This window comes from Myotis yumanensis, unplaced genomic scaffold (assembly GCF_028538775.1).
Source record: "Myotis yumanensis isolate MYYU_CA2020_CCGP unplaced genomic scaffold, mMyoYum1.0.hap1 SCAF_9, whole genome shotgun sequence".
NCBI classification, from domain to species: Eukaryota; Metazoa; Chordata; class Mammalia; order Chiroptera; family Vespertilionidae; genus Myotis; species Myotis yumanensis.
Genome location: NW_027223760.1, coordinates 10668734 through 11217925, shown reverse-complemented (window position 1 = coordinate 11217925; position 549192 = coordinate 10668734). Strand labels below are relative to the sequence as shown.

General features: G+C 42.0%; 3 protein-coding genes and 6 pseudogenes across 7 annotated transcripts; 6 read left to right on the top strand and 3 right to left on the bottom strand.

Moving 5' to 3' along the window:
* Nucleotides 1-1743: 1743 nt before the first annotated feature.
* LOC139016762 (60 kDa heat shock protein, mitochondrial pseudogene) lies at nt 1744-3040 on the top strand (annotated as a pseudogene).
* A 16125-nt stretch (nt 3041-19165) lies between these two features.
* WNT2 (Wnt family member 2) lies at nt 19166-77823 on the top strand. The gene is made up of 5 exons (XM_070423773.1): nt 19166-19248; nt 21371-21597; nt 27994-28271; nt 56842-57106; nt 73525-77823. The coding sequence occupies exons 1-5, from the start codon at nt 19166-19168 to the stop codon at nt 73752-73754; spliced, it is 1083 nt and encodes a 360-aa protein (XP_070279874.1). The 3' UTR covers nt 73755-77823.
* Nucleotides 77824-103070: 25247 nt separating this feature from the next.
* LOC139016759 (eukaryotic initiation factor 4A-I-like) lies at nt 103071-104562 on the bottom strand (annotated as a pseudogene).
* Nucleotides 104563-108749: 4187 nt separating this feature from the next.
* On the bottom strand, nt 108750-405727 carry ST7 (suppression of tumorigenicity 7). 5 transcript variants are annotated; one of them, XM_070423768.1, is made up of 16 exons: nt 405506-405724; nt 275450-275532; nt 256628-256787; nt 243432-243486; nt 242650-242765; nt 236981-237056; nt 234847-234915; nt 232173-232327; nt 229901-229998; nt 199374-199488; nt 165688-165760; nt 164157-164259; nt 131455-131605; nt 119633-119725; nt 116908-117047; nt 108750-109086 (listed from the first exon to the last, which is right to left on the bottom strand). In XM_070423768.1, the coding sequence occupies exons 1-16, from the start codon at nt 405654-405656 to the stop codon at nt 108991-108993; spliced, it is 1734 nt and encodes a 577-aa protein (XP_070279869.1). In that variant the 5' UTR covers nt 405657-405724; the 3' UTR covers nt 108750-108990. The 5 variants fall into 5 exon arrangements, with proteins under 5 accessions (XP_070279869.1, XP_070279871.1, XP_070279868.1 ...); XM_070423767.1 differs by lacking the exon at nt 108750-109086 and adding an exon at nt 115050-116064 and having other exon boundaries at nt 405506-405727; XM_070423772.1 differs by lacking the exons at nt 108750-109086; nt 405506-405724 and adding exons at nt 115050-116064; nt 353644-354029.
* Nucleotides 296034-308126, top strand: LOC139016626 (U1 small nuclear ribonucleoprotein A pseudogene; annotated as a pseudogene).
* Nucleotides 405728-433252: 27525 nt separating the features above from the next.
* On the top strand, nt 433253-433353 carry LOC139017083 (U6 spliceosomal RNA; annotated as a pseudogene).
* Nucleotides 433354-455927: 22574 nt separating this feature from the next.
* On the bottom strand, nt 455928-523666 carry CAPZA2 (capping actin protein of muscle Z-line subunit alpha 2). The gene is made up of 10 exons (XM_070423766.1): nt 523519-523666; nt 499549-499612; nt 492899-492950; nt 483063-483126; nt 470549-470755; nt 468239-468318; nt 462638-462716; nt 461379-461450; nt 457989-458051; nt 455928-457329 (listed from the first exon to the last, which is right to left on the bottom strand). Exons 1-10 carry the CDS (start codon nt 523555-523557, stop codon nt 457189-457191), a joined length of 861 nt encoding a protein of 286 aa, XP_070279867.1. The 5' UTR covers nt 523558-523666; the 3' UTR covers nt 455928-457188.
* Nucleotides 502265-506227, top strand: LOC139016625 (RAB11-binding protein RELCH-like; annotated as a pseudogene).
* Nucleotides 523667-538007: 14341 nt separating the features above from the next.
* LOC139016740 (large ribosomal subunit protein mL50 pseudogene) lies at nt 538008-538488 on the top strand (annotated as a pseudogene).
* Nucleotides 538489-549192: the final 10704 nt, after the last annotated feature.

Genomic DNA, 549192 nt, shown 5'->3' with positions numbered 1-549192 from the left:
TCCCAACCCTAACCTGCCCTTCACCTCTCTGCTGGCAGACAGAGCAGAATGTACTAGGTTCCAGCCTTGTTCTCAATAACTTGTAAATTCTCTGAGTCTTGGTCTCCTCATGTGCAAAACAGATGATCTCTAAGACTAAATGGATCAGAATAATACCATCTTCAGAAAAAGATCCGATTCAGAACTGTGAAATTGGAGCAAAACCTTGAGTCTTTATGTAAAAGCATCAATGCCTACTAGACAAGTTTAACCCCTCACTAAGTAGTTTTGCTTTAAAATATATATATATATATATATACACACATATATATATAAAATTGATTTCAGAGAGGAAGGGAGAGGGAGAGGGAGATAGAAACATCAATGCTAAGAGAGAACCATTGATTGGCTGCCTCCTACACACTCCACACTGGGGATGGAGCCCACAATCCAGGCATGTGCTCTGATCAGGAATTGAACCGTGACCTCCTGGTTCAACCACTGAGCCACACAGGCCAGAATGGTTTTGCTTTGGATCTCACATTCAGAGATCTGATAAGAGAATTGCTCCTAATGTTCAGTTATTGCCAATATTTGATGATATTTTGGGAAACTTACTAGTAATGACATTTCAAGTCATTAATTACTAAGTGCTTGCTTAGTACACAGGGGTGGACAAAAGTAGGTTTACATTTGTAATACAAATAAGTAATGCAATACTTAATAAATAATACAAGAATAAACTCTGCATCTTGCAACTGTAAGACACAGTTGCTTACAACTGTAAACTTACTTTTGCCTAACCTTGTATTTAAGAGGCTATCCCCAGACATTATATATTTTATCTGAGATTAGAAAACCTAAATGTTTTGGCTACTATTAAGAGAGAAATTGGGATTCCTGTTGTTTTAAGAATGTAAGCTTTAAAAAAAAAGACAACACTTTGTAAGATTTGCATAGGCTAAGGTGTGGTTCAACATTTTAAACTTTTTTCTACAGTTGAGAGTGTGGAGATATATTCACTTATCTTTCCTTGTGGGCATAGGGCTCAACTTCAACCAATGCCTCCTACAAAAAGACAGCTACAAAAAGGGAAAATCAACTAAGTTCCTAATGTATAAAATATTTTAGAAGAGATTGAGACCAGATTTAAAGTAAACTACTCATCATGGATTCAAGGTTTATTAGTGTTAAACCAATTTTTGGACTTGCATATGTACAATTTCTCCTGCCCCCAATGTAAGGTATTAAAATAAGACACCTAGAATCTTTAGTAATATTACTATAACTATCCACTTAGTGGTAATATTACAATTAACCCGCATGTTAATGGTAATATCACAATAGCACTCCTGGTTAGCTGTGGCTTACCAAGATTGGATTTAAAATGTGGAAATGAATGATTAGTTATTATGCAAAGTCCTTAAATCAGTTTCTAGATAAAATATAAAATAAGAATAGCATCACAGAATGAAAGAAAAATTGTGAATTTTCTTCTTAGTAAGGTTTTGCATCCGGAAGTGGATGCTGTGATGGAATAAAGGACTTATTCCCCCAGCTGCTGGAAATGAGACTAGCAGGCAGTGCTCTTTGTGCATTTCCCTACTAAGGAAAACTGCCTTCCAAAAAGGATGTCCTACTCCCAGTAACGGCTAATTAATATAGGAACTTAAAGGTTCCGATTTCAGGGGTCCTCCTTGCAACTCCAGATAACCCTGAAGGGATCCTGCTTCAGGACTCCTGGTGGGGTGGGCTGAGGCCTTCATGGAGGGTATCACCACCCTTCTTCTCCCTCCGCCCATCCTGCGTCCTTCCGTCCTTCCCTGCCCTTGCACAGGTGTTGCTCTACAGAGCACTCACTAGTAAAAGTCCAGCAGGCTAATCTTAGACTCTGTATTTGCTTCTGTCACTTACCAGCAGTACTTTGCAAGAGTCATGAGCTAGGCCTCCCTGACCGCAGATGGCGGGCCTCAGTGCTTGCAGGAAAAACACTGAATAATGAATTAGAAATTATTGAAGGCATGAAGTTTGATTGAGGTTATATTTACTATACTTTATTAATACAGCAAAAGGTCAGAAATGGGAATTCTAAGGCGCCTATGTTCTATTGAGTGGGAAGAAAATTTCTAGTGTTCAGTCCATTGAATCTGCTCTTGAAGTTGCCAATGCCCACTGTAAGCCCTTGGTCATAATCGCTGAAGAAGCTTTGAGTGCACTTGTTTTGAATAGGCTAAAAGTTGGTCCTCAGGTTTCAGCAGTCAAAGCTCCAGGTTTTGGTGACAATAGAAAGAGCCAGCTTAAGACATGGTTATTACTACTGGTGGTACAGTGATTGGATTGACTCTAACTAACTCTTGAAGATGTTCAACCTCATGACTTAGGAAAGGTTGGAGAGGTCATTGTGACCAAAGATGATGCTATGCTCTTGAAAGGGGACGGTGACAAGGGTCTAATTGAAAAATGTATTCAAGAAATCATTGAGCAGTTAGATGTCACAACTAGTGAATATGAAAAGGAAAAACTAAATTAATGTCTGGCAGAGCTCTCAGATGGAGTAGCTATGCTGAAGGTTGGTGAGAAAAGTGATGAAGTGAATGAAAAGACAGAGTAACAGATGCCCTCAGTGCTACATGAGCTGCTGTTGAGGAAGGCATTGTTCTGGGAGGGGGTTGTGCCCTGCTTCGGTGGTGCATTCCAGCCTTGGGCTCATTAATTCCAGTCAATGAATATAAAAAATATTGGTATAGAAATTATTTTAAAAGCACACAAAATTCCTACAATGACCATTGCTAAGAATACAGGTATTAAAGGATCGGTGATAATTGAGAAAATTATGCAAACTTCCTCAGAAGTTAGTTATGATGCTATGTTTGGAGATTTTGTGAATATGGTGGGTAAAGGAATCATTGATCTGACTAAGGTTGTGAGAACTGCTTTATTGGATGTTGCTGGAGTGGCCAACAGCAGAAGCTGTAGTCACAGAAATTTCTAGAGAAGAGAAAGCTCTGAGGATGGGCAGGATGGGTGGAATGGAGGTGGTATGGGAGGTGGCATGTTCTAATCCTAGAGTAATGTGAAATAGGAATGTTAGGGGAATATAGGCAGGTTTGGGGAATTTTTAGAATTTGGGGGTTCATGGAAAAAATACAGGGCTAGAGACTGGGAGAAGTTACATTTCCATAAGACAAAAGAGCTGTGAGAAGGTACATTTCCATAACACAAGGGAGCAGCAACAATTACATCTACATAAGACAAGGGAACTGGGAGTAGCCAAAAGGTCTATATTTATAAAATAAAGGAGGAGGAAGGAAGCCCAGAAGTTATAGGAGAACAATGAGGGAGGAGAGCCTCAGGAGTTACTATAGTAACCAATTCAAAAGGAAATATTGACCAATCAGAAGGGATTTCAGGACACAGAGACTTGCAGCCTTTATAAACCCTGGAAACAGGAAGTCAGAAGGACTCTTTCTCTCTCCCCACATGAGAGTCTGTACTTGTTCTTCAATAAGTCTCCACCTTTGCTATACCATCTTCAGTCCATGGATTCATTCTTTAACTCCGACGGACAAAGAATCCAGAGAACACTGCGTGTTCCAGTACAAAAATCACGTATCAAGTGCCTTACCATCATTACTGAGAACTGTGAGAGGAAGCTCAAGGCAGTGCTCCTCACCCATGACTTCAGAGAAGTCAACTAAAGGAAATGACTTAAGAAAAAGGCTGGCCAACATTTAAGAAAATTGCTATAACCATCAGTTACTGGTTTCAATTGACAACATACAGTGGTTTACTGCTGTTATTGTCCATGCCTACAGATATTTTATTTTGTAGTTTTGAATAAAAATTCACTTTTACATCCCTGATAAGTGCAAGAGCTATGTACCCATGTACTGTTTTCAACTTAAATCACTGAGGATTTTAGTGTTTGCCATCACCCGATGAAAAGTTAAAAGCAGCCTTTCTGTAGAGAGTAAGAATAATTGTGTAAAAAAACAGAGAAATGTCCAATTACATAACCTTTGTATAATAAAAATTTGTTTAAAGTAAAAACCAAACACATACACAAAAGAAGAGTCATGAAATATATGATTATAATTTATAATTATTTTATCTGAAATTTAGTATTCTTATCTGAAAGATAAAAATCATCCTGAGATTGGGTTATGGTTAGAATGTTAAAAGAAATGACATAGGAATGGTTTATAGAGTTGTATAATCAATGCAGACTTGTGGCCAGACAGATCTGAGTTCCAATTTTAGCTCTGCCACATACTAGCTGTGCAGCTTTTATACTTAAGCACTGTCTACCACTTCATCTATAATATGAGAATAACAATCATACTACAAATAATTATCTTTAATTGGGCATTTTCTATATGCCAGTCTTTTAGCTCATTCAACAAAACCCATGTTCTAAGCCTATAAGGTTGTTATAATGGTTAAGTGAACTAGGGCATATCCAGTTTTCTACAATGTCTTGTATGTGGCATACACTGAGCAAATGGTGGCCAGTATAAAATTTCTATCCTTGTTATTCATCATAAAGCATGCATTGCTATGCCCTGCACCAAAAATGATACTCTACAAGAGAAAAAAAAGTCAGATGTTTCTAATTGCCAGGACCATATTTGAAGGGAAATGTTTTCTATCATGTAATGACACAAAAACACTTAAATTCTCTAAACCGAAACAGATGTATTCACAATTCACAAGGTCAGAAGAGTTACTAGGTCAAGCAGACAAATATTTGATAAGACTCCCTCTATTTTCTCTTTCCCTTTTTAACAGATTGTATGTAGCACACTCAATGCAGAGATGTGCAATCAGCTATAAGTTAGAAGCAGAAACCACTTCTCTAAAGTCAGACTTATTAAACCTGCATATGATAGTGGAGAAAGCCAGATTTTGCATTCTTATTGTCCCATAGGAGAGGATTGGTGGTGGTGTGAGGAGGTGTGTGACTCAATCTTGTTCAGAATGGCTGACGATACGTACCCTAATACACTCTCACCTCCTCACGTCACAAAGAGGACTTCATCTCACTGAAACATTTTACACACCATGTGGGGTCCCAGAGTTTATCTATCTGGTAGGTACACATTTTCTAAGCTTTTTATTCATTAAATTAACCTGGTTTGAAAAATATTTATCTAGATTCCAAAATTGTGGCAGAGTAAGTATAAGCTATACCAGCCGTGGGCAAACTACGGCCTGCGGGCCAGATCCGGCCCGTTTGAAATGAATAAAACTAAAAAAAAAAAAAAAAGACCGTACCCTTTTATGTAATGATGTTTACTTTGAATTTATATTAGTTCACACAAACACTCCATCCATGCTTTTGTTCCCGCCCTCCGGTCCAGTTTAAGAACCCATTGTGGCCCTCGAGTCAAAAGGTTTGCCCACCCCTGAGCTATACTGACACGCTCCCAGGTCCAAAATGGAATTACAACTGAAATACAGAAAATCCACCCTGAATAATCAACTAAGACTAGCTAGAGAGACCCTGATAACCAGGGATGGAAAGAAGAGATTGCATAGAGACTGGTAGGAAGGGCAGAGGACTGAAAGGGCTGGCCAGGCTCCAGACAGCAACTGAAGTTCCGGAGGGATATCTCAGCTGGGGGAGTTCCCACTGAGAATGCTGGGATCTAAACCCCAAGCTGGGCTCCCAGCCCAGAGCACCAGAACTGAGAAAGGTGCCACATGACATCTAGTTGTGACATCTGGTTGCTGCCTACCAAGGAGAGATGGCTGGAAATGCAGGCACCTTCTTAACGGGCCAATATACAAAATTTCGTGTGCAACCACTCACCTTGGGCTCTGACAGAGGGAAGGCAGAGTGGATTGGAGCTGTGTGAGCAGAAGCCAGGGTTGGGGCTCTGGGTTAGAGCTCAGAAGGCAGAAACCCCACCCTGGTTTCCTGCGCTGAGTCATTCCATCACATTGCAGAGGACGTCTTTCTCTGGCAGACCTTTACCATCCAGGCAGCTTTTGCCTGGGAGTTGGGGGTTTTGTGGGGAGGAGAGGCGGGGGAGGGGGGAAGGAGGATAGCAATTGCCCCACCCTGTGGAGTTTCTGAGGTCCATTAAGAGACTGAGAATAACAATCAGCCTGCAGAAAGAAGCAAATTAATATTTGACAAAGAAGGCAAAAGCATAAAATTGGGAAAATTAAACAGATACTTGAAAAAAATTGGGAAAATTGGACAGACACTAGACCACTAACTTACACCATACACATGAATAAACTCAAAATGGATAAAAGACTTAAACGTAAGTCACGAAACCATAAAAATCCCAGAAGAAACCATAGGCAGCAAAATCTCAGATATCTCTCATAGCAAAATATTTGTGGAATCATCTCCTAGGGCAAAGAAAACTAAGGAGAAAATAAACAAATGGGAATACAGCAAAACAAAAAACTTCTGAACAGCAAATGAAATCATTAACAAAATGAAAGGGAGCCCACTGTATGGGAGAACATATTTGGCAATGATACATCTGATAAAGGGTTACTATCTTATATAATAAGAGCATAATATGCAAATTGTCCCCTCAGGCAGTCATTTGGGAGTTCAACTGCTCGCTATGACTTGCGCTGACTACCAGGGGGCGTAAAGGACCATGGCAGGTGTCCCGGATGCAGTGCTGGCAGTGGGTGGCAGTGGAGGCACTGTCGGCCCCAATGGGCCCTGACGAGAGCAGGACTGTGGCGGAATGGTGGAGTAGGTGAGCGGGTGGCGCCAGGCCAAAGTGGGTGCAAGCAGGGGCCCAATCGCCCCAATCGATTGCCCCGCAGACAGTGACCAGCATCAGCAGTGATGGGTGGGGGCTGCCACCTGGCTCCCAGGTGCTGAGGGAGTCAGGCAGGGGGCCCGGCCCTGATTGATCGCCCTGTAGGTGGGATGGTGGAGCAGGTGAAGAGGAGGCTCCAGGCCAAGGCGGGGTGCCAGATGGGGCTGCAGGGCTGAGAGGCCGGGGTGCGAGCTGGGGCTGCGAGGCTGGGGGAGTGAGCTGGGGGCCCAATCTCTGTAGGCCACCCTGAGGGACCCCGCAACCCATGCACGAATTCATGCACCAGGCCTCTAGTCCAAAATATACTAGTATAAGGAACTCATACAACTTAACAAAATGAAGACAAACAATCCAATTAAAAAATGGGTAAAGCACCTAAATAGACACTTCTCCAAAGTGGACATACAGATGGCCAAGAGACATATGAAAATATGCTTGAAGTCATTCATCATCAGAGAGATGCAAATTAAAAGGACAATGAGGTATCACCTCACACCTGTCAGAATGGCTATCATCAACAAATCAACAACTGACAAGTGCTGGCAAGGATGTGGAGAAAAGGGTACCCTAGTGCACTGCTGGTGGGAATGCAGACTGGTGCAGCCACTATGGAAAACAGTATGGAGTTTCCTCAAAAAATTAAATATGGAACTCTAATTTTACCCAGTGATCCTACTTCTAGGAATATATCCTAAGAAACCTGAAACACCAATCAGAAAGAATGTATGCACCCCTATGTTTATAGCAGTACAATTTACCATAGCTAAGATCTGGAAACATCTCAAGTGCCCATCAATAGATAAGAGAATAAAAAAGCTGTGGTGCATTTACTACGCACCTGTAAGAAAGTAGGATCTCTCACCCTTTGAGACAGCATGGAGGGACCTAGAGAGTATTATCCTAAGTGAAATAACCCAGTCAGAGAAAGACAAGTATCACACAATCTCACTCATATGCAGAATCTAATGAACAAAATAAACTGATGAGAAAAATAGATGCAGAGACATAGAAGCATGGAACAGACTGTGGAATCTCAGAGGGAAGGCAGGGGTGGGTGGGTGGGTAAGTGGGGAGAGATTAACCAAACAACTTGTATGCATAATCCATGGACACAGACAATAGGATAGTGAAGGGAGGGGGAGGGGGCAGTTTAAGAGGGGTCAATGCGGGAATGAGGAAGGAGACATATGTAATACTTTCAACAATAAATATTTTTAAAACACACAAAAAAATTCATCTACTTCATGTATACTAGAACAATACTACAGACATGGATGGAAGTCAGGGTTAACGGAATTGCTAAATACCCTGAAGTAGTTCAATTTTAAGCACAGAAAGGGGTCTGCTACCAAATACCTGGAAGCCATAAGATGGAGCAGCCATGCATGAAGAAGTGAAAGGGCCCTGCATGTACACATCTGGGGCAGCTAACTTGACCATGTGAGAAAAATAAACCCCATTTCACTTAAACCACTATGGGTGGGTTTTCTGTTTATGATGACAAAGGCATTCCCAGCTAATACAGAGTTATACTTACATTGCTTCATTTTGCAATTTGCTCTTTCATCAACACTATTTTCAGATGCATTCATGTTAAAAAGTAAAGATGTAATTAATTTTTTTAAGTAGTCTGTAATAGTCCATCACATGTCCATCCCATAATTTTACCTATCTGTTCTTACACTGATAAAATTTTGAGTTATTTTTGACTTTTTCTTCCAAATAATATTGCACTATACATACTTGTAAATTTGTCCTCACATACATGTGACAAAGTCTCTTGAGTATATGTAGCAGTGGAATAGCTAGTTATAGAGCACAAGCATTTTATATTTCATTCACTGTTGATGTTGTGAGATATTTCTGTTTGTCTCCCCCAAGATCCTCTCTCCACCCAACCACTCCCTGGGAAGGTGAAACTATGATCTACATCAATGGATCCTTCAGCTCCTGTTAGGATGTATCCAATAGGGAACCCCAGCAGAATATCCGAGGGAGAATGAGGTCCAGGTATTCACCTAGCTCCACTCTCCGAAAGATTAGTATCTGTGCCTCAAGTGAAGGACACATCTCCTCTTAAGACAACCCCTACAAGATTCGTACCTTTTGGATCCCAGCCTTTACTTCCTCCCCATGTCCCTTCCAGTTGGTTGGGGGTTGGGTAATAGCTCCTTTTCCCACACCTACAAAAATAGTCTCCTTGTAAAGCAAACCTCGAATTATCCTGCCATCTTTTTCTGGGTGACAGCCTGACTGCCTCACTGCTATCCTGCTCTTCAATGGATTTACAGACCTATTGGCAACGCACGAGTGTTCATTACCCCGAAGCCATACCAATGCTTAATAGGAACTGACATACATTCTCTTATCTGATGGGCTCAATAGAATTGTTTTATTTTATTTTGTACTCCTCTGATAACTAGTGAAATTGAGCACCTGTTTATGGCCCATTTTTTTTTTCAAGTGAACATGAAACATTCACTAAGACAGATAATATGCCGGGCAATTAAATAAACCTCAATAGATTAAAAGAAATGAAATACAAAGTATGTCCCCAATCTGACCTTACACCTCAAGGAATTAGAAAAATAGCAAAGATCAAAGTGGAAATAAGTGATAAATGAAGCACTAGAGAAGATCAATGAAACTAAGAGCTGGTTCTTTGAAATGATAAACAAAATTGACAAACCTTTGCTTAGACTCACCAAGAAAAACAAGAGGACTCAAAATCAGAAATGAAAGAGAAGTTATAACTTATATCACAGAAATACAAAGGATTATAAGAGATGACAATAACAATTATATGCCAACAAATTTGGGCAATGTATAAGGATGGGATAATTTGTAGAAGCATACTGCCTACTTAAGACTGAATCATAAAGAAATAGAAAGTCTTAACCAACCTACTACTAGGAAGGAGATTAAATCAGCAATCAAAACAAAAGTCAGGACCAGCTGGCTTCACTGGTGAATTTAAAGGAGAGTTTCAAAAACTCTTCCAAAAAAACAGAAGAGTAGGGAACACTTCTAAACTCATTTTATAAGGCCAGCATTACTCTGATACCAAAACTAGAAAAGGACAATACAAGAAAAGAAATGATAGGGCAATATCGCTGATGAACACAGATGCAAACACCCTCAACAAAAGATTAATAGAATTCAACAGTACATTAAAAGAACCTTACACCATGATCTAGTGGAATTTATTCCAAGGATGAAAGAATGATTCAACATGCTCAAATCACACAATGTGATACACCACATAATAAAATGAAGGATAAAAATTAAACAATCATTTAAATAGAACAGAAAAAGCATTTAATAAAATTCAATATCTACTCCTGATAACAACTCTCAGCAAAATGGGTATAGAGGGAATTTACCTCAACATAATAAAGGCCATACATGACAAGCTCACAGCTAACATCATACTTAGCATTGAAAAGCTGGAAGTTTTTCCTCTAAATCAGGAATAGGATGAATGGAGAAAGAAAATATCACAGACAGGAATATTATTCAGACAGAAAAAAGGAAATCCTGTCTTTGCGACAACACGGATGGACCTTGAGGGTATTGTGCTAAGTAAAATAAGTCATGCAGAGAAAGACAAATTCTGTATGATCATTATATGTGGAATCTTAAAAAAAGCAACAACAATTCATAGATAGAACAGATTGGTGGTTGCCAGTGGTGGGGCTGTGGAGTGAAGGAAATGGATGGAAGGTGGTCAAAAGGAACAAACTTCCAGTTATAAAACAATTAAGTCCTGGGGATAGAATGTATAACTTGATGACTACAGGTAAGCATACGACATTGTATATTTTAAAGTTGCTAATACAGTAAATCTTAAAAGTTTTTTAAAAATTGTAACTATGTGTGGTGATGGATGTTAACTATATTGTGGTAATCCATTTCGCAATGTATACATATATCAGATCATTACAGCATACTTTGCTTTATTATGATTAATTTTATTGCACTTCACAGATATTCTTTTTGTGTGTGTTTTTTAAATATTTTTATTTTTTTAAAAATATATTTTGATTTTTTTTTTTACAGAGAGGAAGGGAGAGAGATAGAGTTAGAAACATCGATGAGAGAGAAACATCGGTCAGCTGCCTCCTGCACACCTCCTACGGGGGATGTGCCCACAACCAAGGTACATGCCCTTGACCGGAATCGAACCTGGGACCCTTCAGTCCGCAGGCCGATGCTCTATCCACTGAGCCAAACCGGTTACGGCTAAATTTTTTTTTTAAATTTATTTCAGAGAGGAAGAGAGAGGGAGAGAGAGAAGCATCAATGATGAAAGAGAATCAGGGACTGGCTGCCTCTCATACGCCTTGTAGTGGGGATGAGCCCGCATTGCATGTGCCCTGACCAGGAATCGAACCATTGACCTTCTGGTCTATAGGTTGACACTCAACCACTGAGCCATGCTGCCTGGACCACAGGTATTGCATTTTTACAAAGTTAACCTTTTTGGTAATCTTGCACTGAGAAAACTGAAAACCTTCTGGAAAGGAGTCACGATTCTAGATGCCATTAAGAACATTTGTGATTCATGGGAAGAGGTCAAATATCAACATTAGCAGGAGTTCCGAAGAAGTTAATCCCAGCCTTCATGGATAACTTCAAGGGATTTAAGATTTCTGTGGAGGAAGGAACTGCAGGTTTGGTGAAAATATCAGGAGAACAAGAATTATAAGGGGAGCCTGCAGATGTGACTCAATAGCTACAATTTCAGAATAAAACTTGAACAGGTTAGTTGCTCTCACAGATGAGCAAAGAAAGTGGTGTGTTGAGATAGAATCTACTGTTAAAGATGCTCTGAAGATTGTAGAAATAACAATAAAATAGAATATTACATTAACTTAGTCAATAAAGCAGTGGCAGAGTTTGAGAGCATTGACTTCAATCTTGAAAGAAGTTCTTTGGGTAAACTGCTATCAAACAGCATTGTGTGATACAGGGAAATCGTTCATAAAAGGAAGAGTCAGTCAAAGAGGCAAACTTCATTGTTGTCTCATTTTAAAAAATTGCCACAGTCATCCTAACTTTCAGCAATCACCACTCTGGTCAGTCAGCAGCCATCAACATAGAGGCGAAACCCTCCACCAGCAAAAATATTATATCACTGAAGGCTCAGATCAGGGGTCCTCAAACTTTTTAAACAGGGGGCCAATTCACTGTCCCTCAGACCGTTGGAGGGCCGAACTATAGTTTAAAAAAAAACTATGAACGAATTCCTGTGCACACTGCACATATCTTATTTTGAAGTAAAAAAAAACAAACAAAAAAAGGGAACAAATACAATATTTGTATTTGCATGTGGCCTGTGGGCCGTAGTTTGAGGACCTCTGGCTCAGATGATGGTTAGCATTTTTAGCAATAAACTGTTTTTAATTAAGGTATGCCCATTTTTTTTTAGATATAATGCAATGGCACACTTAATTGACTGCAGTAGAATGTAACATAACTTTTGTGTGCACTGGGACACTAAAAAAACTCACTGGATTTGCTTTATTGCCATATTTGCTTTATTGCAGTGCAGTGGCCTGGAACCAAACTCACAATATCTCCAAGGTATACCTGTATTTGCACACCTAAAAAAAACACAGTGTCACATGTTGGTTATTTCTCAATTATAGAAGCTGTTATTTTGGGGGTGATTTATTATACAGCAATAGATCATTGGAAAACTTACTTGTTATATTATTTCTCTAGTCATTAACCTAAAGATTACAAAGATTAGAATCAACATTTTATAACTTCAAGTGGAATGTAGAAAGCTATCACCATATTTTAGCCATTATTTCTGCAAGTATTTTTTGTTGCAATGGACTGTTTATCTTTCTAGGATTTCACAAGACAATGTTATGCCTTATATAATTGTTCCAGAAATTTCTAAAGCTTTGCTCATTTCCTTTTAATCTTTTTTTCCCCCTTCTCTTGTTAGGACAGGATAATTTCTATTGATCTATCTTCAAGTTCACTCACACTTTCCTCTGTCATCTCCACTTTGATGTTGGTCTTATCCAGTGAGATAGATATTCACCATCTCACAGTGAAAGGTGAGTACTTTTTTCAGTTCTAAGACTTCTATGTGGTTCCTTATCTACTTTATGTTTACTTGCTGATATTTTTTATTGTCCATTTATTTCAAAATATTTACCCTTATTTCTTGGAGCATTTGAAAAACAGCTGCTTTAAAAGTCTTTGATCATTTCAACATCTGTGTCATCTAAGAATTTGTGTCTGTATATTGTATTTCTCTTTGAGTTGGAATTTCTTGCTTCTCTGCATGTCAGGTAATTTTGTTCTATCCTGGACATTTTGAATAGAATGTTAAGAGACTCTGGGTTTTGTTTCAATCCTAGGGAGAATGTTGCTATTCTTATTTTAGCATATAATTAACCCTGTCAGGCCAAAAATTCTGACCAGCTTTCTGTGGGTCCTTGTTCTGATGTTTTTTTCCATTTTCATAGCCTTTGCAATGGTCTTCATGCCTGCCTCACACGTGTCTGGGACCTGGGAGGTGGTTTATCCTATAGTTCTGTCTTCAAAGTCCTTAGTATGATCGACATGTACACAGGGGTTTGAACAGCAGTTCACATGTAACTTTATGAAATTACTTTCCCCAGCTCTGGATTTTTCACTGCTTCCCAAAGACTTTCTGGTTCTCAAGGACTCCCCTTTTTTGGTCCTCTGGCCGGACCCTGTGGCTTTAGTCATCTCACTCTGCCATACACTTTCTGTGACTGCACCCATGTCTGGAGCACATAGAAGCAGAGAAAAAGAGATAAAGTAAGTAATTTTGTTCCACCTTCTTGGGACCTCAGTTCCTCTGTTTAGAGAGGAATTTTCCCATCTTTTGAAGTTTTAGGCACAGGTGGGCTCTCACTGCTGCCACGGTTACTACTGCCAACATCTACACAGGAATTCCCAGGGGCCTGAAGTCTGAGATAAATGGAGGGGGCAGAAGGAAGGGGATTTCTTCCACCCTGAGGATGTGAGGGGTGCCTTTTGTGCTCCTTGAATAAAAACTCGTTGGCTTCTCTGGAGACTTCTCCTGCTGGTCTGCCGGTATATTAAGGTTCCCACTTTGAGAATTTGGCTGCCTTGGGCCTAGGTTTCAGAATATCAGAGGAGATACACAAATAAGAAACTCATCATCATTTAGTAGTACTTAATTTCTTGGTCTTCCTCAAACTGCCTGCTACCATTTACTTTTCAGAGTCCTCACATAGCTTCTCCGTGCATTCCTTCCAAGTTGCATGGGCACATTCAGAGGGAGAGACAGGGTATAGTGTACTTCATCCATCCCATCTGGAGGCAGAGTCCCCTCCTGTTTTTGTACTAGTGATGCCATATGTTTTCCTCCTATAGGATTTAAACCTCACAAGCTATAACAACCATTGTTTTAACAGTCAATATTATTTTACATTTTCCTTCAAATTTACCCTCCCCGGTGCTCACTCCTTCCGGTGATTCCATAAGACCATTTGGTATAATTTTCTTTCAGCCTAAAGAACTGACTTAATATTTATTTTCTTAGCTTTTGTTTGAAGGCATCTTTATTTTTTCTTCATTTTTGAAGGAGCTTTACAACAATTATAGAATTCCAGTTCCGCAGCATCCCCATTTGAAAGATGTTATTCTACTGTCGTCTGATTTCAGTAGTTTCTGCTTGTGTCTTTTTGTGCAGCTTTAATATTTTCTCCTTGTCTTTGTTTCTTATGGCTTCTATTTCCCTATTGAGACTCTCCATGTATTTGTTCACTGTGACTATATTTTCCTTGAAGTACCTGAACATAGTTATATGTTCAGTATATAAGAGCTACTTTAAAATTGCTTCCCTGACAGTTCCTACATCTGGGTCATCTCAGAGTCAGTTTCTTTTGACTGCTTGCTCTTGAGTATGGGTCACATTTTTCAGGTTTTTCATCTGCCTATTAATTTTTTATTGTGTGCTTGAGATTATAAATGATACAAGGCCATCTTAACTTAATGGACGTTGGTTTTTATTCTTGGCCTGTCTGTTTTTATGCAAAGTCATGACCCTTACTTTAGAGGGATGGCCTTTCTAGCATCTCAGTTGAATGTCTGAAGTGCACAATGGGGCCTCTCGACCCTGCTAAGCTGGAACTCCAACATCTCTCAACACTGCCTGCCATGCAGCAGGCAATCTGTGCTAGACCTTGTGGAGTCTTGTTATAGCTATACTAGAGGCCTGATGCACAAAATTCATGCAAGGAGCTCGGCCCTCGCAGCCCCGGCTGGCCCTCACAGCCCCTCGCAGCCCGAGCTTCATCCGGAAGGTCGTTCTGCTGTTTGGTCTAATTAGCATATTAGCTCTTTATTATATAGGATTCAGTCCAGCTTTTGTCCGTGGCAAATCTCCAGGTAGACTTGTGGAACTTCCCTTTTCACAGCTACCTATTTTCAGGTATGCTACCCTGCTAACTTCAGCCACTTCAACAGTGCAAAACTCTAATCTCGTCCTCCTTAACTAAGTCTGTTGCTGTGCTTGGATTCCGCTTCTTGCAGCCCAGGAAAAGTACGCTTCCGCAGAAAAGCCAGGACAATTATGAGAAAGTTGTGGAACACACTTCATGTGGTTCCCTTCTCTCGAGGATCACAGCTGTGTTTCCTACCGATCCCTGAAAAAATCTGCCTCCTCTAGTTTTGTCCAGTCTTAGAGGTTATTTTACTAGGGGAATAAATCATGCTAGAAGTAACTTTTTGGTGCACATTAATTTAAATGCACATTGAGATTTAAATCACTGATAATAGGACTTTTCCTAAAAGCAATTTCTGACAAAGAATAGGTGAGAGTGCTTAATTAAATTTCAGTAGTGACTGAAGGGGAAAGGGAGCAATGTTTTTGTTTTTTTGTTAATCCTCACCCACGGATATTTTTCCATTGATTTTGAGAGACAGGGTGGAAGGGAGGGGTAGAGATAGAGAGAGAAACATCCATGTGAGAGACACACATTGATTGGTTGCCTCCTGCACATGCCTGACCAGAGCCCGGGATTCAGCCTGCAACCGAGGTATGAGGTACTTGGCCTTGATCAGAACCATACCCGGGACCCTTCAGTCCGAAGACCGACGCTCTATTCACTGAGCCAAACCAGGGGGAATAATGTTTTAAGAGCATTGCAGACAAACTTCAAATTTCAAACTTAACCTATATTATTATGTATCTGATACTCTTAGATGAAAGTACAAAAGGTACATATTTCTTTCTTTCCCATCTTTGACCTGTCCTGTTAATACACAAAGTTCACTGAAGCTAGGTTGGAGGTACTTGAACTTTGAATCATTGGTTGGGGAGTACCTAAATTAGGAGACACTGCCTTAAGTTCAGACTGAAAGGCTATTTGGTTTTAGAAGTGACTCTCCATTTTTAAAGGGTGGAGATGGTTTGGTAGTAAATTAGTTCTCTCTCTCCGCCCTGGGAGATTAGACAAACAATGGATCTAACTAAGAAAATAGACTGACTCATTTGGCTACAATGCTATACTGAAGTTACAAGCAAACTAACATTATTCGTCAGAAAAAGAATTGGGTTCTGTATACTGTAATGGAGTTTCACAGTCAATTCTGATATTTCTCAGTGAAGAAACAAAAAAAAAAATCAGACATTCAATTCATAGATCTAAAGGCACTCTTAACCCTGTCTTTCCTTACCTCATCATCTGCTATAGCAAGGCTGAAGTCATGTGCAATTTACTTCATTATTTATTAGCTCTTCTTTGGGATGGCAGTTCTTATTGCAAGAGAACTGAAGTTTGCAATCACCCTCTTTCCTCCTAATTTTCGTGAGCATTTCCAAACTTCTTCTAATAGTAAACACCCTATCTTTCAAGTGAACGGTCCATCAAGAGAACAGGTACAGATGAGAGTGTAAAGTCAGGCCTGTTGGGCAGGCAAGGAAGTTGTATGGAGCTAATAATGGGTTGTAGGTGAAAAGGGGTGGAGAATGGGAGGGAAATGGAATCACAGGTCTGGTGGGGACTGCCTCTGGACAGGTCAGGAAGGGGTGTTTGTGTGGGCCGTTTCTCACATCTGGATTTAGCTTCTCATTAACTGAAATGTTAAGCCTTTTGCCTTTCACCAAGCCTTACTTCCTCCCTTCAAGCCCTGTGTTACTTCTCCTCCTGCCCCAGGATGAAGGCCTTTGGGCTGGATTTCATTGGTTTGGGGGAATGGGCCATTCTTCTTTCAGGAGGTCTGGTTCAGGTTTAGGTCATTCCATTGGCCTCACTAGCAACTGAAGGGCAGATCTCCTGGCCAATGGACAACTTCCCTGGGCGGAGAGACAGGGCCTCCCAGCTGATGGTCACACTCCACGTGTCCAACTCCCCTTAGCTGCGAGGACACCATATGCTGAGGCGGGTTGAGGAGCTTTTTAGGTGGCTTCAGGTCTCCTTGTCCATGAGCGAAACACACCTGCCTACATTTTCCAACATCCACACCCGCACCCCTGCACTGTTCACTGAGAAGCGGTATGTTGGCGTCTCATGGTTCCTCTGGGGCCACCCACCTCTTCTACATGTGTCCCAAGTGCCTGGATTTCCCTGTGAGAGACTGCGGGCAAAGGTGGGTGGAATGAAATTGTAGCTTATTCTTCTGCTGCATCCAGGAGAGATCCTTGTGAACATGGGCATGGAGGTAAATGCCGATATTGGTTGCTGTTGGGTGCCTTGCACACCGCGTCCCCTCCGTCCCCTCCCACGCGCTGGGAGAAGAAGCGCACGGCCCCTCCCTCGCGACCTGCGCAGCCCGACCCGAACTTCCCAGGGTCATGGCCCGCGATACCGCGGCGCGGCCTGGCTCCGAGCCCTGCTCTTCCCGAGTCGTGGGTGGCGCGGGGCTGGTTTCCCTCCCCTCCCTTTCCGGACCCAAACCGGGATGTATCTGGGTCAGCCTGGGAGGGGCCGGACCTGCCAGGGCCCGGCGGGGGGAACGGGGTGGCGATGACAGCATCTTTCAGGTTTTTGGCGTTTCCGAGCTGCGCTCCTTCCAGCCGCTCACCGCTCTCCCTCCCGGAGGAACTGCCGCTCTGGCCGAGGGCTGGGCGGTGCGGGGAAGAGCCGGCTCTTTCCAGCCGGAGGGTCACCCCTCCACGCCTGGCGAACCATGTGGCGCTCCCCCCAAGCTCCCCCCTCCCCAAACTCCGGGTTCCCCAGGGCACACGCCCCGCGGGCGGCGGGCTCCCGCCCCAGGAAAAGAGCTTTGGAACAGTTCACCGACGCCCGAGTTCCTGGTCTTCCTTTCCGGTGATAAACGGCGGGGCTGCGAGCCAATTGCTGCTCAAGATGCTCCACCCGCAGCCCGTGCCTCTCTCTGGGCTCGGCGGGGACGCACATCCAGGACAGAGCAGGTCCCCTCCCCGCTGCAAACTCCAGGGCTGAGCGCCAGGGCGGAGGGCGGCACGACCCGGGGGGTCTTCGCTGCCCGGTCCCTCCCCCTGGATCTGTGTGCTCCCGCGGCGCCTGGAAGAGCTGGGTGTGCGTCAAAACCGCATCTTCCCCGGACATGTTGGCCGACGACGCCTCGGTGAGGTCGGGAGGGTCACGGACCTTCGCGGCCCCCCTCCCTGCGAGCTCCGCATATAAGCCCAGCGCCAGCAATCAAGGCCACACGCCTCCATCTCCCCGAGGCCCGGCCCCTCCCTCCCCATCCCTGCCCTGCAAAGACCCCACATTTCAAAGTGGAGGGAAAGCAAGGAGTTGAAAACCGTCTCCGGTTCCTGCGCTCTGCACACAGTTATCTCCGCGTCCCCTCCCTCGACTCCCCACGTCGCACGCTCCGGAACTCGGATCTGCAGGAGGGGGCCTCGCCTGCCCTGGACGCGCGTGCGGCGGGAGCCCACGGATGCGCTTTGGCTGGGAGCTTCCCGAGAGCTACCTGCCTCCGCGGCGCTCGAGGCCACACGGAGGTGCTCCTCCTGCCCCGCCTCATCTCGCCCACAGACATCTCTTGCCATCATTTCATCGTCTGTTGGATAAACCCCGCGCCCCTCCCCGCCGGCGCCAGCGCAGCGCAGCGCCCCCTCCCTCGGCTTCGGCTTCGCCGGGGCGGGCGGGGAGCGAGCGCACTGGGCGCGGGAGGCGCGCAGAGCTCTCTGCCGCTGCGCTCGCGGCGCCTGGGGAATTGGGCTGTGGGCGAGGCGGCCAGGTTGGCCTTCATCGCTCGCCCGGCTCGTCCTCGGAAACTTTATCAGCGAGTCTCGCCACTCGCTGCAGACCGAGCGGGGGGCGGGGGCGCGGCGCGGCGCTGGCGGCGGTGACCGGGCGCTCCCGGGGCTGAGCGCCTCTGCTCGGGGCACGCATGGCGCCCGCACACGGAGTCTGACCTGATGCGGACGCAAGGGGGTTAATATGAACGGCCCTCTCGGTGGAATCTGGCTCTGGCTCCCTCTGCTCTTGACCTGGCTCAGGCCTGAGGTCAGCTCTTCATGGTGGTAAGTCCACGCAGCCCGGCCCGGGAGGGAGGCGGGTTTTCCGTGTGGGAACGGGGACTGCACTGGCCACGGGAACCCTTGCCCGCAGCGGTTCTCCGCGGGTTCCAGGCGCAGCCCTGGCTGCTGCCCTCTCCCAGTGCCCTTATCCCGAGTCCCTTCGCTTTTCCTCTGAAGACCATCCCAACTTTGACAACTAAAAAAATTAAATTAAATTAAATTTTAAAAAAAGAAGAAAGAAAAAAAACCCACCCACATTCCCCCTCAAATGGGAGCTCTGATTCTGATATTTGGGTTATTTGGATCCAGCTGATAAACAGCAAAATCAGCCAGTTTCTTATCCCATTAGACGTGTGTGTGTGTGTGTGTGTGTGTGTGTGTGTGTATGTGTGTGTGTGTATATATATATGTATGTGTGTGTGTGTATGTGTGTGTGTGTATATATATATGTATGTGTGTGTGTGTGTTGACTCTGAAAACTACAATTGTCCCCCTGCCACACTCCCCCCCCCCCCAAAAAAAAAAACTCTAGACAAACCTAGGGGCCATTCAGGCAGGCAGTCAGGAGCTGTGGAGCCCAGAGCATGTGATTTCGAACCATTTCCCGTCCTTCCACATTCCTAGTGCTTCTCCCCGTGGGTGGGAAGCAGGCTGTGCTGCTGCCTCCAGGTAGAGACTGCCGCCTCCCCGGGAGCGCGGGGCTGCGGGTGGGAGGTGGGGGGCTCCCGGAGGAACCCTGCTGCTGTCCTTTGCACGCGGATCGGCGACTTATGTATTTATTTTGCACCATGACCCTGACAGGTCTTAGCCACCTCACAAAGGGAGCTTTTCTGCCCACCCAGAAACTCTTGTACATCGTCCTACCTAATGATCTGGAAAGGAGGGAATTGGGAGCTCTTTGGCGTCCTTGCACCTAGGACTTCCCAACAGACACTAAAATACTGATTCAGAAAGACCTGCTACCTGGTCTTTATCTAACGTAAGGAATCTCGGCTGAAGGCCAAAAAGACGAGGGCAGGGAACTCCGGAGACGCTGGAGCCCTCCGAGGAGCATGGCAGAGCCTGATGGGGAGGGGGTCCAAGTCCCCCTTCAGCCACTTTGGATGGGAAGGCGGTTAGCCTTGACATTGCTGACACGGGATCAAAGATCGATTTATCAGAATGACCATTTTTTTCAATAAAATGATATTTCTGTTTCCGTGGTTAAACATTTATTGCCCAGTCTTTTTGTCACTTTGTCTCTCAGCTGTCACTTAAATATGCTTTTCTGGAAATCACAGCTCTAACGATTTTAGGATCATATAAAGTAGTGAAAATGCAAGAAAAGACATTCTCCTTGTTTGATGGCTTCAAAAGACACCTATGGCAGCTTTGGTTATATAAAAGGTACCTTTTCTAAACATTTCACAACTAATAGAGAACATCTGGGCAGAGATGATGATGTAATTTTTTTTGTTAAAGTTTCTTTTCAAAAGTACTTTATGGAGCTATAATACTGTTTGATTCTTCCAAACATTTAGTGTCCTTAATAACAATAGAAAGAACTATTTCCAAAGGCTCTCTGTAAAGGCCAAGAAGAGCTGGAAAATGGAAATATTTAAAGGATTCGAAAGAACGGCATGTCTGTGAGGAGAGTGCAACATCAGATACCAGCAGGTGTCGATTAGACAGATACAGACAGTTTCTTAACATACTTAAACATTCGGGTCAAATAAATGTGAGCGAGAAGCTTTAAAGGTCGGCTTCCCCCAACGCCAAGTCCAGACACATTTCATCATTGAGATCAGAGCCTTCTTGGGAACAGTCTTTGAAAGCTCTTCCCAAAAGATGTTGCCCCTCCCTGCTCACTCTGTTCCCTGACCGCCCAGAGCGTCATCTGCTGGCCCTGGATTCATGTCCAAGACCAGCCATCGCTCCACTTTGGGATGGCTTCTACCAGGTTTCTTCTCATGCCTGCTGTGCTGCTTCTCCATGGAACTAAAATTAAATAACCTTTGCTTTGCAATATCCCTAAAAGGATAAGGAATTCATCTTTGGAACAGCCCTTTGAACTCAGTCTCCCAGGAAACATTGTGGCTTTGGGCCTCAATGTCAATGTTCTCACCTCTGTGTTGGCCCTTCCCAGGTACATGAGAGCTACAGGCGGCGCCTCCAGGGTGATGTGTGACAATGTGCCAGGCCTGGTGAGCCGCCAGCGGCAGCTGTGCCACCGACACCCGGACGTGATGCGTGCCATTGGCCTGGGCGTGGCAGAGTGGACAACGGAGTGCCAGCACCAATTCCGCCAGCACCGCTGGAACTGCAACACCCTGGACAGGGACCACAGCCTCTTCGGCAGGGTCCTGCTCCGAAGTAAGTCTCCTGCCTCCAGGCCCCTCCTCGGGCGCTCCCCTCACACACGCCCACCTTTATTTGGTCTTTGAAGTCCCTGCTCATCTTTTCCGTGCATTTTATTCAGTTGGAAGCTTGTTCTGTTGGGGGCATTGGCCCTGTTTTACAGATGAGGACTTAAGAAATCAAGGACCTTGCCTAAAGTTGTGTGGGAGGCTAGTCCTAGATTAGAATGTAGACCCCAGGCTGACGTCTTATACCTCTTTGCTCTATCTGTTGCTGGAGGAATTAGTGGACCAGATTTCTCAGACACGAGTGAGCGTGAGGTTCTTGGGGTGCCACTGAAATAAGAATTTTCAGAAGCCTGCCTGGGAGAATGAGATGTAGAAAAAGACTGTTTGCATGGAGTTACATCCCTCGGGTTTCAATGTCCCATGTCCCTTAACCCAGCCCTGAAAGAGGGGCAGCTGGGGGTCCAGAGCTCCGTTCCATGTTGCGGCTGGGCCCAGCTCAGCATTCAGGCTAATGCAAGTCCATCAGTCCATTGTGTGGGTCCCACATGGCCATGGGCCACGTGGGCACAGCGGAGCCCCTGCAGCAGGAGAGCCAGGAGCCCCGTCCGTAAGAGCCAAGAGAGTAAAAACCAAGAGAGCTTCCTCCTTTGTTCAGACGTTTAAATATTCAGGTTTCCAGCCCTTGCAGTGGCCACACCTATTCTGGCTGCTAATTTGTTCCCAGGTGTGACTGGCACACAGGTAGGCACTTTCCACGACACTGGGACCATACTGGGCATGCGTCTGTTGTCCAGTCAGTGGGGAGCAGACTTGGAAAGTGTTAAATTAGCAAAGCTGTACAAATGGCATGCCTATATCATCTAGTCTTCCCTTTACTCCTTTCCTGTTAATAATAACCAGATTATTGCCACAGTATCATATCCATGTCATGTCACATCCCTTCCTGTTCCTCCAGGTTCAGATTTTGTCTCTAGGAGAAAGGAGGCAGCAGCCACAGGGCTTTCTTTCTTTTCTTTCTTTTTTAAAAAAAATATATTTTATTGATTTTTTTGCAGAGAGGAAGGGAGAGGGATAGAGAGTTAGAAACATTGATGATAAACATCAATCAGCTGCCTCCTGCACACCCACTTCTGGGGATGTGCCCGCAACCAAGGTATATGCCCTTGACCGGAATCGAACCTGGAACCCTTCAGTCCGCAGGCGGACGCTCTATCCACTGAGCCAAACCAGTTAGGGCCCGCAGGGCTTTCTTGACTTCTTTACTTGCACCTTCCAGAGGATTTGAGCAGAAGATGAGGATGGAGTGCTCAAATCTTTTATTGGCCATAAATGGCTATTATTACAATAATGTATAAATGTAATTAAAAAGCAGAGACAAATCTCTGCTCACCACCTTTGACCTCCCATTCAGCTATTCAGTGTTGGGTCACCCTATATCTAAATTAAACTTTTATTTTCCCAGTAGACTGTAAATTCTATAAGGTCAGACTAGCCTGTCTTCTCTGCATCTCACTTGATGCTTTGTGTGTTGCAGACATCATTCATTCATTGAATAGTTGAGTGAAGAATGGATGAGCTTGTAGTGAATGCCTATTATTTCCCAGGTACACTTGAGGCAGAAGGGTATTTATGGAGGGTAGGAGTGTGAACCATGATTACATAGTTGGGTTGTTTTTGTTTTGTGTGTGCGTGTTTTTTCAGTCAGGAGCATTAAACTTCATATACTTGCCTGGCGGGCGTGGTTCAGTGGTTGAGTATCGACCTATGAACCAGAAGATCAAGGTTTGATTCCTGGCTAGGGCACATGCCCGGGTTGCGGGCTCGATCCCCCAGTGTTAGGTGTGCATGAGGCCATTGATCAATTCTTCTCTCTCATCAATGATATTTCTCTCACTCCCTCTCCCTGCCTCTTTGAAATAAATAAAAAAATTTTTTTAAACCCACAACATTATATAATTGCATAAAAAACTTTTTAACATCCTGAATGTGGAAAGTAGTTCACGAGCTGGTATAAAGAGAAAATTAACTGAAAATCACATTTTATTTTTTTAAAAAAATTGTTCCTTAACCTGGTGTTATAAGCATTTTCCAAGAAATAGCACAGTCCATTTGCTACTGGGAAATCTGACTGAAAACACAAAAGTTTTGTGTGAACCCCAGAAACAGGAAACTTTACACTTGTTTTTGCCCACCCCACCCCCCATTCCTAAGGAAATCATCCAGGCTGTACACTTGGTAATGCTTAACAGAGGGTGTTTCTATCTTGTAATCATCACAGCCCCGGGGTTTTATGAGGCCAAATGCATAACTGAATGTCTCTGAAATCCCCCCAGGGCGTAGTGCACTCACTCTCAGTGTATCCCTCAAGGAAATTTATGGCCATATTCTGCAATTTTATTCTCTAGCTTAAGAACTATATTCTTCTGCATTCCTCTTGGAGTTTTGATATGACATCGCACATTTTTGAAAGGCTAATAGTAAATTTCAGCAACATGGAATTTTCAGACTTCACCTAGATTAGCTCACTAGTGAATCAATTAAAGTGCCGGAACTTGTCAAAGAAAGTTTGCAAATATTTATTAGCACAAGATACCTTTGGACAAGTTATGCAAGGCTCTCGGTGTTTAAGATACATCAGGGTTTTTCCTTTTCAAAGTGCTCACAACCATTTCCCAATGATTTCAAATTAAATGTCCTTCTCATTTATAAAAATGATTGCCTCTAAATCCTGTCTATGAAAATCTGTTAAGATGTCTCTATATTGAAGAAAATCTTTAGATCACAAATCAAAGGACCTAATTTTGACCACTAATCCTCAAGGCCTGCCAAAGCTGGGAGTTCATTCATAAAATACTTTAACTTAATCTTAACAGTGTTTGTTTCTTCAGAGCGGTGGAGTGCTGAGAAGGAAGAGGTTGGAACTAGTTTGACTTAGTCTAAGGCCTCAAGTAAATGAGATTCTAACTTGTATTTCCTTCAGAGTTCTTTCAGATGAAGCTTGAATGCTTTGCCAAAGTACTCAAAACTTAAAACACCCAGGCTACACAATTTCTTTCCATTCTTCATAGAAGGCCAGATTTCTTCCTGGACATTTATGTAAACTCCTGTGACTGTCAGTGATGATTTTGCATTGATTCTGGGAGGGCTGAATTTGGCCTAAGGTAGTTTATCCTGGAAATCATCATGAAATTCCAGTAAAGCCTTCCAAAAATTTTTATAATTAATTGCTTGGAGGGAAATTCACATCTTAGAATTGTGAAGAACTTCCTTTGGAAACCTAAATGTGTCCTTATAGATGACTAGGAAGGCAAAGGGCGATGCCATTTATAGAAAGAACATAAAAGTTACTAACACATCCCAGGGTCATAGAGAGATGGAGAACATTTGCCTCTTTTGCTTCAGCCAGCTTAGAGTAAGACACCCATTTTTTTGTAACCTTTGCATTTCACTCACTCAACAAACTATCGCTAGTCACAGGCTGAGAAACTTAAACCCATATATCCCTGCAAAAATATACCTCTAGAGTTCTTGAATGAACCTCGAAAAGGTCATTAGGTCTCATCCTTGTAAATGTAAAAATTAAAATTAAAAAATTTTAAAAAGCAAGCATTTCCAAAGAGTTGAACCCATAACTTTCCAACAAGCCTAGCTTCTAGTGTTCTGCTCTACCAGGTAACAATCCCTAACTGCAAACAAAAACTATGCTTGTGCACTTAGGATAGGCATCGTCTGACTTATCTCAACCCCAAAATTAGAGAAACGAATAGTAACACATCAGGAAGTCTAACTATCACTATTTAGATTTGGATTTTATTTCATATTATGATGGCTTTAAAAAGAATCCGTTTTTCTAAGAAGAGCCCCAAGGTCAAAATTTGTTTCGTTAGAAAGCCAACTCTTGAAATGTGCTACTATTTCACACATAGCATTTTAGTGATTCATCTAAGACACTTAACTGGAAACATCTTAAGGCTACATCTAACATGATGCCAAAACATCTGGAGGTAAAATGCAAAACCAGTCCCCATGCTACATTTTTAGTTAAATAAATAAACATCTCCCTATTTAGTAATGTGCTTGAATAATAAGTGACAAATATTGTGAAAGGTATTTTTGCTTTAGAAATTATTTCTGAAAGGCAGCAGATTTTAAGTGATTTTTTTCTTTCAGCCAACAGGTCGATGCAATTGTACCTTAAGCCAGGATGACCGCTTTGCCTAGACAATTTATTTCTCTACAGCTTTCAAATTACTGTCTGGCCACTGGCATTCTATCACTGAGACCGTCCATATTTTCCCCCTAAAAGACCACCTCATAAAATTTCTCTTCGTTCTCAGTAAAAACAAAATAAGAGTAGTGCTAAGTACCTTAAGCACTTGGGAATTTCCCCTCTATGTGATATCTCTAACTGTGGACACTGAACTCCAATCCAAAACCAGGCTTTAGCAGCTCAGTGGGGTAACTAATGACAAGTCGTTTTCCTAAACTGTAAAATGGGTATAATAAAAATCTCATTTATCTGAGAGCCACAACCTGAGAGTAAACCACATTAGCTTCAGTTAGTCACCATCTTTTATAAAACAACTCAATTCCACTTAGAAAATCTGTAATCCTTATAACCTGGGACTCTGAAACAGCCCTCGTGACCATCACATTTTCCTCTTGAGACCACCACCTGCTACCTATAGCAAATATTCATATAATTGATTTTACCTAACTACAGAGCATGACTGATTTCTTTTTATGATGGCTAGAGGTTTGGGGGCAGATATTTTTGGAGGGCTGAGGTAAGTGCCATTTAATATGGTGTAGATACGTTTTCCTGGTTTTTAATAATGAGACTAGCAGAGTAAAGATTGCAAAGGGCATTATATAATGTACACAATAAATTTTAGCGCCGAATGACAGACAGAACCAAGCAGGGCTCTGATGCGGAAAGGTGGTTTGTTCTCCCAGCTGTGTGGTTCAAAAAGTCACACTCGTCTTGACATACTGGATCGCCAAATGGCTCTGTTTTCTGCCTTGCATTGGCAGGAGGCGGTTCAGCCTGTATTTTGATTGTTAATATATTTGCTGCAGCAACCATTAATAAAAAGGCGTGCTAATAACAATGAAATACAGCTCCGCTTGAAAAATGAGGTGTACACAGACCCTAAAGAGCCTTATATCTGTCACTGTACCACAACACTGTGTCATGAGTTACTACAGATTATTAAAATAATTTAATGTAGTTATTGCACTGAAATATGTACCTTTCAGCCTGCAAGTGAAAGTAGCCTGTGTGCTAATAAAGAACAATTCTAAGAAATCACCCCAAAGGGTCCTTGCCCCAGTGTAATTATAGGCGGTAAATTTGTTTCCTTCCAGAAAAACCAAAGGAAAGCTTTCCACTGTCTTTTACCCAATACCAGTGACTAGTGCAGGTGTTCCAGAAGAAAGTAAATTCACCGTCATAGTTAGACGTAGTCTGTAACTAGGATATTGCATATTGCCTTCAACAACCTCCCAATTACTAGTGAAAATCGATGCCACACCAGCGCTCTCCAGTGTTAGCGCTGGGGGCTGGTCACTGCCTAGAATTCTCTTCCCACCTCGGCCCCTAGATTTTTTTTTTTAATTCGGAATTTCAGTCTGAAATATTAAATGTATACAAGTGCCCTCAGAAATGCCTAGAGGCTTGGCAGGTGTGTTGTTTTTATTTCAAGGTTTTATTCATGGAGTATCATGGAATAGCCAAGATCTATTATGTAATGAAAGAACTGTAGAATTCGTACTGTATGTACAGATGAAAAAACAAAAATGTTCCTCTCCTTTCATCTCGAACATGGAGGGTTCTGGGTTAAGCAAGCACGTGTATGAGACTGATGTGACGTGAATTCGGGAGCTGGGCAAGGCAGGCTTTCACTGTACTTTCTTTTCTGCTCTGTTTACCTTAAGGACAGTTGTCATGTAGGCATCTAAATTAATAACAGCTGCCCTAGCTGGTTTGGCTCAGTGGATAGAGCGTCGGCCTGCGGACTCAAGGGTCCCGGGTTCGATTCCGGCCAAGGGCATGTACCTTGGTTGTGCGCACATCCCCAGTAGGGAGTGTGCAGGAGGCAGCTGATCGATGTTTCTCTCTCATTGATGTTTCTAACTCTCTATCCTTTTCCCTTCCTCTCTGTAAAAAATCAATAAAATATATTTTAAAAAAATAAATTAATAACAGCTTATATTCGATGGTGATGATTCCTTTTAAGGAGCGAGGCTTGGCTCTAGAAAAGAATCCTTCAAGATGATCAGTCCCCTTTTGCCTAGTGTTGCAGTCTGTCCGAGGTAGAGCAAAGACTAACCAGCCCTCATCTGAACATCATTCAAAACTAGCAACTCCAGGCCGCTTTTAAGAAACGCATTTTTGTTTCAGGTAGTCGGGAATCTGCCTTTGTTTACGCCATCTCCTCAGCTGGAGTTGTATTTGCCATCACCAGGGCCTGTAGCCAAGGAGAATTAAAATCCTGTTCCTGTGATCCAAAGAAGAAGGGCAGTTCCAAGGACACCAGGGGCACCTTCGACTGGGGCGGCTGCAGTGATAACATTGACTATGGGATCAAGTTTGCCCGTGCGTTTGTGGATGCCAAGGAGCGGAAAGGCAAGGACGCCAGAGCCCTGATGAACCTGCACAACAACAGGGCCGGCAGGAAGGTAGGGCTGCGCGCTGCTCACGGTGTGGGCTGCATGGCCTGACAAGTCTCTTAAGCTGAGCTGATCTTACACTTTCCTAGAGATGATAAAATGCCACAGTCACGCATTCCCACTGTCCCCCAGCCCCAAGCTGTTTATTCTAAAGAATACCACAGCCCTAACCGGTTTGGCTTAGTGGATAGAGCATCGACCTGGGGACTGAAAGGTCCCAAGTTCGATTCCCGTCAAGGGCATGTACCTTGGTTGCGGGCACATCCCCAATAGGAGGTGTGCAGGAGGCAGCTGATCGATGTTTCTAACTCTCTATCCCTCTCACTTCCTCTCTGTAAAAAATCAATAAAATATATTTTTTAAAAAAGAATACCACAGACTGGCCCTGGCCAGTGTGCCCAGTGGTTAGAGCACCAGCCTGTGCACCGAGGGGTCTCAGGTTCAATTCCCAGTCAAGGGCAATACCTGGGTTATAGGTTTAATCCCCAGACAACCAATCTATGTCTCTCTCTCTCCACTCTCCCTCCCTCCCTTTTTCACTGGCTTTAAAAGCAATGGAAAAAATATTCTCGGGTGAAGATTAACAAAAACAAAAACAAAAGAATACCACAGACTGGGTTGAAATACCTCACCCATGCTCCACCTTTCTTCCCACAGCTGAGCTGAAGGAGTCCACCCATTGCTTTTGGCATTGTGTAGAGTCAAGTGTTTTATAGTCCCTCTGGATACTGTGTCATTGACAGAAGGTATAATCTGTGGGTAAGGCTAGCTAGTGCTTCATCCCACATACCAATGGGACCTTGAGTGCTTGTAGTTAAAGGATATCAAGACCCAGAACATCTTCTCTCAAACATATCATGAAAGCAACTCACCATGAAAGCAACTTGACTGGCTTCTTTGGAAGTCAGAGATGCTATTTTTAGAACCAGACTTCCCTTGGGATTTCTGCTACCGGAGGAGTAAGTAGACTGAGGGAGGACATGGCCCAAAGCGGTACTCTATCCCTTATCTTCTACCCTTACGAACCTCCTGAGCTGTGACTTCACTGGCCAGTATTGACTCTCTACCTTCCTTTTATTAGATGAGGACATAGGCCCTCAGGTGCTCAAGGTCACATGGAGAATCGGTAGAAAACTCAAGACTAGAACTCAGCTTGCAACTGCTAGATAAGGGGTTTTCTGGCCTAGGATGAAGCCATTAAAACAGCGGTTCTCAACCTGTGGGTCGCGACCCCTTTGGGGGTTGAACGACCCTTTCACAGGAGTCGCCTAAGACCATCGGAAAACACATATATAATTACATATTGTTTTTGTGATTAATCACTATGCTTTCATTATGTTCAATTTGTAACAATGAAATTGGGGGTCACCACAACATGAGGAACTGTATTAAAGGGTCGCAGCATTAGGAAGGTTGAGAACCAGTGCATTAAAAGGACAGTGTTTGAATCCATTGCTATGCCATGTCTTTCGGCATGGTGGCATGACCAGCATAACATTGTGCCATTGGTAAAAAGCATCCACTGGCTGGGGTAATGAAATATTTAGTCAGATTAATCAAGGCCTAAAATATGTAAAGTGTGGGAAGCACACTAATCTTGTATATAGCTCAGAAATTTATTTTCATATATTTATAATACTTATTTTCACATAGATACAACCGCACTTGTGTGATTAGATAAGATGTACATTTCCAGCATTCTAGAAAGTCCCTTGCAGCCTCGTCCCAGGAATCAACCACAAGTGACTTCCATTGTCCTGTTTCCATTTTTTGCCATTGTGAATAAAGCTAGTATCATTCTAATTGCATGAAAAACAAATAGTTAGGGCCATCCGAGAATAATCGGATTGCCAGTGAGAAGAGATGAACATAATTTGTCATTTGTCAACATAAAATTAAAATGTGCTTGATATTAATATATAAAGAAAGATCCGCATACAATTGAAAGGTCTGGGGGAGGGGGGTGGTCTTTAACATAAAAAAGAATTAAAAAATGCGGATCTGTTTGGATGAAAACTGTCTTATTAAAGGTCTGGGGGAGGGGGGTGGTCTTTAACATAAAAAAGAATTAAAAAATGCGGATCTGTTTGGATGAAAACTGTCTTATTACGCTCACAGAGAGACCAAATGTCATTTAACAGGAGTTGAAAGGAAAGAACTCTTGCTTAGTACAAGGAATAAGATGAGTGTGACCTGAACTGTTTACAAATAGTACCTTTCTTGAACTTTAAAAGTCAACATTCCTTATGTTCATGAATTTATTAATTTATAGTGACTACTGCCAAAAAATATAGGCTATGGTTGTGCAATCCTACGACTGTTGGTAATGACTGTTTGTGCAATAGTTTGGAGAGAGGGCGATGTACAGTGACTTTGTTTTGACGTTGATACCGCCTGCATAAGTGATAAAGGGTGGTGTCTTTGATAGGAGTGTGCTGCTTAATTACTCAAGCAGGAAATATCGTCAGATCTCTCAGATTACAGATAAAGGCCTATGTTCACACACTGTATCCAAAAGCATGTTGACTCGTCAAAATAAATATTCATTGTGCTAAAGAGTTCATTAGATATCGAATGCCTCAGGTCTTTAGGACAGCAGCTCTGAGCTATTATCTTGGAGGCCCTGAAGAAACATGACTTGTAATGTAAATCACATGATGCCTCACTGTGCAGAGGTGAACAGCTGTCAGGCCTCAGATAGTCTCCTGCCTACTCTGCAAAACTGAGGAGGCTACTTTTGATTGGAATAAAAGTGCACACGCTGACTTTTTAAAATGTGGCTTTAATTAATGGTGGGTGGGCAGACTTTTTCAAGGAGATGCATGATGTCAGTGAGTATGAACTTCAATGAGAGTGAATGCATTGAGATAAACATGCGTCTCTAATTCTCTCCTTGCCGTCGTTAGACCCCCCACTCCCGACTCCCCCTTCGTACAAGCAGAAGGTCTGTGGAATCAAAATGAGAACAGGCTGGGCTTGTGTGGAAGACAGGCCTCCTGAGTTAAACCTCCAACAGGCCTGGTTCTAGAAAACCCCACCACCCAGGGCTGACCACACATTAGTTCCGTTTTATTTCTTCTTTGTGCTTTTCTGTATTTCCCCAATTGTCTAATATGAATATCTTATACTTTTTAAAATTGTGGTGGGGGGGGAGGGCGGTAGGGAGGACCAATACACTTTATTTAAAAGAAAACACATCTATTCCAATATGATTCAGTTTAGCCAATGCTATAAGTCGTGATTCAACACTGCCATTCACAAAGACCTTAATTTTCCCCTAATATTTGAGCAGTTTAATTCACTTATTATAACAGCTGGTTAGAGCACCCTCATGTGTCTTTGTATGGTAATATCATTTTAGATCTGCGGTGCGACTGTATCATTTTACTCACCGCTTCAGCAGAATTTGTGATGGTGTTTCTTTCCTTTATGTTTACTTGAAACTCATCCTTGATGGAGCCTTGTTTTCTACTTCCAAAGAGTCCTAGAAGATAAATTTACCTTGTTCAACACAAACTTTCTATCCAGAAAGACACCCCACAGCTCCTCTCAGTGGCTCTTTTTAGGGGTAGAGAAGCCGTGTGATGAAAACCTTTGAGTTACATTTTAGGATAAGGGGATGTGAATTACAAGCACAAGTGACTTGATCAATAGTCACCATTTGTTCCCTTTCGGGGGTTGAAAATGGCTTTTAAATTAGTCCACTCTTTCCCTAATATGAAATAATCACAACTTCTTTTACCTTTCAAGAGAGAATATATATCAAAATCATGTATCCAGCAAAATTCTGTCTTTTAATCACTGGACATTTCTATAATAAGATTAAGAGGAATTCCATAAAAAAATACTTTCCCTAAAAGGTATCTCTTACTATGGTAAAGATAGTACATGGGATTTGAAATGAGACCCACATTAGCCTGCATAAGTGATAAAGGGTGGTGTCTTTGATAGGAGTGTGCTGCTTAATTACTCAAGCAGGAAATATCGTCAGATATTCGCTCACTGAATTTCAGGTTCTGTCACGTGTAAAAGTGTATTATATGGTGCTCCAGGAAGACTGGCATAAGGCAAAGAGCAGAGAACCTGGTACGTAGTAAGTGCTCCATAAAAGTTCGTTCCTTTCCCTTTCGTGAAGTTATCTGTAACTTAGGTAATAGAGATAGGCACAGATTCAATTTGAACTATTACTTAGTTCAGATTGAACTATTCAGTCTGATCACTACAGGTATCCATAGACTCATCTTTGGTTTAGTTTAACATCCTAATAAAAAAAAAAAAAAACAGGCACAGAGGTCCTGGCTGGGTAGTTCAGTTGGTTAGAGCATTGTCCCGATATATCAAGGTTGGGGGTTAGATCCCAGTCTGGGCACATATAAGAACCAACCAGTGAATGCATAAATAAGTGGAACAGCAAATCTATGTTTCTCTCCCCCTTCTTTCCTTGCTCTCTAAAATCAATCAATAAATAAGCAAATAAATAAATGCATAATCCAGGCATATATTATTTGCTACTGTGCAAAATACTGTCAAATGTTTTATAATTTTATCTTTTCAAAAACCCCTATGGGAATTTAAAAAACAGTATTAGTATTCCTATTTTTCAAATGAGAAACTGGGTCTTAGAGAGATGAAGGGACTGACCAGGGTCACACAATCACACAATCATGAAGTGCTGGGCTTGGGGGGGTTTCAAATCCAGTTGTGTTCACCCATATGCCCTCATCTACCTTTCCATGTTGTCTCTGTTGATAATTTCTGAGACACACACACACACACACACACACCACGCTATATCTGTATTTTAAACAAAGGAGCAGCAGCAGCAGCCACCGCCCTTGGAGTTATTTTTTCCCCTTTGTGTGTGTCTTTATTTTACAAGTTTTCTAAAATGAATATGTATCTTTTTTTTAAAACAACAGGGAAAATGTTTTAAATGTAGAAACGTAACTGCTAATGACCGTGAACAGCTCATCGCCACTTAGCCTTTTTTAGTGGATTCACAGAATTTAACTAATGACACCGCACGTTTCAGAACACCGCTCCTCGGTGCTGCTGGGCTGAACTTGTTCCAACAGATAATTTGTTATTGAATTACTTTGGGAAACGCTATTTGGGGCGCTAAGTTATATGTGGGAAAGAACAAGACAAAGAAGCCCCTGGCCATAAGAAACTAAACTTTAGTCAAGGAGACACGTGAAATACAATTGGGAGGCAAGCAACACGCTAGGTGTGGAATGGGAAATCAGCCGAAGGGCCAGTGAGCTGAGGAGAGAAAGGCTGTAGCACTAAACTGGGTGTTTGAGCTGGAGATAAAGACTTCCCATGGGGGAGACAGGGAGAGTGCTTTCCAGGATGGAGGGGCCACAAGACCAAGAAACACACTGGGACGGAAAGAACATCGGAGTGCAGGAATGACGAGGCTTTAGGGTGGAGCTCATGACTGAGAATTACTAGGAGCGGAGGCTGCAGACCTGAGTCTCAGCCAGATCTGGAGAGCCTTGAACGATGTCGCTGTGAAGCACTCAGCGGGCGTTGAGCAATGCAGGAGAAATTAAATGCTTAGGTTTCATGCTTATGCGTTGCTAACTTTTCTAGAGTCCACTTTAGAACAGTGACAGGTTCCAGAGTTCAAATCTTCTGTGATATGTTTGAATTGATGACTTAAAATAGACTTACTAGAAAAACCGTGAGATATGTCTACCTCCCTGAATTTTATTTTCAGCCATAAAATAAACATAGAAGGACTGATGTGGATAGTAAGCTTCCCAATGTTTATTAATAAAATATTGGCGGGGACTCCTTCCCCCTCCCCACGTGGGAGTCTGTACTTGTTCTTCAATGAATGTCCACCTTTGCAAAAAAATAAATAAATGAAATAAAATATTGGCTGGTTTGGCTCAATAGATAGAGCATCAGCCTGTGGCCTGAAGGGTCCCGGGTTCGATTCTGGTCAAGGGCACATACCTCGACTGCAGGATGGATCCTGGCCCTGGTCAGGGCACATGTGGAAGGTAACCAACTGATGTGTCCCTCTCACATCAATGTTTCTCTCTCCCTGTCTCTCCCCCTCCCTTCAATTGACTCTAAAAAATCAATGGAAAAATATCCTCTGGTGAGGTTTAACAATAACAACAAAATTAACATATGGCAACTGTGTTGATATTTATATTTTTAATATAATGTTTACATTACTATTGGCTACTTGTTAGGGGTTCTTAGCTATTTACATCATCTTGACTGAGGTGCTATGGAGGCTGGGGTTCTGGAATGAGAACACTAGTTCTAATAATTGAGCATGACCTTGGACAGGCTACCTAACAAAAATTGCTATCCAAAATAAAATATGTACACACATGCACCAAGTTTTGAGCAAGCCTAAGAGGTAGGTAGCATTATTATCCGCATTTTGCATATGAAGAGACTAAGGTCTATAATAGGGTGGCCAGAATCAGCAAACAAACTGAATGTATTTGCTATCTGAAATTCAAGCCTACCCTGACATCCTGTATTTTATATGGGAGAAGTTCAGAGGGTAAAGGGATCCAGAGTTTCTATCTCGTGCCCCACCCAGCCCTGCACCACTCAAGATTAGCGCTGTGGAGCACTGGGGCGCCCAGACAAAGCAGGCACTCCTAAGTTCTCTCTGCAGGAAATGCCTCCAAAGTAAACAGGAATGGACATCATCCAAGATGTAAACATGACCTTATAGGCAAGTAAACTTAGGGCCTAATAAAGACTTCCAAGAATAGGTCCTGTGATGCCATTTAATATACATAATAAATAATGCATCTGAACCAAGAGAACTGGGCAGGATTCAAAAGAAATCACTCTTAAAAAAGAATTACCAATAGAGAAGAAAATGATAACATTGAACTGAACTATAGAGCCAGATTGCTTTAACCTCCTATTCATCCTAACCCTCCCTTCAACAGCATTCAACATCTTTATGAGGCACAACCTTCACTTAGTAGAAATGTGTTTTCTGATTGGTCTCCTTAGTTCATAAAATTGAATGCCTTTTGAAAAATGAGATCAGCTCTACCAGCCTCACTTCTTTCTTGTTGGACTCAAAAGCAGTATGTGCTTGATACTGTAGATCTTTATACAGCACATGAATTAAAAACCACCAAGGCTTAAAGTCCCAAAGCAGAGAATAACTTAACAAAGTGCTTACAGTTCCGTGTAAAGTTCTATTACTCATAGAAAAATGTTTTTTAGACTGGCCTCATTAGTCAATGAGAATTATTGTGCCCCCCCCCCCCCCCCGCAATGTATACGCACATTAACAGCTGGTAGCTCAGTTTTGAAAATGAAATGTATTTTTTAAATAAACCTGCCTTTTTAATTATTCAAAGTGTATATATACATTTTGGGGAGGACAGTCTATATATGGTTAGACAAGAATAATGTTCTTGAATTCCACAAATAAAAATTCCACACCTTATATTTCCTAGCTAAGCCCACCCACAGTCACTGTTTTCAAAGAATGATGGTGCTCAAGAAATCACAATGTCTTATTTAAGTTAATAAGTTATTGCATAAGCAAATTAACTGCACAGGCCAGTAATAAATATTCCTTGTTTTCCTAGTTTCAAAGCATATATATTTGAAAGATATAAGTTGGTCTGATTTTCAGTAACTCAGAGGCATTGACCTGTCAAAAGGATTTAACTGTTTATAAATGTACTAGAGGCCTGGTGCACGGATTCCTGCACCGGTGGGGTCCCTTGGCCTGGCCTGCGGGGATTGTGCTGAAACCAGCTCTCCAACATCCACCAAGGGGTCCCGGATTGTGAGAGGGTGCAGGCCAGGCCGAGGGACCCCACGGGTGCACGATCGGGGTTGGGGATGAACCGCAGGAGGGCTCCAGGGCGAGTCTGGCCCATCTCGCCCAGTCCCAATCCGCCAGACCCCAGCAGCAAGCTAACTTACTGGTCAGAGCGTCTGCCCCCTGGTGGTCAGTGCGCATCATAGTGACTGGTCAAACAGTCGAACAAATGGTCTGACACTTAGCATATTAGGCTTTTATTATATAGGATTTGGCTTTAGGCCAGCATCTGAAAATTAAATAATGTTTTAATGTTTGTTTCCCTCAGGAAAATTGATATAGGTGCTGAAGCATTTCTTTATGGCATATCCCCAACTAAAAAGTGAAGTACTAACACTCCTTTGAATGCTCGAGTTAACTAAATAAGTTAGTTAAAACATAGCATCTAAGAACCTAAAAGAAATTCTAAGTAGGATTTCTAAGGCAAGGTCAATTGTGAAGTTGGCATACCTTTCAAACAGGTGGATTGCCCTTTTTCTGACAGGAAGAGAATCACAGGACACAATACAGGGGTTTTTCAACTTAGACAAATGCAGAAACTTACAACAAAAATATCTTCATGTAAGAAGTCTTACAAAGACACCCTAGCATTGCTGGGGTTAGTCTTCAGAAAAGCTGAATTAAGAAACCCAAATTTTATTCTCCTTTGGAGAAGCTTGTTTTTATAACTGGCAAAACAATTCTCTGTAGACTAATTAGATATGCAAACACTAAGTGTAAATACTTTTGTAGACTCCACTGAACCTAGAGACCATAAACTCCAGGCGGTTGGCCAACGCCCATTTTAGAAACACAGGTAGAGTGATTTAAGGCGGCAGCCTGGTGTCAGGCAGGCATGGGTTACATTCTGCCTTAGCCACACTGGCTGGGAGACCCGAGAGCAAGGTCCTCAGCTTGTAGGTGTCTGAATGACCTCATCTGTGAAATGGGATGGAAATAATATAAACCTTCCGTGCTAGAGATTGAGCAAATAGTGAAAATGAAGTACCCAGCATGGTTTGACATGGTAAGAGCCTAATGATGTTATGACTCCTTATTATGCTCTGGCAGTAAACTGAGGCAGATCAATATAAAATAGGATGTTCTAGCCTGAACAGTGCATGCATTTCCTTCTTCCATCGCTTCTGTTTTTAAATTCAGACGTCTCTGTGGTGTGTAATATTTATAAGTTTCTTAAATTCTACGAGTAGAGAATAGCCTCTGTAAACCTGAAGGCTTAAAATGCTAAAACCCAAAGATTTAAGGACCATCAAAACTTTGCCAAGATTTTAGCATTGAAGCAATTATGAACTTATTGAAAATGTTTATTGAGCAAAGTTAGATGGTAAACTAAGAATAATTCCTATGAGACTAAACACCAAGAGTCCTTAGCAGTCAAATTTATTTGTCTTAAAAAGTAGTCACGCCCTAACCAGTTTGGCTCAGTGGATAATGCGTCAGCCTGCAGACTGAAGGGTCTCAGGTTCAATTCTGGTCAAGGGCATGTACCTTGGTTGTGGGCACATCCCCAGTAGGGGGTGTGCAGGAGGCAGCTGATCTATGTTTCTCTCTTATTGATGTTTCTAACTCTATCCCTCTCTCTTTCTCTCTGTAAAAAATCAATAAAATATATATTTTTAAAAAGTAGTCATGTCAAATGAGCAAGGATGTATTGACAGGATGCCACAGAGTAAACATGAGATGGGGTTAAGCAAATGGTGTGGGGAGAAGGGTTGATGAAGAATTGAGCTGGCCATGATGGTGATATAAAAAGCCTGAGGGGCCCTGACCGGTTTGGCTCAGTGGATAGAGTGTCAGCCTGGCGGCTGAAGGGTCCCAGGTTCTATTCTGGTCAAGGGCATGTACCTTGGTTGTGGGCACATCCCCAGTGGGGGGTGTGCAGGAGGCAACTGATCGATGTTTCTCTCTCACCAATGTTTCTAGCTCTCTATCCCTCTCCCTTCCTCTCTGTAAAAATTCAATAAAATATATTTTAAAAAAATAAAAATAAAAAGCCTGAGGGCTGTGAGGATGTGAAGAGAAGAACAAAAGAGAAGGCTGGAAATGGCATCTTGACTGCAGCTTGCTTTAAGAATTAAAGAAAAAGGAAGTAGAACAAGAGACCCTTTAGAAAAGATCCAAGACAAAATAGAAAATAGAACCCGTGTCGTGCATGGGCTGTGGCCTAAGTTTCCGGAAAATGTTCTCAGCATCACTCATTGGAGAAAAACAGCAAGTCACTGTACTGGATTCTTTCCTGTGTTCTTTCTTTTGTGAAAACAATACTTGCATGAACAAAAGTAACAAATGGAGCCGTGCAAAAGTGTATCATAAAATGGACCATTTCATCTCCTCAGAATCCTGGTTTCCTTCCAGAACATTTCACAGTGTAAGTGGTCTCAAGGCTGTGGACAGGACATATACTGTTACACCTCTTCTTCCCCAAAACCTCATTAAAGACATAGTCATGGAATAAAAAACGGCTGAAGTGAACAGTAAAGAGAATGGCCAAAGCAATGAGGGAGCTCAACAAGTTTCAGGAGAGTGGAAAGCAAATGAAGAAATTGTAACTGATAAAGAGGGATGGGGAAGCCACAGCAGATGGGGGAAAAGAAAAAGCAGGTGGAGCAATAGCCAACGTGGGAACAAAGATGCTCTGAGGAAATTTTATATACAAATGAGCACTGGAGAGAAGCACAGGCCTGAACATTGGGATTAACTGAAAAACCCATAGATGGAATCCTGAATCCCATCCCCTCCTCTCCACCCTGGAGCAGAATCCTGGAAGTCTGGCCTAACCTCACAAGCTTTTAGGAGTTAGCTTCAAGCATAAAAACCAGTATCCCACCTACTCACCAAAAAGTAAACCTCTCGGTCCCACAAGCTTCACCAGAGTTTCTGATTATGACTTCATTCTTTGATATGAAGAGACTGTCCAAGGATTACCATACATTTGAGCAAATTTAGCAGTATGAAAGGAAAAGGCCAAAAAGGGGAGGAAAAATGCCCCCCAGGAGAAAAAAATCGATAAATCAAGGATGAGAAGAGAACATTAAAAAAGCCTACTTAGTCTACTTCCAGAGATTCAAGAAGATAGTAGTAACATCCATAAACAATAAGGATGGATGCTTGGAAAAACTGACAAGAAGAGAACAAGAAAGAACTTGGAAGAGAAAGCCAAAGAGATCTCCCAGAAAGTAAAACAGTAGCCTGAAAGACACATGGAGTTTAAGGAGAGTCACAAAAACATCCATCTTCACCACTTGAATTTGAAACCAACTGAAAGATGGACAAGGGAGGCGGATGGATGGAGCAACCGCATCTGTCGCGCTACTGAGAAGAAAGCTGCCCTGAAGGATGTAGCTTCAGAGCTTCAACATGCTTCCCACACTCCACCCCTGAACTGTGCAGACTTATCACCCAGTCACTGGCTGGGCACTGGGCTCTCTGCAGGGAGCCACTTGCTGGAGGGTAGGAGCTGATTATAACGCATCCCCACAAGCCAGCAGATGCCCAAAGAGAAGGACCCTCAGGCACACAAGTCCTGTTCTTTCCTTTAAACTCACCAGTTGGACAAGTCACTTCTTTTCCCCTGGGGGGAGAAATGTGTGAGGGGGAGGAGAGAACCAGGAGCATTACTCTAATGGAATTTCTTCCTCAAGAAGCCGAGAAGAAACTATGAAAATAGTTTAATTATGTGATAATTACGGGTTTCAGATATATTCTCTTTTTCAGTTAAACTATGAAAATAGTAAAGAGAAAATATAAGAGACATGGAGGATGGATTCAGAAGATGCGGCAATTGACTAATTAGAATGCCACGAAGAGAAACTAAACAAGTAGGGAAACAAAGTGCAGAGAAAAGGTCTCGGTGCCAGAGGACACGAGTTTCCGGATTGGAAGGGCCCGCCGAAGGCTGAGTAGGATTGTTTTTAATCCTAAATATTTCATTAGGATATTTAAAACACTGAAGATAATGGAACGTTTCTAGAAGCTTTTATGAAGAAAAAAATCAGTTTAGAAAGATGTAATAAGACATCAGACTCCCCATCCACAATACTGCAAGCCAAGGCCTATGGAGTAATACCTCCACAGTTTTCAAGGAAAATTCTTTTCATTTCAGAATTCTATACTCAGCCAAACTATCAATCAAGTGTGAAGGCTAAATAGGCATCTTAGATATGCGAGAATTCAGGAAATGTACTGCCTGAGCACCCTCAAGCAGGGGCTGCAGCGAAGGAAAAAAGGAGGGAAACAGGAGAAAACATGGCACCTCGCAGAGCATGTCCAACGTGGGAGAGCAGGATATTAGGTCTCAGCTGTGTAGTCAGGCCAGGCTGGAATAAGGGGAAGGAAGACTATGGAGCCCCCAGGAAACAAGGAGAAGTGATGGAGTAGGGAGAAGGACTGAGGGGCTGGAAAGGATTAAGTTACAGTAAATGCAATTGGTTGCAAGTAAAATTAGAAAACACCAAACTTCAGTCCAGGTACAGTCTTCTTTGGCACAGAGATGGTGATATTGGACCATAGATTATGAAACTCAGTCCTGGCACTGTCTGTGGTTGTGCAGTTAGCAGTATCACATAGATATTTGTTGTTTTGAGTTTTTAGAATCAAAGTCTAGACATATTTAGTGGGTGACTTAACTATAGTTACAGAACAAAACATTTTTAAAAATTCTCACCAGAGGATATGTTTTTACTGACTTCTTTTTAGAGAGAGGGGGAGATAGAGATAGAGATAGAGATAGAGATAGAGATAGAGATAGAGATGGGGATAGAGATAGAGATAGATAGGTAGATACATACATACATACATACATACATACATAATTACATCAGTGTGAGAGAGAAACATGGATTGGTTGCCTCCCAGATGTGCCATGACCAGGATTAAACCCGCAGCCTTTTGGTGTACAGGACGATGCTTCAACCAACTGAGCTGCCTGGCCAGGGCCAGAACAGGACTTTGATGCATATCATCTTTGTTGCTATAAAAGGACAGGCACCGTTGACTGAGACTGGGGTAGAAGGGGAGGAGGGACTGCAATATCCTCCTAATAGATAGCACCTGTGACTTCTGGAACAGGGTATGTGTAAGTGTGCTCCTGGAAGTTGCAGAGATCAACAGAATCCTGATACAACATGTTGGGAGTTGCGGGGGGGGGGGGGGGGGGGGGGAGGCAAGTGAGGACTAAGTGAAGTTCGAACTCTCCATAATAAGAAATACGGAACCTTGGTTACAGGTACATAAACAGTGATATGCAGAGCTGCCACATTCAGTTGTGCCAGGGTTACACCACACACCTCCAGAGGGCTCCATTCACCTCTTAACATAGGGGTGCATATATCCTTTCTGATTGGTGTTTCAGGATTCTTAGGATATATTTCTAGATGGGGGATCACTGGGTGAAATGGGAGTTCCATTTTTAATTTTTTGAGGAAACTTCATACTGTTTTCCACAGAGGTTGCAATAGTCTGCATTCCCACCAGCAGTGTACTAGGGTTCCCTTTTCTCCACATCCTCACCAGTACTTGTCATTTGTTGATTTGTTGATCGTTGCCATTCTGACAGGTGTGAGGTGATACCTCATTGTTATTTTAATTTGCATCTCTGATGATCAGTGACTTTGAGCATTTTGTATATGACTCTTGGCCAGCTGTATGTCCTCTTTGGGGAAGTTTCTGTTTAGGTCCTTTGCCTAATTCTTTAATTAGTTACTTATCTTCCTTTTGTTAAGTTGTATGAGTTCTTTATATATTTTGAAAATTACCCCCTTATCAGATGTAGCATTGGCAAATACGTTCTCCCATACAATGGGATCTCTTTTCATTTTGTTGATGGTTTCTTTAGCTGTGCAGAAGCTTTTTGTTTTGATGCAGTCCCATTTGTTTGTTTTTTCCTTTGTTTCCTTTGCTCTAGGACAGCAGTTCTCAACCTGTGGGTCGCGACCCCTTTGGCGAGCGAACGACCCTTTCACAGGGGTCGCCTAAGACCATCCTGCATATCAGATATTTACATTATGATTCATAACAGTAGCAACATTACAGTTATGAAGTAGCAACGAAAATAATTTTATGGTTGGGTCACAACATGAGGAACTGTATTTAAAGGGCCAGAAGGTTGAGAACCACTGCCTAGGACAGGGGTCCTCAAACTTTTTAAACAGGGGGCCAGTTCACTGTCCCTCAGACCGTTGGAGGGCCGGACTATAGTTTAAAAAAAAACTATGAACAAATTCCTATGCACACTGCACATATCTTATTTTGAAGTAAAAAAACAAAACGGGAACAAATACAATATCTGTATTTGCATGTGGCCCGCAGGCCGTAGTTTGAGGACCCCTGGCCTAGGAGATGTATCTATAAACATACTAGTATTGCTATGAGAGATGTCTGAGACTTTGCTGCCTATGATTTCTTCTAGGATTTTTGTGGCTTCATGATGTACATTTAAGTCTTTTGTCCATTTTGAGCTTATTCTTGTGCATGGTGTAAGTTGGTGGTCTAGTTTCATTTTTTTGCATGTACCTGTCCAATTTCCCCAACACCATTTATTACAGAGATTGTCTTGACTCCATTGTATGCTCTTGCCTCCTTTGTCAAATATTAATTGAGTGTAATGGCTTGGGTCAATTTCTGGGTTCTTTGCTCTGTTCCATTGATCTAAATGCCTGTTCTTGTGTCAGTACCAGGCTGTTTTTATTATAATGGCTTTGTAGTATAATTTTTATATCCAGTATTATAATTCCTCATACTTTGTTCTTCTTTCTCAAGATTGCTGAGGTATTTGAGGTCTTTTTGGATTCCATATAAATTTTTGGAGTATTTGTTCTAGATCTGTGAAATATGCCATTGGCATTTTAATAGGGATTGTGTTGAATCTATAGATTGCTTTGGGTAGTAAGGACATTTTAATATTGTTAATTCTTCCAATCCATGAACACAGTATATTCTCCCATTTATTTTTATCTTCCTCTATTTTTTCAATGTCCTATAGTTTTCTGAGTACAGGTCGTTTACCTCCTTGGTTAAGTTTATTCCAAGGTATCTTTTTTGTTGTTGCTATTGCAAGAGTGAACTGGATTGTATTTTTAGTTTCTCTTTCTGAGAGTTCATTATTAGTGTATAAATATGCCATCTATATCTGGTTGTTAATTTTGTACCCTGCCACTTTGCCAAATTCATTTATTAAATCTAGTGAGGTTTTTTGTGGAGTCTTTATTTTTTCTATATACAATATCATGTTATCTATGAATGATGACAGTTTCACTTCCTTCTTTGCAATGTGGATGCCTTTTATTTTTTCTTCTTGACTGATCGCTGTGGCCAGGACTTCCAGTACTATGTTGAATAAGAGTGGTGAAAGCGGACATCCCCTTTCTTGTTCCTGAGCTTAAGGGGAATGGTTTTAGTTTTTGCCCATTGAGTTATATTGGCTGTAGGTTTTTCATATATGGCCTTTACTATGTTGACATATGATCCCTCTATTTCCACTATGCTGAGATATTTATCAAAAATGGGTGCTGTATTTTTTCTAAATGATTTTTCTGCATCTATTGATATGGTCACATGATTTTTATCTTTCATTTTGTTTATGTGATGTATCACATTAATTGACTTGTAAATATAGTACCATCTAAGCATACCTGGGATGAATAACACTTGGTCATGGTGAGTAATCCTTTAAATATATTTTAGACCCAATTTGCTAATATTTTGTTGAGGATTTTGGCATCTATGTTCATCAGGGATACTGGCCTATAATTTTCTTTCTTTAAGTGTCTTTATCTGGCTTTGGAATTAGGATAATACTGGCCTCATACAAAAAGCTTGAAAGTGTTCCTTCCTCTTGAGTTTTTTTTTAATAGGTTGAGGATAGGTGTTAGTTCTTTTAATGTTTGCTAAAACTCCTCTGTGAAGCCATTCAGACCAAGACTTTTATTTACTGGGAGTTTTTGATTACTACTTCAATTTCATTAGTTGTTATTAGTCTGTTCCGATGTTCTGATTCTTCCTGATTCGGTTTTGGAAGATTGTGTGTTTCTAGGAATTTTTTCATTTTGCCCAGCTTGTTCAATTTGTTGCCATATAGTTGTTTGTAATATTTGTTTATAATCCTTTGTATTTCTGTGGGGTCAGTTGTTACTTCGCTTCTTGTTTCTGATTTTATTCACTTGGGACTTTGCTCTTTATTTCTTGATGCACCTGGCTAGCAATTCATCAATCTTATTTATCTTTTCAATGAGCCAGCTCTTGGTTTAATTGATTTTTTGCATTGTTTTTAAAATTTCTATGTCATATTTTTCCCCACTCTGATCTTTATTATTTCCTTCCTTCTACTTACTCTGGGATTTTCTTGTTCACTTTCTAATTCTTTGAGTTGTAGGGTTAGATGTCTTATTAGAGATATCTAATTTGTTTCTTCAGGTAGGCCTGTATTGCTATGAACTTCCCTCTCAGGATTGCTTTTTCCCATAGATTTTGGGTTGTTTTGTGTTCATTTTTTCCTAGGAAGTTTTTAATTTCTTCCTTGATCTCATTGGTAACACATTTATCGATATATATAAAAGGCTAATTTGAAAAGTGTCCCCTTGGGAGTTTGACCAGGAGACTGGGAGTTCGATTGCTTGCTATGCCATGTGCTGACCACCAGGGGGCTGGGCGGAACGAAGGAAGGCCCCAGCAAGCAGCTGGAAGGAAGGCCCTGATCAACCCTGATCATCAGCCAGGCCTAGGGACCCTACCCGTGCACAAATTTCATGCACTGGGCCTCTAGTTGTTTAATAATTTTCTATTTAGCTTCCATGTGTTTGAATGTTTTAAGTGTTTTCATTGTAGTTGATTTCTAGTTTCATGCCATTGTGATCTGATATGACATTTGATATGATTTCAATCTTCTTGAACTTGTAGACACTTCTTTGTGTGTTGTATCTATAGGTTGCTTTGGGTAGTATGGATATTTTAATGATGTTAATTCTTCAGCTTGTGGCCCCCTCTATTCAGCTGGGTGTGTGTAGAAAGGTCCAAGCTGTGCACCAAGGTCTGTTTTTCCTAGGCCTGGGCCCCGAAGGAGGTCAGATAAAACTCAAAGCACCCTGATTCCAACATGGCAGCCAAGGAGGGAGAGAGTGTAAGTGAATATAAAGGAGTGAGAGAAAAGTGTATGATGCGTGTGTGTGTGTGTGTGTGTGTGAGTGAGGGAGTTAGATCTCACAGGAGTCTTGGGGATTGGCAGATCGGGCTCTCCTAGATGGGGTGTCCCTATTACTGCCACAGGCACTCCCAGGCTGGGCGCGGCTTTGGCGTGGAGCCCACGCCATCTTGTCAAGGGGAGCAGTGGAGGCCAGGAGTGTAGCCACACCGACACCCAGACTGGCCTCGGACACCATCCCGGACACGTGCAAGGAGCCATTTGCCGTCATAACCCGGATGGGACCACCACTGTGCTCTGGCTGTGAGTGGCACAGTACCTTGCTGTGAGCTCCCAGACAGCTGCAGTGAATGCACACCAAAGAGACCTCCCATGCCACGCTGCACCTTCTCACCCATGTGCCCAGACTCAGCTGTGAGTGCCAGGGAGGCCTCATGCCCCAGCCCTACCTTGGACTCAGGATAACGCTGCCATTGCAACTTAGAGCCACCTGGTGCCTCCAGCTCTGGGTCACAAGTCCATACTGCTGTTGCAACCCAGAGCCACCCAGAGCGTGCCCTGCCTCAGGCCCCAGGACTGTGCTGCTGGTACAACCTGGTGCACCCAGGCATGGGTCACAGGACCAAGCTACAAGTGTGCTGCCAGAGGGATCCAGGGTGCCACTGTGCTGCGGGTTTCAGGTAGCGCAGCAAATTGTGTGCCAAAGGGCTCTGGGCCCTCACAGGGAGTCACACAACAGAGGAACTGTGCACGCATCCCCACTGACGCCAAGCATCTGAAGTGAACAACTGAGGGACCAAATCCATGGGAGAATGTGGTACAACTCAGAACAGAGACAATAAAGGCATGAGAGTCAAGGCAGACCCAGCCTCTGCGCTAATGAGACCCGGATCATTGGACCACTAGGGTCTTCAACCTCTCAGACCCCAAGCAGGGTGTCCAGGTCCAGAAGGAGACAGCAAAAATGGGGAGACAAAGAAACAAGCCCCAAAGGAAAGAAAAGGAGCAATTGACAGAAAAGGAACTAAATGAAATGGAGGCAGTATATCAGAGAAAGAATTCAGAGTAATGGTTATAAAGATGCTCAACCATTTGGATAAGAAATTCACTAACATGAGTAAGAATCAAGAGGAAATGAAGAATGACTTAGCTGCAATAAAGAACACAATGGAAGATTTTAACAGTAGTCTATAAGAAGCTGAAAACAGAATCAGTGAGTTAGAAGACAGGGTGGAAAAAAAACCCAATTTGAACAGCAATTAGGAAAAATATAAAAAGCAGGAGGAGAGTTAAGGGAGCTTTGGAACATGAATGAAGCAATATCTGCAAAGTAGGGGTGCCAGAAGGACTAGAAGAGGAGCAAGGAATAGAAAACCTAGTTGAAGAAATAATGACAGAAAATTTCCCTGACGTGGGAAAGAAAAATGTCACACAAGCACTGAGTCCCAAACAAGACAAACCCAAAAGGATTCACACCAAAACACATCATAATTACAATGGCAAACATTAACAACAAAGACAGACTCTTAAGGGCTTCAAGAGAGAAACAGAAAGTTACCTACAAGGGAACTCCCATTAGACTATCAAATGATTTCTCAACAGAAACACATCAGGCCAGACGGAATGGAATGAAGTGTACAAAGTGATGCAAAGCATGGGACTGTATCCAAGAATACTCTATCTAGCAAAGCTGTCATTCAAAATTGAAGGTGAAAGCAGGAGCTTTGCAGACAAAAAATGACTAAGGGAGTTTATTACCACCAAGCAAGTAATGCAAAAAATGCTAAAGTGACTGTTGTAAAAAGAAGAAATAGGAAGGGAAGAAGGAAAACAGGCACAGAGAATAAAAATGGCAACAAACAAGTACCTATCAATAATAACCTTAAACGTAGATGGATTAAATGCTCCAATCAAAAGATATAGGGTGGCTGAATGGATAAGAAAACATGACCCATATATATGCTATCTATAAAAGACCCACCTCAGAACAAAGGACTCACACAGACTTAAAGGGATGGAAAATTATTTTTCAGGCAAATGGAAGTGAGAAAAAAAGCTGGGGTAGCAATATTTATATCTGACAAAATAGACCTAAAAGTGAAGTCCATAACAAGAGATAAGGACACTTCATAATATTAAAAGGATTGATACAACAACAGAATATAACTCTGGTAAACATATATGCAACCAATATATGTTAATACACCATTGACATCACTGGATAAACCTTCTAGACAAAAAAATCAACAAAGAAACAGCAATCCTAAACGTCTTACTAGATCAGATGGAACTAATTGACATCTTCAGAACATTTCACCCCAAAGCTACAGGTTATACATTCTTCTCAAGTGGGCATGGGACATTTTCAAAAATAGACCACAGATTAGGAAATAGGTTAAGTTTCTTCAAATTCAAGAAGATTTAAATCCTATCAAGCACTGTTTCAGATCACAATGGCATAAAATTGGAAATCAATCAAAACAACAAAAAACAATCAAACACTTGGATGCTAAACAGCATGCTTTAAACAATGACTGGGTTACCAAAGAGATCAAAGATAAAATAAAATAAAAAAAAATTCACATTCTGGAAACAAATGACAATGAAAACACAAGCCAAAATCTATGGGACACAGTGAAAGCAGTCCTGAGAGGAAAGTTCATAGTACTACAGTCCTACATCAAAAAAACGAGAAAACTAGTAATAAATTATCTAACTCTACAACTTAAAGAATTAGAAAGAGAGCAACAAGAAAGCCCAGGGTAAGTAGAAGGAAAGAAATAATACAGATCAGAGTGGAAATAAATGACATAGAGACAAAAAACCACAAAAACCCACAAAAAAAATGCACAACACGCCATAGCCAGTTTTGCTCAGTGGATAGAGCATCAGCCTTCGGACTGAGGGGTCCCAGGTTCGATTCTGGTCAGGGGCATGTACCTTGGTTGCGGGCACATCCCTGGTGGGGGGTGCGCAGGAGGCGGCTGATCGATGTTTCTCTCTCATTGATGTTTCTAGCTCTCTATCCCTCTCCCTTCCTCTCTGTAAAAAATCAATAAAAAATATATTTAAAAAATTTGAAAAAATGCACAACAATACAAAAGATCAATAGAACCAAGAGTTGGTTCTTTGAAAGGATAAACAATATTGATGAACCTCTAGCCATGTTAACCAAGAAGCAAAGAGAGAGGACCCAAATAAACAAAATCAGAAAGGAAAGAGGTGAAGTAACAACCAACCACACAGAAATACAAAGGAATGTGAAAAAATACTATGAACAACTCTATTCCAACAAATTTGACAACCTAGACTAAATGGACACATTCCTAGTAAAATGCAATCTTCCAAAACTCAATCAGGAAGAATCAGAAAATCTGGATAGGCCAATAACTACTAAGTAGTAACCAAAAACCTTCCATCAAACAAAAGCCCTGGTCCTGAAGGCTTCACAGGGGAGTTTTACCAAACATTCAAAGAAGAACTAAAAGCTACCCTCCTCAGACTATTCCAAAAAATTCAAGAGGAAGGAACACTTCCAAGCTAGCAAAGTGGGAACAGAGGACTCATATCTCAACATAATAAAAGCCTTATATGACAAACCTACTGCCAAAGTCACACTCAATGGGCAAAAACTAAAACCTTTTTCACTAAGAAAAGGGATGCCCACTTTCACCTCTCCTGTTTGACATAGTGATCACACAAGAAGAAATAAAAGGCATCCGAATTGGAAAAGAGGAAGTAAAATGTCATTATTCACTGATGACATGATATTGTACATAGAAAACCCCAAAGACTCCACTAAAAAAATACTAGTTGATTTAATAAATGAATTTGGCAATGTAGCAGGATACAAAATTAACATCTTGTATTGAAATCTATGGCATTTTTATACACCAATAATGAACTCACAGAAAGAGAAACTAAAAAATCAATCCCATTTACCATTGTGACAAAAAAATTAAGATACCTAGGAATAAACTTAACCAAGGAGGTAAAAGACTTGTACTCGGAAAACTATAGGATGTTGAAAAGAGATAGAGGAAGATATAAACAAGTGGAAGGATATACCATGTTCAATGATTGGTAGAATCAACATCAGTAAAATGTCCATACTACCCAAAGCAATCTATAGATTCAACTCAATCCCCATTAAAATACCAAACGCATATTTCACAGACTTGGAACAAACTCTCCAAAAATTTATATGGAATAAAAAAAGACCCTGAAGAGCCGCAGCATACCTGAGGGGAAAAAAGAAACAGTTGGAGGGATCACAATACCAGACATCAAGTTATTACAAAACAGCCTGGTACTGGTGCAAGAACAGACATATAGATCAATGGAACAGAACAGAGAACCCAGAAATCAACCCAAACCTTTATGCTCAATATTTGACAAAGGAGGCAAGGGCATACAATGAAGTTAAGACAGTCTCTTCAATAAATGGTGTTTGGAAAATTGGACAGATACATCCAAAAAAAAAAATTAAACTCGACCACCAACTTACACTATATACAAAAATAAACTCAAAATAGATAAAAGATTTAAATGTAAGACAGGAAACCATAAAAATCTTAGAAGAATCCATAGGCAGCAAAATTTCAGAGATATCTCGCAGCAATATGTTTACCAACACATCTCCTAGGACAGTGATGACGAACCTTTTGAGCTTGGCGTGTCAGCATTTTGAAAAACCCGAACTTATCTCTGGTGCCATGTCACATATAGAAATTTTTTGATATTTGCAACCATAGTAAAACAAAGATTTATATTTTTGATATTTATTTTATATATTTAAATGCCATTTAACAAAGAAAAATCAACCAAAAAAATGAGTTCGCGTGTCACCTCTGACACATGTGTCATAGGTTCGCCATCACTGTCCTAGGACAATGAGAACTAAGGAGAAAATATACAAACGGGACTACATCAAAATAAAAAGCTTCTGCACAGGAAAATAAACCACAACAAAATAACAAGAAAGCCCACAGCATGGGAGAACATATTTGTCAATGTTTCATCTTATAAGGGTTTAATCTCCAAAATGTTTAGGGAACTCAAACAACTTAACAAAAGGAAATAAACAATTCAATCAAAAAATGAGTAAAGGACCTAGACACTTTTCGAAAGCAGATATACAAAAGGCCAAGAGACATATGGAAACATGCTCAATGTCACTAATCATCCGAGAGATGCAAAGCAAAACGACAGTGAGGTACCATCTCACACCTGTCAGAATGGCTATCATCAACAAATGACAAGTGCTGGCGAGGATGTGGAGAAAAGAGAACTCTCGTGCACTGCTGGTGGGAATGCAGATTGTTGCAGCCTCTGCGGAAAACAGTATGGAGTTTTCTCAAAAAATTAAAAATGAACTCCCGTTTGACCCAGTAATCCCAATTCTAGGAATATATCCCAAGAATTCAGAAACACCAATCAGAAAGAACATATGCATCCCTATGTTCATAGCAGCACAATTTACAATAGCTAAGATTTGGAAACAGCGTAAGTGCCCATCAGCAGATGAGTGGATTAGAAAACTGTGGTACATCTACACAATGGAATACTATGCTGCTATAAAAAAGAAGGAACTTTTATCATTTGCAACAGCATGGATGGACCTGGAGAGCATTATGCTAAGCAAAATAAGCCCATCAGAGAAAGATATCACATGATCTCATTCATATGTGGGATATAATGAACATAAACTGATGAACAAAAATAGATCCAGAGTCAAAGTAACACTGAACAGACCATCCAACCTCAGGGAGAAGGCGGGGTGGGGGCGGGCAGTTTAGAGATCAACCAAAGGACCTGTATGCATGCATATTAGCATAACCAATGGACACAGACACTGGGGTGGTGGGGGCGTGTCCTGGGGGGTGGGAATGGCCAGGGCAGGATCAATGGGGGGGGGGGGGGGGGGGAGGAGACATTTGTAATACTTTAAACAATAAAAATAAAAAATAAATAAAAACGGTGGTACATCTACACAATGGAATACTCTGCTGCTGTAAAAAAAAAGAAAAAAAAGAAAAAGAACTCTTATCATTTGTAACAGCATGGATGGACCTGGAGAGCATCATGCTAAGCGAAATAAGCCAGTCAGAGAAAGAAAAGTATCACATGATCTCACTCATTTGTGGAATATAATGAACAGCATAAACTGATGAACAAAAATAGATCCAGAGACATAGAATCATCGACCATCAAACCTCAGAGGGAATGCAGAGGAGGGCGGGTGGTGGAAGGAGGGGGCGGGGTAAGAGATCAACCAAAGAACTTGTATGCATATAAGCATAACCAATGGACAGAGACAATGGGGAGGTGCAAGCTGGGGCTAGGGGGCAGGGGTAAGCTGGGAGAGGACAATGGGGGGAAAAGGGGACATATGAATACTTTCAACAATAAAGCACCCAGAGTCCAGGTCTGGCAAGGATTCAGTGCACCCAGAGAGCCACCTCTGCCTGCAGGCTGATTGTTGGTCTTAGTCACTTAATGAGCTTCAGGCTGTAGACCTCAGCAGGGCATACACTCCACAGGGTGTGGCAGGAGGGTTTTCAATGGGTGGGGCAATTGTTTCCCTACCCCCTCACCCTAACTCCCCTGGAAAAAGCTGTTGATGGGAAAGCTTTGCCTGAGAAAGTTGTTTCTGCAGCATGAAGGAATGACTCAGCACAGTGATCCCCACAGCTGTCCTCTCAGCTCTCTCCCCAGAGCCACCAACCCCAGACTCTCCTCACGCAGCTCTAGTCCACTCTTCCCTCCCTCCGCTGGAGCCTACAGTGAACGGCTGCAAATGGAATTTAGAGAGTTGGCCCTTCAAGGGGGGCCTGTGTTTCTAGCCCTCTCTCCCTGCGGGACAGAACCCCTGCTGCTTTTCACGGCCAGATTTACCTGGGCACCTTTCCCGTTTCTGTTACTCTGGGCTTAGGCACCCAGCTTGGGGTTTAGACCCCAGACCTCTAAGGGGAACCCCCCTCCCCCAGCTAAGATATCCCTCCAGAACTTCAGCTGCTGCCCGTGGGAGCCTAGCCAGCCCTCTCACGCCTCCACACTTCCCACCCATCTCCATGTGGCCTCTGCTTTTACATCCCTGGTGATACGGCTTCTCTCCAGCTAGTCTTCAGTTGGTTATTTAGGATGATTTTTCTATATTTTAGTTGCAATTGGTCCTGGGAGAGTGTCAGCGTAGCTTCCACTTAATCCTCCACCATCTTGGAATCCCTAGACTACTTGAGTTTTTTAAAATCATGTGCACATATTTCCTTAATTTAAGAATTTGAAAGTAACAACTAAAACAAACCCAAGAATTCCTAGACTGGCAGCCCCTGGGATGTCCCCAGGTTCTTCTTTGCTCAGCACTTTCTTTGCAGAGCAAATAAAATGTGTGCGGCTGCTCCACCAAGGCCTGTGTGGAGGCCCACCAGCCCCTCACCCCGTGCCTCGGAGACCCCTGGGGTGAGGGTGGTGCACCCTTTCAGACCGGAACCTCCTCTGCCAGTTGCTCCTCTAAAAGCGCTGGCTTTTCCTCCGCTGGACGGCCCCCATCTTTCATTTCCTCAAAGCGCACTAGGGCACGTTGTTGCGTGTCGCTATTTTTTCTCCAGGAGACCTAGGGTCGGACAGAACTTCTAATCCAATAGTCAGATGTCCCCGTGCCCAGAACCGTCATGCCGCCGGTCCACGGGCGTGGCTCACCTGCTGCGGCCCTCGGTGGGGGCCCTCCGTGGGCTGGAACCGGGGCGCGGGCCTGCTCCCCTCCGCAGCAGCGTGCCTGGGTGTGGAGGAGCCAGTCCTGGCTGCATATGAGAAGCACCTGAGGAGGCTGGGAGGGGGAGGGCGGGAGCGGGGTTGGTGCGGGGAGCTAAGGAGGGATGGGGGTGGGGGCGGTGTCATTGGAGGGAAAAACAGCGACTCTGTAATACTTTCAACAATACAACTAAGAAGAAAAAATGCACCTGAGAGCCGAAGTACCCGCAAGGCCGCCCCGCCCCCAAGTCCAGTTCCTAATGTATTCCGTCCAGGGAGAGGCAGCTGTGTGCGCTAGGAACATCCCAGCTGATTCCAATGTGCAGCCGAAGGAGAACGCGGGCTCTGCGCTCTGCAGGTGCCAGGAAGCAAGCCCCACATTCCTGTATATATTTTACTGTGCAGATAGTTGGACTTTTTGTTTTTCCCTCTTTTTCCAGACCATGCAGCCCCTCAGACTGCAGCCCGACTGTAAAAGAACACTCTCTCCCTTTCTTCTTTGTGCACGTACACATAGGCAGGCCTGCAAGACGCGGACCAGGCCACATGTATTGTTCTGCATTGTGCTTCTATCACTTGACTTCCCTTTATGGCTGCAATAAGGACCTCTCCCAGGACCACATAATATTGCATTGCTACGCAGACACCATAGAGTGCTCAACCGTATTTTCCTATTGATGTCATTTGGGTTTTTTTCCTAATATTTTGCTATTGCTAATTATGCTGCAGTGAACATTTCACGTGGGTGTAAATTCCTCAGAAGTTGTGCAAATATTTCCAAAGTGCAGTCACCAAGGTTAAAGGATATGTAGATCAAAAATTTTTACAGTGTTGCAAAAATGCTCTCCATTTAAATGGCACAGCAGTTCACTCTCCCACCAAGAGTTTGTTGAAGTATCTCCTTTCCCATACTCGTACCAACATTCTTATAGTCAATCTTTTTACTCTACGCTAATCTGCTAATCTTGCATTGTTTCAGTTTGCATTTCTCTAATTACTAGCGAAGTTAAGCATCTTTTTGTTAGTACTCTGTGTTTCTTCTGTGAATGGCTGGTTAATAGATATTTGATGACTGGAAGATGCAGTGTACTCCCCCATATTCCTCTCCCTCTTTTTCCCTATTATAATAGGTCTGTAATATTATCCCATCAATTCCTGACTTATTCAAAAGAATGGAGGGAAGCAGAGTATGCATAATTCAAAACTTGAGAAAAGCACGGTGCCATTTATATTAAGATTTTAAATGTTTGCTAGAGTGAAGAAACCTTTCTTACAAGTCCCTGGCAGACTACTCCTGACATTACATTGGCCCCAATGGAATCGTCCCATGCCCTCTGCTGGGAGAGAGTCAGTGGCAGGACCATGAAATTCCCCTTATTGATTTGATCTGCTCTGGGGTCAGAGAGAGACCTGGCTACCTCTGAAGCATGCCCAACACCTAACAAAACTGAGGAAGGAGGTGGGCAGCGGCTATTTCCACTCAACAGTGAGTGATGATCAACAGTGTGTGCCACCGCCACATGTATTTTTAAGGATTCATAAAGTGTATCTTTAAGATCCAATCTTAAATTAATATGTAAACCATCCAATGAAACATATAAAAATAGCAACTTTGAAGTTTGCAACCTGGGAACTTAGTATTACAAAGGAAGGGCAGTGCTATGTCTTGTTTTTAAAAATGTTTTTTATTCATTTTAGAGAGAGAGGAAAGGAAAGGGAGAGAGAGAGAGAGAGAGAGAGAGAGAGAGGAAAACATTGATGGGTTGCCTCCCACGTGGACCCTGACTGGAGATCGGACCCACAACCTGGGCATGTGTGTCCTGAGCAGGAAGGAACTGGTGACCTTTTAGTGTACAGGATGACACCCAACCAACTGAGCTACACCGGCCAGGGCTATCCGATCATTTTAAAGTTAGGAGTATTAACTTATGAGTAAATAACTCAGCTTTAAAAGAAAAAAGCTACGAAGAATGAGCATTCATAATCAATTCCCAAGCTCGAGAGAGATCACAACTGACAATTAGGGCCTGTCCCCATCAGATACTCAAAGCAATATGACAAGAAGAAGGGCTATGAGGTGATCAGCCTTGGAGATCTCACAGAACCGTGGCTTTCGTCCTTGACTCAATCGTAGAGCAGAGGGGGAGAAAGCAGCCTGCTCACAGTCCCCCTCCTCAATTTGGATCCCCAAGACGGAGGGTATCTGGTGTGGGAGTATAGACAGAGGGGCAGGGAACCCTTGATGACATTTACCAAGCTGGTACTCTGAACAAGATTCTTAGTGTAACACGTTGAGAACACTATTTCTAAGAACTTGGAGGTGTAGCTGTACGCCTGCTTTGCCTACTTCCTGAGATTCTGGCATAATATCGTTATACCAGTGTGGGTGTGAGAATGAGTGGGAGGCTCCCTGAAGCACTCATGCTCAACCTTCCTTTATCCCCTTCCCCCCTCGCCCCCCAAACACACACAGATACCAATATCCCAGGTTACCTCCCAGGGCCTCACCCCAGGTGACTTACTCCTGGTGCTCCAACCTGGTTTGTCTGTTCCACAGACTTAGTTGCTGACCAAGGCTCTAGTTAAAACCAAGTGTGCAGGAATGTTCTTCATTCCAGGAAGTCAGTCCCAATTTATTCACATGCTTGGAAATGTGTCAAAATCATTCTGGAGCTGAAGGAGCCAAGAATGAATGGCTGTTAAACCACTCGCACCCTCCCAGTTTGGGCTCGTCACCGAGGTGTTTCCCTCCTTAGCTCGTCATAGCAGACAGATGGAGCCCTGTGACATCTGGAATCTGTCCTTGTTGTCACAAGGCAGCGTTGGAGGCCAGGACAGAGACTTTGAAAAGGAGGAATGGCTTTAGTTTGGTACGCCAGGTCACAAAGACCTGGGCGTTTTTTAAGGATGTCAGAATGAACTTTTCTGGAACTCCAACTCCCCCATATGCCCTCACCCTCATATCTTTATATCTGGGTGTTTGGTATGAGGCTCACTGGGTGCCCTGGATGGGCAGGTCTTGGCCACAGACATAACCCTAGGAGGGCCATCTTGGCTCCCCAACTCTGCCCCCTCTGCTCCCACCTGTCCAGGAGCTTCCCCTCCTAAGGTGTGAAAAATAAGGACAGTAGGTAGCGTAGGATTGTTGTGAAGATCAAGGTCACTGAGATAGAGTGTAGAAGGCCTTAGCGCAGTGGTTCCCAACCTTCTGGCCCTTTAAATACAGTTCCTCATGTTGTGACCCAACCATAAAATTATTTTTATTGCTATTTCATAACTGTAATGTCGCTACTGTTATGAATCGTCATGTAAATATCTGATATGCAGGATGGTCTTAGGCGACCCCTGTGAAAGGGTCGTTCGACCGCCAAAGGGGTCGCGGCCCACAGGTTGAGAACCGCTGCCTTAGCTCAGTGCCTGGAACACGCAGAGCACCCATAAACAGTAGCAATCGCTAGTATCGGTTTAGTAAATGATGCGGACTTAGCAATTAGTTTGTCCACCAAATTTGTATAATAGCATACATTTTTAAATAGAATACAGCTATATTTATTTACAGAATCCTCTAATTCATTGCCTTACTCTTCAAACTGGCCCCGTTCCCTATTAAATTCAAATGCATGCAGTTTTTGATATACAGGTAGCCTAATGGGGCTCAGAGCCAGGCCATGCTTCCCCCTCCCCACCTCCCTGCATGCTATGCGGTCAGTGCAGTGTGGCTGATGTGACCAGCAAGTGACCACAGACATCTCCCCGTCCTAACCCCGGGATCCTGTGTCTGCAGTCACTTCTTGTTGTTTGGGAAGTTGTAGCACATGTCACGCACGTGAGTCCACTTCCATTGGACAGCCTGTCTTTCCCCACAGGCTGTGAAGCGGTTCTTGAAGCAAGAGTGCAAGTGCCACGGCGTGAGCGGTTCCTGCACGCTGAGGACGTGCTGGCTGGCCATGGCCGACTTCAGGAGGACGGGCGACTACCTGTGGAAGAAGTACAACGGGGCCATCCAGGTGGTCATGAACCAGGACGGCACTGGCTTCACTGTGGCTAACAAGAGGTTTAAGAAGCCAACGAAAAATGACCTCGTGTATTTTGAGAATTCTCCAGACTACTGTATCAGGGACCGAGATGCAGGTAAGTTGAGAACACTTTACTCACTGCACATAATTCTCCAGCGGTCAGCACTGCCCAGGTAAAGGCAGTTCTGTGTTTTCAGCTCCCCAGTCCTGTGAGTGCAGCTGCTGCCTTCAGGCGAAAAGCTCATGTTCTTATCATTCACATTTAAAGTGCACAAAGAGCTCTCCTAAGATGCTACAGAAATGGGAACCCAACAAGAATGTTTGTGGCAAAAAGTCAAAATACGGCCCCAGCTGGTTTGGCTCAGTGGATAGAGCATCGGCCTGCAGACTGAAGGGTCCCAGGTTCGATTCTGGTCAAGGGCCCATGCCCAGATTTCAGGCTTGATCCCCAGTGGGGGGTATGCAGAAGGCCGCCAATCAATGATTCTCTCTCATCATTGATGATTCCCTCTCTCCCTCTCCCTCTCCCTCTTCTTTCCTCTCTGAAATCAATAAAATACACCTTTAAAAAAAGTTAAAATATGCAGATTAGGAAAATTCTCCCGCCTGGACAAAACTGGAGTTGGCGGATTAACCCGCACTATGTATAGCATCCCAGCGCCTTTCCTGGGAGGAGGATAGCTTTGCAGTGGGTATTCCCCTTTGCAAATCCGACCTCTGGGTCCCAGGGCTTTCAAGTTTGCCCGTTTTTGAAATCTGCTGTACTTCACACTCCTTTGCGCTTTCCACTATGCTCAGAAGTTGCCAAATACTAGAGAAGGAATTCAGCCCACTGGCTTGGCTGCCGGTGGGCGATGGATGAGGGCTGTGTAAGAGGCACTTCGGCTACTGAGGCCACACCTCCCCTTGCACACAGCACCTTTTCTCTTTGAACCCACTCAGGAGCAGCTCCGTCAGCCCCAGCACAGCTGCCCCCTGGTGTGTTTTGCAAGTGCGCTGTGCCCACTTCTCACCCCTCCTGGTCCACACTGAACTCCAGGCTTAGCACAGTCTTTGCAAAGAATCTGGTACAAAATAAGAACGAGTACAAGTGGACAGGATGTGATAGGGAGCCCACAGCCAACTTTGGCTCAAGCCAACTTCTGAGACTTAGTAGGGAACCCATGATCAGAAAAACATCCTTGAATGTCAATTCCCAGTTTGTTTTTCATTCCAAAGTAATTGCAAAGGAGCCAGTAAAACAGTGCAGACGGCCGCCAGCACCTTAGACTGACCAAGAAGCACGATGACCAGGGAATGTCACCAGAAGTCCAGGCCTCTTCTTTGACCTGAGAGGTTGCATTTCCTTCCTGGTTGATGAGCTAGCTCTTTGCAGCACTTGAGCAGGTTCATACATGCAGTCTCTGAATTAATGGCTACCAAGCGGAGGGCCCGCTGCTGTGCCCTGCAGCATTCCTGACACGCTTGAGGACCTCTAGCAAGTCTTCCTTCCTGCTGTGCCACAGTTTGAGCAGAATACCCATGAAACCTGTGCTTCGATACAGATTGTCCCAGAGGTTTGGGTCCTTCTCTGTTGTTAAGTAGCTGCTTAATCTCAGGGTCCTGGGGCAGACCCTGGGGATAATGATATCAGGATCATTTTAGGAACTACCCATTGACTCCTGTGTGCCAGGTTCTGGACTAAGATCATTGCACATGTAGTTTTATTTCATCCTTTGAGCCACCCTATGACATCAGCGCATTGGAACTGGTTTCCTGGGGGGGGGATGGGGGGGGGGGGAGAAGGAAGAAGGAAGAAGAGGGTGGCTTCTGGTTGATCAACCAAGAGCCAAATTCTCAGCTTATGTTTTAGTCAGATAAGCAGCCCTAGATGTCATCGTTCCCATTGTACACGTGAGAAAAGTGAAGGACCAGCTCAGGACCTCATTGGTCTTGGAGGGGAGAGATGTCTGGCTGGCTGACTCCATGGCCTGTGCTCTTGACCCTGACACTATAACTTGTCCCTACCTGTCTCCGAGGGCGTGCACATGAACAGGCCTTGTGAAGCAAAAACCTCATTTCAAAAGTAAGAGAGCCTGCTTCCCTGGGACTTCGTTTCTATTTTGTTTTGTTTTGTTTTGATTGAAGCAGTTTGCACAGTAAAGTAAACAGTTATGCTTGATGATCGCTTAACTGCCTCCTGGATATTCAGTGACAAAGACCTTACTTTCTCTTCCTCACAAGAAGATTGGGCAACTTCAGGACACTGTTATTCTTGCACACGTTGCTTTTTCTACTCCCTATATTAGAACACAGTTCTGTTTCTTGATCCTAAAATAGCAAACACATCCGCAGCACCTGCCATGTGTTAGGGCTTGGTCTACATTCTCTCCTTGACTCTCATGGGAAGTCTGTAAGGTGGGCATGTTATTATCCCATTTTATGGGAGAGGAGACTGAGGCTCTGACAGACAGGTTATGGATTTTGCCCAAGGACCCTCAGTTGGTAAGAGGCAGGCAGAGCAGGGATCTGCACCTGAATTCATTCATTCTTGTAATCATGTTACTCTGCCTCCAGATGTGCCAGCCACAGAGCATACTGCCGCAGTGTGACTTTCTGAGGGAAGCGATATAACTTATTCATTCTCTTCATTTACTTCTCCCTAAACTCATTTTAGCTTAGCTGACTTGCAAATATGTGAACGGTTGGTGTTGATTAATCAGGAGCCACCCTGTTACAGTTGTGTGTTTTTTAAGTAGTTAGTTCCAATGTACTAGATCAGAATTCCAGTAACATTCCTAGATTATTCATAAGTTACCTGAACTGTACTCAATGCCTTTTGAGCTGAACCTAAGAAAATGCCAAAGTCATCCATGCAAACCTTGCAATATTTATTTGTAATTTTCTTTTTTCCTTTTTTTAAAAATATATTTTTTATTTATTTCAGAGAGGAAGGGAGAGGGTGAGAGAGATGGAAACATCAATGATGAGAGAGAATCATTGATTGGCTGCCTCCTGCACACCCCCTACTGGGAATTGAGCCTGCAACCCAGGCATGTGTCCTTGACCAGAATCCAACCCAGGACCCTTCAGTCCGCAGGCCAGTGCTCTATTCATTGAACCAAGCAGGCTAGGGCTGTAATTCTCTTGATTGTAATTCCCAATGATTGCTTTGGTGATTCGGGGTGTTTGACATCATGCAAGCAAAAGTACAGATCAAATACTTTTCATATTTGGAGTCATGTACAAATAGCCACATGTATAAGATGCAGATTTCCCGTTAGAAAGCTTGATTCAACCCACACAGCTGCTAAGGGACTTGCACCTGTCTGTGTGATCTGTGGCTTTCCAAAGACGAGGCTTTATCCTCGCCATAGTGTGCATCCGAGCAAGTCAGTCAAAACAGTCATGGAAGTGTGTGGTTCAGGATCATCCTGGCGTGGCTCCTAACTTCTCTTTGTAGAGGCAGGGAGGTGTGACAGAATCTGAGACCTGGGAGAAGGGGGATTCCGTCATCTAACTCACATTGGCATTCCCCCTCTGAGCTCTGTTCTCTCATCATGAAAGAAGGTTTGGGGTCAAGGCTAAGATCCTTGCAGCATGCACGTGTCACAGAGTGAGCACACCCCCAAGGGACCCTTCCCTTCACTAGACTCTTACTACGTTAGGGACAGCCTGTTTTCTGGTAAAGGGAACTTCCAAATTAGTCAGAAGTTTGCTGTAAACTTTAAATCAATCAAAGTATACATAGACTTTAAAAAAATTTTCTCTATTAAAACTAACATACCCTTCCCCTAGAGTACACCGCATACCACCCAATCTGTTTGCTTGTGGTCATATTGTTTTATTTTGCTCTTTGTAATATCATTACAAATACATTTAATATTTGTAATATTAAATGTATTTATAATAAATGTTACATTTAATAAATGTAACAATTAAATATTACATTTAATATTCAACTTATCGGGCACCTTCTACTCGCCAGCACAGGGAACGCAATGGTGGTGAGCAGGTTGAAGATGGTCAAGTAATAGATACTTGGAACTGAATGCCTTTCCTCTTGTTGGTTAGCACCCGTTTCCTGTTCAGATTAACTCATGAGTTGCCTGAAGTGAGTCGGCTTGTTTTGTCATTGTGGCTTGTGGAGTGGATCAAGTCCACAGTCTAGTCCACCATTTTCCAAAGTGAGGTCCTTTCCAGAGATAATATTGAACTAACATCTCAGGACATTGTTCCTGACATTCCATAAGCATTTCGAATTTAAACACAGCAAGTAGTTTAGGTAATCCATGACTCCTGATTTTTCCATAATTATTAGGTAAGAAGAAATCCAGGGAGACATGATTGGGGGCCGGGGAAGGGAATTCTCTTATTTGCAAGACAAAGAAGGAAAAGGTTTTTTATTTGAGGATCTCTAGATAAATGTCACCCCCCCAAAAAATAGCCCCCACCCTGGCTTGCCCAGTGTCAGAGCGTGTTCTTTCACCTCCAGACTCTGCATTTTCAGAAACCCTCTTTACTGTGAGTAAGCACGTTAAAATGGTTTCAGCCTTCACAGCTTTCCCTGGAATCAGTTTGACAGAGGTTATCAAGTCAGCCTTGCAGTGAAGTCCTGACATAATGATACCAGGACAAATTTCGACGAGAATTACAGAAGGGTGAGTCAAGACCCTGAGGTATTCCTGGGTGCAGACAGATGCAGACCCCAGGTGGGGAAGGGAGGGGGATGCTGGGTGGATTCCTACTCAGAGTCAGACCCTGAGCTACATACCTTGTGAGCATTTTCTCTGAATCTTCATGGCAGTTCTCTCTATTTATAGAAAAGGAAACGGAGGCTCTGAAAAGCCACGTAACTTGCCCAAGAGTTTGTGACCTATAATGGTAAACAAAACGAATTAATAAAAATCAAAACAGAAATCCATACTCCCCTTACTCCACCATTTTACTTCCTGAATTTTGGGGTGGGGGTGGGGGGGAGATCTGTCTAATAAAGAGGCAGCATGAGGACCTGGGGACATCATGGAATGAGGTGCCTACAAAGGCGGGGGTGGGGGGGCGGGGAAAGTGGTTGGGCTCAACTCCACCCACACTTGGCCCAGGTTGCCTTGACTGCCCTGTCAATTACAAGCCCTTCAACTTTTGAAGAATGGTAATATTGTTAGTAATTCCTAAGAAATGATCAGCTCAAAAATCGATTAAGGAAGATATTCTTATGGCAACAACAGTAAGAGACCTTTTCCCTGAGTCTTCAACTGAAAACAAGTGCTCTGATGTTCGACTATAAATACTCCCCTTGATATGAAGAGCATGGACAGCCGTGTGAGGCTGCGCATGTGACATTCTGCAGGCCATACGGGAGGCTAGGTCTGCACGCTGGGCTTCTGAGATGGGTATGCTGGCAGTTCTGTGTTATCTGCTCCAGTTATTGCCCCAGGCGTCCATAAATCAAAGAAGCTCTTAAGTCAGAGATAGGTTCATCTCTCACGAAGGAATGCTGCTATCCTTGCAGAGTAGCGTCTGCACCTAATCACTGGCCACTTTCACTGGTTATGATATACAAGCCCTGACCTGGGCGGGAGGTCACCGGGAGGTCTCCTCATCAGCCAGAGGAAGGAAGCAGCCCTCCACCCTTCTCCAGTCAAGTTCAAAAAACAAACGGAGCCTGCGGTTGTGTAACTGGTTAGCCCACTAAAAGCCCGGTACCTGGCTGACAGCTGTAGGCTGTGAATGGGAGAAGTGTTCAGGTATCGAGGGTTTTCCTCACATAAATCATATTTGGCCAACAGCTTAGAACCCACGGAAACACAATGCCAATGGTGGTTTACAGAGATTGGTGTTCTAGACGTGCCCTTTGGTGTGGCCAGGTCTGCAGAACCTCTAAACGCTGTGACTGTGACCCGATTAAAAACAAGGGAACAAACAACATGAGAGCAAATAGCAATGGGTGGGCCTTGTTTTGATATTAAATGCACAGTTAATATATTAAGTTTGATCAACTTAAGTACATCTTAAGTGCCACCAGTATATCTTAAGTTCCTCAGTTTTCATAGAACACATATTTATTGAGCCCCTTCTATATGCTAAAACACCCCATTCCCCCGATTTTCCTCCTGCCCTAACAATTAGCTTTCCTCAAGTTCAATTGCTAGTTTCTCCTCTTCTACTTCTAAATTCTGAAGATCTGGGATGGTGAACACGCAATACAATATACAGATGATGTATTATAGAATTGTGTACCTGAAACCTATATAATTTTGTTAACCAATGTCATCCCCATACATTCAATCAATCAGTCAATAAAGTCTGAGCATCTGCAGGACTCAGACCCACCCTCTTCTCTCTGCTTTTTCTTCCCGGGTGGTCTCCTCCATTTCGCTGCTATTTCAGTCTTCCTCTCTGTCCTCTCTCCTCTTCTTGTATCCAATTCCATTCTTAACAGTTCCCCTCAGCTTGATCACATTTCTATCAACCTGCTTCTGGTCACAACTGAATTCTTGGTTTTTCCCACTCCCAGAACTTGTTTTCCTCAGGTTCCTCTTCACAGAAAATGGCACAACTATCCGCTCCTTGGTCAAGCAAGTCCGTTGTTAACCACTTTCTCATTTCCCTCTCCTCCTAGACTGTTTCCAGGATCTGTCTGCTTCTCTACTTGTTCTTTCATTCATAGCACGTGCCACACGTTTTAATTCATTTGTTTAAATGTTTTTTTGTTAACCTGCCTGTCCCACTGGACTCTGATTTCATGACGACAAGAACTATATTTATCTGCTCACCACTGGACCCCCAGCACCTACCATTAAACATGTGTTGAATTGAGTTGAATGGCAAGATAGAAATGACATAAAGTACATTGATCAAAATGGCAACTGAATTCTTAGTTCTGTTGATACAGTGGCATAGCTTAAAGCTAACTTGATTTTTTCTACAGGCACAACTTGATTGCTTTGAGTAAGCACATCTTCACTCATCACTGATTGCTTTGTAATATACAGCTTTATGAAAATTCCTATTTAAGCTTAAGTTAAGCGTTAAATGGAGTTTTTCCTCATATTCAAGTGCATGAGTGGAGCATTTACAGAGCTGAAGCTGTTGTTGGCTGCCCATTTCCCTGGATAAAGTAGAAAGTCCCAAATGCAGCGGCAGTCTATATCTATTGCTTTTAGCTGCCAATAAATATTCAATTCTTTTTCTCTTTGGGGGAGAGGAGCTTTTTTCATTTATTATTATCAGTGCGATTACTGGGTAGTTCATTTGATTGTATTGTTAGCATAAGCAAAAATATTTCCATCCAATTCTGTTTTGTTATACGCATGACCAGTAAATCTGCGATACTTTTCAGAATACAGGCTCGCTAGAATTTCTGTATTTTGGGGATATGTTAAAAAGTGCCCTAATTTGAATTAATTGACAGATTCAATTTGTGAAAATTTAAAAACAAAAAACTTATTTCTTTCAAAACAAACGAAAATTTTAGAAAAAGATAAATGAAAATTTCATTTTCTTCCTTTGACATATACTTTCAGCTACTCACAACAAAGAATTTACCAAATATACATTCTTTCTTTTAGAAACAGAAAAATTCATTTCTAGTGACCTCATTAATGTGTTGCAGACAAAAGAATGATGTTAAAGTACTTTAAAATAATGTATTTGCTTAATTCGTCTAAACTTTCCCCTTAAAACCCATCTTGTGCTTGTGTGGTAAATCTCTTCTTTTAAAATGCATATTTTTTTAAATATACATATTTTATTGATTTTTTACAGAGAGGAAGGGAGAGAGATAGAGAGTCAGAAACATGGATGAGAGAGAAACATCGATCAGCCGCCTCCTGCACATCTCCTACTGGTGATGTGCCCGCAACCCAGGCACATGCCCCTGACCGGGGCATTTTACTGTTTGCAATAACAGAACCTTGATGCCGCAGACTCTAAGTTGTCATTTTAAAACCTATCATTTACAAATGTGCCACACTTTTTGTGTATGTTCTCTATCTATCAAGTGAGACCATTTGAATAGAAATAACCCGTTAGCTAGTCCACTCTCACCATTGTGCCTGAGGACTGGGTTGCTGCTCCCTGGAGAAGTGTGCCCTGATTTGGCAAGGGAAAGCTGATTTTAATTTTTTAAATTGTTTTAAATTTAATGCTTAAAAAATCAGGAAATATATGTCGGCCACCTGACCACTATGCAATATATAGAAGAAATATAAGACCTAACCCCTGACCTTGGGGAAACAAGATGAATGAGAAATGATAAAACATTTCGAAACAGCATATGAGCTCCTTTGCGTGGCATGCGTTAGAGGACTCAGGAGGTCAGCTGAGTGTGGAGCCGTCAGGGAGAGCTCTATGAAGGGCCTGAATCTCAAAGGAGGGGAAGATTTTCATTCTAAAGGAAGCAGAGGAGAGTCTGGAGCAGCAGATGAGAGTAACTCTTACAAACAGTCGGCAGGTCTGTGGTGTCAGAGAGTCGCTCTGGTGAACGGTGAGAAGATGGCCTGGTGAGAGGACACAGGTGGGGCAGTGGGAAGTAACGCGGGTGGGCTAGTGAGTGCTGCTGTGGAGAGCCTGGCAGGGTCTGGCCTCAACAACTTCAATCTCACAGTGGCATTTGCTAATTTAATGGGACGTGCTTTCCTGTGCGGTCAAACTTTTCCTAGTTATTATGCAAACATTAAGTGAAATCATCTGAGATAAGCGGAGACATAGCCTTTGCTAGCTGTACTTGGCAGTTTTTAATGCCGGGAAGGGTAAGCCTTGTGAGTAGATGAATGTGCGGTCTCCAACATTTGCTCTTTAACATTCTTTTCTTCCCTCAATAAATCTGTGTCATTAATGACAACGTGTAAGTCAACCAGAGGAGAAACAGCCTATTGGATGACGGGCTTAAGTGAATGTTGCTTTACACCCTAATGGTCAACATATGGGCTCCTGTCAGCCTGGAGGGGCAGGAATGTCCACAGACACAGGCCCATCCACAGAGAGCGCACCCTTCCTGCAGGTCCCGGAGGTGTGGGTCTGGGAACTATTAGCAAAGGCCCTCCATCCTCCTCGGCTGTCAGGAAGATGCATGTTGGTGGAGACAGAAATGTTTTTGTACGGGGAGCCCTGGCTCCATTATTAATTTTATAGCTCTGGGGATGGGATGCTTGATTCTGTAACGTTCCCTCAGCATCGCCCCACCAGAAGGACATGATGTGGTCACACACTGACGTGGCTTAGAAACTCCGATTCTTCCTCCTCCCTTTCCCCCTGCCTACGTAAGCTCTCGTGCAAGTCATGGCGAGGACAGCACCTACGGAGAGGGGAAGGGCAGATCTGCTTGGAACCCACGCCTCCCCACGGCACAGATGTTGCAGACTACCTGGGTCTTGTCGACACTGAGTCTATGTGATCTCAGGACAGTGTGGTGTGCAGAGGACAGAAGGCGGTTGGGCTCGCTGAGCCCGAGTCTGCAGCCCTCTATCCGGGGACTAAGGCCTGCACGTAGGCAGTCCACACATCTGGGCACACGTCACAAACACAAAGCAAAGGGAAGTCAGGGAAAGGAGCTTCCAATGGGTCCCTTTCTCTCTCTGTCTCTCTCTCTCTCTTTTTTAAAATATATTTTATTGATTTTTTTACAGAGAGGATGGGAAAGGGATAGAGAGTTAGAAACATCGATGGGAGAGAAACATTGATCAGCTGCCTCCTGTACATCTCCCACTGGAGATGTGCCCGCAACCAAGATACATGCCCTTGACCGGAATTGAACCTAGGACCCTTCAGTCCACAGGCCGACGCTCTATCCACTGAGCCAAACCAGTTAGGGTGGGTCCCTTTCTCTTAAGTGAACTGGGTAGATTAAAGAGCGATAAGAGGTAACGTTTTAAAGCAATACGAATGATTTTTTAAATAGACATTAAATGTGAAGTATCTAAATATGTGTTTATGCTGTTAGCATATAAATGTGGGAGACTAATGATAGGGCCGTTACTCAAAACTATTTTTGAAATTTCTCCTTTGAAACATTTTTAGAGCCAGCCTGACGTGCTTTTGTAGATACAGTATGATACAAATATCTGACCTATAAATATAAAAATCAATTTGCTTTCTGGAAACGGCTCCCAGAACATTCCAATGAAGTCAGAGGAGAGATAGGAACGGGACCAGGCTGCCATCCCATGTCTGGTGACCTCCGTGCTGCTGTGGGCTTTCCCGAGACAGAGTTCTGCTTGGAAAGGGCTCTCCCCAAGCCTTCCGCAAGAGAAATGCAGTGTAAGCTGCCAACACCATGTTAACTTGTCTTGTTCACCGTTTCATGTAACTTTAGGTGTCTTCATTGTCTGGAGCATAACATGAGCTGGAGAAAAAGGTTCCTCCAAACCAGTTACATATCAGAAGCTTTGAAAGGTCTTCATTTGATAAAACAATGAGGGAAAGAGCGGGAGATACGCTAGAGCACTGCCCGTGGCCCCGACACGCCAGCCTGCTGTCTGGGGCAGGAGTGGGGGGGTGCGGGGGGGGGGCATTGGACCGAGCCTGGCTGACAGGCTGCCTGTCACACGGTCAAGAGCTCCAGCTCTGGAGTCTGACAAACCTCCCCCGCATCCCGACCCGGCCACCTGCTGGCTGTGGGATGGCTCCCCGAGCCTCCGTGTCTTCATTTCCAAGATGGTGATAACAATAACACCTACGTTAGCCCTAGCCGGTTTGGCTCAGTAGATGCAGCATCCGCCTGCAGACCAAAGGGTCCAGGTTCAATTCCAGTCAAGGGCACGTACATTGGTTGCAGGCTCCTCCCTGGCTCAGGCCCTGGTCAGGACACATGCAGAAGGCAACCAATCAATGTGCTTCTCTCACATCGATGTTTCTCTCTGTCTTTCCCTCTCTCTAAGATCAATGGGAAAATATCCTCAAGTGAGGATTAACCAAAAAAATTTTTTTAAAATAATACCTACTTTATAAGTGTATGAGAACTACATGTGATGATGCGGGCAAATGCTTCTCCCGGGGCCCAGCCCACGGCAGTGCTCCATAAATACTGACCTCAATTATGAATGAAAAGAAGAGAAAGAGGATGAAAAAGAAGGTAGAGGAGAAGGCAGAAAGAAGAAGAATGAGGGAGGAAAGATGAAAAAAGGGATGGATGAACCTCATGGCTATTTGGTTTTGAAAATGTGAGAAGTGTGCCCTCTGGGCGCAAGGCTGACAGAGCTTGCTCTGTCTCCCCAAGTGTTCTTGTCGAGGCCCAGGCAGGGGTGAGTGACTCATTAATAAGTGGGTATGTTGTTTAGAAAAGATATCTGAGAATACATGTCCCAAATATTCAGAACTAAATAGCAGGCGGGCCATACAACTCAGTGGCTCCCTCTCACAGAGAGAATGTACACATATGCACACAGATAGACTTGGTTCTTATCTATAATAATGAAAGCATAATATGCTAATTAGACTGGATGACCTTCCTGACAAAGCCGGGCCTGCAAGGGAAGCCCGGGTTCCTGATGCCAGAGGGAAGCCGGTGCCGGCAGCCGGGGGAAGGAAAGCCTACCCTTGCATGAATTTTGTGCATCGGGCCTCTAGTTCTGTAAGAATAATGGTGATGCTTTCAGTTTTGGAAAGACTAGTGAGAAGCTGTGGAGACGGTAAAGCCTTATTGCTATCAATTATAATGAGTCCTTATTATAATTCCAATAAAGGAAAGCCGTACCAATAAATTTCACATTGCTCTGCACTCCGGAAATGTGCTCTTCAGCCATTTTGAGGAAATGGCTGTATATTTGCTCAGATGATGGCAAGTGTCAGAACTGCCCTTATGCCCTTAAGCCTGTCATTAGAGCTAATGAGATCCAAACCCCAAAGCAGGGCCCATGTGCAGCCCATCGCTATGCAGCCTCATCTCTCCCAGGACTTCAGAGCCTGCCCTTCCCCTCTGCCGTGGCCCATTCCTGGGTGCTGCTGCCACCTCACAGGGCCCATTGCCACTGCTGCCTATTCCCACCGCTGTTCTCACATCAGTGGCTCTCAGCTTCAAAGCCCCCTCTCATCTCCCACCTGCTTTTCCTACTTGACACCCCAGCCACCCACTCCCTAATTCAGTGAGTGGGAGGTTCTTTCTTGTCTGGAATGCCTTTCACCGCATTTCCCCCTGCTAATCTACACATTATTTATATCATACTAGAGGCCCAGCACATGAAATTCGTGTGTGGGTACAGTTCCAAGGCCTGGCCTGCGATCAGGGCCATCTTCCCTGGCTGCCCACAGCTGGCCCTGCCCACTGCCACCACCCACCCTGGTTCCCCATTCACCATCAGGCAATCAGAGACTGACAGCTGGGGAAAGGGACCAAGAGTTGGTCAGTGCACCTCATAGTGACTGGTTGAGCGGTCATTCTGGTCATTCTGCCTTTAGGGTCAATTTGCATATTACCCTTTTATTATATAGGATAGGGGCTTGGTGCACTGGTGGAGGCTGGCCAGCCTGCCCTGATGGGGGCCCCAGATCAGGGTGGGGGTCCCCGCTGGGGGTGGGGACAACTGGGGCAAGGGGTGGCGTGGGGGGTTTACAAGCTGGCCATGCTCCCGATCGGGGTGGGGGTCCCCACTGGGGGGCAGAGCCGGCCAGGGTGAGGGGCTGCAGTCATTCTGGTCTCTAGTCGTTCTGGTCATTCCGCCATTTCAGTCACTGGACTTTTATTATATAGGATTTCTAATGCCACCTCTTCTACAAAACTGCTATTAACAGCTTCTCTTCTGATCCTGATTGCTACTATTAATATTAATACCAATAAATCTATAATAATAAAAGCGTAATATGCTAATTAGACCAAATGACCTTCCAGAGGAAGCCAGGGATGTGAGGGAAGCCCAGGTCCTGGGGGCCTGCTGGCAGCCAGAGGGAAGCCCAGGTCCCGGGTGTCAGAGGGAAGCCGGTGCCAGCAGCCGGGGGAAGGAAGGCCTACTCTTGCACGAATTTTGTGCATCATGCCTCTAGTATTATTATAATACTAGGGGCCCAGTGCATGAATCCATGCATCTTGAAAGGAACTGTGGGCCACATGGCTGTAGCAGGCACAAGGGCTGGTCTCGGCCCATCCTCCATGCTTGTGTCCGGCCCCTCCTGCCGCGACCCCCGGTCTCCTGTCTGCCAGTAGCCCCACTCCCGCCGCCGCCACTCCCATGAGCTGACAGTGCCGGCCCTGCTCGTACCTGCTGACTGCACGGAGCAATTGGGGCTGGCGCCAGCAGCGGTTGCAAGTGGGGCCAGCACCATCTGTGATGTGAGCAGCGGCTGCTGCCCTGATTGCCCCTCAGGAGCAGGGAGAGGTGGAGAAGCCCTCAGGGGTGATCAGGGCCAGCAGCCGCCACTTGCACCTGCTGATGGCACCGAGTGATTGGGATCAGTGCTGGGCACCAGGAGCGGGTGCGAGCGGCGGCTTCAGCATTGGCTGTGAGTGGGGCCGACACTGGCAGTGGGTATGAGTGGTGGCTCCGGCACTGGCAGCGGGTGCGAGTGGGGCCGGCACTGGCAGCAGGTGCGAGCACTGGGCAGGACTGCAGCGCAGGAGCAAAGAATTTTCAGTAACCACCAAAGGCTCGCCCCGATGACAGTGACCAGTGCCCAGCCTGGTCTGGCGCCCCTGCTCACCTGCCCCACCATCCCACTGCAGCCAATGCCCACCATGTTCCACACACGCCCCATGGTGGTCAGCACATGTCTTGGCGACCGGTTGTTTAGTTGTTCCGGTTGTTCCGCTGTTTGGTCTATTTGCATATTAGCCTTTTATTATATAGGAGGATGCTTGGCTCACTTCCCCTAGAACCGTGGTCGGCAAACTGTGGCTCGTGAGCCACATGCGGCTCTTTGGCCCCTCGAGTGTGGCTCTTCCTAAGCCTTAGGAGTACCCTAATTAAGTTAATAACAATGTACCTACCTATATAGTTAAAGTCTAAAAAATTTGGCTCTCAAAAGAAATTTCAATCATTGTACTGTTGATATTTAGCTCTGTTGACTAATGAGTTTGCCGACCACTGCCCTAGAATGTAAGCTCCTCAGGGCAAGATCTTTGTTTTGTTTGCTGATAAATTTTAAGCTCCCAGAACTGTGCCTAGCACATAGTAGGCACTCAGTAAACCCTTGTTAATTGAATGAATGGTTCCTATTTATTGAGCACTTATTATGCAGGGCAGTTTTGTGAATTATCTCATTCCATCCTCATCCCGATGAGGAAGGAACTGTATTTATTCCAATTTTTCCTGAGAGGAAACTGAGGCTTAATTGCCCAAGGTCACACAGTTGATACATAATAAAGCTAGGATTTGAGCCCTGATATGTTCAAGCACTAAATACCCTCATTTACCACCTTTGAGCTTTGTCTACAGTGGTGCTTTGTGTAAAACTTTTCTGTAGGCTATAGTAGGTTTTCAGCAAATTCTCCAAGCAGGTAGCACAGTGTCTCAGACATGTTTGTGTTCACCAAATGTTTATTGAATTACAAAATGGGTGTGCTGCTCTGGCCAATGTGGCTCAGTTGGTTGGAGCATCGGCCCTACACTGAAAGGTCACCGGTTCAATTCCCCATTGGAGCACATGCCCTAGGTGGCAGGTTGGATCCCTAGTCCAGGCAACTGATCAATGTTCCTCTCCCACCTCTCTCTCTCTCTTTCTTTCTCTCTCTCTCTCCCCCTCTCGTCTCCCTCTCCCATCCTCTCTCTCTAAAATCAATAAAAACACATCCTCAAGTGAGGATTTTTTTAAAAAAAGAACTTTCTAAAAAAAAAAAATGGGTGTGCTGTTTAGGAGGCAGCATTTGGCAGTGAGTCCTTCTTGCACAATCAGTAATTCTGAGCACTGCCCTGATTGTTGCTGCAAATCTCGGCCCAGATGCTGCCTCTTCTAACCTTTGTTTCTTCGGCACCATGTAAGATCAGGGATGTCCCTGGCTGACCCACCCGCCACCCTGACCCCAGCCCCTGCCATCCTTCCTCTCTCTGCCTGTCTTCCTGCTGTGGGCGCCTGATCACGCAGAGCAAGTTATGCCCCTCCCCGCTCTTCTCTTCTTGACCCCACACTCTGCTTGAACCTGGCTGCTTCCCTGGTCATTCGTGACTGTCAGGGCAACATGACATTTATATAGATAATTGGAACGCAGTGCAGATTGTGATAAACACAGAGAGAGTCAGGAGGCACTGGAGGAACTATGAAGAGGAAGAAATGGCGAGTGACATGATGAAGGAAGGGGAAATGAATTAAGTTACTGTCTTTTTGATTCCAGTAAAAGCTATGAGCCCAAAGGTTGGAATGCAGCCCGACCTCAGGTAGAGATAGAAGTAGACGGAAAAACAGTCCAGGATCTGAGCAGCATTTTCTTTCCATGTCTTATCCTTGCTGTCTGTACATCTGTCTCATTCTGGTCTCTCTGGACCTCCTCTAGTCCACAGACCTCATTGTGGTGTGTGGCTACCAATGGCTACTGCGTTTACACTTGGCAAGACTATCTCTATCAAAATCACAGAGTATGACTAACTGCTATGCTATACACCTGAAACGAACACAAAATAATGTTGAATGCAAACTGTCGTTGAAAAATACAATTTAAAAAAAAAATCACAATTCCCCAGGGAAACATACCTGATTGGCTCACTGCAAGTCAGGTGCCCTCCCTGGTCTGATGACCTGCCACCAACAGAACAGGGTAATGTTTGGCGATTATGGCTGCCAGACCCCCATCTCTGTCCAGGAGGAAGAAGCAGAAAGGACCATTGTAAGTTGAGCGGATGCTCCGAAAATGTCCACTATACTTGGTTGTCTTGTGAAAGAATTCTAGGTGTTTCCCACAAAACAAAGCAAATTAAGAGGCTTCCTATCATGGAGACTGTTTTTCAAGAGCAAATTCATACATATGAGTCACCCTAAATAACTCAGATGATGTTCCAATGGTCTTTCTACACTAATTGTGTTCATCGAAGGTCTAGGTTCCTGGCTTCAACCAGGTGCCTCACACACACCTCAATGGCCTGTGAGACCACAGCATGAAAGACAGCCAGGCTGGGCATGGTTCCCTCCTCCAGGTCTTAAACAAATGATACCCACCCCTCCCATCATCAGCCAGGGTTCTCTCCTCATTCTAATGAGCCCGGGGAACCAGGCCGGGGGAGAGAGGACCCCTCCCTTTGAGGACTGCACACCCCGACAAATTCTGAGAGAGCTAGCTTCGGCCACTGCTCCCTTCATGTGCTTTGAGGTCAGGAGAGGGGACTAGGATAGATCCCTCTTTCATTCTGATCTGGCCTTGCCCACTCGGTGCTCCATCAGTCCAAGGCTAGGTAGGGATCATTTATCTCAGGCCAAAGTGGGGACGCTGGAGTCAGGGTGCCCGGGCAAATCCGAAGCTGCGCTCTGCTCCAACCTTCCTGGACTTGGCCCTCGGCAGCGCGATGTCCCCTGGGGTTGGCCCCGGAATGGGGGGTCAGGGTGCTGTTCCGGAGGACGGATGACTCTGTAACTCTCCTCCTGGAGGCGGCTCCATGGCACCTCCACATCCCCAGTGACGCCTCTCTGTCCTTCCAGGCTCCCTGGGCACGGCCGGCCGCGTGTGCAACCTGACCTCCCGGGGCATGGACAGCTGCGAAGTCATGTGCTGCGGCAGAGGCTACGACACGTCCCGCGTCACGCGGATGACCAAGTGCGAGTGCAAGTTCCACTGGTGCTGTGCCGTGCGCTGCCAGGACTGCCTGGAGGCCCTGGATGTGCACACGTGCAAGGCCCCGAAGAGCGCCGACTGGGCGGCGCCTACATGACCCCAGTGGCGGTCGCCGTCCACCTTCCCTCCAAGGACTTCCCGGATCCGCAGGGACACTGGGCCTTTGGATTCTCTCAGGAGGCGCATGGCCTTTGTCTCCGCAGAAGCCTGTCCCGCCTGCCTGGGGTCCGGGACTGGGGCCACAGGCTGCAGGAGAGCGCACCCCGCCCTCTCTGCCGCCAGCTTTCTAGGCACCTCTCTGCCCTTTCATGACAGGCTGTTCCAGGGGGAGGGGTGTGGGCCCAGGTCACTGTCTCCACCCTCCAGACGGTTCCTCTTCCCAGAGCCCTTGGCTCCTGGGAGAACCAGTGTCTCAAAGGAGCTTTCCCTGTGTTTCCCACAAATGCTCATGGGAAATCCATGCTTCTCTCTGGAGGGCAACGTCAGGAGAGCAGGACCAACTGCCACCGAATTAGCTTCAATTTGTAAGACCAAGCAAGGCTTGTGCCCAACCCGGTGATGGTCACAGCCTCCAGGGGAAATCGGCGATGACCTGGAGAAGGGCAGCTTTCAATAAATGTCAGGGGTAAAATGCATTGGGAGCAGCGATAGCAGACGCCTCAGAAAAGGATGGCCTTGCATGGCTGTCCTCTCAGCATAAAGAACTTGTGGGGAATGAGACTTCTTTCTCACGTAGGATTGGGAGAGTTGAGAAAACTGACACTCTGCCAGCATTCTGCAACTGTTGGGTGAAGATGGAGGAAAAGAACGTAGTGAATAGAGTATCTGAAAATGTGTTTGTACAGATACGGGAAAGGGGAGGGGATCAGATTCCTACCCGGGATGATGCCTGTGACCTATGGGAGTTTGTAACTAAATGGCTTGGAGAAGGAGAACTTTGGGGATGATAAGAGCAGGGAACCAAAATGCTGACGGAGAGGTTTCCAGAGCTAAGTCCTGCCCAGACAGCCTCTACCATAAGCAGATGGTTGGCCACGTGTGCAGAGGAGTACCAGCTAGGACTCACCACCCTTCACATGTATTTTAAAGACCTGACATATGTAATTGTGTTCATTTGATGCTGACGAGATGACAAAATACCGTAGCCTAAAGCAAATGACACGTAGCCTTGCTGATAAAGTTGGTAACCCTGGTATGTTCTACTGCAAACAAATCATAACTTGGAGACTGTATTTAAGAGGCCCAGCTATCATTATGGGAACATCAGTGTACAGGCTGTGGTTGGCTTCTGCCATGAGCTGAAAGATGACTATCTGGAGGAAACGGAGAGGCTGCCCGTCCCGTTTTGAGTATTACATTAAAAAAATGTGAAATGTATGAAGGTCCTTCTCATCCCCTCCTACAATTTGGTTCTTGTTCAAAATGTGATCGCTTCACAGAGCTATGTTGAGTCACAGGATGCTTCCTTATATGCATCTGACGCCAAATTATTAATACTTGCTCATTCTTTAATTCTTTGGCCTCTGGTTTCTCTATCCTCACTTCACAGCAGGACATGTAGATGGAGGCCTGTGGGGAACAGCCTGCTGGAGGACTTTGTCGGAGGGGATAGTCGCCTCCCAGCCCTCTTAACAATGACTGCATCTCTGTCTTTTCCCTCCCCCCAAACCCCACAATTAGTTGTCTACTTTTTCCAAAGAGGCTCTTGCTCTTTTTATCCTATGGATTCAGAAGGGCAAGAGTGGAGTGTGACAGTAGCTACTCTGAGTTTGGTGGGGTCTATGGGGGAGTGGGAAGGCCAGGCAAGCGGGCTCAGTCCTAGCTACACGGAAGCTTGCTATGAATGCCTCACTGGGAGGGCAAAGGGACTTTCATGGAATCCCAAAGCCATTAGCCCTTCTTCCTGCTGGATGAACTGTGAAGTAAAAGATCCAGGGATGTATTTAGACATGGAAAGGGGCCTAGAGACATCTTCGCTGCCCTCAGTTTATATCTGGAAAACTGAGACCAGGGATCTGTGCCAGTATCAGCCCTTACTCCAGTGCTCCATCGCAAACAGGACCACATTCTGAGTATTCCAGAAAGTTAAGCACTTTATCTATTACATAAAACTAGCTTGTCTCAGGATCAATGCGGTAGATTCTAAATAATTTTAGCATCCAAAGGCAATGTTCCTGGGATGTTTAAATCTGACTTTCTTTTTATGCAGAAGTGCATCCTCCCTGACAAGGAGCAAGGGGATAAGGCATATCCATGTTCACATCTGCATAAATTGTCCTAATTTGTAAAGGAGACTCTGCCAACCATCTAAAGCAGCAGCGGATGTGGCCATTGTGGAGGGCATAAGAGAGTGAAGTATTCTTATCTGCTCTTTCTGAAAGAGGAAATCTCCATTATTTGAAAAAAAATGAGAGGGTGGTGGTGAAGATAATTTCAAATTCAGTTTTGTTAGGGCTTAGTGAGAATTGATATTCCTTGATTGAATACATAGCATAAACTACCCAAAACAAAATAAGAGATTCTATTCAGGTCAAATCCTCTTACAAATTACCTCCCAGTAAAATGTCTTATTTATAAATTGATGTTTTTTAGGCCCAAGACGATATCCATTAATTAAATTCCACACAATAGGAGGTCCTAATTCACTGAAGTGTCTTCAATAAAGACAAGAGTCTGCACGTGACTCTGAGACTTAGCAAACGGGTTGTTCTCTTCAGTAGTTTGCCTCCCTGAATGAGCCTGTGGTGCAGACCGATCTGTCTTCTGTGAACACACTTGTCAAGTACATTGCAGTTACAGCCCCCTGGACAGCCTCACGCTCTGAAAGCCTCGATGCCCTGCCTTCAGAGACCAGCCTACCTGCTCAGATGCCTTAAGCTCAAGCACAAAAGCCCCCAGTGCAATTACCACACTCAGCTCTGGCTCTGAGCCCCTTGGGAGGGGGAGCCTAGCATGTTATTAGACCACAGAAGATTCAGGATGTGTGTGGGAGGGGCATAGGGCACCCCAGAGCACTGACTCTCTTATACAAGTGTCGCCAGAGTGAAATGAGCATCCCGGAAGCATCTATCAAATGGCAATGTACTCCGCAAGGAGCCAGATGATGGGAAGGGGAGTGAGAGGGAAAGGGCGGGTAGCTGTTGGCAAGTGATTGGCTGAGCACTTGTTGGTAACCTTCACCCTTCCTTCTGCTGTAGCCCCTGCCCTCCTTCCCTCCCAGCACCTTCTTTGAGGCTCAGAGCCTCAGGCCCTTGCCCAGATCCTCTGTACCTATTGCGTGGCTCTGCTAGAGTCTATGACATTCATTTTAAGAGATGTTTTCAATTGTCCCAACCGTATTTCTTTTCATTGGAGTTACTATGTAGCTCGAAAATGTCACATTTCTTTTTCAAAGAAGATAGCTTTAAAGTCAGAAAATCTACCTTCACATTGAGATTTCTCAATCGTATTAACTTACTAAGAATCTTACCTCAATTCCATGAGACCTACAGTATGGACTTTCTCTCTCCGAGGCAGCCAACATGATTGTGCATGCGCTTGCGCTTGATGGCATTTTCAGGCCAGGATTTTGTTATTACTTCTCATTTATTAAAGGCTGGCCCAGGGCTGGTGTTTTCTCACTCAGCTGAAGAGCATTCATCTCCCCTCTTGCTCACTCTCAACATAAAGGCTCAGAGAGGTATCCAATGGACCAGAACCATTCTTTTGTATTTGTTTACTGTACTTCAACCTGGCTTTTCTTATCTTAAGAGGAAGAGTTGTGCTCTTAACCAATAGATCTCACTGGTTCCAGAACCGGTGAATTGCTTCTGTCAGGTCTGTGCTGACCTTCTGAAGAGCGATGCACGGTGGGAGCTGACAGCTGAGGCGTGCTGATCCTGACCTCCTTCCCTCGGCAGAGAAATTTTCAGTCAGCCATGAGACTGTTCTTTACATTTTTCTGGGGATAAGCGAGTTGACAGGTGGTTTGCAAAGCCCAACATGATCCTTGTTTTTCTAAATCATTGTTGTTCCAGCTCTAGGGTTTTTCCCCCCTGATATTCACGTGGACTCCTGTTTAACCAAACCTCCCACTTCCACAAGCTAATAAAAGTGTCACGCAGATTGTTACAAAGAACTATTGTTATTTACAAGTCTACATGTTCTGTGAAATCAAAACATAATAAAGCGACTTTTCAGTGTTGACTTTGTTGTTTTAGTCTTGTGATGTCTTGCCAAAGCCTCTGGTGAAAAGAAATCCCTGCAGGTTCTGGGAATCATCCCCTTGTCTTTCTCAGGATCACACTCAACACAACTTGATCAAGGGGTGTCTTTCAAGTTTGTAAAGATTTTCAGGGAAGGCCAATGACCTATCTTACTGATAACTAGTCTAGTGCGTGAGTGGGTAAGACATTTAGTGGATTGAAAAATTATTCCAGGTTTCCACCCTGTGTCCCCCTATGGTTATCATGCAAGGGCCCGTGCCCCCTTGGTGCCAGTATGCTTTGGCAGTGCTTGTAAGTCTCCACAGCAGCCAGACACCCCCCCACCCCAGGACTTCTTTGAATCATTGCTTCCCATGTATGTGCTTGCTCTGGTCTGAAATGATAGTTTCAGCTTGATTAAAAGCATACAAAACCCCTCTCTCTTTTTTTTGAGATCTGTGAATTCTGATTGTGTATGCTGCTTATATGCATGCAGTGAAAGCTCGGAATATGGAAATAAAACCTCCCCAGCAAAGGAAATCCATCCCCATTTTCTCCTCCCTGATGAACTGTTTTGGGGTCAACCTAACTAAGCAATGTGCTTACTCTGCACTGTAAGCACCCCAAGGTGGCTCCACGGTCAGACTGCTCACTCTCTCTAGGATTCCATTGTTCCTTCCATGCTCCGATGGTCTGAAGAAGAGGTGGTGTCCCCTGTGTCTGTGTGTTTTGCAAAGGGCATTTCCCCCAAACATTTCTGCCTGAACATTGTCAATGACATTTCCCTGTACCTAGCCCTTTGTGTAAGAGGGCTGTGCTGCTCCTTGTAGGATCTGTAGAAGCTACCCTGGCCCCTGCCCATTAGATGCCAGAAGCAATTCCCCTGTTCCCCAGTTGTGACAACCAAACGTGTCCCCAGGCATTGCCAAATGTCCCTGGTGAGGGAAAGAGGTAGCAAAGGTTGAGAGTGAAACTGCCATTTTCAGTTAGAAATGCCTCACTGGGAATATTAGTTTAATGGGGTGAGTTCTCAGTATGAGTGTATCAGACCAGTTGGGAAGGAATCTTTTGGAAAAGATATAGTATTAGAACCCCTCACATCATGGGCGAATGAGACAGGCTGAGACTTAAATCTTACTTAGGCTGCGCTGTGTGTCCCCGGAAGGAGGAAAGTTTAGCAAAGGGAAACAATAATGTGGTTTTAGGAGCTGGCAGCAGAATTCTTCTTAGGAACTCCCCAGTTTCACAACACTCAGAAGGAAAAACAAGCCCAAGATATGGCCTGGAAGGCGGAGGAGTGAGAATGCTCTAGCTCTGCCTAATATAGTTGAGTAATTTTTAGTTTCTCAGGACAGAAAGGAGGGTGATAACAAAGATAGAACACTGCAAGATGGAGGAAGTCTGAGTTTAAAGCAAAGAGACAGTGAGAATTTCCAGTTTAAGGTGGGGTAGGGGATCATCTGGAGGGCTGTTCATTGAAAGAACCCCCAACACACACACGCAACACGGCCAGATGTCCCTATCCCAGGTAACACTCGCCTTGTATGGGCGATATTTTAGTGGCAGGAAGGAATTAGGGTGCTGTCCAACATGTGCCAACGAAGGTGGGAAGGGGCAGCACAGGCTGGATGCAAGACGGGGCAGAGTGCAGAAAGAAAGGAGCCTGGGTGATTGGCCAAATAAAGAGTAACCCCAAGGGCTGAAGAATTTGGGGCGGATAACTGGCTGAAAGGACGAAGAAAGCCTGTCTTCTTTTACTTGATGAATTTTCATGGGCCAAACCAATCACTTTCATTGCCCATAGAAGTGAAGAGCAGATGAGAACCACTTGGATGAATAACTAACTGTCTGTTCCCTCATGCTACTATGTACTTCTAGATAGTAGAGCAGGACTGAAATCCAACCAACATGATCAACTGACCAGACTGTTTTTGGACCCTTGATTTTTTAATTTCCAAGTAGTGACTGGCTCCATGAAAGCCTCTGTGCTTGAGTCACAGGCTCTGGGTTTCCCCAGGCCGTCCACCCAATCCTATGGTAATAGGATTGCAGTCTTTCCTACATTCCACAAATGAGAGGACTCACATTACTGCCCATAAACCCAATTCAAATCATAAATGATGAAGATGCATCCAGGATCTGCTTAGTTGGGTTACTCACACTGGTTACTTCAGCAGAGGCTGGGAAGCTTGGCAAACCCATCTGTAACTGTGTAGGCGCTTCCTGGAGGTCATACACCAGCTGAACAGCAGGAAACACAGAAAATGAAATCTGAATTGGAGCCTCTAAAAGCCTATCTACCCATGCAAACTTTGTTATCTGCCTCTTGAGCATTATTTTCCAATAGTAATGATGGCTTAATGAAGGACCTTGAACTCTTAATCGTCACCATGAAGTCATGCTTAATTGAGACAAATATTCTCAGCATAATAATACAACTAGAAGGAGCAAGGATTAATTTCCCTGTATGTTGCTGTAACTATAAACAATACCTCATCCTCTCAGCAACTCTCATATAGCATGATTGAAATCCAGTTGGATGAATAAATAACTCTATCTCTTCCCTCATCTTATATAATAAAAGACTAATATGCAAATTGTCCCCTCAACTGGGAGTTCAACCAGAGGGCGGGGCTGGCTGGCCAAATGCCCATGCCCCCCTGACCCCCCCTGCTGGCCCGGCCTGATCAGCCGATTTGGGGTGGGCCAGCCGGACCCCACCTGTGCACGAATTCGTGCACTGGGCCTCTAGTGAAATAATAAGCACTAGTGTTTAAGTGTTGCCACCAGCCCTTGCAGATTTTATTAGAATCATGATTCAAAGATGAGAAAGTTCCCTATTCTACAATATTTGGTAACTGGAGTAAGAATTACTCAGTTGACTGTCTATACAGACAAATGCATTTGACTTCTTCTGGTTATTAACCATTCACTCACTGGGATTTTTTCTTTTTTTCTGAACTGACTGAATAATTGGGTCAAGATGATCCCTCTGGTTTGCCTTTATAGACATATTATTAAACAGTTTCTGAAACTTATGTTGTTCTGTCATATGGATGTGGAACTTCAGCAGAGCAGTGAGGCTCCGTGACACTTCCAGGATCCCGAGAGCGAGGATTCATGGAATCAGAATGTCACATCTGGAAGGAACAATGCACATTAAGTTATTCCAACCTCCTCACATTTGATTCATGGGAAAACAAAAAGAAATTTTATAGTTTGGACTCTGATGTAAGCCAGGCACTGAATCATCTTCAGGGAAGAACAATCATTATTCACCCAATCAGTCTGTATTGAACATCTCCTGTGAGTCAGCTGCTGTGCTACATCCTGGAAATGTAGCAGTGAGTAAGACATGTGCCCTTGCTCAGAGCCTCTGGGAGGGCAGGCAGGGAGCATGCACACTCTTACTTTACAAGTCCTTTCACATGCATGATGGGATTTAATCCTTAGAACCACCCTTAGATATAAATGTAATCATCCTCTTTTTTGAAATGAGGCAAGTTTCAGAAAGATTTAGTAATTTGCCCAAGGTCATAAAAAGACTCATAAGAGGCAGAACCTGGGCTCAAATATCTATCTCCTAACTGTCATTCCAGTGTCCTTTCCAGTATCTGGAGATCCCTCTGATTAAAACTCAGTGAGAAGTGTTCTTCCCAATGGGCTGTTGAAAATTACTTCGTTGGTTTCATGACCATATTCCCCAAATGTAAATGAGGACCGGGTGCACTGCAAGGAAATTTCTGGGATTTCTGGTTTCATTTATGTGCATCCCAGACAGCAAGTTATATGTAGGTACACATTTAACAAAGTCCTACCAGAGGGCAAGAGACTTGTAGTTATGCAGGTAACAATGTACTTTTATTTAAAATACATTAGTTTTGAGATTCTCCTAGAAAATCTGACATACCTCATCATAAATCTACTTTATCATGTGTTGATCCAATTCACAATTGAAGATGGTTCAAAAATATTATGTATCAACTCAAAGATGGCATGAACCATGATTTATTTATTAAGAGTTTTCCCCAAACTCTTACCTAATGTTTGATTACCCGATTGAATTAACATGTCAATAATTTTAAAAAATATTTTTCATATGTCTTGCCCTCATACCCGTGTTAACGATGGGGGACCGGGGCGCATGAAAGATACCTACTAAGAAAGGCTCCTGGTGGCTAACTGGGCTCACATTTAAAAAGCAGAGCCTAGCAGGCATTTCTGCATAGGAGTCTCTCAGGCAAACTGCACTTCCTGGAGAGACCTCTGTGCTAAACTGCAGGCCTGCACTGTGTTCCTGCCCTCTGAGCCAGCCCTTATAAAGGTTTCCTGGAACTATTTCAACCAATAGGATTAAGGCTTTACGCATCCAATCAGAACGCACAGCTCCCCCTCCAGCCCCGCCCCCCCCCAATTGAGACCAATCAGGATAGTGCCCTTTGTACCAATCAAACTTCCTGGATTCAGAGCCCTCATTTGCATGAGGATGGAGGGGTCTCCTGTCCACATAAGCCAGTTCCCCTGGCTAGGGAAGCATGCTTTCCCTGACCAGGAAGCAGACCAGCATAGAGGTACTTAGCTAGAGAGGGACCCTGAAGAGGGGCCTGGCACACCTGCAAGGAGCTGTGTAGCTGGAGAAGAGCCACATCACAACTGAGCTAGTCTCCACAGCGGTACTGTCCTCACAGCCATGCTGTATCACTGTTGAGCTCTGTACTGAATAAAGTTTCCTTCTTCACTACACCCACATTGAGACTTCCTGTTGGCATTGGATTGGCACCAACGACCATTGGTTAACACCGGGAAGAAGAGCGACAGTAAAAATTTTCTTAGCAATGATGCCAAAGAATTATTTTTTTCAGAATTGTATTCAAATGTAACCATATATTTAAAAATATTTTTGAAGGTATAAAATATATGTAAATATGATATGAGCATCTATTAGCAATAATATTTTCACCTTGTTTAACATGAAGTATGCTGGGTCTTTCTCTCCATAAAGCAAACTGGGAAGATTTGTATAATCCTAGTTTATTAGATGTTATTTGTAGGAGTGACAGGTGACCTCTCCTCTATATTCTGATCTAGAAACAGCCCAGTGGGATTGGAACAATTCATGTTGCTGTCACTGACCTTCATTTGATCTCTAATGGACTGCTCACTTAGTCCAGCCTTGTGGTTATGATTGTTTGTGATGGCGGCCAAATCAGCAAAACAAACGTCTCTTCAGAATGTAAGGAACCAAAGACAAGTCCTTACATGAATAGCTGATGTGTGTAAGAGAGTGAGAGAGAAACTTCGTCTAAAGGGAATCTTAAGTGACAAGTCAGGGGAGATGGTGGAGAATTTTTATTACAATTACTCTAGAAGTATGTGGAATAGATTTACACTCATGTTTATTCACGAGGAAAAAACTGTCCCCAGATACGCATTTTAATTTGTGAGAAAGCTGCTAGGAAATGTAAGATCATGGAGAAGATGGTCCTTAAAATAAATAAATATAATCGAGGGGGAATGTAATCCTGCCTAAAATGTAATTCATTCTTTTGGAGCAATAGAGTGAGATTATGTCCAAAAGCAATTTTCCTACTTCATGGACATGTAAACATTTTTCCTTATAACTACTGCATCGGAATCAGATCTCTGGGTAGATTATATTACCAACTATGGCTGGGTGGGGGAACAATTCACCCACAAATGTCATTTTCTTTTTATGGTCCTTAAATGGGGACCCTCATCAATGCTACCTGGAGATTAAGAACCTATTTTAGAAAATTTTCTTTTAAAGTGAGTGAATATTATTCAGTTTTATTCCTTAATCCAACAATTATTTTATTCAACAAACACCTGGCACAATTTTTCATCTATCAAATATTTTTCCCTGTGTTGGAGAAATAGCATTGAATAAGGTAAATGAAACAAATGAGACTTCTATTTCTGGTAATATGGCAGGCTAAATATCCACAAAAGAAGCTTCTTACTGCAAAATCCCTACAAGTTTGACATAGGGTAAAATACGCATTCTTTGATATGGATAAGTGAACTCTTTCTACCTCTACCCTCAAATACAGAAAGCTCTAAAGGCCAAAAATGAAGAGGAAGCTGAAAACTCGAGCGTTGGTAATCTTCCTTTCTAGAAGGTTGGGTTCTCAAGGCCCTGTCAGTGCAGAAAACAAGGTCTTGGGCTTTGTTACAGTGAAGGATTGGAATAAGGAAGCACCACTCCATGCCTTCCCACAGAAAGTCGGAACCTACATTTAATAAAGGAAAAATCTGAGCACCAGCACATGGAGTAAACTGGGAACGAGTTTGTTATGAAATGGGATTAGGGTAGGGGAACGTTAATGAATGAATTAGTTAATTAATTAGAATACATTTACAGCTCTGACCATTTACAGCTACCAGCCTCTCCTCACCTTAGCTTGATGTTAGAATTACATAATTTGTATGCTTCAGAAATTGTGTACCCAGGAAAATAACGTTAAAAAAAAAGTAGCCTATACAAAACAAAACATGACAGTTCTAGATTGAGGTGCCAGGCAGATGCAAGAACAAAACCACTTTGAGGGTCACATTTTTAACCAGGCTGCAAGGATTTTCACAGACAAAGCTTCACCAAACCCGAGTTCATAATCTACAATTACAAAACACACCAAAAAGTAAGCCATCAAGACTGAGCATTACAGGAAAAACAAACCATAAATTTAGACTCCCAAGAATAGCAGATGATACAATTATTATTCGTAGACAATAAAACAGATCTGCGAGGCATGAAAAAAGAAAATTTTAAATGGAATAATAAACATGAATAAGATGCTTAATATTTAAAGGGAAAAATTAAGCTAAAAGATATTTGAAAAAATAAAAAGTACATTTATACATGAAAAATATAACCACTGATGTCACAAACTTAGTGAGTTTCTGCCTGTGGCCACAGCAGAGGAAACAATGTTAAAGTCTTTTCTCCTGCTGCCATTGTGTCTAATTCAAAGTTGCCCAAAAAGCTGCAGGAACTCTTCATGAAAGGTTTGAACTTTAAGATAACCAGCCAGAGACCAGGGAGCCATTTTCAGCCAGGGGAACACTCACAGACCTTGTGGTAATGAAAGATCCAAACACCACGCGTTCCAGGAGTTCTGAGTCCGTCATGTATGACACTGCGGTGCAAGCAGACATCGCCATGGATGCAAGGCCACATGGGGCAAATGGCAGCATTTGGAACCAAAGATGGCCGTCTGAAGAGAAGGTGTCAAAGGCCCAGCTACCTATATAATAGTGGCATTAAATGAGACACTGAGGAACATCATGGAAGGGACTTTGAGCAGTATAGGAAGACTGCGGTGATTGAAATTATTAATGACTCAGGCAATGACTAGAGGAGAGGCTTTGCTTTTATCACCCTTGGTCACCATGACAACCCCAGGGTAAGACTGTTATTCAGAGATACCATGCCACGAACAGCCGTCACTGTGAAATAAGGAGAACCCTGGATAAGCAAGAGCGGGCGAGAGTCTCATCCAAAAGTGGTTCTGAAAACTGGCAGTGGTTTGTGGAGGCAGTTTTAGAGGGAGTGACAACTTGAGTTATGAAGGAAACTTCAGTGACCGTGATGGCTTTGGTGGCAGCCATGGTGTTGATGGGTATAGTGAATTGGGTAATGACGGAAGCAGTTTTGGAGGTAGTGGAAGCTACAACTTTGGAAATTACAATATTCAATCTTCAAATGCTGGACCCAGGAAGGGAGAAAATTTTGGAAGCAGAAGCTCTGTTTTTTATGGTGGTTTAGGTCAGTACTTTGCCAAACCCCCAAATCAAGGTGGTTATGGGTGTTTCAACAACACCAGTAAATATGGCAGTGGCAGAAGATTTTAATTATGTCCAAGAAAGAAAGAAAGAAAAAAAAAAAACCCTACCAGAAGAGGAGAGACAGAGAAGTGACAGGAAAACTACAAGTTACAACAGGTTTCCAAACAGTGGCAAAACCTAACTGCTACAGGAGATATATGTTAGAAAATACTCCTATGGCTCCCACAAAAATAAGGAGTATTTATTACTAATTATAAAACAGGTATTTTATTTTCTGTTATGTGGAAAGTGCAAAGAATGCCAACAAAAAAATTAATATAGAGGGGTTTTTTTGTTTACTTGTTGCTGATTGCTAACTGTCATAATGTGATCATGAAGCTGATTAAATGTGTTTTAAAAAACTCAGTGGTACACAGAAAAGTAGACGCAACTAAAGAGGTTAGTGAAGTGAGATATAGATTTTAAAAAATTATTCAGAATGCTGCCCAAGATATAAGGAAATGGAAAATATGAAAGGAGGTAAAAGAGATGGAAGGTAGAATGAAAGAAGAGAAAAAATGAGAAAGATGAGCATTTCCCAGACTGGATGAAAAATAGAAACTTTCAGATTTAAGAGGCAGAAGTTCCAATTGGGATAAAGAAAATAAATACACACCCAAACATATTGCATACAAAGTACAGACTAAAGGAAAAAAAGAAGTTATCAAAGGTAGACTTTTCCAAAGCAATGATAGAAAGAAGAAGGTAATGGAATAATATTTTTTAAAACCCTGAAAGAAAATATCAATCTATAACTGTATTCATCTGAACAAGGTAAAATAAAGACATTTTAGGGGGATTTCAAGATGGTGGTGGAGAGATATCAAGTTATACTACAAAGCCACCATAATCAAAACAGCCTGGTACTGGCACAAGAACAGGCATATAGATCAATGGAACAGAACAGAGACCCCAGAAATTGACCCAAGCCATTATGCTCAATTAATATTTGACAAAGGAGGCAAGAGCATACAATGAAGTCAAGACAGTCTCTTCAATAAATGGTATTGGGAAAATTGGACAGAAACATGCAGAAAAAATGAAACTAGACCACCAACTTACACCGTACACGAGAATAAACTCAAAATGGATAAAAGTCCTAAATGTAAGTTGGGAAACCATAAAAATCCTAGAAGAAACCATAGGCAGCAAAATCTCAGACGTCTCGAGTAGCAATATGTTTATGGATACATCTCCTAGGCAAAGGAAACTAAGGATAAAATAAACAAATGGAACTACATAAAAATAAAAAGCTTCTGAACAACAAAAGAAACTATCAACAAAATGATAAAGGAGCCCACTGTATGGGAGAACATATTTGGCAATGATACATCTGATAAAGCGTTAATATCCAAAATATATAAGAACTCATACAACTTAACAAAAGGAAGACAATCCAATTTAAAAATGGACAAAGGACCTAAATAGACACTTCTCAAAGTGGACATACAGATGGCCAAGAAACATACGAAACAATGCTCAAAATCACTGATCACCAGAGAGATGCAAATTAAAATGACAATGAGATATCACCTCACACCTGTCAGAATGACTACGATCAACAAATCAACAAATGACAAGTGCTGGTGAGGATGTGGAGAAAAAGGAACCCTAGTACACTGCTGGTGGGAATGCAGACTGGTGCAGCCATTATGGAAAACAGTATGAAGGTTACTCAAAAAATTAAATATGGAACTGCCAGTTGATCCAAGAGAAACAAACAAACAAAAATAAACAAATGGGACTACATCAAACTGAAAAGCTTTTGCACAGCAAAGGAAATTATGAACAAAACAAAAAGATAACCCATTGACTGGGAGGACATATTTGCCAATGATATATCTGATAAGGGGTTAATATCCAAATTTATAAGGAACTTATAAAACTCAACACCAAAAACAGACAAACAATCCAGTTAAAAAATGAACAAAGGGCCTAACTTTACACTTCCCCAAAGGTGGCCAATGACATATGAAAATATGCTCAACGTCACTAATGAAAGATGCAAATTAAAACCATCATAAGATATCACCTCACACCTTTCAGATGGCGATCATCAATAAATCAACAAATAGCAAGCGTTGGTGAGGATGTGGGGAAAAGGAACCCTTGCTCAGTGTTGGTGGGAATGCAGACTGGTGCAGCCACTGTGGAAAACAGTATAGAGTTTCCTCAAAAAACTAAAAATGGAACTGCCGTTTGACCCAGTGGTACCACTTTTGGGAATTTAACCAAAGAAAGCTGAAACACTAATTCAAAAGAATATGAACATCCTTATGTTCATTGCAGCATTATTTACAATAGGCAAGATTTGGAGGCAGCCCAAGTGTCCATCAGTATATGAGACGATAAAAAAGCTGTGATACATTTACACAGTGGAACACTACTCAGCCATAATAAAGAAGGAAATCTTGCCTGGCCAGTGTAGCTCAGTGGTTCAGCATCAACCTATGAACAAGGAGGTCACACTTCAGTTCTTGGGTTGTAACCTTGATCCTCAGTAGGGGATGTGTAGGAGGCAGCCAATTAATGATTCTCTCTCATCATTGAGGTTTCTCTCTCTCTCTCTCTCCCTCTCTGAAATAAAAAAAAATTAAAAAAAGAAGAAATTCTTACCTTTTGTCACAGCATGGATGGACCTGGAGAGCACTGTAGTAAGTGAAATAAGCCAGTCAGAGAATTACAAGTATCATATGATTTCACTCACATGCGACATCTAATGATGAAAATGAACTACCAAGCAAAATAGAGACAGACTTGTAGAGAGCAGGCTGACAGCTGTCAGTGGGTGCGGTTTAGGTGTGTGTGGCGGGAGAGGGGGGTGGAGGGATTGAACAAAGAAGAAAAAAAGAGACAAAACGCGTGGTCTCAGAGAACAGTGTGGTGATTTCCAGCGGGAGGTGGGATGGGGAAGGAGGATGAGAGTATAGTCCAGATAAATGGTGGTGGAAGGAGACTTGCTTGGGGTAGTGAACACACAATACAGTGTACAAATGATGTGTTGCACCTGAAACTTGTATAATTTTGTTAACCAGTGTCATCCCAATAAATTTAATAAGGAAAATAAAAACAAATGAAAAATATTTAACCATTCATTTAGGGCAGCGGTTCTCAAGCTGTGGGTCGTCAACCTGTGGGTCGTGACCCCTTTGGGGGTCAAAGGACCCTTTCACAGGGGTCGCCTAAGACCATCGGAAAACACATACATAATTACATATTGTTTTTGTGATTAATCACTATGCTTTAATTATGTTCAATTTGTAACAATGAAAATACATCCTGCGTATCAGATATTTACATTACGATTCATAACAGTAGCAAAATTATAGTTATGAAGTAGCAACGAAAATAATTTTATGGTTGGGGGCCACCACAACATGAGGAACTGTATTAAAGGGTCTCGGCATTAGGAAGGTTGAGAACTACTGATTTAAGGCAATGAAAAAGGTGACTTGAGTCCCAGCTGGTTTTGCTCAGTGGTTGGAGTGTTGCCCCTTGTACTGAAGGGTCCTGGGTTCAATTCTGGTCAAGGGCATGCACCTCGGTTGCAGGCTTAATCCCAGCCCCAATCTGGGCACATGCAGGAGGCAACCAATTGATGTGTCTCTCTCACATTGATGTTTCTCTCTCTCTCTGTCTCTCCCCTTCCCTTCCACTCTCTCTAAAAATCAATAGAAAAATATCCTTGGGTGAGGATTAACCAAAAAACAGGGGATGGAGGTGGGGAGACCTGAAAGGGAAACAGTAGAGAAAGAGATGAAAAACAAATGTAAAAACCTGGAGGAGATTGCAGTGAGGAGAGTTAGAGTACAGGTAGAAGGAGAAAGGTTTGGGAGAAGAAAATGAAGATTAGGAGCTAATGGAAACTTAATTAAATATTTTAAACTAGAGGCCCAATGCACGAAAATTCCTGCAAGAGTAGGCTTTCCTTCCCCCAGCTGCCGGCACTGGCTTCCCTCCTCCGGCCACCAGCAGGCACCCGGGACCCAGGCTGGCTTCCCTCCAGCCCCAGCTTCGTCAGGAAGGACGTCCGGAATGACGTCTGGAAGACATCAGTCTAATTAGCATATTACCCTTTTATTATTATAGATGGCATTGAGGGCCCAGCTGAGAAGACAGAGAGAGAATGACATGCTTGAATGAGTAGAGGCTGAGCAGCAAGAGCAGGTGTTTGCAATAAGCAAAACTTGAAGATTGACAAAGTGAGTGCAGTGTAGATGAAGGGGCGAGAGACTGCGTGCTGGCCATGCAGCATTTCAAGGGCCAACCCTGGGATTCTGGCTGACGTGGTAAGGAAACCCGAAGAGAACTGGGATCCTATGAGATTAGAAAAGATTAAAGACAAAGGGTTTCGATGAATCCTAAGAGAATGAGAAACTAAAGGGCAAGAATAGGAGCCTAAGAAATTGTCCTCAATGCAAGGAAAATTACGACATTAGGTTTTGGAAATAAGGCTGTATAAAGAGATGAGTTCATGGTTTGGCTTTGGGAGTAGAGTTCAAAAATCAAAACAAAATGAGATTATGGCCAGGAAAGTATTTCCTAAGCTGTAAAATACTAATCCTTTTTTATATATTGTTTTCATTATTTTTGGAATAGATGTGTTGAGGAACTCTAGGGCTTACCTGGTGCATGAATTATCCCTGTGGACACTGAGGTTGCCCAAGATGATAGCAAGGGAAGGAAGGGCTAGGGAACTTTCTATGTTTATCAGGGAACAAGATACCAGTGGATGACAGGGAAGAGAATAGTCCATCCTCATGTTGGACATGGACCTAAATAGAAGGTTGGTTTGTTTTAAAAAGGCATTGTCCTAGCTGGTTTGGCTCAGTGGATAGAACATCGGCCTGTGGACTAAAGAGTCCGGGGTTTGATTCCAGTCAAGGGCACATATCTGGGTTGGTGGACTTGATCCCCAGCCAGGGGTGTGCAGGATGCAGCCAATCAATGATTCTCCCTCATTATTGATGTTTCTCTCTCTCTCTCTCTCTCTCTCTCTCTCTCTCTTCCTCTCTGAAATCAATAACAATATATATTTTTTAAAAAGGTGTTGCAGAATCATCTGGGAAACAGCACTGTGGGATGAGAGAAATACTCCCTGGGCATGGGGGAAAAACCTCCACTTGATAGATGTTGAAGGCAATATAATCATCAAGAATGTTCAAGAAAGACTCTTTTGATGGCAACAAACAGAAATCCACTCAAAATAGCAACACACACATACACACACACACACACACACACAAACAGCAGGTCACTTTAAGAATACAGAGCTCTGACAGAATTTCTGGGCGGGGAGCAAAGTTCAGCTGGACTTCAAATGAACTGGCATTTGTTTCTAGAAAGACGTTGGAGACTAAGGCAGCTACTCTTCACTCTTCACTCATGCTGATGGCCCCTCTGCTTTTCCCTGTAGTTCAGCTTTCTCCTCCTCTTTCTTAGCCTCTTCTTTCACATGCTTAAATTTCAAGTGGCCCAACATGATTGCTGACTCCAACTCTTCCTCATAACCTCACACTCTCACACCCTGTTCCTCTCTCTTCCCAGGTTCAGCAAGAGAAAGAAATGAATTCCTTCTCACCAGGCATGTCAAGGGACTCTTGCCCCCTCTGGATTGGTTGCGTAGAGGTCAGGTGTCTCTTTTCCTGGGAAGCATCCTAGGGTTCAGGTCCACTCGGCAGAGGCAGAATGGAAATGTTGGGCGTGTGTAGCTGAAGAGGAAAGTCAAGACTTTATTAATCCAGAGGTGGAGGGGGTATGGGAAGTCACTTAAGAAATCCATAGTGAAAAAGACCCAAGAGAAGTTTGGCAGAGGACAGAGAGCCCAAGGAAGAGGATGAAGTGTTTGGGTGGCAGGGGCTACACCTTGGGTGGCCATGGCAGATCAAGGAGGCAGGAGTTGGGCTACAGACAAGAAGGACAGGGCGAGGCTGCATGAACACTGTGTGGGATACTAGACCACGTTAGCCCCGAGGCTGCATTCCCAGCCTTGAGGGAACCAACTGGCTCGCCCCAGGGCAAGAGTCCTCCAGCTGAGCAAGAAGCTATGGTAGGATGGCTGGAGTAGTCTGGCCTTCCAAAATGTTCCTCTTACACGTAGAGGAGAAAGGATGCTGGGTAGAGCAGCATCCCTCTGTCAGAGCACTTACTCCTCCATCCTGCTCCACTATGCCAATTGTTGGAGCACAGGTACTCAGACGCTGGGGATTAGATGAAGTCATGAGAAGTTTCAGGCATGTACTTTATTGTAGACCATGTAGCCATTGCTACTACAGGAGCCATCAGGCAGAGTGTTCCTCAAAGTAGCCCCACAAAAGCAGCCGCACAAAGTGGCCGCACAAACCAGCCTCGCACCGGCTGGTAAGTAGTAACATATACAGACTCAAATAGAAGAGGCCTCGTGCCAATTAGTGACACTCATGCTATCCTATATAATAAAAGGGTAATATGCAAATCAAAAGGAGGAATGACCAGTCACTAATACGCACACTCAACACAGGAGCTGTCCCCTGGTGGTCAGTGTGCTCCCGCAGGGGGAGCACTGCTCAGCCACAAGCTGGGCTGACAGCTGGCGAGCACAGCAGCCCGCTCGGCAGCGGGGCTAAAGATGTCCCACTGTGGCTTAGGCCCGCTCCCCATGGGGATGGGCCTAAGTCATCAGTTGGACTTCCTCTGAGGGCTCCCAGACTGTGAAAGGGCTGGGCTGAGGGACCCCTCCCTGGCCCCCCGTGCAAGGCCTCTAGTACTAACATAAACAGGTTCCAAAAGAGTGCACTTGTGCAGTACATATATTGCTACTACTGAATCATTGCCCTCACACCTGCGTAGGACAAAGGGGCCTTGCACCTAATAATACTGCTGTGTCCTCGCTGGCACGCATGCGTATGGCTAATTGGCCTGGATCATCCAGTGTACTCTGATTAGGGTTCCCACACCCTCAAAATTCAGAGTTTGGAAATCTCTTCGAAAAGCTGAACTAAGGCAAAACAAGAAGTCAGTTGTCTTCACAGTGTGAAGTGGAAAGTCAGCTGTTGGTTCTGATCCTTGTTGGTTCTTGGTGATGATGCTCACGTGTTCAGAGGTTTAAGCTCATTGAAGTTGCGCACTCAGAAGTCCCCAGGCCAGGTTCCTCCAGCCACGGCCAGCTGGCTGTTCAGCACCCCTGCTGCTAACAGGCCTGCCTTTCTCAGGGCCTGAGGCTACTTATGGTGTGGCTGCTGTTCCACAGCGTTATTGCTTCCAAATATCAACATAGAAACAGAATGGGCTACGTGGGGGCAGAGGTAAGAGAGGGAGGGAGGGGTGCACTGGTGATAAAATGTGGCATGTGGAAGGAGCGAGGAGAGAAGCACCCGAAGGAAACTGCCACCGCAGTCTGGAAAACGAGCAAGAACCAGCACACGGTCACCAAAACACTGTCCATTTCCCACTGCAAGGAACCCAGAGCTCCTTCTAGGAGCAAAGAAGGGATGAGATAAGCTCTGAATGTTTTGTTGTGCCAGAAAGCAAGGAAGTGATCAAAGAATGATGGGGACATGTCCAAAAGACACAGAGTCAGGCTGAGTGGGCTCCTGCTAGCCATACGTTGTACAATTTGAACATCAAAATAATGATCATAACAGATCATAACCTCTTGAATAAAATAGGAACTCATGAGCCCGTTCAGATATAAATAAACCCCGTCATAAATTGAGAGTTGGTGAAGAATAGGATATTTACACAGTGTCAAGATTCTCCCTACAAAATACGTATTAATTACAAGGGGAAGAAGAGTTGCCTGATAGATACACCTTAATCAGGTGATTGAAGTCTTCGTTGCCAGTGATTCCACAAATAGAGAGCATATGGTACCTGATGCAATGAGAACACAGCAATACTTTGGGACTAGTCCTGAGAAAGATGCATAACCTGAATCTGATCATAAGGAAATACCAGGCAAGTACAAACTGAAGAATATTCTACCAAGTAACAAATTCTCAGTCTTCAAAGTGTTAGCATGTTAAGCGCCCAGTCAGTCACCGGTGACTGACACTATACTTTCTGTCCGGAAGACAAAACAGGCTGGGCGCTTAACGTGTTAAGGAGTTAAATCTCAAGGAAAGACCGCGAATCCGTCTCAGAGTGGAGAAAGCTGAAGGGCCATGACTGCACACTCTGTGTGATTCTGAAGTAAACACTTTGACTACAGAAACAGTCATAGGACCATTGGAGGAACTCGAATGGGATTCCTGAGCTGAAGGGGGAAGATGCTCTGCGTCCAAGGAATGTCCTTGTTTGCAGGGAACGTACACTGAAAGGTGAGGGGGTTATGGGGCAGCACGTCAGCAACTAAATCTCAAAAAAGAAAAAAAAATGGGGTTTTGGACTACACTTCTAATGTTTCTGTAAATTTTTGTTGTTTTCAAATGTTTAAAAAAACATAAAATATAAAAATATTAGCCTCTGTGTTTTAAAAAATGGAGCTTTCTTTTAATGTATGTAATGGGTTGAAAGTATCTCCACATCCTGGCACCTGTAATGTGACCTTATTTAGAAAAAGGGTCTTTGCGGATGTGATTAAGAATCTCAAGATGAGAGCATCCTGGATCATGTGAGTGGGCCCTAAGTCCACTGACAAGTGTCCTTATAAGAGACACACAGAGGAAAGACACACAGAGGGGAAGGCCATGGAGGGAGGGAGGAGCCACCAGAAACAGGAACAGGCAAGGAAGGCTTCTCCCCTAGAATCTTCGGGAGCGAGCACAGCCCTGCCGACACCTTGATTTTGAACTTCCTGCCGCCAGAACTGTGAGAGAATAAGTTTCTGTTGTTCTAAGCCATGTACTTCATGGTAATTTGTTACTGCAGCCCTAGGAAACTTACACAGAGCACTATTCTCCTTTCATTTTGTTTTAACTAGGTAAAGATTGAAACCAACTTGTACTTTGGATGTCCTCACCAATTTAGGCTGCGTTAGCCCAAAGTGGGGATGGACATTCATCCTCTGAATGGACTATGCTGCACCCCTGAGAAAATGGCCGCCAAATATTGCATTTGACCTTCACCATTGACTCCTTGGGTGCCAATGTGCTAGGCTTGTTGGGATTCTTCCTAAGGCAGTGGTTCTCAGCCAGGACATTTGACAATTTCTGGACACATTTTTGGTTGTCATAACTGTGGGGTGGAAGTTGCTCCTCAGATCCAACAGGTAGAGGCTGGGGATGCTGCTAAGTATTCTATAATGCCCAGGACAATTCCTCACCGCAAAGAACTGTCTGGCCTAAACCGTCACAGTGATGAGGATGAGAAACCCTGTTCCAAGGGAACAATTTTCTTTTTCATTCTGCAAAGAAATGGGATTGTTGGATCCTATGGTAGGACTATTTTAAATTTTTTTCACCTTTTCCCATAGTGGCTCTACTATTTTACATGCCCACCCACAGTATACAAAGGTTCTAATTTTTCCACGTGCTTGATAACATCAGTTATCTTTTTTTTAAATTATGGTGATCCTAACAGGTGTGAAATGATATATTGCTGTGGGTTTTATTTGTTGTCCATTGTTTTGGGGTTTTTTTCATTGGTTTTGAATCATATTTCCTTGATGATTAGTGATGTTAAGCATCTTTTCATATACCTATTTGCTATTTGCTTATCTTCTTTAGAGAAATGTCTATTCAAGTCTTTTGCCCATTTTTAAATCAAGCTACATGTGTGTGTGTTTTGTTTTTGGGGTTTTTTTGCTACTAGGTTGTTATGTTACCCTTTACTGGTTATATGGTTTGTAAACATTTTCTATCATCCCATAGGTTACTGTTCTACTGTACTGAGTGCTTACATTTCAGAATGAAAGCTTTCAGTTTGATGTAGTCACACTTGTCTATTTCTGCTTTTGTTGCTTATGCACTTGGTGTCATACCCAAGAAATTGTTGCCAAGAGCAATGTCATGAAGCTTTTTCCTATGTTTTCTTGTAGGAGTTTTAGGTCTTTAATCCATCTTGAGTTGATTATTATGTCTGGGGTAAGATAGGGTCCAATTTCATTTTTTCATGTGTATATCCAGTTTTTCCAACACCATTTTGAAGAAACTACTCTTTCCTCAGTGTGTATTGTTGGTACCCTTATAGAAGATCAACTGACTGAATATGCACAGGTTGATTTCTGTGAGAGAACTGTGAGAGAATAAGTTTCTGTTGTTCAAGTCAATTGATTTATTTCCCTGTTTTTATAGACCATACTGTTTTTATAATATATTTTGATATAAGAAAGTGTGATGACTCCAACTTTGTTCTTCTTTCTCAAGATTGTTTTGACTACATGGGAGTCCTTTGTGATTCCATGAGTTTGAGAATTTTAAAAAATGTTTGTAAAAATTGTCATTGAAATTTTGACAGGAATTGCATGAAATCTGTAGATCACGTTGGGTAGTATGGACATTTTAACACGATTGTCTTCCAGTCTATGAACATGGGATGTCTTTCCAGTTTATTTGTCTTCTTTAATTTTTTTCATCATTATTTTGTCATTTTCAGTGCATGAGTCTTCATCTCTTGGTTAAGTTTATTCCTAAGTATTTTATTGCTTTTCATTTTTGTTTGCCTTCCATACTATTTACTAGTTTATGTCTCCCAGTGCCAGAGCCTGTGGTTTACAGTAGGCTATGGGCTATGTGTAAGATGTGGGAAATGAGCAAAGGATCTGGCCTTTTTGAAAAGTCCCAGCCTCACACCTTTCTTTAGGCCGGTTTTGCTCTTTACCACTCACATGTGGAAAAAAACTTCAGGTGACTGCTGTAAATTGGCTCTGAATACATCTAATAAAATATTTCCATCTCGACGACCAAACAACATTGCACAAAGGGTGCCAGAACCCAAGCCACAAACCCCAGGAGCTTAAGCTCCCACATGAGACACTATGGGAGGAAAACACTTCTCTGACCCAACCACCCTTCTACCCTCCCTGCTTCCTTCTGCTCAGCATTTACTGACCACCACCAATGCAAACATTGTGCTAAACACTGGGAATACAAAGATAAATAAGTTCAAAATCTGATCAGAGGATAGAGACATTAACATGTGACGTTTGAGTGCTGTTATAATGGTATCAACAGAGAGAAAATTTTTTAAAAGTGTTTTTATTGATTTTTTTTATAGAGAGAGAAAGGGAGGGAGGGAGCGAGGGGGAGGGGAACATCGATTGGTTGCTTTCGCATGCACCCCGACCACGGTATGTGTCCTGACTGGGAATTGAATCAGGGACTTCGTGGTGCACAGGATGATGCTCAACCAACAGAGCCACGCCAGCCAGCCACGCCAGACAGAGAAGTTTTGAAAAAGCTTCCTTCACCTGACAGGGCAAATAAATCAGTATCCAGGCATTTCATAGGCGAGATGGAGAAAGCATCCTTCAGAGATAAAACTGAAAAAATATCTCAGTTCTTCCTGCGGCAAACACGGGCTGCGAGGTGTGTGGAGTGCCTAATTTTTATGATCCAGTGTGCTCTTTAACTACCAGGTGAGCCCTTTCTGAACTAAAAGACACTGAGAGGGCTGTTTTTGAAGGTAAATATTCTTGTGAGTGCTGAAAAACTGCATTTATGAAAACATTTCTTACTGATATTCAAACAGAACTGGTTAGTCTTGCTGGGAACGCTGTAGGCCCCTTGGGTTTGAGGCTGTCAGTGGATGTCATCGCAGTGGAGCGAGGCAGAGAAGTGAGCGCCTGGGGCATCTGTCATGACTCCCCTTCTCTGATCTCATTTGAACGGCACAGGCAAAGCAGGCAGATTACCTGAGTGACCCTCTGAAGTCATGTCTTTGGCTCTGGTGACCTGTGATTGTTGGGCAATCTCTTTTGATACTTTGATTGAAGCAGGTGATTAAAACACCTACTTGCCTATAGCTTGGCTATTTTTAGACTATTTCCTGGCGTCCAAGACCCTGTGCAAATATGGGCGAAGATGCTTAAAGAAGTGAGGAAAGAGAAAGGGGCCCTGTGCAGCCCTTGCATATGAAATCACAGCAGGGCCATTTGAATCGGCCATATCCCTCCTGGTGACAGCTGCAGACACGCGAAAGCCGAGCCAGGGACTGCTCAGCAATTGAAGTGCCGTGTAGGTTCCCGTTGCCTTCAAGAACCTTTCTGATAAATAGCTCTTGGCCAGCTCCTTATATGGCTACAGACGGCCCCGAGAGGTTGCGATGTATTTGGACACAATCTGATCCTTACTTCTCACGGGTCTCAGGCCTTCCCTTCTGCAGCTGAGGGCGACAGCAGTGGGCTCCAGAGGCTCTCGTACCCTGGCCCCGTGCAGTCACTTTTCCACTGAAGACTCTCCCTTATCTTGAAGAAGAGAGGTGCCTGGCGCTTGTCACACTGTGTAGGGCAGCGGCTAAGATAGTTTGAAAGGAGCTGTGCGAGGAGATCAGAACTGGCAAAGCTGCACAGGGGAGAAGTGGCTCTTCACTTGTTCACCTTGGAGTCTTTGGGACCCACTGAGGATAATTTCATCAGCCCCCATGGGTGTGCCAGGCCGGCTCTCCAATGTTGTTTGTTCATTCCTCAGAAGAGCCACACCAGAGGGGGGGTCACTGGTGTCACCTGGCATCCGCTGCTACAACCCAGACACTTCCCCTCAAAGGCTGTGGCCCTTGCATGTTAGATTTTTTTCTTGGGTATTGATGGAACTCAATGCATAATATATGTTGAGTGAATCAATGCCTTGAGCAAAGACAGAAGCTGGTGGCTCATTAGAGTTTTGTGCTAGGATCTTGAAGCAGACAGGATGAAAAATATGTTGTCATTATGGATTTTAGTGAAGTGACAAAAAAGATTAGATCATGTGACATTCCTAAAACTGTCTATTAATAATGCTACAACACCGGTGCTTATGAGCATGTCAGAAGACAAAAACCCTGTCACAAAAGAGGACAAAACTCATTCTGATGTTCGTGTTGCTGTATAACTATGTGGCTCTTGGTCAGTGGTCTTGATGGATGCTGGCACGCCCATCCCCTGCCTCTGGAATCAGTGTGGCCACTCACGCTCCAGTTGCTGGCCTCCATGGATGCACCAAGCCCGCTGCCCCAAACAGCTGCCCCTTTCTAACCTCACCTACAGAAAACCTAAGAGAAAAATACTTTCCGTCTTCTCCAGGTAGACTGTTCTTACTAGAGGCCACATCTTCCCTGAGGAGTATAAAGGAGAGGGGGAAGAAAACTCCCGGGAAAACCAGGAGCCAGAAATGAACAGACAACCTTCTTGGCAGCCCGTATTTAACGTGGAACTGGAACTGTGGAGTGAGCGCTGTTCAGAAATGTATACCCAGGAGTGTAACGACCTGTAATATATGAACTGACTTTGGAGTAACCTGTAATATGCTGAACTAACATTGCAACCAGGGGAGCCATTTTTTAAGAATAAAACAATGAGGAAGAATAAATATCACTAATACAGCATGAGTGATATGGGAGTTCCAGCGAACGGGCAATTTTCTCACTCTGACATTAGACTCCAGTCACAGAGGGACCATCTCAGTTGTCACTAACCAGCTTTTGAAAAATAATGTAAAATATAATTTGTTATCTATAAGACCCGGAGGCTTGGGTTGGTGAAAAACCCCACTTGGTGGGGCCCCCGGAGTGTGATAGTAATTAACTGGTCACCGTGGCCAAAAAAATCAGCTCTTAACAGGCTCTCTCAGACACCATCACTGGGATGTCCTTGAATGACTCGAGAAAGAACAGGACACTTGCACGGCTGCACCAGTCCTTAATTTCTCTATTTTGTTCAGCCGTATTGGTATCCATGGACAATTATAAGGTCCCAGGACTCTCTTGGGAGTCCATGACCAGTCCCAAGGGAACTGGTAGGCAGGCCAGGAGTGGGAGCAGAGCACATGATGCCCAGCTGGGGAGCATGACATCATCTCACAGCTGGATGCAGCCTGGATTCCTCCTGAAATTGTCTGGCAGGGCCCACCTGGTCAGGACGGACAAGATGCTCAGAGACCACACATCTTGTTCGTGGGTCTTTTCATTCCGCATTGGCCTTGTCCAACGTCTTCCAAAATAAATGTGTGAGATGTTCATAAGTGACCTTTATAAAAGAGAAGGGGGCCGACGGTCTGTCAGAACTGCCAGTTGCACAGACTTCTTTATTCTCAGGGCTTCCTGACACTGTGACTTCCAAGAGAATGGTAAGAGGTGCAATGTTTGCCAAAAGAGCCTTTCACTGGGCTAACGTTTCTCACACCCATTGTGGGAAACATGGTCTGTGTTGGTTACAGGAGTCCTCTTCCTGTTTCAAATCCACACAGCATTCCACTTGTTTCTGTGCTACTATTGTGTTTTCTAGAAACATCAGCTCCCTATCTCCTGTCATAACACACGTGGTGAAGAACAATGCGGAGTCACCTTGCCTGTTGAGATCTGCTCGGGCTCACACCTTTCCCAGGCCCTTGAGAAGCAGCGTCCCTGCGGTGCTTTCCGTGGCGTCACAGATCGGCTGGCGAGTCATCAGCTCACAGCCGTGAAACCAGCCGGGCAGGGAGGCAGAGGCTGCGTCCTGGCCAGTGTCCAGCTGTTCAGGCTCCAACCAACTCCTGACTTCCGAAGCTGTGCAGTGGGGGTGGCATTAGCACTGACCCCACAGAGGGGTCTGGAGCACTGAAGGCAATCGTGCCCATGAGGACCTGATGCTCATAAACAAGAACAATGATGATTTGGGGAACACGGGGTAAGAAGAAATAACATGATTTGGCAAAGTTTTTTTACAAAAGCTCCTCATTACAAGCGGCTGTTCCCAAATAGAATAAGTGTTATTTCATTGTAATATTCCCCCGAGACTTCCGTAAAACAATGCTCACTTCTGTTTTCACATCATCCTCTCCTCTACCCCACCTGTCCTTCCTTCCTGCAAACATGTGTTGAGCTTTACTATTCTAGAATAGAGAATAGCTCGTTCTAGATCACGAGGGTGTGAAGATGAATACCATCATGTGGAACTCAGATTCCTTGTGGTCCGGTGGGGGAGGCAGGAACGCACAAGTAAAACACGGTGCCGTCGAGAGAACGTGACGGCACCCCTGGCACAAAGTGGGTCCTAGTCCACTTGAACTGAGTAAAGGAAAGAGTGAACAAATGAATGAATTCATGCTGATGAGCAGGAGGTTATCACTGATTTGAGGGGCAAAATATCTTTGTGATGTTCATTCATATTTTATCCCTGAATTCTTCCTTTTATCATTTCCAGTTAAATGTACAGATTTTGCAGTTCTTTGCCCCAGATAACTATCAAGAAAGGACCTGCTCCCACTGTAGAGACGGTCCTGGGTGTACAAGAGGGAGAGCAGGGAAGCTGAGAGGCATGGAGCGTGGTGTGTGAGTCTGTGAGCAGCACCTAGATCTCAGAAAGGGAGGCTCAGGTACACACGGGGGCACCTGGCGCAAGGGGGTCCCCTGGTCCCAGGCGAGAGCCAGCAGACTTTAGAGGAGTGCCGGCTCGGAAAACAGCACTGTCACGGCCAGCAGGACACGGTGTTGTTTAAAATTCTACTCCTTGTACACTCTCTAAAATTGTAACTTACTGCCTCTTCCGTAGACAAACACACACACTGAGTTTTTGTTGCCTTTTGATGATGGTCAGTTGAGGTTTTCAATTCCAGAGTTTTCTGCCTAAGGCTGGTCGCACACAAACTTCAAGGCTGAGGCCCCAGGAGACTGCAATCGGCTACAGCTGGACGTAAGAGACAAGCTGGGGAGAGAGGGGGAGAGAGATGGCGTCCTTTCTGCCCTTCCGCTCCTGCTAGAGAATGACAGCTACCACTCAAAAGACAGACACACCTGAAGGTCGCCTGGACATTCCTCTTTACAGACATTTCCTGTCTGTTCGACCTCAGCCATTCTTGACTCTCAAAAGGCAGAAATGCAAGACCAGTTCCTTCAAACCCATGTCTAGGCCCTGCCCGCATGCCCCACCCCGGTCAGTTCCTAGCACAGCCCCTGCTGTCACTACCGCAGAGCAGAAGCCTAAATATGTGATGGGAAGTCTTCGAGGCACCTCTTCTCCCGCATTTTCAGCACCTACTCCAGGTGCCGCTTAATGTGTCTGCTCAGCAGGCAGGTTTGATTCACTGGGGTGGAGTGAGCATGGCCACGGGGCAAGGAGAACACAACACGGACTGTGCATGGAACACAAATATGTTTTAAACATTTTAACAATGTCCCTGAAGTTGCACATGAAAAAAAGATGTATTTTTTTAGAGTGATTGAAAGAGGGACCCAAAGTTTCCTTAGACGTAATCCCTGGGTGTGAGCTATCAAGGTTTACTATATTTGGGGAGAGGCAGTTGAACACATTTAATGTTTTCATTAGACATTGCAAAGTAATATTAAAAATAAATTCCTTGAAGGCAGTAATGGATGCCAGTTATTAGGAAAGGATCACTCCTAGATGAGAAGAAACCAAAACAGAAGTTTCTAGAAAAGAAAGCGAAGAATACTTCATAGCAAAATTTATCGGACAAGAAAGCTACACACATAGAAAAATGTATAGCCTTAAATATTTTCTTTCTTAAAAATAAAAGTGAATCAAGTGCTCATCTAAGGAAATTAGAAAATTTATAATTCTTACAAATAAGAGAAGCCAGGAAGAGCAAATAAAGATAAAGGCTGAAAGTAACAAAAGATAAAGCAAAAAATATGGTTGAATGCATCCGAAAGTCCAAAACTTGTTTTTTTGAAAGAATAACTTTGTTAGGTTGTTTAAAGAAGGGAAAAAGACAGGGACAGCAAAAATATACAAAACTAGTTATGAGAAAAGAGAAATTATCACAAATACTGAAGAGATTAAATATGTATATAAATGATATACCCAAGTAACTCTGTGGTAACAAACTTTTTTTTCAGTTTCCAAGTAATTTTATTCAGAATTTTGTGTTTGTTTCCTAAATCAATAAATACTGTACAAAACAATGTAAAAATGGCTACAGTTTCCCCCCCCCCCCCCCACACACACACACACTTGGGGACAATCCCCTGGGCCATCTAACTGAGGGCTTCTCCCTCCAGGTTTGTGACACTCTAGCCCCCTCGAATCAACTTCAGAGGAATGTGGCTGAAGCGGGGAGGACCTCCTAGGGTTTGGAGGTTGACTAGGTTAAGGACATGGATTCGTGTGTTTTTTGGAGATGAGACAGCGCTTGGGGCAAGAGCTTATCCCAAAGAAAAGGGTATCTAAAATGTTCATTTTTATACCCTTTAGAAAGTGACATTTATTCAGAAGAAAACAACAAAAGAAATGACAAGAGGTCCATCCCTTGGCTCCCTTCCCTCTTCCCTCCTGCTCCTCCTCAGCTCCCTGAGGACTGAGGCCTGGCTGAGGTGAGGGGGCAGACCCGCCCCTCTCAGATGAGGTCAGCAACACTGAAGGTCTCAAAGCCTCGAAGAGTCCTCTTTTCTTCTGTCACCCTGTTAATAGCCACACCCTACGGCCAACATGCCCAGCCTGACAGCCTCTGTGGGTACAGTTCTTCCCGCTAGTGGAAGGTCACAGTTAATGGCTAAAGAAATCTGTGGCACATCCCTGCCTCTGGCCAGCAGTCAGTGTGCGTCAATACTCTGCTAGAGCCCAAATGGAACTCCCTCCTGATCACATCTCACTCCTCTGGTTCGCATCTCCCTGCAGGGCAGAGACGGCGAAGTCTCGGGTGTGCACCTGCTCAGTGAGTAGCCTTTCTGCGAGTGTCCAGGAGATGACTACCTGGGTGATGGGGAGGGTTTCATCCAAGGCACAAGGCGCATCCAGCCTCCACTCCCCTCCTTCCGCGTTGATGTAGAATTGGTGGATACCCTCCAGAATCAACTCTTCCTTCCCGCCAAGAACTCGAATGGGGTCCCTCAGGAATGTCTGGGTCACCTCAAGCACTTGGGGCGTCATGGCACCGTAGCTGGCAGCAAATCACCCGGGAGTTGCTGGTGAGCTTTTGGAATATGTCATAGATGTGGTCCCTAAATCATGGCTTCACATTTCGTCAGCGTCATCCATACAAACCTCTTGATGTGTTTGGGAGACAGGTATTGTAGGGCGCGGCTATAGGATTAAGCCTCGGACTGACCTGTTGGCAAAGCCACAAACAAGTCCCAGCTTAGAGGGCACAGTCCTCTTAGCATAATTAGGCTTGACCTTATGAGGCTCCCTAGATCTTATCTGGGAAGCTAATGGGCTGTGGGAGGTGCAGCAAGTGCTGCCAAAACAAGTGAAACTCACAAGAACAGTGTAACTATGGTAACCACAACCTTGTTTACCTCTGGCTATAAAATAAAGGCTCAGCTTGCCTCTGGATCTCTCTCTGTGGCCTCAGCCAGGCACAGGAAGATCCACCTAGACCCAGCTTATTCTCTCTGTCATTTCTTCATCCTTCACCGCCCTCACTCAGGCTTGTGGAACCCTTGGCTGAGGTGAGCATGTCAAACACATGGCCTGAGGCACCCACGATGACATGGGGAGCACCATCTGCAGCTTCTGCACCTCAGCGTGCACACTGGTACCCCCAAGGCAGGAGGCGCTCATGCAATGTCCTAGAGCCATGGCTACCTTCTGTATCTGCAGTGCCAATTCCCCAGTGGGTGCCAGGACCAAGACCTGGGTGGCCTGTTGAACCAATGCAACCTGTTGCAGAACCAATATGGCAAACGTGGCCGTTTTTCCTGTCCCAGATTGGGCTTGAGTGATCACATCATAACCCTTGATACAGGAGGATGGCTCGCTGCTGGATGGCAGGGGGCTTCTCAAAACCACAGGCGTAGATGCCACACAGGAGGGACCCATAGGCTCATGTCTTCAAAGCTGTCAACAATCTCATTCCAGTTACTCTCAGTGCCGCCTTCAGGCTCCATTTCCCAGGGGCATTGTCTCTGGATGTGGTTTAAAGTCTGAGTCTGCTGACTGAGGCCCAATGGCTGGCTCTTCCTACCAGCAGCTGGCCAAGCACGATGCCATCACCATTCCCTGACCCACCCCCCCCTCATAGCCCCCAGTTCCGGGGACCCTGACTCACAGACATGATCCTTAGACACTCCTGTGGTAGCACTTTGAATGGCTAGAGAAAAAAGCTATTTCCTAGAAAAATTATACAAGCTAAACATAAGAAACAAAATATTTGCAGAGACCATAGTAGATAGTAAAAACATGATCAAAGGTCTATCATTAACAATCCAAAAATTAGATATTTCATATCTAAATTTTTTCTAATCCTTGAAGAGAAGGTCATTTCAGTGTTTATTCTGGGCCATATAAAAATATGGAAAACTCCGCAGTTCCTTTTACAAAGGCAGAATGACCTTCCTACTAAGTATTGATAAGGAAGTTAAAAACAAACAAACTGATTATTCCCTGTATAAGATTCAACGTGTCAATTGTTAATTTAGAATGCCTGCATTTGTATCCCAATATATAGGAGTTGAGACTAAGGGACACTACTGCCCTGTAGGAGGGTCTTCATAGAGAAAAGTCCGTCTGAATGGCTTTCGATGTCCCCTCATCTAGAAATAAACCCAGAAGCCAGGAATGCAGCTTGGATTCCAGCTGCCATTTCAGTAAGAAGTCAGATGTGGACCTTGGGTGAGCAGTGTGAGCACCATGTGGACATGGTTTTAAAAACTCTGTTCCTTACTGGTGGCTGCGCTCTGGCTCTGCCTCCCCATGGATATGTAAAAGCCTCAGAACAATAGGACCCGGATGCTTGTCCCCAGGTGCAGCGAATCAGGCAGGAGCTGGGAAGAGAGCAACCGCCCTGGCATCCAGTCCTGGGGAGGCCGAGAGGGCAGGAGGGAGTCAGGACTCCGCTCAAGAGCTGAGCAGAGGAGAAGAAAGTGGCAGCTGCAGAGGCAGACCTGTCAGGCACCTGTCCCAGGGCCAGACTAGAAAGACAACAAAAATGAAAATATCTACCTGGAATTACCAACTGAGGCCCAGCTGAGGAGACTTGTATCACGGGAGGACAGAAAACACATGGAGACAGGTAGGGAGGGCGAGGTCCCGGGAAGAGCTGCCCCAGCTCCCAGGGGCCGTGGGCCGAGAGGGAGGAGGAACTCTCTGCCATGGGAGGGTCTGTTCCCTCAGAAGACAGAGGCCTGGAGCCCAGAGACCCGCCGCCCAGATAGCAGCCAGCCGTGAAGGCGGCGGGGCTGCTGGCTCCGTAGACCAGAGCTGGTAGGAGAGAGAGTGGCGGTTTCATTTATGTTTTTCTCTAAACAGAGATCCCAGGAGTTTTCATTTGCAACTACTCACCGAGGCTTTGGTGCAGTGAGGGAGACGTGGACTCAGGTGCCTGGGGGGAGGCTGGGCTGGGAGGCATTGTGGGGGACTTGGTGGGACAGCAGCCAGGAGCATTTGGTCCTAGGCCCCCAAACTGAAGCGACCATTTTTCCAGAGAGGAGCTGGCCACTCCCAGCAGCCAGAGGGCAGGTAATGGAAAAAACCTGCCCCAGGTGATACAGCTCATCCCACCCCCAGGGCCCAGCCTGCCACTCCCTGCATTTGAGCTTTTCAGAGGAAACAAATGCAGAGGCCAGGTTTACGGGTTTCTACAGTCTCAGGAGCCCTCAGTGACTGGATTGGGGAAGGGGACATCCGCCACACTATCCTGGGAAACAGACTGGTACATTCCCCGAACTGGAGAACTGATTAAAAACTCCAGGTTTCCAGCCAACCCCGTTGGTCCCCATACAAGGATCTCTGTCCAGCCGAGTGCAGAGTAATACTTTGGGCCAGTGCGGAGGAATAGCTCTGGGACAGGGAAACACACTCACCACTTTCCCTGAAAGTTCAACAGCACCTCCCCTGCCTAAAGCCCTGTTAGAAACAGACTATTGGTGATTAAGATTGATAGCTGGTTGGCAGGCAAAGGCCGGCAGAAGTGGAGTCTGGGGGAATAGGGACAGTGTGCTGACCCAGCCCTGGGCCCCTGCCGCTAACCACGCAAAAGCATACAGGACACTGAAAAGAGATACAGAGGAAGATATAAAGAAGTGAAAGAATATACCGTGTTCATGGTATCAACTTCATTAACCCATGGACACAGACAATAAGGTGGTGAAGGCCTGGGGCTAGAAGAGATCAATGGGGAAAAAAGAGGGGCATATGTAATACTTTCAACAATAAAGATTAAAATAATAATCCTATATAATAAAAGCCTAATATGCAAATTGTCCCCTCAACCGGGAGTTCGACCAGGGGGTGGGGCTGGCCGGCCAACTGTCGGCTGCTGGCAGCCACTAGGAACCCTACCCCTGCACGAATTTCGTGCACTGGGCCTCTAGTAATAATAATAAAAGAGCTGAACAGAGTAGTGGAAGAGGCAGAGGGAAGGGAGCATTGGGGTCACAGCCTTGGCCTGAAGAGCAACTCTGGGTTTTAAGGTGAAAGGGCTGTTAAGATCGCACAAGTTTAGAAATGTCTCCCTCTTCCTCACGTGATTAGCTCCTCTGGGATCACAGGCCCATTTTCTTCAACAGTCTCCATACCAGGCTGGTGTCGTCATTCTGCCACCACCTTTCTCCACCTCCTCCTCCCCCATTCATCCCTTTACGCCTCACAGTCTGACTTCTGCCTCCCCTACTCATGAAACTGCTCTAAAGTCCTATGACATTGACGTGCGCTTTTCCATCCTGTGTTACATTCCTTTGCTGGGCTTCCTGGAACGAGGGCTCCTGACATGTACTCACGTTGGGCCGTTTCCACTTGCCTTTGCCTCCAGGCTCTTGAGCATTTCTGTGAAGTCTTGTCACAGTCGAGTCCCCAACCCAGGCAGGTGAACATCACTGTGGACTTGCATTTGTATTCCAACACATATGAGTTGAGGCAAAGGGACACTTAATAGGTGGTTTCCCCATCTATTGAATCAAGTAATGGTCCTTCTCTGGGAACCAATCTCTCTCCTCTGAACATGAACTCAAGTTTACTTGTTCCTGTCATGTATTACATCAATTCCATGAATCATCTGAGCACCTATTCCAGGTCAAGGGTTGTGCTGGGGGAATAAGTGGTAAAGAGGCAAATAAAGGCAGACATGGCCCCGCCCTCAGGAGCAGCCCTGCTGGTGTGCATTTAGTTCAACCTCTTCCAAGAAAATTTCCTAAGGGCAGGAGGCAAGTGCATGTCCCCATCAGGGCTTTGCACAGAGGGGGTACAAAGACAAGCTTGCCGAAAGCATGAACAACCCGTGGGCATGTACTTGGCTTTGCTCTGGGATGGAGACCGGGAGCCTGCAGGGTCCAGCTGTGAGGATGTGTTGTGGCCCTTTCCCCACACGCTGCTATTTGAAGGCTCCTGGGGAAAGGTTCGGGATTCTAAATAAAAGGAAACAAAGTACGTAAAGGACAACCCCCGCCTCCCTTTTTTAAAGCACTGGATTGAGATTTTAAATAGAAGTGTGTTCCACTTCAGATAGAGGATTCGAGGTTGATTATTTTTCTTCTTTTGCTAAAGCCAGATGCTCGGCAGGTGTAATCATGTAGGAAGCTTTTAAAAGTGGTGAGAACAAATGATCACTAAAAGACTCATTGAACGCTCATATTCCAAGCAATGCACACATGACATAAAAAAGTACTCTTCTGAGGAAACATTTTCAAATGGCAATGTAGGTGAAGCGGTCAGGTTCTACAACAAACTGTTGAGTCTATAGCCCCTCATCAAAAGTTTTCTTCTCACAAGTTGGCAGAAAGCAAAACAAAATGATTCTGAGAACTGACGTGTTGAGTTCCAGTCAATGAGTAGAGTCTGAACTGGAACCACCTGTTATAGCGCATCCATGTCATCTCACTCGCACTTCCTGGCATTCATTTTGGAAGCTTGTTTTGTGCATTTGGTCCGTGAGGACACTCAGTTTGGGGCTGCAAAAGATGGTACTCTTGAGCCAAAGAGATTCCATTTTCCAAGCTACTGACCGCAGAAGTTCTAAGGGCCTGCTGAGTTTCATGAGCAAAGTAAACCACTGGGTCCCTAGTAAATTAACGTGAACCTGTAGGTTTATTGGGGACACAAAAACGTTTAGGATTGGAAGACATTGGAAGGTCACAACTGGTTACTGCAATACACAAAAGTTTATTTTTGACTTTTTTCTTTTTTGAAGGAAATAATAAACATTAATAAATTTTGTACAACAAAAACAGCTTTTAATATGGAACAGACAGCCCATGAATGTTCTAAATCTCCAAATGGCTTCCCTTTTTCAAAGTCATGCTTTCTTGTGCTCTGGGAGGAATCGGCATGGAAACGTTGGTGCAGTCCACCGGGCGCAGTGAGTGGGAGGACGAAGGGCTTCCCTAGATTCGAGTCAGCTGGTGCCACAGGCTGGATGGGAGGATGCTTTCCACTTTCTCCATGACAAAGTTTAAGGGGGCAAACAAAGTGCTGAGGAACTGCAGAGAGAGCAGAAAGGCGCAGCTGTCAGGAGAGAACTCATTCAAGATTATAAAATAAACCCTCCAACCCAGGTTTCCATCTCAAGTTCTGCGATATAAAAGTCTCAAAAGCCTGCAACTTCCTATTTATTCTATAGGAAACACTGGTTGATGTTCAAACCTACATTCCAGTCCCCACCCCTGAGCTCCGAGAGGTAAAAGGAGAAGTCTCCTGGCAGCCCCCTTTGAGAGCCGCCCCACAATTCTGAGTCCTCCCATTAGCTTTTAGGATCTCCTAGCTGCCCATGCAGATGACCATCAAAAGGGACTGATAGGTAGCAAGTGGGCAAAGGAGTTAACATGATGACAAAAGAGTTAAAAATGGTGACCACCTGCTTACCTAGCTGGGTATGGAACTCACTAAGTGAAAAAGGGAATTTTTGAAGTCAAGTTTGTTGTATGGCTGTGAACTGCTTTGGATCCTATAGTCTCCCAAACACCTGTGCAGCCCATGCTCATTTCTGAACCACCTGCATCATGGGAGCCTGGGGAGGGCAGCCAACCGGCCAGCCCGCCAATGGCATGTCCTTGTTGAAGAGGTGCTGCTCGGAGACCTTGGGGATATTTCATTTTACTAAACTTCCTGCTTTACATGCAGAGAATAATTTAGCACATTAACTGTGCCTTTTAAGAAACCCAGAGACTCATTTGACGTAACCTCAAAACTGTCCTTGCCCTGACTGGTTTGGCTCAGTGGATAGAGCATCAGCCTGTGGACCAAAGGGTCCCAGGTTCGATTCCGGTCAAGGGCATGTACCTTGGTTGTGGGCACATCCCCAGTAGGGGGTGTGCAGGAGGCAGCTGATCGATGTTTCTCTCTCATCGATGTTTCTAACTCTCTATTCCTCTCCCTTCTTGTCTGTAAAAAATTAATAAAATATATTTTTTAAAAAAAACTGTCCTGATGGTGTCCTTGTGAAGAACCGCCTTCACTTCATGAACCATCCAATATTTGGCAGAAAAGGGGCTCAACCCAGCCGGCATGAGGGGTATTTGGAGGTTCCTTTGCCCTCTGTCTCTTCAGAACCCAGGTATCACCTCACTAGGGTCTGATACCTGGTCTGAGTACTGGGGAATCCCTTGTCCTAATCCCTTGCCCATAGCACATCATTGTCTATATTACCAAGAATTTCCCATAGAAGTGATGTGAGTATATATGCAGAGGGGGAACATGGTTCTTAGGTCAAAAAATGAATGGACAGTACACTTCATGAAGTCAGAACAGGCCTCTCTACGGGTCGTGTGTTCTATAAACTGTGGGTCTTCAAGGAAGGGTATGGTAGGCAAGTTTCCCAGATTCATTTGACCTCAGAATCTTTCCTCCTCCTTTTTAAAAAGAACCAGTAGAGGACAAAGTGGGAAGCCTGTGACACATTACAGCTGGATCATCAAGTGTGAGGATGTAAAGAAAAGCCAAGATAGTGTAAGACTTGGAGCCTTTCTCTGTGCTGTCTTCTACATCCATTAAATATATTTGCTCAGTGAGGCTCTTAAGCGCTGGGTGAGATATAAAGGAGTGTAGGACAAAGCTGCTACTGTCAGAAACCTCAAAGCCTGGGACTGGGAGGGAGCGGCACTAGGCCTGTACCCAGCAGAGTAATAATGCCAGGTAGACCAGGATCGAACAGGAGCACCAAGAGGACTCAGAAAGGGAGAGAGTGCTTCCTGTTGAAAAGATCGGGAACATCTTAAAGTGAGGCAACTGAAATAGACCCCAATGGATGGTTGGATATCAAAAGGAGAGATGGGGTAAGGATGATAAGGAAAGAAACAGGAGTAAGTGGACCCTCCAGGCCCAATAGACAACTGGAAGAGAATGGGAAAACGACTGGTATGACCAGAAGATAGTACATAGTCGAGCTTAGCTGGACGAATTACAGGCAGAGCTTAAAAGTAGAAGGATCCTAGGGAGGGCCTAAAAGCCAGCTGGATTTGTAGTTAAGAAACAGGAAGCAACGTTAGTACCTGAGCAAAGATGGATGGCTCTTTCCTTCCTCAAGTGCACGCAGGATACAGTATAAGGCAATCTCCAGTCATCCTCTGAAACTAGCCTTTGAGTGCACAGAACCACTTTAGATGCTTGCCCTACAGAATGACTCCCTATGCCTACCCTTTTCAGTTTAGAGTTGAACGAAGTTGTAAGGCATTAGGAGAGATATCGGCCCAGAAATGAGTAATTACTTCCTCTGAAAGAGTTTGTAAAATCCTGGTTATGAAAGGATAATATGGAACAAGTCTACTGATTGCATTAACCTAACATGATAACATTATACAATTAGAAATATATACACATTTTAAACTTATTTTTATGTGTTTAGAGACTACCATGCTTCATAAATCACAGCATTTGCCTATAATGCTCATTTCCATAAAGAGGAGCTGGGTGCTAAAGGGGTCTGAATAAACCAGAGATTCCGACAGGGGTTGGAAGATGGGCTAGTGAACAGGCGATGTTGTTGGTGAGATTATCAGATCCTAAAGAGTTGACCAGAAACGATTTAGAACTGCTGACGTTGTGCCTGAGGGGGAGGAACTACCGAAGTACTAGCATGTGCCACGCGTCAGAGGAAAGGCGCGCTCAGCGTCTGCACTTGGGCTGTTCCCCGCACTGTAACATGGAGACTTCAGGGAGCCTCAGCTTGGGCAGCAGAATGAATGCGGATGTTGTTACAAAGTTGGTTCGAAATAAAGCTGTTTGTTTGTTTGCTTTGTTTTGTGCGCTGACCTGACTTGGATAACAAGTGCAAAAGGCAAGGCCTCTGGAAATCCAGAGGTGAGCCTCTCTCCGTTTGATGTTTGTAATTACTCCTCTTCCCCAAGGTGCAGTAAGACCATGGGGCCTGCCTCCCGGACCCCACCTGCCTTCTCACCAAGGTTCCACAGAGATTTAAGTCCCCCTTCCTCCGAGGTATCTGATAATTTAATGCTCTCGCTTGCATCTAGAATATTCCATCCTGAGGAAATTGAGAAAAGAGACCCCAGTTTTCTTACAGCTCCCAGCTGTGAGGCGCTCACTTTATTACTAAGCTGCTTTCCTCCTTAGCGCCCTGCCCCCCAGCCTCCTTCCCACACCCCACCTCCTCAGGGAGAAGCTGCTGACCCTCTCATTTAGAAACAAAATGAAGGTCAGCAGCTTTCATTGGAGGCACTAGAAAAAAGTTTGGTAGAACCCATCTTGCTTGGGATGGTCATTTATATTTCTTTGCATGTTTGAAGATCAGTCCTTTTTTATTTTTATTTGTTTTTATTTTTTGGCCAGAGACACAACCAATGCACACAGAGGAACAGCAGCTTCACTCGCAGACTTGGGAAGTTTACTGCGCAGAGAGGTAAGTCTGAGTGCACAGCACCAGGCAACCTGGAACAGCTCATCTCTCTCGATGTCCAAAACCTCTGTCCAGAGGGCAGAGATATACGGACAGATGCGCCGTGAGTCAATCAGTGTCTGGTGGTGAGAAAAAGCAACTGAACAAATGAAAAAGGGAGAGTGACACTGCAATCGCCTGACCCTCCGTTTCCTGAAGCACCATCACTCAGAAGGAGGTGGTGGCGCCCAACATGCTCAGTGACCATTAGAAACGCCTCTGCTTATCTGAATAAGTTCCAGGTGCCCCCTGCAATCAGACAATTGACATTTCACTGTAATCAATATCAGACTTCAAAGAGGGCAGGGCCTGTAAGCAAAGACGAGAGTCAGAAGCCAGCGGGCTCATCTCGGGAAGGAAGGAGAAAGACTGCGGGGTAAAGACAGGGCCCTTCAAAGCAGAGGGGTCAGAAGGCTGACCTTCCCACGTCCTCTCAGGGGCTGGGCTGGAACGTAACTTATTTATATGGGCACCTTATCTTGGGAGCCAAACATTCTAGGAGGAGTCAGTCCTAAGTCATTGAGGTAGATTAGATAGGGGAGCCAGCTGAAGCCTCTCGTTCACTACTTCCAGGGGCTCCCATAGGCTGGGCTCCTTATTGGCTGCACATCAACATGTAAACACACGACAGAGCCCCCACACTGCATGTGGCCTGGGGTGGCAGGGCCATCTCTGCATCTACTAAAAGTCATTATCCCAGGGACGTATCGCAGGCGAGGGCTGGGAAAGTCCGTTTCACAAGCAGCAGATGGTTGCGGGCAGCCTGTAGGGCAGCCGTGATAACCTGCAGGAGACTTCATGAGGGGCCCTGTGAAGGGACAAGGGTGAAAATGTGATGTGGGGAAGACTACGGGCGGCGTGGGGAGGAGGAGGGCGACGCGGCTCATCTCTTTCAGGCCATCCATCTTCCTTCCTCACAAAGTCTCCAGACGTTTTGGAAACTGTTAAACCTTAATGAAGGGCAAGATGAATGTGATCCTCCAGACAGAGGTTTAAAAGCAAAAGCAAATTGATCTAAGTCATACTGGAATATTACAAGTAGCTGACCAAACGCCCACACCTTGGTAGGGTATAAAATATGATGAGCCCCGCAAAGCAAACTTACATTTTGTTCAATCATTTGATCTTAGACTCAAAACCAAAACTTGAAAACATTAAATAAGGAGAGTGCCCCTTGTCTGGCACCACAATGAATGCATCTCGGACACCCCAGGGGCTGCACAGCTTTCCCGGAGAACACCAGTCCTCTATTTACTGTCCCCATCCTCCCAATCCCATCCTACTTAACGCAGTGTCCGGAGATGAGTCATTTCATTCAATGCCTTGGCTCTCACAGCCCTGGCTCCATACCTGAGTCACCTCGGGAGTGTCTGAGAACTCAGATGCCCAAGCTGCATCCCAAACCAATCAAGCCAGATTCCCTTGGGGATTGGTGAGGGCAGGCATAGTAACTGTCAATCTCCCTAGATCCGCAGTTGGCAAATCGGGGCTCTTGAGCCACATGTGGCTCTTTGGCCCCTTCAGTGTGGCTCTTCCACAAAATACCACGTGCGGGCGTGCACGTACAGTGCAATTGAAACTTCGTGGCCCATGCGCAGAAGTCAGTATTTTGTGGAAGAGCCGTATTTTGTGGAAGAGCCACACTGAAGGGGCCAAAGAGCCGCATGTGGCTCGCGAGCCGTGGTTTGCCAACCACGGCCCTAGATGGTTCCCAGGTGCAGCCTGGGGGAACCACTGATTCCTAGAGAGTGTTCACCTCAATCGCTCTGACAGCACCCCACACACCCATAACGTTCTTGAAAGGAAATGTGGTCCTCAACCCGTCATCAGAATCTGGGGTCCTCATTAAAAAGATTCCTGGTGCTAAGCCTCACAATTCTGAATTTCTGGTTGTAGGACCAGGTGAATTATGCACTCTAGAGGTTGAAAATCTCTATTCTAATCCAAAACTCCCACCAAGTGCTATTTTTTAGTTTAATGGAGAATACGGGGCCAATAACATACTTTTACAAATATGCCTTACAAATGTTTAAGGGAGTATGAACATAGGAGGAACAGTAATTATCTAATGTTGTAAATATATTCTCATTGGGTACAGAAATCATGCCATGTACAGAAGACATAAGGAAATTTAAGATACTCTGCTTGGAGAAAAGAGGAGATAGTCAGAAGTTCCAGGTGGCCATCAATGCATTAGTTACCTTAAGAATTTGCAAGAGGAAATAGGCTTGTTTCTATAGTTTTGGAGGCCGGAGTAGGAACAATATTGGGAATTAAGGGGAGGCCAATTTTATCAGGATAAAGAAAAGTTCTGAGTGACCCAACAATGAAATGGGCTTTGATGTTAAATAGGTGAGCTCCCCATTGCTGAAAGGATTCAAGATGAGTCTACATGATCTCCATCATGTTTCTGTTGAAGGCATTTTGTTTAAGGTCCCTTTCAACCCTAAGAACCTACAATTATAAGTATAAAAGAAGAGAAGAAATGCTAGGCTGCATCTGATTTTTACACTGATTCTTTCTGCAGAAACCACTACCATTTATTTATTTAATAACCATTTATTGGAAACCTACTATGTGCAAGGCACAATGCATAGCTTTGGGGATACAGAGATGAGGAAGACACAGTCCTGCTCTCAAGGAGCTCCCATTCTAAAAGGGGGACAGACAAGTTTTCAACAATTATATAATACAATAAACGTGATCATATAGGTATGCATGGAATACTGTGGGATCATAGAGGAGAGATCTAACTCAGCTTAAGAGAAATTTAGAAAGCTGAGTATAAAGGAATAAAGAGGCACTAGTAGGGTGGACAAGTGGGGGTGGTGATGGGAAAGACCATGCCACGCAGAGAAAATAGCATGTGCAAAGGTACTGAGGTAACAAGACCCTGGTGCATCTGGGAAGGCTGAGCAATTCACTCTGGCCCTGAGCAGTGTCTGTGAAAGAGCTGGGAGAGATGAGGCTGAAGAGGCAAACAAGGGCCAGATCACAAGGGACCTTGCATGCCATGCTAAAGAGCTGGGTTTTATCTTAAAGGTGGTGGGAAACCACTGGAGAAATTCAAGCAAGGAAGTAACATGCTCTGACTTGCAATTTAGGAAGCACATTTTTGTGTCAGTATGAAAGGAAGACTGGCGAAGAATAAGACAGGAAGCAAGGAGACCGGTTAAGACTTGTAGGATTCCAGGCAAGAAATAATGAAGACCTAAACTAAGAGAGAGGCCATGGCAGGAGGAGAAGATGTGAATTACACTCACTGATGTCTAGTGGCTTAGGAGGTTACACCCAACAGGTTTTGGAGACTGGACAGATGGGATGTGGGGAGTGAGAGAGGGAAGAGTAAGGAGGACTGCTGCGTCCCTGGCTTGAGTGACAGGATGCTACTGTGGAGGTCAGGGGTACAGGAGGGGAGCGATTTTGGAGGTGAGGAAGAAGGGTGATGAGTTCAGTTTTGGAAATGTTGAGATTGAGGTGCCGGTGGGAAATCCAGTTCATCTTCAAAGCGCATGAAAGTACTCTTGCAATTCCAGTCCCTGACCTCTGCCGAGCAGAAAATGTCAATCATCTGGAAAGGGATGAAATCAACCCAGCCACGTTAAAAATCATCCTTTCTGACTCCATTCGCCTTGAAATCAGAAGGGAGTTCCAGGCAAACAATGGATATGCTTTTCCTTATTTCTTCTGTTTGAAACTCATCTGTGGCAAAGTCAGTTAACTTATCCTGTGTGTGCACAGGCCAAAATGGTCAGTTTCAACACGAAAACAGTGGTTCTTGATGGTCAATTGCAGGTGGCTTTTCTGATTAAAGCTCCTCTCCACAATCCTTAAAGATTCTTACTGGACTTCCATATTTCTAAATGTCATATCTGTGTACTTCTTACTACTACAAGCTCTTCACACCCTCTCAGTTCATTTCCCAAATAAGCAAAGCAGCGGTCGCCAACCTTTTGGACCTCACGGACCACCGGTGGTCCGCTGACCACCGGCTGGCGACCGCTGAGCCAAACGTTTGTAATCATTTAAAAAATTTTAATTTAAACCATCTTTGAAAATGTAAATCAAATAATGTCATTCAATTATACAAAACTAAATAATCTCCCAAACATTTTTCATTTTGCTAAGAGTCCCTTCGTTATTTATTTAATCCTTTTAGACCTTATGCATTTGGGGGGAATTGCTGAGAACACTTTGTGTAGGAAACAAAGTAAGGCACGCATTAACGAACAATCTACACTTTCTCGTTTGAACCTGAGCCCTTAGATTTCACTGATGATAAGGAAATTAAATAGTGAGCAAATGATCAATACAGGCATATCCTTTTCTATGCAACCGCACCCCATTTCTCTTATCTTGCTTCTCTTGCTTTTCCCGCCCCTTCCCTGAGGCCTCCCTCTTGGCAAATACTCACAGCTTTTGCGAAGACCCCCATAAGTTCCGGAAACTGATGTGTCAAGAGGGCCAGCATGGCTGTGAAGGAACACAATCCGGCAGTAAAGAGAATAAAGAAGGGAAGCTCCTTCTTTGGGTAAACTGAGACCTCATGGAAAGCTGTGGAGAAGATCAGAGGGAATATCAAGGCTGGAATACCAAGCATTCTCAGGGAATTTCTATATGTGGGACGGACTCTTCAGAGCTGTGGCTGAAGCCTGTTGCAAATGAAAAAGGCGGGGCACTTGTACACACCATGGTCAACATTGGAGCCAGCCTTTGGCTGCCTAACTGCTTCTCCCAAGTCAATGTTCAGCCGTCAGTGCTCTATAGGAGCATGACAGAGCTCATGTGGGGATGTCACACATTCACGGGCAGGGACAGCAACACCATCTATGCCTAATGTATAATATTCCTTTCTCGAAAGCGAACATAACGGCAACAAAACTTTATTCAAATTATAAAACACATGTTCATTGTATACAACCTGGAAAATGCAAAGTCAGTACACTGAAAAAAGAGCCTGTCTCTAGCTTTTCGCCTGCCTATAATTTTTCACCATCATACGGCGGCGATATCAGTTCATCTGGTACTTTTTCCTGGTGTGCGCTAGGTATGTTGGTGGAGGGGCCGCCCAGACAGAGAGACGTTCAGCAGGACCTTTTTCACTGGCCAGGGCTTTGGAGATGAGGGTCATCTGGCACAATTGCAGGAGACTTGTGATGATGAATATACCGCCAAAATACATAGATAAATAAATAACCGGTGCTCTTTAGAGCACCTTCCATAACTTTTAAATTTCAAATGCTGGGTTTGGGGAAACCAAACAGCTGTACCACTGAGAAAATGGACTCCCTGCTTCCTGTGGCTCTGTGGCTGCCTGTGACCTGGTTGGAGGGGGTGCTGACCAGGGGAGGTGGGGGCTGGCCTCCCTGAGAGGCCCTGGTAAAGGGAAACCATGTAACTGCATGTGAACAATATTGCCACTTGAACCAAAAGGATCCAAACGCTCCACTTCCCTCAGGAAATCCAAGATGTAAAGGCCTTTCCTTGACTGCTCAGCTCTCATTACTTAGATCCCTAAGAGTCATCCACTCTGCTGAAACTAAGGGTGGAGAGGGGCAAAGCTAACCAACCACACACCTGAACCAGGGAAGTCAACCTGCTAGGGTTCAGACGTGGGTGGAAGTGTACTCGGGGCCACTGTGGCAACAGCGACTTTCTCCATATCCTCACTCTCAAAACCCAGCCCCCCCAAACTTTTGAGGGGAGACCAGACTTGGACCACTGCATTCAATTAAATAAATGTGAGCCATAATTTCCTACTTCAGGCTTATAAAGATTATTCCTGTAAAGTTTCTTTTAAGAACTAATCTTGTCGTAACAGTGAATCTACCCCCATGGAAGCTTAGTTGGACTCACCTAAAACATTTAAAATAGTGTACTTTTCAGAAAACTGTCTCTCATACCAGAAAACTGAAACTTTAACAAGGATCTCCCTGAAGGGGGACTCAAAAGGTAAAGTATGGCCCATAAGAGGGGTTTCTGAAATCAAATCTAATGTAGTGTGAGACACCAGACCCTTGTCACAATCGGACTCGGCCCGCGAGGAACAACATGTCACTGAGGCCTCCCGGCTCCCTCAGTAACCAAGTGCACACTGGGGCTAGCTAGCAAGGAGACAAGTGAGCCACCTCCTGCCACTGCAATTTAAGACAGAGATTCGTTTTGCACCCAACCCCACCATGTTGGAGATTTATGACTGGCTCAATAATGCTGGTGTTGGACAATTTACTATGCACTCAGGGCTCCAACGTTACACAATTCCTCTGGGCAAAGTATTTAAATATGTTACAGTTATGAGGTATGATATAAGTGGGGCTGGTAAAAGGGAGGGGTGGCAGGAGAGAGATGGGAAAGAAGGACTAGCCAAAATTTGGAGCTCATTATCTGAGGGAGAAAAATAGGTCCTAAGTCAGGGCCACATGAAGAGCCTGGACCTGATCCTCGTGCACAGTATGATTTGATAGTAACTAGTTACCCAGAATTGTCAAAACGGTGTCGTGTTACCGTCAACCAAATCATGTTTTCCACACATGGTATGGGCAGACCCCGGCTGGTACGGCACTTGAGGGCAGAGGCCCGCTCATACCGCGCTAAGGCTGCACGTGGGCTCTGCACGTGGTATACAATTCACTACGTGCAGCTCTAGGTGCTCACGGGAATCCCTCTGGCCAAGAGTACTGCAGCACCACAGAGAACACACCTCCCCGCCCCACAACTCCACCTCTGGCAAAGGTGCCAGGGTCCTGTGCTGCTCTCCCATCAGTGACTCATCAGCTCCCCTGAAGTCTGTGGGAACTGCCTGTGGCCAGAGGAGAGGCCAGGCAGCACTCTGCACACTAGACCAGCCCAATCAACATCAGCCCCAAAGTAGGGGTCTCTACGCTCAGGCCAACACGATGCCTCTTCATGTAAATTTCAGTCCTGGGGGGAAGGGTCTTTCTCTTTGACAAATCTGAAGAGACTTGGAGGAGCAGGAAGCCAAACCCACTCACGTAGCTCCCTTTAATGCATATGCTATCAAATAAGGACAGGGTTTGGGAGAAGAGTAATAAAAGACAAGGAACATTATAGACATTTATCATTCCCACCCCCCTCAGGTACCCTGCTCACGGGCTGAAGACAAGAGAGGAGAGACTTACATGGGAGCAGTTCTCGGTCTGCTGTTTCTGTGCAGATCGGGTAAGGATAAAAGAGATGCCCCTTTTCTAGGGGATAAGGGATCATCCGAAAAGCTGAAAGGAGAGACAGTATGTTAGAGGTTCAATATTTGTCTCAGAACTTCTCAACTTTTGAGCATTTTCATAATGGGGAACACTTCTACAAATAACTCCTAGAAAGGATGCAAAATTTCCCCAAACTCTGAGTCATTGCCAGATAAGCTGTCAGAGGTGCATTATGATGTATGACTCACACATTAATCTCACTATATATTCTGGGCAAACCTCACAAAACTGGGTGGGGATGGGGTGCAGAGGAGTAGGGAAGCCATCAATTCCAATGCCCAGAATTTCCTCATCTACAAAATATTATTAAAATGCCATAAGCACTAATCCAATATAGTTCAACTGATGGGAACAGCACAAACCTGCATTGAAATGCTTCCCCAAGAAAAAAATGTGGATTGACTTGTTGGAGCCTGTTGCAGATGCACAAATATGAAAGGCATTTTAAAATCTATCTAGGTGGATTAGAATTCCAACCAAGATGGATAAAAACAAAAATCTAAAAATGCATGACTTGGGAGGTATTTCTAAACATTATGAAACATTTAAACCTTCAACATCATGGGAAAGAATGGATCCAGAGAGATTGTGTTTTGATGCTGGGCCACCTCAATTCTGCGTTTGTGGCATCATATGACATTAGGTCTCACACTGAATCCTGGCTTTCCAATCAATCCGCCCCTTCCTATATCACCTGTGTTCCTCTCCCTGTGACCATGTCATCAGCATGTTAGTCTCACATTTCCTATGAACAGTGCTCATGGAGGTGATTTTTCTTCAGCAGATGTCCTTTAACTACAGAGTGCTGTAGATATAAAATATAAAAACTGAGCCCCACACTGGGAAATGTTGGATATCAATCCTTGCCTTCATGCCTGTCAGAGGGGTGGTGGCAACATGGGATTCTTTTTAGTTTTAATGCGACATTTCAAGGAATTGTAGCTACACCCTTAGCTGTGTGATTACCGAAACCTTCTCAAAATGCGGTCAATGTATGTATTTATTTTTTGCATACTTATTTCAAACAGGAATCAGAAACAAAGAATGTTCTCCCTCACAAGAAATGACAAGGTTCCATTGTAACCAGCATCGGTGCACATATGGTATTTATTCTGGTGTCTGAATATTATTTAAAAGTAAAAACATTATGTATGTGAGTCCAGCATTTGGAATGCAGTCAATCTACACCACAGTGGTATCACTCTGAGGTTACAGCACATTGCCACGGAGAATATAAATCACTAGAAACGCAGGATTAGAGCAGAGCCAGTTTGCTGGCAGTTTGCTGAGCTAAAAATGTTATCAATTTTCCTCTCGTAACAGAAACCTCTTAAGCAGAGATTAAAACATTAAGAACACCCCAGTCTCTAACTGTTCTTAAATGAAAGGCTCACCCTGGCTCAGTCAGACCTTAACTTTCATGCAAACAAAGATGACTTTTGCCCGCGACCAGCCAAGAGAGCTCTCCATACTGGTTGTGAACACACAGAGATCACTCTAAGAAACCGCATCTCTCTTAACAGAACTAAGCTTGCAAGAGGAGGAAAAAACTACAAAACCGAACAAATCATCTGAGTCCTTTGTAGGATACACCAAAATCTTTTCTGGGAAGTAGCACCTTTAAATTTAAACTGCAATATGGCAGGATTTTAATACTATTTCCCATAAGTGATAGCTCCTTTAAAAATATCCCAAATATGTAGAAGAATGTATGTGAGAGTTTTTCTTTCTTCTTTTTCTTCTTCTTTGTTTTTAAAATCCAGATTCTCCATGTACAACTGGGCTGCTGTAGTTAAGAATCTGTTCAGGTTTAATGATATAAATAAACCCTCAGTTTTCAAAGTGACTATAAACTTATATGCTAGATTTTATTCAAAATTTGAAGTCAGTTTGTACTTCAGGGAGTAATTCTTAAAATGAAATATAGGAGCACAAGATCTTGAGAGTTGTCAACCATGGAAATCAAATGGTTAGTTGGTATCTTTTCAATCAGATGCCAAATGTATTTTTACATGCATTAAGGTAGCTATTTTCTTCTAATCAGTTCTGGTCTTTTTGGAGAGGGTGGAGACATTGATTATATACAGCTTAAAAAGGCCCGCGCGCACACACACACACACACACACACACCTTGCGCTGCCCCCCTAGCCCCCCGAGCCCCCACCGCCATGATTGTAAAGATGTGTATTAAGGTGCTCTTTAAAATCATGCTCTTTCTCATGTCAGTTGTTATTTACATAGAGTTCATAAAAATAATAGTAAGACTATTGGCTTCACTGAACAAAAGCAAATGCAGTTTCTGTTTGTATAATTCTATCCTCCAGCCACCCTGCTGTGCAGGGTCAGGAAAGTGCAGCTGTGAGATAAGCAGAGTGAGCCTGGAGCGGGAAGAGGCGCTGCTCATGCCTCCCCAGCTTCGCCTCCACCTCCTGGGCCTTTCCCTGCAAAAACGTGCCTGCAACTGCTCCGCGAGAACCTCGTGGCTTTCATGTCCAGGAATTTTGCAAGAGCAAATATTAGCACACTGATACGGCAGTGCAAATATGAAGGAAAATAAGGTCATTTAATCTATTTTATGAATTTGATTTATTTTATGTGCTATCCCAAACCTCCTAAAAATCTTTTCTGAGAAAACACTCATTTCCAAGAAATTAAAGATATATATGTATTTGCTTAAAAACAAAACAAAAAAGCGAGGCTACTCCATATACTACATGGCACACAAATGGCATCTGTCTGTTCCTTTGTGTGCATCGCCCCCTACCTTGATCTGTGCTGTGGCCCTGTTGGGGGTGACAGGAACCGGGAACCAGTTAATGAACACACCAGGCCCCCCACAGTGAGTCTGAGGGGTTGCACTGCTGCCTTCTACACCTGACCAGACACATTTTCTCGGCTCCTAGCCTGTAAGTGAGGTGCACAGCAAACACTTTCCACCAATACTGGAGGAAAATATCAACAGAACCAAAGAGTGGACAGAAGGATGGATACGGAAACAGGTTCATGCCTGATTTCCCCAGTGAGACAGATAAGCATGGAAGGTAATGCTTTGTCTATGCTGTCTTTCCAAAGAAGATCCAGAGACCCCATACAGACAGATTACTTGTAACAGTGAGAACTGAATGAGTCCCAGCTCTACCTCCTGAACATGTGAATGTCTTCCTCACGCAGCAAGGATCTTAGAGAAGTGAGCAGGCTCACATGGTCCCTGCACTGACAGAGCTCACTGCCCAGGGCAGAAAGTGGATGCGCCAATAATCATGAAAATATGTGTGAACGTTCCCACTGTGACAGCTCCTGATCGGAGAGATCCGTGGGGCTGTGTTTATCTGGAGGAGGAGGGGAGGGGGTGACAGCTAAAGGAGCTGAACTTGACCAGGCTAACAACTGCATGTCTTTGGGTGGGTCATTAATCTGTGTCGAGTCTCTTGGTCTGTAAATGAGAATATCACAGACCTGGCGAGGCTGTCAAAGGGACTACGTGTGACAGCAGAGGTCAAGGTGTCTATACACAGTGCCTGGCTGCTCAATACAAGTTAGTTTCCTCTTTCCCCTCCCTTTCTACTAACCCTCAGGTTCATGGTCTCTCTATTAGGCCATACTCTAGCTTACAAATAAAAATGCTGCTTGTTTGTAAACAATTAGAAGTACATATGATAGAATAGAAAATTCTCATCAAAATACAAATTTTATATTCTCACCTTTTACTGCATTGTAGGAAACTGCCCATGAGGGCTATGGCTTTTGTAAGACATTTGGGTATGACAACAGAGAAAGTACAAAAGTCAAAAGCTCGGGTTCTGGTCCACATTCTTTCAGTATCTAGTTAGTGGCCTTGAGAAATCAGTTTTCTTTGGTTAGATTAAATGATGTTCTACTCTAATTCTGAAGAGAAATTCTAGAGATTTACAGCGGATTCATAACTTGTTAGTAACTCTGGCACTCTGCTCCTACTTCCATGACAGTACTGCTCAGACACACACACACACACACACACACACACATGTGTGTGTATGTGCATGTGAGTATATCTGTACATATGTATACACATACACATGTTTCTCCCAAAGCATTTCAGAGTCTTACTCATCTTGGTATCCCCAACACAGTGCCCGACACAGGAGGGACTCAATAAATTTTTGTAGAGTAAAGGAATGAACAAATTAATGCACAATCAGAAAGAGCGGAATTTCCTTTTTAAAAACTAAGTGGATCCAAATTGTGGTCAGTCAGCACGACTGAATAACATGAAGGAGCAAGCTGGGCTCAGTGGGCAGAAGGTGGGAACGCATTGCCCTGGATCTGGACACTGGCTATTCGTAAATGGTAACTATCACAGGGACTTCAGTGGGCCACTGCTTCTCCCAAGAAACAAAACCTTAGCTGTCAGGGATGGTGCCGGGGGGTGGGGATCTCTCCTCCGCAGCCCCAAAGGTGCCAGCCTTTTGGAGGAAAGGTTTAGCTAGAGGAAATGCCCCAAGGCCCACATCTTACAGCAAGTAGCATTTACCATTAGGTTCAAAGAGAATAAATTAGAATCAGAATTTCATCCTATGCTTTAACAATGGGCTACTTTCTCCTCTCAAAGGAAATACTCTGCCTTAGTCCTCCTAAAAACCACCACCTTCAAATCTTATACATTATTTAGTGAATTCTTGGGGGATGGGGGGGATCTCCAGAAAGAAAATAAAGAGTCTTACTTGGTAAAGTGGAATAAATGGAAACAAAGAAAGGCTAAGTGATGTACCCCATGGCATACCAGTCTTCTGGTATATAGAATTAGAAAGTTAAATCTTAAAGTTCACAGTTGAAGTTAGCAGACTACCTTGCTTTATAAAATAAATGCAACCAAAACAGCCTTGAAAAGATCTAGGTAGGAAGGAGATAAGGCCGCATCAGTATTTAATACAGGTAAGACAGAAGTTGTGCCATTCAAAATAGGGCCCCAAAAGGCACAATACCATTGTAAATAGGACCCAGTGCAAGCGAAATCCTGCATTCATAAGTGCTTTTTATATTCAACTCATACTTGCAGTGGTGTGTGTGTGTGTGTGTGTGTGTGTGTGTGTGTGAGAGAGAGAGAGAGAGAGAGAGAGAGAGAGAGAGAATAACCAGAACCTACAGTGTTTAAAATAAGTATAATTCAGATAAGATGGCAGCTGTGTAATGAACTAAGAAACATATTTTTAAATCTTGTAAATTAAAACTTTCCCCCTTTCTTAATTATCCTGACTTTAAGGAATATATTGTGTAATTTCAAGGGGCTGGGACAGTGATGAATCAAACATTTTAGAAACCTTTGAAATGCTGATGTATTTGTGGTTTGAGGACTCTTTTTTTTTTTTTTTAACCACCATATGTTTCAAACCCAAACAATCTCTGCCATGTATCAGCTGAATTTGGGGGTTTTATAAAAAAAATGTGAGTTATTTCAGCCTAATTGTTGAGAAACTCACTTAATCCCACAAGATGACTAATGCTCCAGCATTTAAAAAACACACACAACATTAAAGAGGAAAGCAAAATAAACCTCCATCCCCGACCCTAAACAACACTTCTGACAGAATTTTTTTTTAATCTCCAAATTAAAATTTGACCAAAAAAATACTCATTTTTAACATGGAAACTAGTGAAATTAGGTGCTGCTACCTTCCTCCCTGAATTCCCTATTAATGAAAAGGGGACACTGAAAGGAAGTTGGGGGATGCCCTAAACTTTCAGAAGGAAGACAAACCTGATTTAAAGAAGAAAACCTACATTGGGAGGCTGGAGATGTCAAAAGGCACCACCATGTGGTGCACTGGAGGAAGTGCAGCGGCCTGCGCTCAGGCACGGCCCAGGGGAAGCCCACCACCTACTCCAGGAGGGAGAGGGAGCAGCTCAGGTGCTACAATCATCCTCTGCTCAACTGTGTGGAAGCCCACCAATGGGGCTGGGGGCTTTCAATATCAGGAGTGCTTCACAGTGCTCAAAAATTGGGTAAATTAAGTAAATACCACTGTAAGCAGGCAAGTCAGAATTCTGATCCAAGTCCTCTGATTTAAAATCCAGAGCTCATCCTAAACACAGAGAACAGTTTGGTGGTTACCATAGGAGGTTGGGAGTGAAACGGGTGAAGGAGGTCAAAAGGTAAAAACATCCTGTTATAAAATAAATAAGTGACAGGGATGCAATGTACAATGGTGACTATAGTCAATAACACTGTATTGCATATTTGAAAGCTGCTAAGAGAGTAGATCTTAAATATATACAAACTAGAGGCCTGGTGCACCAAATTCATGCACAGGAGGGGGGGGGGGTCCCAAAGCATTGATTGGAGGCCTGCACCCTCTCCAATCCCAGGCAGTCAGGGATCAGGCCTAAACTGGCAGACGGACATCCCTCTCGCAATCTGGGACCGCTGGATCCTAACCGCTCATCTGCCTGCCTGCCTGATCACCCCTACCCCCTCTGCCTGCCTGCCTGATCACCCCTAACCACTCTGCCTGCCTGCCTGATCACCCCTAACTGCCTCTGCCTTGGCCCCCAGCCTAAGCCGCAGTCTGGCCTCCCTCTGACGGAGGCAACCTGGCTGATCAGGTGAAGGCACCGCCCCCATCACCCCACTGCTGCTGCCACTGGCGGCCACCATGGCTGCCTGAGCCTTGGGTCTCGCAGCCAGACGTGGCTTGCCTGAGCCTCGGGCTGGCCCTGGGCAGCAGTAGCCGCCATCCACGGCTTGCCTGAGCCTCGGGCAGCTGCTGAGGCTTTGTCCAGAAGGATGTACGAAAGACGTCTGCCCTAATTAGCATATTACCCTTTTATTAGTATAGATTATCAAATCATCGCATTGTATACCTGAAACTAATACCTTATATGTCAATTGCACCTCACTAAAAAATAAATTAAAATAAAACAAAACCCAGAGCTCTGATGCTTCCATTTAACTTTGGACACTGATCTAGAAGTAATGGCAAAGGATTGCACACAGTTGTGTGGAGTTGGAATGGTATTCTTTCATCTAAATTGCATGACTGATTTATAGCTTTGTTTGTAAAAAAGACCAAAGTGCTTGTAATGAAAGATTATTTTTTAAAATTGACATATATATGTACATACACACACATATCCTAATATATAAAAACCCTGGGTCATAACGGCCAGTAATGACTGAGGCTCCACCAACTGGAAGTCAGTCCTTCAGTCAGCGCTGGGTTGCCACGGGTTTCTACTAGCATAAATATGTATATACTAGTGGCCTGGTGCATTAAATCCGTGCATGAAGGGGGGCGTCCCTCAGCCCAGCCTACCCTCTCTAATGGGGGACCCTTTGGGTGATGTCCAACTGCCGGTTTAGGCCCGAACACTGTGGGATCAGGCCTAAACTGGCAGTCGGACATGCCTCTCACAATCTGGGACCGCTGGCTCCTAACCGCTCACCTTCCTGCCTGCCTACTTGCGCTGCAAGCATGGTGCCCCAGTACTGACTGCTGAGGGGACTGTGAATCAGGGCCAGAGAGAGACCTGAAGAGAGAAGCAGGGACTGATCCATTGCCCTGTGGCAGCTTTTGATCAGCACTTGCCTCTCTCTTTCTCTCCCAGTCTGACCAGCAGCCGTGCCTCCATTTCTTTCCAGGCCTCCACTGGGCTGCTGATCAGCCCCACCCTTCTGATCATGCCCTGTTGATAGGCCCAGAGACGCTGACTGGCATAGAAACTGACCAACAGAACCAAATCTGGGCCAACTGTGAGGAGCCAATGGCTGCCTAGGAGGCGGAGCTTTTGATGCTGACTGGCATAGAAAATGACCAAACAGAACCAAATCTGAGTGAAGTGTTTGTTTGTTTGTTTTTGGGGCTGAGATCAGGCTGGCACGGGAGAGCAGTTGGGGGCAAGATCAGGCTGGCAGGGGAGGGCAGTTAGGGGTGATCAGGCAGGCAGGCAGAGGGGTTAGAGGCAATCAGGCAGGCAGGCAAAGACAATTAGGGGCAATCAGGCAGGCAGGAAGGTGAGCGGTTAGGAGCCAGCGGTCCCAGATTGTGAGAGGCATGTCCGACTGCCAGTTTAGGCCTGATCCCACAGTGTTCGGGCCTAAACCGGCAGTTGGACATCACCCAAAGGGTCCCCCATTAGAGAGGGTAGGCTGGGCTGAGGGACGCCCCCCTTCATGCACGGATTTAATGCACCAGGCCACTAGTATATACATATTTATGCTAGTAGAAAATATATATCCTTGCATAAAATTTGAAAAATACAAATATGAAGGGAAAAACACTTAAAATTTATTTAAAGATGTATTAATTTCCAGTCTCTTTCCTTTGTTTACAATTGGATTTCTTTATTTTTTTTAATAAAAATGGGCTCATTCTACATTTAAAATATTTAAGTCAGTATTCAACAACAAAAAATTTGGTTTTATATAAAATGATTAACTTTATAAACACTAGAAAGGGAGTAAGTATACAGCCTTTAAGTAGTGATGTAGAAGTTGAGGGCTTAAGCAAATGTTTCAAAGATAACTGGTCCTCTTATCCTTTTTCTATGTAGGAAAGGCCTAACTAGCTGATATCATAGAAAAGAGGAGTGAAGGTAAAGTGAACTTAGGTTTATATCATGGCTCCACCAACAATGGCTGCATGACATTCAACAAGTCATTCTACTTAATTTATCTGTTCCTCTCTCTCTTTTTTTTTTTTTAAAAAATATTGATTTTTCACAGAGAGGAAGGGAGAGGGATAGAGAGTTAGAAACATCGATGAGAAAGAAACATCGATCAGCTGCCTCCTGCACACCCCCTACTGGGTATGTGCCCGCAACCAAGGTACATGCCCTTGGCCGGAATCGAACCTGGGACCCTTGAGTCCACAGGTCGACGCTCTATCCACTGAGCCAAACTGGTTAGGGCTCTGTTCCTCTCTCTTATTTATTTTTTGTTTTTGTTAATCCTCACCAAGGAATATTTTCCACTGATTTTTTTTATAAAGAGTGGAAAGGAGAGGAGAGAGAGAAACTTTTGACATGAGAGAGACACGGCAATTGGTTGCCTCCCGCATGCGTCCCAAGCAGGGCTGGGGATTGAGCCTGCAACCAAGGTACATGCCCTTGACTGGAATTGAACCTGGGACCCTTCATTCCACAGGCCAATGCTATCCACTGAGCCAAACTGGCTAGGGTTGTTCCTCTCTTGAGCAACCAAGATGGACAACTCTGTCCTGCCTGACTCAGAACTTTACCAGAAAGAATGCATGACATGATGGAATTGCAAACCCTCTGTAGAATTACCCAGTTCTACAAACACTCTTCAAGGTCTTGGTGCTCCACAGGTATTTGGTAGCTAGTAGCATTCTCACGGGTCTCTTTTGGAAAACTGAAATGCATTGTAACTTCCCTGGAGTGGTTCCTATTGGTCGGTAAGAACCAGGAGCAGAATTTCCCTTTCCTATAGGTCTCTCATTGCCTTGCCATACTGTTTTACATATAAAAATTCATCTTTTTTTAACGCTAATAATTACATTCCCTTGTTTGATTTTGGAATTCACTATGTCACATCACATTTCTTGAAATCTCATTGTCCTTCCTGCTGATTTAAAGCATCTGTCCATTGTTAAATGATAATATGGGTAACTAATTTCCAAACAGAATTTCCAGTTAGTTCTCATAGAATTTCTTTGAGTTATGCCATTCCTAACAGCATCTCTCTCACTTCTTGCCCCTGTGCACCCTTTTGATCTTTTCTATAGAACTGACAACTTTTTTTCAATTGGATCCAATTGATAAGCTTCCATTACTATGTTTCCAAAATGCCAATGTAGGAATATGTTCTTGTTTGGTAAGTCAATCTGTGCATTTAATATATCCACAACTATGTTGAGGCTTCTCATGTTTAATCTTGCTGGGATTTTTCTGTTTGTTTGTTTTTTGGTGTGTGTGTGTGTGTGTGTGTGTGTGTGTGTGTATGTGTAAATAGAAATTCCTTTTGTCTTATTTGGGTAGAACATCTTAAATGCAACAATGACCAAAGCCAAGGGGGACTGTACATGTGCCCACACATGCCTGAGTAGAGTGTGCTGTCCTAACACATCCAAATACCAGCACCAGGACACCTGGAATATGTTAATGCACTTACAGAGTGTGTGGGGGTAGAAGCATCAATCAAATCAGCATCCCTCATGTTATAAATGGTAAATTATCTACGTAGACCAACTATTAATTCTCTAAAGAAATATTTTCAAAACAACTAAACAAAAAACTTTCAATCAACTTGAGTCCCATTCATTTCTATACACTCACTTTTACTCCATCCCATTTGGCTGCTCCCACTGCTGCCCTCTTCCTACTCTAATTTAGATTCCTACTAGGTTAGGGAAGGACAGGAAGAGGGAAGAGCAGATTATAAAAATAAAAATGGAAGCAGCTAAGACAAACAGAGTTAAAGGGATTAAAGGGATTAAAGAGACATTAAAGTTTAATAAAGCTGATAAGAGTAGGGAGGAACTACGAAAAAATTAACAGAAGACTCTAATATTTGTTTTGTTTCCCCAGGAAAGGAGGAAAAAACCTCATTCTACATGTCAAACTTGTTTTGCTTAAATTAGTGATAACAGAGTGTCAAAACATATATGTCCAATAATCCACAGTATTGGGTTTTTCCCTTTAATTTACATTCTCCCAGTGTCCTTGCTGGCCCAATTCTTCAAGGCTCGGTTCAATCTCACATGATCCGTAAGGTTACACATAACCACTCCACCCCAAAGACTTCTCCCTTCTGAAGAACCACTGGGCAGCTGCTACTTGTTACTAAACCGAATTAGACAAGAACTTCTCCAGGGCAGGGGCACATCTCACCCACATCAGAGCCTCTTCTTACACAGAATGATGGGATCTAATCACAGCCATCCTATATAATAAAAGCCTAATATGCTAAGTGTCTGACTGTTCAACTTGTTCAACTGTTCAACCAGTTGCTATGATGCACACTGACCACCAGGGGGCAGATGCTACAACTGGTAGGTTAGCTTGCTGCTGGGATCTGGCCCATCAGGACTGGGCGAGATGGGCCGGACACACCCTGGAGCCCTCCTGCAGTCCCTCCCCAGCTTGGATCATGCACTGGTGGGGTCCTTCGGCCCTCTTGCAATCCGGGATCCCTTGGGGGATGTTGAAGAGCCGATTTCCGACTGATCCCCACAGGAAAGGCCAAGGGACTCCACTGGTGCACGAATCCGTGCACCGGGCCTCTAGTCTAACATAATCTGCCACCGAACACCAGGGTCCAATGGCCATTGCTCTTGTTCTGAAGCAGAACTGCTGCTCATTTGTGTTTGGCCACCTGACTCTAGTAAAGGAGAACTGTGCTCATTAGCTAACCCATCCAGAAAGTCCATTGAGAAGTGGTAATAAGAGCCCAGCACAAGACCTAACACCAGGCCAAAGATTCCCACAATGGCATGGGGTTGTCCAAGTCTCCAAAGAGGGTTTTCCGCTGGTAGGATGCTCCTATGTTGGAGCATCCAGACTCATCGCATATGCTGTAGAAACTTGACTTTTTGAGCTGCTGAGATGGCACCACCATAGTAACACCCACCACCACCAAGGAAATGGAGAGCCTGAGTAATTAACCATCTCACAGTGATGAATATCACAAAGAGGTACAGCTATTGATGTGCAGATAATTATTCATCATGGACAATCAGGGTAAAAACAGTTTTAGCATCTTTTCATGCTCTTAAAAAATGTTTCAAAAAAAGAAAATTACTTACTGCCTTCCCACGTACAATGCAAAAGATTCAAAGCCCCTTCCACCCTCTTCCAGTGTGCCAGGTGAAAGAACGCATATGCTATTGCTTCACTGTCCCCTCTCTTCAGGATATGTTCTGGGGGTAGAATTAAGCTTTTCATTTCTAGTAGGTACTGAAATAAAAAAGCAGGAGACAGATGCATTAATACACAGTCATTTGGAATTCAATACTGAAAACAGAAAGCTTGATTTTCCTAAAGCCACCACTCATAAGCATTTCATCAAACCTGCAACCCCATTACTACATTTGAAGGCAACAACTAAAACATCCAGCAATCCAAAGTTTGCTGATAGGTAATTAGCCTTGTACTAGTTTACCACAGTGAAGATCAGAGGCTTTAAGGCTCTGATACTGTAAACAAACAAATAAATAAAGACAAACAACAAAAAGGAAAATTTAGAAGATGCAATAATTTGGTATACTAGTATAATTTTTTACCTAAAAATGATGATGGAAGGATGTGCACCAGAATGAAAATATATAAAATGGACACATGAAGGTTAAGAAACTATATAACTAAACCAGCTGAGCTAGAGAGATTTAAGATCGAATAGCACTGCCCATTACTTTTTCTATACTGATTTATCAAGGAGAAGGACCCAGTCCTGTGAAAAGCGCCATCCATCACTGCTCAGATGCTGGAGGGAAGAGGGGTAGCAGCCAGAGCATAGGAAGACCCAAGGCAGGGGAGCAGTATACTAGTAGACCCCAAAGTACAATGTTCTTTTAGGTCCTTTCCCAAAGACTGGAGGGTTCTCAGCTTACACTTCTTCACTCCTATCTTCTACAAAGGAGGTGGGTACAGGCAAGAATGAATATTCTTCCTGGAGGCTCAAAAACCACTAACTGCCCATTTGTAGTTTTTTGTGTTTAGGACAGAAAGGGAAACAAATTTAGGATGCTATTTTACATTTGAAAACAGTAACTTCTTCCTGCTGCCTGGCCTTCCATTTATTACTCATTAGCTCCCTTCCCCATTTGTTCCCAACACACATACACACACACAACCACCACCAACCACCATCACATGAACCTATCATTGCCTTTAAAGTGGAGATTAACAAAAATTACAACTAAACCACAGAACAACCATCATTCAGAACCACCTAAAATCTAGCTGAATGGAAGCCCTTCAACACGGGATTTAAAGAAGAAACCACACTGAGACTGGTAGGAGGGGGGGAGATATGGAATGAGCTGGTGCTACACCCATTGTGTGGCAGATAAAAATTAGGAGGGATATCTTGGCTGTGGAGGGCCCCTTGAGGAGCGAGGGGTCCCAGGCCTATACCAGGCCTCCCAGCCCAGGGTTCAAGTGCCAGGAAGAGAAGGCCCCATAACTTCTGGCTGTAAAAACCAGCGGGGATCGAGGCTGAGGGAGATAAAGGGCTGCTGGAGTCCCAGGCAGTCCCTCTTAAAGGGCCTGTGCACAAATTACTCGAACTCACTCCCTCAAAGCTCCATCACCAGGGCAGCACCTTGAAAGGAACCAGGGACATATGGGGAGAAACTAGATTGTCTGGCAACAGGGCAAGAGCTGGGTGGAGGCAGTGCAGCTTTCTGCCAGAGAAAAGTGCAGGCAGAAGCCATTGTTCCTTTGCTAAGTTTCTCCCCACTACCCCCCCAGAGCAAAGAGCTAACAGGCAGGTGCCATATCTGAGTCACCATCAATCTGGCTCACAATATTCATCCCACCATGGTGAGTCCCTCAGACTGAGCCCCAAGCAACTGTGGGCCCATCCAAGCTGTTTTCAGAGGTGCTTCCATACAACTGGCTTTTATTGCCTCATGCTTCAGACTTCCCTAAAATCACACAAATAAGCAGCATCTGGCTTTTGTGTACACCATACCTCTTGCTAAGTGGTCCCAGACATGACTCTAGCAGCATCTGGCCTTGGTTTACAGCTTAGCCTCTCTTGGGCAGCTGTAAGCCCAGCACAAGTAGCCCCACCCTGTGACCCATAATCTGAGGCTAATCAAACCTGAATACAATCAGATTGCAGGCAGAGTGGGTCTCTGGAGGCTTTGAGTTTGCCTTATTTCCTTCTGGGGCCACGTCTAGGAAAAGTAGACCCCAGTGCACATCTTGGTCCTTCCCAAAGACATCCAGCCTCAGCACAGAGAGCTATAAGCTGTGGATTGCTGATAGCTCTAATCAGGGTACTCAGGGCCAGTCACAAACAGCATCTAACATTGTCCAGCACTAGAGATTGGAAGTATTAGCAGATCTACCTAACACAAAGACACAAACTCAAAGAGGCAGCCAAAATGGGGTGACAAAAAAGAAAGAAAAGAAAGCCCCAAATGAAAGAACAAGAGAATTATCCAGAAGAAGAGCTAAATGAAATGGAGATAAGAAATTTGTCAGACATAGAGTTCAGAATAATAATGGCAAAGATGCTCAATAGCATTTGAAAAGATATAGTAACTATGAAGAATGACACAGCACTAATATAGAACGCAGTTGAAGGAATACAGGCAGATAAGGAAAAGCTGAGGATCGGATCAGTGAATTAGGCAGACAGGTTATAAGAAATCAGTCAATCAAAGAACCAAAAAGAAAAAACAATTAAAAAACAGGAGGGCAGCTTAAGGGAGCTGTGGGACTGCATAAAATATAACATTCACATCATAGGAATGCTTGAGGAAAAGAAAGTGAGCAAGGGAGAGAGAATGTCTTTGAAGAAATAATAGCAGAAAAGTTCCCTAATCTGGTGAAGGAAAAAGTCAGATAAGGTCAAGAGGCACAAAGAGTATCACGAAAAAAGAATCTGAACAGGCCCATGCTCAGACACATCATAATTAAAATGCCAAAAATTAAAGAAAAGAGAGAATCTTAAAGGCAGCAAGAGAAAAACAATTTGTTACCTACAAAGGAGTACCCATAAGGCTGTAAGCTGATTTCTCATCAGAAATTTTACAAGCCAGAAGGGAATTGCATGAAGTGGTCAAGGTAATGGAAAGCAAGGATCTGAAACCAAGATTACTATATCCAGCAAGGCTATCATTTAAAATAGATGGTGAAATAAAGAGCTTCCCAGACAAAATAAGACTAAACAAGTTTATCACCAAAGACTAAAGGAGTTTATCACGACCAAACCAGTATTGCAAGAAATGCTAAAAGAACTGCTACAATGAGAAGAAGAAATAGAGAGACAAACATAAAGAATTTAAATGGTAATAAATAAATATCAATAATTACCTTAAAAGTAAATGGATTAAATGCTCCAATCAAAAGATATAGGATGACTGAATGGATACAAAAACATGACCCAACTATATGCTGTCTACAAAAGACACACCTCAGAACAAAAGACTAAAACAGGATGAGAGGAAAGGGTTGGAAAAATTTTTCCATGCAAATGGAAACAAAAAGATAAGCTAGAGTAGCAATAGTCATATCTGACAAAATAGACTTCAAAATGAAAGCCATCACAAGAGACAATAAAGGTCACTACATAATACTAAAGGGATCGATCCAACAAGAGACTATAACCCTGTAAAACATATATGCACCCAGTTTAGGAATATATATATAAACTTCTAGCCCTAACTGGTTTGGCTCAGTGGATAGAGCATCGGCCTGCAGACTGAAAGGTCCCAGGTTCGATTCCAGTCAAGGGCATGTACCTTAATTGCAGGCACATCCCCAGTGGGAGGTGTGCAAGAGGCAGCTGATCAATGTTTCTCTCTCACTGATGTTTCTAACTCTCTATCTCTCTCCCTTCCTCTCTATAAAAAAATCAATAAAATATATTTTTTAAAAAAATTCTAAAGGATTTTAACGGAGAGATCCACAGCAATACAGTCATAGTAGGGGACTTTAACACCCCGCTGACTTTGCTGGATAGATCTTTCAGACAAAAAGTTAATAAGGAAACAGACACTCTAAATGACACACTGGATCAGATGGATTTAATTGACATTTATAGAACATTTTACACCAAAGCTGCAGAATATACATTCTTCTCAAGTTCACATAGGTCATTCTCAAAGATAGACCACATGTTAGCACACAAAACAAATTTCTACAGGTTCAAGAAGACTGAAATCATATCAAGCATCTTCTCAGATCACAATGGAATGAAATTAGAAACTAATTACAGTAAAGATATTTAAAAACATTCAAACACATGGAGGTTAAATAGCATGTTATTAAACAATGAATGGGTTACCGAGATTAGGAAATAAATAAAAAACACTTCCTGGAAACAAATGAAAATGAACACACAACAACCCTAAATCTCAGGGACACAGGAAAAGCAGTCTTGAGAGGGAAGTTAGTAGCTTTACAGGCCTACCTCAAAAAACAAGAAAAATTAATAATAAACTATTTCATCCTGCAACTTAAAGAATTAGAGAGAGAAGAATAACAAAAGCCTAGAGTAAGTAGAAGGAAAAAAATAATAAAGATTACAGCAGAAATAAATGACACAGAGGCTAAAATAATACAAAAAAATCAATGAAACTAAGAGCTGATTCTTTGAAAAGTAAACAAGATTGATGAACCTTTAGCAAGACTCATCAAAAACCAAAGAGAGAGGACCCAAAATAAATAAAATCAGAAATGAAAGTGGTGAAGTAACAACTGACACCACAGAAATACAAAGGATTCTAAGAAAATACTATGAACAATTATATGCCAACAAGCTGGACAATGTGGATGAAATGGACAAATTCCTAAGAAAATACAATCTTCCAAAACTGAATCAGGAAGAATCAGAAAACCTGAATAAGCCAATAACAACTGGTAACATAGAAGGATTAATAAAAAAAACTTCCCGCAAAAAAAAGCTCTGGTCCAGATGGCTTCACAGAGTTGGTTTCTTGAACCTTCAAAGAAGAACTAACACCTATCCTCCTCAAACTATTCCAAAAAAACCCAAAGAAGGAACACTTCCAAGCTCTTTTATGAAGCCAGCATTATCCTAATTCCAAAACCAGATAAGGACACTACAAAGAAAATTATAGGCCAATATCCCTGATGGACATAGTCGATAGAATCCTCAACAAAATATTAGCAAATCAGATTCTGCAATATAGTAAAAAGATCACACACCATGACCAAGCTGGATTTATTCCAGGTTTGTAAGGCAGGCACAATATTTGCAAATCAATACCTGTGATACATCACATAAACAAAGTGAAAGACAAAAATCACATGATTCTATCAATTAGACAACGCAGAAAAGGCACTCAAAAAAATCTAACCCCATTTTTTATAAACACTCTCAGCAAAGTGGGAATAGAGGAATCATACCTCAAGATAATAAAGGCCATATATGACAAAGCTACAGCCAACATCATACTCAATGGGCAAAAACTAAAACCATTTCCCCTAAGAACAGAAACAAGACAGAAATGTCCACTTTCACCACTTTTATTTAACTCTAGAGGTCCGGTGCACGAAATTCATGCACTAGGGGGTGGGGGTTCCCTCAGCCCAGCCTGCCCCTCTCACAGTCCGGGAGCCCTCAGTGGATGTCCTACAGACGTCCACAGTCTGGCAGCAGAGGCTCGGAGCAGGTGTCCCGTGTGTGTGTGTGTGTGTGTGTGTGTGTGTGTGTGTGTGTGTATGTGTCTGCTGGGGCCTGACCCCAGCCGCACCACATAGGCTTGGAGCAGTTGCCGTGTGTGTGTGTGTGTGTGTGTGTGTGTGTGTGTGTGTGTGTCTGCTGGGGGCCTGCCCCCAGCCACACCGTGGAGGCTTGGAGCAGGCGCCCCTCTGTGTTGATCTCTCAGGCTCCTAGCCTCCACTGCGCGTTGTACTCTCCCTTGAGCTGTGGCCAGGGTGGGGTGCTGCCTGCAGGCCGCACTTTCCTGCTCATGGATCGCCCGATCGCCGTGGAGACCCGGGGGCAGGCCCTCCTGGGTGCTGCCTGCAGGCTGCACTTTCCTGCTCTGGGATCGCTATGGTGACCTAGGAGCAGGCCCACCTGGGTGCTGCCTAGAGGCCGCACTTTCCTGCTCACTGCTGGATCGCCACGGCGACCCAGGGGCAGGCCCTGCTGGGTGCTGCCTATGGGTGGCACTTTCCTGCTCTCGGATCGCCATGGGGTCCCGACTGGCAGCAAGGCTTAGGAGGCACACGGGGGTCCCGGCTGAGGGCGGGGCTTAGGTGGCAGACAGGGGTCCTGGCTGGGGGCGGGGCTTAGGCGGCACACAGGAGTCCCAGCTGGGGGCAGGGCTTAGGCAGCCCAGGGCTGCACACGGGCCCGGATGGTGGCTCGTGCTGTCCCGCCCTGCCTGCAGTATGCAAATTAGCCGCTATCTTTGTTGGCAGCTAATTTGCATATCACGCTGATTAGCCGATGGGAGGCGTAGTGAAGGTACGGTCAATTACCATCTTTGTCTATTATTAGATAGGATAATACTGGAAGTCATAGCCACAGCATTCAGACAAGAAGAAGAAGTAAAAGGCATCTAAATTGGAAAGGAGGAAGTAAAACTCTTATTATTCCATTAGGATTTTCCATTGTACATGGAAAATCCTAAAGAATCCATAAAAAACTACTAGATTTAATAAATGAATTCGGCAATGTAGCAAGATACAAAATTAACATCCAGAAATGGGTGGCATTTTTATATACTAATAATGAACTCTAAAAAAGAGAAACTATAAAAACAATCTCATTTACCATTGCAACAAAAAAATTAAGATACTCAAGAATAAACTTAACCAAGGAGGTAAAACATCTGTACTCGGAAAACTACAGGATGTTTAAAAAAGAGATAGAGGAAGATATAAACAAGTGGAAGAATATACTGGGTTCATGGATTGGTACAATCAACATCATTAAAAAGAAATCTATAGGTTCAATGCAATCTCTATTAAAATACCAACATCATATTCCAAAGTTCTAAAACAAATACTGCAAAAATTTATATGGAACCAAAAAGGGCCCTCAATAGCTCCAGCAATCTTGAGAAAGAAGAATAAAAGTGGAGTGATCACAAAATGAGATATCAAGTTATACTACAAAGCCACTGAAATCAAAACAACCTGACACTGGTACAAGAACAGGCATATAGATCAATGGAACAGAACAGAGACCCAGAAATGGACTCAAGCCATTTATCTCAATTAATATTTGACAAAGGAGGCAAGAACATAAAATGGGGTCAAGACAGTCTCTTCAATAAATGGTGTTGGGAAAACTGGACAGGTATATACAAAACAATGAAACTAGACCACCAACTGACACCATACACGATAATAAACTCAAAATGGATAAAACACTTAAATGTAAGTCATGAAACCATAAAAATTCTAGAGGAAACATTAGGCACCAAAATCTCAGACATATCTTATAGCAACATTTACAGATACATCTCCTAGGACAAAGGAAACTAAAAAGAAAATAAACAAATGGGACTACATGAAAATAAAAAGTTTCTGAACAGCAAAAGAAACCATCAATAAAATGAAAAGGAAGATCACTGTATGGGAGAACATATTTGGCAAGGATACATCCAATAAAGGTTAATATCCAAAATATGTAAGGAACTCATACAACTTAATAAAAGAAAAATAAACAATCCAATTTAAAAATGGGCAAAGAACCTAAATAGACACTTCTCCAAAGTGGACACATTGATGGCCCAGAGACATATGCAAAAATGCTCAAAGTCACTGATCATCAGAGAAATGCAAATTAAAATGACAATGAGGTCTCACCTCACACCTGTCAAAATGGCTATCATCAACAAATCAACAAACAACAAGTATTGGCAAGGATGTAGAGAAAAGGGAACCCTAGTACACTGCTGGTGGGAATGCAGCTTGGTGCAGCCACTGTGGAAAACAGTATGAAATTTCCTCAAAAAATTAAATATGGAACTGCCATTTGACCCAGTGATCCTACTTCTAGGAATATATCCTAAGAAATCAGAAACACCAATCAGAAGGAATGTACGCACCCCTATGTTCATAGAAGCACAATTTATAATAGCTAAGGTCTGGAAACAGCCCAAGTGCCCATCAGCAGATGAGTGGATAAAAAAGCTGTGGTCCAAGTACACCATGGAATACTATGCAGCAATAAAAAAGAAGGATCTCTTACCCTTTGAGACAGCATGGAGGGACTTGGAGAGTATTATGCTAAGTGAAGTAAGCCAGTCAGAAAAAGACAAGTATCACATGATCTCATTCATATGTGGAAACTAATGAACAAAATAAACTGATGAGGAAAACAGATCCAGTCCATAGAACAGACTATGGAATCTCAGAGGGAAGGCGGGGGTAGGTGGGTGGGTTGGAAGAGATCAACCAAAGAACTTGTATGCATAAACCCTGGACACAGACAACAGGCTGGTGAAGGCCAGGTGGGCAGAGCAGGGCTGGGATAGAAGGGGTCAATGGGGGGAAAAAGGGGACATATGTTATACTTTAAACAATAGAAATTTAATTAAAAACAACTACTATGTATGATGTCAGATGGATAGGAGATTTATCACTGTGATCATTTAGTAAGTTATATAATGTCTAATCACTGGGGTGTGCATCTGAAACTAATATAATAGTACTAGAGGCCCATTGCAGGAAGATTCCTGCAAGAATAGGGCTTCCTATGGCTGGAGCAAAGCAGAGAAGGGAGTGAAACCCGCGGAGGCGGGCTTCGCTCCCGTCTCCGCCGCCCGGCTTGTTTTTGGCCGCCTGGCTTGCTTCGCTCCCAGCCGGTATATGCAAATTAACCGCCATCTTTGTTGGTGGTTAATTTGCATATCTTGCTGATTAGCCAATGGGAGGTGTAGCGAAGGTACGGTCAATTACCATGTTTGGGTATTATTAGATAGGATATGTCCACTATAATTGAAAAATAAAAAGTGACTAAAAAACAAAAATAAAATAAAATGGAGATTAACAGAAGATGGAGGAATATAGAATTAAAATGAGACAAACACGGCAAGGAAGTGCTATAAGAAGAGATGTTCAACAATTTTAACACCACAAACAATTGTCTGTGGATTTAACTGTTGGTGGGGATTTATGAAAGAGGGTGAAGAATGGAAGAGCCCGGATATACAGAATGGAGATTATGATACCCCTATCAATGTTTCATTATCACCTCACTGTGGACTTAGGCACTTTGGGCCTGCTGGGTGCAGTGGCCTTGAGCTTCCTCTCCTGTTGGCACAGGTGGTGTCAGGGTGTACTGCTCAGCAGGAGTTGGGAGGACACATTCTGGCCTCTCGCTTCAGCAAATAAAACTTTCCTCATTTGGGGTCTGCTATGTGAAGAAGCCTCAAAGCAGGAGGAGTAAGCAAGTGAGAGAGCCTACCCACCGTGCAGCAGAAAGCAGGGACACACAGCCATCACAGTTGGGGGATAGGAAGGAAAGAAGGCCAGTTCATGAAAGGTGTTTACTATTTTGATGGGATTTCCTCAAGTATGAGTTCCAAAAGGAATTTTTTTGTTTATATACCTTTTTAAATCCTACAAGTTACTGCTTTCCTTCTCCATCTTGTTTTAAAACAGCACAGGCAAAAATCTTTCGGAAAAAAATAACAATTTTGAATTACCTAGCAATCCAACTAGCACCATATTTATCATGAATACAAGCCATAATATAAATATAAAGGTGAGTTTTATGTTTAGAGATATTTGACTATCCTCTCGTGATTTTGTCACCGTAATAGAAGTCATTAGACTATATGTTGCTACTACCCAGGATGATCATAAAAGACCCCAAAGGCTATGAGTCATGAGAAAGATATATAATTTGTAAAATGCTACAAACTGTACTAATTGTTTCAGAGTAAATTAGAGAAGACCAATTGGTTACTATTAATAATCATCCAGAGAACAAAGGAAAAGGAAAATTTCTTACCTAATAACAGCCCTAGAGTAAGATTTTGACTTCTGAATTCTCTAATAATTTACAGCCACCTTGTCTACTAAATAGTCAATTTTTTAAAAAGGATCATGCTAAGTGAAATTTGAAACAAACTAAATATGAAAACCACTAGCTCATGTGTCCCACATATACAGAAATATCTTGAAGTCCCTGATAACCAAAAAATGGCTGAAAGAAAAGTGAAAGCTATTATTCCTTTTATTTCCATTATGAGGGAAAGCTCTCAAAGTAATTTCATTAAGCATTTCTGAGAAAACTCTTCTCTTGGCCCAAGCAACCTTCAGGTATAGGGACACCTGAGAAGAATTGAGCCTGGTAGCCACCCATTTTTGTAGGCAGATGTTGAAACAAACTAGAAGCGGGTGGGGCTACAATAGATATCATAAAACAAGAATTCATTTAAAAGCATTGCTGGATTTACAATTTGGAAAATAGCAGTGCACGTGTGTGAGACGCATGGCTTACCCAGCCTGCAGGCTGAATGTGGTGCATATGGCTTCAAGGACATCATTCACAGCCCCGAATGCGGGCTGTGAGGTAATGTTCTGTTTATCCCCTAAGCTCCCTCTGATCTTAGCATATGTATAATTTTTACATACTGCCTTGTATTATTTACCCACGTGTCTTTCCCCTCAGCTTAATCATAAGATCTCAAGAGCATGAATCTCACTTCCTAAGAAGTCTCTCAATGAGCATCCTTGGCCTAATCAGCCTCATGAGGCTGATGAGAGCAACTTACCAAGGAAACGTAGCTGCCTTCTCATCACATCTACTTTGTGGCAGAAATAGGTTATGCCAGGGGTCCCAAACTACGGCCCGCGGGCCACATGCAAATACAAATCTTGTATTTGTTCCCGTTTTGTTTTTTTACTTCAAAATAAGATATGTGCAGTGTGCATAGGAATTTGTTCATAGTTTTTTTTTAAACTATAGTCCGGCCCTCCAACGGTCTGAGGGACAGTGAACTGGCTCCCTGTTTAAAAAGTTTGAGGACCCCTGGGTTATGCTATAAAGGAGGTTTATATTCCTATACAGTTCCATACAACATGTTGGCTCTAACCAGATGATGAAGGCTAATAACAACAATGTGTTATGTTTTTGGTCAGGCTTAAAGTGGCTGGCAAGGTCAGTTCTCAACATGTGTAACATTTAAATTAGAAAGGCATGGAACATTTCATATCTTACTTGTCAAGTGAAAAATAAATGGAAAAGGGCAGATCCCTATCCACAAGTATGCAGAAATCAATTAGAATAACTGTATCTTGTAAATCAGAGAACTCTCTCGGCCTGTCTATAATAAGTAGAGGCCCGATGCACGAAATTCGTGCAAGAGTAGGCCTTCCTTCCCCCGGCTGCTGGCACCGGCTTCCCTCTGGCACCCGGGACCCAGGCTTCCCTCTGGCCGCCAGCAGGCACCTAGGATTTAGGCTTCCTTCTGGCCGCTGGCAGGCACCTGGGACCCAGGCTTCCCTTGCAGCTCTGGCTTCATCCGGAAGGACGTTTGGTCTAATTAGCATATTACACTTTTATTATTACAGATTACTTGGCTTCTATTAGCTAAGCCTGCATTCCGTGCTATCTTGCCTGCCAACCTGTCTCTAACTTCCTTCCCAGGTTCTCAAATCGGGCTATTAAACGTTTCAGAAGCAACTTTTCAAAACCTATTTGTCAGAATCTAGCTTCTTATGCCCAATATAGGAACACAGAAGAAGAGCTGAGTCGTGCCTAGTTATGGAGGTATTTGAGCAGAGGGTGGTTTACCTGTCAGAAAAGCCCCAGGAGAAATTTGGTCCATCAGAGTCCAGCCCAGATGAATGATCAGATCTTTTCTGTTAAGGTCTTAAAATTCTGTAATAATTTGAGTGAAAATGATCCCAAAGTTATCCTTCATATTCAGGGGTGGGGAATGTCTGGCCCGTGGGCCGTATAAGGCCTGCGAATTCATTTGGTCTGGCCCTCCCAAGGCATTAAGGGGTGAGTTAACTAAATGTTTGACCAAATATAGCAGGCTAATTTTTTTAAGAGTCATTTATAATTTTATTGAGGTAGCCAAATAACTAAGCAACTCTTAATAGCAGGCTAATGTTTAAGTTGATAATTTTGTATGGCCCTCAAATAAGGTTATAAATATCCAAATGGCCCTTGGCAGAAAAAAGGTTCCCACCCCTGATATAGATATTAATGCCAAGGAATTAATTTATAGCCAATTATTGAATTTTCATACCAACAAGAGCAGAAGCCATATTAAAGTCATTAGCAAAAAATATGGGAATAAACAAAATGGGAAAGAACAGGTTAATTAAATTACATCATAATTAGATGATGGCTATCAAGTTGGTCCCAAAAAGTAGTTAATATTTTTGTGTGTGCATGTGTGTGTGTTTATGAGGTGTGGTTTTTTAAACTTATTTTTTAAAAATTAAAAAAATATTACATAGGTCCTCCTTTTCCCCTCATTAACCTCTTCCAGCCTGCTCCTGTCTCCCCCTTCCCCTCCCCTCCCTGGCCCTCACCACCCAATTGTCTGTGTCCATGGGTTATGCCTAAATGCATACAAGTTCATTGGTTGATCTCTTCCCACCCACCCTCCCCTGCCTTCCCTCTGGGGGTCAATAGTCTGTTCATGCTTCTATGTCTCTGGGTCTATTAGATCATCAGTTTATTTGGTTCGTTAGATTCTACATATGAGTGAGATCAAATGATACTTATCTTTCTCTGACTGGCTTATTTTGATCAGCATAATATTCTCCAGGTCGATCCATACTGCTACAAATGGTAAGGGTTCTTTTTTTTTTTTATTGTGGTGTAGTATTCCATTGTGTAAATGTACCATAATTTTTTTTATCCACTCATCTGCTGATGGGCACTTAGGCTGTTTCCAAATCTTAGATATTGTAAATTGCACTGCTATGAACATAGGGGTGCATACATTCTTTCTGATTGGTGTTTCAGATTTCTTAGGATATATTCCTAGAATGGGATCACTGGGTAGAATGGCAGTTCTATTTTTAATTTTTTGAGGAAACTCCATACTGTTTTCCACAGGGGCTGCACCAGGCTGCATTCCCACCAGCAGTGCACTAGGGTTCCCTTTTCTCCACATCCTCACCGACACTTGTTGTCAAGTGTGAGGTGATATCTCATTGTCCTTGTGATTTGCATCTCTCAGATGATTAGTGACTGAGCATTTTCTCTTGGCTTTCTGTATGTCTACTTTGGAGAAGTTTCTATTTAGGTCCTTTGCCCATTTTTAAATTGGATTGTTTGTCTTCCTTTTATTAAGTTGTATGAGTTCCTTATATATTTTGGAGATTAAGCCCTTATCAGATTTGTCATTGGCAAATATGTTTTCCCATGCAGTGGGCTCTATTGTTATTTTGTTGATTGTTTCATTTGCAGTGCAAAAGTTTTTTATTTAATGTAGTCCAATTAGTTTATTTTCTCCTTAGTTTCCATTATCCTAGGAAATGTATTGGTAAACATTACTACAAGAGATGTCTAAGATTTTGGTGCCTATGTTTTCTTCTAGGACTTTTATGGTTTCATGTTATACATTTAAGGCTTTTATCCATTTTGAGTTTATTCTTGTGTACGGTGTAAGCTGGTGGTCTAGCTTCATTTTTTTGCATGTTCCTGTCCAATTTTCCCAACACCATTTATTGAAGACTGTCTTGACCCCATTTTATGTTCTTGCCTCCTTTGTCAAATATTAATTGAGCATAGTGGCTTGGATCGATTTCTGGGTCTCTGCTCTGTTCCATTGATCTATATGCCTGTTCTTGTGCCAGTACCAGGATGTGTTGATTACAGTGGCTTTGTAGTATAACTTGATATCTGGTATTATGATTCCTCCAACTTTGTTCTTCTTTCTCAAGATTGCTGAGGCTATTTGGGGTCTTTTTGGTTCCATATAAATTTTTGGAGTGTTTGTTCTAGATCTGTGAAATATGCCCTTGGTATTTTAATAGGGATTGCAGTGAATCTGTAGATTGCTTTGGGTAATATGGACATTTTAATGAGGTTGATTCTACCAATCCATGTACACAGTATAGTCTTCCACTTGTTTATATCTTCCTCTATCTCTTTTTTCAACATCCTGTAGTTTTCAGAGTACAGGTCTTTTACCTCCTTGGTTAAGTTTATTCCTAAGTATCTTAATTTTTTTTTTGTTGCAATGGTAAATGGGACTTTTTTTTATTATTTTTTTATTTTTTTAGTTTCTCTTTCTTAGAGTTCACTGTTGGTATATAAAAATGCTATAGATTTTGGGGTGTTAATTTTGTACCCTGCTTTGTTTCCAAATTCATTTATTAAAAAAAATGAAGGAATTCTTAACATTTGCAACAGCATGGGTGGAACTGGTAGTTTTTTGATGGATTCTTTAGGGTTTTCTATGTACAGTATCATGTCATCTGCAAATAATGAAAGTTTTACTTCTTCCTTTCCAATTGGGATGCCTTTCATTTCTACTTCTTGGTAGAAGAATATTTTTGGCATAATGTTTTCCTGATATATTACTAAATAAATAAAGTGTACATACAGATTATGATGTTTGTAATAAAAATGTATTTGTAGGCACTAAAAACATTGCAAGGTAATAGACTGAATACTAACAGTGGCTAAATATCTGATTTTATGGGAGATTAATTTCTTTTGCACTTTTCCTATGCTTCCCAAGTTTTCATAATAAGCATTTCTTTCTCTCTCTTTTCCCTCTTCCCTTACTCCCTCCCTCCCTCTCTCTCTTTATATATATACTAGTGGCCTGGTGCACGAAATTCATGCAGGGGTGGGGGGCGGTATCCCTCAGCCCAGCCTGCACCCTCTCCAATCTGGGACCCCTCGAAGATGTCCTACTGCCAGTTTACAGGGATCGGGCTAAACCGGCAGTTGGACATCCCTCTCGCAATCTGGGACTGCTGGCTCCTAACCGCTCACCTGCCTGCCTGCCTGATTGCCCCTAACAACTCTGCCTGCTGGCTTGCTCACCCCCAACTGCCCACCGCCGCCAGCCTGGTTGCCCCCAAATGCCCCCCTGGCAGCCTGATCACCCCCAACTGCCCCCCGTGCCAGTGTGCTTGCCCCTAACTGCCCCCCTGCTGGCCTGCTTGCCCCCTCTTTCCCTCCCCACTGGCCTGCTCACCCCCAACTGCCTCCCTGCTGACCTGCTCACTCCAAACTGTCCCCCCACAGTCCTGATCACCCCAACTGACCCCCACTGATAGCCTGCTTGCCCCCAACTGGCCCCCCTGCTGGTCTGCTCACCCCCAACTGCCCCTCCCCACCAGCCTGATCACCCACAACTGCCGTCCCATCCTGGCCTGATCACCCACAACTGCCCTCCCCTCTTGGCCTCTAACCGCCTCTACCTCGGCCCTGCCACTATGGCTTTGTCCAGAAGAACGTCCAGAAGGTCTCCCAGTCTAATTAGCATATTTCCCTTTTATTAGTAGACAAAGGCCTGGTGCACAGGTGGGGGCTGGCTGGTTTGCCCTGCAGGGTGTCCCGGATCAGGGTGGGGGATCCCTTGGGGTGTGGAGCAGCCTGGGTGAGGGGCCTGTGGTGGTTTGCAGGCCGGCCACGCCCCCATGGGGTGAGGGTCCCCGCTGGGGGGGCATGGCCAGCCTGAGTGAGGGGCTGAGGGCTGTTTTCAGGCTGGCCAGAGCCCCTTCAGGGTGGGGGGTCCCTTGGGGTGCCTGGCCAGTCTTGGTGAGGGGCTGAGGGCAGTTTGCAGGCTGGCCACGCCCCCCGGCAACCCAGGCTCCCAGCCACTCCTTCAGTGGCAGCCAGGGCGGGTGGGAAGCTTGGCTTCCTCTGTTTCTGGGGGCAACCCAAGCCTCCAGTGCCGTGGCTGCTGCCATCTTTGTTGGGTTAATTTGCATACTCACCCTGATTGGCTGGTGGGTGTAGTGGAGGGATGGTCCAATTTGCATGTTTCTCTTTTATTAGAGAGTGTGTGTGTGTGTGTGTGTGTGTGTATGTATATATGTAATACAAACCTATTCCATAGACTTGCATCAAACACCAAGGAAGTAAAAGACCTGTACTCAGAAAACTATAGGACACTGAAGAAAGAAACTGAGAAAGATACAAATAAGTGGAAGCATATACTTTGTTCATGGGTTAGAAGAATTAACATAATTAAAATGTCCATACTACCCAAAGCAATCTATAGATTTAATGTAATTCTTATTAAAATACCAACTGCATATTTACCAGATCTAGAAATATTCCAAAAATTTATATGAAACCAAAAAAGACTATGAATAGCCTCAGCAATCTTAAAAAAGAAGAACAAAGTTGGAGATATCACTAAACCAGATATCAAACTATACTACAGCCATTTTAATAAAAGCAGTCTGATACTGGCATAAGAGCAGGCATATAGATCAATGGAAGAGAACAAAGAGCCCAGAAATCAACCTATGCTATATGGCCAATTAATATTTAACAAAGGAGGTAATAGGATAAAGATGGTCTCTTCAATAAATGGTGTTGGGAAAATTGGACAGGTATATGCATAAAAATGAAACTAGACCACCAACTTACACTATATACAAGAATAAACTCAAAATGGATAAAAGAATTACATTTAAGTGACAAAACCATAAAAATCCTAGAAGAAAACGTAGGCAGTAAATCTCAGCCCTCGTAGCAATATTTTTGCTGATATATCTCCTGGGATAAGGGAAATAAAGGAAAAATAAATGTAACTATATCAAACTAAAAAGCTTTGTACAGCAAAAGATACCAGTATAAAATGAAAAGGAAACCCAGTGTATGGGAGATCATATTTGCCAATGTTACATCTGATAAGGGGTTAATTTCCAAAATATATAAAGAACTTATGTAACTCAACACCAGGAAGACAAACTGTAGGGAGCGGCTATAGGGTTAAGCCTGGGACTGACCTGTTGGCAAAGCCACAAACAAGTCCCCGCTTAGAGGGCACAGTCTTCTTAGCATAATTAAGCTTGACCTTATGATGCTCCCTAGATCCTATCTGGGTAGCTAGTGGGCTGTGGGAGGTGCAACAAGTGCTGCTAAAACAAGTGAAACTCACAAGAACATTGTAACTATGGTGACCACTACCTTGTTTACCTCTGGCTATAAAATAAAGGCTCAGCTTACCTCTGGATCTCTCTCTGTGGCCTCAGCCAGACACAGGAGATCTACCTATACCCAGCTTATTCTCTTTGTCTGTCTTTTCTTTAATCCTCCGCCATGCCCCCTCAGGCTCACCGAACCCTTGGCTGTGCTGGCTCGGCACAACAAACAATCCAATAAAAAAATGGGCAAAGGACCTGAATAGACACTTCTCAAAAGAGGACATACAGATTGCCAATAGACATATGAAAAAATGCTCAATGTCACTGATCAACAGAGAGATGCAAATTTAAATTACAATGGGATATCTCTTCACACCTGCCAGAATGTCTACCTCCAATAAATTAATAAGTGCTGGCCAGGATATGGAGAAAGGGATCTGTATTGCACTGTTGGTGAGAATGCAGACTGGTACAACCACTATGGAAAACAGTGTGGAGTTTCCGCAAAAAAATTAAAAATGGAACTCCTGTTTGATTCAGCAGTCCCACTTCCGGGAATATATCCTAAGAATCCCACAACACCAATTTGAAAAAATATACACACCCCTATGTTCATAGCAGCGTTATTTATAATAGACAAGTAAGTAAGTGCCCATCAGTAGAAGAGTGAATAAAAAAGCTGTGGTACATTTACACAATGGAAGAAAATGATACCTTTTGTGACAGTATGGATGGACCTGGAGATTATTATGCTAAGTGAAATAAGCCAGTCAGAGAAAGACAAATACTGTGTGATCTCACTTATATGTGGAATCTAATGGACAAAATAAACCAATTAATAGAAACAGAGGCATAGATACATAGAACAGACTGACAGCTGTCAGAGGGGAAGTGGGAAAGGGGAACTGGATGAAACAAGGTGAAGGGATAAGCCAAACAACATATATACGCAAACCATACACATAGACAACTGTGTGGTGATGATTAGAGGGAAGCGGGGGCGGGGTGGAAGTCGGAAAAGTAAGGGAAAATGTGGACATCTATAATAGTGTCGACAATAAATAAAAGTAAAGGAAAAATAAGAAATATTCATTTATAATTTTTCTGTTGAAAAAGTAACACAATTATTATTAAAAGCTTAGAAAACATAGGCAAGCTGAAGAAAGAAAAAGAATTTACATGCAAAAAAACACACAGGGAAAGGTGAAAGGCATGAAGTACAAATTGCTTGTTATAAAAATAGTCATGGGGATGTAAAGTACAGCATAAGGAAAATATAGTCAATAATATTGTAATAACTACATTTATTGGGGTAATCACTTTGTAAGGTATATAAATGTCTATTTGCTATGCTGTATACCTGAAAGTAATATAATACTGTATGATAACTGAAAAAAAAGTGAACCACACTAACAGCCAAACCAAAAAAAAAAAAAAAAAAAAAGCCAAAGATGGAAATTTTTTGTATATCTATAGTGCTTTGGTTCTGAAAAGTATGTAAGCCCAGGAAGGGTGTTTTGAGCCCATCTGTAAAGAGAATAAACCTAGTGCTGTTTGGAAGACATGATACATATTCTAGATTTCAATGTTGCCTGCTCCGTGGACTCAGTACGACACACTGGAGGAGGGCAAAATCACACAGTCACCATGGCTCGCTCAGGTCAGTCTGTGATAGGGGATGAGCTACTCAAAATCGCGGCCCATTTCCTTCCCCTCACCTGTCCTCTGTCACTTTGAAGCACTGCTTGTATCTTGGCTCTACTATGCCACTATGAGAACTTGGACAAGTTATTTACTTTATTTCAACCTCAGCTTGCTTATCTGTTAAAATAAAATAAAAATACACATCTGGTCAGTTGTAACATTTGAAGATTATATTGGATAATACATGTAAAGCATTCACACATCACCTGGCACATAAATGTTCACAAACAAATAAAATCAGAAATAAAAGAGGCAACTGACACCACAGAAATACAAAGAGTTGTAAGAAAATACTATAATTAGCTTTATGCCAACAAAATGGACAACCTAGGCAAAATGGACAAATTCCTAGAAATATACAATCTTCTAAAACTCAATTAGGAGGAATCAGAAAATCTGAACAGTCAAATAACAACTAATGAAAAATTCCCAGGAAACAAGTCTTGGGCCAGACAAATGTACAGGTGAGTTTTGTCAAACGTTCAAAGAAGAACTAACACCTATCCTCCTCAAATTATTCCAAAAAATCAAAAGAAGGGAAGACTTCCAAGCTCTTTTTACAAGGCTAGCATTATCCTAGTTCCAAACTGAGATAAAGACACTACAAAGAAAGAAAATTATAGGCCGATATCTGTGATGAACACAAATGCTAAAATCCTCAACAAAATATTGGCAAATTGGATCCAGCAATACACTAAAAAGATTATACATCAAGGCCAAGTGGGATTTAATCCAGGGATGCAAGGATGGTACAATATTCGCAAATCAATATGTGCGATGCATCACATAAACAAAATGAAGGATAAAAATCACATAATTGTATCAATAGATGCAGAAAAAACATTCAACAAAATCCAGCACCCGTTTTGGATAAATACTCTCAGAAAAGTGGGGACATACCTCAATAAAGGCCATATATGACAAACCTATAGCCAACATTGTACTCAATGGGCAAAGAACAGGAATGAGACAGGGTTCTCTGTTTTCACCATTCTTATTCAGCATCGTACTGAAGTACTAGCCACAGCGATCAGAAGACAAGAAAAAATAAAAGGCATAGAAATTGGAAAGGAGGAAGTAAAAGTGTGATTATTCACAGATGACATGATATTGTACATAGAAAACCCTTAAGGCTCCACCAGAACTCTACCATAAAACCTCGAAATAACAGAATAATTCAGGCAAGGGGGGGTGTCTGTTAAAGCTGAAAGTGTGTTATATAATAAGGTAGGTTATCCATTTGTGTATATTAAAAAAATTGACAAATTAGTTTAATGTTTTCACTTATGTAGACATGTTTGTGTAATTAAAATTAAGTACGCATGAAAAGTTTAATTTCACATAAAATCTTTCCATATGCATTACTATAATTTTAAATTTATACTGAATAGGTCTAGTAAATGCTTGCATTCACCAGTCACTGCGAGTAAACAAATGCACATGGCTGGGGCCTGGTTTAGTGTGCATTAGATTACTGGCCGACAGGAATTAAAGCAGAAAGTCATGCCACGTGACAACAGAACTAATTACCATATGTAATATGGTGTGACCATGTGCTAAACATTCACTGAATGCTGTTTACCAGAGGTGACTCTTGGATTTAAATATGTAGACTACAGTAGTATATGTAATATTTATTTATGTTGGTGAAATTACTACAGTGTTTTTTTCAACATATTGCCTATTCACTATAATTTGTTAAAAATAACAATCTACACTAATAAAAGAGAAACATGGTAATTAGCGTACGACCACTACCCTTTTCATTGGCTAATCAGTGAGTATATGCAAATTAACTGTCAGCCAAGATGGCGGTCAGCAGCCAGGCAGCTGGAAGCGAACATGAGGCTTGCTTGCTGCAGTAAAGGAGGACTCCAACGTTCCCCGCCCCACTTGCCGGCCTCTGAGCTACAACTCTAAGCAACTATGTACTATGTTGCAAATAAGAAGATAAACAAAACCCCAGAAACCGGCTTTCATTCAGCCGGGCTTTAGCAACATTGTATCGATGTTTTCAGCAGCGAGGCCTCAGAGCTAAAGCTGGCCCAGAATAAAAAAAAAAAGAAAACAAGGAGCGGTTGGGAGCTTCAGTCACCCGCTTCCGGAAAACAGCCCTCAGCCCCTCACCCAGACTGGCCAGGCACCCCAGTGGGAACCCCCACCCTGATCCAGGACACCCTTCAGGGCAAACCAGCCAGCCCCCACCCGTACACCAGGCCTCTATCCTATATAGTAAAAGGGTAATATGCCTCCCGGCACCGGGATCAGCGGAGCAGCGAGGCTCCCGGCACCGGGATCAGCGTGACAGGGGGCAGCGCCCAAACCCCCTGATCGCCCTGTGGCTCTGTGTGTTACAGGGGGCGGGGCCACAACCTCCCTATCCACCCTGCTCTGTTCATGACAGGGGAAGGCGCCCCAACCCCCTGATCAGCCCTGCTCTGTGCCTGATAGGGGGGAGCTCCCCAATCCCCTGATTGCCCTGAGGCTCTGTGTTTGACAGGGTGCAGCGCACCAACCCCCTGATTGGCCCTGCTCTGTGTGTGACAGGGTGCGGCGCCCCAACCCCCCAATCGGCCCTGCCCTGAGCGTGACTGAGGGTGGCATCGCAACCTCCCAATCCGCCCTGCTCTGTGCATGACGGGGCGGTGCCCCAACTCCCCAATTGGCCCTGCTCTGAGCCCGACCAGGGGCTGCACCTAGGGATTAGGCCTGCCCTCTGCCACCCGGGAGCAGGCCTAAGCCAGCAGGTCATTATCTCCCGAGGGGTCCCAGACTGCGAGAGGGCACAGGCCAGGCTGCCCCCCCCCCCCCCCCGCCCCGAGTGCACAAATTTTTGTGCACCGGGCCTCTAGTAAATTAATAACAAAAAATAACGTTAATTTAATTATAAGTAAATCTTGGTTAAAAGCATTTTAAATTTAACATGGTATTAATTTTCTCATATAGTATATGGACCAGAATTTTAAAATCTGAATGTTAAATCAAGGTCCACAAAATTGAGGTTCACTGTACTAGATTTAATAAATAATTGGCAAAGTAGCAAGATACAAAATTAACATCCAGAAATCGATAGCATTTTTTATACACCAAAGAGAAATTTTTTAAAAAATCCCATTTACCACTGCAGTGAAAAAAATAAGATACCTAGGAATAAACTTAACTAAGAAGATAAAAGACCAGTACTCAGACAACTACAGGACATTGAAAAAAGAAATAGAGGAAGATATAAACAAGTGGAAGAATATAATGTATTCATGAATTGGTAGAATTAACATAATTAAAATGTCCATATTACCCAAAGCAATCTATAGATTCAATGCAATTCCTATTAAAATACCAATGGCATATTTCAAAGATCTAGAACATATACTCCAAAAATTTATATGGGACCAAAAAGACCTCAAGTAGCCACAGCAATCTTGAAGAAGGAAAAATAAAAGAACAAAGTTGGAAGAATTGCAATGCTGGATATCAAACTATACAATAAAGTCAACCTAATCAAAACAGCCTGGTACTGGCACAAGTAGCAAGATACAAAATTAACCCTTAAGGCTCCACCAGAACACTACAGTAGTTCAATGGAACAAACAGAGACCCCAGAAATAGACCCACATATTATGGTGAATTAATATTTGACAAAGGAAGCATGTATATGCAATGGAGTAAAGACAGTCTCTTCAATAAATGGTGTTTGGAAAATTAGACGGGTACATGCAAAAATAAAGAAAAAGAAAGAAAGAAAGAAAAAAGAAAAAGAAAAAGAAAAAAGAAAAGAAACAAAACCACCAACATACACCATACACAAGAATAAATTCTAAATGGATAAAAGTCTTAAATGTAAGTTGAAAAACCAATAAAATCCTAGAAGAATTTTAAAAAGTTGTAGAATTTTCACCAATACATCTCCTAGGGTGAAACAAGAATACAGGGTGGGTTAAAAGTAGGTTTGCAGTAGTGAGTACAATAAACAGTTTATTCTTGTATTATTTATTGTATTATTTTCCATATGAACAACTGTAAACCTTCTTTTGCCCCACCCTGTACAAGACAGAGTTCAGAAATGGATAACTTTAATCTGCCACAAGAAAGGCCTTACCAAAAAGTTACAAACTGGGAATTCATGAAGATAATAGGTGCAACCAGGACATGTTGGAGCCTCTCCTGTTACACTGTCTGATTGTCCTTCTTCAGACTATGGTGGCCCAAGAAATACCAGTTAATGCATATTTCTAGTTAGCCTCTATTTTACCTAGCCTGAAAGTACAGAAATAGAGCTGAAGTTATAAGGGAAGAGATGATGAAAGGGCCAACAGAAATTGAGCACCTACTATGTACTGGATGAATTACACAATGTAATTCCACTTACTTTTCATCAACCTTTTGTTTTTCGTTAATCCTCACCTGAGGACAATTTTACATTGATTTTTAGAGAGAGTGGAAAGGAGGGGGAAGAGACAGAGAAACATTGACATGAGAGAGACACAGCAATTGGTTGCCTCCCGCACACACCTCGACTGGGTCAGGGATTGAGCCTGCAACCGAGGTACGTGCCCTTGACCAGAATCAAAACCTGCAACCCTTCAATCCATGGGCCGATGCTCTATCCACTGAGCCAAACCAGCTAGGGCAACCTTAATTTTATCCCCATTTTATTAAGAAGGAAATGGACAAGGAGATAATTAATTCCCCCTTCCCATAGTTCCCCTGATGCACAGACAGGAAGTAGTGGGAGTCCTTGTTTCACGTACTTTGGAATGCTTTCAATAATACTTCACAGGTCTGCCTACCTTTATGTTGCTACCCCTTGCTCCATTGTTATATTTTCCCACTAGAGGCCCGGTGCATGAAATTCATGTGGGGGGCGGGGTGTATCCCTCAGCCTGACCTCACCCTCTCCAATCTGGGAGCCCTCAGGGGATGTCCTACTAACAGCTTAGGCCTGCTCCCCATGGTTCTCTGCAGGGCCTGCCTGCTTCACACCGCAGTGACTGCCAAGCAGGTTGTTCTGGGTGCTGCCTGCAGGCGTGCTTGCCTGCTCCTGAGTCACCATGGCGATGGCCAAGCAGGCCATGCTGAAAGCTGCCTGCAGGCTGTGCTTGCCTGCTCCCGAGTTGCCAAGGTGACGGCCAAGCAGGCCGTGCTGGGAGATGCTGCTGGGAGCTGCCTGCAGGCTGTGCTTGCCTGCTCCCAGGTCACCGAGGCGACGGTCAAGCAGGCTGTGCTGAGAGCTGCCTGTGAGCCGAGTCTGCCTGCTCCCAGGTCACCGAGGCAACGGTCAAGCAGGCTGTGCTGGGAGCTGCCTGCTGGCCACGCTTGCCTGCTCCTGGGTAGCTGTGGCGACGGCCAAGCAGGCCGTGCTGGGAGCTGCCTGACAGCTGGGCTTGCCTGCTCCCCAGTTGCCATGGCGATGGCCAAGCAAGCCTTGCTGGGAGCTGCCTCCTCCCTGCTGTCAGTCTCCACAGAGGCGATGAGGTTAATTTGCATATGCACTCCTGATTGGCTGGTGGGCATTGCGAAGGTGTGGTCAATTTGCATCTTTCTCTTTTATTAGTGTAGATAATAGTCTACATAATTTGCTTACTAGTAGTAGCAAAAAAAAGCAAACTAAAAGAATAGAATTCCATTTGTACCTATTAAAAGCATAAATATTTTTTGTTTTCCTTCTTTCTGTTTTAAACAAACTGCTCAATGTTGGTGAAGGTGTGATGAAATGGTAAAGGAGTAGCTTGCTGATGGGAGTGCAAACTGCTACCATCTTTTTTGATAAGCAATTTGGCAATAAATATCAAGAGCCCTAAAGTACTCCCATATATTACTCAGTAATTCCCATTCTCTTTATCTATCCTAAATATAAAAAAATCTTTAGCCCCAAATAGTACTCTATTGAGGTGGACAAAAACCTGATGTCTACAATAGAAGACACAAGAATTAAATCATTCTCTTCAACAAATGGTTCTGGAAAAATTGGATGTCCATATGCAAAACACATTGAACCTTAATATTACACCATACACAAAAATCAACTCAAAATGTATTAAGGACTTAAATGTAAGACCTAAAACTATAAGCTTCTAGAAGAATACATAGGATAAAAATTTCATAACATTTGTCTTAACAATAATTTCTTGAACACTGCATAAGCAACAAAAGCAAAAACTGGACAAGTGGGACTACATCAAAATAAAAAGCTTCTGTGCAGCAAAAACAATCACCAGAATGAAACAATCAACAGAGTGAAAAGGCAACTTATGCAATGGGAGAAAAATTTGTGAACTACATATGTATATATATTTATAATGTATTATATTTAAAAATGGGAAAAGACTTGAATAAAAAGTGGGCAAAAGACTTGAACAGCCATTTCTCCAAAGACATACAGATGGCCAACAGGTACATGAAAAGATGCTCATCATCACTAACAATGAGGGAAATGCAAATCAAAACCACAATGAGATATTACCTCACACTTGTTAGGATGGTTACTATTTTTTTAAAAATATATTTTATTGATTTTTTACAGAGAGGAAGGGAGAAGGATAGAGAGTTAGAAACATTGATGAGAGAGAAACATCGATCAGCTGCCTCCTGCACACCACCTACTGGGGATGTGCCCGCAACCAAGGTACATGCCCTTGACCCGAATCGAACCTGGGACCCTTCAGTCCACAGGCCGATGCTCTATCCACTGAGCCAAACCGGTTAGGGCAGCTACTATTTTTTTTTTAAAAGAATATAAAAATTGCTAGCAAGGAAGTGGAGAAATTGGAACCCCTGTGCACTGTAAAACGATGCAGCCACTATGGAAAGCAGTATGGAATTTCTTCAAAAACTTAACAATAGTACTACCATATGATCCAGCAATCCCACTTCTGGGTATTCATCCAAAAGAACTGAAAAACGGACCTTGAAGAGATTTTTGCACTCCCATGTTCATTGCAGCATTATTCAAAACTAGAGGCCCAGTGCACAAAATTAGTGCACAGGTAAGGTCCTTAGGCCTGGCGGTGATTAGGGCTGACCAGGGTTTTCCTTCTGGAAAACCGGGGCCTTCCTTCCCTGGCTGCCAGCTGCTGGCCGGGGCCTTCCTTCATTCCGTGCTGCCCCCTGGTGGTCAGTGCATGTCATAGCAAGAGATCGAACTCCTGGTCTCCCAGTTGAACTCCCGAGAGGATACTTTGCATATTAGCATTATATATAGATATAGATATAGATATAGATATAGATATAGATATATAGATAGATAGCCAAGAAGTAGGAACAACTTATATCTCCATGAATAAATGAATGAACACACATACACACACAATGGAATGTCAATTAGGCTTTAAAAAGGAAGAAAATCCTGTCCTATGCTGTGATGTGGATGAACTTGGAGTATGTACAAGCTACCAGTAGAGCTTCAGAAATCCTCGTATTCAGAATCCAAAAAAAGCCAGTCACAGAAGGACCAATACGGCATGACTCCACATATAGGAGGTGTCTAAAGCAGCCACCTTTACAGACACAGAAAGTGGATGGTGGTTACCATGATTGGGGGAGGGATGAATGGAAAGTTGCTGTGCAATGATACAGAGTTCAGTGATGAAAGAGGAGAAGGTTCTAGAGATCTGCTGCATATGATGCGAATATAATTAACACTGTACTGTATACTTAAAAATTTGTTAAGGTAGATTTCATGATTTGTATTTCTTATGACATAAACATATTACAGTAAATCATCCAGAAAATAGTTACTGAGAATATAGCATTTTAAAGTGTTTAAAGGCACATGACTAAAAGACTTGGACTTTAATGTTAGAGGATAGCCTTTTTAAAGTCAAAGAACCAGAAAATTTGATGATCCTCCCCAAGAAAAGAATAGATATATTCCCAATACCCAACAATAAAGTCCAATTTAAGTGGCCCATGTTTTTTAAAAATACAAATATGCTGTGTGACTATGATTCCTTAGTATTAAAAATGTGCAGAATGAAATAGTCCTAAGTATGACTATATGATGGTAATATAAATATTTATATACTTTTCTCTGATATAAAAAATTAAGATCCTAACACCCCTAGTCATCCTCAGAAAAAGAGCAGCAGTAACTACATAATCAATGCACTATAGTGAGAGATCACACAGGGAGTGATTGATTCTGGGATGAGGAAGGTACAGTTTCCTGGTGGTGGCTTTTAATGGTGGGGTGAAGGATGAGTAGGATTTCCGCAGAAGCAGCAAAGAGGGAAGGGGAAGAGAATGTTTCTGGGACAATGAACAGTCTGCTAGAAGGAGCTGGGAAAATGAAAAACAAGTGGGGGCAGATGATGAAGGGACCTGTAGGGCTAGAGACACCGCTGCAGTTCCTCAGGAGGGGAACTGATTTTAATGATGAGTCTAAGGGCTGCTTCCTCCTTGTAATGGCTGCAAGCCAGAGCTTCAGAAATCCTCATATTTAGAATCCAGCTGATTCTTAAGAGGCTCCTTCAGAATAGAGACCCACAGCTTTTTACTGCTTTTATTTATTTCCCATTCCTGTGATGTGGTTAAGAGAGATATTCCTACTTCTCATGTTTGCAGGTTACTCTTCATTCCTAAGAGTAAACCTCCTGGAGTAAATAATATTTTTCACTGAATGCTAAAATATTAACTGTGTACCTTTGCTTAATGGAATACCTAATGGAACTAAGCTAAAAATGCATGAAAGGCAGTTCTCAGCCACTATATTTGGTATTTTTTTCTCCTGAGAAGACTGTAATTGGGTAAAACAGTGTGAAGGTACTGGGAATTCCTGTGGTAGGCCATTGACAACTTCCTGAGAGAGAGGAAAAGAGCCAGGGAAGTGTTTAAGACATACTAATATATTGAAGAAGTAGGAACTGTCCACAAGGAATTGAGGGCCCTACGAAGGGATGTGCTTGTCATCATTTGAAATGTTCAAGCCTAGGCTGTCTGCCACCAGTGGAGAGTGACGTTTAAGAGCTAGTGAACCCAGATCAGTTCAGGCTCTGTCATTTGTTTACTGTGTGACCATGAACAGGTTACTTAACCTCTCAACCCGGCAGTGCCCTCCTCTGTGAAGCAGAGACAATAACATGATATACTTCACAATGTTGTTATCTACACTAATAAAAGAGAAACATGGTAATTGGCGTACGACCGCTACCCTTCCCATTGGCTAATCACGGGCAATATGCAAATTAGCTGTCAGCAAAGATGGCGGTTAACTGCCAACCAAGATGGCGGCTAATCTGCATATTGCCGGCAGGATGGGGCAGCGCCATCGTGCCTGCCCCTCCCCCATCCAGGCCTGCTATCTGTGACCTGGATGGCGGGTGACCCAACCCAGGGCTGGCAGGGCGTGACTGCAGCTGTCCTCAACTGGCCAAGACCCCAACCGGCTGTCCCACCAGCAGACCGGGGCTGGCCTGGCGGCTTCGGCTTCCGCCCGCAGTCACACCCCCCAGACCCGCTGCTGCCAGCAGACCAAGGCTGGGGAGGCAGAGGCCCCCAACCCGCTCCCCCGGCAGACTAGGGCTGGGGAGGCGGCTGCTACAATCGCCCGCACTCACGCCCCAACCCGCCTGATCGCCCCCGACCCACTCCCACTGGCAGACCAGGACTGGCGGGTAACCCTGGACCCGCATTCCCCCGGGCAGACCCCGGCTGGCGGGGCGGCTGCGGCGGCCACCCGCAGTCACGCCCCCAACCCGAGAGAGCGGGGAGAGGGTGGGGGGAGGGGGCGATCACCCTCACTCACACCCCCAACCCGCTGGCAGACCGGGGCTGGCGAGTTGCCCGGACCCACATTCCCCCGTGTGCACCTACCCGTGGGATCGCAGCCGCGATCACGGAGCAGGAAAGGGCGGCCTGCAGCCAGCCCCTGTGTGCACCTGCCCGTGGGATGCAGCAGCGATCACGGAGCAGGATAGGGCGGCCTGCAGCCAGCCCCTGTGTGCACCTGCCCGTGGGATGCAGCAGCGATCACGGAGCAGGAAAGGGCGGTCTGCAGCCAGCCCCTGTGTGCACCTGCCCTTGGGATCACAGCCGCGATCATGAGCAGGAAAGGGCGGCCTGCAGGCAGCCCCTGTGTGCACCTGCCCGTGGGATCGAAGCCGCGATCACGGAGCAGGATAGGGCGGTCTGCAGCCAGCCCCTGTGTGCACCTGCCCTTCGGATCACAGCCGCGATCACGGAGCAGGATAGGGCGGTCTGCAGGCAGCCCCTGTGTGCGCCTGCCCGTGGGATCGCAGCCGCGATCATGAGCAGGGAAAGGCGGTCTGCAGGCAGCCCCTGTGTGCACCTACCCGTGGGATCGCAGCCGTGATCACGGAGCAGGAAAGGGCGGCCTGCAGCCAGTCCCTGTGTGCGCCTGCCCGTGGGATCGCAGCCGCGATCACGGAGCAGGATAGGGCGGCCTGCAGCCAGCCCCTGTGTGCACCTGCCCGTGGGATCACAGCTGCGATCACGGAGCAGGATAGGGCGGCCTGCAGCCAGCCCCTGTGTGCACCTGCCCGTGGGATGCAGCAGCGATCACGGAGCAGGAAAGGATGGCCTGCAGCCAGCCCCCCTGTGTGCCTTTCCCTAGGTAGCCCTGGGGATCCCACAATAGGGAAGGGCGCCCCACCCTGGCCACAGCTCAGGGGAGAGTACAACATGCAGTGGAGGCCAGGAGCCTGAGTGATCAACAGAGAAGGGCGCCTGCTTGAAGCCTTCAGGGTGGCTGGTCGTAGGCCTCCAGCAGATGCGCACACAGACACACAGCACCTACTCTGAGCTTCCAATGTGGTTGGAAGCAGACCACCAGTGGACACACACACCCGGCAACTGCTCGGAGCCTATGTGGTGGGGCTGGGGGTAGGCCCCCAGCAGACAGACACACACACACACACACACGGGGACGGCTGCACCGAGCCTCTGCTGCCAGACTGTGGCCATCAGTAGGACATCCACTGAGGGCTCCCAGACTGAGGGGCAGGCTTGGCTGAGGGAATCCCATCCCCCAGTGCACGAATTTCGTGCACCGGGCCTCTAGTGAAAAATAAATGCGATAACATATGTAGTTCAGTTAGCATTGTGCTTGGCACATAGTAAGCATCCAATAGAAGCCAATAATAAAATAACTATCATAATATCACTATAAGGAGAGAGTCAAGCTTAGGATGGAAAAGTGTCCTAGGTACCCATCAAGGCCCCTTCTTATACCAAGAGTCTAAGAGTTTATACAGGGCGAAGCAAAAGTAGGTTTACAGTTGTTTGTATAAACAATAATGCAATCCTATCTAATAAAGAGGGAATATGCTAATGGACCCTCATGCCTTCGCAAAAGATGGCGGCACCTACAGCCAATAAGGAGGGAATATGCTAATTGACTGCCACGCCCTCAAAGATGGTGGCGCCCACAGCCACAAGATGGCCGGCAGGGGAGGGCAGTTGTGGGGGACCAGGCTTGCAGGGAAGGGCAGTTAGGGGCAACCAGCTGGCAGGGGAGGGTTGTTAAGGGTGACCGGGCCAGCAGGGGAGGGCAGTTGGGGGGGGACCAGGCTTGTAGGGGAGGGCAGTTAGGGGCAACCAGCTGGCAGGGGAGGGTTGTTAAGGGTGACTGGGCCAGCAGGGGAGGGCAATTGGGGGGGGGGGGGGGACCAGGCAGGCAGGGGAGGGCAGTTGGTTTTGACTGGGCCAGCAGGGGAACAGTTAGGCGTTGATCAGGCTGGCAGGGGCGTGGTTAGGGGGTGATCAGGCTGTCAGGCAGAAGTGGTTAGGGGCAATCAGGCAGGCAGGCAGGTGAGTGGCTGGGAGCCAGCAGTCCCGGATTGTGAGAGGGATGTCCCAGATTGGAGAGGGTGCAGGCTGGGCTGAGGGACACCTCCCCCCCCCCCCCCCCCCCCCCCCCGCACGAATTTCGTGGACCGGGCCTCTAGTAATTAATAGTTAGTAATACAAGAATATACTTTGTGCTTCTCATGCTCACAGCTGTAAACCTACTTTTGCCCCACCCAATATTCTTCATTGATATCATTGATATCTCATTAGAATTAAGACTATTCTCTGCCTTAAAAGGCACCGATGTGTGTGTATGTGTGCATGTGCATGGGTGTGTTTACTGAAGTATTAGCAAGCAGTGCAATAAACTGCAGAACATGTATAAAAGATGTTTACAGCAGCCTGCATATAATATACATGTACCAGAGATTTGCACTTAAAACCGGACATATGAGGCCAGTATTCATAGGACCTTTTCTTCATGGAAACGTTGAAAGAAGAAGATCTGGAAACAAGTTTCCCTTTGGCACAGTCGCCAACAAATAAAAGTGGTAGACAATCATTTTACCTGAATAGCCTATCTTTTCTCCATGTAATGATTAGAAAATAGAGTGAAATCAAATATTTAAAATGTTTCCACTTTTACAAGAATTCTGTTTGGCAGGGAGAGTTCTAGTTGACTGAGTCATATTCTTCCATGGTAGCTAGACTGTTTCTTAGGGCTTTTAATACTCTTTCTAGAGACTGAACTAATCATTTAAGATCATTACCCAGAATTAAACACAGTTTCAATTAAAATATCTTACCAACCAGTATTACATCAGTTTTCTAGCTTGAGCCCCAGGATTATAAGGCTCTGGTTGGCATAACTAGAAAAGTTAAGACATGATTCTGAGACTTAATGAGCCACCACCAACAAATAAAACATTAACAACTTTAACAATTTACAAACGCTCAAGTATTTTTAAAAACTTTGACTGTATTCTCTCACCTTATCTTTATCTTTATATTTTTATCTTCATTTGAAATTCTGAGTTCAGAGATGCTAAGCCCAAGTAACAGAGCAGAACTTGAATGCAAGTTCTTGTCTCAGTGTCTAGGACTCTACTGTCCAATACTATTTCTAAAAGAGCCTTATTTATTTTCATAGGATAGCTCTATAGTTAGTGAATGGCATTTAAAAAATATTAGTTAATGACTTCAGTGTGAAGTTTTCCTAACTAGTTTTACATTTTAATAAAATTTGAGTGAACATTTTTAACTTAGCTGAAAAAGATTAAATAAAGAGAAGTATTTTACCCCACTCTACACACAATATCTAAGCCTACAGATGCTAGGCTGGTCATCATGCTCTGGGCCTCGGGTGGATGAATACGCCCTTCCGTAACTCCGGCAACTGTGGCACTTGCACCACAGACTTCTTTTGTCACTTTTCACAATAAAGTCTTCATAAGACATTTTTCCAAGAAAATTCTGCCCTGCAGTACCTGATATGCACTGCAGGAATAGTTTCCTAGAGGTCAAAATGTGCTGCATAATATAAAAAACTGAAAATGTTAAGTGATGTGCCTATCACATAGTAGGTACTCAAATATAGGTAAATCATAAATAAACATCCATCCCCTGAACAAATTATAGAAATATCTGTATATTTCTACCATGACTGACTCCCTTAAAATAAAATTCAGAAAAAAATACATTAGAAATATTAAATTTGTATTTATAATGGGTAGTTATAGTTATAAATTGGTTAATCATGTGGTTAAATATTTCCTACTACACAGACTTACTGAAATGGCACTCACAAGTCAAAAGAATAATACTTCTTCATACTTGGAGGTTTTCCCTATTAATTTCTTGCCACTGCTAATTAATTATCATTTACCTAGAAAGACATAGAAGGTCATATTGGTAAGTCTTTTTGACCACTTTTGTTCACAACAAGGTTCGTTTCCCGAGTTGGGTCTAAGTAAGACTAAAAACTTGTGTGAAATTCCTGTCAAATACATCAACGCCCTTGAGATCTCCACAGTTTGCCAATTTCAGACTTTCTTGACCTGGACTGCCTAAGCCAGGTCTATCAATTTACCCTGATTACTAGTATACAGAGGCTGAAAACTAGCCCCAAAGCCTCTTGAATGCAGCTTTTGCTTAAAAATGAAGTTAATAATCATAGGTTATACAGGACCTCTACGTTTGTTGGATGCAATTCATTTTTTTATTACTGTTTGCATTCAAGACATGATACTGTGGTCGTGGAACATTTTCTCTGCTATCATAACGAGTTCCTGTGGGGATTCCACATACTCACTTTTGGCACGTGAGGATTGAACTCAACAGCTCTATGAATGGCCTCGACTGCATTCATCTCTGCTGTGCTCAGCCCCCGTCGAGATGCAGCCTCGGGAGAGAATCTGAAAAGCAGAAAGACAAACACCATGCAGTTGGGACCACTGCTTGGGCATCAACCCAGAGTGGCATCTACATATGAAGGGCCCATAAAACCACAGCAAGCCAATGGCATGACCTTTCCAAACCTCCACTACATGGAACCTCTGAGTGACACCTCAGACCAAGGCCAACAAAAACCCCCACAGAAGCAGAAAGCGTGTTTGCATCTAATCGTGGCAGAAATTAAATTCAGCTGTCAAGTCTCTCTGTCTAAATAGCTATCTAAATTTTCTCTGGGGCACCTGCTTAGGTCAGGGGAGGGGATAGGACTGATGAGGGCCGACAGTGTAGGAAAAGAGAAAACTAGGTTACAGGAGAGCACACTTGGTTAAAAACAAAACTGGGGAGAATTTTCAAGGAGCTCCCAACCCAGCATCAGTGCTGCCCTGGAGGGTAAGTCGTGCAGCCTCAGCGGCAGCAGGAGAACCTGCCTGCGGCCGGGCTGGCAGGGGGGTGTGCATGCCCCAACTGCGGGCCAGACACCTGTCCAAGTGGATGAAAAAAAACCAGACCATGCAATCTCTTTCTCACCTCACACCCAGGGCTAACTCCAGAGCTGTGCTTGGCAGGCAGACACCACAGGGGAAGCTGTGACAACCCTGGCCCTGCCCTCCCAAGCTGGAGTCGCTGTGTAGGGAGAAAAGATGTTGCAGTAGGTACTGGCGATCTACAGGACAAAAAAGAATGAAAGACAATTACTTCGGTCTTGAAGTGCACACACACTTAACAGCAAACCTGTCTGACACAGCAGAGGCTCTTTTCTTTCCCTGTGATCTGATTTTCAATGGGACCAAGGGAGTGCATGGGAAGTGTGTTTCTGACTGAAAAACAGTTAAGCCATCTATTCTTTCTCACCTGCCAGTCGTCTTGGATGTTTATGGAAATTCTCTATGCCACAGTCACTTGCCTGAGTAAAATGGGCAAATATCCCATTGAGATGGCCACTCAAAGTAAACAGACCCTGGGCGGGGGGGTTGGTTGGGAGTAGATGAGACAAAAAATGAAGATGACCACCCCCTCTGCCATATTACTACCCACTCTTGGACTGCTGAAGAAACAGGAATATGCAAAAAATGAATAAAAGAAAGGCATTTTGTGTTAAGTACTAAGCAGGACTTTTGGTATGAATTATCTGGCAAGAAAAGAAAAAAAGTCACTTCAGAGGCATGAAATTGTATATAAATCTCTCTTTAGGGATTCTTACACCCCTGCAATACTGCAGGGTGTACTTCCCCTCCTGCTGGCAGTGAAAGAAAAGATCAGCAGATTCTGGAAAATGCATGCTCATAAGCAGGGGCTCATAGAATAGGAGACTTCCAGGGAAACGCTCAGAAGCAACATCTCCTGGAGTTGTAGGGCACTTAGAAGCACACACGTTGTTACTCACTTACTTGTCAGAGACAGCTCTTGCTTTGAGCAAGGCAGCTGTGTAGCATATTGTTGCCGACTTTGGTAAGCTTATATCTGTTAAAAAAAGAAAAGAAAAGAAAGAAAGTAGGAACTCTTGTAAGTTTGCAAAAACAAGGAGCAATGGTTTTTAATATGCTAGTATTTTAAACATGTAAGTCTAATAAAGCATAAATTAAGAATATTATAATGTCCATAGTACACAGCTATTTCTTATGTATCAGGGTGGTATGTGCAACTAAGAGTAATTTATATTTTTGTAAATAATTCATGTTTAAAATCTATCAGACTGACTTTAGCAATCATCTTCTACTTTAAAATGTGTATTTTCATCTGCTGAGTTTACTCAAGCAGAGAATAGCTAAAAATATATCAATTTAATGTTATGTGAATACCCTTGATATCATGAAAGGCAAATATGATCTCTTTGTTACTTATAAAAATTTATCAACAGGTATATGAAATACCAATGTGAAGGAAAATTTATTACCTTTATTTAAAAAACAAACAAAAAAACACCACAGCTTAAACTATATATCTTTTGAATTACATGTTAAGAAGTTCATGTTTAGTTTTTTTGTTAAAATGTAACATATATATTGTATATATAAAAACTATATGATAAATCTTTACATATAAGGATATACATATGAAATTGTTAGAAAACTATACAGTTTTTGTTCATTCAATCCCTTTTCATATGAACCCTAATTTGTTTCCCAGAACAACTTCCTCTCAGTTTGTGTAGAAAATCTCAGATGAAGGGTAGAGTGAGTAATAGGTTCAGATAATGAGTTTGCAGGGAAGTAAAAGTACAGGGTACAACTAAGAGTAGATAAACTCAAAGAGAGTAGTCCTTTGGGGGAAAACATCTGTTTTTAAATTATGATTCTATTTCTTTATTTTTTTAAATGTTTTTATTGATTTCAGCAAGAGGAAGGGAGAGAGATAGAAACATCAATGATGAGAGAGAATCATTGATCAACTGCTTCCTGCACACTCCCTACTGGGGATCCAAGGGCGTGTGCCCTGACCAGGAATTGAACTGTGACCTCCTGGTTCATAGGTCAACACTCAACCATCGAGCCACACTGACCAGGATGAATCTATTTCTTACTAGAATAGTATTTCTTTAATACTCAACCAAATGTATACTATGACATAGAAATGCGTTCTAATTCAGACCAGGTAAAAATATGTCATTCCCGTTGCTGCCAAATTCATTCTGGGCTAGAGGAATACAACACCTGGAATCCTTGTTTCTTTACAGATCTGTTTTCAACTTAGAATTGTATTACAGTAGAAATGGAAAGGGAAGTCCCACAACTAGCCAATAGACAGAAGTAGAAGAAAATATTTTCATAAAAGAAAATCAATCCCTCATCCAATAACAAGTATTTACCATCAATTCCAGCATGAGGAATTTCTCTTTGAGAGAAATTTTGATGACATTGAGAAAATACAAATAATTATAGAAAATACCAACACAGAATTGAAAGGGAGAGAGTCTTTGCAACCCTGATCTCAGATATATACAAACAAAATTTCACCACCATATGTATAGTATAAAATGGTATGTTTATGATTAAGAAGAAGAAAATGTCAGACACTCACAGATTTTTCATTGCTTTTCCAATATCTAAACATTTAACCACTTCCCAGTATGGGAAATCAATCTAGGAATCAAATATCTTGTTTGCTAGAGTCCACTCATTGATTGTCACTGGAAGATAATTTTTTAAAACTGCAGATAATACACGTTTTACTTACTTAATGTTCAGATCTTTTATTTTAAAATTATCCAAGCCTTGTTTCCACCCTTCCTGGTGGAAACCCATAGTATACGATGGTCAGCAAACCGTGGCTCACGAGCCACATGTGGCTCTTTGGCCCCTTCAGTGTGGCTCTTCCACAAAATACCACGTGCGGGTGCGCACGTACAGTACGACTGAAACTTTGTGGCCCATGCGCAGAAGTCAGTATTTTGTGGAAGAGCCACACTCAAGGGGCCAAAGGCCGCATGTGGCTTGCGAGCTGCGGTTTGCCAAGCCGCAGTTTGCCGACCACTGTATGGGAGAACATATTTGCCAATGATACATCTGTTAAAGGGTTAATATCCAAAATATAGAAGGAACTCATACAACTTAACAGAAGGAAGATAAACAACCCAATTTAAAAATGGGCAAAGAACCTAAATAAACACTTCTCCAAAGTGGACATACAGATGGCAAACTCACATATGAAAAAATGCTCAAAGTCACTGATCATCAGAGAGATGCAAATTAAAACCACAATGAGGTATCACCTCACACCTGTCAGAATGGCTACCATCAACAAAAAAACAAATGACAAGTGCTGGAGAAAATGTGGAGAAAAGGGAACCCTTCTACACTGCTGGTGGGAATGCAGACTGATGCACTCATTATGAAAAACAGTATGGAATTTCCTTAGAAAATTAAATATGGAACTTCCATTTGACCCAGTGATCCTACTTCTAGGAATATATCCTAAGAAACCTGAAACACCAATCAGAAAAAATTTATGTACCCCTATGTTCAGAGCAGCACAATTTACAATAGTTAAGATCTAGAAACCACCCAAGTGCCCATTAGTAGATGAGTGAATAAAAAAGCTGTGGTACATTTATACCAGGGAATACTAAGCAGCAGTGAAAAAAAGGAATCTCTTACACTTTGAGACAACATGGAGGGACCTGGAAAGTAACATGCTAAGTGAAATAAGGCAGTCAGAGAAAGACAGGTATCACGTGATCTCAGTAATAAAATAAACTGATGAATGAAGTGGGTCCAGAGACATGGAAGCATTGAACAGAGTACAGAATCGCAGAGGGAAAGTGGGGAAGGGTGGGTGGGTGGGAGGTAATAAATCAAAAACCATGTATGCATATATGCATGGCCCATGGACACAGACAATGGGTCAATGAGGGCCTGGGGGTGGGGGTGAGCTGTAGGGGGCCTATGGGAGCTAGGGCAATGGGACATATGTAATACTTTCAACAATAAAGAATTTTAAAGAAAGAACTACTCAGATTGAAGAATAACTGAAATGAAAAATACATTAGATGAAATCATTAGTAGATTAGATGAAGCAGAAGATCAAACCAGTGATTTGGTAGAAGAAAACACCCAAGCAGAAGAGCAAAAAGAAAAGAAACTCAAAAAAAATTGAGGATAGTATAAGGAGCCTCTGGGACAACTTCAAGCATAAACAACCAACATTTGCATCATGGAGATGCCAGAAGGAGAAGAGAGAGAGCAAGGAATTGAAAACCTTTTAAAGAAATAGTGATGGAAAACTTCCCTAACCTGGTGAAGGAAACAGACGTGCAAAGAGTCCTAAACAAGGATGGCACCAAGAAACATCATAATTAAAATGTCAAAGGTTATATAAAGAAAGAATCTTAAAAGCAGCAAGGGAAACGCAGTTAGCTATCCACAAGAGAGATCCCATAAGACTTTCAGGTGATTTCTCAACAGAAACTTTGCAGACCAAAAACAATTGACATGAACTATTCAAAGTGATAAAAAGCTATGACCTATATAACCAAGTTTATTCTACTCAGCAAAGCTATCATTTAGAATCAAAAGACAGGTAAAGGGCTTCTCAGACAATAAAAAGCTAAAGGAGTTCATCACCACCAAGCTATTATTACAAGAAATGTTCAAGAATTTTCTTTAAGAAGAAGAAAAAAATAAGACCCTTACATATGCTGTCTACAAGAGACTTATGTCAGATCAAAAGACCCACACAGACTGAAAGTAAAGGGATGGAAAAAGATGTTTCATGAAAATGTAAACAAATAAACAAAAGCTTTGGTAGCAATACTTATATCAGATAAAATAAACTTTAAAACAAAGGCTACATAACAAGAAACAAAGAATACTACTTCTGGGTATTTATCTGAAGAAACCCAAAACACTAAATCAAAAAGATTATATATATATTCATTCACTACAGCATTATTTACAATAGCCAAGATATGGAAGCAACCTAAGTGTCCATTAATAGATAAATAGATAAAGAAGTGGTGCATATATACAATGGAATATGACTCAGCCACACACAAAAAGAATGAAACTTGCCATCTGCAACAACATGGATGGATCTATAGGGTATTGTTGAGTGAAATAAGTCAGACAGAGGAAGACAAATGCCATATTATCTCACTTATATGTGGAATCTAAAAAACAAAATAAACGAGTAAGCAGAACAGGAGCAGACTCATAGATACAGAGAACATTTTGATGTTTGCCAGATAGGAGGGGCTTTGGGGGATGGGTGAAAAATGTGAAGGGCTTGAGAAGTACAAATTGGTAGTTATGGAATAGTCATGCCTACAGAATAGGGAATATAGTCAATAATATTGTAATAACGATATATGGTGTCAGATGGGTACTAGATTTATTTGGGTGATCAATTATTAAGTTATAATCTAATCACTGGATTGTACACCTGAAACTAATATTGTATGTCAATTGTAATAAAAAAAATAAAAAATGTTTTAAAGTAAAAACAGTTTTTTGAGCAGGAAATAACAAATCAGGTGCTTTCCAGTATTGCCTGTAATTTATTCATAAATTTTATTCAGGGGAAGGGATTCTCAAAATCATCCTTAGTCCAATTTTGTGTGAAAAGACTCTATGCAGTGCCTTTCTGTCTTTTGTAAGTGACATGTAGCTGCCATTATTACCAAAAAGTTCTCTTAACAATTAGAATCCAAGGAGGAAAGAAAAAAAGAGTCATCACATAATTCCATTACTGTCTGCAGAAACAAGGAATGCTAAATAAACATTTCTCACTTAAGCCAGGCTGGCGCTTGTTTAATTTTCCTTCTGCTTCTTTGACATCTTGTGTTTCATACAGGTCTTTTTCTGAAAAGGGAGGAACCTTCTCCAGTGTCTTAGGCATGCAAAATCAAATGGTCATGAGAGTCTTTTATTAAAATCTAAAATCCTGAACTACTTCAATCTGAGTAGTTCTTTCTTTAAAATTCTTTATTGTTGAAAGTATTACATATGCAAAGAGTCCTAAACAAGGATGGCACCAAGAAACATCATAATTAAAATGTCAAAGGTTATATAAAGAAAGAATCTTAAAAGCAGCAAGGGAAACGCAGTTAGCTATCCACAAGGGAGATCCCATAAGACTTTCAGGTGATTGGAATCGGAGAGCACGTACTGTGTTGTGTCTGGCTTCTTTCACTCGACATGATGTTTCCGAGTCCCTTCCATGTTGTTGCATGTGTCAGTACTTCATTATTTATTGCTGAATACTATTTTATTGTATGGATATACTACAATATGCTTATTCTCCTGCTAGTGGCTATCTGGACTGTTTTCTACTTTGGGACTGTTATAAATAAAGAGATTGTGACTATTCTTGTGTAAGATTTTTTTCTGAAAAAACAAAAAAAACAAAAAACACAAACACAAACAAAAAACCTCATTTCTATTGGATATGTAATTAGAAATGAAATTGCTGAGTCAGAAGTTAGATGTTAAGTTTAATCTGGTAAGTAGTGCTTCAAAGTAGTTATATAAAGTTTATAAAACTAATATATGGTTGATAGATGTCAGAAAAATAGTTACTTTTGGGTTGAGGGCAGTTTGGGGCCAGAAAGGGGTCTGAGGCAACCTTCTAAGATGGTGGAAAGTTTTATAATCCTGAGTGGTCATCACACGGGGTAAACATAAGTGAAAAGTCATCCAGGTCTACATGTAAGATTTGTGCAAGTTACTACATGTAACTTATCTCTCAATAAAAGATTAAAAACAAAACTACAATCCTGTGCCACATGAAGCTGTCTTCTCTCCAATCTATAACATTTTACTTGCCTTTTGTCATTCTGGCCCCCTCCATTCTTGCTACAAATCATTATCTAAAAATTACTTACTAGTTTTGCCTTCCATTAAAAAACAGAATCTGGTTATTTCTCAAGTCAGCCTTTCAAATATTAAGATGGTTAAAACATCTCTTCTAAACCAATTATTTCCTGAATAAATACTTCTAGTTCCCCAACTGATATATTCTTCAGAATTTCTCACTTATTTTTTGTTACAGAGCCACAGGTGGTTTCAAAATATGAGAATTACAAGTGGCAATAACTCTCCAAGTCCCTGAAACCTGACCAGGACAAAGCCCAGTGAGACGTGCAGTCTGAGGCGCAGGGCCACCACACTCTGAGGACCAGCTAGGACAGCCTGGTGTAGAGCGGTGGAACTCCTTGTTTGCCCCAATGACTGGATAGGCAACAACACCTAGATTCTATTCAGATTCACTGCAGCCAAACCCAGGTCCTTTCTCTTTTACTTCAGCCATGAAAATTTTGGAACCTAGAAGTAGGATTTTCCATTTGACTCCATTAAATTTTAAATCTTAAAATGAAATAGAAACTATTAAATATTAATCATATCATTCCAGCCTACCAGTCATTGTTCTGACTCAGGCTACCACCCAAATGTGCTCCATACACTTCATAAGCATGTGACCTTCCTCCTCATATGATCATTATCATTATCAAAATTACTGATAACATTTTTCAAGGACTTATTAAGTGCCAGGCACTGGGGTTAATCACTTACTCACATTATCTATTTATTCTTCACAGCAACCCTATGAGACAGGACCTACAGTTAGCCCTGTTTCATAGGTGGGGAAGGTGAGGCAGAGAATGGTCAAGATATAAAGTAATATCAGGTATTTAGAACAAATATCAGCTGTCCCCAGAGCACATGATTTTTAACTATGCTATGTTGTCTATAAGGTCTGATTTTAAAAATACTGACCATGGCAATACCAAGAGAGAATTCAGAAATCATATTCCAGAGATCACCCTAAATTTGCAATGGTCTCAATGATATATGTGCAACCCTTTATTATATCTATTGGTATAATAGGTATTAATTATATAATTATTACTAGTAGCCCGGTGCACAAAATTCGTGCACATTAAAAGGGAATTAATTGCCCTAACCGGCTTGGCTCAGTGGATAGAGCATCGGCCTGCAGACTCAAGGGTCCCAGGTTCGATTCTGGTCAAGGGCATGTACCTTGGTTGCAGGCACATCCCCAGTGGGGAGTGTGCAGGAGGCAGCTCATCGATGTTTCTAACTCTCTATCCCTCTCCGTTCCTCTCTGTAAAAAATCAATAAAATATATTTTTTTATAAAAAGGGAATTAATTAGCAGAGATATTTTAATATTGCTATCTGCCCTTTCTCTAGAAATAGAAGTGTGAGAGATGAAAGGACATTAATAAAATGTATATGAAAATCATATATAAATTTATTAATAAATAAACAGAAACAAAAGGATGTAACATCAACAGAGGCATGATATATAAAAACGACAAAAACATAATATGAAAACAACAAAAACATGATATAAAAACAACAGTGATGCAAACAATGACTGATAAAGTGATTAAACTTATTCTAATATCTCCCTGTACACCACATTAAGAGTGAAAACACTTTCAGAGTGCTTGACTAATTTCCCATGTGATGAAGTACTTAGAACTTTAACTGTTACATCACATGCTCTTCAAACTCAAGAGAAAGCAACATATAACTGACCATGTGCAAAAACGGGTTCAGGTAGGAACATGCCTACTCTGTCTAGAGTTTGTCCTTGTGATTTATTAATAGTCATCACGAATGCTGGCATCATGGGAAACCGTCGTTGAATCAATTTAAATGGAAGGCCAGTGTCAGATGGGGACAAATTAATTCTTGGAATCAGAACAGCCTCTCCCTCTGCAGATCCTGTTAATACTTCAGCTTCGATAATGTTAGGTTGTAATCTTTTGATAGTAAATCTGGTACCATTACAAAGACCCCATTTACTATTGAGATTTCTCAATAGCATGATGATTGCACCCACTTTCAATTTTAATTTATGACACGGCATTCCCCAAGGAGTAATACTATTCAGAAATTCGATGGGGAAATTTTCCTTTGTTTCTTTGTTATGGGGTGGGGCCACAACATTAGTAACAAAGAATCAGAATTAAAACTTTATTGTGGGGAGCCGCTACAGTGTTTTGGACAGGTTCAAGCCTTGGACTGATGAGAGGGCACAGTCCTCTCATTGCCATGTGCAAGTCCCAGCTTGGAGGGCAGGGCCTTCCCAGCACAATTATAGCCAACAGCTGTAGTTGTAAGCTTGAACCTATGGTATGAACATGTGGCCCCATGTGCCTGAGTGATGTGGGCTTGATAGAGTTCAGGTGCACGTAGTTGAGTAGGATTGAAACCCAGGAGAATGTTTGTAAACATTCTGGTCACGCCCTTACTTTGCCTCCTAGCATCTGCTATAAAATAAAGGCATGGCTGTGGGCGTGGTTGCTGTCTCTCAGAGAAGCAGCGTCCCACCGAGCCCCGGCTTTCATTCTCTTGTCTGTCTTTTCTAAGCCTCTCAGCCGCCCCACTCAGGTTCACCCCGTGCTGGCCTGGCGCGGCACACTTTAGAAAGATCAGCCTCCATGCTCCCAGGGTGGGTTCCTGCCTCAAACTCCGCCCTTACAGGAAACAGCTCTGGGAAACAGCTTGGGGGAGGGTGCAGCCGTTGCCAAGACAACCCCTGTAGGACTGACTTCCTTCCGCTTGGTCGCGGCTATTCGTCTGTATGTGATGAACACCACCCATGGTTTTTATATAAGTAGGTAGTACTAGTGACCCAGTGCACAGATTCATGCACATTGAAAGAAAATTAATTAGAAGGTGGCCGATGGGGTGGGACTGGGTGAGAAGGGCCGGACATGCCCTGGAGCCAACCTCCCATGGTCCCTCCCTGGCCTGCAGCACCTGGGGCAACACTGCAGCTCGAAGGGCATCTGTAGAGTGAGCGGGTCCCTCTGGCAGGTGGGGTCTCTCAGCTTGGCCTGTGGGGATCGGGCCGAAACCGGCTCTCCAACATCCCCCAATGGATCCCAGAGTGCGAAAGGGCACTCTGCAAAGTTGCTGTCATACAGGGTGTGGAATGCAAGTGTGTGGTAAACCAGATTAGGGGTCAACTGTGCCCCAGCAACAACATAACCCACGGCCGAAGATGGAATCATGTGGCCCCGCGAGGACTTGGGCTCCCTCCTCTCTGGTTCCAGGGTGCATCACCTGAGAACCGCCGCTACCAAGTCACCGCAGCTCAGCACTAAACCATATTCGGGGCCAACAGTGCCCCAGCGACAACATAACCCACAGCTGAAGGTGGAATCACGCAGCCCCGTGAGGACTTGGGCTCCCTCCTCTCTGGTTCCGGGGTGCGTCACCTGAGAACCACCACTGCCAAGTCACCACAGCTTGGCAGCACTTGCGTTGAACTTCTGCCTCCTGGTGGTCAGTGCACACCATACCTACCAGCCGGTTGGCCAGTCAAATGGTCACTTAGCCATTTATATATATAGATACTAGAGGCCCAGTACATGAAATTCATGCACTTGGGAGGGGGGTCCCCTCAGCCCAGCCTGTACCCTCTTGCAGTCTGGAACCCCTCGGGGGATGTCCGCCTGTCAGCTTAGGCCCAATCCCCCTGGGATCTCGCAATCTGGGATCCTGCACTCCCTACTGCTCGCCTGCTCGCTCTTTACCGCTTGGCTCGCTGCTCCTTAGTGCTGCTGTGGAGGCAGGAGAGGCCCTTGCCACCGCCACTGCGCATGCCAGCCGTGAGCCCAGCTTCTGGCTAAGCGGCCACTTCCCCTGTGGGAGCACACTGATCAATAGGGGGAAGCTCCTGCACAGAGCATCTGGCCCCTGGTAGTCAGTGTGCATCATAGCGACTGGTCATTCTGGTCGTTCCATCGTAACAGTAGCTTAAGCTTTTATTATATAGATTGATTATTTATATTAATGGTATAATAGGTTTTATGACCCATCATTCCACATTATCTAAAAAGATAGCATTAAAAACATTATCAAATGTTTTATTTAAATAAAGATATAAATACAGTTGACCCTTGAACAATGGGAGGGTTAGGGATGCCTACCCCCAGGCAGATGCCCCTCAGTATGCAGGGAGGATTGGTTCCAGGATCTCCTCTGCAGTTACCAAAATCTGCAGATGCTCAAGTCCCATACATAAAATGGCATAAAACAGTGCATACAGTCAGCTGTCAGCATCTGAGGGATCCACAGCTGGTTAAAAATGAAGATGTAAAACTCTGGGACATGGAGGGCCAACAACATATTTACTGGGGGGAAAATATGCATATATTTATTGAAAAAATCTGCATATAAATGGACCAATGCAGTTCAAACCTGAGTTGTTCAGGGTCAACTGTACTTCTACAGCATTCCTCTAATTCAGATATATGGCTATTTACATTAATAAGAAACATTGAAATACTATTGTATAGAGTCCAAAGCTTTCATATCCACTACCTCATCTGTTTTTATTTGGAAAAACTTCCTTAGTAAATCCATGTTGGATCTTTAATCACCTCTTTCTTTCCTAAGTGTTCATAAACAACATAATCATCACTTCTAGAATTTTGCTGGGATTGACTTATTTGCTTAAATTCTTTTAAAAAAAGAATAAAAATCATTGAGGGGAAATATAAACTAGAAATAAATAGTTTTATGTTCTTATCATCTTATTAGCACATTGCTTTCTTCTCCAAATAGTATTACTAGTAGATAGATCAAAGCGTTGGATAAGAGCACACAACTGTGAAGATCATCCTCAAAAATCTTTTCTTTAAACATGAAGAAATACAGGTCCAAAGAAGCTAAATGATACACTTAAGAGCTGCTTACCTAATTAGTGACAGAATTGATCTTGCAATACCATGTCCTCGTCACCATCCCATACTGCAAGCGTGGTACTTGCTTTTATCATTATTCTCTTATGCTTTCTTTATCATTTTGCTTGGAAAATATGTGTACAATTAAAATCTTGAGACTTTTGCTTCCTCTGGACTTTAGCCACCCTGAACAACTACTTATAGGTTTCTACCTCACTTATTTAGCTATTTGTCATTCTGATCTTTTCGTATACTTTAATCACTTGTGTTTCTTTTACATTTATCCCATTGGAAACAACTATAATTTCATCTTTTAGAATCTCCCATCCTTTTTAAAAAATATATCTTTATTGAATTCAGAGGGGAAGGGAGAGGGAAAGAGAGACAGAAACATCAATGATGAGAGAGAATCATTGATTGGCTGCCTCCTGCACGCCCCCTACTGGGGATCGAGCCTGCAATCCAGGCATGTGCCCTTGACTGGAATGGAACCTGGGACCCTTCAGTCCGCAGGCTGATGCTCTATCCACTGAGCCAAACCAGCTAGGGCTCTCCCATCCTTCTTGAATCAATTCCCAGCACACACACACACAAACACACACACACACACACACAACTGTATCTCCTATGCCAAATACTGTCGTCCCAAAGTTAAGTCATTTATTGACTCTCCATTTCTGGATTTATAATTGCCTTTCCTATGAATTAAAAAAAGAGTCAAAGTTTGTTTTCTTTTTTCTTTTTTTAAAAAATGTATTTTATTGATTTTTTACAGAGAGGAAGAGAGAGGGATAGAGAGTTAGAAACATCAATAAGAGAGAAACATCTATCAGCTGCCTCCTGCACACCCCCTACTGGGGATGTGCCCACAACCAAGGTACATGCCCTTGACCAGAATCGAACCTGGGACCCTTCAGTCTGCAGGCTGACGCTCTATCCACTGAGCCAAACCGGTTAGGGCCAAAGTTTGTTTTCTTATTGTTGCTATCTGTTTGTTGGCTTTTAGATTTGGGGAATATGTTTATAACTAATGTTCCATTCTTTTACTATTATGAGCTATAAGATAACATGGTCTCCTTTTCTTAAGATTCTTCCTTTTTGGTAAGAATTAAATTCAGGGAATCAATTACTCTCAGGCTTTGTTTAGTAGTAACTGAAGTGTTACTAAGGCAAGAATTTATCAGATACTTTGCTTTTAGGAATGAAACTTCTTGTAAATCTACAAACACAGCCATTCACACCATGTCTACAAATTCACAACCTACGAATACTAGGTGGACACTGCACCTGTTCCCACATTCCACTTTTGTTTTCCTCATGTCATTGTTATGACTCAACAGAAGTAGATAGGTGTCACTGGGTTATATGAGTTCTAGCAGGCTCTTAATTACTTCTTGTTACATTCCCCCAAAAGACAGAGTATCTAAGGGTTATGCTGGGTCTACAGAGGCCTCAATTTCCTGTAGTTAAGAGATCACCAGAGAGCAAAAGAAATTAACTGGTTATGGTGTAAAACAGGAAGTTTTTTGTTATTGTTTTACATATTTATTTATTGATTTCAGAGAGGAAGGGAGAGGTAGAAAGAGATAGAAACATCACTGATGAGACAGAATCATTGATCAGCTGCCTCCTGCACGCCCCGCACTGGGGATTGAGCCCGCAACCCAGGCATGTGCCCTGACTGGGAATCAAACCCGTGACCTCCTGTTTCACAGGTTAATGCTCAATCACTGAGACATCACAGCTGGGCTAAAACAGAAAGTTTTGATCATGACCCAGAAATAAAGTTTCTGCACTGGAATTGTTTAAAGAAGGAAAATCAAACTGCAATAACTCCTTTATATTTATTGGTTGGAAAACTAGCAATGTCTCCCTAACGGATAGAATTCTGCTTCTTCCCAGTGTCTGAAATAATTTCACTGGTCCTCTTCAGTGGCATTCCACTCCTTCACGTCTTAGCGATTTTGCACTGTGTTCATTTCTCAACCACTTCAAGTCAAAAAAAAGGCCGAGCGTGAATACATCGTGCCGCTCTCCTCAGTTCATGATCACATAGAAGTCCTTCCTCTGCTGAAATGGCCTCCGGGTCCATCCATGGGCTTCAGAATAAAATCCAAGTTAGAGCCAAAGCCCTACCTAATTCACCCTAAACATCTTTGGCTCTTTGCTGCAGCCCTCCTCCATCCGTCTGTTCTGTGAGCTACACAGAGTTCTCCACACAGTGATGCCAATCTTGCCTGGAACCATTCAATATGCTCTCTTTGCCTCCAGCACCTTCACTCTCTGGCTCTGCTCAGATTCCATCTCCACAGGGAAGGCTTCTCTCACTGCCCCTGGGTGAGGTGTTTCTTCCATCTTGGGTTGAACTATCACAATCTTTACACTTTACAGCATTGTCTGTTCTCTTATTTCCCTCTCCTATTTACATGGTGTGCTTTAGGGATAAAAGCTGTTTCTTCAACACTTTGTACCCACAACACAAAACAAAGTCTGAAACGTAATTGGTGGTCAATGTTTGCTAAGTGAAACCATAAATTAATATACTAACATCTCAAATTACTTTATATTATTTTCTTCATATATGCAAACATCTACATATAATTTAGCTTCTGGGAGCCAAAGTGATGGTGTTGATGTTTGCTTTAAGAGGGAGTAACTTGTTATTTCTCAACATGTGTATTGCATTTATCTTTCCTTAAGGCATTCAGAAGAATGCAGGAAAGTGTATTAGATGTCTATTTGAAACAGCAGTGGAATGAAAAAGTGGGGCAGGAAGAAAGCAAGAATAAACACTGAAACATGGTTGAAGAAAAGTACGAGAATTTGGGGCCAGAAACAAGGAAAGCAAACAACACCACTTCTGGCTCCCAAAGACCCTTTATGGGAATGATGCCGCTAAAAGAATAGGTCATCTCAGGGAGAATGACTCTTAACTTCTCAAAAGTCATAAATGGCTCATAATAACAAATTTGAAATTTAATGTAATAATCTTGGGGAAAATTTTATGTAGTTATGAGTTAAGCTGTCAATTTGATGTGTCTTGGAAAACCCATGAGGCAAAACTTTAGATAGGAGAGACCAATTTTTTCAGTGATAATCTTTTTTACCTAATTTCCTTTGTTCATCTACAATAATAACAATCAAGATGTCATTTTAAAAGGATTATTACTGTTTCCACTCATGAGATAGGTCAACTGAGGGCCAATTTCATATCTATAATTCTAAAAGTGTGTTAGGGGTAGAAGCTAGAAGATAAATAAGTCCCAAAGTACCTCCCAAGTGAGGACACTATGTTGAATGCATCTTCATCTAACAAGGCATTCATTCACTAGAGATGTTCTGAATGTCCACACTAGTACCTGAGTGTCAGAGAAGAAAACAGCACAGGGCTTGCTCTCAACAGGTTTCTTTCTCTGCACTCCCTGCAGCACATCTCCAACAGAGTCATGGAGCATTGATTCAATCTGCCTCAACTTACTGTGGGGGTTTTGTTTGTTTTTTTAAAAACATCTTTCTTCACTAAACTGAAAGCTTCTTAGAAATACATATTCATCTCTGAATCTAGAAGGACCTAAAAGTTAGTATCTTCAAAACAAGGGTTTGAAAAAAAAAAAAAAAAGCAAAACAAGGGTTTGATAGATCCTTGCTGAATTAATTTCAAAAATTAACCTAATTACTCTGTAATTATTTAAGAGTATGGAGTATCATGTATCTCTTTTCTTGGTCAGGCAAAAAAACTCATATATTTGAAATTTGTATTAAGCACATGCTTTAGGAGCCACTAATTGATCAACCAAACAAACAAAAATGCAGCCATTTCTTCTTCCTAATCTGTTATGGATATATGATGAATTATTACTGTTCCATTAGGTGATGGTTGTCTTCCATGTGGCTATCTTCAATAAAATTTGTTTGCTCCTGTTTATGATATGATACAAAGAAAACAAAAGAAATGTAGATATTTTTTGGTTCCAGAAGTATGAGGTCATTTTGTTCCACCTTCAAAAAGCCAATCCAAACCCCTTTTTAACCAAGGCATAAAACTTCACTAAAGAAATAAAGAGGATTAATATAGCAGAACCTCAAAAGGATGTGCCACCTGGCAGTTCAATGATTTAATAGGGAAATATTACAAGACTTTAGTAATGTGGGGGAGGGAGAGAAGCAGGAAACATGGATTGAACTACACCTAGAAAAATTCATCTTATGCTACAAAGTCAAATACCAGATATTATTTGCAACTTTGGATTGGATTACTCCAGAACGTCTATGTCAGAGTGTCCTTCTGTGGCTGGTGCCCTAAAGCCAAACACTGCAATTTATGTTATGGTAATGGTTGGCTGGGAAGGGATGTTACCTTGGTAAATTATGATAACTAGGCAATAAGGATTACTAAAGACAACATAAATTTGGAGGGTTTGTCCATGTGCCAACTATCTATATTACAGATGTATGGATTCATAAAATGTCTTCCATCAGGGAGACAGGAGAAGTTTCTCATGTATAGTCTTTACTGAAATAACATCTATTACCAGAACTCCTACTCATGCATGGATAGTAGGTCAGTCAATCATTTTGCAGCCTCAGAGCCCCAATCCTCTTGACAGATCTATCTTAGTTACTTTCAGGACACCCAGTGCACAGCTATGCATTCGGGCCATAGTGTCTCAGTGATGTGTGCTTACCGGCCTGAAGCCATAGTGATGATAATTATTTTCCTTTTATTTGTTAAATTAATTTTTATTTTGAATATTTTATTTCTCAATTACACTTTACTTTCAATATTATTTTGTATTAGTTTCAGGTGTACAAGTTAGTGGTTAGATCAGGGGTCCTCAAACTTTTTAAACAGGGGGCCAGTTCACTGTCCCTCAGACCGTTGGAGGGCCGGACTATAGTTTAAAAAAAAACTATGAACAAATTCCTATGCACACTGCACATATCTTATTTTGAAGTAAAAAAACAAAACGGGAACAAATACAAGATTTGTATTTGCATGTGGCCCGCGGGCCGTAGTTTGGGACCCCTGGCATAACCTATTTCTGCCACAAAGTAGATGTGATGAGAAGGCAGCTACGTTTCCTTGGTAAGTTGCTCTCATCAGCCTCATGAGGCTGATTAGGCCAAGGATGCTCATTGAGAGACTTCTTAGGAAGTGAGATTCATGCTCTTGAGATCTTATGATTAAGCTGAGGGGAAAGACACGTGGGTAAATAATACAAGGCAGTATGTAAAAATTATACATATGCTAAGATCAGAGGGAGCTTAGGGGATAAACAGAACATTACCTCACAGCCCGCATTCGGGGCTGTGAATGATGTCCTTGAAGCCATATGCACCACATTCAGCCTGCAGGCTGGGTAAGCCATGCGTCTCACACACGTGCACTGCTATTTTCCAAATTGTAAATCCAGCAATGCTTTTAAATGAATTCTTGTTTTATGATATCTATTGTAGCCCCACCCGCTTCTAGTTTGTTTCAACATCTGCCTACAAAAATGGGTGGCTACCAGGCTCAATTCTTCTCAGGTGTCCCTATACCTGAAGGTTGCTTGGGCCAAGAGAAGAGTTTTCTCAGAAATGCTTAATGAAATTACTTTGAGAGCTTTCCCTCATAATGGAAATAAAAGGAATAATAGCTTTCACTTTTCTTTCAGCCATTTTTTGGTTATCAGGGACTTCAAGATATTTCTGTATATGTGGGACACATGAGCTAGTGGTTTTCATATTTAGTTTGTTTCAAATTTCACTTAGCATGATCCTTTTTTAAAAATTGACTATTCAGTAGACAAGGTGGCTGTAAATTATTAGAGAATTCAGAAATCAAAATCTTACTCTAGGGCTGTTATTAGGTAAGAAATTTTCCTTTTCCTTTGTTCTCTGGATGATTATTAATAGTAAACAATTGGTCTTCTCTAATTTACTCTGAAACAATTAGTACAGTTTGTAGCATTTTACAAATTATATATCTTTCTCATGACTCATAGCCTTTGGGGTCTTTTATGATCATCCTGGGTAGTAGCAACATATAGTCTAATGACTTCTATTACGGTGACAAAATCACGAGAGGATAGTCAAATATCTCTAAACATAAAACTCACCTTTATATTTATATTATGGCTTGTATTCATGATAAATATGGTGCTAGTTGGATTGCTAGGTAATTCAAAATTGTTATTATTTTCCAAAAGATTTTTGCCTGTGCTGTTTTAAAACAAGATGGAGAAGGATGACATGATATTGCACATAGAAAACCCCAAAGACTCCATCAAAAAACTACTAGACTTAATAAGTGAATTTGGCAATATGTAGGATACAAAATTAACACCCAGAAATCTATGGCTTTTTATACACCAATAATGAACTCATAGAAAGAGAAACTAAAAAAAAAACACGATCCCATTTACCACTAGAGGCCTGGTGCACACGAAATTCACGCACGGGGGGAGGGGGAGGGCCCTCGCCTGGCCTGCAGCCTCTCCAATCTGAGACCCCTTGGGGGATGTCTGACTGCTGGATGTCCCGGGGATGAGGCCTAAATCGGCAGTCGGACATCCCTCTCACAATCCTGGACCGCTGGCTCCTAATCACTCACCTGCCTGCCTGCCTGGTCGCCCCCAACTGCCCCTTCCCTGCTGGCACGGTGACTCCTAACTGCACCCCCACCGGCTTGGTCACCCCTTACTGCCCCCCACGCCAGCCTGGTCATCCCCAACTGCCCCTCCTGCCGGTCTGGTTGCCCTACGCAGCCTGCTTGTTCAGTCATTTGGTTGTCCCTCACTAACCCCCCTGCCGGCCTGGTTGCTCCAAGCAGCCTGCTTGTTCAGTTGTTTGGTCATTCCTCACTAACCCCCTGCCAGCCTCGTCGCCCTACACAGCCTGCTTGTCCAGTCGTTTTTGGTCGTCCTTCACTAAACCCCCTGCCGGCCTGGCCATAGGCAGCCATCTTGTGAGGGCGTGAGGGTTAATTTGCATATTACCTCTTTATGATATAGGTTTGCAACAAAAAAAATTAAGATACTTAGGAATAAACTTAACTAAGGAGGTAAAAGACCAGTACTCAGAAAACTATAGGATGTTGCAAAAAGATATAGAGGAAGACATAAACAAATTGAAGAATATATCGTGTTCATGGATTGGTAGAATCAACGTCATTAAAAATGTCCATACTACCCAAAGCATTATAGATTCAATGCAATCCCCGTTAAAATACCAAGAGCATATTTCACAGACTTAGAACAAACTCTCCAAAAATTCATATGGAATTAAAAAGACCTCGAATGGCCTCAACAATCCTGAGAAGGAAAATTAAATTTGAAGGGATCACAATACCAGATATCAAGCTATATTGCAAAGCCACTGTTCTCAAAACTGCCTGGTACTGGCACAAGAACAGGCATACAGACCAAAGGAACAGAACAGAGGACCCAGAAATTAATCCAAGCCATTATGCTCAATTAGTATTTGACAAAGGAGGCAAGAGCATACAATGGAGTCAAGACAGTCTCTTCAATAAATGGTGTTGGGAAAATTTGACAGATACATGCAAAAAAAATGATACTAGATCACCAACTGACACCATACACAAAAATAAACTCAAAATAGATAAAGGACTTAAACGTAAGTTGGGAAACCATAAAAATCTTAGAAGAATCCATAGACAGCAAAATATCAGACATATGTCATAGCAATATCTTTACAGACACAGCTTTTAGGGCAATGGGACCTAAGGAGAAAATAAACAAATGGGACTACATAAAAATAAAAAGCTTCTGCAAAAGCAAAAGAAACTATCAATAAAACAACAAGAAAGCATGGGAGAACATATTTGCCAATGTTATCTCCGATAAGGGTTTAATCTCTAAAATTTATAGGGAACTCATACAACTTAACAAAAGGAAGATTAACAATCCAAACAAAAAATGGGCAATGGACCTAAATAGACACTTTATGAAAGAGAACATACAGAAGGCCAAGAGACATATGAAAACATGCTCAAAGTCACTAATGATCCGAGAGATGCAAATCAAAATGACAATGAGATACCATTTCACACCTGTCAGAATGGCTAGCATCAACAAATCTATAAAGGACAAATATTGGTGAGGATGTGGAGGAAAAGGAACCCTTGTGCACTGCTGCTGGGAACACAGACTGGTGCAGCCACTGTGGAAAGAGTATGGAGTTTCCTCAAAAAATTAGAAATGGAACTTCCATTTGACCCAGCAATCCCACTTCTAGGAATATATCCCAAGAAATCAGAAACACCAATCAGAAAGGATATATGCACCCCTATGTTCATAGCAGCACAATTTACAATAGCTAACATCTGGAAACAGCCTAAGTGCCCATCAGCAGATGAGTGGATTAAAAAATGGTGGTACATCTACACAACAGCATACTATCCTATCTAATAAAAAACAAAAAGGGTAATTGACCATACCTTCGTTACACTTCCCATTGGCTAATCAGGGCGATATGCTAATTAACTGCCAAGAAAGATGGTGGATAATTTGCATATTGCAGGCAGGGCGAGACAGCGCCAACTGCCAGCGTGTCGCCATCCAGGACAGGCCGGCCGCCGGGGCATGCCTTGCCACTGGGGGGCCCCGAGATCGAGTCGCTGAGTCCCTGGCCATAACTTGGTGTATTTCCTCACGTGTCTTCCTAACAACTTTCTATCCTTCCCCTGAAGGTGCAGTCTGACAATCCGGTTGAGTGAGACACACTGTGTGCAGTTTTCCTTTTTAATGAAGCGCGCACATCCCTCTCACCCACTTGCGAGCTCTCCTTGTCCAGCTCTGGCCCCCGCGTGTCCGCCTCTGCTTCTGCTGTGACCTCCCTTCTCATTATAAACCACCGTGTAGCCACGGCGCCGAGTTGGTGGCTCAGGTGACTGTGCTGCAGACATGGCGGCTTGGGCGTTTGGAATTTCTGCGGGAACGTCCCCAAGTCCGCCCTCGGGGGACCTGTGCCATATGAGCTGCTGATGAGTCTGCTCAGCAGGCTCCCTCGGGGCCAGAGGGCACCGGCTCCTGCTAGGGAGGCTTTCGGGGTCTCATGACCAGATCCAATGCGTCTCTTTCCCAACGTGAAAGGGGCATCAGGGGTGTTTCTGGGAAGAGCGGTCACACCCCTTTCCTGAAGTGACCCCGGGCCTGGCCTTGCGGGGTCAGACAGTGGGCGGCGTTCAGGTCCGGCTGAGATTTCCTCTCTAATGGGAGAGACACACAGTGCAGCTCCAATGGCAGCTGTGGATTGGTTTTCCCGAGCTCAGTGTTTCTAACTCTGACAAAAAAAAGGCCATCTTTCCCCCAGGAGCTGGTGGGCCTGGTTTTCCTGAAAGCTCTGACTGGGGAGCCTTCATCTCCCCCACCCCGTCCCCCCAACCCAGTCATGGGCAGAGGGCCGGGAGCTTCTATGCCTCTGGCCCCCTTTCAACTTCCAAAGTTCCCCAAACCCCGGGAAAGGACAGTGTGTGATTAGTACTCTGTAGTCTGTTTCTTCATTTATAATAAAAGCGCGCACTCCCCTTCCCCCTTGTGCGTCGTTGAGTTGAAAGCCGTGGGCTTGGAGTCAGATGCCCCGACTCCAGTCCCTCTCCACCTCCGAGCATGTAACCTCCTCATCCCAAGGCGGGTACCACCGAGGCGGCGACATCCGCTCACAGAGCCTGCGGAGGGGCTGACCTGAGAGAACGCACCCAGAGCGCGCAGCATGAGGCCAGGCACACGCCCTCCCATTAGTGAAAAGTGTGTCGTTTTGTGCTTTGTCCGTGTCGTGCTGCCTCTGAGGCCACGGAGGAGAGGACACGGGACAAGGGTTGAAAGTTCTCTCCCGATTCTGGGTCACGCCCACCTCAGAGACGTGCCAGCCTCGTGTCCTGGGACACGCCCTTTGCTCTTGAACATGGCTTCTTCCCCACAAGGTAGGGGCTGAACCGCAGCATCGAGATGGCAACTTGGGCTCTGAGACTCCAGACTTCTTTCTTTCCCCACCAAGCACCCCCTTCACTGACCGTGGAGCCTCAGACGAAGATCCGAACCAAAGGTCAGAGGCAGAGACGCCTCTGTGTAGGTAGGGCGACACCTCAGGGAGAGCCCGGACCAGCGGCCGGGACCCGCCCGAAGGGAAGCAGTCCCATCTGGAAGCTGGAGTTGGGTTGTCACGGATCGGATCGCTTCTCTCGGTGAAATTTAAAAAGCAGCCAGGAGTGCCCTGCTGCCGCGGGACCCGAGGGTGAATCAAAAACAAAACCCACTTTAAATACAAAGACACATATAGATTAAAAGTAAATGAATTAAGCTGCAGCCTGTTTTGCTCAGTGGATAGAGCATTAGCCAGTGGACTGAAGGGTCCCAGGTTCGATTCCAGTCAAGGACATGTACCTCAGTTGCTGGCTTGATCCCCAGTCCCTATCAAAGCATGTGCAGGAGGCAACCAATCAATGTGTCTCTCCCTTTCCCTTCACTCTCTCTAAAATTCAATGGAAAAATACCCTTGGGTGAAGATTAACAAAAACTAAGTAAATGGATTAAGTAACATTAAAGACATTATAAGAAAAATATATTCCAAATTTTGTTAGTTGTATAATGATTATGTTTAAATTATTAACACCTAAGAAATTGGGTGAAGGGTACATATAATATGCTGTAGTATTTTATAGTGTTTTTTTTTACATGTATGAGATTATTTCAAATTAAAATATTAAAAAATTAAAAATTAATAAAATATTAATTGAAATGTATCTGCATTACATGAAAAATCTCCTAATTGCTTCTAGCATAATTTATTAAATTGTGCTAAAATTTACAAGGGTTCAATTTAAAAATATCTTAATTCTAAATGATATAATAGAAAATATATAATAGTGCAGTTATAAGCACTTATCTGAAAATAAAAATTTAAAGTGAATTTAAAGAAGGGATTAGTCAAAGAAAATATATGCACAACCCATGGACACAGGCAACAGTATGGTGATGGCCAGAGAGAAGTGGGGGGCAAGAGCTGGGTAGAGGGGGCAAAAGGGGGGAAATAGGGACATCCTATATAATAATAATAAAAGGCTAATATGCACATTGACTGAATGGCAGAATGACCGGTTGCTATGATGCGCACTGGCCACCAGGGGGCAGACACTCAATGCAGGAGCTGCCCCCTGGTGGTCTGCACTTCATATGGGGAGTGCCACTCAGCCAGAAGCTGGCTCATGGCTGGCCAGCGCAGTGGTGGTGGCAGGAGCCTCTCCCACCTCCGTGGCAGCACTAAGAATGTCCAACTAACGGTTTAGACCCGATCCCTTGGGGGCTTAAGCCTTTAGTTGGACATCCCCCAAGGGGTCCCTGGCTGCCAGAAGGATGTCTGACTGCAAGCTTAGGCCTGATCCCCTGGGGAGTGGGCCTAAGTCGACAGGTGGACATCCCCCAAGGGGTCCTGGACTGTGAATGGGCGCAGGCTGGGCTGAGGGACCCCCCCACCGAGTGCACAAATTTTTGTACACCGGGCCTCTAGTGCTGCTATAAAAAAGAAAGAACTCTTACCATTTGCAACAGTATGGATGGACCTGGAGAGCATTATGCTAAGCAAAATAAGCCAGTTGGAGAAAGATAAATATCACATGATCTCACTCATTTGTGTAATATAATGAACAACATAATCTGTTGAACAAAAATAGAGCCAAAGTCATAGAAGCATTGAACAGACCATCCAACCTGAGAGTGAAGGCAGGAGGAAGGAGGTAAGAGATCAACCAAAGGACTTGTATGCATGCATATGAGCATAAGCAATGGACACAGACAGTAGGGGGGTGAGGGCATGTGCTGGGGGGAGGGGGGGGGGGTGGCTGGGGAGAGGTCAATGTTGAAAAAGTAGACTTACATAACACTTTAAACAATAATGAATTTAAATAAAAATTAAAATAAATGAATAAACAATCCAGTTTAAAAAATGGGCAGAGGCCCTAAGTAGACACTCTCCAAAGTGCACATACAGGCCAATAGATATGCAAAAAGATACTCAAGGTCAGAACCACCAGAGAAATGTAAATTAAAACCACAATGAGCTATCACCTCACACCTGGCAGAACGGCTATGATTAATAAATCAACAAATTTTTACTTATAACTACATGCTGATTCTACAAGTACTGGTGAGGATGTGGAGAAGAGGGAACCCTCATACATGATGGTGGGAATGCAGATTGCTGCAGCCACTGTGGAAAGCAGTACGGAGGTTCCTCAACAAATTAAAAATGGAACTGCCTCATGACCTAGTGATCCACTTCTGGGGATTTATCCAAAGAAACTCAAAACACTAATTTGGTAGCATATATTCACCCTTATGTTCACTGCAGTGTTATTTACAATTATTTTTCTTTTTTGAAGCAGCAACGTGATTCATTTGCCCATTTTTTTAATATAAGAATTTGCTTCATTGTCTGCCTGGCATCCTTGATCTTTTCCATAAGAGCCAGCCCAGGGAAGGGCACTGGACTAGGCTGAGAGTCTATTACTAGAGACTGGCAGCATTTCAATCCTTCTTCTCAAATGCAGCCTAATTTTGTAGTGGATATGTCTCAAGCTGCTTGTGCCTATGGCACCAAACATCTGAAAAGCACTGTTTTGTTGGTCTGAACAGCCTGAATACAGATTTTACTCACTGGTAGTCCTGGCATCTCAAATCCCTCTTATTCTGCCTATTCCTCACAAAAAAAAGAAAGAAAAAAAGAAAAGAAAACAGCCTAACCAAAACACAGGGTATCCAGTGACCATATCAAAGGAACTGTGATGATAGTTGAATAAGTTGTGCCATTTATAAGGCCTTAGGCAATGAGCAAGGTTTACAGAATTTTTACTTTTAACTACATGCTGATCCTATAAAACAATATCAGCAAAAAGCTTATTCTCCAAATAGTCTCCTTATAGAGTGACTAGAGGCCCGGTGCATGAAATTTGTGCACAGGAGGAGGAGGAGGTCCCTCACCCCAGCCTGCACCCTCTCCTATTCCGGGACCCCTCAGGGGACATCCCTCTCGCAATCGGGACTGCTGGCTCCTAACCACTCACCTGCCTGCAGGCCTGATTGCCCCTAACTGCTCTCCCCTGCCAGCCTGATCACCCCTAACTGCTCTCCCCTGCTGGCCTGATTGCCCCTAACTGCTCTCCCCTGCCGGCCTGATCGCCCCTAACCGCCTCTGCCTCGGCCCCTGCCACTGTGGCTTTGTCCAGAAGGACATCTGGAAGATGTCCGATCTATCTGGTCTAATTAGCATATTACCCTTTTATTAGTACAGATTCCCTAATGTGTTCTTTAGAACTTTGGTTTTCAATCTACGGAGATGAAAGTATTTCCCCCAATATTAGCAATATGTCCTGTTCTTAAAAGTATACCCTTTGCACATTACCAGATGGCAAATGAGAATGCTAATTTAGGATGGGCTTGATGGCATTAGTAAAAATGGTCTTGATATAATTATTGCATTCATATAACAGTTGTGACTACAAAGAGTCCAGCTATCCCTCACAAAAAAGTTTCTGCCCCCACATTTAAGACAATTACTAAATGGCCTAGTGAAGTAAATATAATAAAAGAGCTTGGATTTGTAGTTCCACTGGTATAAATTGTCCCAAGGCTGAAACAATTTTTCCTTTGATCAGCAGTTAAAATCCTGGAATTTTTCTGTCACCTTTCCAAAAGTTTGGGAATTATTTGTAGATAAAACTAAGTATTTCTGTTATATCAATTATCTATTTACTAGAGGCCCAATGCATGAAATTTGTGCAAAAGTAGGCCTTCACAGCTGCGGCTGCCTCGATCCCTCCCTCCCAGCTGTGGTGGCTGCAGCCCCGGCTTTGTCCCGGAAAGACGTCCAGAACGATGTCCGGTCTAATTAGCATATTAAACTTTTATTATTATAGACTAGAGGCCCGGTGCACAAAAATTTGTGCACTCGGCGGGGGGGGGGGGGGGGGGGGGGGGAGCTTCAGCCCGGCCTGTGCCCTCTCGCAGTCTGGGACCCCTCGGGAGATAACGACCTGCTGGCTTAGGCCTGCTCCCAGGTGGCAGAGGGCAGGCCCAATCCCTAGGTGCAGCCCCTGGTCGGCCTCAGAGCAGGGCCAATTGGGGAGTTGGGGCGCCGCCCCCTGTCATGCACAGAGCAGGGCGGATTGGGAGGTTGCGATGCCACCCTCAGTCACGCTCAGGGTAGGGCCGATTGGGGGGTTGGGGCACCGCCCCCGTCACACTCAAGGCAGGGTCGATGGGGAGGTTGCAGCGCCACCCCCTGTCACGCACAGAGCAGGGCCAATCAGGGGGTTTGGGCACTGCCCCCTGTCACACTGATCCAGGGGCCGGGAGGCCTCGCTGCTCCACTGATCCCGGCGCTGGGAGGCATATTACCCTTTTACTACATAGGATAGAGGCCTGGTGCATGGGTGGGGGCCGGCTGGTTTGCCCTGAAGGGTGTCCTGGATCAGGGTGGGGGTCCCCACTAGGATGTCTGGCCAGCCTGGATGAGAGGATGATGGCTGTTTGCAGCTGGTCACACACCCTTCAGGGTGGGGGTCCCCACTGGGGTGCCTGGCCAGTCTGGGTGAGGGGCTGAGGGCTGTTTTCAGGCTGGCGGGTGACTGAAGCTCCCAACTGCTCCTTTTTTTCTTTTTCTTTTTATTCTGGGCCAGCTTTAGCTCTGAGGCTTGGCTCCAGCTCTTAGGCCTTGGCTGCTGAAAGCAGGTATCTGGTTTTTTTGGGTTCTATAATTGAAACAATTTTGCGGTCCTGCTGGCTGAAGCCTGGCTAGCTGAAAGCAGGTTGCTGGGGTTTTGTTTAGCTTCTATATTTGTAACAATGTTTCAAACTGCAAGCTCAGAGGCCGGCAAGGCAGGCGGGGAACGTTGGCTTCCTCCGTCACTGAAGCAAGCAAGCCTCATGTTCGCTTCAAGCTGCCTGGCTGCCGGCCGCCATCTTGGCTGGCAGTTAATTTGCATATCGCCCTGATTAGCCAATGGGAAGGGTAGCAGAGGTACAGCTAATTACCATGTTTCTCTTTTATTAGATAGGATGTCCTTTTAGATCCAAAATTAATTTGAATAGCAGGCCATGGCACTGCCTTTTGGGGGGCATAAGACTGGACTCTTACTCTCTTATTTTAACTATCATTTTATTTATGGTTTTCCATTTGAACAAAATTGATTTGAGAACAATGATAAAGTTAAGAAGTGGTAATCTTGGCTCTTTTTAATAGCCAATAGTTGCTGAACTCTTACTCTGTGCCCCACACTGTTCTAAACACTTAACATGGATTAACTATTTTAATCCTCACAACAAATTCCCAGCTGCGTGATCTTGGGCAAGTTACTTAGCCTTTCTAAGCCTCCATTCATTTCCAGAAGAAGAAACCGAGGCCTGGAAGGTTAAGTAATTTGCTAAATTCACTCAGCTAGTGGGGTGGAGCTGAGTTTAATCTCACCATCACCAGTGACTGCCTTTGTATCCCAGGGAGACAGACAAAAACAGATGCTCCCAAAGGTAGCTTGTAGCATTCACATTCACATTCTTACTTGTTCTCTGAGATTCTTCAAAAATCGAAATGTGCAAATAATAACAAATAAGAAATGCATGAATTCTTTTCCACATTACCACCCTAATCTTTGAGGTTTAAGCTTTCAACCGAGGTGGCCTATAAAGGGAATCCAAAGATTGTAACAATGTTCATAATGGCTTCCAAAAGAAGGTTGATGACAATAATCTTAAAAACATTTATGTCCTTATAACAAGTGTATGACTGGGGGGAAAAAAAGATGATAAGTCTTAAATGAAATGAACACCATACATCAAATCCCCTTTGTGACTAAAGAAATCAAACACAAGTTGATTGAAGATAGAAAGCCATATTGTGAAGATAGTTTCAGAAAGACAAGCAAACGTAGACGTACCTCTTTCCTAAGGAATGGTTAAAAAGGTATCTTAAAAGACAATTTGGCACCAATCATATTTTGCACCATGGCTGCAGCCTGCCTACTCCATGCCTTCCTAAGAGGAGTGAGAGAGGCAGAGCAAGTCACCTCAGTAAGGCTCATGTTTATGAAAGCACATGGGCTCTTAAAGCCAGAGAGACTTTGATTTGAATCCCAGTTCTGCAGTTTTCAAGAAATGTGGTCTTGAAAATTACTTAAACTCACAAGCCTCAGTTTCTGCCTCTGCTAAAATGGAATAACCACCTCCTTGCAAGGTTATTGTGAGGGTTAAAGGTAATGTGTATAACATGTTTGGCACATGATAGTTTCTCAATAAATTGTAGCTAATTAATAACAACAAGAACCATGTTAATAAAAATAATTTTAAAAAATATTGCCAACAGCAGAGACGGTAGAAGTGTGATGGCTGAGACCATGGGCCTGGAGTCAGACCACCTCAGTTTTTACTCTGGCTTTCCTTTCCTTGTAGAATTCACCTCTTACTGAAAAAAGAATGTTCTCAGTTTATCTCTTTTCTCTCATAACATATCTTCATGGCTTTACTTTCACATATGAGGCCCTTAATTTGAGCAAGTTACTTAACTTCTCTTGGCTCCAGTTACCACAGTTGTAAAGGGGAGCTAATAGTAACATCTACTTCATATGCTTGTGATGAGAATAAATGAGTTCAACCATGTAGGGTTTAGAATCATGTCTGACCCTGACACATTATAAGAATGAATAAATGCTAGCTATTGCTGCTGCTGTTAGTTTACTCATTGTGTAAAGGACACTCCAAATCCAGGACCAACCACCCTGATAAAAATGATCCACCCAAATTGAAAATGAAAGAGAATGAAAACTCCTGAGGATGGCAAGACAGCATTTCAGACTAACGGCTGGAATAGCATAACATAACATGAGAAGTTACCTCAAGGGCAAAATCAAAATTAGACTGCAGATTACAAAGATGTGTGACCAAATAACTGGTAATCCTACTAGGGATGCATAGCTTCCAAAGTACTTCACTACAAAAGGAGTTTGTGAATGTCACTTTTAAAACTCAAAGCCAAACACACACACTCACATACACAACCCCCAGAAAACAGTGAAGAGGCAAAGGGAATACATGTTGCCTTCCTCCTTTCCTCAGAACATGATGTTTCCACACACACCCACCCTGTGTCTTGCCATATTTCTGAATCCTTTTTGTAAAGGTCAGAAAAGAATCACTAATCTCATTGTGTCACTTCCCAACGTACCACTTAAAAACATTCAGCCACCTAGCAAAAGTAATAAAGAAGGATTGCTGTACCCATAAACCATGCAAGAAACAGTTATCCAATGCGAACATTCCAATTTGCAAACATAACATATAATCCTGTTGCTTTAGATGTGGCTCTACGGAGAGAGATGGAGAGTCTGGGATTCAAAGTGCTGTGTCCAGCATGGCATGGATTAGAATGATGGCATCTGAACCAGAGTCAGGGCACCCCTACTTGTTGTCTATACTCCAAGCCCTCCAAAGCACCAACACAGGGCCAGAAAATGGGACAACTCAGTAGAGTTCCTTTGGGTCTCCAGGGAAAGCAGCGGGGATACACTTGAAAAAGCCCACTTTATGGTATGGTGTGAGAAACAAGAGGCAGGTTTTTAATAATCGTGTGTGGTTGCAGCTCACTCCTCAAGAACAGTAACTTCAGCAGCCACTTCATTATATTTCTACTGTAAGTGACACAGGTCTGAGCCAAGTCCGCACCAAAACAGAATTCAGCCGGGATTAGGTCATCTGCAGTCTATTGACAACTGTTGAACTAACAACCCCAAATGAGGCATCTCAGCAACAGTGTGTGTCTGCCACTAATGAGGCTCTTTTTCCATGAATAATGAATAAGAACATCATCTCTGTTGCCAGGTACACAACATAAACAAAGCTCAACACAAGGGCCTTGGTACGGTAAGTTTGACCATTTGCAACAAAGGAATTTTGCAATGTGCGAGCCAAATTCTAGTAGAGGGTGGGACAGCTGTTGTAACAAATAATGTGAACATATGTTATCAGAATCTAATAAATCAGCTTTCCGCTGTTGTGGAACAGAGGCGAGGCAATGGGATAGATAGAGATGACAGAAAGCTCCAAATGAGTTCATTTCTTTATTTTACAATCTGTCTTATAACACAAAGCTGATGACTTATCTAATGAACTGAGATCTTCATGAAAAGAACCTTAAGAGATTTGAGATCGCAAAGGCTCTATTGGTTAAATCTTTTTTTCTTAAGCCTTGATGTATCAGGTTGAGCACAGGTTGGCATGGGATGAGAACACTGGAAACTTGCTATGTCACTGGTGGCTAAAGGGTGGCATTTGGAAAAATTCATGGTCACCTGAACCAAATTCATGGGGTTGGGTTTCTTTGGTATCAAAAGACCCTCACTGTATAAGCATTATGCCTATAAAGTAGTCTCATGACTTAGACTTCCAAAGTCAGCCAAACAGTGAGATTCCAGCATATAAACAGAACAAAAGAGCTGATGTGAAGGCCAAAGAGTCTTTAGTTTGCTTACTATAAAGTGTACCACAAACACTTTTCTCCTTTTCTAAAACTGCTTCCATGCTTCGTAGCGTGTACCTTGTCCCCCAGGGTGCTCGTGTTTGCACAGGCCAGGAGACGCCATCACTGGCGGAGGGCTTATAGTTTCCATCAGTGTGAGCAAGAATTAACAATAAAAGAAAACAAATGCAGTCTTACGATGCCTCTGTTTCCCTAACTGTAGGATCTAACTACAAGCTATTTCAGAGATTCCTTATAAAGAATTGTGTGTCAAAAATAAGACTCAAATGCCTGGCTGGCATGAACCAGGAGGTCACGTTTCGATTCCCAGTCAGGGCACATGCCGGGTTGCGGGCTTGATCCCCAGTGTGGGGCATGCAGGAGGCAGCCAATCAATGATTCTATCTCATCAGTGATGTTTCCATCTCTCTCTCCCACTCCCTTCCTCTTATCAATAAAAATATATTAAAAATAAAAATATAAGCCTCAAAAATATAGTTTGCTCTACATGGTTGATGATATGCTGGAAAGTTTTACCTGAATAATTCATTAAGTGCACTAAAAATACTTACTAAAGAAAGAATATCTTATAAAGTACAAAATATAATCATATAAGTAATCACTCCCTAATATCCACTTTATAAGCAAACATGTTTATTCTGGACAAAGGGTTAATGAAATGAAGCAGAACAGTATGAAATTATGCAGAGATTTCAGTAAACCAGGTCATGGCGGGTAATATGTGGATAATGTTTGTAAAATTATTCAAAAAGTGATTCACAGACAATGGCAATATAAATATAATATAATATAATATAATATAATATAATATAATATAATATAATTAATATGGCTATTGTGGCTGCAAAGCACCCCCTACCCTGTGAGGAGTAAGGAGTTCCCCCATACCAGACCCCCAACTCAGGGTTCCAGAGCTGGGAAGAGAAGTCCCCATAATTTTGGGCTGTAAAAACCAGTAGAGATTGTGGTCGAGTGACATAGAGGCTGCTAGAGACCCAAGAGTTCCTTTTAAAGGGCCAAAATACAAACTTACTCAGACTCGATCCTGCTGAGCTCCAGCCCTTGGTGGATTTGGGGGACTCTGGGACATATGGGGAGGAACTGGATTGTCTAGCATTGGAGCAGGAACTCGAGGATGGCTTTCTTCCAGACAGGGGTGCTTCCTGGGGTCATTATTCATGTGCTGAAACCTCCCCCAGCACAGGGCTGACTGACAACCATATCTGAGTCTCCATCAGCCTGGCTCACACGTTTTGCTCCACCCTGGTGATTCCCAGACCCTACCTCTTCCCATTTACAGCCCCACCTAAGCTGCTTGCAGCAGCTTTTCCACATGAATAGCTTGTCCTGGCTCAGGCTTCAGACTTTGCTAAAATCTCTCAAACAGCTGGTGTCAGCACATTCCAAATCTATTAATAAGAGGCCCAAGACCCAGCACTAGCACCAGCCTGCCTTGCTTCACAGCCGGGCCTTGCTTGGGCACTTCCAAACCCAATACACGTAGCAGCCATCCATAGACCTCTCTGTAGCTCCTGCCAGGTTGGCCCCAGGCAGTGGCTAACTTCGCACCTGCCTGGAGGCCCCAGAGCCAGTGCACCAGTGGACAGTTTCCGACTATGCCAGATTACAACTCTACACATCCACAAGCGACACACTCAAGGGGTAGACGCAGTGAGCACCAAAGCCCCATTGAAGCAAGTCCTGCTCCATAGAGTGTCTCCTGCACAGCAGCTCTTCCATTGTAGTCACAGCAGGTCCTCACAGCCAACTGGCCTACAGGTCAAATCCTCCCAATGATACCAACAGCAAAAAAAGGCTCAACTACAAGACTGTACACACAGCCCATACAGGGGCATACCTAGAGTGCTCAGCTCAGGTGACTGGGGAGGCTGAGCCACTGGGCCCTACAGGACACCTACTACACAAGGCCACTCTACCAATTCCAGGAGACAAAGCAGCTCTACCTAATACAAAGAAACAAACACAGGCAAGAGCCAAAATGCAGAGACAAAGAAACATGTCACAAATGAAAGAGATGGAAGCAAGCAAACTACTGGATACAAAGTTCAAAACCATGGTTATAATGCTACTCAAGGATCTTAATGAGAGCTTCAAGGGACTTAGTGATACTTTCAAAGATCTTAGTGAGAATTTCAAAGACATAAAAAAAGGACCAATCAGAAATTAAGCATACACTAACTGAAATAAAGAATAATTTACAAGGATTCAACAGTAGAGTAGAGGATTCCAGGAATCAAATCAACGATTTGGAAGATGAGGAAGCAAAAAACACCCAATCAGAAGAGCAAAAAGAAAAAGGAATCCAAAAATATGAAGATAGTGTAAGGAGCCTCTGGGATAACTTCAAGCATACCAACGTTCACATTATAGGGGTGCCAGAAGGAGGAGAGAGAGCACGATATTGAAAACCTATTTGAAGAAATAATGACAGAAAACTTCCCCTATCTGGTGGAAAAAAAAAATAGACTTATAAATCCAGGAAGCACAGAGAGTCCCAAACAAGAGAAACCCAAAGAGGCCCACACAAAGACAGCCAAAAGGCGGAGACAAAGAGAGAATCTTAAAAGCAGCAAGATAAAAAAGTTACAAGGGAGCGCCCATATGACTGTCAGTTGATTTCTCAACAGAAACTTTGCAGGCCAGAAAGGAGTGTAAGAAATATTCAAAGTGATGAATAGCAAGGACCTACAACCAAGATTACTATACCCAGCAAAGTTATCATTTATAATGGAAGGTCAGATAAAGAGCTTCACAGACAAGAAAAAGCTAAAGGAGTTCATCACCACCAAACCAGTACTACATGAAATGTTGAAGGGTATTCATTAAGAAGAGAAAGAAGAAGGAAAAAATAAATAAAAAATATGAACAATAAACTGTCAAATACATATCTATTAACAATTTAATATAAAAATCAAAATAAACGAACAAGAAATCTAATGAAAAACTAAACTGGTGAATAAAAAGAATCAGAGGTATGGAAATATGGAACAGATGACTACTCTCAGAAGGAAGGGAAGATTAACCAAAGACCTTATATGCATACTAGAGGCCCAGTGCGAGAGGGCGCAGGCCAAGCCGAGGGACCCCACCGGTGCACGGGGCCAGGGAGGGACGGGAGGCTGGCCAGCCGGGGAGGGACCACAGGAGGGCTCCAGGGTGTGTCTGGCCCGTCTTGCTCAGTCCCGATCGGCTGGACCCTAGCAGCAAACTAACCTTATCAGTCAGAGTGTCTGCCCCCTGGTGGTCAGTGCACGTCATAGCAAGCAGTTGAGTGGCCTTAGCATATCATTAGCATATTACACTTTTTTTTAGCATATTACACTTTGATTGGTTGAATGGACGACCAGACACTTAGCATATTTGGCTTTTATTATATAGAATATGCATTACTTATGGACACAGACAATAGGGTGGTGAAGGCCTGGGGCAGGGTGGAAACCGGGTTGGGGGGGCAATGGGGGAAAAATGGGGACATCTGTAATATTCTCAACAATAAAGATTTTTTAAATAATAAAAATTAAAAGAACAGGCAAACTGGAATAAGCTCATGGATGAGTACCCAGAAAGGCTAAGAGACTTCAAAGTCTCTCATGTTAAGAAATGGGGTTTTCTGCTAATGAGAAGAAGACCTGGTATGAAGGGGACATAATTTTATCTTCAAATATTTACTGAGTTGTCACAAGGGCTGTAGCAAGGGCTCAACATGACCAAGAGGTAGTGGTCATAGTCAACTAATGTGGGAGCATAACAGGAGCTTCAGCAATCAGCGCTGTCCCAGTAGGGTATGTGCTGCCTACAGAGGTGCTGAGTGTTTTCTGGACATGGAGATAATAAAGCAGAACATGGACAGGAAGAGTGTGAGGGGAATCTGCTGGGAGGAAAGGAGAGGATGTGGCACAGGGCACTCAACATTTCTGGCCCCTACTAACCATTAAATTGTAAGATTCTGTAAAAGCCATCATAAAACTGTTAACAAAAATTCTCTAAGAGGATAGTTAACAAAATGCTGTGCTATTTAAAATGATCCTTCCAACCTAATCTTTTTTTAATCCTCACCTGAGGACATGCTTAAAGAGAGGGAGAGGGAGAGGGAGAGAGAGAGAGAGAGAGAGAGAGAAAGGGAGAGAGAAAGAGAAAGAAACACCAATGTGAGAGAGAAACATCAATCGGTTGCCTTCCGTATGTCCCCTGACCAGGGATTGAACCTCAACCCAGGTATGTGCCCTGACCAGGAAAGTGAAACAGCAACCTTTTGGTGCACAGGACAATGCTCAACCAATTGAGTCACTCCAGCCAGGCCAATCTAATCACTTAAATACATCACAAAGAGGAATACTCAAGTAGATTTAAAAAACACACAAGGACTTACCATCATACTTTGCTAAGACTGCCTGAACATCAGCATATGCTTGTAGCTCCAGAAGGGCTTCTAAAAGGTTTTCGTGGATGTTGAACATACTTAACAAAGGGAACTCCTTCATTAACTAGGAAAGAAAAAACAAGGAATAATTAATATATCCATCTCATTGTTAAAAGTATAACTAACATTGAATTGTAATATATTTATGTAATATAAATGTGTAATATAATTTTAGAAGTATAGTTAATACTGAATTATATGCATTCACACTCATTATTATTTTATAAAGCATTAAATGCTTAATTTTTTTCCTGTTATTTTGGGAAAATGGCAACTTTGAATTTGTGAGACTCTAAGATGGGAGAATATTCAAAAGAGTGGGGGTTTCATAAAAACTGAGAAAGATGCTTAGAGGTAGTGCTCAATAATGCTGAAATACCAGAGCGACCCAATAAAGTGAAGGTTGAAAACTCTCTCTCAGGTGTTAACATTTAAACCTCATCAAAAACAGTTTGTATGGAAGCCAGAGAACAGAAGGGGAAGCAAGCAGGCACTACTCTTTCAAGTGGAGCGGCCTGGTGACAAAGGAGAAAAAGTAGGAAAATAATGAAGGTGCTATGGACTGAGAAAATACGTAAGTAGTGACAGGGAGTGGTAGTAAAGGGGGTGGATGTTCAGCAGTCCTACCTCAATGAAACAAGAGTCATGATCATTTTCTGAGACTGAGGGAACAGGTGGCAGGGAGAAAGTTGAAAGATGGGGGGACAATAGTCACAAAGGGGAGAATTGCTTAAGGAAATACTCAAGCATTCCTAAGGCTATCTTGAGGGCCTAAAAAATTGGAGATGATGAATTTATAGAGGGTACAATGGGCATAATTGTCAAGTTTTAGCTGACAGCTACCCAGGATCAGTAGCAAAGATGACAGATGAGTTAGGCCAGTGGTCAGCAAACTGCGGCTCGCGAGCCACATGCGGCTCTTTGGCCCCTTGAGTGTGGCTCTTCTAAAAAATACCGGCTCTTCCACAAAATACCGACTTCTGCACATGGGCCACGAAGTTTCAATCGCACTGTATGTGCACGCCCGCATGTGGTATTTTGTGGAAGAGCCACACTGAAGGGGCCAAAGAGCCGCATGTGGCTCGCGAGCCGTGGTTTGCCAACCACGGAGTTAGGCTGAAGCTAGGCACACTGATTTAGATTTAATGAAAAGTCAAGGGTAAGAGTTGACAAGAATGTTTTGGTTTCTTTTCTAATAAAGATGCAACCATTGGAAAAAAAAAGAATTGACAAGAATGATGAAAGAATAATTAAAACAGTGGTTCTCAACCTTCTGGCCCTTTAAATACAGTTCCTCATGTTGTGACCCAACCATAAAATTATTTTCGTTGCTACTTCATAACTGTAATGTTGCTACTGTTATGAATCGTAATGTAAATATCTGATATGCAGGATGGTCTTAGGCAACCTCTGTGAAAGGGTCGTTCGACCGCCAAAGGGGTCACGACCCACAGGTTGAGAACCGCTGGTCTAAAGGTTCTAGGCAGAATGGCTGGAAGGAAGGCCCAATGAGAGTTAAAAATAATATATTGAACTTCACTGGAAAACAAAGAGAAATGAGAAAGGACAAAGATTTCAGCATAAAATCCTTATCTTAAAGAAAGGTAAATCTCATCTTAAGGGAAAAATAACCAGGTTCTTTATAAAGAAAAAAATATATAAATGTATATGTATATATGCTCTATTTTATCTCCTACATGAATAACTATTTTATTATAACGCAATGACCTGTAAAAAAGTGGTAACTTTTTGACATCAACATCGTTAAAGCAATTGTACTGAGATAAATTATACTAAAAAATAGTATAATAATTCACCCTTATGCAAGAAATCCGTGGATCCAGTGCATTGTCTATGCACTTCTTACATTAGAAACATTTGCCATATTGTTTTGTTTTTTTAAAGCCGAGAATAATTTAGCATCTCTCAAAAAATAATTTTCTGCAACCCCAAAGAGCATTACATTAGCAACGAAAAACACCTACAAACTGATTATGCATTCAATAGGACTGTCTGAAGCCCCCAGAGACAGCATGTTATGTTTTTATTGCTAGTAAGGAAATGAATAAGACTATCACACATTGGTGATGTTCTGTAACCAATAAAAGTATTTCTTGTTCTGGTTCACTTTGATTCTGGTTGGCATCAGCCTTTGATTTTTTTTCTCTTTCTAATTAGAGCTTGTTAGGGTTAAAGCTCTCTGTTATTCAGCATTTGGCAATACAATAAAAACATTCTCTAAACTGTAAATTTAAACATTTACAATTTTTTACCAATACCTCAGGTCAAACTTCAAGGACACAAGTCATATTCTGCAATTTTAAAACTGCAATTCCAAATATGAGTATGCTGAAGCTTAAAAACTGAGAGGAGTCTTATTAAAATCCAATGAGACTGTATGAACCAACATGGGGGCCACGGCTTGCGGAAACAGAACCTTAAGTAAGGTCCTAGGAGCTTGGGCAGTAGTGCTTTCATTGGAAGTTCGGACAGATTATATCATGTCAAAAAAATCATCAATAAAAGGACTTTCATCATGGCAAACAGCAAATGTTGGAGAGGTAACTGAAGTCATATGACAATTTGGAAATCTAGCTTTGCTTGTTTAATATGAACAAGAAGAAAAAGTGATCTTTCCGCTGCCTCCCCTCACTCCAGCTATCACCTTGTCCTCTCTCACCCTTCACAAGCTATCTTACTTAGTAAAAGCCATGAGCACTACTCCCCCAGTTCCCTTTACTCCTCACCACATAGCTACAATCTGGCTTCCAGCCACAGTTCCTCTGAATCTGTTCATCCCACGTGGAGAGGTGACTTAAATTGCTCCCGTGGACACTCTCCTGTCCTCTTCCTGCTTGACCTCTGCAACATTTGACAGCCTGATGACTTTTTCCTTGAAACTCTTGTCTCCCTTGGCTTCCTCGGCACCATTCTCTTCTGGCTTTCTTCTGACTTATCTCCCAGCTCCCTCTCTATTTCCCACTTGTCTGCTACTTAGGACTAAGTAGTCTCCCTGTTGTGTCCCAAGTACTCTTCTCATGAACACCCTGATCGCAGGAGTACTCTCGTGTCCAGAGTCTCAACACCACCATCTTTGTGGGCATGGCTCCCCCATCCTCACATTCTCTCTGACCTCTCTCCTAAGTGATTATATTAGGTCAGTTTATAAACGATCTCCTGACAGTTTTACCTGATAAACTTAATACCAGGTTCATAAATTCCTCCTCCCCAAGCCAACCCTTCAAACCTGCTCTTCCCCTTGGTATTTCCTGCCGTGAAGAGAACCATTAGCTCCCGTCACCCGCTTCACCCTACCCACTACAGTCACCTTAGAGGTCCCGAAACCCCCGAATTAATATGTAAAAACTGCCAATAGGTTCACAGAAAGCTGTTATGCAAACAAACAATAACAAGCAAACATGATGGTCAGAATAATTAGCATCTCCTCTTTTCTTGGGCCTTGCTGCTAATACCTTAGGTTATGCCCTCATACTTGGCCTAAACTGCTCTGCTTGCCTCTGGATCACCTCTTTCCAATCCACCCTGCATATTGCTGTCATAACGCTTTTCAAATATACACAGTGGAGTCCAGCATGCCCCTGCTTAAAAGGCAACCACGGGCACGACTGGACCTATCCCAAGGAAATAGGCACATGTGAATACAAGTAACAAGCAAGGCTGCTTATCACAACATTATTTATAACTAGAGGCCTGATGCACAAAATTCGTGCAAGAGTAGGCCTTCCTTCCCCTGGCTGCCGGCACCAGCTTCCCTCTGGCACCCGGGACCTGGGCTTCCCTCACAGCCCCGGCTTCTTCTGGAAGGACGTCCGGTCTAATTAGCATATTATTATTATTATTATAGATAGTGAACAATGCAAGCAACTTAAATTTTATTCCATTATGAGGCATCTAAGTATAATACATAGTCATCTTTTGGGCTATTATATGTAGTCCTTGGTAATTAAATTCTCAAATAAGTTTTAATGGCATGGCCTGGGAAATGCTGACATACAGTTACAATAGAAAAAGCAGGCTACAGACTATATTTTGCAATAAGACTATGCTTTCCTTCTATATCTATGCATAGAAACACACTTGGTAAGAAATGAGCCAAATGTTTTAACAGTTAGTGAGATTAAGATGAGTTTTATTTCTTCCTTCATATTTTCCATATGTTCTAATATTTTTAAAGGAGTATATGTACATTCTATAAATTGGGGAGGAAAGACTACATATCAGAATATTGGCTTCTCATCAAATTCTGGATATAAAATGCTTAGCCTGGCAAACACAGCCCCTTATGACAAGACCTTGCCCACTGCGCCAGCCTCATGTGGAGCCACTTTACTGCCTACACACCACGCTCCCACCACAGAGCAGCTTTCAGTTCCTTAAATAGGCCACATTCACTGGTGTTTCTATCCACACTCCCTCTCCTCTGGGTGCTCTCCCTTCCCTCCTTGATCCACCTGGCCAGGTCCTCAACATCCAGAACGCTTACCTGCCCTCTGACTCCTGACCTCTTGCCTCCATCTGCCAGGTTAAGTACTCCTGCCCCAAACTCCCAGAGTCCTGGTCATCATGGTCTATTGCTCCATCCTCCCATGAGCCTGGGACAAGTGAGAGAGCAGGACCTCTTTCTTAGCAATAGACTCTTGGTTACTAACTGACCCATTATAGATGCTCAACACATATTTCATGAATAAAATGCTTTTTAAAGTTTCTTCCTTTGGGGTACATATTATATGTGTGCTGCCACAGGGCTACTTCAGGCCTTTGCGTTATATATCCCTGAACTTGTTCCTCTACCCTTTAAAATCTTCCAATGACCTTCTACTATCTACACCTTGGAAAAGGTCCAGCTGGAACCCATAAGCTTTGACTTCATGGAAGGAAAATTTTTTTCACACTGAGAGCTGTCTGAACATGGACGAGATGGTCTAGAGAAGGCTCCACCACTGTGACTATTCCTACAGAGAGAAGCCAGTCACTGAACAGGATGCTCACAAAAGACCCAGCACGTTCCCTGTTCAGTAATTCCAGGCGACATTTCCCCAGCTCCTGAGCTTACCTCTCAGGCCCCCCTAGTTCAGCACCGCACTCCTCCTGCCTCTCCTGGCTTCTACAGGATTAAACCTGTAGCCTTGGCAGACTAGACTATTACCCACCATCCCGGAATTCTTTCTCCAGTTACTGGCCGCTATGGTTTGCTCAATCTGTTCTCACCACCTGGAATACCTTTTCCCTTCATTTTCAAGGCAGCCTGTCAAAATCACCCCACCCTCCAAAGCCCAGATCAAATGCCACCTCCTAAAATCACAGAAAGTGAGAGCCAGCAGAGCCCATGGAGGTCATCCAAACACCCTCCTCAGTTTACAGACTCGGCCCCTCCCACCTCCACCCCACCAAAAACAATGAAGTCTGAAAATTTAAGTGATTCAGCCAAAATTAGTTACAGGACTATGATTCAAATCCAGTCATCAGTACTGATGCCAAATTTCAGCACATCAGAACCCAGTCTCTGGCCTGCAAGTCCTGGAGAACTAAACCATTTTGCTTATGCTTCTCTGCTACACTTACATATCTGCTTTGTATAGTGTTTACAAGACTATATGAAGACAGCTGAGGAAAGAGCCATATAGTTGGAGTTATTCCTGCCACTTACCACTTGTGACCCTTTGTACGACTTATTTAACTTCTCTGAACCTTGCTTTCTTCATTTCCTGGGTCTCAGCTCATATGGCATCCTTTCAGACTCTCTCTACCACCCACCCTACCTAACAGCATCACCCCACTCACCATTTTCCATTGTTTCTATCACTTTCTGAAATCATCTTGTTTCTTTATGTTGCTTAATATTAGGTAATATAATAAACAAAATAAAAAAGAATTAAAAAGAGTGATAGTAGGTAACACTATTATTACAGGGGTCAGCAAATTTTGTTTCTTTAAAAAGCCAGAGAGTAAATATTTTGGGCTTTGCAAGCCAGATGGTCTGTTTTGCAGCTACTCAGATCTGACATTGTAGCGTGAACACAGCCATGAACAATATATAACTGAGAGAGTGAGACTATGTTCCAATAAAACTTAACTTCAAAAACAGGCAGGAACCCAGATTTGGCTTGCAAGCCTTAGTCTGCCAACTTCTGGTTAACAGGATAATTTTTTAAAGGGAGTTTTATAAAAAGTTTCATAGTGATATTATATTTGAAAAACATCGTACCTCTTATGCGCATTTGGTTTGGCACTCCATGGTAAAACTGAGAAAGATGGACCCTCTAACCCAACACTTCTCCAGCTCTCTTCCTAGAGACACTCCCACGGGCTTCTGAAGGGACATATGGGGCAGCCACCCGAGATGGGGAGCACTGCCACAGACAGTGGGATGGAGAGATCAATGAGGTACACTCGTATGACAAAAGCGACTTAGCAGGCAAAAGGACTAAGCTAAGCTTTGTATATCTTAATGTGGACAAATATCAAGCAGTTTTGAGTGGGAAAAAACCACTATAGAGAAATACATTGTAGAATGTGATCCAATTTAATTAAATTTTAAAATGCACACAAAACAATTTTACATATCATTTATGAGTATTTATTGTAGAAACGTATGAAAACAAACTAAACACACCAACCTACTGGTACCTCAAGGGAAGTGAATAGTGAATGGTGGTCACATGGGGGCTATTGCTTTATATTGTTTTCTTTTCAGTAAAGAAGGTGAACATGACAAAATTTTTTAAGTTATTTTTATTTATTAATTCTGGGTAGTGAGGCTGTTTTTAATATATTATTCTTTATTTTTATGTATATTTTTAAAGTTACTTCCTGAAACATAGGGAGTTCATTAAATGTACTTTTCATTTGTAATTCCTCAAGTCATGAAAAGTTCGAGTTCTCATCACTTTAATTTTTATTTGTTTTCCTATTTTCTAAATGCCTTGAAACAAAATTCTTTTTTTTTCCATTCGGGCTTTGACTCTGTAGCTTCTTAAAGTATTGCTGGAGTCTAAAAAAGATCCAAGTCTGACTAAACAACATTTAGAGAATTTCCTCAAAAAATAATTTGATCTAATAGATTTTAATACACTGCACTTGAATTCTGTAATGATATCAAGATAATAATTGCTAATTTCAGATGCACTATCGCTTAGCACTCCTTAGTACTTCTCTGAGTTCCAGAGAGCAGGTCCACTGACACATGTGGTGCGAGGAATTATAAGAACTGTTATTTCACCTTGAAGGAACCTTTAGAGTTAAATAAACTATAAGGTAAGTTCCTTCCCTCTCTATCCCTTCGCATTGGGGTTAGGGTTAGGGTTAGGCTTAGACGACTTAATAAGAAACCTCTTCTGTCATAAAATTCCTTCCTGATTCTTTCCAGAACCACTTCAAAGATTCCCAATGGCACATCTTTTTCAAAATAAAAGAGAAGGCATTGGAGCAGCTGGAGAGGTGGCACATATAGGAGTCAAGAGCACTTACCGCCTTTGGGATCAGATATATGTGAGTTCACATCCAGGGACAGTGGAGTTTCTTAGCACCAGGTGAACTGATTTTTCTTATCTGCAAACAAGGATAACTCCCAGCTCACAGTGCACCCAGAAATAATGTGGGGGCTTCATAAAGGGGGGGCCAATATTCTTACACAACATTCATATAGGTATTCTACATTTTCAAAATGCTATTTGTTTTTCTCTGTGCAACCAGTTCCCTTTTTAGTTTTGGTTGTACAGTATAGCATATTTCAATTTATTTACTTATGCTAAAATAACATATAAAATGCCTTGGTGACATAATTGGCCTTTCTATTAAGAAACTTGAATGAAGGCATATGATAAATATAAAGGTCTGTTTTCTATAAGCCAAGTCATTCTAAATGTATGTTTAAACTCGTTCACTATCTAGCATAGTTCTGTTTATTTATTGCCAGTTATCTTCTCCACACTGGTAATTGCTTTCTCCTGGCAGTAAGAAATTTATATGCCCCATTTGTCTAAATATGACAGTTCACACACAACGAAACACTATGATTCCTTTAATACCTATGGGGAAGAACATGGGATGGGCCAAGGATAGAATTTCAGTTTCAATTTTACATCATCTGGCTATTGTCAGTTCAAGTTTATTTCAATGGAAGAATTTGAGGCACTTCTGAGGTTAACATTTATGAGCTCAATTTTTTTTAAAGGAGAATTAATTCACTGGTTTTGAAATACTCTACGGACATAATTTAGAACTACAGTATGCATGCTTTTTCTCAGCTGACTTACAGGATGAAAACAACTGTTTAAACCTTTCACATTTGATCTATATCTATTTAAACATTTTATTAGTTTAGCTGTCCATGCATTGTTCCTTGAGTGAGGAAAGCAATGTGAAAATTTTTACATATTTTAAGGAAGGGGTAATTAAAAGAGATCCTCAACCAGATTCCTACTGAGGTCAGTGCAAGCTTGGCCTAATTAAGTGCATAGAATTTGGCCTGTGTTTTATTCAAACAGCAGATACTATTTTGTTACAGTTGTAAGCTTGACATTATTTAATTATAGTTCAAATAAAATTATAAACACAATAGAAAAGACACTCTGTATTGCATGGTATTATTTTGGCAGTGATTTTTACTGACACTAAGGGCCATGAAAGGAAAAAAGGAATTGTTTATCCGAGTCCTCAAAGCCCATGAGAGTTTCATTTACACAGACCACTATAAAATGCAGTCCTGAGAGGTTTAGGTACACATTAATAAGAAAATGTCATTTTTCAGAGCTAACCTAAACAAAAATAATAAGCTACATCTATTGAAAAGTAATATGATCTCTATGGACAGTTAGTTAAATCACAAGTTAACTAGTTCTTCACTGGACTGAGCACATGACGTAAATACATCCATCACTGAGAACTAACAGTTGTAGGCACCACAATGAATCAAACAATGACAGCATCACTCGAAGAATCAGAGGGCTGGAAGCTTACCTAAATAATCACCTACTTTTCCTGTCAAAATTATGCTCATTTCATTCCAGAAAGGGAAATTTTCCTGAAAAATTCTAGTGAACGAGACACGTTTTGCATTTATACAGATTCTGTGTAAATATATTTTCAGTATAAAATGAGGTTCCTCTTCTGTTTGGTACCCAAACAATTCCTTAATCAGTTTATCTGTCCTAATCAGATAAAACAAGCACAACCCCCCGTCAGAACTTAGAAATATTCAAAGATTCTCTTCTTCAACCTCTACCGTCCTCAGGGACAATTCTTTACCTCATTTCAAGACATCAAAAATTTTCCTCTGCTAAAGCAAAGGTCTCATAGCACCACTGTTTTTTCTGTTATTATATGTGGGTACAATTTCCCCAACTCTCAACTGCAGCTTCCAGAACCTCAAGGGTGAAGGCGGAGAAGAGGTCAGGGAAGAAATCAGCCTCATTCTGTCTTGGGGAACAGAATGATTTATACCCTCCTCAAAACTGACAGGTAATACTTTGAGTATAATATTTGCTTTATCACCTTAAAAAGCTTCAACTGGGGCTGTGCCCTAGCTCTGAGATCGAGAACAAATTGACAATTTGATGCATTTCAAATGGCCTGGAGCCAGGATGGTAATGGAACACACAACAATAAGCACCCTTCCCTCTGGTGACACTGCGTTGCTCTCCTGTTCTCGAAGTCGCCTCAATCAGCACAGACTGAACATACCAGCCAACAATTACTGTCAGAAGGAGTTTTTATGCCCAAACTACAGTAACTGTGTTTGGCATACACCCTTCCACATTCACATGAGTTATGGTAAATAATTCTATTCAAAAGATTAACTCATTTGGTTATCTGGGGCACAGTCAATAAATGCTCGCCCTGGCAGGCATTTCACAATAGGGTCATGCTGAAAGTTAGGTATTATGAAAGATGCTTTAAGAGCAACAGGCAGAAGTTCAGTACTTTGTTCTACCTGTGACATTCATCACGACACTGCTCTGTAATCCTTTGCCTTCCAGTATTCTCTTTCCTCCCCCAGTCTTTCCGCTGAACCTCCTAGAACCCGACTCCATGATACGCAATTCACTGACACACCCATAAGCTATTTACAGAACATGAGTGTGAGTTCACTGGTTGTGCTGTCACTCTTGAATTCACCCACAAAACTTGTGTCTGCCAGGCAAGATGCAGGGCTGGCTTCTCCCAGTTCTCCAAGCAAGTCCAAACCCTTACTGCTCAGCACTTGGGAAGCAGTCCCTTCTCTCTGAGGCTCATGCCATAATGTTCCAACACCTGCCACCATCTTTTGACCATGTTTTCTACCAAGTAACAGACCTACATAACACTGACAGCTTTGCACAGTCTTACTCTTTAACCTCAAGTGCTACCCTCACTGTAGATGATCACAGTCCATGTAAAGATCCCATCTGATATCCTAGACTCTTGATTGTCTTACTGTCTCAAAGCAAAACACTGTCCCTCAGCTACAACCAAGTAACCCAAGGACCAAGACAAATCCTGGACCTTGACATCCAGACATGTTCCATCTAAAATACACAACTCTCTGACCATAATGTGCCAACTTCCAGCTATCTTACATCACTACTCACACTAAACTCACTCTGTAGCTACACTAAGACCACCAGTGTCTTATCCTTTCCACTTATTTTTGTCTTTATATCTCTCAGGCCCCTTCCACTACTCTCAATTTTGTTGTTGTTGTTGTTCATTCAGCTTCCATGATATCACATTCTCTTAGGTTCCTCCTACCTTTCCTAGTGCTCATTCTCAAAGCTACTGGATGTTTCTCATCTACCCAGCCTGTCAGTGCTGGAGACCACTGGGGATCACTTCCTAACCTTCTTTCTTCTGTATCTACATCTCTATATACATGATCTCACTCAACACCATGACATTAAACCCTACACATATACTGATAACTCCCAAACTCCTCACCCCTGAGTTCTAAACACATATCAAGTGTCTTTATGAAATCTCCACCTCAAGGTAAAATAGGCATCTCAAACATGATGGCCAAAACAGAATCCCTGCTTTACAATGAAAATCTGCTCCCTCCTTGTTCTCCTTTTAGAAAACGGTATGACCATCGCCAAGAAGCTTAGGCTAGAAACCAGTGGACTCTTAGGTTTCCTTGATTATATAATTTTTATTTTGTTTTTTTAATATTACATTTTTTAAAATTTATCTTTATTGTTGAAAGTATTGCAGATGATCCCTTTATTTGTTTGGGTTTTTTTCTGCCAGGGACTCCCCCCAGCCCCACACCCAACCCTCCCAGGCCTTAATCACTCTATTGTCTGTGTCCATGGGCTATGCACATATACATATGTTTCCCAGTTAATCACTCCATGCCCACCCACCAACCCCCACCTTCCCTCTGAAATTCATCAGCCTGTTAAATGTTTCTACCTCTCTAGATCTATTTTGTTCATTAGATTCCACATGAATGTGATCATGTGATACTTATCTTTCTCCGACTGGCTTATTTCATTTAACATAATACGCACCATGTCCATCCATGCCGTTGCAAATGGTAAGAGTACTTTCATTTTTACAGTTACATAATATTTCATTGTGTAAATGTACCACTCTTTTATTTTTATCCAATCATCTATTGATGGGCACTTAGGCTGTTTCCAGATCTTAGCTATGGTAAATTGTGCTGCTATGAACATAGGGATGCATATATCCTTTCTGATTGGTGTTTCTTAGGATATATTCCTAGAAGTAGGATTACTGGGTCCAATGGGAGTTCCATTTTTAATTTTTTGAGGAAACACCATATTGTTTTCTATAGTGGCTGCTCCAGTCTGCATTCCCACCAGCCATGTACTAGGTTTCCCTTTTTTCTACATCCTCACCAACACTTTTCATTTGATGATTTGTTGATGATAGCCATTCTAACAGGTGAGGATGTTTTAAACCTCACTGTTGTTTTAATATGCACCTCTCGGATGATTAGTGACTTTGAGCATTTTTCATATGTCTCTTGGACTTCTGTATGTCCCACTGTGGAGTAGTGTCTATTTAGGGCCTTTGCCCAGTTTTTAATTAGATTGTCTTCCTTTCGTTAAGTGCTATGTGTTCTCCCATACAGTGGGCTCTCTTTTCATTTTGTTGATGGTTTGTTTTGCTGTGCAGAAGCTTTTTATTTTTATGTAGTCCAGTCTGTTTATTTTCTCCTTAGTTTCCTTTTGCCCTAGGAGATGTATTGGCAAACATATTGCTACGAGAGATGTCTGAGATTTTGCTGCCTATGGTTTCTTCTAAGATTTTTATGGTTTCACAACTTAAACAATTAAGTCTTTCATACATTTTTAGTTTATTCTTGTGTGCGGTATGAGTTGGTGGTCTAGTTTAAATTTTTGCATGTACCTATCCAATCTTCCCAACACCATTTATTGAAGAGACTGTCATTACTCCATTGTATGCCCTTGTCTCCATGTCCAATATTAATTGAACATAATGGCTTGGGTTGATTTCAGGGTTCTCTGTTCTGTTCCATTGATCTACTAGTATATGCCTATTCCTTTCCCAGTACCAGGCTGTTTTGAGTACAGTGGCTTTGGTGTAACTTAGTATCTGGTATTATGATTCCTCCAACTTTGTTCTTCTTTCTCAAGATTGCTGCAGCTATATGGGGTCTTTTTTGGTTCCATATAAATTTTTGGAGTGCTTGTTCTAGGTCTGTGAAATATGCTGTTGGTATTTTAATAGGGATTGCACTGAATCTTGTAGATTGCTTTGGGTAGTATGGACATTTTAATGACGTTGATTCTACCAATCCATGTACACAGTATAGTCTTCCAATTGTTTATATCTTCATCTATTTTTTCAATGTTCTGTAGTGCTCTGAATACAAGTCTTTTGCCTCCTTGGTTAAGTTTATTCCTAAGTATCTTAATTTTTTTTGTTGAAATGGTAAATGGGATTTTTTTTTTTTAGTTTCGCTTTCTGTGAGTTCATTATTGGTATATAAAATGGCCACCCATTTCTGGGTGTTAATTTTGTATCTGGCCACCTTGCCAAACTCATTTATTAAATATAGTAGTTTTTATGAAATCTTTAGGATTTTTCTATGTACAATATCATGCAATCTGCACAAAATGAGTTTTATTTACACCTTGTCCACTCACTATGGCTAGGACTTCCAGTACTATGTCAAATAAGAGTGGTGAAAGTAGACATCCCTGTCTTATTCCGGTTCTTAGGGAAAATGGTTTTAGTTTTTGCCCATTGAGTATTGTGTTGGCTGTAGGCTTGTCATATACGGCCTTTATTATGGTGAGGTATTATCCCTTTATTCCCACTTTACTGAGAGTTTTTATCGTAAAAGGGTGTTGGATTTTGTCAAATGCTTTTTCTGCATCAATTAATATAATCATGAATTTTTGTTTTGCAATCTGTTTATGTGATGTATCATATTTATTGATTTGCAAATATCGTATCAGCCTTTCCTCTCCAGAATAAATCCCACTTGGTCATGGTGTATGAACTTTTTAAGATATTGATGGATCTGATTTGTTAATATTTTGTTCAGGATTTTAGAATCTATGTTCATCAGGAATATTGGCCTATAATTCTCTTTCTTTGTAGTGCCTTTATATGGTTTTGGAATTAGGATAATGCTGGTCTCATAAAAAAAAAATTGGAAGTATTCCTCCCTCTTGAATTTTCTGGAGTAGTTTGAGGAGAGTAGGTGTTAGTTCTTTGAATGTTTGGTAAAACTCCCCCGTGAAGCTGTCTGGACCAGGGTTTTTGTTTGCAGGTAGTTTGTTTTATTACCGATTCAATTGTATCAGTAGTTATTGTCCTATTCTTGTTTTCTGATTCTTCCTGACCTTTGGAAGACTATATTTTTCTAGGAATATGAACATTTTGTCCAGTTTGTTGGAATATAGTTGTTCATAGTCTTTTTTACAAACCTTTGTATTTCTATGGGGTGAGTTATTACTTCACCTCTTTCATTTGTGATTTATTGGGTCCTCTCTCTGTTTCTTGATGAGTCTGGCTAATGGTTCATCAATCTTGTTTATCTTTTCAAAGAACCAGCTCTTGGTTTTATTGATCTTTTATATTGGTGGTGGTTTTTTTTTAGCCTCTATGTCATTTATTTCCACTGTGATCTTTGTTATTTTCTTTCTTCTTCATACTCTGGGCTTTTCTTATTGTTCTCGTTCTAATTCTTTAAGTTTAGTGAAGATAGCTCATTAAAATTTTTACTTGTTTTTTTTGAGGTAGGCTTCCCTCTCAGGACTGCTTTCACTGTGTCCCATAGGCTTTGGATCGTTGTGTGTTCATTTTCATTTGTTTCAGGATATTTTATTTCTTCCTTGATCTCTTTGGTAACCCATTGATTGTTTAATAGCATGCTATTTAACCTCTATGTGTTTGAATGTTTTTAGTGTTTTTATTGTAGTTGATTTCTAATTTCACACCATTATGAACGGAGAAGATGCTTGATATGATTTCAGTCTTATTGAACTTGTAGAGACTTAGCTTGTGTCTTAAAATGTGGTCTGACTTTGAGAATGTCCCATGTGCACTTGAGAAGAATGTACATTCTGTAGCTTTGGGGTAAAATGTTATGAAAATGTCAATTAATTCCATCTGATCTAGTGTGTCGTTTAGGATTGCTGTTTTCTTCTTGATGTTTTGTCTGGATACTAATATCCAGTGATATTAGTAGGGTGTTAAAGTCCACTACTATGATTTTATTTGTCGATTTCTCCCTTAAAATCTTCCAGAAGTTTTTTAAAATATATTTGGATGTTCCAGATTGGATGCATATGTTTACTGGAGTTATATCCTCTTGTTTTATCTATCCCTTACTATTATGAAATGGCTTTCATTATCTCTTGTTATGGCCTTCACTTTGAAGTCTATTTTGTCGGATATGAGTATTGCTACCCCAGATTTTGTTTCATTTCCATTTGTTTGGAAAGTTTTTTTCCATCCCTTCATTTTCATTTTGTGTGAGTCCTTTGTGCTGAGGTGGGTCTCTTGTAGACAGCACATATATGAGTAATGTTTTCTTATCCATTCAGCTAACCTATGTATTTTGATTGGAGCATTTAATCCATTTACAATTCAGGTTATTATTGATAAGTACTTCTTTATTGCCATTCTTATTCTTTATACCTGTGTTCTTCTCTTTCTCTCTACTTCTTCTTCTTACAACACTCCCTTTAGCGTTTCTTGCAGTGCTGATGTGGTATGTTAATAAACTCTTTTAACCTTTTCTTTTTTATCTGCTAAGCTCTTTATTTCACCCTCCATTTTGAATGCTAACCTTGATGAATGTAGTAATCTTGGGTTCAGTCCCTGGGTTTTCATTCCCTTCTGGCCTGAAGTGTTTCTATTGAGAAGTCAGCTGACAGTCTAATGCAGTGGTTTTCAACCTTCTGGCCCTTTAAATACAGTTCCTCATGTTGTGACCCAACCATAAAATTTTTTTCGTTGCTACTTCATAACTGTAATGTTGCTACTGTTATGAATCGTAATGTAAATATCTGATATGCAGGATGGTCTTAGGCGACCCCTGTGAAAGGGTCATTCGACTGCCAAAGGGGTCTGTCTCGACGCACAGGTTGAGAACCGCTGGTAATGGGAGCTCCTTTGTCGGCAACTTTCTGTCTATCTCTTGCAGCCTTTAAGATTCTTCATTTGGCCCTAACCAGTTTGGCTCAGTGGATAGAGCGTCGGCCTGCGGACTGAAGGGTCCCAGGTTCGATTCCAGTCAAGGGCATGTACCTTGGTTGCGGGCACATCCCCAGTTGCGGGTGTGCAGGAGGCAGCTGATCGATGTTTCTAACTCTCTATCCCTCTTCCTTCCTCTCTGTAAAAAAATCAATAAAATATATATATTTTTAAAAAGATTCTTCATTTGCCTCTAGTGTTTGCCATTTTAATTATTATGTGCCTAGATGTTGGTCTTTTGGGGTTCATCTTGATTGGGACTCTGTTTCCTGAACTTGAGTAACTTTCCTTCACCAGATTAGGGAAATTTTCTGCCATTATTTCTTCAAACAGGTTCTCTATTCCTTGCTTGGATTCTTCTCTTTCTGATACCCCTATATGTGAATGTTGTTATGTTTCATGTTGTCCCAAAGCTCTCTTCCTGCTTTTTAATTTTTTTTCCATTTTCTGCTCTGAATGGGTGTTTTTTCCTACCTTGTCTTCTAATTTGCTGATTCAGTCCTCAGCTTTTTCTAATCTACTGTTGAATCCTTCCAGAGTGTTTTTTTATTTCAGCTATGTCATTCCTCATTTCCAATGGATTCTTATTTATTGTTTCAAGCTCTCCTTTCATGTTAGTGTAGCTCTCACTGAGACCCCTATAATTCTCATTAAGTTGCTTGAAGTTCTCACTGAATTGTTTGAGCACCCTTATCACCATTACTTTGAATTCTTTATCTGACAAATTCTTTACCTCCATTTCATGTAGTTCCTTTCCTGGTGATTCCTCCTTTTTTTTCATTTGGAGGCTGTTTCATTGTCTTCCCCTTTATGCTTTCTCTTTGTTTTTGTTTCTGTATATTAGATCAAACTGCAATGCCTCCTGGACTTTGTGGAGTGGTCTTATGCAGTAGGTGTTTTATGGGACCCAGTGGTGCAATCTTAGGTCTCCTGAGCTGGGTTCTCTAGCAAAGCTCCTTACTTGAGTTATTTGGGTTCTCCTGGTATAGTTGGGTGTTGAATGGTATTGTCCCATTCATGGAAGGAGTCTTCTCTCAGGCTGGCTGACTATGTGGTTTACTCCTGACTACGTCATGCATGCTTTTGTGGAGGTGCTGACTGAAGGGAACAAAATACAACACAGCAAAATAAAAAACAAAAGAAACAAAAGAAAAACATACACAAGACCCCTACAGCACCAACAAAAGTAACCCTAGAGAAGAGAGAATTAGGAAAGAGAAAAGAGAGCAAGAATGATAGATAAAAGAAAGAAATATGAGAAAACAAAACAACAAAAAAAATAAAAGTACAAACAAAAAAACAACAAAAGGGGGGGGAATATGTAGATGCAGAGCTGAAATAAAGAAAATAAGAATAAAGAATTAGGGAAAGAAAATGGTTTAAAATAAAAGAGGAAGAAAAGAATTAAATGAAAAGAAACTTTTGAAAAGGAAAAAAGATGAGGAAGAAGAAAAAGTAAAGAGAAAGAAAAGAGAAAATAAAATTGAGTAGTGAAAAAAATTAAACAAAATTGGTAGGAAAAAGGCACAAGAAAATTAGATATATGAACAAAACAATAGAGACTAGCATAATAATAAATCAATAAAGCAGATAGATAAAGAAGATTTAAAACAGGGAAAAAAGAAAGGAAAAATCAAATAAATAAAAGAAAATATGGAAGAAAAAAGAGAAAATAAAAAAAAGTGAAGTGGCATTCATTGCAGCAGATTTTAGTGCCCCAGGGGGCTCCCTTTCAGTCCTACTCTTCTGTTCTGTCTGCCAATTCTGGGATTCCTGTGAGGTACTTAAGGGCTAACCACTGTGAGGAACTGTTCTCCTTTGGCTTTCAGCAATCTGCTGAAGCTCCAAGTGATCCACCATTTGTGTCTGTCTCCACAGGCCTTGGCTGCAAGCAGGAGGGGCCATCTGCCCTGTAAAGTAGGTTTGTTAACAGCATGGGGCCCAGGGCTGGGTCAGCAAAGTTCCCTGTCCCCCAGGCTTCACCTCTGCCCGCCTTTGCCTGCTAGCCAGCTGTCAATCTTAATCACGCAAAAGTCTGTTCATGAAAGGGCTTTGGTGGTGGTGGTGGTGGCGGGGGGGGGGGGGGGGGGGGGGGGGGGGGCGCGTGTATTATTTAGCTTTCAGGGAAAGTGGTGGGTATGTTTCCAAATATTACTCTGCCCTCAGCTGAAAGAGATCCTTGTATGAAGACCAGGGGGTCAGCTGGAAACCTGGAGTTTTCATTAGCTCTCCAGTGTGGGCAGTGTGCCAGTCTGGTTCCCAGGATAGTGGGGTGGACAGCCCTCTGCCAATCCAGTCACTGAAGCTCGTGAGAGTGTTCAAACCTGTAGGCTTGGCCTCTGCTTTTGTTTCCCATGAAAAGGCCAAAAAGCAGGGTGTGACATGCAGAGATCCCAAGGTAGGACAGGCTGTATCAACTAAGGCGGGTTTTTTTCCTTTTTCTGCCCTCTGGCTACTGGGAACAGCTCACTCCTCTCAGGAAAAAATGGCTGTTTTGGTTTGGGGGCCTAGGACCAAATACTCCTGGCTGCTGCTTTTCCACATCTCTCCACAATGCTTCCCACCCTAGCCTCTCCTTAGGCATCTCAAGTCCACACCTCCCTCCCTGCACCAAATCCTTGGGTGAGTAGCTGCAAATGAAAACTACTGTGCTCTGCGTTTCAAAAAAGAAAGAATGAACACTGTGCTGGCTTTCTCTACAGCAGGCTTCAATCTACCAGCTCCAGACTCTGCTGTGGCCAGCAGTCCTGCCGCCTTTCATGGCTGGATGTTATGTGGGCACTGGTCTTGGCTGCGGTGCTCCCAGCTGTGGAGCCCAGCCTGAGTTCCAGGCCTCTATCTTCTGAGGGAACAGACCCGCCCGCAGCTGGGATCTCCCTCCTCATTCTCGGCCTGGCACTCCTGGAAGCTGGATCAGTTCCAACCTCACCCTTCCTACGGGTCTCCAGGTGTGTTCTGTCCTTTCTTGATATAAGTCTCCTCCTCAGTTGGACCTCAGTTAGTAAGCCCAGGGGAATGTTCTCTAATTTAGTTTTATTTCCAGTCTGGCCCTGGCAGGAGGTCTGCCTCTTCGGCTGCCATTTTTTCTCCTTCTCTATAATTTCTATTTCTTTTCACATCCAATCCATTCCGTAATTCATTATTCAATTGGTTCTTGAGAAGCTAATATGTGCCTGGCACTGTTCTACTGAGATAAAAATAGTAAACAGATTTCTTAAAAATTCTTTCCCACCTGAAAGTGACATTCTAGTGAAGGGAGAAAATAAGCAGGTAAGTAAATACACAGACTGTCAGGTGGTGCCTAGCTCCAAGGAGAATAAATAAAGAGGAAAGGATGTTAGGGAATATAGACGTGGCAGGCAGATGCAATTGTAAACAGAGCTGTTAATGAAGGTGGGATAGGGAAGGCATATGGTCAAGATAACATTTAAGCAGAAACTGAAGCAGATCAGGGAGTGTGTCCCCAGAATGTCTGGGAGAAAAACATTCACGGAAGGGTTCCAGCGAGTGCAAAGATCCTGAGGTGGGAGTGAGTCTAGCAGGTTCAACAAACAGCAAGGCCAGTGAACACGTGGCAGAAACGAGGGCTGGTCTGCCTAGAGCAGTATAGGCCACTTTTAGTTTAAATTATGAGACGAGAGACTACTGGACAGTTTTAAGCCAAAGAAGACATGATCTAACTTATGCTTTAAATGGCTCACTCTTGCTCCTCTGTGGAGAGTAGATGCAAGGGGATAAGAGTAAAAGTGTCAGACCAGTTGGAAGGTTATTACAACCCAAGTTGAGATAATGATGGTTTTAGATCAAGAGGCTGGCTGTGGACACAGTAAGAAGTGGTAGGATTTTAAATACACATTTAAAGGTAAAGCCAATATAATTTACAATAGTCAAATCCTGTTGATTCTATGTCCAAATATGTCTCAAATCCATCCACTTCTCACTGCCACCCCCAATTCCACACCCTCATCTGTTCCTGCCTGCATTACTATTATAATTGCTTACCTGTTGCCATTCTTGTCCTCCATTCTCAACAATGTACCCAATAATCTTACAAAAATGTAAGTTAGATCACATCCCTCCTCTGTTTTACATCAATGGCTTCCCCTGTACTTAGAATGAAATATAGATGCCTCATTATTTCCTTCAAAGTCCTAAATGACACACTTCCCACCTGCCTTTTCAAATTCATCTCATTCTGATCTTCTCTTTACATACTAAATGTAAACTCTCCAGTTTCAGGGTTTCTGCATTAGCTCGTACTCTGTAAAATCATCCCCTGATATTCACACTTCAGGTCTCAGCAATAATGTTACCTCCTCATGGATACCCTCCTAGAGTAATTATCTAAATTGGCCCTGCTCCAGCTACCCTGTGTCATAACAGCCTTAATAGTTCCTTCATAGCACTTACCACAGTCTGTAACTATCGTGCAAGGCCCCTCTCCCCACTATAACCATTCCACTACAGCTACAATTGTTGTCTGTCTTATTATCTACTATGCTTAGTGCCTAGAACTCAGTTTGGCACCTTGTAGGCAGTCAAAAGATACTTGTTTTTAGAAAATAAATCCATCATTCCTTCTTCTCTTCCCTCCTCCCCTCCCCTCTCTGGCTCATCACCTTACCACTTCCTTGACTATCCCTCATGTTCCTGGCATCCCAGTCTTTCTATTTCACTCACCCAACAACACCTGACTTTGCATCAACCCAGATATCTATCATTTCAGGCCAAAGGACACAATATTTGGTTTGGAGGAACAACTAAAATATAATTTTCTAAAAACAAGTATCAGATGCATTCAAAAGGGAAAAAACTACGGTATATATGCAACTTCATTTTTTATAAACCTAATGGTAACCACACACAAAAACCCCCAAACCAAGACATATAGCTTAAAAAAAGAGGAAACAGAGTAAAGATGTATGGAATACCACCAAACAAAGACAGAAATATAAAGGAAAAGAACCAATGGAGGCACAGGCTACTGGAAAACAAAAGATAAAATGGCCATAGGTAGTCCTCACGCATCAATAATTACCCTAAACGTAAATGGTCTGAATTCACCAATAAAGCAGCACAGAGTAGCAGAGTGGATCAAAAAACAAAACTCAACCATATGATGCCTACAACATACACATGTAAGCTGCAAAGACAAAGGTAGATTCAAAATAAAAGGGTGGAAAATGATTCTCCAAGCAAATAACATCCACAGAAAAACAGGTGTAGCCACACTTATATCTGACAAAATGGATTTCAAGATAACAAGAGACAAAGATGAACACTTTATAATGATAAAGGAAACACTACTACATCAAGAAAACATATCTTCACCACCACCACCACCACCACCACCACCACCACCACCAAAAAAAAAAAAAAAAAGAAAACATATCTTAACATATATATGCACCCAATCAGGGAGTACCAAAATATATTAAACAGCTACTCACAGAACTCAAGGGAGAAACAGATCAAAACACAGTCATAGTTGGAGACCTTATACTCCATTGACAGCTCTAGACAGATCAACCAAACAGAACATCAATAAAGACATATCGGCCTTAAATAAAAGACTAGACCAAATGGACATAATTGACATTTACAGAACCTTTCATCCCAGAACATCAGATTATACATTCTTCTCCAGTGCACGTGGAACATTTCTCAAGGATAGACCATATGTTGGATCAAAAACCTAGCATGAACAAATTCAAGAAGATTGAATTCAAGCATATTCTTTGACCATGATGCCTTAAAATTAGACATCAATTGCAAAAAGGAAGTAAAGAAACCCACAAATACATGGAGATTAAACAACATACTACTAAAAAATGACTGGGTCTAAGAAGAAATAAAAGATGAGATAAAAAATATATATAGACACAAATGAGAATGACAATACAACATATTAAAACCTCTGGGATGCAGTGAAAGCAGTAATAAGAGGGAAGTTTTTATCGTTACAGGCCCATCTTAAGAAACGAGAAATTCCAAGTAAACAACCTAACATCATATCTTAAAGTACTAGAAAAAGAAAAACAAAGGCAACCCAAAGTCAGCAGAAGAAAGGAAATAATAAAAATTACAGCAGAATTAATGAAATGTAGAACAAAAATACTATGCAAAAAAAATCAATAAAATAAAGAGCTGGTTCTTTGAAAAGATTAATAAAATTGACAAACCCCTGGCTAGACTCACTAAGGAAAAATGGAAAAAGATCCTATAAACAAAATAAAAAATGTGAGAGAAGTCACCACAGATATCATAGATATACAAAGTGTCATACTAGAATATTATAAAAGACTGTATGTCACCAAATTCAATAACCTAGAAGAAATGGATAAGTTCCTAGAAATATAATCTCCCTAGACTAAATCATGAAGAATTGGAAGATCTAAATAGAATGATAAGCAGTGAAGAAATTGAAACAACCATAAAAAAAATTCCCCCAAAACAAAAGTCCAAGACTAGATGGCTTCACCAGTGCATTCTACCAGGTGTTCAAAGAAGATTTAAAACCCATCCTTGTCAAACTTTTCAAAAAAATTTGAAGAAGAGGCAATACTTCCTAACACATTCTATGAGGCCAATGTAACTCTGATACCAAAACCTGGTAAAGATAACACAATAAAGAAACTATAGACCAATATCTCTAATGAATACAGATGCAAAAATCCTAAACAAAATACTAGCAAATCGAATACAACAGTACATCCAAAAAAATAATACATCATGATCAAGTGGGGTTCATTCCAGGGGCACAAGGATGGTTCAACATACACAAATTAACTACATAATTCACCACATTAACAAAAGAAAGGATAAAAATCATATGATCTTATCAATAGTTGCAGGAAAAGCATTTGATAAGATACAACATCCATTTATGATTAAAACACTCAATAAAATAGGAATAGAAGGAAAGTACCTCAACATAATCAAGGCCATATATGATAAACTCTCAGCTAATATCATACTCAATGGTGAAAAAAAAAAAGACTCTCCTCTAAGATCAGGAACAAGAAAAGGATATTCATTCTCACCACTCTTAATACAGTGCTGGAAGTCCTAGCGAGAGCAATAAGACAAGAAAAATAAATGAAAGGCCTCCAACAGGGGAAGAAGAAGTCAAACTGTCACTTTTTGTGGACCACGTGATTCTATATAGAGAAAACCCAAAGATTCCACCAAAAAACTTTTAGAAACATTAAACAAATACGGTCAAGTTGCAGGATACAAAATCTATGTGCAAAAATCCATTGCCTTCCAGTATACTAACAACAAAACTTTAGAGAAAGAAATGAAGAAAAAAAAATTCCTTTTGCAATTGCAACCAAAAGAATAAAATACCTAGGAATAAACTTAACAAAGAATTACAAAGCATTATTAAAAGAGATTTGAAAAAGACACAACAAAATGGGAAAATACCCATGTTCATGGATTGAAAGAACCAACATAGTTAAAATGGCCATATTACCTAAAACATTATACAGATTTAATACAATCCCCCATCAAAATCCCAATGTCATTTTTTTAAAGAAAAAAGAATGAGAAATCATCAGATTTGTATGGAACCACAAAAGACCCCAAAGCAATCCTGAGAAAAAAGAATGAAGCTGGAGGTATCACACTACCTGACTTAAAATTATACTGCAGAGCTACAATAATCAAAATAGCATGGTATTGGCAGAGAAACAGACACACAGATCAATGGAACACAATAGAGAGCCCAGCTATAAAACCACATGTATATGAACAGATAATTTTCAACAAAGGAGCCAGAAACACAATGAAGTAAAGATAGTCTCTTCAATAAATGGTGCTGGGAAAACTGGAAAGCCACATGCAAACAAATGAAACTGGATTACAGTTTGTCCCCATGTACAAAAATTAATCCAAAATGGATCAAAGACCTAAATATAAGATCCAAAACAATAAGTTACATAGAAGAAAATATAGGCACCAAACTTATGGTTCGTGGTAGTAGAGAACATTTTGTGAACTTGACCCCAAAGGCAGGGAAGTAAAGGTAAAAATAAATGAATGGGACTATATCAAACTAAAAAGCTTCTGCACAGCAAAAGAAACTGTCAATAAAGCAAAGAGGCAGCCAACCAGATGGGAGGTGATATTTGCAAACAGTAGCTCTGACAAAGGTTTAATTTCCAAAATATATAAATAACTCATAAAACTCAACACCAAACAAATAAACAATCCAATCAAAAAGTGGGCAGAGGCCCTAGTCAGTTTGGCTCAGTGGACAGAGCGTCGGCCTGTGGACTGAAGGGGCCCAGCTTTTATTCCAGTCAAGGACACATGCCCAGGTTGCACACTCGATCTCCAGTTGGGGGCGTGCAGGAGGCAGCCAATTAATGATTCTCTCTCATCATTGGTGTTTCTCTCTCTCTCTCTCCCTCGCCCTTCCTCTCTGAAATCAATAAAAATATATATATATTTTAAAAGTGGGCAGAGGACCTGAAAATATACCTCTCCCAAGAAGACATATAGGTATATGACAAGATATTCAACCTCACTGACAATTAGGGAAATGCAAATCAAAACTATAATGAGATACCACCTCATACCTGTTAGAGTGGCCATTATCAACAAGACAAGCAATAAACAAGTGTTGGAGAGGTTGTGAAAAAAAGGGAACCCTCACTGCTGATGGGAATGTAGGCTACTACAACCACTATGGAAAGCAGCCTGGTGATTCCTCAAAATTAAGAATAGAGCTACCATATAATCCAGCAATTCCTCTCCTGGGTATATACCTGAAGAACTCGAAATCATGTATTCGCAAAGATATATGCACCTCTTTGTTCATGGCAGCATTATTCACAGTGGCCAAGACATGAAAACAACTTAAGTGTCCTGCAAGAGGACTAGATAAAGAAGATGTGGTCCATATACACAATGGAATACTACTCAGCCATAAGAAAGGATAAAATAACACTATTTGCAACAACATGGATGGATCTTGAGAACATTATGCTATGTGAAATAAGTCAGTCAGAAAAATCTAAAAACCATATGATTTCACTCATATGTGGGATATAAAACTAACACCCATGAACACAAACAGCAGTGTGGTGTTGCCAGAGGGAAGGGGGTAGGAGGGAGAGGGGATCCTAAAATAAGGTCACAGGAGATTTGACTTTGGGTGGTGGGCACACAGTACAATATACAGATCTTGTAACATAGAAACCCATACCTGAAACCTATATGTTCATGTTGACCAATGTCACCCCAATCAATTTAATAAATAAATATTTTTTATAAATAAATAGGTTATATAAAGTTTGGTAATAAAATCTGGAAATTAATATACCAGGCAAATATCAATCCAAATAAGCTAGAGTAGCCCATCTTATTAATACAGGTTAAAAAGAAAATCCAGGCAGAAAAATATAAGGGACAAAGGGTATTATATATCATCAGAATAATCATCAGCATAAGTGCTTCTGACAATATACCCTCAAAATACATGCAGCAATAATTAATGAAACATGGAAAAAATCAGATAAATAAACCATTGAAAGTGAATGTTCTATCATATCCCTCTCAAACACTGAAAAAGCAAACAGACAAAATAAACTAAGATACAGAAGATTTGAACAACATGGTTAATAAAGCTCAAACTAGCAAATAATACAAACTTTGATAACCAACAGGAACCACATAACTTTCGAGCACAGATGTAACTTTTATGAAAACTAACTATGTACTAGGCCTCAAAAATTCTCTCTATATAAAGATATGATCTTTGTTCTCTAAGCATGATGTAAAAAATTATTGACAAGGGGAAAAATATAATATATAGGACAAGATGAAAATATAAGGCAATAAAGAAATACTTAGAATCAAATGCAGCTAACTGTTCAACTTAAATTGGTAATAAAAAAAAAGCAAACAGAATAGAGGAGAAGGAGAAGAAACAAAACAGTACTATATGGGCAGAAAATGCTGGGGAAAAGTTGAGACTATAAACCAAACCAAATCCTAGCTCTTTTGAAAAGATTAATAAAATAGACATTCCTCTAGCAAGATTAATCAGAGAAAAATAAACAAAAAGGCAAATAAACAGAATATAAAATGAAAAGGGAGAAAAAATAACAGTATTTTTTAAATCATGGAATAACAGTATTAAAAGCTATATGCAACAAGTATAGTCTCAAAACAGCCTAATACAGAGAAACATGGGAATAGTCATGTATCACTGATGAAAATTTACACAATCATAAGAGCCATTCTGGAGAGTGTACTCTCCAGACATACTGAAATCAAACATGCACATGCTCTAATACCCAGCAATCTTACTCCCAGGCATACACTGTAGTGAAAGCCTCTCACATGTCTATAAGGATGTTCACTGTAGCACTGCTGGGATAATGGAAAATTGAAGGTAATTGGGTCCTTTTAATTTACATTATTCTAAAAATAAATGTTCCCATTTATAATGAAGGTAGAAAATCAGTATAATTAAACCAGTAACAAAGAAGTGTCATACTCAACAAGAAGCTGGGAATCAAAGGTCACAGGTACAAAGCTCTAACTGGGAATTTGTATGCCATACTTTTGATTCACCAATTCAAATATTTTTTGACTGTGTCTTTGTACAAAGTACTGTGCAGAAAAACAAATATCATACCAGCACTCAAGAAGCTCTAAATCTAGTGAACTTCAATTACCCTTTTGTATGCTTTAAAAATTCAGCTCAAAAAACCTGTCTCTCTCTCTGTTCATTTAGCCCTAATCTCTCCTTAATGAAGGGATCACATGAGTAAGTGATTTGAGATAAACACTGAATATAGGAATAACTGGAAAAAAGAGGTCAGGAGAAATGGTACCATATTATCTCAAAACTGACATGTTTTCTTTAGTGAGGGAGCTCCACAGAAGATGCTCGAATATTAAGCATCCCCATGAAAGCTTAGTTCTCGTATGGAAACTTAGGTAAGATATAAATCAACTCTGCTCAAAATCCTTACGTGATTAGGTATGTATTTGTAGGAACAAAGAAAAGGGGGTAGAAAAATATATATTGAACGATGAGTGTTGGTTACTTCAATGAGAAAGCATGGTAGGAGTGGAGGGGATATATATCATAACTTCCTTCTTTTTGACTTGTTACGATGAATATAAATTATTTCTGTAATTTAGTAGGACACCCATGGTGTGTGTAAATTAGATGAAATGGTCTATGTAAACTTCTTAATAAATGTCTGGCACTTGGTAATACTCATGTAACTTACTGATAGACAAAAACTGAACTAGAGAAAATGCTGAGGATGCAGGAAGGATCCAAGCCCAGGAATGAGGTCATTGCAGTTTTCTCTGGCTATTTTTACAAAGAGCCATAACTGAGAACACAAGATGGATGATTAGATTATTACATTTTCAATTAAAAATAGCCCGGCCTATGTGGTTCAGTGGTTGAGAGTTGACCTATGAACCAGGAGGTCACAGTTCAATTCCCAGTCAGGGCACATGTCTGAGTTACGGGCTTAATCCCCAGTGTGGGGCATGCAAGAGGCAGCTGATCAAAATGAATTTCTCTCATCACTGAATGTTTCTATCTCTCTCTTCCTTCATCTTTGAAATCAATAAAAATATATTTAAAAATAATAATAATAGATGCTGCCCTGGCCAAGTGGCTCAGTTGGTTGGAGAGTCATCCTGGAGAAAAACAAATATCATACCAGTAAAAAAAAAAAAATTGAATTGGTGAGTCAGAGCTATGGCATATAGATTTATCATCTTTACCAGTGAGGCTGTGCATGGGTTTGACACCGTCAAAGGCATATAGAACATGCCTTTAGTTGATGCATGTAAGGAAGTTTCAGAAAAAGGGAAAGTTTATACAGAGTATCTATATTTTTATATAGGATCTGATGTTGTGGGTTGAACTGTGTCCTCTAAAAAGACATATTAACATCCTAACCCTTGGTGCCTGTGACTGTGACCTTATTTGGAAATAGGGTCTTCGTAGCCGTAATCAAGTTAAGATGAGATCATAAGTCCAATTCTAAATCCAATAGGTGGGTGTCCTTATGGAAAGATGAAAATCTGGACACCGAGATACAGGTACACAGGCAAGGGGGTACCGCCATGTGAAGTAATGCACCTAAAAGTCAAGGAGTGCCAAGGACTGCTGGCAAGAGAAGATGTTTTCTTAGATCCTTCAGAGGAAGGCTGTGTGACCCAGCTCACCCTGGACTCTGGACTACTGGTCCCCAGAATGGTGAGAGAACAAATTTCTGTTATTTAAGTCACCCAGTTTGTGATACCACAGCCCTAGGAAATGAATACAGCTGGTCATAAACGAATCACAGGTTGGCTTTAAGCTAAATTTAGGTGGGTGGATTTTTGGACTCCCTGCCCAGCATTTATTCCACTGCATGAAGACTTTCCCCTAAGATCTATATTTGAATTAGGTCAGTAAATGGATTTGTAAGTATAAAATAGTATTAAATAAAAATCAAACCATAGTAAAGATGTATTGGTTTTAATCATATGAAATTTTATATGCATATACTAAAAATGATGAAAACCCGAATAAGACTGATGGAAAACAACTGGAATTAAAATCTTCCACGTTTGTTTTTCCTATGAAGTTGCTTGAACATATAATACAGAAAATCAACAAAATCTGCTCTTCCATGTGTGCCTGTACTAGGCTAATTAAGGGTTAAGAAAAAATAATAAATATAAAACACCTGTTCAAGGCTGAATGCAGCTGTGCCAGGTTAAGATAAAGACCCCGTCCTTCATAAAATTCTCAGCTCTTTCAGAGCTGGTGGAACTGGTTGAGTTTCTCTGCTATATCAAGGGATGAAACTTCTGCAAGTTAAAAAGCTTGAGGGCAAGTTCATGTCTCTGCAGAAATCTTTTCTTAAAATTAGCACTTATACATTATAACAAACATTATTTAAATTTTTCTGTCAACCACAAGAATTAAATCCTGAGAGATCCCTTTACAGTACATCTATCACCTTCAGTCCAATAAAACCACTTCAGAATCTCTCTCCTCTTGTTCCTATCCTCAGGTCTGGGGACGATACTGCTACTGAAGGAGGAGCCGGAATCCACGCACACACCTCACTTAGATGCTATGACCTGCAGAAATCACCAGGCATGGGCATGGAGTGCAGGCCTCGCCCCTACAGAGACTGGGCGGGGGGGACTCACAGGAATCACTTCCTTTCCAGAGACAAGTTGAGAAAAGACTCACTAGGTCTGCATAGTCTATATCTATACTCAAACCCAAAGCTGAGATTGGAGAAGATACCCCTTCTTCCTGGTCCCTCAGTTCTTTCATTTTTATAATGAACAGTTACCTAGTCTCCTAACCCAGAAGACAGCAGAAGGAAATGTTGATCAAGGTTTTCGGAAACTGTATTTAAAAAGGAAATGGTTTATAAATAAAATTAACACTAGTGTTAGTTTCTTTATGTAAAGTGTTTATTTTTTTTAAATGTAGGAGAGTTTATCAACTGGTTTCTCTTAAAAGCACTGCTTTGATTTTAAATTACATAATAACAGCCTCCCTTGTTCTCCTTCATTTTGAAACTCTACTAATAAAGTATCCTGACTCAAGAATCTAGGAAAATACTTGAAATGACTACAATACAATCAGATTATAATATTATTAAATTTAAGGGTAACAAATTGATCCATAGTTTATTCAAACCTTCCTAACTATTACACATAAAAAAAAGTCAGTTCTCTAAAATGGCTGATCTCATTCTTGGCTTCCAGCTATAGTCTCAAGAGTTTAATAAGGACATCTATTGAGATTTCTTTAATATGCCAGTCACTCTATTAAAGATTTTGCATGTATTATCTCATATATCACTTGGGTTGCGGGTGAATTTCCCGCCAAAATATAAGATGGCGCGTTAAAATGCCTATATCTTTTGAAGTATGGGTTCGATTGAAATGAAATATTTGGTAACACGCAGTTATAATCGGCCCGAGTTTACACGTTTCCCGCACTCCACCGCAAATCTATATGAACCGAGTTTAAGACGGCTCCCACGGAGTACGCGCAATTCACGCGAGCCGACTTAACTCGTTTCCCGCAACCCAAGTGATTTAATCTTTGCAACAATTCCAAGTAGTAGTTATTATTATTTTATTATGTTACTAGTGGCCCAGTGCATGGATTTGTGCACATTGAAAGAAAATTAATTAGAAGGTGGCCAGCAGGGCCGGACACACCCTGGAGCCAACCTCCGGTGGTCCCTCCCCGCTGGTTGCACCTGGGGTGGTGCTGGGGGTTGAAGGGTGTCTGTGGAGTGAGCAGGGTTCCTCCAGCAGATGGCGTCCCTTGTCCTGGCCTACGGGGATTGGGCCAAAACCAGCAGTCCAACATCCCTCAAGGGGTCCCAGAGTGCAAGAGGGCACTCTGCAAAGTTGCTGTCACTCGGCAGCTCCTGTGTTGAGCATCTGTCCCCTGGTGGTCAGTGCATGTCATACCTACCAGCCAGTTGGCCGGTCGCTTAGCCTTTCATACATATAGATTATTGGATTGTTATTGTTATTCTCTTTTTTACAGATGAGGAAACAGGGCATAGAGAAGTTGAGTATCTTGCCCAAGATCATTCATTTAGTACGTGGGGAGCTAGAGCTGGACCCTAGACAGTCTGGCTCTAATGCCCATGGGACCACCATACCATGACTGGTATTCTCTGCTATAGCCACTCAGTGGGCTCCTCCTTCTCTCTCTAAGTCAGGTTCATTGCTATGTTCCCAAACCATAAATTCAAACTCACATCTCTCATCATTTTCACTGCTTCCCTGGTCCTCCCAAGTCTTCTGGCACACATTGCTAGCCTTCTTTTGATGTAGACCAAGACATTGGTGTCTCGTCCTGAAAAGGAAGATATAGAACACCAAAATTAAAAAAAAAGAAAAGAAACAAGAGCTTTCAGCTGATCAGCAGGAAGAAATACAGAGGCCCATTTGCCAGGCCTTTGAGGTAAAATCTCAGATAGAAAAGACTGCTCCTTAGTTTTTCCTTACTTCCAGGAAAACTGACAGAGTAAAGTCAAAGTCCTTAGAACTTCCAAAGGTCAAATCATGTGACTGACTCTCTAATCCATGCTTTTGAGTTAGGATGTTCAGTATTTGATAAATAAAATCATCTGCCACCAAGTGCTGGGAAAACGAACATACCCACAATGCATGCGGTTTACAAGCAAGAATTCCACATTCTGCAAGTGTGCATACTTTTGGTAAAGAAGCAAGAGGTGAATCTCAGGTTGCATCCTAATGAACATTTTTTTTCCTTCTTGACATTAAGTCTGGAGAAGCCTCATTTTGAACTTCTGTTTTATATTATTTTTTCCCAAACATTAGTGACATCATAATCATCTCCAGGTCCCCAAAGCAGTCGATTTTAGATGGCAATGTAATACATTCCAGATATGACAACACAGTATGCAACAAAATGAAAAACTTACCCTAGTGTTAGAGAAAGCACTGACAAGCTAAACAGTTATAATAATAGTCACCAAAATGGCTCTTAAAAAGTACATTAACAACTTCTTATCTTAATCTTTTATTTAATTATATGTCCTTTTGGGTATGTTTCCAGACCAGTGAGAACATACATGTGCTTAATCCTCAATAAAATTACCATGTTTGTGAAAAATATGACACACCTGTTATAGATTAAGTACATGTACAATATGCAGCTATTAAAAGATGTTAAGGCTAAAGTCCTAACTTCTCAAATTTTAAACAATGAGAACAAGATGTGTGCTGAAAATCTGCCAAGTACCTACAAATTATTTTAAAGATGTGATTATATTTTTTCGATATATTAAGGCAATAGGTTGAAAGGATTTAATATACAGAAGAAAAGAAATAAAGAAAATTTCTTAAATTATAGGCTATGTAATTTTATGTATTAATCCTCATTTAGTTCACAAAATGACACTTACTAATATGTCTTCAAAATTTATTCTTATACATATCTTTTAAAAGCAAGATACATTTGGTGATTAGATACTTAATTTACATATACTTACTGCAAAATATAAATAAAAACCTATATATTAATGTGAAACTACTCATGTATACACAGGCCATAATGAGTAATTACTCAGTCACAGGGAGTAATGCACTCGGTTTCTGCACCAAATCCAAGTGTAACACTAATATTTAATTTTATAATCATAAATATGAAGGAGATACACTCTTATGCTCCAAGTGGCACGAGGGAGAAATGAGGTGAGAGAAATTCCACCTTAAGGAAACAACCCAAAGTCAGGATGGACGATGAAAACACTCTCTCTCATGAGGATTACTAAATTTCAGTTTAAACAATCAAGAAACTGACAAGTCGGGGGGGGGGGGGGCACTTCAGAAATGATTTTGTAATCCTGTTTTTATACCATTCCCCCAAAACATTACTGACTCTCAGTTCAGTGTACTGCAGTTAAAGGTCTCGTTTTAAAGTTATCTTAAATAAAAGAAGTCATCATTTTTAAAGTGAAAATAAGATAAATTAGGAACTCTTCCCCTTCCTCTTTCTCTCTGGAAGTCAACACCAACGCTTCCTAAATAAGAGCTAAATACTGAGACAATCACCAATAACTGTTATTTTCTTAATGGTCCTATTTCAGCCCGTGCTATAAAAGACCCATAAAATAAAACCTTTGATAACATTAACACTAATTTAAGTGCTATTTACCAATTAGGACTTAAAGTTATGGGGCAAAGAAGCACTTGGTAAACAGAAATATGAAAAAAATTCTAGGGAGAAAAAAAAAGTTACCACTAAACGTTATTACCATTTACTTTTAGAATTAGGAATCTATGGACAGAAAAGAGAATCTGAACATTAATCCGAACAGTAATGAAGCTGTAAGTTAATTATGTACTGCACTCTTATGGAAAGGAAAAAACAAGAATAAAAAAAGGCAAAAACCAGTATTTATCCCCATCTAGGAAAATCATTTTGAACTGGCCTGAAAATTTGCTCTGATTAATCATGTGACAATTCTGATCCCCAACACCTCAACCTGGAGGAAACCTTACTGTGTTGGGCTTCATACTGGGATCCATGATGCTGTAGCTGCTGAGAACGCCGGTAGCAGCCATCTCCAGCCTTCAGGGCCTGCTTAAATAGCTTTTCTGCTTCAGCAATGGTCGTTGCTTCCTCTTCGGCCAAGAGAATATAAGCAGTTGCACACCTGTCCATTCAAATAATAGCCACCATTAATTACAAATTCAAGGACATTGTAATAACTGTAGGAGTGCATGCAGAAGGGCAAGGAGTTAACGCCAAAACATGCAGAGCAGCCAACTGGTTCATGCACCCATTTGTAGCTGTTGACACAAAGTAATGGTACAAAAGAAATGTGTGTATTTTAGCTTAAGAGATAGGATGCACAGTGTTAGGAGCATGGGGCTCACATGTGGACTCTGCCCCTTATTAGTGTGTCACTTTGGGCAAGTTATTACTCTGCCTCCCTGATGGAGAGAGAACAACATGGGATCTATTTGTTCACAATGTTGTTGTGAAGGTGAGGTAAGGGGATGCATGTAAAGTGCTCAGTACAGTAGCCAGCATGTGGTACAAGCTCAATAATGTCAACTAACAATAGTGATAATAATAGCTGTTATTAAATATCTCCTTTCAAAACTCAAAGTTAGAGGTACTATATTTAAGTTTACTTCTGTTTACTAAATATAGAGTCTCTATTCTCAAACAGATTCAGAAATCAAGTAAGTTACTCGCTGAAAAAAACAGCGCTCAACATCTCATTACCGTTAGCACTGATTTTCTATGTCAGAGAACACTAGAACCTCCAGGCATTGCTATTTCTGAAAAGCTCAAAATCTGATTCAGCCTCAGTAGCAAACAAGAGTTAAATCTCATGCCTTTAACAATAATAGCTACCACCTGTTGCTTAGTATACCTTAAGCCAGTGGTTCTCAACCTTGGCTGCACATTAGAATCACCTGGGAATCTTTTTAAAATCCTGATTTCTGGGCCTCATCCTCCAGAAATTCTGTTTCTTTGTTATGTGGTGGGGCCACAACATTAGTAACAAAGAAACAGAATTTCCAGAGGATGAGGCCCAGAAATCAGGATTTAAAAAAAATTTTAAAATCTAGTGTTGTTCCTCTAAGGTAGGAAGCCAGAAAGGATAAGCAGGTAACTAATGAACAAGGGGAACTCTTGGAAATTTAAACCTTCTAAATCACATAAGAACAATCCAACTGCCAAAGAAAAGGTATAATAGAGAAATGTGGAGGCCAGAGCCGACCACACAAGCCTTCATCTGCACAGGTCCCTTTTGGTTCCTTCCTCTCCACGGTCTCTCTTGTGGTCATTTCCCTACTTAATGGAACCTCCATTCGACCACAAGAGAGAAAATTAACAGAAAGTAAAACCAAATGCTACTTTTACTATTCATAAACTGCATTGGCCAGCTAGGAAAAGGAGGCTGAACTGATGGCTAATGTGAGGTTTTAGGTTACTAGTTCATCTTAGCCTTGAGGAGGGGTCTTACAAGTCCTTAGCCAGTCCATCCAGTTTCAGGCAGGACTGGTCAATGAAGCTTAAACAGAATGTGGTGCGATAGGGATGGAAACGACCAGAAAAAAGCTGTAAACCAATTATTCTGGAGGGCAGTAGATATAATCTGGCAAGAGCAATGATGATACCGAAACTGCCCAATAATTCACTAGAGAAAAGAATGGTATAGGCATTAGGAAGCAATACTTAAGGCTATATGGGTCAAGGGTAATGAAGTGAAAATTGAGATTATAATACGAGTGGTAGATACAGTATCTGAGGAATTAGCTGTAAGATTATAGTTGGTGGACTGCAAACTCAAGACAGGTTGGAGCTAGCTTGCTTGTTTTGATCATTTATATTACAAACTAGTGCCCTGGTGCACGGATTCGTGCACATTGTAAGGAAATTAGTTAGAAGGTAGCCGGCAGGGCAGGACTGAGCAAGACAGACTAGACAGCCCTGGAGCCAACCTCCCACAATCCCTCCCCAACTGGCTGCACCTGGGGTGGTGCCGCGGCTCAAAGGGTGGCTGCGGAGTGAGTAGGGTCCCTCTGGCAGGTGGGGTCCCTCAGCCTGACCTGCAGGGATCAGGCTGAAACCAGCTCTCTGACATCCCCTAGGGGTCCCGGATTGCGAGAGGATGGTTCTCGGGTGATGCACCCCCAAATCAGGCTCCCTCCTCTCTGGTTCTGGGGTGCGTCACCCAAGAACTGCCGCTACCAAGTCACTGCAGCTTGGCAGCTCCTGTGTTGAGCGTCTGCCCCCTGGTGGTCAGTGCACATCATAGCTACCTGTCGGAGTATCTGCCCCCTGGTGGTCACTGCACATCATAGCTACCGGTCGGACGGTCGCTTAGCCTCATATATTACAAATAGTATTTTAGGAGGAGAGGCAGAGTAGCACTACTGGCCAAGAAAACATACATCTATGTAAAAATTTATGGGGTAGAAACATGCTAAGAGCTTGTGAGTGAAGGAGAAAAGAAAGAGCAATAGAAGTGCTAATGGTTGGGCAATACAGAACAGACTGCTCAGCTCAATGGAAGATACAGATGATGCATCCTTGTCACAACACAATACACATACAGATGTAAGAAAATGAGGTGATGGGGGCGTTGACCATCCAGATATCTGATAGAAGTCTCATTTGGTTAGAAGTAGAGCACCCGACAGGTTCTTGACTTACTTTGGTAACAATTTTATCTCCCAGATGGTAGAGGAAGCAATTAGGGGAACTTCAACTCTGGACCTAATTCTGACCAAGAAGAAAAAAATAGTTGGTGAAATGAAAATCGATAGGAACATTCAGAGAGAGTTACTGTGTCATTTGGAGTTTGGGGTAATCAAAGAGGGTAAGGTGAACTTCAAAAAATTCAAAGAAAAGAGGTATGATTCAATGACATGAGACGCAGGAGGAAAATGGTTTAAGAAGGTTGGGTAGTGTCCAAATGTCCAACTGTAACTACAATCACTCTGATCCTCTCAGGAAGAAAAGAGGGGTGACAATTAAGTAACCAATATGGCTGCACAGAGATCTCCACAAGGTCAGATTTTTAAAGGACATGTAAAAAAAGATGGAAACGGTGTGTAATGAAGGACTATAAAAGAGTGAAATGAGCTTATAAGAATAATGTCAGGAGAGCTAAAAGTTCAAATTAGCTTAAGCTTACAAAACAAAATAAAGACAAAACAAAAATTGCTAAAGACAGCCATTTATTCCCTGTTTTTAAATTATGTTTAAGGCCTTGTTACCATCCCCATTTCTCCAAAATCATCACAAGAATAAATAAATAAAACGACAAACAACAACACAACAACATTAAATCAAGGAAAGTTTATAGTTAGGAGCAGCAGATAAAGAGAAAGCAATATTTTCTAATTCCTATTTTGTTCCTGGCTTCTCCATTAAGGAGAATGATTGTCAGATTGAAAAAGGGAGAAGAAATTAAACTCTAAAATGGGTAAAAGGATGTCATAGCAAATAATTAATCTATCCTAAATTGACTACCATACTGGGATGGGCAAATCCCAGGAAGCCAACAAACATAGGCAGGCCAAGGAATAGTTAAGAACTCACAAAGAATGGGGAAGTACTAGAAGATGAGATGACCAATGTAGTATAAATGTTCAAAAGGGGGAAGAAGGTAGACTTCCCAAACTACAGAACAGTGATTTGGAAAGATATTCTAATGGATTATGAAAGGGATAGTCTCCAAGCATTTTAAAAAGAAAGTGAACACTGGAGCTAGCTTAAGTTCACTAAGACTACACAAATCAGTTTGCGCTAGCTAATTTACTCTAATAGACTTACTATCCATTAAAGATCCATAGCTACACTGGCATTCTTAAAATAAAAATGGAGGAGTATGGGCTGAATCATGGTGGCTTAGTAATTAACTGAACAATACCAAAGGATGATGATTTCTACATGTCATATCCCAGGGATCTAGCCCTGATGCTGCTATTTTTATCAGAAACATGGATGACACACAGAAGGCAGGCACATCAATTTTGTAGATGACAAGAAACTGGAAAATAAATATGTTGCACAACAGAATCAGAAACCACATAGATCAACAGGTTATAATGGCAGGATTTCCAACTCTCAAGTGAGTATTATTTCTGAGATCGCTGAAGAAGATTCTGTAACCTTCTTCAGAAAAAAAATCATAAAATAGTTTAACAATGACCACTTGGCTGGGCGAGTGTCGAGGTGATTCAAGCACCAGATGGGTGGCGGAGCTAAATGACCTTTAAGATCTCTGCCAACCCTGAGCTTTTATGACTCCAACTTCAAGAATCTTTCTCATTTTCTGAGATCTCCAGAAGAGATTTCCCAGTCTTCCTTGGTAACCCATAGATTGTTTAACAACACCAAGCACAGCCTTTCCTCTTATCGTTGCCTTGATCTTGAAGTATTTTTAAAAGTGTAATTTTCTCACCTTAGGTTTTTATTATGTTTTCCCCACTAGCAGAAGTTCTATCTAGAAATTGTGATGGCACAGATGGGCATTCTACACCTGTAAAAGTTTCCCTGTCAAAATGTTTTAGATATGTAAAGAATAGTATTTATTTTATGTACTTACAATATCCCATGGATAGCCCTTAAAGGATTTAATTTAGCATCACAGCAAACCACTGAATTGCTCTCTAAAATTACTAAAACCACCTTCACAAAAAGTCTTTTTATAAACTAATGTTCCCAAAATAATTCTCAAGTTCAAATGCATAGTTTAATATTAGTATCCTATCAATGGCAACTCTATACATTCAGCAAAGAACAAGTTTTCCCTTTTAAAAGCAAGATTTTCCCCACTTACTCATTTATCTCTAATGCTTCGTGAGCTGCCGAAATCCTAGCTTGGGGGTTTCTCTCTCTCCAGGCTTTCTGCATTACTATTTTAGAAAAAGAAAAAGAAAAAAAAGCAAGTCAATCAATACATATAATTAGGAAGACTCAGTACAGGACAACAGCTGAATTAGTAGCATTAGGCTTGGATTACAGGGGAATTTTTCACTACCAAAAGGATCAGCCCAATCCTCCAAAGTCACACAAACACATTCTAACTTGCTATTCAACTGTTCTCCAACTGCTGATATCAAAACTTTCTTATGCTCACAAAACTACAGATCTAAATCTTATAAACCACTAGACTTGTCTCAACAGACTTTGGTAGTAGTTTGTACATACTACTAATGCACATTGTCATAGACTAATACGTGCATTAGCTATTTGTAATATGTTTCTTTTTAATGGAATACAAAGGTGAACCTTATGTGTGGAATGCTGGTATCTTCCACAAAATATTATAATATCATGCGTTTACATGGGGACCATGTTGGAAAGTTCTTTTAGTACTTACAGTTTGTGCTAAAAACAGTGTTTCCAAATTCACTTTGTATAAATTTTTCTACGAGTTTATACAGGTGTAAACAAAACAGAGCTACAGATGTAAACAATACAGAGCTAATTGAAACACTAACACTAGACTTGTCTCAACAGACTTTGCAAGGAAAATAAATAAAATAAATCTTAAACGCTAATTTGTCTTCTATAATCTTAGAAACAATCTTGATTAAGATTTCTTAATCAAGAAGAGGCATTCTAACAGACATTTAATATTTATTTTGCTCATTAATGCTGCTTGTTGTTAAAGAATACATATTGTACACATTTTGAGATGACATTGCTCTAATTTCTTCCTTCTACACAGACACAACATAATTTCTATTAGTTATTTCCCCAAACACTTGTCACAGGCTCTGGACATTAGTACATTTTAAAAACATCTGAAGAATTATCAGTTGGGTCAGGAAAAAGTACATTAGGCTTTTGCTTAACATGTGTACCTGTTTCCAGTGTTTGCTGCAAACCTAGTTTTCATATACAAAAGTAGTTTGTAAGTATATCGTGGGAAGCTCAATGCTTGAAATATTTTTTTTACTATGATGTTCCACCATGGCAAAGAGTACCATTTTAAAAAGAGTAACAGCCGAAACCGGTTTGGCTCAGTGGATAGAGCGTCAGCCTGCGGACTGAAAGGTCCCAGGTTCGATTCCGGTCAAGGGCATGTACCTGGGTTGCGGGCACATCCCCAGTGGGAGATGTGCAGGAGGCAGCTGATCGATGTTTCTCTCCCATCGATGTTTCTAACTCTCTATCTCTCTCCCTTCCTCTCTGTAAAAAATCAATAAAATATATTTAAAAATAAATAAATAAAAAGAGTAACAATCTCCTTATTTAATTTGTTCTATAGTTTTTTATCTTCTAAGTTATTTTCTTAGGAGTATGTATGTATTCCTTTTCTTAAAGATTTTTTTTCACCTATTTACTTTACATCTAGTAATATCAAAAATATCAGTAGGATTATTTATAACTCAAGCAGTGTCAAATGCATGCTCAACAAATTCTTTTCTAGGATGGAAAACAAATATGGGTCCCAATTGAATGGGGATGCACCCATTCAATTCTAATGAATCAATAAATAGACATAAAAATCTCTATAATATACTCTTTAACCATTTGGATTCACTGACTCCCAATTTCTAACCAGAATATCATTAGGAAAACATGGCCCTTCCTTCTATCTCAACCAAGGATTTAATTCACTTCATATAAGATTTATAAATATTCAAAACATGTAAATCCAACCTTGGAATATTTAAAAATAATATTTTAAATTATAATGAGGGGACTTATTTCTACATCACTACCTCATTGTGATAAAGCCTTTATTTAGGTGTCAGAATTCTGAGTTCCACTAGTCAATCTCCAATTTAATTTTTGTGTTATTAAATAATTTTTTCAATTGCAGTTGACATACATTAGTATTTTACTTTCAGGTGTACACCTCCCTGATTAGACATTACATCATTTACTAAGTGATCATCATGATAAATCTCACACTCATCTGACACCATACATAGTTATTAGAATATCATTGACTATCATATTCCCCATATTGTACTTTACATCCCCATGACAATTCTGTAACAACCAATTTGTACTTCCTTTTTTTTTCTTTATTGATTAAGGTATTACATATGTGTCCTTATCCCCCCATTACCCCCACCCCCCCACCCCCCGACTCATGCCCTCACCCCCCAGGTGTCTGTGTCCATTGGTTAGGCTTATATGCATGCATACAAGTCCTTTGGTTGATCACTCCCCCCTACCCCCACCCTCCCCTACCTTCCCTCTGAGGTTTGACGGTCTGATCGATGCTTCTGTGTCTCTGGATCTGTTTTTGTTCATCAGTTTATGTTGTTCATTATATTCCACAAATGAGTGAGATTATGTGGTATTTATCTATGACTGGCTTATTTTGCTTAGCATAATGCTCTCCACTTCCATCCATGCTGCTGCAAATGGTAAGAATTCCTTCTTTTTTACCGCAGCATAGTATTCCATTGTGTAGATGTACCACAGTTTTTTAATCCACTCATCTGCTGATGGGCACTTAGGCTGTTTCCAAATCTTAGCTATGGTAAATTGTGCTGCTATGAACATAGGGGTGCATATATCCTTTCTGATTGGTGTTTCTAGTTTTTTGGGATATATTCCTAGAAGTGGGATCACTGGGTCAAAGGGGAGTTCCATTTTCAGTTTTTTGAGGACACTCCATACTGTTCTCCACAGTGGCTACAATTTATACCTCTTAATCCCTTCACCTTTTTCACCTCTCCTCATCCCCCCAACCTCCTCCCATTTGGCAACCATAAAAATGTTCCCTGTAACTATGAGTCTGTTTCTGTTCTGCTTGCTTGTCTGTTTTGTTTTTAAGATTCAGTTGTTGATAGATATGTATTTATTGCCATTTTAATGTTCATATTTTTCTTTTTTTTCCTTCTTTTTTTAAACCCTCACCAGAGGATATGTTTTTATTGATTTTTTTAGAGAGAGGAAGGGAGAGGGAGAGAAACATCGATGTGAGAGAGAAACATTGATTGGTTGCACCCTGACCAGGGATCAACTGGGGACCAAACTCAAAACCTGGTTATGTGTCCTGACCAGGAATTGACCCGAGAACCTTTGGTACATTGGACGATGCTACAAACAACTGAGCTACACTAGCCTGGGCTGCTACTTCTTTTTTAAAAAGACCCTTTAACATTTCATGTAATGAACTCCTTTAGTTTTCTCTTATCTTGGAAGCTCTTTATCTGTCCTTCAATTCTACATGATACCTTTGCTGGGTAGAGCAATCTTCATTGTAGGTCCTTGCTTTTCATCACTTTGAATATTTCTCACCAATCCTCTCTGGTCTGCAAGGTTTCTGCTGAGAAATCAGCTGACAGTCCTATGAGAGCTCCCTTATAAGTAACAAATGGCTTTTCTCCTGCTGCTTTTAAGTTTCTGTCTTTACCTGTTGGATTTTAATTATGATGTGTCTTGGTGTGGGTTCATCTTGTTTGGAACTCTGCACTTCCTGGGCTTGTATGTCTATTCTCCTCATCAGGTTATGGAAGTTTTCTGTCATTATTTTTTCAAGTTTTCAATTTCTTGCTCTCTCTCTTCTCCTCCCAGCAACCCCATGATGTGAATGTTGGAATGCATGAAGTTCTCCCAGAGGCTCCTTAAACTTTTATATTTTTTAAATTCTTTTTTTCTTTCTGCTGTTCTGATTGGACGTCTTTTAATTCTTATCTTCCAAATCTCTGATGTGATCTTGGGCTTTTATCTACCCCACTCTTGATTCCCTGTAACTTATTCTTCATTTCAGTTAGTGTATTCTTCACTTTTAACTGGTTCTTTTTTATGTTTTCTATCTCCGTTTTTATGCTTCCTATTCCTTGGTTGAAGTTCATGTACTCTTCCCCTAAGTTCATTGAGCATTCTTATAACCAATGTTTTGAACTCTACATCTAGTAGATTGCTTATCTCCATCTTGTTTAGTTCTTTTTCTGGAGTTTTGTTCTGTCTTTCATTTGGGACGTGTTTCTTCGTTTCCTCATTTTGGCAGCCCCCTTTTGTTTGTTTCCATGTATTAGATAGAGCTGCTACACCTCCCATGCTTGGTAGGTGTTCTGTAGGATTCAGTGGCACTCCCTCCCTAATCACCTAATCTGGGCACTTGAGGTGCACCCCTAATGTAGTCTGTGTACACCCTCCTCTGGTAGTTGAGCCTTGACTGCTGTTGGCACATCAATGAGAGGGATTTTCCCCAGTCCGATTAGCTATAAGGACTATCTACAACCACCAACCTGTGACCACTGTGGAGGAGCAGCTGTGCAGGGTTCAACCTCACAGAGCAGGACTTTCTTCAGCAAGGCTCTGTGCCTGCTAAGTACACCCCTTGAGGTGTAGCTTGTGGAGGTGTCTGGGTGGTGATACTTCGATGTGTTCTGAGGCTGTCCATTGGGGCCTTCTGGGAGGTGTAGGCCAAGGTCAGCTGCTGCCCATGTTCTGCCCAGGGCCACCCGGCATGAGCTACAAAGGAATCTTCAGAAGGCCGCTACTTGTGCTGGACTTAGGTGCCCTGATGAGGCCAAGCTGTGAACCAAGGTCGGCTGCCACTAGTGCCAGGGCTGGGGTCACTTAATGAGAAGTATGGGGCTCAGTGACGCCAGATACTGCTTTTTGGAGAGATTTTAGGAAACTCTGCAGCATGAGCCAAGACAGGCCATTGGTATGAAAAAGCCACTGGAAACAGCTTGGGTGGGCCCAAAAGTTAGGTGGTGTGGGGCTTCAGGGAATCACCAGGGAGGGACAAACAGTGTGAGCCAGGTTGATGGGGTCTCATATATGGCACCTATCTGTTGGTTCTGTGGGGGAAGGGCTCAGAAAATTAACAATGGCCTCTGCCAGCACTTCTGTCTGTGAGAAAGCTGCTCCCTCCACCCCCAGCTCTTATCTCAATGCCAGACGATTCAGTACTTCCCCATATGTGCCTGGTGCCTTCCAAGCTGCTGCCCCAGCACTGGAGGTCAGTGGGAATGAGTCTAAGTCCGTGCACTGGCCCTTTAAGAGGAACTCTCTGGGGCTCCAGCAGCCCTCTGTCTCCCTCAGCTTCAATCTCCCCTGGTTTTTATAGCCAGAAGTTATAGGAACTTCTCTTCCCGGCACTAGAACCCTGGGCTGGCAGGCCTGGTGTGGGCTGGGACCCCTGGCTCCTCAGGAGGACCTCTGGAGCTGACATATCCCTCCTAATCTGCCACATATGGGTACAGGATCAGCCCATCCCATGCATCTCCACCCCTCCTCCCAGACTTGATGTGGCTTCTTATTTAATTCCCTAGCTGTAGGACTTCCATTCAGTCAGATTTCAGGCAGTTCTGAATGACAGTTGTTCTGAAGTTTAGTTGTAATTTTGATATAGTTGTAGGAGGAGGCAGTACTGTGTTTAACTATGCAGCCATCTTGACAGGAAGTACCTATTCCTTGGGGAGGTGTTTGGGTGTTATAGAGCAGATATTCTAAAAGTAATAAGCTTACTACTTAAATTAAAAAACCCTCTCACTCAGCAACTAACTAAAGGATTTTCCGTACTTGCATCTGCAGGACGCAGATGGTCCGAGTCACAAGTAAAGAATGTCTGGTGGTCCTGGGCAGAGAGATTCATGTCATAGTAAGTCAGGGGTTCTCGTCCTGTCACCCAAGTGTACCTGTAAAGGGGAAATAAAAGAGTCAAACACCTTTGGGAAAGGAAAGCAAACCTGTAATATTTTGTAAGGAAAGCATGGCTTACAAAATATTAATCTGCATAGGAAGTGAAATAAAACCATTAAGTGAGTACTAAAACAGCTTTGCCAATGAATAAAAATATACATATTTTTTAATCATCTTATTCTTTCTTTAGGAAGAAAGGATAGAATCAGCAGAAACATTTTCCTATATTTGTAGGTTAACCTTTACTAGCACTAGCTAATGAAAACCTTCCCTAATTAATATTATAGACAGACATTTCCCCAAAGCTATGACAATTCTAGTTTGCCTAATTACTCTGAAAAATTAAATTTCAACAATACTTCTGTGGCATGTTTATAACCATGTTCCAGGTAAGCTTCAAAATATTTTGTCTGTATAATATATAATGAAAAGAATGACTATAATAAAAAACTTTCCAAAACGACATATTTTTGTACATTATCCCAATTTCAATGCTAAAATATTTATACAACAGAAAAATCAAAACATTTGAGGACTGTATCAAAGAATAGAAGCCCTAAACAGACTCTTCCAATGACCCCTAAATGAACCAGCAAAAACATTTGCTGCTGTCTTCACTCTCTGAATTACTCATTTGTTTCCCAAACTGTCAAAATGCTTACCGATTATATTCAGCGCCCCGAAATAAATTTAGTGGATTTCGCCATACTTTGCATTCTGCAACGAAGAGAAATATTAAAATGTTACACATAGTTCTGAGACACTACAGCTACAAGCTAATTAATTCAGCAAAACACCCTTCCTGGCATTGATAAGATAATTTTATTCTCTATCTTCTACAAGGGAAGTAACATGGAAAAACTGGGTGATTGATTAATCAGGAAATGTAGCTCAGGCACCAGGACTTTGGAAAATTTCACCTAATCTCTCTGAGCCCAAATTTCTTCATTTATTAAATCAAGGTATGTGCCAAAATCAGCTAGTTTATAACTTCTACAATCATTTCAAGAGGTCTAAATAGATTCTATAAGTTTACTTCTAAAGTTATAGGTAGAAGTACTTTCTGTTACTCTAAAATATATCTTATAATAACTTTATATATAATAAACAAAACTGAAGCTCTATAGTATAATATGCAAAGAGCCCTAGATTTCTAATTAGGGGTCTATGTCATATTGATTTTGTGATAATTCACCAAATTGCTTTTACACTGTCATAAAGGATTGATAGGATAATTAATACAGTTAACATTAATGTAGGGAGAAAGGCCATGAAATTAAATCGTTTTAAAGCATTTAACATTGCTTACCTAGCCAGATGCATTCATCATCATACTAACATCATAGTGTTAGCATGTACTAATAGATTATACATCTTTATTATATAGGACCATAAAAATTTAGAATCACAGGACTTAACTTAGGAAAGTCAATCATTAGCTCTTAGGACTGTGTAATAGTAAGTGCGAGGCTAACAAACTAACAGACAGCCTATGATTAAGACTTTCTACTGATTCAAAATACTACATTTCTTTGGATGAATAATGTTTTACTAGAAAATAAAATTAGTTAATAGTACTTAAAACATCCGTGTGTGTGTGTGTTCACCCAAAAAACACACCTAAATATATATACGCATAAAAGTAAGCAATTATTGTAGAGATCAAAGGAACATTAAAGGCCATGGATAAGACATTAAGATTCTACCCTTAGTCCTATTATATTCAGTATCCATTTTTTCACCCACCCACCTACCAACTCACCCTCCCATCCATCCAATGAGCACTGAAGAGGTAACCATTATTACAATACAGTGTGAAAATGAAAAACATGAAGCACTATGGGAACACTAAGCAATCACAATAAATTGTTAAAAATATGGAATGAAGGGTGTACACATAACATGAAGACATGTTTTATTTACAAGAGATTAATGTATCTTTAAATTAGCACAGGATTCCACTTAAAATCTGCTCAATATTTATAAACAATGGCCCTAAGTTTTCTGTCACTTAGCTTAACTTATCATTTAGGAAATGATTTTTGCTCAGTTCAGCATCTTTGAATTGTATTCCTAAGAAATTGAAATTCAGTGGCTGTCACTTCACATGGCACTAACTAAAAAATCATGCTTCCCTTAAATAATTACCTTTCTCCCCAATAAGAAGTCCCTAAGAGGTGTCATTAGCACACGCCAGATCGTGGCTTGAATCATACTGGTGAGCCAAACAACCATGATCATTGTCCTTGTGGTTATTATAATTCTTAGGTCCTTACCACTCCCATCTCCGCCTCAGAGGATGTCGTTCAAGATTCAAAGTGCTCTTCTTAAAACTTCATAAATATTGCAAGTTTTGTAGTTAGCATACACACAGGTTTATGCACACAGGTTTATGCACAAAGATGCTCATGGTAGCATTATTTACAATAAAACAGGTACATTTGAGGAGATGCCTCTCCCTCAATGAATTTCATCTGAAATATTAGTAAAAAGGTTATGGCAACTAATTTGTCTCCAGCAAATATATCATTATATTGACTGGAAGGATAAGCACCGCTCAAATATCAATTGGCAAATTATAAAGCAAACTATCTTCAAGTAAAAGTTCAATCCAACTTTATATATTATATGCAAATAAAAGTATTTCTAAATAAAAATTACTGCATAAATAGTAGGTATACCTAAAGTATTATCTGAAGATGAGCAGTATCTGAAGATGCTATACTTATTTAGGAAGTGCCAAAATGTAGCCAGCAGGGGGTGCTAGAAACACTCTGAAATACTTTTTATGCCTTCTGTTAGGGAACTCAACTTTTAAAAAAAAGGCATTGAGAAATACAGATTGCCAGTTATAAAAATACTAGAGGCCGGGTGCACAAAAATTTGCGCACTCGGGGGGGGGGGGGGGGTCCCCCAGCCCGGCCTGTGCCCTCTCCCAGTCTGGGACCCCTAGGGAGATAACGACCTGCTGGCTTAGGCCTGCTCCCGGGTGGCAGAGGGCAGGCCTAATCCCTAGGTGCAGCCCCTGGTCAGGCTCAGAGCAGGGCCGATTGGGGAGTTGGGGCGCTGCCCCGTCATGCACAGAGCAGGGCGGATAGGGAGGTTGTGATGCCACCCTCAGTCACGCTCAGGGTAGGGCTGATTGGGGGGTTGGGGCACCGCCCCCTGTTACACTCAAGGCAGGGTCGATGGGGAGGTTGTGGCACCACCCCCTGTCATGCACAGAGCAGGGCCGATCAGGGGGTTGGGGCGCTGTCCCCTGTCACTCACAGAGCAGGGCCCATCAGGGGGTTGAGGAGTTCCCCCCTGTCACTCACTGAGTAGGGCCGATAGGGGAGTTGGGGCACCACCCCCTGTCACACACAGAGCAGGGCCGATCAGGGGGTTGGGGCGCTGCACCCTGTCACACTCAGGGCAGGGCCAATGGGGAGGTTATGGCTCTACCCTGTCACACACAGAGCAAGGCCCATGGAGGGGGGTTGGGGCGCCACTCTCTATTACCCACAGAGCAGGGCCGATCAGGGGGTTGGGGCACCACCACTGTCACACTCGGGGCAGGGCCGATGGAGAGGTTATGCTCTACCCTGTCACACACAGAGCAGGGCCGATCAGGGGGTTGGGGCGCCTAACCCTGTCACACACAGAGCCGCGGGGCGATCAGGGGATTGGGGAGCTCCCCCCTATCAGGCACAGAGCAGGGCTGATCAGGGGGTTGGGGCGCTGCCCCCTGTCACACTGATCCCGGTGCCGGGAGCCTCGCTGCTCCGCTGATCCCAGTGCCGGGAGGCATATTGCCCTTTTACTATATAGGATAGAGGCCTGGTGCATGGGTGGGGGCCGGCTGGTTTGCCCTGAAGGGTGTCCTGGATCAGGGTGGGGGTCCCCATTGGGGTGCCTGGCCAGGCTGGCTGAGGGGCTGAGGCCTGTTTTCCCGCTGGCAGTTGACTAAAAGCTCCCAACTGCTCCTTGTTTTCTTTTTTTTTTTTTTTTTTTTATTCTGGGCCAGCTTTAGCTCTGAGGCCTCGCTGCTGAAAACATGGATACAATGTTGCGGTCCGGGGCTGACTGACAGCCGGTTTTGTTTAGCTTCTTATTTACAACATAGTATATAGTTGCTTAGAGTTGCAGTTGAGAGTCGGGCAAGTGAGGCGGGGAACGTTGGAGTCTGCAGTCCCTGGAGCAAGCAAGCCTCATGTTCGCTTCCAACTGCCTGGCTGCCGGCCGCCATCTTGGCTGACAGTTAATTTGCATAAGGATACGCTGATTAGCCAATGGGAAGGGTAGTGGTCGTACGCCAATTACCATGTTCCTCTTTTATTAGTGTAGATCATGGGGATGTAAATTACAGCACAGAAAATATAGTCAATAATATTAGAATATTGTATGGTGTCAGATGGGTACTATACTTATTGGGGTGATCACTTCATAATTATATTGTATATACTTGAAACTAATGTGTTATTATATATCAACTGTAATTTTAAAAAAAAATTTTTTAAAGGAATACAATTTACTAAAACAAAGAACTCGGGAGAGGGAGATGGGCACAGTCTTCACCTTTCATAAAAAAGGACTCAAGCCCTAGCCAGTTTGGCTCAGTGGATAGAGTGTCAGCCTGCGGACTGAAGGATCCTGGGTTCGATTCTGGTCAAGGGCATATGCCCAGGTTGTGGGCTCGATCCCCAGTTGGGGGTGTGCAGGAGGCAGCCGATCAATGGTTTTCTCTCATCATTGATGTTTCTCTCTCCCCCTCTCCCTTCCTCTCTGAAATCAATAAAAAAATAAATTTTTTAAAAAAGGACTCAATAATATTATTTAAACTGAAACACAGTAGTAAAAAAAATCAAAATCATCGTTAATATTAGTGTCATACATGTGGTCTGTAGTCAGTTTCTTCAACTATCCTTGAACCTTAGAAAATAGGAGTGTAAAAAATGTAAAATGTTCTGAATGATAAAAAAAACATGACAAAATATGTAAGAAATATCTTCATTAGCTATACCCTTCAAATTGAGGGTTCGGGGAAGGTATAATTTTCCTTTAAGAATAAGCAATCTGGCCCAACCAATGTGATTCAGTCAACCTATGCATCAATAGGTTGCCGGTTTGATTCCCTGTCAGGGCACATGCTCAGGTTGCAGGCATGATCCCAGGTGGGGGCATGCAGGAGGCAGCCAATCAATGTTTCCCCTCTCATCGATGTTTCTATCTTTCGCTCCCTCTCCCTTTCTTTCCTCTGTCTGTAAAAGTTAATAAAAAATATTAAAAAGTAAAAAAGAATAAGCAATCTAGAGGTCAAATATGAACACATGTCAAAGTTTCACTTCATATTAGATCATAACTACACTAATTTCTTCTTTGCTGCTCTATTTCATAATCTTATCTTTACCACAAAAACTTTAATCTGGAATCACTCTAGGGAACCTAACCCATAAATATCAGACTGCCTGATGGTTTCGTGATATGGACAAAGGTTAAAAATGCCAAAATATTAGAATATGAAGATTTAAGTCAGAAAATTAAACTCAGGTCTCCAGAGGGTAAAAGTTTTTTCCAGAGGAGTTCAAGTTTCTTATCTTATTTGTGCCTTTGAGGAATAAATTCCTTAAGACACAAAAGTTTATCTCCAAAAGAAATTTTCCATTAATACCAACCATTTCAATACTCTTTAGAGGCATTTAAAGTTAACTAACACTCCTTCAAGGGCTTGCTAACATCATTAATAGTTCAGTTTAAAATGTGCCCCTGATACAATAAACATGTCCTCTATGCTTCCTTCCATCTGCAGCAGTCTACAGTCAAGTCTTTGCCCCCAACTGCTGACAGACATGTTCAGACTTCGGCATGCAGGCAAGAATGCAATTAGAGAAAGAAAAGCAGTATATAATAGACTAGCACTTATTTAGTTCCCAAAGCCTACAGAACAGATTTTTCTCCCTTGTCATAATAGGATGCTAAGTTTCTGTGTAGGACACAAAGAATATTAAAAAAAAAAAATAGTACCTATCACCAAGGACTTTCAAATCAAGCTCCCATCTTTTCTTCAGTCTTCCCTCTCACCATTCCCTACTAAAACTTCCCGTCTCGATGATGCTTACTTCATGCCTTTTCAGATTCAGTTACTCCTCTGGAATGCCCACCCATCACTCATAGGACTGTGTGGTTGAAACATGTAGAGAGGAGCTATTATGCATTCGTCCCCGCACTAGGCCCCGTATTACAAAAAAAAAGTTTATGACAAAGAGGAAGTTCTAGAGCCTTGGTAGAAAACTAAGAAGGGCACTGAACCATTATCTGACAGTCAACTGAAGAAGCTCTATAGCTGGAACAAATGTTTTGAGAGAACCAAAGACTTTCCCTTTTCACAATCCTTAAGGAAAAAGAGAACTTAATTCTCAGGAAAATGAAAAGGTTCTAATGTTATGGGACTTTTAATAACATGGAAGAAAATATTCTACATCCAACTTATTTAATTCTGAAAACATTTTCCCCCTAAATTAAAAAAAATTATATATATGTGTGTGTGTGTATATATATATATACACACACACACATATACATACATATGAGGCCTGATGCATGAAATTCATGCAACAGTAGGCCTTCCTTCCACTGGCTGCGGCACCGGCTTCCCTCTGGTACCGGGGACCCGGGCTTCCCTCCAGCTGCCCCAGCTTTGTCTGGAAGGTCGTCCAGAAGAACATCTGGTCTAATTAGCATATTACACTTTTATTATATACTAGAAGCCCAGTGCATGAATTCGTGCATGGGTGGGATCCCTTGGCCTGGCCAGCAATTGGGGCGATTGGGGCCGATCGGGGCCAGCTGGCCAGAGGGAGGGACTGCGGGAGGTTGGTCAGCTGTGGGAGGTTGGCTGTGGGAGTGCACTGACCACCAGGGGGCAGACGCTCAACGAAGGGGCAGCTCCTTCATTGAGCGTCTGCCCCCTGGTGGTCAGTGCATCGTCATAGTGACTGGTCGACCGTTGTTTGACAGGTCATAATGGTCACTTAGGCATATAAATATATATATGTATATATATATATCCTACTCCTGGGGTCCTCAAATATGTAAATTACTAATTCATAGCCTAGGATGATTTCTTATACTAAAAAGTTACCATCTCTTCCCAGAGTTCAACATCTGACCATGGTGGTAATATTATTATCATGAACAATAGCAACAGCAACTTTTGTTACAGCTATAAGCTTGATTTTCATTTGAGCTTTTTTATAAAGGGTCTTAAAGCTCAAGTTATTTATAATCCTTACATAAGTTAGCGAGGGGAGCATATAGTAGGCCCTTTTTACAGAAGTAAAGAGTAAAGCATAGAAAAGCTACATAATTTCCCAAGGTTCACATTAATTGAGATTAAAGCCTGGTGTCCAGAGTGCCCAACAATTACCCACTGTATGCAACAGACCTGTTACCCTACAACATCATATTTTTTAAATTCTGTGCCTTCATCAGAATAATACTTTTAAACATTTTAGCTCCAATGTATAACAGAAAAGAGCCCTAACTAAAGTTCAACAGATATGTTAGAACAATCAAGATTTGCCCGGCTGGTGTTGCTCAGTGGTTGAGTGATGACCTATGAACCGAGAGGTTACCGGTTTGATTCCAGTTCAAGGGCTCATGTCCAGATTCTGAGCTCAATCCCCAGTAAGGGGAGTGCAGGAGGCAGCCAATCAATGTTTCTCTCTCTCCCTCTCCCTTCCTCTTTCTCTAAAATCGATAAAAACATATTTTTAAAAAAACAAGATTAACCCCAACCAAGTCAATTTCAGAAATGAGCATCATATGGGTAAATTTTAAGCAATCATCAAGAATAACAAAATATCCATTATCTTAAATAATTAAACTTTAACTGCTTTCATAACTTTTCAAAATAATTATTTAAACAATTATTAGAAGTCACAAAGTAACATGTAGGTAGCTTTCAATTCAAAAATATGTTACTCCCTAAATCAATCAACCCTACCAAATAATGTGGAAATTGTGAATAAATGTTCACCAGGGACTAATGTTCACCATTTAACTAGAAATCTAATCTATACCAGACATAAATTTTAGTGGCAAAATATTTTAAAAGACGTAATAAGCATTGGCTAAGAGAATCATTTTCAACACATACACAGATTTTGGCAAGTATAAACTGGTTTTCCCCTGATTGAGACTATTGGAGAGCAACTCCCAGGGTCCTTGACATGTAGCAATTTGCAGTTTTGCTGAGGGATATATCTGAAATGTAAGCACTGAAAGGCCTGGTTATAACAATGAGTCACTGAACTAGTAATAACCTAGCTGAACCCTCGGCCGTATCTCAGTCCTTCCCATCAGATTCATAAAGAAGTCAGTTCATCTGGAGAACACTGCCAAATGGTTGTCCTCTGACTTGATATTGCTGCATGATTTCATTTAATCTGAAGACTACTCTATGAAGTTGATACTATCATTATTTCCATGTGTGAAAATTAAGATATTAAGGAAGGTTCAAGTGACTTGCCCAAGGTCACAATCTGTAAGCAATGGAGAGATTAGGGCCTCAATGGACTGACCCAAGAGCCTGAGCTCTCAAACATCAGCAATCCTGCCACTGAGCTGTTTTTTGGCTAATGTCACGTCAGCAATAATGTTATATAATAGAGTACAGGGTTTTAATCAAATGATTCTGTTTAATTGCTTAATAATTGCATTAGTCTTGAGTTTATAGACCTCACAGAGGATCTGGACTAAATTTTTGAGTAAGTACTTAAGATCTTGGACTTTGAAGTAAAACCATCCAAGTTACCACCAATGTGACCTTGGGCAGATGACTTAACCTTCCTGTACCTCAGCTCCCTCAACTGTAAAATAGAGATTATAATATTTGCTTCGTGGGGTTATTGTGAGGATTAAATGAGTTACTACATGTAAAGCTGATAGTAGGCACTAAGAGTGTTAGTTATTATTATTTGAACTATATGGCTTTCTATGGGGAAAATTATTTGCTCTAGTGTTATGAGAATTAAGGGTCTATGAAGGTCTTAGAATATATCTTAGCCCTCTACATGAGTTTCTTCATATCCATTGCTTTTCTTTATTATCTGTATTTAATCAGTGCTTGAACTGCCTCTAGTGATATAATACTGTAATTTAAAATTCCATATGAAATTTTTTAAAAGTTTTAGATAAAAGATATATACCTTATATAGATTATATGAGAGTAAAATGAGATGATTGGTGACAGGAAGCCAAATGACTATAACCAGTTTGTCTAAAGATCCAATTCTATTCAAAAGGCTATTAAAGTGTCTCAGAGAATTTAAACTTGACTTTGGCAAAGATACTTCTCACGTGATGGAACACCCTGCACTTTTCCAAATATCTTGAAGAAACTAAGCACTGCAAATCTTGTCTTTATAGCATCTTATTTGAGAACAGGGAAAATTATCAAGCAGATGTTTCCATAAACCCAAATTTAGAATGTTATTGGGCCATGAGAATCTATTCCCTTAAGACAGGGAGAGGTTGGCCATGTTTTAAATCCCTATGCATCATCAACTCAAAAGCTAACTTGAATTAAGAAATGGCAGCAGATGACATAGCAAATATATCAGCAGGATTTATCAGAAACTGAGTATTTGTGAGAGAAATAGCAAATAACACAAAAGAAGTGAAATGTTCATAAATATTGACCTAAGTCAAACAATCTAAAATTTGGCTATATTAAGATAAAGATCACTGCAAATTTTGAGAGGGTCTGCACTCAGGTCAATTTGCATTGATCCAAATGTTAAACAAATATATGAACAGTTTGCCCTGGAACAGTCACAAACTTCCCACTCCCCACTCCCCACTCCCCCGACCCCAAATTATTCTAATGTAGGCCAGGTCTTTCAGCTTTTAATCAAAACAAATTATTCTTTTTTTTTTAAATATATTTTATTGATTTTTTACAGAGAGGAAGGGAGAGGGATAGAGAGCCAGAAACATCAATGAAAGAGGAACATCGATCAGCTGCCTCCTGCACATCTCCTCCTGGGGATGTGCCCGCAACCCAGGTACATGCCCTTGACTAGAATCGAACCCGGGACCTTTCAGTCCGCAGGCCGACGCTCTATCCACTGAGCCAAACCGGTTTCGGCAAAACAAATTATTCTTTATAAAAAGAGCTAGACTATGAGTTTCATATAGACTAATGTTTATAACTAGTATTTTCAATTTATTTTTAGCTTTTTCAATGATTTTCCCAAATAAGCAATGTCATTCAACTGTCTTTGCCAATGCCCAATGGGACTTTGTTAGCCATGTTGTATTTCATGGAAGATTGAGCAAAGAACTGTCTTGTGATGTGCCAAGAAATTCAATAGATTCACCCTTCTGTTATTAAGGCAACAGTCATTTTATTATTTTTAAGGCAATAGGAATTTTTAAACAAATTATTTTAACAAAGTCTTTTTATTACCCTCAGTTTTGACCTACTTTTCCTTTTATACTTAGCTGAAACCAGACTATAGAAAGTGATTAAGGATAGAGATAAGCACAGACAATTTTATAATACTTTTATTAAAAAATAAAAATCAGCCCTGACCGGTTTGGCTCAGTGGATAGAGCGTCGGCCTGCGGACTGAAGGGTCCCAGGTTCGATTCCAGTCAAGGGCATGTACCTTGTTTGTGGGCTCATCCCCAGTGGAGGGTGTGCAGGAGGCAGCTGATCGATGTTTCGCTCTCATCGATGTTTCTAACTCTCTATCCCTCTCCCTTCCTCTCTGTAAAAAATCAATAAAATGTATTTAAAAAAATAAAAAATAAAAATCACCAAAAGAAAAAAAAGAAGAGAAAATGGTATTACTCCCATGGTATCTGGTATTTCCATACCATCATACATACATGTTTGTTGGTCTGAGTTAGCCAAATATTAGAAACCCAAATGTCAAGGAGAACTGTGCAGACTGAGCCCTAAAAATACTTATGCCTGGCCGGTGTTGCTCAGTGGTTGAGCACTGACCTATGAACCATGAGCTCACGGTTGGATTCCTGGTCAGGGCATCAATCCCCAGTAGGGGGTGTGCAGCAGGCAGCTGATGGATGATTGTCTCTTATCATTGATGTTTCTACCTCTCTCTCCCTATCCCTTCCTCTCTGAAATCAATAAAAAAAATATATTTTTAAAATGCTTAGGATAATTTCAATTTGCCTAAATATAACTATATATTATGAATAGAAATATTTCATGCATAGTAGTAGATATTTAATAAATGCTAGTGGAACTGAATAATATTCAAAAGCTCAGTCTTTACCAGGTAATAACTCAGTACAAATAAAACTGGGAATTTCCATGATTACTATTGTGGACTTTCTATATATATAAAAGCCTAAGTGACTGTTATGACCGAATGACCGGAATGACTGGTCGACTGGTCGCTATGACATGCACTGACCACAAGGGGGCAGACACTCAATGCAGGAGCTGCCCCTGGTGGTCAGTGTGCTCCCAGAGCAGGAACATTGCTCAGCCAGAAGCCGTGCTCACGGCTGGCAAGCGCAGCTTTGGCAGCGGGAGCCTCTCCCACCTCCGTGGTAGCACTAACAAGCCGTGGTGGCTGTGGCAGGTGCAGCAGGGCCGGGATGAGTGGCTGTGCAGCTGCGCCCAGCCCCGGCTGGGGGTCTTCCCCAGCCACCTGTCGCTTTGGCACTGCTATATCTCTCAGGGGGATGTCGGACTGCCGGGTTACAAAACCCAGCGGCCCGACATCCCCTGAGGAGTCCCGAATTGTGAGAGGGCACAGGCCAGGTAGAGGGACCCCACCTGTGCACAAATCCGTGCACCGGGCCTCTAGTATTTTTATAAAGGGCTTTTATTCAATGCATAAGGTTTACTCAAGGCATTCATAAAGAGAGACAGAAATATTATAATGACAATAAGAAGAGCATGAGCTCTTTATTGCATTAAGGAATGATGTCAACAGATTTAAACTGGTTAGAGAGATAATTTTAATGAAAATAAAAACGTATTCACAATAAAGAATGGCCTCAAATGAGGCTGCTTTCTGCTTTCAATCTGTTAATTTTCTACAATGTTCTGTATCATTCAAAGGCTATAGTAATCAAGCAAGAGCACATTTAATCTCTGAGGTCTTCAGAGCAGATGCAAAGTGACGGCAATTATCCACAACTGCTTATGTGATGATTACTGAGTGATCAAGATTCCTCGTTAGCATAATATGCCACACTCATTAGAGTAGCTGGTTAAAGTGATGGTTCACTTTGCTGAAGTCTCTTTGTTTCTTTCACAAAGTGGATGAGTTTACAAAGTTCCAGATAATTTTGTCACCATCTCTTATACATGTAACCTTTAGGAAGAAATGTGTACCTAGAGGTGCCCATTGCCACTATGGCTGGCTGGCAAAGGTGTATTAAAAGAGCATTGAATCAACATTAGGAATAAAATATATACACAATGCTACTTGAGCTTATCAGCTGCCTATGAAATGTGGACTGAGTTATTCTAGGGAGGAAGAAAAAAACATCTAACCCAGTTCTTTAACTTCTTCCTCTTCATTCTTAGAGTCTCAGAACTTGTGCCCTCTCCTTCAAGAAGCAGAGAACCCCTCTTTTGTTCTCCACAGCACTGGATGCTCCCCTCATACAGTCAGAGAACTTAATCACTTTGTCTCCATCAGTAGACACAAGAGTTCCATGGGAACATATTATTTATAAGAACCTGTGCAAGCCCAGGTTCATATTAGGAACTTAGGAAATGTTTACTGAGCTGATCATGAGACCAAACTATAAAATTATATTCTTCCTTCTTCTTTTATGGGTGGAGAAAACACAGGACTTGTATGTGCCCATTCATTCATTCACTGAGTTTCAACGATATGAGATACTGCAAAATGCTAGAGGTACTATAATAAAACAGTAAGTTAGAAAATTATAGTACAATTTGCTCTGGCTGGTTTGGCTCAGTGGTTGGAGCGTTGGCCCTCGGACTGAAGGGTCCTGGGTTCGATTTCAGTCAAGGGCATTTACCTTGGTTGCAGGCTCAATTCCTGGCTCCGGTAAGGGGATGTGCAAGAGGCAACCAATTGATGGGTCACTCTCACATTGATGCTTCTCTCTCTGTGTCTCTCCCCTTCTCTTCCACTCTCTCTAAAAATTAATGGAAAAATATCCTCAGGTGAGCATTAACAAAAAATATTTTAGTACAATTTGATAAATGTTCCTACAGATAAAAATATTAAGAGTCAGTAAATGTGGAGAGATGTTGTACAACCTATCACAGAAGGCTTCTCAGGAGATAACATTTGAGTTGTGTTGTAAAAGTTAAGCAAACACAGGAGACAGGGAGACAGATTTCTAGGCAGAAGGTCTTCAGAAAACATGGCATGTTCAAGAAATGAAAAGGAGAGAGACAGGACTGTGAAAGAAGCCCAGGCAGGCAAAAATAGTTAGAAGCAGCTTATGCTGTGTGAAGGAATCTGGGCTTTATCTTCAGTGTAATGAGAACCGATGAAGACTTTTAAGCAGAGGAGCAATGTTATCAGCTCTAGTTAGACATAAAATTCTGTAATCAGCATGGAAGAAAGTTGATACATTCAATAATGTTTGAGAAACTAGGAACAAGAAGGCTGGACACTCAAGTTTGGAATTTTGACCATTAGCTAAATCAAATGAAAGAAAAATAAAATTAAACAAGATAAATATTCCTTTCCTTGGGAGGCTTATATGATAGTTCTCTGGTAGAGGTTGTCAACTCCTTGGGAAAATAAACTGAATTTTTCTCTGAAGTTTAATATTTAAATAACAACATTCTTACTGTCATAGAGTAATTTAGTAACCAAATTGCTGCAAATAGAAGGACTTTTCATACCTGAGACACTTTGCCTGTTGGAATCTGAGTCCCCATTACTGGAGTTAGAATTGTTGGAGGAGTTGTTGTCAACCCCTCCCAGAAGGGGGCGCAAGTGGCTTACTGAGACTTGTTCAATGAATGATGTTCCATACTTGCGAAAATACCACCATTCAAATATCTAGAATAGAAAAATAGTAAGTACGATTATGGTTCTTGTTATTGTTTATGATTTTTGTATACATGCCCATAAAATATATTGCATTTACTAATTATATGTACCTTTACTAATTACATGTACCTTAAATAATTTTTATTTTTAAAATTTTGTTTATTCTAAATATTAAAGAATTTATAAAAGTCAAAACACCAATTATACTTTAAATTCTTAATGTTGTTTTCTCCAATTAATATTGTTTTTCTTTAGAAAAAGTGTCCTGGCCAGTGTGGCTCAATTGGTTGGGTGTCTTCCTGTACACTAAAAGGTTGCTGGTTTGATTCCTCGTCATGGCACAGGCCTGGGTTGCAGCCTCAATCCCAGGTAGGGAGTGTGCAGGAAGCAGCCAATCAATGTTCTGTTCTCACGTTGATGTTTCTCTCTTCCTCTCTCTCTCTCTCTCTCTCTCTCTAATCAATTAAAATATTTTTTAAAAGAAAAATCTGTATCTACAACCATGGATAAAAGAACACTGTAAGAGTTGCTCAGTATTATTTTTCTCCAAATTTACATATCTATAATAATAAAAGCGTAATATGCTAATTAAACTGGGCAGCCGAACGACCTTCCAGACATCCTTCCAGATGACCTTCTGGACGAAGCCAGGGCTGTGAGGGCCAAGGCAAGCCACTGTGGCTGCGAGGGCTGAGCCCCCTGCACGAATTTCGTGCATCGGGCCTCTAGTTATTCTAATAACAAAATCAATATAGCTGAAAGAGAACTCTAAAAATATATACAAATAAGCCAGTTTTAGAAGTATGGCTTATGAAATATTCCACCTAAGATTGTGATAAAGCCATACATACATAAAATTATTAAGATAGCAAAATTCCATTTAAAAAAGAAACAATCTCCTTAGAAAAATGCTAGTTTTACAAAAAGCGTGGAAGGCATCCCATTTCATGTATGGATGGCATTCAACTGCTAAGAGATTCAGCAATGTCCCACCTGCTAAGAAGTGCTTTATAAACACAAGCATCTACCAATAATGTTTCCTAGTTCATAAACATACCAATTGTTATGTACTGTGGATTGCAAAGGAGAAAAGAAATAACTTTCATTAGTAAAAGCAATGATACTCACATAACTGGACTAAAATCAGAATTTCCTAAGCATTGGGAAAGCAAGAAACCTCTCCCAACCCTCCTCACCTGGCGCTTTTCTACCACTGTTTGAGGTAGCTCTCTCCCACAGCCTTTCCTCTCCTCCCTATCTGATTTGGAACATCTTTTTTAAGCAGTCACAGATCTTTACCCAGAAGAAATTTAAGAATCAACTATATCCCAGAGTCTCATAGCATAACTACATTATATTTCCATAATAATAAAGAATGTGAAATTAACATAGAATGAGTTACCTTTAACTTTACTTACTTCATAAAAACAAAATTTTGATATCTACTCTGGAATGGGCTTTGGGCTATTATTTTTAAATTGATGTTTTCTCTCTTTTGGTCTAACAAAAATTTCTTTCAGACAGACAGAAAGAACATCTATGAATGACCAGAAGAAAATATCAATTAGACCAAGAACTTGATTCCAAAGAGTTACCCCTATTGACCATGTGAATTTCCATGTATTAACACATTTCGTACCGCTCAGGAGTTTTCTCGTGTTTCGCGCACCATCTGTTAAGGACTGCTCACGAGTGTTCTCGTTTTTCATGCCCATGGAAAAAGGAGCGAATCTAGATACTTATGTAAATTTTGTTTGGTCCCTCTTCATAGAGGAAAATGTTTTATGCAGTACCATACGTTAAAAATGTACTAGGAACTTTAATTGTTTAATTGTTTGTTTTTGTAAATACAAATGTTATAATTATTGAAAAACAACACCTAAAGTGCATTATGATGATTTAAATAACGTGCAGTTTGCCCAAAAACGTGCGGTCCCTGGCATATGTCTTAGAGATTTCTATGCGGTACGCAATGTGTTAAGAGATCAAGTTTAAGTAATTTCACTGTGCAGATGGAAAAATATGATATGAAAGCTAAGAAGAAAAAGGACTAGTCTATAATATTTGAAATGCTAGGAAGAAAGTTTAAGAATGGTAAATTTATAAACCACGAATCCAGAAAAGAGTTTGTAACCTCAGGTGAATTATTTAATCTATTTAAATATAAGTTTATTTAGTGGAAATCATATTTATTATAAATCATATTTAATATTAAGAATATATTTATTAGTCCTGGCTGGTTTGGCTCAGTGGATAGAGCATCAGCCTGAGGACTGAAGGGTCCTGGGTTGATTCCCATCAAGGGCACATGCCTGGGCTGCGGGCTTTACCCCCAGGAGGGGGCATGCAGGAGGCAGCCGATCAATGATTCTCTCTCATCATTGATGTTTCTATCTCTCTCTCCCTCTCTAAAATCAATAAAAATATATTTATTATTAAAGGTCCTCAATTTTCACAACCATGTAAAACACCTAGTCTCAACCTCCATGTAAAAGGCCTAGTTCAGTGCCTGCTGCATAGGTGGTTCTCAAAAGTAGCAGCAAAGCTATCAGTTAGTGTATTGGTAACATACACCCCTCACACGCTGCTAGGACACACCCCTCTTTTGCCAGTCTACAATTCGCGAGAGTACAGTATCTTATCCTGTTACTACGTTGTTGGCTGAAAACCCTGGAAATCGTTGTGAAAAGGGGTATTGCTCATCATTCAGCCCTGTTACCTTTAGAAAAGAAGAAAGACTCCAAGGGACTCAAAATACTGACCACAGAGCTGCGGGTGGCTCTCAATCATCTGTGATGGGGGAGCTTTCTTTGCTCTGCTTCCTATATTCTGCTTCTTGGGCACCTGCCAGGCCTTAGTTCATTCATTCAGTCACATGGCGCTAAATGCTCCACACCAGGCATGAGCTGTTACAGAGCACAGAAGTGGCCCTGCACTACCAGTCCATGCCACAGACCCACAATGCCTCTCACAGGTTGCTCCTCGCATGGCCTATTCCCATCACAAAAAACACCTCGGGATGCTTCAGATTTCTCAGTTTATCCAGCAGAATCAGAGAATGTCATTACTAAAAGGGACTTTAAAGCACCATGTACAGTCTCCATTTAGAGATGAGGAATGAGGTCTGTACGGGAAGGTGCAGTGACCTGACCGAAGTCACCCAGCTACTTAAGTAGTAGTTGCTTAGTCTAAAGCCCCAGCTCCGTGCCACTAATCTTACCAGGGCCCTATAATAAGATACTATTTTTCTTTAACTCTCTTGATCATTTAAACAGACAGATGTAGCCTATCCCTTTTCAAATATTCACTTCCATGTGTCCTCCCACTCTACTGTCTCTCTTAAGTTTCTTAGCTATCAAAACCAACCTAGAAGTAGCCAATCAAATTGGACCTGGTAACTCACCCTAAGGTGTAAGTGACTCTTATGAATAGGATATTTATATTATAATCAGAGACAGACCTTCTATACAGTATTTCTAAAGTAGGAATAATGGACCTCAGTGAAGACTGGGTTATTTCTGCAGCTGTTTGGGGGAGAAGAGGAGAGCCTTTTCTCAGCAGTAGATGGCTTCTTACCCATCACTGTCTTTCTTTATACTAATGAGCCCACCAACCTAGAACACAGGCTCCAATGTGTATTGAATGAACAACTACTTCAAGAAAGAAGGAAAGGACTTAAAGCCTTCTTCAACTTCAAACCAAGTCTTCTAATTTGGGATCTTAGCATAACAAGCGGCCTTTTATCCTGAAACATGACAGGCTTTGGGCCAGCGTCTCACAGTATTTTAGAAGAGCCACACTAATCCAAATGGGCAGATGGTGTTACCTAACATGCAAATGTTTGTTGTCACTTTGAATTCTTCTCCACGGTGCATAACCTACATAGCTCTCATAAGCAAATTTAAATTTTAAAATTAGTTTTGGGACATGCTAATAGCTAACTGGGCTTGCCACAGTACAACAAAACAGTTTTTAATCTGAAAAATAACCATAACATTAAAATATAGATTAACACATTTCGTAGTCTTAAAAACAATCTCTCTAGCATGTGTTTCCTACTCATGTTCCACCCCAAGGATTATACAGCATCAACTGGGTTAAAAGTTGAGAAAGCAACAGTGAACCTACCATCTAGCTGAAAGGTAAAAACCCTAACACACTTCATGACAGCTGAGCTGTGTGACCTTGGTTGATTCTTTTGATTCTCTGGGACTTGATTATTTAATGTGTAAAATAAACTCACAGTAAGCACTCAGTTAATGTTGGATGGATGGATGGATGGATGGATGGATGGATGGATGATTGGAAGACTGGATGGATGAATAGGTGATTAGAAGGATGAATGGATGGATGATAAGGACTGGCCTGGTGACTTAATGGTATATAATTTAAATAAACACAGGACCAATGAAAGGGTTTATATTAATTTTGTTTGTTATTTTTTTTAAAAAAAGGGGCCTACACATATTTATGGAAGAGGAAAGAATCTAGTGGAAAGAGAAACTGAAGATGCAAAAAAGTTCAACCAACCATGAGGCAAGATGCCAAAGCCCAGGAAGCACACCCACCCTTCCTTGAAAAGGTAACCTACCATTTCTTGATCTAAGACAGGAAGAACGGGGAAGGATGAATGAGTAGAGGGATTCATTCTATTTTGGAAAGTAGGGTGTGCTATGAGCTAGTTTACATATATAAGAAGGCAACAAAGGGATAACAAGTGGGTGAAACTGATCTCCATAGAGATGCAGACAAGGTTTATGTTCTGAGAATAAGAGAAGTGGAGATGGAATTGGAAATGTGAGGATGGAAAAAATGGTTTGAATCTATACCTTGTAGAACAGAAGGGCCATAAGCTATACTCAGAACCTGGATCACATTTAAAACAAAGACCCATTTGTCTAGGTCTCAGTTCCCAATGCCTTGTGACCTCCTCCTTTACTAACTGACAGAAGCAGAGGATGGCTAAGGAGCACTGGGGTTGGGGCTTAGGGTGGAGATCTAGGTTGGCAGCTGGCCTAAGGTGCAAACTTGTCTCATCTTCTGCCCCAGGGAAGGAACAAAAATCTGACACAAGGTAACAGACAAGGCCCTTTCATCTTTCTTGCAGACCTAAAAGCTGAATATTTCCTGAAGAGGCCTAGATTCTGCCTAGCCAATTGTAAAGGGCCCCTGGGAAGGCACATGGGCATTTTTCCTTAATAATTGTCAGCTGAACCCAAGGGGACAGGCAGAGCCCCGTCTTGGATACACATTTTACCAAAAAGGCAGAAGTGTTCTCAGCATTGACTTTCATCTTTGCCCAGGTGTCCGGGAGGAGGTTTGGATATGTAAATCCAGTCTAGCACTGGGAATGAATACAACTCGGGCCCACCCAAGCTCCTTTATCTTTAGTTTTGGTGAAACCTCCTGGTATTTGGGGTATAAAATAAACACGCTGCTTCGGTGCTGGGTCCCTGTCTCTCCCTCCGAAGAGGACAGTGGTCCACCCGGACCCAGCCTTTTCCTTCCACCTTTGTGTCTTGTCTCTATTTCATTTCTCAATCCCCAGCCCCCCTACTCAAAGAACCGGATCACTCTCTTTCCATGCTAGACGCGGAAAAGAGAGACCCCGCCATAGCCAATAAGACCTCCTCTTCTTGAATTGCATGTTCTATATATAAAACACTTCTCTCCATGAATGAGGGACTTCCCTGTACACATATCACATTAAAAAATACTCCAAGGTTCCATATAGCAGCATGTTAGTAATTCCACTCCAATTCCATTAAATCCATGGGAAATACACAGATGTCACAGTCTGAGATTAACTGAGTGCTTCCTGTGGATTAAAGCAGATGATGATAGCAAGAGGATAGATACAGTGATATGGAGATTAAAGAGGAAATATGAAACTTTCTAGCCCTAACCGGTTTGGCTCAGTGGAAAGAGCTTTGGCCTGTGGACTGAAAGGTCCCAGGTTCGATTCCGGTCAAGGGCATGTACCTTGGTTGTGGGTACATCCCTAGTAGGGGGTGTGCAGGAGGCAGCTGACCGATGTTTCTCTCTCGTCGATGTTTCTAACTCTCTATCCCTCTCCCTTCCTCTCTGTAAAAAATCAATAAAATTTATTTTTAAAAAAAGAAAAGAAACTTTCTAGCAGTATACTTCTATGGAAAAAAAATGCCAAATTGACACCTGCTCTAAGTCTTCAGAAATATACTTGGGGGTAAACAGTGTTTGGGGTGCTGGAAGCCGGTCCATCCTTGCTGCTTGACACAGTCGCTGCAGGAAAGAAACATCTGCACAGCATATGTTTCAATGGACCTGGCGTATATAGCATACTGTTCTTAATATGTTTGCTCCCTTTAGCGCCATGTGTTTTAACCAAGGTCACCTCTCTGAGAAAGGTTGTTTCCCCAGGTGGGGATCTTTCCCTGAGGTTAGAGAGGGGATACAACCCCTTAATTAAGTGCCAGGCGGGTAGTGAAGCTACATAATCTTTACTCCCTGGAATGGAGATAAGAAACACCCTAACCTTTGTAATAGAAATTGACAGGATTAAAATCGGCTGGTATAAATACGGATGTAACAAGACAATAAACATCAGATCCTCATCAGATCCTCATCAGTTCCTAACCAGTTCCTAACCAGAACTCCGACCAGAACTTTGGCTGGAGAACCTGGCTAGAGGTCCTGACTAGGCTGCTGATCAACTGAAGGCTGTCTTCGTGTCATTCCTTCTTCGCTGACTCCGTCCACACCTTTGGGGACCCCTGGACCCGCTGGGATTGGACCCCAGCATTGGGGCAAGAGGGAATATCCTGGGCTTAAATGAGATAAAACTAAGGCAGTTGTTACAGGTGGTTTATGTTAAGATCCATAACATTTTTCCTTTCCTGTTAGAATTTTCAAGTATATTCCTTTCTCCTTACTCACCTACCCTTTAAAAGTCCCTCCCAATTCCTTATGGCAGACATTTTTTTTACTCTTAGTTTCTGTATGTTTTGTTTAGGAATACTGAAGAGATACAAAGAGGTCTTGACCTCCTGCTTCCTTGGTCTCATCCCTCCTCGGTCACTTGTTTCCCTATCAGTTATGGGGGCTGTGTGAAGAACTGGTATTCATGCCCTTCCATGCCCTACCCTGGCCACCTACTGCCTTTAAGAAAAGAGAGAAGACAGAGATCTGAGGTTTTCTTCAAGGTCAATAGTCAATGATCCATCCCGCCTCAGTGTCTGTATGTCCACAGGATGAGACTTTCCACTGTAGCATTACTGATTGTGGCTTAGAAGGAAGGGTCACTCTCTTGGGATGAAGTTATAGAGCCACGGACAATTAGGAAAAGCCAGCCTGTGCCATGTGCCCCAAGCCCTGCCAACTCACATACTTGGTCTTGGGTGGCGTTTTAAAGAAGCTCCCCAGATAATTCTAATGCAGTTGGTTAATTCCTTCACTCACTGGATCTCTGTGCAAGCAACAAATATCCCTAAGTGTTTACTCAAACATATACAAAAAGTGGTATACAAAAACACAGATATGGTCCCAGCCTTTGTGAAGCTTCCATTATAGAGGGAACAAAAATAATAAATGATGACACAAAAAAAATATACTTTTTAAATCATGGGAGGTGTTGGTCTATGTTCTAGACTGGCCAAATCTGACCCAACCCATGGCCAATCGGAAAAAAGATAGAAGTGTCTCCCCCTGAGAAGGTTGCATCTCCCTCCCTTTTTCTTCTTTTCTTCTCTCCCCCTCTCCCCTTTCTTATCTACCTGACCCATTCCAGTGAGTCTGTTAACATGAAAACATCAACTGCTAGACACTGCTGCTCTCCACCTTCCAGTCAACACGTCGTGAAAGGAGAAGGATGCCGTGGCCAAGCAGTGGAGATTTAAATCCTAGTCCTCACTCACCCTTACCTGGCAAGGTGACCTGGGCAAGTCATAAGCTTTCTGGATGCCTAGTCCTTTGGTCTTTTCTGGTTTCCATTGCATGGCTTCTGAGGGTTCCTACCTCCAGCCCTTCAACTGCATAATTTTCAAGCCTCTCAATTTGTGCTCAAACATAAACTTAAAAAACCAAAAAGATAGTTTTGTCCCTTTATCTGCCATTAGCCTGTTCACCTTCTTCACCATGTCTCATCATTAATCTGATCCACTCAGACCCTGACAGGCATCTATCTACTCTGCGGCATCTAATCTGCAAAAGATCATTAGTTTTCATGGTGACCCAGGAAGCTGATAAGGCTGAATGAGCCTTAGTCTCCTCCCACTGTCTGCAGGTTCCCACAGCATCTCTCTCATTTTTTATTCTACAGCCAAGTGACAGCTGCTCCGTAATGGACACAACATGATAATTATACGCTACTTCCCACACCTCAAACGCCCTTCCAATCGTCTCCCTGAGTCTTTTTTGCACTTTTAGCACCAGAATTACTTGGGTGATCCTTATGTCTATCAAAGTGCTACCTCAAGTGCAGGTGAAGTTCTTTAGATAAATAAATAAAGAAGTTAAAAGGAGCCATAACGATCTTCCAGGCCCACTCCCTCATTTTTTTAAAAAAAATTCTTTACTGTTTAAAGTATTACATATGTCTCCCTTTCCCCCCATTGACTTCTCCTAGGCCATTCCCACCTCCCAGCACATGCCCTCACCCCCCTAGTGTCTGTGTCCATTGGTTATGCTTATATGCATGCATAGAAGTCCTTTAGTTGATCTCTGACCTGCCCCCCACCACCTTCCCTCTGAGGTTTGACGGTCTATTCCAGTGATGGCGAACTTTTTGAGCTCGGGTGTCAGCATTTTGAAAAACCCTAACTTAACTCCAGTGCTGTATCACATATAGAAATTTTTTGATATTTGCAACCGTAGTAAAACAAAGATTTATATTTTTGATATTTATTTTATATATTTAAATGCCATTTAACAAAGAAAAATCAACCAAAAAAATGAGTTCGCGTGTCACCTCTGACACGCATGTCATAGGTTTGCCATCACTGGTCTATTCGATGCTTCTCTATCTCTGGACCTATTTTTGTTCATCAGTTTATGTTGTTCATTATATTCCACAAATGAGTGAGATCGTGTGATATTTATCTTTCTCTGACTGGCTTATTTTGCTTAGCATAATGCTCTCCACGTCTACCCATGCTGTTGTGAATGGTAAGAGTGCTTTTTTTTTTTTTACAGCAGCGTAGTATTCCATTGTGTAGATCAGTGGTTCTCAACCTTCTGGCCCTTTAAATACAGTTCCTCATGTTGTGACCCAACCATAAAATTATTTTCGTTGCTACTTCATAACTGTAATGTTGCTACTGTTATGAATCATAATGTAAATATCTGATATGCAGGATCGTCTTAGGCGACCCCTGTGAAAGGGTCGTTTGACTGCCAAAGGGGTCTCGACCCACAGGTTGAGAACCGCTGGTATAGATATACCACCGGTTTTTAATCCACTCATCTGCTGATGGGCACTGAGGCTGTTTCCAAATCTTAGCTATTATAAATTGTGCTACTATGAACACAGGGGTGCATATATCCTTTCTGATTGGTGTTTCTAGTTTCTTGGGATATATTCCTAGCAGGGGGATTACTGGGTCAAATGGGCCACCCCCTTACTTTTGGACAGGAGGGATAGAGGGCATGATCAGACAAATGTGGATTCAAATCTCACCATTTGTAAGATATACTATAACCCTGGCCAAATTTTTTAAACTTTGTTTCTGTTTATATGAGCAGGACAAAGAAAGGCACTGGTTATATCTACCACTTAGAATTTCAATGGGAATTAAATAAAATAATACATGCAAAGTGCTTAAAATAATACCTGTAATAGAATGCAAAACTCAATAAATGGATCTTTATTACAATGGATTTCCCACATGATCTGTCATCCCTTCTACCTCTTCCTCTAAAACATAATTCTTTTACAGCTAATCCATGAGCTAATTCTTTCATTTACTATTCTAATTTTCTGCCTTTTTTGTTCTTGATTCTCACTTCAAATATTATGTTCTGGATGTTTACATTATATCTCTCAATTTAATATGTGTAAAATGTAGGTATAGGAGCATATATCCTATATAATAAAAGAGAAACATGTAAATTGACCGTCCCTCTGCTATGCCCACCAGCCAGTCAGGAGAGTATGCAAATTAACCCAAGAAAGATGGTGGGTTAATTTGCACATGCAGGCACAGAGTGGCCTGGGTCCTGGGAACATCCTCGGGACCCAGACCGCTCCTAGCCTATAGGCCCACGCATAGGCCCTGAGCAGCCGGGGTCCCAGAACACCCCTGGCCACTCCGGGCCTATGGGCACAGGCACCAAGCGGATGTTCCTGTCCCGTGGCCACTTGCATGTGCGCCGGCACCAAGTGGCGGCTTGGGACCACACCCCCCAGCCCAGCGCCCATCACGGGGTGAACAGGTCAGGCCAAGCCTCCCCACGATCATGGGGCGAACAGGCCAGGCCAGCCCTCTCAGCAATCACGGGGCGAACAGGCCAGGCCTCCCTGAGATTGACCGCAGGGCAAACAGCCAGGCCAGTCCTCACTGCAATCCCAGGCAAAGAAGCCACTCCGCTGACCAGCCTGCACTATGGACCTGTTCGGGTGAGTGGCGTGGAGTCCGGGGCCTCTAGCCTGCACCCACAGGAAGTCTCCCTCTCCCCAGAGTTAGGAGCACCGGCCCAGGTCCACCTAGTGGCCCAGTCCTGACTGGGGTGAGTTCCTGCAGGCTGGGGTTTGATCCCTAGGCATTAGCAGTAGGAGACCAGTGCCTTTGTTATTGCTGTGTGTCCGGGTTTTAATTGGACAAATGCCCAGTGGTCCCGGGTGCCAGCTTAGCAAAATCTTTTAGGAGGAGAATTCTGTCTGGGTTTCCTCAAATTCCCTCAGCCACTACTCACCCTTCTGTAAAGGCGCAGAACAAGTAAGGCCCCTTAAATAAAAATCAGAGGTCTCCAGCAACAGTGGGCCTCTCTCATCACAGTCATTTGGACTGGATGGCATTTGAGTATTTATCTAGACACCATGACAGGGAACACACAAGCTCAAGTCATAATCTCTGCCCTTAAATAATTCACAGTCTTATTAGAGCGAGTGGATGATAAAAGTGCAGTAATGACATCAGAATATAAGGCAACAATACAGAGAGGAACAGAGGGAATTGCTAGGATGATTTTCCAACAATTAGTACAAAGAATATGTGCTGTGATTAAATAAAAAAAATATGTGTGGAAGTAGCTGCTTCATGAGTATGTGATCCCTTCCTATTTTAAAGGACACTGAGTTCTAATGTGAACTGTGTAATATGCTATGATATCTGAGGCACAGGACAAGGGACCCTAAGTGTACTATGCTTTGATATTTGAGACATTCTTTATTGTTCAATGTGATTTATTTCTGCATGCCTCAGTTTTATAATAGTTAAATTACTAGAATAATACATCTTACTATAAAATAGTACTAGAAAAGCAAATGATCAGGTGACATTTATTGTTATTTTCTATAAATGAACACAATCTCTGGTATGCTAAAGTGATAGGTATTATAGAAATATTCAGATAGGGAGACCTACAGGCTTGATTACAAGTGAGGCTCACTATCACAACCCAAATTTATTGCTTAAAAAAAAGCAGGGAGCCAACTAGAAACTGAACCAAATATAAGCCCTTGAAGGGCAAATGAATGTAAATTGGATAAGCTTTGCTATTACAAGAGCAAGAAGAAAAAATCCAGATGCAAGAATGAGAAGCACATTGCATCCACTCTAAGTTGCTGTTAAAGAAAAAGAATGATATACTATGAAAATACTTAATACAGATTGTAAAGAGATTTGTTCAAAGAGGATTTCCTTGAGTAGGTGGTATTTCAGTTAATTTTTTTAAATGTGAAGAGGTTAGCTAGATAAGAAAAAGGTGTAAGGGTCCCGAATTACAGAATTGCAGAGGGTGCAGGCAGGGCTGAGGGACCCCCCACCCCCTTGCACGAATTTCATGAACCGGGCCTCTAGTGTGTGTGTGTGTGTGTGTGTATAAAAAAAAAATTAATGTGTGTGTATATATATATATGTATATATATGTGTGTATATATATATTATATATATATTATATATATATATATTAACATATATATATATGTTAATGAGGGTACAGCAGTCTATATATGAATGTCAACACAACATAACAGCATTTTCTCCATTCTACCAAGATTTTGAGAAAACTGAGGGGAGCACTTTCTCCACATATCCACCTGACAACTCTCAAAAACCAAAACAAAACCCATAAATGTTCTCCATTGAAATAAACATTGCCCACAGAGGCTACTTCAAGCAGACTGGGCATGTCCTTGATAGAGCAGATAAAAGACAAAATTGGCCAAAGCCGGTTTGGCTCAGTGGATGGAGTGTCGGCCTTCGGACTGGAGGGTCCCAGGTTCGATTCCGGTCAAGGGCATGTACCTGGGTTGTGGGCACATCCCCAGTGGGAGATGTGCAGAAGGCAGCTGGTCGATGTCTCTCTCTCATCGATGTTTCTGGCTCTCTGTCTCTCTCCCTTCCTCTCTGTGGAAAATCAATAAAATATATTTTTTAAAAAAAGACAAAATTGATAGATTCGGGTTGTGATTACAAGTGTGTTCCTATGGCTGGAATCAGACTGAGATGAAAAGACTTGTGCCAAGCAGGCAGAGAGGCAGCTTGAAGTTAAGCAAGAGAGAGAGCTGCCTGGATGGGTACCTGGGCACAGGAACCAAAAGGGAAGAGTGAGAAGTAGGCAGAATAACAAACTCATTGCTGGCTTTCAACCTATGAAATTAAGAACTAGCTGTGACATCTAGTAAAATGTACACCAATTAGTCCTCATTTATTTTTAAACACATTAGTGTAAAAGAGAATAGTGTTTGGCAAACACATTTTATTTCTATGTATATTTGTTCAGTTAATTGACTTTTTCTTCACAAGAAAAACACCAGGGTTTTTTGTTTGTTTTCTTACCTCTGTTCTCCTAAAACATCACATTACATGATAATTTCAGTCTCCAGCAAAGGAATCCTGAGGTCCCCAAACAACCGATTTCCCCAGGGGCAGCCCTGTGCTTTGAATGTTCACTGCTTGACTCTCCGAACATTGCTCAGGGGAGAGTAGTTAGATAATCGTCTCTCTGGTGCCAGGAAACAAACCAAACCACTAAGCAGCTCTTTTCAAAGCACCTGATCCTTTACCTCAGCAGTTCTCAACCTGTGGGTCGAGACCCCTTTGGCGGTTGAACGACCCTTTCACAGGGGTCGCCTAAGACCATCCTGCATATCAGATATTTACATTACGATTCATAACAGTAGCAACATTACAGTTATGAAGTAGCAACGAAAATAATTTTATGGTTGGGTCACAACATGAGGAACTGTATTTAAAGGGCCAGAAGGTTGAGAACCACTGCTTTACCTCAATGCTGCTTCTCCAAGAAATGCACTTGGCAGAAAAGAGTTATGGCTGAATAGAAACCTCCACCCTAGGTTCCTTTCCAGGGTTAGCAAAGCTGAGTCCCCGAAGGCTGGACAACACCAATGTCAACAACCTAAAGCAGGAGCCTAAAACTATCAACAACTATTCCCACATTGTAGTTACAAACTAAACATTTTTGAGAAAGGTCTTTCAAAATCGTCACACATTAGAGGTTTTCCTTTGCTCAAAGTTCCACATCAGTCAGGCATATCCTCTGAGAATGCTGCCATGCAAATATCCCATAAGGCAGCACGGCAGTGGTCATCAGGTTTCAGCAGCTGCAGCCCACAGGCAGGGAGAAAGCCTCACCAGCCTGATCTGCAATGGCTATGGTCTAGCCGTGGTTGGCAAACCGCAGCTCGCGAGCCACATGCGGCTCTTTGGCACCTTGAGTGTGGCGCTTCCACAAAATACCACGTGCGGGCGTGCATGTACAGTGCGATTGAAACTTCGTGGCCCCCGGTGTGGTAGGGACAACCCCGGTCAGGTTGAAACGGCCCCCGTGAGGTAGGGACGACCCCGGTGAGGTTGAAACGGCCCCCATGAGGTAGGGACGACCCCAGTCAGGTCGAAACGGCCCCGGTGTGGTAGGGACAACCCCGGTCAGGTTGAAACAGCCCCGGTGTGGTAGGGACGACCCCGGTGAGGTTGAAACGGCCCCCGTGAGGTAGGGACGACCCCGGTGAGGTTGAAACGGCCCCGGTGTGGTAGGGACAACCCCGGTGAGGTTGAAACGGCCCCCGTGAGGTAGGGACGACCCTGGTCAGGTCGAAACGGCCCCGGTGTGGTAGGGACGACCTCGGTGAGGTTGAAACGGCCCCCGTGAGGTAGGGACAACCCTGGTCAGGTCGAAATGGCCCCGGTGTGGTAGGGACGACCCCGGTCAGGTTGAAACGGACCCTGTGAGGTAGGGACGACCCCAGTCAGGTCGAAACGGCCCCGGTGTGGTAGGGACAACCCCGGTCAGCTCGAAACGGCCCCGGTGTGGTAGGGACAACCCCGGTCAGGTTGAAACGGCCCCGGTGTGGTAGGGACGACCCCGGTGAGGTTGAAACGGCCCCCGTGAGGTAGGGACAACCCTGGTCAGGTCGAAATGGCCCCGGTGTGGTAGGGACGACCCCGGTCAGGTTGAAACGGACCCTGTGAGGTAGGGACGACCCCAGTCAGGTCGAAACGGCCCCGGTGTGGTAGGGACAACCCCGGTCAGCTCGAAACGGCCCCGGTGTGGTAGGGACAACCCCGGTCAGGTTGAAACGGCCCCGGTGTGGTAGGGACGACCCCGGTGAGGTTGAAACGGCCCCCGTGAGGTAGGGACGACCCCGGTGAGGTTGAAACGGCCCCCGTGAGGTAGGGACGACCCCGGTGAGGTTGAAACGGCCCCCGTGAGGTAGGGACGGCCCCGGTGAGGTTGGAACGGCCCTGGTGAGGCTCAGACGGCCCTGGTGAGGTTGAGACTACTCCAGTGAGGTTGGGACAAATAAAGGGGACCAGTATGGACTGATGTACAGGGGTAGATACAGAAGCAGAGCAACATTGAACAGAATGTTAAACTACAGTGGGAAGCCTGGGGAGGGTTGGGGGGGGGGGATTAAGAGACCAACTGAAGGACTTATATGCATGCATGTAAGATTAACCAATGGACACAAGACACGGGGCGGGGGGGGGCGGGGGGTAGGGGCCGGGGGAATGTCAAGGGGGGGAAAAAAGGAGACATATGTAATACTCTTTGTAATACTTTAAGAAATAAAAATTATTAAAAAAAAAAAAAAAAAAAAGAAACTTCGTGGCCCATGCGCAGAAGTCAGTATTTTGTGGAAGAGCCGGTATTTTGTGGCAGAGCCACACTGACGGGGCCAAAGAGCCGCATGTGGCTCTCGAGCCACGTTTGCTGAGCCGCAGTCTGCCAACCACTGGTAGGGAAATCCTTCATTTGGAAGACAAGAAAAGCAAGCTGGTGGGACTTCACCATCCCTGAGTTAGAAGGAAAAATGACTGTTTGGGGTCTAGCTTTTCAAAGTGAAAGCTACCTACACTCTTGTAATTAAAGCCTAATGCTCCCATAACAATATACTGCTAGAATAAAATCCACACCCGCCATCTGTGCAGCAAGCTAACACAACAACCGAGAAGTTAACCAGCAGGCAGCGAAATGAGTGCGAAAGCATGACTGCCTGGGTGGAAATGCCTCTTCACCCTTCGCCAGCTGTGTGACCTGAGGCAGGTTACTTACTTGTCCGATCTACCACCCGTTTATGCATAAGTGAAATGGAAACAACACTAGCAACTACCTAATGTACTGTTGTGAAGCGTTTAGATCTCTGCCTGGCACAAAGTAAGCACCACCGAAGCAGGTCATGTTCTTAAGTGAACACTCCTGAGAGGAATGCACAACCTGACCTTTCCACACCAGAGTGGATTACTGGTTTCAGTATGATATTGCTATGCAAATTGTATGCAAAAATGTTAACCCTTTTTTTCTATTTGTTTAATGAAAAAAGATTTTGAAGATGTTTTAGGAAAATACTAAAATATTATTTTTAATGTAAATAATTATTAGATGGAGATTTGTAATACCTAACCCCCCCCAAAAAAATACATGTGCTAAAAGATTGCCATGTTTTCAGCATATACTTAGTAATAACTTATCAAGCATGTGAAAGCATTTTCTAAGTTTGAAGTTTCTTCAGTCCATTTCAGCATAATAAGGTGGGACCCTATGCCGAAACCGGTTTGGCTCAGTGGATAGAGCGTCAGCCTGCGGACTGAAAGGTCCCAGGTTCGATTCCGGTCAAGGGCATGTACCTGGGTTGCGGGCACATCCCCAGTGGGAGATGTGCAGGAGGCAGCTGATCGATGTTTCTCTCTCATCGATGTTTCTAACTCTCTACCTCTCTCCCTTCCTCTCTGTAAAAAATCAATAAAATATATTTAAAAAAAAAAAAAAAAAAGGTGGGACCCTAAAGACAGGTTCTAAATCTGGCTTCACTACGAACCAAAAACATGAGCATGGGCAAATCTCTTACAGCTGATGCCCAACTCCCTATGAGGTCTTTATTTAGAACAAGAAAGACTTCAGATACAGACGGGTGTGCACTTAAGGGGCAATATGGTATAAATTATTTCATACACCTCATTTCAACCCACTTTTAGAAGGAACTTTAATATACTTCCCCTCATGTTAGCTTGGTCTCTGCAGCCAACACTGGGCTTTCTATTTGGATTCCACTTACATACCATCTTGGAGTGCCCCTTGCTGATGTTCTTCCCATTCCTGGTGCAATAGTATCAATTTTAAACATCTCTTCCCTTGAGTCCAGCAGCCCACATGATACAGCAGAGCAAGATTAACCTGAATATGTTCTGACCAGAAGAAAGGATACTCCCCACACTACCACCATTCCTCTCACCTGTTTGCAGGCTTCTGCCCTGCACACACAGCCCCACCTTTTTACTCTGCTCCTTATAAGCTCAAGCTTCTGAAACCCTCTGTTCATCAGGTTCACTTACGCACTTGCTCCACATCTTTGTGCCCTTCCCCTCAAAACGTGTTTTTCTACAGCTTTTCTCAACACAAACTCTGAAAACTTTCTTGTCCCTGTTTCTATAATAAAAAGTAATCACAGGGTTACGTATATAGAGAAAAAATGTATAAATCCACTTTCTCCTTAAAGGTCATTTGAGTATATGGACTGATTCCACTGAGGTTAGATGACCCTATTTAAGGTACTTAAAGAAAATGAATTCTGATGTTATAATTTATCTCACCTGTAACTATTTTAGAACTTAATGTAATAGAACAGTGGTTCTCAACCTTGGCTGCACATTAGAATCACCCGGGAATCTTTTTAAAATCCTGATTTCTGGGCCTCATGCTCCGGAAATTCTGTTTCTTTGTTATGGGGTGGGGCCACAACATTAGTAACAAAGAAACAGAATTTCCGGAGCATGAGGCCCAGAAATCAGGATTTTAAAAAGATTCCCAGGTGATTCTAATGTGCAGCCAAGGTTGAGAACCACTGTAATAGAACCACAGAGATAATTATCACATTGTTTTTGCTTATTTGGAATTAAAGGGAAACAATAGGGAAATATATGTAAATTTTGAGAGAGAAGGAGGTCAGAGGGGAAAAGCTTAGATTTATCATACCCATGTCAATAAATTTAAAGAGACAGAGCTTGATTTCTACTGATTTTGCTTATGTCCAATAATTTATTTTGAAAGGGGTAATGAAAACATTTTACTTAAACTGAATCACATTTATTTTGTAGTGTCTTAGACCCTAGAATTTGACGCAAAATTGTTTTCCTTTATTTTCTCTTTTATTTATATTTTGTTTTTCACTTTCAACAAAAGTAATACATGATTGTATAAAGTTACATATATGTATATATACACATATATATTGATACAGAGAGGAAAGGAGAGGGAGAGAGAGATAGAAACATCAATGGTGAGAGATAATCATTGATTGGCTGCCTCCTGCATACCCCCACATCCCAGGCATGTGCCCGAACCAGGGATCAAATCATGACCTCCTGGTTCCTAGGTAGACACTCAACCACTGAACCACACCAGCCGGACTGATTGCTTAAAGTTTTAAAAAATATTTTACAAATATGGCCCTGGCTGATTTGGCTCAGTGGATAGAGTGTTGGCCTGTGGACTGAAGGGTCCCGGGTTTGATTCCAGTCAAGGGCACATGTTAGGGTTGCGGGCTCAATTCCTAGAGGGGGCGCATACAGGAGGCAGCCAATCAATGATTCCCTCTCATCACTGATGTTTCTATCTCTCTCTCCCTCTCCCTTCCTCTCTGAAACCAATTTTTTTAAAAAGTTAAAAAAATATATTTTACCAATATGTAACCTAAGTAGTGATAGGCCTCTATAAATGGCCCCACATAACATATACACACATGCAAGATAATCATTAAGCTGCTGGTGTATATTCTTCTAGATTTTCACCCTGTATACATACTAACATATGCAGAGTGTCCCAAAAAAATATAAACACACTTTAACAGCTGACAGCTCAATTTTGAAAATGAAATGTATTTTAATAAACACTGCCTTTAAAATTATTCAAAGTGTGTGTATACATTTTTGGGACACCATACACACACACACACACACACACACACACACACACATGTAATCAGCATGTTTTTAAATAGGAAAGATTCCATCACTTACCAAAATAAGCCCCGATATTAGTGAGGAAGTGCCTGTCAGGGCCACGTAGAACTTCGGTGTTAACGTATTCAAAAACATGCTCACTGAAAAAAGAAAGAGACAGGGAGAAGAACAAAGAATGCATGAGTATGCCAGTAAAACCAACTGCTTCATTTTTCTTTCTGTTGAAATCATTTTTTTCTGGTGATAAGAATTCTTAGAACTATAACAAAGCCCCAATAAAATGGTTCGGCACAACACAAGCTTAGAATACCAGGTGTCAAATTAAATCCTGAAAGAAAAAAGCTCCATACAAGGAAAAAAGAGCACCTTTTTTATTGTTGTGAATGGTTTTCTTGGATTCATCACCACTGAAAAGGCTCATCTAAGCTGGTTATAACTGTCAGTCAAATAGCGAAGATGTCCTATATGTTTCCTGAGTCTTTGATGAACCAACAAAACAGTATGTCAGCCTTAAAACAAATAAAAAATAACTATATTCAACAGCTATACTTTCCTGACTGGCTCCTGGCACTCTGTTCACATCAACTATACAGTTGACCTAGTTGCCCATTAAGAAAGGTTCACTTACAAAAACAAACACATACAATAGAGTAAAGATAGTCTATTCAATAAATGGCATTGGGAAATTGGATTTGGACAGATACATGCAAAAAAATATGACTAGACCACCTTCTTAAACCACACACAACAATAAACTAAAAATGAATTCAAGATTTCATTGTAAGACTTGAAACCATTAAAATCCTAAAAGAAAACACAGGTAAAAAACTCTTTGGCATTTCTCTTAGTAATATTTTCTTCTGATATTTCTCTTCGGGCAAGGGATACAAAAATAAAAATAAACAAATGAGACTAAATCAAACCAAAAAATTTTTGCACAGCAAAGGAAACCATCAACAAAACGAAACACAACCAGTGGATGGAAAAGATATTGGTTAATGATACACCTGATAAGGGGTTAATATCCAAACTTTATAAAGAACTTATACAACTCAACACCAAAAAAACAAACAATCCAATTAAAAAAATGGGCAGAGGACTTGAATAGATACTTGTCCAAAGAGGACATACAGATGAGCAATAGATGTATGAAAACATCCTCAAAGTCACTAACTGTCAGAAAAAAATGCAAATTAAAACCACAATGAGATATCACCTCAAGCTTGTCAGAAAAGCTAAAGTTAATAAGTCAACAAACAAGTGTTGACATGGAGGTGGAGAAAAGGGAACCCTCATGCACTGTTGGTGGGAATGCAGATTGGTACAGCTATTGTGGAAAACAATATGGCGGTTCCTCAAAAACTTCAAAATACAACTTCCGTACGACCCAGTAAGTCCACATGTTGGTATATATCCAAAAAAATCCAAAACACTAATTTGAAAATTTATGTACAGCCCCTATGCTCACTACAGCATCATTTATGATAGCCAAAATACAGAAGCAGCCCAAGTCCCCATCAATAGACAAGTGGATAAAGAAGACGTGGTACATATATATAGTCGAATATTACTTGGTCATAAAAAAAGAATGGAATCTTACCAGTTGCAACGACATGGATGGACCTAGAAGATATTATGCTAAGTGAAATAAGTCAGTCCAAAAAAGGCAAATAGATATGATTTCACTTATATGTGAAATTTAAAAAACAAAATAACACATAAAATAGAAACAGACTCATAGATACAGAGAACAAACTAATGATTACCAAACGGGAGGAGGGTTGGAAGATTGGGTCCAAAAGGTAAAGGAATTAGAATTACAAATTGGTAGTTACAAAATGGTCACAGGGATGTAAAGTACAGCATAGGGAATGTAGTCAATATTATTGTAATAACTATGTATGGTACCAAGTGGGTACTTGAATTGTCAAGGAGATCACTTCATAAATTATATAATAATTTAGCCACTATTCTGTATACTTGAAACTAACATGAAATAATATTGACTGTCAATTGTAGTTGAAGAATTAAATAAATGGATAAATAAAAAGAAAGGTTAGCTATATAGTTTATAAATATATTTTATTTATTATCATTTATAACTGGACTAGAGGCCCGGTGCACAAAAATTTGTGCACTTGGGGGGGTCCCTCAGCCCGGCCTGTGCCCTCTCGCAGTCTGGGACCCCTCAGGGGATGTCCACCTGCTGGCTTAGGCCCGCTCCCTGGGGCATCAGGCCTAGGCTGGCAGTCAGACATCATTCTGGCAGCCCGGGAGCCCTCGGGGGATGTCCACTTGCCAGCGGGGAGCAGGCCTAAGCTGCAGTTGGACATCCTTAGCGCTGCTGAGGAGGCGCTGCTGTACTGGAAGCCGTCAGCCTGGCTTGTGGCTGAGCAGAGCTCCCCCTGTGGGAGTGCACTGACCACCAGGGGGCAGCTCCTGCATTGAGCATCTGCCCCCTGGTGCTCTCTGTGTGTTATAGTGACCAGTCACTCCCAGTCTTTCTGCTGTTAGGGTCAGTTTGCATATTATCCTTTTATTATATAGGATAGAGGCCTGGTGCACAGGTGGGGGCTGGCTGGTTTGTCCTGAAGGGTGTCCCGGATCAGGGTGCAGGTCCCACTGGGGTGCCTGGCCAGCCTGGGTGAGGGGATGATGGGTGTTTGCAGGCTGGTCATACCCCCTTCAGGGTGGAGGTCCCCATTGGGGTGCCTGGCCAGCCTGGATGAGGGGCTGATGGCTATTTGCAGGCAGGTCAAGCCCCTCCCAGTGGGGACCCTCACCCCATGGAGGTTTGGCCAGCCTGGGTGAGGGGCTGATGGCTGTTTCCAGGCTGGCCACACCCCCTTTAGGGTGGGAGGTCCCCACTGGGGTGCTTGGCCAGTCTGGGTGAGGGGCTAAGGGCCATTTTCAGGCTGGCCAAGCCCCCCGGCAACAGAAGCTCCCAGCCTCTCCTTTTTTTCTTTTTCTTTTTTTATTCTGGGATTTATTTACCTTCTATAATTGAAACTTTGTTGCTTTGAGTGGAGCTCAGAGCCGGCCGGGAAGCTTGGCTTCCTCCATCACTGGAGCAACCAAGCCTCCTGCTCACTTCAGCTCTGGGGCTGCTGGCCGCCATCTTGGTTGGGTTAATTTGCATATAGTCGCTCTGATTGGCTGGTGGGCGTGGCTTAAGGCATAGTGAAGGTACAGTCAATTTACATGTTTCTCTTTTATTAGATTAGATATGTCACAAACCTTTGACTATCACCAAAACAACAATTGACCTAAAAGGCTTTTTACACACATATTCATATTGTTTACTGAATTTGTTTGTGGAAGTGTTACAGGATTCCAGGGCAGTAGGAATAGAGAAACTGAGATAGGAAGTTAAAACAAGGCCAAGCAGTGTAGGCAGCCAGCTTGTAACTAACAAGCCAATATCTTCCCCAGCAAGGACAGAGAGCAAATGGTTTAAAAACAAACAAACAAACAAAAACCCTCCCTAATGAGAGAATGCAGAAAGGGAGGGGGAAAGGGGAAAGGAGAAAAAGGCAGTTTTATTCTCTAAGCAGGGAAGCCAGCAGTCTCAAGGCTTGGCAAGATAAAGTCGCCAGGTGCTTCTCATGAATTCTGGGGAGGCCACAACAAAGTAAAAATGGGGTGGCGGGGGGGGGACCTTGAGAATGAATCTGTACCAAAATAGTCAGCAAGGAATTTCAAGAACTATAGACAGGAGGGTATATAGCACCTCAGACCACCACCCAACTTGCTCTTCAGAATAGCTGAGAGTCCTTCTGTGCTTCATAAGTCAGATGTTTAAGTTTGCTTTTTCAATAAAGGTGCATGCTTTAATTGGTTTAATAAATTGGCTTTTCACAACACAGTCAAGGTCTCTCATATAAACTCATTTATATGAGAAGACAAGGATCGAGGCTGAGGACAGCCTTCTGCCACTGACTCAGGGGGCTATCCTGTCGGGGAACACCTCTCTAGTGTCGGTGAGAGGTGCCTATAACAGAAGGGGACCATATCCACTCTGGATTTAGAATGAAGGATATTAGAAGTAGAATTTTTATGTCATTAGGGGAAAAGGCTTGGCATTTGTCCTGACCTCAGCCCAAAAAAGCACAGTTACCACATCACCATGAACAGAGATCACAGGCTCAAGCAACAAGCTCTCTGTTTATGAAAGAGACCATGGACAAAGAATGGAAACATGAGTCCGGCCGGCATGACTCAATGGGTTGAGCATCAACCCTTGAACCAGAAAGTCATGGTTAGATTCCTGGTCAGGGCACAAGCCTGGGTTGCAGGCTCGATCCCCAGTGGGGATGGTGCAGGGGGCAGCCAATCAGTGATTCTCATCATTGATGTTTCTACCTCTCTCTCTCCCTCTCCTTCCTTTCTGAAATCAATAAAAATATACTTAAAAAAAAAAAAAAAGATTCCACACTCCAGAAGGCCACTTGGGAAACAAACAAATAAACAAGCAATTACCATAAAGTTTGATGAATGTATACATAGTTTCTGTGCATAGAATTTTATGAAAACACATAAAAAGGCTGGGGGTCTGAGAAGAGGACTAGGAGAATAAGTAGACCTTAACCAGACCAAAGAGGGCAGGAGGAGGGATGGAAGGACAGTGTGACCAAATGAAGGGGCCTGCTTTAAAGGTGCTGAGCAAACAGCACAGCCTTTCTAAGCAGCTGTGCCAGTTGAGGAGGGAAGAAGCTTGAGCTATGAACCCTTTGCAAAGAAGCAGATGTGGGAAAATACACTGATTCTATCCTTCCTGGCTAGGGGAATCCTCTCAATAAACCCTCCTACCTCTGTACCCACTCTTAAAATGAAATTGACTTGTAGTCTGTCATTTGTAATCACAAGAGTCTGGACTAACACAATGTGTTGGGTCAGTAGTCATGACTTGATTATGTAAACACTTTCTGAGAGACAGAGAAAGGCACAGAAGGAGAGATCAGCCTAGAGCTATAAGACAAGAGGAGGTACAGCTGAGGTGGCTTTGCTTGGCCATTATAAAAACAAAAACATAGTGATTTGTCATTTCCCACACAGCAGTCTGTGGAAGGAAGCAGATTTCTAAAAAGGAAAAAAACAAAACAAAAACCAAACAACCCTAGTTACAAACCTAGAGCTGGTAACTGCCAGTCTGATTATGAGGTGCCTAACATTCTCAAAATTCCCCTTACATTATTATTGATCCCACATTTCCCATGATTTCAAAAACGTCACCAGAACAGAGTATTCATCTGTTACTCTACGGTTATGAACACTCTTATCTGTACTATATACTTTTTAGTAAGTCTCTAAGGACAACCTAAGCATAGAATTCAATAAAATCCACACTTCTAAAAGACAGAGAAAGGTTAGCCTGAATTAGAAGTGCTTTAGTAGCCATATTATCAACTCCCCAGAAACAGAGCATAAAGGAAGGAGGGGAAAGGTTTTCTACTGAAAATCATTGGCTTGCTGATCCATTAATCATCAAGAATTAACTGATAACCCTGGCCAGTGTGGCTCAGTTGGTTGAGCATCGTCCCATGCACTAATGGGTTACCAGTTCATAACCAGGGCACATAAGCAGGTGTGGGTTTGATCCCCAGTAGGGGTGCGTGCAGGAGGCAACCAAATCAATATTTCTCTCTCTCTCTCTTCCTCTCTCTCTAAAATCAATAAAAACATTTTTTAATTCCGTGATAAATGAACAAATTATTTGAGTTTTTTAAAGAGAGAAAAATAAACATTTCACTCATTTGGTTTTATTTCATTAAGATTGAAGAGCAACAGTAATTAATAATTAGGACATATTTCTCTATTATATCTGGTTACAGAAAGCTGACTACAGTTGAGAGAGATAATGGTGGGCATTCAAAGAAATAGAGATACAAATAAAGAGAAAAAGCAGGAACAGAAACATTTAGAGAGTGGAAGGTGCTCATTTAAGACCCTGCTAATTTTATGGTCATACTAGATATTATGGCTAAAATCATTAAGGCCTGGCATTTGGCACATCAATGCTTAATACTTACCACATCAATCTATCTACCTATTATTTAATGTTTATAACAAAAACACTTTCACTTATTAGAGAATTGTCACATCAACCCCACTATGTCACAGCTGAAGGGTGACAAAGACCTAAAAACCAGTCGCCCTGCCCTCAAAGCTCAAGCTCATGGCATGACAGGGCACACATGGAGATACTGATGAGAGCCTATTAAGGAATAAAATAGCAAAAGGAAATCAGTAGCCTATCATTGGCAAAGGAAAAGAAGCTATAAATAATGAATGTTTTTAATACTGTACTTATTTTTACTTCTGACCTTTAAAAATAAGTCCACTGTGATCTTATCATTGGTGTGTGCTGCCCCAGGGCGGAAAGGCAGGAAGCCACCCTGAAAGAGGGAAGGATCTAGTTAAAGACTTCCCCATTACAATAAGGCTGTACATTACAGGCCAAACTGCCTGAAAACCAAGGAGTATCTTGACTAGTTTCAGCAGGGTCACTAGCAATTACTTTTGAAAACATGAGGCCTGATAATGCACCTAAAAATTGGACCATAACCTAAAAATTGGGGCATGTGCTTTGAAACATAAACTGGATTTTCCTGAAATGTACAGGCACGTCAGTGTAACCTCTATACTTGCTGAGACTAGACAAAGCAAATTCAAGAACAAACTGGTAAAGATTAATCTAGCTTTGTGAAAAATAAATTCATAAAATTCTCTTAATGTGCTATTTCAACCCAGAGACAAAAATTAAGGCTTTTCATTTGATCCAGCCGGGCACTCCTAACAGGTCACTGGCTCAAAGAATAGCTCACCAGTTATCCAAGGGCAGGCTCTGGGGCTGCATCATGGAGCGTCTGAATTTGCTGAACTTTAACTTGGCAAGGTCTTCTCTTTTAATTAATGAGTAATTGGGAAGGAACTAAGTATGGCCCTAAGAGGAAACTTGGTAGGAGGGATAGATACAAGGAATAAAAATTAAGTGACTTCTATGAATCATAGGAGAGAGGAGATAAGAAAATAATACAACAGGTGACTGTGGGAAGTGAAGAATCACTCCTGTGAGCAGGAGCTAGAGCACCAGAGGGCTTACTCAGGAATCACGGGTAATGGCCCTGTGAGAAGCCAGCCACGTTTCTGGCCCTCATGACAATAAGAGCCTCCCTCCACATTCTTCAGAGCATAAGTTATTCCCAAATTCCATTCCTGGAAAAGACCTGTGAAACAGAGTGAGCACATAACCCTTTGTGTTTGTCTCCGTGGACATAGTGCACCTCACACAGAGCCCTGGAATGAAGAGGTTAAGGGAACATCCAAGAGTTGGAGGTACTGACTAGATAGAACTGCAGTTCTACAACAACAACCCAAAATATGGGTCTGCTTTGTCCTGTGTTACTTTTAATGCTTCATTAAAATATGGCATTTGAAACAAACAAACAAACAAAAAACACCAAAAAGTTATTTTAAAAAATCAGCAATCATTTCAAAAGTTAGGGGGAAAATCCCTAAAAAGAAAGGTTAAAGAAACTAAGCTTATTTAGGCTGTAAAAAGAAGGATCTTTTACCTTTGCAAAAGCATGGATGGACCTGGAGAGTATTATGCTGAGCAAAATAAGCCAGTCAGAGAAAGACAAATACCATATGATCTCACTAATATGTGGACTCTAATGAACAAAATTAAGTATTGATAGAACCAGAAACATGGACTCATGGAACAGACTGGCCAGCGCCCAAGGGCATGAGGCTGGGGTGACTGGATAAAGAAGGTGAAGGGATTCGCTAAGGAACCTATATGCATACCCCAGGAACAGGAACAATAGTGGTAAAGGCCAAGGAAGGGGGAGGTGGGGGAGAATGGAGGGGAGCAAAGGGGTGAAAAGGGGGACACCTACAATAATGTCAATGTTAAAAATGTTAATATAGTAGTAGTAGTAGTAGTAGTCATAGCAGCTATACTAGCATTTACTGAACACCTTTTATGTGCCAAGCACTATGTTATGGACAACAGGCCAAGGAGTAAATCACCTGCATTGTGATTTGTCCTTGTACTAAACATGGATGCCCTGCAAAACAAATGAAGAGTCAGTTAAGAGATGGGTCCTTTTAACTGGATTCTAGTCGCTGGAGGAGTTATTAAACTTGAGGGTGAGTTTGAAGGCAGCCATTTCAGAAGGCAAAGAAATTGTTGAATTCCCAAAATGGACCATATGTTCCTAAATTTCTGATCTCTGCCTTACTAGATGCTGTGAGAACAATCAATTCAGCCACAGGCTATAGGGGCAGCACCTGAAATCTTGTCCTTCAATCAAGTGTCCTTACAGCTTAGGACAAATGCTTCCATTGCAATGGACAAATACGTAATCAAGGCCACAATACATCCCAGGCCCTGAGTCAGAGACATCAGGTGGACTGGGAAATTGTTCATTTCATGCAAAGCAACATTTCTGGTTTAGTCACAGAAAGTTCCAAGTCTACAGAAAGCACATTGAGACACATGTTAGTCTATCAGGAAGCTTCTATCACATTTTCTCAGACCTCCAAAGAGGATTAGGGAGCATACTGGAATAGTTTAATCCACATTGGCATTTTTCCCTGTGAGAATAGGTGATATTCTCTTCTCTCACCTCACTGTTCTTTCAAACCTACGAAACCTCTCTTCTTTCCTGTCAGCTCCCATTAAGGTTGCAACTTCATTTCTGCCCTTCCTCACTTACCAAAGGGTGAAAGAGTGAAAATGGAAAATTTAATAGTTTAGTCTGCACACATGCTAATTTTGAAAAGACTTCCAGATTGCACAGCTTTTAAAATAATAGAACTTGACACTGTGATGGACAAAACCCTAAGATGCCCCCTATGGCCTTCTGGTGTTCATATCTTTATGCAACTCCCTCCCCTTGAGTGTGGGTGGGACATGTAACTTACTTCTAACAAAGATATGTGAGATACCATCTTGGTGGCAGACATGCAGAGGCTCTCCTTGTTGGTTCAATTAAGCCAGGTGGCCATTATGAGAAGCCCATGTAGCAATGGGCTAAAAGCAGCCTCTAGGGCAGTGGTTCTCAACCTTCTGGCCCTTTAAATACAGTTCCTCATGTTGTGACCCAAACATAAAATTATTTTCGTTGCTACTTCATAACTGTAATGTTGCTACTGTTATGAATCGTAATGTAAATATCTGATATGCAGGATGGTCTTAGGCGACCCCTGTGAAAGGGTCGTTCGACTGTCAAGGGGTTGCGACCCACAGGTTGAGAACCGCTGCTCTAGGGGCTGAGTGTGGCCTCTGGCCAACAGCTGATGTGAAACTGAAGCCCTCAGTTCTATCACAATGATTGCTGCAATGGCCGGAGTGAACTTGGAAGGAAAGTCTCCCTCAGTTGAGCCTGAAGGTAAGATCACAGCCTGGCTGACACCACGATTACAGCCTGCTGAGACCCAGGTCAAAAGACCCAGATAAACTGTGTCTGCAGTCCTGACCCACAGAAACCGTGAGATAATAAATGTGTTGTTTTAAGCTGCTATATGTGTACTCATTTGTTATGTAGCAGTATAAAATGTATCTAATCATGTATAATTCATGAAAGTAAAAATTAATGTGGCATCTGAAACTCTGGCTAACTGCAGTACGCCCAGAAAGGGTGCCAACTCTATCTGCCCCAAGAGCTTCTTTCATAAATAAAATGCACCTTCAAACTCTCTTGCCATAACATGTTATTCCACATGCTAATGTAGAATTGTCTTTGCAAATCCAGTAATACTAAAGCAGAAGCTGAAAGAAAACTTTTAAAAAAAATATGGAAAGCAAGTATCTTCATTTTACCCTAGTGAATAAGCTTTATTTTTTCTACACACATTTTAAATATACAACATTTGTGTGTTTCAAAAAACCTTACAAAACCTGTTTTACATCTGGGCATAGCATCAGTCCAATAGAAGACTGAAAGCAAAGCAAACCATTGGCACTTTTTCTAATTTGTTGCTTCTGCTTCCCCTCTCCTTGCCTTTCTCCCTGGTCTCCTTGGGCTCTGATAAGGTCATGAGCTTTTATGCATCACAATCCCCTTGATAAATCCTGTGGCATTTAGCCTTGTGAGAAAAAAGACACAGGACATGAAAGTGTATTTTTAGACTCATTCCTACGGCAAGAAACCCTCATAAATCATTCTGTCTACTCTTCCCTGTACCTTGATGTTGCCATGGCAACTTTACAGGTAGATACACTGTTCTGCTTTCCTGGGCATCTGGCTCTACTGAGAAGCTGTAATCTGGGGAACTCTATGTAGCAGTATTCAGTCTTCCTGGCTCCTCGTCCCTTGCTGGGGGAAGGCCATCTGTCAAGCCATGAAGGACTGTCCAAAGCCAGATACCTGCAAACGTCAGTAACCCTCAAGGACACGTGAAGCAAGATCTCAGATAATCTGTCCCCTTTCATTTACCAGAGGCTGATAATGAGGAACTATACTGTGGTCAAGAACAAGAGAAAGGCTTATATAAGTCTAATTACATTCTTAGCTATTTAAAGTATGTTTGATTTAGGATTAAAGACCATTTTATGAATCTTCCTGTGTAACATCAGGAAGAAAAAAGACACATCTGTCTCTAATGGGAAAGACCTTCCCCATAGTTATGCTGCAAAGAGAAAGAGGCCTTGTGAAGAAATGGTCCTCAGGGCTCTGGGCACCTCTAGCCTCCAAGCATTCACTGCGCCTCAATCCTCCAGCACCCAGCACAGAGCCTGGCCCAGAGAGGCACTCAATGTTTGGTGACACTGAATGACTGCATAAGGGCAGAGTGCTAGGTGATGAAGTTGCAAATTCCCCAGGATTTCTGATTTTAAAGAACTTCACGTATCTAGAAAAACTTAAAGTCTTTGATAACTGGGACCTAGTCTTCTGAGGTGTGTGTGTGTGTTTGTGTGTTTCTGTCCCCAGAGTACTAAAGCAATGTGAGATGCTTATTAGGTAGAGTAGACAGAATGACCAACCACTGATAAATTGAGAAGGTCCCAGACATACTTACATTATCCTCACACAGCAAGATCTTGGCTATAGAACCCTCACAAATTATTCATTTGGGATAGTTAATGACTTACACTAGTGGTTGGCAAACTCATTAGTCAACAGAGCCAAATATCAACAGTACAATGATTGAAATTTCTTTTGAGAGCCAAATTTTTTAAACTTAAACTATATAGGTAGGTACATTGTTATTAACTTAATTAGGGTACTCCTAAGCTGGCCTTTGCGTAAAACGTCCTCAATCTGATTGAGGTACGTTCGCTGAGGTCGACCCCTTCCAACTCTCTCATCCACACTCGTCTTGTATACTTGTTTCAGATAGACGAGTGTGGATGGGAGTTGGAAGGGGTTGACCTCAGCGAACGTACCTCAAAACAATATACCTCCCACATGCTGCGCATCCCGCGGCCCGCCTGCGCTGCATCTCCCTCGCCCGAGACCGACCAACTGACTGACACCCCCCACTTCTTCTAACGCCACTTCTTCAAAATAGACTCGACCAGGCCGAAAACCGACTTCTGCGCATGGGCCACTAAGTTTCAATTGCACTGTACGTGCGCGCCCGCATGTGGTATTTTGTGGAAGAGCCACAATCAAGGGGCCAAAGAGCCGCATGTGGCTTGCGAGCCGCGGGTTGCCAACCACTGACTTACACCATTAAACTCCAAAATCACTTCATTTTAAAGCAATTTTACAAAGAAATCTTTCCAAAACACATTCCATATTTGACTGCATCTTTAAACAGAATATCCTAGAAATATTTCAATCTTTAATTGCTGGCTCCAAGTCATCAAAATGAACATAAATTGTAGTACTGCGCGAGCATGTAGCAATGTTTTCAAAAACTCTTCAAGTACTCTATATTTTTTCCCTCCAAAATGAAGTGATCCCAGACTAATGTGTTTTTTGTGTCTTTATCATACTATTTTTATCACCTGATATGTTATCAGGTATTAATTATTATTTGTTGTTATTGTGTGCCTGCTTCAAACTGCTCTCTCTCCTTCTTAACATGCTACTTAAAACTCTATTGCTGCCTCAAAGGCAGGTAACCAACTTTGGTCATTCAATAAATATTTGTGTTTAATGTGTGCTAGGCTGTGTAAAATACTGGTGATACAAAGATAATTGATACATAGTTGATAGTTGTCCTATAGGAGCTCTGGGTTTGTGGAAGAGGCAGACTTGGAAACAAATTAACAGGCAATTCTGAGTGTTGCTCTAGAAATACAGAGTTTGTACTTCTAACTCAGCCTTGAGCTGGGGTGGGGGACAGAACAAAAAAGCTGCTAAGCAGAGCCCCAAGGATGTGCATTAGAACTATGTAAAATAAGACCTGTGCTCTCCCATTGTAACTCTCTGATGCTCGTCTGTATGTGCTATGTACACCCGCATTTTTGTTCTTAGAGCTTGGTGGTTTGGGGAGTTGAAATGACTGAACTGCTGAGTTCTAGACAAGCCAGGCGTCACCACAGTGAGCTGTAATCAGTATTGTAGAAGAACACTCTCAGTGGTTCTTGTGTTCACACTGGCGCTCCAACGGGCTCCTCACAGCCTCAGTCATGCAAAATGTGCTTGGACTTTTCCATCATCTTGACAAGCATTTAGTCACCAACTTCTCATGTACCCCTCCTTTATTGGAAGTTCTTTTTAAAAATATACAGAAGCTTTAGAAGGTTTGCAAGTTGAATGTTGCAACTCATTACCAAATGGGCCAGAATAGAGATAACTACCTAAAAGTGTTCAAAATACTTGTAGCAATCAACTGGTTGAACAGATAATTATTAAATCTCATGACAGCCCTGGCCAGGTAGCTCAGTTGGTTAGAGCATCATCCTGATATACCAAGGGTGCAGATTCAATCCCCAGTCAGGGCACATACAAGAATCAACCAATGAATATATAAATAAGTGGAACAACAAATCTCTCTCTCTCTCTCTCTCTCTCTCTCAAATCAATAAAAATAAATGCATGGAAATAACTAAGAGAGGTAAGAATAGTAACAAGAGTAATGGAATAGCCATCCAGTTTCTAAATTTTTTTCAGTAAATGCTCTATATTTACTAATATCAGCTAACCCATTCATTTATCCAAATGTACTTATAAAAAGTACAAGAACTAGAACCTGCAGTTGAAAAATAAAAAGATGAGAATGACCCTCCCCTTGAGAAGGGAAAATAAGATGCCCACACAAGTAACACTGGACAGAATATGAAACATAACAGAAAAGAGGTACAGATACAACCTAAAGAAAGAAACTATTACTTCTAAGTAGAAGGATTAGAGCGCTTGATGAATGAGATGTCCTTCTGGGCTTTAAAAGAAGGATCAGCTTGGAGCATGAGATTGTAGACGAGAACAGAGACAGTATGGATGCCAGAGAGATATTACAACGCACACAAAGGAAGTGAGGTGGCATAGAGGGCGGATGAGGAGAAGCAGTGGGAGAGGGAGAGAATGCTGGCTCAAATGCCAGGTAGAGACTTCATATGGCAAAGAGTGAGAAAATACCCACCACTGGTGAGCGGAGATGTGACTGAGACAGATGTGTTTTGCAGTAATGAAGCAGCGTGTCAAATGGATAGCTTTGAGAGTTATTTGAGTGGAGAGCTCCGGAAATATCACTAGGGTGGGAAGTTGGGCATTTACATGGTGCAGAGGTAAATTCAAGAAGATGTGGCTTTTAACAATGTGGCATATAGGGTGAGAGTCTGGAGAACGTTGGTGAAGTGGGGCCAAAATCAAACTGCAAGTGATTAGAGACAGTGAGGGAAATTTGGCAGCAAGCACAGCCTGCAGCTACAGTGAGTCTGGCAGGAAAGAGATGAGAGTTTATCATTAAGTGTGACTTAAGTTAAAAGAAAATATAAATAGCACCATATGAGTTAGGTGTGAATTAGGAATAAAACTCAAACTTTTATTTCACTGCAACAAGATCAGTCCTCCTAAGAAATCCTAAAAGAATGATTAGAACAGCCCAGCTAGAATGGCTCAGTTGGTTGAGCATCATCCTGTGTACTGATGCCAGTTTGATTCCCGGCCAGGACACATACCTGGGTTGCGGGTTTGATCGCCAGTAGGGGCATGTACGGAAGACAACCGGTTGATGTTTCTTCTCACATCCATGTCTCTCTCTCCCATTCTCTCTATAAGCATGTCCTCAGGTGAGGATTAAAAAAAAAAAACTTCTTTAAAAAAAAAGAATGGTTTAAAAAAAAATGAAGCACTTTGACAGGATTTTGAACCTGACAATTATAGGTACGTATAATCTTATTTGATCAGTTAGGATTAAATGGCAAAATAAAAGTAAATCTATTTCCTATTATATTTATTCTGATTTTTGTACTTTCTGTTAATTTACTTGCTCTGCTTTGAACCCTCTGCTAACTTACAGCTAAAGAGTCTGCCTCAAAGAAAATGGTTTGAGCAGACAGAGAAGCAACTAGAGGCCATGGGGTAGTAAAATTCAAATTGGATTTTTAAGTTAGCTATTTCTTTCCATTACTTCTCCAAAAGTTCAAAGACTAACTTCTCTTTTGAGTGAAAAGCTGCCCATAACAGAAGGTCTGCTGTAAACTGTGGTAAGACGTTTCCCTCTGGGTGAGGGTGCGTAACACACAGAGATAACAAGCCACAGGGGAAACCACTGGACAGGCCAATATTTTAGTAGTCAGCTGCTCCAACTGCCTGGCTGTCCAAAGTAAGGCTTCATCATTTTCAAATCCAGTAACTAGATCTGGCTTTACATTTGCATCAAATGACTGGTTACTATTCCAGAAGACACCTGAAATTATTTCCCTAGGTAATAATTATTTCCCTAGGTAATAATTTGCTGGCAGCAAATTTTAAGTAGTAAATCACAAATGCACCTGTCTTTCGTGTCTACAGGTAACAGTCCCTGGGAATTAGAGCACTGGTATTTTCAAATATTGGTAAGCCAACTTTTTAAAAAAAAAATCTCTTAGGAGATGTAAATAAATTCCAGATGTCATCCCTAACACAAATGCTCCCAACCTGTGGATGGCCTTTTTCTCCCTTTCAAATCTATTCTGTCTCAAATAGTTTTCAGACATCGTCAAGCTTCTCTGTGAATGACCCAGTCATCTGTAATGTAAAAAAAAGAAAGAGAATAATAAAAGGAACATATTTGTACCAAAAGAAAGAAAGAAAGAGAGAAAATTAGTTAGTTAGTTAGTTGCAGGTTTTTAGTTAGCAATTGCCTAATGCAATGCATAGATCCTTAGAGCCCAGGCAATTTACCTCCAGGTAGATCAGTAGTTGGTTAAAACCCAAGGTTAAGGAGGCACAGTCCTGGGTCTGAATGAGTCAGTGAACCTCATACCAAGAAATCCTATGCCAAAAACTCAGAAGCCACCTTTTACAAATGGGTATTACCACTGGGAGGACAATCTTTACATTACTATAAAAATAACCCCGTTTTAAAAGTGGATTAAATTTTTTTGTTTGTTAATCCTCACCTGAGGATAGTTTTCCATTGATCTTTTAGAGAGAGTGGAAGAGAAAGGGAAAGACAGAGGGAAACATTGATGTGAGAGAAACACGATTGGTTGCCTCCTGCATGTGCCCTGACAGGGCCGGGGCCTGGGAGGAGCCTGCAACCAAGGTAGGTGCCCTTGACTGGAATCGAACCTGGGTCCCTTTGGTCCACAGGCTGATGCTCTATCCACTGAGCAAAACCAGCTAGGGCAAACGTGGATTAATTTTTAAGGTTTTTCCAAAACACCCTAAAAAATACAGAAAAAAATAATATTTAAATCACCCCTCCCTCCCCACACTACCAAAAGGAAAAGAAAAACCAGCACACACAGTGCGGCTAATGATAACACAGACTGTTTTTCTAAGGAATAATTGCTAAGACCGAATCATGCTGACAGATGTAGAGACCAAAGCACAGAGAAATATTTAATATGATTACTCAGTAAGCAAGCACAATACGTGATTTGTAAAAATGCCACCTTCACTATAAGTCAAATTGCATTCTATGCAAAATGACCAATACCATTGTTAAGGAGACAAAATTATGTCTTAAAGATTAAATCACTTAAGTCACCCGTCCAAAGTCACACAGCTAGAAAGTGACAGACTCAAGAGGTAAATTCAAGCACAACTGGCTCTGAAGCCTGAGTTCTGACCACCCTTCCAAGGGCATCTTCCACCCAGTGGATACCACAGCAGGTCTCCGAAGCCTCTGGTCAGATCATTCCTTTCCATTCATGTGCCCCTGAGAGGTCCCCTCCTCCTTTCTCTTGCTTAGAATATCACACCCTCTAACCTGTCTCCTTGCTGCCATCTTTCAACTCAGTCTAACCCTTCCTCTGCTCTGCTCCTCAGTCACCTCTTTAACTCATAGGAGCGGATAGGCTCCAGCTTCAAGATCACTAACAAAAAGAATACCCATAGATGGCAAGTATTACTCCTTAGGTCATAGTTCTAGTTACTGGCAAAATCTCCAGATTCCTTATTTGGTGCCTAAACTCTAATTTATTAGTGTTAGAGCAGAACGTATCATTTCTGCTAGTGAGTTTAGAATCTCAAACAAGTATTGAGATGTCTGTGATAGTCCTGAGATGTCTACAGCTGGTCTAGTTTCTGTGCTCAGACACAAATATGTATTTACTTTCTTTCTTAAGTGTTTGGGGGACTATAACTAATTTCATATATATAATAGAGAAGTCGATATATAATGTTATACTATCACATATAATAGGTAAGTGTATACCATGTAATACATATTGTTTGCTAGTAATCTTATATATAATAACCTTAATTCCCTAATTACTGGGCACTGCCTCAATCCTATACTTGTTCTTATTCCTCCATGGTTCTTACTAAAATAGCAGAAAAATAGAAGGTGTTCAATAAAGTTGATCAACTCCTAACTTTTTAAATCATGCTGAAATATGTCCTGTCACTAAGTAAGTATGGTATTATAAGCAGCCCTCTGTGGAAGGCAGTGAGACGGGCATGAGCAGAGTAGGAATAGAGTAGGAATCAGGGTGGGAAACCCCAGGTACCTAGCAATGGGCAAAACTGAGAAAAAAAGGACCTGGCCCGAGGGCGACCTTTCCTCCCCTAGCATATCCCTGGTCATGAGGTTTAGAACCCCTGACCGTTCATGCAGTTCAGACTCTCCCCTGACCTTTCCACCCCTACCATGTCGATAGTCATGTGGTAGACCCCCTTAGAGGATGAATAAGGGGGCCAGAGAATAGCCTCATACAAGTCTGTGCAAGACCTCTCCCTTAAGCTTTAAGCCCTCAGGACAATGAGGTTGACCTGCATCAAATAAACAAAGCCTGGTTTCTGCTGACCACAGAGACAGTTTCAACCAAACTAAAGATAACATCTAGGCCCCAGTTGTGTTTCATCTTCAGGCCCAGAAAAGCAGCAAGGCCAGGTGGGGTGACACTATGGCTGACAACAGGACCAGCTAAGATGACTAACCATTTCCTCCCCTAGTGGTGACCCATCAGTAGAGACCAGGACCCTGAAAGGACATACCTGGAAAAGCTGATGAATATTCAATTAGATCCTCCCCTTTGACCTCCCCTAAGAGGGGATAAAAACCCTGATGATCGAAGACCCAGTGCACTTTCTCTCTAGTGCACCCATGCCTTACCCCTCTCCTTATCCCAGGTACATATATACTTGCTCTCTTTCTCCTTAGTTCTAAGGGCCCTTATTTTGCCTCTGTAACTTGTTTCCTGAGCCAATACAGCCCAGCCAGCTCACTTCTTCCTCGGCTCACTTCTTCTATTTCTGTGACTCTCTAAAAAAAACAAAAACATTTGCTTGCATTTGAGTCTTAGCTCTGAATGCTTTCATAGCCAGAACTCAAGTACCGAGGTTGCTGAATCAAGGTCCAATTGCTGGTAACATTCTGGTGCCATTTTGCTGCTAGCACATCTACTTCAGAAATGGGCAAATCAGAGGTTGGCAAACTATAGCCCACAGGCAAAATCCAGCCCACCATCTGTGCCAGTAAATAAAGTTTCATTGAACACAGCCATGCTCATTAGTTACATATTGTCTAGGGCTGCTTTCATGCGATAACAGCAGGGATAAACAGTTATAACAGAAACTCTATGTCCTGTAAAGGTGGAAATATGTATTATTTGGCTCTTTACAGAAAAAGTTTGCTGATCCCTTATCTACATTAAATAAAGTGCTTCTCTGGTATTTTCTACTAATGTTACTCTCTAATGGCAGGAGAAAATTAAGTGTGTACTCCAGGAAAGTCATAAACCTGTTTGAGAAGCATAGATTTAAATAACTATTTGCCTCTTCAAATACTGTAGGGAAGTCATCAATACGTGAATGATGCTGCCATTCCTCAAAACTTTACATCTGAATTCCTCATTTCCATCTCACAAACCTAACTTGTAAAAGAGTACAATCAAGCTAAATAAAAACCACTTGAAAACACAGAGTATTGATTGGTCTTTACTTAGACAAACTATTACAGTAAGAAGATGGATAAAATGATTAAAATTTCACCTACACATTATGCCAAATCATATCTGAAACAGTTTCTATGAAAATGCTATTGTCTAAATAAAATTTGAGTGAACTTAGAAACTCTAACTAAATATAGTAAGATGTCCAAACATTTTCTGGATCCAAAACATCAAAAAGATGAATAATTTGAGGAGCATTTAAAATCAAAACACACAGGCCTACCCTGGCCTTAGTGAAAATTAATAAGGGCAGCAAAAAGCTTCTAGGGTTGTGTTGAGAACCTAATATAAGCCCTCAAAGCAGCACTATTACAATTACTACATTCACAAAATTGTAGTTTTATTCTAATCATAGATTTATTTCTTTAATCAGCACTTGAGGTAGTATTACCTTCATTAGTTACTTACTGAAGGAAAAGAGCAAGGAAAGTCAGACACTGTTGACCATATTTAGCTGGAAAGCAGAGGCCCGTGTGCTCCATCAGGAAGCTGCAGCTTCACACCCAGGAAATTGGGAAATCGCAGCATTGTCCCTCCAGGGGAATTGACAGTCCTCCCTTCCCCCATCAAGTACTGGATTGGGGGAAAGTGAGCAGGAGGAGAGGACAGGTACAGTAAAGTCAAAATGGTGCAGGGGGAGGTGCTTGACTCTAGAGGCCTGTCAGTGTAACCTGGGACCCTATGTAAGCCCATGAGAGTTTGGGCAGCTGATTGGTCATTTTGAATAAGCTTCTGGTTCCTCCAAAGCCCGAGAACACGTAATTCCAGGTGAACAAAGAATCTCTCTCTTTCTCCCCATCAACTCTCCCTCCCCCAACTCCAAATGCAAGCTCCAGGTGAGAGCCTGGGTATAGCAGAAAACCAATGGATTGCAGCCAGAAACACAAGCTAAGCGATAAGCTAGCCAATACGCTGGACTGGGACTAAACTTTAATATGGCACAGGATCTCTGTACATTGCCTCTATTTCTGGTCCTGATTTTCCATGTCAAGACAAACAGAGATGGGACTCCTTTAATTTTGCTGCCTGAATAAATCATCATCTCTGTGGGTTCTTAGAAATGCTTTTCCTCACAACATCGCAAGAACCCCTCTGCCACCAGCAGCAGTGGTACTCTTTTACATCTTTTCAGCTTATGATAATTATTTCTTTTATTCTAAAACAAAACAATATAATTTATTTTCTTTTAGCATCAGGTATGTAAAACAAGAAAGAAGATTAAAGTATCCTGAGGATACAAAACCTGTTTAAAGAAATAATGACAGAAAACTTCCCTGACTTTGAAAAGAAAAAAAACGAGACAAGTCCAAGAAGCACAGAGAGTCCCAATCAAGATGAACCCAAAAAGACCTACACCAACACACATTATAATTAAACTGGCTACATAACAGACAAAGAAGGAATCTTAAAGGCTGCAAGAGAGAGACAGAAAGTTAACTACAAGGGACCTCCCATTAAACCATCAATTGATTTCTCAACAGAAACACATCAGGCCAGAAGGGAATGGCATGAAGTATACAAAGTGATGAAAAGCAATGTACTGAATCCAAGAATACTCTATCCATCAAGGCCATCATTCACAATTAAAAGTGAAATCAGGAGCTTCACAGATAAAAAAAAGGCTAAGGGAGTTTATTATCACCAAACCAGCAATGCAAGAAATGCTAAAGAGACTGCTGTAAAAAGAAGGAATGGAAAGGGAGGAAGAAACACAGGCATAAAGAATAAAAATGGCAACAAACATGTACTTATCAATAATAATCTTAAAAGTAAATGGATTAAATACTCCAATCAAAAGACATCAAGTAGCTGAATGGATAAGAAAACATGACCCATATATATACAGTAGGTCCTCGGGTTACGTTGGCGATCTTTTCCTACCGCACGACATAACGCGATTTTCACCATAAGTCAGAACCCACCTACATAAGCACCTACGTCACTCACTTGGAGCACATACACAACAGTAATGAAGTGAAACAGTAAAAAGTAATTTAAAAGAAAGATAACAATTCCTGACCTTTACTTGTGGTAAATAAATAATAAAAAACATAAAGCACATATGTACATATGTCGAAATGACAGAACTTTTTTTTTATATAAATAAATGGGAGATGGTGATGTAACCAGGAAACGATGTACATCATGTCCAACGTAACCAGAGCACTGTCTGTACTGTCTACAAGAGACCCACCTCAGAACCTGGGACTCACACAGACTGAAAGTGAAGGGATGGGAAAAAAAATTTCAGGCAAATGGAAATGAAAAAAAAAGCAGGGGTAGCAATAATTATATCTGACAAAATAGATATCAAAATGAAGGCCATAACAATGATAAGGAAGGCCACTTCATAATAAAGAGATCAATACAATAAGAGGCTATAACTCTGGTAAATATATATGCACCCAATACAGGAGCATCTATATATAAAAAACTTCTGGAGGATATCAAGGGAGAGATCGACAGCAATACAATCATAGTAGGGGACTTTAATACCCCATTGACATCACTGGATAAATCTTCTGGACAAAAAAATCAACAAGGAAACAGGACTCCTAAATGAAACTCTAAAACTGAAAGAACTTACTGGCATCTTTAGAACATTTCACCCTAAAGCTACAGAATATACGTTCTTCTTAAGTGCACATGGGACATTTTCAAAAATAGACCACATATTGGGTCACAAGCAAAGTCTACCCAAATCCAAGAAGATTGAAATCTTACCAAGCATCTTCTCAGATCACAATGGCATAATATTAGAAATAAACTACAATAAAAACAACCCAAAATACTCAAACACTTGGAAGCTGAATAGCATGTTATTAAATATTGATTAGGTTACCAATGAGATCAAAGAAGAAATTAAAAACATCCTGGAAACTAATGACAATTAAAACACAACAATCCAAAACCTATGGGACACAATGAAAGCAGTCCTGAGAGGGAAGTTTATAGCCCTACAGGCCTACCTCAAAAAACAAGAAAAAATAGTAGTAAATCATCTAACTCTACATCTCAAAGAATTAGAAAGAGAGCAACATGAAAAGCCCAGAGTGAGCAGAAGGAAGGAGATAATAAAGATCAGAGCAGAAATAAATGACATAGAGACCAAAAAAACAATACATAAAATCAACGAAACCAAGAGCTGGTTCTTTGAAAGGATAAACAAGATTGATGAACCTCTAGCCAGGCTCACAAAGAAACAAAGAGAGAGGACCCAAATAAACAAAATCAGAAATGATAGAGGCACAATAACAACAGACCCCACAGAAATACAAATGATTGTTAAAAAATACTAAGGACAACTCTACTCCAAAAAACTAGACAACCTGGAGGAAATGGACATATTCCTAGAAAAATACAACATTCCAAAACTCAATCAGGAAGAATCTAAAAATCTCAATAGGCCAATAATTATGGAAGAAATTGAAGCAGTCATCAAAAAGCTTCCAGCAAACAAAAGCCCAGGGCCAGATAGCTTCACAGGGAAGTTTTACCAAACATTCCAGGAAGAACTAAAACCTATCCTCCTCAAACTACTACAAAAAATTCAAGAGGAAGGAACACTTCCAAGCTCATTCTATGAAGCCAGCATCACCCTAATACCAAAACCAGGTAAAGACAACACAATGAAAGAGAATTACAGGCCAATATCCCTCATGAACATAGATGCCAAAATCCTCAACAAAATCTTAGCAAATCGGATCAAGCAGTACATCAGAAGGATCATACACCATGACCAAGTAGGATTTATCCCAGGGATGCAAGGATGGTACAATATCCGCAAATCAATAAACATGATACATCACGTAAACAAATTGAAAGAAAAAAACCACATGGTCATATCAATTGATGCAGAAAAAGCATTTGACGAAATCCAACACCCATTTCTGATAAAAACTCTCAGCAAGGTGGGAATAGAAGGATCATACCTCAACATAATAAAAGCCATATATGACAAACCCACAGCCAACATCATAATCAATGGACAAAAACTAAAACCATTTCCCCTAAGAACAGGAACAAGACAGGGATGCCCACTCTCACCACTCCTGTTCGACATAGTACTGGAAGTATTAGCCATTGCAATTAGACAAGAAGAAGAAATAAAAGGCATCCAAATTGGAAAAGAAGAAGTAAAACTGTCCTTATTCGCAGATGACATGATATTATACATAAAAAACCCTAAAGACTCCATCAAAAAACTATTAGACTTAATAAATGAATTTGGAGAACCAAGATGGCAGCATAGGTTAATGCCGGAGTTTGCTGCCTCGAACAACCACTTCAAAAATACAACTAAAAGACGGAACGGACATCATCCAGAACCACAGGAAGGCTGGCTGAGTGGAAGTTCTACAACTAGGAGGAAAGATGAAACCATACCCAGACTCAGAGGAGGTGCAATGCTGAAGTGAAATACTAAGGTGCAGAGTGCATGTGGAGCGGGCCGGCGGCGGAGGGCGCGGTTGTTGTTTTCAATTGGGAGGGAGTTTCAGACTCTGAGCTCCAGATCCGGGCGAGTCTCTAGGGACCCAGACTCAAAACGGGAGAAGCGGGAAGGCAGCTTTCTCTCCGGGGTTTGCAGCGGTTGCAGAGCCGCTGGGGACGGAACTGAGAGCAGCCGTAACTGCTCGCTCCGCCCACCCTGTAGATCCCCTGGGACCCGCCCTGCCCAAGCCCTGCACAGAGGCATTTGCTGGATAGCCCCAGGCAAAAGCTAGATTAGCACCACCCTAGAGATCCAGCACAGAACTCTCCCACCGCAGACACAGCTGACTCTCATAGCCAGTTACCCTGGAGGTCAATTTACACCCAGTATTGCCGACAACAATCAAGGCTTAACTACAACAAAACTGCCCACAAAGACCACAAGGGGGTGCACCAAGAAAGCATAAAAAATGCGGAGACAAAGAAACATGACAGAAATGGAGGATATAGAGCTAAAAAATGCACTTTTGAGGTTTCTCAATAATCTTCTAGAAACTGCCGATAAACTTGATGAGAGCCTCAAGAAATCTAATGAGACCCTCGATGTTGTGATAAAGAACCAACAAGAAATTAAGCATACACTAACTGAAATAAAGAATATTATACAGACACCCAACCGCAGACCAGAGGAGCGTAAGAATCAAGTCAAAGATTTGAAATGCGAAGAAGCAAAAAATACCCAACCGGAAAAGCAAAATGAAAAAAGAATCCGAAAATACAAAGATAGTGTAAGGAGGCTCTGGGACAGTTTCAAGCGTACCAACATCAGAATAATAGGGGTGCCAGAAGATGAGAGATAGCAAGATATTGAAAACCTATTTGAAGAAATGACAGAAAACTTCTCCCACCTAGTGAAAGAAATGGACATACAGGTCCAAGAAGCGCAGAGAACCCCAAACAAAAGGAATCCAAAGAGGACCACACCAAGACACATCATAATTAAAATGCCAAGAGCAAAAGACAAAGAGAGAATCTTAAAAGCAGCAAGAGAAAGAGACTCAATTACCTACAAGGGAATACCCATACGACTGTCAGCTGATTTCTCAACGGAAACTTTGCAGGCCAGAAGGGAATGGCAAGAAATATTCAAAGTGCTGAATACCAAGAACCTACAACCAAGATTACTTTATCCAGCAAAGCTATCATTCAGAATTGAAGGTCAAATAAAGAGCTTCACAGACAAGGAAAAGCTAAAGGAGTTCATCACCACCAAACCAGTATTATATGAAATGCTGAAAGGTATCCTTTAAGAAGAGGAAGAAGAAAAAGGTAAAGATACAAATAGTGAACAACAAACATGCATCTATCAACAAGTGAATCTAAGAATCAAGTGAATAAATAATCTGATGTACAGAATGAACTGGTGATTATAATAGAATCAGGGACATAGAAAGGGAATGGACTGACTATTCTTGGGGGGGAAGGGGTGTGGGAGATGCGGGAAGAGACTGGATAAAAATCGTACACCTATGGATGAGGACAGTGGGTGGGGAGTGAGGGCAGAGGGTGGGGCAGGAACTGAGAGGAGGGGAGTTATGGGGGGAAAAAAGAGGAACAAATGTAATAATCTGAACAATAAAGATTTAATTTAAAAATAAATAAATAAAAATAAAAAATAAAAAATAAATGAATTTGGCAATGTAGCAGGATACAAAATTAATGCCAAGAAATCTATGGCATTTCTATACACCAATACTGAACTTACAGAAAGAGAGACTAAAAAAGCAATCCCATTTTCCATCGCACCAAAAAAATTAAGATACTTAGGAATAAATTTAACTAAAGATGTAAAAGACCTCTACTCAGAAAACTACAGGACGTTGAAAAAAGAGATAGAGGAAGATATAAACAGATGGAAGAACATACCATGTTCTTGGACTGGTAGAATCAACATCATTAAAATGTCCATACTACCCAAAGCAATCTATAAATAAAACGCACTTTCCATTAAAATACCAATGGCATATTTCACAGACCTAGAACGAACTCTCCAAAAATTCATCTGGAATAAAAAAAGACCCCGAATAGCTGCAGCGATCCTGAGAAAGAAGAACAAAGTAGGTGGGCTCTCAATACCAGATATCAAGCTGTATCACAAAGCCACTGTTCTCAAAACTGCCTGGTACTAGCACAAGAACAGACATATAGATCAATGGAATAGAATAGAGAGCCCAGAAATCTACCTGAACCAATATGCTCAATTAATATTTGACAAAGTAGGCAAGAACATACAATGGAGTCAAGACAGTCTCTTCAATAAATGGTGTTGGGAAAATTGGACAGATACATGCAAAAAAGTGAAACTAGACCACCAACTTACACCATACACAAAAATAAACTCAAAATGGATAAAGGACTTAAATGTACGATGGGAAACCATACAAATACTAGAGGAATCCAAAGGCAACAAAATCTCAGACATATGCCGAAGTAATTTCTTCACTGATACAGCTCCTAGGGCATTGGAAACTAAAGAGAAAATAAACAAATGGGACTACATCAAAATAAAAGGCTTCTGTACAGCAAAAGAAACCATCAACAAAACAATAAGAAAGCCCGCTGCATGGGAGAACATATTTGCCAATGTTATCACCGATAAGGGTTTAATCTTCAACATTTATAGGGAACACATACAACTTAACAAAAGGAAGATAAACAATCCAACCAAAAAATGGGCAAAGGATCTGAATAGACACTTTTCAAAAGAAGACATTCAGAAAGCCAAGAGACATATGAAAACATGCTCAAAGTCACTAATCATCCGAGAAATGCAAATCAAAACAACAATGAGGTACCATCTCACACCTGTCAGAATGGCTATCATCAACAAATCAACACAGGACAAGTGCTGGAGAGGATGTGGAGAAAAGGGAACACTTGTGCACTGCTGGTGGGAATCCAGATTGGTGCAGCCACTATGGAAGACCGTATGGAGTTTCCTCAAAAAGTTAAAAATGGAACTCCCATTTGACCCAGTGATCCCACTTCTAGGAATATATCTCAAGAAATCAGAAACACCAATCAGAAAGGATATATGCACCCCTATGTTCACAGCAGGACAATTCACCATAGCTAAGATCTGGAAACAGCCTAAGTGCCCATCAGCAGATAAATGGATTAGAAAACTGTGGTACATCTACACGATGGAATACTATGCTGCTGTAAAAAAGAAGGAACTCTTACCATTTGCAACAGCATGGATGGAACTGGAGAGCATTATGCTAAGTGAAATAAGCCAGTCAACGAAAGAAAAATACCACACGATCTCACTCATTTACGGATAATTAAGACCATTATAAACTGATGAGCAAAAATAGATACAGAGGCAGAGCAACATTGAACAGACTGTCAAACTACAGTGGGAAGGCTGGGGATGGTTGGGGGATGGGAGAGGGGGTAAGAGATCAACCAAAGGACTTGTATGCATGCATACGAGCTTAATCAATGGACACAAGACACTCAGGGGCATGGGAGGCTAGGGGGGGGTCAAGGGGAGGGAAAAAAAAGGAGACATATATAATACTCTTTGTAATACTTTAAGCAATAAAACAATTTAAAAATAAATAAATAAATAAATAAATAAATAAAACTTTAAAAAAAGACTAAAGCTCAGTCTCAGTGCTCCCTGGTGGGTTTCAGCCTGCCGGCACTTCTAAAAACAGTAAGTATAAGGTTTTGAGTTACTAGCTCCGCCTTTCTTTGTCACAAACTCCCTTTTGCAGTGGCCTACCATGTACCTTACTGCCTGAGCACCTCTTTGGTTTCTACCTTGAGCTGACACTCTTCACTTCCTTAATCCGTATCAGAAGCTGGGCCAGTTGCAGTGGTTGAATCTCTCTCCTATTTCTGGCTCCTGTTCACCTGCAAACAAAAGGAATCCAAAGAGGACCACACCAAGACACATCATAATTAAAATGCCAAGAGCAAAAGACAAAGAGAGTATCCTAAAAGCAGCAAGAGAAAGAAAGTCAGTTACCTACAAAGGAGTACCCATACGACTGTCAGCTGATTTCTCAACGGAAACTTTGCAAGCCAGAAGGGAGTGCAAGAGATATTCAAAGTGATGAATACCAAGAACCTACAACCAAGATTACTTTATCCAGCAAAGCTATCATTCAGAAGTGAAGGTCAGATAAAGAGCTTCACAGATAAGAAAAAGCTAAAGGAGTTCATCACCACCAAACCAGTATTATATGAAATGCTGAAAGGTACCCTTTAAGAAGAGGAAGAAGAAGAAAAAGGTAAAGATACAAATTATGAACAACAAATACACATCTATCAAGAAGTGAATCTAAAAATCAAGTGAATAAATATTCTGATGAACAGTATGAAATGGTGAATATAATAGAATCAGGGCCATAGAAAGGGAATGGACTGACTATTCTTGAGGAGGGAAAGGGGTGTGGGGGGTGAGGGAAGAGATTGGACAATAATCGTGCACCTATGGATGAGGACAGTGGGTGGGGAGTGAGGGCGGAGGGTGGGGTGGGAACTGGGTGGAGGGGAGTTATGCTGGGAAAAAAGAGCAACCAATGTAATAATCTGAACAATAAAGATTTAATTTAAAAAAATAATAAATAAATAATCATGAATATATTGCAAGGCAGGATGCAAAGTTAACCTAATTTAAAAGGACTTCAAGGGGGTCCTGTTTCAGCATCCTATGCCATTCTGTTTCTAAAACTTCTAACAAGAAAGTATGAGAAGCATGACCCAAAGAGGAAGAGCCTGAAAGCCGGGTTCACAGCTCAGGAGGTGCAGGCTGGTAACCCTTGAACCAAACTGTACTTCAATGTGCACTGGGAAGGTTCGTGTAAACTCTGATGCCCTTAAATACCTGTGTTTTTCACTGAAGAATCCATAAAGGAACAAGTTAAGACAGTCTTCTAGTAATTATAATCAATCAAAAGGATGCAAAAGGAAGCAATATTGTCTATTGCTAAACATAAAGTTTAGAATCTGAAATGGGCAAGTTCACAGAAGAGAAGGGTTGAATTACATATCAAACTCTTATTCAGAAAGTCCATTGCAGGATGGCATTTAAATTTTAGTGCCCTAACCCAGTGGTCAGCAAACTGTGGCTCGGCAAACTGTGGCTCACGAGCCACACGCGGTTCTTTGGCCCTTTCAGTGTGGCTCTTCCACAAAATACCGACTTCTGCGCATGGGCCACGAAGTTTCAATTGCACTGTAAGTGCGCGCCCGCACGTGGTATTTTGTGGAAGAGCCACACTGAAGGGGCCCAAGAGCCGCATGTGGCTCGCAAGCCGCGGTTTGCCGACCACGGCCCTAATCCAGTGGTCGGAAAACTGCGGCTCGTGAGCCACATGCGGCTCTTTGGTCCCTTGAGTGTGGCTCTTCCTAAGTCTTAGGAGCACCCTAATTAAGTTAATAACAATGTACCTACCTATATAGTTTAAGTTTAAAAATTTGGCTCTCAAAAGAGATTTCAATCGTTGTACTGTTGATATTTGGCTCTGTTGACTAATGAGTTTGCCGACCACTGCCCTAACCGGTTTGGCTCAGCGGATAGAGCGTCGGCATGTGGACTAAAAGGTCCCAGGTTCGATTCCAGTCATGGGCATGTATCTGGGTTGCGGGCACATCCCCAGTAGGAGGTGTGCAGGAGGCAGCTGATCGATGTTTCTCTCTCATCGATGTTTCTAACTCTCTATCCCTCTCCCTTCCTCTCTGTAAAAAATCAATAAAATATATTTTAAAAAATTTTAGTAGTTACTTTCCTCTTCCTGCAAATTCTAAATCCATGAAACTTAAAATACATGCCTATTCATTTTTGCAATGTACTTATTAAAATTCAATGATATCTAATCACACTGTAAGAGTGAAAATGAAAAATATGTTCCCTTTATTCTAAAAATTATCCAAAAAGGGGAGGCACAGCCTTTGAAAACTACTTCTGCAGAGGCAGAAAGGATAAACTATTTTTCTTTTGGATCTCTAAGTTTTAAGCTTTCATCCGAATGCTATTGACAACATTCTAAGCTTTAGATATTAATAGCAGATTTTCAAACATAAAATACAGGTATATAGTGATAATTTTCTTGCCTTTACTTTAGCTGTGCCCAAGCAGCTGGCTTGAAGCAGCTGGCAACCCGAGAATAAAATGCAGCAGAGTGAAGCCAAGTACCTCCTTGACTAGCATCACGTGCCAGGGCAAGGCCAGCTGCAGTTCCACTTGGTGTTTCCTTTTAACTAACTCAAAAGATCCCTTCTCAGAATCTGCATCAGTATGTTAATCCTGGCACTGGGTTCCGAGTATTCATTCTTCCCCCAGCTGCTCTCTGCTTTACATCCCCTAAAAGCGTAGTTCCCCACACCAAAATGAAAGGCAAAATGGCACATTAGTTAAAGAAACAGAGAATGAGCACCACATAAGGTGAGAGGCATGTGTCATGAATGTGAATGTAACCCAAGCAATTATAATCTTTACAAGAGAGTCGGCACACACTAGTTATTAACTGCACAGGAGAGGCTGTAGCTAACCTTCGGGAAGCTCTGCTTGAGTCACTCAGGGAGGCCTTCATTTTTCTAATTGAGCAACAACTCTGGATTCCCAGCTCCCCAAGACAGCCAATTCTTTTCAGGAGCATTGCTAAATCCTCAAAATAAATTTTAATTTGCAGTATTTAAAGATACATGACATACTACAGATGAGTGGTAGTAAAGTAGAAAAAATATAGGATTAAACAGTTTCTGAAACCTAGCCGGTTTGGCTCAGCAGACCGAAAGGTCCCAGGTCCGATTCCAGTCAAGGGCATATTCCTTGGTTGCAGGCTCCTCCCCGGCTAGGGCCCTGATCAGGCCTCGTGCAGGAGGCAACCAACTGATGTGTTTCTCTCACATTGATATTTCTTTCTGTCTTTCCCTCTCTCTTCCACTCTCTCTAAAAACCAATGGAAAAATATCGAGTGAGGATTTTAAAAAAAAAACACCAGTTTGTGAGAAAGTTGAAATCATTTTTAGCATCTGCTGGTTAATTTATAAATGATCTACTCTAACAATGTTTCAGTAAATCGGATAAAGTAATAATAGTAATAAAACAATTCAGTACTGGATCAGAGCCAACACCACTCTGAAGCACAGAAGAAAATTCTTTTTATAAAAGAAAAGAACAGTGAAAAAAGGAAGAAAGAAATTAGGTATTCATTATACTTAAAATGTACATTTATGGTGGAAATAGTAATTTATTTAAATGAAACAAGTATCCTAAACTATGAACCCTACAATAATATATGATATTGTCTTTCACTTTTTTCTTTACAGCATAAGTGAGAATATACCAAAGAGGCCTAAACTATCAGATTTGCTAAATGTTTCCATACAGATTTTAAAACAAACAAAACACAAATACTAATTTGTGAGCATTAAATTTAAAATAAAGTAGCTTTACCAGCTTCAAGAAAATAGTGCATAAGCTGTATCCCAGATCAGTCAACACCAAGTCAATAAATAGCTATTGGATGCTGAATGAAATGTCAACTATATAGAATTTAAGGAAATTTAAAATAATTTATTGGAACCTCCTTGCTAATACAGTTGAGGGAAAACCACGGACAGATAATACCTGAATTATTTGTTATGGGTCTGACAAAGAGTCTCTCTTCGACTAGACTTTAATCAGGGTCCTCTCAATCCTCTTTCCAACTGGGCCTTGACTTTTAGACTTGCCTGTCTGCCTTGCATTGCCCAGTTTTTAGCAAAAATCTTATTAAGTAGGTTTAGTCAGAATCCCCCACCATTAATATTTAATCACCTTCACTATCTGACCAAGTGATAGCTGATCACCCTAGCTTGCCTTCAGCAAGAATCCTGTTAGGGCCCAGCTGGTGTGGCTCAATAGGTTGAGGGTCGTCCCATATACCAAGAGGTCACCGGTTCGATTCCCAGTAAGGGCACATGCCTGGGTTGCTGGCTCAATCCCCAGTAGGGGGCACACAGGAGGCAGCCAATCAATGTTTATCTCTCGTCATTCATGTTTCTATTTCTCCTTCTCCTTTCCTCTCTCTCTAAAAAAAAAAAATTCAATAAAAACTTATTCAAAAAATAAAAGAATCCTGTTAGATCAGTATAGCAAAAAACTGTCCTACCCCCTTAGTAATTTTCCATCTACTGATTCCCTGCCCCCTAGTCCCATCCTGCTCCTTGGCTATAAATCCCCACTTTTCATTGTTGTACTGGAATTCAGCCCAGTTCCATACTGAGGTCTCTTTCTCCCTATGACAATAATCCTGAATAAAATCTGTTTTCACTACTCTTAACTACTGTCAAGCTCTGGATTTCCATGACAGGTCTTAGTGATTGTGCCACTCTGGAAGACAGTTTGGGATTTTTTTCCAAATGTTAAACATACAGTTACCACAAGATTCCCATGAGAAATGAAAACATATGTACTCACAAAAACTTGTATACAAATGCTCATGGTAGTACTATTCATACGACTAGAAAGTACAAACAACCCAAATCCCCATAAAATGATTAATGAATAATTAAATGTGGTATATCCATACATAGAATTACATTCAGCAACAGAGTACTGGAGCACTGACGCAAGCCCCAATATGGATGGACCTTGAAAACATTGTGCAAAACTAAAGAAGCCAGCCACAAAAGGCATATGTTGTATAATTTCATTTATATGAAAATTCCAGAATAAGAAAATCCACCGAGACAGAAAGTGGACTGGTGGTTTCCAAAGGACGGGGGGAGGGGGAAACGGAAAGTGCCTGCTAATGGGTAGGAGTTTCGTTGGGGGTGATACAATCACTCTAAAATTAGATAGTGATAATATTGCACACCTCTAAAAACCACTGAATTGTATACTTTAATGGGGCAGATTTTACTGTATGTGAGTTATATTTCAGTAAAATTCTAAAAATAAAATAAAAAGTTATTTGACCCAAACCCAGCAGGCGCCACATGCTGGAACTGTGGTTCTGTTGCCCTACCTCGGCAGGTCTCTCATGGCAGTTCCTGCCCCAACCACACTATTCATATCAACAACCTCAATGAGAAAATCAGTAAGTCTCTGTGCCGTCTTCTCCCAGTCTGGCCAGGTCCTGGATACCCTGGTGTCATAGAGCCTGAAGATGAGGGCCAGGCTTTTGTCGTGACAAGGTCACAGCACCACCAATGCCCCGCTCCATGCAGGGTTTCCCCTTCTACGACAAGCACATGTGCATCCAGTACACCAAGGCCAACTCGGATATCACTGCCCAGATGAAGGGCACCTTTGTGGAGTGAGACCATACACAGAAGAGGAATCCCAAGAGCCAGGAGCCTTGGCTGCAGTTGCCCCCACAGTGGGGGCAGCCCCGGGGCCTGTCCCGGGCATGCCACCAATGACTCAGGAGCTCCACATCATGCACCACATGCAGGGTCAACCTCCCTACATGCCACCCCTGGCATGATCTCACCTCCAGGCCTCGCGCCCAGCCAGATCCCACTGGAGGCCATTCCCACACAGCAGTTTATGCCGGGCCAGATGCCACCTGCCAAGCCTCTTTCAGAAAACCCACCAAAGCACATTCTTTACAACCTACCTGAGAAAATGAGTTCATGCTGTCCATGCTTTTAACCCTGTTCCCTGGCTTCAAGGAGGTCTGCCTAGTCCCAGGGCGGTGCAATGTCACCTTCGTGGAGTTTGATGATGAGGCGCAGGCAGAGGCTGCCCATGATACCCAGAACAACTCCATGAAGATCTCCTTTGCCAAGGAGTAGTGCCTTTTCCCCATGCCTGCCCCTGTCCTGTTTGGTGCTCAGCTCCCTGAAGTTAAGTCCCCTTCAGGAACCTTCTTGGAGCACTACACCCAAAGATTGGCCCCAGACATTGTCCACTGCCCCTATAGTGGTTAGGCTGGAATTAAAGTGTTGTGGGGTTTTTTGATGTTTAATTTTTTTAAGCCATTTGTTCAACATGTATTTCTTGAAGACTTAATACTCGTACTACATATATACTAGGCACTAGGAATAAAACAATACATAGGTATGGCTCCTGCCTTCCCAGGGTTTATAGTCTTATGCAGGAAGCCTGGGTTTACTAGTAAATCCTGGTTCACAATTTACTGTTATCTGGGAAAGTATCTTCTTCCTAGTCTATAAACAGGGTTAAAGGCAATACTCAGTGACCGGCACAATGAAAGGGAACCCAAATTGTTAGTTATTATGATTATCTATAATAATAAAAGCATAATATGCTAATTAGACTGGACAGCCAAACAACCTTCCAGACAAAGCCGCGGCAGTGGGGGCCGAGGCAGAGGCGGTTAGGTGTGATCAAGCAGGCAGGCAAGCAGTTAGGGACAATCAGGCAGGCAAGCAGTTAGGGACAATCAGGCAGGCAGGCAGAGTGGTTAGGGGCAATCAGACAGGCAGGCAGAGTGGTTAGGGGAGATCAGGCAGGCAGGTGAGTGGTTAGGGGCGATCAGGCAGTCAGGTGAGCAGTTAGAGGCGATCAGGCAGGCAGGCAAGCAGTTAGGGGTGATCAGGCAGGCATGCAGAGTGGTTAGAGGTGATCAGGAAGGCAGGCAAGTGGTTAGGGGCAATCAGGCAGGCAGGCGAGTGGTTAGGGGCAATCAGACATGCAGGCAGGAGAGCAGTTAGGAGCCAGCGGTCCCAGATTGCAAGAGGCATGTCCGACTGCCAGTTTAGGCCTGATCATGCTGCGGGATCGGGCCTAAACTGGCAGTTGGATATCCCCTAAGGGGTCCCGGATTGCAAGAGGGCGTAGGCCGGGCTAAAGGACCCCCCCCCCCCATGCACAATTTTCGTGCACCAGGCCTCTAGTTATCCTATATAATAAAAGGCTAATATGCAAGCGTCCCCACGGGCAGGAGTTTGACCGACTGGGAGTTAGACGTGCGCTGACCAACCAGGGGGCAGCGCAGAATATGGTGGGCGTTGGTGATGCAGTGCTGGCAGTGGGTGGCAGTGGAGGCCCTACTGGCCTCGTTGGGTCCCGATGAGAGTGGGACTGTGGTGGGATGGTGGAGAAGGTGAGCGGGCAGCACCAGGCCAAGGCGGGTGAGAGCGAGGGCCCTGGTCACACCCCAGACGGCAACTGGCGGCAGGAGGCAGGTCTGGTGAGTGGGTGGCACCAGGCCAAGGCCGGTGTGAGTGGGGGCCCCGATCGCTACACTGGTCACCCCACAGATGGCAGGGGAGTGGGGCTGGTGAGCAGGCGGTGCCAGGCCAAAGTGGGTACAAGTGGGGGCCCTGATCGCCCTGCCAGTTGCACCATAGATGGCAATCAGCAGTGGCAATGAGGGGCAGGGCCGGCAGGCAGTGCAAGGCCAAGGTGGGTGTGAGCGGGGGGGCCCTGATCACCCCACTGGTCACCCCACAGATGGTCCCTGATCGCTGGCCAGGCCTAGGGACCCTACCTGTGCAGGAATTTCGTGCACTGGCCTCTAGTCTACACTAATCTTCTTCTTCTACACTAATAAAAGAGAAACATGGTAATTGGCGTACGACCGCTACCCTTCCCATTGGCTAATCAGCATATCCTTATGCAAATTAACTGTCAGCCAAGATGGCGGCCGGCAGCCAGGCAGCTGGAAGCGAACATGAGGCTTGCTTGCTCCAGTGACTGCAGACTCCAACGTTCCCCGCCTGACTTGGCGGCCTCTGAGCCGGCAGTTTGAAACATTCTAACAAATATAGGCCAGGATCTCAGAGCTGAAGTTATACATTGTTTCGATTACAGAACCGAAACAAACCAGATACCTGCTCTCAGAGCTAGAGCCAGAGCTAAAGCTGGCCCAGAATAAAATAAAAAAAAGGAGCCGTTGGGAGCTTCAATCAACAACCGCCAGCCTGAAAGCAGCCCTCAGCCCCTCACCCAGACTGGCCAGGCACCCCAGTGGGGACCCCCACCCTGAAGGGTGTGTGACCAGCTGCAAACAGCCATCATCCCCTCATCCAGGCTGGCCAGGCACCCCAGTGGGGACCCCCACCCTGATCCAGGACACCCTTCAGGGCAAACCAGCCGTCCCCCAGGCCTCTGTCCTATATAGTAAAAGGGTAATATGCCTCCCAGCACCGGGATCAGTGGAGCCTCGAGGCCTCCTGGCACCGGATCAGCGTGACGGGGGACAGCGCCCAAACCCCCTGATCGGCCCTGCTCTGTGTGTGACAGGGTGTGGCGCCCCAACACCCCCCCCCCCCCCACGGGCCCTGCTCTGTGTGTGACAGAGTAGAGCCATAACCTCCCCATCGGCCCTGCTCTGAGTGTGACAGTGGCTGCACCCCAACCCCCTGATCAGCCCTGCTGTGTGTGTGACAGGGTGCGGCGCCCCAACTCCCACCCCCCCACGGGCCCTGCTCCGTGTGTGACAGGGTGCGGCACCCCAACTCCCCCCCACCCCCGCCCCACGGGCCCTGCTCTGTGTGTGACAGGGTAGAACATAACCTCCCCATCGGCCCTGCCCTGAGTGTGACAGTGGCGGCGCCCCAACCCCCTGATCGGCCCTACCCTGAGTGTGACAGTGGCGGTGCCCCAACCCCCTGATCGGCCCTGCTCTGTGGGTGATAGAGGGCGGCGTCCCAACCCCCTGATCCGCCCTGCTGTGTGTGTGACAGGGGGCGGTGCCCCAACTCCCCTATCGGCCCTACTCTGTGAGTGACAGAGGGGAGCTCCTCAACCCCCTGATGGTCCCTGCTGTGTGTGTGACAGGGGGGAGCTCCCCAACCCCCTGATGGGCCCTGCTCTGTGGGTGATAGGGTATGGAGCCCCAACCCCCCTGATGGGCCCTGCTCTGTGCATGACAGGGGGCAGCACCCCAACCCTCTGATCCGCCCTGCTCTGTGTGTGACAGGGGGCAGTGCCCCAACTCCCCTATTGGCCCTACTCTGTGAGTGAGAGGGGGGAGCTCCTCAACCCCCTGTTGGGCCCTGCTCTGTGTGTGACAGGGTATGGAGCCCCAACCCCCCTGATGGGCCCTGCTCTGTGCGTGTCAGGTGGCGGCGCCCCAACTCCCCAATCGGCCCTGCTCTGAGCCCGACCAGGGGCTGCATCCAGGGATTGGGCCTGCCCTCTGCCACCCGGGAGCAGGCCTAAGCCAGCAGGTCATTATCTCCCGAGGGGTCCCAGACTGGGAGAGGGCACAGGATGGGCTGAGGAACCCCCTTTCCCCCCGAGTGCACAAATTTTTGTGCACCGGGCCTCTAGTGTAAATATAAAGGAGAAAGAATGCTAGGAGAAAAGAATATAAGTAAAACAGGAGAGCTTAGATTTAAAGTATCTCTTCAGGAAATTACATTTGGGCTGAAACCTGAAAGATGATCAGTTGAAGATAGTCCAAAAGAACTTAAGAACTGCAGACAAAGGAAAGTGCAAATGCTAAGGTCTTGAGGCAAGCACGGGTGTGAGGGGTTCCAGGAACCATGTACGGTCAGAGGACACTAGACCAGCAAGGGAAAGATCAGCAGGAGCTAGAATGTGCTAGGCTTTGTAGACCAAAATAAGTATTCCAAATTTCATTCTTAGTACAATGGAAAATCACTGAAGGCTTTTAAGCAGGGAAGGCTATGATCCAAATATATTTCAAAAAGATCACTGGCTGCTGTGAGGGGGAAGAATATGCAGCCAGAGGCTACCAGGGGAAAGATAATGGTGACCTGGATTACACTCCCTTCCTTTCTGTTCCACATACCCAACCTGCACTGGAGAGAACAAAGAATGAAGGGTGAACACACTGTAAAAGAATATGCACCAGGACCATACTTGAATCAAAAAGCCCTCAAATTCCCAGTTCTACTCTGAACCAACTATGGAATCTTGGCAAGTACTTCCTCCTTGAGCTTCAGTTCCTTATCAGTATAACTAGAGGCCTGGTGCACGAATTCATGCATGGGTGGGGTCCTGAGGAGGGGGAGGGGGGGGCGGAACACAACTGACCCTCTGGGCGGGTGGTGGGACACCCTGGTTGGTCCAGGAACCTTATCCGTCCCACTGACATTCATGCTGGTTGTCGGGAGCCAACTGGCAACTGCCTTTATATTGTTTCTTCCTTGTAGAGCGTCTAGGGAAGAGACTGACTTCCAGGAGGCTGGCAGCGCTGTTGGTATCGTCCCAGCAGTGCTGGTCCATCGGTGTTTGTTGGTGTCTGGCCTGTTCTCCTGTGTTGAGCATCTGCCCCCTGGTGGTCAGTGTGTGTAATAGCAACTGGTCATTCTGTCCCTTAGGCTTTTACTAGTATGTATGTATATGTGTGTGCAAATATATAAATATATGTACATACACACACACACACACACACACACACATATACATACGTACACGAGAGGCCCGGTGCACGAAATCTGTGCACAGGGAGGAGGGGTCTCTAATCCTAGCCTGCACCCTCTCCAATCCAGGACTGCTGGCTCCTAACCGCTCACCTGCATGACTGCTTGATATCCCTTAGCTGCCTTCCCCTGCCAGCTTGATTGCCCCTAACTGCCCTCCCCCGCTGGCCTGATTGCCCCTAACTGCCCTCCCCTGCCGGCCTGAATGCCCCTAACCACCTCTGCCTCGGCCCCCGCCACCGTGGCTTTGTCCAGAAGGAAGGCAGGATGACTGGAAGATGTCTAGTCGACCCGGTCTAATTAGCATAGTACCCTTTTATTAGTATAGACTAGAGGACCGATGTATGAAATTTGTGCAAGGGTCTTGGCCCTCACAGCCCCAGCTGCCTCAGCTGGCCCTTGCAGCCCTGGCCAGCCCTCGCAGCCTCGGCCGGCCCTCACAGCCCCTCGCAGCCCCGGCTTTGTCCAGATGGTCGTCCAGACGGTTGTTCTGCTGTTCGGTCTAATTAGCATATTAGCTCTTTATTATATAGGATATATAGATTAGAATAAGAGCTCTACCCTACAGGGTTACTCTAGGGCAGTGATGGCGAACCTTTTGAGCTCGGCATGTCAGCATTTTGAAAAACCCTAACTTAACTCTGGTGCCGTGGCACATATAGAAATTTTTGGATATTTGCAACCATAGTAAAACAAAGACTTATATTTTTGATATTTATTTTATATATTTAAATGTCATTTAACAAAGAAAAAAATCAACAAAAAAAATGAGTTTGCGTGTCACCTCTGACACGAGTGTCACAGGTTCGCCATCACTGCTCTAGGGCTTAACTGACTATGTGAAAATGCCATGCTGTGGGCTCTCTCTATAAGTGATTCACCCAAAACAAAGTAGATACATCCAATTAAAGAGGTACACCCAATTTAGAAAATACACCCAAAACAAAAACAAAATACATGATTAGTTTTGTTCCTCTTTAGGGCGAGTTGTTTTGTGTTGTTTTAATGAACATGTGTTAAGCTTGTTAAATATACTCCAGCATATACAGAGCACAGCATAATCTATCTACTTCTGTTCCATGGCACTTTACTTGCTGGGAAGCCTTCACGGTTGTTGCAGATAAAATAACATTTGCTCTCCAGAGGCCCATCTCTGGGGAGCAAATGTTATTTAAAAAAAGCTTTTTGCTAAAGAAGCCCAGGGCAGGGAATGTGATGGCCTGCAGAAAAGCGGTGAACATTTTGCTATACAACAGATTTATGAAGCAAATAACATGAGGCTTTATTTTAGGAGATATTCTGGCAAAGTTCATGGCAAAATTATCCTTTTTATATGTTTAAAAACTTCTGCTGAGATTTATAAATTATATTCAAATTCCACCTGAAAAAACACAACACCTTGGTCTTGCTTAAGGTGAAGACACCCTGTACACGTTAGACTCAGCACTTTTCTGAAGCATATTTGTAGTAAGTTAATTAAATGGTTGTGAAAAAAGCAAATTCTTCTGAGACTTTTCTGGAAGCCCCTGACAGCAGCCCATAGAGAAGTAGTCTTTTAATTACCTTGATATTTCATTAATGTTTTTGCTGACTTTTTATATATAATTACATCACACTTCTTAAAATTTTCTAAGAAAGCATTAACTAAAGGAAAAGTAGAGGAATATGTGTTTATTTACCAGTACAATGAGTCAGATAATGAAGAAGAAAAAAGACCTTCCCTACGTATATTGTGGCATAAATATTTATCCTCAACAGGAAAAGATTTTGTTTTACAGCCTAATAAAATACCATATTAAAAGTCAAAGATAGGAAATAAAAAATCTTTAAATCAATGTCATATTATGTCATTATAGCTATATTAATTATTGAATAAATATGAGGAAATCTAATTATTTCCCTGAAATGTTCTGAAAATTATTGTACTTCAAATCTTATATAGACAGTGATACAAACTAATGTAAATAATACCTGTTGGAAATTGCTATAAATGGCACACATTGGCATAAATTTATGTCCCCTGAAAGCAGTATTTAGAATTATTTTATACAAAGACAAACATAAAATTCTTCCTCCACTGCCTAAGTGAAGGAAATGCAATGAATAAAAACAAAACTTTACCATTCTGAAAACCTTTTATCTTTGTACTGGGTTTAAAGCAAAAACAAGAAGAATCAGAACTGTATTTTATCATTTATATAAAATCATTAGAATATTATAAAAAGAACCTATCACCCAGATTTTTTGTCTAATTTAATTCTGTTTAGGACTGCAAAAGAGAACTGAGCGACATGGGGGGGGGGGGGGGTTGAGGGGGGGGAACAACCGAAAAGCAAACAAACAAACAAAAAAACATTCGAGATTCTATTTTCAGTTCTTTTTTATTGTAATTTTTTCCATGTACATGATAATGCACCTATTACAGTTTGCTTAAAAATCAGTACTTTAAAATATCATTAGATATAGAATAAGAAAGTCTCAGCAAAAGTCAAAACCAAGGGATTTCTTAATTTTCTCTCTTCTTCCTCTTGAAAGATGTACAAAACTAAAAGAAAGTTCCCATTTTGTGTTCCACTCTATCTGCCTATTTGGGGGATTATGGCACCAATAATTCAGAAGTGACAGAACTAACCCATTATTTTTGGCACAAAACATAACAGGTTGGTCACAAGAAGTGCTGGCCAACCTCAGGATACACTATTTCTTCTTTTGTCCCTCATCCTGAAGTCTATCCAATGTTTGAAAATCTGAATACATAAACATTAACTTATTTCTTACAAAGAACCTAAATTTAATTTACCTATGAAAAACTAATATAATTATTTCTTTTGAGGCAATTTCATAAACTTATTGTATCCTAGAAAACTTAGCATATATAAAATATGTTCATGTTTTAGAAAAGGAAAAGAAAGTAATTAAACACATGAACTGAAGTGATATTGTGGCTTAGCATTCTAAAAGAAGGCTAACTCACTGAAATAAATTCCATAGATTACTATGAAGGTGAGACTGAATTTTATATCACAGTGAGCAAAAGATTAACAAACTATCATCTTTTTTTTAAGATTTTTAAAATTGATTTTTAAAGAGAGAGGGAGATGGAGGGAGAGAGGAACATTGATGTGAGAGAGAAACGTCAATGTGAGAGCAGAACATCGATGGGCTGCTGCTGCTTCCTGCACGCTCCCTAACGGGGATCAAGCCCACAAACCGGGCATGTGCCCTGACTGGGAATGGAAACGGCAACCTTTCAGTGCACTGGATGACGCCCAACCAACTGAGCCACATCAGCCAGGGCAACAACTATCACCTTTAATTAACCAATACTGATCTGATCTCCATGACAGCACTTGTGCAACAGGAATGAGCTCTCTGCTTGGAGCTTTAAAAAGTTTAGGATAGTGTTGGCAAGCTTACTTACCACCTGGTATAGACTGAACTGCATCTGCCTAAAGCTCATATATTGAAGCCCTAACCCTCAGTGCGATTGTGTTGGGAGATGGACCTTTAGGAGGTAATTAGGCTTAGTTGAGGTCATGATCAGATTAGTACCCTTATAAGAAAGACATCAAATAGATGTCGCTCTCTGTTTCTGCCATGTGAGGATATAGCAAGAAGGAGGTAGTCTCCAAGCCAGGAAGCTAGCCATCCCTAGAGAAGTAAATTGCACTGTAACCTCAGAATTCTCAGCCTCCAGTACTATGTGAAACAAATTTCTGCTGTGTAATCTTACCAGACCTGAGGCCCTGAACCTAACTGTCCCCTATACCTGGGCTCCTGAGCATTAAAGAGAAAAAACCAACATGATATAGAAAAATGTTAGTTACATGCAAACAAGTGGTTAGAATAAGATGGAACTTGGAGACATTGTAGAAAATAGATCTACCTTTCATCTACCTTTCATCTAGCGCTAATATTCCACCTTTGTGTGGAAATTACCAAAAAATCGGTACAGCGGTCTGGTAGGGTTAAGTCACCCAATCTACAGTACATTGTTATGACAGCCTGAGATGACTAATACTTCACCAAATCTGTGATCATGAATTATGATAAATATTTTTTCAGGCTTACTTTACTAATTGTATTTCCCTCTGTGTAAATTATCTGTTTTGTCCATTCATCTATAAAAGTTTCAATATTTGGGGGATAAAAATGAACGAGCACTTTATAAGGATACTAGTGGCCTGGTGCACAAAATTCATGCACATTAAAAGGGAATTAATTAGAGGAAATATTTTAATATTGTTATTTTCTCTTTCTCTGTAATAGAAGTGTCAGAGATGAAAGAAAATTAGTAAAATGTATATGAAAATCTCCCTCCTGTCAGAGTCTGGGGTGTGCCGAGGGACCCAGAGTCAAGTCCCCGCCCACCTTCGCGCGCCTCTAAATCACACGAGACCCAGACCCAGACAGCTCCACCCCCGTCAAGCCCCGCAGGGTGGGGGATGCAACCTCAAGTCCCCCAGCCCGGCACCAGGCGAGGGGCGCTGCCTCAGGTACCCTGTCAAGCCCCGCTGGGTGGGGGGGCTCAGCCACAGGTCCCCCAGCCCCAGCGAGAGGGCACAAGGGCATGATGACCATTTGCACATTAGCTCTTTATTATATAGGATTCTTTTCCCAACATGCTGGTGCAGATCTATTTTCCCACTTTGCTACTGTCCTATTAAAAACTGTTATTGAGCATATATTTTAAATCTTTTTGTTTTTTCTATTCCTTTAAAACTAAAATGGCTATCCTTTCATGGTTCTATTATATATTCTATTCTATTTTCTCTTAGTCTTTCTACAACATGAGTTTTTTTTCATTAATTTCATTAATTAATCGAGTTCACTAATTTATTTCAATTTTATATTGGTAGCTAGTAAAAAGTGTTGATATAACTACTTTTTAAAAAAACTGCTTCTCAGCTCCCAACACCACTGTAATCCTTCCTTTTTGGGAGAAAACAGGTTTTATTATATTGTCGAATCTATTTCTAGACTAAAATATTGTTCCATAGATCTCTGTTTACACTTTTTAATCATTATTATTCATTGTTCTTCTTTCTGGAAAGTTCCTTGGAAACCTCTCATGTTTATTTTCCCATTAGATTATCCTTTCAAGTTCCCCTCAAAATCCCAGAATGGTTTTGGCTGAAATGGTATTATATGCATAAATTAACTTTGATTTATAAATTAAAATGCTGCACATACATAGAAAAAATGGTTTGGCTTTCAAATGCTTGTTTTTAGGACATGAGGTGAAGAAGCTTCATGTTCATTTCATAAGACTGTTGTAATATAACAAGTTCTCTGTAGTTCTATTTCCATGTCCAGCCTTTACTTTAGTTCAGGACATACTTGAAGGCTTACCATCTTTTCCAGCTACAAAACACCTGGAAAGAGGCAAGGTTTCCCACTCAGCTGGGATCATGACAGAGGTAGAGGGAAATTAGTTCTAGCACTGTAATAAGAAACCTTTTCTTATACAATGGTGTTGCAGTCTTGAGTTGGTATTCTGCTTGCCTTGTTTGCATTTCCTGCTTCAACTGATTCCATATCTTTCAGACCACTTTTTACCTCCATTATCTATAGCTCTTCTTTGACCATTCACTAGCTATCTCTAGTGCACCCATACTCCCCTGACCAGGCTACATGGCTACCCCAGACCTGTACACCAAAGGATCCCACTGCTCATGTGTTAACTGGATACATTGATCAAATAAATGTGAAATTGCAAACTAAATTTTAATATTTAAATAATCCTGAAAATTGGTAGAAGCCTAAGACCCAAAGTCAGAAATAAATTAAAATATAGCTAATGTTAGGTGGTATACAAGAATTTGATTCAATATCAAGAGCACAATTCACAGTACTTCTGACCAGAGGCACTACTTCCATGAAATGAAGTATCTGAGGGATGACATCTCTCTCAATTCCAGAATATTTAAATCTATATGTCTAAAATTAGCAGGAATTTTATATATATATATATAGCAAGAATTACTACACATACACACACACACACACACACACTCACTCACTCAAAATTTTGCCATAATTTATGTTCATTCTAGCATGTATAATACAGTCAAAGAAACATTTCTTGACTTGAACCCTCTTTCTCTTGTCCCTTTAAATAATCATCTATTCAAAAACTCAAAGCAATTGTATAAATCTGCCAATCAATTGAGTTAAAAGCTGAGTTAAAATTTTTATGCGTTGTAATTTCTCATAAAATACAGGACAGTTATAAAAATAGGATTTATAATTCTTAACTACTCTTTAGTTTGACTTTCTGTTAAGAATTATGATATCCAATTTTAAAACAATGAACCAAGAAATCAAATTAAGCCTTCAAGTAAAGTTGAATGTTTATGTTTTAGGTCTTCAACTGGGCTATTATTTCCTAGGTTTAGGCAACTGAAGCGAACTCATCAAGCACAGACATGTTAGTACATAACTCAATCAAATAAGCTCCTATGAGAAGAAGACGTGACTCAAAGATGAAAACAAATATCTCATAACTCCCAAAAGCTTTTAGTTTTTAAAAATTTATATCAAATCAACCTTATGGAAACAGTATCAGTTACATCTAAAACATAATGTTGAGCACTGTATAAAAAAACAAAAAAGGAGGAGAAACAGTCCCTGGCCTAACAAATTATAAATTCTAGTTGTAATTTTATCTGCACCAGCTATCATTTATAGATACAGGCAAAAGAAAAGCACATTTAGACAGACATGTTAAGAATGAATATACTTATACAAAAACATGAAACTAGACAACCAACTTATACCATACATAAGAATAAACCAAAAATGGATAAGAATTAAATGTAAGTCACAAAACCATAAAAACCCTAGCAGAAAACATAGGCAATAAAATCTCAGACAGCTCTTATAGCAATATTTTTGCCAATATATCTCCTAGGCAAGGAAAAGTAAGGAAAAAATAAACAAATGGGACTATATCAAACTAAAAAGCTTCTGCACAACAAAAGAAACCATCAACAAAATTAAAAAGGAGCCCACTGTATGGGAGCACATATTTGGCAATGATACATCTGATAAGGGGTTAATTTCCAAAATATGTAAAGAATTCATACAACTCAACACCAGGAAGACAAACAATCTAATTAAAAAATGGGCAAAGGACCTGAATAAATACCTCTCCAAAGAGGACATACAGATGGCCAATATACATATGAAAAAATGTTCAATGTCACAAATCACCAGAGATGCAAATTTAAACCACAATGAGATATCACCTCAAACCTGTCAGAATGGCTATCATCAATAAATCAACAAACAAGTGCTGGCGAAGATGTGGGGAAAAGAGAGCCCTACTGCACTGATGATGGGAATGCAGATTGGTGCAGCCACTGTGGAAAACAGTATGGAGTTTCCTCAAAAAATTAAAAATGGAACTGCATTTTGACTCAGCAATCCCACTTCTGGAAATATAACCTAAGAATCCTGAACACCAATTCGAAAGGATATACAGTAGGTCCTCAGGTTACGTCAGAGTTCCGTTCCTATGGCGCAACGTAACAAGATTTAAAAGAAAGATAAAAATTCCTGACCTTTACTTGTGGTAAATAAATAATAAAAAACATAAAACACATATGTACATACGTCAAAATGACAGAACTTTTTTTATATATAAATACTGTAAATATGAGATGGCAACGTAACCACGAAATGATGGACATCAAGTCTGATGTAACCCCAAGGACTGCCTGTATGCACCCCTATGTTCATAGCAGCATTACCTATAATAATAAAAGCATAATATGCAAATCGACTGAACAACCGAGCAGCAGAACAACCATCTGGATGAACTTCCAGACAACCACGCTATGACACACACTGGCACCAGGCCAGCCAAAGCAGGTGTGATGAGATTGGTTGGGGGGCCCCGCCATGGCCCCACGATCACCCTGCAGAGGGAGGCCCAGGCCACCCTCTGCAGGGTGATCGATGAGGGGGGGGGGGGGGGGCTCTGCGATCGATTGCCCCAAAGAGGGAGGCCCAGGCCACCCTCTGCAGAGCAATCAATATGAGGGAGGGGGGGTTCCACGATCGATCGCCCCAAAGAGGGAGGCCCAGGGCACCGGCTGGCAGGGCGATTGATCGGAGGTAGGGGGGCTGTGCAATCACCCCAAAGAGGGAGGCCCAGGCCACTCTCTGCACGGCAATTGATTGCGGAGCCCTGGTCAGGTGGACGGGGCCTCTCTCTGCTGGGCAATTGATCATGGAGCCTCGCAATTGATCGCCCCAAAGACAGAGGCCCAGGCTACCTGGCCTGAAGCACTGTGGTGGATGGGCAGAGCCTCCCTCTGCACAGTGATAGATCATGGAGCCCTGACTGGGTGGGTGGGGCCTCCCTCTGCTGGGCAGTCAATCACAGAGCCCCACAATCGATTGCCCCAAAGAGGGAGGCCCCGGCCACCAGCCAGCGACACCGTGGCGGGTGTGCGGGGCTGGCCAGCAATCACCCTGCAGAGGGAGGCCCAGGCCAGCCAAGAGATTGCACCCCATGCCTGTCGCCTGCAGAGGAAGGCGACTGGTGGCAGGGGGGTTGGGGAGACAGTGCTGCACAGACGGCAAGCAGTGGCAGCGGTGGGGCCGGGGCCAGCTGCTGGCAGCCGGGGGAAGGAAAGCCTTGATAGGCCCTGATTGCCAGCCAGGCCTAGGGACCCTACTCGAGGGGTCTCAGATTGTGAGAGGGTGCAGACTGGGCTGAGGGACACTCCCCTCCCATGCACAAATTTCATACACCGGGCCTCTAGTCCTATATAATAAAATGGTAATATGCAAATTGACCCTAACAGCGAAATGACTGGGAATGACAGGTCACTATGATGCGCACTGACCACCAGGGGCAGATGCTCAATGCAAAAGCTTCCCCCGGTGGTCAGTGCACTCCCACAGCCAACCTCATGCAGCCGGCCAACCTCTACAGTTAATTCCCTGTAAATTATTCTTCAGTTCATTTAGTGCAGCGGTTTCCAACCTTTCGTACCTCAGGGACCACCAGTGCTCCAAAGTTAGTAACCACTGCTCCAAAGATTTCCTTAAACCAGCGTTCGCCAACCTTTCTGACCTCACGGGACCACCAGTGGTCCGCGGACCACCAGTTGGCGACCGCTGATTTAGTGTATTCTTCATTTCTGACTGATTCTTTTTTATGGTTCCTTGAGCATCCTTATAACTATTGTTTTCAAATCTATCGTAGTTTGCTTGTCTCCATTTCATTTAGTTCTTTTTCTGGAGACTTCTCCCATTCTTTTATTTGGGACACTAGGGGCCCAGTGCATGAATTTGTGCACCGTGACAGGGACTGTGGGCTGTGAGGCTGCAGTGGGCACAGGGGTGGGTCTCGGCCCATCCTCTGCACTCCTGCCTGGCCCCTCCTGCCACAGCCCCTGGTCCCCTCTCTGCCGGCAGTCCCACTCCCACTGCTGCCACTCCCACGTGCTGACAGTGTCGGCCCCGCTTGCACCTGCTGACAACATGGAGCAATTGGGGCCAGCGCCAGCAGCGGGTGCGAGTGAGGCCGGTGCCATCAGTGGGTGCGAGCAGAAGCTGCTGCCCTGATTGCCCCTCAGGAGCAGGGGAGGTGGAGAAGCCCTCAGGGGCAATCCGGCCAGCACCCGCCACTCGCACCTGCTGACGGCGCCGAGTGATCGGGACTGGTGCCAGGTGCCGGCAGCAGGTGTGAGTGGCAGCTCCAGCACCAGCAGCGGGTGCAAGTAGGGTCGGCACCGGCAGCAGGTGGGAGTGCCAGGCAGGACTGTGGCAGGTGGGAGCAAAGAATTTTCAGTAACCACCAGAGGCTCACCCTGATGACCACGATTAGTGCCCTGCCTTGGTCTGGCACCCCCACTCACCTGCTCTACCATCCCACCACACCCGAAGCCCACATGTTCCACGCAAGCCCCCTGGTGGTCATCACAGGTCAAAGCAACAGGTTGTTCGGTTGTTCCAGTTATTCTGCCATTTGGTCTATTTGCATATTAGCCTTTTATTATATAGGATGTTTCTTTGTCTTTGGCTGCTTCTCTGTATTTGTTTTTATGTATTGGGTAGAGCTGCTACATCTCCCAGACTTGGTAGAGTGGCCCTGTGTGGTAGGTGTTCTGTAGAGCCCTGTGATGCAGCCTCCACAGTCACCTGAGCTGGGTACTCCTAGTGCATGACTGTGTGGGCTGTGCACACTCTCCTCTTATAGTTGAGCCTTGATTGCTGTTGGCATCATTGGGAGGGATTGACTCCCTAGACCAGTGATGGCGAACCTTTTGACCTCGGTGTGTCAGCATTTTGAAAAACCCTAACTTAACTCTGGTGCTGTGTCACATATAGAAATTTTTTGATATTTGCAACCATAGTAAAACAAAGATTTATATTTTTGATATTTATTTTATATATTTAAATGCCATTTAACAAAGAAAAATCAACCAAAAAAATGAGTTCGCATGTCACCTCTGACACGCGTGTCATAAGTTTGCCATCACTGCCCTATACTTACCAGCTATAAGGACCTGCTGTGACTACAACAGAGGGGCTGCTGTGCAGAAGTTAACCCTTGGAGCAGGACTTGCTTCGGTGGGGCTTTGGTGCTCACCGAATCCGCCCCTTGAATGTGTCACTCATGGAGGTGGTAGGGAGGTAATCTAGCATGGTCTGAAGCTGTATACCAGGTGCACTGGCTCTGGGGCCTCCCTAGAGGTACAAAGTTAGCCACTGCCTGTGCCCTGTCTGGGGCCACCCGGCATGAGCAACAGTGCAATCTGCAGATGGCTTCTACTTGTGCTGAGCTTGGAGGTGCCCAGGAGAGGCCAAGCTATGAACCAAGGTGGGCTGCCACTAATGCCAGGTCTGGGGCCACTTAGCAAGAGATAGTGGGTACACAGAGGCCACATGGTGCTCATTTAAAAGATTCTCAGCATCCTCTACTCTATAGTTAATTCCAGAACCATGAAGCAATTCTGAAGCATAAGGAAAGAGAGGCCAGTTGTACGAAAAAGTCACTGGAAACAGCTTGGAGCAGCCCACAAGTTGGGAGGGGTGTGGTCTTAGGGTATCACCAGGGCAGGGCGAAAAGTGTGAGCCAGGGTGTTGAAGACTCAGATATGGCACCCACCTGTTGGCTTGATGGTGGGGAGGCCTCAGCAAAGGAATAATAGTCTCTGCCAGCACTTTTGCCTGGTAGAAAGCTGCCCCCCGAACTCTTGCCCTGATGCCAGACAATTTAGTTTCTCCCTGTATGTCCCTGGTTCCTTTCAAGCTCCTGCCCCAACACTGGAGCTCAGAGGATGCCAGTATGAATAAGTCCCTGTGTGGGCCCTTTAAGAGGAACTGCCTGGGATTCCAGCAACCTCCATGTCACTCAGTCCCAACAGCCACTAGTTTTTACAGCCCACAGTTGTGGGTACTTCTCTTCCTGGTACTGGAAACCTGGGCTCAGTAGTCTGGTGGGAAGCTGGGACCCAGGAGGGACCTCCACAGCTAAGATATCCCTCCCAATTAGAAACCACCACACACGGGTGTGGGGCCAGTTTATTCCATGTCTCTGTTCCTCCTACCAGTCTCAATGTGGCTTCTTCTTTAATTCCCTATTTGTAGGATTTCCATTCAGCTAGATTTCAGGCAATTATAAATGATGGTTTTCTGAAGTTTAGTTGTATTTCTGATGTGGTTGTGGGAGGATCTGAGTAGCACATTTATGTGCACTGCCATCTTGACTAGTGAATTACTTTTTAGAAACTGAGTAATTACTGGGTAAATGTCAACCATTGTTGCGTATAATTATGATTATCACTATTAAACTATCCAAGGCCACAAGGCTAATAGGAAGTGGAGTAAAAGTTTCAATCAGAACAAAAAAATGTATTTTAGGGTTCCTTGTATCACATCTTCACTAATTATAATACCTAATGTATCCAAGTCATCTGCTTTTCCTTGTATCTTGTCCATATGTCTTCATCTTTGTGAAGGAATACCATGAGATGGATATATTGCTAAAACCCAAATATACCTGTCTGCTCATTTCCCTGATATGTCTGACAGGTTCATCTGTCAGAAATACTGATTGTTTTCTTAAAAAATAATAATTCATGAGCAAGAAAAATGTCCACAAAGAACTTAGCAGGTAAAATCATTTTGTTCCTCACCCATGAAGATGTATTTGCCTAATTACCAAATAAGGCAAACCAAACCAAAAAGGTAACATGGTACCCTGCCCTCAAGCACATCACATTTATAGTATAGACTGAGTGTGATAAAGGAATAACCAGACAAATGTAAAATTCTACTTATATTCTGTGTTCCTGGTATTCTTTTAAGAAAAGAAAGGAAACACTCCAAGAATAAAAAATCACCTTCTAGGCATGCTACAACCCAAGCGCTACCCACTTCCACCTTTAATATACGGCATGCATCCTGTCATAGACACAACAGGAAAGACTAGTTCCTGAACCCAGACTTGCATTGTGGCACCTGAGGACCTAGCATGAAAATTCCAATAATGCAAAAAGCCAGCAGAGAAACACAGCATTTCCAAGCAAAGCTTCCACTTCACTGACTGTGTTCTTTCATCTCATTTTATAGTTTTAACAGATGCAGTTCATACCTAAAGGTGTGTGTGCACAGGTTCTAAATGCAATATGTAGAGAGTGCTCAGTATATGTGGGAAAGCTAGCTAAGGTCTGTTTATTGTCTGAACTATCTAGAACCCTCTTTTTGTACATCACTCTCCCAAACTGTACTGAACAATATATACTCCCTCCAATGTAGTTACTTCACACCAAGCATAAACTATGAAGAGAGCTATATCTAACTTACCATCATATCCCCAATACCTACCCCAGTGCCTAGAATGTGATAGATGCTCAATAAACAGTTGTTGATTGGATGGATAGGTAGAGGACCTGCTGAGACCTGAGGGACTCCCACGGACGAAGGCTGGGCTGGGCTGGGCTGGGCTGAGGACGAAGCTAGGCAAATCTGTCAGCCTTGGTAAGAGGGCTGTACCTATCTCGCTCCCCAGTTCCAGCCAGTACTGCAAGGCAAGATCCCAGGTGCCAGCTACAACTGGAAATAAAGACAGGCTTCAAAGGACCAGGGCAAAGATCCCAGGGAGCAATGGTACTGAGCAGCTTAGCAAAGGGAGTTCACATTTCCCTCTAGCACCTCTCAGGGCACAGAAAAGCACTGAAAGAGCAGAGTCCAGGAGACGAGCACTTTTACTTCTATTGTTCAGATATGCCAATAATTCTTCTAAAGTTCCTTGAAGAAGACAATGGTCGTCTTTTGTTAAAACATTGTTTTCCATAAATGTATGACTTTTTTCCTTAATTTAAAATTTCTCTACAAAGAATAGCACTAACCTAACTGCTAAATAGCAAGAAAATGATTAAATGTTGCATGCCATGGAATAGTACATAACCACTTACCAGGTGCACCAGTTAATACTAGTAATGCTGATTTTGTAATCAAAGAAAACACGATAATTTCAAGAGAAACATCAAAAGTGCTTTATTCAAAGTAATGTCCATCACTAGCTACACATTTCCCCCATCTTTCAGGTAATTTGTAGATACCGTCCCAATAGAACTTTTCTTGTTTTGAGGCAAATCATTCAGAGACTCAATTTTCCACTTCGTATGTTTTGAAGTGCTGCTCAGAAAGTGCGTGTGCCATCTATTGGAACAAGTGGTAATCTGAAGAAGCAAGGTCTGGTAAATACTTCTCCCAGGCAAGATCTTTTAACGTGTCTTTAACTGGTTTTGAAGTGTGTGATGATGCGTCATCATGAAGCAAAATTACTTTGCCGTGTCTTCTGGCACATTCTGGTCATTTCACGATCAAAGCGTGGTTCAAATTGATTATTTGTTGTCAGTAGCGTCAGTATTAACGGTTTCACCTGGTTTTAGAAGCTCATAATACACCACACCTTCCTGATCCCACCAAACGCAGAGCATTGTCTTCTTTCCAAAGCAATTGGGCCTTGCAGTCAATGTTGATGGTTGACCTGGATCAACCCATGATTTTGTGCATTTGGGATTCTCAAAATAAATCCACTTTTCATCGCCAGTCACAATTCGATGCAAAAAAGACTTTCGTGCTGTTGAAGCAACATTTTACTGAGGACTTTTCGGTTTTCCATTGGTCTTTCGTTCAGTTGATGTGGCACCCATTTTCCTTCTTTAAAATCTTTCCCGTTGCTTGTAAACGATCGGAAATTGTTTGCTGAGCAACGTTTAATCTTTCTGCAAGTTGTTTTTGAGTTTGACATGCATCTTCATCCAATAATGCTTGTAATTGTTGGTCTTCAAACTTTTTCGGTTGACCTGGACGTTCTTTGTCTTTCACATCGAAATCATGACTTTTAAAGCGTTTACCAAAAAGTGAATATAATAAAATAACACTCTTCCCTCTTCCAAAGTGCAAAACAAAAAAATTTTGAAAAGAATGAATGCCCGGCCAGTATGGCTCAGTGGGTAAGTGTCGACCTATGTACCAGGAGGTCAGGGTTCAATTCCCGGTCAGGGGACATGCCCAGGTTGTGGGCTTGATCCCCAGTGGGGGGCGTGCAGGAGGCAGCTGATCGTGATTCTCTCTCACCATTGATCTCTCTCTCTCTCTCTCTCCCTCTCCCTTCCTCTCTGAAATCAATAATAAATTTAAAAAGAATGAATGAGGATAATTACTTTTCTGTAAAAAACTGCTGATATCGATGGAAGGTTGCAAAACTATACCTCTGGAAACAAAATATACCATTCAACCTGTTTAGTTTCCTATAAATAAGGTGCATGTACCTTTATAGTTACATTATACACCTACAAAAAAAAGAGTGACCCTGGGTAAAATTTAATCATGGCCCTTTAAATTGTACCATACTAATAAATGATGACATCTTTTGTGATTAACCTTCCCTTTCACATCTTCCCTGTGAAATATTCTGGGAAACCAGATCAGAATCACAAGGCCTTGGAGATTAGTGCTTTTCCTTGAGAACACTGCAATTATTGATGACACAGAGGCTACACTGTGTTCAAAGAGTCTACAGCAGATAAAAAGCTTTTATTTTGGTAAAAAGCAAGAGAATGGGAATAAAAACATGTGGGTTGCTAGCTTCTACTAAGGGTTGCCAACCTTCATATTTCCTTTGGCCTTTGTTGTGTGTCCTCTATTTCCTTCAGATAATCTCCTATTCAGTTAACAACTCTCATCCATTCAGTTCCTCAAGCTAGAAACCTGGAGTCCTCCTTGATTTTTCCATCTTCTTTATACCCCACACCCAATCCAACAGTCCCACTATTTCTACCATCCAGATACACCCTGAACACCTCTCCACCAATAGTTACCCTTAATCCATGCCACCATCACCGCTCATCTTACACAACAGCCTCCTAGGTCTCCCACTTCCACACCAGCTCCACCACTGCAGCCATACTGGCCTCTCTTCTGAACTGGCAGGGCCCATCAGAGCCTTTGCATAGGCTGAGCCCCTCCCGGCCTGAATGCTCTTCTTCACCAGGCGAACTGCCTGGAATCCTGAATTTTAACTCTCAGGTCCTCAGGAAAGCTTTCTCTCACTATCTTATCTGTTGCTAAAGTCCAGTCATCCTCGACATCTGCACCATTTGGTGAATAACGATGTGTGCTTTCTCCATTAAACTATAAACTCCATGAGGGCAAGAACCATTTCATCATGTCCACTGTTAGATTGCTAGTAGCTACACAAAATGTGTTAATTAATTGAAGAATATTTTGTTGTATCTGTAATTTGTACTATTTTTACAAGTATATAAAAGCTCTAGCAGAACAAAGATAATAAATCCCTAACTTCCAAGCTTACTGCTTAAGTCATTTTTTCCTGCTGTATTTGTTTTCCCAGCATGCCCTCTCAGGCCAATTTTAAGAATAAACATTTGGCACAGAGACTTACAACCACAAGAACATCCCCAGCCTCCAAACACCTGTTATTAAACTGGCTAACCTACACTTAGATGTCACAGGCTTCATGTTATATCTATTTAATCCAAATAGTTTAACATTGCCAGCCTAGAAGTTTTCTGACAACGCAGAGAGGATAACGTGCCAGACACTAATCAATAGGAAATCATATTGCAGCTGACATGCACTTTATTTGCATGGTTTTATAATTTTCATACAGGACTCTCTAAACATAGTTCTGCCATATGGACACCAAATCACAGGGCCTGCCACACTGTTTATGGGCAAATTCCAGTTCTTGCAATCAAACGCTTTACTTGATAAAAGCTCTCCTTAACCCATCTCATAAACAACACTGAGATATGCCTGTAATCAAATTGTTCTGTTAAAACACAACTCTTGGGTTCCAACTGTTTCCCCTATAATAATGACCATTTTTAAATCTTCTTTATTTAAATGTTTTAAAATCCAACTTATCACTTCAAATGAGGGGGTCTATGTACAAAAATATAAAAGATGAAAGTCAGAAATAATTCTGAAGGGTGAATCCACAACATAACATAAAAAACAAGTGGCTTGCTTTTTTTTATGACCAATGTCCTCAGTTTACTATTTTGCTATATCTATTCAATGTAATTTGTAATATTGTAATAAAATATTAACTCCTCTAGAAAGCTTTGTTGTAATTATATTTCTTTATTTAGTGCTTAATATGTGGCAGTCTCTTTATATTCACTGTAATTAAATTCTCCCATCAACACTTAGGTAGGCACCAATATTACTCTGTACTGCGTAGATCAGGAAGGTTCAGAGAGATAAGTAGCTCAGCAAGGTTAAGCCCCAGTAAGAGGCAAGACTGGGTGCTGAACCCATTAACTAATTTATAACTGCCCTATAGCAATGAATACATGAATAAATGTTTCAGCCATAGGACATTTCTGACTTCAGACTTTTCTCAGATTGTAACTGTCATTCTTCATTTTAAAATCAAAGGCCCTAGTTGTTTCCAATTATACTTAATATCTTTATTAAATAACTGAAGAAAAACATTAACATAGTATATGGCAAATTCTAGGCCCTGTCCTAGGTATTGGTACAACGAAGAAAAATAGAAGGAAGCTCCATTCCTGGGGGACTCACTAGAACATAGTGGGAAGGATAGGTAATTCCCACCTGATGTGTGGCATTCTGGGAAGCAGTGTGCAAGGATCAACTTTCTCCCCAAGAGAAGCCAAAAAAGGCTTCATGGAGAAAGTAAACATGAACTGGGATTCCAAGAACCAGCAGAGACTCCCCAGACAGAAAAGGAAAGAAAAAGTATTTCAGTTAGTGGAAAAATACTTTGCGGGTGTGAACTTATCAGCATATGGCCTATTAGGTAAAAAGCAAGACTTTAAAGAGAAGCTGAAGTTGGCAGTGCCCCAGAAGAAAGAGAAAAACTAAGGCTCACTAGACAGGCTGAATGCACACTGAAAGGGTCTTAAGTGCCAGGCTTAGGAAAAGAGGCTCACCCCACAGGTGATGGGGGGCTGTTAGGGAGGCAATGTGCAGAGTGGAAAAGCACACACAAACACACATAGCATTGACTCTTTTTTAATTTTATTTTATTGTTTAAAGTATTACAGATAGTAGTACATATGTCTCCTTTTTTTTCCCCATTGACCTTCCCCCAGCCTCCCCTACTCCCTGGCACATGCCCTCACCCCACCCCCCTTACCCCCCAGTGTCTTGTGTCCACTGGTTATGCTTATATGCATGCATACAAGTCCTTTGGTTGATCTCTTACCTCGCCCCTTTATGTCACTTACTGGGCTGTTAGTAGGATGGCTAACATCCCTGAACCACAGTTTCCTGCAAAACACAGATAACATCCCTCGTGGAGTTGTTGTAAGGTTCTATCTACATGAAACATCTGATACAAAGCAACTGCTGAACACAGGCTGGTTCCTTTCGCACTAGTAGTTACTACTTGTCCAGAACTTGATTTCCCTTCCACTAAAAAGGGGAAACTCCTAAAAGAGAGGAAGTAATTAAAAGCTTGAGGACCAGGATGACCCCTGTATTCCTCACTCTCAGCAGAGCTTAATACATGTTTCTGAGTACATTTACTCATCCCACAGATTTAATTGGTCACCAACACTGTGCTAGGCCTTGACATAATTGCCAGGCATTACAAAACGAACCAAGAAACCAACAACAACAAAATCCATGCCTTTATGGAGCTTTCAGTTGGGAGAGAAAGAGACAAGGGTGGGGAGATAGACAATATGCATTAATAAATAAATTGTTTAATCTGTAGAAGGTAATAAGTGGAATGGCGGAAATGTAAACAGGATAAAGGGAGATGGGGGTGTGCCAGCAAGTAGAGTGAGTGGTCAGGGTTAAGCCTCACTGAGAAAGTACCATTTGCTCAAAGACTTTAAGGAAATGAGGGAGTGAATGCTGCATATTCTAGAGGAAAAACATTCCACAAAGGAGGAACATGAAGTGCATACACCTTAAGGCAGCTATGTGTCTCGTATATTAAAGGAATAGCAAGAAGGCCTATGTGACCTGAGTGGGTCAGCAAGAGGGAATGCAACAGAATATAAGTCTGAGAGGTAATGGGGCCAGATCCAAAATGGATTTCACTCTGAAGGTGAAGAAAAGCTATTGAAGGATTTGAGAAGGATGAGATCGGACTGAAGTTTGAAAAGGGTCTCTCTAGCTGATGTGTTTAGACTAGAGTTATTAGTAAGCAGGATCACCATTCAGGAGACTTTCGCAGTAATCCAGGCAGAAAATGGCATCTTGAACCATGAAGATAATAGCTGACATAGTGTGAAAACAAAGCCACAAGACTTCCTGACAGTGTGCATGTGCAATCATTTATGACTTCAAGGAATTCGTGCCCTGAGCAACTGGAAGGATGGAACAGTCACAACCTGAGAAGGAAATGAATGGGTGGAGTAGTACTTAGTACAGGTCAAGAAAGCACTAAGAAATCAGGAGTTTGGGGTTATATTGAGTTTCATGTATTTATGGGCCATCCAAATGTACATGTTGAGTAGGCAATTGGATGAACAGGTCTGGAGTTCAGAGGAGAGCTCTAGACTAGACTCCAGGTCTAGCCTAGAGAGATCCAACCTAGAGATTTGGAGGTCTAGAGACATAAATTTGGGAGACGTCTGCATATAAATAGTATTAGAAATGTAAGAAGTACATGAATAAACAACCATTAATTTTAAAGTCATGAAGTTATAACTCCTGGCTCAGACACTATGTGACCTAAGACAAGCTTCTTAACTACTCTTCTGAATTCATTTCCTCTTGGTTGGTGACAAGTTCTCAAATGGTACTGGGTTTTTAAGCAAATGAGTGATGCTATCCAAGTTGTTTTGTTGGAAAGTAAGGTCCACTTTCCCTTTCTCCCACCCCTCATGCCTGCTTATCCCTCCACCTAAAAAGAAAGGGCCTAACAACTAAGTAGATCAAAGCTACAATTCCCTTTGCTTTCATTATGAAGCCAAGGGAAGAAAACATGTGAGAGAAAAGGAAAGGAAAAAGGAAGGTATTAAATGCCCATCTCAGGGCTGTGTACTATGAAAGAATAATACATGATGAAACCTAATAATGACAAGAGACAGGGTGGTCTAAGAAGCAGAATATTATAAACTATTCTTCAGAGTTGCTGCCATCACTCAAAAGATTGTGTTTCCTATTATCCTCACAAAACCTCTGACCTTGAGAAATGAAAATGTAATTAATACTTTAGAAAGTTAAGAAACACAGACTGGCATCTTTATCCTCAAGCAAAGCAGGCACTAATACTCAACTGGAATCTCTGCAACTATGAACAGAAATATTTGCTATCTCTCAAGGATGCGGTGGTGTTATTTTACAAGGTTGGACTTTAAAAATTAACAGCACTAGCCCGGGCTGGTGTGGCTCCATTGGTTGGAACATCATCCTGTGCACTGAAGAGTCATGGGTTCAATTCCCAGTCAGGACACATACCCAGGTTAGTGGGTTCGATCCCTGGTCAGGGTGCATGCGGGAGGCAACCAATCTCTCTCACATCCATGTTTCTCTTTCCCTCTCCTTCCCTCTGGTTCTAAAACCAATTTTTAAAAATAATAAAAGCACTAATAAATCTGAAGAAATGAAATAACATTTATGGAATATTCTGAGGGAGTTCACTGAACAGCAATATTTATGTATTACGATGATGTACACAGTAACTTCCTCATCTTGGGAAGTGAGGTCAGGCTCCCTTTAGACTCCACTCATGACAAGCCTTCATTGGGTGAAGGCAATTAAATACAGGAAACTCTCTGGCCTCTCTGAGAGGTCCTGTTGATCGGGGAATACAAAGCAGTTACCACCAAAGTAAAATATGTTGAATCAGGAAAATATTTCTTGACCTAAAAATTAATTTGTCTCAAATACATCACTTCTTCATGTAGAATGGAATATTGTTAGGCCACAATGGAAAAACTGAAAAGGAATGGTCTCAATACCCCAGCAATACATATATGCTTGCTTCATTTTTATCAACACCAATTTCAAACAACTAAAAGACAAAAGCATAAATAATTAATCTTTATTCCCCTGTTGGGAAGCTCAAGTCAAAATAAAAAATTACTAAAACTGCTGTAATCAGACATGAGAAATAGAGCTGGATAACAGCAAGGTATTCCAAAGATAAATTATTAATAGCATGTGTTTTGTGATGCTTCAATAAACTCATTCTTGACTAATTGTTTATGGACTACTATGGAAATTCTAAAACTAAAGGGTAAACTGTTTTATGTGTTGCAATAACTTATTCCATTCCTAAACAGTTATACTGAAAATGTCAAGTAGAAAAAAATTATTTAACTCAAATAATCATGAAAAAATATATACTGATTGGTACCACTCTGCTAAAATATTATGTATTTAACATAAAGATCCTATAGATTATACTTAATTGAATTATTTTTTTTCCTTGAAAAGAGAAAAAAAATCTATTAGCAGATCACAGATTCAAAAGTAAAGAAGAAAAGTGTAAAAGCCTAGAAGGGTTTTAATAATTACTTTTGACCTTGGGAAAGGGAAGGCCTCTGTAAAGCAAGACACTGGACAAAAGACAAACAAAAAATTATAAATCTGACTACATTAATATTAAAAATATCTGCATTAGAGCCCTAGCTGGTTTGCTCAGTGAATAGAGCGTCAGCCTGCAGACTGAAGGGTCCCAGGTTCATTTCCAGTCAAGAGCATGTACCTTCCCCTCTGAGATCAATAAAAATATATTTTAAAAATATATATCTGGCCGAAACCGGTTTGGCTCAGTGGATAGAGCGTCGGCCTGCGGACTGAAAGGTCCCAGGTTCGATTCCGGTCAAGGGCATGTACCTGGGTTGCGGGCACATCCCCAGTAGGAGATGTGCAGGAGGCAGCTGATCGATGTTTCTCTCCCATCGATGTTTCTAACTCTCTATCTCTCTTCCTTCTTCTCTGTAAAAAATCAATAAAATATATTTAAAAAAAAAAAATATATATATATATATATATATATATATATATATCTGCATGAGAGAATGCAATAAAGACAAATGACAAAATATAAGGCAAAGATTAACCTTAATATAAAATAAGCAATTATCTTACCTAATAATAGACAAACATGTAAATTGACCATACCTTCACTACGCTAACCAGCCAATCAGGAGAGTATGCAAATTAACCCAACAAAGATGGCGGTTAATTTGCATACGTAGGCTCCAAGCAGCGGAGCAAAGACTGAAGGCGAGCCGGAGCAGCGAAGACGGAAGACTGAAGGCGGCTCCAGCCGGAGCAAAGGCCTGGGTCCCAGGTGCCGGAGGAAAACCGGTGCCGGCAGCCAGGAGAAGGGAAGGCCTATTGCACGAATCTCTTCGTGCAACAGGCCTCTAGTCTATAATAATAAAAGCATAATATGCTAATTAGACCAGACAGACGAACGACCTTCCAGACGTCCTCCCGGATGACTTTCCGGATGAAGCCAGGGCTGCAAGGGAAGCCCAGGTCCCAGGTGCCTGCTGGCAGCCAGAGGGAAGCTTGGGTCCCAGGTGTCGGAGGGAAGCCCGGGTCCCGGGTGCCAGAGGGAAGCTGGTGCCGGCAGCCAGGGGAAGGAAGGCCTACTCTTGCACAAATTTCATGCGTGGGGCCTCAAGTAGATCAATAAAAGCAATTTTTATATATATTGGACAATGTTAAACCTCACTGATAACTAATGAAACAAAGTTAAATATTATTTTCACCCATCAGATGACAAAGATTTATAGTAATAATAGTAAAAACTTAATGTTACCCTCATTTTATAGGTAAGGAAATTATATAATCTTCTCCATATCACAAAACTAGGAAGTGATAAAATTGTCATTTTTCAAAGTTTGTTCATTCACAGCTCTAGTGAAAGTGAGATGAGCAGGTATTTTCATACATTATTGTTGATAATGTCTTATGAAAGACTCTTGAGGGAATATGTCCTATACCCTATGTCCATGGCCTCTGAAAGTACTACGTAATTTTTCCTACACATGAGACATCTTATCTGTCCTTAAAAATTAAGATATGACAGCCTTGTGCTCCTTATAGAGATAGGCAACATATTTCCAAAACAGAAGAACTACACACAGGCGTCATGTGCACTATATAAATATTGTGTTTCTATGTCCATCGGTATCCCAAATAAGGAAAAAGACAAGGTTGATGTCACACCGCCTTCTCTCCCATGTTAGAGTTGCACTGTCATCCCACAGGGACTGTGCTGCAGGACATGGGCACTCCAACTGCTGTCCCGCTCTCAACACTGCCAACGTAGCCACAGTGGCAATCAGAAAACAATGTTTGGCATTGTATTTAATAGGAACTAAAGAGAATGACACACTCTCTGATCTCTGTCTTAGTGTCTTGTACTTTCCACTTTATTCTGACTAACAATCAATGTACAATTTAGCCCAGACAGAGGCTCTAAAACAGAGTGCACAGCCTCTTTGGAGAGTAATCTGGCAATAACCATCAAATTTTTTAATTCATGAACATCCACCCACACCACTTTTAGGAATTTATACTACAAATACTTGTCACAACACTTGTGCCAGAAACTGAATGTCTTTGTCCCCACTGAATTCATATATTGAATCCTAACCCCTAAGATGATGGTTTTGGAGGTGAGGCCTTTAGGAAGTGATTAGGTCAAAAGAGACAAGCCCTCATGATTGGGATTAGTGCCTCTATAAAAGGGACCCCAGAGAGCTCCCTTGCATTTCTGCCATATGAGGACAGAGCAAGACAAGATCTATGAACCAGGAAGTGGGCCTCACAGAACACGAGCATGCCAGGACCTTGATCTTGGATCTTGATTTCCCAGCCTGCAGAACTGTCAGAAATAAATTTCTATTGTTCATAAGTTATCCAGTCTATGCTATTTTGTTATAGCAAACTAAATGAACTAAGACAACTTGTAATAGCCCAAACTGAACACAACCTAATAGTCCATCAATAAAGGACTATTTAAATAAATTATAGTAGTCATGTAAAGAAATACTATAACGCTGTTTTTAAAAAAGAATGCAGCCTAGCTGGAGTGGCTCAATTGGTTGAGCATCGTCCTGTGCACCAAAAGGTTGCTGGTTCGATTCCTGGTCAGAGCACAAACCCAGGTTGTGGGTTTGATCCCTGGTCAGGGCACCTGGGGAAGGTAACTGATCTCTCTCTCTCTCTCTCTCTCTCTCTCTCTCTCTCTCTCTCTCCCCCCTCTCTCTCTCTTCCCCCTTCCTCTCTCTCAAATCAATTTAAAAAAAGAATAGTCTCTACATCTCTTTTCAACATTTGATTTAAAAAGCAAAAAACCTCAAAGAACGTATAAGTTTTGGATAAAAAGCTCTCATTTATGTAAAATAAGAGGAGGAAAACTATACATGCATTTATTATGCAAGAATATTTCTGGAAGGTTACATATGGCCACCCACATTCCTTGGCTTATGGCACTTCCTTCATATTCAAAGGCGGCAACAGGAGGCTGAGTTCTTGTCGCATCACACTACTTTGGTCTCTTCTTCTGCCACCCTCTTCTACATGTAAAGACCCTAGATCAGCCGTGGGCAAACTACGGCCCGCGGGCTGGATCCGGCCCATTTGAAATGAATAAAACTAAAAAAAAAAAAAAAAAAAGACCGTACCCTTTTATGTAATGATGTTTACTTTGAATTTATATTAGTTCACACAAACACTCCGTCCATGCTTTTGTTCCGGCCCTCCGGTCCAGTTTAAGAACCCATTGTGGCCCTCGAGTCAAAAAGTTTGCCCACCCCTGCCCTAGATAATTCAGGATAATCTCTATATTTTAAGTCAGCTCATTATATATCTGATACCTTAACTCCCACTGCCATTTGATATAGCAAATCCAGTTTCCAGAGATTAGGACATGGATATCTTTAGAGGCCATTATTCTGCTTATCATGAATATACGCAGGCAGTTTATGGAAAAGGGCTTTCTTATTTTTAAGTGAAAATATACTTTGCTAAAACTGTCTACTAGTATATGGCTATTTTAGAAAAAAACGGAACATATGCATACAAATAGAAGGGGCATTTATGTATGAGGAAAGGGATCTTTTTAAAAGAAGATATACCTGAATATAGAGTAATAATGCAATGAGAAACAACATATAGGAAAATGTACGGAAAAGAAGGGACATACCAGTTAGCATCAAGCATTAATCAAATTTTCCTAGTACCTACTACTTTGTGGCCTTTATTCTTTGTTAATATTAATTCTGTAAAAGTATCCATACCACTGTCTTACAGTTCTGGCTAATTTAGTGACCTGCAACATGAATCCTTGGTACATAAACATCTCTGGGTTTCACTGGAGGAGCAAAGCAGAACACTCCAGCTTGCTCACTTACTAAAATTACACTCTCAATGTAGAAAAAAATGAATACGCAGTAAAAATTCAATCCTGTATTTCAGGACGACAAATTTCTACATCCTTTAAATGTAAGTCAGCTAACACACTTGCACACACATTACCTAAGCTTTCTTACTCATGTACAGAGCCCTCGTACGACAAAGCAGATATATAGTCCCTGAACTGTTTCCCAAAGAACATTCCAAAATGCTTCTTCTACTGCAGGTAACTAATTCAATCTAAAGAAAAGGGAAGGGTGAGTAGATACTGGAGGAGGAGGGAAGAAGAGAGGCAAAAAAGAAAGTTTTGATGGTGTGTGTGTGTGTGTGTGTGTGTGTGTATATGTATGTATGTATGTAATTCCATAAACTAAGTTCTATAAAATGAAACTAGAGAAAAATATTCCTCAGGACACTAGATTAATTCAGAGTTAATTTTAGATCCTTTTGGCAATTATATTATTGTAAAGACTATATTAAAAGTAAATATAAAAGTCTAAATATATTAGCAACTTTTCCTATCAATGATGGTTTCCCAAAAGGAACTAGCACCTATCAACACTCCATAGAGACAAAAAGATACACCCAGGTCCACTGGTAAAGAAATTAACTAGAACCTGTCCAGCACTGCTTAGTAGTTGAGCATCAACCTATGAACCAGGAGGTCACGGTTCAATTCCTGGTCAGGGCATATGCCCAGGTTGTGGGTTTGATCCCCAGTAGGGGGCATGCAGGAAGCAGCCAATCAATGACTCTTATCATTCATGTTTGTTTGTTTGTTTGTTTGTTTGTTTGTTTGTTTCTTTCTTTCTTTCTTTCTTTCATCTATATCTATAAAAATATATTTTTAAAAAAGAAATGAACTAGAACAGCAGATTAAGACTCCAGTCTCTAAAGTGAAGTTTACCTAAGACCATCCCCTAGACCAGTGATGGCGAACCTATGACACGCGTGTCAGAGGTGACACGCAAACTCATTTTTTTGGTTGATTTTTCTTTGTTAAATGGCATTTAAATATATAAAATAAATATCAAAAATATGTCTTTGTTTTACTATGGTTGCAAATACCAAAAAATTTCTATATGTGACACGGCACCAAAGTTAGAGTTTTTCAAAATGCTGACACGCCGAGCTCAAAAGGTTCACCATCACTGCCCTAGACACATATTTTGAAGTGACCTGCTCAGTTTAAATGTGCCACCCAGAGGGGGGATTTATAATGCAGAGAGTAAATATATACTTACTCACCAACTGACTCTGTCTGAATTTCTTATAATTAACTGTTTTTCATGTGTAAGGATGTTATTGATGAACCTTCTTGGGCTCTTCTAGCTCCCATGACAGATTATTTGGGACCACTGTGTCCAAGATTTTCAAGAAGTTGGCTGGGCTAGGCAATGAGGCCTGTAACTATAAAAAGGTGGGCCAAATGGCCCAAACTGAGCTTATGCCAGACTCAACAGGATCAGAGCCTAACCGAAAGTCCTAACTGCCCCCTGAGACCTGCTCAGGTGCAGAGTGGGAGGAGGGATTAATTTCAACCACCTTTCTTTTGCACAAAAAAACATAAATTAAAAAAATAAAATTAAAAGCATTCTTCCATGACCTTGTAACTTCTGAGTTTCCAAAAAAGATATTTTTAAATATATACCAAAGAAGTACAACTTCTCAGGGTAATCTGCCAATACAAACCAAGTATTTCAGATTATTTGCATGCCTTCTCCAAATCTATTTCTAGAAATTTATTCTAAGGATAAAAGCATGGCAGTGTGCAAAAAAAACCACAAGAATATTTATCACATCTATTTATAGGAGAAAAAAATGGGGGGGAACATTAGTAAAGGATTAGTTAAATATGTTTCAACCTACAACATAATATTCTGTGGCTGTTAAATTCAGAATTGTGGCAAAATATTTATGAAATATTGCTAAATTTTAAGAAATCAAATCGTAAAGTATTATCTACAAAGTACATATCACTCAAAGAGTATTTTATGTTAAGACTCATTAAGAGAAGTTATCACCAGGTGGGAGGATTTGGGATATTATTAATAATCATAAAACCTCCCATTTATTGAGTAGGGCACTCTAAAGAAAGAGCTGGAGATGATCACTAGATTTTGTATACACACACACACACACACACACACATACATCTTTGTATGGTGTAAATCCTCCAGTACACTGTCTGTCCTACAAGTGCTCAAAATACATTTATACTTGTATAACTACATATTCAACATTTATTGTATGTGGAGCACTGTTTTAAGCCATTTACATATACTATCTCATCAACCCTTTCAGCACGGGCTGGATGTTGTCCTCAATTAAAAGATTACAAAATTACCAAAGATCATTTGCCCAATAAAAGGCAGAACCAACATTTAATCCCAAATCTGTCTGGCTCTAAAGCACAGAAACTTCGACTTCTTCTACCTCCCTTTTTCCATTATTTGTATTATTTAAGATTTCTACAATGAAAATGAACTCTGGTGTGTTAAGGAAACAATAGATTATTTTAGATGTATACCAAAAGGTTTGAAATAGTTTTGTGTTTTAAAAATAGCTCTCAACCTAGCCTTGAGAAATAAAAATGTCATCAGATATCAATCAATACCCACCGGAGCTATTGATTGGGAGAGGGGGAGAGATTAACCAAAGGACTTATATGCATACTAGAGGCCAGATGCACGAAATTCATGCAAGAGTAGGCCCTCGTGGCCCCACCTGCCTCACAGCCCTGCCCCCCGCCCACTGGTCGTTCCAGAAGGTCATTCCAGAAGGTCTTTCTGGAAGGTCGTTCTGCCATCCAGGATTTACACCAATTAGCACATTAGCTCTTCATTATATAGGATATGCATTACACATGGACACAGACAATGGTGCAGTGAAGGCCTGGAGAAGGAGCAGGAATGAGGAGGAGGAGGGTACTGGGCGGGGGGGGGATGGACATCTGTAATACTTTCAACAATAAAGATAAATTGGAAATAAATTAACATTTTAATAAAATGGACAAAAAACATTTGAAAGAAAATATAAGGGAAAAATCTTTGTGACTTTAGGGTAGGCAAAAATTTTTTTACATAGGACACAAGAAACTGAAAAACAATTCAACATTCAACATCATAAAGAAAATGAAAAGCTACAAACTGTAAGAAAATATTGTCAATAGAGATACCTAAGAAAGGACATATCAAAATATATAAAGAACTCTCAAAATTCAATAATGAGACAAACCATCCAATTTTTAAAATGGGCAAAGTATCTGAACAGACACTTCATCAATGAAGATATACTGATGACTAAGAGCGCATGAAAAGATGTTCAACACCTTTTGTTATTTTTTTGTGCATGGTGTAATTGTATTTTGAAAATTATAATCTGTAAGCATACAAAATAAATAAATATTATCTAAAAAGCTCAAAAAATGTGAGTATGATGTTCTTTGGATTCAAATGTTGACAGTAAGAAAATGCATCTATGGCAGTCCATCTGCCTTAACCCTTATACTGTTATTCATCCCTTTTATTTTCAATTATAGTTTACATCTTCAACATCTTTAGAATAAGGAAAATACAAATTAAAATCATAATATACAAATACATAACCACTAAATTATCTAAAGTTAAAAAGACTGACAATACCAAGTGTTGCCAGAGATATAAAACAATTGACTCCCATATATTGCTGATGGGAATATAAAAACGTTTAACCATTTTGGAAAACAGTTTGGCAGTTAGTTTCTCAAAAATTGCATTTCTAGGTCTTTAACCAAGAGAAGTGAAAACATATGTCCATACAGAGAATTATACGTAAATAAATATAGCAGCTTTAAACTGAAAATAGGAAACAACGCAACCTAAATGGGCAAATAACATCAATTATGGTATTTCTACTACTCAGTAATAAAAAGAACTGAACTACCAACAGCCACCACAACATGGCTAAAAACATGCTGAACAAAAGAAATCATACACAAAAGTAGTATACATTGTATGATACTGATATTATTATAATAACTTGGGTTATTACTTAACAGGAAAGGAGTTAAGGGAAGAATAGATAATACAGGCATGCCATTTATACAGCTTTGCCAGGAAACTGCAGTTAACATTCTCCAGGTCTATTCAGCAGATGGCTAGGGGAAGGGACTGGACAATGGACGCGTGCCCAATAAGGTCTGGGTGCCGTGGGAAGGTGCCTATCTGTCCGTCACACCTGGGAACAAGTCAGTGGCCGCAATAGGCATGGCCACTCCAAGGACATGAAACTTGAATATTTAAACTCCTGGACAAAGGAGCACTCAGCGCTCTCTGGCAGCTTGCACCTGACTCCTGTCACAGGGGGTGTGCTCCCCGGTACCCACACAATGGATTGATGGACTGAACTGAGCCTGATGCTACCCTGGACTCAGCTCCACCATCGGATGAAGACTCTGGACACTGGCCCTGCTTCTGGCTCTGCTGGTCTCCCAGCTGTACCTTTTCCAGGACTAGGTAAGGGGCATGGGACTTCACAATCTGAGAAATATATTTCCACACTGATAAAAACCATTCATTCTCCCATGTGAGTCTTAGGAAATTCTTTTTCTGAAGATATTGCAAGAGCCACCCCACTCCCACTAGTGTTAGGGAAATTGAACCCACTAATTTCTCCGGCAACAATCCCATTTACATAAAATTCTAGAGACATGGAGATTGACTGCAAAATGGCATAAGTAAACTTTTGGGGATGATGGAAATGTTCTATTGAGTGTAATGATAATGGTGGTTATACACATGCATACATTTGCCAAAATTCATGAAACTATATCTTTCAAATGGATATATTTATCATACCTAAATTGTCCTTTAATAAAATTTTTTAAAAAGAAAAATGGTTTTTCTTGTCATAATTGCGTATTATACAACCAATTACAATGAAAGCAAATTTTTTCTTTGAATCATGGGCACTGGTGTCAAAAATAATCTTATCTATACTGCTTTAACTGAATAAAAACATATAGTTTTAATATTATTACCCTCTCTGTTCTTCCTCTATCACTGCCACAATCCCAAATCCAGTGAACTTTAAATTTCTTGAAAGTGTTTTCCTCTCTTATCTCTTATCACATGCTACTCCTCTGCATTCAATAAATATTTGTGAAACAGAATCAAACAGGTCTCCAATCCTGTTTTACTTTTGTCACCTACTGTTATTCTGAGAACAGACTAGAATCAAAGCCTTCACCTGATGTTCTAGGATTTTAATTTTCTTATGTGGACAAAAAAGTGCTACATCATAAACCTGACAAGTTCAGGGGAGGCCTGAATGGCAGGGCCTTACAAACTCAGAGACCAAAAGTAACCACATAGGATGGTCTGAAATTAAAACTTTCTAACTAAAATTAGTTCATGGCTGGCAGTCAGGTCCTCGGCTAGAATCTTCCCTAACAAAGGTCAATCTTTACCTTCATTGAGCCTATTGTTTTGCATCTAATATAACACACCTTTGGAATGGCATAGAAGGGAGACCACAAATCCTCTCATTGTTATTGTTATGTTAATTATTGACTGTTAACTATCCCTATACCCACAAATATAAAAGATGTCTATCAGTTTTATTTATTTTTATTTTTTATTGATTTTTAGAGATAGAAACATTGATGAGAGAAACACCATTTGTCAGCTGCCTTCTGCACACCCCCTACTCAGGATCACGCCGACAACCCGGGTGGTGATACTCAACCTCTGAGCCACACCAGCCAGGCTATCAGTTTTACTTTTTATCCAATCCCAGAGATCATCCCCTCCCCCCACCGCCCATTATCCCCCTTTGCTTTCTCCTAGCTCCCTAACCTATCACCAATAAATTTCATGTAATTCCCTTCTGTCTTGCCCTTTGATTCTAATGTATAAAATAAGTAGTAAAACTGCCATTTTCCAGAGCATTTTCTCAATCCGTTGAGACTTTGCTTCCCAGCAATTGTCATCAGTTTGGTTCAAATAAACTCATAAAAATTCTTACAAGTTTCAAACAAAATATTACATAGCAGCCCAATATATAAAGTAGACATACACTTATAAGTTCAAATTTATAACATTTAATAATAAAGTCAACTAATGAGAACATAAGTGCATGTATCAGTAGTACTAAATATATCAAAATTAGTTACTTTTAATGTGAATGTATCGGCTGTTCTTTGTTTTAGTTTCTTAGTAATTAAAAATGAAATTGAAATCAAATATTAAGAGCAAACATCAGCAAACTAAGGCCCATGGGCCAAAAAGCCTACCTACCACCTGGTTTTGTAAGATCCTTGATTTTTTTTTTCACATTTTCAAATGGTTGGAAAAAAGAAAATATTTTTGATATGTGAAAATTATGTAAAATTCAAGTTTCTCTGTGTCCATAAATAAAGTTTTATTGGAACACTGCCACACTCATTTGTCTTTGGCTGCTTTTGTGCTGTAATAGCAGAGTTGAGTAGTTATAAAAATAACTGTATGGTCCACAAGTCTAAAATATTCACCATCTGGCCCTTTATAGAAAAAGTTTACAGACCCCGGATCTAGAGAATACACACAACACCAACTTCATGAAATAGAATTTGGAAACCGCTTATAGCAAACTGTAATTTTTAAATGGCCACTACAATATTTTCTATCCTACTTGTTCTGCAATGTAGCCTTACTACTCCCTCATCAAAAGGCACCTAATTCTCTTCCCTTTGAATCCGGAATCAGCTTAGGAACTAGCTTGGCCTATATAACATAGTGGCAGGGACTTCTGAGACTTCCAAGACTAGGTCATAAGAAACCTTGCAGCTTCCTCCTAGGACTCTTATAATGATCAGTGGGATGCCTCTTCTGAGAATCAAGCACCATGTTGTCAGAAGCTTGAACCTCATACAGGCATTCCTGCCCACAACCCGAGCTGAGTCCCAATAGTCAACCTCAACTAATATCCCTCTGAGAGAGTTATCCTGGACCTCCAGCTCAGGTGGCATCTGGATGACCAAAGCCCCAACAAAATCTGACTGCAACTGCATTGAAAACCCTACGTGAGAACCACCAGTGGGTCCAGTCAACCCACAGAACCGGGAAATCCTATATAATAAAAGCCTAATATGCTAAGTGTCCAGTTGTCCAGTTGGCCGTTCAACCAATCAAAGCGTAATATGCTAATGACATGCTAAGGCTGTTCAACTGCTCACTATGACATGCACTGACCACCAGGGGGCAGACAGTCAACTGGTCGACCAGTCGCTATGACATGCACTGACCAGTAGGTTAGCTTGCTGCTGAGGTCTGGCCCAATGGGACTGAGTGAGACGGGCCAGACATGCCCTGGAACCCTCCCGTGGTCCCTCCTCACCGCCCCTCCCCCTGGCTGGCAGGTCCTGATCACCTGATTGGGGTCGGGCCCTGGGCTGGGACAGGGAACCAGGGATGGGTGGCAGCGGACGAGGGCTGCAAGGGAAGGAGGATGGGGGGAGGCAGGGAGGCAGGGAACCACGCAGTGGCGGTACATGAGCGGCGAGGGAAGGAAGAGACAGGGAGGCGGAGAGGCGGGGAGGCAGGGAACCATGTGCCGCCACCGCAGTGAGGGAAGGAGGAGGTGGGGAGGTGGGGAGGTGGGGAGGTGGGGAGGCAGGGAACCTGATCAGCCCTGATCACCGGCCAGGCCTAGGAACCCCACCTGTGCACAAATTTCATGCACCGGGCCTCTAGTATAGTAATAATAAACACTTACTTAAACCTCTATGTTTTGGGGTGGATAGTTATATAGCAACAGATAACTAAAACACCATTATACTAAAATTAATCTAAGAATGTTTCAGATACAAAATCCAAACTTCTGAGTCAAGCCCAGGCTTGGACTATCCATGCATATCACCAAACCAAACCCTACCAAAGCCTCCTGCTAACCTAGGTATTCTAGAAGCAGCCAATCATGAAAGAAGTGATAAATAATACTCTAATGCAGTGGTCGGCAAACTGCGGCTCTCGAGCCACATGCGGCTCTTCGGCCCCTTGAGTGTGGCTCTTCCACAAAATACCACGTGCGGGCGCACACGTACAGTGCGATTGAAACTTCATGGCCCATGAGCAGAAGTCGGTTTTCAGCCTGTGCGAGTCTATTTTGAAGAAGTACTGTTGATATTTGGCTCTGTTGACTAATGAGTTTGTCGACCACTGCTCTAATGGAATCACTGTGATATTCTAATCTATATGCATTCCAATCAGGCTCACTCTGCACCAAAATAGGCTCATAAACCTAAATCTTAACACTCAGAAATTCTCACAGAGCAATGGAAAATAATTTTTCCAATTCCTAAAAGATAGGTGAAAAAACAATTCTCACTTTTTATGCTGTAAATAAACTGGTGATTAAAATACCTCATTATTTTTACTTAATAATCTTAGGAAATGATGAACTTAGATGAAACATAGCCAACTTATCAGTATGTAGCAAAGTATCAGTTTATAGCAGTTTACCTCTAACACATTTGGACTTGGTAATAAAAATCCACATGCAATTGTGTTTGTGTCACCTGCTCCTGTTCCAAAGGGTGTCAGGTTATAGTTATTCACTGAAAAGTGCCTGGAAAATTTAATTGAACTCAATATTAATCTCCCATAAAGTCCATGCATCATACTACCTTAAGCCACAGCAGTTTCAAATTTGAGAAAAATTAGTGTTTAGTATATATTATGTACTCTGTTACACTCTGGGGATATGTCCTTAATTTCATTCAAAAGAGATCAGTGGTGTCTTGAATTATTAACCCATTGACATTACTGAGAACCACAATGTAATATAGAATAGTGTGTTTATTTCACATCTAAACAGCTGTCATTGAAACACTTAAGATTCCTAATTTTTTTCTTAATTCAGTAAGTGTTTGCAAGTTTATTTATATGACTATTATTCACACTAATGTGGAAAACACTTGCACAGATAAAGTATTTTAGGTAGAAAACATTTCTACCTTCGGTGGCTTGATCCAATCCTACAAGAGTACTCTGACCAATTAGTGATGCCTGCCACAGAGGCAACTAGTAGTAAGAAATACACTGGGAACTTGCCAACCCTGACTTACTTCATCCAGTTTCATGCAGAGTCTTTCCTTCAGATCCCCTACTGCATCCCTTCAAAGATCCAAGCAACGTTTCCCTTTCTCAGCCTGTCTTTCCCACTGCTGGGTCTACTCTCCACAGATGACCCTTGAAAAGCTCCCTCCTGGTGCAAATGTGTTGGCCCAGAAAGGCAGATTTCCCTAACACCAAGAGTTCACTGGATAAGCAACAATTTGGGCGAGAAGATCTTAAATGGTAGATGGCCAAACCCTGGTAGAATGTGGTAGAGCCATAATTTGAATTCAGGCAACTGAGTCCCCTAGTTCTGCAATTAGTCACAACATCTAGCATGTGGATGCTGTCATTTCTACATGTATTAAACTGTATCTTTGTCTTTCAGTTCATAATTATCTGAATCCATTAATAAAAGTAAAATCTCTATGAAGAAAATATTACAATTTATTATTCTAGCACAGCAAATGTGACTACATTACAAGACTTGTAAATAATTCAAAGCATGTGTGTTTTCTAATTAAAAACATATTAATAAGTTTGTTAATGAATGCTTTATACTTATTGAAAAAAAGGATATCAATGCTCTTTGAAAAACAATTTAAAAAATAACCATACATTTCATAGTCTTGTATTCCATATGGTCTAGTATTAAAAGATTAATAATATTTAAACATAATTTAATGCAGTGATTATTATTAATGTTAAAAATACACATTATCAATTACTTTTCTGACTCAGAATCCACAACAATGAATCCTATTAACATCCTGTGTAACTCCATGGGGATTCTATGGGGAAAGTTTCCATATATGGTAATTTTTCCCCATAGACTCCCCATAGTTTATACAGGATATGAATCTGCTCCATTGTGACAATGAAAACAACAGATTACTGAACACTCATGTGTAATTTCTGCTGAACAAACTACTGACTAACAATTAGGAAAACTAATACTCAAGTGAAATAAGTAATTTGAAAATTTAAAATTACCCACTGGGTATTATTATTCTATTTCTAGACTAACAAAATAAGTATACAAATATCCAGCAGAAAATTAATTTCCTATCTTACTTAGTTGAAAATATTCTCTTGATACTAAAAATTATGGTGTCAACTATTAATAGGCAAGAAAATCAAAAGGAAATTTCACATAAGAACTTATACTGACAGGAGGAAAGAATAGGTGATACAAATCGAAAATGTTATATGCGCTTTAGCTTCTCAGGCTTCTGAATGACCACATCCCAACATAAATCTCTATGACCTATAATTATTTTTCCATGTTTGTGACTTTAGTACTCTATAGTATTCTACTCATCTAACGTCATGTAATATATTTTTTTTACATTCAGTGCTCTGAGCGCAGATTTAGAGGTAAATTTTTGTGACTTTTGTGTGTATCCTATATAATAAAAGGCTAATATGCAAATCGACCGAACAGCAGAAGGACTGGTTGCTATGACGCGCACTGACCACCAGGGGCAGACACTCAATGCAAGAGCTGCCCCCTGGTGGTCAGTGTGCTCCCACAGGGGGAGCGCCGCTCAGTCAGAATCCGGGCTCACGGCTGGCAAGTACAGCGGTGGTGGCAGGAGACTCTCCTGCCTCTGTGGCAGCGCTAAGGATGTCTGACTGATGGCTTAGGAGCAGGCCTAAGCCATCAGTCAGACATCCCCCAAGGACTCCTGGACTGCGAGAGGGTGCAGGCCAGGCTGAGGGACCCCCCAGAGTGCACAAATTTTCGTGCACCGGGCCTCTAATACTTGTATTTGTATTTTTGCTTTAAGTAACATGAACGCATTTAATTTCTAATACAGTTAAATACTAACAGCCACATTAAAGTTGTAAAAAAAATTGCTATTCCTAAATTACCTAGTTTCACATGAAACTAACACAACCTAACTAACACATGTATCCCCATCACCACTAAGCTCACAAAATATAATACTAATATGTCAAACATATTAAGCAAAAACAGCAGTCACTGATGCAATTATTTAATAAAAAGTAGAACTTATATTGAGAAGTTGTCCAGTTGTGAATAGCCATTTTTGAATGACCGTAGTTACAATGAACACCTCAACTGATTCACGACCAACACAATAGAACCAAGTTTAACCTTATTATGGGATGTCAAGAATGGCCTTGAAAGGGAGCGTGAATCATTTGCTTCTCTATGAAAAAGATGCCTGTTTAATTATTCAGTTTCTTGGTGATCTAATATTACTGGAGTATATTCATTTGACTATCTCCCATATAATGGGTCAAAATTTGAGATAATCATGTTGTTCCTGGAAAGATGGTACCACACTCAGTATTAAAACTGAAAAGCTGTCAGTTTTCAACTTAATGCATTCATAATAATGAAAATAAAAGGTAACAGCAGACCTTTTGGTGCCCATCAAAGACAAATCACATGCGGACACTGCATTACCCCAAATCCTTTCCAGCATCTGGCTCCCTACCAACGTGATGTGAGCATCCAGAAAATGGCAGAGAAGACTTGTGGGTCAGCCACACCAGAGCGAAACAGAACTAACAACCTAACACATGTGTTCCCATCACCACTAAGGTCATTAAAATTACCACTTTGCTAGTAATTTGGTAATTTTTTTTCCCTTTCACAGATGCATTAGATATTTTTCAAAATTTATTACTACTCTAACAAATACTTGGGGGAGGGATTAAACGATACTATTTTCCTCAGGGGCACCCTGTTACTCAAAAGATAAGGTGTTGCTCTCTTCACTGAACTAATAAAGCAGGTGCTTTAGAAGACACATTACTGTGTCAGACCAGGACACAATTCCCACCACAACGCATCTTAAATGGCACCCTTGAGCCCTAAAAAATTAAACATGGGAGGGGAGAAAGAGGAGAACTGAGCTGGATAAATGCTAATTGAATAACTGATCATTATACTTGAAGTATTTACTCTTTGGAGAATAACTGGCTTTATTAGGAAGGATGGCAACAAGGCAAAACCAGTTTATCTTAATTACTCCATGAAAGATTAAATTTTTCCCTGTTTATAACATTTTAAGAAGAAATTAAAATTTTAATTTGTTGTGGAATTTAATCTATTGATTATAAAATATCATTAAATCAAATTAAGTATCTCAAATATGCATGTTAATGACTCTCTTCTCAACAAAACTTTACTGATAGTACTTTCTTCTTAAACGTAAATTATTCTCACCACAGAAACTAAAATTTCATTTCCTCAAATCAGATAAAGAGCAAACATACTACTCCCATTTTTAGACATGGGAAATTTCAGTAAAGGAAAAACTCTGTGAAATACATCAAGATGGTAAGAGAATTACAAAAGCCACACTTCCTGCTTTGTAATGATTAATCTACACATAACACAGAACACTTCCATTTCAAAGTGGGCCAAAATAGATTGTGGACAAACTACACAACTATGGGAGATTCAGATCCATTAAGTCAGGAAAAAATGAGACTAGCACTGTATCACTAAAGTGGTATCAAAAGATATTCACTAAAACTATGTCAGACAGCCCTGGCCATTGTGGCTCAATTGGTTAGGCATCATCCTGTGCACCAAAAGATTGCTGGTTCGATTCCCAGTCAGAACACATGCCTGGGTTTCAAACTCAAGCCCCATTAGGGGCCGTGCAGGAGGCAACTGATGGATGTTATGCTTTCCCATCAATGTTTCGCTCTTTCCCTTTCCTCTCTTTCTCTAAAAGTCAATCAATAAATAAAAATTTTAAATGATGTCACACAGAACATTTATTTTTATTATTAACTTTAATCATCACCTAATAGAGAAACATCGATGTGAGAAAGAAATATTTATTGGTTACCTTCCGTACATGCCCAGGAATTGAACCCACAACCCAGATATATGCCCTGACTGGGAATTGAACCAGCAACCTTTCGGTGCACAGGGTGACACTCAACCAACAGAGCATTTATTAATTCTGTTGCCATAACTATGTAAGTCTTTCATTTTGAAGAACAAGAGTCTATTCTTTCAGGGAAATTTTTGGTCATTTTTAAGGATCCTTATGTGGCAGGGGTAGCTGGGTGGAGGGACTTTTTAGTATTTAAATCAAGCACTACTATTTCAGTGAGATAGAACATGTTATAATGTGATACAAGCTATTGCAAATTCCTGACCTCCAAGGTCTGAAACATAAAGTCAACTTAAGCTATCCAGTATTTGAAAATGAAGTCACTGACATTTCCTTCTATTATAGGCAAAGAGCAGAAAGAAAATTTAAAAGAGCCAGTTACACATGAGTCTATGGCAACAGATGTCAGAATAGTGAATAGCTGTTGCTGGTAAGTAATTTTGACTGGGAAGGGTTGCCACAAGTGAACTTTCTGGAGTGACAGAAATGTTCTGTAGCTTTATCTGGGCAGTGGTGGGGTACATGAGTGTGAACACAGATGAAAATTCAGAGCTGCACACTTTGACTTGTGCATTTTATTTTATGTAAACCATACCTCAATTTAAAAAGTTAATGCATCAAATACAAGTAAAGTACTGCAACCAAAATCAAGGGTAAGAATCATTAATCAGACTGTTAGGGAAAAAACTGACCTTTCCAAGATCTAGCACAGCAGGGTATATAGTTAACAAGTATTTATTCTAAAAATTTGGTAAAAATATCCCAGATGGTTTGGAAGATCGTTTCTGAACTAATTAGAACTTTAAAAAAAAAAAAAGCCAAAAACTTGCATGACAGTATTCTGTCTTCTGAACAATATTCTGCCTTTTTAATAATCTGGTAGCTATGGAGACCAAAAGCTACCAGAAGTTTTCCACATAGCACATTATGATATTTTCAAAAGATCGGGTTTGATAATCAAGAAAGGCTATGTTTGCTTGGTAAACCTGGCCAGACTAGAGTCCCTAGTCCAAGAATCCAAAGACCTTCACAGCTTCCATTTTCAGCTACACAAAAAATAAGACAAATTTTCCTTTAGTAGATATTTCTGTCCATACCTAGATTCCAACATAAACAAAATTTCATGACTGAAATGAAACTGGAAGGTCTTTGCCTTTGAATAGTCGGTTTCTATTTCTGGGATGACAATGAAGGGGACCAACAGTTTAGCCTTTTGGCACACTGATTTTTAAGCTGGTTATTAAGGAACAAAAGAACATTTGACCCTCCCCCCTTTCCTGCCTAAGAGATTCAGAGGGAAAGACCTACTCCAGGAAGGAAATCTTAGGATGTTCTTCTTAGCAGCCTCATTTGAATGGAGCATAGTGGATGGGAGTGCATCAAATAGGGGCCTGTTTACTAGATTACCCCTGACTCATGGTTTCTGGGTTGCCTAGCCAAAAATTACCTGCCACGTGTGTTCTGGTCTTCCTCAATTACCTGTAAATCACCCATTCTCACTTTTGAAATCTAAGTTCCCATACCCCAAATTTTTTTCCTTTATCCAAAATGTCATATATACCCAATTTTAACTCACTGTCTGGAATTTTCATATTTATATGAATTCCTCATGAGCATGTATTAAAATTTTATTTTCTCCTATTAATCTGGCTCTGTTAATTCATTATTAGCCCAGCTGAAAGAACTTAGAAGGTGGGAAAAAAAGTATTAAATATATTTTTTTTAGCCCCCACAATAATTCTAACTGTACCATTAAGTGAATTCAAAAACTACTTCTAAATGATTAGGAAATAATAGTGGCACATGGTGAATGAGACATTGCATCTCAATGTTAATGTATCTTGACCTTAATCAGGCAATGTGGTAATTTCAGAAATGGGAAGCTACCATGTGAAACAGCAAAAATAATCAACCCTTTAAAAAACCCAGTCAAGAACTGAGGAGTATTAGCTCTCTTGAAATACTAGTATTCTATTAAATCATAAGCAGTGCACAAATAGTCACACTGCTCACCTGAGATCAGAAAGGTCAAATTACAAATTCATAAGAAATGCGTTTCTTAAATTTCTGCCCTAGCCCCCTACTCCTCTCAAAGATTAGTGTTTTGCCAATATGTGATGTTCTAAGCCAACAGGTTGAGTCTCTTTAGAATTCTTAACTGTCACCTTTGCTTATTGATATAACCAAATAGTCTACAGACCCTGTACAACTGCACTGACAAATTATATTATTCTACAACCAACATTAAATAATCCTAAATTATTTAGACTGGTCATTATTTTATAAATAACCAATTTTAGCTGTCTACAAGTGCTGTCCAGCCCAGCCAGGCAGGGCCTGCTTCTGCACCAAAGCAATTTCATTGCATATGTTTTAAAACAGATATGAAGCCATTGTGCAAATTTAAAAATTCTTCTTCAAAAATAAAGCATATTTCGCCCAGCTGGTGTGGCTTAGGGGTTGAGCGTCGACCTATGAACCAGGAGGTCACGGTTCGATTCCCGGGCAGGGCACATGCCAGGGTTGCAGGCTCAAGCCCAGTAGGAGGCATGGAGAAGGCAGCCGATCAATGATTCTCTCTCATCGTTGATGTTTCTCTCTCTCCCTCTCCCTTCCTCTCTCTTTAAAAATCAATAAACTATTTTAAAATATTTTTAATAATAAGTCAATAAATTCTTTTAAAAAATAAGAAGGAAAAGATTATAATGATACATTTTTATCCTTTTAGATTAAAAAAAATATGTCCTTCTATCTTTCCTAATAAGCACTTTCATCACTGATCCTCCCACTATCTCTATTAAGGTTTAAGGACCATTACAGAACCCACAACAACAGATCAGTGACAGACTAGATCCTATCAATTAACACATTCTAAGGAGGCTGCCTGGATCCTGTGTCCTCCCTCCCTCCTGAAGGCCTGGTTTTGACCACATTGACATCCCGGCCTTCAGAATGAATAACCCAGTTAAGGGACAGTCCCTTCCCTGAGACCAATTCCTTTGTAATTAGAGCAAAAATACAAAGACTGTTAATGACCTAAGGCAAAGTGATATACACTCCAAGCCAATGAAACCATGACAGCAAGCAGATTTCTAAACAGCAAGTAAGTGGGATCCATTTACTTACATGAAGATTCAGTGCCAAACATGGCTGGCTCCAGAGGCTGCTTTAAAAAAAATTAGAAGAAAGGGAGTGGAGGGAAGGAAGGAAGGAAAATCGAGGAGAGTGTATGTGTGAGAGTGAAGAGATGAGACTACACAGCAGGGGTCATGAAGACAGACAATGCAGTCCAAGCTGTGTCCAGCTGCCAGATTCTCCTCTTACAAGCTTCAGTGTTCTCCCGTGTGACTGAAAAGCAAGGTTTCCTACAGCACCAAAAACCAAAACCGAAGAGCTGCTTTTGGAAATCCAACAGGGAAAGGCAGGCCAATGTGGCTCTTCTGGGATGCGGTGAGGCAGGACTAGGTAGCAGCAGAGGCAGGACTGGGAGAGCAGCCACAGAGGATACTGCAATCCCCAGCTCTGCCGTAGCAGTAAGACAATAGCAGGGCTTATGCATACACTGATGACGTCAGAGACACTGCACAGACCAACTGCGCTGCTGAGCCAGAGGCTCCAGTGCCTTCAGGGGAACAGGCGATTCAAAGGGGAATTCCTTTGTCACAAAATGCACAAGACCAAGAGCCACATATCTATTCCCCTCCTGACAAGATATTCATTCTGTGATGTCAGACACTAAAAGAGAACTCAGAGAAATTTAAATGCTGGCTTTATAGCAACTAACCACAAAAATATCATGCAGATCGGGGTTCTTGTTTTTATGCAGCAAGTAGAACTTTTCAAGGGAAATAAGAATCAGAAATGAAAAAAATAATCTACCTTTAAAAATAACTATAGCACTCATTGGTTTTTTTTCTCTAGGAAGTTGGCAGACTGATAGACCAAGGGGTGTATACTCAGTCACAAAAAAAAAAGTGAAAATAAATATACTATTGCACAAACATTCTGGACTTATAAATACACACAAATGTAACAGTAAAATAACAGTATAACTGCTTAGAACACTGCTTGGTACACAGTGAGTACTCATGTTAGTGATTACATCCCCATTAGTTATTTTGCAACTATTATTCAAATGTGAAAAACACTGCTTTGGGAATATACTTATGTACATGTATTTCTCCTATCCTATTCCTTTTGCCTTATTTTTCTTCATTTCGCCTAATGAGAATTACTGTCAGTTTCCAGAGTAACTCAGTCATTTTAAGGCTATTGTACACACACCTGTGTGCACCTGTGTGCAAGTGGACTTATGACCAACAAACATATTTCTTTTTAACCTATCCATGCAAAGAAACAATTGAAGGTATTAATATTTTGTCTCTTGACTCACTTGACAAATAAAGGTCTTCCTACATTACCTTTACTCTTAGAAATCTGTATTTTTAAAGCTATAAGTGTACAGACTTTCATTAGCATGTCTATCCAACACAAATACAAAATAAATTTTATTTTACTATTTTAAAAATGTTGAAATGTACAGTGTATGTTTGTTTATGTATTCCCATAATTCCACACTTTTAAAATCATATAAAGTAGGAACTTCAAGTGTTCATTTCTTCTCCATCCATTCATCCAAAGTTATATTATTTTTCCAAGATTTTCTTATGTTTACACAAAGACATCTTTATATAATACCGCTTTTACACATTAAATTCTGATATAAATGTGGAACTAAAAATTACCATCTAAAATATCATTAATAGCTTTTCTGGTCAGGATATATAGATCTGTCTCATCCTTTTAATGGTTGTATAATATTCCACTGTGTGGAAATAGCATAATTTATTCAAGGTAATCTGACCTTTAACTTATTGAAAATAAGTAAATGCAATGATGATATATATATAAGATAAAAAACTTATTTTGTTGTAGAAATTAACAATAACTCACTTATTGAATGTTTACTATGTGTCAAATATTATTCTGATAACTTAATATTTATTAAATTATTTAGTCTTCATAATAGCCCCAGAGGTCGATGTCATTATTGCCCACACTTGACACATGGTGAAATAATTTTCCAAGGACACTCAGGTAGTAAGTGATAAGGTAGGATACAAACCTAGGCAGTCTGGTTCCAAAGCATATGCTTATAATACCTCTTTTTTTTTAAAATATATTTTATTGATTTTTTACAGAGAGGACGGGAGAGAGATAGAGAGCTAGAAACATCGATGAGAGAGAAACATCGATCAGCTGCCTCCTGCACATCTCCCACTGGGGATGTGCCCGCAACCCAGGTACATGCCCCTGACCGGAATCGAACCTGGGACCCTTCAGTCCGCAGGCCAACGCTCTATCCACTGAGCCAAACCGGCTTCGGCAATATAATACCTCTTAAGAAATGAATACATAATTACCAAAATTATATTTTAAGAATTCAACTAAAATGAGAGAACAGTAGAAATCAATTGAAAATGTGGAGAAAAAATCCTTAAGAGAGAAAGCTCACCAAAGAAAACTAAAAATGACAGAAAAGACTATGCCAAAAATTGCAAGAATTAAGAAAAATGCATCCCTCCCAAAATAATTAGTCAGGTCAACAGCCAGGGAAGAATATCATTAATGGTGTTAAAATATACAAGTAGAAAGTGGGAAATGGCAAATATACTTCCAAAGAATTGAAACTAGAATATTATTTTACATAAGATCTATTTTAATTGCATATCAGATATTGCACATGAATAAGTCACACATGGATGTGGCCATCAGAAAGGCAGGAAGAAAAGTAGAATGAAAAAACTGTCCCTGTGTAAGAGAGATTTTCCACCAGAAACCACAGTCTATATACAATAACTAGAGGCCCAGTGCACAACATTCGTGCTCTTGGTGGGGAAGAGGGTTCCCTCAACCCGACCTGCGCCCTCTCACAGTCTGGAACCCCTCAGGGGATGTCCACCTGCCAGCTTAGACCCATTCCCCATGAGGAATGGGGAGCAGGCCTATGCCAGCAGTTAGACATCCCCCGAGGGGTCCTTATCGCTGCCTTGGAGGCAGGAGAGGCTCCCGCCACCGCCACTGCGCTCACCAGCCATGAGCTGGTTTCTGGCTGACCGGCGCTCCCCCTGTGGGAGTGCACTGACCACCAGGGGGCAGCTCCTGCATTGAGCGTCTTCCCCCTGGTGGTCAGTGCGTGTCATAGTGACTGGTCATCCGCTGTTCAGTCTATTTGTATATTAGCCTTTTATTATATAGGACTAGAGGCCCGGTAAACAAAGTCGTGCACCAGTGGGTTCCCTTGGCCTGGCCTGCGGGATCTGGCCGAAACCGGCTCTCTGACATCCCCCAAGGGGTCCCAGATTGCGAGTGCGCAGGCCAGGCCAAGGGACCCCATCGGTGCACTTTCGGGCCAGGGAGGGACATGGGAGGTTGGCCAGCCAGGAAGGGAGCGCGGGAGGGCTCCAGGGCATGTGCATTTCTCTGAGTGCCTATATTTATTTCTTAGCACAGACTTCTTTTATACACACACACACACACACACACACACACACACATATATATTTTTTACTGATTTCAGGTAGGAAGGAAGAGGGAGAGAGAGATAAAAACATCAACAATGAGAGAGAATCAGTGATAGGCTCCCTCCTACAGGCCCCACACTGGGGACTGAGCCTGCAACCCGCCATATGCCCTGACTGGGAATCAAGCTGACCTCCTGGTTCATAGGTTAATGCTCAACCACTGAGCCATGCCAGCTGGGCTTGGCACAGACTTCTAATAGAAGTAAAGGGCTGCAATATTTTTCAAGAAATCTACTTACCTTTTTGATAACTATAACTATGTTAAAAACATTAGATATCTCACCTGTCCACAGAACTGGATACAAACTACAACCTCTGACTCCTATTAAGGTTTCTACAGTCTCTGGAGGCCTGAGGTTTCCACTTTAGAGGTTTGGGATCCTTTATCACTTAAGACCCATACTTGACAACATAGATTCCAAAAATGTAGTTTGCTCCAATTCCTTCCTCTGGTTAGCTGACATGAGCTCAAAGAATGAAGACAAATTTTAATGTTGTCTAAGGAAAATGCAATGAACGACGAATAAAACTGATCTGGTATCACCTATGACACTCCAAAAACAATACATTCCAAAACCAAAGTGATCCTTGGATTATCAATTATGTCTAATTATGCTTTCCCCTCCCCTCCTCCCTCCCAAATAAATAACTGATTTCACAAAAATTTGATTTGCACACCCTAATCAGCTGCCTTGCCAAAGGTTCATCCACCAGGATTTTGTCATTATACTTGGGTCTCTGCCCTGGTAAAAAGTCTTCCAAAAGCCTTGGTTCTTTAGTTGAAAAGGAGTATGTCAGAAAACCATACCACCATTACCCAAAAGTTCCTATTTAGGGTAATAAAATTTTGAATTAGTTGTACACATTTTTGTGCAGACTCATGTCCTTACCTCTGAATCAGTACCTCACCTTCCAATTCCACCTTTTCCCCATCCAATCTAAGGGAATCCCCATTTACTCATGCAGCAACCACCACTTGTGTTAGTCTAATCTTAACTGTATTCCTAAACCTGTACCAATTTACTAGCCAGTGAAACTAGAAATTGAGAACAGGCTCTGCAGTTTTTAAAAGAGGCTAGTTATCCATCAGAAAAATATGGACATATTAACACTCAGAAAATTTAGGATGAAAACTGAAATCTCCAATTCACTTCATTACATTAATTCTAATAATAAGATTGAGCCACTCACATGCACAAAATTACCACCACAGTGCCGAAAACATTTTATAGAAACCACAAGCTCTCTGTAGAATTGCATGTATTTTATTCTCTATGTGGCATAATCTGAACTCAGATGTTTGTACTCTAAACCTTCTGGCCCAGAGGGGAGAAATGTGGATTAATTATGGGTTGCAGTTTAAGTCTGCTTGAGTATAACCCAAATTGAAATAGAAGGAACAGCAAGGTTATGTCTGAGAAATTCCCTTAAGTGCTTATCCTAAATTATCACAATTTATATACAACAAATCCATACATACTCAGGAATAAATTTTTAAATATAAATTTAAGATATATTTTTTAAAATTCTACAGGCTGAAAAATATTTTAATTTTACCTGTATACTCCATAATGAAGCAATAGGCGGGAAACCAGGTGTTTTCCAAAGTACAACTACCAGACATGAAACGAAACAGCTCCCCCGACAGGCAAAGTGCTCTGGGGAAGCCTCTGGCCATGCGACATTAAGCAACAGCCATGGCTCTGCTCTCCTTAGCCTGTTCTTCTAAAGTCATCCAGAGGAAAGTCTTAGAAAAGAATCGCTATTTCTTCCCATTTAATCCCTATTATTAGTTTAAAACTAGGGAAAAAATAATCCTCTTCTTTCTCTTAGTGCACAATATATCTACACTTCAACCTGGCAATGTTTGCAAACCTGAAAGGAGTTGATGTCCAAACTTTTAGAAAGAGTATAATTTTGTCATTACAGAAAGCAACTATCACCATAAAGAGGGTCACATGAATTATCTGGTTTCCCAGTGCATATACAAGTTATGCTTATACTCTAGTCCAGTGGTCGGCAAACTGCGGCTCTCGAGCCACATGCGGCTCTTTGGCCCTTGAGTGTGGCTCTTCCTAAGCCAGTGATGGCAAACCTTTTGAGCTCGGAGTGTCAGCATTTTGAAAAACCCTAACTGAACTCTGGTGCCGTGTCACATATAGAAATTTTTTGATATTTGCAACCATAGTAAAACAAAGATTTATATTTTTGATATTTATTTTATATATTTAAATGCCATTTAACAAAGAAAAATCAACCAAAAAAATGAGTTCGCGTGTAACCTCTGACATGCGTGTCATAGGTTCGCCATCACTGTCCTAAGCCTTGGGAGTTCCCTAATTAAGTTAATAACAATATACCTACCTATACAGTTTAAGTTTAAAAAATTTGGCTCTCAAAAGAAATTTCAATCGTTGTACTGTTGATATTTGGCTCTGTTGACTAATGAGTTTGCCGAGCACTGCTAGTCTATTAAGTGTGCAATAGCATTATGTCTAAAAACAATGTATATGCCTTAACTCAAAAACATTTTATTGCTTTAAAATGCTAACCGTCAGCTGAGCCTTTAGCAAGTTGGAATCCTTTGCTGGTGGAGGGTCTCACTGCAGAGATGGCTGCTGGCTGGTGAGGGTGTTGGTTGTGGAAGGGTGGAATGGCTGTGGCAATTTCTTAAAATAAGACAGCAGTGCCACTTGCCTCATGGACTGACTCTTCCTGTCACCAACAATGTCCCTCGTGCACGCGATGCTGTTCGATAGCATTTACCCACAGCAGAACTTCTTTAACCACCAAAGCCAGTGCTCGCAAGCCCTGCGCTGCTTTACCGACTAACTTCATGTCATATTCTATATCCTTTGTTGTCACTTCACCAATCGCCACAGCCTCTTCACCAGGAGTACATTCCATCTCAAGAAACCACTTTCTTGCCAAAACCGGTTTGGCTCAGTGGATAGAGCGTCGGCCTGCGGACTGGGGGGTCCCGGGTTCGATTCCGGTCAAGGGCATGTACCTGGGTTGCGGGCACATCCCCGGTGGGAGATGTGCAGGAGGCAGCTGGTCGATGTTTCTCTCTCATCGATGTTTCTAACTCTCTGTCCCTCTCCCTTCCTCTCTGTAAAAAATCAATAAAATATATTAAAAAAAAAAAGAAAAAAAGAAACCACTTTCTTTGTTCATCCATAAGAAGCAAGTTCTCATCCATTCAAATTTTATTGTGAAATTCCAGCAATTCAGTCACATCTTCAGGCTCCACTTCTAATTCTAGTTCTCCTGCTATTTCCACCACAGCTGCAATTACTTCCTCCACTGAAGCCTTGAGCCCCTCAAATTCATCCATAAGTGTTGGAATCAACTTCTTCCAAACTCCTGTTAACCGTAATATTTTTACCTCTTCTCGTGTATCACAAATGTCCTTAATGGCATCTAGAATGATGAAATCTCACAGTATATCTCCATAAAGCTCTTGGATGACCAAGTGCATTGTCAAGAGGCAGCAATATTTTGAAAAGAATCTTCTTCTCTGAGCACAGGTCTTAACAGTGGGCTTAAAATATTCAGTAAACCATGTTCTAAACAGATGTACTGTCATCAGGCTTTGCTGCTCCATTTATAGAGCACAGATAGATTTAGCATAATTCTTAAGGGCCCTAGGATGTTGGGGATGATAAATGAGCACTGGCTTCAATTTAAAGTAAATAACCTAACAAGAGAGTCAGCCTGTCCTTTGAAGCATTGAAGCCACCTATTAGGGTCCTAAATGGCATCTTCTTCCAATAGAAGGCTGTTTCACCTACACTGAAAGTGTGTCATTTAGTGTAACCATCTTCATTAGTAATCTTAATTAGCTACCTTTATTAAGTAGATAGATCTTCCGGATAATTTTCTATAGCTTCTACATCAGCACTTGCTGCTTCACCTTGTACTTCCATGTTATGGAGATGGTTTCTTTCCTTAAACCTCATAAACCAAGCTCTCTACTAGTTTCAAACTGTTCTTCTTCAGCTTATTCACCTCTCTCAGCCTTCGTAGAATTGAGGAGAGTTAGCCTTGCTCTGGATTAGGCTTCGGCTTAAGGGAATGCTGTGGCTGGTTTGACCTTCTATACACTATAACTATCTCTGTGTCAGCAATATGCTGTTTCACTTTCTTAGTATTCATGTGTTCAGTTGAGTAACACCTTTCATTTCCTTCAAAAACTCTTCCTTTGCATTTACAAGTTGGCTAACTGGTGCAAGAAACCTAAATTTCGGCCTCTCTTGGCCTTTGACATACTAGTACCTTCCTCAGTAAGCTTAATCATTTCTAGTTCTTGTGTTTTTTTTATTTGAAGTGAGAGGTGTGATTCTTCCTTTCACTTGAACACTTAGAGGCCATGTGGGGTTACTACTTAGCCTTATTTCAGGAAATAGGGGAAAGGGGAAGCTCGAGGAGAGGGAAAGAGACAAGAAACGGCAAGCTGAGGGAGCAGTCAGAACACACACACTTGTTGGTTAACTTAGCCATCTTATATGGCCACAGTTTGTGGTGCCCAGAAACTATTACAAAAGTGAATTGGACCAAAGTTTTGCCACCCTGAAGCTGCATTTTGGGATATTGATTTTAAGCTATTTATTAAGAAACAGAAGCCTCAGAAAGAACCTTTGACCCTCTCCCTTCCTGCCTAAGAGATTCAGGTGGAAAGGCCCACTCCAGGAAAGAAATCTTAGGATGTTCACCTTAACATAATATAAATTACATTCGTGTAGTAAATAGGAGGCTTCTGGTAGGCCCTGTTAGCTAGATACCCACTGTGTTCCATTGTTTCTGAGTTGTCTAGCAAGAATTTGTCCGCCATGTGTGTTCCACTCTTCCTCAAATACCCGTGTATCACCCATTCTCAATTCTAAAATCTAGAACCCTGGTCCCCTCTTTTCTCCTCTGTTCAAAATGTCATATATACCCAATGTTACTTCACTATCTTTAGAACTGGCATGCTTTTGTGAATTCCTCATGCACATGTATTAAAATTTTTATTTTCTCCTGTTAATCTATTAATTTGTTATTAACCCTGCTTAGAAGAATTTAGAAGATAGGAGGTAAAGTATTACATTTTTTTTAGCCTCCACAATAGTAACATCAAAAATCACTGATCGCAGATCACCATAACAAATATAGTAATAAAAAAGTTTGAAATACTGCAATAATTAACGAAATGTGACACTGTGGGGTCATGCAAGGATATAGCTTGATTCCCCCTCCCAGTCAGTTGAATGGTGCCTGCCTGGCCAGCAGCCACAAGGAGCAGAACAGCACATACTCGGCTATCTTCCCTCATCCTTTTTTTTTAAATATAATTTTATTGATTTCAGAGAGGGAAAGAGAGAGAGATAATGAGAGAGAATGATGAGAGAGAATCATTGATCAGCTGCCTCCTTCCCGCATGCCCCCTACCACAGGATCAAGCCCTCACTGGGGCATGTGCCCTGAGTGGGAATTGAACCCAGACTTCCTGGTTCTAGGTCAACACTCAACCACTGAGCTTCACCGGCCCAGCATCTTCCCACATCCTTGACAGCCAGCAAGTCTCACCAGACTCTTTGTTTGTCCTTGGCCTGCATGCAAGCTATTCCAAGCACAACATTCTCCTCCTCCCCTCTGCTAGATAAGCCCCTGCCCAGCTGCCACAGGGTCTTCCCCATGTGTAAGTAATAAAGGCTATGTCTTTTCCTCTGGTCCCCCGCATGGTTTTTTCAGACTAGCAAAGAACAGCATGGCGCTCCTAGGATTGGAGCTCTTACATTACAGATGCAGACACAAAGTAAGCAAATGTTGTTGAAAAAAATGGCACTGACAGACTTGCTTCACACAGGGTGACCACAAGCTTTCAATTTGTAAAAAACACAATATCTGTAAAGTGCAATAAAGCAAAGTAAAAGGACGTATGCCTCTGCCTGTATGTTCATTCATTTGATAGTATACATTTTTAATCCATTTGAAACATGTTTGATTAATATGTAAACAAACCAAATACAGGTAATTAAAGAACAGCCCTTTAACGTATATCTCAACTCGTTTGTGTGAGTCCTGAAACAGACATCAGATGGAAAAGATATACGGCCATTCCTGAGATATTCTATCTGTGATAATCGTTAATGTCTTGTTACAATGTTCGCTGAGCCATCATTTCTTTCACTGACAAATGTTTTGATCTTGAGTGTGCCCTGGCTAAAACTTTAAATAAACTTTAACAATGGCTATTTCATCTTGATACAATTCTTTACCTTACCCAGAGATAAGATATCAATAAATAAATAAATTTAAAAATTTTAACACCTTTCTTTTTTTCAAGCAACCTGAATGGTTGGACAATTTCCAATATAGAGATATATTAAATACTCCCCCAAATTGCAGCTACTTTAAAGAAGATACATATTGGCTTTTTAGGGTGGTTTCGGAATAGTGGGGTGTTTTGTTTTGCTTTTATTTTGCTACTCCCTTTCCACTGAGTAAGTTTCTCCATAAGATAATTACAAAGTTGAAAATACTATAAAACGTGATTTCTAATTTTCGATACAATATCAAAAGTATGTGTAGTACAGAAATCTAAAAATTCTGGGCTCAATATCATCATTTAACAGATCCCCCCAATAATTTTACAAACTAAGTGAGAAAGCATCATTTCAGTGAGCCATCTAGTCAATGCTTCATTACCATACGCAGATCCCATTTCACCACCACACGACTAACAGTCAAAGCCTGTTAATTCTCATCAACCTCTCCTGTCACTGTTGCTCAGCAGACCATTTCACTTCCCAGACCTTAATTCTCTTTATCTTAATCTAGGGTACAGATTGGAAAGCTTTCCACAAGCTATAAAAATGTGATATAGTAGGTTCTTCCCGGTAATTAAGATGTGCAAATGGTTAAAACATTAATGCCATGATTGTTTTAAAATGGTATGCTTAAAATGCCTAATGATATCTGTCTTAATTTCCACACAACTTACAAGTATGTACAAACACTGATAACCATTATCAGATGTCACATGAAATGACATTTTATACCTTCCACAGTTTAGTACTGTTACTATGGATTTTTAAAGTTCTTATCTAATTACTTGAGTAGCATTATTTTAACAATTATTTCATTTTTATCCTTTATATTTTATAATTCTTAAATCAGATATTTAAAGGAAATGCATCTTATTAACAAAATAACATAATGAAAAATTAAATTAGAAAGTATAAAACGGATGAATAAATACATAGATATCTACAAAACCTACAATCTACAGTTAAGTGATCTGCACACTTCAGAAATCCAGCAGAGTGGTTAAGAGCCAGGCTTTGAGTCACACAGAGAAGGTTCAAGTTGCACCTTACCCACTTATTATATGGATGATCCTAAGCAAGTTTTTACATCTCTCTTTAAGCCAAAGTTTGCTCATAAATTAAATGACAAAGGTCCTAGATCAATGTCTGGGACATGATAACAGCTAATATATAAATAGCATTTAATGTGTACCAGACATTGTTCTAACTCATGTATAAACTTATTTAACCCTCACAACAACTCTATGAGGTATTTTCCTCATTTTATAGATGAGAAAACTGAGGAATGGAGGATAATTAAGTCCTACACTATACATACCAAATCCAGGATTCAACACAAGTACGCCTAGCTCAGAGTCCTTGTGCTTAACCACCACACCAACACTCCTCCTATAGAGTAGGTGATCAATAAATGAAAGCAAAACAAGAAAACCACTTCAAAAAATCAGGTTTCATTCTTTCCAATAAAACCAGCCCTTCATTTTGCCAAATATTTTAGTTCAGGGTTTATAAAAATGATCTCTTTTTATATTCTATGTTCAATTACAATATATGGAATAATTAGAGAAATATAAACAGATAACATTTAAAGTCATGTGTCAGCTTACAATGAGGGATGCATTAGGCAGTTAAGCAGACATAAGTACCCAGTGCAGAAAGCTATTATCATAAAAGGACCTGTACTATCCACTGCACTCTCAGCAATCACTAAGTCCCTCCCCCTCTACTTTTCAGTTCTCTACTAGTTCTACTACTTGCCTGGTTTCTAACAAGTTTGAACAGTTTCCTCTAATTTCAAAACTCACTCAGGAAGAGAGCCTTCAAGTAAATCTCTCTATCTTCCTCCCCAAGAATCTTCTCCATCCCCAACTCACCCTCAGCAAAGGAGACTCGCTGGTATGCCTGGGTATATCCCTGTCCACAGCAACAATCACATCACTGTCCTCCCCACCACTCAGTAACAAGTCACCAGAGTCAGGTTCTTCTAGGGTCACTTGTTCTAGCCAAGGGCCCAGAGGTCACTGCCCTAACTGCAGCTTACTTACTCAGCAGCAGAAACTGTATTTCTGAAATGTGGAAAAACACAAAACACACATACAAGTAACAGTAGGAGGCCCTGACTACTGGAGGGTTCATGGTCTGGTGGGTCACAACTTTAGGACAACAAAGCCTGAGTGCCAGCAATAAAGCTTTTGCAGGAGTCCAGGACATGACTGAAACAGCCTGGACAGGGAGTGCCAAGTTTCCTGCAGATGACAGCTCAGGGGCTGAGACACAGCTCTTCTCTCTCACTTTCACGGCTTTCCTACTTGGAGTAGTTCTTGCTTTTTGAGTCCACAGACCCTCTCCTCCCCATGGAAGGACAATAAGCACGACCCCCACTTCACTTTTCCCTCTTAAACCTTAAAACCATAATCTACACTAATAAAAGAGAAACATGGTAATTAGCGTACGACCGCTACCCTTTTCATTGGCTAATCAGTGAGTATATGCAAATTAACTGTCAGCCAAGATGGCAGCCAGCAGCCAGGCACTGAAGCGAGCATGAGGCTTGCTTGCTGCGGACTCCAACGTTCCCCGCCTCACTTGCAGGCCTCTCAGTTGCAACTCTAAGCAACTATGTACTATGTTGCAAATAAGAAGGTAAACAAAACCCCAGAAACCAGCCGGACTGAAACCCAGCCGGACCGAAACTTTGTATCAATGTTTTCAGCAGCAAGGCCTCAGAGCTAAAGCTGTCCCAGAATAAAAAATAAAGAAAAAAAAAAGAAAGAAAACAAGGAGCAGTTGGGAGCTCCAGTCACTCGCCACCCGGAAAACAGCCCTCAGCCCCTCACCCACACTGGCCAGGCATCCCAGTGGGGACCCCCACCCTGATCCAGGACACCCTTCAGGGCAAACCAGCCAGCCCCCACCCGTGCACCAGGCTTCTATTCTATATAGTAAAAGGGTAATATGCCTCCCAGCACCGGGATCAGCGGAGCAGCGAGGCTCCCGGCACCGGGATCAGCGTGACAGGGGGCAGCGCCCAAACCCCCTGATCGCCCTGCAGCTCTGTGTGTGACAGGGGGTGGGGCCACAACCTCACTATCCGCCCTGCTCTGTTTGTGACAGGGAAAGGCGCCCCAACCCCCTGATCAGCCCTGCTCTGTGCCTGATAGGGGGGAGCTCCCCAACCCCCTGATTGCCCTGGGGCTCTGTGTTTGACAGGGTGCGGCGCCCCAACTCACCCCCCCGCCCCCACGGGCCCTGCTCTGTGTGTGACATGGTAGAGCCATAACCTCTCCATCAGCCCTGCCCCGAGTGTGACAGCGATGGCGCCCCATCCCCCTGATCGGCCCTGCTCTGTGGGTGATAGAGGATGGCGCCCCAACCCCCCTCCACGGGCCTTGCTCTATGTGTGACAGGGTAGAGCCATAACCTCCCCATTGGCCCTGCCCTGAGTGTGACAGGGTGCAGCGCCCCAACCCCCTGATCCGCCCTGCTCTGTGCATGACAGGGGGCGGCACCCCAACTCCCCAGTCGGCCCTGGTCTGAGCCTGACCAGGGGCTGCACTTAGGGATTGGGCCTGCCCTCTGCCACCCGGGAGCAGGCCTAAGCCAGTAGGTCGTTATCTCCCGAGGGGTCCCAGACTGCGAGAGGGCACAGGCCGGGCTGGGGGACCCCCCTCCCCCCGCCCCCCAAGTGCACAAATTTTTGTGCACCGGGCCTCTAGTTTTACCATAGTATCTTATATTTCCAGCACATACAATAACTTACTTTATTGCACGTTAAAACACCAGGGTTGGACTGTAAAACACTCATTCCATTTTTCCACATTTCAGAAATACAGTTTTCCTCCAGTCTCTATTCCCACCCTCCTCACAAACTAGTCAGAGTTAAGTCAAACTGCAACTTCCCCTTTACTCTAAGTCAGAAGACACTTTACCTAATATGCTGCTGTCTCCCAAGCTTCTTACCCCCACCCAGAGCTGCATCTGCCTCAGCATTTCCTTTTCATGTTCTGCCGTCCATTGACTTTGCTTACAGATACCCTAGTCTACCTCATGGCCTATCCCATAATGCAAGAAAACTTTATTGCAAAAAGGATTCTTTGAAAGAAGACGTTTCTTTTCTTTTTCTTTGTTTTAACATGTTCTTATTGATTTCAGAGAGAAATGGGGGAGAGATAGATAGATAGAGAGAGAGAGAGAGAGAGAGAAACATCAATGATGAGAGAGAATCATTGACTGGCTGCCTCCTGCATGCCCCACACTGGGGGTCAAGCCCACAACCCAGCTTGTGCCCTGACCAGGAATTGAACCATGACCTCCTGGCTCATCGGTCAATGCCCAACCACTGAACCATGCCAGCCAGGCAAGAAGAAGTCTCTAACAGAGTGAGCCCAACCCCTTCCATGAGTGAGCTCTACCCCTCATACCTCAAAACTTTTAAATAGAACGATGGCAATAGTGGAAGGATCCAAAGCTCGACAGTGGCCACAAAACTCAGACTTCTTAGAAAGCAGCAGGACCACTCCCTTCTTACATGAGCCCCAAGAGAACTCACATCAAGTAACATAGCTGGAAAGACCAGGGAAATAACTTTATTAAGAGGTAGAATAAAGTCTCCCAAGTACTTATATTTTTTAAAAATATATTTTTATTGATTTCAGAGAGGGAGACAGAGAAAGAAATATTGATGATGAGAGAGAATCATTGATCAGCTGCCTCCTGCATGTCCCAAAATGGGGATCAAGCCCACAATCTGGGCATGTGCCCTGACCTGGAATCAAACTGTGACCTCCTGGTTCGTAGATTGACACTCAACCATTGAGCAACATTGGCTGGGCTGGGCTATTTTTTTTACTCCATCAGATGACTGTAAATAGATAAATTGGTTTAAATGTTTAAGGAAAGGAGGAGGAGGAGGAGGAGGAGGAGTAGGAGGAGGAGGAGGAGGAGAAACAACATAAGTTAATCTTGATGTAAAATCAAGTCATCAGAAACATGACTAAAGTTAATCATGCCTGATAAAAACATCAAGATTAAGATTTTCTTTCCACAAATATGGATCCAACAATAAAATGTTTATTTTACACTTTGAAAGTGAGGGTCATTTTATATACATTTGAATCAAAGCTTTAGTGGAAAGATCACAATCAGAATCTAGGTCTCTACAACAAACAAACATAATCTCTCTGTAGATCCTTCTTTAGGCAAACCACATACCATCCTCTGTGGTTTCAGTCTATTCACCTGGCTGGCAAATGGAGCCACTGAAAAATAGGCAAAAGAAATCAACTAAAATATTCATGAATGGATTATTGTGGGTCGTCCCAGAGGCAAAAAACAGTGGAGAGGCTTCTAGGCAAGATGGCTGCCTGCAGGTAACAAGGTACTCACCTCCTTTCTCAACCACATCAAAATTAAAACTAAACTACAGAACAACAATCATTTAGAACAGCCTGAAATCTGGCTGAATGGAAATCCTACAACTAGAGAATTAAAGAAGCCACATCCGACTGGTAGGAGGGGCGGAGACGCAGAATGGGCTGGTCCCACACCTGTATGGGGGTGATTAAAAATTGGGAAAGATATATCAGCTGCAGAGGTCCCCCATGAGGAGCAAGGGGTCCCAGACACACAAAAAAGCCCTATAGTCCAGGATTCCAGTTCCAGGAAGGGAAGTCCCCATAACTTCTGGCTATAAAAGCCAGCAGGGATTGTGGCTGAGTGAGATGGAAGGCTCCTGGATTCCCAGGCATTCCTCTCAAAGATCCCATGCATGGACTTTCTTGAAATAACTTCCTCTGAGCTCCAGAGTGGGTCAACAGCTGGAAAGGCACCAGAGACATACAAGAGTCTGGTATCAGGGCGAGAGCTGGGGGGACAGCTTTCTCCCAGAGAGAAGTTTTAGCAGAGGCCGTTGTTCCTTTTACGAGTCCTGGCTCAAACTTTTCGTCTCACCCTGGTGATTCCCTGAGACCCTGTCCCACCCAACTTTCAAGCCCACCCAAGCTGTTTCCAATGACTTTACTATACAAATGGCCTGTCTTGGCTCACGCTTCAGATTTTCCTAAAATCTCTCAAACAAGCAGCATCTGGCCTCACCGAGCCCCGTACATCTTACTAAGTGGCTCCAGGCCTGGCACTAGCAGCAGCCTGCCTTGGTTCACAGCTGGGCCTTGCCTGGGCACCTCCAAGCCCAACAAAAGTATCAGCCATCTGCAGATTGCTTTGTAGCTCATGCTACAAAGAACACAGGTGGCAGCTGACCTTGGCTTATACCTCCTGGGAGGCCCAAGAGCTAGCACACCCAGTGGATAGTTTCAAAATGCATCAGAGCACCACCCAACCACCTCCTATTTTTTTATCCACCATACGTAGGTGTGGGACCAGCCCTTCCACCTCTCCACTCCTCCTACCAGTTTTGATGTGGCTTCTTCTTTAATTTCATAGTTGTAGGACTTTCACTCAGCTTGATTTCAGGCAATTCTGAATGATGGTTGTTCTGTAGTTTAGTTGTAACTTTGATGTGGTTGTGGGAGGAAGCAGTACTGTGTTTACCTATGCCACCATCTTCTAAAACTACTTTTTAAAAATGTTAGCTTGCAAGTCATACATAAACAGATGGCTTTTGGACTATCATTTGCCAACCCCTATTCTATAGTTGATTTGACCTTTCTTGAAAGGTCCCTGATCTTCAATTAGGTTTCTGCCATTGACAAGACTCATAAAGGTAATGGATTCCATCAACAACTGCTTGATGGATCAGATCAAGAAAATGTTCACCCCAATTTCTTTCATTTCTAATGATACAATGAGTAACGCCTAGTTTTGACAGCCCACACTACCATGTTCATTCCCGACCCATGAGAATTAGTGGTAAATGCTGAATTGACCTGTGGAAAATCAACTATTTTCAGGGTAACAAAAACATTTCTAAAACACATCTTTAGCCCTCAAAGATTCTATAAAAATGTAAATAATTCGTTAAAATTTCCTAATCTTCTTAAGTATTATATAAGCTAGGAAATATTATTCAAAGTACACTCAGTATAAAATGCAAGTAATAGCTAGTCTGGTAAGAGAAATCTGGCTCTGTTCACCAATAGGTAAAATAGAATTCTTGGGAAATAAGAAACTTAGATTTTAATCCTAACTGTACAGTTAACTACTTGGTTAGCCATTTCACAACAGTACCTCATTTATGAAATTAAGAAGTGGGTTTAGATTATTTCTGTGGTATTTTCTAGCTCTAAAATGCTTGTAAGGAGCTACACTAATCATGTTATCTAGCCTAAACCACTAAGAATTTTCATTATTTTTTATTTTTTCACTGTCCTTCAGATAAGAGGCAGGTAATTTCCTCTTTGCTGTTTTATCTCTGGCTTTTTGAAAGGCCATTGAAAACATATTTCTGATCAGGACAATTGAAGCCATCTTAGAAGTAATCCAGTCTTAACACAGCTATGAGTGATAAAAAAGAAAATGTGATACAATATAATATTTGGAAGATGTTTCTAGAGACAGACATTTATGCCTGCTGCAATCATAATACCCAAGTTGTAGAGTTTCCCATAATAAAAGCATAAAATCAGGTCCTTTAGCTACCAAAAAAAATCTGTCTTCAAAATTGCTTCATTTTCCCACAATAATCACATCCTTGACTTATAGCAACCACGCTGCAGTCTAATTCTAGAATCAAGAAGACCTGGATTTAGTTCCTGCCACTGCTACATATAAACTCAAAGTTATTTACCTCCAAGCTTCATTTTCCCCATTTGTAGAACAGGGATGCTATTCCTGGTAGCAATGGAAATTTATAGATAGATAGATAGATAGATAGATAGATAGATAGATAGATACTAGTAGATAGATAGATAATAGGTAGATAGAACTTTGGGAAGACACATGTTTGGTTTGAAAAGATAATTTACAAAGCCACAGAGATATGATAGCATTTTGGAGAGTTTTGGCTTTTTTTTTTGAAAAGCATACAGTAGAAAAAAAAGGAAATTCTGGCACATACTACAATATGGATTAACCTTGAGGACATTATGCTAAGTGAAATAAGCCAGTCACAGGAAGACAACTACTATATGATTCCACTTATATGAGATATATAAAAGGGGCCAAATTCATACACACAGAAAGTATAATGATGGTTCCCAGAGGATGGAGAAAGGGAAAAGGAGAGTTGTTGTTTAATGGGTATAGAACTTTAGTGAGTTGAAAACATTTCTGAAGATTGCTTGCACAATATGACTATACTTAAAACTACTAAACTGAGAAAAAAAAAAAAAAAAAAGCCCTAACCAGTTTGGTGCAGTGGATAGAGCATTGGCCTGCAGACTGAAAGGTCCCAGGTTTGATTCCGGTCAAGGTCATGTACCTTGGTTGTGGGCACATCCCCAATAGGAGGTGTGCGGGAAGCAGCTGATCGATGTTTTCTCTCATCGATGTTTCTAACTCTCTCTCTCCCTTCCTCTCTGTAAAAAATCAATTAAAATAATATATTTTAAAAAAAACTACTGAAAACTAGTTAAGATGATAAATTTTATGTTATGCATATATTACCAAAAGTTAAAAATAATACATTTTTAAAAGCAGCAAAATAAATTAAAACATTTTCTATCTCTGGTAGTAGAATTATTGATGATTTTCACTTTCTACTTCATTTTGTCACTGTGCAAATGCAAAACAAGCTCACTATGCAAAACATTCAAGCAAGAAAAAAATGGCATTTTCATTTTATATGTGAAATAAGCCTAAAAGGTATGAAATCTAGCAGCTAAAGGTCCAATAAGTCTTGAAATACATTAAAATTAAATACTATAACCTGGCCAGCATAATTCATTGACCTATGAACCAGGAGGTCATGGTTTGATTCTTGGTCAGGGCACATCCCGGGTTGTGGGCTCAGCCCCAGTGAGGGGCATGCAGGAGGCAGCCAATCAATGATTCTCTCTCATCGTTAATGTTTCTCTCTCTCTCTCCCTCTCTCTTTCTCTCTGAAATCAATACAAATTATATTTTTAAAAATTAAATACTATAATTGGAACAATACATATAATTAGGGTCAGAATAACTAGCTAAAAAAATGATAAAGTATTGGTAAAAAATGAAGTGTATTTCTGTTCTTAAGTTTGTAGAGAAATATTAACTTCAAATGACAATATGTAAAGTTTATTTAAATTTTTATTTGAAATACAAAGGCATTATCCAAAATACAAATAAAGAATTAAAATTTCATTGTTAATTCTAGTGCCTAGCAACACTTATTAGTGAATAAATGAACAACCTTGAGTAGAAAGCAACTCTTTTTTTCCTCTTTTTATTGAATTTATTGGGGTGACACTGTTTAACAAAACTATATGGGTTTCAGTTGCACAATTCTACAACACATCATCTGTACACTGTATTCTGTGTTCACCACCCCAAGTCAAGTCTTCATCCATCACCATTTATCTCCCCTACTAGAGGCTCAGTGCACGAAATTGTTCACTGATAGGGTCCCTAGCAGCTGCCGATCAGGGCCTCCCTTCCTTCCCCCAGCCAGCCCCGCCCCCTGTCGAACTCCTGGACAACTCCTGGTCGAGGGGACAATTTGCATACTATGCTTTTATTATATAGGATACCCTCCTCCACCTCCCTCCACCCAGCCTCCCCCTGGCAATAACCACACTGTTGTCCCTGTTCATGAGTTTTTCTCTTCTTTTTTTATTTTTTGCTCAATCCCTTCACCCCCTCCCCAGCCACTCTCAACCCCTAACAGCTGTCAGACTACTCTCTATGAGTCTGTTTTTATTTTGTTAGTTCATTTTGTTCATTAGATTAGACACATGGTACTTACCTTTTTCTGACTGGCTTATTTCACCTAGCATAATGTTCTCCAGGTCCATCCATGCTGAAATAAAGGATAATATGTCCTTCTTTTTTATAGCTGAGTAGTATTCCATTGTGTAAATGTACCACTGCTTTTCTTAGCCACTCATCTACTGATAGACACTTAGGCTACTTCTAAATCTTGGCTATCATAAGTAACGCTGCAATAAACAAAGGGGTGCATATATTCTTTCAAATTAGTGTTTCAGGTTTCCTTGGACTGAGTCATTCTTTATATGGTACTCCCATATTCACAATTCAATTCAGATTATTTTCCTCGGGACTTTTATTTTTTGTTTGTTTGTTTCCAGCAGAAACATGCCCAATATACTTTTCATGAGCACAATTTATTTTTAAATTGATGTCTGGTAATTCAACATACTAAATATTAAAACAGTACTCCATGTTCATCATTATTTCCACAGTCCATTAGCACTTTGGCAAGAAGTGTGATATGCAAAGAAGGAACTGAATCTCAAGAGTCTATCAGTAATGTCCTCTAACATTTCATAAAAATCTGACATACATAACAGCTTGTGAATACTGAAAATGTCTTTATATTAATGATGACAACCAATGCAAAGACTGAGGAAAAACATTTAAGACACATCACAGGAAATAACTGAGGTGAAGTGGATTGAATAAAGACTTAGGATCAACAACTTTTACATTTTCCTGCTCTATAAAACATTAAAAGAATATTAGATTTTAGTTTTACAGAATATGAATTATTAACATCAAAAATTTGTCCTCATAATAAATCAAAGGTAAAATTACATTCAACAGTCTTGGCATTTCAATGAGAATATAAATGATTCTAAAAATGTATGTGTGTTTGTTTAAAAAAATAAGAGAGGCCCTAGGTGGTTTGGCTCAGTGGATAGAGATTGGCCTGCGGACTGAAGGGTCTCGGGTTCAATTCCGGTCAAGGGCACATGCCTGGGTTGCAGGCTCGGTCCCCAGTTGGGGCATGCAGGAGGCAGCTGGTCAATGATTCTCTCTCATCACTGATGTTTATATCTCTCTCTCCTCTCTCCCTTTCTCTCTGAAATCAATAAAAATATTTTTTTAAAACTTTAAAAAAATAAGAGTATAACACCTTGTACACCTTGAGGACAGATCATTTAACAGTGAACAAAATACAGAGGCTAGTGAACTTCCAGGCATTATACACTTAAATATAGCCATGTTTCAAAAAATATCTGAGAAAATCAAAAGATAAAACATGCTAGGTTCTCCACATACAATTTATCTAAAATACTCCTAATTCTACTTGAACGAAGTCTTTATAGAAATATAAAGTATCATAAATGTTTTCTCCTACCCAAAATAGTCCATGAAAATTATGTCATTTTTTAATTGTTTACTATGACTTACCTATTTTTTAAATTAGGTACCACTTTTAAGTTATACTAAAGCATTACAAAATAAAAATAAAGGTTCATAGACATTCTTTAGCACTAGATATAAAGTGTAAGTATACTAAGTGCAAAATAAAATAAGTATAGAAGAAAAATAAGGGTTTTTTCTATAATCAATAGAAAATCATCTAGAGTCAATGCTTATTTAAAAAGTTTTCTTAAAGGTGACTATTTAAGTCACTTGAGGGATAGTTCAATGATAGTTTCTACATTTTTCTTCTTGAGCACAGAACAAGAACTTGGTTGCACAAGTGCCCTAAATCCACTCAAAGAATTGGGCTGACAAAGTATGTGGGAAGCATGGAACTTTTTAATTGAGTCAATGCCTTCAGACTGAGAGCATTCTTTTTTGGTAGTTCACTTCAGTACTAGAATGTAAATATATTTGTATGAATTGATGAAAAATATAACTGTAAAAAGTATATATTATCTTAGAATGCTTGCTTTACATTTTCAACAACAGAAAACATTTTCAAAGAAAAAGAAAGACAAAAACTAACATTTAGTGAGTACTTTAGTATGTTTTAGAGAAACTGAAATACTCTGATAGAAACTTTCATATATTACATTATCACAATCATTTTCTCTATCTTTGCCATAAGTCATGAAACAGTCATCAAGTGCTCTAAATTACTAAAATGCCTATCAATAGACTATTAATTTCTTTTCAACATACATAGCACTTCTGAATTAAGAAATTCACCAAGCTGTTATTTCATCCTTTCTCTCCAGGACCATGAACAACATAATCTACACTAATAAAAGAGAAACATGGTAATTAGTGTATGACCACTACCCTGTTCATTGGCTAATCAGTGAGTATATGCAAATTAACTGTCAGCCAAGATGGCGGCCGGCAGCCAGGCAGCTGGAAGCGAACAGGAGGCTTGCTTGCTTCAGTGAAGGAGGACTCCAACGTTCCCTGCCTGCCTTGCCGGCCTCTGAGCTGGCAGTTTGAAACTTTGTAACAAATATAGAAGCTAAACAAAACCCCAGAAACCAGCTTTCAGCCGCCGGGATCTCAGAGCTGGAGTTATACACTGTTTCGATTATAGAACGCAAACAAACCAGTACCAGCTTTCAGCAGCCGAGGCCTCAGAGCTAGAGCCAGAGCTAAAGCTGGCCCAGAATAAAAAAAAGAAAAGAAAAAAAGGAGTGGGTGGGAGCTTCAGTCAATCTCCAGCCTGAAGGCAGCCCTCAGCCCTTCACCCAGACTGGCCAGGCACCCCAGTGGGGACCCCTACCCTGAAGGGTGTGTGACCAGCTGCAAACAGCCATCATCCCCTCATCCAGGCTGGCCAGGCACCCCAGTGGGGACCCTCACCCTGATCCAGGACACCCTTCAGGCCTGCCCCCAGGCCTCTATCCTATATAGTAAAAGGGTAATATGCCTCCCAGCACTGGGATCAGCGGAGCCGCGAGGCCTCCTAGCACCGGGATCAGCGTGACAGGGGGCAGCGCCCAAACCCCCTGATCGCCCTGCGACTCTGTGTATCACAGGGTGCGGCGTCCCAACCCCCTGATCGGCCCTGCTCTGTGTGTGACAATGGTGGCGCCCCAACCCCCTGATCGGCCCTGCTCTGTGGGTGATAGAGGGCAGCGCCCCAACCCCCCCCTCCCCCGACGGGCCCTGCTCTGTGTGTGATGGGGTAGAGCCATAACATCCCCATTGGCCCTGCCCTGAGTGTGACAGTGGTGGCGCCCCAAACCCCTGATCGGCCCTGCTCTGTGGATGATAGAGGGCGGCTCCCCAACCCCCTGATCCTCCCTGCTCTGTGTGTGACAGGGGGCGGTGCCCTAACTCCCCTATCGGCCCTACTCTGTGCGTGACAGGGGGGAGCTCCCCAACCCCCTGATGGGCCCTGCTGTGTGTATAACAGGGGGGAGCTCCCCAACCCCCTGATGGGCCCTGCTCTGTGCGTGACAGGGTGCAGCGCCCCAACCCCCTGATCCGCCCTGCTCTGTGTGTGACGGGGCGGTGCCCCAACTCCCCTATTGGCCCTACTCTGTAACAGGGGGGAGCTCCTCAACCCCCTGATCGGCCCTGCTCTGTGCGTGACAGGGGGGAGCTCCCCAACCCCCTGATGGGCCCTGCTCTGTGCATGACAGGGGGCAGCGCCCAACCCGATTGGCCCTGCTCTGTGCGTGATAAGGTACGGAGCCCCAACCCCCCTGATGGGCCCTGCCTTGAGTGTGACAGGGGGCAGCGCCCCAACCCCCTGATTGGCCCTGCTCTGTGCATGACAGGAGGTGGCGCTGCAACCTCCCCATCGACCCTGCCTTGAGTGTGACAGGGGGCGGCGCCCCAACTCCCCAAACAGCCCTGCTCTGAGCCTGACCAGGGGCTGCACCTAGGGATTGGGCCTACCCTCTGCCACCCAGGAGCAGGCCTAAGCCAGCAGGTCATTATCTCCTGAGGGGTCCCAGACTGCGAGAGGGCACAGGCCGGGCTGAGGGACCCCCTCCTTCCCCCCCCAGTGCACAAATTTTTGTGCACCAGGCCTCTAGTCTACACTAATAAAAGAGAAACATGCAAATTGGTGTCACTCCGCTACACCCACCAGCCAATCAGGATGAGTATGCAAATTAACCCAACAAAGATGGTGGTTAATTTGCATATGCAGGCGCAGAGCGAAGACTGAAGACAACTGAAGACTGAAGAGGCTTGGCTTCTCTGCTGCGGTCAGAGCGGAGAAGCCTCGAGGCTTGGCTTCTCTGCTGCGGCCAGAGCGAAGGCCTGGGTCCCAGGTGCCGGAGGAAAACCGGTGCCGGCAGCCAGGGGAAGGAAGGCCTATTGCACGAATCTCTTCATGGAACAGGCTTTTAGTCCTCCTATATAATAAAAGGGTAATATGCAAATAGACCGAATGGCAGAACAATTGAACAACCAATCAAAACATAATATGCTAATGATATGCTAAGGCTGCTCAACTACTCACTATGACGTGCACTGACCACCAGGGGACAGATGCTCCAACTGGTAGGTTAGCTTGCTGCTGGGGTCCGGCTGATCGAGACTGAGCAAGATGGGCCAGACATGCCCTGGAGCCCTCCCGCGGTCCCTCCCCTGCCCGATCATGCACCGGTGCAGTCCCTCAGTCTGGCCTGCACCCTCTCGCAATCTGGGACCCCTCAGGGGATGTCAGAGAGTCGATTTCAGCCCGATCCCGCAGGCCAATCCCCTTGGGAGGGCGCCAGACACAGGGCTCATGGCTGGCGAGCGCTGCTATGGCAGTATGAGCCTCTCCCGATGGGGACTGATTGGGCACGAGCCTGCGGCAGGCACAGTGCAGCCGGGATGAGTGGGAGCGGCAGGTAGGAGCTGCAGGCGGTGTTGGACTACGGGTTTTGGTCCGATCCCCGCAGGCCACCCAGAGGGACCCCACCTGTTCGCAAATTGTCCCCTTGGGTGGTCGTTCAACCGGGAATTTGACCAGGCGACGAGGAGTTCGACCAGGAGACCGAGAGTTCGACCACTCACTATGACGTGTGCTGACCACCAGGAGGTGGTGCGGAACATGGGGAGCATCAGCGACGTGGCGCTGGCAGTGGGCGGCAGTGAAGGTGCTGTCGGCCCCAATGGGCCCTGACGAGAACAAGACTGCGGCGGGATGGTGAAGCAGGTGAGCAGGCAGTGGCAGGCCAAGGCAGGTGCGAGCAGTGGCCCGATTGCCCCGCCGGCAACCATCAGTAGCGGCAGGGGACAGGGCCACTACCTAGCTCCCAGGCACTGAGGGAGCCAGGCAGGGGCCCCAGCCCCGATCAATCACCCCGCAGGCAGGATGGTGGAGCAGGTGAGGGGGCGGCGCCAGGCCAAGGCAGGGTGCCAGGCGGGACTGCGGGGCTGCAAGGCTGCGATCCCCGCAGGCTACCCACCCCTGCACAAAATCGTCACCGGGACTCTAATAAAATGATAAAATTCTGAGCCAAGTTGACAGTGTAAAAACAAGGTCAAAGAACCCTTTAGCTATCTCCCTAAATCTCTGATTATCATTGTCCAAGAAATAATTTTGGGGACATTGGGTTTTTCCCTCATTAATTTAACAATCTTACTGCTCTATATCCAAAAGGCAATCATTTTCCATCTGGATCAAGTCATTGTGTCAAAAATATATTGCCAATACAACGTAATATTCATCCATATAAAAGAAATAAACTAAAAAATGAAAGAAAAAAACCTAAATAGAATTTATAGGAGGGTACCACAAAAGTCAGTCTTTTCATTTTAAAAGTAAACAAAAGACCCTGGCCAGGTAGCTCATTTGGTTAAATGTCCTGATACACCAAGGTTTCAGGTTCGACCCCTGGTCAGGGTACATACAAGAATCAACCAATGAAGGCATAAATAAGTGGAACAACAAATCTCTCTCTTTTTCTTTCTCTTTCTCTCTCTCTCTCTCTCTCTCTCTCTCTCTCTCTCTCCTCTCTCTTTCCCCCCTCCCTCCCTCTCTCCCTTCCTCCTGTCTCTCTAAAATCAATCAATAATTTTTTAAAAGTAAACAAAAGACAATGAATGGTAGCATCATTTTAAAAGACCCTGACCTCACCCTAACTGGTTTGGCTCAGTGGATAGAGAGTCAGCCTGCAGAATGAAAGGTCCCAGGTTCAGTTCCGGTCAGGGGCATGTACCTTGGTTGCAGGCACATCCCCAGTGGGAAGTGTGCAGGAGGCAGCTGATCGATGTTTCTCTCCCATCGATGTTTCTCACTCTCTATTCCTCTCCCTTCCTCTCTGTAAAAAATCAATAAAATATATTTTTTTAAAAAATAAAAATATAAAAATATAAGATCCTGACCTCAGATTTGTAGAGACAACTGAAAATGGAAAAGAGATCTCTAAAAAAGAGATTGCAGTCACCCTGCAAAGACACCCTCCATGTGACATGAATCAAATAAGCAGCAATTATGACCTCCAGACAACCCATTCAGAACCATTTCCTAACAAGATGGGGGAGTAGCTCTTCAAGGAGGGAAGAAAAAGCACATTCTAAAAAAAACAATTCAGTAAATGCATCTGGCATTGTAGAAAAAAGAATAAATTTTATTTTATTATTGATTTGCACAAGTTTTTAATTCAATGGTTCATAATGAGGGGATTCCATAACACACACACACACACACACACACACACACACAGCAACCCTTAGGGAGGCGAGTAGACATTCTATGTACCTAATCAATGTGAAAGAGGCTGCATTAAAAATATAGCATGCTAACCTTGTAAACGTAACCAAATATTGTATAAAATACAATGTTGTATTAGAAACTTGGAATTCCCCCCCCCCCCCCCCAAAAAATAGATTTCTTCATCTTCGGCTAAAATAATTCAAACTTCAATATTTAAGGAAGTATGCTCATAAAATGTGATGTCATTTGAGGTTTTCATTCACTTACTATAATTAGTCTCCAGGCAAGAGAGACAACAGATTATACTAGTATTTTGCTAGGACAAAACAGGATCCTGTCATTAGAAGGAAAGTTGGTAATCTTTTCCTTTTTTATTTATTTTTTTAAAATATATTTTATTGATTTTTTTACAGAGAGGAAGGGAGAGGAATAGAGAGTTAGAAACATCGATGAGAGAGAAGCCTCGATCAGCTGCCTCCTGCACACCCCCTTCTGGGGATGTGCCCTTGACCAGAATCGAACCTGGGACCTTTCAGTCCGCAGGCCGACGCTCTATCCACTGAGCCAAACCGGTTAGGGCCTTTTCCTTTTTTAATCTACTATCTATATTGATCTGAATGCAATTATCAGTCTACCCCCCATAGTTATTTTTTTTAAAAAAGCATAGTTAACAGCAAACTGTACAAAAAAATGGTCTTCAGGTACTATGACAGTTACACAAGACATACTCTCTCACAAATTTGGCCCAGAACAATCTTAATAAAGGCTTGTGCCCTGACCGGGAATTGAACCCGCTACCCTTTGGGCATAGGAGGACACTCCAACCAACTGAGCCACACTGGCTAGGGCATCCCTGAGGATTTTTATCCATGCTTGATAAGGCACCAGTTTCACTGCTTCTGCTCTAAACAAAAATCAAATAGCTTCTTAGGTATTTTCCAACATCAACATTCAGATGTTCTATTAATTGGTTGGCACTGAAAAGGAGTCCTACATTCACCACCATAGGCTATAGAACATAAAACCCTCATAGTCCACCCTAGCCAGGGTACTCAGTGGTTAGAGCGTCGGCCTTTGCACCAAAGGGTCACAGGTTTGATTCCTGGTCAAGGGCACCTACCTGGCTTGTAGGTTCCATCCCTGACCGAGCTGCATGCAGGAGGCAACCAGTCAATGTATTCTCTCACATTGATGTCTCTCTCTCTCTCTCTCTCTCTCTCTCTCTCTCTCTCTCGTCCCTCCCTCTCTCCCATCCACTCTCTCTAAAAATTAATGGAAAAAAAATATCCTTGAGTGAGGATTAACAAACATACAAACAAAAACCCAACCTCATGGCCAGTAGCTTTAAAGAATGTCTTCCAAATGTCTTAGTTCTTCAGAGAAGAGATATAACCATTTGGGTGCTAGGATTTCTAAATTTTATTTTATTTTTTAATATACTTTTATTATTTCAGAGAAGAAGGGAGAGAGATAGAAGCATTAATGATGAGAGAGAATCACTGATCAGCTGCCTCCTTCACACCCACACTGGGGATCCAGCCCGCAACCCGGGCATGTGCCCCGACCATGAATGGAACCGTGACCTTCTGGTTCATAGGTCAATGTCAACCACTGAGCCACACCAGCTGGGCTGTTATTTGATTTTAGAGAGAGAGGGAGAGAGTCAGAAACAGAGACAGAGAGAGAGACAGAGAAAGAGAGAGAGATCAACATGGGAGAGAAATATCGATCAGTTGCCTCCCATATGCACAGCAACCTGGACAAATCACAACCTAGGCATGTGCCCTGACCGGGAATCTAACCTGCTACCTTCTGGTGTACAGGGCAATGCTCCAATCAACTGAGTCACCCGGCCAGGACTCATTAATAATTTTTTGTATTTAGCACATGTTGAAATGACAGTATTTTGTATATATTGGGTTATATAAAATATGTTATCAAATTAACTCCATCTGTTTCTTTTTATTTTTTTATGTGGATTCTAGAAAATTTTAAATTTTATATGTGGCTCATGTGTGGCTATTATATTATACTAGAGGCCTGGTGCACAAAAATTTGTGCACTCGGGGGCGGGGGAAGGCCTGTGCCCTCTCGCAGTCTGGGACCCCTCAGGAGATAATGACCTGCTGGCTTAGGCCTGCTCCCGGGTGGCAGAGGGCACGCCCAATCCCTAGGTGCAGCCCCTGGTTGGGCTCAGAGCAGGGACGATTGGGGAGTTGGGGCGCTGCCCCCTGTCATGCACAGAGCAGGGCAGATCGGGAGGTTGCGATGCCACCCCTAGTCAAGCTCAGGGTAGAGCCGATTGGGGGGGTTGGGGCACCACCCTCTGTCACACTCAAGGCAGGGTCGATAGGGAAGTTGCGGCGCCACCCCCTGTCACGCACAGAGCAGGGCCCATCAGGGGGGTTGGGGCTCCGTACCCTGTCAGACACAGAGCAGGGCCGATCAGGGCGTTGAGAAGCTCCCCCGTCATGCACAGAGGAGGGCCGATCAGGGGGTTGAGGAGCTCCCCCCTGTCACTCACAGAGTAGGGCCGATAGGGGAGTTGGGGCACTGCCCCCTGTCACACACAAAGCAGGGCGGATCAGGGGGTTGGGGCGCTGCCCCCTGTCACTCACAGAGCAGGGCCCATCAGGGGGGTTGGGGCTCTGTACTCTGTCACACACAGAGCAGGGCCCATCAGGGGGTTGAGGAGCTCCCCCCTGTCACACACAGAGCAGGGCCGATCAGGGGGTTGAGGAGCTCCCCCCGTCACGCACAGAGTGGGGCCGATAGGGGAGTTGGGGCACTGCCCCCTGTCACACACAGAGCAGGGCGAATCAGGGGGTTGGGGCGCTACCCCCTGTCACTCACAGAGTAGGGCCGATAGGGGAGTTGGGGCACCGCCATCTGTCACACACAGAGCAGGGCTGATCAGGGGTTTGGGGCGCTCCCCCGTCACACACAGAGCAGGGCCGATCAGGGGGTTGAGGCGCCACCACTGTCACACTCAGGGCAGGGCCGATGGGGAGGTTATGGCTCTACCCCGTCACACACAGAGCAGGGCCTGTGTGTGGGGGCGGGGGAGTTGGGGCGCCGCCCTCTATCACCCACAGAGCAGGGCCGATCAGGGGCTTGGGGGTGCTGCACCCTGTCACACACAGAGCAGGGCCGATCAGGGGGTTAGGGCGCTGCACCATGTCACACACAGAGCCACAGGGCGATCAGGGGGTTGGGGAGCTCCCCCCTATCAGGCACAGAGCAGGGCTGATCAGGGGGTTGGGGCGCCTTCCCTTGTCACGAACAGAGCAGGGCGGATGGGGAGGTTGTGGCCCCGCCCCCTGTCACACACAGAGCCGCAGGGCGATCAGGGGGTTTGGGCGCTGCCCCCTGTCACGCTGATCCCGGTGCCAGGAGCCTCGCTGCTCCGCTGATCCCAGTGCTGGGAGGCATATTACCCTTTTACTATATAGAATAGAAGCCTGGTGCACGGGTGGGGGCTGGCTGGTTTGCCCTGAAGGGTGTCCTGGATCAGGGTGGGGGTCCCCACTGGGGTGCCTGGCCAGCCTGGCTGAGGGGCTGAGGGCCGTTTTCAGGCTGGCGGGTGACTGAAGCTCCCAGCCACTCCTTTTTTTCTTTTTTTATTTTATTCTGGGCCAGCTTTAGCACTGAGGCCTCGGCTGCTGAAAGCTGGTTTCTGGCCTTTGTTTTTCCTTTTGTATTTGATACAATGTTGCGGTCCGGTTTCTGGCGTTTTGTTTAGCTTCTATATTTGCAACATAGTTGCTTAGAGTTGCAGCTGAGAGGCCGGCAGCGGCAGGCGGGGAACATTGGAGTTCACCATCACTGGAGCAAGGAAGCCTCCCTGTTTGCTTCAGTGCACGGCTGCCAGCCGCCATCTTGGCTGACAGTTAATTTGCATAAGGATATGCTGATTAGCCAATGGGAAGGGTAGCGGTCGTACGCTAATTACCATGTTTCTCTTTTATTAGTGTAGATTTCTACTGGATTGTGCTGTTCTAGATGATACACATTCGTTGAGGACAAGGACTGTATCTAAATAATTTTTTGTGTCCTCTAGAGAGCTCAAAGCTTAGTAGATCCTCAGTAAGTATTTACTGAATAAATAAATAATGTATGTTTTCACAGCATTAGTCTCCATGCGAGACATTTTGAAAGTATGCATTGTGGGAATGCAGCCTGAGGTACACAGTCAATTCAAGTAACTTGAACTGTCTATTCTTATCTTTTGTGTATTACTTAAAAATATTTTTGGTATACTTTATAAATCATGATTTAGTCCTCCCTTACTTTATTAGAATACAATGGGTATTTTAATCACTAGCTTGAATTATTTCAAAAGATATGACCTCAGAGATTTCCAAAACAAAGAAATGAAATCTAGTGCCTTACCTTTTAAAGTCTGCCCTCTAGCACTCATGATATTATTAGACTAAATACATTTTTCCACAAAAATCAATTTGCTTTACAAATATTTTAAAATAAATTTAACTATGAAATCAGTACATGTTTTAAAAACTCAGAAAAACATAGTAAAAATTAAATGTTGCAGATAACTAACATACTGGCCTCAAGTAAACCAGTTTGATGACAGGAAGTTGAAGAGCAAATATCCTTCAGTGTGATTTTTAAAATATCAATCAATATTCTATTTTATTAAAGTGGCCAACTTTTGCACTTCAAATACACCCAAAAAAACACTCTGACTACCAAATTTAACAAAGCAACTAATGAGGTTGGGAGGCAAACTGCTTCAAGAATATACTTATGCCCAGTAAGTGTGGCTCAGTGGTTGAGCACTGACCTATAAACCAGGAGGTCAGGGTTCAACTCCCAGTCAGGGCATATGCCTGGGTTGCGGACTCCATCCCCCATAAGGGACGTGCCTGAGGTGGCCAATCAATGATTCTCTCTCCTCTCCCTTCCTATCTAAAATCAATTAAAAAAAAAATTTTTTTAAAGAATATACTTATGAGGCCTTCTACAGAATTATAAAAATGTCTCAAGCACTTTGAATTTTTACAGGTCAGAACAGGGGTTAAATAGCCAATACCCCTAAATCAAGACTTTAAAGGAGTAATACTGAAGGATTCGTGGCTAGGAGGTTGTAGATTGGGGAATGTGGATGGATGGACTATTTGAAAGGGCTCAAGAATACACACCTGAATCCTCAGTAAAATCCTCTGCTGAAAAAATTTTTAATCATTCTTCTCAGTCTCCTTTGCTGGCTCCTCCTCTTCTTCTCAAACTCTTTGAGTTGGAAAGTCTCAGATCTCAACCTAGGGCCTCTTCTCTTTATCTACATGTATCCTTTCAGGAATGTTATCTAATCTCATGGCTTTAAATACTACCTATAAAGAGTGTGCAAAAAATCTATCTCTGGCTATCTCCAGACTCATATATTCAACTATGCCTGACATTTGAATACCTGAATATCTCCAAATTAACAAATCTAAAACTAGTCTTCCCCCTAAAACCTGTTCGTCCTTCCTCTCAAAGTAGCCTTTCCCATCTCATTTGATGCCAACTGAGATGGGTGCATGAAGGGTCTCTTCAAAGAAGCTGATAGTTAACAATTATTTTTAACTGAAGTAACTGGAATTCATTCACTCTGGCAATTGCATCTGAGAAAACTATCCATTAGTTCCTTCTACCTAGAGCCCTGTAGATGTTAGAGATTTTGCCCTTTCTAAAATCTAATTCATCACCTTTTCATTCAATTCTGAAATGTTTCACTTTTCCTCAAATTGGCTAGGGTCCATTTCTGGTGCTTGCAACTAAAACCCCTTACTCTGTAAAACCACCAGCTCTCAATTGGCTAACTTGGCTTTCCCTCCACCAGCTTCCAATTTGCCACCAAACCCTGGCCCCTATTCTCCTTTCCACTGATAGTTAGGATGAAAATACAAAATTTTCCTATTTTCAATTATAACAGCCGCTAATCACACATGCCCACATCTGTTTTGTCTGATATCTGAGAAACTACGAATTAAAATTCTTTCACCAAACTATTTGTTCCCAAACTGGTTATTGTCTAGCTATTCATGGAAAACACGAGTAGGAAATCTCTCACAGGATTCTCCCTGCAGCTCATCTAAAAAAGCCCCTTACCACAAATTCTGATAACCCCTTCCTCTGATCCCACACACTCTCTGTTATAACAGCTAACTGCAATCAAACAATTAATTATTCATGCCTTCATGAAAGGAAAGGACCATGTCTCCTGGTCTCTGTATCCCCATGTGAGGGAAACAATTTTATCAGAAAGTAATCTAGGAAATGCTTCATATTTGAAAACAATCACTATACTTCATATTAAATACACTCAGAGTTTACTATAATGTTCATTATTCACTACTAATATATATGAGTATCAACTATTGTTAAGCCTTTCTGATCATATTTAAAAATCAAGAGGGAATTATGCAGGGGCTTACAACGTACTTCTTTATGATCTTGATATTTCCAACTAATTCATGACTCAGCCTAGGTAAAATTTTGTGCACAACTCAAAAACATACACTGAGTGTCCAGATTATTATGACCAGCCCATCAGTACTTCATTGACACTTCCAAAAATACTGAATACTGAAAACTTCCTAAGCAAATACTCTCAAGGTTTTATTATTATTATTATTTGCATAACTAATTCACTTCATTGTACTGATGGGGTGGTCATAATAATCTGGCCGGTCATAATAATATGGCCACTCAGTGTAAATGCCAATTCACTCACATTAGCCTTTCCATCTCATTCTTTCTTTAGTATATATATATATCTTAAGTTTACACTTGGGAGTTGGTAATTATATGGATAAACAGAATGATCTAAAAGATCTTTTAAATTCCCATCTAATTTATGTTCCTACACTCCAGTTTAACCTTAAAATGGCTAATCAACAGGTTGAACATGAGTATCAACACCACACAGAATTCTCAAAGATCAACATGATGTGGTTTTCCCCAAAGAGTATATATAACTTTATATAAGAGAGTTTCAGAAATGCATAGACAAGCACCACCTAGTGGCAAAACACATTACTCCAGATAAACAGTTACCATTGACAGTAGTACATCTAAATTAATTTACCTACCGAAATCTAAATCAGGGACAGTTATTCAGGATGCAATTTTGTTTAAATGTTTAATAACCATTTGGATACTAAATCAAGAGTAATACCAGTTTTAAGATAAATATTAAGACTACATGGCCATTAGGACAGTTCAAGTTCAGCTGTTTTAACATTCTTAATTGAATCTCTTAAAATTAAAATGGAAGTGAACAAATGCTTACATTGAGCATTCACTCTACCATGTGTTGAGCATACACATGTGCTACATCTCATTTAAACCCACAACATCCAAGTAAGAAAATTACTAGGCAGAGAAACCAAGATGGCGGCATAGGTAAACACTGGACATTGCTGCCTCCCACAACAACTTCAAAAATACAACTAAAAGACAAAACGGACATCATCCAGAACTACAGGAAGGCTGGCTGAGTGGAAATTCTACAACTAGAAGGAAAGAGAAAAGCACACTGAGACTCAGAGGAGGTGCAGAAGTAAAGTGCAGAGGTACAGAGGCGGACGCAGCAAGGGCTGGCAACTGAGGACACGGCTGTCTTTTTGAATCAGGAGGGAGTCACAAGCCCCCGACTGCTCTGAACTCCAGTTCCAGGAAGTCTCTGGGGACCCAGACTCATACAGGGAGAAACTGGACTGTCTGGCAGCGAGCAGAACCCGGAACTCGAGGGCGGCTTTCTCTCAGAGGTGCTTGCAGCTATTACCGGGACACTGAGACGCGGGGCCACTTAAGGCAGAGCTGAGGATCAGCCATAGCTGTTTGCTCCGCCCTGTTGATTCCCTGAGACCCCGCCCCACCCAAGCTGCGGCAGAGGCTTTTGCATATGAAAGGCCTGGCCCTTTGCAATCTGAAAACTACCTAACAAACTGCAGCTGGGCCAGTCAGTCCCAGAACTTCCAAGAGAAGGCCCATGGCCCCACAGCAGCTTTCATTGCTTCACAGCTGGGCCTCATCTGGACACCTCAAAACCCCAAACAAGAAAGGGGAATCTGCAGATCTCTTCATAGCTCCTGCTGGGTAGCCTCAGGCAGAGGCTAAATTAGCACCTCCTTAGATCCAAGAGCCAGTGTACCCAGTGGTCAGAGTGGGACCATCCAGATTACAACTCCTCAGATCCATAAGGGATACACTCAGGGGGCAGACTCAGTGAGCACCAAAGCCCCACTGAAGCAAGTCTTGCCCCATAAGGGTGTCTTCAGCACAGAAGTTCTCCCACCGTAGACACAGCTGATTCTCACAAACAATTGGCCTGGAGGTCAATTCCTCCCAGTGATACCTGCAACGATCAAGTCTTAACTACAACAAGACTGTGCGCAAAGCCCACAAAGGGGTGCACGAAGATTGTCCACCTCAGGTAATTGGGGAGGCTGAGCCACTGGGCCCTATAGGACACCTAGCACAGAAAGCCACTCTATCAACACAGGGAAGCATAAAAAATACAGAGACAAAGAAACAGGTCACAAATGACAGAAATGGAAGAAAGCGAACTACTGGATATAGAGTTCAAAACCACGGTTATAAGGTTTTTCAAGAATTTTCTAGAAACCACTGATAAATTTAGTGAGGCCCTGGAGGATATGAAAAAAGACCAACTAGAAATTAAGCATACACTGACTGAAATAAAGAATATTATACAGAGATCCAACAGCAGATAAGAGGATCCCAAGAATCAAGTCAAAGATTTGAAATACGAAGAAGCAAAAAATACCCAACCAGAAAAGCAAAAAGAAAAAAGAATCCAAAAATATGAAGATAGTGTAAGGAGCCTCTGGGACAACTTCAAGCGCACCAACATCCAAATTATAGGGGTGCCAGAAGAAGAGAGAGAGCAAGATATTGAAAACCTATTTGAAGAAATCATGACAGAAAACTTCCCCTACCTGGTGAAAGAAATAGACTTACAAGTCCAGAATGCACAGAGAACCCCAAACAAAAGGAATCCAAAGAGGACCACACCAAGACACATCATAATTAAAATGCCAAGGGCAAAAGACAAAGAAAGAATCTTAAAAGCAGCAAGAGAAAAACAGTCAGTTACCTACAAGGGAGTACCCATACGACTGTCAGCTGATTTCTCAACAGAAACTATGCAGGCCAGAAGGTCGTGGCAAGAAATATTCAAAGTGATGAATACCAAGAACCTACAACCAAGATTACTTTACCCAGCAAAGCTATCATTCAGAAGTGAAGGTCAGATAAAGAGCTTCACAGATAAGAAAAAGCTAAAGGAGTTCATCACCACCAAACCAGTATTATATGAAATGCTGAAAGGTATTCTTTAAGAATAGGAAGAAGAAAAGGGTAAAGATAAAAATTATGAACAACAAATACATATCTATCAACAAGTGAATCTAAAAATCAAGTGAATAAAAAATCTGATGAACAGAGTAAACTGGTGAATATAATAGAACCAGGGGCATAGAAAGGGAGTGGACTGACAATTCTTGGGGGGAAAGGGGTGTGGGGGTGCAGGAAGACACTGGACAAAAATCGTACACCTATGGATGAGGACAGTGGGAGGGGTAAGGGCAGAGGGTGGGGTGGGAACTGGGTGGAGGAGAGCTATGGGGGGAAAAAAGAGGAACAACTGTAATAATCTGAACAATAAAGATTTAATTTTTTTTTAAAAATTACTAGGATCACCACAGTACAAATGAGGAAACTGACCTTCAGATATTAAATAATTTTTCTAAATTACACAATCATTAAGTGATGAAGTCACCTCCTCATCTACTGCTCATCTAACTGTTCCTGGGTCCTTGGGGAAAATGAAGCAATACAATAAGTGAAGTGTATACAGACCAACTAAGCACTTAGTTTGGGCCATATATAACTGACTCTAAACATAGTGAGGTATAGTAGAAAAGATCATGGACTTTGGTCTCAGGCCTAAATTCAAACTAGTGTTAGCAAATTAATATTCACTTGGTTTTAGCAGAGCACAGCATTGGAGCTGGGACACAGAGGTGTCCATGCAAACAATAGCGGCTTCTTACAGAACCTACAGTCCTGCCCCTGGATAATTTTCACTTCTAATGGAGAAGATGACAGACAAGAAGGTCCTTTTGGCACACTGAGAAAGGCCACTTAACCCATAACCTCAGCAAAAAAAGATTTTTAATTGTGTCAAGATTGTTACCTTCACAAGAGAGGCTTTTATAAATTACTAGAGGCCCAGTTCATGAAATCCGTGAACTTGGGAGGGTCCCTTGGCCGGGCCTGCACCCTCTCACAGTCCAGGAGCCCTCGGGGGATGTCTGACTGACGGCTTAGGCCCGCTCCTGCCACTGCGCTCGCCAGCCGTGAGCCCAGCTTCTGGTTCCCCTCTGTGGGAGCGCACTGACCACCAGGGGGCAGCTCCTACATTGAGCGTCGGCCCCCTGGTGGTCAGAGTGCATCATAGCAACTGGTCAGTCTGCCAATAGGTCAATTTGCATATTAGCCCTTTATTATAAAGGATTCCTCCCAACTTTCAAAAATTTCCCCTCTCTACCCCTCTTCCTCTTGTTTGCAAACGCTCACTTGCTCACACTACCTCCCCCTCCTTCTCTCTCTCTCTCTCTCTCACACACACACACACACACACACACACACACAACTGAGATGAATACATGCAAACTGGGGCTTCATGGACTTTACTTCACTAACTACTTTAAACTTCTGCTTTCCAGTAGACATGCCCTTTACAATAAGGCTCAATTCTTCAAGTCCTTACATCTTCACAGATTTAGATCAATTCCATTTTAAGAATTGAAGAATATAACAAATAGATGGTGGCAAAACTTAATCCAAAAGGACAAGACTTTGGAGCCAGGTCTATGAAATTCCAGTTCTCACCCTAGCTGGTGTGTTATCAGTGGATAGTGCATCGGCCTGCAGACTGAAGGGTCCCGGGTTCGATTCCGGTCAAGGGCACATGCCCGGGTTGCAGGTCCAATCCCCAGTAGGGGGCATGCAGGAGGCAGTCGATCAATGATTCTCTCTCATCATTGATGTTTCTATCTCCTTCTCCCTTGCTCTCTGAAATCAATTAAAACATTAAAACAAAAAACAAAAACAAGAAATTCCAGTTCTCCAGGAACTGATTATTAGTACAATTGCCAGATAGGAGGGGGTTTGGTGTTTGGGTGACAAAGATAAAAGGAATTAAGAAATATAAATAGCCAGTTATAAAAATACTCAGAATACAGAATATAGTCAATCCTATAATAAAAAGCTAATATGCAAAGCGACCTAACAGCAGAACAACCAGTCACTATGACATGCACTAACCACCAGGGGCAGACACTCAATGCAGGAGCTGCCCCCTGGTGGTCAGTGTGCTCCCACATGGGGAGCACAGCTAAGCCAGAAGCCGGGCTCATGGCTAGCGAGCGCAGCAGTGGTGGTGGGAGCCTCTCCTGCCTCTGCGGCAGCGCTAAGGATGTCCCCCGAGGGCTTCCAGACTGCAAGAGGGCGCAGGCCAGGCTGAGGAACTCCCCCCAAGTGCACAAAGCTCATGCACCGGGCCTCTAGTAATCCTAATATATATAAAGAGCTAGGTGCCATCACAACCCAACGGGTGACCAGTCACCATGAAGTGCCTGGAGCACCTCTCAGTCTCCCTCTCCCCCGGCTCCCGAGCGGGGGCTGGTGGCAGGGCAGGACTGGGGACTGTTGAGCAGCGGTAGTGGGCTACTTCGCGGGATGGCTGTGAGCTTAGCAGAGCAGTCATCTGGGCAGCAACAAGTTTCGCAAAGCAGTTGCGGGGCAGGGGAGTTTTGCAGAGCAGTTGCAGGGTGAGGAGAGCCTCGCCGAGCAGTGGCGGTGTGGGGGGAGTTTCGCGGAGTGTCCAGCGGTGAGCTTCGCAGGGCAGCAGCAAGCTTCACCGAGCAGTCGCAGTTGAAGCAGTCGAGGGGCGGGGTGAGCCTCGCGGAGCAGTCGAGGGGCCGCGAGCATTGCGGAGTGTCCTGGGGCGGGGGGCTTCACTTAGCTTCACTTAGCGTTGCAGGGTGGCAGAGGCCATGTGACGGAGGCCAGGCTACGCCTAGGCACCCTAACCGCACACGATTTCGTGTGCGCTGGGCCTCTAGTATTATAATAAGTCAGATGGGTACAAGCCTTATCAGGATGATTACTTTGTGAGCTATATAAATGTCTAATCATTACGTGGTACACCTGAAACTAAAAAGAATTATAATTCCTTTATTGTTGTTTTTTAAATATATCTTATTTATTTTTTACAGAGTGGAGGAGGGATAGAGAATTAGAAACATCGATGAGAGAGAAACATTGATCAGCTGCTTCCTGCACACCTCCTACTGGGGATGTGCCCGCAACCAAGGTATATGCCCTTGACCAGAATCAGACCTGGGACCTTTCAGTCTGCAGGCTGACATTCTATCCACCAAGCCAAATCAGTTAGGGCTACAATTCCTTTGTTTTTAAAAAACTATCAGATATTGTTACATTATTTTCTATAGGCAAGCAATCCTATGTAATAAAAGGCTAATATGCAAATTGTCCCCTGGAGAGTTTGACCAACCGGGAGTTCGACTGCTCGCTATGACGTGTGCTGTCCACCAGGGGGCAGCGTGGAACAAAAGAAGGCCCCAGCCAGCAGCCAGGGAAAGGAAGGTCCCAGCCAGCAGCCAGAAGGAAGGCCCCTGATCACCAGCCAGGCCTAGGGACCCTACCTATGTACGAATTTCATGCACCAGGCCTTTAGTGAAAAATAACTATTCATGCAAAATCCAAACATTTTTAGGAATACTTTTATAGTCAAAACTAATTAATGTCTGCATCTTTGCTCAAACGTAAGTGATATTATGTTGTTATCATTTCTGTATCTCCCTCCAAGAAAATGATTGTTCAAATAATGGGGGGGAAATGTTTATTCTTAGAATGGTCTTCTCCAGCTGATTGGATTTGCTATTAGATTTTTTTGTGGTTGTTGATATACTTTTTATTGATTTCAGGGAAAGAAAGGGAGAGAAAAAGATAGAAACATCAATGATGAGAAGCATGCCCCCCACTGGTGATTGAGCCTGCAACCCAGGCATATGCCTGACCAAGAATTGAACCATGTCCTCCTGGTTCACTGGTCGGTACTCAACCACTGAGGCATATCGGCCAGGCTGCTATTAGATTTTTTGTATTACAATTTCAGACTTACCAAATGATAATACATTTATACAATTTCCAGTTTAGAGAAAAAAACAATTGAGAAGCAAGTTTCTAATATTTAAAAACTACAATTTAGCTTCTCATACTTCATCTCTCAAATGTAAATGTAACAATTTAAAGCACTCTCTTTGCTAAAAGAGGCAAATAAGTTTGGAAAAAAAAAATTTCTCTTTAACCCATAATTTCAAGTACTTTGAGCCTGAACTGAGGAAAGTATAATTTGTTGTGCTTTATTTTAAATAAAATATATAAATAAGGAAGGAAGTATCCTCCCACTCCAACAGAGTCCTAGGGAAAGGTACAAACCAGATCATACCAGGTCTTACATTGTGCCATTATAGGAATCTACTAGTAAATATATGTCACAGAAAGAAAACCAATTGAGTCAAGTGGTGTAATAAATTGATAAACACCTGAAGAGCATTACTTTATTAATTCTATTAATAATGCTCAATAAACAGTATCTATCAAATAAATGAAAAAGATCATTTGTAAAAAAAGTAAATTTCATTCTCTTATTCCCAAGAAGAAACTAGAAACTGGAAAAACTTAACAGAGGGAAGAACTGTAAACATTCTATTAGCTACTGCTAATCAAATAACACTTTAGAATGTTATTACAACTGACTTCAAAACCACGAAACACTAACTCTAGATCACACATAAATTCAAACTGCTTATTTTTAAAAGCCACTTCTTTTTTAACGACTATAGTCTGAGAATGTTTCAAGTGATTGTACTATTTTACACTGTTAAGCTTTTTTATTTTAAATAAATAAGACTCCCTTCCTCGCTCACCTAAGAGATTCCTTTAAAATCCTCTACAGGCTTGCTCAAAATTTCATAAAGACTGACACTTAACCAAAATTCTGTACTTAGATTTGGAGGTCAACTTAAGGAACAAAAACTATGCTTATAACTGATATATTTTCAGTTTCCTAAAATTCAGAGGGAGAAAAAAAATGCTCTCTCAGATAAATGCTGCCTTATTTTGCTGAGATATTTAGTAATTGCAATTAAACAGTGACTCCTCTGGCCACAGACACAGCTAATATGAAAAACTGCTAGAACTAACTGGGCCTGTCAGTTTCTAATTTTAGCACAGTTGGTAGTGCAGAAATGCCTGCTATATTTGAAGGATTGGTAACAGTAACACACGGGCAACTGTCCTGCTCCACTGTAATATCAAAAATGAATTTCATTACATATTCTCTCTCTTCCGGGAAACTCAAAACCCTTTATAGCTATCTTTACAATGACATCTCAGATAGAATAAGGATGTTGGGAGATAGTAATTCATATTTACGACAAACAAATGGTCAGTGGTATGATTACAAACAATCCATTATCCTGTTCAGTGCCTTTTTTTTTTATTCTTTAGGAAGACTATCCAGGATCAATGAAATCCCACTATGTATTTTAACCTGTCATTTCACAGTGGCAGACAAAGCCCTTCGAATACAAACTTCTACAGAAACAAGCTATTATAATGCCTTGGATTTAAATAGTAGTTTACAGTCTACAAAGGACTGTCTGATTCACTTTACCATCTCCTATGAAGTCGCATTCCAGTCAAGGCAGCCATTATTCACCAAGCTGGAAAGCCAACTATCTGTACCACACAAATATTCACAGAATGCCCAAGGGTGGTGGCCATTGCAGTTTATTTAAGAAGCATGAACACGCCTCAAGTAATATTTGTCCAGTTGTACGCTTCCTATCAATCCCATTCCAGTCCCACACCTAGACAATCACTAAGCTGTCCTGACCCACCTGACCAGTCACACTTAGACCATACCATCCCTTCTTCCCCATAGTGTTTTCCCGTTCTGAATTTCTCCTTTGAATACACAGGAACACTTTTTCCCACCTCTTTCTTCAATCTCTCGCCCAGCTACCTCAGAAGTATCCTTTTATCTCTCTCTCAGTTTCAGCTGCGAACCAAATAATCAGCCCAACCCTGAGAGCTGAGCAGTAACAATAACCCTCCGAATCCAGGGAAAGAAAACCCTTTCAGCGGTTCTCAAGCTACGGGTCACGAACAATGAAAATACATCCTGCGTATCAGATATTTACATTACGATTCATAACAGTAGCAAAATTACAGTTATGAAGTAGCAACGAAAGTAATGTTATGGTTGGGGGTCACCACAACATGAGTAACTGTATTAAAGGGTCGTGGCATTAGGAAGGTTGAGAACCACTGCTAGGTGGTGAAGTAAAGTAGGACCACCAGTGCTATCAATCTTGGAAAGCCTTAAAAACGCCCGAAGTAATCCACGCATCCCTCTTTTCATTTATCATCACTTAGCAATGAGCATATGATAGAAATACAAGAAATGAAAAAGTCATAATGCCCACGCTCAAGCTCTTCTGGGTATACTAAGGAAAGAGTCTTCCAAAAATCTCCACCAAGTTCTCATTCTCATTCATAAATTAAGCTGCTTTCTCATTAAAATACATGTTTTAATGTGTTCACTTGTATTGCTTCATTTAATAGGACAACTAGTATTATAACAGTAATAGTTTTGCTTTGAACAATTTTCATTCCACGGGTACAAAGAAACTATCAGCTATATAGTTGTTTATATGGGATATAAACAGACTGTGGGAGCCTAACAAAAGCAGGCAGCACAGTGCCTGGCTCATGTAAGAATTGAATAAATGTTAATTCTTCATCCCCTCCTAGTTCCAATCTACATATTTACACTGGATCTTCATATATATATATATATATACACACACACATGTATATACTAGAGGCCCGGTGCACGAAATTCATGCACTGGGGGTGGGGGGAATCCCTCAGCCCGGACTGTGCCCTCTCACAGTCTGGGACCCCTTGCTCCTTACCGCCCACCTGCTTGCTGCTCCCTACCACTCGGCTCGCTGCTCCTCAGTGCTGCCGCGGAGGTTCCTGCCACCTCCGCTGCACTCACCAGCCATGAGCCCGGCTTCTGGATGAGCAGCACCCCCCTGAGGGAACTCATTGTAGCTCCAGGCCCTGGTTGGTGTGGATCAGTAGTTAGAGTGTCCTCCCACGCATCAAAGGGTCATGAGTTCGATTCCAGGTGAGGGCACATACACAGGTTGTGGGTTGCTTGGGCAACTGATCAATGTTTCTCTTTCTCTTTCCCTCTCCCTTCCTCTCTCTCTAGAATCAATGAAAAGAACATATCCTTAGAGGAGGACTTAAAAAGAAAAAGAAAATGCTGGTTTCGTTCAGTGGATAGTGCTTTTGCAGGCAGACTGAAGGGTACCAGGTTGGATTCCAATTGAAGACATATACCTGGGTTGCCGGCTTAATCCAGGGCCCTGGTCGGGGATTCAGCAAGAGACAACCATTTGATGTCTCTCATATTAGTTTCTGTCTTTCTCCCTCCCTCCCACTCTCTGTAAAAAAAAAAAGAAAAAAAAAAATCAATGCAAAAATGTCCTCAGGTGAGGATTAACCAAAACAAACAAACAAACACCCATTCCCAGTGTGATTATTGAAGGAGCATATGAAGTATTTGTTGAATGAACGGGAAGGGATGAGACTTTGCTTTCTAACTGTTTTAGCAACTCTGCAAGCCAGAGGGTTTATTTTTATTTTTTTAAAAATATATTTTATTGATTTTTACAGAGAGGAAGGTAGAGGGATGGAGAGTGAGAAACATCGATGAGAGAGAAACATTGATCAACTGCCTCCTGCACACCCCCTACTGGGGATGTGCCCACAACAAAGGTAAATGCCCTTGACCAGAATTGAACCTGGGACCCCTCAGTCCACAGGCCGATGCTCTATCCACTGAGCCAAACTGGTTAGGGTTTATTTTTTATTTTCATTTTTATTGATTGATTATTTTAGAGAGAGGAAGGGAGCGAGAGAAACATCAGTGTGTTGTTCCACTTGCTATGCTCTCTTTGGTTGCTTCTTGTCTGTGCCCTGACCAGGGATCCAACCTGCAACCTTGCTGTATCAGGAAGAGGTTCTAACCCACTGCTCAGGGTGCTGCCTGTCAGGGCCCCTCAACAAAATCCCTCTGGTGTGCCCTGACCCCTGCTGTGGGTCGGAGCTCCTCTGCCACAGCAAAGGTTTGCGTTCCATTCTGTCAGGTTTTGGGTTTGATTCCTGGTCCAGGTTGACTGCTGCTCAGCAAGTGACCGAGGACCATTGAAGTCCATGTGCTTTAGTCATTTGGCAGGGACCTGGGGTTCCATGGCTGACTTGGCCGACTCTGATCCCTGCTACCCCCAGTCCTCCATCCAGGGCGACTTCAACTATAAAAGTTGCGTGGCCTCCAGGTAGGTCGCCCTCTCCATGGGCTCACCAGGCTTGGTTTCTCCACAGTTGCCCTGGGAGGCTGATTTCCAGGTTACCAGGGAGAGCGCCCTCCACTCCGGACTCCCAGGGAGAGCTGGTTGGGAGCATGAGTGCTGGCTGACCTCTGCGGTTGCCCCACCAGCCCCGATCTCCCCTGCCTGTGGCCCCGCCACTCCCTTCATGATCACATATCCAGGGCCACAGGCACAGCTGCACCCGATGCCCTGGGTGCCGCCATGCTTGTGGCCCCGCCCCTCCCTTCGCATGGCAGATCAGAGGGCTGCAGGCAGGCTGCACCCTGGGCCTGCACCCGGTGCCCTGGATGCTGCCATGCCTGCTGCTCCACCCCTCCCTTCTCCATTGCAGATCGGGGGCTGCAGGCTCGGCTGCTTCCGATGCCCTGGGTGGTGTCATGATGCCCTGGGTGGTGTCATGCTTGTGGCCCCGCCCCTCCCTTCGCATAGCAGATCAGAGGGCTGCAGGCAGGCTGCACCCTGGGCCTGCACCCGGTGCTCAGGGTGCTGCCATGCCTGCTAACCCGCCCCTCCCTTCCTGATCACATATCCGGGGGCCTCAAGCACGGCTGCACCGGATGCCCTGGGTGCTGCCATGCTTGTGGCCCCGCCCCTCCCTTCACAATAGCAGATCAGAGGGCTGCAGGCATGGCTGCACCCTGGGCCTGCACCCGGTGCCCAGGATGCTGCCATGTCTGCTGCTCCACCCTTCTCTTCTCCATGCAGATCGGGGGCTGCAGGCTCGGCTGCTCCCGATGCCCTGGGTGCCGTCATGCTTATGGCCCCGCCCCTCCCTTCGAGATCGTATATCCAGGCCGCAGGCACGGCTGCACCTGGTACCCAGGTGCAGCCGTGCCTGCGGCCCCACCTCTCCCTTCAAGATCGCAGATCAGGGGACTGCAGGCTAGTTGGCATCCCTGGCCCCTGTGGTCCTGCACCCCGGCTCTCTCTTCCTCTGATTGCCATGGCCATCACCAGCACCCCTGACAGGGGTGTCACCTGGCCTGCTGGGCTTTCTGATGGCGATCACTGGCTGGGGGGCGGGCAAAGGCAGCCCTGCAGGCTGCCTTTGCCCACCCCCCAGCTCTGCCCTGCCACCATTCTTCCGTCTTTCCCCTTTTGCCTCCCATCATTGGGCCTATGTATGCAAATTAGCCGCCATCTTTGTTGGCAGTTAACCGCCATCTTTGCTGACAGCTAATTTGCATATACTCACTGATTAGCCAATGAAAAGGGTAGTGGTCGTACGCTAATTACCATGTTTCTCTTTTATTAGTGTAGATACACACACACACACACACACACACACACAGTGGGGCCTTGACTTACGAGAGTCCCGACTAACGAGTTTTTTGAGATACCAGCTGTCTCTTGGCCGATTTTTTGCATTGAGTTGACAGAGTAATTTGAGTTAACGAGCTCCTTAACGAGCTCGGTCTCGGAATGAATTAAACTCGTAAGTCAAGGCCCCACTGTATGTATGTATATATACATATGTGTGTGTGTGTGTGTGTGTGTGTGTGTATTGATTTCAGAGAGGAAGGGAGAGAGAGAGGTATAGAAACATCAATGATGAGAGAGGACTGGCTGCCTCCTGCACGCCCCACACTGGGGATGGAACCTGCAACCCAGGCATGTGCCCTGAGTGAGAATGGAACCGTGACCTCCTGGTTCATAGGTCAACTCTCAACCCCTGAGCCACGCCAGCCAAGCTGGATCTTATTTTTAAGATCTAATTTCAACCAGGCATGATTCTTGCTCAGAGGAAGCAAAATATACTTGGAAGCATTAGTGAACTTGGCAGTATATTAGGGGATATTAATTGTTCAGCACAGAAAACAAGTACAGAAACTGGGAGGAATACAACTGATATGAGATGTGTGTCCCAATAATAATCGACAGGAGTGATGAAACTTTAACCCTTTGAGTGCCAAACAATATCCTAGGAACTATGCCAAAATTGCCAAGGCATTTTTGCTGATTTTACAGCAGTTTAGGAAAAAAATTATGAATCGCAAGTAAATGAAGTTACATATTCAAAAACTTAAGGAAACCTTTACTACATTGACATATTTAGCAATATCATTATCACTAATAAAAGCAGACTTAGAACTGGACGCCACTTCGAAACTTTGATAGCGCTCCTAGCACTTTTGGTGAAAGACAGGAGGAGCGTGATCGAGCTCCCTGGCACTCTAGGGGTTAATTTTACAGGTACATGCTTTTCCAAATGAGTGAATAAGCAAACCAGTGGATGAATGAATTAACCAGTGAATAAACACAGTCCAGAGTCAGTGAAATGGACTAGAACAACCAGGTATACGATAAACGGCAATATTACTGCTGAGTCACTACAACCAAGTGACACGGTTTTTCATTCATTCAACAAATACATACTGAGTATGTGTTAGGCCCAAATACTCACTGTTCAAGATCCTGGGAATACACAGTAAGACAAAGCAAGATAAATGAAGTCCCTATTCTCAATGAGTTTACAGTCACATGGGACAACTATTATCCTGGCTTACAAAGTCTGATCATCTGACCCCTACAATAAACAAGAAATAAACAAGAACTATACCAAACCATGCTCAATGCTAAGCAGAGAATTCAAATCAGGTGATATTACAATGACTAGATGGTCATTTTAAATTGGATCATGAAGGAGAACCCCTCGAAAGAAGATAATGTATTTAAGCAGAGATGTGATTACTAAGAAGACTATCATGCAAAAATCAAGTAGAAAAGCTTTCTGGTGGAGGGAACAGAGAGTGTACCTGGTAAAAGCCATAAGGCCAAGCAAATATGATTAAGAATGAGAGAGAAATTATAACATGTCTGGAGGGTAGTGACCTCGATGAAGAATGGTAGTAATTCAGATAGAAGGGGTGGAAAGGGGTCAGATCCTCAGACTTTGTAAGCCAGGGTAATATATTTGGATTTTATTTTTGAGATGGAAAGCCACTGAAGAAGCCACATGAAATCTGGAGTTGTCTTCACTAAGAATTAAGAGTCCAAACTGGAAAAAAACACATATTAAGTCTACGTATTTGCTTGGTTCTATACCCTGTACTCAATGAAATCTGTCCCAAGACAATGAAACAGAATCCTATAGCCAGAAAGAACCTTAAGGAATGCAAAGCTAGCATTGTACATGTATGGAAACTGAGAGAGAAAAAAAGCATCATTCAGATTGCTTCATTAATGGCCGAGAAAAATGTCTCCAGAAATAAGAGCAACTAAGATGTCTAGGATATAGCCTCAACTCAAAGCTGACATTAATCAGGAAATTGTCCTTGTACGTGTTCATACACTGGGTTACCATGAATTAGATGCACATGACCTATCAGGAAAATTTTTTAAGTTTTTGTGACAGCTTTAGACCTCCATCTAAAACTGGAAATTCAGATGATGCACATCTGAATCAATTCCACTGTTCCTATCCCAACTCACTGGGTACACAATAATTTGAAGATTCATTTACAGAGTGAATCATAAGAAACTACTATGTACAAGGAATTGTACTGGGAAACGAAGAACGAGTCTAGTAGAAGCCATGAAGCACATTTACAGAAAGAGAGATACCTACACACAAACACGGACACACACTGCAAGGTAAAAATACTGATACACAGTGCAAGGTCAAAATAGCCAACATGCCTCTCAGAACATGCACTGTAAAAGTTGGAAGAAATATTTCTTTCAATTGAAAAACAATCAGAAGGCAGCATGCAAGGTAGTCCTTGAAGGATTGGTGGGATTTACAGATGGGAGAAGATTTTAAACAGGCACAGCAGGGGCAAAGAAGTAGGTAAACTGAAAGCAGGCCCTCCAGACAAGGCCAGTGTTAATTAAATTTAGAGTAACTATTTCCAGTATGAAAATACTCAAAACTGAGCTGTACCTGAAGTTATGTATCATTTCAGTTCAGTAATGAGAATTTTGCATCTGTATTTATCACCTTAAATCACACACACACACGTTTTATAATATAAACAACACTAAGTTTAGGTGAGACCATTACATTTGTTTTCCAAAAGCAATGAAATGCAATTTCAAAGATCTTTGAAAACTTGCTTTCCAGGAAACAGAGAAAGAATTGAAAAATCACTTGTGTGGTATAAAAATGGCAATGTTTTAAATCTCAGAACATAAGGTAAATGAGAAAGTGATATCAACATCACAGTATAAAGTAAATTATAGCACTATTTTTAAACTAACCTACTCTACTGTTTTTCTTGAATATATTATATCTTGCATGGCTACTCCTATTTATTAATTTTCTGTCCTTCTGGAAAAGCACTGTTTTAGGATGTTAATTCACTTGAAAAGTGACAAGTAATTATATAATTCAGAGGGTTTTTAAATCATATTAAAAGTTCATTGTATTTTCAGTAAATCATAAAACTATTTTTATACTCTCTTATCCAACTCAAGGGCAGATAATCAAAAAAGCAATTATCAAAGCTAACCAGTACATGCTATTTCTAATGTTTGCTTTTTCCACTTTCCTTCTTCAAAGTCACTTTTCATTATTAGGTTTGGTTGCCTAACTGGAGTTTTCTCTGTGTGGCCTGACAAACACTGTGGAATTGTTTGCACTCTATCCCTACCCTAAATGGCAGCTCGATGCAATGAAGGGCAAGCAAATCCAGGCAGTGGAAGTAGAGAAGGAGAACAATGAAACTAAGGCACAGCATGAAAAGAACCTTGATGGTATTTTTCATTGGAAAACTACACATGATGGGAGAACTGCAAAGGGATCATTGTTCAATAAAGTCCTTTCCTTTACTGTTTTAAATTCCACAGGATTCCCAGTTCTCTGAATCCTACCTGCACTTTCACATATTCATGCCTTTGTTTGGGAGGCCCATCCTCTGTGTCCCCAACTCACAATTGTAGAATTCTCCTCATCCCCCAAGACTCAGTCCAAAAGAAGCCCCCACGGCCTTGCCCTACTCCACTTTGCATTATGAGACGTTGTACCCACGTTGTAAACTCTTTATTTAACCTGAGTTTTACAAACTTGCCTAATCTTTCCCATCACAGCACCTGTCACAGTGCTCTATGCAGAGGAGGCATTCAAGAAAATTTTCATGGGTTTATCATATTTACCACAAAATAGGATCAAATGAGGCCAGAAATATTAGAGATGCCATCCGTGATCAAGATGTGGAGAAAAACAAGCCACGTAGATATCCAGAACAACTCAGGAACATTTTCACCAGAGCGCGCGAGCCGACAAGAGCAGAGCTGGGTCTGTTTCATGGGAGCCCCGGCTCAGGGACTGACCTCCTGCAGCACTGTCCTCAGCTTTCCTGAGGAGGAAGGCCGGCCCTAACCACCCACAACTCCCTAAAACAGCGGTTCTCAACCTGTGGGTCACGACCCCTTTAGGGGTCGCCTAAGACCATCGAAAAACACATATATAATTACATATTGTTTTTGTGATTAATCACTATGTTTTATTTATGTTCAATTTGTAACAATGAAAATACATCCTGCATATCAGATATTTACATTACGATTCTTAACAGTAGCAAAATTACAGTTATGAAGTAGCAACGAAAATAATTTTATGGTTGGGGGTCACCATAGGAACTGTATTAAAGGGTCGCGGCATTAGGAAGGTTGAGAACCATTGCCCTAAAAGCTGCTCTAGACTCAGCTGCTCTCCAGGGACACCTGCCTTCACCTCACAGGAAGAGCTAGCACCACAGGGCTTAGGAACAGCAAAATGAGTCCCATAAGAACCCCTTAGATCTCCCTGCAAGAACAAAGTTCCACCATGGGAGGTTTCAGTGTCTGCCTCTCCCACTTCTTCCCCCAGAAACAGCAGAGGTAGCTGCTCTCAGTGTGTTTCTCCTTTTACCTTCCTTTATGACTAAAATGTTCATAAAACCAAACAGAAAACAGACATCTTGCATCACTGTGGAAAATTGCCTCAGTCTCCCTCTACCGTGTAGCTGATGAGATTCAACCCAGGTGGCCTATTCATCTTTGTATTTTCTCTTCTAAGCTCAAATGAGAAATGAACGTATTCAAATTAACAAAGGTATTTGTGAAAAAAAGCTAAAGTTACTGTGAGAAGACCTAATACTAGTCATTTCTTTCTTAAAAAACTACACAGATTCCCAACATGTACTTTTTGCTTTTTGCCTGTTCTGCATATAGCATTGGTACTTAGCATTTTATGGGTACATGAACACATATACCCATGAATGACTACTTAACCTACTTTAAGAAAATGTAGTACACAAATGTGAGTTCTGAAATACAAATTTTAAATGAGAAACATTCACATTTTTAAAATCCTACAATGACTCTTTTGGGAGGAAAAAAAATAAAACCCACTTACCAATAAATATGATTCCCTTACTACATATATTCAAGCAACTTCTCAAAATTACAGGACTTTTGGACTAGGAGGTATCTTAGAGATATATTTACATAAAGCAAGGAAGACAGTACTGTGACAAGCAGCCACTCTAACATGAAAAGCCCGAAAGCCATGGTCCATGGGATGACTGAATCCAAGGACTGAGCAGTGACCATTCAAGCGGTAAGTGACTCCAGGGTGCAGAACCCTATCTGCTTGGCACCCAGGGGACACTATGAAACCATGTAAATACGAGCATGAGTTCAAGTTCAAGTGCTGAAGATGTCTGAGGTTTCTATTGAAAAGCACAGTACGAGCTCAGTGAGTAAGGACATCATCTCAAGTCTGCAAACAGCTGTGTCAGTGCAGTGACCACCACACGGGAAAATAAATGCATTTCCAGACCTGGACGCCAGAGCATGTCAATCACACACTAGGTAGGAAATATATACACAGACATAGACATAGACATGGCATATACATATATTCAGGACTGTAAGAATTTCCCAAAGTACTGTGAAATTAAAATTTAAAAAAATATAGCCCTGGCTGGTTTGGCTCAGTGGATAGAGCGTCAGCCTGCGGACTGAAGGGTCCCGAGTTTGGGGGGGGGGGGGGGGGCGGCGGGCACATGCCTGGGTTGTGGGCTCAGTCCCCGGTGGGGGGGGGGGGGGGTGCAGGAGGCAGCCAATCGGTGGTCCTCTCTCATCATTGATGTTTATCTATCCCTCTCCCTTCCTCCCTGAAATCAATAAAAATATATTTTTAAAAAAATACAAAATATATCTAGTCCCACAACTATTTCCAGACTTCAGGAAAGATTATCACCCTCCCTGCAAAATACACTTTGTTTCTGAACCGTCCCTGGAGCGGGTGAGTTTTCTTCGCGGCTGTTTGAGGACTCGGGTTATTCCCATCGAATTCGCGCACTCGCGGCCGCGGCTGAGACCTGCGGGCCTGACGGCTCCCGGGCCGCGTGCAGGCGCCGGGGGCGGGGAGCGGGTCACCGACCAGCATCAACCCCGCGCTCGCGCCTCTTCTCCCCCTTCGCGCTTCCGGTGGGCACCCCGACCCCGAGCAACACCTGCGGGGACCCCCACGGGCCCGGGTCAGAGCGACGCCCCGCCCACCCCACCCCCAGGAGCCCGAACGCGGACAGGCCGGGGCGCGCCTCCGGGACGGCCCCTCTCGGGGGCTTCGCTGCCGGGCACCCCCCCCACCCCCACTGAGCACCCCAGGGGCGCCCGCGGCCGCCGAGCCCCGCCGGCGGGGACAGACGCCTCGCCCGCCCGCCCGCCCCGCGCACGTCCAGCCCCCGCGGCCGGAGGGGCGAGGAAGGACGCGGGGCCAGGCCGGACCCCGCGGGGGTCACGCGCGGACCCCCTTGCCTCCCAGCCCCGTCCTCCTCCGTCGCCCGCCCACGAGCACCCGGGAGGGCGGCCGGTTCGGGCCGCGGTGCCGTCGCCGCGGCCGGGCCCGCCTCGCGGCGTGTGCGCGGCGCCTCCTCCCCCGGGTCGCGGGGCCGGGAGGGCGGCCGGCCGTTCGCAAACGGCCCGCGGGCCGGCGGCCGCCCGAGGCGCGGCGCCCCCGGCAGGTGGCCCCGGCGGCGGAGCCCGGGCCCCGCGCGCGCCCGCCCCCCGCCCCCGCCCCCGCCCGCCCGGCCCGCGGCCCCGCGCGAGTTGCACTAACTTTCCGGCGGGGGAGGCCCGGCGGCGGCGCGGCCTGACCTGAGCTCCAGTTGTCGTTGAGCTTCAAGGGCACCCGCAGGATGTAGACCAGGAAGAGCACGAGGAAGAACCACACGGTCCAGAGGTACGTCCAGGACCACACGACGCAGGACTTGAGCTGCTCCAGAAAGCCCGCGCCCGCCTCGGCCATTTTCCCGCTGCGCCGCTCCGGCGGCCGCGCTCGCGGCGTCTGTCGGATGATTCACCGGCCGAGGCGCCGCTCGCGCCGCCGCCGCCGCCGCCGCCCGGAGCGCCCCCCGGCCCGCCGCCCGGAGCCGCGCGCCCGCCGCCCGCCCAGCCGCCCGCCGACTCTCCGAGGCCCTGCGAGCGGCTCGGGAGCGGTCACGTGGCCCTGCCCCTCCGGGTCCCTGCCGTTTATTTTTATTAGACTTATATTTAGAAAGGCGGCCCAGGGGCACTCGGGACCAAGCACAAGTGTGGAGGGCTTCCTACAGGCCCGGCCCCACCGCAAGGTCTGTATAACCTAATGCGACCCTCCGGTCACTCCCATTGTACAGAGCGGGAAACTGAGGCCCAAAGGCATGGAGCGGTTTACCTTAAACTGAGACAAGAATTCAGTTGCAAGGTCTGTATAATCTAGTGTAATCCTCCAATAACTCCCATTATACAGAGAGGGAAACTGAGGCCCAAAGGCATGGAGCGGTTTACCTTAAATGAGACAAGAATTCAGTTGCAAGGTCTGTATAATCTAGTGTAATCCTTCACTAACTCCCATTATGCAGAGAGGGAAACTGAGGCGCAAAGTCATGGAGCGGTTTACCTTAAACTGATGGATGCCAGGGCACAAGGGCCTGAACCCCACACTCTTTCTGTCTCTGAGCCTCGGCAAAGAACCACTCCCCCCCCTCCACTGGTTTGTAGGCCTGAAGAGCAATCGCTCTCAAGCAAGACTTGGGTTGTGCACGCTATTTACCTTGGTTTTGTCTTCCTTGAATCAGCATGGGGGTTTTCCAAAGAAATGTCTTGAAAGAATGTTTATCCTCCAATGTGGGGAGCAATCACAGTTCAAACCATGCTTGGCCCGCTTTTAATGATATAAACAATTCTCTGGGATACTTTTGGCCTATTTTGAACTGGCTACTTTAAACAAGAAGTCGGTCATAAACGTTTTTTGTCAGTGCTAAATAAAATGTGGTCTTCAACCAAGTGACATTTAAAGTCTGTTTCTGTCTATAACTCATTTCACTTTCTATGTATTAGATGGTAGTAAAGCAATTGCAGGTTATCCAATCTACAGCCAAGACTTTTAGAATTCTGAGAGTTCAGCAGAATATTTTATTATAAATATTGTTTTGCTTAATTGTAGTTTTCACCATAATAAAACAATCTCCTTTTAACTTTTACATGTAGGACCTATTCATGGCATGCATAATAGAACTACTCTCATATTCTCACTAATTCCAACCCCAAAGCGACTGGTCTTCACACACTTGATCTACTACAGCAGTGAGATACAGGCAAGGATAAGAGACATTGACACACACATATTTTATAATTATTTGTGGCAGAACAGTACCAAACAACTTTTGTATCTAACAATGATGCCTGGATTCTCAGAATCAAACATCGGTACAGGCCCTGGCCAGGTAGCCCAGTTGGTTAGAGTGTCATCCCCATACGCCAAGATTGTGGGTTTAATCCCTGTTCAGGGCACGTACAAGAATCAACCAATGAATGCATAAATAAGTGGAACAACAATTTGATGGTTCTCTCCCCCTTCCTGTCTTTCTAAAAATCAATTAATCATTTTTTTAAAAAAGAAACTGAGAACTTCATATGTTCAAAAAGCAAACAAACAAAAACTTGAGTACATGAACCATTTTATGTGATGACTAACCCACCGGATTCCCTGTGATAGGATTCTCCACTTAATTTAAAGGAACACCCTGGGACCTGGATTGTTGCTGTCAGTAAATCTCAAAAGGAGAACATAAATATGACTCAGTTGAATCACAATTTTCTGATATCAACTAGGTGCTGCTGGAGGGTCAGTCCCATCTTACTCATCATTGCCTCTAAGAGGTGTGCAGCCAGGGAAGGGGGTGGGGGTTGGAAACTCTATGTGCTTGGACACAGAAGCAAGAGAGCATGATCTCTTGGGAACTGCAGTGGCTTCAGTATGGTTGGAGTGCAGGCTCTACATGGACTGGTGTCAATAGAGAAAACTGAAGATGATCTGATTTTAAAAGGCCTTGTAGAGACACTAAGGTATTGAACACACTAATCCAAGTGACCAAAGCAGAGACTTAAGTGGAAATTAAGTCTTAAGGGCATCAAAATTTTAAGGTATGTCTCAGATCTAACACATCTCTCTATTATCTTAAGACTAGAGACCTGGTTCGTGCACTGGTGAGGTCCCTCGGCCTGGCCTGCGGGGATCGGGTCAAAACCGACTCTCCAACATCCCCCAAAGGGTCCCAGATTATGAGAGGGCAGTTCTCGGGTGATGCCTCCTGGAATCGGGCTCCCTCCTCTCTGGTTCTGGGTGCGTCACCCGAGAACCGCAGCTGCCAAGTCACCGCAGCTCGGCAGCACCTGTGCTGAGCGTCTGTCCCCTGGTGGTCATTGCGCCTCATAGCTACTGGTTGAACGGTCAGATGGTCGCGTAGGCTTTTGTATAGATAGCCTCTGGTCTCTCATGGCCTAATCATCTCTCAAGGAGAACAAGGCATTGGGTTCCCTACCTCCAGTTTCCCCACAACCAACACTAGCACCACCATTACCACCAGCAGCAACCCCCCTCACCCACCCACCCACCCCCATTCACCTTCTTCCATGCTTCTTTGCCAGAATTACCTTTAAAACCACACATCTGATCATTCACTCCCTGCTTAAAATTCTTTAAGGCCCCATCCACTCCAACCCTATGCCACATGGACGCCTACCTAAAGGATAAAATCTAGATAGTACGCAATGCCCTTTGCAGACTGCTCCCACCAAATTGTGCAGCCTCATACCCCACTCTAGGCACTCGTCATACCACCAGCGTTTTGGCAAGTATGCCATTCTCTTTCATACCTTTGGACCTGCCTCACAGGCCCTGCCCGTAGGATACTTCTTTATGCTTTACTTCCTGCCCAACCTTCTCTCCCTGCCAGAACTGCCTGAGAAAAGCTTATTTTGAGATGCGCTTGAACTAGCCCAGCTCGCTCCTGCTCCCAGAGCTCACCGTGTCTTCCCTGAGATGCAGCAGCAGGAAGCTCCTGGTGGACTGTTACAGCATAGGCTTGAAGCCAGACAGTGCTGGGCTCTGTTCCTGAGCCTGCTATTCACGCTCTGGGTGCTCTTTCCAAATTACTGAGTTTCCCCTGAGCCAGTGTCTTCACCTATAAAGTGGGTTACACTTGTTCCTACTATATGGGGTTGTTGGGAAGATTCAATGAGATGCATACTGAAAATATTTAGCACAACTCCTAGTCAATATCTTTCCTCTGTGTTAATAAATGGAGGTCTTTAATGTTAAGTAGTCTGTTGCTCATTTTTGTCATCTGTATCTCCTAGTACAAATAGTGCTAGGTTTGGCACGTGGGACATGCTCAATAAATACTTACTGAGTGTTGTATAAAGGAATGAAAAATCAATTCTACCAAAAGAAATTCCAAATCTTAGCTTTTACAAGGAGTACTACACGTGGATTTATTACAGGGGTAAAAGGTAAGGTTTGTTCTTCCATCATATGGTGAATTTCCTTGAAAGTTTGCTTCTGGAGGTGTAACTACCTGTGGATTGTATATTAGGAGTTAAATGACCATTAATTTATGGGAATTGTGTAAAAGCAATGTACTCCTAAGCTGGTTTATATGTTTGATTAAATGTACATCTTAGTCTGATAAAATAACTGAATAAGAAACCAATATATTAGGGAAGAACTTTAAAAGTTCGTTAAAATCCTCAATTGTTTCTTGTTTTGTAAGTGGCTTCCAAAGTCTTGAGTTTTATACTTTGTTATAAGTTTAAGAATCTATTTTTTAAAATTATTTTCAGAGTTCATCTGAGATTTAAGTGCAAAAAGTAACTGTTCTGACTTTTTGGTGTGTTTTTTTAAGGAACTCTCTTTTTTGTATTGATTGATTTTAGAAAGAAAAGATGAGAGAGAGAAAGAAAGAGAGAAAAACACTGATTTGGTTTTCCACTCACTTATATATTAACTAGAGGCTCGATGCACGAAATTCGTGCAAGGGACTCAGCCCTTGCAGCCCCAGCTGGCCCTCACAGCCCCGGTCGGCCCTTGCAGCCCTGGCTTCATCAGGAAGGTCGTCTGGACGGTCTTTCTGCTGTTTGGTCTAATTTGCATATTAGCTCTTTATTATATAGGATTGGTTGATTTTTGTATGTGCCCTGACCAGAGATTGAACCTGCAGCATTAGGACAAGGCTCTTACCAACTGAGCCACCTGGCCAGGGCATGACTTTTCGGTTTTTGTTTAAAATTTTAAAATCTCACCCACGTTCATTGGTTGAATTTATGAATTAGTCAATACACCTGTGTTCATGGATACCATCCTAACTGCTTATCTGTATTTAGTGAATTACCTAAACCTCGGTAAGTACAAATCTAACCTAGTTTAGTTTTGAGAACCAGTAGAGCAGACAAACAGGTTTGAAAGGAATTTGCCTTTTCTTCTCCAAGGCAACATACCTTCTCATAGAATACTAAAGAGATGGAATTTTAATCCATATGTAGTTAAAAAGATGATAGCAAAAGACTTGAGGAGAAGGGCCCCAAAATGATATTGCATGTATAAGAAAGAATACATTTCCATCATTGATATACACATACATTGTAATCTTATAGTGAAAGATTCACAATGACTAGGCATAGAAATTTGATGATGAATTGTAATCACATTTACTTTTGTTCTCTATTCCTTAAAAAAGATACCTTAGTTTCTATGTAAAGCCTTTCGAAGGCTCAGTGACATTCCTTAGCATCCCTGATTTGTTTTAAAAATCAAAATTATTTGAATAAGATAAGCTTTGTTGACATACAGAATAATTCTGGTAGCAAGAATGCAAATTAAAACAATCAGAGCCTTGTGTAAAGAATCTAAAGGCAACCTAACCCTATCTTCACCCTACAACCTGCTCCAGACACTGGAGGCTGGTTCCTCATTTTCAACGGAAAAGTAAACATAAAATTTCTTTGGAAAGAAGTAGCTTCTCATTTACACTGCTGAAATATAATCAGGAGAGAAGACCAGAGGAAAATGAATGAGACTTAAAAAAAAATGGAATTTCTTAGAGCAGCCCTAGCTGGCTTGGCTCAATGGATAGAGTGTCGGCCTGAGGATGAAGGGTTCCAGGTTTGATTCCAGTCAAGGGCATGTACCTCGCTTGCAGGCTCAATCCCTGGCCCTGGTTGGGGCGCGTGCAGAAGCCAACCAATCCACACATTGAGGTTTCTTTCTCTCTGCCTCTCCCCCTCCCTTCTACTCTCTCCAACAATCAATGGAAAAATCTCATGGATAAGGATTAACAAAAATAAAAATAAATTCTTAGAGCAGAGAACAGATGTATTATAAATAAAATTTTTTAAAAAAGAACAGAAATACATATTAAGAAACCCTTTGAAGTTCTTTTTTTGTTTCCTAGGCTAACCAATCATGAGAGGTGACAATACTACCTCTCTCTTTATTCTTTTTTTTAAATATTTTAAAATATATTTTTATTGATTTCTTTTTTTTTAATCCTCACCAGAAGATATTTTTCTGTTGATTTTTAGAGAGTGTAAAGGAGAGGGAGAGACAGAGACAAACACCAGTATGAGAGAGACACATTGATTGGTTGCTGCCCACATGTTCCCGACCAGGGCCGGGAGCCTGAAACCAAGGGAGGTGCCCTTGACTGAAATCAAACCCGGGACCCTTCAGTCTGCAGGCCGGCACTCTATCCATTGAGCCAAACCGCTAGGGTTATTTTTTATTGATTTCAGAGAGGAAGGGAAAGGAAGAGAGAGGTACAAATATCAATGATTAGAGAGAATCATTGATCTGTTGCCTCCTGCACGCCCCCTACTAGGGATCGAGCCTACAACCTGTGCCCTGACCAGGAATCAAACTGTGACCTCCTGGTTCATAGGCCAACACTCAATCACTGAACAACACTGGCTGGGATACTCTATTCTTGATTATAATACTCAATATCTTTATTATTGGGAAGATACTCTAAGATGGATTAGTTTCACAGTTCCATTTTAAATAGTATAGAAATGATAATAGTAGATTTACATTTTTCTCTTTATTCATGATACTCAAGCCCAAGAGGGTTTTTTTTATTACAGTACTTTTAATTAAATAAAAATCCATTGTCTGAAAGTTTCTGTGTATGTCAATGAGGATTTACATATTTACTATTTTATTACTATTTTATTTTAAACTGCATATTTTAATGACTGTCTAGAATTTCAGGAACCAGAGTCATATCTATATATACTTTTGCTAAAAATGATATGACTTCAAAAATACACAGTACTAGTGATAACTATCATATAAATTAATTCTACGGCAAATAAAATATAATATGCTGTCTGTTTGCTTGCTATGTGCATAGCATGTTATTTTGTGGTTTTGGCTTCAATTTTCAAATTCATACACACACACCTCCAAAGCACTTGGCAAATTTAGATACACCAATTAAATAATCTATTGCATTGAAATTAAAAACAGAAGTTGGGTTAGAATGATGTTATAGAATTATTGGTAGAATTAAGAAACATTGATAGTCATATTTAAATTTGATTTTATTGACAGAGCATTTATTTTTGTAATTTGAGAATTGATCCCATTATTCAACCCAGATATATTCCCTTGCACTTTATCAGTTATTTTCACTGTGTTCTCATTTCTAGTGTGCAAGACTATACTTAAGCATGCAAATTAAAGGGGAAATTTCAGAGTCATCTGGTATATTTGGCCTATGTTGAAACCTAATCCAAAAAAAGGAAAGAAAGGAAAATCAGATTATATTTACATTTCAGGCTAGTATGAAGTAATGCCCTTGCCCACTTCAGCTAAATTATTTACATTTCTAATATTACAGCAGGTCCTCAAATAGCATTGCTTCTTCCAATGTCATTTCACTTCAACATTGATGAGGAAAATCAATTGTTTCCCATCTGGGGACACTGTGTGGAGTTTACACACTTCCCATGTCTGTGTGGGTTCTCTCCGGACACTCAGATGTGCTAATGAAGTAAATTGGTGTGTCTACGTGTCTACACCAGTCTGAGTGGTGGTGGGTGTGGTGTGAGTGGCCCTGGGATAGAAGGGCAACTTGTCCAGGGTGGTGCCTGCCTTGTGCCCTGAGCTCTTGGGAGAGGCTCTGGCCAACCAGAGACCTTGAACTGGTTAGAAAATCATCATCTGACTGGTTTTTATTAATCTTTCTTAAATGTACGTACAGCTCACATTTATTTCAATGTTTAATATTAGAAGTGTTTGGGGTCTTTATTTAGAAGTTTGGTGGTGTTTTTGTGATCAGAAATATGCTGTAATAACTTGACTCTTGTTTATATCAATTAGCCTGTGGTAAAATTGGTATAGACCAGGCATGGGCAAACTACGGCCTGTGGGCCGGATCCGGCCCGTTTGAAATGAATAAAACTAAAAAAAAAAAAAGACCGTACCCTTTTATGTAATGATGTTTACTTTGAATTTATATTAGTTCACACAAACACTCCATCCATGCTTTTGTTCCGGCCCTCCGGTCCAGTTTAAGAACCCATTGTGGCCCTCGAGTCAAAAAGTTTGCCCACCCCTGGTATAGGCTGTTCTCTTAAAGTCAGTTTCCAAGAGCCTATCCACGATGTTAAGTGAGGACTCCCTGTAATTCTAACCTCTATTCCTTACTTTGCCTTGAAAAAATTATTCCAGGTTTCCCTTTTATTCTGCATTTCAATGCTATTGCACAGAAGCTACATTTAGCATCTTGTGCACATTTAACTATAATGGGATTTATCTCCTTGTTAGTAATGACTGTGAATATGGATTAAAATTGAAGCTGTGATTTCCCTTGAGTTTTTCCTCCTCCTTGAAATTCTCTTTGTAATACTGTCTGTACTGTATTCTCTTGGTCGAAGTTTCTCATCCAACCTTTGAGCTGAAGATGTCCACATAATCTATTTGGATTACCTTGTCAAATCTGACTGATTGGACAAACGAGGAGATAACTTGCTATGGTGCAGATTTTATTATCTGTACTTCTATTTCTCACTTGTATTTCATATTACACTTTTATTCCCAAAAAAAAGACACTTATCTTGGTCTATCATGTTTAAATACATTTATCAAGTATTCTTTATAGATTTGTTCATTGGCCTATGTTCTTTTTAAAAATATACATATTTTTTATTGATTTCAGAGAAGAAGAGAGAGGAAGAGAGAGAGAGAGAGAGAGAGAGAGAGAGAGAGAGAGAGAGAGAAACATCAATGATGAGTGAGAATCATTGATTGGCCACCTCCTGCATGCCCCACACTGGGGATCAAGTCTGCAACCCCGGCATGTGCCCTGACTGGGAATAGAACCGTGACCTCTTGTTTCACAGGTTGACGTTCAACCACTGAGCCATGCCAGCTGGGCAGTCTATGTTCTTTTATTAAATCCCCTCCTGGACTATTTCATTGAATTGGAATGATTATATTGAGCTAGAGGGTGGAAAGGTAGGTTTGTTTGATTTTTTTTTAAGTTGATTTCAGAGAGAAGGGAGAGGGAGAAATAGAAACATCAATGATGAGAATCGTCCATCAGCTGGCTCCTGCACTCCCCTTACTGGGGAATGAGCCCCAAACTGGGGCATGTGCCCTGACCGGAATCGAACTGTGACCTCCTGGTTCATGGGTTGATATTCAACCACTGAGCCACACTGGCCAGGCTTATTTGATATTTTGACATTTCAAAGTGTTACCAAGCAGGGCACCTAGCCCTGAATGGGTCTGCCTAGGACTGGCTGGTAGTATGTGGGTTCTTGACTTCATGCAGGAAAGATTTCACATTGCGAGTCCAGGTGATTTGGGGGGTATGTTTATTAAAGCTGGGGACAGTGAAACCAAGAAGGGCTGAGCACAGAAGAAGCCACAGGAGAAGCATAGGCGGGGCTACTTTGGCTTTCCAGAAATGTTATAGGAAGAAATGAGCCTAGGCAGGGCTGCTTTAGCTCACTGAGAAGTCAGAGAAAAGGGGGCCTTAAAAACAGGTTCAGGGGGTTAGCCCGGGACAAACTATCGCTGCCCATTGCTCCCCTGGTTGCACGTCTTGTGGGGACCCTTGGAGTCCTGCAGGGGGAAGAGAGAGGGAAGGGAAAGGCACTGGGAATGTTCCCTGGAGGGAGAGCTCCTGCTGGGTCCTTTGAGGCTTGTTATCTCCCTCCTGCAGGCATGAATCTTAGGGGAGGTCTCAGGGAAAGGTTTCAGCCGGCTATTCATGTGTCCTTTTAGGGTCAGTGATCTCTACTGATTGGTCAGCACCAGGGCAGGGGGTCATTAGTCATTGCAGCTGATCCTGGCATCGACCACCTGGTTTTGCTGCTTTTCTGGGCCTGGAGGCCAAGATGGTTATCTCTGGGGAGGTGACCTTCTGTATTTGGCTGTGAATTGCTCGGCCAGCTTGTTTAGCTATCTGTCTCAGCTTCCCCATTCTACTCGCCAATAAATGTTCCTAGCATCTCACTATCCTGCCTCAAAAGAGGTTGATTTTCTAGACTTAGAAAATTTAAGCCCTACGTGATTTTCATATAAGGAAGGACAAATGCATGTAAGTGACAGGGGAAATATTTAAGCCTCTAACAGACCCTAGCTTCCCATCACTGAGAGTGTTCTAACAGAGGTTTGGCTGCCCCCCAGCCTCACTTGTAAATCTGGAAAAATAATAGCATGTGTTTATCAGGTAGGAAGGGGTCCCTGTAGATGCTGGGAAGTTGCATGAGGGTTGCAAGGACCTCAGTTTTTTGTTTGTTTGTTTTTATAACCAGTGCCCTGGCTCAATGGTTAGAGCATCAGCCAGCTCACCAAAGAGTCAAGGGTTCAATTTCCAGTCAAGAGCATGTTCCTGGGTTGCAGGTTCGATCTCCGGCCCTGGTCAGGGCACTTGAAGGAGGGAACCAATCCATGTGTTTCTCTCACATTGATGTCTGTCTGTCTGTCTGTCTCTCTCTCCCCTCTCCCTCTCTTCCACTCTCTCTTCTACTCTCTCTTCTACTCTCTCTAAAAATCAATGGAAAAAAATATCCTCGGGTGAGAATTAACAAAAAAACCTTGTCAAGTTTTTTTAAGTTTTTTTTTAATTGAATTTTAAAGATAGAGGAAGGGCGAGGCGGGGAGGGAGAGAGAGAGGGAGGGAGAGGGAGATAGAGAGAGAGAGGGGACGAATGAATCTGGGATCCACTGCCTCCTGCAGGCCCCCAGATGGCAGATTGAGCCCCAAACCTGAGCATGTGCCCTGATCAGGAATGGAACCAGCAACCTTTCAGTGCATCGAATGAAGCGCAACCAATTGAGCCACACCAACCAGCGCGGGACTTTCTCAGTTTTAAAACTGAAAGTCCCACGTCCTGGAACCCCCTTAATCACAGCTGAACAAAATGACTGAGTTCTGTGAGGTTCTAGGATGCAGGGCTAACCTCAGGCCCCACTGAGAGGCAGGAGGATGTTTGTTGTCCATGCCTCCTAGTAGGCCTTCTCTCTTCCTCAGTTGCCCAGGGCTTTCACTTTTTTCCCTTGTCTGTTCTCAAAATCTGCTCTGCCAACTGCCAGTTTATCCTATATAATAAAAGCCTAGGTGGCATCACGTGACATTGCCACAAGATGGCCACCACAAGATGGCTGGCAGGGGAGGGCAGTTGTGGGCAACCAGGCCTGCAGGGGAAGGCAGTTGGGGGGCAACTAGGACAGCAGGGGAGGGCAGTTGGGGGCAACCGGGCTGGCAGGGGAGGGCAGTTGGGGGTGATCGGGCCGGCAGGGGAGCAGTTAGGTGTCAATCAGGCCAGCAGGGGATCGGTTAGGGGGTGATCAGGCTGGCAAGCAGGCAAGTGGTTAGGTGCCAGCAGTCTCAGATTGTGAGAGGGATGTCCGACTGCCGGTTTAGGCCTGATCCCTGTGGGTGTCCCAGATTGGAGAGGGTGCAAGCCAGGCTGAGGGACAACGCCCCCCCCACCCCCCACGCCCCCGCATGAATTTTGGGTACCGGGCCTCTAGGATAAATAAATAAAACATATGTATAAATAAAACATATGCTTAAAATGTTACTTTTTCAAGTGCTATTTACAGATACCAGATATCAAAGCCATAAGATAAAATAATGTTTCTCAAGTGTTTGCAAGAATCAGCATATCTTGGAAGTCAGCAGGCCCTTACCTAACCATAATATGCTGATAAATTTAATTCCCTCATACACAGTAAGAATAAATATGTGAGCCTGGCCGGTGTTGCTCAGTGGTTGGGCCTTGACCCATGCACCAAGCGGTCACTGGTTTGATTCCTAGTTAGGGTTTTGGGCTCCATTCCCAGTAGGGGGCAAGCAGGAGGCAGCCAATTGATGTTTCTAATCTCTCTCTCCCTCTCTTTTCCTCTCTTTCTAAAATCAATAAAAACATATTTTAAAAAAAATAAGTTTGTGAGTATATTATACATCTGCAATTTAAAAAATCACTAGCTAAGAGCATAGGTATCCATTTTTAAAAGCTTAAAAAATTCATACCTTAGGTTTCTTTTATTATTCACCCATTTTATTATTTACTGGGACTCTAGAAAACAAATGATAAGCAAAGGTTTAATAAAAATATATGGAAAAAACTTAACTTTGAGAAAAACTACCTATTCTCCTTTCTGCAAATTAAGATTGTTGTTATAGTCTAGTTCACAAAACACCTGAGTTACAAGAAATTATTGATGGACTAAACTGAGGTAAGCAAATGAAACTCCAAATTCAGATATTAACCAGTTGTGGTGGTATTTGAATCATGATATAATAGAAGCAACATGGAATTTAGTAAATGAATAGGTAGGTTTAGAGAAATGTTCTCCAAACTTTGGCCAGCAGTAAAAAAAAAATTTAAACTCACTCCCAAAGTATGCATATCTATTTATTTATGTTAGTATATTTCACAATACCAATATAATATGCACACAATAAAAATAAATATGTAGGCATTTCAACAGAGGGGTGAATATAAATATGTTTTAGCATTTAGTGCCTGCACCCACTTTAAGGATCAGTAGTTTGGATAACTCATATTTAGACTATTACTTCATTATTGCCAGTTCCCTAAGTCACATAACAATGTCGCTGCCTATCACAACTAATCCTATATAATAAAAGGGTAATATGCAAATTGACCCTAACAGCAGAATGACCGAGAATGACTGGTCACTATGATGCACATTGACCACGAGGGGGCAGACGCTCAACGCAGGAGCTGCCCCCTGGTGATCAGTGTGCTTCCACAGGGAGAGCCCCACTCAGCCACAAGCAGGGCTGACGGCTGTGAGCGCAGCGGTGGTGGTGGAGCCTCTCCTGCCTTCTTCCCTCCCCTTTCCTTGGCAGCACTATGGATGTTCGAATGCAGCTTAGGCCTGCTCCCCCCGAGGGGTCCTGGGCTGCCAGAGGGATGTCTGACTGCCAGCTTAGGCCCAATCCCCCGGGGAGCAGGCCTAAGCCAGCAGATGGATATCCCCCGAGGGGTCCCAGATTGCAAGAGGGTGCAGGCCAGGCTGAGGGACCCCCCCCCCCCCCACCCAAGTGCATGAATTTTCATGTACCGGGCCTCTAGTTCTACAATAAGTTTAGATGGAGTTCTCAATTTGCTGAGTCATCTGAGTGCCCCAAGCAGTATCACTCGCATCTCAGCCTCATCCTATGTCTGCACAAATTCCTTGCAATGGCTTCAGTTCCTCAGCATATAACTGCTATGTCTGAACCTCCACAGAGGTTTTACATTTCCAAAAGTTTCCTTTGCCCACTTATAAATCAGTGGATGCAAATTACCAGGAGTGGGGGAGGTTGTTACCTAATTCCACAAAAGTTGTCTGTTTTATCTCAACTGGGAAATTTTGTAAAAATTTATCTTTATTGTTGAGAGTATTACAGATATCCCCCATTTTCCCTCCTTTGACCCTTCCACCGGGCTCCCAACCCACCCCAGGCCTTCCCCTGTCTATTGTCTGTGCTCATGGGTTATGCATATAGGCATATAAATCCTTCGATTAATCTCTTGCCACTCTCCCTCATACCTTCCCTTTGAGATCTGTCAGCCTGTTCCATGCTTCCATGTGTATGGTCCTATTTTGTTTTTTAATGTAACATTGTTATGATAATGGAACTATACTTTGGTTTTAGAATTTTTATTTTATTCTTTGGTTAGATCCCAATTCTTAAAAGTGTAGAAATTCTTTTTATCTATTTCTATCTTTTTCTCTATATTCTTGAACATATTAATCATAGTTATTGTAAAGTCTATATCTGTTAACTTTAATACCTGGCTCATCTGTGGATCTATTGTTATTGTTTATTGGACTTTTTTCTTTCTCTCTTGGCTTTACCTTGATATGTCTAAGATTTTAAAAAATGGAGTCTTATGATTGTGTGTAAAAAAAAAGTATAGAGCCCGGCTGGTGTGGTTCAGTGGTTGAGCGTCAACCCATGAACCAAGAGGTTCGATTCCCAGTCAGGGCACATGCCTGGGTTGTGGACTCAATCCCCAGTAGGGGGTATGCAGGAGGGAGCCGATTGATGATGTTTCTCATCATTGATGTTTCTATCTCTCTCTCTCTCCTCTCTTCCTCTCTCACTAAAAAGATCAATAAAAACATATTTAAAAAAAAAAGAATTCTAGAGGCTGTTCCAGATGACATTGTCTTCTACTAGAGAGGGTTTACCTTTTCTTCACTAAGCAGTGCAGAGATGTTAAAACTGAGTTTTCACTTATGAAACCAGCAGCAGTCAAGAGGTGAGATCGGCTGAAATATTTAAAGACACACTGCCCAGAGTACCAAAAAGAAACAAGTGGATGGGGGGATGCAAAAAGCATGATTCCTAAACAGTTCTGGGACCAGATGGTAGTTGGAGGGTTTTTGATTATCTCTTGCCATCTGTATGGCTAACCCAATCTTTTTCTTCCAGGCAGTGTTTTCATGTAAGGGTAGCAGAGCACTTAAAATTTCAGAACTGGGGACTTTATCCAGCTTATAGAACAAGTTATATAAACTCTTTTAGTATCTATTTCTAGTGCATGTCAGAATTTGGTCTTAGACTTTCAGTTTAAAGTACTACCTGGTAGCTAGGATGTGAAGGCTACAAGGAAAGGTCGGGGGAGAAGACCTACAGTTACATGAAACTACTCATTGCTGTTGATATCAATCCCTCCCCCCGTCCCCCCCAAAAGGCAGTGGTTGCACAGCACCAAATTGGCTTTGGTCAGTTCACAACTTGAGGCAAAACAATCACAATAATATTTGGAAAATAGGGAAAATTAGATAAAAATAATGAGAACCATGACTCTATTGACCGTCTGTTAGTTAACTTTTTAGTCTATTTCCCTCTCTCGGTTTTTCCATGCACGATTTTTACACTGCTTTCATCATTCGCTATGTTCATTTTTGCAAGCTTCTCTTACATATTATTATTAAAATATTTTCTGTATTTTTTAGTCTTCAATATATAGTCTTCAAAAGCATCATATTTAATGATTACATGATATTCCATAGGACATAACTTTTTTTTTTAAATACTCACCTGAAGATATTTTTCCATTGATTTTTAAAGAGAGTGGAAGAGAGAGGGAAAGACAGAGAGAAATATCAATGTGAGAGAAACACATCAGTTGGTTGCCTCCTGCACGAGGCCCGACCAGTGCCTGGGCCGGGTAGGAGCCTACAACTAAGGTACATGCCTTTGACTGGAATCGAACCTGGGAACCTATCGACTGAGCCAAACCGGCTGGGGCGGACATCACATTTTTATTTTTTAAATATATTTGTATTGATTTTAGAAAGAGAGAGGGAGAGAGAGAGAGAAACATCAATGATGAGAGAGAATCATTGATTGGTTGCTTCCTGCACGCCCCCTACTGGAGATTGAGCCCACAACACAGGCAAGTGCCCTTGATTGGAATCGAACCCAGTACCCTTCAATCCACAGGCAGACTCTTTAGCCACTGAGCCAACCAGCTAGGGCCAGACATAACATTTTTAAATCATTCCACAACTATACTTACAAATATTTTGCTATTTTTAATAATTCCATGATGAATACTATTGCATTTATAACTTTTCATTTTTTAATTTAGGATTATTTTACTGAGATACTAGTGAATGTGTAGAAGTAGATTTGGTGGTCAAAGTTAAAGAACATTTTAAAGTTCCTTCATACATACAGCTCAGTTGCTCTTCCAAATCAAAACAATTCTTAAAACTCCTCTCATCCTGACTGTATAAAATCCTAAATAACCACAACTTGAAGCTCTAGCATGGTCGAAAATGATGATGCAACATACATTAGGGGTTTTGTCCTGTGATTCAGCTAAGTCAGATCTGTGGCACAAGTAATCCTGCTGATGAGATAGATACCTACATTTAACTAATTTTCTTATTTATTTATTTATTCAAAGCTATTTAATGAGCATTTGGGAGGAAATCTGTGGAAATTTAACTATGGACTTGATAAGAGGAAGAAAGTTTCCCTTCTAAGTTTCTCCTCAACTATAATAGAAAATAGTTTAATCCTCAGCGAACAATAGTCATCTTCTATCCAATTACTGGAAAAAAATTAAAATTTGCGAATTTAAATCACTATACACTGTAAGCAGCACTTAGCCCTGCACCATCCACATGACACATCATCCCCTTGGACATTACATTTTACTGTCAAGAGTCTTCATCTCGCCGACACCGGTTTGGCTCAGTGGATAGAGCGTCGGCCTGCGTACTGAAAGGTCCCGGGTTCGATTCCGGTCAAGGGCATGTACCTGGGTTGTGGGCACATCCCCAGTAGGAGATGTGCAGGAGGCGGCTGATCGATGTTTCTCTCCCATCGATGTTTCTAGCTCTCTATCTCTCTCCCTTCCTCTCTGTGAAAAATCAATAAAATATATTTAAAAAAAAAAAAAAAAAAAGAGTCTTCATCTCTTCATTGGCAGGAAAGAGTCGATGGAAGTTCCCTCTGAGGAGCAGCCCTTCACAGAAACAAGTTTTACTGGTTAAGCGGCACAGCACGCTATCTGTGTTAACTCTCTAGGGCTGCTGTGACAAATGACCACAAGTGTGGGTTAAAACAACACGGATTTATTCTCTCAGAGTCCCGAAGGCTCTAAGGCAGAATTCTTCCTTGCCTCTTCCAGCTTCTGGTGGCTGTCCTTGGCTTGTGACAGAATAACTCCAATCTCTGCCTCAGTCCTCACATGGCCTGCTCCTGTGTGTTTTTGTCAAATACCTCTCTGCCCTTCACTTCTAAGGATACCTGTCACTGTATGTAGGGCTCCAAAGGGTCGCAGGTTTGATCCCAGGGAGGCAACCAGTCCATGTGTCTCTCTCACATTGATGTTTCTCTCTCTCTCTCTCTGTCTCCCCCCCCCTTCCTTCCACTCTCCCTAAAAATCAATGGAAAAATATCCTCAGGTAAGGATTAATTTTTTTAAAAAGAAGAAAAAAGCTCTTCAAATCTTCAGCATGCATAGATAATGCATTTCAAATTAGCAAAGAAATATGCAATACTATTTATTGTATAATTTTTTTCACCCCATTACTTGTGGTATGTCCCTTGAATTTTCCTTCTAAGTATAACTGAGAGTGTTTGTGACTTCAAACAATGTTTTACTTTTTTTGAATATGATAGCTATCCTTGTGATATTATTTACTTACGTTAGAATAACTTTATTTTTGACATTATTTACTTAAGTTGTTAAAAAAATATGTGTGTATGTGTATAAAATATGAGAATTTTTAAAAAATGGTATAGTCTTTTTCAATTGACCTTAGGGAAGAAGAGAGGGAGGGAGGGAGAGAAACATCAATGTGGGAGACATACATCAATTGGGGATGGAACCCGGCACCTAGGCATGTGCCCTGACGGGGAATGGAATGAACCCACAACCTCCTGGTGCACGGGACAATGCTCCAACCAACTGAGCCACACCAGCCAGGGCTACAATATGAGAATTTTAAAAGATCTTATAATAATAATTTTATTTTTTTCTTCCTAGATAAAAAATAAGGCACATGTGAGGTAATTACTCACGGTGTTAGTGTAGGTAGGCAGCTAGATATTAATAAAGGGAGGACGCAAAGGGAAGCAGACGTTATTAAGCATAATAAACCTGTGGAAGATGAGCCTCACCAGGAAGTTACACCTTCACCAGGAAGCTACAGCTTCACACACCCCAGGGCTGTCCCTGGAGAAGGGGAGGTATAGACGTGCACAATAGAAGTGAAAACGGTGCAGGGGGAGGTGCTGGACCATAGAGGCCTATCAATCTAACCTGGGAAAGGGCTCCATTGGCTCGATGGTGGATCCATCAGCAGCACAGGAAAGCTTGGGAAGTTGATGGGTTATTTTGAAAAATCACCTGTTCCTTCCCAAGCCCGAGATGATATAAACCCCGGGGAACAAAGAGTTCTCTCTGGTGCTCAGTAACCCACGCTGGCCCCATTCGCTCATGCGTTCTCTCCATAGTAACCACGGGGCCCTCGCAGCCGGGTGGCCATCCAAATGCCGGCTCCAGCAGGAGCCTGGATACCGTAGCACAGCAATGGATTGAAGCCAGGAACACACGCTAAGCTAACCAGATGGTGAAAAAGACTGGACTGCGCTGACAGATTTTTCTTTCAATATTTTAAAGATGTTTCTCCACTGACTTTTCATTTGCATCGTTTCCAACAAGAAATCTCATGTCACCCTTATCTTTGTTCTACCATACTTCATGTGGTCTTTGTTCTTTGGCTGCCTTTAAATTTTTCTCTTTTTCACTGGTTTTAAGAAATTTGGATATGACATGCCTTGGTATAGTTTTCTTCATGTTTCTTGGGCTTGGAGGTTATTAAAATTCTTTGAACTATGAGTTTATAGTTTTCATCAAATTTGGAAAATATTTGGCCATTATTTCCTCACATATTCTTTGTTTCCCTCTCTCTTCTCTCCTTTGGCCACTTGAAGTGATCCCATAGCTCCATGAAGTTACATTTTGGGTAGTTTGTACTGCTATGTCTTCAAGTCCATTGGTCTTATCCAGTGTGTTTTTCATTTTAGACAGTATAGTTCTCATCTCTAGAAGTTTGATTTGTCTCTTTATCAAATATGCCATATTTTTATTAATATTTTCAGCATATGGAGTACAGTTACACAGTTGTTTTAAAGTTCTTGTCTGCTTTTCTAACATGTGGATCAGTTTCAGGTCTGTTTTGTTGATTGATCTTAATCCTCATTATGGATCACTTTTTCCTGTTTCTTTGCATGCCTAATAAGTTCTTATTAGATGCCAGACATAGCAAATCTTACTTTATTGGGTGCTGGATATTTTTATATTATGGAGCTTTGTTCTAGGATACAATTAAGCTACTTGGAAACAGTTTAATCCTTTGAGTCTTGCTTTTAAGGTTTGTTAAATGGGACCAGAGCTGTGCTTAGTTGAGGGCCAATTATTCCCACCCCCCTCCCCCCCAAAAAAAAACACACACACACTGAAGAAAGACTCCTCTGAGTAATCTACCCAATGCTCTGTGAGTCATGAGGTCTTCCAGTTTGGCTGAGGAAAAAAGGCAATATTCTAGTCCTGTGTCAGCACTGGGTATTCATTCCTCAATCCTTAGTTTAGGGTGGTCTTCTCCCCAACATTACGTAGTTTCCTCACACATACACTGAGCATTTCTCAGCCAAATAGATGAGAAGGCCCCCCGGCATATCTCCAGAGTTTTCTCAATGTGTAAGTCTCTCCTCTCCAGCACTCTTTCCTGTGAATTCTAGCTGCCTTGGTTTCCCCACACTCTCAGCAGTGTCTCCTCAATTCAGACAGTCTGTCAGGCTCTGCCTCAGTCTCCATTCCATGTACTGTGGCCTGGAAACTCTCTCAAGGCAGTAGGCTGGACAATTGTAAGACTCATTTCATTTCTTTCGCAACATTAGGGATCACTGTTCTTTGTTGCCTAATTTCTAGTGTCTTGAAAATCGTTGTTTCATATATTTTGTTCATTTTGTTTTTGTTTTAAGGGTAGGGTAAATGGGTTCGGCATCCATTACAATGTCACCCAAACGACTTTAAGATTATTTACAATTGGACAATATTTTAAGAGAAGTACAAGTCAAGTATTATAAGGATTCAAAAAGAAAGAGAAATCAGTTTGCAAAAGGCTTTTTGAAAGGGCCTAGCCCTTGTGTTAGTCCTTAAAGTATGGGTAAATTTTGACTTGCAGAAAGGGCATACAGGTAGAAAGAAGGGAAACAAAAAAAAGTATGGCCAAAAGTGAACCTTACAGTATGGATAGTTTTGTGAAAATGCTTCTAGGACTATTTCTATATATTTTATCTATATATATAAAAGGCTAAGTGACCGACTGTATGTCCGTCTGACCATCCGACTGACTGACCAGCTGGTACATATGATGCACACTGGCAATTTAAAAATAAACGTTGACTCGTACATGCACAATACAAATAAAGCTCTCACTAGCGCAAATCACACGATTTTATAATACTATATTATATATACTATTTTGACATGTAATTTTTTGTAGAAACATACTACCACACAAATCTTTCTTCTAATTAATTTCCTTTCAATGTGCACGAATACATGCATCAGGCCACTAGTAATCTATAATAGAAAGTATTCTTGTTCTATGAATGAAATAATCTATTCTTATACTTCAAACACCAAATCTTTAAAAACTGCTGGCTCTACAATATGCAATTATACTGCCTTCTATTCCAGTTTGTTCATTCCTTCATCACAAAGTATTTATTGAGTGCTGGTCAATGTTCTAGACACATGGGATATATCGAACTAAACATAGACCCCTGCCCTTGTAGAGCTTACATCCTACACAAGGAGGGCTGCAGGAGGGCAAGAGGGAAGGAAGATAATAAACAATTATCAGGATATACTTAGACTCTTTCACACACCTTCATTATTGTTAATAGAAGTCCCATACTTATTTCACTAAACTCCACAAGATAGATGGTTTATTTGCTGAATGACTTGTGTACCAGCCTGTTTCTTGTAGATATTCGTAGGTATCCTGAGGGGGTAGAAAGGGTTACTTTCAAAGAGTACCTAGTAAAAATAAGTGGTATACTTCTAGGCCTATGTTTAGAATTCAAAAATAGTTTTTCTGGGACAATATGAAATGTAACAATATCTGCATTATAGCTGTAATGAAAGGAGAAGGAAGTGAGCAAGGCATACAGGACCTGATTAAAGAAATAATGGCAGAAAACTTCGTCAACCTGGTGAAGAAAAAAATCACACAAGTTCAGGAAGCACAGAGAGTACCAAGCAAGAAGAGCCCAAAGAGGCCCATGCCCTGACACATCATAATGAAAATGCCAAAAATTAAAGACAAAGAACCTTAAAGGCAGTAAGAGAAAAGCAAGTTGTTACCTACAAATGCGTTCCCATAAGGCTGTCAGCTGATTTTTCATCAGAAACTCAACAGGCAAGAAAGGAATGGCATAAAGTATTCAAGGTAATGAAAACAAGGATCAGAAACCAAGACTACTCTGTCTAGCAAGGCTATGATTCAAAATAGGTGGTGAAATAAAGAGCTTCCCAGACTAAAATGGGCTAAACAAGTTTAGCATCACCAAACCAGCATTGTAAGAAATATTAAAGGGACTGCTATAATAATAAAAGTAAATATATTTAGAGAGAAACAAAAGCATAAAATACAAAGATGGCAATTAATAAGTACCGATCAATAATAACCTTAAGTGTAAATGGATTAAATGCTCCAATCAAAAGACATTGGGTAGCTGAATGCACCTACCCAAATTTTGCTGTTGACAAGAAACACATCTATAAAAATAGACTCACACAGGATGAGAGTGAAATGATGGGGAAAAAATTTCTATACAAATGGAAATATCTTTTAAAAAGCTGGGGTAGCAATACTCATATCTGACAAAATAGACTTCAAAACAAAATCCACAACAAAAGGCAATGAAGGTCAGTACATAACACTAAAGGGATCAATCCAAGAAATGGATATAACTCTGTAAAACATATATGCACCCAATATAGGATCATATATATATATATATATATATATATATATATATATATCTTCTGGAAGACTTAAAGGGAGAGATCTACAGCAATACAGTTATATTAGGGGACTTTAACACCCCACTGAATTCACTGACTAGATCTTCCAGACAAAAAAAAATCAATAAGGAAAAAATAACTCTAAATGAGACACTGGAAAAGATGGATTTAAATTATATTAACAGAACATTTCACCCCAACACTGCAGGATATACATTCTTCTCAAGAGCACATGGGACAGTCTCAAAGATAGACTACATGTTAGGATACAAAACAAGTCTCTGCAAGTCCAGTAAGACTGACATTATATCAAGCATCTTCTCAGATCACAATGGAATGAAATTAGAAGTGAACTATAATAAAAATACTAAAAAACATTCAAACACATGGAGGCTAAATACTATATTATGAAACAATGAATGGGTTACCAATGAGATCAAGGAAGAAATAAAAAACTTCCTTAAAATAAATGAAAGTGAACACACAACAACCCAAAATGTATGGGACCCAGCTAAAGCAGTCTTGAGAGGTAAGTTCATATCACTTCAGACCTACATTAAAAAAAAAAAAAATTTTTTTTTCTAATAAACTATCCAACCCTACCACTCAAAGAATTATAATAAAGAGAACAACAAGAAAAGCCCAGAGTAAGTAGAAGAAGGAAATAATAAAGAGTAAAGTGGAAATAAATTGCATGGAGACTTAAAAAAACCCCAAAAACACAAATCCAAGAGCTGATTCATTGAAAAGATAAACAAGACTGATGAACCTTTAGCCAGACTCATCAAGAAACAAAGAGAGCCCTACTTGGTTTGGCTCAGTGGATAGAGCGTCGGCCTGTGGACTGAAGGGTCCCAGGTTTGGTTCCAGTCAAGTGCACATGCCCAGGTTGCAGCTTGAATCCCAGGAGGCAGCTAATCAATGATTCTCTCTCATCATTGATGTTTCAATCTCTCTCTCCCTCTCCCTTTCTCTCTAAAATCAATCAATTAAAAAAAGAAGAAAAAGAAACAAAGAGAGATGACCCAAGTACATAAAATCAGGAACAAAAGAGGTTGAGTAACAACAGGCACCATGGAAATACAAAGGGTTGTAAGCAAATAATATTTACTACTATATTCCAACAAGCTGGACAACCTGGACAAAATGTAAAAATTCCAAGAAAAATACAGATTTCAATACTGAATCAGGAAGAATCAGAGTACCTGAAGGCCAATAACAACTGATGAAATTGAGGCAGTAATGAAAAAAAAAAAAACTCCTAGCAAACAAAAGTCCTGGTCCAGATGACTTCACAGAAGAGTTTTATCAAATATTCAAAGAAGAACTAACACCTATCCTCCTCAAACTATTCCAATAAATTCAAGAGCAAGGAACATTTCCAAGCTCATTTTATGAGACCAGCATTATCTTCCAGAAACCAGATAAAGACACTATAAAAAAGAGAATTACAGGCCAATATTCTTGATGAATATAGGTACTAAAAACCTCAACAAAATTTTAGCAAATTAGATTCAGCAATATATTAAAAATATCATACACCATGACCAAGTGGAATGTATTACAGGGTTGCAAGACTGGCACAATATTTGCAAATCAATACCTATGATACATCACATAAGTAAAGTGAAAGACAAAAAAATCACATGATCCTATCAATAGACACAGAAAAGGCACTCAAAAAATCTAACACCTATTTTTTATAAACACTCTTAGCAAAGTGGGAATAGAGGGATCACACCTTAATATAATAAAAGCCATATATGACTGACAAACCTACAGCCAACATCATAATGGGCAAAAACTAAAACCATTTCCCCTAAGAACAGAAACAAGACAGGGATGTCCACTTTTACCACTCTTATTTAACATGATACTGGAAGTCCTAGCCATAGCATTCAGACAAGAAGAAGAAATAAAAGGCATTCAAATTGGAAAGGAGAAAGGAAAACTGTCCTCATTTGCAGATGACATGATATTGTACGTAGAATATCCTAAAGACTCCACCAAAAAACTAGATTTAACAAATGAATTTGACAATATAGCAGGATACAAAATTAACACCCAGAAATGGGTGGCATTTTTTATACAACAATAATGAAATCTAAGAAAAGAGAAACTATAAAAACCATCCCATTTACCATTGTAACAAAAAAATTAAGATACTCAGGAATAAACTTAACCAAGGAGGTAAAAGATCTGTACTCAGAAAACTACAGGATGTTGAAAAAAGAGATAGAGGAAGATATAAACAAGTGGTAGAATGCACTGTGTTCATGGATGGGCAGAATCAACATCATTAAAATGTCCATACTACTTGAAGCAATCTATAGATTCAATGCAATTCCTACTAAAATACCAATGGCATATTTCTCAGATCTAGAACAAATATTCCAGAAATTTTTTTTTTTTTTATATTTTATTGATTTTCCACAGAGAGGAAGGGAGAGAGACAGAGAGCTAGAAACATCGATGAGAGATAAACATCGATCAGCTGCCTCCTGCACACTCCCCACTGGGGATGTGCCCGCAACCCAGGCACATGCCCTTGACCGGAATCGAACCCGGGACCCTTCAGTCCGCAGGCCGACGCTCCATCCACTGAGCCAAACCGGTTTCGGCCAGAAATTTATATGGAACCTAAAAGGGTCCTGAATAGCTGCAGCAATCTTAAGAAAGAAAAACAAAGTAGGAGGGATCATAATTCCAGATATCAAATTATACTACAAAGTCACTGTAATTAAAACAGCCTGGTACTGGTACAAGAACAGGCATATAAATCAATGGAACAAAACAGAGACCCCAGAAATCAACCCAAGCCATTATGTTCAATTAATAGTTCACAAAGATCATGGAAGGACAAGAGGAGCTGCCCAGCTCAGGGGCCCAGCTCACCTATGGACTGTCCCGGTCAGGAATAATCTAATCCCTAGAATCCAGGGGGCGGGGGGGGGGGGGGGGGGGGGGGACAGTTTTAGCATGACTTCTGACAAAGTCCTAGAAGCCCCTGGAACTTACCAGGCATGGGTGAAGACAGCCACTTCTCCGAGACCAGCGTTGCCCACTCAGAGCTGGGCCACACCGCTGTGGGCACACTTTACACCTTTGATAAATGCACAGCCACTAGCAATGAGCTTGGCTTGAATTCATTTAAGAGGAATCCAGTGTGGAAATATTTGTTCATGTTTTCATTCTTGTTTGCAATAAAAATGGAATAAAAAAATAGTTCACAAAGATGGCAAGAGCATACATTGGAGTAAAGACAGTCTCTTCAATAAATGGTGTTGGGAAAATTGAACAGGTACATGCAAAAAAAAAATGAAACTGGACCACCAACTTACATCATATACAAGAATAAACTCTAAATGGATAAAAGACTTAAATGTAAGTTGTGAAACCATAAATATCCTTGAAGAAATCATAGGCACCAAAATCTTAAACATCTCTCATAGGAATATGTTTATGGATACATCTCTTAGGGCAAAGGAAACTAAGGAGAAAATAAACAAATGGGACTATATCAAAATAAAAAGCTGCACAGCAAAAAAAACCACTAACAAAACGAAAAGGGAGCCCAGTATATGGGAGAACATATTTGGCAATGATACATCTGAAAAAGGGCTAATATCCAAAATGTATGAGGAACTCATACAACTTAACAAAAGGAAGACAAACAATCCAATTAAAAAATGGGCAAAAGACCTAAATAGATACTTCTCCAAAGTGGACATATAGATAGCCAAGAGACATACAAAAAAATGCTCAAAGTCACTGATCATCAGAGATGCAAAATAAAATGACAATAAAGTTTCACCTTACACCTGTCAGAATGGCTATCATCAACATATCAACAAATGACAAGTGCTGGTGACGATATGGGGAAAATGGAACCCTAGTACACTGCTGGCGGGAATGCAGACTGGTGTAGCCATTGTGGAAATAGTATGAAGTTTCCTCAAAAAATTAAATATGGAACTCCCATTTGTTCTAGTGATCCCACTTCTAGGAATATATCCTAAGAAACCCAAAACACCAATCAGAAAGAATATATGCACACCTATGTTCATAGCAGTACATGAATTACAGTTTTTCATGTATGTGATAATCATGAAAAACGGATGTAGCTAAGGTCTGTAAGCAACCCAAGTGCCCATCAGTTAGATGAGTGGATAAAAAATAATTGGTACATTTACACAATGGAATACTATGCAGCTATAAAAAAAGGAGGAGCTCTTACCCTTTTTGACATCTTGTAGAGACCTGGACATTATTATACTAAGCGAAATAAGCCACTCAGAGAAAGATAAGTATCACATGGTGTCACCTATATGTGAAATCTAATGAACAAAATAAACTGATGAATAAAATAGATCCAGAGCTATAGAAGCATGGAACAGACTGACAAATATCAGAGGGAAGGTGGGTGAGGGGGTGGGAAGTGGGGAGAGATTAACCGAAGAACTCATGCATGTATGCTAACCCATGGACACAGACAACAGTGCAGTGAAGGCCGGGGGTGGGGGTGGGGGGCGGGAGGCAGGGTTGTGGGGGTCAATGAGGGAAAAAGCAGACATCTGTAATATTTCAACAATAAAGATAAATGAAAAAAATAGTTTTACCTTATACTGCAGATGAAAAGGGCTTGATGAGTGAAGAAATCTGGTAGGTATACTGTGGCTGAAACAAAACTAGTTCTATTCTGTACACTGAACTGTGCTGGCTCTAACTTGGGAGTTGCTGAACGTTTAGTAAGAGGAGGCACACATAGGCATTTTTTTTTCTGTTCTTGAAGTTATACAGCTAGATGATAGCGAACAATGTCCATGGCAACCAATAAAAAGTGCTCAAAGGAGGCACCTACCTTTCACAGGTTATGTGGTCACCTCTCTGTGACTTAAAATCTCAAAGCCACACTGCCCTCTTGGACTTTATATTTCAGAGTACAATATTCGTGGAGATCTGTGAGTTCCTAAAGAACCTTTAGAAGAACTTTGGAATTATGGTTTTTTCATTTATGTGATAATCATGAAAAACTGATGTACATGCATTTGGAATCAGCTGGACAGGGCCCCATATTGCATCATTCCTGGGGCGGTGTCACACTGTGCTGATTTGTGCTCCAGGAGAGCTGTTCACCAAAGATGTCGAGAAGTTCTCTAGTTCCTGTCATCACCTTAAAACTGTTGGCAGCAAAACAGCACCAGGTGTTAGACCTTGGTTCAGCAACATTGGTACTTAAGTTCTGGCTAAGAAAGAATTCAGAGGCAAGACTCAAACTATAAGAGAAAGTTTATTTAGAAAGTCACAGAAGTAGAAGTGAGCCATAGAATAAATGGGCTAGCAAACGAGTTACAGAGGCAATAGCAGGGCCCTTGGAGCTTAAAAGAGACACATACCTTGAGGGACAAAAGAGGAAGGAAAGGTGCAGGCATGCTGGGGTGTGCGGGGGGGGGGGGGGGGGGGGAGGAGAGAGAGAGAGCATGCAAGGGTCCCTGTCTTTTTCTTTTCTTCTTTAGTGCAGGGGAGAGTCCCTGTCTTAAGGACTTGTATCTGGAGGTCTCAGGGGAGGATCTCAATAGAATATTCATCAGTTTTCCAGGTGTGCGCCCTCAGGGTTGTTTTCTCCACTGATTGGTCAGTGCCAGGACAGGGGGTCATCAGCCAATGCAGTGGTCCTAATGTCAGCCGTCGCTTCGCTTTGTCTGATTTTGCTCCTTCTCTGGGCCTGTAGCTGAAACACAGCTGAGGTTAGAAATCATCTCTAGGGATTAATGCTTAAGGGAGTGGCCACACAAGGGCTTGTGGTTTTGCCCTGTTGCTAGGCACCAGGTCTCTCCACCCCGGTGACCCTCTGCCCCTGGCCTATCATTCCTACTCTACTCATGCCTTCCTAACTACCTACTACAAACCTTCTATTGCCACGAGGCTTTAGTTGGGCGTTTGCATTTGATTCATTCGTTCTTCGAATGGTTACTGAGAACCCTCAACAGCGGCCCCATTGTAGGCGCTGGGGATTCAGGTTCATTTTCTTTCAGACTCTGTCCAGCCCTGGCCGGGTAGCACAGTTGGTTAGAGTGTCATCCTGATAGGCCAATGTTGCAGGTTCAATCCCCAGTCAGGACACATATAAGAACCAATGCATGCATAAGTACGTGGAACAACAAATAAATGTTTCTTTCTCTCTCATATAAGTAATAGAGTAAAAAATTTAAAGGAAAAGACTGTTCAGCTGATATAACAGGACATCTAAATAAAGTCGTTTAACCAAATGGGGAGCAGGGAGGGGAATTCTTTTTCTCACATAAAAGGAGTTCAGAGTCTAGCTCTCATGCAGCTGCTCAAGGCAGTCACAGGCCCAGGTTCCTTCTGTTCCTGCTCTGCTCTGCTCTGCTCTGGCCGTGAGCAGCTTTCACAGCCATGGCTGCATCGTGGTGGCCACAGCTCCAGGTAACAGGTCCACATTCCCCAGAGGATGAGGGGCCAAAGAGAGCAAATCAGAAGAGTGTGTTTCTTTTAAAATTGGAACGATACAGAGAAGATTAGCCTGTGCAAGGATGACAAAAAAAAAGAAAGAACATTTCCCAAAGTCCCACCCAGCTCCTTCTATTTGCATCTCATCCCATGGCCACCCCTGGCTGGAAAGGAAACTAGGTAAGTGTGCATTTTAACTAAGCATATTCCACTCCCAGCATGCTTTGGGGACTGTTAGGGAGGGAGGAAAAGACAAAAGGTGGAAAACAGGGAAGAAGGAAGGACAGGAAGGAAGGAAGCATTTTCAGTTGGCGATCGGAAGTATCTGCCAAAATAGTGAACAAGACAGACAAGATATCTGCCCTCATGCAGCTGCCTTTATTATCTTTAACAGCTTCATTTCTGTCATATCCTGATTAATTTCTAGTGATGTCCAAACTGGTAACATTGAGAATTTTCCCCCTTTCTTTAAATTTTATTTTTCAATGATAGTTTTTATCAGTGGCTCCCAACCTTTTTTTGGCCATGCCCCACTTAAGCATCTCTAAAATCCTGATGCGCACCCCCCTCCCCCCGTGACATATAATTCTTATTATTCAAAAAGTGAACTCCTGCCCTAACCGGTTTGGCTCAGTGGATAGAGCGTCAGCCTGCGGACTAAAAGGTCCCAGGTTTGATTCTGGTCAAGGGCATGTACCTGGGTTGCAGGCACATCCCCAGTGAGGGGTGTGCAGGAGGCAGCTGATTGATGTTTCTCTCTCATCGATGTTTCTAACTCTTCTATCTCTCTCCCTTCCTCTCTGTAAAAAGTCAATAAAATATATTAAAAAAAAAAAAAAGTGAACTCCTGTTCACGTGGAGGAAGCCTAAAAGGCCATTCACTTGGTCTAAACAAGCTTCCAAAGAACATGGCATCCATGAAAGAGAACAATAAAAGAACGAAAGGAGCCGAAACCGGTTTGGCTCAGTGAATAGAGAGTCGGCCTGCGGACTCAAGGGTCCCGGGTTCGATTCTGGTCAAGGGCATGTACCTGGGTTGCGGGCACATCCCCAGTGGGAGATGTGCAGGAGGCAGCTGGTCGATGTTTCTCTCTCATCGATGTTTCTAACTTTCTATCTCTCTCCCTTCCTCTCTGTAAAAAATCAATAAAATAAAATTAAAAAAAAAAAAAAAAAAAGAACGAAAGGACAGTTGAAGTACTGAGGAAGAAATCACTAAGAAATTGCTAATAATAATAATAATAATATGAAGTGATATAAAAAAATAGCAAATAAAGTTTCAAAACATAATAGAGAACTGAAATGCATAAATGTCACAATATATGTTTGTATACTGTATATGAGGCCCCTAGAACCATAAGAAATGCAAAAAATTCACTATTAATAACTCATCCTTGAATTGCCCCCCTTAAAAATTAAATTGCCCCCCTGTGGGGCATGTGCCCCACGTTGGGAACCACTGGTTTATACTCAACATTATTTTGTATTAGTTTCAGGCGTATAGCGTATGGCCACACAATCACATATGTTACACAGTACCCTCCCTGACATTTCAAGTACCCGCCTGGCACTGCTCATGGTCATCGCAGTATTATTTACTGCATTCCCCATGCTCTACCCTACAACCCTGGGACAATTTTGTGACTACCGATCTGTACTTACTTCTTTGATGCTGGATGGTGCCTGGGGAAGACAAGGGAGGCCTCCACCAGATCCAGGTTCTTGGCATGGCCCAAGGAGGAAGTAGAGAGTGACAGAAGGATTTAGCCAAGTACCATAGCTTTTTTAAAGTGATAGTACACACTTGAGAAGTGAGAGAGGGCAACCTAGGAGAATAAGATGCAGCAATGGTGTCTGGGTGGAAGTTTTTTATTAAACGTCGTCAAGGTGGGAGGGGATAGGGTAGTCCCCGGCATCTCGTCCTAGTGAGGTGAATGCTGACAAGGCTCATCACTGTTACAGGGCAGTGAAAAACTAGGAAAATTCCAGGGCAAGAGGAATAGGGAAACTGAGACAAGAAAGTTAAAATAAGGCTAAACAGGGTGGGTAATTTGCAACTGGCTTGTAAATAACAAGCCATTATCTTCCCCAAATCAAGGGCACTTGAGAGCAATGGTTAAAAACCCACTAGCCCTAGTTAGTTTGGCTCAGTGGATGGCGGGTCGGCCTACGGACCAAAGGGTCCCAGGTTCAATTCCGGTCCAGGGCACATGCCAGGGTTGTGGGCTCGATCCCCAGTGGGGGGCATGCAGGAGGCAGCCAATTGATGATTCTCTCTCATCATTGATGTTTCTATCTCTCTCTTCCTCTCTGAAATCAATAAATATATATATAGATATTTATTTATTTATTTAAAAAGAGCCCCCTAATAAGAGAATTCAGGAAATGGGGGAAGAAGAGGGAGAAAAGGAGGGGAGTCTAAACGAAGAAATAAGCTGTGTTGGGGAAGGGGGAAGGATGAAAAAAGGCAGTTTTATTTTTATTTTTTCCTCCCTACCAAAGAAGCCAGCAGTCTCAAGGCTTGGCAAGAAAAAGTTGCCAGGTGCTTCTCATGAATTCTGAGACGGCCACAACAAAGTGAAGAGAAACCTTGAGAATAATCTGTACCAAGATATTCAGCAGAGGAATTTTGAAACCTATAGACAGGAGGGTATATCATTCCTCAAACCCCCACACAACTTGCTCCTCAGATTAGCTGAGAGCCCACGTGCACTTCGTAAGCCAGATGTTTAGGTTTGCTGTCCTTGCTTCTTTAATAAATGTGCTTTCATTGTTTTAATAAATTGGCTTTAGCCCTAGCCGGTTTGGCTCAATGGTTGGAACATCAGCCCACAGACTGAACGGTCCCGGGTTTGATTTCTGACAAGGGGATATACCTCAGTTGCAGGCTCAATCCCCAGCTCGATCCCCGATCAGTATGTGTGCGGGAGGCAACCAATTGATGTGTCTCTTTCCCATCGATGTTTCTCGCTGTCTCTCCCCCTCCCTTCCACTCTCTCTAAAAATCAATGGAGAAAATATCCTCAGGTGGGGATTAACAACAACAAAAAAATTTTGAGTAAATAAATTGGTTTTGTCACAATGCAACCAGGGTCTCTCATTTAAATCCATTTATACAAGAAGACAAGAATCAAGGTTGGGGACAGCCCTCCCCCTCTGGCTCAGGGAGCTGTCCACTAACCTTTGCGGGGGTCTAGGGGCAGCCTGTAACACCTCCTCACCAGATAGCAATTTCTTTTCTTTTCTTTTTATTTTTTGGTCCTCTCAATTACAGGAAGTTGGGGGGTGGGGTGGGAAATGGGGAATAGGTGGTCAGTGGAGGTCACATCTGCAACGTTCCAGCCAAGATGGAAAAGGGAGGGGTAGAGCTGGAGGCCATTGTTCCCCATTCTAACTTTCCTGCCTCACCTTCGCCCTTTTCAACCAGTCCCCTGACTCTCTGAAAACCATCAGTCTGTTCTCTGTATCTATGAATCTACATACAAGTCATATCATATGGTATTTGTCTTTCTCTGACTTATTTCGCAGAGCATAATACCCTTCAGGTCTATCCATATTGTCGCAAATGGTAAGATTTCATTTTTAATGGCCAAGTAATATTTCATTGTATATATACACGACCACTTTTATATTCATGTTTCTATTTATGAGCACCTGGGGAGCTTCCATATCTTGGCTATTGTAAGTAATGCTACAATGAACATAGGGGTACACATACTCTTTCAAGTTAGTGTTTTGGTTTTCTTTAGCTATATACCCAGAAGTGGAATCCCTGGGTCATAAGGCAGTTCCATTTTTAATTATTTGAGGAGCCTCCATACTGTTTTCCATAGTGGTTGCACTAATTTGCATTTCCATCAACAGTACACAAGGATTTCCTTTTCTCCACATCCTCACCAACACTTGATATTTGTGCATTTATTAATGACTAGAGGCCTGGTGCACAAAATTCATGCACGGGTGGGGTCCCTAGGCCTGGTCAGCGATCAGGGCCAATTGGGGCAGGCTGATCAGGGCTGGGCTGGCTAGAGAGGAGGCGATGGTTGCTGGGCCAGGCACGGAAGGAAGGAATGCTGAATGCTGATGCTGCAATTGTCAGCGCCCTGCCACTGCACAGTTCCCTGCCTCTCCGCTCCTCCTTCCCTCGCTGCTGCACCACCACCATGGTGGGCAGGCAGTGGGCTGATCGGGGCCTGCTGGCCAGGGCGGAGGGAGGGGCATGGGAGGTTGGCTGCCGGCCTTGAGGAGGGAGCCGGCCCTCAGCCCCCCTGGGAAAGGGGCCACGTTGGTCGCCACCCACCTCCAGTTCCCCGTCCTAGCCTGGGCCTGCCGGCCAGGGGGAGAGACCATGGGAGGTTGGCCGGCCAGTGGAGGTTGGCTGTGGGAGTGTACTGACCACCAGGGGGCAGCTCCTGCATTGAGCGTCTGCCCCCTGGTGGTCAGTGCGTGTCATAGCGATGGGTCGTTCTGGTCATTCCAGTTATATATATATATTTGAGCATAAGGGAGAAAGCACAGAGAAAAGGAAGGTCCCATGAACTGGCTCAAGGACTGGCTCTGCTCAGCTGCTTTTATAAGCTGAGTGTAAAGTGGGCTTGTGCCTTTTTAAAAAGGCAGGCGTGCAGACTTCCAGTTCAGCGGGGGGAGACTTCCTTTTCCAGCTGTGTTGCCTGGTCACTGTGGTTGTGCCTGTGCTGTGGGGGCAAGATGTCAGACCAATAATCATTGCTGCCACTCTAAGATCCTATAACAGTCAAACCTTGATCAACTGTGCGTGAGGGTCAGTAGTTTATGCAGGAAGAGGGAGCTAAAATCTGCTTCCTCTGTGTTTTTGAGTAGGGAGTGGAGAGGTGGTGACATTTTTGCTTGCGTTCCTCCTGATCACCTGGTCTTAACTTGGCTTCCTGGCCACTTGGTATGTTCTATTCCTGGGCCTAAGTCCCTATGCTGTCTCACTTCTTAATTTACAAGTTACCTCTTCAGAGAGACCCTTCCCCCGTTTTGTTTCATTCATACACTTATCGCTCTCTGGCATTTCCTTGTTGACTTGCTCAGTGCCTGTCCTTCTCCTAGTGAAACCAGACAACGACTCCGTTACTGCCAGTTGCCAAGTCAATAAGCAGAGACAAAGTTGAGTTTTTATGGGTGTTTATTAATCAGATAGCTGGCAAACTGAGCGAGCAGCAGGTATTAGCACCTTGGAAAACAGCTCTGCCATTTCATTTCAAACAAATGTTTATATAAGATTAGCGGGTGGGGAAAAAAATCTACAGTTAGTGAGTTCCCAGGGTTTGCCTTCTTTCATTGTCCTTGCAAAGATCAGCCCCAAACACTGTCTCCCTTCAGATAGGCCCTGCCCTTGATCTGGGCTCTGGCTGCCTTATCTGTAGGGCCTGTTCTCCTTCTTGGAACACACCTGTCACTTTCCTGGGGGCTGTAAGAAAATCTCTCCATGATGTCAAAACAGCTAAACCCTTTCCAAACAACTTAGCCTGTTCCTGGAACTGGAGAGCAGTCATCATTTACAAAAGAAAAGGTTAAATGAATGGTGGAGTGGGTCACAATCCCCACTGTTACACTGGAAGTGGGCACTTTCACTGTCAGATTCACAGGCACACCCCCAATTGCCTAAAACTGTGTCTGGTCCTGGAAAGAGTTGGAGAAGAGTTTGTAAAATAAATAAATTCTGATAAAAAAAAAAAAAAAACCCACACAACAATACAATTTAACCTCAACAGCCAGGTTCTATACAATATTTTTTCTATAAAGTATGTCTAGCCTGGCCGGCGTGGCTCAGTGGTTGAGCGTCCACCTAAGAACCAGGAAGTCATGGTTCGATTCTCAGTCAGGGCACATGCCCGGATTACGGGTTGGATCCTCAGTGTGGGGCATGCAGGAGGCAGTCGATCAATGATTCTCTCTCCCTCTCCCTTCCTCTCTGATATAAATAAAAACATATGTTAAAAAACATATTTAAGAATATGCCTAAGTATTACCCAGATCAGGAGACACTAGATTATAGGGACCATGAACTCCCTTAAACTGTATGAAGTATGTGTGTGTTGAGAGAGATTGGTAGGCATGAACGTGCAGGCCCACATGCATTTTTCTGAGGAGATGTATCCTAGCTTTTTTCAGATTTTTCAAATGACTCCCTAACTTCAAAAATCGTTACAAAACACTGTGCTACTGGCTTGACTATACCCAAAATTTTCTACAAGTGTTAGTGGGCACTACCGTAATTTATTACTAAATATTTCTACATTAAAAAAAGAGAGAAATATATGTATATTGCCACATCATAAGGACTCTTTCTTAGGATGCTAACTATGAAAATTTCCTTCCTGGTATCAGCAGTGTCCTTCCACCGAGTAACCGCCAGGTCATACAAGCCCATGCCCCCCGGGGTTGCGCATAGCCTGGTGACCGCATTCCAGCCTGCCCACGCGCCTGGAGCTGTCATTAGCTGAAGTGAGAACAGGGGCATCTGCTGGCTCCTCTCAGCAACTGCCACGTGGACCGTTTCTCTGGTGACAGTTTCCTCACACTCACATACTTGCTCAGAAACACAAACTGCTTTTCCTTTCCGGCAGGATTTGGAAAGGCTCAGTAAGACACACAGTGATAACATTTCTGACCACAAAACACGCCAACCATGAAATTGAAAAACAAAATGCACCCAGCGCACTGCATGTTCCGCTCTAGCTGCAGCCACGGAAAATACATGGCAGAAAAGCACGTGTTATCCGTGGGACGAAATATTCCTTGAAAATCAAACAACAACAAAATGCAATGGCAGAGGGGCAAGATGGCTGTGGTGTACAGGAGGCTGAGTGCCCTTGCTCCCAGCCACAGACTGGATTTACAGGTAAAATACGGCATGGCCAGCTTGAAAGGATAAGAGGAGTGTAGCTGATTGGAAATATTCTGTCTAAGGAGCACTGAAGAAGCAATGCAGAGATTGGAAAGAAAGGGGGCGGGTGTCGAGTAACACTCCCTCCACGTTCTGCGTGGAGTAGCGTTCGGTATCTGAAAGTGGAGCCGCACAACAAATGAAAGAAAAAGACACGAGATAATTTTGCAATATTGGGGGACCAGGCGGGCAAGTCCCGAAGGACTTCCTCCTCTGTGCTTAGGTCTCACCAAGCTTTTATTGATCTGGGATGCACTCATAGCATAGCCCTTAGGCAGGTGACCCCATTAACAGGCAGACTAGCCCATCAGCAAGGATTTACATAATAATAAATGGGAATTAAGGGAACTAAGGTGGGGATGCTTCAGCTATTATTACCTAAATTAACTGGGTGGTTCCTAGATTAACTGGGTGGTGCAGTTCTGACCTTTGCTAGGACTTCAAAGGTTACTAGCTTTTGGGGGTCTCTGTTTAAACTCAGCTAGTGAAGACAATGAATGGACTCTGGCAGGTGGGGGCAGCTGGTTTGGCTCAGTGGATAGAGCGTCAGCCTGGGGACTGAAGGGTTCTGGGTTCGATTCCAGTCAAGGGCACATGCCCGGGTTGCAGGGTCAGTCCTCAATAGGGGGCTTACAGGAGGCAGCCAATCAATGATTCTCCCTCATCATTGGTGTTTCTATCTCTCTCCCTCTCCCTTCCTCTCTGAAATCAATAAAAATAAATAAATAAATAAATAAATAAAATGACAATGAGTTACCATTTCACACCTACCAGAATGACTATCACAACAAATTAACAAATGACCAGCGATATGCTAGGGAAGGAAAAGTCACCCTTGGGGGGTGGGGGGGAGGATGTTCCACCTACAATTGATTGTATCTGGATTGGCATCTGAGGCTCTCCACCCTGGTGACCTTTTGCACCCGGCCCATCGTCCTTGCTCTGCTCATGTCTGTCTAACTGCCTACCGCAGTAACACCCATTACAAACAGAAAATTTCCAATACTGGACAAGGAAGGATGTGAGGGGAATAAGCGTCCCAGCCAACAAAAAGCCCTTTCTGTGTATTATCATCATTTGTTATTAAGTTAATTACATGATTCCTTCTTCATCCACTGTCACTGTACCTTAGGATATGTTTATAATACCTGGCCAGGTGAACGAAGGTTCTCTACTATTTCATTATCATAAGTGATCATCAGAATATCATTGTCTAGCAGGTGGGAAAGATTAGCAGGTACTCAAGTTGAAATTTTCATATCTAATCAAGGGAGTGCTGGGGAACCATAAGGAGGACAATAACAACATAAACCATCTTATGTGCATCCAGTCAAGAACAATTAGGTGACAGAAGAACAAGGTTTGAGCAGCAGCCACTTGTGAGCATCCTGGCCCTGTTGACATCTTGGGATAGTGTCTGCCTCCGTGGACTGCAGCTTCTCACCCTTGAGAAGTCTTTGATGGCCACTGCAGGTGGATGCAAGTGTTAGAGACCGGGGCAGGTGTCCATCGCTGTTAGGCACCTGAGAAGGTAAGGTCCCTTGCAACAATGTTGGAGAGGGTCTTGAATTAATGTCTTTCCCAATAGACAAAAATTTTCTGGTTGTTAAGTCCTGGTCTTTGAAGTCTTTGTCTCCTGGGAGTATTGTGAAATGATTGTTACTAATTTATGTCAGGGACTTAGGCGTCATGAGATCTGCTTCAGTTTTCTCAGACTTAATTATTGTGCTGTAGGTGCTTGTTAGACATTAGGAAAATGAGCCATTTATCAAATAAGTTGCATTTTTTCTCCTGTGGGTGGTCTTTGCTTAAAGCATTTTAAGCCATATAGAAAAATCTTAATTTTTATGAAGTCGAATACATTAATATTTATTGTATGGACTCTGAGGTGAGAGTTTTGTCTTAGAAAGGTATTATAATATTCTCAAAATTATTTAAACATTGTTACCATGATTTCTTCAAGAACTTCTTTAATATGCTAATACAATGGGCTACATTATTAAATTGGCTAACAAGGAACAATTATTGTAGTCCAGTGATAAATTCTACTTGGTCATAATGTAGTATATTTTGATTATTACTGTATTAAAAATTTTTGCTCTTAACTTTACAGGGAATTTTCAATAGTTTTTCCTTTTTTGGTGCTATTCTTATTTAAGGTTATGCTAGTTTTATATAATAAATTTCCGTCTTTTTCTACCATCTAGGATAATTTCTATAACAGAAATACTGCAGCCCTAACTGGTTTGGCTCAGTGGATAGAGCGTTGGCCTGCAGACTGAAGGGTCCCAGGTTCCATTCTGGTCAAGGGCATGTACCTTGGTTGCGGGCACATCCCCAGTAGGAGGTGTGCAGGAAGCAGTAGATCGATGTTTCTCTCTCATCAGTGTTTCTAACTCTCTATCCCTCTCTCTTCCTCTCTGTAAAAACATCAATAAAATATATTTTTTTAAAAAAAGAAATACTGCATATGGAAAGTTTGATAACGTTCACTGTAAAATATGGGTCTAGTGATTATTTTTGTATATTATTACCTTCTCAGAGTTCTAAACGTGTTTGCATAAGTTGTATATCTTAATTTGCAAAATATATCATACATAGAAAAACAGAATATTGTAACAAATACCTCTATACCTGTCACCCACTTTATTTATTTTTAAAATACATATGTACGTATATATAAATATTTTAAAATATATTTTTGTTGATTTCAAAGAGGAAGGGAGAGGGAGAGAAACAGCAATAAGAATCATTGATTGACTGCCTCCTGCAGATCCCCCACTGGGAATCCAGCCCATAACCCGGGTTTGTGCCCTGACTGGGAACCGAACTGTGACCTCCTGGTTCATAGGTTGATGCTCAATCACTGAGCCATGCCGGCTGGGCAACCTATCACCCATTTTAAGAAATACATTATTTATTTATTAAGAGAGAGAAAGGAGAGAGGTGGGGGGGGGGGGGAGAGAGAGAGAGATTTGTTGTTCCACTTATTTATATGAACCCTGACCTGGGATCTGATCATGACCTTGGCATATCAGGATGACACCCAACCAACTGAACTACCCTGGCAGGACAAGAAACACATTCTCACAGATACAGTTGAATCCCTCTAAACTGTTCCCCAACCCCGTTCTTCCGTGTCCCTCCCCCCGCATACACTATCCTGATTTTTAAGAAACTCCATCGCATGGCTTATACATTTGCTATTATCAAAATAACAAAATTTACTCAAAATATTATACTGTACTTACCTTTTTGCAACTTGCTTTTTCTTTTTTAATCTTATTTATTTGCTGATTTTAGAGAGAGAGGGAGAGGAGAGAAAGAAACACTGATTTGTTGTTCCACTTACTTATGCATTCAATGGCTGATTCTTGTACGCGCCCCGCCTGGCATCAAACCCACAACGCTGGTGTGTCAGGACGTTGCTCTAACCAACTGAGCTATCTGGCTGGGGTTCTGCAACTTGTTTTTTTCTCTCAATATTTATAGTATGTTGTTACATGAAGCCCCAGATTATGAGTTTTTTTTAACATATGTTTTTATTTATTTCCGAGAGGAAAGGAGAGACAGAAACATCAATGATGAGAGGGAATCATTGATTGGCTGCCTCCTGCACATTGGACCGAGCCTGCAACCCAGGCATGTGCCCTTGACCAGAATCAAACCTGGGACCCTTTGGTCTGCAGGCCAACATTCCACCCACCGAGCCAAACCGGCTAGGGCCAGATCATGAGTTTTTAAAAGGTGAATGCTGCTGGGCTGGTGTGGTTCAGTGGTTTGAGTGTCAACCTATGAACCAGGAGGTCATGGTTCGATTCTCTGTCAGGGCACATGCCCGGTTGTGGGCCCGATTCCTGGTGGGGGTGTGTGCAAGAGGCAGCCTATCGACAATTCTGTCATCATTGATGTTTCTGCCTCTTTCTCCCTCTCTGAAATAAATTTAAAAAATATTTTTTAAAAGGTGCAGGCTATCCAATGTTAACGTTAGATACCGTTGATGGATATTTACATTGTTTTAGGTTTTTGACATAAGTCTCTGGCATAATATTTCTTTTGTCTTTCTCTGCCTTAAACCCCATCGTAAGGGGAAAATGAGTGCACATGAGCATTTAAAAACTGTTTTCTTTTTTCTTCAGTGAGAGCCTTCAGTGTCCTGGAGCACCGACCTTCTGTTCTCCTGTGCATTCTAAAAGCACTGGTCTTGCCCAAGTGTCTAATTTATTCCCAAGAGAGCTACAGAGCCTTCATACTTTTCTTTAGCACTAGAGGCCCGATGCTCGAAATTCGTCAAGGGGCTTGGCCTCCGCTGTAGCGGTGGTGGTGGCCACCTGTGCCTTGGCCCCTGCCTGCCGCAGCTTCGTCCGGTCTAATTAGCATATTACGCTTTTATTATTATAAATACTTTTGGGAAACAAGAGGAAGGCTCTAGTCTTCAGGTAGAAGTCTGGAGTCTAAAGAGAGTTACATCAGTGCTTAGATTCTGCTATGTCAGCAAGTTAGCAGCATAAAACTTAAAGAGAAAAGAAGTGATTTTTACTGTGTAGTAAAGACTTTAGGGGTTTGGGTTGGTATCCTTTTCATAAGAGAGCTCCTTGGATATTTATTGGGTTTATGAGCTGGGTATTTTACAAATCCCCCCTCCCCCACGCCAACTCCCCTCATCTTCTTAGGCGTACCAAATTTGTTTCCTTAAGTATTCTATTATCGAGCTTTAACTTCATGGACTCCTTCCTTCAAGCTAACAAATGAAGACTTTTTAGAATGATTAGCTGAAATGGCATGTGATATGTATACTTTTAACCCATTGTATGCCACAAGCGTCTGTAGACACAGCAGCAGACCTTCCCCACAAGCCAAGCGCATCTATAAAAAAGAAAAAATGTTTTCCCTAAGTGGCAGCTCTGACCAACTTTAAGATCATTTTTCATGAGAATTTTCAGCTGAAAATATTCAAGAACACCCGAACTGTGAGTAATATATTTATAATATTCATTGCAAATTGATTTTTAAAATTAAATTCAAAGTATTGTGGCGTGTGGGGATGGTTTCCATTTTGGATGTGTGGCAGTTAACTGGTTAATCTATGTCTGATACAGTGACATTGTAATGGAAATTGATATAGTTTCTAACATTGTATGTTTAAAACAAGCATACTTTTCTTAGATTGTAACAAAAGTAGGGATAAAAAAATGATTGTGCCATATTAGCCATACTTTTAAAATATATTTTTATTGATTTCAGAGAGGAAGGAAGAGGGAGAGAGAGAGAGAGACAGAAACATCCAAGATGAGAGAGAATCATCGATCGGCTGGCTCCTGCAAGCCCCCCACTGGGGATCGAGCCCACAACCCAGGCATGTACCCTAGCCCTTGACTAGAATCGAACCTGGGACCTTTCAGTTCGCAGGCTGATGCCAAACCGGCTAGGGCTAGTCATACTCTTTTTATAAGAACACTTTAATTTATCCTTTGTGTGCTGATTTCATTTTGTAGTATGAAAATGTAAATGTGTTTTTAAAAAAAGTCAGATTTAGTTTTCAACTGAGTAATACTATTATCTAAGATGTATCAGAGGGAGCCATACTAGAAACCTCTGATGCTGTATTGAGATACAACAGCATTTCCTGCCTACCAGTTACATACATGCATACTACTCACAAAAATATTAGTGTGCTGAAGTGCGAAAACTTACTTGGCTTGTTATCCCTTTAAAAGCTACATTAGGTGGTGGTGGTGGTGGGGGAATCAACCATTGAACTTATATGCATATATGCATAACCCATAGACACAGACAATAAGGAGGGGGCAGAGGTCAATGGGGGGAAAAGGGGACATATGTAATACTTTTCAACAATAAAGATTTTTTAAAAAGCTAAGCTAGATAAGTTAGGCTTGACGTTTATCTTACAATCTTAATGCATTTTATGTGTTATCCATTGTGTGCCTTCCTAAATAGGCTCAAGGTGTTCCAAGATACTGACTCCCTCAACCCCGTAGGCATTTGGCAAGCAGCCCCACCCATTCCTCCCAGAGTGCCTGACACATGGCATTTTTTAAGTGTTATGATGTGCAAAAGGTTGGAAAATAAAGCTATATAGTATCAGGAATACTTTGCAGACACCTTTAAGAAAGTTTTATCTTTTTCTGACTTTACAATGCCTAGAATAGTCCTCTGAATAGTGATTAATCTCAAATGACCTGACATTAATGTCTAATACCAATTAGACCTTAAAAGTTTAACTGGTGCCCTGACCAGTGTGGCTCAGTTGGTTGGGCATCATCTCGTGCACCAAAATGTTGCTGGTTCGATTGCTGGTCAGGTACTAGCACATGCCCGGGTTGTGGGCTCGATCCCCGGTAGGGACTGTTCGATGTCTTGCGCTCACATCGATGTTTTTCTCTAAAAATCAATAAAAAATCTTTGGGAAAAAGAAAGGTTAACGGGTTATTTTAATTGGTGAATATTTCGCGTATTCTCCAATAGCTTTTTTTTTTTTTTTATATATATATATTTTTTTATAAATCTTTATTGTTCAGATTATTACATTTGTTCCTCTTTTTTCCCCCCATAACTCCCCTCCTTCCAGCTCCCACCCCACCCTCCACCCTCACTCCCCACCCACTGAGTTCATCCATAGGTGCATGATTTTTGTCCAGTCACTTCCCGCATCTCCCACACCCCTTTTCCCCCAAGAATAGTCAGTCCATTCCCTTTCTATGTCCCTGATTCATTATAGTCACCAGTTCATTCTGTACATCAGGTTATTTATTCACTTGATTCTTAGATTCATTTGTTGATAGATGCATATTTGTTGTTCATAATTTGTATCTTTACCTTTTTCTTCTTCTTCCTCTTCTTAAAGGATACCTTTCAGCATTTCATATAATACTGGTTTGGCGGTGATGAACTCCTTTAGTTTTTCCTTATCTGTGAAGCTCTTTATCTGACCTTCAATTCTGAATGATAGCTTTGCTGGATAAAGTAATCTTGGTTGTAGGTTCTTGGTATTCAGCACTTTGAATATTTCTTGCCACTCCCTTCTGGCCTGCAAAGTTTCTGTTGAGAAATCAGCTGACAGTCGTATGGGTATTCCCTTGTAGGTAATTGAGCCTCTTTCTCTTGCTGCTTTTAAAATTTTCTCTTTGTCTTTTGCTCTTGGCATTTTAATGATGATGTGTCTTGGTGTGGTCCTCTTTGGATTCCTTTTGTTTGGGGTTCTCTGCGCTTCTTGGACCTGTAAGTCCATTTCTTTCTCCAGGTGGGGGAAGTTTTCTGCCATTATTTCTTGAAATAGGTTTTCAATATCTTGCTGTCTCTCATCTTCTGGCACTCCAATGACTCTGATATTAGTCCGCTTAAAGCTGTCCCAGAGGCTCCTTACACTATCTTCACACTTTCGGATTCTTTTTTCATTTTGCTTTTCCAATTGGGTGTTTTTTGTCAAATCTTTGGTTTGATTCTTGTGCTCCTCTGGTCTGCTATTGGGTATAATATTCTTTATTTCAGTCTGTGTATGCTTACTTTCTAATTTCTTTATCGTAGCATCGAGGGTCTCATTAGTTTTCGTGAGGCTCTGCACAAATTTATGGCAAGCCCTCAAAATTGCGATTCTTAGCTCCATATCCTCCATTTCTGTCATGTTTTTTTGTCTCCGCATCTTTTATGCTTTCTTGGTGCACCCCCTTGTGGTCTCTGTGCGCAGTCTTGTTCTAGCCAAGCCTTAATTGTTGTAGTTAACACTAGAGGGATTTGACCACCAGGCTGACTGGCTGTGGAAATCAGCTGTGGGAAAACTTCAGTCCTCAGGGGAGGCGCTAGTCCAGCCCTTGCCTGAGGCGATCGGCAAATGGCTGTGCGCAGGGTTTGGGCGGGGCGGGCTCAACAGGGCGGGGGGAGGGAGCAGCTATGGCCGCTCTCAGTCCGTCCCCAGGGGCTCTGCCTCTCTGTCCCAGCAATCGCTGCAAACCTCGGAGGGGCCGTAGCCAGACAGTCCCGCTTCTCCCGTTTGAGTCTGGGTCCCTAGAGACTCGCCCGGATCTGTAGCCCAGAGTCTGAGACTCGCTCCTGATTGAAAACGACAATCGCGCCCTCAGCCGCCAGCCCGCTTTGCGCGCGCACCCTCACCACCGCACCGCCGTACCTTTAAATTTTCCACACTGCGCCTCCGCTGAGCGTCGGAATGCTGTTGTTTTTGCTTCTAGTTGAAGAGACTCTCCTCAGCCAGCCTTCCCGTGGTTCTGGTTGATGTCCGCTCCGACTTTTAGTTGTATTTTTGAAGTGGTTGTCCACGGCGGCAGTCTCCGGTGTTTACCTATGCCGCCATCTTCGATTCCTCTCTCCAATAGCTTTTGATAATACTCAGAATGTCAAGTTTGAAAATTCCTATACAAAAAAGTTTTGCCTTTAAAAAGTTTTCAGTTTCAAGGCCAAAAGTACTATGATTTAGAAATACAAGTACATTGTGATTCTGCTTTTAAACAATCTACCGTAGAGAAGAAGTGAACAAAAATACATTCTTCTTAGATGTTTCATAACATGCGTACATTACACAGAATACTCGTGTTAACTGCTGGCAAAGTATGACTTAGTATTTTATACCCACAGCTGACAAAGGCACAAACTGATTGTCAGTATGAAAGGTCTTTTCGAAGGATGGTGTGATTATTAAGTAAAAAATGATTTTAACCACAGAAAAGACCACCCAAATGCTATAGAATTATCCTAATTACTTCCCTAAGAACTTCACTTTCAGGAATATTTGTAATGAACCAGAAATTCTAGGATGCCTTCCTTTGAATGCTCCTGTTCTTTATTTTCCTAAATCCTGACAAAGGAAAGTGAGTATCCCAGGTACACATTTTGTATAGCCTACAAAAGCAGCATTCACGTGTGAAGACCTAGGTCTGTCATCATTCTCGATTTCAATGTCCTCGAGCAACCCCAGGCTCTAGCTCTCCAGTTGCTTGAACTCCTCTCCTCTTTTCAAGTATGACTCCCTTGGCCATACTTGTCATTACTAATAACTCGAACTCCTCAAAATCTCATTTTGAAGTGCACACTCTAGCCACCACTTCCTACATTTCTAGATCATTCCTTTCAATATCTCAACTCTAAACATGCCATGGACGAAAAAGGGGTTCTGTAGTAAGTCATAAATTCCTAACTGGGCAAGGCCATGATGGGTAGTCACGCCCCGGGCCTATAACTTCTTTAGTGAAAGGTTTTTAAGCCAGCCCTGCCCATTTTTCTTGTGCATCTAGGTTAACACACCTTTGAAATGCTAGAAATAATAACTGCTCCCAAGAGAGCACATAATCTTAACTATCCTGTAATCTAATCCTACCTTGCTTTCTTCCACCTACATGTAATTCGTCCTTAAATTCCCTCCCTTTATCTCTAATGCATAAAAATAACTGCAAACTGTCCTTCTCTGGAGCATTTTAGATCTTGCTTCCCAGCAACTGTTGTCATTTTGGCTCAAATAAAAACCTTCTAAATATTTTTACAGGTTTATATATTTCTTAAACCAACCATCCATTGATAGTGACACAATTTCCACTACCTTCCCTCCTCCGTCAAGTCCTCACTTTCCTGCTTACCTGCTTTAACGTCCACAGACTGGTATTATAACCTTGCCTCCTTTTCCTTGTGAGTCATACTTTCTTAGCAAAACCACAACCTTGGTTAAATTCAATTTATCCACTCTACCCACACCCATACAACTTTATATGGCTGAAGAAGAAAAAAGGAAGAGCCATACTCAATGGCCTCACTCTAAATTCATTATCACTGGCCTTGAGGAGTCCTTCATTTTACTTGGCTTTCACAGTGTTCCCCATTCTTCTGGCTCAGAGCGCTCCTCTACCCAACGCCTCTAGTATGCAATTGCTACAGGCATTTCCCATCGAAACCTAAAACCCAGCTCCTGACCAGCCCTTCCCACCCAAATCTTCCCCAATTTTCAACTCCCATATCCTAGGCATTCTTTTCATCTCACATTCCACAACCCATCTTTTGAAGTCACAGCCTAGTTATCACCTCAGGCCAAACCAGCATTCTCTCAACTACATTATTGAAATAGCCTCTTAATTGTTCTCCTTGATTTTGCTCTTCTCTCCACATTTCAGCCTATTCACACAGACATAATGGATCCTAGTAAAATTACATCCCCCCGCCCCCCGCCCCGCCCCCCCCCCCCCCCCGCTTTGGTTATGCTGAATTTCCATTCCTGCACTTTAATAAAATGCTAATTTTAGACCATAAAAGACTACTCTATTGCACAACCATTATTTCAAACTATTTTCTGAATTATTTTGATACATATTACCTTTCACATGCACAACACCTTAAAAATAGGCACATGTATTTTCAAGAAAGCATTCGAGGTCATAAGACAGAGTCAAAGCAATCGACCTTCAGGGGATACAAACCCACAATAGCCCCATTGATACAGCGGAGCTAATGAAAGATTCATAGGTGCCCGGCACAGTGGTTGAGTGTGGACCCATGCATCAAGTGGTTGCTGGTTAATTCCTAGTCAGGACACATGCCCGGATTGCAGGCTCATTCCCCAGTATGGGGTGTGTAGAAGGCAGCTGGTCAATGCTCCCCTCTCTCCCATCCATGTCTCTCTCTCTCTCTCTCTCTCTCCCTCTCCATTCCCCTCTCAAAAAAATTAATCAATAAAAACATTTTTAAAAAAACTTTAAGTCTTAGGTTCGCCGCTGGAAAGGCCTGGGTGCAGAGGTGTGGCGGGAGGTGCTGAGACACAAGGGCTGCTATCAGAGCCAGCCATGGCCCATTGGCACTGCAGTGCCTGCTGCCATCAGCAGCCCCTGCCCCCGCCTCCCCCATTTCCCTATGCAACGAGGGAGTCCCACAGCTCATGCCTGCTCCAGCAGTGAGTGAGAATGCCAAGGTGCGAGAATGCCAAGGGCGGCAGTGGCAACAGTAGTGGCAGCACTAGTGGCTCCAGCAGCAACTACTGCCCAGGGGCCCAGAGAGGTCTTTGAGTTTGCAAAACCGCCATGCAGACCTTCCCAGAGACATTCTGCCACCTAAGAACCAACAGAGAAAGCTGGTGAACAAGGCTTTGATCCTTGCCTTACTGTCCTATCTAGAACCTCCATTACAATGCTGAATAGAAATGGTGAGAGATGTTCTTGCTTTGTTCCTGATTTTATGAGAAAGTGTTTGTCATTTTATCACTAAATGTAATATGAAATTCTAGGCGTTTTATGGATGCTCTTTGTATTTCTAAACTGAGAATTTGGTCAAATATTTTTTCTCTAATTAATATGACCATGTGGCTTTTCATCTTTATATTGTTAATATAGTAAATTATATTTATTGATGCTTTGAATGTTAAATCACCTTGCATTCCTCAAATATGCTTCACTTGGTCATGATGAAATTTTTAAAAAAATTAAATCTTTATTGTTCAGATTATTACAGTTGTTCCTCTTTTTCCCCCCCATAGCTCCCCTCTGCCCTTACCCCCCCTCCACTGTCCTCATCCACAGGTGTACGATTTTTGTCCAGTCTCTTCCCGCATCCCCCACACCCCTTTCTCCCCTGAGAATAGTCAGTCCACTCCCTTTCTATGCCCCTGATTCTACTATATTCACCAGTTTATTCTGTTCATCAGATTATTTATTCACTTGATTTTTAGATTCAATTGTTGATAGATGTGTATTTGTTGTTCATAATTTGTATCTTTACCTTTTTCTTCTTCTTCCTCTTCTTAAAGGATACCTTTCAGCATTTCATATAATACTGGTTTGGTGGTGATGAATTCCTTTAGCTTTTTCTTATCTGTGAAGCTCTTTATCTGACCTTCAATTCTGAATGATAGCTTTGCTGGGTCAAGTAATCTTGGTTGTAGGTTCTTGGTATTCATCACTTTGAATATTTCTTGCCACGACCTTCTGGCCTGCATAGTTTCTGTTGAGAAATCAGCTGACAGTCGTATGGGTACTCCCTTGTAGGTAACTGACTGTTTTTCTCTTGCTGCTTTTAAGATTCTCTCTTTGTCTTTTGCTCTTGGCATTTTAATGATGATGTGTCTTGGTGTGGTCCTCTTTGGATTCCTTTTATTTGGGGTTCTCTGTGCATCCTGGACTTGTAAGTCTATTTCTTTCACCAGGTAGGGAAAGTTTTCTGTCATGATTTCTTCAAATAGGTTTTCAATATCTTGCTCTCTCTCTTCTTCTGGCACCCCCATAATTCAGATGTTGGTACGCTTGAAGTTGTCCCAGAGGCTCCTTACACTATTTTCATATTTTTGGATTCTTTTTGTTTTTCCGGTTGGGTGTTTTTCTTCGTATTTCAAATCTTTGACTTGATTCTTGTGATCCTCTAGTCTGCTGTTGGAACTCTGTATAATATTCTTTATTTCAGTCAGTGTATGCTTAATTTCAAGTTGGTCCTTTTTCATAACCTTGAGGGTCTCACTAGATTTCTTGAGGGTCTCATTAAATTTAACGGAGGTTTCTAGAAAATTCTTGAAAAACCTTTTAAGTGTGGATTTGAACTCTATATCCAGTAGTTTGCTTTCCTCCATTTCTGTCATTTGTAACCTGTTTCTTTGTCTCCGCATTTTTTATGTTTCCCTTTGTTGATAGAGTGGCTTTCTGTGCTAGGTGTCCTATAGGGCCCAGTGGTTCAGCCTCCCCAATTACCTGAGGTGGACACTCTTGGTGCACCCCTTTGTGGGCTTTGTGCACAGTCTTGTTGTAGTTAAGCCTTGATTGTTGTAGGTATCACTGGGAGGAATTGACCTCCAGGCCAATTGGCTATGAGAATCAGTAGTGTCTGCAGTGCAAGAACTTCTGTACTGGAGACACCCTTCTGGGGCAAGACTTGCTTCAGTGGGGCTTTAGTGCTGAGTCTGCCCCCTGAGTGTGTCCCTTATGGATCTGAGGAGTTGTAATCTGGATGGTCCCACTCTGACCACTGGGTACACTGGCTCTTGGATCTCCAAGGAGGTGCTAATTTAGCTTCTGCCTGAAGCTACCCAGCAGGATCTCTGGAGAGATCTGCAGATTCCTCTTGTTTGGGGTTTGGAAGTGCCCCCATGAGGCCCAGCTGTGAAGCAATGCAAGCTGCTGTGGGGCCTTGGGCCTTCTTTTGGAAGTTCTGGGTCTGTCTGGCCCAGCTGCAGTTTGTTAGGTAATTTTCAGATTGCAAAGGGCCAGGCCTTTCATATGCAAAAGCCTCTGCGCACAGCTTGGGTGGGGCGGGGTCTCAGGGGATCAACAGGGAGGAGCAAGCTGCTATGGCTGCTCCTTAGTCCTACCCTAAGAGGCCCTCGTCTCAATGTCCCAGTAATCGCTGCAAGCACCTCTGAGAGAAAGCCACCCTCGAGTTCTGCCCACTGCCAGACAGTCCAGTTTCTCCCCGTATGAGTCTGGGTCCCCAGAGACTCACCCGGAACTGGAGTTCAGAGCAGTCGGGAGCTTGAGACTCCCTCCCGATTGAAAAAGACAACCGTGTCCTCAGTTGCCAGCCCTTTCCATGTGCGCCTCTGTACCTCTGCACTTTACTTCTGCACCTCCTCTGAGTCTCAGTGTGCTTTTCTCTTTCCTTCTAGTTGTAGAATTTCCACTCAGCCAGCCTTCCTGTGGTTCTGGATGATGTCCGTTTTGTCTTTTAGTTGTATTTTTGAAGTTGTTGTGCGAGGCAGCAATTTCTGGTGTTTACCTATGCCGCCATCTTGGTTTTTCCTGATGAAACTTTTTTTTATATACAGGCAGTCCTCAAGTTACCTCGGACTCGACATACATCACTTCTTGGTTACGTCACCATCTCCCATTTATTTATAAAAAAAAAGTTTCATCATTTCAACAAATGTACATATGTGCTTTGTTTTTTATTATTTATTTACCACAAGGTCAGGAGTTATCTTTCTTTTAAATTTTTTTTTTTACTGCTTCATTTTATTACTGCTGTGTATGTGCTACAAGTGAGTGATGTTAGGTGCTTATGTAGGTGGGTTCCAACTTACAGCGAAATCGTGTTACATTGTGCCGTAGGAACAGATCTCCAACGTAACCCGAGGACCTACTGTAGTGCTTCATTGCTAATATTTTCCCGATAGTTTTGCATCTGTGTTCATGAGGGATGTAGGTCCATGATTTCCTTTCTCTCTTCCTCTCTTTCCCCTTCTCCCTTTCTCTTCATTCTTTCCTCGCTCCCCTTCTTCCCCTGACTAGGAATTGTGATTAGTACTTAGTTTTCTCTGCATGTGTAGATTATCCTATACTAGAGGCCCGGTGTGTGTGTGTGTGTGTGTCCCTCAGCCCAGCCTCTCCAATCTGGGATCCCTCGGGGGATGTCCGACTGCCAGTTTAGGCCCGATCCCACAGGCAGTTGGATATCCCTCTCACAATCTGGAACTGCTGGCTCCTAACTGCTTGCCTGCCTGATTGCCCTTAACCGCTTCTGCCTGCCAGCCTAATCTCCCCCTAACCGCTCCCCTGCCAGCTTGAAGGCCCCAAACTGCCCTCCCCTGCTGGCCCGATCGCCCCCAGCTGCCCTCCCCTGTCAGCCCAGTCGCCCCCAACTGCCCTCCCCTGCTGGCAAGGTCACCCCCAGCTGCCCTCCCCTGCTGGCCTGGTCACCACCAACTGCCCTCCCCTGCTAGCCTGGTCGCCCCCAGGTGCCCTCCCCTGCCGGCCATCTTATGATGTGAGGGCATCATACAAGGGCTAGAGGACCACCTAGGCTTTTATGCAAATTGTCCCTTCAACCTGGAGTTTGACCAGGGGGTGGGGCTGGCCCACAAACTGCCCACGGCCCCTCCCCACCGCCGGCCCTGCCGCCAATCGGCCACCCCCACCCTGATCGGGGGCAGGGCCGACCAGCCAACCTCTTGTGTCCCCTCCCCCAGCAGGTCCGGCCTGATCAGCCCAGATTGGGGCTGGCCGGCTGGACCCCACCTGTGCACAAATTTGTGCACCGGGCCTCTAGTAATTTATAATAGCAGACCTTCTAGTTTAAAACCACTCTTACATTTCTGGAAAAATCCAACCAAGTGATATTACAAATTCCTCAATATTATTGGATTAGTTTTGTTAATATATTCATAAATAAAACTGACCTGTACTTTTCTTCACTGGTTTTGTTATCAAGGTTATTTTAGCCACATAAATGAATTTAAAAAGATTTCCTCTTTTTCTTTTTTGGATAGGATTAGTTATTTGGCAGAACCTTTTTGAATCTTTTCGTTATTTATTCACCATTACAGACAGGGGGTAGGGAGGAGGGAAACCACTTTAATTTAAATGTTATATGGCTGTTTAAGTTTTCTGTTTCTTCTTGAGTCAGGTTGGCTAAATTACATTTGTGTTTCTTCTGAGGCACATTACATTTATTAAAAATGTATTATTTGTCTCTGTCTTTGAATTTTCAAGCTTACTGGCAAAAGTTGTTTATGGTTTTAGCTGTACCTCTTGTAAACAAAATAACTATTGCATGCCTTCTGTTACCTTGCAATAAAATAAAATTATTTTTTAAAATCATTAAAAAAATCTTCAAAGATTAATCTAGTATTTACTTCACAATCATCATCAGACTATTGAAATGTCTTAAATTTGCCATTTCATTTTCTTAAGGAATCCCACTATGACAAAAGTTGTATTTTAAAACTAGAGAAAACGATTTAACTAAAAATGTCGAAATTTCATATTTTCAATGCTTTCCAAAGCCCAACAGTGATTTTAAAAAATAAATTAAATAATATGCTTTTATTAAGAAAATTTTAAAAATCTATACAACTCAAGCTAATGAAATACTTTATTGTGCATAATAAAAGTGGTATTTTTTAAAAAAACATTTCCAGGCCCAGACATTTGCAGAAGTATGTGAGGAAAGAATTCCACTGGAGTATAATAAGCGGTACTCGATTGATGAAACCATAATCCAATCCACTCCCTATATTAAATACTTACATTCACCACAGGTTTGAAATCCCTGTAGCATCAGTAATTGTATTTTTAAAAATATTATAAACATGCATATGATGCACAGGAAGATGGAAAAATTTAGATTGTAACTGCATACCTTATGTACTCCCAGCTTTTCTAATTTACAACCAGTTAAGAATCACAATTTTTAAAGAAAGTATTTTAAAATAGTATGACTCACTGGTAAGTGATTTTCTACTCAAATAAATAAGAAAAATTTCATCTTAATGTCACATGGAATTTCAGTACTTTTCAATTCAAGAAAAAAAAATCAACTGAGACATGGTCATAGTTCAGGATTATATATATATTACAATTTGCCTTGTTATAATACATTTGTGGCTTCGTGATAAAAATAACTCAAGAACATATGGAATTCAAGCTAATTTGCATAACTCACAAGAAAAAAGCATTAAATGCATTTCTGAAATAAGTTTTTCATTTAATTTTAGAATCTCAAAACAGCATTAGACCTTGGCCTTGTTTAAAAAAAGTTTAGTTAAACACTAAGCTAGCTAAATAACCTTCTTGAAAGCTTTAAACACAATTGGTATAGAAAATGCTTTCCCTCTAATATCAATCTTACATAAATGGAAGAGGTGAGGGGGAAAAGGTAGACAATTTCTTTAGCAGCATATATGGCTAAATCCATCAACCACCTTAAACTATAAAGTCCATTATAGACCCCTTTAAAAAGAACTGGCAAATATCAAAAGTTACACACTTCATAAACCAAAAGACAATAATTTTAGGGTTATGGTAATTAAAATATTTTTGAAACACTTCAAAAACTTTTAACATTAAACTAGAGGAATCATCTCTTCATTGTAAGAAAGGCATAACAGAAAGTGAAAGACATTTAAACTAAACTTATTTTCAATCCTCTTTGAACAAAAGAAATTAAAAATAACGGCTGATTAGCTAAGCTTTGTGCTCTAACCAAACTAATTACAGTGATATTTAAATGGCAACAGCCCACCTGACTGGGTAGCTTGATCGTTCTGAATAATTTTGCAACAATTTTTTTTAAAAACACAGAGACACTAAAATGATCCAATCATGCAATGTTCATCTTATGCATTCTGCATCTCTTTGCCAATCTTGTAGCTGAGGATCTTGTTCCAATCAATCTTAGTGCGTGTAACTGGCAACTGTCGACGTAAGGCTTTGAAAGTAGTGTCCGACATTGTCTGATAATTCTCACTGATGGCAGTCTATGAAAAACAGTGGTTAAAGGTTTAAAGAAATTTAAGGAACAGAACAATTTATAAAACACATAGGTGTTTTAGGAAAACCATTATTATGGCAGCCTGCTTCATTGCTTTTAAAAGTCAAATAAAATCCAAATATGTTTTTAATAGCTGTTTAAAAGCAGCTAATAGAAAATGCTTATCATTTTAAATAATTAAATTCAAATGAAATGAAATTATAAATGAGTTAACACTTGAGCATTCTAATTTTGGATCTATTTTACTATTATTCACTCAGAACGATTTCATAAATTACTCTTTGTAAGGAATGAAAACTTGTCCAATCCACAAATTAAATGTTTATGCTCAATGTGAAAAGCAGAATACAAAATGAAATATGACCTCAGCAGACACATAATCCAAATGCTTTGGGAAACACTTCCTAAATAAAAATTTCCAATCAGAAACAATCATTTAAAACCTTGGCATATTTTGAAAAATACTCAATTTTGCCTACATTTTCACAAGTTTGCCCTTGAAGTAAAAACAAACAAAAAACACACAAAAAGACTACGTCTTATTGCAGTGAAACAATGAAAAAAATTCAGGCTTATGACTAAAATTAAATTTTCAGTGGTATTATTTATAAGCAAATATAGATAAAAGTATTTTGAAGATCATACCTGGTATTCATTTTCTGCAGCTTCTACAATCTTTATAAATTCTTTTGCTGTTTGCACCTCATTCTGAATAAAAACAAAACCAAAAGTGAATAAAATATTAATTTAAAACCATACCACTATTATTTTTAAATAGGTATTCTATAAATGTATGGTTAAAAATGTTATAATTTAATAAATAACTGATAGAAATTGTAATAAGGGGAAAATATTGTAAGAGAATTATTCTAAGTCCAAGGGGAACTAGGAAAAAAAAGTTGAAAAGTTCATAGAATGAGGCTGGTCTCAGAGTTTCACTGGTTAAAGAAGGAGAAATTTTAATAATACACTTTGCTGAAAAATGCAATTATAACACTTGACATGCATTCCATTAGATAATCTTTATAGGTAAGAAGTCAGATTCCTAATTAATGACTATATTTAAATATCATTCTATAAATAATAATAATAATAATAATAATACCTTAAAATATTACCAATTAGGAAGAGCATATTTTACAGTTTAGGTAAATTTATTGTATTGTTGAAATATATTTTGGAATTCTTTAAACTTTCTAATACGTGGCCTTCTTTGATGTTTTTTTTGCTAACAGTAATGTTAATGGAAATCTAGACGTTTGTATAAAACAGTGTTAATATAAAATTCTCAAAATACCTTACTATATCATTTATAGTTGACCCTTGAACAACATGGGTTTGAACTGTAGGAGTCCACTTTTTTAATATTTGGATTTTTTTCAATAAATACACAGTACTGTAAATATATTTTCTTCCTTATGATTTTCTTAATAACATTTTTTCTCTAGCTTACTTTACTGTAAGAATATATTACATAATACATATAATATATAAAATTTATTAATTGACTGTTATCGGTAAGGCTTATGGTCAACAGTAGACTATTAAGTTTTGGGGGAGTCAAAAGTTATATGCAGATTTTCAACTGTGAAAAAAGTTCGCACCCTTAGTCCCCATATTAAGGATCAACTTATATATTTACAAGTATATATTTATATTTCTATAATGGGTATGTTTTTCTGTCTAAAAACAATAAAACAACAATGAAAACCTGTAAGATAAAGTGAAAAACACATTTCTAAAAAACTCAGCATAAATTGATATATTAGTAAAGTTTAATTACTATAATAACCATCTCTCACAACTCCACAGTCTATAATTTTTGTAGACAAATGTCTCTTTCTCTTTTTTGTTAATCCTCACCCGAGGATATTTTTCCATTGATTTTTGGAGAGAATGGAAGGGAGGGGGAGAGAGAGAGAAACATCGATGGGTTGCCTCCACATGAACCTCCACTAGGGCCACGGATTGAGCCTGCAACAGAGGTATGTGCCCTTAACCAGAATCAACCCCCGACCCTTCAGTCTGTGAACCCACGCTCCATCCACTGAGCCAAACTGGCCAGAGCAACAAATGTTTCATAAAAAGAATCTCTGCCCAATGTCAAGCTCCCCAAAGAAGATAATAACCAAATGCCTGTTTATGCTTGTTCATGATATTGAACTATACCGAATACAATGTCGCGTGGATATTAGCAAATTTTGCAAGAAGAGTACCACTTAGCACAACACAAATGCCTATGCGAGAATATCACAGTAATGTTATATTATTAATATCCTTGGGGCAATGAAAATCCACAAAGAAATTGATGCACATGCAATGGAAAGAATGTGTGAAAAACTTTTCAGGGAAATAAAACCAAGTTCAAAGTTTCCCGAATTTGAAAGCTGAACTTCAAAAAACTTCATTAAATTATAATCCTAATAGAGAGAGAAAAAAAGCATACAACACAAACATAAAGGTTAAGTACAGGATCAGAGATGTAAATTTAAAAGCTAAAACTATAAAATTTGTAGAAAAAACACTCAAGGTAAATCTCCACGACAGTGTGCCGGCCACTGGGTTAGGCAATGGTTTCTATTTATGGACCAAAAACACAAGCAACAAAAGAAACAAATGGACTACAGCAAAACTGAAATTTTGCCCAGACTGGTGTGGCTCCATGGTTAGAGCATTGGCCCGTGGAGTGAAGGGTCATAGGTTCGATTCCCGGTCAAGGGCACACACCTGAGTTGCAGGTCCCATCCCCAGCCCTGACTGGGGTGGGCCAGGGCATGTGCAGGAGGCAACCAGTCGATGTGTCTCTCTCACATGGATGTTTCTCTCTTTTTCCCTCCCTCTCTCACTCCCCTCTCTGAAAATCAATGGGAAAAATTTATCCTTGGGTGAGGATTAACAAAACAAAATGAAACACCTTGTTCTGCAAATTATACTATCAAGAGAATGAAAAAATATATAGAATGGGAGGTAAAATTTGCAAATCATATTTCTGATACAGGATTTGAATCCAGAATATATAACCTACAACTCAACAATAAAACACAAATAACCAATTAAGAATAGGCAAAGGATCTGAACAGACATTTTAAATACATAAATGACCAATAAATACGGGAAAAGATGCTCATTATCATTACCCATCAGGAATATGTAAATAAAAACCAAAAGATACCATTTCATACCAACTAGGATGGCTATAACCAAAAAGACAGACATAAATTTTGGTGAGGATGTGGAAAAACTGGAACCCTCATATACGACTGATGGAAATGTAAAATAACGCAGCCACTCTGGAAACAGTCTGGCAGTTTTTAAAAGGTTAGTCTCCTATGACCCAGCAATTCCACTGCCACATATATACCAAAGAGAAATTATAACAAATGTCTGCACAAAAATTTTTACATGAAAGTTCATAGCAGCAAAAAAGTAGAAAACAACACAAATGTTCAGCAACTAATAAGAGGATAAATAAAATGTGGTATATGAAATATTACTTGTCAATGAAAAGGAACTAAATATTGATATTTGCTCCAACATAAATGAAAACTGAAAACATGCTAAGTGAAAAAAGCCAGTCATAAAAGATCACATATTATAGGATTCCATTTATTTGACAGGTCAAGAATAGGCAAATCCACAGTCAGAAAATCGGATTCATGGTTATCTAGGCCTGAGAGTGATTTGATAGGGCTGGTGGGGATGGGGTGGGGGGAATGGGGAGTGATTGATAATGGGTACTGGATTTTTAGAGGACAAAAATGTTCTAAATTAGACTGTGTTGATTATTATACAATCCTGTTAACATACTAAAAAACACTGAAATTTACACTCTAACAGGGTGAATGGCATGTGAATTATATCTCGATAAAGCTGCTAAAAAAAGTTAGGTACCAATTTCCATTACTTACCATCTTGAATCTACCTGAAAACACTTTAATTTGAAGCAGAAATATTGCTTAAATGTTACTTCCAAAACTGTTCTAGTTTTACAGAAGGATTAGGTTGTTTACATTTATTTTAGAATTAATTACTTACAGACACTGTTAGGGAATCTTGTATGTCTTTATGACTCACTAGCTGAACATTACCATCTTCATAATAATGAACCTATTAAAAAAAGAAAGTGCAGAAACCATATTATAGGCAGGAACCATCATGATCCTCATGGCTTCAACAATCACATCATTGTATGCGACTACCAATTTAAGCTGTAACCTAAACTTCTCTGGTGAACTCCTGCCCTCAGTCTAGTGAGAACACTAGTTAGCAGTTCCTGCAGTCACGCAGGCAAGCCCTCCACTGATCTGACTGCTGGACATTTTTACCTCATAAATATTCTGGTAGCTAAACTCAAGATTTCCAAAAGTGAGCTCACAATACTACCTCCCCAACGTTGCTTCTCTTTTGTGTATTTCTACCAATCATTTAATTCCTCAAATTCAAAGACATGAGTTTATTCACAAAACATTAATTGAGTGATTACTATGTGTGCCTCCTATTAAGAAGGTTCTAGGGACATATAGCTTTTTTTAAAAAAAAAATTCCTGACCTCAGATTTCAACACAACATATCAGGTATGTAAAAAGTAAATTAGTAATACTCCAGATTCTCTCTAGCATTCAAAAAGGGACTTCAGAAAAAAAGATAACACTGCACTTGGGTTTAGCAAAATGACTGACAAATCAGGGAAGATAAGGAAACTTAGCTTAGAGAACAGCGTACTTTATATAGGAAGGCTTGGAGATACTTGGATGGAATGTGTGTGAAGTCAGGGAGGGAGAGGAGTGGCTGGAGAGAGATATATATAGTAGGGAACAAGTCAACTTTGGGCCTTGAACGCCACATAAAAATGTCTAGACCATCCAGTAGGTGAGAGAATACTGCTAAAATGTTTGTAAGCAAGCAAGTAATATATCCAGATTTAAATTTAAAAAATCATCTCTTTTGATTGCAAGTGTGAAAAATAGATTAGGGAATGGCAAAAGGCCCAGCAATTCAGAAAAATACAAAGAAAATGCTTATATGAGCAAATTATTTAAAGAACAGACTGAGTGATAACACCTAATTTTAACTGTGTTTTGAGAATCTGTCAGTTATCCTTGCAGTTTCTTGATGACTATAGAGAATGCATTACAACATTATTTAAAAGATGAAATCAGCACTACTTGTTTTTCCAATTTCCTCAACACAAAGATCTGAAGAAGAAATGGTTATTTTATATTATAAAAATGTAAACTTATGAATCATTGTTTTGCTATTCAGAGATCACTAAATAAATTCATTTTATTTCATACCTGAATTTTCAAGATGCCAACCACTTGAGTGGTTGAAGGAGTGATTGTAAACTTCCACTCTGACCTCCAACGACCATTCCTTAAAAATAAAAACAGCAGCTGTAAATAGGTAGGGAAAATAAATTTTAAGTGACAGATTTAAATTGAATGTTACAGCCTGGCCGGCATGGCTCAGTGGTTGAGCACTAACCTATGAACTAGGAGGTCACGGTTCCATTCCCAGGGCACACACTTGGGTTGTGGGCTAGATCCCCAGTATTGGGGCATGCAGGGAGCAGCTGATCAATGATTTTCTCTCATCATTGAAATTTCTATCTCTCTCACCCTTCCTCTCTGAAATCTATTAAAAACCATTTTTTAAAAATGTAATGTTATAGTATGAGAGAATGTGGGGGATGAATGCTAGATATTCATTAAACTAAAACATGTAAGCTACTTTTAGAGAAAAATTTTAAGCTGCTTCTTTAATTGACTCACTTATGTTTTAATTAAGAATAAATAAATGTTCATATTATCAGGTGCTTTAGCAAATCAATACAGTTTAACATCCACTGAGTTATAGAAAGTACCAAATAATTTTAAAAGAATGGATAGTACAACATTCTTTTTTTTAATTGATTTCTTTTCCTTTCTTTCTTTTTTTTTTTTTAAGAAAGAGAGAGAGAGGAAGAGGGAGAAAGAGAGAGACATCGATGGGAGAGCAATACATCGATCAACTGTCTCCTGCACACCCCGCATTGGGGATCAAGTCTGCAACCTGGGCGTGTGCCCTGACTAACAACCTTTCGTGGCATGGGATGATGCCCAACCAACTTAGCCACACTGGCCAGGGCAGTAATACAACATTCTTAAGGAGGTTTTGATATCTGGAAAGAAAAGGGCTATAAAGAATTATAAGCATCAGATATCCCCCACACCTCCTTTCCAATTTTAGGTTTAAAGTTTTCACATCAAAGGCACATCCCTCCTACCACTTCCTGAAATTATTTTCGATATACAAATTAATACATATTCATCATGGTAGGAAATTGTGAAGTTACATCAAGCAACAGGTATGCTATTCATTTTTGTCTCCGATTCCAGGTAATGAAATTTATCCTTCCCGCCCCGGAGAGCCTTTTCCATAGCAACTCCTTTTCTCTTTTCTTTCCATCTTTACTTGCTCTTTGCACACTATAGACACTCTGATATGCAAATCTGTACCTGTCAGTTTTTTTGTTTTGTTTTTTTGTTAACCCTCACCTGAGAATATTTTTTCCATTGATTTTTAGCGAGAATGGAAGGGAGGGAGGAAGAGGTGGAGGAGGAGAGACAGAAAAACATGGATGTGAGACAGGCACATCGATTGGTTGCCTCCCTGGGCTCAAACCTATGACCTTTTGATGCCCAGGCTAACACTCTAACCAATGAGTCATAACAGCCCGGGCCTGTTAGTTCTTTTGAACAGTATACATTTCTAAAATAATCACAGGGCTAATAGATCACTATATTGGCTTTGGTATAAAATTATTTGTGTTCTTTTCAATATTCTTGCAGTCTAACCAATCATAAAAATCTGTAGAATGATGACTCTCATACCTAAAGTTAACACTTAACATTTGAAAAGTATTATTATTAGAACAATGTTTATCACGTACAAAATAAAAGAGAATTGTTTAACGTCTTGATTTTTAGTGACTCATCCAAAATTATCCATAGAAGCTCAGTTGGAAAGAACCTAGATCAGTGATGGCGAACCTTTTGAGCTCGGCATGTCAGCATTTTGAAAAACCCTAACTTAACTCTGGTGCTGTGTCATATATAGAAATTTTTTGATATTTGCAACCATAGTAAAACAAAGACTTATATTTTTGATATTTATTTCATATATTTAAATGCCATTTAACAAAGAAAAATCAACCAAAAAAATGAGTTCGCGTGTCACCTCTGACACGCGTGTCATAGGTTCGCCATCACTGTCCTAGATCTATTCATTTTATTTCATAATTCCAAAAGAAGTTATTCCTTTTACTTAGTTATTAATATCAAGCACTAGTGAGTTCTAGGCATATACATTCCTAACTTATCATGACTGACTGTGAACAGAAAAAAAAAATCCAAATCAAGTAATGGTATGAATTTGAGAACTATTTCAAAAGATCCTTCCAAAGAAATTATTACATAGTAAAAGTAAATGATGCTGAGTAGAAAGTACCCTTTCATCAATGGTGTAAACAGTCAATATGTCATAGCCTTTAATTATAATCTTCCCCTCTCTTCTATTAATGTTGTAATTACAAATGTGTATTCATTCAAAAAACATTTATTAAGCTCTCTAATATGGCTAGATATTAGGGAAACAGTAGAGACCAAGAAGAGAATGTCCCTAGTGAAATCTACAAAACATCCATTAAAAACACACACATAAAAAAACCCAAAACTAAAACATCATGACTAATATTTTCTGATTTTTTATTCTAGTTTTACTTCAGGTGAATTGAAATATATTTCTTTGCACCAATATTTATATTTTAATGAGATTCTTGTGATATGTGGTGTTGAGAACTTTGGAATATCATATAAAATTTGTCTTTTCCCAAAATTGGAAATCATTTTTAACTTCAATGATATAGTATTCTTAGTGACAGTTTAGGAAAAAAACATTGATCAGATATGTAAAGTAAAATTCAAGGACAGACATAATCTTCATTTTAAATATGCTAGAGTTCTAATAAATTATATTTTTGAAAATTAATTAGTAAATTTATTATAGCATACTTTAAGGTAATATGCTTTAACCGTTTGAGTCCCAAGCAGCGCGATTGCGTTGCTGAGATTTTATGTCAAGAAAACATACGATTCGTTTGAGTCCCAGGGGGTATTGAAAAAACACTGTCGAAGAATCCCAAACAGCGCAACCGTGCTTTCTCTAAATGAGTATGAAAAGACCCAAACAGCGTGATAGCGCTTGTTTTACTTTATGTGGAGAAATAAATGAGTTGTTTTACTTTATGTGGGACTCAAACGGTTAAGGTAAAACTTAGTAGCAAGAATTTATCTTTAAGTAGTTCAGTTTCAACAAGGTTTATTTTATTAACATATCCTGACACAAATAGCATAAATTAATAGTGATTTTATGCAGATTTATTTATTTAGGATACTGGTAGATTAATGCTACAGGTTTTTAAGATTAAAATGGAGAAATCCTTTTTTTCCCTTTTTAATTTGTCCATTTTCCACAACCTTTTAAAGCACAATGTGACTCGAGCACTATATTTCTAATCACAAAACTTGCTTTGAGTTACTTTCAAATGGCTTTACAACATGCCTAGGTTGGCTTATACTTCTGCTATACTAAACTCCTTTTCTTTGGAGTCAGGCCCTATGGATAATTACTCCCTTCAAGTTGGTCAGCTTATCATACTAATTTCTAGAGGCTGTACATGCAGTTGATAACTACAGGGGATGTTAGGCTTAAAAAGTAGATCCTAGGGCAGTGATGGCGAACCTTTTGAGCTTGGCGTGTCAGCATTTTGAAAAACCCGAACTTAACTCTGGTGCCGTGTCACATATAGAAATTTTTTGATATTTGCAACCATAGTAAAACAAAGATTTATATTTTTGATATTTATTTTATATATTTAAATGCCATTTAACAAAGAAAAATCAACCAAAATAATGAGTTCGCGTGTCACCTCTGACACAAGTGTCATAGGTTCGCCATCACTGTCCTAGGGGATGAAAGTTGTCTTAACCATGTATCACAGAACACTTTAGCAACAAAAGATTTGGTCTACTTAGGAATCCGCTTGAGAGATAACACTTAGACCACAAAGCTAACATTAGGCTACACGTATCTTACAACAAACTTCACCCCATTCTGTTGAAACAGGCCAACATGAAACTGGAAAAGAAAAATGAGCTCTGCTTTAGGTGCGTGTAGTATCACAGTATCATACACTTAGAGGGGGAAAGAAACCTGGTCTTCCCTTTAAGTAGTTGTCATGCCATACATATTTTTAAAATGTTACAACATTTTTTTAAAAGTCCTTGAAAATATAAAAATGAAGAAATCTTTAAGTGACTGCAGCTTGTTTACATGTGAAATTGATTTTCCTTCAGGGATAATGTATTTACATTCCTTCAAATGCTCTTGGTTAACTTTGTAACCTTGCATTTATTTCTGAGATGGTTAAATAGTGGAGCAAGTTTGGGACATAGACCAAACTGGCCCATAGGGGTTACTAACGCCTTCAGGAGCACCACCAGCCAACCTGGCTAGCAAATCAAAGACTAATACACTTAACAGGTAGATATTATGATCATACTTACTCTGATGAGCATAGTATGAATTAACTAAAAAGGGGGATATAAAGATTTCATTTAATTCTGAATTTATAAAGTCTTGAAGAGCTTCAAAATTTTTTTTTAACAGGAGATATCTCAGAGTATTATTTAAGAATAAAAAGGCCTACCAACTTGTCAAAGATAAAAGATTAATAGGGCAAGTCAGTGCTTTGGGAGGCTAGACTTTTATAGTAAGTAATCAAATGACTTGTACAAAAATTATAAGGCATGATTGTAATTTGCTCCACTGTATAAAATATGCCATTACTTCCTCACATTGGCTAACTGGGGACAAGGCAATCCACATGAAAATATCTACGTCAGAGTCCCTAAAGTTCACACACACAAAAAAGTCTTAATTCTTCACCTCTGCCCTCCTCCCTCATATAAGTCTCATTCAGAAACAACCCCTTCTCAGAATGAGCATACGGGCCTCCAACTGGTCGGCTCAAAGGCACACAAGTTCCCTTAGGATGCTGCTTGCTAGTTTTTGTATCAAAAGGCTGAAGGTTCCCCCCTCTTCCAATTTTATTTTGTATTGGTTTCAGGTGTACAGCTTAGTGGTTAGACAATCATATACGTTACATAATGTTCCTCTCAGTATTTCCAGTACCCCAACTGGTACCATACAGTTATCATAATACTATTGATTATACTCCCTATGCTTTACTTACAACCCTGTGACTATTTTGTAACTACCAATTTGTATTTGTTAACCCCTTCACCTCTCTCACCCAGTCCTCCAAGCCTCTCCCTTCTGACAACCACCAGTTTGCTCTCTGCGTCTATGAGTCCATTTCAATTTTGTTTATTTTGTTCTTTAGATTCTACATACAAGTGAAATCATAGGCATTTGTTTTTCTCTGACATTACACTGAGCATAATACCCTCTACGTGCACCCATGCTGTTGCAAATGGTAAGATTTCATTCTTTTTTATGGCCAAGTATATTCCATTGTATTTATATGTACCACTTCTTTATCCAATAATCTGTTGAAGGGCCCCTGGATTGCCTCAATATCTTAACTGTTGTAAATAATGCTGCAATAAACATAGGGATGCATAAGTTCTTTCAAATTAGTGTTTTCGGTTTTTTAGATATATATCTAGAAGTGGAATCTCTGGGTCATAAAAAGGCTGAAGTTTTATATTATGTTTAGATTGCTCTTTTTCAATCATACAAGCAAGGTACAGGCTCAATCAATAAAGCAAAAACCTTTTACAAAGAATATAAACAATGTCGAAATTCTCCAATGCACCAAAATTTTAACTTACCAAAAGTTTTTTGCTTGGAACTGATGGCTTTCTATGCATGCAATAATGGTTTGCTGTCCATCTATTTTTTTACCATATACCTTGATGGCAAAGAAAACAAACATAAGAGTGAATTTAGGGCCACAGAAAGTTCAACTTTATAAATCTATACGATACTAAAAATTGTGTCTTTGGCAGGAACATATAATACTCAAATTAGAACACTTAATCACAGAGCCTTTGTGGATCATAAAAGAACTCACAATTAACAACATGCAATTTACTGAGTAAAACTGATTGTAAAGTAGTCATAAATATTCTAGATATACCATATTTTCCATTCCAAACACAAATATCAGGAGAAGCATGAACATACAGATATCAATATGGCTGTTTCCATGTAAATAAAAACTAGACCTAGACTGTGATTATCATCTTTGTTTATTTCACAATCTCAGGGATTGCAATTTCTCTAGTCATTTAAAAAAGTATCTGGAAAAAGATGAGAAATTTACTTATAACTAAGAAAGATTGTTAAGAGAATGCCTATGATGATATGATGATGTTATTTTACCTCTAGCCTACTGCTTTAGAAGTAATGTTTAAATCGTGCTTTTCAATCCCCCAGGACAAGTGAGGACTCTCTAATTCAACTCTCTCAAATTAAATTTAACCACCTTATTTTTGAGTTATTCTTCCAAAATAATCCTAATCTACAAGGTTATAGTTTAAAAAAGTATAAGGTATTTTAAGTTAGACTTTATTTCTCAAATAATTGTTGAGCGCTAGAAACTTAAGAAACCATATGGATTTTTGTTTTAACCAGGAAACTTCTGAGAGTGAAACAGGGTTCTCTTGGTAATATTAATAACTAGAGGCCCGGTGCATGAAAATTCATGCACTGGAGGAGGGGTCCCTCAGCCTGGCCTGCCCCCTCTCACAATCCGGGAGCCCTCAGGGGCGGGAAGCGACCCGGGGATCAGGGAAAGGCGATGACCCATCACACCTCTGCTGCTGCCACTGCCGGCAGCACAAGCCTTAGCCAGCCCTGGTTACCTGAGCCTCGGGCAGCCCTAGGCGGCTGGGCAGCTGCCATCTGAGGCTTGCCTGCGCCTTGGGCCGGCCCTGGGTGGCTGGAGGGCTGAGGAGACTGGGGGACTCTGGAGGCAGGCAGGGACTGGGAGCTGCCATCTTGTGGCTGTAGGCATTGCCATCTTTGAGGGCGTGACAGTCAATTAGCATATTCCCTCTTTATTAGATAGGATTATGTTGGGACAGTAGGTATAAACCAAAACACATGGTCACCTTAGGTTGGAGAGACAGGCAGAGGCCAGGTCCATAGGGCCTTGAAAGCCATGTTCAGAAACCCAGATTCTATCCTAAGTGCAATGGAAAATTGATGAAGGATTTTAAATAGGGAATTTTCATGATCCGATTGGCATTTCAAAAGATCACTCTGGCTACAGAAATTACAGCACAAACTCACTGTGGGGGACTAAAAAGCCTATCTGGGTACAAACAATCTTATGAAAAGAGAGAGAGAAAAAAAAAAGCTCTCCTACTTTCTAACTTATTTCATTCTGGAAATATAAAGATAGCTTAAACATATGAAAGAACATTATAAAACATAAGAAATTTTATTTTAAAAGACACGAGGATGTAACTCCACTTCCATATAATTTTATTTGTTCCAAGATCTCATAGCTTAATAAAAAGAAGATTGATCAAAACTTATTGAGATGAACCATGAACATGAGATTAACCCCTAGAGTGCCAGGGAGCATGATCGCGCTCCTCCTGTCTTTCGCCAAAAGTGCTGGGAGCGCTATTGCGCTCCTCCTGCAGTGTCCAGTTCTAAGTCTGCTTTTATTAGTGATGATGATATTGCTAAATATGTCAATTTTTGCTGTGAAGATGATGATTTTGTGGAAGATACTGAATATGTAACTTCATTTACTTGCAATTCATAATTTTTTTCCTAAACTGCTGTAAAATCAGCAAAAATGCCTTGGCAATTTTAGCATAGTTCCTAGGATATTGGTTGGCACTCAAAGGGTTAAAAAATCTCATCATAACTGTGCTCTTCTAATCAATATATGGGAATTCCTACTTGAATTTAATTCAAGGTACAGCATTTTTCCACTCTGGGCTATCATAATATATTTACTATTTAGAATTTCTTGAAAAAAAAAAAGTAAACATTCTTGAAAATATTTACTTCAAGAAAAAAAAAAAAGAATGACAAGTTCTATAAATTACTATAAAATTCAAGAGACCATAAAAACACTGTCAGAAGACGAAAGGAAAAGGTGACTTTCACTGATGACTTACAGTGCAGACTCCATTCGGATAATGTTCTTTTACATAAGCTCGCAGGGCAGTTTCTACTGAAGTTCTCCATGATTCAATTGCATTCTCTGCTTCATACGGTCTTGGATCAGTCGCTTCCTTTCTTAAGTGATCAAATTTGAAACAGATTCTATTTTTTGGATCCAAAAACTTTCCATTTCCCACATCGCCATGTTCTGTTATCAATACCTTCAATGATACAATAAATATTGGAAAAAAGTATTTAGCATTTAAGGGGTCAATGGGGGAAAAGGGGGAGATCTGTAATACTTTCAACAATAAAGATAAATGTTTAAAAATACCATTTAAATACTAATATATATTAATATACATTCACTTAAGCTTTTCCCTTAAAACTATAAAATAAATCTACTCCAAACAACTGATTTAACTAAATGGCACAACTACTTCAAATGAGTAGACTTCAAATGAGTGGATCTGATTTAATAACTTCTAGCTCCCAGTGAAAAAAATGTATTCTTCTAATACATTGTTGGAGTCAGATCTATGAATAGCTTACTATTTCTGTTATCATTCTCCAGTTCCTCAAATCTAAGGAAGTGACAATAATTAACCTTTGATGAGGATGATTACAAGAATGGTTTTAATCCAGTGAAACTCCTCTTGTGTGTCCTACATTGTTGTTGGGCCACAATCTCATCTACTGTGAAGTGCCTCCCTCTTGTTTCTATAAACTAGCCATTGACATTTATTTTCAATTGACTCCAAATTTTTTGAAATGTATTTTATTTATCTACATTTATATTACATATGCATGAGACATTTTCTGATTTAAAAAATTTCCCTTGCAATTCTCCAATTTTTGACTCCTTATCTACATCACGACTTCCCCATCTCTCTGATGTAAATCATGAAAACACAGAATGTATCCTTCTAAATTTCATTCGGCCATATAGTATATAGATAAATATATACATATCCATGTATACATATAAATGCATACAGGGATTTTCTTGTTATTGTTTTATATGAATACAATAAAAATGCATGCACACACACATTTTTCTGCATCTGGCTTTTTTGAACATCAATACCTCATGAAAATTCTTCAAAGTCAACTGCTAAACGTCACCATTCTTTTTAATGGTTGCATAATATCCCATGATGTGGATATAACAATTTATTCTGCCATTCTACTATTAATGGCCATCTCTTTATTTCCAGGCTATTTTCTTTTTTGGGGGAAGTGAGGGGACATTAAAAATATTGAAATAAGTATTACTGTACATATATTTTAACATACTGATATTTTTACTTCCACTAAGATGCTTCTATTTCTCTTGGATAGATCCCCAACAGTGGAAATAGAGTTAGATGTTGTTGTTGTTGTTGCTTTTTAAAAAAATAACTGTAACAAACCACATATGAATAATATATGAGATATGTTTCCCTTCATATTATCACAATCAATAGGCATACAGTTCTTTTTTTCAGTCCGATGGGTAGAAAATATATTTCATTACTTTATTTCTTTGACTCCTGACAGATCTAGACATCTTTTGATATTTAGTGGGGCCATTTGCTCTTCTGTGAGCAAATATCCTTTAATATTTTTCTTATTAATTTATACATGTGCTTTTTTTAAGGTAACTGTTTCATTCTACGGTTAAAATAATTATTATCAGCAAAAATGCCCATCTTCTCTCTCTTAGAAACATCGATGAGAGAGAAACATCGATCAGCTGCCTCCTGCACACTCCCCACTGGGAATGTGCCCGCAACCAAGGTATATGCCCTTGACCGGAATTGAACCTGGGACCCCCCAATCCGCAGGCCGATGCTCTATCCACTGAGCCAAACCGGTTAGGGCCCATCTTCTCTTTTATAAAGTTTCTGGGTTTCCAGTCTTATTTAAAGCTAGAGGCCCAGTGCACGACATTCATGCACTAGGGGTGGGGGTTCTTCAGCCTGGTCTGCGCCCTCTTGCATTCCAGGATCCCCCGAGGGGTCCTTAGCGCTGCAGTGGAGGTGGGAGAGGCTTCCGCCACCGCCGCTGTGCTCGCCAGCTGTGAGTCCAGCTTATGGCTCAGTGGCGCTCCCCTTGTGGGAGTGCACTGACTATGAAGGGACAGCTCTTGCGTTGAGCGTCTGCCCTCTGTTGGTCATTCCATCATTTGGTCGATATGCACATTAGGGTTTTATTATATAGGAGGGATGGTCTTCCCTGTCCCTATCTTGTACATGTTTTTAAAATTTTAGTCACTTTACACATTAGAAGTTTTTTTCTTTTAATCTTTTTGTTTGTTTGTTTCTTAATCCTCACCTGAGGATATCCTATCTAATAATAGACAAACATGGTAATTAACCGTAACTTCACTACCCTTCCCATTGGGTAATCAAGGCGATATGCAAATTAACTGCCAACCAAGATGGCGGCCGGCAGCCAGGCAGCTAAAGTGAACAGGAGGCTTGCTTGCTCCAGTGATGGAGGAAGCCAACATTCCCCGCCTGCCGCTGCAGGCCTCTGAGCTGCAGTCTAAGAAACAATGTTGCAATTATAGAAGCTAAACAAGCTCCATATACCTGCTTTCAGCCAGCTTCGGCCTCAGAGCTTAAAGCGGCAGTGATGGCAACAATGTTTTAATTATAGAAGCTAAACAAACCTCAATACCTGCTTTCAGACAGCCACAGCCTCAGAGCTGGAGCCGGGCCTCCGAGCTGGAGCCGGCTCTCAGCTCCAGTGACAGCTATAGAAGGTAAATAAATCCCAGAATAAAAAACAAAATCAAAAACAAACAAACAAAAAAAACAGAAAAAAAGAAGAGGCTAGGAGCTTCAGTTGCCCGCCAGCCTGAAAACAGCCCTCAGCCCCTCACCCAGACTGGCCAGGCACACCAGTGGGGACCCCCACCCTGAAGGGGGTGTGACCAGCTGCAAACAGCCATCAGCCCCTCACCCAGGCTGGCCAGGCACCCAAACGGGACCCCCACCCTGATATGGGACACCCTTCAGGGCAAACCAGCCGGCCCCCACCCGTGCACCAGGCCTCTATCCTATATAGTAAAAGGGTAATATGCAAACTGACCCTAACAGCAGAACGACTGGGAATGACTGGTCACTATGACACACACTGACCACCAGGGGGCAGATGCTCAATGCAGGAGCTGCCCTCTGGTGGTCAGGGCGCTCTCACAGGGGGGAGCTCTGCTCAGCCACAAGCCAGGCTGATGGCTGCCAGTACAGCGGTGGTGGTGGGAGCCTCTCCCGCCTCCTCAGCAGCGCTAAGGATGTCTGACTGCAGCTTAGGTCTGCTCCCCGCTGGCAGGTGGACATCCCCCGAGGGCTGCCAGGCTGCCAGAGGGATGTCTGATTGCCATCTTAGGCCCAATCCCCCGGGGAGCAGGCCTAAGCCAGCAGGTGGTCATCCCCTGAGGGGTCCCAGACTGCAAGAGGCACAGGCCGGGCTGAGGGACCCCTCCTCCCCCCTGAGCACACAAATTTTTGTGAACTGAGCCTCTAGTCCTATATAATAAAGAGGCAATATGCAAATTGACCATCATCTCAACACACAAGATGGCCGCCCCCATGTGGTAAAGATGGCCACCACAAGATGGCCAGCAGGGGAGGGCAGTTGTGGGCGATCAGGCCAGCAGGGGAGGGCAGTTAGGGATCGGGCCTAAATGGGCAGTCAGACATCCCTCGAGGGGTCCCAGATTGGAGAGGGTGCAGGCTGGGCTGAGGGACACACACCCTGACCCCTGTGCACGAATTTTATGCACCGGGCCTCTAGTATATATATTTTTTCATTGATTTCTTCGAGAGAGTGGAAGAGAAAGGAAAGACAGAGAGAAATATCTGTGTAAGAGAAACACATCTATTGGGCACATGCCCTGACCAGGGCATGGGCTGGGGAGGATCCTGCAATCAAAGTACATGCCCTTAATTGGAATCGAACCTAGGAACTTTTGGTCCACAGGCCGACGCTCTATCCACTGAGCCAAACTGGCTAGGGCTTCTTTTAATCTTCACCTGAAGATATGTTTATTGATTTTTTAGAGAGAGAGAAAAGGGGAAAGGGGGAGAGAAAGAGAAATATCGATCTGTTGCCTCCCAGGGATTAAACCCACAACCTAGATATGTGCCCAGACTCGAACCTGCAACCTTTTGGTGTATGGGATGACTCTCCAAGCAACTGAGCCATCTGACCTGTGCCATTTTACATATTTTAAATTCAGATGAAATTTATTTCTGTATATTGCATGAGACAGAGATTCAACTTAACTTTTTCTTGATAGAAACCAGTTGTGCCAATATCTTTTATTAAATGTCTAAATTATAACCTTGTCACATATAGAAATTTTCATATATTTTGGGACTAAATCATGGTTCTATATACTGCTCTACTGATTTGTCTACTCAATACAATACCACCCTGATTTAACTTTATATTGGTTGTAAAGGTTCTTGTGCTATCTGTATCTAGTTAGGCAATTCTTACTGTTCTTACATTTTTGTAAGCATGCATTTTTTCACATAAATCTTATAAAAATTTTAATTAAAAAACTATTAGGATTGTAATCAAGCTACATTAAATTCATATTTTAATTTTTAAATAATTTAACTTTTGTCTGGCCGACGTGGCTTAGTGGTTGAGCGTTGCCACATGAACCAAGAGCTCAAGGTTCAATTCCTGGACAGGGCACATGCCCAGGTTGCGAGCTTAATTCCCATAGGGGGTGTACAGGAGGCAGCTGATTGATAATTCTCCCATCATTGATGTTTCTATCTCTCTCTCCTTTTCCCTTCCTCTCTGAAATCAGTAACAACATGTTCCAAAAATAATTTAACTTTCTATCTCAAAATGAAATGTGGTGTGCCTTTCCATTTTTCAGATCATGTTTTATGTGTTTCAAGAAGACAACCACCATTTTCTTCATAATCCTATTTCTTTCTTGTCAAGGTTTTTCCTAGGTTAATGTCTAATTTCACTGCTACTTAAAATGGAATTCCACCTCCTCCAACCATTTCTAGTTTAAAGTACTTACTTGCTACAACAGAGAAAAACTAATGAGTTTTGTATTCTTACCTTAACTTCATCTTATGGAATTCTTTTAAGTCTAGTGGGGTTTTTCTTTTTTGGCTTAGGAGGTTAATTTGGAGGTTAATTTTACTCAAATCTCTCAATATTTCCAAATATATAAATCATATCACTCATGAGTTTTTCTCTTCTTTTCTAAAGCTTTTGAAAGTTCTCATTTTCTTGTCGTATTTGCTATACCTCCATTTTATTAAAAATAATAATAATAGACATACCTGGTTAACTTTTCTGTTAACTAAAGTTATTTGTGTTTGTAGTTTATGCTATTTACTATTGGTTTTTGTTAAACAAGCTATTGTATTTAAGAGTTTTTTTTTCTATCCATATCTTTACTTAGGGTGTTTGTAATGAACTAGCTGCTGAATTTTTCAAATTCCTTTTCACTGTCTATTAATATATCATAAGGAAACCCTGATTTGTTGGTCAATAGATAATCTATAATAATAAAAGCATAATATGCTAATTAGACCAGGCAGCCGAACGACCTTCTGGACATCCTCCAGGACAACCTTGCGGATAAAGCTGGGGCTGTGAGGGCTGAGGCAAGCCGCCACAGCTGCGAGGGCCGAGCCCCTTGCATGAATTTCATGCATCGGGCCTCTAGTATCAATATATTGGATAAAGCAAAAATCAAATACCACCAAAAATCCCACACTAGGCCTCACCCCCTCACCCCCTGACACAACTCATAGACACAGATAATAATATGGTGAATTCCAGAGGGAAAGGGTGTGGGGACAGGTAGAAGAGGAAACAGAGAGGGTAAATGGTAATGAAAGGTGGTTGAATACACAATACAATATACACATGATAAATTTTTGTACACCTGAAACCCATATAATTTTATTAACCAATGTCACCCTAGTAAATTCAATTAAAAAAGAGAAAAATTCAAAGAAAAGGCCCATTTTTCCCCCCTACATTAACTCAAAGAAAAACTATTTTAGGCTTAAATCAGGATTTCTCAACCTTAGCACTACTGAAATTTGGGGCTGGATAATTCTTGGTAGAAGGAGGCTGTCCTGTGTATTGTAGAATGGTAGCAGCATTGCTGGCCTCTAGTCAGTAGATGCCACTAGCACCACCCCCCTAGGTGTAACAATGAAGATTGTCTTCAACCATTATCAAATATGTGCAGAGGCACCCCTGGTTGAGAAACACAGGCCTAAATTATCCAGAAATAGGTTTCTCTACAGGTAAAGTAGAATTGAGTATTTATCTTTTATCTGATCTTCTTAATCAGAATGCAAAACTGAAAAGTGGTTTGTTATTTTGATGCCCTGATTATCTATCTGTTCAGTTCCATTTGATAGCTCAAAACAGGGAGTTTTTTATCTTATTCCTCTGCTTCTGGCAGGCTTGCTCCTTTGCTGTTCGTTATCTTTTCAACATTATAGATGCTTAATGATCTGTCTGATGATCTATACCCTGTGAGGTCTGGATAATTTCTCAGTCTTTTGGGGAGGCAGCTATTGTGCTGCTGAAGTTTCCATTCCTCCCTTTTATGTTATCATCTTTTCTAATTTAAGACCCAAGCTGAGCCCACATAACTACTTGGAAAGGTTGGAGTCTCTGGTTGATTTGATCAGTATGGACACACAGTTTAGGAAGCAAAACTGTTGGCTTTGAGATTATAAATGTAATTGTTCAAAGGAATCCTATAATCACAAACTGTTTTTTACATATGTGCAGTGTCTAGAAGATAGCAGTTTGTTTTGGGAAGGATTTTACTATCTGTTTGAAGTAAAAAGTGGCTCTAGTATACAAAACATTTAAACCAAATTGTTATGCCTTATAATGCACTCTGCAAACATCAGTTCTGGGAAAATAAAGGCATCCTCCAAGGCAGGATAATAAACACTTTTGGGAGTTATAAACCCATGCAGGCTCCAGAAATATGTGCCTTCCATGGGCTGGAAAATTCTGAATTAACAACAAATAATGAGAGAGTGTGAAAAAGAATTCAAGTACACAGACTTTATTTTCACAAAGTTTATGATGTAGTAAAGAGGTTTAAGATATAAAATTGAGATTGCAAACTGATAGTCAGCAGGCTAAATTGGTACCATTGGGAAGGAGGACAGGGGAGACCAATATAATACCTTACATTAAACCACCCTCACATTCCAATAATAAATTCTATTCAATTTTGGCATATAATTCTTTTTATATATTCCTGGATTCTATTTGTTAATATCTATTTAAAACTTTTAAATCCATAGTCATACGTGAAATTACTCAAGTTTGCTTTTTTGTTTTATCTTTATTAATTTTAAATATTAAAATTATGCTAGGTTCGGAAAATGAGTTTGGGAGCTATCCAACATTTTTAAAAGATTTTTCTTGTTTCTGAGACCCAGCAAATCTTTTAGTAATTTATCTTGAGAAAACAATAGTCAATGTGCCTGGAGGTAGAAAGGTGTTCAATACAGCACTGTGTATAACATAAAAAAACACACAAAAAACTCCTAGAGAGCAGGCAGGCAGCTGGGGGAAGAATGGGTGTTGGAAGTGATTGAGCAAAAAGAGAGAGAGAACTCATGGGCATGGACAACAGTATGGTGATTGCAGGGGTTGCAGGGAGGTTGGAGGAGGTGTGGAGTTGGAAGAGGGCATAGAGGGAACAAATGGTGATGGGAAAAATTAAATTTAAAAACAAAACAAAATAAAACAAAACAAAAAACACCCAAGAAACCAAAATCTCATGAGAAAGAAAAGCTCTGATATAATTTGCCATTGAGAACTAATTGTTAATCAACTACAATAAACACACACAAAAACATTCAAACACATGGAAGCTAAATAGCTTGCTATTAGATAATGAATGGGTTATCAAAAGAGATCAAAGAAGAAATAAAAAACATCCTGGAAACAAATGAAAATGAACACACAACAACCCCAAATCTATGGGACACACTAAAAGCAGTCCTGAGAGGAAGTTCATAGCATTACAGGCCTACCTCAGAAAGAAGAAAAACCTGTAATAAGTTATCTAACCCTACAACTTAAAAAGTTAGAAAGAGAAAAACAAGAAAATTCCAAAGTAGAAGGAAGAAAATAATAAAGATCAGAGTGGGAACAAATGACATAGAGATTCTAGCCAGACCCATAAAGAAACAAAAAGAGAGACCCAAATAAACTAAATCAGAATAAAAGAGGTGAAGTAACAACTCACCCCACAGAAATACAAAGGATTATAAAAGAATACTATGAACAACTATATTCCAATAAAATGGACAATCTGGACAAAATGGACAAATCTAGAAAAATAGAATTTTCTAAAACTCAAGCAGGAAGAATCAGAAAATCTGAATATGCTGATAAATACTGATGAAACTGAAGCAGTAATAATAACAAAAAAAATTTCAGCAAACAAAAGTCCTGATTCAGATGGCTTCACAGGGGAATTTTACCAAACATTTAAAGAACTATCACCTATCCCCCTCAAACAATTCCAAAAAATTCAAGAGCAAGGAACACTTCCAAGCTCTATGAGGCCAGCATTACCCTAACTCCAAAAGCAGATAAAGACACTACAAAGAAAGAGAATTACAGGCCAATATCCCTGATGAACATAGATGCTACACTCCTCAACAAAATGTTAGCAAATCGAATCCAGCAGTACATTAAAAAGATCATATCCCATAACCAAGGGTGATTTATTCCAGGGATGCAAGGCTGATACAATATTCGCAAGTCAATAAATGTGATACATCACATAAACAGATTGCAAGACAAAAATAACATGATCATATGATCATAGATAGAGATGCAGAAAAAGCATTTGACAAAATCCAACACCCCTTTCTGATAAAAACTCTCAGCAAAGTGGGAATAGAGGGATCATACCTCAACATAATAAAAACCACATATGACAAACCTATAGCCACCATCATACTCAATGGGCAAAAACTAAAACCATTTCCCGAACTACAGGAACAAGACAGGAATGCCCTCTTTCACAACTCTTATTCAACACAGTACTGGAGTCCTAGCCATAGCAATCAGATAAGAAAAAAAAAGGTATCCAAATTGGAAAGGAGGAAGTAAAACTGTCATTATTTGCAGATAACATGATATTGTACATAGAAAACTCTAAAGACGCCATAAAAAAATTACTAGGTTTCATAAATGAATTTGGCAACATAGCAGGATACAAAATTAACACCCAGAAATTGATGGCATTATTATATACCAATAATGAACTCTCAGGAAGAGAAACTAAACAAACAATCCCATTTACCATGGCAAAAAAATGAGGTAAAAGACCTGTACTCAGAAAACTACAAGACATTGAAAAAAGAGAGAGAGGCAGATATAAACAAGTGGAAGAATATACCATGTTTATGGATTGGCAGACTCAACATCATTAAAATGTCCATACTAAGCAAAGCAATCTATAGATTCAATGCAATCCTTATTAAAATACCAAGGGCATATTCCACAGATCTAGAACAAACACTCCAAAATTTTTAAAAGACCAAAAAAGACCCCAAATAGCCACAACAATCTTGAGAAAGAAGAACAAAGTTGGAGGGATTACAATACCAGGTATCAAGTCATACTACAAAGCCAGTGTACACAAAACAACCTGGTACTGGCACAAGAACAGGCATATAGGTCAATGGAACAAAACAGAGAACCCAGAAATCAACCCAAGCCATTATGCTCAATTAATATTTGACAAAGGAGGCAAGAGCATACATTGGAATAAAGACAGTTTCTTCAATAAATGGTATTAGGAAAATTGGACAGGTAAATGCAAAAAAAATGAAACTAGATCACCAACTTACACATACACAAGAATAAACTCAAAATAGGTAAAAGACTTAAATGTAAGTTGTGAAACTATAAAAATATCAGAAGAAACCAGAGGCAGCAAAATCTCAGACATCTCTCATATCAACATGTTTGCAGATACATCTCTTAGGGCAAAGGAAACCAAGGAGAAAATAAACAAATGGGACTACATCAAAATAAAAAGTTTCTGCACAGCAAAAGAAACCATCAACAAAACGAAAAGAGAGCCCACTGCATGGGAGAACATATTTGCCAATGATATATCTGATAAGGGGTTAATCTCCAATGTATGCAGGGAACTCATACAACAAAAGGAAGACAAACAATCCAATTAAAAAATGGACAAAGGACCTAAATGACATTTCTCCAAGGTGGACATACAGAAGGCCAAGAGACATATGAAAAAATGCTCAAAGTCACTAATCACCCGAGAGGTGCAAATTAAAAAGACAATGAGGTATCACTTTACACCTGTCAGAAAGGTTATTATCAACAAATGAACAAATGATAAGTGCTGGCGGAACATAGGGAAAAAGGAATCCTAGTACACTGCAGGTGGGAATTTAGACTGGGCCAGCCAATGTGGGAAACAGTATGGAGTTCCCTCAAAAAAATTAAAAGTGGAACTCCCATTTGACCCAATGATCCCACTTCTAGGAATGTATCCTAAGAAATCAGAAACACCAATCAGAAAGAATGTATGGCCCTAGCCAGTTTGGCTTAGTGGATAGAGCATTGGCCTGTAATAGAAGGGTCCTGGGTTTGATTCTGGTCAAGGGCACATGCCGAGGTTGTGGGCTTGATCCCCAGTGTGGGATGTGCAGGAGGCACCCGGTCAATAAATCTCTCTCATCACTGATGTTTCTATCTCTTTCCCTCTCCCTTTGTCTCTGAAATCAATAAAAATATTTTTTTAAAAAGAGCAAAAAGAAAGGATGTATGCACCCCTATGTTCATAGCAATACCATTTACAATAGCTAAGATCTGGATAGAGCCCAAGTGCCCATCAGTAGATGAGTGGATAAAAAAGCTGTGGTACATTTACACAACGGGATACTATGCAGCAGTAAAAAAGAAGGATCTCTTACCCTTTGAGACAGCATGGAGGGAACTGGAGAGTATTATGCTAAGTGAAATAAATCAGTCAGAGAAAGACAAGTATCACATGATCTCACTCATATGTGTAATCTATTAAACAAAATAAACTGATGAAAAAAACAGATCCAGAGACACAGAAGAATGAAACAACTGTGGAATCTCAGAGGGAAGGTGGGGCAGGGTGGATGGGTGGGAAGAGGTCAACCAAAGAACTTGTATGCATAAATGCATAACCCAAGGATACAGACTATAGGGTGCTGAAGGCCAGGGGTGGGGGTAGGGGGTAGGACTAGAAGAGGACAATGGGGTAAAAAAGAGGACATACGTAATACTTTCAACAATAAAGATTTAAAAAAGATAAAAACAACAACTGATTGTTAGTACTCTCTCTTATGTGTCACCTTCCAGTTCCTTCTTCATAATATTTTATATAAATCGTGCTTCACATAAGCACAATATGAATTAATATAATCATGGTTCAATTATTAATAACTCTAAACCAATAAAATATAAAGTAAGAATGCTAGTGATCTTTTGTGTCTTTTCTTAGCAGTTCTAACTTGAACTTCAAGAAAAAAGATTTAATATTTACTAAATGCTACTCACATGAAGAACTGGAGAATTCTAGAGCAACCAAATTATGTATAAACTAGAGGCCCAGTGCATGAAGGCTGGTCCCTCAGCCCAGTCTTCCCCCTCTCACAGTCTGGGAGCCCTCAGGGGCGGGAGGCGACCCGGCGATCAGGGGAAGGCGACGCCCCCATCACACCTCTGCTGCTGCCACTGCCGGCAGCGCAAGCCTCGGCCGGCCCTGGTTACCTGAGCCTCAGGCAGCCTGGCAGCTGCCATCCAAGGCTTGCGTGTGCCTTGGGCTGGCCCTGGGCAGCTGAGGGGCTGAGGTGACTGGGTGCCGCCATCTTGGGGCTGTGGACGAGACCACCTTTGAGGGCGTGGCAGTCAATTAGCACATTCCCTCTTTATTGGCTGTTGGCACCGCCATTTTGTGAGGGTGTGATGGTCAATTAGCATATTCCCTCCTTATTAGATAGGACTAGAGGCCCGGTGCACAAATTCGTGCATGGGCAGGGGGTCTAGCCTCCTGCCCCTATGGGGGCCGAATGGGGCTGGGCTGGTTGGGGGGAGGGAACGTGAGAGGTTGGCCGCCGGCCCCACCCCCTGTGCAGGGGGCAATTGGGGGCTGGGCTGTCCGGGGGGAGGGGCTGCAGGAGGTTGGGAGGCCCATTGGGGCCATGATTGGGATGGTTGGCCACCGAAGTGCATGTTATAACAAGAGGACATTTCGGTCCTTCTGTCATTCTGGTCGCTTGGCTTTTATATATATAGATCTTACTAATATATATTCTAGATTTTGGATTACTATTGGATTAAGTTTTTGCTATAAAAAACCGAAAGAGTAGATTTAGAGCAATTTTCTAAAATCTTAGAACACTTTTTTTTTATATCACTGCACAATTCTTACAGGATAATATTAACCACTGTAAATGAAATGAACAGACCCCATGTTTATATGAAACATACCTGATCTTCATAACCTTCAATTTTTACTGGAGTAAACTGGTCCAAGTTATACTGTGCAAATGCACTACAAAAGAAAAAGGCCAATTACTAAAAATTACTTACTTAACATTAACACCCTTTTAAAAAATCAGACAGACAATTCACCTGTCAACAAAAGTCACATGGCAAGTTAAATAAAATTATAACTCTCCATTACTGACACACACACACACGAGACCCAGTGCAATTCATGCACTGGGGGTGGGGTGGGGGAGGAGGAGGGTGTCCCTCAGCCCGGCTTGCCCCCTCTCACAGTCCGGGAGCTCTCAGGGGATATCCTACTGCCCAGTTGCCTCTACGGGAGGCAACTGGGCAGATCAGGGGAAGGCACCACCCTCATCATCCCGCCACCGCCGCTGCCTCTGACCTCCCTCTGCAGGAGGCGACTGGACCGATCAGGGGAAGGCACTGCCCCCATCACCCTGTTGCTGCTGCCACTGCTGGCCGCCACGGCTGCTGGCCCTCCTTGGCCCTTGCAGTCACAACCCCTGTGGATTTGTCCGGAAGATGTCCGGTCTATCCGGTCTAATTAGCATATTATCCTTTTATTAGTGCGTGTGTGTGTGTGTGTGTGTGTTAATCCTCATCCAAGGATATTTTTCCCATGGATTTTTTTAGAGAGAGTGGAAGGGAGGGGGAGAAACACAGAGAGAGAAACATAGATGAGAGATACAATGATTGGTTATCTCCCATAGGCGCCCAACCGGGACCAGAGATCAAGCCTGCAACCAAGGTACGTGCTCTTAACTGGAATTGAACCTAAAACCTTTCAGTCCATGGGCTGATGCTCTATCCACTGAGCCGAACAGGCCAGTGCATGATTTTATATTTTTAAAACTGATGAATGATATCTAGCTTTCAATGTTTAGCAAAAGAAAATTAAATGAGTTAATGTAATTAGTCTCTTCATTCAAAACCCTGAAAATAAAGGTTATCCCTCTATAAGATACATATCCAATTATTCAGGCATATATTTAGTATAAAACATACCAGGGAACAAAGTAGGTGCTGTGAGAGAGCAAAGAGCAATTAGACTGATCCTATAATAAAAGGTCTTACAGTTGAATAGGAGAGATAATAGATAAATAAATGTAAGACAGAGTAGAAAGTACATAAGACAATGACCAGTAAAGCATTATGGAGAACATATATATTTAAATTGCATTCTGCTGAAGCAAGGGTAAGAAGGGAAAAGAATTAGGAGTGATTTTATAATGGATGTGATACTGAGAAATAGCTCTGAAAGAAGAGGTAGGCTCTCTGGTCTTAAAGAAATTGGAGGAATGGGGAGAAAAGAGAATACTATTATTTCAATGACAAGGACCAAGATGAGCAAAACACACAATAGGTTAGGTTCAACATCACAGAAAGCACCAAGCTCAACACCTAGCACATAGCAGGTGTTTGGTTATAGTTACTGAATTGAAAGGCTAGAATGATGGAATAATTACTTCATTTGGGAGGCAAAGAATAATCAGAGAAGTGTTTTGAGAAAGGATAACCTAGAACTACTTCTAAAAAAGACTAATTTGGCAGCAGTGTGTATGACAAATTGGTCAGTGAAGCAACTGCAGCCAGAACTGCAGAGAACTAGGAAATGGTGATGAGAGAGATCTAATCTAATCTACTTGGAAGCTTTTCAGATTACTCTGAATGGCAAGACATCCACTGAATTTTCAGGTATTAGCTACTAAATCTCCTCTAGAGAGGAATGTTTGGTTGACCAAAGCAACACTGATGAGTTAACAAGAGATTAATAAATGTAAAAATAGCAAAGTAGAATTAAATTACCAGTTATAAATTCCCGACACTGCATGTTCAAAGATGGGGGTAAATATAGAAATGCATGAAGGGAGGGGATAGTGAAAGAAGTATCTATTCACTTCTGATTTTCTTAATTCATTAAAATTCTAATTTTCCTGGGAATAGCCTCAATACAGCCAATCATGTAATAATCCTTAAATGAATTTATCTCAAAAGTATGTTTAAGATAAAAAACAAACAGAAAGTACAGTCATGCACCATGTAAAAATATTTCTGTCGATGAATCATATGATGATAGTCCCATATTAAAATGGAGATGAAAATATCCTATCACCCAGTGTCGTCACAGCCCAATGCGGTAATGCTGGTGTAAAACAAACCTACTGTGCTCTAGTCTTATAAAAATGTAACAATACTTATGTAAAGTACAGTACATAAATACTTTATAATGATAATAAGCAAATGTTATTCATTTATGTACTTACTATGCTATCCTTCTAATTGTGATTTTGGAGTGTACCCTTTCTAGTTATAACAAGTTTGCTGTAAAACTAGGCCGTATTATGCCAGCAGCCTCAGACATTTTGCTTTCCCATCCTTGATTCTATCACTTCTCTTGTACTTGATTTAATCTTGTGTTGTTTTGTGTAATAACATGCTGTACATGTTTGTAGCCTAGGAATAAGAGGCTATAGCATATAGCCTGGGTGTGTAAGTAGGCTAAACCATCTAGGTTTGTGTAAGTACAATTTTGTATGACAAAATCGCCTAATGACACATTTCTCAGAACACATGTCCCTGTTGTTAAGCGGCACATGACTGTATTCTAAATCACTAAAATTTAGGGTTAATTTTCCAGTAAAAGATACATTTAAATAATAAATATGGATAGTAATTTGGTCTAAGCTTTTTACTAGCCCATAATAAAAACTCCATCTATTAATTCAGGAATAAGGGAATAACAGGGAATCTGAAAAGGAGACAATGAATATGAATAGATTAAATTTTAACATAAATGCTCAAAGCAAGTTAAATAGGTGACAATTATACAAATAATTAAAAAGGTACTAACTCTGTAGTCACAATATAAAATATCTATGTTTTGTTTAAAATGTGTTACTAATATGGGCCCCCTTTACCTCATCTAAAAAAGAAGAGCTTGGGCTAAATGACTTCCAAGGTCCCTTCCAGTTCAGGAAACTTACTCCATCCACCCACTCATCATTCACTCACCCAACCCTCCATCCATGCAAATATGAAGGTGTAAAGCACTCTGCTAGACACAGTGAAACGACGATTTCTCTGCCCTTGTAGAGTTTTATTAGCCCAATGATCGTTTTTTAAAAATCCTCACCCAAGGATATTTTTTCCATTTATTTCTATAGAGTGGAAGGGAGGAGGATGAGAGAGGGAGGGAGGGAGGGAGGGGGGGAGGAGGGGGAGAGAGAGAGAGAGAGAGAGAGAGAGAGAGACAGACAGACAGACACATTGATTGGTTGCCTCCCACATGGGGACTGGGAGACCTGCAACTGAGGTATGTGCCCCTGACCTGGAATCAAATTCGAGACCCTTTGGTCTGATCGCAACACTCTAACCAATGAGCACCGGTCAGGACTCAATCATCCATTTTTAAGTCATTTGTTCCTTTATTTATATTTTTACACCCTTTACCAATAGTCATTCACCAATCACATCTTAGACTCTTCACCTCAGTTTAGCTACATTATCCCCCTTATTTACTATTAAAATTGTATTTATTATTTAAACTCAGCTCAAAAAACAACTCTAACAAACAGAATAAACCTAGAGACATAGAAGCATGGAATAGTCTGAAGAGTCTCAGAGGAAAGGTGAGGATGGAAGGTGGGGGTGGGGAGAGATTAACAGGGGAACTTACATGTATATATGAATAGTCCAAAAACACAGACAATAGCGTGATGAAGGCCTGGGAGGGTTGGATGGGGGCAGAAAGGGGTCAACGTGGGGGGGATGGGGGACATCTATAATACTTTCAACAATAAAGAAAAAATTTTAGAAACAAAGAAAAAGAAAAAAAATACTAACTCTAACTGGAAATTAAAAATTTCTTCCTTTGGGGTCCAAAGGCCTTTGTTATGCCTCTATTATGATAATATCTGACTTCATTTGGCCTGATGTCTGATTCTATCGCATCATCACAGTAAAGTTTGGCATTCATGTCTGCTGAATAAAGGCTATTTCTGGATATTTCAAAGTGTGCTAGAACTGAGAATACCAATTCTTCAGTATGTCTAATTTTACTATAAAACATACTAAATTTGTCTCATTTAGTAAAGATGCCCAATTAGACCCACTCTTAAGAATAATAGCCAGGTTTTTCCCCCTTACAAAAAGGTAGAAAGAGAAGAATTGTTTAAAAGAGTTAAAGAAACATGAAAAAGGTAGAAGGAGGAAAAGAAGTACATATATGTGAGAAAGAGATGTATAAACGAAATTCAGTATAAAAAAATGCAATTGTAGAAGAAACGAAACTATGGCTATCCATTTACTCCAGTGAAACCGCCACTAGGACATATCTACATTAATAAAAGACAAACATGCAAATTGACTGTACCTTTGCTATACTTTAAGCCACACCCACCAGCCAATCAGAGCAACTACATGCAAATTAACCCAACCAAGATGGTGGCTGGCAGCCACGGAGCTGGAGCAAACAGGAGGCTTGGTTGCCTAATGATGGAGGAAGCCAACCTTCCCAGCCTGCCGCAGCCGGCTCTGAGCTCCACTCAAAGCAACAAAGTTTCAATTATAGAAGGTAAATAATTCCCAGATACTTGCTTTCAGCCGGCCATGGCCACGGAGCTGGAGCAAGCAGGAGGCTTCCCTCCCGCCCACCCTGGCCGGCTCTGAGCTCCTCTCAAGGCTACAAAGTTTCAATTATAGAAGGTAAATAAATCCCAGAATAAAAAAAAAAAAAAAACAGAAAAAAAGGAAAGGCTGGGAGCTTCCGTCGCCGGGGGCTTGGCCAGCCTAAAAACGGCCATCAGCCCCTCACCCAGACTGGACAGGAACCCCAGTGGGGACCCTCCACCGTAAAGGGGGTGTGGCCAGCCTGAAAACAGCCATCAGCCCCTCACCAAGGCTGGCCAGGCACCCCAGTGGAGACCCCCACCCTGAAGGGGGTGTGACCAGCCTGCAAACACCTATCAGCCCCTCACCCAGGCTGGCCAGGCACCCCAGCAGGACCTCCACCTTGATCTGGGATACCCTTCAGGGCAAACTAGCCAGCCCCCACCCATGCACCAGGCCTCTATCCTATATAATAAAAGGGTAATATGCAAACTAACCCTAATAGCAGAACGACTGGGAATGACTGGTCACTATGACACACACTGACCACCAGGGGGCAGATGCTCAATGCAGGAGCTGCCCTCTGGTGGTCAGTGTGCTCCCACAGGGGGAGCTCTGCTCAGCCACGAGCCAGGCTGATGGCTGCCAGTACAGTGGTGGTGGTGGGAGCCTCTCCCGTCTCCTCAGCAGCACTAAGGATGTCCGACTGCAGCTTAGGCCTGCACCTGCTGGCAAGTGGACATCCCCCGAGGGCTGCCGGGCTGCTAGAGGGATGTCTGACTGCCAGCTTGGGCCTGATCCCCCAGGGAGCGGGCCTAAACCAGCAGGCAGACATCCTCAGAGGGGTCCCAGACTGCAAGAGGGCATAGGCTGGGCTGAGGGACCCCCCCCCCCCAAGTGCACAAATTTTTGTGCACCGGGCCTCTAGTTCTATTATAAATGTTTTTACAATGCTTTCCAAGCTTATATAGTTTTGGACAGCCTCAATGATAAGTGATAAATGATCTTTTGAGGGTGAAATAGGTTTGAAGCTATTTCAAAAGTAATTCAGAACCAAGCCCAGTGAAATAGAGGTAACACAACTTTAGCTTGAAAATTTCTTCACAGAAAGAACACTGTGAACCAGAGTAATATTTTTCCAAAGTCAATCAATGATTTAAGACAGTGATTTTCAACCAGTGGGCTGCAAAAATTTTTAAAACATTCAATACCTGGCTTTTTAGTCAGGGGTACTCACCTCTTTTCCCTTAGGTTGTCAAATAAAAAAAATGACAACAGCCAATACAACAATAGTTGACCAATGTGAATGAATCAAAATTTTAACTATTTTTTGGTCAGATCAGCAAAAATATTATTTCGTGGTGTGCTGCAGAATTTTAGTAATTAGTTTATGTGTGCCATGAGATGAAAAAGGTTGAAAATTGCTGACTCAAGGGTGTATTTCTGCATTTACAGTTATCAAATGTCTATAAAATAAACTGAAATATTTACTTTGAGATATTCTGTACCACGAAAACTACTGAAGTCAACAAAAAGAATCAATATTTTCTCAATTTGTACAACTGGTTAACAATCATTTACTGAGAGTGTAAACACATGGAAGAAAATCTAGTTTCTACTAAAGGTGTTAATATTTTTCTCCTTGAGTTTATAATATAAACATCTTTTATCATTAGTTATTGATGTCCTCACAGACTCCATTTCTTAAAAAAAAATTAGACTATCAGGCATTTCAATGTATATATCTTTGAAATATGGACCAAAACTGTCCCTGAAATTTGGTTCATAATAAAAGAGAAATGTAACACACATGCCAATTTTTTTTAGAACAAATCCAAGTTATTTAATTTAAAAAAATATATATTTTTATTGATTTCAGAGAGGAAGGGAGAGGGAGAAAGAATCATTGATAGGTTGCCTCCTGCATACCCCACACTGGGGATCAAGCCCACAACCCAGGCATGTGCCCTGACCGGGAACTGAACCGTGACCTCCCAGTTGATGCTCAACTACTGATCAACGCTGGTTGGGCCAAGTTATTTAATTTAAATGTAACAATAATCAACAGATAAAGACTTCTTTGGACAACTAAAATTTAATACTTTGATTACTTTTGAAACAAATATATGACTATTTCATACCACTTATATAATATTTCTCTGACCCTCCCTAACCCATATTCTGCCAGGGGAAAAAAATTCTTGTCTTTCAACAAATCAAGTTTCTCATTTTTTTTAACTTGGGGGGGGGGGGGGGGGAGGGATTACTAATTTTTGCACCTAGCTGAAACAACGCACAAATTTTTTAACATAGAGAGCTCAGAGGAAGTTTACTTTGAAAGTTCATAAAATGCTGTAAAGATTTTACTCTTACTCTCGTAAGACTTTTGTCAACATGCTATATGGTATTAGAGAGAAAGTTAATTTTACTTGAATATACACATAACTTAAGGTTTAAAGAACTAGGAGAGAGAGTGGCTATTCACTCAGAAGCTAATAATTAAAGTCAAAGGTATAAAGTAAACTGATTTCTGTAAAGCATCCTATCTAATAATAGAGAAACATGATAATTAACCATAACTTCGCTACCCTTCCCACTGGCTAATCAGCAGGATATGCAAATTAACTGCCAACAAAGATGGCGGCCAGCAGCCATGGAGCTGAAGCGAGCAGGAGGCTTGCTTGCTCCAGTGATGGAGGAAGCCAAGGTTCCCTGCCTGCCGCAGCTCAGCTCTGAGCTCCGGATGCAACAATGTTGCAATTATAGAAGCTAAACAAACCCCAGGTACCTGCTTTCAACCAGCGGGGCCTCAGAACTTAGAGCGGCCAGTGATGGCAACAGAGTTTCAATAATAGAAGCTAAACAAACACAGATACCTGCTTTCAGCCGGCAACAGCCTCAGAGCTGGAGCGGGCTCTCAGCTCTAGTGACAGCTATAGAAGGTAAATAAATCCCAGAATAAAACAAAAAGAAACAAAAAAGAGGCTGGGAGCCTCAGTATCTCCCTCCTCCTTCCTGGTCACCCCCGAGGGGTCCCAGACTGTGAGAGGGCACAGGCCAGGCTGAGGGACCCCCCCTACCCCTGAGTGCACCGGGCCTCTAGTTTTAATATAATAATTAACAGGAGTGGAAGCAACCCAAGTTTCCACTGACAGATGAATGAATAAACAAAATGTAATATATAGTTTCAGCATTAAAAAGGAAGGAAATTCTGACAAACGCTACAACATGGATAAACCTTGAAGACATTATGCTAAGTAGAATAAACCAGTCACAAAAGGACATATGCTGTTTGATTCCACTTATATGAGGCTCCTAGAGAAGTCAAATTCATAGAGACAGGAAATTGAACAGTGGCTGCCAGAGGCTGGGGGCAGGGAAGTATGGGCAATTATTGTTTAATGGGTACGGAGTTTTGGTTTGAGATAATGAAAGATGTTCTGGAGACAAATGGTGGTAATGATTAGACAACAATCAATGTGAATGTACTTAATGCCAGAGAACTGTACACCTAAAAGTGGTTAAAAAGATAAATATTATTGGTAGTTACAAAAAAAGTCATGAGGATATAAAGTACAAGATAGAGAATATAGTCAATAATATTGTAATAACTATGTACGGTGCCAGGTGGGTACCTGAAATATGGAGGGGATCACTTTCTAAAGTACAGTATATGATTATTTGACCATTGTGCTGTATACCTGAAACTAAAGCAAAATTATAATGAATATAAACTGTAATTGAAAAATAAAATTAAAAAAGGTAAAATTTTATATTATATTTTTCCCATAATAAAAAATAAAAATGGCTATAAAAAAATAACAGGAATTTAATCAGAAGCAAAATCAGATAGGTCCCAGGAGTCTGTTGAACCTCTACCTTCATTAGGATTAAACTGTAAAGGGCAGTTTTACTTGATAAAACCTTCAAATGTTACAAATAGAGAATCAGAGCAAATTTCCCTCATTAGGATTTCATACATTGAACAGTACACTAGGATGAAAGTAGGTAGATAGATAGATTCTAAACTGCAAGGCATCTAAAAATCTGTTTAATTTCATTATTTTCAAATGAGTAATGGGAGTTGGTTAGCCAAAAGTATGGGTTTTCCAACCATATATCAGAAGATGGCTATGGGAAAGAGAGTCAATCATTTCTCTGAAATCCTAAGACAGAGATGACAAGTCATTTTTTTGATAATTAGTTCAAAGATGATGTACTGGGATTTAGAATTGCTAGTTCTCTGAATCACTGAAAAATCCAGTAAGTATTTTAAGTAAATATGTGTCAGGTACTATCTATAATAACAAAAACTTAATATGCTAATCAGACTGGACATCCTTCCAGATGACCTTCAGGATGAAGCCGGGGCTGTAAGGGTAGCCCAGGTCCTGGATGCCTGCCGGTGGCCAGGGGGAAGCCCGGGTCCTGGGTGCCAGAGGGAAGCCGGTGCCGGCAGCCGGGGGAAGGAAGGCCTACTCTTGCACGAATTTTGTGCATCGGGCCTCTAGTGTTAGATATTTATGGATGAATAAAATCTCCTAACCCTCAAAATTCTTTATTAGGGTTAAACATACCGGTATAACAAAAGTAATACCTGCATAAAAATGAAAGCAGTCATAATTTTTAAAACAGGAGATTCTAAAATAATTTTATCCAACTTTGCAAAAGACAAAAATAGTTTTGAGTATATAAGCCACTTCCAAACACACAATGAATAGAGAATTTCATGTTGTAATTGTGTCTTTGTGTCTCTCTGTGATAAAAAAGAATTTTTTTCTAGCCTAGTACATACATATAATTATACATATATATCTTGAACTTGATACGCAAATATCTATTTCAGTGATTAGTGTTTAAAAACCACTTTTAAAACATTTTTTCTAAGTCACTTTTACTAGATTAATAAAATATACTAGAGGCCCGGTGCACAAATCCATGCAGGAGTGGGGTCCCTTGGCTTGGCCAGCACTCAGGGCCGGCTGGCCTGGGGGAGGGACCGCGAGAGGTTGGCCTGCTGGCCGGAGGGAAGAACCACAGGAGGTTGGCTGGCCATGGGAGGTTGGCTGTGGGAGTGCACTGACCACCAGGGGTCAGACGCTCAACACAGGAGCTGCCCCCTGGTGGTCAGTGCACGTCATAGCGATCAGTCGACCAGTCGTTTGGTCACTTAAGCTTTTATATATATAGAAGATAATACTTACTGGGCTGCTCCTTCCCTGAGAAGATTATCATTATTAAGCAGTAACCGGACATCTGAAAAACAAACACAATGTTTCTACATTACTATTTTTCTATGTTTGAAATTTTTATGCAATGAATGTGGTTATTTTGGTCACATATTAACAGTGCCCCCTCAAGATGAAAGCAACATCAAAATGTCACTCTGACAGCCAAAATAAGCAGAAAAACAAAAAATATCACTTTGAAGGCCAAAATAACCACAAAACACATCATGGTATTAATTTTAAAACTGGTTAGGAAACAGAAGAGAAAATGAAATAGAAATATAAGTTATTAGTCAATGAAGACAGACTGTAATGTATCTCCAAAGAACTAAAGTGGAGATAGGCTATACCAAAAAGACGGTGTAGTAAGATCTGCAAAGGACTGAGCACCATGCCTCTACCAGTGGTTCTCAACCTTCTGGCCCTTTAAATACAGTTCCTTATGTTGTGACCCAACCATAAAATTATTTTCGTTGCTACTTCATAACTGTAATGTTTCTACTGTTATAAATCGTAATGTAAATATCTGATATGCAGGATGGTCTTAGGTGACCCCTGTAAAAGGGTCGTTCGACCGCCAAAGGGTTCGCAACCCACAGGTTGAGAACCGTTGATAGACAATACTATCATGAGTTTCAAATGAATTTACTCTACAGAAATGTGATTAAACAAGAAACAGTTTGTGAGTAGAGTGCAGAAGTAGGCATTTCTGACTTGAGAGCATCTTTAAACAAAAGATTAACTCTGTCCTAATTTTATATTCAATTATTATGCAGACATTAGCCTATTAATCATTAAAACATACTAAAAATAATACTTATTGGAAAATTCAAGCAGTATCTATCCTATACGATAAAAGGCTAATATGCAAATAGACTGAATGGCAGAACAACCGGAACCGAACAACTGGTTGCTATGATGTGTGTTGACCACCAAGGGGCGTGTGCAGAACATGGTGGTTGTTTGGCTGCAGCGGGATGTGGGAGCAGGTGAGCAGGGGCGCCAGATCCAGGCGGGGCATCAGTCGCTGTCATTGGGGCGAACCTCTGGTGGTTACTGAAATTCTTTGCTCCCACATGCCGTGGTCTCGCCCAGCACTCCAACCTGCTGCTGGCGCCAGCCCTGCTCGCACCCATGGCTGGCGCAGAGCTGCTGCTCAAACCTGCTGCCAGTGCTTGGCGTTGGTCCTGATCACTTGGTGCCATCAGCAAGTGCAAGTGGGGCCCCCGGCAGACAGGGGGCTGGGGGCCGAGGTGGGAGGAGCCAGGCAGGGGCATGGAGGATGGGCCAAGATCCGCCCCTGTGCCTACCACAGCCTCATGGCCCACAGTTCCTTTCAAGGTGCATGGATTCGTGCACTAGGCCCCTAGTATATATATGAAAGACTAAGTGACCGTCTGACTGTCGGACCAGTAGCTATGATGCGCAATGACCACCAGGGGCAGACGCTCAACGCAGGAGCTGCCGAGTTGCAGTGACTTGGCAGCGGCGGTTCTAGGGTGACGCACCTCAGAACCAGAGAGGAGGAAGCCCGATTCTGGGGTGCATACCCAGAGACCTGCCCTCTCGTAATCCTGGACCCCTTGGGGTCCACTCTCCCTAAAAATCAGTATCTCCCTCCTCCTTCTTCTCTGATATCAATAAAAATATACAGATATATATATATATATATATATTTTAAATATATTTTATTGATTTTTTTTTTTACAGAGATCAAGGGAGAGAGATAGAGAATTAGAAACATTGATGAGAGAGAAACATCGATCAGCTGCCTCCTGCACACCCCCTACTGGGGATATGCCCACAACTAAGGTACATGCCCTTGACTGGAATCGAACCTGGGACCCTTCATTCTGCAGGCCGATGCTCTATCCACTGAGCCAAACCGGTCAGGGAAATAAAAATATAATAAAAAAAAATTTCACCCAAAGATAAGTTTTTTAAAATATTTATTTATTTATTTACTTATTTATTTATTCTTGTTAGTCCTCACCAGAGTATATTTTTTTCCCATTGATTTTCAGAGAGAGTGGAAGGGAGGGGGAGAGACACACAGAGAGAAATATCTATGTAAGAGAGGCACATCGATTGGTTGACTCCCACACACACCCTGACTAGGGTCAGGGATAGAACCTGCAACTGAGGTACGTGTCCTTGACCAGAATCGAACCAGGGACTTCAGTTTGCCAACACTCAAACCACTGAGCCAAACTGGCTAGGGCTGTTTATTGATTTTTAAAGAGAGGAAAGGGAGAGAAACAACCATGTGAGAGAGAAACATTAATCAGTTGCCTCCTGTAAGCACCCAACTGTGATGGAACCTGCAACCTTTTGGTGTATGGGACAACGCTCCAACCAATTGAACCACCCAGCCAGGGCTCTTTACTAGTTTTAAATGGGAAAATAATTTAAAAGCAGAATCTATCTGATCAACTTAGCTTTATTCTGGGGGGGCGGGGGGAAGCCCATGCTTATCATAAGGAGAGTAAAGTGGAATACAAAATTTGAATAAAATACTACTCTTAAAGAAGGGATTATTAGGTTGTGGTTCTAAGCCAAGCTACACATGAGACTATAGGGTAGTGGATGGATAGATTAAAAAAAAAAAAAAAAGGTACCTATTTCAGAGTCTCAGACCAGATCTACCAACTTCTGGACCACAGGAAAGAAAACTATCTTTTTTAATGCTCCAACCATCAAATGTATTAACATATATTTAGTTTATAGAGGCTGAATACTAAAACAGAAATTAAACCTAAGGGAAGAAGAAATACTTTTCAATTTTCTTCAATTTCTAAATTCACTTACTATCCTATATAATAAAAACCCAGCGACTGAACAGTGCAACGACCAGAATGACTGGTGGACCAGTCGCTATGACACGCACAGACAACCAGGGGGCAGACACTCAATACAGGAGCTGCCCCCTGGTGGTCAGTGTGCTACCACAGTGGGAGCGCAGCTTGGCTGACCGGGATGAATGGTTGCTCCCACTGCGAACCCTGGGCCGACGGGCAAGAACCCAGACTGCAATCATGGCCTCCTTGTCCCAGTCTCCTCCTCCTCGCTCCCTGCCGCCTCTTCTGGAGGACTGCAGGCCACGCAACGCTGCAACTGGGCTCACAGAGCTGACCCTGAAGGTTGGGAGGCGGGTTCGTGGCCGCTGCATGACTACTCTGCCTCCTCTCAGTGCTATTGTTCCTGGGCCTGGCCCCAACCGGGTCCCCTGCAGAGGTGAGTGCTCCAGCTCCACAGAAGATGCTGGACCAGGGAGCAGCTGCTCAGAGGCTGGGTCCGCAATCGCTCAGCTGACTGGGATGAGTGGTGCTCCCATAGTCGGCTGATCCCCACAGGCCACGCCCCCACCAGTGCACAAATCCCGTGCACTGAGCCTCTAGATTTTATAATTATGTTAAAAGGCAGAATTACTTTAATTTCCAGATTCATTTTTACAATGTAGACTTGCCATTCTTCCTCTAATTTTAGCACAGTGGTTAAATTTTTAAATTCATAAGAATTACTATATGTAACTGCATATATTAAATCATATCCTATCTAATCAAGAGGTAATATGCTAATTGACCCTCAAGCTGTTGTAAAGATGGCGGCGCCCACGGCCAATAAGGAGAGAATATGCTAATTGACTGCCCCGCCCTCAAAGATGGAAGTGTCCACAGCCAATAAAGAGGGAATATGCTAATTGACTGCCCCGACCTCAAAGGTGGCGGCGCCCACAACCACAAGATGGCAGCGCCCAGTCCCCTCAGCCCCACCAGCACGCCTGCCTCTGGAGTCCCCCAGTCCTCTCAGCCCCCCAGCTGCCCAGGGCCGGCCCGAGGCGCAGGCAAGCCTCAGATGGCGGCTACTCAGCCGCCTAGGGCCACCCGAGGCTCAGGTAACCAGGGCCGGCCAAGGCTTGTGCTGCCGGCAGTGGCAGCAGCAGAGGTGTGATGGGGCATCACCGTCTCCTGATCACTAGGTCACCTCCCACCCCTGAGGGCTCTTGGACTGTGAGAGGGGGCAGGTCGGGCTGGGGGACCCCCTCCAGTGCATGAATTTTCATGCACTGGGCCTCTAGTGTTATTATAGTTTGTAAATGATTTAAGGAATTTTAAAGGGTAGTTTTAACATTCTACAATTTTAGCCTCTCAAACTTAATTTTTTCTGAGGTGAGATTTCATTACATGTTACACCAGTGATTTTCAACTTTTTAAATCTCATGGCACAAAGTAATTACTAAAATCCTGAGGCACACCAAAAAATGTTATACTTTTTGCCAATCAGACAATAAAAATAGGTATAATTTTGATTTATTCACACTGGATGGCTACTGTGTTGGCTATTGTCATTTTTTAATTTGACAATCGAAGGGAAAAGCAGCTAGTGCCTCTGATTAAATAGGTATTGCATGTTTTAAAAATTCTTGCAGCACACTGGTTAAAAATCAGTCTTACACTCTGAATAAAAACAACCAATTAAATTTCTTAATTTTTTTTTTAAATTTATTGACTTTTAGGGAGGGAAGGAGGAAGACACAGAGAGAGAAATATCAACTTGTTCCATCTATTTATGTATTCATTGGTTGGGGATCAAAAACAACCTCAGCTTATCGGGACAACAAACTCTAACTGTTTAGCATAGGCAGACAGAAAGGAAGAGTCTTGGAGAGGTATCTGGGGCTTAGAGGAAGTGTTAGAAGTGACAAATTGCAAATAGACAATGGAGGAGGCAGACCCCTAGGTGAGCAGGAAAGATTCAGAGCCCTCCAGGATGTGGTTTAACCTGTAGCATAGCACTTAAATCAGTGGTTCCCAACCTTTTTTTGGCCATGCCCCAACTAAGCATCTCTAAAATCCTGATGCCCCCCTGTGACATATAATTCTTATTCTTCAAAAAGTGAACTCCTATTCACGTGGAGGAAGCCTAAAAGGCCATTCACTTCGTCTAAACAAGCTTCCTAAGAACAAGGCATCCATGAAAGAGAAAAATAAAAGAACGAAAGGACAGTTGAAGTATCAAGAAATGACTAAGAAATTGTTAAAAAAAAATAATAATATGAAGTGATATGAAAAAAATAGCAAGTAAAGTTTCAAAACATATAATAGAGAACTGAAATGCATAAATATGTCACGATATATTTATATACCGTCTATGTGGCCTCTAGAACCATAAGAAATGCAAAAAATTCACTGATAAAAACTCATTCTCTAATTGCCCCCTTAAAAATCAAATTGCCCCCCTGTAGGGCGTGTGCCCCACACTGGGAACCATTTACCTAGATGAAGGAGCCTTGTGGTTTAAAGGCTCATTTTTTGAGACATGAGAGAGTGGGTGACTTGCTTGGCTAGGGGCATTCCCCCCTAGGAGCAATAAATCCCGTAAACCCCCAAATATTGGGGCACTGAGTTCAGTTTCGGCAGCTGAGTGGCCCACTCAGGTTCTATCTGAGTGTATTTCTTTCCTACAAATAAACCCTCTCTTGCTTTAGCTGCCATTTGTTTTCTCTTGCTTGAATTCATTCCTACAAGCAAGACAAGAACTGGGGGTGCAGAGTACTGTGTCTGGCCAGAGAGAACCCCTTGACCACCGCTGACATAATCCGGCCAGGGCAACTGATTAAACTTCTTAATAAACATGTTTAAATAGTTTACTGTGGGGTAGAATGTTTAAAAAATGAAATAAAACAGTCCTGTGTAAATTAATTTTAAGACATGGTGAAGGCCAAATATATATGAGGTAGAAATAACTCATTTAAAATGTTTGTGGTAGGTTATTCTTAAAACTGCTTAAGGAAAATTTTATAAAAAGATCACTACAGGCCATATTCCTGGCAGTTGTTTTAACCATGTGATTCTTAGTGTTAAAGAGAAGCTATCATGACAGCTTTTACAGCAACCAGGAATTCCTGTAAACTTAATAGTTTCAATTTTTTATTTATAGATGAATAATTATAAAAAAGTGAGGTTTATAAAAGGCATACTGTAAACTAATTTATGAGATATAATTTAAATAACAAATTATTTTTACATGTGCTGTCATCTTCTAAGTATGGTGAAACAATGTTTCCCCCCCTTTTTTGGCTTCTCATATTAATCCAGTATGTTCTTCTTTACAAGGAAAAAAAAAAAAAAATGGCCTGGCCAGTGTGGCTCAGTGGTTGAGCACTGACCCATGAACCAGGAGTTTAAAGTTCGATTCCTGGTCAGGATATATGCCCGGGTTGTAGGTTTGATCGCTAGTAGGCAGCTGATCAATGATTCTCATCACTGATATTTCTATCTCCCTCTCCCATTCTTTCTCTGAAATCAATAAAAACATTTTTTTAAAAGAGAAATACAAAAATGAATTTCCCAATTCCAAAAAATAGTTAAAATTAAAATTTTCTTGCCTTTTAAAATAAATTTTCTTTTAAGGGGATTAATTTATTCAAACATAATTATCATGTGTAGCTTAGATACATTATATTCTAGCCATAACAAAATTCAGATTGACAAAAATATTCACTATAATGGAAAAAATAGTTTTCTACATATTCCCCTTAGCTTAATTATTTTGGTTCTGTCATTTACTCTTTTTAAAAAGAACACTTGATATATCAAGTCTTAGTATTATGAATTAAAACTTACCATTAAACACCTCATTAAATTCTCCAGGAGGGGCATGAATGATGAATTTTGCTGCTATACGCACCTAAAATAGAAATGAAGATATAAATGTCCCATAGCATAGGCCTCTATCAAAACAAAAACAAAAAATTCAAAATTATACTATTTTAAAGTTCCATTAAAGATGACTTAAGAAAATTTAAAGATAGTGATACTTCTTCATCCAACCACCTAAAGTTTATTATTGTTTTAATCATTTACTACTATCCTATATGATAAAAGGCCAGCAACCATAACGGTGTAATGATCGGAGCGACCAATCGACCAGTCGCTATGAGGTGCATCAACCACCTCTTGGTACCTCCCCCCAGCCCCAGGCTCTGATTGCTGGATGGCCAACAGGGAACCACGGGGGCACCAGGGTGGCTGCGGGGCAGGACTGGGGACTGGTGAGCAGGCAGAAGGCAGACCTCTTGGTCCCTCCCCCCGTCCCACAGGCTCCACTCACTGGATGGCCAACGGGGAATCATGGGGATCTGGGGTGAGCAGCGGTGGGGAGGGACTGGGGACTGGCGAGCGGGCTGAAGATGGCCCTGATGGCAGGCTAGCCTAGGGACCCTACCCACATACAATTTTGTGCACTGGGCCTCTAGTTATAATCATAATGTATAGGCTGAATGCAGATAAAATATATGAAAGTCAATACAACCTAACTTTGTATTACAAAAAATTACAAAAGAATAAAGCCTAGTTAGTACAAAGAAGAATAACAAAAATTAGAGCAGAAATAAATGATACAGATAAAATAGAGAAGATCTATAAAACTAAGAGCTATTTCTTTAAAAAGATAAACAAAATTGACAAGACTTTTTATTTTAGTTAGACTCACCAAGAAAAAAAGAGATGACTCACATAAACAAAATCAGAAATGAAAGAGGAACTGTTATAAATGATACCACAGAAATACAAAGGATCATAACAGATTACTATCACCAATTGTAAGCCAAAAAAATCAGACAACTTAGAAGAAATTGACAATTTCTAAAACAACCTGCCAGGACAAAATCATAATGAAACAGAAAATCTGAACAGTCCAATTACAAGGAAATTAAATCAGTAATTAAGAACCTTCCAAAAGAAAAACATTAAGAACCAAACAGCTTCACTGGCAAATTCTACCAAATTTTCTTTAAAAAAAAAAAAAAAAAAGTATATATATATATATATAAATAATTTTATTGATTTCACAGAGGAACCCACAGAGAGAAAAACATCAATGATGAGAGAGAATCATTGATCGGATGCCTCTTGCAAGCTCCCTACTGGGGGATCGAGCCCGCAATCCAGGCATGTGCCCTTGATTGGAATCAAACCCAGACCCTACAGTCCACAGGCTGACAGTCTATCCACTGAGTCAAACCAGCTAAAACCAAACTGGTATACTTAAAAACAGCTCTGAAACACAGACATTTTCACAATACATGTTAGTTTTTTGGTGCAGAGCATTCACTTCACACACATTGACTTCCTTTCCCCTCACTTGGAAATAATCACTTCCCTTTCTACTTGATTCTGCTCATCTCAAAAACTAGTTTTAGCAGGAGTAAAAGCTAGATTCCTAGCTGCATGGTGGCAATGTACAATTAAAATCTGGTTTTTATCTACTAGTAAGCCAAGGCAAATAATCTGCATAGAAATCTTAAATTTTTTTAACTTCTACAAATCTCCATTTTTAATAGGCAAACTAATGGAAATGAAATATATTATTATTTCTTAACTTTCTCAAACCCTTGTCTCTGTTATATAAAATATTATGTACAATTATTCTCTGAGATAGCTGTTTATTACCCTTACTTTATGAAAGGGAAAACAGAGATCCAGAATGGGAATTTGAATAAAGAAGTCCAAGGCTTTTCACAGAACTGCTTTCCAACACAGCATGGGAAAGGGAACAAAAGAAATCTCTGGGTAAATGCATCTAACTCCACTGCTTCTGCTTCTATTATCACCACACAACAAAAGCTTTCAATCTATACACCTCCTATCGCACCTTCTCAAGATTAAGATCCATTTTTTCTAACTATTATTGATCTATTAGAAATCTCCAGCCAAAACCGGTTTGGCTCAGTGGATAGAGTGTCGGCCTGCGGACTGAAAGGTCCCAGGTTCGATTCCGGTCAAGGGCATGTACCTGGGTTGCGGGCACATCCCCAGTAGGAGATGTGCAGGAGGCAGCTGATCGATGTTTCTCTCTCATCGATGTTTCTAACGCTCTCTCTCCCTTCCTCTCTGTAAAAAATCAATAAAATATATTTAAGAAAAAAAAAAAAAAGAAATCTCCATTACAAAGCTTCAAAAACAACTCTCAGACAGTTCTCACCCAAACCCACTCCCCTCTGTTCTTGATAAAATTCCTTCTCCCAGTCAGTCACATGAACAATGATGTCTGTCTCTTCTGCTCAAATCCAATTTTGATTCTACTCCATTCAAACTCAGTGACTTTGTTCCTAGGTTGTGACAATAGCTGCCCTGCCTGTAGTCACATCTTTCTCTAAAATTCATTTTCTAAGCTGGTCACTAGGATTGATATTTTTCAATGTAAATTCTGATCATGTTTGCTTTTTTCTGCTTAAAATCATTTATCTAATGATCCCTCACTGCATGACATGTCAGGATTTCCCATATCTGAAAGCTATAAACTGTAACTGTCAAACAACATAAACTTTTAAATAAGACTATGGATTCAGACTATGGCAGCACTGCCCACCACCAGTATGACCACAAGCAAACTCGTTTGCAGTAAATAAGACCTTTAGGAAAGTGCTCAACACAGATAAGCACTCAGATAATAGCTATTACACCTTTTTAATCTTTTTGCCACTTTCTAGCTCCTACAACCTATCCACTCTTTTTCTCATCCCACATAAGCACAGTACTTGGAGCCTCACCACTTTATTCCATCTCTCAAACAAGAACTCTTGTCTTTTAGGCTTCCATATTACTGTGTGTGTGTGTGTGTGTGTGTGTGTGTGTATGAATGATTTGGCCATCTTTTATATGTGGTGAAATTACAGAGGAGCAAAATATCTTAAAATTTGAAAATTATCAGAAGAAAAGTTCATACAGAAAGGAAAACTCTAAGATCAAGTTATGCTATTAAAAACCTCTTGATGTATTATTTAGCATAGCAATCATTAGCAAATACTTTTTATAAAGGATGAATACTATTGAGACCTGTGGTATAAAGGCCCAAAATTATTTGTGTGTTGACATCTGGGGAAAACTGGGAGGACCTTGAATGGCCTAACAGCAAGTTCCCCTCCTTACTCTGCTCCTGCAGATAAGGTTCCCCGGCCAGACAAACCTCTTTATCACAGGGAACAGGCATACTTCCTGCTTATGCCTGAATAGCAGCCGTCAGAATTATTAAAACAAACCAATCACATCATCTAGGGATCACTCCAGCCTCTTGATATGACAAAGCTGGCCTCCCATGGCTTCTCTGTCCTAGAGTACAACACCCATGTGGCCCTGCATTGCATGCTGTGTCCCCCTCTCCCAGGCTAATAAGCATATGTGACTAATAAACTGCTGTTCATCTCATCTATTCAGTGTCAGGTGGTTGTGTGTTCAGCCACCCAATAACCACCCATGGCAGGAACCTATCCCTTACCAACAGTGAAGAGGAGGCAGGTAAAACAAGAACTTACTTATATGGGGAGCTTGAATTTAAGATATGTAATTGGGGATTAGGAAGCAATGAACTCAGATAAGTAAGCAAATAAATATATATAAAAGCCTAAGCAACCGTCTGACCGGTAGCTATGACATGCACTGACCACCAGGGGGCAGACACTCAACGCAGGAGTAGAAACCACAGGCATGGAAACATGGAACAGACTGATGAATCTCAGAGGGAAGAGGGAAGGGGGAAGGGTGGGAAGAGATTAACCAAAGATCTTATATGCATACTAGAGGCCGGGTGCATGGATTTGGCACCGGTGGGGTCCCTTGGCCTGGCCTGTGGGGATCAGGCCGAAACCGGCTCTCTGACATCCCCGAGGGGTCCCGGATTGCAAGAGGGCGCAGGCCAGGCCGAGGGACCGAACTGGCGCACGAATTCGTGTACTGGGCCTCTAATGTGTGTGTGTGTGTAGTGTAAATGTTACAAGGGCATGAGAAAGTTCTTCATAGATCTTTGTTTTTATTTTAGATATAAATTTACAAAAGTGTGTTTATCTAGTTTCCTATTCTCCAATGAATTGGGAGGATAGGAAAAGTTGACAATTACATTTTATTTTTTTTTAAATATATTTTTATTGATTTCAGAGAGGAAGGGAGAGGGAGAGAGAGATAAAAACATCAATGGTGAGAGGGAATCATTGATTGGCTGCCTCCTGCACACCCCCTACTGGGAATCAAGCCCACAACCCAGGCATGTGCCCTAGGCTGGAATCGAACCTGGGACCCTTCAGACCGCAAGCAGATGCTCTATCACTGAGCCAAACCGTCTAGGGTAACAATTACATTTAAAAAAGGGAAGAATCTGAACCTATTTGACAAAGGCTGTGGAAAACAAAGTTCCTTTATAAGAATGAAAAAATTACAAATCAAATCCTGAAATTCAGAAGCTAAGCAAACCTTTTGAAAAGAGAGCTCTAAAATTTTTAGTAAATGAATTTTTGTTTAAGAATAAGTACAAGCCCAGCTGGTGTTGCTCAGTGGTTGAGCATCAACCTATGAACCAGGAGGTCACAGTTCAATTCTTGGTCAGGGCACATGCCTGGGTGGTGGTGGGCGTATAGGAGGCAGTTGATCAATGATGCTCTCTCATCAAGCTGATCAATGATGCTCTCTCATCATTGGTGTTTCTATCTCTCTCCCCCACTCTGAAATTAAAAGAAAAACATAAAAAAATAAGTACAAGCTTACATCAATAACCTTTTCAGATGAAAATAATAATTAGGATTTTTAATTATGAGATAATGTAGATTAAACATTTCAAAACATCCAGACTTATTGGCAACCCTACTGAATGATAAAATAACTCGGAAAAATCTTGTGATGTGAACAAAGTGAAAGAAAATGAATTCCATCCAGAATTTTAGACAAACTTTCTCCACTCTTCTCTACTCCCTGCCCTAGAGAGACTCCTTGTCAGTTCAAAAATTAGAAGATAAAATTAGTTTATTAAGTAGTGAGAAATGGTCTTTGATGGAACAAATTAGAAGACCCGGAAGTGAAATGTACTTTCTCAAAAATGACATCAGGGTAGTCTGTGATTCTTTCAACCTTCTTTAGATCAGAATTCCCACAAATATCAGAAAAAACGTGGACAGAATTCAGTTGTAAATTATTAAATTATTCAGTCAAGGGGAAAACAAGGATATTCATCTTTCAATTTCAGATGAAGTTGATTCCACTATTTTAAAAAAGAATTCCCCATATCTTTTCTGTAGGAAAGAATGTCACCTTCTTGACCAAGTTCATTTTGATAAATCTCATAGGAAATTGTTTCCTGCTTTCTACCAAGCACTAGCACTACTTTCTTTTTGTAAATGCTAGGAAACAGTCATTTAGGATCAGAGATGTCTCAGATTGCAGACAGTGAAAAAAGTATTTTGTTAATGCTGGGATGCTGCCTGCCACAAATTGTTCCTCATGTGCTGCAGGCAAGAGAGGATGCCTCTCATACAGACCATGCCTATACCCCGAGCCTACAGACAAAAATCAGTGCCTCCAGATGAGCAAATAATATTGACAGGTTGGGTGGCATTGGCATGTCATGTTGAATCAAGGCAAACTTTTATCACATTGAGGGAAGATATTAGACACAATATCCAGAAAGATGACTGCTTTGCGCTAAATCCTGTGGAGGCCTTGTTTTTCTCAAGTTCCAATGTCTTTCTTCTTTCAGTGTTGCAACAGACTTAAATGGAAGAGAAGGCACACTTGGTATAAGAAGTTATGATCAAAATCCTTGATATTATTATGGTATTCATTGATGATCCAGATAAATATCAATAAGGTATTGAATCGTTGCTCTCAGTCTTGGGTGATCCCCCAGAAAGAATAGTTAGTACAACATATCAAGTGTTTACTATCCTATGTTACCTGGACCACAGAATTTGAAAATGTACAATCTTAGGTTAAATCTACACTGCTGAGTAAGACTGAAAAACTTCTGAGGGAAGGAAGCCAGATGCACATTAACTCCACATATAGCTTTCTGCCTTGTAATCCTTGTTTCTGTCACTCTTTGCATTAGTGCTACAGAATGCATCTTTCTCAGCAATGCCAAGCTTCATGGTGAAATGGCACAGGTAGAAGTGATTAGGCTATGTTGCCTCTTTAAGATGTGTCTGTTACTGGAAGAGGTGAGCATTTGGCAGTGCTACTTCAACTTTATGATTGTCAGCTACAACATGAAGGAACAACAGGGTGGGAGAATTTTCTATGGTAGCCAATTAATTGTTGCCACCAATTTATAAAAACTGTTGGAAAAATTAATGTTATTTCAACTACCTGTGTTCATAAATTCCCCAAATTGTTTTGATAGACACTGTAAATTGGCAAGATTTTTATAAACACTAAGGTAAAACTTTAATTCCAGGAGATTTTAAAACTGTATGAAGAAAACTTTAATTCTTTAGCAGGAAGTGGAGTCCTCACCAAAGCAGCTATTAATATAGTAAGCTGACAAAAATTTAAGAATTTTTAAAAAGCCTTGAGCAACTGAGAAAAAGGGAGGAGATGAAAGTATAAAAAGCAGCCCTAACCAGTTTGGCTCAGTGGATAGAGCGTCAGCCTGTGGACTGAAGGGTCCCAGGTTCGATTCCGGTCAAGGGCATGTACCTTGGTTGCAAGCACATGCCCAGTAGGGAGTGTGCAGGAGGCAGCTGATCGATATTTCTCTCTCACCGATGTTTCTAACTCTCTATCCCTCTCCCTTCCTCTCTGTAAAAAAAATCAATAAAATATATTTTTTTAAAAAGAAAGTATAAAAAGCAGACATACATACCACGAAAAAATAGCTATATAGAATCCAACAGTCCTGCAATCTACAGTAGCCTCAAAGTATACTGCACAGAAAATATACTAAAAATTATCTGTAATTCATCTTAAATTCAAATTTAACCAGGAATCCTATATTTTATCTGAGAACCCAGCCAACAACCCCTCTAATTTCCATATGTTGAACACTATTCCACATAGTTATCTCCTCCTTCACTAAGGCAGAAGACATTAGGGTAGGGATTTCCCAAATCAGGATTCACTGGAAAGCTTTAAAAAGAAAACAAACAAAAAAACAACAGAGACCCATGTTCCATTCCAGACTACTGAATCAATCTTCAGAGGATTAAGACCTAGAATCTGCCTTTTAGAAATCCCCCCCACCCAGGGTGATTCTGATGGGTAGCCAGATATTACACTGCCTTATAAAGAACTATATGCAAAACCTGAGGTGTTTGGTCTGCTAAGGAAAGGAACCATAGGGTTCACCTGATTCTCAAGGAGTATGATACCAGAGGGCCACTGCCTTATAGATGGTTAGTAAAGATAAAAATAGATATTAAGCATTTTCTTACTTTAACAAGAATTATTTGACATCGTTTACCTATAACTCCTAAAAACTGTCTACGCCTTTTTGAGAGTTACAAGAATAGAAAAACACTTTTTAAAACTCTATCATATTTAAATAGTTTATGATCAAATGATCACTACTGCATGTCTGTGTTACAGACTAATGTATTTTAACTTGAGTGGTAATCTGTTTTGGTAAGGTTTTAAATTTTTTTTTTCTTTTTAATTATCACTTTGATTGGTAATTAAAAACAACACCCCCAACCCCCCAAAAAAGCCACAAAAAAACAGGGCCCATATCACTTAATGTTAAACTAGGTCACCTACTGAATTCAACATCAATTTTTCTTTAAATATGTTTTTTTTTAAAATATATTTTATTGATTTTTTACAGAGAGGAAGGGTGAGGGATAGAGAGTTAGAAACATCGATGAGAGAGAAACATTGATCAGCTGCCTCCTGCACACCTCCTACAGGGGATGTGCCTACAACCAAGGTACATGCCCTTGACTGGAATCGAACCTGGGACCCTTCAGTCCGCAGGCCAATGCTCTATCCACTGAGCCAAACCGGTTATCATTTATTTAAAATATTGAGAAACCCATGAATCCAAAGGCATTATTCACCATAAAAGTTATATAAGCTATTATTTATCTTACATTTTCTATTTCTTTCTCTCCTCTGAAACATTCCTCTCAGCCCACAAATACTCCTAATTTTTTCTATCTTAAAAGAGAAGTGTCCCTAAAATGAAACAGCAGGAAAAATTTAATGGTAGTAATATACCCACTTTTCCTATTTTGCTTCACTATCAAATTTTTTTCAAGAATAATTTATACTTACTGTTTTCCTTTCTTATCCTTTAGTCAACATTTATTGAGCACAGTTCAGTGAGACTCAATCCTGGTGGCACATTCAAGTCGTTTAGAAAGCTTTTTTTTTTTAAGGTATATTTTTATTGATTTACAGAGAGGGAGAGGAAGAGAGAGATAGAAACATTAATGCCGAGAGAGAATCACTGAACAGCTGCCTCCTGCACGCCCCACACTGGGGATTGAGCCCACAACCTGGGCATGTGCCCAGACCAGAATCAAACAGTGACCTCTGCCAGGCCAAGGCAGGTGCAAGCAGGGTCTGATGGGCCCACAGACACAATCACCCGATTGGGGCTGGCCCCAGGCTGGGATGGGAAACTGGGGGTAGGTGGCAGCAACCAACCTCCCGCGGCACCTGGGCGGGGGAGGGGGGGGCTGCAACCTCTTATTCTCACTCCCCCTGCTACCCTCCCCAGTATGTGAGGGCTCGCACACTGGGAAAGCTCCTGCACTCAAGTGCTGGGTGCCTGAGAGGAGCCCGCCCTACACCTGCATGGCCTCTTCCAGGTGAGCTGAACTGCAGCTGCTGGTCAGGTTTCCCGTGGGTTTGCACAGGAGCCCGCCCTGTGAGGCCAGCTGGGAGAGAGCACGCTGCCTGCCTGGCTTCCATGTGGCGCCACTGGGTGCCCCAGAGGCCACACTGTGCCCTGGCCTGCGGCGTCCAGTCACACTAACCACATCTCTGTGTGGAGACTCGGGCGCCGTGACTCAGGTGAAGGGGGACACGCAGGGGCAAGGGGGCCCAGTGCTGCTCAGGGCCCAGAGGTCAGCTGGGACCTGCCCTTCCACGCCAGATGCTCATGCTTAGATCACCAGCCAGGCATGAATTTCATGCACCAGGCCTCTAGTTTATTTATAAACTCTCCAGTTGATTTTAATGTGCAGCTAGAGTTGAAATTCACTAATCTATGCCAGGCACTCCACTGGTATTACAAAGATGAATAAATCAGAGGTCTGTCCCTAAAGAACACAGGAAATAAGAACATCAGGTAAACAAATTAAAATTGGTAAATGTTTTAACAAAGGTAGATACAAACTGCTGAGGCATTAGAGACAGGCCAGGATACAAAAGAAGATGAGGGAAGTCTTTGGGTCTGGTCATGAAAGATGAGTAGTTTACAATGCAGTCAAGACTGAAAGAACAGCCCGGCCAACATGGCTCAGTTAGTTAAGCTTTGATCTATGAACTGAGCTTTCAGATCGATTCCTGGTCAGGGCACAAACCCAGTAGGGGGCCTGCAAGAGGCAGCTGATCAATGATTCTCTCTCATCATTGATGTTTCTATCTCTCTCTCCCTTCCTTTCTAAAATCAGTAATCTACACTAATAAAAGAGAAACATGGTAATTGGCGTACGACCGCTACCCTTCCCATTGGCTAATCAGCGTATCCTTATGCAAATTAACTGTCAGCCAAGATGGCGGCCGGCAGCCAGGCAGCTAGAAGCGGAACAGGAGGCTTGCTTGCTCCAGTGACGGAGGAAGCCAAGGTTCCCAGGCCTGCTGCCGCCTGGCTCTGAGCTCCTGAAGCAACAGCTCCAAAAGATACAATGTTTCAATTATAGAAGCTAAAAGATGGCGGTTAATTTGCATATACCAGTTGCGAGGGAAGACTGAGGACAACATGGAGGCCAAGAGGTACAGAAAGGAGCTAAGTAGAGGCCTCGAGGACAGAAACGGAGCCAAGGCTGCAGAGGTGGGAGGTGGGAGGGCAAGCCCAGCCACAGCGGCTGCGAGGAGGGGCAGTGGCTCGGAGGGGAATGGGCAGCGCCTGGGAGTGGGAGGGGAATGGACAGTGCCTGGGAGCGGGAGGAGAAACCCGCCACAGCGCCCGGGAGCGGGAGGGGAAACCGGCCACAGTGCCCGGGAGCGGGAAGGGAAACCCGCCACAGCGCCCGGGAGCGGGAAGGGAAACCCGCCAAGGCGCCCGGGAGCGGGAGGGGAAACCGGCCACAGCGCCCGGGAGCGGGAGGGGAAACCGGCCACAGCGCCCGGGAGCGGGAAGGGAAACCCGCCACAGCGCCCGGGAGCGGGAAGGGAAACCCGCCAAGGCGACCGGGAGTGGGAGGGGAAACCCGCCACAGCGCCTGGGAGCGGGAGGGGAAACCCGCCAAGGCGCCCGGGAGCGGGAGGGGAAACCGGCCACAGCGCCCGGGAGCGGGAAGGGAAACCCGCCACAGCGCCCGGGAGCAGGAAGGGAAACCCGCCAAGGCACCCGGGAGTGGGAGGGGAAACCCGCCATGGCGCCCGGGAGCGGGAGGGGAAACCCGCCACAGCGCCCGGAAGCGGGAGGGGAAACACGCCACAGCGCCCCGGAGCGGGAAGGGAAACCCGCCACAGCGCCCGGGAGCTGAGGGGAAACCCGCCTGAGCACCCGGCAGCGGGAGGGAAAACCCGCCACAGCGCCAGGGAGTGGGAGGGAAACCCAGCAGGAGTGGCTGGGAGCTGAGGGGAAACCTAGCAGGAGTGGCTGGGAGCGGGAGGGGAAACTGGCCACAGTGCCTGGGAGCTGAGGGGAAACCCAGCAGGAGTGGCTGGGAGCAGGAGGGGAAACTGGCCACAGCCCTGTCACAGGGACAGGTGTCCTCTGGAGCCAGGCCACTCTGAGCCTGTAGGCCTGTGCATAGGCCCAGAGCGGCCGAAGTCCGGAATGCCGGGCCTACGCTTGCAGGTGCCAAGCGGCTGGGGTTGGGGTGGGAACATCCCCAGGACCCAGGCACTCCAAGCTGGCGCACACCCAAGCGGCCAGGAAGGGGGCGGGAATGTCCCCTGCAGCAAGTGAGCAGACAGCAGGGCCCTGCTTGCCACTGGCCGTGGCAGTGAGGGGCAAGCAGTGCCTTGCAGGGCCCCCACAGAGAGCAGACACCAGGGCCCTGCTTGCCCCTGCGGTGGCGAGCCAGAGAGAAGACAGCAGGGCGCTGCTTGCCCCTGCGGTGGCGAGCCAGAGAGAAGACAGCAGGGCGCTGCTTGCCCCTGACCCCAGCGGCGAAGGACAGGCAAGCCCCTACAGAGAGCAGACACCAGGCCTACGGTGGCCTCAAGCAGGCAGGTCCGCAGAGAGCAGAGGACCATGGGGAGCAGGTCTAAGCCGTCAGTAGGACATCCCCTGAGGGCTCCCAGATTGGAGAGGGTGCAGATCGGGCTGAGGGACCCCTCTTTCCCCGTGCACGAATTTCGTGCACCGGGCCCCTAGTATATTAATAATAATAATAAATAAGACTGAAAGAACATTTCTGGAAGAGGGAAAGCATATGCACTTTTTAGACCCTGGTAATCTGGCTTTTCTCTCTGTTCCTTGCTCCAAACTCTAGTAAAACTGCTCTCTTAAGGCCACCATTTCTAGTATATGACTCACATAGTTGGCCTTATGTTTTTCCATCTGTAAAATGGGGATAATGATGAGGCTACTCTGACAATTAATGGTGATTAATACTGGATATACAGTCGTAGATATTTGTCATCCCTTTCTCTTAAAGTCTTTTCCCAATATTATATTCCTTCTTAATCTCTCTGTAACACTGGCACTGCTCCTTCTGGAAATTCTCTTCAAGTTCTATGACATGAGCATCTACTCTGTGCCAGGTGTTCACTTCTACTTCAAGGGTCACCTCCATCCCCGCCCCCCTTTTTTTTAAATAAAATGTTATTGTTCAGATTATTACAGTTGTTCCTCTTTTTTCCCCCCATAACTCCCCTCCACCTGGTTCCCACTCCACCCCATGCCCTTACCCCACCCCCCACTGTCCTTGCCCATAGGTGTACGATTTTTGTCCAGTCTCTTCCCGCACCCCTCACACCCTCTTCCCCCCAAGAATTGTCAGTCCACTCCCTTTCTATGTCCCTGATTCTATTATATTCACCAGTTTATTCTGTTCATCCGACTTTTTATTCACTTGATTTTTAGATTCACTTGTTAATAGATATGTATTTGTTGTCACTTTGTTGTTTATAATTTTTACCTTTACCTTTTTCTTCTTCTTCCTCTTAACACCTTTCGTACCGCTCACGAGCCTTCTCGTGTTTCGCGCACCATCTGTTAAAGACCGCTCACGAGTTTTCTCGTTTTTCACGCGCCATCTGTTATGTACCTTAGTTGTCAACACACTGTCTTGTCCACATCAAATGAAGCGATCTCATTGGTGGAAACCGTGCAGGTCAATCTACGAAAAACTATATAATTGCATGAACCCATAAAGCATTGCAGTTACATTGTATTTTGGTCATTCGAATAGTCTTCGTCTTCAAGTTCCTGGTGCTTTTAGAAATGCCCTCACTCAGAAAAAGGAAGGAAACCAATGAAACTGATACACTTCCTTTCATGTTGTTCCATTCTAAGGAAAACGATGAAATGGACAAAAAAAGTAGTGCTGTACCTTATAAACTGTGGACTTTTCAATTCATTTAGAGTGTACAACGTCCTCAATCCATAAGCAAAAATGAAGTATAAACAGTTTCTGCTATCGGTGGCGAGAGGCTGGATAACGGATGACAATAATGAAGGCTCTCCGGAACCAGAGACAAATCTGTCCAGCCCTTCCCCTGGGGGTGCAAGGAGAGCAACTCGTAAAGATCCACCCAAAAAGTTTTCAGGTGATATGAAGCAGCATGAACCTACGTGTATTCCAGCAAGTGGAAAGAAAAAATTTCCTACAAGAGCCTGCAGAGTTTGTGCCGCCCATGGAAAAAGGAGCGAATCTAGATACTTATGTAAATTTTGTTTGGTCCCCCTTCATAGAGGAAAATGTTTTACGCAGTACCATACGTTAAAAAAGTATTAGGAACTTTGTTGAATTGTTTTTGTAAATAAAAATGTTATAATTATTGAAAAACAACACCTAAAGTGTGTTATGATCTGTAGTTATGATGATTTAAATAATGTGCAGTTTGCCCAAAAACGTGCGGTCCCTGGCGTATGTCTTAGAGATTTCTATGCAGCACGAAATGTGTTAAATAATACCCTTCAGCATTTCATACAATACTGGTTTGGTGGTGATGAACTCCTTTAGCTTTTTCTTATCTGTGAAGCTCTTTATCTGACCTTCAATTCTAAATGATAGCTTTGCTGGGAAGAGTAGTCTTGGTTGTAGGTCCTTGCTATTCATCACTTTGAATATTTCTTGCCACTCCCTTCTGGCCTGCATAGTTTCTGTTGAGAAATCAGCTGACAGTCGTATGGGTACTCCCTTGTAGGTAACTGACTGTTTTTCTCTTGCTGCTTTTAACATTCTCTCTTTGTATTTTGCCCTTGGCATTTTAATTAGGATGTGTCTTGGTGTGGTCCTCTTTGGATTCCTCCTGTTTGGGGTTCTCTGCGCTTCCTGGACTTGTAAGTCTATTTTTTTCTGTCATTATTTCTTCAAATAGATTTTCAATATTTTGCTCTCTCTCTTCTTCTGGCACCCTCATAATTCTGATGTTGGTATGCTTGAAGTTGTGTCAAAGGCTCCTTACACTATCTTCATATTTTTGCTTCTTTTTTTTTCTTTGGTTGGGTGTTTTTTGTTTCTTCGTATTTCAAATCTTTGACTTGATTCTTGTGATCCTCTAGTCTGCTGTTGGATCTCTGTATATTATTCTTTATTTCAGTCAGTGTATGCTTAATTTCTAATTGGTCCTTTTTCATATCCTTCAGGGTCTCACTAAATTTCTCGGAGGTTTCTAGAAGATTCTTGAGTAGTCTTATAACCGTGGTTTTGAACTCTATATCCCATAGTTTGCTTTCCTCCATTTCTTTCATTTGTGATATGTTTCATTGTCTCCGCATTTTTTATGTTTCCCTGTGATGACAGAGTGGCTTTGTGCGCTAGGTGTCCTATAGGACCCAGTGGCTCAGCCTCCCCAATTACCTGAGGTGGACACTCTTGGTGCACCCTTTTGTGGGCTGTGTGCACAGTCTTGTTGTAGTTAAGCCTTGATTGCTGTTGGTATCACTGGGAGAAATGGACCTCCAGGCCAACTGTCTGTGAGAATCAGCTGTGTCTGCAGTGGGAAAGCTACTGTGCTGGAGACACCCTTATGGGGCAGGACTTGCTTCAGTGGGGCTTTGGTGCTCACTGAGTCTGCCCCCTGAGTGTGTCTCTTACGGATGTGAAGAGTTGTAATCTGGTATAGTCTCACTCTGACCACTGGGTACACTGGCTCTTGGATCTCCAAGGAGGTGCAAAGTCAGCCACTGCCTGAGGCACCCAGCAGTAGCTACAGAGAGATCTGCAGATTCCTCTTCTTTGTTTGGGGTTTGGAGGTGCCCAGATGAGGCCCAGCTGTGAAGCAATGCAGGCTGCTGTGGAGCCTTAGGCCTTCTTTTGGAAGCTCTGGGGCTCTCTGACCCAGCTGGAGTTTGTTAGGGTTTTAGATTGCAAAAGGCCAGGCCATTCATAAGCAAAAGCCTCTGCACACAGCTTGGATGGGGTTATAAATTGGGTGGGGCTGGGTCTCAGGGAATCACCAGGGCTGAGCAAACAGTAATGGCTGCCCGTCAGCCCTGCCCCAGAAAGGTTCCTGGGTCTCTGCGTCCCGCGGCCCTGTGCAGGAACAATGATCGCTAAGAGCACCTCTTAGACTTAGAGAAAGCTGTCCTTGTGTTCTAGCCCGATGCCAGACAGACCCTGTATGAGTCTGGGTCCCCAGAGTCTTGCCCGGAACTGGAGTTAGGAGCAGTTGGGAGCTTGTATCTCCCTCCTGATTGAAAAAGACCCAGTTGCTAGCCCGTTTCGCGCGCCTCTGTACCTCCAAACTTCTGCACCTCCACACCTCCTACCAGTCTCAATGCACTTTTCTCTTTGTAGAACTTCCACTCAGCTAGCCTTCCCGTGGTTCTGGATGATATCCGGTCTTTTAGTTGTAGTTTTGATGTGGTTGCGTGAGGCAGCAAGTTCAGGTGTTTACCTATGCTGCCATCTTGGTTCCTCTCTCACCTCCTCCCCTTTTTGTTTCTCTTATTCATAAATGAAAGCATACCCAAAAGTATATACTCTCTGCCCTCTGGTCTTTGCTATGTCTAAACTTTTTCTCCTAAAAAGCTTATCTCATCTCATGGCTTTGAGACAGGACAGTAAGCCTGGACAAGTGGAATAGGGAAAACTGAGTCAGCTGAGCAAACTGCCAGAGCACTTTACAGCAGATGTAGAAGGTTACTATCTCCCTAGAAATAATATCTAGGCCTTTATTGTATTTCAGCTCCAGACCCAGAAAAGCAGCAAAACCAGGTGGGCAACACCAGGACCAGTTGTAATGACTGACAACCCCCTATCCTGCCATTGACCAATCAGTGGATACCATGGCCCTGGAGGAGCACACCCAGAAAACTGATGGAATATTCTGCTGAAACTCTCTCCTGAGACCTCCCCTGAGATTCCCACCTGCAAAAGAGAGGTAAAGGCTCAAGACAAAGGACCCAGCAAGTGCTCTCTCTCAGAAGTAGCCCCTGCCATTCCCTTTCCCCTCTTCTTCAACTTCTTCCCCAACAGGTATGCATCTGCTAAACTCTAAGTGACCCCACAAGGCTTGCAACCAGGGGAGCAATGGGCATCAGCAGCTCATCCCAGGCTAACCCGTGAATCTGATCTCAAGGTCCCCTTTTCTCTGACTTCCCAGAGAGCCTAGGGCAGCCCAGCCTAGGCTCTCCTATTGCTTCTTTTATGCTAAGCTCTTTCTTATTTTACATTTCCAGCATTAATAAATGTTCCCTCATAGTCATCTGGCCTGGTGTTGTGAAATTTTTTCCTGCATGAAGCCAGGAACCCACATACTACCAGTTGGACCTAGGCAAACTAGCTAAGGGCCAGGTCCCCTTTCCTGTAACAGCCTTAACCTATGAAGAGATTTCCAAATTGATATAGTCTCTGGGCCTGACCACTTTCCAAGCTCCATTTCTACACTTCCATATCTTCTAGGCATGTTCATGTAGACATCCTGCTAGCATCTCAAACACAGTCTAACCCAAATCAAATTCACCATTACTCATCCCAGCTGTGTATCCTCTTTCTTGTGTTCTCTAGTTGTGAGTGGTGGTACCACTTTCCAGGCATCGAGATTTCAATGTTAACCGTTATCTCTGATTCTTCCCTTTCCCCTACATTTACTTTCTAAGTCCTGTTGATTCCAACTCTGAAATCTGTTAGTAATCTTTTTTTTTTTTCATCATGTTAAACTACTTTAAGCCGGGTCCTAACACTTAACCTAGCTTCCTCACTGTTCTCACTAGCCCCAATCTGTCCTAGACCTGTGGTTCTCAACCAGGGGCAATTTTGTCCCATAGGAGATATTTTTTATTGTTATCATTACAAGGGTGCTACTGGCATCACATGGACCAAGGATGCTATTAAACATCCTAAAATGCACAGGACAGCCCCCAAAAAGAGTTATCTTGGTCCCAAATGCCAACAGTGCTGAGGTTGAGAAACCTTGTGCTGTTTAACAGCATAATTCATCTCTACATCTCTTATTTGCAAAGTACCTGAGACATAGCTTATATTCCCTACTTTTCTCCATTTTCCTGATTTTTCTTCCAATGTTGTGCTCTTTCACATGACCTTATACCTCAATTGATATCTACCATCCTCCTAGGCAGAAGCAATTTTTCTGTCTCCTGAATTCCCATGAACTTATTACATGTCTAATTCATCTCTGAATCTATAGTCTTGCATTGTGTCTACCAAACAGATGATCAAATCACCAACCTTCACTGAATCTAAAACTTAATCTATGGTGTCATTACTGCTATTCACAAATACTACAACTCTCTTCTCCTTCCGTGATCCCTCTGAAATTAGGCTTTTAGATGTAACTTGCTTCAGTTAATTGAAATCTGAGCAGAAGTATAGTGAATCTAAGTGTGTGTGGGATGGGGGTGGGGTGAGCTTTAAAAACCAGTGTGCTAGTCACTACACATTTCCTCCCCACTTCTCTGGGGACTGTGGGAAAAAAGGCTAAGTTTAGATTGAAGCTCTCCAACAGCCTGAAACTACGTGACTTCTACTCCTGACCTACACTAGACATACACAGTCTGAGTGAAGAGATGTACAAAGCTCCCACCACCAACTCCCACATGCTAAGATTTTAGGTTGTTTGTTATTGCATTATATCCTTGTTTACCCTGATTCATAATCAATGTAAGATGCATAATTTTATGTACCACTAAAAAAGGGAAAATGCTATCAATTAAATATCATAAGCCACTGAGTGTACAATGCATCCTTATAACTGAGATCTTTAAAAAAAAAAAAAAAGGAAAATTATGAGCACCAAAATCAATAAAGTATGGTATATTTAGTAAATCAATGAATGTGGAGGTAATTTTCAAAAATTATTTTTTTGCCTTAGCTGGTTTGGCTCAGTAGATAGAGTGTTGGCCTGCGGATTGAGGGCTCCTTGGTTCGATTGCAATCCGGGGCACATGCCCAGGTTGCGGGCTCTGTCCCTGGTGGCGGTGTTGGTGTTGGTATTGGTGTTGGTGTTGGTGTTGTGTGTGTGTGTGTGTGTGTGTGTGTGTGCAGAAGGAGGCTGATCAATGATTCTCTCATCATTGATGCTTCTGTCTCTCTCTCCCTTTCCCTTCCGCTCTGGAATCAAAAATATATTTTAAAAAATTATTTGCATTTGTTGTCAATAGAAACATTCTGAACTAAAAAGTGCAAGAAGTTCTGAGTCATTAGATTCACAATAAAACATGTAAATATCTGTAGTAAGTGGAAGAATGTAAAAATTGTACTTCTAATCTTCAAAATAAAATTTGTAAAATTCTCCTGTTTTAACAACTATAGATGGGTTCAATGCATGAATGTCTTACAATAAATTATTGCTTCAGGCAAATAGGACTGTAGGTCAGATAAGAAAACCATAAGTTTTCCCATCATGCTTTCAAACTTAAAAATTACTCTGCACTCTCTGCTCTAGTGTTCTTATATCCTATGTTCTCATACTAAAATGCAATGTTCTATGTATATAACTACCCTTATTATTTTATGTAGAAATGGCTTTTAAATGCACTAAAAACATACTACAAATTTGTTTTAATGTGCAGTCTGCAAAACTCCAATAATGTTACAGTAACTATCAAGTTTCTGCTTGCTGTAGGAATTTTTACATTTTATTGGTGCAATGATAGAATTCATCCACCAACAGAATATAATTAGGAATGACTATGTTCTACATTAATAGCTTACTAATTGAGTTTAGTTTTTTACTAATAAGAACACTACTCATACATTAATTATGATGGAATATAAAGGCAGCTTATATTGTTTTTACATACAAATAAAATTTGTGAGGCTAAATTATGCTTGCATAGTTAGAGAAAAGCATATAAACTGCTTATAGAGAATATTTAGCATGTGTAAGTGATTTGAACCATAACCAATATCACTACCTATAACTCGAAGTGCACCAGGAATTTCATTGACTATCTGAATCTTTAAAATCTATAGCACTATTTAGAAATAAAAAACTTAGGTACACCAAATGTATCCTCAAAAAATTTGCCTTTATATGCTACTTATACTTTTCATGAAATTTTTTCTTTTAATTTTCTGAATTCATGATTCCTTTGTTCATTCACTCATTGAACCACTCTACTCATCACATGCAATATTAATGACAGATGCTAAAGATGACATTATTTCTGCACTTAGGAATCCCAATAGAAAAGACAAGTAAACAAACAACTATTGTTGAAAACTAATGATGTCCTACAGCTTTCAGAAGAGAGATTACATTTGCCATGTGATCTAAGCTAAATCTTGAGGGGACAGACCAGGGAGCAGTTCCAAGAGTCAAAGCGGTTAAGTCATGAGCAGAGAAAAAGAACTATAATTTACTGTGTGTTTAGCATATGCCAGGCACCATTTATTTTTGTAGCAACTAAATGGAGAAGGTGCTTCTGTTAACTTCAGAAGAAACTAAGGCTGAGAGATCTATGAAGGACCCAGCAACTGAAAGTTTGGGATTAGAAAAATGACATATTAAAACATTGCTTAGATACAGGAAATGAGAGGGATTAGCTTAGAAAATTTATAATAAATGACTAACAAAAGGGAAAGACTAGATATAAGACATTCTTCTAATCCTACTTTTCCTCCTTTGGCTTTATTTCTTCTTCAACAGAACAGGTACAATCAACTAGCATTCTGTACAATAAAAATTTTGTTACTAAACAACAATAGTTAATAGCATAAATAACAAGTTAAATTTAATAGTCTGGTCAACTGAGAGATAGTAAACCAAAAACTAATATAAATAAATCAGTTTTTCAAGCAAGAAATAAATTACTTGTCTAAGACATTTTGATGAGGGGCATGACAAGATTTAGAAACTGATTTTGATACAGAGCACAACGATAAAAAGCTAAAATAAAGCTGAAGTTAAAAACCTGGATGACTGGAATAACAGGAATAGAGAAATAAAGAAAGAAATGAGCAGGAGGAGATAGATTTCTGCCCCCTTTTGTGTAGAGGGAAAGGAGAGGGGAGTTTATGAATTTACTTTCAGGCAGGTTCCATTTAAGCACATCTCATTAACTGTCTCCTGTGAACAGGACCAGCAGATAAAAATGTGTGCCTAGTGCTCAGGAGAGCAGTATAGGGACGAGTTATGTACTCGAGACACAGCAACAAAAGATATAAAAGTTGAAGCTATGGTAGTGAATCGATCACTAATCATTGCAGGAAGGTGGGAGGGTTTAAGAAAAATAAAAAAATAAAAAAGATCCCTTTCAACCAATAACTGTCTTTCTTCTGGAGTTTGGAGTGACTTCCTGGATTTTCTCACTTGGAGAGAAGTTTGGGAATGGTTCTTCTCACTTGAGTCATAATTTTGTATAATTTAAAATTCACAAAAATGCTTAACTTTATCCAGGAATGACAAACATAACTGTTTCTGACTTAAACAAAAGTCTATGCAAAAAAGTCTGTGGGACACACTACTGCAAATGAACAACTTTAAAGAACATTACTGTGCGTCTTCAGATAACTTATGTCTTATTAACCCAGTGGCCGAAGCTAAAATACGGTTATTTAATTTCATAGAGGTTTCCTCAAAACACAATTTTACATGATTTTAAAAAACTAAGATTTAATTCCAGATTTCTAAAATGCTTCCTACCATAGAGCACATGTGAAACTACACCAGTAATATAAAACTTTTAAATGTGTTAAATAAACTTTGTCCTAAAATGATTACAACACAAATTAAATTTAAAATCCAACACTATTTAATGTTTAGTGTTTACAATTTTTGTTAAAAACTATTGTTTGTCCTTTTTCATAATAAGCTGTCAACAAATTAAAAGCAAAGAGGTAAACCCAGAAGAGAGACCCTATCATCAAATGTTTAAGGGAGCATAATGTCACAAGAGCATCAACTTTGGATTCAGACAAACTCTGGATTAAATAACACCTTTACCACTTCCTTCTTAAATGTCCTTGGGTGAATTACTTAAAGCCTTTGAAATCTTATTTTACTTATCTGTGAAATGGTAATAATAAAATACCTCAAACTTACAACAACAAATTAATGAATGTATTATCTAACTGAGCCAGGCATATACCAAGTATCTGATATAATAAAAGGATAATATGCAAATCGACCAAACAGCAGAATGACCGGTTGCTATGATGCACACTGACCACCAGGGGGCAGATGCTCAATGCAGGAGCTGCCTCCAGCTTGCAGGCCCCAATTGCCCCATCAGGGCCTGCCGGCCAACCTCTCAGCCCTTTTCCCCAGCCGGCTGGCAGGCTCTGATGGTGAACGGGGACCTGGGGGTCGGTGGCAGCAGGGGCAGGGTTGGCTGCTGGCAGCTGGGGAAGATGGCCCTGATCACAGGCCAGGCCTAGGGACCATACCCGTGCACGCATTTCATGCACTTGGCCTCTAGTGCAGTGATGGTGAACCTTCTGAGCTCAGCGTGTCAGCATTTTGAAAAACCCTAACTTAACTCTGGTGCTGTGTCACATATAGAAATTTTTGGATATTTGCAACCATAGTAAAACAAAGACTTATAAAGACTTATACTTTTGATATTTATTTTATATATTTAAATGCCATTAACAAAGAAAAATCAACCAAAAAAATGAGTTCAGAGGTGACACGCGTGTCATAGGTTCGCCATCACTGCTCTAGTGGTACTATATAAGTCTTAACACTTCCCTTCCTTAGATCTGTAATCAATAATGGGAATTCCATGAGTTTAAAAGTATTAAAAGCATATTTTTAAAAATTACAAAAAAGGCGACAGAAAAGTAACATGATTTAAATATTAGTTTAAAAATGTCACCTTTAAATTCTATTTATGATTCCATACTAGACATCCTCCTCCCAAAAGATTAAAAGAACACTTAGATAATTAAAATGACAAGAGTGTAAGAATTTCACTTAACCAGTTACGTGAATTTAATTCAAAAGCCTGGTCAGTATTTTTCTTAAATTACTAAATACAGCAATGAAATCTACATGTAAAATATATACAAAATAGTCTTACAAAACTAGAAACAAAAACACAGGGAACAAACTGGAATTACAACTGAAATACGGAAAGACTTCCTGAATAATCAACAGAAAAGTCACAGGAGAGAACCCTGATACCCAAGGATCAAAGGTGGAGACCGCATAGAGACTGATCATCTTTCTTGAATAATTGGTGTTTACTGCATGTAATATTATTATATTTGAAATCGTTTTTCTTGAAATAAAAAAACTGAAAAAACATGCATATCAAAACACACACACACACACACACACACACACAAACACCAAGTCCTTCAAATTAGAATTTTCATTCATTTACTCTTTTTCTTAATGATTGTTCTTAATTTTTTTAAATATATTTTTTTATTGCTGATAGTATTACAGATATCTCCCATTTCCCCTCCTTCCCAGGGCCCTGCCCAATCCTCCAGTCATTCATTTACTCTTAAAACACTGTGTCGCACAAGCTTAGAGAATAAGACACACCCCACCTCCTTTATGGATGTGCCCGGAGAGTGGCTGATAATAAGGAATCTTGTCATGTAACTGAAAAAGCTTGGCTATTTTAGGCTTTTCCAACACATGTCAGGCCTGTATTAACTCCCACACTGAGGACTCTCAGCTAGATTTCCTGCCACTTTAACTGCTAATCACCACTGACGAAACCTGGACTCAAAACATGATAATCTCTTCAACAAACTTGTACTTCATTTTAAATGTGTGTGCGTGGGAGCACACATTTTCAGTGACCAGCTTACAGTGACCACTACCAACACCTGTGAAAGCTGCACAGCAACTCTGTGCATAAAGGGGTCTGTCTACCTGCCTGCCAGGTCTCTGGGTTATGGAGAATCCTGTTGTTTATCATTTTCACCAAAAAGCCCAGAGGAAAAAGATTCCCAAAGCTGAAGATGAGGCTGATGTGCACACTGACATGAGGAAGGAGATGGGACATTACACTTGGATACAAGAACACAGGGTCTGACCACAGTGGGAGAGGAGAGCTTCCACTGAAAGCACCCTTAGGCTTATGCTAGGGCTTCTCAACACACCACGATGAGTTCGTGTTTCCTGGTTCCTACACGGCGGTACTGCTCTGGAACGCAAAATAAAATAAAGACTGTTCAATGAAGAGTGGACACTGAACACGGAAGCCAGCGTGCCCGTGTCAGTTACTTCTGAGCCTGGGACACACCAAGGTCCTTTCCCGGGAAACAGCTCGAAACCAGCAGCGCTCCTTCCCCAGACAACCCTGGGGACGGGGGCTAGTGGGGACTAGTTCCATCATCGGTTCTCCTGGTTCGAACTGAAGTCGTTCCTCTGGTTCCCAGGCTGTCACAGCATTTGAGATGCAGTAACAGGAGTTGCACAACCTCCCTTCTTCGGAAACATTCCCGGCAGGACGACCGGGCGCCAGCAAACCAGCCCCCGGGGGGCTGCTTGCCTACCAGGGCAGGGTCTTATTTCTTGTGGGCAATTCCCGCTGAACACGGGAGCTGCAAAGCCTACAGCTAAAGACGAAAAAGGACCAAAAAAAAAAAAAAAAAAAAAAAGACGGGGGGCGGGAGAGAAGAGAGGCTTCCACGGGAAAGAGCGTCGAGTACCAGGGAAGGACGCGTTCCGCTTCGGGAAGGCGGATCAGGGCAGCAAGTGGAGGTCTGCTTCCTAAACCAGTCCCCCCGAAACCTCCCCCGGCCACAGTCGGGCCGGGCCGCCGGCGGGGCACTGCCCTTGGGCCGCCCGCAGGCCGGCACCCACACCCATGGCAGCCCCCACCCCGCCCCCCGCCCACGACGCGGCTCCGGCCCACGGAGAGGGGCCCCGCGCCGCTGCCGCGCGCTCCCGCCCCCACGCTCAGGGCACACGCCCTATAAGGAGCGGGGCGAACAGGCCGGCAGAGACCTGCCCCGAGGCCGCGGGTGACTGACAGGGGCAGGCACTGGAGCGCAGAGCGGGGGAGGGAGGGCAGCGAGGGCGCAGCCATGCCCTCCCCCGGCGGCCGGACTCCGGGCTGACAGGCCGGGCTCGGCGGGCTCCGGGTCCGACGGGCTCCGCCGCCCGCACCGCTCTTACCTTCTCCTCATCAGACAACTGCTCCTCCAGATCCGCCATTTTCCTCCTGGCTACTAACCGAGGCGGCAGAGGCGGCGGCGGCGGCCACCTGACTTCCCCTCTCAGTGCGGTCCTCCGCGCCGCGCGCCCCCGTCAAGGGAGGGGCCCGCCGCCCAGGCCGCTGCGCACGCGCCCCGGAAGCCCCGCCTCCCCGAGGCCTGTCGGGCGAGCGCCGCTGTGCGCGTGCGCGGAGCCCTCGCGGGGCGGGGGCCGGGGAGGAGCTGCCAGAACGCTCCCGCTGCGGGCTAGTGGGCATCCTGACGCTGGGATGCTCTCCCACCTTGGACCATATGGACACAGTCCGCGACAAGTACATTTTGAGCCTTTGGTTATGTTCTCATTAAGTCCCGGACTCTGCCAGTCTGAAAAAGTGTACGAATAGGAGCTTTTTAATCATTGTTTTTTAAAACATGACTAGAAAAATATTCAGCTTTCGTTACAATGCACACACAACCCAGTCCGTAGAAGATGGCTCTAGATATATTCATTTACTCATTGAAGAAATATTTTTCTTTATTTTCTTTTTTCCCCATCACCATTCATCCTGCCTATCATTAAGTAAATATTTATTGGTCCTTTATTGTGTGCCAGATAATGTGTTCGTCTCTGGGGATATACAACGTTAAGCAAAAACCAGAGAAACCTGTTTTCAAACATACATTGAACAGTTGGGGAAGGCATTGTGCTATCGCAGGGGAATACGAAGTTATGTCAGACATGGATCCTATTCTTCTAAATAGGGTTGCCAGATTAAATACAGACAGCCTAGTAAAACCTGAATTTCACACAAACAATGAATATATATTTTAAGCATAATTATATCCCATGAAGCATTTGAGATATATTTACACTAAAAAATTATCCATTGTTTTCCAATTTTATTGGACATCTACTATTTTTATTTGCTAAATCTGGCAACCCTATTTCTGAAGTTTCAAGTTTAACAAGAGAGCTATGATGCAGTCAAAACTACATACTAGTATGACTTGGCTAAGATTTATGCTGAGTCAGTAGGTCTGCATTTATAGCAAACTACCAGGTGATGCCAATGCTATTGGTCTGAACACCACATATTGAGTAGCAAGTTGTACACTAAAAATAATGCAATGTTATATGTCAATGAAGATATATAGATATACATTTTAAAAGACTTTGTTTAGTAGAAAATTGACAACTTTTGAGCAGTGATAAGCCATCATCAGAAATATGTCTACAAAATGGATCTGACAGCTGGCTCAGTGGATAGAGCATTGGCCCATGCACTGAAGGGTCCTGGGTTCCATCCTGGTCAGGGCATGTACCTCGGTTGCAGGCTCTGGTTGAAGTGTGGGCAGGAGGTAACCAATTGATGTGTCTCTTTCACATCGTTGTTTCTCTCTCTGTGTATCTCCCCATCCCTTCCACTCTCTCTAAAAATCAATGGGAAAATATCTTCTGGTGAGGATTAACAAAAAAAAAAAAGGAATATGTCTACAAAATGAATCTGAAAGCTGCATGTAAATGACACATGTGAGAGTTTAAATAACTTCACATGCACCATTATTAAGTAATGTGCTGGATGTCCAGAGAGTGTGAATCATTGTTGTTTGCAAATGGAAAGTGAATAGAAAACATGCTATTGAAGAGCTCATAGTCCATTAGAGGAAAGAGCCAGAAGGGAAAGCTTCCTGGCACATGCAGGAAAAAGCAAGGGTCCTAATTTTTTCTTTCACATTAAAAACAGCATCTATTTTATTTTCAAGAGACAATAAACACCAAACTTCCAGTGTGACTAGGCCCTCCATGAAGTCTCCTCATGCAGGACTGGGTGTTGGAAGCTGTTTCTGGGGCAGTGTCAGAAGTCTCAAAGGAAGATAGTTTTGAATCTGACATCCTTAAAACCAAGAAATAGTATATTTTTCTTTCCAAATAAAGGAAAGAATTTTACCTTCGCCTTCAATCCATTAAGCAGCTATTGTGGAAAAATCCATGCTGACTCTGCACAATTCTCACACCCAGTTCACTTCAAGTGAGAGGAGGGCCTAACTACAAAGCCGGGTGCCCTGCGTTAGCTGAAGTATTCAGGAATAAAAAGTAGAACTCTATCTTAAAGGAAGGAGCAACTTATCTTAAAGGAAGGAGCAAGCTCCAGGCAGAAGTCCTCAAGAAAACAATGGCTACGTTTCACTGCTGCTTACCCTTTGGTCCTTCATCTTCTAAGCACTTAGTATATTTTCTTTCCTAGACACTAGACGTTTACTTTGATCACAAATGCAACCCTTGTGTGAATAAAAAAAATGGATTATCTTTTAGCAGACATCCCCTCCCCCCATGTTCCTTTTAATAGAAAAAAAAAAAAAAAAAGCCAGACATCTCTTCAATAGCCTACTTAGCCAAAGTTGCCCCACCTATGGTCTTTCAAACAGACTGCAACTTGATGTTCTGAGATCCTTTCTTGAACTACAACTTATTCTCTTAAAGAACTCCTGCTGATGTTGACAGTCTCCAAAAGGTGAGGATGATGACTGGGCTGAAGGCAGATGGGAGGGTTCTTCAGCAAACTGAGGACTTCTTGCTGCCAGGATGGCTTCTGTTAAGGCTCTGCCCCTGTTAAGGCTTCACTCCACCCTTTTACAGTTTACATGTCATTGTTTCATTGTTCTCATTGCAAACTCATGAAGTACTTATCTGCATTATTATACAGACTAGAGGCCCGGTGCATGAAATTCATGCATGGGTAGGGTCCCTAGGCCAGGCCGGCGATCAGGGCCAATCTGTGGGGTGACCGGCAGGGCAATTGGGGGGCCCCCCACTGGCACCTGCTTTGGCTGGCCTGGGGTCTATGATCTGGGGCATCTCTGCCCACTGGTGGTCAGTGCATGTCATAGCGGCTGGTCGTTTGGCCATTCAGTAGATTTGCATATTAGGCTTTTATTATATAGGATTTTACAGAGGATAAAACTAAGACTAAATATTTGTCCAAGGTTGCTTAGCGCCAAAGTGACTGAATTGGAATTGGAACCCAGGCATCTAATTCTATATCCTATGCTCTTTCCACTTTAAGATCTTTGTTTCTCCCTAAATTCTACGCACTCTCCACCAACTAAAACTATCAATTCTATTCACCATTACATGCTGCATCAACAGTACTTCCTTTCTTCTTTTTTTCTTCTGCTTTTTGGTTTCTGTTTCCTCAGCAGTACATACCAATAATTTGTATACAGTGGGTTCTCAGCACATGTTGTTGCTTGACTAACTGGCTGCACTCTTCCTCTAGAAACCTCACCCAAATCCAGTAATGTTTTGCAATAATTTGAGTCAGATTTTGTTTATAATTGTAACCTTGTTGATACTTTACATGTGGTTTCCCATAGTGATACAACTGGCAATTATGTACAATTCTGATAATCCTTTCAAAATTTCCCCAATACCACTCTCTTGATACTGTTAGATAGGACAAAGGTCTCAAGGTCTGGGCAATTCTAAATGTTATTATTAAATGTTATTCTTCCTAAATATAAAAATGTAGCATGGTATTTTGCAGATGCAGCTGGAAAAAAGGATGAGCCTGACAGGAACCTGACAGGATAAATTTAGCCAAGTGCAAAGAAGAAATCAACAAAATAATGTATATAAGCACGGGCTAAGCCTCCCTTCAGGGGGAGCTTTGGATATGAATCTCCTGTCCCCTTTACTTGCAGAAACTTAAATAAAATTACATTGCAACAACCACACCTAGTTCGTGAATAGAGCACCCCAAGTGGTGAGCACCTTGAGTTTGGTAACAATATAGTTACACAGAATAATAGAATTCATGTAACCTAGGAATTCTGGGAGGATTATAAGGTGTCATGCAAAATCGGTATACAGTGGGGCCTGACTTACGAGTGTCCCAACTAATGAGTTTTTTGAGATATGAGACATCTCTTGGCCGATTTTTTGCTTTGAGTTGCGAGCTAAAATTCAGGTTATGAGCCAGCTTCAGATACCCCACCACTAGTTGGCACAGCGAACATCACAGTGAATGCCACAACATCAGCCTTGCATCATGTGTCTCACTCGTTCCCTTTTTGATTTGACATACAAGTAATTTGAGTTACAAGCTCCATCACGGAACGAATTAAACTCGTAAGTCAAGGCCCCACTGTAAATACTAGTAGGTAATGATCATTATATGAATGGAAGTAGAAATGTGGGACTGATTTTTTTTTTTAACTTTTATTGTTGAGAGTATTACAGCTATTCCCCTTTTCCCCTCATTACCCGCTCCACCCAGTTCCTGCCCCTTCCCAGGCCTTCAACACCCTATTATCTGTGTCCATAGGTAATGCATATATGCATATAAGTTATTTGGTTAGTCTCTTTCCAGTCCTCCTTCCCCCTTCCTTCTGATATTCATCAGTCTGTTCCATGTTTCATGCATGCCTCTGGTTCTATTTTATCAGTTTATTTTGTTCATTAGATTCCTTGTTCATTTATTTTTAGATTCAATTTTGTGAGGTTTTTTGGTGTTTTTAAATAAATATATCTTTATTGATTTCAGAGAGGAAGGGAGAGGGAGAGATAGAAACATCAATGATGAGAGAGAATCATTGATCAGCTGCCTCCTGCACATCCCCTACTGGGGATCGAGCCCGCAACCTGGGCATGTAACCCTTGACCAGAATCAAACCCAGGACCCTTCAGTCTGCAGGCTGACACTCTATCCACTGCCAAACTAGCTAGGGCTAGATTCATTTGTTGATAGATATGCATTTATTGTCATTTTATTGTTCATATTTTTTATCTTTTTAAAACATTTTATTGTTGAGAGTATTACAGGTGTTCCCTAATTTCCCTCCATTGTTCCCCTCCACCTGGTTCCCACCCTGTCCAAGACCTTCACCAGCCTGTTGTTTGTGTCCATAGGTAATGCATATCCTATCAAATAAAAGACAAAAAGGGTGATTGACCGTACCTTCACTATGCTTCCCATTGGCTAATCAGGGAGATATGCAAATTAACTGCCAACCAATATGGCGGCCGGCAGCCATGCAGCTGAAGCGAGCAGGAGGCTTGCTTGCTCCAGTGATGGAGGAAGCCAAGGTTCCCCACCTGCTGTGGCCCGGCTCTGAGATCCGAAAGCAACAGCTCTGAAAGCAACAAAGTTTCAATTATAGAAGCTAAACAAACCCCTGATACCTGCTTTCAGCAGGCTGTGGCCTCAGAGCTGGAGCAAGCAGGACGGCAATAAAGTTTCAATTATAGAAGGTAAATAAATCCCAGAATAAAAAAGAAAAAAGAAAAAAAGGAGAGGCTGGGAGCTTCAGTATCCAGCCAGCCTGAAAACGGCCCTCAGCCCCTCACCCAGACTGGCCAGGCACCCCAGTGGGGACCCCCACCCTGAAGGGGGTGTGACCAGCTACAAACACCCATCAGCCCCTCACCCAGGCTGGCTAGGTACCCCAGCGGGACCCCCACCCTGATCCGGGACACCCTTCAGGGCAAACTAGCCAGCCCCCACCCATGCACCAGGCCTCTATCCTATATAGTGAAAGGGTAATATGCAAACTGACCCTAACAGCAGAAAGACTGGGAATGACTGGTCACTATGACACACACTGACCACCAGGGGGCAGACGCTCAATGCAGGAGCTGCCCTCTGGTGGTCAGTGAGCTCCCACATGGGGGAGCTCTGCTCAGCCACAAGCCAGGCTGATGGCTGCCAGTACAGCGGTGGTGTTGGGAGCCTCTCCTGCCTCCTCAGCAGCGCTAAGGATGTCCGACTGCAGCTTAAGTCTGCTCCCCGCTGGCAAGTGGACATCCCCCGAGGGCTGCCAGGCTGCCAGAGGGATGTCTGATTGCCAGCTTAGGCCCAATCCCCCGGGGAGCAGGCCTAAGCCAGCAGGTGGTCATCCCCCAAGGGGTCCCAGACTGCGAGAGGGCACAGGCCAGGCTGAGAGACACCCCCCCCCCCCCCCGAGTGCACATATTTTTGTGCACTGGGCCTTTAGTCTATATATATAAAACCCTAATATGCAAATAGACTGAACGGTGGAACAATCAAACAACCAAACAATAGGTCTCTACAATGTGCACTGACCACCAAGGGGCACGCATTGAACATGGCGGGTGTTGGCAGCAGGTGGCAGAGCGTGGAACATGGCGGGCATCAGCTGCGCAGGATGATGGAGCAGTTGAGCAGGAATGCCAGACCAAGGCGGGGTTCTGGTCACTGCCCTCTGGGAGAGCCTCTGGTGGTTACTGAAAATTCTTTTTGCTCCTGCGCACCGCGGCCCCACCGGGCACTTGCACCTGCTGCCAGTCCAGCCCTGATCACTCTGTGCTATCAGTGGGTGCAAGTGGCAGCTGCCAGCCCTGATTGCCCCTGAGGGCTTCTCTACCTCCTCCTGCTTCTAAGGGGTGATCGAGGCAGCAGCCGCTGCTCACACCCACTGATGGCACCAGCCCTGCTCACACCCACTGCTGGCGCTGGCCCCAATCACTCTGTGCCCTCAGCGGGTGCGAGTGGAGCCAGCACCATCAGCACGTGGGAGCGGTGGTGGTGGGAGTGGGGCTGCCAGCAGACAGGGGACTAGGGCCTGTGGCAGGAGGGGCCAGGCAGGGGCACAGAGGATGGGCCAAGACCTTCCCCTGTGCCCTCCACAGCCTCGCAGCTCACAGTTCCTTTCAAGGTGCACGAATTCGTGCACTGGGCCCCTAGTATGCATATAAGATCTTTGGTTAATCTCTTCCTACTCCCCTCTCCCCTTCCCTCTGAGATTCATCAGTCTGTTTTATGTTTCCACGCCTCTGGTTCTATTTTATTATCAGTTTATTTTTTTCATTAGATTCCTTGTTTGTTTATTTTGATTTTTAGAATGAATTATTGATAGATATATATTTATTGCCATTTTATTGTTCATATTTTTCTTCTTCTTCTCCTCCTCCTCCTCCTGCTTCTGCTTCTGCTTCTGCTTCTGCTCTGCTTCTGCTTCTTCTATTACTGCTTCTTCTTCCTCTTAAAGAACACCCTTCGACATTTCATATAATAATAGTTTGGTGGTAATGAACTTCTTTAGCTTTTCCTTATTTGTAAGTCTATTTATTTCACTGGGTAGGGAAAGTTTTCTATCATTATTTCTTCAAATAGGTTTTCAATATCTTGTTCTCGCTCTCGGCACCCCCATAATTCGAATGTTGGTATGCTTATAGTTGTCTCAGATGCTTCTCAAACTATCTTCATATTTTTGGACTTTTTTCTTTTTGCCCCTCTGTTTAGGTGTTTTTGCTTCCTCAATATTCCAAATCATTGATTTGATTCTTGGAATCCTTTACTCTATTGTTGAATCCCTGTAAATTATTCTTTATTTCAGTTAGTTTATGCTTAATTTCTGACTGGTCCTTTTTCATGTCTTTGAAATTCTCACTGAGATCCTTGACAATCTCACTAAGTCCCTTAAAATTCTCATTGAGTCCCTTGAAGCTCTCATGAAGATCCTTGAGCAATCTTATAACCATTGTTTTGAACTCTGTATCCAGTAGATTTCTTGTTTCCATTAAATTGATTTCTTTGTCTGGATATTTCTCCTGTTTTTTCATTTGTGACATGTTTCTTTGACTCTGCATTTTGGCTGCTTCCCTGTGTTTGTTTCTATGTATTAGATAGGTCTGCTATGTCTCCTGGACTTGGTAGAGTCGCCTTGTATAGTAGGTGTCTTGTAGGACCCTGTGGCTCAGCCTCCCCAGTCACCTGGGCACTCCAGGTGCAGCCCCTGTGTGAGCTATATGCACTGTCTGCTGTAGTTGAACCTTGATTTATGTTTGTGTCACTGGGAGGGATTGACCTCCAGGCCAATCAGTTGTGAGGATCAGCTGCAACTACAGCTGAGAGCTGCTGTGCAGGAGCTGACCCTATGGAGCAGGACTTGCTTCAAGGGGACTCTGGTGCTCAAGAGTCCACCCCTTGAGTCTGTCACTCATGGGTTGTAGGGTTGTAATCTGGCATCTTCGAAGTTGACCATCAGGTGCACTGGTTCTGGGGCCTCCCAGGAGGTGCAATGTCAGCCTCTGCCTGTGCCCTGCCCAGAGCCACCCAGCATGAGCTACAAAGCAATATGCAAGGGCTCCTACTTGTGTTGACTTTGCAGGTGCCCAGGAGAGGCCAAGCTGTGAACCAGAGTGGGCTGCCACTAGTGCCAGGCCTGAGGCCACTTATTGAGAGTTATGGGGCATGCTGATTCCAGCTGCTGCTTATTTGAGAGATTTTAGCAAAGTCCAAAGCATGAGGCAAGAGAGGCCAGGTGTATGGAAAAGCAACTGGAAATGGCTTGGATGAGCCTGCAAGTAGGGTGGTGTGGGATCTCAGTGAATCACCAGGGGGGTGCAAAAAGTGTGAGCCAGGCTGATGGAGATTCAATATGATGCAGTCTGTCAGCTCTGAGAGGGCTCAGCAAATGAACACTGACCTCTGCCAATACTTCTGTCTGGGAGAAAGCTGCTCCTTTAGCTCTTGCCATGATTCCAGATAAGTTAATTCTTCCCTGAATGTCCCAGGTTTAAGCTGCTATCCTGGTGCTGGAGCTCAGAGAAAGTGAGTCCAAGCAAGTTCATGTGTAAGCCCTTTAAGAGGAACTGCCTAGGACTCCTGCAGCCTCTGTGCCACTCAGCCACAATCTCCACTGGTATTTACAGCCCAAAGTTATGGGGACTTCTATTTCCAGCACTGGGGCCTGGTGTGGGGGAGGGACTCTTTACTCCTCAGGGAAACTTCCACAGCCAAAATATCCCTCCTGATTTTAAACCTCCACGAGTGGCCAGTTCCATGATTCCACCTTGCATCTCTGCCCCTCCTACCAGTCTCAATGTGATTCTTCTTTAATTCCCTAGCTGTAGAACTTCTTTCAACTAGATTTCAGTTGGTTGTGAATGATGGTAGTTCTGCATTTTAGGTGTAAATTTTGATGTGGTTGTGGGAGGCCATCTTGGCCAGAGGCTGCTGCTTATTTCTTCAATAAAATATATTATTTTATCAACAACAGTTTACATGTAAATGGATGTACAAGGAAATTAAAAACCTTGTTAGCCAAGTACATATTTCACTGTGACTTAAAATTGTATGCAAACCAGGCAGGCAACTTCTGAAGTCTGAGATGGGAAGGAAAGATTGTGTTTCTACCCTTATAAGTCACAGAGGTTACATTTCATAAAAATTATGCTGCATTTCACTGTGCTTATCTTCACATATAAAATCTTATTGTGAGGTAAACAGAACGTTGAGAAAGCTGAGATTCTATATAATTAGGACTTCTATAGACCTTGCTGGTGTGGTTCAGTTGGTTGAGTGTTGTCCCATGCACCAAAATGTCGCCCGTTTGTTTGATTCCTGGTCAGGGCACATGCCTGGGTCTTGGACTCAATCCCCAGTAAGGGGGCGGGGGCATGCAGGAGGCAGTCAATTGATGTTGCACTCTCACATTGATGTTTCTATCTCTTTCTCCCTCTCCCTTCCTCTCTCTCTAAAATCAATAAAAAAAACATGATTCTGACACCAATTCCAATGTGTGAGTGATTTTCCCCACACCACCAAGCAATTCTTCAATCCTAGCTGAGTGTCCCACAATTCAACCCAGAGATAGCATCAGATTCCACAGGTAAAGGGCTTAGTCCCACAAGGCTACCCTTCTCCCTCACTTCAGATGCCAATCACAAACCCAGCTTGTCACCAGTCTTCTGACCCACTGGCTATAAATCACACTTTCCTGTGACTCCCTCCTCAGGTTCGATGAATTGGCTAGAGCAACTCATGGAACTCAGGAAACCAGTTTATTCACTGGATTACTGGTTTAATGCAAAGCATAAAAGGATATGAGTCACTAGACAAGGAAGAGATGCATAGGGTAAAGTCTTAAACGAAGAAGTTTCTGTCCCCATGGAGGTTGAGGCCCAGCACTGTGGCCCATGGCTGTGATTGATTGAATCATTGGCCATTGGTGATTGCCCCAAGAAGTAACCACTGTAATAAGCTTGGCAAGATGGAAAGAATCCAGGGGACATCCACCCCACAGACAATTGGACAGTGAAAACCAGGATTCCTGTAATAATCTCTCTTCCCCTTCCTGCTGTGTATTACATTGGTAAGAGGATGCTAAGGCTCTCCATGGTCACTTTATGTAGTTAGCCAATGGAACTTCTCCGCCTGCGACTGGCCGAGGATGTTATATTCATACCTATTCTTATGTTCAAGGTGTCAAAGGATGATGTGACCCTCACTCAGTATTTGAAATTAAACAACAAACTCGAATTGATTGCTAACCATAGTAAAAAGGCACAGTTTTTCTGAGCGCACTGCCTATAAAACTGCTGATAGGGTTGTATAGGGGAAGTATGGAGTTCAGGGACTAGAGCAGTGATGGCGAACCTATGACACGCGTGTCAGAGGTGACACGCGAACTCATTTTTTGGTTGATTTTTCTTTGTTAAATGGCATTTAAATATATAAAATAAATATCAAAAATATGAATCTTTGTTTTACTATGGTTGCAAATATCAAAAAATTTCTATATGTGACACGGCACCAGAGTTAAGTTAGGGTTTTTCAAAATGCTGACATGCCGAGCTCAAAAGGTTCGCCATCACTGGACTAGAGGATTTGCCAAAGTTTAAGGAATGAATACATCTCCTGTAGGAGCCTGGTTACTCAGATAAAGCTGCTCTTTGGTGGTCACGGTGGCATATTTATTGGGATGAGTCTGTGATTGGCTGACTTTGGAGTAAGGGGCTGACATTGATTGGTTGGTTTGTAAGTGCCTTCCGCCAAGGTGAGTTGCAGTATATATAAGACAATCGGGCTTTTCCTAGGGGTGTGGAAATTTGTTTTTATTTTTTCAACAGCTTCACTAGTATTAAAGTAGAAATTGTCCTTTTATCACAGTCAGGCTTCTTCTGTGCATTTCTCAACTGGTTAGAAGCTGGAGAGAGGAAGGCTGTGAGTGGTGCCCCTGAAAGCTTCCGGATGGGGGAGGAGTAGGGCTGAAACAGGCCGCCTTTCAGCTGGAGGTAACTGGAGAGTTCCTTAAATTTAGAGTTACTGTTCAACCACCTCTTTGAGAAGAAAACTTAGATGAGACATCACCTGAGAGCTAGCACCTGCTTCCGTTTTATCTAGGACGCAGTAGGAAAGCAGGCGTTTTGGTCTTACATCCCTATTAAGATGGTTGAAAGGAAGCTGCTTTTTTGGTGTCTCCTCATCTATGTTGATTCCGGCTCCAATGTGCACGAGGGCTCCCTTTGCTGCTCAGATCATCTCCTCAAAGCCCTGGACACAGGCTCTGAGGGGATGTGGTGCTGTTGCCTGGGCCCAGCTCAGGAGACGGTGGTGCTTGCTGGTAATTGTGGATTCTACTGTGTGCTTCAGTCTCTGGAGTACCACTGTGCAGTATGGTCAGGAGTTCAGACCTGCAACACAGGCAGAAGTTAAAGCTTTTTCCAAAAAAGCCGGTTTGGCTCAGTGGCTGAGCATCGACCCATGAACCAGGAGGTAGGGTTTGATTCCTGGTCAGGGCACATGCCCAGGTTTTTGGCTCGATTCCCTGGTGGGGGCATACAGGAGGCAGCCAATCGATGATTCCCCCCCACCCCTCATCATTGATGTTTCTATCTTTCTCTCTCTTCCTCTCTGAAATCAAATAATCTAGAGGCCTGGTGCATGGATTCGTACACTGGTGGGGTCCCTCAGCCTGGCCTGCGGGGATCAGACTGAAACCGGCAGTCTGACATCCCCTGAGGGGTTCCAAGCGATTCTTCTTGGCATTGACTCCACGAGATGTTGAAAGGAGATGCAAGGAATCTGACACCATGCCTGATGAATAGCACTGTCCAGTTCTGTGAGATTTGATGGTTGTGGAACCAGCTGCCTGATGGCTCTTTTAACTCCGTCCCACAAATGCTCAATTGGATTGAGATCTGGTGATTGTGGGGGCCACCTAAGCAAGGTAAAGTCTCCCTCATGTTCTTGAAACCACTCCTGCACAATACGAGCACCGTGGCATAGCGCATTGTCTTGTTGGAAGAAGCCATCTCCATTGGGATACGCCATCAACATGATAGGATGAACTTGATCAGCAACTATACTTAGGTATGTTGTGCTATTCAGACGTTGTTCCACATGAATTAAAAGGCCCAAATCATGCCAGGAAAACATGCCCCAAACCATAACACTGCCCCCACCGGCTTGAAGGGTTGTACTCATGCACGTGGGGTGCATGCTTTCATGCTGTTTTCACCAAATTCTCACTCTGCCATCTGCATGATGCAACTGGAAACGTGATTCATCGGACCACATGACTTTTTTCCAATGCTCGACTGTCCAATCCTTGTGTTCCTGTGCGAATTGGAGACGTTTTATCTTGGTAACTGCAGATAGCAAAGGTGTTTGAACAGGCCTTCAGCTTCCATATCCCATATGATGCAGTATATGGCTAATTTGCCTACAAATGTCAGGTGGTCATAATAATCTGGCCACTCACGTTCAAATATATCCCACATTCGAAGGCTGTTAAATCGCACTGTTTACCCATATCTTCAGAAAAAAATCACTTTTGCTGTCGTAGTAAACAACCTGCTTCCCTATTTATAATGATCTGGCCCTCTAGCAACTTCAACGCGAAATTATAGCTAATTTGCCTACAAACGTCAGGTGGTCATGATAATCTGGCCACTCAGTGTATTTGTGTGTGTGTGTGTATAACTTTTTATTTTATTTTTATTTTATTTTATTATTTTTAAAATATATATATTTTATTGATTTTTTACAGAGAGGAAGGGAGAGGGACAGAGAGTTAGAAACATCGATGAGAGAGAAACATCGATCAGCCGCCTCCTGCACACTCCCCATTGGGGATGTGCCCGCAACCAAGGTACATGCCCTTGACTGGAATCGAACCTGGGACCCTTGAGTCTGCAGGCCGACGCTCTATCCACTGAGCCAAACCGGCCAGGGCTATATATAATTTTTTAAAGAGACTTTTCCAGAGTCCAATGGGGAAAGCACCATAAAGGCAAAACATTTCTGACGGGTTCTTTTAAATTCCATCCCTGCTTTCTTCCTGACTCTTCTCTTAGCATTACATCTCTTTACCTGTGCTGCTATAATTTTTTTTCAGGAAATCCCAGGTACCCTCAGGCATTGATCTTGCCCCAGGTCAGTCAGCCTTTTCTCTCTACAGCCCTCAGTTCTCCTCATTTAAATCCTTTGGTCTCATCCAGGTCTTCACAAACTTTAATGTACTTAATTACTCAAAACCTTATGAAAATGCAGATTCTGATTCATTAGGTCTTGGGTGGGGCTTGAGAGTTAGCATTTCTAACAAGTCCAGATGATGCTCCTCCTGTTGATCTGCCACCCCAGTTTGAATAGGAAAGTTCTAACATGCTAGACAAGGAATTCATCAGGTTAGAAAGGAAACGCTGATGACATGATTAACACAAAGTGGAATCTGATGACATGATTAATGCTTAAAGTGGAATCAGAGCTGGGTTGGGGCTCTGCACATCAATACCCTTTTTGGCCTTTCAGTACTGTGAGCTGTAAACTTCAGTGCTTCATTATGGCATTAAGGGGCTACAGGCATGGTGCCTTTATGGGTTCCTTCCTCCATAAAAAATGTAAGTAATTATATTTTACAATTATTTTGGTACAAAGATGAATATAATCCAAACTGAATTCATTATTATTATTTAAAAAATATTTTTTCTTCTGATTTTAAAAGAAACAAAAATTAAAACACTTCCATGGGGTATAACTGTATCATGGGCCTTATGTACTGTATCTATTATCCTATATAATAAAAGCCTAATATGCTAAGTGTCTGGTCATCTGGTTGGCTGTTCAACCAATCAAAGTGTAATATGCTAATGATATGCCAAGGCCGCTCAACTGCTCGCTATTACATGCACTGATCAGGGGGCAGACAGTCAATCGGTAGGTTAGCTTGCTGCTGGGGTCCGGCCAATCAGGACTGAGCGAGATGGTCCAGACACGCCCTGGAGCCCTCTCAAAGTCCCTCCCCAGCTGGCCAACCTCCTGTATCCCTCCTCAGCCCTGATTGTACACGGGTGGGGTCCCTCAGCCTGTCCTGTGCCTTCTTGCAATACAGGACCCCTTGGGGGATGTGGGAGAGCCGGTTTTGGCCTGATCCTGCAGGCCAGGCCAAGGGACCCCACTGGTGCATGAATTTGTGCACTGGGCCTCTAGTGTCTAATAAATAAATTAACCCTAGTGGGTCTGATACCCAACCAAAATCTGTGCCTGACGCTTTGTACTCAAAATGTCAGAGTTTGGAGTAAGGAAAGGTTTATTGATCAAAAAGTTGCCAACTGAGAAGATAGGAGACGTAACGGTACCTCAAATCTATCTTACTTGCTGGACTAGGTTACGGGTTTTTAAATGGTAAAGGGGAACATGGAGCTCCCTTGCATAGCTCTCCACAGAGATGGCGGCGGCTTCAGTGCCCGACGTTTCGAGAAAAGGTCTCACGTGGATAATTGAAGGGGTCCCACGTTGAGAATTTTGGTCTCGATTCAGAGAACAGAAAAAGCCAGTGGTAGCTGAGACAGTAGAGGAGGTGAAGAAAGAACCTATCCTGGTGTGTCCACCCTTACGAAGCCGAACATACATGCCACCTGAACATCACCGGAGGCATTTGGAATCTGACATTGAAGAATTTTTTTGGCTCATCTGCTCCTAGCAATTGGGAGGACATCCCCCTGGAAGATGGTCATCTGAAGTTCAGCTTCTTGTCATGTTTAGCTGATGACTTGGGCCATGCCATGCCTAACTCCAGGCTCCATGAGATGTGCAGGGTCAGAGATGTTCTTGAGTTCTATAATGCGCCTGTTCAAGATAGATCTAAATTTGATGAACTTGTGGCCAATAATATGCCTCCCAATATAAAAATCACTTGGGGCTACTGAGCAATTCAGAAGAGGAATTGAAATTATTGTAATCATCCCCCCGCCCCCAACAAGGAGGCTACCTATCAGACCTTTTGATACTTTGAAATACTATCAGAACTGTTCTCTAAAACCACTTTTTCTGTGGAAGAATGAATTATTTTTTTTTTCTCATAACATCATGAATTGACAACAAGATTTTCTTTTTTTCACATCTGCTGAAACTTTAAAAAATAGAATCAGGTCATTAATAACTTATGAAAACTTTCTTCTCCAGACACTCTAATTAACTTAAGTTTAACATATAATGCGACGGCGTGTTTCGGAAGTGGTTGTATTCTTCATAGGCAAGAAAACATTTTAATTCTGTCAGTACTCTTAAATCTAAGGTAGTATTATATGCAGAATATATACAATTGAGGAAACAGATTAGATATGTATAAAAGAAATATAAAAGTCTGTGGGGAATATAGAAAGATGTTTCACTGTTTGGTTTACTGCACAATGAGAAATAGTAGAGAATGATTCTGTTCATTCTGAAGTAATCTCTATTGAAATTAAAGTAGATTTCTTGAATTGTGTTGTGTTTTTAATTTTTTTAAAGGTGAAATTTGTTTTTCTGCCTTGCCATTTCCTTAGTATAAGTGTCATAAATGAAAAAAAAAAAAGACTATATGCCAATTATTAAGTGCTGTGACTTTTTCTGTAACAAATATACCAGATTCTATAAAAAAGGGGGAGGGGGGAACATGTATGCAGAAGTGCTGGTGGGGCAGGCTTTAACTGAAGGACTTCCGAACTTGGCCATTTATGGTAAAGGGACATCAACACTAGATCTTTCTGGAAAATGTGCGCTTGGCTTCTATAAAGGTCCCAGTGCTCATGTTCTGGTTATGATCTGTTCCTTCAGTTCCATTGGGGGGTGAGCAGGGATGAGGCTTTGGTTCTAGGTGCAGCTGGAGGTCAAAGTTCTCCCATCTGCCCAGGCTTCTGCTGCATGCCCCATGGTCCTGGGCTGCTGTCTGCACCCTATCAAACAGCACAGGACTGTTTTGAGCTGGCTCTGCAGTTACAGGACTTTTAGACCAACTACACACATCTGCCATGAGAAAGAATGTCTCTGAGATGGAGCTATCTAAATTCCTAAGAAAGATAAAAAAAAATATTTTAAACAATTTATATTTTTTTATTGATTCCAGAGAGAGGAAGGGAGAGGGAGAGAGAGAGTTGAAAACATTAATGATGAGAGAGAATCATCGATTGGCTGCCTCCCCTCAGGGATCAGGCCTGGCCAGCCCTTTCGCGCCTCTGTACTTCCTGTCAGTCTCTATGTGGTCTCCACTCTCTGTCCTTGGCTTCCAGGGTTCTCTCCAGCTTGTCTTCAGTTGGATATTCAGGATGATTTTTCTATTTTAGTTGTAATTCTAGTTTGGTCTTTGTAGAATGTTAGTGTAGCTTCCACTTAATCCACTGCCATCTTGGAATTCAGATAAAAATATTTCACTGCCTTAAATTTGCAAAGCATCTCTCTTTCTGTGGCACTACATTGATATCAGCACAGGAATTAATTCAATTTGTTCATTCCCCTCTCTGCTGCTTTCCAAACTGTGCTCATTTGGGTTTGTCATGAATTAAAGAAAAGGGTATAACATTTAAAAAATATTTTTAAATTGATTTGAGAGAGGAAAGGAGAGGGAGAGAGATAGAAACATCAATTAAGAGAAAGAATCATTGATTGGCTGCTTTCTGCACGTCCCCTACTGGGGATTGAACCCACAACCAAGGCATGTGCCCGTGACCTCCTGGTTCAACCACTGATCAACACTGGCTGGGCTAGGGTGTAATATTTTAATGGCTGTTCCAATAATTACCAAAAGAGGAGTTTTGAGACTCTTACTACAGGAACTTAATTACATTTATAGTCAAGGGCCTGTAGTTCTGCTCCATCTTCATCTCCAGGTATTTTGTTCTTACAGTTACAATAATATAAAACAGATGCAGTGTGGCCTCTGTGGTTAAAGGGAGGTTGGCAACCTGCCTGCTCAGCTTCTCTTCCATCCTTCCCTGGAGGCTTAGGACACCTCAGGAATATGAGGGACTCAGTTGGAACCCCCAGTTGAACCCACAGTCCCCAGCACACTTTACATACGAGAAACCGGAAGTCCAGAGAGTATGATTGTGTCTTCTTTAAAAAAAAAAATTCACCATGGCCAGTGTGGCTCAGTGGTAGAGGGTTGGCCCATACACCAAAGGATCTTGGGTTCCATTCTCGGTCAAGGGCACATATCTGGGTTGCAGGTTCATTCCCTGGTCCTGTCCAGGGCAAGTGCAGGAGTCAACCAATCATTGTGTCTCTCTCACATTGATGTTTCTCTCTCTCTCCCCCCTCCTTCCCTTCCACTCTTTCTAAAAATCCATGGAAAAAACATCCTTGGGTGAGGATAACAAAATTAAAAATAAGTATAAATAAATTTACCTGTGTTTCCAGATATTACAACTAGCTTGCTTATTCTAGAATTAAAATAGAACTAGCCAGCCTATTAGCTCCAACACTTGCCTTTCTTTCAGACGGAATGGTTGGTCACTTTGTTGCTCTGAATGCTTTTGATCCCAGAACCACACCCTGATTTCCTGGAAAAATAGAAAGGCCGGAATGGAATTGTCAAGGCAAACAATGTCCTGCTACCCAGGAAGAGATAATAATAGCACTTAGATACTTAGAATAAGCTGGTTCTATACACTTTTCCTGGCAGGGTAGGAGGTGGGTGACATCTTACTAGTATATGTGCTTAAGGCACAGAGAGTGTCAGTACCTTGTCTGTGTCCTGGTTATTCCGTTGTAGAGTCAGGCATGAACCCAGGCAGTCTCCCTCAGGGGTCCGGCTCTTAATCCCTCTGCTATGGGAATAGCCTTGAAAGTTCCCATCCCACTAGTGACATTCTCTGCTTTTGAAAAAAAATTCTTTTCTCTTTCTTTTTCACTTAGCTTCTGCTGCCTCCTCAAGGAACTGAGTCACTTTTCAACATCCTTCCTGGTCTACTGGTACTGTTCACCTCACTCTTTCCAAATCCACCTGCAGACAAAAATTTCAGGTGTTGATCATGATCCTAATTATTCCTCACTTTTGTGCTCATGGGAAACTATTGTGATATAGATCAACCTTGGGAGCTCAGGGTGGGGCTCCAGGGGGCTGCTGTGGAGTCAGAGGCAGAGCCGTGGGAAGGCTATCTCTGGTCCTCAGAGCCCTTGCTGTCTGTCACCCATGCCCTCATGCCTGGATGCTATGTCTGCATCTCAGTACTGAGCCCTCCCAACTTGGCCAAATCCAGCTGCAACCCTGCCTAGATCCACTGGTATCTACTGGCAGATACCTACCGGTGCAATACACAGAGCTCCTGTCATCAGTGAGGTCGATGCTTTCCCATCTCTGGGGAGCACCTGAGTGTTCAGACAGAAGATAGTCTCTGAAGTCAAGCTGCTTAGATTCAGTGCTGGCCCTATTACTAGCTTGGAGACGTTGAGTAGGTGAATTAATTAATCTGTGCCTCAGTTTTCTTATCAATAAATTGCCAATTGTTATAGTACCCATGTCATTGAGCTTCTGTGAAGAATGAATGAGATAATACATGTAAAGCTCTTAAAACAGTGTTGGTTCATAGTGAAGAATTAGTAAATAATACCATTTATTATGATGAAAGGGTTGGCAGCAGGAGAGAAAAAAAAGTGACCTCCTGTTATCATTTGAGCATATATTTTTAAAATATATTTTTATTGATTTCAGAGAAGAAGGTAGAGGGAGAGAAAAATGTCAGTGATGAGGGAGAATCATTGACTGGCTGGCTCCTGTACAGCCCCCACTGGGGACTTAGCCCACAACCCGGGCATGTGCCCTGACTAGGAATTGAACCAAAACCTCCTGGTTCATAGGTCAATGCTCAACCACTGAGCCACACTGACTGGGCCATTTGAGCATATTTTAAGACTAGAATTCTAGACATTATCTTTCACTACCCTAGTGGAAACCCTTCCATTGTATAATCAAAGGGACACAGGTATCTCAGGCTCAGAATAAAAGCCTTTGTCCAAATATGTCCCTCTATGTGGGGACAAAGCGGAGGCCCAATTTGAAATATTAGCTTCCTGGGAGTTGTCAGATTAACCCACCCCATGACGCTGACTCCACTATGTCTGTTAATCATAGTAGTCTGTGTTATACCACCAAATCATATCTTATTCAACGGTTTCACCTTTACCAGCAGAAAATCCATGTATTACTCCATGGACAGACACTCCCAACTCTGAGCTCAATTTTCTTCCTCATCATATGTCATCACCTTAGGTTCCTGACTTTGTTCTGTCTTGTCTGGGATTCTTCCCTTTTATATCTTGGTCTTCCTGCCTTACCCACATTCTTTTCTTTTAAACAAATTTTACTGTGAAAAATGCTACACATAAATTGGTGTTGTGGTGGACACTGTTATGTGCTGCCCGATCCCTTTCAGGAATGAAGAACTCGGTCCCAGCTCCCAGGAGCATGGCCTTCAGTCATGAGCCTCCAGTTTGTGGATGGCCTCAGCTGAAGAGACCCGGTCAAGGTCAAGATCTTCTCCCAAGGTGGCTTGCATCCAGTGACTGATCAGCATGGATATATATATATATATATATATATATATATTCACAAAATATATTTAAAAATAGTAATAAAATAAGCATTCTGCTACCCTCCATCTAGCTAAAAATATAGACTATTTTACCAGTACTTTGAAGCCCACTGCATTGTGTTCCCTTCTCTGTCTGCACCCTTACCCCAGGTAATTGCTATCTGAATATTGTGTCAATCAGTGTTTTGTTTTTTCTTTATATTAAAATAAAAATATATATTTACATTAAACTGAACAATTTATATATTTGCCCTGCTTTTTAAATTAAGGAATGTACATTTTTAAATATATACAGAGAAGAAGGGAGAGGAAGAGAGAGATAGAAACATCATTGATGAGAGAGAATCATTGATCAGTTGCCTTCTGCAAGCCCTCTACTGGGGATTAAGCCTGCAACCTGGGCATGGGCTGTGACTGGGAATCAAACCACAACCAGTGATGGCGAACCTTTTGAGCTCAGCGTGTCAGCATTTTGAAAAACCCTAACTTAACTCTGGTGCCATGTCACATAAAGAAATTTTTTGATATTTGCAACCATAATAAAACAAAGACTTATATTTTTTATATTTATTTTATATATTTAAATGTCATCACTGTCCTAGTTCATAGGTCAATGCTCAACCACTGAGCCACACTGGCTGGGCTGTATTTGTCCTGTTTCTGAGCTTTAAATAAGTGCAACCTCATAATGATGCTTTTGTAATTATCTAGTTATTATTAACAGGAAAGAATTAGAGGGAAGACTAGATAATATAGGCATACCATTTATTTAATTATTATTTTTTAATCCTCACCCAAGGATACTTTTCCATTGATTTTTTAGAGAGAGTGGAAGGTGGGGTGGCGGGGGGAGAGCGAGAGAGAGAGAGAGAGAGAGAAACATCGATGTGAGAGAGACACATTGATTAGTTGCCTCCCACAGGCTCCCTGACCAGGGCTGGGGATTGAGCCTGCAACCGAGGTACCTGCCCTTGACCGGAATTGAACCTGGGACCTTTCAGTCCATAGGCCAATGCTCTATATACTGAGCAAAACTGTCTAGGGCTAGGCTTACCATTTATATAGTTTTGTTATTTTAACACTCTCCCCTGCTGATTGGTGGAGGAAGGGACTGGACAAAGGCAGTTTAGATGCATGCCCAGTAAAGTCTGAGTGATGTGAAATGGTGCTTGTCCATCAATCACACCTGGGAGGGAGTCAGTGGCCAGAATGGGCGTGGCCACTGCAAGTACAAGAAACCTGAATATTTAAACTTCTAAACAAAGAACGCTCTCTCTCTCTTGGCTCTAGGCAGCAGGCTCTTGGGACTCCTGTTGCAGGGGGCTGTGCTCCCCTATGCCCACATGGTTCACAGCCATGTGGGACCCTCATACTAGGCTAACAAAATTTAATTAGCTTGGATGCTGAGCTACATCTGGCCTGTAACATGGAATGGAAGCTCTGGACACGGGCCTTGCTTTTGGCTCTCCTGCGACCCCTGCTGCACCTTTTCCAGGACTGGCTTAAGGAACATGGGACTGTGGAACCCAAGGAATGTAACTTCACATTAAAGCTTTTTCCCACATCTCATTCTCCTGTGGGGGGCTTTCGAAAATTCTTATTTCAGTGGTACCCCAAGAACCTCACTTCCATGAGTGACAGGAGAATTCAATTCTCTGGTAACAATACCATTACACAATCATTTGGTACTCTGGCCTTTCCTTCCACATTATTTTTTTCCAGGTTTGTCCCAAACTTAAAATATATATAGCTTTAGTTAAGCTCCCTCCCTCAACTTTTTTTCCTTCAAAATAGCATTCCATTGTGTGAATGGTTTAACATCCAGTTACTGATTCTATAGCTGACAGACCTTTGGAGTGTTTCCAGTTTTTTTTTCTATTATGAACAATTTTCCTAGGAATATTCTTGAACCTGAGAATAGAAGTCTTGGGTCATAGGGTATACATATCCTAAAACTTCTTAGAGAATGCTAACAAGTGAAGCAAATTGAGTGTACAAGTTTATACTCCTACCAGGAGTGTTTGTGAATTCCCATTGTTCTACATTCCTCATTCTTGCTAACACCTGGTATAGTCCATGTTTTGTTTCTCCTCCCCACCTCAATGGTGGTATGAATATTTCATTGTTTTAATTTATTTCCCTACTTACTAATAAGGATGCCCATCTATATATATACAAAAGCCTAATATGCAAAGTGTTCTCTCGGGAGTTCCATCACTCACTATGACGTGCGCTGACCACCAGCAGGTGGTGTGGAACATGGCAGGTGACCAGCAGCAGCGGTGGGGTGCTGAGGAAGAGAGGGAAGGAGGAGGCGGGGAGATGGGGAGGCGGGGAACCTGATCAGCCCTGATTGCCGGCCAGGCCTAGGGACACTACCTGTGCATGAATGTCGTGCTCCGGGCCCCTAGTATTTTCATAAATTTACAGGACATTTATGCTTCCTCTTCTGTGAAATGCCAGTATTTTTGTCCTCCCATCTTCATTCTTTAAAATCAGACAGACATGTTAATAATGACTTTCATTTATCTCCTCCAGCTGTATGATACTCTGCTCATCAGCATTCCTAGTTCAACACCTAGTTCAACAAGTGGCCCTCATTTGGCAAATGTGCCAAAAATCAAGTTTCCTAGAGGTAAGTCGATGTGCCAAAAGCTCCCCTCTTCCTTCTTATGTTCCATGGGCCCAACTATGACAGAAAAGCAATATTGGCAGTTTCATGATAGGAAGCAGTCTAAAAGTCCCGAACAACTTTTCAAAATTAACCCACAATAAGGTTGGGACAATCAAATAGTTATTCAGATTTTCAGTTGCTGCAGGGAAAATTTAAGGAGAGCAGCAAACACCTGAAACAGAAGAGTTCTGGTGGGAAAGCAGGACTTGTGAATGGACAAGTGCCAGTGAAGTGGCTAATTCCAAACAGGTGGGACTGGGAAGCATGGCTTTTGTGCAGATGTTGGGGCAACAGGAGTGGACAGTTGAACTTACGCTTGGGTAGAAGGCAACTCAATTGGGAGAGAAGCTGGAGACCCTGAGGCAAGGTGTTGAAGGTGGAACTTTGAACTGAAACATTAGATTAGCTGTCTTCTGCATTAAGCCTTCCTCTTCTGATCAATGTGAGTGTGTTTCATTAATCATAATGACATCTACACACTCTTAAAAAACAGTAATATAAATAACATATAAACATAAATTTATTGTATATATCATGTATGCAACCTATAATCAATATTTGGTTTGCACATGTCAATGCCTCTCAAACTTATATGCAGAAGTATCCTGAATGGCAAAAAAAGTGTAACTGGAAATTTCAATTACATTTTTACTCCATCCCCACCCCAACTAGTCTTCCAGTAAAATTGTCACGTGGCTTCATTAGCCTGTCTGTACATTGCTACTGATCCTAAGGGTTATTTACACCCGGGTGAAAAACAGGCATATAAGGATTAGGGGAACCTTTACAATTACTTAGGGCTGTAGAGGGGTCTACAGACTAGAAATTGGGACCACTGTGGGGTAATCAGGTTAGAATAAAATAAAATTATGCTGTTACTTTTCCCAGCTTATGGTAACTTTCCAACTAATATTTCTATGTGATGTAATGGCCAAGCCAAATTAGGAGGGGAGATATTTACGCAGATAGATTTTATTTTTAAAGAATAAAGTTTTGATTTTGGAATAGTTTGAAATTTATAGAAACATACTGAAGGTAGTACAGACAGTTCCCACATACCCCATATCAACTTTCCCATATTAACATCTTATATTATTACTACAGGCCCGGTACACGAAATTCGTGCGGGGGGTTGGGGGGTGGTTCCCCCTCAGCCAGGCCTACACCCTCTCGAAATCCCGGACCCCTCAAGGGATGTCCAACTGCTGGTTTAGGCCAGATCCCGCAGGTACGACATCCCTCTTGCAATCTGGGACTGCTGGCTCCTAACCGCTTACCTGCCTGCCTGCCTGCCTGATCACCCCTAACTGCCTCTGCCTGCCTGCCTGATCGCCCCTAACCATTCTGCATGCCTGCCTGATGCCCCTAACCAACTCTTCCTCAGCCCCCGCCACCACAGCTTCATCTGAAAGGACCTCGAGAATGATGTCCAGGTTGTTTGGCTGTCCGGTCTAATTAGCATATTATGTTTTTCTTATTATAGATGCTATATTTGTGACAATTAATAAACCAATATTATTATCATTAAGCAAAGTCTATACTTTATTTAGATTTTCTGAATTTTTATCTAATATTCTTTTTCTGTCCCAAGACCTCACCTTTGAATTTTGATTTACTTAACACTCATCCTCTTACAATTCAAAAAATTCAACGAACAGCACAGACTAAGCAGATGAATTACTTCCAGGTGGTAGAGTCCCATGATGATCCTCAGAATCACTGTGATGAAGGCCAGAAAGGTGACTAAAGGGTTAATTACTAAAAGAGTAGAACCTTTGGGGAAGTGATGGACAATTTCCTAACAAGTTTTGGCTCTGTATTTGGCATCAAAAGGGAAAACATTACTAATTTAGGAAGAACATACACTTTTTGGAGACTTTCTACATGTGTGAAAATCTGTATGATGCCTGTCCTAATGCACTGTTGTATACTATGTCATTCAAACACCTCTAAAACTGTGGCCTTTGAAATCATACTGCCTGGATTCAAATATTTGGCTCCATCTCTTATTTCAGGCAAATCCCTTAATTTCTATGAGCCTCAGTTTACTCATTTGCAAATTGGATAGTAATATTAGGCTGAAATATAAAATTGTCATTTTCATAGGTTATAAACAGTCACTTATCAGCAATTTTCTACATTAAACTTGGCAATTTCTACTTCAGCAAATTCTTGAGAGGATTACCTGAGATCATGATAATCAGATTCTTGGAATGTTCCTGGTGCTTAACAAGCATATATATATACCAGCCATAATTAATATATACCATTTCCTTCTCTGCAAGTTTTTAATATGTAACACAACAATTTAGAGAAACTGTTGTTATCATAATTGGACAAATGGATGGTGGGTCCACTTCTTTTTTTAAATATTGTTGTATTTTTCTCTCACACATATATTTTATTGATTTTAGAGAGAGGAAAGGGGAGAGAGAAAGAAAGAGAGAGAGAGAGAGAGAGAGAGAGACATCGATGTGAGTGAGAAACATTTATCAGTTGCCTCCCACACACTCCCCAACCATGGATCGAACTGACAGCCGGTGTGTGCCCTGACTGGGAATTGAACCTGCCACCTCTTCCTGTACCAGATGATGCCCCAATCAATTGAGCCACTGTGGCCAGGGCGGTGGGTCCACTTTTTGCTCATCAAATTTACTATGAGTTTAACTAGTCCTGCCTGAAGTCAAGGCAACAGAGCCCACCAGTGCCTGGAAGAAAGGCAGAGTGGCACAGTGGTTGGCATGATTTGAAAAGGCTGCAACAAAAGGTTTCCCTTACCAAAAACATTTCCCTGCACATCCTGACTATCTGGCCATCTTCAAGGTTTACTCTTTTAAGGTTAGCATTGCATCTACAAGAGTGTACTTCATTCAAATATCTTAATTACATGAGCATATACACATATAAAGAGATTTGGGGAGAAATTAATGAAAAACAGATGAGGCGAGGTAAAGATAAGAAGTATAAAGGACCAAAGTCAAACTTGTCACTTGTTAAGATTGCATCAAGCCAGCTCTTGGGAGGGATAGTCTCAAGAACTGTTCCATCTTACAGTACTTTGAATTCATTGTTTAAATAAATTTCTTGGAAAAGAAAGGAAGAAAAGAAGAAAGAACAAACAAAAAGCAAAGCAAAAAATTTACTCTGAAATGAAATTTTGTAAGGGTTACAGAGTGGTAATTGACTTCATCCTCTTTACTTTTACAGCAAATAATATTTTAACATTATCTTAATTTATTAAGTGATTTTGAAAAATAAGCCATATATTAGTAAACTATATATTTTTCCTATTCAAACAGAAAGGAAACCCTGCCCTATTGACCAGAATGAGGGCTGGTTCAAGTACACTTTATTTTTTAAATATATTTTTATTAATTTCAGAGAGGAAG

What these genes read in the sequence shown, in the direction of transcription:
- WNT2 (XM_070423773.1), top strand. Translation starts at nt 19,166, where the DNA reads ATGAACGGCCCTCTCGGTGGAATCTGGCTCTGGCTCCCTCTGCTCTTG. An exon ending in CGGCAGGGTCCTGCTCCGAA is followed by an intron (nt 21,598 to 27,993) that starts GTAAGTCTCCTG and finishes TTTTTGTTTCAG; the next exon opens with GTAGTCGGGAATCTGCCTTT. An exon ending in ACAACAGGGCCGGCAGGAAG is followed by an intron (nt 28,272 to 56,841) that starts GTAGGGCTGCGC and finishes CTTTCCCCACAG; the next exon opens with GCTGTGAAGCGGTTCTTGAA.
- ST7 (XM_070423767.1), bottom strand. Translation starts at nt 405,656, where the DNA reads ATGGCCGAGGCGGGCGCGGGCTTTCTGGAGCAGCTCAAGTCCTGCGTC. An exon ending in CGGGGCGCTGAATATAATCG is followed by an intron (nt 242,766 to 243,431) that starts GTAAGCATTTTG and finishes TCCCCTTTACAG; the next exon opens with GTACACTTGGGTGACAGGAC. An exon ending in CCAGTATGAAGCCCAACACA is followed by an intron (nt 229,999 to 232,172) that starts GTAAGGTTTCCT and finishes CTTCCTTTTCAG; the next exon opens with GACGAGACACCAATGTCTTG.
- CAPZA2 (XM_070423766.1), bottom strand. Translation starts at nt 523,557, where the DNA reads ATGGCGGATCTGGAGGAGCAGTTGTCTGATGAGGAGAAG. An exon ending in TTGAAGGTTATGAAGATCAG is followed by an intron (nt 470,756 to 483,062) that starts GTATGTTTCATA and finishes GTATCATTGAAG; the next exon opens with GTATTGATAACAGAACATGG. An exon ending in AAGATTCCCTAACAGTGTCT is followed by an intron (nt 458,052 to 461,378) that starts GTAAGTAATTAA and finishes GTTTTTATTCAG; the next exon opens with AATGAGGTGCAAACAGCAAA.